Here is a 576,716-nt window from a genome sequence, read left to right as displayed (position 1 = left end):
TTTCTTTTCGTGCCTCTTCCAGCTAACAGGTAATTATTCCTCCAAACACTTACCACGCCCAATAGTGCTTAACTTCAGAGTTATGATGTGATCTCACGACGTTACTAGGCCAAGTTAATTTCTTAAAATGTCATTAATTATATTAGTGCCCTTTTCGTCCAAATTCTTGTAGTTTTTAGCTTTAATTACTTCTGGTTTCAAACACATTTTGTTTTGAACATCGGTGTAAAAGTACCATGAATATTATAACCATCCTGCTGACCTCAGTGATGCAATCAGCAAATCGTTCTTTCCTTCCGAAGACTAAGGACTGGATCTTTGCTGAGGTCGGTGGCAGTTGAGGTTGTTCAAGTATGATAGCTCTGTTTTGTTAGTTTCTGACACATTAAAGAATTCCTGAGGGACAAAATTCTATGTGTTTTTTAATCCATATCAACTGAAGTGATATTAAACAAATAACACCGAGCAAGTTGGTCGTGCGGTTACGGTTGCGCGGCTGTGAGCTTAGATTTGGGAGATAGTGGGTTTGAACCCCACTGTCGACAGCTCTGAAAATGGTTTTTCGTAGTTTCCCATTTTCACACCAGCCAAATGCTGGGGCTGTATCTTAATTAAGGCCACGACCACTCCCTTCTTACTCCTAGCCGTTTCCTGTCCCATCGTCGCCACAATACATATCTGTGACGGTGCAACGTAAAGAAAATTGTAAGAACATTTCAAGAACAAATAATTACTTTCCTTCTTCCTCTTCTACAGAAAGCACACATCTCCATTATTGACTGCTGTGCCTTTCTGTATTCAGCCACCGATCCTCTTTGAATAAACTATGCCCATCCGTAATCCTCTCTTTGTCTTCTCAGATTATACACTTCTTATCGTTGAATCATTAAACACTGTCCGACTCGTTGGCTGAAAGTTCAGCGTACTGGCCTTCGGTTCCGAGGGTCCCGGGTTCGATTCCCGGCCGGGTCGGGGATTTTAACCTTAATTGGTTAATTCCAATGGCACGGGGACTGGGTGTATGTGTTGTCTTCATCCTCATCACGACGCGCAGGTCGCCTACGTGAGTCAAATAGAAAGACCTGCACCTGGCGAGCCGAACCCGTCCTGGTATATCTCGGCACTAAAAGCCATACGACATTTCATTGAACACTGAGTCTAACAATCGTTTACTCCTGTAATCTTTTTGTCTTAACGAATAATAATGGTACTGGATTTACGTCCCACTAACTAGTCTACTTTTACGATTTTCGGAACCCGCGAGGTACCGCAGCACCTTCAAATACCACCGGACTGAGTCAGGATCGAACCTGCCAAGTTGGAGTCATAAGGCCAGCGCCTCAACCACCTAAGCCATTCAGCCCAGCTGTCTTAGTTAGACCCCTAGCGAAGTCTTTATCTCCTCATGGCGAATGCCCTCCTGCCATTGATTATACCTATTTATACCAGAAATCATCCTCGCTACTTTCATGTCTGTTACCTTCACCTAATGAATAAAATGTTTCAAGCCCACTCAGATTTCAAAATTGCACGTAGAGCACATTACACCCATAGATGATAGCACAGATGTTATCACCTGTTTTTATACTTGTGTATGTACTAAATTTGGGGTAAAATTCGGCAGACTAGCACAAGCAATGAAGGTCTTTCTTAAGAAAATGAATTTGCTCAGTTCGGACATTAAAATAGGAATTAGAAATGTGTTTTTGATGACTTTTATCTGGAGCGTGGCATTGTACTGAAGTGAAACATGGACGATAACTAGCTCAGAAAGAAAGAGAATAGAAGCTTTTGAAATCTGGTGTTACCAAAGGATGCTGAACGTGAGATGGATAGATCGAATTACGAATGAAGAAATACTGAATCAAATTGGTGAGAGGAGAACTATTTGGCGAAATTTGATGAGAAGAAGTGATAGAATGATAAGACACATCTTAAGGCACCAAGGATTTGTTCAGTTGGTTTTTGAGGGAAGTGTAGATGGTAAGAACAGTAGGTGTAGACCAAGGTATAAATATGACAAACAGATTAGAGTAGATGTAGTATTTACGTATAAATAAAAGGTTAGCACAGAATAGGGTGGCAAGGAAGGCTGTATCAAACGTATCTATGGACTAATGACCCAAACACCATCATTTCATATACCTTTGTATATGCGTCAAATTTCGCGAATTGGCATGTGTAGCAGTCGTAATATTCATCGTTACTTCATTTTTCGAAGTGACGGATCCCTTCTTTCTTATTTTTCTCTCTTTACCCCCTGTGGGTGGGGGACGCAGACAAATAATACACCCACGGTATCCCCTGTCTGTCGTGAGAGGCGGCTCAAAGGGGCGACCAAGGGACGATTGAATTAGAACCATGAAACTACTTTTGATTCGTACCATCACGCGGGGAACACCATGGGTTGCCTGAACTTGCGAGTAGTACCACCATATTACGTACGAAATAGGGATGTGATTAGTAGAAGCAGAGAGTGGTTCCCCTGTGGGTTTCCAGTACCCTTGCGTCGTACCCATGTGAGCAACACCGTGGGTCTGGGCGTTGCCTGTGAGTTGTACCACTACATGAGCGACACCGTGGGTCTGCGTTGCCTGTGATTAGTATCCACTATGTGAGGAACACTACGGGGCCCGTGGGACCGGCACCTGTGCCTAGTACACCTAGGTGAGGAAGCTCATCGGTTTGCGTTGGCTATGAGTGACGCCATTGTGTGGGAAACACCATAGGTCTGCGTTACCTGTACGAAGTACAATACTTGTGAGTAGTACCGTCTTGTGTGGAACACCGTGAGTCTTCGCTACTTTTGATTAGTACCCCCAACATGGCAAATACCATGGTTCTACTTTACTAGCGATAAGTACCATTTTGAGGGGCCTTAGACCTGGATTTTGAAACCCTGTAGACATCAAGCATACTCGATTCAAGATTGCGCCTTATAAATGGTCCCTTGGTCAGTAATACTGCTATATATGATCCTTTTTGCGTTGGATCCACTGTTTTTTTTTGTTTTTTTTGTTTCATGTTCATCCATTCAATCTTCATGATATTTTTCTTATTTTGGTCAGTGGTTGATTTTGAACTTTTTGATGTAATTTAATTTCGTACAATTAGGGGCCGATGACCTCGATGTTAGGCCCCTTTAAACAACAAGCATCATCATCATAATATTCATACTCAGTGAACTACTCATAATTAAAACAAGCTTCAGAGATATTGCAACGAATATTTAGTAAGACGAAGCCAAGCGCGCGTTTTTGTCGTGTTCCATTAACATCAGTCCAATATTTTTATAGTTTCTCACACGTGAAATTTAACTCAGAATGTCCCAACAATTATGCTACTACATACGGCCTGCATTAGGTACAGTACCTCTGAATGTTCCTATTATTAGAATTATAACATCATAGACGTCTTATACAGGCAACAAGTTTTCTAGTAATCCATTAAATAGGTTTACACATGAATTCATTTGTCAACGTTTTCTTTTAAATCATTTGTGTTTTTCTTTTGAAGTTATATGTGATATTCCCTTAGTCCTTGAAAGTGAAGTTTGAATATTATGAGGTACGTAGTTTTTTAAGTCCATATTAGGCCTATATTTTAAGTCAGGCGTCAGTAAACTGGAACCGAAGTTAAACAAGGCCTTGTTAAGTCCTGATCAATTTCCTGGTTCCAAATGGTAAGCTTGCTGTTGACCAATTACGAAGATACATGTTCGGCTTAGTGGGTTCATACGTCGTGAACCTAAACTTTTTTTGTGTTTTTATTTTTTTAAATTTCATTTCAATATAGGCACCTGAGCCAAGGCTCTTCTTGGTGCAATACAAATACTTCTCGCCTAGAGACATATCATACTACTTTCCAGTTGTCATAACTAATGAAGACCATCCACTAATTCTGTATGTGACCTGTGCCAGGAATCGAATATATGATCACAAGAAAACCATCCAGAGGTGAATACAGGGATCATCTAATGTCAATGTAGAGATATTCTCTTTCGCTTCTTTCCTTTGGGCCCATGGCCTAGTTGTTAGGGCCCTTTAAACAACAAGCAAGCAAGTAACAAGCATCTTTCGGTTCCATTACAATACAGTTTTATGTATGAATACTTACGTATTCTTGTTAGTAGTAGTAAGCTGGTGGTTTAACGTCACACTAACACATCGGAGGTTTCCGCCGACTCAGGGATGGAAAAGGACTAGGATTTGGAAGGTAGTGGCCGTGATTTCAATTAAGCTGTAACCTTAGCATTTGCCCGGTGTAAAATGGAAACCACGGAAAATCGTCTTCAGGAATGCCGACGGCGTTTTCGAACACACTCTCTCCTGTATGCAATCTCACAGATATGCGACACTGACCACGCAGCCAACTCACTCGGTTCATGTGTTATTAATTCTCTCTCAAACATAACAGTTGATAATTACTGGTTTCCAGCCTTCCTTCCCTGAAGCTGTGGAATATTATAAAATACGGAAGTTACGAAACGGGAAATTTCTACCTAGTTATATCCGCGAATTAGTATGCTAATATCGTCGGAGTTCTGTCCGGCTCCATAGCTAAATGGTTAGCGTGCTGGCCTTTGGTCACAGGGGTCCCGGGTTCGATTCCCCGACAGGGTCGGGAATTTTAACCATAATTGGTAAATTCCTCTGGCACGGGGACTGGGTTTATGTGGCGTTATGGGGTTATAAAGAAAGCGACTTAAAATAAGGCAGTTTTGAAAGTATGAAAATAACACCAGAGGATAGCATTGGAAGAAAAATGGATATAAAATAGTACAATGATGCAAAATAAACACTTCGTAAAACGGAAGATGGTCTACTAATTTAAATAGCTTGTTTATATGGACGTGACAGAACTCCGATGAAATGCTTTTCCGTGGTTTCCCATTTTCACATCAAAAGACCTGCATATGACGAGCTGAACTTGTCCTCGGACACTCCCGGCACTGAAAACCATACGCCATTTCATTTCATCGGAGTTCTGTCACGTCCATATAAACAAGCTATTTAAATTAGTAGACCATCTTCCGTTTTACGAAGTGTTTATTTTGCATCATTGTACTATTTTATATCCATTTTTCTTCCAATGCTATCCTCTGCTGTTATTTTCATACTTTCAAATCTGCCTTATTTTAACTCGCTTTCTTTATAACTCCAGCCCTGTTCTATCCCATCATCGCCGTAAGACCTGTCTGTGTCGGCGCTAAGTAAGAAAAAACATTTAAAAATAGTTACAGTCCTGTAACACGGTCAGTGATTACTGGAGGGCATTTTTCGTTCGTCTTGCAGATGCTATTTTCCCCAAGAGTTGCAAAGACCTTAAATGCTGCTGTTAACGCGCGCTAATCTTAGAATAAAAATATATCGGAAGAGTTCAGACAGCAAGAATCGTAATGTTGGAATAGATCCAACATACGAGCGCAAAGGGTTAAGCTTTTATATTAAATATTTTCCTCGCATCTCTGCATGAATCTCACTCACATCTTAGTGTTTATCTTCAGGTCGACCTTGTGCCTGCCACCTACCAGTACTGGTTCAAGAGAGGGAATGGGCACTCTAAGACACTCTAATCGTGGTAGGGATGCATTTTGCCTGCAGTAAGCTCACCCATTTCTTAGCATGCTTAACGCTTGTATCTCCGCGCTGAAAGTCAAGGGTCGGTGCGACGCAGAACAATTTGTAATAATAAAAAAGTCAAGGGACCGAGCTCTATAGCTGCCGTCGCTTAAGTGTGGCCAGTATCGAGTATTCGGGAGATAGTGGGTTCGAGCCCCGCCGTCGGCAGGCCTGAAGATGGTTTTCCGTGGTTTCCTATTTTCACACCAAAAATACTGAGGCTGTACCTTAAGGCCACGGCCGCTTCCTTCCCACCCCTAATAGTAATAATCATAATTCATTATTATTATTATTATTATTATTATTCATGCTGAACGTGGACTTAAACGGTATCAAGAGCGTTACAGTTCGTATAAGAAACACATAAACAATGGCTTTCGACATCAATATCGGTTATTTTCCATCATTTTTGCACGTCAGCCCCTCTCATTCCCCACCCCCAGCGGAGGCTGAGATTATTCATCTCCATAGTATATTTTCTAAGATGGTAAGTCATATGTGTACCAAGTTTCGTTGAGAGCAATTCTGGAACATACCCACATACAGTACATCCATAATATCCGTTATATTTACATTCATTTCTCCCCGCCCTCAACCACCATACTGACTGCGACTGAAGTATGACTTAACCATCCAGAGTGTCACAGGTCAACTTTGTGACCTCGTAAAGAACGTATTCGACATTAATATCAGTAAAAAATCGTTTATTTTTATATTTCACCATTTCCCGTAGGTGTGCTAGGGGTGCTCTACCCCAACAGTATTTTTTCAGATAGTAAATCATACGTGTACCAATTTTATATATCAGGGCTATGCTGGATGAAAAATACATCCGTATTTTTGGTGATTTTGAATATTTTCCTTTCCATCCCTTCTAATACCATGCCGATAGGGGCTGAACGACGACAACCGGAGTGTGATTATTCATCTCAGCGACCTCAAAAAGTATGGCTGTACCTTAATTAAGTCCATGGCCGCTTTCTTCCAATTCCTAGGCCTTTCCTATCCCATCGTCGCCGTAAGATATATTTGTGTCGGTACGACGTAAAGCAAATTGGCAAAAAAAAAAAGATAGAAATGTATGGATTCGACACAATTTTCGATTATTTTTATATATCACATCCCCATCGTTCCCCCACCCCGAAGGAGGCTAAAATTGGACATTAAAAATTTCCGGCGTGTCACTATTCATCTCAGCGACAGCGAAAAGTATGGATTCAACACTACTTTTGATGATTTTTATATTTCACCCCCTCGCTCCCTACCCCTAAGGGTAGGTGTGGTGTCTAACTCCCACGTGGTTTGTCTCATGATATTAAAAATTCGGAGTGTCGCTATTCATCTCAGCAACCCCGAAAAGGATGGATTCGACACTATTTCCTATTACTTTGATATATCACTCCCTCCTCGCCCCCCCCCAAAAGGGGGCTGAATTTGGACTTGGAAAAATTCCGGAGTATCACTATTCATCTCAGCGAATCCGAAAACGATGGATTTGACACTATTTTTATATATTTTTATATGTGACCCCCCTCGACCCACGCCCCTATGGGTGCATGGGGTGTCTTACCCCACGCGGTTTGTCAAAAGAAATCCGGAGTGTCACTATTCATCTCAGCGACCACGAAAAGGATGGATTCGACACTATTTCCTACTACTTTGATATATCACTCCCCCCTCGCCCCCCACCCAAAAGGCGGCTGAATTTGGACTTGGAAAAATTCCGAAGTATCACTATTCATCTCAGCAAATCCGAAAACGATGGATTCGACACTATTTTCGTATATTTTGATATGTGACACCCCTTGCCCCCCGCCCCTAAGGGTACATGGGGTGTCATCCACCACGCGTTTTGGACTTAAAAATATTCCGGAGTGTCAGTATTCATCTCAGCGACCATGGAAAGTATGGATTCGACACTATTGTCGGATATTTTATGTTACCCCCCTCGCCCCTCACGCCCCTATGGGTACGTGCGGTGAACTACCCCACGTGGTTTGTCATAAGAAATCCGGTGTGTTACTATTCATCTCAGCGACCCCGAAAAGGATGGATTCGATACTATTTTCGATTATTTTGATATTTCACTCCCCTTGGCCCCCCACCCCAAAGGGGGCTGAATTTTGTCTTTAAAAAATTCCGGAGTGTCAGTATCCATCTCAGCGACCCCGAAAAGTATGGACTGAACACTATTTTCGAATATTTTTAATTTTCACTCTCCTCGCCCCCCTTTCCTAACAGTACTTCGGGTGTCTTACCCCAACGCGGTTTGTCAAAAAATCCGGAATGTCGCTATTCATCTCAGCGATCCCGAAAAGGATCGATTCGACATTATTTTCTATTATTTTGATATATCACTCCCCCCTCCCCCCAAGCAAATGGGGGCTGAATTTGGACTTGGAAAAATTCCGGAGTATTACTATCCATCTCAGCGAATCCGAAAACGATGGATTCGACACTATTTTCGTACATTTTGATATGTGACCCCCCTCGCCCCCCGCCCCTGAGGGTACTTCGGGTGTCTTACCCCAACGCGGTTTGTCAAAAAAATCCGGTGTGTCACTGTTCATCTCAGCGACCCCGAAAAGGATGGATTCGACATTATTTTCTATTATTTTGATATATCACTCCCCCCTCGCCCCCCAAGCAAAAGGAGGCTGAAAATGGACTTTAAAAATTCCGGAGTGTCACGATTCATTTCAGCGACCACGAAAAGTATGGATTCGACACTATTGTCGAATATTTTATGTGTCAACCCCCCTTCGCCCCCCAGCCCCCCTATGGGTACGTGGGGTGTCTTACCCCACGCGGTTTGTCAAAAGAAATTCGGAGTGTCACTATTCATCTCAGCGACCCCGAAAAGTATGGATTCGACACCATTTTCGAATATTTTAAAATGTGGCTCCCCTAGCCTCCCGCCCCTAAGGGTATTTGGGGTGTCTTAACCCCACGCGGTTTGTCTCCTGATACTAAGTCGTAAGTGTACCAAGTTTGGTGTAAATCGCTCTAGTGGTTTAGGAGGAGATGTAATAAATAAATACATACATACATACATACATACATACATACATACATACATACATACATACATACATACATACATACTGTGCCCTTTTCAAGGCAACAACTGCGGTGTACTTCTTCCTTCTTCTGTGCGCCGGCTGCTCCTGTAATAAATGACATCTAAATGATACTCACCGCTGCATGTAGACTCTTCTTCCTCAGTCGCGGACCGTCCGATGATATCCCCGAAGATAGGCCACACGTCGATCAGGGAGTGAGGAAATGAAAAGATGGGGTAAACTAATTATAAATGACGGTACCCAAAGACTGAATTAAAATTTAAATAACAAACTGATTTATTGAACAAAGTGCAAAGTGCCAAAAATTGAAAAATAAACTGGGGAAAAATATAAACAAAGTGAAATGAAATGTAATTAAAAAAAGATTGAAGATCTGCCTTACAATAACTCAATTATCTGCCAAATAAAATTGACTAAAGGTCAATCAAATTAATAATATTCCAGGTTACGTTGACACTGTCTTCAAGACGATGACGTGAAGAATTCAAAACTCTGGTCAGTAAATACCACCTCATTCGAAGTACTGAATTGTATTACATAGAAAAGTGTCTATCAAAATAAATTAGTGTAGTTAATTAATTAATTAATTAATCATCAAATCAACACTGACTCGGAGGTGTTTATCAAATATTAACACATGTGACTCAGTTGGGAAACACCCAACCTTAAAAATAATCGTGGACTGCACTAACCATGTGTAATAAATAAAGAATAATTCAAAGAAAACAGCCATGAACATCGTACTTCATTTACCACATAACCACTGCCACATTCAAAACTACTCGTGGTTGAAAAGGAAATTATTGACACATGAACCTGAGTGTTACAATCACTCATTTAATTATTTAAACTTCACCTGCATGACTGTGATAGCCTGGACCTCTTTAAAATACAAATAATTAGGCCAAGTGCCCCATGTTTACATTTCAAATGAAAGCGATCCTTGTACATTAAAATTTTACTTAATTTGCCGCTGACTGCATTTCATTACGAACTCATTATTTGTGGTACCACCACTAGATGGAGGCAGATCCCATCTTATTTACCTCATTCATTGCGGCCATGTTGATACAACTGGTTCATTAAAGATCGCTTCATTTCCTAAATAAAATGGAGTGGATTTTAAAGGTTTGGTAATTACTGAATGTCTGGTATGAGCATACCACTACTATGGTTTTGACTATGACCTAATCGATGATCTCTTACCCTAACACATGAAATCTTATTTACATAATTAGACTTGTTAATGGAGAAACACTGCTCCAACAAAAGGAAATACAGAAATCAAAACTATCCTAACTACACCTATCTATTTACATCAAATCAAGTGCAAATAATTCACGTACGATCACATCCTATGAATAAACGGTAATAAAAGGTACACGAAGAAAAAATAAATAAATAAACAAATCTAGATCCCAACATCGCTGCCTGCTGAAAATTAATAAGGATAAATGCGCAAATATCGGAGTCTAAAGAACTCTTTCCCCGCTACAAGTAGCAAAATATTGTGAATTTGACGGCAATCTCTAACCTCAGACGACTAATGTCTGGCCATGACACTATTTAACCTTTATGGACAATAATTACTGCTATTCCATGTCATCCATGACGCTACATGACTATCAAAATACACATTGATTCGTCGCTCTGCTCACATACCTCGTACTTTAACTAGCACATTTGCCGAGCATCTACTTTCCCTGGAATTATTTGAAACAAAAATACAGGCTTCTGCCTCCAATCATAACCCATGTCGTTACGTATTTAACACTCTTGGTTAAATTATTCATCTCTCAATTCTATTTACTCATCATGATTCTCGACGTAGTACCTCATAATACGGCCTCGCTCGTATCCGGCGGGCGAAATATCTGTCGTGTACATCTCTATTTCTAACGACAGTTCATGACATGGTCCAAATATCATATTTCCATTATCAACGCAGATCATCAGGGATATTATTCACTTAGCTCGATCTCTAGATCATTCTCTGCTTCACATGTTACAAAATATCAGAGCTGACTCATCAATGGCCTCCTGTCACTAACTGTTTACTAAAATGACGAGATTGCCTCTCAAAACACAGCTATTGAAAAATGTGTAACCGCAACTACACACAGAAATAAAATACTCGCGTCCACCAAAAATCGTCGCAAAATACACGGTATAAGAACTACCGGAAACGGTCATCGGAATGATGATTCACAACATAAAACAAACTGAATGCGCAAGTAGCAAAATAAGCATTAAAAATCAACAAGGCGGCGTCTACAAAAATCACAACTTCAACAGAAATATCGCTCAAAACCAACGTTACAATGACATGATGATTATTATTATTAATTCCAAAATCGGCATTACACTCATTGAGATCTAATAATATAGCATCCTAAACTGTCAAAGTGACATACAACAAATGATCCATAATAATACGCAAACACATCTACGTAAAGGAAGTGCGCATATAACCCTAGCTCAGAGTGCAAAAATTATTATTATTATTATTATTATTATTATTATTATTATTATTATTATTACTATCATTATTATAATCATGTGAATTATTTACAGTCCTATCTAACAGTCTAAGCTACATTTGATCATCTATTAGTCACAGTCCTATATATTTATTTACACATTATTTTTGTTGTTGCTCATACCTGGGTGCTGGAGGCATGTTGGATCACCCTCCGGGCTCCGTCATGATGAATTAGAATTCCATCTTGAAGCTGATGTGGTATTCCAAATTTTCACACACGCATACTTGATACATTTTTATCATGGCGTTACACACGCTCGCATTAACATAACACACGCATTTTAGCACTTCAGTGAAGATGATACAACAGCACTGCATAACATCTGACGTGAAGTCGAACGTTTTCTCTCCGCTACCTGCCTGATGCCTCCTGCTGGTCTCCACACCCCTCTCAGCTTTGTTTACTTACAGCTTACCGGTTGTTCACCTCTTCGGAACACAACAGTTTACTCAAGGTCTTTAACATTGCGGCCTTCCATTAAGGAAAAGTCATTCTGCTCCCTGTCTGCTTTAACTAGTTTCTCCGCGAAACATCTCGCTTGCCATAACAGCTTATTGTAAGTGATGAAAAGCAAGCTAAAAGTACAGTTTCCAATGATGTGTGGAGAAATTTATACTGATCGTCCTCCCAAAAGTGAAAGAATAAAGTAGCTTTCCACAAAAGTCCAAACTACACGTGGATCAGAAAAACTTTATGCTGTCACGTGTTGCGACCTGTTGCATTGTCCCTCTCGATTAGTAATGTGAGTTCATTTAAGCCAAGTGTTGAAAAGTGTAGCTATTGCCTGTTATCTCTGCATAAGCTCAAGGTAAAGTAAAAGTTTGTTAAAGTGTTCATTTCTCCTGAAATATTACTCTCCCAAGTAAAATTCATGGCTCACTCGGATGCCAACAAGTGTCTCTGATCGCGTTCCTACCAGACTCGGAATTCATAAAAGAAAAGTTCAAACCAGACTGAATTTGAAAGCTGACTAACTGAATTAGCTGACACACTCTAAACACAGTGAACACACTGAACACAGTGAAGAATCATCACTCTGCTCGCTGGTTTTTGTAATCAGTTCTCCCCCCACCTCGAAAATAGTTCTGTGGAAGGGATGTGGCGTAGTAATCTAGCACTTGGGAGCGCTTTATCATACATCCGTAGGTTAAAGCTTCAAAAATTATGTACAAAATCTTCCTAATTTCGGTCTGACTTACTTGTTATATTGTGCCGTGGGAAACGATCACATGATAATCCACACGATGGCGCGCGTCACCGGCGTTATTTTCTTTCTGCGAATGGCTTCTTCCCGCCATGACAGTTCAATTCCTGGGCGATACTACTCTTCCGTGTGAAGTTAAAATTTTATTAATTAGCCAGTAATTGACCACAGCTTCGCACCGATAAATTTTCAAATATTATTAGGAAGTCAGGACACTGTTTTACACAACTCCTCCGGGCTCCAAATAGCGAAATACTGACTGTAGATTCCCGCTATGACAGGACATTCAAATTTGAAATTTTGTGATTGGCTGAGACTTTCGCGCTCTTCGCAGCGTGGATGCCTCCATTTCCTCCCAAGGGTTGGTGGGTGTTATCGTTGTCTCCCTTGTCCTGCTAAGTAGGTCAGGCGTCAACGCGTGATTTTCTCGTGAGAACCAAGTAGAAAGTTGCCACTTCTAGGCGGTACCATAAAATTTATTGGACGCAGTACTCAGGTCGGTCTACAAGTTGTTCGTGCTCTAAGACAAGTTTCGAGGATTTCCTTGCCGACTGACTGGCGCCAGAATGTTCCTTTGTGACTGCTGGCTTTCACAGCCTACTGTAGTATTCCCATATGCGAAATATTCAACTTATTAATTACGTAAATTCGCTTATGGGTGCAATACATACATACATACATACATACATACATACATACATACATACATAGATTATTATTATTATTATTATTATTATTATTATTATTATTATTATTATTATTATTATTATTGTACCGGGAGGTACACCTCCACTCCGCTAATTTAAAATGTGCGCCAGTTGAAACTCCTCTGCTGGAGGAAGTCTGAACTTTATCTACGCTATTAATTCTTTACCTTCTCAGAAGATGTCACCACGTGGAAAATTTTGAGTTTTTGAACTGTGTCATTTTGATGTGTTTTTGTTTCGCTTGAAGTAAGAAGTGTGAACTTTCTCTTCTAGAGGACACTACTGAAGATCAACAATAGTGCACCCTAGTGCGGAGTCAAAGAACTATTTTGTTGGAGAAATTTTTATTTCAAATGTTTGTTTCTTGCTAAATTTCTTTCTGTTATCGTCTAAGTTGGCTGTATACCCCTCTTTTCCCCCTTGTTTTAGATTTATCCAATCCCGAATTTCTTTTAGTAATTTCCGACCAATCCGATGTATCTTCCCCCATCTTGGATATGTTTCTGTACCCTAGCCAATAAAGTAATTGTGGGCGGGTGTTTTCATTCCCCTAACGCCTAGAAACTTCCGCGAGAGGATTTAAACTGCTGATTTTAGGGTCTCCGGGCCACTTCTGTTCCATCTTTCAGTGTATAAAGTACATAGCAGGAGGCGGGAAGCGCCTCTTTCCTCGGCAGCGGTCATCAATAAGGTAATGGCCGATTAATAAATTCTTTCTTTGCTAGCTCAGCAGTTTAACTCTCGGGGCGGGTGCGAAGCGTTCCACCATGTAACCTTTTCCTAAAATGTAACAATCTTTCTTCTATTCTCTTTTAAGCTACCTTCTGGGATAGAGAGTGCTAACCCTCTCGAGCTCCCACTCTTATTGTTTTGAGGTGAACTTATTTTCTCAACCTATTCTTCGTTAATGTAAAACAAATTGATCTTTTCTAAAGTCACCTCGGTAGTATGGGATTAGCCCTTGCATTAGTGGCCTAGAGCCAGATTAGGTTTTTTTAAAAACAAGTGTATTAGGAGTGCAGATTGCCTCCTCTCAAATTGTTATTTTAGAGGTCATGTAATTGCCCCTTTTCATTTAATAGACCTCAGTAGGTTGGGTATTGTACCCCTGTGTCTATGTCCAGTGAGGACAACTTGAAGGTGGAGTTTGGTGTGGCTTGGGAGAGGCTTAAATTTTGAGAGCGAGTGGCTCTTTTGAAAATTAAGTGTTGTATGCCTCGTGGAGGCTTTTCTGTGTAATTTGGAGCAAGGGCTCCTAGGTATGAATGGGGTTTTCTGCCCCTCTGTTAAAACTCGTGTTTGGGGTAAAACTGAGCTGATTGCCCAAGCTGTGTAAAATCAGGGCGCGAAGCCCAATTCCTGTAAATATTGTAACTACCCTTTTTGACTTGCTACTTTGTACCTGCCATGCTTGTTATTTCTTGTTTTTGAAAAGAAAATATAACCTTGTTAAATTTTAAATTAATTTTGCTTTCGTAGCTGGAGACCTATTCACACCCGCACCTTCTTTCACCTCTACCTACCACGGAAAAACTCCGTAACAATTATTATTATTTTCTTTCATGAATTCAGTCGACACTTAAAAACGCTCGTTCCAACCAATTGGAGTAAATTTCATGGTTGCTTCGTTGACAGAGATGTATCAGCATTTGTCAACAGATTGCTCTAGCTCAGAGGGATGCGTCTCGGCCAGTTATGGCTGCTAGCTATGCAGGCGGGTTTGAGTCCTCCGTCGGCTATCGTCGAAATGGTTTTCTGTGGTTTCCTATTTCAGCTCCCGTTAAATGCCGGGATGGTACCTTTCTCAAGGCCATGGCCGCTTCTTTCTCATTCGTAGCCAGTACAATTACACGTCCATCCACAGACGACACCCTCCCACATCAGTACGTGTAGCTCACCCTCATGGGGTGTACCGGGGAAAGCAGCTACGAAACTGTTGAGCCGAACATGTCTCCGGACATTCCCGACACTAATCTCCATGATAAAAGATTGCTAACTATGCGACGCCACTGTAGACGAAAAAGTGGTTCATATTGAAACGGTAACACCCTACGAGCATTCACGTTTCATTCTTTTATTAAGAGAAGCTCGCTAACACCCGGCCGTAAGCCTTTAAAACTTGCGCCGAGCGCACAGGCATAATGGGAACTGCGAGCAAGTTCGCGACGTTCCAGAACACCGGCCAAGGACAAGCGACGTCACGCAGAAGGTTCCTTCGTGTTCCATTGCTGCATGAACGAAATATAAGCGAGTCGCCAGCCTGGGGTAAGGCAGAAGGTAAGCAGAGAGCCTGCAGTAAAGCAGAGAGAGTGTGCGGTATGCGACGGCAGTGTGCTGAAGGCAGAGAGTGGAGTGAGTCGGCAGTAAGCCGTGAGTCAGCGAGTGTGTGCAAGTAAGCACGTCGCGACATCATTCGTCTCTCGGTCCGGCTGTATATTTGAATTCATTTAAAGACTGTGTTCTCACATAAACTGTGCCAGCTTTGAATTCGTTTAAAGACTGTGTTCTTGCATTAATTGTGTCAGCTTTGAATTCGTTTAAAGACTGTGTTCTCGCCAGCTTGAATTCATTTAAAGACTGTGTTCTCACATAAACTGTGCCAGCTTTGAATTCGTTTAAAGACTGTGTTCTTGCATTAATTATGTCAGCTTTGAATTCGTTTAAAGACTGTGTTCTCGCCAGCTTGAATTCATTTAAAGACTGTGTTCTCACATAAACGGTGTCAGCTTTGAATTCGTTTAAAAACTGTGTTCTCGCATTAATTGTGTCAGCTTTATTTCATTTAAAGACTGTGTTCTTGCATTAACTGTGCCAGCATTGATTTCGTTCAAAGACTGTGTGAAAGCAGCGGTAGTATTTCTAGCCAGCCTCAATTTCATTTAAAGACTATGTCTATCCGTTGAACTGTGTTGCATTATGATCTTAAGTGCCAGTGTTAATCTGAAAATCACGACGTACGGGAATTTGGATTATCATTTATTTCAACAAATGTATTATGCTGGTGGAGTACAGTGCAGAGACTGTACTCGATAAATTTAATTTTCTTTATGAAGTGCTTGATCACCGCACCTCGGAAGGTTCTAGATTGTTTCATTTGCGTATTATTCCAAATACGAACTGTGACTCTAACTTTATCCTTGCTGCTGTGGGAACTATTTCGGCGTGCTTCGCCATAGGGAAGTGTCACACCAGTACCCCATGACGTCAAATGTGGAAGCTCCACATTTCCCCGTTCCTGCCTCTGGTTCGAGTCTTCAACACTAATACAAACACCAACGACGGAAGACAACACCGACGCCGACCGCAAGACGACGCAGCCGCCGCGGGACAACGTCCTCTTCACGCCCTCAGGGACAAATCTACAATTCAGCTATAAAAGGTGACATAATTATTTGCCTATTTATTGAATAAACTGAAGGATCCACTTAATCATGAATTTTTCTTTCACTACCCTTCTCTCTTACTCTCTTAGCATGGGCCGTACACGCCTTGTCGTTCCTCATGCTCTCCGATAAACTGAAGTACGGGCGTTCCTGTTACAGAGAGAAGGGAGTGAATAGTGGCACCCGTGACGTTGGGGCCAGATTAAAGAGAGTAAAGTGATAAAAATTAACTTTGAAATCAGTGATATCTTAACTTACCAATTCAAATAAAAGTGCATAGTACGTACGTTAATTCCAGTTCAGTGAATGTGTTAAAATTTTACGAAGTTCAATTCAATGACTTTGACGAAATTTTAAACTTTTGGCACAGAACTCTGATCAAGTTTATGGCACAAGTGATTATTTTTCTCTTTCTCTTGCTATGTAAAACATTTCAGGCATAATATTCATGCACAGGCTTATATAAATTTTGATATTTATGTTGGTGAAATTTTGAACTTTACCATTGGACAATAATGGTGATATTTAATTTTATGCACAAGTGTTTGATATTTTGTGTTGGCGAAATTTTGAACTTTACCATTGGACAATAATGGTGATATTTAATTTTATGCACAAGTGTTTGATATTTTGTGTTGGGGAAATTTTGAACTTTACCATTGGATAATAATGGTGATTTTACGTATGAGGTGAATGATTGTATTTTCTGCATTTTGTGAAAATAACGACATTAATATGGAAAATATACTAGCTGCCATTGAGGCTTTAAAAATCAGTCTAAATGACAGGATTACGGAAAGTAACACTAATCTCGGGCGTAGGATTGCAGAATCTAACAATACTTTAGGAGCTCAACTTAAAGAATCTAACGCGACCCTGGAAGCCACTAAGGCTAGTATCACTCAACTAAGGGAAGCTAATGATGCCAACATTGTAAAATTGACAGAATCTGTTGATCAAAAATTTGCAGAAGTTAATAATAATTTGGAACGTAGGCTTAATAGTGCAGGTGCCGAAATTGAAAAAAGATTTAAAGAATCTAACAAAAGAATGGATTCTAAGTTTACGGAAATAAATGAAAGATTAACACGTGACTTAGAAACCATTAAGCAAGACATAAAATCACAAGTGGCGGAGGACTTAAAACTTGCTTTCCCGTCTTCTTCTCAGGAAGTCCTTAAAGAAGTAGAAAGCTTAAAGGAAGAATTTCAAGAGTCCCATGCTCAATTATCTCTTGCGCAAACTAAAATCGCGTCTATTCAAGACAAACTTCATGAATCTGTTAAAAATAATTTCATGAAGTTGGGAAACGAAATTACTCTTCTGAAAAGTCAGCAAGAGGAGGCCGATAAACGTGTCAAGACTCAGTTAGATAATGCTCACACGCAGATTACTCGTATCTGTCGCGATGTAGCAGAAGTCAAGACCGACATAGAGAAGGAGGTCAAGAAAATTGAGAATTCCGTACAGGGGAAAATTAAAACCCTAAAACTTGAACTCCAAGGAGATATAGAAGCTCTCAACAGCAAAGTATCGCAAATCGAACAGGATGTTTCATCATCTAGCCTTCACAACACTAGTGGAGAATCCATGAATGTTTCCACAGTTTTTAAAATAACTGAGGAAAAACCAGCCAAATTTTCGGGGAAGGAGGAGTATACTGCTAAGGAGTTTCTCCTCAACCTCGAAGAATTCTTTCAAGAAAATCACGTTAAGACCGACCGTCGTTTACGAATAGCATCTCGATTGTTAGAAGGCAAGGCGTTAATGTGGTTTACCGCTTTTAAATTCAGTATTAACACTTACGAAGAATTTAAGGAAGCCTTACTTAGACGATTTTGGAGTGCTGAGGCTCAGCACCTGATAAAACTTCAATTATACTCTAGAAAGTATAACACGTCCGTCAATTCCTCGCGATATTCAGATTATCTAATATCTCAGCTTAAAAAGATGCAGTTTTTCGACCCTCCTTTACCGGAGCAAGAACTTATTCAGGTCATAACGCTGCAATTTCCACCAAATGTTCAGGAAATATTGGTGGCAGCAAACGTCCAGGACTTGGAGCAGCTCGATGATGTCCTGAGGAAACTCGATACTGCGCACACTCAGAGCGCAGCAAAAGCAGGTCGAACCAAAGAAACTACAACCAACTTTACGGAAATGAAAACTCCGGTTCAAGTAAATCCAGAACCGCGAGAAGAAAGAGAAACTCGCCGAGATATTCCGTTTCGGTATAGAAGATCTAGGAATCGCCCCTACGAAGGGAGGGCTAAGTTTCAACCTGGACCTTCATGGAGGCAGGCAGCTAATCAACCCAATGATAATAGGAACTCCCAGCGGGAAGAATTAGAGAAACGTTGGAGAGAGACTACGGAATATGTAAGGAATAAGAACAGGGAAGAGGGCTTACCTGGAGCAGCTTCTTTGGAATACCAGGCAGAGATACAGAGAAGAAATGAGAGAACGGAAATGGATCCAAGAGCTACGGGTACAAAAAAAAAACTTTGTCGAAGCAATAAAGAGACTGCCTGAAAACCCGGAGGGAGGAGAAGTAGTATGTAGCGCACTCATTAACCATTGGTATTTAGAGGATGCAGATTTACTATATGAGGATTCAACACCACGACAGCCTCAGATACAACGCGGCTTACCGATCATTATCATTAAGTTAGGCAATATGATTGTCCACTCTCTAGTAGACTCGGGATCGCAAGCCTCACTAATTTCGCAGAAATTAATAGATGTGGCGCAGGAGACGACCTACATCTCCATCTTGCCGGTTGCTCAAGTTAAGGTTAAAGGCATAGTTCCTGACAAAGCTATTAAATGCAAATTCCAGGCGTTTCTTGAGTTAGAAATTGGTGGTGTTAAGTTCCAACATCTATTTTTGATCTTGACGCAAATGAAATTTGACTTAATTCTTGGATCAGACTTTCTCATTCAACATGGGGGAATCATTGATTATCCCGCTAATGTGATTAAATTTTTCCACGTCGAATCTGTAGGGCTACAGTTGGTTACTTATAATGACGTGAAGAATCCGGAATGTGAGACCCCGGTGGGCATAGTAGAAGGCAAGATGAGCGAGGCTCCGCCTGTCGAAGAAAGCGTCCACGAAGAGGGGCGACCCGAGGAAGTGGGACCCGTAGAGGACCAGATGGCGTCCATTATCGATGATGAGTTTAACGAGGACCACTACAACTTCACGCTTTACGCCAATGTAGCTGAAAGCCCAGATTACGATGATGATAAAGTAATAAAGGCAATCCAAGAGCTTTTTAAGAAGTTTCCAGATGTATTTTCTGAGAAACCTGGAGTCATTAAGGGTTTCAAGCACCACTTAGATGTTACTGACACATCACCTTATAAGAAACGGCCTTATCCGACACCCGGAAGCCAACCCAGCCGAACGGGTTATGCGCGAAATTGCCAGATTCTGTAGATGGTATTGTGGACAACAGCATTGGAAGTGGGTTGAAGTTCTGCCCATTATGCAAAGGATCATCAATACCACCATGCATGAGTCTATTCAGGACATCCCTTTGAGTGTACATAAAGGCCTCACCCCTGACAGACCTTGGGATCGAGTTTTGCCTGATCAACCTGACGCAGCAGTGAGCCAACAAGCTCGCATTACTAAGGCACTTCGGCAATTACGACATGCTGCTCAAATCCGAGAAAAGAAGTTACGACATCACAAGTTTCGACAACCCTTACAAGTGGATGACCTAGTATTAATACGCAAGCCTGCAGTTTCACACCCTGACCAGGGAATTTACGCCAAATTTTGTCCCTTGTTCATAGGACCCTTCAGGATACTTACCGCACTAGATAATGGTGCCTACGAAGTAGGAAGGGCAGATAGCGACGTTGAGGGAATCTTCAACTCGGCCAATCTCAAGAAATACTTTACAAGGAGATGAGCGAAAAGAAAATCGCCCAGCAATTTTCTTTTTCCCGAGCAGGGGGGGAGATGAAACGGTAACACCCTACGAGCATTCACGTTTCATTCTTTTATTAAGAGAAGCTCGCTAACACCCGGCCGTAAGCCTTTAAAACTTGCGCCGAGCGCACAGGCATAATGGGAACTGCGAGCAAGTTCGCGACGTTCCAGAACACCGGCCAAGGACAAGCGACGTCACGCAGAAGGTTCCTTCGTGTTCCATTGCTGCATGAACGAAATATAAGCGAGTCGCCAGCCTGGGGTAAGGCAGAAGGTAAGCAGAGAGCCTGCAGTAAAGCAGAGAGAGTGTGCGGTATGCGACGGCAGTGTGCTGAAGGCAGAGAGTGGAGTGAGTCGGCAGTAAGCCGTGAGTCAGCGAGTGTGTGCAAGTAAGCACGTCGCGACATCATTCGTCTCTCGGTCCGGCTGTATATTTGAATTCATTTAAAGACTGTGTTCTCACATAAACTGTGCCAGCTTTGAATTCGTTTAAAGACTGTGTTCTTGCATTAATTGTGTCAGCTTTGAATTCGTTTAAAGACTGTGTTCTCGCCAGCTTGAATTCATTTAAAGACTGTGTTCTCACATAAACTGTGCCAGCTTTGAATTCGTTTAAAGACTGTGTTCTTGCATTAATTATGTCAGCTTTGAATTCGTTTAAAGACTGTGTTCTCGCCAGCTTGAATTCATTTAAAGACTGTGTTCTCACATAAACGGTGTCAGCTTTGAATTCGTTTAAAAACTGTGTTCTCGCATTAATTGTGTCAGCTTTATTTCATTTAAAGACTGTGTTCTTGCATTAACTGTGCCAGCATTGATTTCGTTCAAAGACTGTGTGAAAGCAGCGGTAGTATTTCTAGCCAGCCTCAATTTCATTTAAAGACTATGTCTATCCGTTGAACTGTGTTGCATTATGATCTTAAGTGCCAGTGTTAATCTGAAAATCACGACGTACGGGAATTTGGATTATCATTTATTTCAACAAATGTATTATGCTGGTGGAGTACAGTGCAGAGACTGTACTCGATAAATTTAATTTTCTTTATGAAGTGCTTGATCACCGCACCTCGGAAGGTTCTAGATTGTTTCATTTGCGTATTATTCCAAATACGAACTGTGACTCTAACTTTATCCTTGCTGCTGTGGGAACTATTTCGGCGTGCTTCGCCATAGGGAAGTGTCACACCAGTACCCCATGACGTCAAATGTGGAAGCTCCACATTTCCCCGTTCCTGCCTCTGGTTCGAGTCTTCAACACTAATACAAACACCAACGACGGAAGACAACACCGACGCCGACCGCAAGACGACGCAGCCGCCGCGGGACAACGTCCTCTTCACGCCCTCAGGGACAAATCTACAATTCAGCTATAAAAGGTGACATAATTATTTGCCTATTTATTGAATAAACTGAAGGATCCACTTAATCATGAATTTTTCTTTCACTACCCTTCTCTCTTACTCTCTTAGCATGGGCCGTACACGCCTTGTCGTTCCTCATGCTCTCCGATAAACTGAAGTACGGGCGTTCCTGTTACAATATTGCCATACGTTCACTTTAAAAACTGCATGTGGCGGAAATAAATAGAATAAAACAAGGTTTATCGAACTAATAAAGAGCTACGTGGCTCAGGCTGCTGCGCGCTGGCCTCTCACCACTGAATTCCGTGGTTCAAATCCCGGTCACTCCATGTGAGATTTGTGCTGGACAAAGCGGAGGCGAGACAGGCTGTTCTCCGGGTACTCCAGTTTTAACTGTCATATTTCATTCCAGCAACACTCTCCAAGATAATTTCATCTGTCATTCATTAATAATTGCCCCAGAGGAGTGCGACAGGCTTCGGCAGCCGGTACAGTTCCAATCCTCGCCGCTAGATGGGGGATTCATTCATTCCATTCTTGACCCGGTCGAATGACTGGAAACAGACTGTGCATTTTCATTCCCATGGAACTAATAAAAACGAAAAGTTTCATGGAGAAATAAGATTATAGTTTCATTAATCAAATCATATTTCGTACAGGCCGTAAATGCCCCTTAGAGAGCAGAAGGCAAAGGTATCCACTTTCGACTGTTCGTAATCTAGACTTTAACTTGAACAGAATGGCAGCCGCATTTGACACAAAGATTCAGCTCGATACTCGAACTCTTTATATCGTATACTGAATGACTCTGAGAGCCATGTACCTCTCCAGAAGTGAAAACCTTGTTTCTAAATGTTTCAAATTTCGGCGAGGAATGGAACCCAACCTTCCAGGTGAACCGAATAAGCCTTGAACTCCTCGACTTGACAGCTCCTGAATCTGAGAGGCAGACAGAGAAAAACCTAGAAGAATTAAATTTTACGTGAGAATGAAGAGAAAGCAATGCATATGTGGAGACACCATGAAGGTATACAGTTGATCAAAACTGGAAATGAGTAAGTACATTCACTAATCGAATAGCCTCGCATTTACTGTATTTTCACTTCTCAAGTACCACATTGCTAGTGAATTAGGTTTGGGAATTCTTCTTTCAATTTGTTACTTAAAGGGTGGAATGGGGCCGAGTCTCGCCATATGCTCAGTCCTGTAACGACAATGGGGGAACTCCTCACCCCTCGCCACAGACCACCTGCATCTCACCCCAGTTCGTGTTTACCTGTCTACAGGGGTGGAGTGTAGTTTCGCAGCTTTCAGATAGCGTAGTGTTGCGATCACATGTCTCTTCATGTTCTTTACCGTAATTACGTGTGATATCACTTAGTTACATAAAATTCAAAGTACCGGTTAGTCTTAGTGAGGTATTGTAAATATGGAGGATAAATCACCGCAAGGAACGCCACAAAAGCAGGTAAATACAAACTCTTTTGTAATGGTTGAATGTATTTTCTGAACTCTTTATTGAATGAAAGGCTCTTGAATATACAGTACATTACTTTTTCCTGAAAATTGCACGCGTCTTCTGTGTTCTGTCGATATTTAGTACGTTCACATCTATCGAGTTAAAATTTAACCTAAAGTTTTTTTACTATAAAAATAACGTTTTTGGCTTTATGTCCCTCGAACTACTTTTCCGGTTTCCGGAGACGCCGAGGTGCCGGAATTTAGTCCCGTAGTAGTTCTGTTACGTGCGAGTAAATCTACCGACACGAAGCTGATATTATTTGAGCATCTTAAAATACCACCGGACAGAGCTAGGATCGAACCTACCATTGTTTGGTCAGAAGGCCAACCCCTCAACCCTCTCAGCCCGACAGGGTTTATTAGTATCCTCTGTGATGAATACGGAAATAGTGTGATAAACAAGGAAGTTATCTTTAAACTAAGATCCATTTTGTATAATATGAGTAGTATGACCTTGGTATATAAAATCCTTTCTGTATCCCTTCCCAGTTTATTGTAACTATCCGGAAATATTAAATGTCAAATAAGAAAAGTAGGAAAATCGACTGCTTTGGTATGTTTATATGTATTGTAATTTTGCTAAAACCTTAAATATGACAAAGTAATCAAGTCTTACGAGAACGTCAACTTTGTGATCATTAGCTAAGTGACCCCTAATTGTGAATTCATCATCATCATCATCATCTGTTTACCCTCCAGGTTCGGCTTTTCCCTCGGACTCGGCGAGGGATCCCACCTCTACCGCCTCAAGGGCAGTGTCCTGGAGCTTCAGACTTTTGGTCGGGGGATACAACTGGGGAGAATGACCAGTAGCTCGCCCAGGCGGCCTCACCTGCTAAGCTGAGCAGGGGCCTTGTGGAGGGATGGGAAGATTGGAAGGGATAGGCAAGGAGGAGGGAAGGAAGCGGCCGTGGCCTTAAGTTAGGTACCATCCCGGCATTCGCCTGGAGGAGAAGTGGGAAACCACGGAAAACCACTTCCAGGATGGCTGAGGTGGGAATCGAACCCACCTCTACTCAGTTGGCCTCACGAGGCTGAGTGGACCCCGTTCCAGCCCTCGTACCACTTTTCAAATTTCGTGGCAGAGCCGGGAATCGAACCCGGACCTCCGGGGGTGGCAGCTAATCACGCTAACCACTACACCACAGAGGCGGACAATTGTGAATTCAATTTTTAAAATATTAATGGGGTTCAATCTGCAGCTTTCTTGATAAAAGGACAGTGCAAGTGGTAGGCCTTCGTAGCCCCAAATATGACAGAGTACTGAAAACAATTTTATACATTTTATTTCAAAAGAAATTGTTACTTACAAGGGGGCATTTCCTACTCATCACCACCGATTTCGCTCAAATTTATAGAACACGCAGGGCTTGGCTAGAAATGAAAGTACCCGAAGTGGGAACTCCAGATGGCCAAGCGTATAGAAAATAAAAATGAAAATAAAAATGTTGACGCGGCTCTCGCACCGTATAAGCGACTTACGTTAGAACGGACGCCGAGCAGTAGTTGGCGTAGAGGTAAGAGCTTGGGCTAATATTTCGATGGGCGTGGGTTCGACTCCCCGAGTGGAGAATATTTTTCTCAATTTTTATATTATTCATTTTATTTATATGTATTTATAGGCATATAGGACGTCATTTTTTTAAAGAGCGCACAATTGTAGACAATTTAGAGTTGCGAACATTCCCGACGTGTTCAAACAGAAATTCTTCTTTTTTCTCCTTTATTGGCTATCTCCCCTCCTTGCGGAATGTGCCATAAACGTGAATAGAAGTTTCGCTGTGAGATTCGTTTTCACCCGACAAGTGAAGGTTGCTCCTGGCGGCTGTACACAAACAATAGATTCTTGGTGCAGGTAGAAAAAAGTCTGACAATGAAATCCCAATGTTTTACCTTTACTATGCCTTTTGCATATATATAAATAAAATGAGTTATTCACCTTTTTGCGTAATTGGAAAATGAATAATATAAAAGTTGACAGAAAAAAAACAGTCTCCACACGGGGAGTCGAATCCACGACCATCGAATTATTAGCCCAAGCTCTTACCGCTACGCCAACAACTGCTCGGCGTGCGCGCTAACGTAACTGGCTAATACGGTGTGAGAGCCGCGTCAACATTTTTATTTCTATTTCTATTTTCTATACGCTTGGCCATCTGGAGTTCCCACTTCGGGTACTTTCATTTCTAGCCAAGCCCTGCATGTTCTATAAATTTGAGCGAAATCGGTGGTGACGACTAGGGAATGCCCCTTGTTAGAGCTAAATCAGTAAGCCTAGCTGAGACCAACGAAAACAGTTCTTCTGTAGGCTGTGTGAATATTTAAACACATGCTCTATCAAAATTTCGAAGTCATTAGCAGCGTGCTCATATTATTATTATTATTATTATTATCATCTGTTTACCCTCCAGGTTCGGTTTTTCCCTCGGACGTAGCGAGGGATCCCGCCTCTACCGCCTCAAGGGCAGTGTCCTGGAGCTTCAGACTCTTGGTCGGGGATACAACTGGGGAGTATGACCAGTACTTCGCCCAGGCGGCCTCACCTGCTATACTGAACAGGGGCCTTGTGGAGGGATGGGAAGATTGGAAGGGATAGGCAAGGAAGAGGGAAGGAAGCGGCCGTGGCCTAAAGTTAGGTACCATCCCGGCATTCGCCTGGAGGAGAAGTGGGAAACCACGGAAAACCACTTCCAGGATGGCTGAGGTGGGAATCGAACCCACCTCTACTCACTTGACCTCCGGAGGCTGAGTGGACCCCGTTCCAGCCCTCGTACCACTTTTCAAATTTCATGGCAGAGCTGGGAATCGAACCCGGACCTCCGGGGGTGGCAGCTAATCACGCTAACTACTGCACCACAGAGGCGGACATTATTATTATTATTATTTATTATTATTATTATTAGGGGTAGCATGCTTGCCTCTTACCGGGAGGCCCCGAGTTCGATTCTCGGCCATGTCAGTTATTTTTTCCTGGATCTGAGGGCCGGTTCGAGGTCCACTCATCTACATGATTACAATTGAAGAGCTAAACAGCCCGGTCAAAGCCAAAAAATAACGGCCGAGGGGGTCGTCGTGCCGACCACACGACATCGCGTAATCTGCAGGCCTTCGGGCTGAGCAGCGGTCACTTCGTAGGCCAAGGTCCGTCGGGAGTGTTACGCCATGGGGTTTGGTGTGGTTTGATTAATATTCTTTCTTTCTCTTTCCTTCAAACCTCTACCGTCTAGAGGGCAGTGACCTGGAGCGTGAGACTTTGGGTGGAAGATACAACTGGGAAGGAGGACCAGTACCTCTCCCAGGCGGCCTCGTCTGCTATGCTGAAAAGTGGGGGGGATGAGAAGATCGGAAGGGATAGAGAAGGAAGAGAGCGAGGGATCCCACCTCTACCGCCTCAAGGGCAGTGTCCTGGAGCTTCAGACTCTTGGTCGGGGGATACAACTGGGGAGTATGACCAGTACCTCGCCCAGGCGGCCTCACCTGCTATGCTGAACAGGGGCCTTGTGGAGGGATGCGAAGATTGGAAGGGATAGGCAAGGAAGAGGGAAGGAAGCGGCCGTGGCCTTAAGTTAGGTACCATCCCGGCATTCGCCTGGAGGAGAAGTGGGAAACCACGGAAAACCACTTCCAGGATGGCTGAGGTGGGAATCGAACCCACCTCTACTCAGTTGACCTCCCGAGGCTGAGTGGACCCCGTTCCAGCCCTCGTACCACTTTTCAAATTTCGTGGCAGAGCCGGGAATCGAACCCGGGCCTCCGGGGGTGGTAGCTAATCACGCTAACCACTACACCACAGAGGCGGACTCAAATCACGTACTAGCCCTCTTGTTAACCTTAAATCTCCGGCAGTACCGGAAATCGAACCCGGGGACCTCGAGGACGGCAGCTAATATTGCTAACAGTTACGCTACTGAGGCAGACGTGCCCGATTATCCGGGAACAAAATTCCGACGGTGGGCCTTACTTCAGCCACGTCTGAAAACGAGCTTGTGAGAAAAGGATAAACAGGTCGATAAAAGTAATCGAAAATCTAATCGATAGTTTATATAAAAACATAAAATATGTAACAAAAACCACTATTCACTAACTGAAGTTAAGCAATATGCCATTGGAATATTAGTGGCTTGATAATAATGTCTACAGAATATTATTTTCCAGTCAATGAACTAAGAAAGTAGGGAAGCTCTGGTTGAATTCTCGAAGATAGAGCAGTGGACTGACAGCATAGTCTTGTCCGTCTTCCGCATCAAGATGTCGTTGTCTTGAAGATTACGAAGGTAAATGACGTTCGACACACGTAACTATTGTCTGCCTCAGTAGCGTAACGGTTAGCAATATTAGCTGCCGTCCTCGAGGTCCCCGGGTTCGATTTCCGGTACTGCCGGAGATTTAAGGTTTACAAGAGGGCTAGTACGTGATTTAAACTATGTGGGGTGTGCCTTAACCCGGCATTACTCGCTAGGTCTTTATGTGCGCCGTTACTCGCTGGTGAGCGCAGCGCTCACCTTTATGTTTAAAGGCCATAATATGTCCATATAATATGGAGATATTTTTAATATGTCCATTTGAGATAGTTATTTATTTAGGAACACGGCCGAGTGGAGTGGCTATGGAGGCAAGCTCAACATTCGGGAGACGCGTGAGTTCGATCCCCACCGTTAGCTGTCCTGAGAATGGTTTTCTGTTCACGCTTCCAGGCAAATACCGGGGCAGTTTCTATTCACAGACTACAGCCGATTCCTTACACCTATTTAGCCAACTTCGTTCACCATTATTTATTTCATCTTTATTAGCCCTTCAACTGAGGTTGGCGTCAGGAAGGGCATCCGGTTGTAAAACGAGCTATGTACATTGATATCACAGTTTGCTATAAAAGAAAGTTCCTCTCCTCCCCAGAACTTGCAGACACTCTGAAACAGAGTTATGATCACTTCCGTAAACCTCATCTGTTTCATACCATCAGTCTCGATGTTCAAGACCTTCTCTCCTTCGTTTCACACAACCACGAAAGTATCTGATCACTGGATGCCACAATAATTGTAAATATTGTCTAACAACACCCACAGTATAAACATTTCGCATTAAACACATCATCATTATCTGTTTACCCTCCAGGGTCGGCTTTTCCCTCGGACACAGCGAGGGATCCCACCTCTACCGCCTCAAGGGCAGTGTCCGGGAGCTTCAGACTCTTGGTTGGGGATACAACTGGGGAGAATGACCAGTACCTCGCCCAGGCGGCCTCACCTGCTGTGCTGAACAGGGGCCTTGTGGAGGGATGGGAAGATTGGAAGGGATAGGCACGGAAGAGGGAAGGAAGCGGCCGTGGCCTTAAGTTAGGTACCATTCCGGCATTCGCCTGGAGGAGAAGTGGGAAACCACAGAAAACCACTTCCAGGATGGCTGAGGTGGGAATCGAACCCCACCTCTACTCAGTTAAAATCAATCAATACTGATCTGCATTTAGGGCAGTCGCCCAGGTGGCACATTCCCTATCTGTTGCTTTCCTAGCCTTTTCCGAAATGATTTCAAAGAAATTGGAAATTTATTGAACATCTCCCTTGGTAAGTTATTCCAATCCCTAACTCCCCTTCCTATAAATGAATATTTGCCCCAGTTTGTCCTCTTGAATTCCAACTTTATCTTCATATTGTGATCTTTCCTACTTTTATAGACGCCATTCAAACCTATTCGTCTACTAATGTCATTCCACGCCATCTCTCCGCTGACAGCTCGGAACATACCACTTAGCCGAGCAACTCTTCTTCTTTCTCTCAATTCTTCCCAACCCAAACATTGCAACATTTTTGTAACGCTACTCTTTTGTCGGAAATCACCCAGAACAAATCGAGCTGCTTTTCTTTGGATTTTTTCCAGTTCTTGAATCAGGTAATCCTGGTGAGGGTCCCATACACTGGAACCATACTCTAGTTGGGGTCTTACCAGAGACTTATATGCACTCTCCTTTACATCCTTACTACAACCCCTAAACACCCTCATAACCATGTGCAGAGATCGGTACCCTTTATTTACAATCCCATTTATGTGATTACCCCAGTGAAGATCTTTCCTTATATTAACACCTAGATACTTACAATGATCCCCAAAAGGAACTTTCACCCCATCGACGTAGTAATTAAAACTGAGAGGACTTTTCCTATTTGTAAAACTCACAACCTGACTTTTAGCCCCGTTTATCAACATACCATTGCCTGCTGTCCATCTCACAATATTTTCGAGGTCACGTTGCAGTTGCTCACAATCTTGTAACTTATTTATCACTCTATAGAGAATAACATCATCCGCAAAAAGCCTTACCTCCGATTCCACTCCTTTACTCATATCATTTATATATATAAGAAAACATAAAGGTCCGATAACACTGCCCTGAGGAACTCCCCTCTCAACTATTACAGGGTCAGACAAAGCTTCACCTACTCTAACTCTCTGAGATCTATTTTCTAGAAATATAGCAACCCATTCAGTCACTCTTTTGTCTAGTCCAATTGCACTCATTTTTGCCAGTAGTCTCCCATGATCCACCCTATCAAATGCTTTAGACATGTCAATCGCGATACAGTCCATTTGACCTCCAGAATCCAAGATATCTGCTATATCTTGCTGGAATCCTACAAGTTGAGCTTCAGTGGAATAACCTTTCCTAAAACCGAATTGCCTTCTATCGAACCAGTTATTAATTTCACAAACATGTCTAATATAATCAGAAAGAATGCCTTCCCAAAGCTTACATACAATGCATGTCAAACTTACTGGCCTGTAATTTTCAGCTTTATGTCTATCACCCTTTCCTTTATACACAGGGGCTACTATAGCAACTCTCCATTCATCTGGTATAGCTCCTTCGGCCAAACAATAATCAAATAAGTACTTCAGATATGGTACTATATCCCAACCCATTGTCTTTAGTATATCCCCAGAAATCTGATCAATTCCAGCCGCTTTTCTAGTTTTCAACTTTTGTATCTTATTGTAAATGTCATTGTTATCATACGTAAATTTTATTACTTCTTTGGCCTTAGTCTCTTCCTCTATCTCGACATTATCCTTGTAACCAACAATCTTTACATACTGCTGACTGAATACTTCTGCCTTTTGAAGATCCTCACATACACACTCCCCTTGTTCATTAATTATTCCTGGAATGTCCTTCTTGGAACCTGTTTCTGCCTTAAAATACCTGTACATACCCTTCCATTTTTCACTAAAATTTGTATGACTGCCAATTATGCTTGCCATCATGTTATCCTTAGCTGCCTTCTTTGCTAGATTCAATTTTCTAGTAAGTTCCTTCAATTTCTCCTTACTTCCACAGCCATTTCTAACTCTATTTCTTTCCAGTCTGCACCTCCTTCTTAGTCTCTTTATTTCTCTATTATAATAAGGTGGGTCTTTACCATTCCTTACCACCCTTAAAGGTACAAACCTGTTTTCGCATTCCTCAACAATTTCTTTAAACCCATCCCAGAGTCTGTTTACATTTTTATTTACCGTTTTCCACCGATCATAGTTACTTTTTAGAAACTGCCTCATACCTGCTTTATCAGCCATATGGTACTGCCTAACAGTCCTACTTTTAAGACCTTCCTTTCTATCACATTTATTTTTCACTACCACAAAAACAGCTTCATGATCACTAATACCATCTATTACTTCAGTTTCCCTATAGAGCTCATCTGGTTTTATCAGCACCACATCCAAAATATTTTTTCCCTCTGGTTGGTTCCATCACTTTCTGAATCAGCTGTCCTTCCCATATTAACTTATTTGCCATTTGTTGGTCATGCTTCCTGTCGTTCGCATTTCCTTCCCAATTGACATCTGGCAAATTCAGATCTCCCGCTACAATCACATTTCTTTCCATGTCGTTTCCCACATAGCTGACTATCCTATCAAATAATTCCGAATCTGCATCAGTGCTACCCTTTCCCGATCTGTACACTCCAAATATATCAAGTTGCCTATTATCTTTAGAAATGAGCCTTACACCTAGAATTTCATGTGTCTCATCTTTAACTTTTTCGTAGCTTACAAATTCTTCTTTCACCAGAATGAAAACTCCCCCTCCCACCTTTCCTATCCTATCTCTACGATACACACTCCAGTGCCGTGAGAAAATTTCTGCATCCATTATATCATTTCTCAGCCATGATTCAACTCCTATTACAATATCTGGTAAATATATATCTATTAAATTACTTAATTCTATTCTTTTCTTTACAATACTTCTACAGTTCAACACTAACAATTTTATGTCATCCCTACTTGATTTCCAGTTCCCTGTTCCCTTATCACCGCTCCCTAGGCCATCCCGTTTCCCTGAATGTACCTCCCTATTACCCTTCCAAACAAATTTCCTAACTTATACGTACCACTGCGGTTTAAATGAAGGCCATCCGAGCGCAGATCCCTTTCTCCTACCCACCCATTAGGATCTAGAAATTTCACTCCCAGTTTCCCACATACCCACTCCATAGTCTCATTTAAATCCCCAATCACCCTCCAGTCAGTATCCCTCCTACACAGTATTCCACTAATAACAATCTCCGCTTTCTTAAACTTCACCCGTGCTGCATTTACCAGATCCCACACATCTCCAACTATGTTGGTACTTATATCAGCTTGCCTTACGTTGTTGGTACCAACGTGAAACACTACCACCTTCTCCTTTCCCTCCTCCCTCTCTTCTACTTTCCTCAACATCTGCCTCAACCTAATTCCTGGATAACATTCTACCCTGGTTCCCTTTCCTCCACACACTTTCCCCACGTGTCTAACGATGGAATCCCCCATGACCAGAGCCTCAACCCTACCCACCTCATTTGATCCCCTCCCCTCCTGGTCAGCCCTGTCTTTCCTGATAGCTGCAGAAGCTACTTCCTCCTCCCTTTTCTCCTTCCCATGACCCCGTTCCACCTGTCTTTTCCTATCCTCTACTCTACATTTCCCTTTCCTACTTTTTCCCTTCCTCCTACTTCCACGCATCTCAGCAACAGTTCCCTGTCCCTCATCTTCCCTCTGTTGTTCTACCTGGAGTGACTCGTACCGATTTCGCACAGACACCTATCCTGAATTCTGATCCTGAATAGAGCCCTTGGCCTGCAATCTCCTTCCCCTTAGAACATTAGACCACCTGTCTTCTACAACTCCTCCCTTTCCTTCCCCTCCCTCTTGTACACCTACTGTAACCTGTACATTGTTTGAGGGAGTCCTATCTTCCTTCCCGTCTTCTGTGAGAATCCTAATTATCTCCCTCAAACTTTCCAACTCCTCCCTCATACCCCTCAATGCCTCACCACACCCACAATAAGTACACTCACGCTCCTTAGCCATTCTTTACGGGGGGGAAAATTTTAAATTAAAAAATGAAATAACTTATTTGCAGAAAAATAAATGAACGGAGGGATATATTGTCTGGGATAGTTGACCTCCCGAGGCTGAGTGGACCCCGTTCCAACCCTCGTACCACTTTTCAAATTTCGTGGCAGAGCCGGGAATCGAACCCGGGCCTCCGGGGGTGACAGCTAATCACGCTAACCACTACACCACAGAGTGAAGGCGTTGTAATAAACATAATTGTTGCGGATACGTGGCTAAACGTAAATATACAAGTTGCGTACGGTACGCTGAATCGTTTACCTGACAGTTGTTTTCCAAGGGCTGGTTTACATTGACTTTTAAGTTGGTAATCATTCAGCTGTTCTCGCCATTTGGCCAAATATATCTGATAGGGTGTCTGATCCACCTTGGTCAGGTCTGGTTTCGCAAAATACAATCTTCAGGTCTTGTCACAGCGTATACTAGCTGGGGCGGTATTTTTGAATTCTAGAAATTCTTTGGGCTTGCTTTCTTCCTACAGACGGTGAAATTACACAATAGTTTTCAGATCGAGTATGACTGTAAATTTCTAACTTCTACCTTCTTCTAGGCAGCATTCTCATCTTCTCTAACATGAACGACGAATGCCTGGGAAACGTTCATTCCACGCTGAACGCTATATTCTACCAATCACACCTTTGCATGTTTCAGTTAATAGAAGTCATTAGTGATGTACAAATCTCGCCTTAACCCAATGGTCTCTCATTTACTATCTGCGCACTTTTTAGCGATAGATTTGTGTACGGTTTTGAGGAGTAAGGAGGGAGCACTTCCGGTTCCGTTAGTACTGCCAACTGAATGGAAATGAAATCTGAATTGAATCGATAATATGATCGATCGATATGAATTTTTTTAAACCTTTGTTATTTTAAGCCAACAACTGTGTCACACACACATTATATAACATTTCTCGATGCGAATCTTATTCGTAGAGTGAATTCTATAGTTTGGCTTTGCTGTGTAAATAACAACAGTACTAGTACGTAAAGTGTACGCCAGACGTCGCACAGCGATGCATAAGCGATTCATAGTTTGTGTTTCAAAGATTGCCAGTACGAATCTCGAAGATTGCCGAGGTCGACCGCTTTAACACTAGGGTGTAAATGTATCGCTAAAAAGTACGCAGATAGTAAATACCCCTGCGTGTCACACTGACTCAGACTTAAATCCCAGTGGAGAAGCTGTTTGTGCAGCACAACGAAAAATATATTTTTAAAAGAAAACTATACAAGATATTAACCTGAAATTTTGTAATAAGGTGAATGAATACATGTACTATCCTAAAATGATGTTCTTGCGTGATAGATTTAAAATCACGTTTTAGTTGTGGAGGCCTGGCGCGAAGGTTTTGCTCATCATCACTCTATGAGTCACTAATGATATATACATTTCCTGACTCATTAACACTATTTACACTCAACACTTCTTGAAGAGCTTCACCTACACTGACGTTGGAATCACTATCTAAAACACTGTTAATGAAATGCCGTATGGCTTTCAGTGCCGGGATATCCCAGGACGGGTTCGGCTCGCCAGCTGCAGGTCTTTCTATTTGACTCCCGTAGGCGACCTGCGCGTCGTGATGAGGGTGAAATGATGATGAAGACAACACATACACCCAGCCCCCGTGCCGTAGGAATTATCCAATTAAGGTTAAAATCCCCGACCCAGCCGGGAATCGAACCCGGGACCCCCTGAACCGAAGGCCAGTACGCTGACCGTTCAGCCAACGAGTCGGACAACACTGTTAATTAACTTCACTAATTCTTCGTGTTCCGAAACGCGCGCGCTGCTAGTTGCCATATTGACTACTGGCTTGAAAGGAATATGAAATATTTCCCAATCACCCTATATCCTCTTCCGACCCAATGTCCACATATGTGGACAAATATGTTTTATTCCCTGACTAACAATGAAATACGAATGTCCCTCCAATTTTACTTTGAGTGTGTTCTCAAAGGATCTCTCTCTTTAAACTTCACTGTTTTTCAACATTCTATAACCTCCTTGGTAGCACTCAGCAAGTTGGCGGGAAGTGAAGACATGAATACATCACAGGACACCTGACTTACAGGTAAATACTTGTTAATACTTCATTTACGGGCTTGTCTGATAAACTCTTTCAGTTAGTTTCTGGTAATCAAAGACCCGAACTGACGAATAATGCAGAAATGTATTATTGTTCTTATTTGGTGTCGACTGTATGTGCATGCAAATTATTTTGTCCACAGATGTGGACATTAGGTCTCTATAACAATAGCTGGGTAAGACTATTTGTCCACGCATGTGGACATTTGGTCTTACCAACAATAAGTTGCTCAAGGTAATGTACAGTCCATGTTGCCATGGTACCTAATTTAACTAAATTTACATTAATCTAGAACACATATGGAAAACTCTCATAAATAATCATACTTATTTAGTTACACAATCAATTTGTTTCTAGGTTTGCCGGTCATCTCCCTCTAGCCATGGATGTTAAAGACGTGCAAAGATCCGAAATCCTGGCTACAATGAAAAAAAAAGCCTCATTCTCTGCTTAACATGCAAAGTCTACTTCTGCCGTCTTAAGGACAGGACTTGTTTTGTGCATTTCCATACGTAAAAGGGAAGAAATAACATGTAAATATGTATTTCTTTTCTGTGTTCATGTCAGCTGATTCAAAAGAATACAATACATTTACAATTTATTTAAGCTGACTCCACCCTTTATTGAAGTTAACACATTATCATACTTGAAATATTAGCGGATTTCACAATTTATTCACAAAAGTGAACATGAGGCATAGACATAATGCAGACCTAATGTCCACATTTGTGGACAAATTATATTAGAAACGTCTGACGGTATAAAATATAAATATTGGTACATATTGTTCATTTAGGAATATAAGAGCTGAAAAATGTGGATTTCATCATAGTTGTCCACTTGCGTGGGCGTTGGGTCTGAAGAGGATATACGTGGTGTGAAGGTCAAAAAAGGGGAAACTTCGACATACCCTCGCGTCAACCTTCTAGTATATGAAGAGGCATCTCTTGAAAACTGAATGGAGTATAGAAAAATATCTGAGCACTGGCAATGAGCGGGCGCAACTAGTCATCCGTGTTGTAGGCCATGTGCTCGCAAGCGGGCGTGCCTCGTCATCCGAGTTCATTGGATTATAGTCCGACTCGTTGGCTGAACGGTCAGCGTACTGGCCTTAGGTTCAGAGGGTCCCGGGTTCGATTCCCGGCCGGGTCGGGAATTTTAACCTTAATTGGTCAATTCCAATGGCACGGGGGCTGGGTGTATGTGTTGTCTTCATCATCATTTCATCCTCATCACGACGCGCAGGTCGCCTACGGGTGTCAAAAAGAAAGACCTGCACCTGGCGAGCCGAACCCGTCCTGGGATATCCCGGCACTAAAAAGCCATATGACATTTCATTTCATTGGGTTATAAAACATGATTAGTGCGAATATGGGAAATATCAGGCGAAGCAAGGGAACAGTCGACAAGGGAAATTTACACTGTACGAAATGGCCCGAATTGGACAAGGCGAAACCTGCAAGTTTTCAAAGTATCAAAGCCACTGCATGCGAATTTCTGCCAACTGAAAACCGCTCGTTTTTAGCCATTCCTTCTAAATCTTAGGCATGCTATGCTTGGTGTGTGCAACTGGAATATATTTTCTGGTATGGTCCACAACTGGTATACACGGGCTGGTCTTTCCCGTTTGGGGAAATTTGTGTGACCTACTTACTGAGGTTTTCCTGGATATTCCGTAGATACAAATACAAAAGAGTATTCCAGTCCAGTGATCATGGTGAAATTCTAAATCCATAGAGCGTTACGACAGTGCTCACCACGTCACCTGAATTCATATACACCTTCCTACAATTTGCGGACGCGTGCGTACGTACATGTATGATGGCCTGTAGTATTGTAATATGTGTATTCGATATAACAGATACACTGACATAGGAAAAACAAATTTAATCCTTTCACGAGGTAGTCTTTCAAACGTTCTGTCCTCGGTGCGGGTGTCTTGCGAGTTGGCGTTGGGCTGTTTGGAGATGAGTCCAGGGAGATACGCAGTGCGGTGTGCCTACCTCGCAGTGTGGTGTTGCTTTGTAAATTAGATGCGGGCGTGGTGGGACTCGGGGAACGAATTCTTATCAAGACTTTCCCCGGCTCTCTCTCCTCTCTATCTGAAAGTGGCTCCATTACTACATAGCTTTTAATAGTTTATTATTTAACTTTGTTCGACTGCACTTTCTCTTAGTTTTCAAATGTATGTATTTGTTTTGCACACACTGTAGCCTATAGAATATTTACTATGTATTTCTTCTTTCTTTCGAGCCTTATCCTACTCAGGTAGGGTCGGATTTATGGATTGCTCTCCTTTAGTATTTTCTACCCTAGACCCTACCAGGATCAGCTTTCGACTTTTCCGTCTTACTTGTGGCTTTCTCGATAATAGCACATATTCCACACTCAACTTCTCGATGGGCTATATTCTCTTAAGGACTTCCCTTCATGCTGCTCAAACTATTTTCGATCGATTTTCCTGAAGCCTCTCTCAGATTAGTTTTACTGTCAGGGATAGCTGGATGACATCATTCCAGATATTGTCCAGTCTACTCTCTCGTCGCGTTCATCTCACTCCCCTTGTCTCAGCCCTTTGAAGTCTCTGTTCATCCTTCTCCTTAGTAGTTCAGCATTCAGAGCCGTACAGCATAGCTGAACGAACAAGCATTTCGTAAATTTTGACACTCAGGTAGGGTGGAACCTTCTTATCACACAAAACACACAGACACGCTCTAAGCCATTTGTGACATCTCCAGCTACGGTCATTTTCTGTGTGCGATTGGCCTTTAATTAGGGCCTTTAATTATAGATCTGTGTGTGGATAGTCTGACAATATAAAAATAATAGCTTCTAATTACAGTACACCCGGTGGCCCCGGGTTCGATTCCCGGCCGGGTCAGGGGTTTTCAATTGTAAATAATCAATATTCCTGGCCTCGGGACTGGGTGTTTGTATCGTCCTTAACGTTCCTTTCCTCACATTCAACACTCTACACTTCCGCATTTCCACTTACACGCAGGTTTCTATCATATGGTGCAGATAGTGGCAAAAGATCTACAGAGGTCGACGCCACGAACCAATAGCATTAAAAAAAAAATACAGTAAACTGATTTAAGTATGGATGAGAAAAAATTCAATTATATATAAAAATTAACATTTACATTTGAATATTTTTTCTTTCTCCAATTACTACTCGTTGACGTTTTCTCGTTCCTGAGGTCACTTCTTGAAGCTGACCAATATGAAAAGTTCATACTTGGCTAAATATACAGCGCAGAATCATTCAAGGGAACACTGGGGCAAATTCTTAGGGTTGTTTCTTACACATAACAAAAACATTGTCACAACAATCACTTCAGATTCGATCGAATGCGTAGCGTAGTAGAAGCGACGCTCAGCATTTTTTTTTTATTTTACAATTTTTCTTTACATCACACCAACACAGATAGATGACGATGGGACAGGAAAGGGCTAGGAGTGGGAAAAGAGGCCGTGGGCTTTAATTAAATTACAGCCCCAGCATTTACCTGGTGTGAAAATGGGAAACCACGGAAAATCATCTTCAGGGCTGCCGACAGTGGGGTTCGAACCCACTATCTCCCGAATACCGGATACTGGCCGGACTTAAGTGACTGCACCTATCAAGCTCGGTATGCTCAGCGTATATGCTGTAAGTTTTGGCTTCAAATTCCGTCCTTACACGGCACTCTGGCATTTCTTCCCACCGACATATCTAGTAGTTTGAGGGTCATGTTGTTATTGTTGTATCCGTGCATGGGAAACACCATATTGATGTGGTGGAGGATAGTATTAGTATTAGATATATGAGATTTTAAGGAATGTTGAGGACGGTGCCACACTCAGTCTCTAAGCCAATTAACTGTTTAATATTAAAGTTTTTCAACCCACAGAAGTTACTGGGTTCAATCCCGGCTCAGTCCTGTGGTATTTAGAGGTGCTGAAATACACAAGCCTCGTGTCGGCAGAAATACGGCACGAAACCGAACTCCTGCGCGACAGAACTTTGGTATCTATGGTCTCCCAAAAACCTTAAAAGTAGTTAATGGGACGTAGAACCTTTTCATTATTATTATATATATAATTCGCTGGGGCCATCAAGGACCACGTTAAGTCTTGCATTTGACACTGAACTTGGCCTTCTTTAGAGCCCAAATTTCCCTCATTCTTTGTGAGTGGGCCTGCTTACGCTCCTCTGTCCAAGGGGCACCGTGTCTTCTCTTCGGTTGCTCGTCTCGGTCTAGCCCGTTCGTCAATATTTTCTTCTTCTTCTTCTTCTTCTTCTTCTTCTTCTCATTATTATTATTATTATTATTATTATTATTATTATTATTATTATTATTATTATTATTATTATTATTATTATTATTATTATTGAGAGCCTCCGTGGCTCAGGCGGCAGCGCGCCGGCCTCTCACCGTTGGGTTCCGTGGTTCAAATCCCGGTCACTCCATGTGAGATTTGTGCTGGACAAAGCGGAGGCAGGACAGGTTTTTCTCCGGGTACTCCGGTTTTCCCTGTCATATTTTCATTCCAGCAACACTCTCCAATATCATTTCATTTCATCTGTCATTCATTAATCATTGCCCCAGAGGAGTGCGACAGGCTTCGGCAGCTGGAACAATTCCCATCCTCGCCGCTAGATGGGGCTTCATTCATTCCATTCCTGACCCGGTCGAATGTCTGGAAACAGGTTGTGGATTTTCATTATTATTATTATTATTATTATTATTTTTATTATTATTATTATTATTATTATTATTATTATTATTATTATTATTACAAGAGTTATTTCTGTTAATTGGAGAATGAATGACCTTCATTAACTCTAAGAGAGAATTCATCACTGTTGATTTCTTTCTTTTAAGGAGGGATATGACATTCTATACAACTTATATCGAGTGTGTCATTGATACTGAAGGGCCTTTGGTTTGTAACACTTGAGGGTTATGGCTAGCCACCATATACTGGAGCCAACACGTGCCCCGAATGCTTGAAGAGATACAGAGCTATGCTTTGCCGACAAATGGTATTACTGTTTAGGTAATAGTTATTTCCCGAGAGTCACTACTTCGATGCAGACGAGGGAAAAGAGAGCGAAGACAGTATCGAACTTAAAGTGCTCAAGTTTGTGATGGCCGAGGATCACAAGGTTCGTGAACGATCCCCGGGGGACAGGACTGCTCAGAACTAATTAAACTGGTAGGAGTTTCCTCCTTAATTGTTGAGCTACGGTAACTTCTTGGGAACATCACTACGTGAGGTCGTACACTTCATCACACGTACCTACCACCAGCTAGACTGTATGTTAGATTACTTAGAAATTACTTTAGAAGATAGCTTCTCTTATAGTGGTCATCATTCGGAAAATGTGACCGTCCTCGGGATTTGAATTTGAATACTCCCGATCTCTGAGCTGGTACGTTAACTGGTTCCGCTAGGAGGTTAATGTATGATAAACACACAGTAACCTGTTTGATGTTGAATTGGGTGTATTTGAACTAAGTTGTGCGTCTCCGACAATACCACACACACTACCCACCTTTACAGCCAATATTCGACGCCCGCTAAAATAGACGCCTGAGATACTGTATCGCCTCAGATGTGCTAGTGCAGACTATAAAGGGTCTTCCACAACCATACCTAAATGTCCATAATAGCTTACATAGTCATAATGAAACCAACATTTAGTGCTGAATGTGAGGCTTGGATTACTTACACAGGAAACTTACACGGTGGGTCTGCAGCGGTTCGGTGAATGGTATCAGAAAAAGGAACAAAACTTTTACAAACAAATTTTCTTGATGACGCTTCAAAATAACCGCTGTCCGCTACAACGCGCGTGTGGCAACGTTCATACAGCTTCTGGAAACTGTCAGCAATGGCCTCTGAGTGGCGAGAACACAGTGTTCTGGTACATATTAGGGAAAACGGCGAAGGGGACTAATGAAATGTTGGTGCAAGTTTAGTGCGCACAGTGCGATCCATTTGTGCCAATTCCTGGCTCCTAGCTCTTTCCTGTCCCATCGTCGCCATAAGACCTATCTCTGTCGGTGCGCCGTAAATCAGATTGTAAACAAAGAGGAAATAGGTAAAAAGAAATGGGAAAGAGTCGCGAAGGCGTGAAAATGGAAGAAACCCTAAACCTCATACACCTAGTACTGTAGGTAAGGCTCCAATTAGAGTATGGTTCCATTGTATGGGACCCTCACCAGGATTAATTGACACGGAAACTGGAAAAATCCAAAGAAAAGCAGCTCGGTTTGTTTTGGGTGATTTCCAACAAAAGAGTAACGGTACTAAAATGTTGCAATTTTTGGGCTGGGAAGACTTGGGATAAAGGAGATGAGCTGCTCGACCAAGTGGGATGTTCCCAGCTATCAGTGGAGAGATGGCGTGGAATGACATTAGTAGACGAATAAGTTTGATTGTTGTTTTTAAAAATAGGAAAGATCACAATATGACAAAGTTGAAATTCAAGAGGAAAAATTGGAGCAAATATTCGTTTATAGGAAGAGGAGTTAGGGATTGGAATAATTTACCAAGGGAGATGTTCAATAAATTTCCAACTTCTTTGCAGTTATTTAAGAAAAGGCTACACAGGTAAAAAAACAGATAGGAAATCTGCCACTTGAGGAACTGCCCGAAATACAGATCAGTGGTGATTGATTGATTGATTGATTGATTGATTGATTGATTGATTGATTGATTGATTGATTGATTGATTGATTGATTGATTGATTGATTGATTGATTGATTGATTGATTGATTGATTGATTGATTGATTGATTGATTGATTGATTGATTGATTGATTGATTGATTGATTGATTGATTGATTGATTGATTGATTGATTGATTGATTGATTGATTGATTGATTGATTGATTGATTGATTGATTGATTGATTGATTGATTGATTGATTGATTGATTGATTGATTGATTGATTGATTGATTGATTGATTGATTGATTGATTGATTGATTGATTGATTGATTGATTGATTGATTGATTGATTGATTGATTGTAGGGGTCGGAAGAGAACAAGAGTTGACAAAGGGAGATCGTGTAGGGAATGTGAAAGTGAAGAAGCAGACACAAGTAAATGAAAGAAAGGACAGACTCAGCTAGGAGAACAAAGATCAGCAAACCTCGCTTTCATGTTGAGAGTCCCTGGGGGACATCCCCCTTCAGTCGCCTTTTACGACAGACAAGTTATTCCGTGAATGTACAAATTGGAGAGTATGGTGTATATAGCAACATTTCTTCTCTCAGGTTTTCTTCTTACTTTTTGAACGGTGTAGAGGAACAATGGCCTAAAGGAAATCATTTATTCCTCTCAGTTGTGTACTGTAAACATGTTAAGTTGGAGATGCATAGGTCACGGAAACATGATTACGCTTATAGCGAGAGAATGTCTGCTTACACCCTCATCTCCAGAAAAAGACAGGTTGGTTCAGCGCCAAGTTTCTTTATCCGGCCTCTCTTCCACTGTCTCCTTGTTATGTAGAACTAAAGATAGAATCTACCGCCAGGGGCAGCTTGTGGAGGGCTGACGTCACGCGGAGAATTGTATGAGCCTCAGGTTTAATGCCGGCGTTCAATGAAAATACCATTAAGCAGCGATAGGGAGTTCCCAGCGTTATTTCCGCTGTCCTCCTTTGAAAGGTCTTCTAATATTTACCCCACCCCACTCCATCCTAACCCGACCGCCCCTAGGTAATACCACCAGGGCAATACTCTGACGCGACTGTTTCTTTGTATGGTCTCTCTGTTCACAACTATGCTTGTGTACGTCCTCGAATGATAATGAACCACGAGTATGTTGCTAATTATCAGAAAGATTCATTAACTGGTCTCTCTTCAACAGAACGAACTGTGGAAATGTGTGTTCGATGTAGTGGTACTACTAGTAGTGGTGGTGGTAGAAGTTAAAATAGTAGGAATTGCCATTTGCAAAGATGATGATGATTCGTGTAACATCGTGGTCAATGGTTCTATCAATTTTGAGTGCTCCAACATCGATCTATGAGTCTGGCCTCATGAACACTCATTATGTTAGGCCTGTGGTTTGAAAGAGGAAGAAGAAGAAGAAGAACTGAGCAAGTTGGATTCATACTATGACAGTGTAGTTAAAGGCTTGCATTGGAGAGATGATGGGTTCGAACTCCACCATTGGAAGTCCTGAAGAAATTGTTCCGCGATTACCATTTTCATACAGGCGAATGCTGGGGCTGTACGTTAATTAAGTCTTCAGCTGCTTCCTTCCTTGTCCAAGTCCTCTCCTATCTTATCGTTGTCGAAAACCGTGCGGCTAGCCTCATTTTTATATACTGATGATTGTGTACTAGAATCTTCGGGGCTCAGCCGGAATGGGAACATTCTCGTTTCGTGTTCCAGAAGAAGCACTGGGAAACCAGACGAAGAGAACAATAGAGAGAAGGTGCTGTCACTACGCCCTCAGGCTGGGAGCACCAGCTGACCCACTCGTTCTTTCCAGAAAATACTGAAGTGGGCTAAAAACAGGCTGCTGGCACGATACAACATTGATTAATATGCTTGTATGTTTGTGGCAGATTATACAAGCTTTCTATGCCCTTCACCAAGGTGACTACGGGTCGAGTACCAACCAATGCAGGTGAGATTTTTTAAAGCACGTGCCTATGGTTCGAATGCGATGTAAAAGTGGAGGTCCCATCGCTTTGATTGCGATATCAGCAGTCGCATAAAATTTCAAGTTTCTTTGTTTAACTTTTGTACAGAGAACAGTGCCATCAACTTGAAAACATGTTCGATGATGTATAGAAGGTATTCTCAAACTGATATTGATTTCAGTACAGCTAAAGCATGCCCCACAGTTTCAGCTACTTCACCTTTTAATCAGTGTATCACGAATAGCAGTGTCAAACTAAATATTAATAGCAGTGTCAAACTAAATATTAAATTAGTTCATGAAAATTATATATTTCCTGTCTAAAATAAACTGGAAAATTATCTTAAATTGGAACTGGTTATATTGAAAATATTACAGAACGACAAAATGCTGAGAAAGTAAACAAGTATTAAGTTTTCAAGAACTGACCAGAGAAGGAAATTGTCTTGGATATATCTTGTCATCATCTTGCATTAATTAACAGACATCTGTTTTAATTGTGTCAGATAGCGGACTTAAATCTCCATAGGACATGCTGGAGTAAATAGATTTGAATTGCAAATGGAATAATCTGAACAATAAGTCACTCAGTGGTCTGACATGTGTAATATGAAAGAGCATAAGTGAGACAAGTTAATTATAAAATATAGCAATAACAAGCGATTAATATTTATGACAATAAAATGTCTGACTTTTACTTTCCGATTTTGTGAAGAGTACTCATTCTTCTCTTCCTAAATCTTCTCAATCTTTCGTTTGTTAAAATTATACGACTGTTAACAATAGATATAAAGATGCATTATTATTATTATTATTATTATTATTATTATTATTATTATTATTATTATTATTATTATTATTGGAGACGTGATTAGCTAAGTGGACTAGCTGCTGGCTTTCCTCCCAGACGGCTGAATTTCGAATCGCAATCGATCCTGTGTTGAGATTTTCGCCTCAAAATTCACGTGGCGATAAAAAGGACATCCAGCCTTAAATCCGCGTCCAAAACCAAAGAGTCTGGGAGACTCTAGTGACCCTAAAAATAAATGGGATAAGCCGAAGGAAGATTATTATTATTATTATTATTATTATTAAAGTCATACCATGAGAAACTTTTTCAACGCAAGTAAAATAACTAAGATATTTACCGCACGATTATATTGCGTCATGTGGGCGAGTTAATACATCTGTCGGTTAATTTTTATTGTTATCGAATATTTTATAGATGGCACTGAGTGTTTAAATTTCAAGACCTGAACTAAGCATAATGTGTTCATCTCGATATTGTTTCAATAAAAATAAGGAAATTCAACATTGTAAGAAATGATATATTGCACTTGCATCAGAGCGAAAGTGTAAACCATCTTCACTTTCGGTCCTTTTACGTAAATTATTATTATCGGGTAAGTACCAAATGTGTAACCAGATCTCACACACGAAGACATCGTGCAACATGTACTATCCGCGAAACTTTTAGTCACACTTCGGCTTCCTGGTGCTTAATCGGTAGCCCTCAGTTACCTTCGAGATACGGGTTGGCAAAATATGATGCCAAAAACAGAGTAAAGTAAAGAAATATGCGTATAGGCGAAAACTGAACTTTTGGAACTTATTGCAATATCTGAGGAAATTCCAAGTACGTCAGAGGAGCACCTCTCATACTCTCATACTCGGAAAGCAACATCACGGGAGGTGAAGACAAAGAAGCAATAGCACAAATAGCAGACTGGTATGGTATAGAAAAGGAACCAATTACTCTTCCGCCTCAGAAAGTCGACTGAACGAGCTGCGCATATATGGGAAAATCTGTTTCCACAATTAAGAGGATCACACCATTTTCTGCCTCTCACCATTGCAAGTGTCAGGAACTCCTGGTATAATTAAAAAAACAGAACCAGGTCTCCTACATCGTGGTTATCCGGTTGGAATAATAATACGATTTGCTTTACGTCCCACTACTTTTACGGTTTTCGGAGACGCCGAGGTGCCGGAATTTAGTCCCGCAGGTATTCTTTAACGTGTCAATAAATCTACCGACACGAAACTGACGTATTTGAACACCTTCAAATACCACAGGACTGAATCAGGATCGAACCTGCCAAGTTGGAATCATAAGGCTAGTGCCTCAACCATCTGAGACACTCGGCCCGGCTATCCGGTTCGAGTCCCGTTGGCTGAAAAAATGTTCACCATCAGAATGTTGGCCGGCAAGGTAGGGAAGATAGTGGAGTACAATTTCTAATCACTAGATTGCATGCGAAAAGCCTGAATTAAATTCCAAACCTCTCCGCAGTCCTCGTATGGAGTATAATAATAATAATTTCGTGTGGCTATTTCTAGCCGAGTTCAGCCCTTGTACGGCAGACCCTCCGATGAGGGTGGGTGGCATCTGCCATGTGTAGGTAACTGCGTGTTATTGTGGTGGAGGATAGTGTTATGTGTGGTGTGTGAGTTGCAGAGATGTTGGGGACAGCACAAACACCCAGCCCCGAGCCGTTGGAATTAACCAATGAAGGTTAAAATTCCCTACTCAGCCGGGAATCGAACCCTGGACCCTCTGAACCGAAGGCCAGTACGCTGACCATTCAGCCAACGAGTCGGACCTCATATGGAGTGAAGGCATATGACGCTGTTGATGGTGATTCGTCTGTCGGATGGGACGTAAAGTTTTGAGTAAGCACTTTGGTGTTATTCGGCAGGAGTATCCTAGTGCTGACTCCGGATTTCACCCTCTCCCGACCTCAACATCATCATCATCATCATCATCATCATCATCATCATCATCATCATCCCACATCCAGACGTGCAGGTCGCCTATGAGCATCATACGAGCCGAACCTGTCCTCGGACATACCTGACAACTAAAAACCATACGATAAATAAATACATTCTTATTCCTGAAATAAATGACGAAATAGTTCACCATATATTTCCAATTTCCGATACGGTACCCATGTTGAAGTATGCCTCATTCAGTCTGGCACTCGGAAAGCAAATTAGCTCGAAGTTATTGTTTATACTATGGCATTAAGTAGGCAAACGCCATGACTTAATTTAACACTGCTCAATAAAACGTAAATTGTGCAATCCCTTGCTCCACAGTCTCAGAGCAACTAGGAGGCACACATGCTAATTAAATGAACAAGTTGTTGCATCGTTAAAAGTTGTTGAAGATAAGAAGGGAACTGGCGCGTTCCGTCGCTGTAACATACAGTACAGTAGGTAATTAAGCTAAAAACGTTACTGCCTCCAGGGTTGGAAAATTCACACCCTTTATCGGTCTAAAGTGTTTTATGTTCGATGTAAGCTACAACAGTAGCGCATTAGGTAAGCTATTTGCTCTCTAAATATAACTGCAATAATTGCTTCAGGGGAAATTATACTCCATTAGCAGTCATGAAAAATTGTTAGCATATAGGAAAATTTTATACCTTATACAGTATATTTGTCTTTATATGTCAAATTTTCGGATAATTATTCACTATCTCGAACGACGTTTAGGTCTAGAGCAGTTATATTTGTTTATTGTAATTGTTTTAAGTTAGCACCAACATAGATAGTCTTTTGATGACAATGATATAGGAAGGGGACTAGGAAGAAAGGTTTTCTTGTCGTTATTAAGATACAACATTTGCCACCTGTGGAAATGGAAAACTACAGAAAAACACACTCAGGTTTTCTAATAGTGGAGTTCGAATCCACCATCTCCTGAATTCAAGCTAGCTGCTGCTCGAAACATTTCCTCAATAGGATTTTTTTATGTGCAAAAAATGTGAGTAGGCTTATAACAAAAGTTTTTTGGAAAAATTGGACGGTTTAGTACAACTTTATTTTTGATTGGATCAACCATTATTGATACACAAACGCTGGTAATTTTACGATTAAAAAGGCCTGAAGAGATTACGTTTATTATATTTAAAATCGATGAAATTAAATTCTGGTTTTCCACTGGAAAAAATTTGTTTATTGATATTTTGTTTTGCTAGTGGTTTTGTAGCTTTCCTAAGTCGTTGACTTATTTTACAAATATTATAAAACTGCATTTAACTTGAAAAATATGAAATATCTGCATTTAAAATGGAAAATCTGAAAATTAATATTCATTAAATAAAATACACACTCGTCGGACCTTGTACTCACACTTACTTGTTACCTGCTTACTTACACATACGTTATTTGAAGGGCGCCAGCTACCACTCAGTGCAGCAATAATAGAATGAGACTCTTGACTATCTCTAGGGTGTGGGGTAATAAGCTTACTTTTGACAACATACATATAAGTTCTGGGAAAAGGAGATTGGCGTTCGGTTTCCCCATTAATTTTGAGGTTAAGATATTTTACTGTCAATGAAATAAAACTATGAATTCGTTTGATAGAACAATATATATTCTTTAAATAATATATCAAAAAATAGTGAGTCTTGTTGCGATAAAACAGATGAGAATATGAAATTATGACATGGCAACTGAAAGAAACTAGCATGAATTTTAATTCTTCTTGACCGGACATTTAACAATTTATACGAAATATTTCCCTCACTGATTCACTTGACTGTACCTTCAACACTTTGAGTGTAATTACGACGTATTCCTTTGATCTGGTGTTTACTGTAGATGTGTCACGCCTAACTTGGTGATACATCCTTGTGACTGCTTCTTCTCCATATCATCTGACTTCTTTGTAAGTCAATATGGTATTACCTCTTGGCAGGTCCAGGGTTGCCCTCTCTGACTCCATGGTAAGCCCTTGCGTCCGTGTCTTCCACGAAGTAACAGACCAACTTTGGCCTCACTCTCTCAATGACCAATGATTAATGGCTCACTGAGTCTTCTCCATCTCTCGTTCACACTCGTTGACTGACCGACTGAGGCCTCTTCATCTAGTAGACTTCTTCACTGTACTGTTTCCGTTTAACTAATGACTGACGCTACAATATGCATCCACCTTTTATAGACGTTGGTTGACACAGCGACGTAATCTCCAGAAATAACATACTCCCACAACGCCTCAAACCGTTGCATGTAATGGTGAAATCCCCTGGGGCGGCTGAGTCTCTGAGCGAATTTCTAAAAGCTCACGATGACGTAGCCATGACGTGGCGATGACTTGGCAGAATCGCCAGCAATATTGCACAATGTAACGATGCCATATCCACCATTTGATATATAACAGTTCTCACTGTACATGTATTGAATGTTATTCTACACATACGTATATATGCATACATCTCAATTACAAATACGCAAGCGACAAGCATTGCGTAAGGGAATTGAATAATAATTATAACAAAATAATAGTAATCTCACAGATAAAATAATAATAATACGGACATAATAATAATAATAATAATAATAGTAATATTAATACAGATAAAATAATAAAAATACAGATATCATCTTGTAACGGGATTTGAACCGTTACAGTTTAACGTCGCACTAACAGATCGAAGGTTTTCGGCAACGCAAGATTGGGAAAGTGCTACGATGGGAAAGGTTGCAGCCGTGGCGTTAATTGAGGTACGGTCTCAACATTTTTCTGGTGAGAAAATTGGAAGCTACGGGAAACCATCTTCAGAGCTGCCGATGGCGGGATTCGAACTCATTATCTCCCGAATACTAGCTCCGGCACGTATGTCATTATCGACAAATAAGAGAAACAAAATATAATTTTAAGAAAATATACTACAGTAATTTCATCCCATGGCACAACAATGAACTGAGCGGCAAGTTCAGTGATGTGTTCGTTTCACAAATCCAGCGAGTGCTTTATGAGATATTAAAGATTTTTCATAAGTATAGGAAGTAGACGGAGGGTGCTGCATCACCCACTGGAAGGTTGAGCGCATGGAACCTCAGCGTGAGTCACGTATTTTGAGCTAAGGTGTGCCTGAGGTACTGTACATCGATTTTATGTTGGTTTCAATAACGATCAAATAGCCCAATAATTAACATTTCCATTACTTCTTACATTCATTCTTTCCAGTGCCCATGCCATTCATTCGGTCTTGTAGTTGCTGGCATCTGTTCATAACACAGAAAATAAACTTTTTTGTTAAATATTTAATGTTCATATCACGCCTAGAAAATTATTATTTCACTGTGTTATCTGTTCTATATCCGCCAATGAAACAAAACCTTTATAACTCTGAAATACTGTTCAGTAAAATGAAAAAGACCATGGCGCTACAAGTAAACATCCCTGGCCTGGCCGAGAGTCGAACCCAGGATCTCCGGGTCAAAGACAAGTTCGCTACACCTTAATAGCGCGATCGGCGAAATACTGCTCAACATACAATACTTATGCTACGTATGCACTGTGTTTCTAATTTTTTCTGTCCGCTCAAGATATCAGCGAGGAATTTGTCGGTTTCGTAAACGAAAGGAGTGTTAGTGGGTACAGATGCGAGTATTGTGAGCATAGGAATCGTAGGTGATTGGTTTCGGCACTACACTCTGTTAAGGATATAAGGTCACCTGCCAACCTCCCATGCGCTCAAGCGTGAATTTGACACACTGTTTTCATTTTTGTTTCTCTTTTAGCTGCAGACAATGAATTCACATCGACGCAACATTGGTTGATGTATTCTTTAGGAAATTTCCGGTGCTTCTCGGACACAATATGCAGCCTCAGCGATCCACTCGACTACAGAAGACAAGGAAGACAGAAGTAAAATCGTGCAGATAGCACCTCAGCAAAAAATATTGTGGCTTGCTTACGTTCGAACGTGGGAGAAATAGGCAACCGAAACTAACCACCGCAGGCCTACGGTTCCTACGTTCACAATACTTCTAGTAATACCCCACTAGCAGTCGTTTCATATACGAAACAAACTTTATTTGTAGTCTGTGTATATACAGGGATCAATATGCGTGTGTCACTCGTATGTACCTTGTATCAGCATTCCAGCGGATGATCCAACGCCTTTCGGTCCGATACCTCCATCTATGAAAATCCTTTACTATCTCAAAAAGTTATTTACCAGATCCTCCCTTGAAGTGGCAGGCAGGCCTCCTAAATGGTGACGCCGTCTCTGAAACGAGGAGATTTGTTCGGAGCAGGAGATGTGCGCAGAAGGTCAGATGGTTGGTGGCTGTGGCCTATAATAGGACTGCCGGCATTCGCCTTAGTGCAAGAGAATGGAAAACCACGAAAACCATTGTCAGGACAGCCGACGTGGGGACGAACCCTCTCCGTCTCCCGAGTACAGAGGCGAAGCGCCACGGTAGAGCTGTGGTCACCCTTCCTCAGCTCCGTCGACCGGTTGGAGTGCAGAGCTGTCGGATCACGGACCAGCCGTAGCCATCTGTGGGCCGAGACCCTCTCTGCATCCGCCGACTAATATTTAGCGAGTTGGACGAGAACTTTTTGAGATATTAAAGTTTATTTTATAGATGGAGGTATCGGATTGAAAGGCGCTGCATTGTCCGCTTGGATGCTCAGATACGACTCATATGCGTGATACACGCATAATATATAGACTACATATTTCCCGTTGACACATTGAGTGGGCCAGGACAGATGCGAAAAATGTTCCATACGTAGCATAAATACTGTATTTTGAATATTTACCCTGCCACTCTGTCTTGGTGTAGCGAGGAGCTGGTCCCTACCATCGGCTGTCCTGAGAATGGTTTTCCGTTGTTGGTTTTCCAATCTCCTGCACTAAAGCGAGACAGTTCTTATCAGGCCACGGCCGCCAACCCCGTTACATTCACCACACATCTCCTTCACCATATCAAATCTCCCTGGACGGAGAGAGGGCTTTACCCTCTTGGTGGCCCACCTTCCCGTTCAGGGAAGGAATGAAAACTTGCATTGGGTTAGGTTAGGTTAGGTTAGGTTAGCTTACCAAATAAGCACATCACTGAACATGCCACTCAATTCCTTGTTTGGTATTCGAGTTACAGAGATTATTTTGCTTCCAGGGAGGAAATGTTTGCGTCGAGAAATCGAGAAATTCGTATGGCCGAAATTCGACTAATAGAGAAAAAAATACACGTGAAGAATAGGGCAAACGGCCGGGAAATTTAAATTACTTCGAGATACTGAAAATTCGAGTAATGGACGTTCGAGATGTCGAGGTATTTGAAAACAAAACGTCGATATCTTTAACAAATCATAGGATATTTGAGGTTGAAATCTTAGCTGAATAACCCCATATATCATCAATGATCACAATTAAAAGACAAAGCAATATCTTGAATTCGAATTAATTACTATTTATTACAATTTCCTGTACGTCGCGCCGACACAGATAGATCTTATGGCGACGATGGGATAGGAAAGGCCTAGGAGCGGGAAGAAAGCGGCCGTGGCGTTAATAAAAGTATAGCCCCAGCATTTATCTGGTGTGAAAATGGGAAACCACGGAAAACCATCTTTAGAGCTGCCGACAGTGTGATTCGAACCCACTATCTCCTGGATGCAAGCTCACAGCTGCGCGGCCCTAATCGCCCGGTGAAAGGATTCTAGTGAAGGTAATACGCTTTCTATAATTGTACGTATAATAATCCGTCTATGATGGATACGCAGGCAGTATGTACAGTGTATAGAAATAAAGTGTCATAACGCGAAGGTAGGTAGATGGAGTCACGTGAAATTGCAGCGGGATCTCTATCTGGCTCCCATTACGAATGTTCCAGGATCGGTTCTTGATTCGTGGCTAAATCCCAAACTTGTCAGGATACTACGCCAACCCCACATCGATATTGGGAAATGACGCTCAAAAAAGTGGAAAAATAAATGCTGTGAGCAACGGCAGATAGAGAAACAGAACTGACACTTTTAGAAAATGGAGAACATTATTTATTGGGGAGATACGGTAATCGCTTGAATTTTCCTGATAGTTTCGAGAGATTTCTTATCTGAAAATTAAGGAGTTACTTGCGTTTAAATTATTCGTCCTCTTTGTAATAGCTTAATAACTGATATTTTAAATCCATGTAAATATGGACCTTGTAATGCTCCAGGTGCTGTGTAGCGGCCGCAGTATGTGTAAATAGATTGGTGCAATGTCCAGTGAATACGGCAGGTGTAGTAAAACATTTCACCCAATCTCGAGAAAAGTTCTTCGGGTAGCCAATGACAAGTAAAGCCTAGCGTTATTCTGGCGGAAAGCAACATACAGTACTTCTGCTAAGGAATTTTGACTTCTTCTGCTCTGTATGTTACGGTGTAATTTCTTCACCTAGTTGTGATATTTATCACAAATTTAACATCATGTTATGCATGTGAATACTTAGTAAAGATTCCTTGACTTGCTACTAAATGGACCTACTTGACCAGAGAATTATTTCACAAACGCTGTTACTTTTCGAGATCAGATAATCCTCTTAAAGTTTCCTTACAAAACTTATTAAATCCTATTATAGGGCCTAGAATCGGTCATAGAACGTGCCAGAAAGAAATTTAAGGGATGTAAATTGTGTACCAAGGAAGATAAACAAATCTAATGCTAAGACAGGATTACCATCGAATGAAGTCAGTCAAATGTCCTGAGATTTTGGTAGGGTTTAAGGTTAGGGAATACACAGGAATTCTACACGATGAGCACGAAGCTTATATAACTGGCCCAGTTTCGAATGTTCCGCGTAACTTCATGAATTTTACTGTGACTATAGTCGAGCGCTCATTGATTCAAGAGGAGGCTATTAATCTATAATACAAGAGGATTCCCCACGACACGCTGAGGGTGCTCAAGATTGAATTCCCAACTAGTTTTAATCACACTAATATTCTTCTTCTTCTTGATCTTTTCTCAAATTACTTGAAGTTGGTACCACGTGGATTTAAGCGCATTATTACGACTGTGTGCCTTCCCCGATGGCAACCCAAGCGATGACTACTCACTACTGAGTGCTTTTGTGATTGTTGACAGTATTATGGTTTCTGTGTAAATGAAGGTTTATTGCGGTTTACCCTCTTAGAAACAGCTCCCTTACTGCTGTGTTTGCTAACATTTGCTAGAGAGAAAATGCCTGTTATGCTTACTAAGACAGCAGCAACGCGGAGCGCGATTACGCTCCTGGTACTTTTCGCTAACCTACAGAGGAGTGGTACCGCACTCCCCGACACTTAAAAGTGAATACAAACATCTAACTCCCGAGGTAGAGAAATCAACCAGTCGTGGCTGCAAACCCAGGACTAACCGGGAATCGACCCTGAATCCCCTAAACCTATGGCTAATACGCTGACCATTCAGCCAAAAAGCTGGTGTTCGGAAGACATATCTACTGGATTAATATATATGGCAAGCTCAAAGAACGAGAACGCTCACTAAACTGAAAAAAGTCCACAGCGCATTGTGTTCTCTTTGAATCATCCACAGCGCGATATTCGTGTTCTGGCACTTTTTTAAATATATTATATTACATCTCTTTATTGCCCAACCTAGTATATAGCATCGGCTTACAGGCAATAAAGACAACAAAACACACAGAAACAAAAACAAAAATTTAAACAAACAATATCTAATCTATGTCTCTAAAACTACTAACTACATACCCTAACTAATTTGGTGGCGTCCCCCAGGCGGATCACCAGACCGTGGGCTGCGCCACCCTACACTAAACAAACAATATCTACTATATATCACTTAAAACTACTGAACTCTATAAAACTATTTACTCCATACTCTAACTAATTTGGTGGCGCTGCAGAGGCGGATTTCCAGACCATAAGCTGCACCACCCTTCTCTAAAACTAATATTCTACTACTACAACTAACTAACAAAAGGAAAAAAAGAGACAACTGGCTGTAGGTGGTATCCCCTGGTAATGAGGGAACCCCTTCCACCCATGATACCGCTATCAGCCACACCCGTTTGCCAGATGTCATCCCCACCTAAACCTCGATGGCAGTGTGCTTCCCTCCCATTCTTTGCGTGGCAAATCGCAGAGGTGGATACCAGACCGTCATGCGATTCGTCACGCTCTTATCTATTGTCCCGCCTACTAATCTGAGTCGTCTTGATACATATTGCCTGCTCCCATCTATGTTCTGCCACTTGTAGAAACAGCCACAACGCGTGACTAACTCGAAAAGGCCACGAAGTGAAATGAACATGGTACTTGTAGGTGCTTAATGTACTCGACCCGAAGACATAAATTCAGCTGGTAAAGTTAAAAACCACAGTGCGATGGTATTTATTATGGTTAAAAACCACCACAAGTTCTGGATGTTAAGAAAATAAAACTTTCTTTTGCATTACTGTTAGATATTTAATTATTCATTGCAGGTTATAGTTTATGTATTATCACTATGGACTGGTTCAGTACCACGGACCACAGTGGTTACAGGTGACTGTTCTCTTAAATGTTACAAGATGGCTACATTGTTTATGTATCTGAGCTCTCACAGTGAATAATCATATCGCTTTCAACATCTGTCTACGAGTACAAGTAAAACTGTATGTACTAATGAATATAAATAATGTATTCAATAATATTATACACCTATAGTTTTTTCGTATGAAAGCTGCCATAAGTGTCTATCATAGCACCATTTCGTAAACGCATGGTCCTCCGGCCCTCGATATCATCAGCCATGTTTGAGATTAGAAGCTAAGCGAAATTTACCACGGCCAGGTGAATTCAACATCCACCACATAAACTTTAGTTCCCCACGTGGCCAACAGGGACGCTGGTGTCTATCTAACCGCAGACAGTTCACGCGAACTCACTAAATAACACTACTCGCTACATTCTATAATACTTACGAATAGACCAAACAAAGATGTAATGAATGAAATGAAAAAACAGAAATTAATCAAGAAAAGAGGCAAACTGAAGGTAGGCTTAACCCGCATTGACATCTTCGTAAATAATGCACTCCAAACTGCAACCAGACAACTAATAGAAGTGAAATTTACAAGGTTGAGATCACTCCAGGAAGAGACCATCCAGACGGGTTTATTTTAGTTTGTTAAAAGTAGATACACCTACAGCGCTCAGGCTGAACTCAGTTAAAGCCTGAATTCAAACAACGGGCCACCTGACCTCTGGACCGTATTTTAGTGGATACCACGCCATTTAAACGTTTATAAGTACATATTTTCTCCGTTATTCACCAGTCAGTACTGTATTTCAACTGTAGCGTTTCTAAGTATACTCCTGCGTTGTGAGCAGTTGTAGTTCGATTATATCTTGCCTGCGATACTGATCTCTTGCGTGATGCATATCGTCAAGCGTTCTCTTCATTCAGTGGTGGCCTTTCCTTTATTATCCTTCAATTACTTTCGTGCAAAAGAAAGGGTAAATCCTTTACTATGAAACGAGTTCAAAATTATGGAAGGAGGTTTTGATAAGAAATATTTTCCCACAAATGTAATTATATGCGTCACAAGACCAGCAAGCTTTCCAAGAAATTTCACTCTAATTAGTGGTACAATGCCTCCTTCCATATACGTTGGACGAAAAAAATTCAAGGCACGGATATTACAAATTGTATTTTCTTAAGTAACTGCCCGAGGTATGCCTCCCGCTGGATGTGGCACAGACGGGTATTGGCGACGATTGGATAAAAAAAGGGCTAGGATTGGGAAGTAAACAGCCGTGTCCTTAATTAAGGTACAGCCTCAACACTCGGCAGATGTGGAAATGGGCAACCAAGGAATACAGTCTTCAGGGATGCTAACAGACGGGATCGAACCAACCATCTCCCGAATGCAAGCTCAAAGCTGTGCGCCCCTAACCGTATTGCCAACTAGCTCAGCAATCTGTTTTAAAATGGTATTATTTTGAAATTAAAGTCACATTTGTAAAAGGTTGATATTGAATAATAGGGTTTATGATAATGCCAATACAGGCATTTATATACACATATGTATAGTGTCTGTGAAAATGGAGGAGAACTCTGCACAGACTTATGACAAATAAATAAATAAATAAATAAATAAATAAATAAATAAATAAATAAATAAATAAATAAATAAATAAATAAATAAATAAATAAATAAATAAATAAATAATGTCAATAAAAATGTATACATTAAATTGTGCATTTATTTTAAATTAATATAGGTTAAAGTAACACAGATGCAAATTAGCAACATGTTGCTCTGTCATTCATGTTCTTCTATCAGTTATTTTAAATTATATTTGCTGAAATATCTTTCAGCATCTACACTCGAGGTAGGAACCCAATACATTGCAGAGCTGGGTATTGGAACTTCAGTGTTAAGAGCATTTGCAGGTAGTCTACATCTTTATTTTTCTGTATAATTTGTACCAGTTGAGAATGAAAACATTCATATCCTTCAACAAAACTATCCATATTAACATCTCTCCCCCCCCCCGACCCAAAAAAGGATCTTTCTTTTACTTTCACTAAAATCTTTCAAATCTATTGGCTAATACTCGGCCAGCAGTGACAGGATTAAAAAGCTTACCAACCTCTTGGAAAAACAATTTGTCGCATTTTCTGCCCAACTTTTTTCTTGCACTTAAGCATAAACATGTTTTTCATTTTGATTTTTGCCATTTGAAAAAGAGTCCATGATTTGCAGCTTGTCTGTGGATAATCATCATCTTCTTCTTCTTCTTCTCCTTCCTCATGTGTTTACCCTCCAGGGTCGGTTTTTCTCTCGGACTCAGCGAGGGATCCCAACTCTACCGCCTCAAGGGCAGTGTCCTGGAGCTTCAGACTCTGGGTCGGGGGATACAAGTGGGGAGGATGACCAGTACCTCGACCAGGCGGCCTCACCTGCTATGCTGAACAGGGGCCTTGTGGGGGGGGGATGGGAAGTTTGGAAGGGATAGGCAAGGAAGAGGGAAGGAAGCGGCCATGGCCTTAAGTTAGGTACAATCCCGGCATTTGCCTGGAGGAGAAGTGGGAAACGACGGAAAACCACTTTCAGGATGGCTGAGGAGGGAATCGAACCCCCATCTACTCAGTTGAACTCCCGACGCTGAGTGGACCCCGTTCCAGCCGTCGTACCACTGTTCAAATTTCGTGGGAGAGCCGGGAATTGAACCTGGGCCTCCGGGGGTGGCAGCTAATCACACTAACCACTACACCACAAAGGCGGGCGATAATCATCCTCAAGCATATTTTTTTTAGCCCAATGCATAATGTTAACAACTATTCCGACAACTTTTGTGCGAAAGAGCATGAAGAGCCCTTCAGCTGGGTAGTTAATTTTCTGCTTGTGGCTGAGAACTGAGTTGCAAATTAAGCCCGACAGTGTACTTGAAAATAATGACATTCAGTTTTAAAAGTATTCAGGGGGGTGAGTAAGAGCTGCTTAACGAATTCTCATCTACAGATTGAAAAAAAAAAAACTTCTAAATATTTGCCAGCAGACTGAAATAGTGAACTCCAACATGTGAACACGAGTAAAGGAAATAATATTCGAGAAAATTCATATAAAAACTTTTCAATCTTCCTAAATGTAAGAAAGCCGTTTTCGATTTTAAAAGCATCTCCAGTTAAGTTTACCTTGTACAAAAAGTTTTGAAAGTGCTTAAGATGGTCACCAGTTAGATTCTGCACTGCTTTAAAGCATTTCCCCATATATGAAGCTGTTATACCTAATCAATACATTTTCATATGACATATTTTATTATTTCAAAGCGCCAGTGATTACCTTGCTACAAGTAGTACCGTTTACCGGGCGAGTTGGCCGTGCAGTTAGGGGCGCGCAGCTGTGAGCTTGCATCCGGGAGATAGTGGGTTCGAACCCCGATGTCGGCAGCCCTGAAGATGGTTTTTCGTAGTTTCCCATTTTCATACTAGGCAAATGCTGGGGCTGTACCTTAATTAAGGCCACGGCCACTTCCTTCCCACTCCTAGGCCTTTACTATCCCATCGTCCCATAAGACCTATCTGTGTCGGTGCGACGTAGAGTAACTTGTAAAAAAAAAGTAGTACCGTTTGCTTTATGAAGAAATCTACAACTACCTATAAATACGCCCTGGTTTGCTGTGTTGCACATTGTACATAATACGAAAACACATATTCTGTGTCTGTGTGAAGTCTCGTCTGCAACTATAACAATTGTCTCTCCTTGTAGACACTCCTTAATCTCAGGTTTCATTGCTTATCCACAGCGAGGTACATATTCTTGTCGCAAAGTAGTTGCCTTTGACATATCTCCCGATCCTGGCATGCACCTGCATGCATAATTGAAATAAATGAGCTAAAACCACGTAATCAAAAGATCTCTTATATTCTCCAATTGGGCACTTAATATGGATTTGTATTATTCTACGCCCCTAATATTAATGAAATATTTTAGTTTTCAGACATTTCATTTTGATGCTAATTTTTGAATGTCTTTACTAAAATGTAAATATTGAAATGCTGTCGTTTAATTCATGACTCTCTCTTAGTTTTTGAGAACGGGATAAAATTAAATACGCAGTATAGGGTACATCCTTACAATAAGGTACTTGATTTGAAGGATACTCCCAAAAAGCTGGATAGTCCACTTTGTGAAGAGGCATGTTTGTCTCCAAGACTATCTTCACTCTGTCTTCAACAAAAGCACTTTTTTTCCTTCAGGTTTTACACTTTTCACTTTGTAGGCCTATGTATGTTCAGTCCGTCAGCGATTCCGCTGGTGGGATCCTCAACAACTCTGCCATCAGCTGTCATAGATGGTCTAGGCATCATTGAAGAGGCGTACTAGGGAAGTGCGGAGTGAGGTAGTTTCCCGTTGCTTTCCTCACCGAGTCAGAGTTGCTATTACATATCAGTCTGCCAAACCCACTGAAATGCATACACCAACCGACCCTATGAGCAACATTTTCACACCATTCATAGCAGGGACTGGCTGCATAAGGATTGGCATTACTAGCATCGCTCATACCTCAGTCACTTTCATATTGTCAAAGCCAAGGATAAGACAGAGACAGATCTATGAAAGTAACAAAATTGCTCTAGCCTATACCAGAAGACATAATGCACTGTAAACACTAGGTCCTGCCAGCAAAGACATACTTTTCACTTTATCTTGCATCATTTAGATGGTGGGTTGCCGCTTTACTCCACGTTGCTTCTCTTCTGATTTATATAAAATATGCTTTTGCACTGACATTCTGACATGCCCCCGTCTTTCGACATGCTTGTCTAAAACATCCTTTTCCCATTCCAGGCAATGATTACATAATTTACACATTAATAATTCACTAGCACTGATATAAAATTTCCCTGTTTATAATTTTCTGCCCGATGTGATATGGATATTTTCGTTCTGGCCATCTTAGTACTTGTTGATTTGACCTACACGAAGGGAATGAAAACCACGGTTGAGCAATGAGTTGCAAGACGAATAACTTTCTGTATTCCAGAACGGTGGTCAAGACATCTTTCACATTGCAGTGGTGTGTGAACTCCTCACTTGAAATTTCGAGAAGAAAAGAAAAAAATAATTTTTTTTGAAAAAATCGTATATTTTGCAGTTATATAGTATAATTTTCGCAGTTTTCGCTTTTTCTAAAGACATTAAGAAGTGGTCATAAAAAAATTAAAATACAATAAAAGCCTTGATGAGGATTTCGCGCTTTATCGCATTTGCGAAAAATCACCACCCCTAACTATAATCGGTCTCATTGTATCGGTCCTCATGAACCGTGGTCCCACCACGTGGTCCTGAACCTAGTCACAGTGTGCCTATTTCTTCCTCTGGTCATTAAAGAAAACGTCGGTGCACTGTTTTTACATATCATGAAGACTTCACATTCTGACAGGAGAACAAATCCGTGTATGGCACGCCCGCCATGTGACCTCTCTCTAAGTCACCAAATATACAAATTTAACTAGGGAAAGAAGCCAAAACATGTGAACACCGCCTTTACAAACAGTTATGATTTTCTGATTTCTTGCCCACAATCAAGCAACAGGCCAACAGGGAATGGTCTGATTACTGAAAAACGTCACAGCTTGCAGGAGGAAAGCTAAAATTCATCCCACCATCCCAACGCAAGTCTGGTTCAAGAATTTTAAACTAATACGAAGACACCTGTCATCTTTAATAAAAATGCACTTGAGTCATGGATGCTATCTGAGTCATCTCTACAAGTTCACCCCTCATTGTCCAGAAGACCCTGGAGAATTAGCCGACTTGAACCACATCCTACTGTCATGTGAGAAGTACTCCTAACAGCAGAACCATCTGTACTTTTCTCTAGTGAAGTTTAATACCCTACTCCCAACATCAATTGTCATCCTATTATCAAGCCTAACTCCACAGCCTGTTTCCAGTCATCTAACCGGGTCAGGAATGGAATGAATGCATAACCTATCTTCCTGTATCCAGCATTTCCCTTATTGTCGTGTTTTTTCTCGAACAATCTTCTTCTTCTTCTTCTGCTTCTTCTTCTTCGTCGTCTTCTTCTTGTACCATATCCTCATTGGATGTCATCAGGGCGATCTGGTTCTTGTTCTCAGCAACTCGGAAAAGAGCGGAGGCACTGAGTCCATACCATTCTCGTAGATTCCATAGCCAAGATATTATTCTTCTTCTTCTTCTTCCCTTTTTTCTTTCTAAAATGCTATTTATTCGGAGCGTCGACCTAAGAAGATCTTTTACCCCTACTTTGCACCATATGTTATGAACCTGCATGTATTTGGAAATTGTGGAAGTGTAAAGTATTGTTGAATGTGAGAAAAGGAACATTAAGGACGACGCAAACACCCAGACCCCAGGCCAGGGATATTAATCATGTACAATTGAAAACCCCTGACCCGGCCGGGAATCGAACCCGGGGCCGTCGGGTGACAGGCGGACGCGTTGCCCGCTACACCGCGGGGCCGGACTCTTCTTCCTCTACTTCTCTCTCCTTCAGTTTTACCTTGTAAGATAAGCTGAAGGAGTCTATATTTATCATTTCGAATAATCTGGCGTCCGCCTCTGTGGTGTAGTGGTTAGTGTTATTAGCTGCCACCCCCGGAGGCGCGGGTTAGATTCCAGGCTCTGCCACGAAATTTGAAAAGTGGTACGAGGGCTGGAACGGGGTCCATCAGCCTCGGGAGATCAACTGAGTAGAGGTGGGCTCGATTCCCATCCCAGCAATCCTGGAAGTGGTTTTCCGTGGTTTCCCACTTCTCCTCCAGGCAAATGCCGGGATGGTACCTAGATTAAGGCCACAGCCGCTTCCTTCCCATCCCCTCGCAAGGCCCCACTTCAGCATAGCAGGTGAGGCCGCCTGGGCGAGGTGCTGGTCATCCTCCCTTGTTGTATCCCCCGACCCAGAGTCTGAAGCTCCAGGACACTGCACTTGAGGCGGTAGAGGTGGGATCCCTCACTGAGTCCGAGGAAAAAACCGATCCTGGAGGGCAAACAAATAAAGAAGAAGAAGAATCTGGCCAAAGTACTCATGTTCTTTTTGATGTGCATGGCCCCCATCTCTTTGTTCAGGCATTGGAGTATTTCAGTGTTATGTATTCTGTCAATCCATGATATTCTTATCAGGCCTCGGTAGCACCACATTTCAAAGGATCGAAGCTTTTTGGTGATGTTCTCTGTTAGAGTTGAAGTCTCGGCACCGTAAAGTAAGACAGAACTTACATAACACCGAAGTAAACGGAGACGAAGATTGATCTTAAAATTCTTCATATATCACAATCCCTCTCTCGTGTCTTCTTCTCAAAACAATAACAACTACCACCACTCTCGTGTCTTATGCATAATGTAGAATGCGAGAAATTTACGCTCCCATGTTATATCGGCCTTAGATGCATCCAAATAACATCCAATGAGTGAAAATGAAAGACACTCTAAGCTAAGCAAATGTAATGCCGTAGGGTCAAACTAAGGTAGGCTGGATAGAAAAGATGGAGGTAAAGTTTTTAAAAAAAGTGAAGGCAATGCTAGACTAACTTAGAGAACCTGTTGCTCTCTAGCTTCTAGACTCGACTACAGGTTCAGAGCCACTTGGGAACAGTTAGTTTTAACAGATGGTTAGCTCACTTTTCTGGTACATTTGTAATCAGAGCATTACAGTAGCCTACTAGAGAGCAAAAAAAAAAAAAAAAAAATTCCATATAATTTTAGGTTCTCTCACTGGCCTTTAGACCAAGCTTTTCACGCCATTCTAGGGAAAACTTTCCATTAGCAGCTAATATTAGTGCACGAACTGGACTTTTTGTGGCGCTTTCAACGAAATCGAGTATTTTCACACCCCCAAAAACGGGATGGATTCCTGGACTGCTTTTCATCGTTCATGTTAGTAAAACCCGTTTCGTGTTTTATTTTGCAAAGTACAGTAGATTCTGAAGATAAAAAACCATTATACAGAGACCAGATATCCGTTTATATTCGTGTTGTTCAAACCAAAATACCGGGCGAGTTGGCCGTGCGCGTAGAGGCGCGTGGCTGTGAGCTTGCATCCGGGAGATAGTAGGTTCGAATCCCACTATCGGCAGCCCTGAAGATGGTTTTCCGTGGTTTCCCATTTTCACACCAGGCAAATGCTGGGGCTGTACCTTAATTAAGGCCACGGCCGCTTCCTTCCAACTCCTAGGCCTTTCCTGTCCCATCGTCGCCATAAGACCTATCTGTGTCGGTGCGACGTAAAGCCCCTAGCAAAAAAAAAAAGCAAACCAGAATACGCCACTGCTGGGACACTAAAATATGTTAATTCCAATTCCAACTCAAGGAATGTCTTAGTAGGCCCGTAGCTCTTATTCTATGAAATATTGCAAACTAATTTCGGTTTGCACTGATGGGGAGGTACATGCAAACATGGACGTGATTCAAATTGACATGGTTGTAAGCTGATATTAGTCGTCGGCCATGCCAACCCATGCAGCAATTAAGGGGAGATAGCAGCATCGAAATATCAATAATCGTGTTTGCTGAATGACCTAGAGAGGGCTGGAGGGGCTGTGTCGTACCAGTCTGTGGCCGTGCGTGATGGCAGCCGTGCGTGTTATGTCACTGACAACAGGTGTACGAGTTAATTTGCCTTCAGTTCAGGTTTATATCATCCATTCAAAAGATGTGAGTCCTAGGTTATGCATGTCATAAGAGCTTGGATAACACCGCAACTACCTAACATCGTTAAATGCCAAATATGATCTCACTTCTTCACGGTAAGACATATCGAGATATGTGGAGATCGTCCTTCCACGCTGCGCGGAGTAGCGTGGCGAAATCTTCAGACACTTTTTTTTTTTTTGGCAGTCACTCACTACGAAGATTCATCTCACTTCATACACGATATCGTGGAGGAACGCGACAAGGGTCCCGTTAATCCGAACTTGTTTTTTATATATTTTTTTACTGATATTTTCTTATTTTTCCTTTTTTTGTTTCATTTTCTGCTTAAGGACGACACACACACCCAGTCCCCGAGCGAGCGGAAATAACCAATTAAGGTTAAAATCCCCGACCCGGCCGGGAATCGAACCCGGGGCTCCTTGAACCAAAGGCCAGCACGCTAACCATTCAGCCATGGAGCCGGACATAAACTAATTGGAACCGGAGTCTGTTCAGATTACGAAATTTTCTGATTAACCGGAGAGTAATTTCTACAATACACTACAGTACATAATTTGAAATGTAGCAATGGTAGAGAAATAATCAGGAGTGGATGAGGAAGAGAATTACTACGAAGAAGACAATGAACAACTACTGTCACATTCAGAGCTGCGGCCGTCTTAAAACTGACCGTACACTACGTCGAGCAACACACTGCTGCTACGCCCACTGATGTGATGTTTACGAGACGCTGGTTTAACGCTGCATTTTCGAGTAGGTTCCAATCACCGCGGCAAAAGAAACTAACAGACATCGTAAAGATAAACGACCAGTGATTGATGGTTTATGATGTGTAATTATGTTTACTTTAAGTTCTTCTAGTAAAGGATGAGTCATCAAATGCAAGTAAATCTTAGTTCTATAATATATTCTTTCATTTCAATAAGGAGAAAACTTTGAAAAAATGGAATAATACAGTTCGGATTAACCGGATTTTCGGGTTACCGGGGTTGGAATTAACGGGACTCCACATACTGTACATACATACGAAAGTGAGGTGGTGGTTATTGTTTCAAAGGAAAGCATTACCTCCTCTTAACTCTAATCGAAGGGAAAATAATAGGAGTGGATCCACCCTTCAAAGAATTAAGATATCGGTAGAAGGAAGTAAAGAATATTAAGCGTGAAGATGACAGACTCCCTACGCCTCGTAAACCTACTACCTGACACAAATAAGTGGAAGCAGTGCCAAGTAAAATCCTGTGGTCGCCAATCCACGCTCCCAGGTTGAGATTCCCTGGGGACACCCCTTATAATCACCTCTAATGATACGTAGGCGATACTGTACATGTATTTTATGCGTTCAACCACAGGGGGATTGATATTCACGATCTCTTGCACAAAGAGCCCGTGTAGGCTGAGTGAATTCCGTTGCAACCGACTGACGATGATTAGATAATAACAATTATGACGGATGTTTTAAGAGACCAGAGACCAGTCTCAGGAGTAGAATTATTAGATGGGTTTAAAATCGAACTAATAGTTTGAGAATAGGGGGCAAGGACGCTAGCCTAACATCGCGGGACCACTGGTTTTCAATACCCCGTGATGCTCAACTAAGTCGGTGATTTTAAATTGTAATTGTTGTTGTCCGGCTCCCTGGCTGACTGGCTGCTTCATCTACATACAACACATCACACTATCAACAAGTACAGAAACACCCAAGAGTGATTGAATCCCTCCTCATTGGCGTCAGAAAGAGCATCGAGCCGTAATATTGAACCAAATCGACTGAGTGCCGCCCCAAGAAAATTGGGAAAAGACCATAAAGAAGAGATTGTTGTTGTTGCTGTTGTTGTTATTGCTCTCGTGGCGTCATTTTGAGAACACTGAGGAAATGTATGAATGTCGTTACGCCAGTAATCGGTTCGGTTGACGGCGAGATTGCGAAGACGAGACTTAATTGGCTCCCCACTGCGAGAGGGTAATTAGCTATTTTATGATGCTACGTTCTGGTGGGAAATTGTACTATCAACATGAGCTCCAAAGATTGGAACACACAGAGCTGATGTAGGGCACCTCTCGACACACTACAATGTGAGACATGTGAAGGCTTACATCTTAACTTCAGTTATAGTCAATTTTAAAGTAAGAATGACATAGATCTGAAGTTTTATAGGTCAAGGTGATAAATATAAACTTATCTGTGAGCTGAAACGCGTTTCCTAGGTTGTAAAAATATTGAGCCAACGTACGTCAGTATCAACCGCGATGTGGATTGGTTAAAACACATGAAGCTGGTATGGAGAGCTGCATCAATCAGTTTATGGACTAATGACTTTTTATTGATCTCCCAGATTGTGTAAGACATTCCAACTGCTTGCTTTATGCAGATGATATGAAATTATACAGGCGTATTTCAACTACAGACGACTGACATCTTCTACAGTGCGATAAAAATAACATCTGCAAAAGAATCATTCAGAACAAATTAAAATTCAATATTTCTAATTTTTTTTCTAGTTGCTTTACGTCGCACCGACACAGATAGGTTTTATGGCGACGAGGGGACAGGAAAGTCCTAGGAATGGGAAGGAAGCGGCCGTGGCCTTAATTAAGGTACAGCCCCAGCATTTTCCTGGTGTGAAAATGGGAAACCACGGAAAACCATCTTCAGGGCTGCCGACAGTGGGGTTCGAACCCACTATCTCCCGGATGCGAGCTCACAGCCGCGCGCCCCTAACCACTCGACCAACTCGCCCGGTGTATTTCTAATTTCTCAGGAGTCCCAGTAACTTTCTCTTACTCGTTGTTGGGAGAGAACTATGAAGAAATTAGAATTCAATGACCTTGGTATATTTTTTGATGCCAAGTTAACAGTCCGAAGTCATATCGAAAGAACAACTAACAGCGTTTATAAAATGCTAGGATTCCTCACGCGTGATTTTTTTTTCTAGTTGCTTTACGTCGCACCGACACAGAAAGGTCTTATGGCGACGATGGGAGAGGGAAAGGCTAGGAGTGGGAAGGAAGCGGCGTTGGCCTTAATTAAGGTACAGCCACATCATTTGCCTGGTGTGAAAATGGGAAACCACGGAAAACCATCTTCCCGACTGCTGCCATCGACATTGAGGTTAATGTACGAGTATTTTCGAAAGGGCTATTGACATAACGATGCGGTGGTCTCCTCCTCATATTTATCACAATCGACCCGCAAACGTTGCGTAGATTCCATTGAGGACCAGAAAAAATTGATTACGAACGACAAATAAATTCCGCTCTCAAAAGGAGTTGAATCACTACTTGTTGACTATGACTAAGTATCCAATCTACGCAATGTGAAGCAGTAATCTTGTTAGTGGAGCTCGGAAGAAAAGTCTGGGAGCTCCATTACTCCATTATGTATTTTAGTTCTTCACTTCACGGCACTTTCCTAATTACGTCTCCACGTCTTCTCACACCCACAACCACAACTTCAGCTCTCATAATGCCAGATGGAATGTCTCCCTTCCTTGCACTGATATCTTTGATCTTGTCGCTGTTACTGTTCAACACTCTCTTCTTCACATGTAGAACCCAGCATCTTAAAAATTAATAATGTTATTTGCTTAACGTCCCACTAACTACTCTTTTACGGTTTTCGGAGACGCCGAGATGCCGGAATTTAGTCCCGCAGGAGTTCTTTTACGTGCCAGTAAATCTACCGACACGAGGCTGGCGTATTTGAGCACCTTCCAATACCACCGGACTGAGCCAGGATCGAACCTGCCAAGTTGAGGTCAGAAGGCCAGCGCCTCAACCGTCTGAGCCACTCAGCCCGGCATCTTAAAAAAATTAGCTCTCCATTTAAACATTACAGTGGTTTAGTATGTTGGTTTATTGAGACCGTAATTTTCGGTATTGTTTAAGGAACTTATTTCGCTCTTTTAGATATGCAATATATGTTAAATTTCCACATTTCCAAGCTGGGTCAAATGAAACCCGCACGGCCTCATTACTCACTCCACTGCATGGGTATCAAAGAGCTGTCGGCTGGGGAAGGAAGACATAAAGGTGCCATTATAATCTGAACATTATAACTTCTTAATTGACATTTTGAAACAGTCTGGTAGTTATAGGTGGAAACATAGACATGCGACTAATTCCAAGCTGCCATTCATATCGATCTGAATCGATAGGGTGCGATCTCCAAACGTGGTTGCCTATTCTCTTGTTTATATTCACCACGTGGTTAAGTTACCTCGCTGAACGTGTACGACTTGGTGAAACGTGGCTTAATATTAACCGTGCCGTAGGAAAAGAAAGGGTGGACTATTGCATTTCACTACCCATTAAAAAACAAGGGCAGCCCTGAAGATGGTTTTCCGTGGTTTCCCATTTTCATACCAGGCAAATGCTGGGGCTGTACCTTAATTAAGGCCACGGCCGCTTCCTTCTAACTCCTAGGCCTTTCCTATCCCATCGTCGCCATAAGACCTATCTGTGTCGGTGCGACGTAAAGCCCCTAGCAAAAAAGGGGGGGGTGGATTAAGTATTGCAATGCTACGAGCAAGTACAGAAAATGGATTGTTTATGTGTTTAGGTCCAAAAGAACTGGAGATGAACAGTACTGCATTGCAAAACTAGTTTGATTTCGCATTAATTAATAACCTGGCTGATAATCGTATAATAATAATAATAATAATAATAATAATAATAATAATAATAATAATACCGGGCGAGTTGGCCGTGCGGTTAGGGCCGCGCAGCTGCGAGCTTGAATCCGGGAGATAGTGGGTTCGAACCCCATTGTCGGCAGCCCTGAAGATGTTTTTTTCGTGGTGTCCCATTTTCACACGAGCCAAATGCTGGGGCTGTAACATAATTAATGCCACGGCCACTTCCTTCCCGCTCCTAGTCCTTTCCTACCCCATCGTTGCCATAAGACCTAGCTGTGCTGCTTCGACTTAAATCAATAAATAATAATAATAATAATAATAATAATAATAATAATAATAATAAACAACGCTCCCTATCAGCCCATCATTCACAACTAAGCTGCAGGTTCCCTATCCACCACCTGGGTACGCGCTCTCTAGGGATTACAAGGTTATGTCTGCACTCATATAGCTCCAGTTCTTAGGTATTCTCACACGATAATAATATCACCAAACGAGACGGTTACGCGTACTGATCTTGTGATTATAAACTTACATTGGGGAGGTTGTGGGTTCGAGCCCTACCATCTGCAGCCCGGAAGATGATTTCTCCATGGTTTGCCATTTTCATACCAGGAAAATACTGGGATTGTACATTTATTAAGGCTAAGGCCATTACTTTCCCATCCTGGCCTTCCTTTTCTAACGTCGCATAAATCTTCAAGAAGTAAGTGTGGAGGTAAACAAAGAATAATAATAATAAGTCAAGAGCGGAGTGATTGCGTGTATTAACGTGCTACGGCTATGTAGCCAAGCTCTGCCTTGGGGAGACGAGTGGATTCGAACGCCACCATCGCCTGTCCTGAGTGTGGTTTTCTGTGGTTTCCCATTTTCACTTCGTGGCAGACGCCACGGCCACAACCGATACATTATACTCCCTTACCTAATTTAATTCACATTCACCATCATTCATTAGGTCCTCAACTGAGTTTGGCGCCAGGAAAATCATCCGGCGTAAAAACATGGTATTTAATTTCACCTCAGCTCATCCCCGATCTTGTACCAGAAAAGGGACAAAGGGATAGATACACAGTCTGAACAAGGCATCGGAATACCGCACTTTTGTGCTGAGAAGGGACAATTCAAGGTGTCCGTGAATTTATCGGAACCGTCTCAGTATTAAGAACTTACAAAACAGCGCTTGGTGCCGTGGTTCGATTCCCAACTCAGATAAAAACTGTGCACGCAGCCAGCACTAACTGCCCAAGGGACAAGAATAAAACCTACCCCTCAGCTATTGATGAACATTAGGAGTGGTGTCTGTGAACCCCTGTGCGCAGACGGTAGTGACACGTCGCCGATAAATGTGTTCCCAGCTCATACGCTGGAATGGGCTGCACTGTGCTGAGTCATACATCACAGTGCTAAGGTCAGAGTTGAGCTTCTCTTGCGTTTAACAAAAGAATGTGTCGCCCAAATGTAGAGGAGCTGTGTGGGCACGTCATTTTTTGTCTCAGCTTTGTTTACCGGCATACCTCTTCCAGTATTACATGGGTCATCGGTGACCTGGTTAGGAATGTGTGTTAAGAGATGCAATAAGGGAAAACATAATTTAAAAGAGGAAAAAAATGTAAAAGCAAACACGTACCCTAATAGGTCATGAAAATCACTGGAGTGGAAAGTTATTATTATTATTATTATTATTATTATTATTATTATTATTATTATTATTATTATTATTATTATTATTATTATTATTATTATTTAGGTAGATTTACTGGCACGCTAAAGAACTCCTTCGGAACAAAATTCCGGTATCTCGGCGTCTCCGAAAGCCGTGAAAGTAGTTGGACGTAAAATCAGTAAAATTATTATGAACTGCGAGGTCACTGCATTTGCGTTAGATTGGATTGATATCGAACTAAAATTGCTCACCATAAATAAATTATTATTAATTAAATAATGTTACTGGTTATACGTCCCACTAACTACTTTAACAATATTCTGAGAAGCCGAGGTGCCAGAATTTTGTCATGCAAGAGTTCATTTACGTGCTAGTAAATCTACCGATACGAGATTGCCGTATTTGAATATGCTTCCCATTACGACCGGACTAAGTCGCAATCCGTGATTATGTTATGATTGACGACGGCAAATGGATCAGTTTGAGACAAGGAACCATATTCTGGAAGCGATCGAATCAAAAGTCGTTAAAGAACTACTGAGGGACGAAATTCCGACATCCCGGCATCTGTTAAGAACGGACGGACGTTGAAAAATCTTGGATTATTCATAACGTTTGACTCGAGCGTTTCCGGACTACGAGTCTTTATCTCAAATTGATCCATTTGCCATCCCCCACTATTCCTGAAAGTTTGTAACATCATCATGGATACATCATGTATAATTCTATCGTACAACAACAGTTAATTTGGCTGTAGGTGTGGGCTAGTATATCTCAAGGTAAATTTACGTACCATCATACCAGAGCATTTCCTCCGATTGATGGTCAAACCTTCCAGGGAATGTTAGAAAAGCGACAATATGTATTTAGAGCAATTTCTAGTGAATTTTCTTCTTCTGCCGCTTTTCCCACATTTTTGAGGTCGCGGGTGCAAACTGTGCCGCACATGTGGATTTGGCTCTGTTTTACGGACGGATGCCTTTCCTGACGCCAACTCTTTATGGAGGGATGTAATCACTATTGCGTGTATCTGTGGTGGCTGATAGCTTGGTGCGTTGTCTGAATATGAAGAGGCAATTGTTGGGACGAGCACAAAAACCCAGTCCTCGAGTCAGAAGAATAAATCAGACGTGATTAAAATCTCCCACCCGGTCGGAAATCGAACGCGGGACCCTCGGAACCTATGGCTACTCCAACCATTACTCTTATACCTTCATATCTTCCACACAATATAAATAACATTTGTTTGAGCGCCAGTTGCTTTTTAAGGAAAACAACAAAATTCGGTAGAGCAAACCTCTTATATCAATTATCTCAAGGCGTGAGGTGATAAACTCACATATATGGCAATATACAGGATTTAACAAAAAAAAATATATAGTGAGATTTGCGGTAATAATTGTTACCGAGTTTTTGTGGTAGTTAAGCATGAAAGAAGGTGCTGGGTGGTGAATAGGTCTCAAGCTACTAAAGAGAAATTAAATTTTAAAATTTAACAAGGTTATATTTTCTTTTCAAAATTAGGTAACAACAAATAGAACAGGTACTTAGTAGCCGAAATACAACTTGAAATGTACAATTACAGGGATTAAAGAATTTGGGCTTCGAGCCCTGAAAACACAATTCTTGAGCAACTAGCTCAACTTTACGATATACCAATTTCAACAAAAGGGGCAGAAGACCCCACTCAAACCCTGGAGCCCTTGCTCCAAATTACACAGCAAAGCCTCCTCGAGGCATACAACTCTCAGTTTTAGAAAAGAGCCACTCGCTCTTAAAGTTAAGCCTCTCCCAGGCCACACCAAACTCAACTTTCAAGTTGTCCTCAAAGGACATATACACAGGGGTCAAATACCCAACCTACTGAGGTCTATTAGGTGAGAAACGATTAATACATGACCTCTAAAATACAACTTGAGAGGAGGCGAACTTGCACTCCTAATACACTTTGCTTTTAAAACCTAATCTGGCTCTGGGCCACCAACGCAAGGGCTAATCCCATACTACAGAGGTGACTTAGAGAAGAACACTTTACATTACATAAACGAAGAAAAGTTTGAGAAAATAAGTTCACCTCAAAACAAATGTGAGTGGGAGCTCGAGAGGGTTAGCACTCTCTATCCCAATATGTAGCTTTACAAGAAAAAGAAGAAAAGAGTAGTTACATTTTAGGAAAAGGTTACATGATGGAAAACGCTTCGAACCCGCCGCGAGAGTTAAACTGCCGACCTAGCAAGAAAAGAAGATATTAATAGGCCATTACCTGGTAGTAGATCGCTGCCGAGGAAAGAGGCGCTTCCCGCCTCCTGCTATGTACTTAATACACTGAAAGATGGAACAGAAGTGGCCCGGAGACCCCAAAATCAGCAGTTTATATCCTCTCGCGGAAGATTCTAGGCGTTAGGGGAAATAAAACACCCTCCCTCAAAGTTTTTATTGGTTCGGGAAAAGAAACCCCTACATAGAGGAAAAAGAAACACATTATTGGTGGAAAATTAATTAAAGAAATTCGGGATTGGCTAGATCCAAACTAAGGGGAAAAAGAGGGGTATACAGCCAACTTAAACGATAACAGAAAGAAATTTAACAAGAAACAAACTTTTGAAATAAAAATTTCTCCAACAAAATAGTTCTTTGATTTCGCACTAGGTTGCACTATTGTAATTCTTCAGTAGGGTCCTCTAGAAGAGAAAGTTCCCACTTCTTACTTCAAGCGAAACAAAAACACATCAAAAGTGACACAGTTCAAAAACTCAAAATTTTCCATGTGGTGACATCTTCTGAGAAAGTAGAGAATTAATAGAATAGATAAAGTTCAATCTTCCTCCAGAAGAGGAGTTTCAACTGGCGCAACTTTTAAATAAACAGAGTAGAGGTGTACCGCCCGGTACAGACCTCCCCCCCCAAAAGTTCCTCCAAGGGGTAACACAGAAGAACATAAGCTTTGTTTCCAAAATAAGGTCCAAGTTTTGATGTTGATATTAAGATTAATTGCGGAAGCATTTATAAGATTTTAGTAATTTGGTTGGTTGCAATTTCAAAATTTTGTTGTTGCCGGTGCAGTAAAGTTTTTATGTTTGTAGAATTTGAATTTCTGAAGATAAACCTTTAATGCTTAAAAGTGAAGAAAAGTTTTGCAATGTCCACCAAATATTGTTGTTAAATTCCCAAATGTAATTATTGCTTATGGTGACTGTCCATGTAGTTGATGTAGATTGAGTCGGATGGCCAGACCGGCCGTTGCAGCTTGCGTCCAACGGAGGCCGCTCGGACCCCTCAAGTACCCTGAGATACCGCTCGCCCGCACTATGAGGGGAGCAGAGGTGTTGAAGTACGCCGCGCCCGCGGTGAACAGATACAGGCTGCGGGCATGTAGCAGGTCGTGCGCCGCACATCAGCCTTGGCCGGGAGGAGAGTTCCAGCTCGCCGTGCACATGTCGTCCTCGCTGGAGAGGAGGGGGCCCATCCCCCTCCCCAGTCGCTGCACGGCGCTGCGCGGCTGCGGGGGCGCTGAAACATTAAAGCTAGGCGGCAGAATTGTGTTGGACAATCATTTCCTTTGAGGGTACAGGCTTGTAGAGAGAGTGAGGGGCCAGCGGCGTGCAGATATTCATGGTATTCATTAAGCCACTGTGTAGAGTGGAGCAGGAGACGGGAGCGTGGTAATGGCCGTGGCAAGAACAGGATGGCAGTTTAATGGGTCGGGGCAGGTTTCACAAACATGCTTACATCTAAAACCAAAATATTACAGAAGGGGCAGAATGCCTTAAAAGTGAAACTCAAAAAAAAGAAAAAATATAACCTTCCTATCCTTTCAAAATAATATGAAGCAAGTTAACACAGAAATTACACCGGTTTCACCTGGGACAGGTGAACTCTAAATATCCTCTCGGTGGCTGGATTACTTAGCAATAAGGTAACCGGCGTAAGAAAATCGAGAATGATACAAGGCCCATGAAATCTGGGGGCAAGCTTGCCCGCGGGAACAAAATTTTTGACCATAACCTGGTCACCTACCTTCAAAGTGGTGGGTCTCCGTCCACGATCATACCTTTCCCTAACCTTTTCATGAGACACTTTAAGATTGGCTTTAGCCTTCTTCCAAAGATCTTTAATGTTGTCCGGATCTATTGTCTCGGGCAGAATGTCATTCAGAGACCAGAGGTTAGAGAGCGGCGTGTTGGGAACAAACTTAAACATCAAAGAAGCTGGAGTAAATTTGTGAGATTCATGAACCGCCGAATTCAAAGCAAAAGCTAACCAATGCAGGGACGTGTCCCACCTAGAATGGTCTTCATGATGATAGGCAATAAGTGCGGACCTGAGATTGCGGTTAACCCGTTCAGCCAGAGATGGTTGAGGGTAATAAGCAGATGTAGTTACATGAGAGATGGACAAGTCAAAACAGAATTTACGAAACAGATTTGATGTAAAAGCTTTAGCATTATCAGATACAATGTATTGGCACGGACCAAAAGAAGCAAAAATAGAATTTAGGCAAGTAATGGTGGACTGAGCGGTAGCCAGCTTAGTCGGAAATAACCAGGAAAATCTTGTAAAACCATCTACACATACAAAGATGAATTTGTTGGCATTACCCTTTGACTGGGGGAAGGGTCCCACATAATCGATATACAGGCGTTCCATGGGGCGCGACGCTTGATGAGAAGACAAAAGGCCTACTTTAGTGGACATGGTGGGTTTACTGATCAAACAAGATTTACAAGCTTTTACAAGTTCTCGAATTTCACCGTCCATACCTTTCCATATGAACATTTCACGAATCTTTTCACGAGTTTTAAAGATTCCAAGATGCCCCCCCAATGGGGTCTCATGATAGTATTTGAAGATCATAGGTACAAGAACCGCTGGAACAACAACTTTCATCAACTTATCATGCCTCGAAGGGCAACATAGAACACCATTCCTCAGAACATAAGGGACAACATGTTCCCCAGAAGAAAGGGTTTCCATTATAGGAGCCAGCGTCGGATCTTCACGTTGGTATTTCTCAATATCCCTAAAAAGCATGGGAGCATCTGTTAAGATGGCATTAACACCAGATAGTATGGACTCGGAAGGTGATGAACTATCGACCGGTTCGTGGGTCTCGACGTCGTTATGAAACATACGGCTGAGTCCATCAGCAACAACATTTTCGGTACCTCTGATATGTCGTACATCAAATTGGAAGGCAGAAATACGGATGGCCCAACGGGCTATACGACCAGTACGACGCGGCCTACCTAAGACCCAGCTTAAGGCTTGATTATCTGTCTCCAGGTCGAATTTGACATGTTCCAGATAGAGACGGAACCTTTCTAAGGCGAATAAGACTGCCAACCCTTCGAGCTCATAGATGGAATACTTGGCTTCTTGAACCGATAGAGTCCTAGATGCATAGGCGATGGGACGCCTCCCTAGTTCAGTCTCTTGAAGAAGGACTGCAGCTACAGCTGACGACGACGCGTCCGTTTGGACGATGAATTTCTTCGAGAAATCAGGCATAGCAAGTACAGGGGCATTACAGAGAGCTAATTTAAGATCTTCGAAAGCGGCTTGTTGAGAAGGTCCCCACTCGAATTTGATGCCTTTCCTACGAAGAAGGTTTAAGGGCGCCGCTCTATTAGCAAAATTAGGAATGAACTTCCTGAAGAAATTCACCATGCCAATGAACCTGGCAATACCTTTAATGTCCTTGGGAGGTTTAAAATCACGGATGGCCTGTGTTCTAGAATGATCGACTGCTACACCATCAGGTGACACAATATGCCCTAGGAATGACATAGAGGGCTTAGCAAAGGCAACCTTGGACAACTTAACAGTTAACCCAGCCTTACGAAGGCGATTGAGAACTTCTCGCAAATGATCTAGATGTTCTTCAAAGGTTTCGGAAAATACGACGACATCATCCAAGTAGTGATATAAGTACTCAAATTTGATGTCGGAAAAGACCCTATCTAGTAGCCTAGTGAGCACAGCTGCCCCCGTGGGGAGCCCGAAAGGCACGCGGTTGTATTCGTATAAGTTCCAGTCCGTGGCAAACGCTGTAAGATGTTTAGACTCTTCGGCAAGGGGAATTTGATTATAGGCCTGATTCAAGTCCAAGATGGTGAAGAACTTGGCCTTACGAAACCATGAAAAGCAAGAATGAAGGTCGGGAAGGGGCACAGATTGCAACACCACCTTCCGATTGAGAGCCCTGTAATCAATGACAGGCCTGAAGCCTCCTTGGGGTTTCGGGACTAGAAAAATAGGCGAAGAATACGCTGACTTAGAGGGCCTAATAATACCATCCTTCAACATCTGATCGATGATTTCTTTCAGAGCCTTCATTTTAGGTGGAGATAGCCTATACGGTGGAAAACGGACAGGAATCGAGTCCGTGACCTCAATTTTGTATTCAATAAGGTCAGTAACACCAAGAGTATCAGAGAACACCTCGGGAAACGACTGACACAGTTTGCGAATACTATCAGCCTGCTCCTCAGGTAGATGTCTAAGGTCTAACAACATCTCATCCTGGGTAGGCGAAATAGATGAACATGATACAGAATTACACTTTAAGAGTGGGATTTTATAACTAGAAGCAAATTTGAATGTGCACGACCTAGACCGGAGATCGAGCACAAGACCAGTGTGAGAAATGAAGTCCGCTCCCAATATGATGGGGCAAGACAAGTGTTTAGCCACGAACAGTTTGATCTTCCATGTAAACTTAAAAACCCGAATTTTGACATGTATGGAACCTAGAATTTCTAATGGAGATGAATTAGCCGAAACATATTGAACAGGAGAAGAGACATGGTCAGGGAGTTTACAAACAGATTTCAATTTAGAATACCAATCAGCCGAAATAATGGAACAAACACTGCCTGAATCTAAGAGAGCTGTTATAGGCTCGTTATTTAACTCAATCTTAAGAAAAGGAACAGGTGCGGGGGTATCCGCCGCAATCCTAAGACACTCTTTAGGGCATTCAAAAGACGAATTTGAAGGCTGGTCGTTCTCTGCATTTACAACCTGTTTACTAGGGGCTAAGTCTCGGGAAGATGGATTAGTCGGCTCAGCCGACGCCACTAGTCACTTTTTATTATTGGAATAGCTGGAATTTGCACCAGAAGTTGAGCAGGAGGGGGTGCTATTTGAGTTTGGGCAATTCTTGGCGATATGTGAGAAGGCCCCACACTTAAAACAGCCTCGTGATGACCCTACTCCATTCCTTGTCCCACTTGACTTGATCAGAGGACACTTATTCCGCAGATGGTCAGGCGACCCACAAGCATAACATTTACGGGGATTGACTGGTCGGCGAGGTGGAGGCCGAGTGTTACTGAAGGAAGGCGGGGGTTCTTTCGCCACACGCAAGGAATCGGCATACCTAACTCCTTCCGCAGAGACGGCTAATGCTTCCAGTTCAGAGAAGGTTTGCGGGCACGCCGCGAAACACAAATATGACCTGTAGGGTGGTGAAATCCCTTCAACAATAGCTTGCACGATCTGATCCTCAGGGAAGTGGAGAGCAAACACCCTAGTATAAAACTTAATATCTTGGATGAAGTCTGCCAGGTTTTCATCCAAGCGCTGTACCCGATAATAGTATTTCTGAATAAGGGAGGACCTGGCCCTAGCCGGGATGAAGTTAGCTAGCAAATGGGCATGGAAATCCTCAATAGATGATTGCTCGGCAATGGCTCTTACGATTTTATCAGAGAGAATACCAATAGCATACGGATAGATAATTTGCAAAATTTGACATGGCGAAAGAGAAAAAACCAGAGCATGATCCTGAAATTCCACTAGAAATCTTAAAAATGAAATTACATCACTGGTGGTGTTGACGGAAAACTTAGAGATACCTCTAAGCAACATTGCCAATGGATGAGGCAAGCTACTGAACCCAGGTGACATAGTCGTTAAAGGTTTCAATGGCAAAGAAGTTAATTCAGAGCGGATGTTACCCAATGACGCACGGCGTTCAGAATCGTTGTTCGATGGGGCAGAGATAGTTTGAGCAGCAACGGTTATCCTATTGACTTCTCCCTGAGGAGGCTCTTCATCACTACCTACGTTCACTGTGGCGGGTTGATCAGTTTTGGGAGGAGCTTCGCCGGTTAGCAATTGAGTGACCTTATTAGACAATTCAGAAATAGTTTCAAGGAGCGTATTAGCTTGCTTCCTCTGAACGTCATTCACCTTTAGAGACAATAGATCATTAACTCTATTTGCAAAGTGATACAGCCTGCCTTGCACACGCTTAATTTGATTAGGAGATGGATCGTTTTCATCAAAAAAGCTGACTACCGATGCTAGCCCAGTAATATTCTCGACAATCGTGGAAAGAGAGTCATCAATTTCTTTCTCTCCCAAATTGGGGATGGAAATGGGCAAATCAAGGGACTCTCTAAGCTTGTTAGTGTCTATTGCAACCGTGCCTCCAGATTGAACGTTTCTGATAGTTAACTCATATATCAACTCCTCTTTGCGCAAGTAGTTAAGGAGGAGAACATCGCGAGGGCCGGGCATGATGACAGAACAATTTTGAAAAACTCAAACAATTCCAGCAACTGAGACAATTGTTAGAGTTCGAATTAAAGCAATGTTTAGCCGTCAAAAGGGGCTAAATTGAGACCCATTCAACCACGCTCTGCTACCACTTGTTACCGAGTTTTTGTGGTAGTTAAGCATGAAAGAAGGTGCTGGGTGGTGAATAGGTCTCAAGCTACTAAAGAGAAATTAAATTTTAAAATTTAACAAGGTTATATTTTCTTTTCAAAATTAGGTAACAACAAATAGAACAGGTACTTAGTAGCCGAAATACAACTTGAAATGTACAATTACAGGGATTAAAGAATTTGGGCTTCGAGCCCTGAAAACACAATTCTTGAGCAACTAGCTCAACTTTACGATATACCAATTTCAACAAAAGGGGCAGAAGACCCCACTCAAACCCTGGAGCCCTTGCTCCAAATTACACAGCAAAGCCTCCTCGAGGCATACAACTCTCAGTTTTAGAAAAGAGCCACTCGCTCTTAAAGTTAAGCCTCTCCCAGGCCACACCAAACTCAACTTTCAAGTTGTCCTCAAAGGACATATACACAGGGGTCAAATACCCAACCTACTGAGGTCTATTAGGTGAGAAACGATTAATACATGACCTCTAAAATACAACTTGAGAGGAGGCGAACTTGCACTCCTAATACACTTTGCTTTTAAAACCTAATCTGGCTCTGGGCCACCAACGCAAGGGCTAATCCCATACTACAGAGGTGACTTAGAGAAGAACACTTTACATTACATAAACGAAGAAAAGTTTGAGAAAATAAGTTCACCTCAAAACAAATGTGAGTGGGAGCTCGAGAGGGTTAGCACTCTCTATCCCAATATGTAGCTTTACAAGAAAAAGAAGAAAAGAGTAGTTACATTTTAGGAAAAGGTTACATGATGGAAAACGCTTCGAACCCGCCGCGAGAGTTAAACTGCCGACCTAGCAAGAAAAGAAGATATTAATAGGCCATTACCTGGTAGTAGATCGCTGCCGAGGAAAGAGGCGCTTCCCGCCTCCTGCTATGTACTTAATACACTGAAAGATGGAACAGAAGTGGCCCGGAGACCCCAAAATCAGCAGTTTATATCCTCTCGCGGAAGATTCTAGGCGTTAGGGGAAATAAAACACCCTCCCTCAAAGTTTTTATTGGTTCGGGAAAAGAAACCCCTACATAGAGGAAAAAGAAACACATTATTGGTGGAAAATTAATTAAAGAAATTCGGGATTGGCTAGATCCAAACTAAGGGGAAAAAGAGGGGTATACAGCCAACTTAAACGATAACAGAAAGAAATTTAACAAGAAACAAACTTTTGAAATAAAAATTTCTCCAACAAAATAGTTCTTTGATTTCGCACTAGGTTGCACTATTGTAATTCTTCAGTAGTGTCCTCTAGAAGAGAAAGTTCCCACTTCTTACTTCAAGCGAAACAAAAACACATCAAAAGTGACACAGTTCAAAAACTCAAAATTTTCCATGTGGTGACATCTTCTGAGAAAGTAGAGAATTAATAGAATAGATAAAGTTCAATCTTCCTCCAGAAGAGGAGTTTCAACTGGCGCAACTTTTAAATAAACAGAGTAGAGGTGTACCGCCCGGTACAATAATAAAAGGAAAATTTAATCTAAACAAAAAAAGCTATTGGCATGAACATGAAGTGAGATGTGATATCGCCACTGATTACATTCTTCTTCATGTTATGAATGCATAACATGTCTGATGCTTTAATTACCTGATGTCTGCCTACACCGCTGTTGAACTTTAAATTCTTGGGAAAACCTATGAGCTGAAGTCGGGAGCCGTCTGCTGTTATCTATATATATAAAGTAGCTTGTCCTGACTGACTGACATACTGACTGACTGATTCATCATCGCCGAGCCAAAACTACTGGACATAAAGAAATTAAATTTTGGGGATATATTCATATTAAGATGTAGGTGCTCGCTAAGAGAGGATTTTTGGATATTCCTTCGCTAAGGGGGTGAAAAGGGGGGTGAAATTTTAAAATGAGTGTATCTATATCTCAAAACTTTAAACGTTTACAGATGTAAAAATTGGTATTTAGAATCTTCTTTAAAAATAAGGAAACACGTATTTTTTTGTTTTCAGAAAATGCCAATAGGAGGGGTGAAAAAGGGTGAAAATGGGGAAAAAAGGGTTGAATGCCTTTAATCAGGATACCGGTACTTATATCTCAGAAACTGAAGATATTACAGACCTGAAAATTGGTACTTTTGATCTCTTTTAAAAATAAAGAAACACGTATTTTTTTGTTTTTGGAAAATCCAATTAATGGGAGGGTGAAAAGGGGGTGAATTTTTAAAATTAGCGAATCTATATCTCCAAACTTTTAAAGTTTGCAGATGTAAAAATTGGTATTTAGAATCTTCATTAACAATAAAGAAACAAGCATTTTTTTGTTTTCGGAAAATCGCAGTAGGAATCGTGAAAAGGGGTGAAAAAGGGGTTGAATGCCTTTAATGAAGCTACTTATATCTCAGAACCTGAAGATATTACAGACCTGAAAATTGGTGTTTGGGATCTCTTTTAAAAATAAAGAAACACGTGTTTTTTTGTTTTTGGAAAATCCAATTAATGGGGGGTGAAAAGGGGGTGATTTTTGAAAATGAGTGTATCTATATCTCAAAACATTTAAAGTGTATGGATGTAAAAATTGGTATTTAGAATCTCCTTTAAAAATAAAGAAACACGTACTCTTTCGTTTTCGGAAAATCCCAATAGGAAGGGTGTAAAAGGGTGAATAATGGGTTGAATGGCTTTAATGAGGCTACTTATATTTCAGAACCTGAAGATATTACAGACCTGAAAATTGGTATTTTGTATCTACTTTAAAAGTAAAGAAACACGTATTTTTTAGTTTTTGTAAAATCCAAATATTGGGGGGTGAAAAGGGGTGTGAATTTTTTAAAATGAGTGTGTCTACATCTTAAAACTTTAAAATTTACAGATGTAAAACTTGGTAGTTAGAATCTCCTCTAAAAATAAAGGAACACGTATTTTTTGTTTCCTGTAAATCCTAATAGGAGGGGTGTAAAAGGGTGAAAAATGGGTTGAATGCCTTTAATGAGGATACTTATATTTCAGAACCTGAAGATATTACAGAACTGAAAATTTGTATATGGGACCTCCTTTAAAAATAAAGAAACACGTATTTTTTAGATTTTGGAAAATCCAATTAATGGCTGTTAAACAGGAGTGACAAATTGGGGTTAATTTTTTGAAAGACTACATCTACAGAATATCCTGGAAACGTAAAATGTTACAGACGTAAAAAGTGGGTGTTTGGAATCTCCTGTAAATGTAAGGAAACATAGGCGATTTGTTTTTGGAAACCCCACTTAAGGGGAACTCAAAAGGGGTGAAATTTTAAAATGAGAATTTTTACAGTATATCTAAAAAAACTTAACATGTTACAGAAGTGAAAAATGGTATTTTTTATCTCTATTAAAAATAACGAATCGTGTATTTTTAGTTTTCGGAAATACCACTTGGGTGGTGGGGGGTGGGTAAAAGTGACTGAAAATGGTGTTAAATTCTTTTAATTAGGCTACTGATATCTCAAAAATGAAGATATTACAGACGTGAAATTTGATATTTGCAATCTGCTTTAAAAGTAAAGAAAGACGTATTCTCGGATAATCCAATGAGAGGGGGGGGGTGAAAGAATTGAAAATTTAATTGACTTAATTGTATGAGAATGCATACATCTAATAAAAACTAAAGTTGTTACAGACGTGAAAATTCGTATTTCGATCTCCTTTAAAAACAAAGAAAAACGCGTTTTGGTGGGGAAACCATCTTGGAGGGTGGGAGTGTAAAGGAATTGAATTCCTTTCATGAGGACACATACATCAAAAACTGAAGAAGTTAGAGTCGTGATAATTGGTATTTAGAAGATCTTTTACTATTAAAGAAACAAGTATTTTTTGCGGGAAAATTCACTTGGGGGGGGGGGAGTAGTGTGAAATGAAGTGAAAAAAGTAAATTATTTTTATGGGGGTACTTATATCTCAAAACTGAAGGCAATAGACGTGAACATTGGTGTTTGGAATCACCTTTAAACATAAAGAAACAAGCCTTCTTTTAATTTATTTTTTTTGGGGGGGGGAGGTGGCGTTAAATAAACTTAACGGCGGTGGGGTGTAGAAGGAGGTGAGACGTATTGATTTTACTGTTCTTAATGTACTTATAAGTATCCTCCGTTGCTCAGGCGGCAGCGCGCCGGCCTATCACAGCTGGGTTCCGTTTTTAAAATCCCGGTCACTCCATGTGACTTTCGTGCTGGAAAAAACGGAGGCGGGACAGGTTTTTCTCCGGATACTCCGGTTTTCCCTGTCATCAGGCATTCCAGCAACACATAATAATAATAATAATAATAATAATAATAATAATAATAATAATAATAATAATGTTCCGGGCCGTCGTCAAATGTGCGGACCGCGCTGGAAACGGCTCCTGGACGGGTAATGACTAAGAATGCAGTCCGGCCGCGGGTTCAGTGCCGCCAAAGCACCCAATATGACACCACGCCGGATCTTCTGAAGGATTTTATACATATTAAAATGATTATAGGAAAAGATGGCAAAGATTTACGGACCCAACTGACCGGGAGGAATACCTGAGCCTAGCCCGGGAAGTACAAAATCGATTCCTGGACAGGAAGATTGAAAAATGGGAGGAAACGTGCCGTAATCTAATAGAAAACGAGCCAGATCGGGAATTTTGGTGGATTCTCGCAGAAAACGAGTCAGATCGCGAATTTCGGCGGATTATATATCTAAAACAATAAGCATTCAATTATAAATTTCAGTATAATACCGTAGCGAAGCACGGGTATCTTGCTAGTGTACTTATAAGTATCCTCCGTTGCTCAGGCGGCAGCGCGCCGGCCTATCACAGCTGGGTTCCGTGGTTAAAATCCCGGTCACTCCATGTGACTTTCGTGCTGGAAAAAACGGAGGCGGGACAGGTTTTTCTCCGGATACTCCGGTTTTCCCTGTCATCAGGCATTCCAGCAACACATAATAATAATAATAATAATAATAATAATAATAATAATAATAATGTTCCGGGCCGTCGTCAAATTTGCGGACCGCGCTGGAAACGGCTCCTGGACGGGTAATGACTAAGAATGCAGTCCGGCCGCGGGTTCAGTGCCGCCAAAGCACCCAATATGACACCACGCCGGATCTTCTGAAGGATTTTATACATATTAAAATGATTATAGGAAAAGATGGCAAAGATTTACGGACCCAACTGACCGGGAGGAATACCTGAGCCTAGCCCGGGAAGTACAAAATCGATTCCTGGACAGGAAGATTGAAAAATGGGAGGAAACGTGCCGTAATCTAATAGAAAACGAGCCAGATCGGGAATTTTGGTGGATTCTCGCAGAAAACGAGTCAGATCGCGAATTTCGGCGGATTATATATCTAAAACAATAAGCATTCAATTATAAATTTCAGTATAATACCGTAGCGAAGCACGGGTATCTTGCTAGTCTTCTTATATAACAAGGAGTTGGCCTACATACCATGTACGCGTGTAGGGAGCTCCAATGTAATTACGTCCACTCAATATATTATAAGTGATTGGACAATATTATTGAAACATCTTGTGAAGTCCATCCTCACAAGAAGATGATGTTTCTTTATCAGCATAGTACCCGTCTCTGCTCGGATACAACCACCACTTGTAGACCTCCTCGATTATTACAAGACCTCTTGAAAACACAACTCTTAGCTCTGACCATCACTCTAAGACCACTTCTTCCATTTGATACATCTGACTGTTACATATGATCTGTACGATATGATCTGAACGATATGATGTGAATACCTCTCACCACCGTTGCATCGACTTTTATAACCTCGCGATGACGACTCATCTCCCTACTCTCTGTTCATCCCTTCCACTTCAACATACAGTAGCTGGCGAATATTGACACTTGGTCGCAATCACGTGCCCACGCACTGATGTCATCAGTCATGTGTCGTATAAGCGTACCCAAGCGGATTGCAGATGACTATGCGGTATGAGTCACCGGAAAACCTACTTGCACATAACATTCTCAGTTAAACATAGCCTCGATTGCAAAATACTATGCCAGCTCATCTAGCCAGAGTTACAAGCCACAGCATAACTATATGAAACCAACAAATCTCACTTACTAATATACAGCATAATTACAAACATATTCACTTAACCTATGATTAAATACAATAATATACGTGATACCTAATTATTACAGTCTAAATGATGAGAAAAAGAATATAAAATCTAATGTGTCGGGTTGATAATAATAATAATAATAATAATAATGATATTAATAATAATAATAATAATAATAATAATAATAATAATAATAATAATAATAATAATAATAATAATAATAATAATAATAATAATAATAATAAATACTGAATGGAATCTGTAACCCTGTTGTACGGTTACAGAACGCCTCCCTCATGAAATAATCGATTAAATGAATCGATTGATTCATGAAATATATACATAATCACCTGAAATCGAGTACACCATATATACATGTATAAAAATGCCCTTTACAAATTGGGTACATAGTATCATCCATCTGGATGTTCGTTGTTACACATATAAAACATTGATCAATTATCATTTTCACTTTGATTATACAGTATTATTTACATACAGAGATTACATTACTTTCTGACTTCTGTCGTTTCAAACGTTCATTTAGTGTCCAAAAGTAATTCTCGAAGACATTTCATTATATACACTTTCTCCAAGCACTGGAGTTTATTGCACTGCCGTGCTTCACTTAATATCACAACACACGCTAATTTCACTGAAGTCCTGTTCGCAATGCCAGCTTCATAAAATATGGTGAATTAACATAATAATGAGTATTAATCCACAAACTCACATGATATATTTCTTAAGATTTCTTATATTGTATGTGCCTACGATATTTCCTTTCTTGTCTTCTAATGAATAAGCACATTTCCCAATCCGTTTCACTACGGTGAAGTATCCCTGATATAACAAGAAAAACTTAGAAAATTGAACAGCTTCTGCTGATGACGGGAGTGGCACTCTGAGTAAAACCTTGTCACCAAGCTCAAATTCATCCAAAATAGTCCTACAAAAGTTAACATGAACATAAATTTGTGTTCGTAAAGATGTGTTCTACCAGGCCGGTCACTAAAAACATCACAATGTGATATCAACAATTCACACAATTCATCCTTCTGACTTTCCGCTAAATTACATTTCTCCGCTGTCTCATACAATTCATCTCTAGAATCTCTCTGTATAGACACATGGCAGACATCAATATTTTTCCTAATATTAGGAATTTCACAAGACCCTTCCGTACTAGAACACACTTTATTCACACTAATTTCTGACAAAACATCATATGGTAAACTGACTTCCCTGCTACTCTTTCCCCAAATAAGATTGACATTACACAGATCAAAATTTAATTTAGCCTTGTGACACGTTAACCAGTCGGTACCTAAAATAACGGCATAAACTAAATTAAGCACAACTAAGCATGGTTGGAAAATACATTCTCCACTTATGATAACGGGGACAGCTATTTGTTTATTCACCCTTTGAGACTTGTTTCCAACAGCTGTTACGATGGACGTATTCCTCACTGGAATTTCCGCTACATCATACTTCTCTCTCAAAACTTCCTCATACAGCTTGGAATTTACACATGACTTCTCACTACCAGAGTCCAACAAAATCTTAACTTTTCTGCCCGATATCAGCAGTTCAATCGTCGGTGTAACAGTAACACTACTTAAATTATCCTCATTACATAATATAAGACCACTTAACAAATCTTGCCTTATATCTAAATTTAAATTACACTTATAAAATTTATTGTCTACGATTAAGTCATCACTTAAAACATTTGAATTATTGCTACTTAGGTCACAATCATGTTCACTTACAACTATAGGCTGGTCGACATTAACATACTTATCTACCTTATACGTAAACTCACCATTTACGGACTGTCTCAGTGACCTGTTTATACAGACCGTTGCGCGTTTAAATTACTTGGTTCGGTTACGACTTGTTGGTTACACACCTCAGTCGGCCTCCCCTGTTGCCTATTTCCTCTAGCTTCATCATTATTATTATTATTATGGCCTGTATTCTCCCGCCTCCCAGCTTCTGGTGGATTACCATAATCACGCCTCCCAGTCCTGAAATTTTCCGAACTATTTTTATAATTTCTCTCCCTGTGTAAATTATTATTAGGTCTCTCCTGATATTCTCTTCTGTAGTTACGATTATTCATAGGCCTGTCCTGATTATTAGATTGGTTACCCCTTCCTTCTACATTCCTATTTAATGTCCTACTATTATTCAAGCTACTACCTAAAGCATCAAAACTTTCCAACAAAATCTCCATTTCCTTAATAGTCTCCACTCTTTGCATACAAACAGCTTCTGTTATTCTATCGGGATAGTGCTTAGCCATAAGTCTAATTATATCAGCCTCAGGTCCAATACATTCTAAATTTCTCCACACCAAATCATGAGCCAAAAAAATATTCTGTCATTCTAACACCCTCGTTAGAATTATACTTGCCAAACATTACTCTCTCTCTCTCTCTCTCTCTACTCTGAACACCTTCACTCCAAAATTTAGCCATGAATTTCTCCTTAAATTCAGTTAGACTAGACATCGAGCTTTTATATACTTGAAACCAAGACTTAGTCTCTCCTACGAAAGCATTAGATAAGATCCCCAATACAGTTTCCCAGCTAATAATATTGTCTCTTAATTGAACAGCAAATGTCTTCTCTACTACTCTCATAAATTCCATCGGGTTAAATTCCTTCCCAGAAAACTTAGGTATATCATGATCTCTATTGATTAAACCATTATTTACAATTATCTCACGCACATTCTTACTATCACGCACTTGTTGCTGGAGTACTCTCTGGCAACTCAGAAATTTTTCTTCCACTGTTTCCTCAGTCTTTTCTTAAATTTTTCTTAATTCCTCCAACTTTTTTTTCGATTCTCTCACCTTCTGTGATAATGATTTCTGCTCACTCCCTAGATCACCTACTTCTCCAAGTTTCCTTTCCATATGTTCTACCCTACTAATACATTTCCTAGTTTCTTGCCCCACTGTACTGGTTATCTTTTCAAACCTTTCTTCCACTAACTCATTGATTTTCCCTTTATTAGACTCGATCTTGGCGCCTAATTCATCAATCGTATGCTCTTGTTTAATGCATGTCTCACTAACTTGGTCGATTTCAGTATGGAGATTGCTCCGACCCAATTCCATCTCAGCTCTGATGTCACTACACTCCCCATTTACCTTACTTTCTAAATTATTAATTTGTTTACTTATTTGCACCTTGGATTTCCTTGGACACAATAACCTCAGCCTCATCACCTGACTGCATATTGCTATCCTTGTCCATCTTCGGTTTCCTACTAATTTTTCGCGATCTCAAAGCTATTTCCCCTTGCACTTCCTCTGACATTACCCCTTAAATACAAACTTCAACAAAATGACCTTCCTAACATTAATCGGTGAATTTAACATGTGCGTACTCATTAAAAGAACTGATTCATGTATATTGCCATTCAGAAACACTTTTTCTGAACCTTTCGAGTCCCACGTTGCTGGCGACACGTTGTTGCTACTCCAACCATTACTCTTATACCTTCATATCTTCCACACAATATAAATAACATTTGTTTGAGCGCCAGTTGCTTTTTAAGAAAAACAACAAAATTCGGTAGACTAAACCTCTTATATCAATTATCTCAAGGCGTGAGGTGATAAACTCACATATCCGGCAATATACAGGGATATGGATCAGGACAATATTAAATTACTGTTGCATTTCCACAATTGAGGATTGTACATGGAACTGGAATCACTTATTATAATTAAAATAAAACTGAGTTTATGACTATAATTTACGTCACAATGAACAAGCATTGACGTCTTTTGATTTAACAAAAAAAATATATAGTGCGATTTGCGGTAATAATAAAAGGAAAATTTAATCTAAACAAAAAAAAGCTATTGGCATGAACATGAAGTGAGATGTGATATCGCCACTGATTACATTCTTCTTCATGTTATGAATGCATAACATGTCTGATGCTTTAATTACCTGATGTCTGCCTACACCGCTGTTGAACTTTAAATTCTTGGGAAAACCTATGAGCTGAAGTCGGGAGCCGTCTGCTGTTATCTTCTTATATAACAAGGAGTTGGCCTACATACCATGTACGCGTGTAGGGAGCTCCAATGTAATTACGTCCACTCAATATATTATAAGTAATTGGACAATATTATTGAAACATCTTGTGAAGTCCATCCTCACAAGAAGATGACGTTTCTTTATCAGCATAGTACCCGTCTCTGCTCGGATACAACCACCACTTGTAGACCTCCTCGATTATTACAAGACCTCTTGAAAACACAACTCTTAGCTCTGACCATCACTCTAAGACCACTTCTTCCATTTGATACATCTGACTGTTACATATGATCTGTACGATATGATCTGAACGATATGATGTGAATACCTCTCACCACCGTTGCATCGACTTTTATAACCTCGCGATGACGACTCATCTCCCTACTCTCTGTTCATCCCTTCCACTTCAACATACAGTAGCTGGCGAATATTGACACTTGGTCGCAATCACGTGCCCACGCACTGATGTCATCAGTCATGTGTCGTATAAGCGTACCCAAGCGGATTGCAGATGACTATGCGGCATGAGTCACCGGAAAACCTACTTGCACATAACATTCTCAGTTAAACATAGCCTCGATTGCAAAATACTATGCCAGCTCATCTAGCCAGAGTTACAAGCCACAGCATAACTATATGAATCCAACAAATCTCACTTACTAATATACAGCATAATTACAAACATATTCACTTAACCTATGATTAAATACAATAATATACGTGATACCTAATTATTACAGTCTAAATGATGAGAAAAAGAATATAAAATCTAATGAATCGGGTTAATAATAATAATAAGAATAAGAATAAGAATAAGAAGAAGAAATACCGAATGGAATCTGTAACCTTGTTATACGGTTACAAACCGAAGGCCTCAACACTGATCATTCGGCCAAGGAGTTGAACAACAATTTCTAGTGAATATTATCATTTAAGCGCGTAAAAGCACAGAAGTGAGTAAATTGATTGACAAAATTTAGATGAACCTCCGTGTAATTAACTAGCAAAGAAGTCTGAAGAATAATATGCTCTTTCTTTTTATCATGCTACCGGGCGAGTTGGCCGTGCGGTTAGGGGCACGCAGCTGTGAGCTCGCATCCGGGAGATAGTGGGTTCGGATCCCACTATCGGCAGCACTGAAGATGGTTTTCCTTGGTTTCCCATTTTCACACCATGCAAATGCTAGGGCTGTATCATTATTAAGGCCACGGCCGCTTTCTTCCCATTCCTAGGCCGTTCCTGTCCCATTGTCGCCATAAGACCTATCTGTGTCGGTGCGACGTAAAGCAAATAGCATTTTTATCATACCTGGACTCTGGGGTTTCATATTTTCAACTCGTCACTTTGCGGGTCGTAAAACGTGCCTACATTATTTTAGAAAATGTTAGAACTAAAATTAATCCACTAATTTCCAGTTTACCTCCTGTTTTAGTAACGAAACTGGTCCCCATTTCTCCCTCTAAAGCCGCCAAAGAAATGTTCCAGGAGTTCAGTTTGCTATCCATTACACACAGCTCCACTAAATCTGTGGTGTGATGTCGATGCTATCCAATCCGAAGGTTATCTCGTAAAGCGAGTTGTACGGATGATAAACCCTGACTCAATCTCGTTGTGTGGTGCCTGACAAAAGCTGTAAACTGCATACGGACGGGAGGTCTCTATCGCTGGAACACTTCGAGTGGAGTGAATGACGCCGTAACACCGATTGGCTCAGCTGAGCGGAGGAATCAAATACCGGCGAAGAATGAAGTGTTGGTGCATAGAGCATTTTGTAATGAGGTTACCGGAAAGAAGACGGAAGGCTGTATACGTGGAGTGAACACTGAATTGATACAGAATCTATTGGTATGGTGGATGCATTCCAGTATAATAATAATAATAATAATAATAATAATAATAATAATAATAATAATAATAATAATAATGGTTTTACGTCCCACTAACTACGCTTACTATTTGTCCCACAGGAGTTGTTTACGTACCGACAATCCTACCGACGTGAAAATGACATATTTAAGCACCTTTTTTCTTTTCTTTTCTTCTTCTTCTTTTTTTGCTATTTGCTTTACGTCGCACCGACACAGAAATGTCTCCTTTGGCGACGATGAGATAGGAAAGGCCTAGGAATTGGAGGGAAACAGCCGTGGCCTTAATTAAGGTACAGCCCCGGCATTTGCCTGATGTGAAAATGGGAAACGACGGAAAACCATCTTCAGGGCTGCCTACAGTGGGGCTCGAACCCACTATCTCCCGATTACTGGATACTGGCCGCATTTAAAAGACTGCAGCTATCGAGATCGGTTTAAGAACCTTCAAACATCACCGGAAAACCATGATCGAACCTGCCTACTTGGACTCGAAAGGTCATCGCTCTACCGACTGAGCTACTTAACTGTCCAGCTCCATGACTAAATGTAAATTATTAGCGTGCTGGCCTTTGATTCAAAGGGTCCCGGGTTCGATTCCTGGCCGGGTCGGGCATTTTAACCTTCACTGGTTAATTCCGATGGTTAGCGAGCAGGGTGTGTTAGTGAGTCACAATAAAAAATGGGTTTGGCTGATATAAGAAACGACATAAAATTATAATAATTTCGTGTGGCTATTTCTAGCCGAGCGCAGCTCTTGTAAGGCAGACCCTCCGATCAGGGTGGGAGGCATTTGCCATGTGTAGGTAACTGCGTGTTATTGTGGTGGAGGCTAGTGTTGTGTGTGGTGTGTGAGTTGCATGGTTGTTGGGGACAGCAAAAATATCCAGTCCCCGAGTCAAGGGAATTAACCATTTAAGGTTAAAATCTCCGACCCTGCCGGAAATCGAACCCGCGACCCTCTGGACCAAAGGTCAGCACGCTAACCATTTAGCCATGGAACCGGACGACATACAATTTATCACATTATTTACCACCAATTGTCGACTTATTTAGAGAAAAGTATTATCTTGAATAATGACTAAATAAAGATAGGGACGAGAGAAACAATTCCAAAAGTATTAGCTGACTTTAATAACTTTATAAACTTGGCCTCGGCCATGAAGAGGAAGAGAATTTGATGGAGACCAGGGTGTTAATTGTTAGACTTAGTTTTTAATAATAAGAGGTGTGGAACTAAATGAGCCCATAGAGGTAAAGTAGACTCCCTCTAGTTCGGCCACCCTGGGACCAGACACTAGGCCGGAATAACGAAAGACCGGACTAACGGACAATATGCTATAAATACAATATTTAGCCAAAGTTATATAAAGACTTTTGAAATTGTATTGAATAGATGGAAACAGTAGTGTGAGGAGTTGTATAAAGAAGAGACAGTGCAGCCGATGATTGAATGGCGAGATTTTGAACAAGAACCAGACATCTTACTTCAGGAAACAAAAAGAGCAATCACATCGTTGCGACCGCACAAAGCACCGCGTTCTGACAACATAACAGCTGTACTACTGAAAGAGACGAGCGATATTGGTGCTAAAATTATCACAGACATTTGCAATAAAATATGGAGAAATGGCAAATGACCAGGAGACTGGGTTACATCCATCTTCATCCCCTTGCATAAAAAAGGGCTCAACAATAAAATGTGATAACTATAGGAATTTTTTGTTAATCTCACATGCTAGCAAGATCATGTTTTATATCTTGAAAGACACGCGATAAAATTATATTAGTTCACAGATTCTCCCTGAACAAGTAGATTTCGTCAAAGGAAAAGGCACAAGAGAACAGCTGTTGAACATCCGACAACTAATCGAAATGAGGAGAGAATTCTAGCTTCCTATGATCATTTGCTTTCTAGACTATAGGAAAGTCTTTGACTGTGTTCAATGGAAGAAACTTTGGCAAGTGTTATTGGAAATGGGAGTTCCAAAACATCTTATCTGGTTGATAAAGAATCTACAAAATGAGTCTAACACAGCAGTTATCAGTATAAATGGCAAGATGTCTGAAATCTTCAAGACACAAAGGGGCGTTCGCCAAGCCTGTATATTGTCACCCCAGCTTTTTAATATTGATGGCGAGTACATCACGAGAACTGCATTGGCTGGATGGACTGGTGGATTTCCTATTGATGGCACAAAGATATCGAATCTCCGATATGCAGATAACACTGTATTGATTGCCATGGATAAAGCAGAAATGACAGAGCTTTTAGACCGTGTCAGAACTGAGAGCATCAGTTTGGGTTTGCAGATCAACATGCAAAAGACAAAAATTATGGTAGTTGATAGGCCTGACAAGCTGAAGGAACTCACCGCCTTCAGCGAAATGGAAATGGTTTCAAAAATGTTGTACATGTGTGCATAACTAGCAACAACAGCTGTAAACTAGAGATCAGGAGAAGGATTGCCATGTCCAAGAACATCATGTCTCAGGTATCTCATATTTGGAAGGATCGCTCCATTTGTGTAAAGCTAAAGATGAGACTAGTACATTCACTGGTATTCTCTATCTTCCTCTATGGTGCTGAAACGTGGACTTTAAGAGCTTCAGATATGAGTAACATCAACTCATTCGAGATGTGGTGCTGGAGAAGAATGCTTCGCATTGCTTGGACAGCATTTCGAACCAACGAATCCATCCTTAAGGAGCTGAACATCAGTATCAGGTTATCGGCAAAATGTCAACAGAGTATTCTCCAATTCTTTGGTCATATTATGCGTCGTGGAGAAGGAAGCCTTGAAAAGTACATAATCTTGGAAAACGTGCCTGGAAAGAGGCCGCGTGGGCAAGCACCTATACGCTGGACATATATCATAAATCATAAAACATGCAACAAAGATATCGTTCATACAATCTACCCGTATAGCAGAAGACCGTGGAAGATGGAAACGGGTACAAAGAAATATCTTCAGAGATCACGATCCTCAGGATTGAGGGACCGATAAAGATATATAAAGAACCAATTATGAGGCAAGTAGTACTAATGTGTCTTTACCAAGTGTACTCACCCAAAATGAGTTGATGTCTGTGAAGTCTCCATACACTATTGAAGTTTCAATCCCGATGAGAGCACTCATGGTGGATAATTAAATGCAGAAGAACATATTGCAAAATCTCAGGAATTAATTTGTAAAGATACATTAAGACTTCGTTTAAACATCACAGACTGTCGTAAAGAAAAGAAATTCACATAACAGTATAGTGCTGTGTCATAAACTCAGCAAAATACAAAAATTAAAAGAAATCTTTTTTTATGTTGTTTCTTTTCTGTCAACTGCTTTTTTAAAGCAAAATCACCACACTTTTTTTATAAACATTACATCAATTGCTGTTGCTTCTGTCTGCAGCTCGATATACAGTAAGTCGCTGCACTTCCATCAGCGTGACTCATTTTTCCCTCTTCATTTTCTTCTTCTTCATCATCATATACTTCTTCTACTTCTTTGTCCTCCCGAATAAAAGCTTGCACAATTTCTTCGTGAGGGAACCGTGACTCAAGGGCAGGTGCCGGCCGGATTTTCCGGCGGCCGAACTAACCGAAGCCGAACCAGAGGGAGTCTACTGTAGTTGCAAATAGAGGATTGTAAAGGCACTTAGTTCATTCACCGAGGATTACACACTGAACGCTCAAAGAGGCGTGACTCTCTAAAATGAAGTTTTTTTTATTTTCTTTACGTCGCACCTATACAGGTACCGGTAGCTGATATGGTGACGATTGGACAGGAAAGGGCTAGGAGCGGTAAGGAAGCGACCGTGGCCGTAATTAACGCACAGCCCCATCATTTGCCTGGTGTAGAAATGATAAACCACGGAAAACCATCTTCAGAGCTGCGGACAGTAGGGACCGAACCCATTATCTTCCGAATGCAAGCTGATAGCTACATGACCCAAACTGCGTAGCCACTTGCTTGGTAAAATAAAGATGTATGTATGCAGGATGAATCGAAATTCGCGCACTCGGGCGTCGCAGCGCGACTCCTCACATGCCAGCAATAAAAACATGTCTCTCGCGAAAGTTCGTCCTGCGAGTATATCCGGCAGAAAAAGGACGTTGAAGAGTCGCAATCTGGCAACACTCTGACTACATGTAGGGTAACTACCTCTGTCAGCACATATTAGTCGTGCTGTACTGTTGGTACAGTGGGTAGAGTTTTGGGTTATCATGCAGGAGGTCGAGGGGTCGATCGTGGGTTGAGGCGTATGATTTTTATTTCGTAAATGTAGTCCAGGTGGTATGGTAACTGGCATCTTAATCGTCAACAGCGATTGCAGCGGGTCCTCTAGAATCCATTTGCACTTACATACTACGATCCTAGAAATGGACGAACAATCGTTTTTAATTGGTCAGCTTTGAAAGACGTCTTTTTCACGTTCACCTTGTTTTGAGATTTTGTTGCGACATCATAATAATAAAACCAAGTTTCGTCACCTGTAACGATGCTATTGACGTTACGCGAAGTCCCATTTTCAAACTGTTTTATCATTTGTCGGCACCATCGCACTCGATGTGATCTTAGTTCCTCTGAAAGTGAATTGGGCACCCAAAGGGAACAAACCTTTCTAACATGGAGATGGTCGTGTAGAACTGAATGAATAGCTGGTGAAGGGATGTGAAGGGTCTCGTCTATCTGCAGATATGTCAACCGCCTCTCTTGCTGCAACATTTTCCTCACAGCTTCAATGTTTTCCTCAGTCACTGATTCAGACGGTCGCCCAGGACGAGGATCGTCTTCAACCCCAAAATTTCCTCTGGAACTCTTTGTACCAGCGGAAAATTGTTGTCCGATGTGGGCAGTCTTTCCCCAGCATGGGAGTCATTTCCTCCAGGCACTGGTCAATAGTTAATCCACGAGCAAAATTGTAGCGGATAATTGAGCGATATGCACCCTTAGATCACACTGACATCTTAACTTGCTTTTAATCCCACTGCTTGGTAACAACTGGTGTGAAGGTCGTGCCTTGCTGTCTTCTAGACCGGTTTCCACCTCTCTTTTCATCCCTCACCATAACAGGGGTACCCAGCCAACCGTTTTTGCGTATTGCAAAACTTTCCTAGTGCCATTTGTCCTAATGAGTGATTTCAGTGCAAGAGTTGGAAATAGAACTGAAGGATAATAAAGGTGATGGGTAAGTGTGGCAAAGATATGAAATGTAACAGGAATGGGAAGCGTATATTGGACTTATATGCTAGTATGGGATTAACAGTTACGAATACATTCTTCAAGAATAAGGCTATTCACCGCGACACGTGGGAGGGTAGGGACACCAGATCCATAATATACTGTACCATACGTGACTTCTAATTCAGGAAAGACAGGCATGAAATAGCCTCATACAGTAATATGATGAGCATCGGATGTTAGGAACGTACCTTCTGGTTTTAAGAAAGCAGTAAATGCACCCATCTATTAGCAAGTGAACAGGAAGGATTGTAACAACTATCGAAATATTTCATTGATTATTATACGAGGCAAGGTGTTCATTGGCATTTTGGCCGCACTGAGTGGCTCAGACGGTTGAGGCGCTGGCCTTCAGACCCCAACTTAGCAGGTTCGATCCTGGCTGGGCCCGGTGGTATTTGAAGGTGCTCAAATACGTCAGCCTCGTGTCGTCAGATTTACTGGCACGTAAAAAAGCTCCTGTGGGACTAAATTCCGGCACCTCGGCGTCTCCGGAAACCGTAAAAGTAGTTAGTTGGATGTACAGAAAATAACATTATTATTATTTATTATTATTGGCATTTTGGAAGGGAGAGTGCGATCAGTGGTTGAGAGTAATATGGGTGAAAACAAGTGGGCTTTCAGACCTCAGAGGGGCTGTCAGGATCAGATTTTCAGTATGCGCCAGGTAATTCAAAAATTCTACTTGATTAATAGTCATGTTTCATAGATCTAGACAAGGCATAGGACAAAATACGGATGGAATAGTTGTTCGCCGCACTGGGGAACTATGGGAGTGAGTTGGCCGTGGGGTTAGGATCGTGCAACTCTGAGCTTGCATTAGGGAGATAGTGGGTTCTATCCCTTCTGTCGGCAGCCCAGAACAGGGTTTTCCGTGGTTTCCATTTTTCACAGCCGGGAACTTAATTAAGGCCACGGCTGCTTCCTTGCCTCATCTAGCCATTTCCTATCCCATCGTCACCAAGAGATCTAAATGTTTCGGTGCGACCTAAAGCAAATTGTAAAAATAAAAGGCAGTCAAAGGTAATGTTGACAACTGGGATACAGTAAGCATTTATGGTAAAATGAGTTTTTGGTTTAAGGTACTTACACCATCAAATTTGTCTTCCAATTGAGTACTTCACAATAAAAGTTGTTGAATCTTGTCAAGGATTCTTCAACGTTGCTGAAGGTTTGACAAGATTTGAAAAGGTTTGGCAAGGTTTGATAGTATTTTGTTTTAACATGGAAGAAAGGCAGACAGCAGTTTTAGTTCTTGAACTAGCTGTGGAATACATTCATAAAATGAAGAGAGACGCGCAATAAACCATAATTTACATGGGGAAAATATTAATGAGGTTATCTTCAATATATCTTTTGCAATGTATTTATTGCCATAATATCATTTGCAGAGGTCATGTTATACTGCATATCATCATCATCATCATCATCATCTATTTACCCTCCAGGTTCGGTTTTTCCCCCGGACTTAGCGAGGGATCCCACCTCTACCGCCGCAAGGGCAGTGTCCTGGAGCTTCAGACTCTTGGTCGGGGGATACAACTGGGGAGTATGACCAGTACCTCGCCCAGGCGGCCTCACCTGCTATGCTGAACAGGGGCCTTGTGGAGGGATGGGAAGATTGGAAGGGATAGGCAAGGAAGAGGGAAGGAAGCGGCCGTGGCCTTAAGTTAGGTACCATCCCGGCATTCGTCTGGAGGAGAAGTGGGAAACCACGGAAAACCACTTCCAGGATGGCTGAGGTGCGAATCGAACCCACCTCTACTCAGTTGACCTCCCGAGGGTGAGTGGACCCCGTTCCAGCCCTCGTACCACTTTTCAAATTTCGTGGCAGAGCCGGGAATCGAACCCAGGCCTCCGGGGGTGGCAGCTAATCACGCTAACCACTACACCACAGAGGCGGCCTATACTGCATATACTCACATAATTGAATAAAAATAATAGCAATGCAACGGAAATTCACATCTTACTACATGGAAATATATTAAGAATTCCGTAGTAATAATATAGGTTATCGTACAGTAATAAACATAAAGGCTGTCCACTTTCTTGAGATATTTCTCTGGAAATCTCCTCTTACGCTGCCGTTTTATTCAATTTATTGTGGTACTCTACAGAGTCCACTGAATGTAGGCAGGAATGTGCCTCATACTTCGCAATTAAACACAACATCCCTCGTTCATGAAGACGAAGCCATTTTTGTTGTTTTGATCCCGGCAATCCCATCATGCCTAGCGGCATAGTGCGCACCGTTAGTACACGAATTCCATTAGTCAGTTCTGTCAAAGACTTGGCAATTATTTGGTATATTAGAACACGTTCGAATGCACATTCAAGACGTTTGAATACTTCTCAAGACTTGTCAAGCATTGCAAGCGATTTGACAAGTAAACTTGTGAAGTATTGACAATTCTTGTGAAGTGTTGTGAAGTCTTGTGAAGTCTTGAATTTGACAAAAATGTGATCGTGTACAACAGCTGTAAACTTCTGCCGTTTCTTTTTTTTTTTTTTTTTTTTTTTTTTTTTTTGCTAGTGATTTTACGTCGCACCGACACAGATAGGTCTTATGGTGAAAAACTTCTACCTTTTTTGTTCATTATTTACATGGATCATCTACAGCAAGGTATAAGGTGGGAGGGATTGATTCAATTAAGTGTATATGTAGTAAGCAGTTTGGCCTATGCCGATTGTGCTGAAAGCCCGCAGTTTAATATCTGGGAAGTTGCAAATGGATGCAATGAGTATGATGTGAAAATTAGCCTTTCAGTAGGTAGGTAAGAAACCTAGGAGAATTGAATGTCAGGTTGGAAATACAAAGCTGGAAGAGGTAGATAAGTTCAATTATTTTGAATAAGTGTTCTCGCAGGATTGTTGTTTAGTAAGTGAGATTCAATCAAAGTACAGCGAAGCTAATGCAGTGATTTCGTAGTAGCGATCAAGAGTATTCTGTAAGAAAGAAAGAAAGAAAGAAAGAAAGAAAGAAAGAAAGAAAGAAAGAAAGAAAGAGAAAAGGAAAGAAGCTCGCAGTCGAAACTGCCTTTACACCGGTCTGTTTTCAGACCAACTTACGGGGTGAAAGCTGGGTGGACAAAATATATCTCATGCCTAAGTGAGAATTAATAGGCATGAAAGTAGCGAGAATGATCTCTGGTATAACCGGCGGAAGCAACGGCAGGAGGGTACTCGGAATGAGTTTAAAGGCTAAGTTAGTAATGAACTCGACTGATGGAGTTTTTTTTACGTACCAATAAAAACACCAACACGAGGCTGCCTTATTTGAGCAACATTAGCACTATTGGACTGAGTCGGGGTTGAACCTGTTATCTTCGGCTCAGAAAGTCAGTGCTCTGCCTTCTGAGCCTCTCATTCTGTCTTTCGAGAAATACTTTCAGATTCACTGTTAATGAAATACATCAAACACGTTTCCCCCATTTCCACTGCAGTCTCATACTAATCCAGTGATTGATGAAGTACTAAATGCACTCATCCGAATCTAACATTCTATAGCGGATCAGTTGCTTTGCCGAGAATGAGATATCTTAGACATCTTTAGTAATGATAAATGAATACATTTCTGTGTCAGCTTGAAGCAACAAGTTCTAACATTCAGAGTAGAAGTTCGTCATTCTTGAGGTCAGAACGGAGATACAGATGCGAAATTAACCGGAACACTAATCCCGCTCTTAATGACTGACTAGGACGTGTCAAAGACGGATTAGCACTTCTGTTCTTCTCTGATACCTTTACACGAGTTTTATCTCTACGTTCGTAATGCCTTCTCATCTCAGAGCGTGTAATAAATCATAAGACGCGGTATGTTAATAGCCTATAACTCTTCTTCTCTGAGGATGGCGTCTAACAAACAAACAACGATTGCACACACACGCCAAAATAGATATTCATTCCACTTAGAGTGTGTAATCACATAGCCACCACTTACTCAACACTCGGAGTTCCTGGCTACGGTGTTTCTATTTTCCTATCACGAAGCAGTAACAACAGTAATCTCAGGAGGCTACAGTGCTATTAAGAAATCTCATACTAATATCAGGATTCCTATTGTTTGGATTGTAGCTTACTTTGAAATTCGATTTGTGGGTTTGGGAATGAGTTGTGAAGGTAACAAAGTATGGGTTTGACTGAAAATTCCTAGAAATATTTTAATTCTACATACAAGCAAACAAGGAAGCTTATAGTTCTATGTGATTTCATATCGTAATCATAGCCACGACAAATGTTTTACATGGAATTCAAACCACCGGGGCGTGAGATTTCGTTTCAAAAGTTCTTAGGGGCCGATGAGCTTCGATGTTAGGCGCCTTTAAACAACAAGCATCATCATCATCATCATCATCAAAAGTTCCACTTGTATTGGCCAGTAGCTAAACCATGGCCACCTTGGTGAGAGCCTTTCTGCTCTAACGCCCTATAATATACTTTTAATAAATCAAATACCTTTAACAAAAATACCGTTCTTATTATCTTTTACCCGCCGATATTGTACGAGTACAACAATTGGAGCATTCAATGGAGTATGTCTCGCCCTTCAAAAGTCCGACTACCTCTGCCGGGCTAAAACCCACGATCTTGGGATCCGGAGGCCGCCACTGTACCAATGACTGACGGAAGGAGCTATTCTGGAGATGCTGGATTCGAACTCAATTGTGTACAGCACTAAATATGTTCTTCCATAGTTCGTCATTTTACACGCAGCCAAATAATGAGATTGTACCGTAATATGAAGGCAAGTGTCGGTACTTCCTAGTTCTAGCCCTTTCTCCCATCGTCACGGAAAAGTGTAGGTTTTGTGTATATTATTGGAACCTCAAGTAAATAGCAATCTATGTTTCGCTGTAGCAGGATTGCAACCTTCTTTTCTGATTCTCGCTCATATAATACACTAGCAGTAGAACCCATCATTGACGAGGCAATCATATAATGAAAATCCACAGCCTGTTTCCAGTCATTCAACCGGGTCAGGAATGGAATGAAGCCCCCATCTAGCGGTATAATAATTCCGTGTGGCTATTTCTAGCCGAGTGCAGCCCTTGTAAGGCAGACCCTCCGATGAGGGTGGGCGGCATCTGCCATTTGTAGGTAACTGCGTGTTATTGTGGTGGAGGATAGTGTTATGTGTGGTGTGTGAGTTGCAGGGATGTTGGGGACATCACAAACACCCAGCCCCCGGGCCATTGGAATTAACCAATGAAGGTTAAAATCCCCGACCCGGCCGGAAATCGAACCCGGGACCCTCTGAACCGAAGGCCAGTACGCTGACCATTCAGCCAACGAGTCGGACCCATCTAGCGGTGAGGATAGGGAATGTGCCGGCTGCCGAAGCCTGTCACACTCCTCTGGGGCAATGATTAATGAATGACAGATGAAATGAAATAATATTGGAGAGTGTTGCTGGAATGAAATATGATAGGGAAAATCGGAGTACCCGGAGAAAATCCTGTCCTGCCTCCACTTTATCCAGCACAAAACTCACATGTAGTGACCGGGATTTGAACCACGGTATCCAGCGGTGAGAGGCTGGTGCTCTGCCGCCTGAGCCACGGAGGCTTCAGCAATCATATAGCATGTATAATTATCTAACTCCCTAGCTACTTTGCGTCAATATTTTACTCGGGACGCAGCAGTAATCCCATCTATCGAAGATGAGTGGCAGCTCAAGAGACAAATCACATCACAACGATGATCGATGTAATGTTATTGTTGATCAGTTTTACGAGCTTTTGATAATGCAGGCCTTCACACTTTGTTTCCTTCCGACTCTATGATATTAGAGCATCTAATGTAAGGGCAATCCTTCCGTATTTCATAACGACTCCTTGTCTTATTCTTTTAGTGATCGTTCCTTTACAATTTTTTCATTTCTTATAATCATCTTCACAGTTTTCCTTGTCTATACGGACCGATGGTCACGCAGTTTTACGCCTTACGATAACACTGACAAAAAACCGTCGCCAGTTAACCCGACTGAACAATATTTCCATGTTAGCAATGCTCGGAGTTGTTGTGGATAAAGCAACAGATGTCTACATTCATGAATTATATTATCATCGTTGGTATTGTAAAACTGTATAAGACATAAATTATTGGAACTTTTGTTATGTAATACTTTCGATAGGACCAATAACATAGGTACCGGTATTTAGAAAAATACATTTTAGACACCTTCCCCTAAACTATCATTTCATCCAGCGTGAATAAAAAATATTTATAGTCTAGACTGTAATAACTTATTCCCAGACGTTACACTCCGATTTTCATTAAATTCTGTTTACCCATTTTCTCCTGGTTCGGTGTTGATATTGACTTAGCAACTTCTTCCTCTTTCTTCTTTTCCTACCGCTTTTCCCACACTTGTGGGGTCGCGGGTGCGAACTGCGTCGCACCTGTGAATTTGACCCTGTTTTACGGCCGGATGACCTTCCTGACGCCAATCCTATATGGAGGAATGTAAATATTGCGTGTTTCTGTGGTGGTTGGTAGTGTAGTGTGTTGTGTGAATATGAAGAGGAGAGAGTTTGGACGGACACAAATACCCAGTCCCCGAGCCAGACGAATTAATCAGAAGCGATTAAAATCCCCGACCCGGCCGGGAATCGAACCCGCGACCCTCTGAACCGAAAGGCCAGTACGCTGACCAGTCAGCCAACGACTTGGACGATATGGACTTAGCAACAAGAATCGAAATTTATAAATATCTCTGTTATCATAGCCGGTACGGTAAAAATGTACAAGACATAAATGATCGGAAATGTAATTCTATATAACTTTAGTTATATAGTATTTATCGATAGGACCACATAAATATTTGAGAATTTAATTTCAGGCCTTCCCCTAAACTACCATTTCACTCAGTGTGAAATAAAAATTTTTATAACCTAGATTGTAGTGCCTCATTCCCTGATTTTACATACCGATTTTTATTACATTCTCTTCTGACATTTTTTCGAGATGCCCATATATACATACAAACACAGACAGACAGACAGACAGACAGACAGACAGACAGACAGACAGACAGACAGACAGACAGACAGACAGACAGACAGACAGACAGACAGACAGACAGACAGACAGACAGACAGACAGACAGACAGACAGACAGACATGATGGAAAATTAACAAGAACGATACAGAAATGCCATAATTTTAAAACTATGAGTAAGAAAAGCAACGGGAAACTACCTCACTCCTCATTTCCCTAGTATGCCTCTTCAGTGACACCTAGGCTACCTATGACAGCTGTTGGTGGAGCTGTAGAGGATCAAACCAGCCTTTGGGCTGAATACTCAACATACATACATACATACATACATACATGAGCAATGTACAAACAAAACTGTTTTATATACATATAGATGAACTATCGTTACGAGAGAGGTCTTCACCGTAATACATTAAATATACGTTATACAGCAATTGTGCAGTAGTTCATATTCGCATTGTGTGATCTCACAGACGACTTCAGCAGGGATGCTGTCGTTTTATTACTTTCGGCTTGAGCAGGCGCCTCATTAGACCAACTACTGAGCGCCTCTGATAACAACCTCCACACATCCCAAGTTCTTAACGAACCTCACATCATAATGAGCGTACGCGGTTTCTCTAAACAGAAATGAGTGAAAATGTTTGAATCCTCTAAGGGTCGAACAAGAAACCTCTCTGTTCTTAACTAGGAAACTGTTTTGGTTCGACCAGACTGATTACATTGAAACTACTATTGGTTGGATGACCAATTAAGACACCATAAACTTTATAGTAATAGCCATTCTGCCGTGAAATAATATTTACGTAATTCAAAGACAGTAATCTGTTACTGCAATTTTAAAGAAAATGTGGTGTATTGAAGCCATCGATTGTGATGAAAATCTGTATGGTGATCAGTTAGCACATCAGAATATAGCTGGATGCCTGGCATTGTCTCGTATGCTGCCCACAGGGTGAGAAAATATGTTATTCTGAACAGGAAATAGGCAGTTTCTTCGTATTTGCTAATAAATATTATACAAATAATGTGCACGTTTATTTATATGTCAGTTCAAACCAAATCGGTCAGGTTTTGCGAATTCAAGCGATTGTGTTCCTTAAGTTACGTAAAAGCATCACGAAGTGGAACAGAGAAGTGTGCCAATTTTAGCTATTGCAGTGAAATTGATTTGAATAAACCTTGGTTAAATCTTGACGGTCAGAGTTTAAATGAAACCTTTAGGAAGATAATAATTCCAATCCTGACTAATGTTAAATATAGGCCTACGCAGCTGTTTTTTATTTGTATTTGTCACTCAGTAATGCATTATTATACTGTATTTGCAAAAATGTAGAAGTTGGAAATGAAATGGCGTATGGCGTTTAGTGCCGGGAGTGTCCGAGGGTATGTTCGGCTCGCCAGGTGCAGGTCTTTTGATTTGACGCATGTAGGCGACCTGCACGTCGTGATGAGGATGAAATTATGATGAAGGCGACACATACACCCAGCCCCAGTACCAGCGAAATTAACCAATGATGGGTAAAATTCCCGACCCAGACGGGAATCGAACCGGGACCCCTGTGATCAAAGGTCAGCACGCTAACCATTTAGCCATGGAGACGGTATAGAAGTTGGAATGAGAAATTTGCTCCTCGTCTTCAGAAGAAAATCTCGTCTGTTCGCCAGCAAAACTCCTCAGAACTAAATAATTTCACCTTTTTTATCTGACACGGCAAAACTACAAAACATTCATGTCTACAATTACGGGCCTTGGTAGCAGTAGTCTAAATATCGGAATGGTAGTATTTTCTTTCTTTCTTTCTTTCTTTCTTTCTTTCTTTCTTTTTCTTCCTTAATCCGTTTACCGTCCAGGGTTGAGTTTTCCCTCAGACTCAAAGAGTGATTCCACCTCCACCCTCAAGGACAGTGAGCGTGAAATGGTGGGTCGGGGTATACAACAGGAGCCTTGTGAGGGGTGTCGGGGGTGGGATGGGAAGATTGGAAGGGATAGACCAGGAAGAAGGAAGGAAGCGACTGTGGCGCTACGTTAGGCATCATCCCGGTATTTGCCTGGAGGAGATGTGGGAAACCACTTCGAGGATGGCTGAGGTGGGAATCAACCCCCACCCCCTCTACACACTTTTGACAGCGACTGTAAAACTGCTGGAAGCTGGCAGCAAACGCTTCTTTTGGAATCTTCCGGAGAACCCTTGTCATGCGTTGTTGGATACTTGCTACACTGTCGAAACGGTGGCCTTTCAGGGCTAATTTAAGACGGGGGAACAAACAATTTTGCCGTCACCAAATCCGGAGAATACGGAAGGTGCGGAAGAATAGTCACCTGGCGGTCAGCGATAAACTGGGTCACGCGGATCGCGGTGTGCGGACGGGCATTGTGGAGGAGCTTCCACTGTCTACTCCGGTACAGTTCAGGCCGAACCCGCCTGATGCGTTGCAGTAGCCATTTCAAAACTCCCTCGTAGAATTTCGGGTTGACAGGTGTACCCTGGGGTAAAAATGCATGATGAATGACACCATTGCTGTCGAAAAATCTTGGACTTTGTGCGCCGATTTTTCTTGGGAGGCGGAAAAGACGCTGAACACCACGCCATTGACTGTCTCTTGGTCTCCGGATCATAATGGTAGCACCAAGACTCGTCTCCTGTAATGATGGTTTTCAACACCTCCGGATTTTGGTCACAAACGTCAATGAAATCTCCCGAGTTTGCTTCTACTCGTCTGTCAGGTTGTGCGGTAAAAACCGGACACAAATCTTCCTCTTTTTTCAAATGTTCGTGAACAATGGTCCTTACACTGTCCTTGCTTACACAGACTTTATTTATTTATTTATTTATTTATTGCTATTTGCTTTACGTCGCACCGACACAGATATCTATGTCTTATGGTGACGATGGGATAGGGAAGGCTTAGGCATTGGAAAGAAGCGGCCGTGGCTTTAATTAAGGTACAGCCCAGGCATTTTCCTGGTGTGAAAATGGGAAACCACGGAAAACCATTTTCAGAGCTGCCGACAGTGGGGCTCGAACCCAGTATCTTCCGATTACTGGATACTGGCCGCACTTAAGCGACTGCAGCTATCGAGCTCGGTCCTATACCCACTTCATCTGTTATCATTCGTAAGGACAGTCGCCGATCATTCGCAAGCATCTGTCGCACTCGTTCGATGTTGTCTGGAGATGTGCTTGTGGTTGGTCGACCCGAACACGTCTCATCCTCAACACCTTCCTTTCCATCTCGAAAGCGTTTAAACCAGTCAAAAACGCGCTTGCTGTGAGCTTGCATCCCATCGTCGCCATAAGACCTATCTGTGTCGGTGCGACGAAAGCCACTAGCAAAAAAAAAACCGCACTTTTTACTCACTGCTTGAGCGTGGTAAACTTGCACTAACATTGCGTGTGTTTCCGTTGCTGTTTTGTCTAGATGGAAGCAAAACTTCATCTTAACGCGTTACTCAGTTTTGCACTCCATTGTGCAATGACACGATTCCTCACACTGACTCAGTGCGATGTGTTGCAGCGTTCAACTCCGTCTAAGTATGTTGAGTTAACCGATAGGGGGCACTTGGTTTCATGGCTCGCAATGCGTCTGCGCGAGCGCATCATCCGAACTAGCACGGTGTACAACCTAGGCAACCATTCGCTGAACTTTTCAGACACAGGTTGTACCTTGAACAGTTAAGGAAGCCTAAGCCGAGAAAGTTTCTCGCGTGCCGTCACTTTCTTCGAGTTGCTTTGCAGACACTATTTCAACTCAGTTTTACTTCATCACACTTCAATATTAAATGCATGTAGAACTACCCCGTGACATCCTTTAGGCAAGATCGAAAACTGGACAAAATCTGTCCAGTGGTACCCGAGATATAGAATGCCCAGCACAGGATTTCTGCCGTTAACAAACATAAAAGCTGTAAATTGTGGTCGAATATTTAAATATAGGTAGGTAGTACCACGAACTCCTTTGTAGCACGTCTTAGGTTTTACAATCCTTATCCGTGTACTGTAGTTTATGGATATCTTTATTGGCAGCGTAAGCTTTTCACCTGGCATCATTTTCTTTCAGTTCCTTCTCAGAAATCGTAACTGATCAGCTTTTGTTTGATCACAGTCCTATATTTTATACACGAATACCCTCCTCGGGAGATGTTATACGCAACTGCGAAAACCAGACAATAAAATGTCCTCAGCGGTCTATGGAATGCTATTCCTAGAGATGGGAATTAACTATCGCAACATGATAATGTCCGCCTCTGTGGTGTAGTGGTTAGCGTGATTAACTGCCACCTCCAGAGGCCCGGGCTCGATCCCCAGCTCTGTCACGAAATGTGAAAAGTGGTGCGAGGGCTGGAACGGGGTCCACTCAGCCTCGGGAGGTCAACTGAGTAGAGGTAGGTTTGATTCCCACCTCAGCCCTCCTCGAAGTGGCTTTCCGTGGTTTCCCACTTCTCCTCCTGGCAAATGCCGGGACGGTAGCTAACTTAACGCCACGGCCGCTTCCTTCCCTCTTCCTTGCCTGTCCCTTCCAACCTTCTCATCCCACCACAAGGTCCCTGTTCAGAATAGCAGGTGAGGCCACCTGGGCGAGATACTGGTTATCCTCCTCTGTTGTATCACCCGACCCAAAGTCTCGTGCTCCAGGACACTGCCCTTGAGGCGGTAGAGGTGTGATCCCTCGATGAAACCGAGAGAAAAACCGACCCTGGAGGGTAAAAAGATTAAGAAGAAGAAGATGATAATACTGTGTATTTCCTGTTCTAATACAGTACGGTACCAGTACCAGTGGTATTCAAAGTGTGGTCTTAAGGGGTGCGTAAATTTATCGTAGGTTCTAGCTGTTTTCAGTGATCAGTTCAGAAATGAGTTGAGCCTTCACATTTTCAATAAAATCCTATTTCGATTTCGTGTTTTTTTGTCTACCACTACACAGAGTCCTCTTTTCCGAACTATTCATTCTAAAATACTGTAAACCGGGCGAGTTAGCCGTGCGCATAGAGGCGCGCGACTGTGAGATTGCATCCGGGAGATAGTAGGTTCGAATCCCACTATCGGCAGCCCTGAAAATGGTTTTCCGTGGTTTCCCATTTTCACACCAGGCAAATGCTGGGGCTGTACCTTAATTAAGGCCACGGCCGCTTCCTTCCAACTCCTAGGCCTTTCCTATCCCATCGTCGCCATAAGACCTATCTGTGTCGGTGCGACGTAAAGCCCCTAGCAAAAAATAAAAAATACTGTAACAGTATATCGGGTGAGTTCGCAGCGCCTGACTTTCTCGATTGTTAGGCATTCCAACGAACGTCATTGGTGTGATGGTCGATTCTCCTTTGCCGTATACCAAGCTACATTCACCTTTAAAGCACGTACTGCGTCATCACAGCAAGACTTTTGCAAAAGCATGTATGCGACAAGCATTTACACAATGCATCAAACTGTCATACGGTTATGTAAAAAGTACACGCCAATTATAAGCTTTCGATTGATTATGAAATTAAATTTAAAAGCGATGACAAAGAAGACGTTTGTGAAGCGGGATTTAGTTTTGCATCAAGTATGTATGCTTTCTGGTAATGTGGAAGCAACAGTAACCGTGGTGTAATGGACTTAGCACAGACGTGCTGGCGTTTGTGGCGTTGGTAAGTAGGTTCAAATCCCACGAGCACTAAGTACTTTTATTCATATTTTAAGCTTTCAGAATCAAATAAAAAGCCATTAGTGCCAAATTCGACCAATAGTATGCAGCATGCATGTTCAATGTGTACTAGCTTGATACTTGGTGTAGCCTAAGAGTGCTGGCCATTTCTTCGCTATGTTAATGAATAAATAACCCACGAAGTGTGGGTATTTATATACATAGGCTTTGTGAATGATTCTCAAAATACAAAATACGAAAAAAATTAGCAGGTTCAAGTACGATTCGAACCCAACTACCAACCGCAGTTGTATTACCTGCACCCCATTTACCCTGTGACATCACGGCGACTCCAGCGAGCAGTTACCGGAAAGCTTACTAGATGGACAACTACTTCCGCTTCACAGCTGCTCTCACTTTTTCTATCAGTAGGCTGTCGCTTTTAGTGTTCATTTCGAATCCTACTGAGAGCTTATAATTGGCACGCACTTTTTCTATAACCGTATTTCAGTTTGATGCATTGTTTAAATACCCGCCACGTAAGTTACGTGTTTTTCTAAGGTGATGAGTGCAGTAAGTGGTGAAAGTTGATTTTTGCTTGGTGTATGGCAAAGGAGAAACGACTATTACACCATCAGTGACGTTCGTGTCCGGCTCCATGACTAAATGGTTATCGTCCTGGCCTTTGGCCACAGGAGTCTCGGGTTCGATTTCGGGCAGGGTCGGGAATTCTAACCTTAATTGATTAATTTCGCTGGCACCGGGGCTGTGTGTATGTGTCGTCTTCATCATCATTTCATCCCCATCATGACGCGCAGGTCGTCTACGGGAGTCAAATCAAAAGACCTGCATTTGGCGAGCCGAACTTGTTCTCGGACACTCCCGGCACTAAAAGCCATACGCTATTTCATTTCAGTGACGTTCTTTGGGATCCCTCAGCGGACTCACCCAGCATGTCAGTTTGTATCTCCCATTCACTAAGTAATGAAATGCTTTTTTTTTTTTAATTCTTGGTTGCTCTTTTATAATTTTTGTATCGAAATGCAATCATTCACTTCAATGTTTTCAGTAGCAGTGTACACAAGACAACAGTAATTGTTGCATTTTGAACATTTCTATCTCGTGTATGTATTGTTGCTAGGCAATGGTAATATCGTAATTCGACTCATGGGAAAATCACGTTTCACCGTCTGATATATGAAGGCTTGCCACGTTGCCAGAGAAGGAAGCAGAAGTTTCCAATAATCGAATAATTGGACAATCGTTAAACAATGAAAACACACGGATTAGTTCTCTGATCATTGCTGACCGCTCAGTTTTTGGCTTCTTCTGTAAACTTTACTCCGAAGTGGTTCGAGGTCACCCAGTAACGATATATAGATGTTATTTATTTATTTATTTATTTATTTATTTATTTATTTATTTATTTATTTATTTATTTATTTATTTATTTATTTATTTATTTTGGAAACCAAACAGCGAGAAGCCGAATTACAGAGTTTGGAATGGAATGGAATAATGCAAACAAACAAAAAATAAGTGAAGAACAATGAGGAAAAAACTCTTCCTAGGCAGATTCAACTCTTACTAAAAGTATCAGTAACAGTTGATTGAAAACAAACAGATCAATTTCTCCTAGGAAGAGTGAACTATGCCTGCTGTGGTGTGGTAAAAATTGATTCGCAGATGCTGCTCTGAAAATGTAACCGCGCGCTCCAAGCCTTTGTTATGGTTATTAAAACATTCCAATTGTTTAGACTCGTACTTCTATTATTGGCACTCTTCTTTGTTTTGATTATCCCAGCACACAACAGGCAGTCGCTAGTCGTCATTACTCGGCTCTTTATTGTTGTGCACCAGGCGAGTTGGCCGTGCGGTTAGGGGCGCACAACTGTGAGCTTGCATCCGGGAGATAGTGAGTTCGAACCCCACTGTCGGCAGCCCTGAAGATGGTTTTTCGTGGTTTCCCATTTTCACAGCAGGCAAATGCTGGGGCTGTACCTTAATGAAGGCCACGGCCGCTTCCTTTCCATTCCTGGGCCTTTCCTATTCCATCGTTGCCATAAGACCTATCTATGTCGGTGCGACGTAAAACAACTAGCAAAAGAATATAAAAAAAAGTTTCCCAATTTGTCCAACATTTAAATCCTGGATTGATATTAAAGTGAGAATGCTAGATCAGTGGTATAGATGTTAGCTTTTCACCAACGTGGCCGCAGATCGATTTTTCAAATGAAAAGTCTCATTTTTATGGTTCGAACTCCATATTAAAAACTGTTAGTCACTTGGCTTAGATATGATGGCTGAACATCAATGACATTATTTGGCTTTGTTGTTAATCTTTGTCGGTATCCTGGAAAGGAATATTTGTAACAAAACATTAACGGTGCTGGAGAATGGGAAGTACGTTATACGAATACTGAATTCAGTTGGAGTGCCTTCTATGCATACATCAAATGATCCATATCATACGGTGACCAGAGAGATTCCATTTACCTTTCATAACGTGGATACGACCGAGCTCGATAGCTGTAGTCGCTTAAGTGCGGCCAGCATCCAGTAATCGGGTGATAGTGGTTCGAGCCCCACTGTCGCCAGCCCTGAAGGTGGTTTTCCGTGGTTTCCCATTTTCACACCAGGCAAATGCCGGGGTTGTACCTTAATTAAGGCCACGGCCGCTTCATTCCCAGTCCTAGCTATTTCATACCCCATCGTCGCCATAAGACATATCTGTGTCGGTGCGATGTACAGCAAATAGCAAAAAATAAAAAAATAAAAAAATCGCATAAATAGAAAAATGGAACTCAGACAAGTAGGACCACTGAGACTCTTATGATGCATTATGGTTGTAAAATGGCATTGTTACTTCCTCCCAGTTGATGATAATAATAATAATAATAATAATAATAATAATAATAATAATAATAATAATAATAATGTTATTGGCTTTACGTCCCACTAAATACTTTTTTACGGTTTTCGGAGACGCCGAGGTGACGGAATTTAGTCCCGCGGAATTTCCTTTACGTGCCAGTAAATCTACCGACACGAGGCTGATGTATTTGAGCAACTTCAAATACCACCGAACTGAGCCAGGATCAAACCTGCCAAGTTGGCGGTCAGAAGGCCAGTGCCTCAAATGTATGAGCCACTCAGCCCGGCTCTCCCAATTGACTCTACATAATACATTGCGTGTTAGATGGTTGGCTCCTATCGTCATATTATTTTTCTTATCTCTTTTATCACCCCCTTTGACTATTGGATGGTATTTCAGTACACCTTGCAGACCGGGTATACGATAAATAAAATAATAAAATAAATAAATGACCGAGCGAGTAGCAGCGTAGTTAGTGTCACGTATCTATCAGCTTCCATTCAGGAGATAGTGGGCTGGAACCCTACTGTCAGCAGTCCTGAATATGGTTTTCCGTTGTTTCCCATTTTCACACCAGGCAAATGCCGAGGCTGTACTTTGATTACGCTTCCTTCCTACTCCAGCCCATTCCCACCCCATCGTCGCATAAGACCTGTATGTGTCGGTGCGACGTAAAACAAATATTTAAAAAATATACTTCGATGTAAAAGCGAGATTTGAAAATGTGATTCTCCCCGGGATTCAAATTTGAATTCCCCTCTCCACCCACTCTCTGGTCAGGTACATTAACCATTTACCATAGAACCAGAGAGACTCTTGTAGCTTTAATCATCGATGATCATGTACCTAAACATTCACGGTTGATCTCAGTTGATGATATCAATTAGGCAGCCATGTCGTAATATTTTGGACATATTTGATGTTTCAGAATATTACATGTGGTACCTAATGACTTATCTGACCACACCACTTATGAATAAATGATCTAATCAGAAGTGAAAATCGGAAGACATTCGACCAGTCGAGGAATGAGGGTACCGGCAAATGTAATGAAATGGCAACGAAGGGCGTGAAAATGAAAGGCTTCCTAGGGTTCACGAACACAACGTCATCGAGGTCGGAAGAGAATGATAGTTGACCCAAGAGTTCGAATAGGGAAGATAAAACTGAGGGGTATGACACTAGATTCAGCTAAGGGCCGCGAGGTTGCCAGTACACTTTCACAATTTAAGAGCCCCCTTTAGTCTCCTCTTAAGGCATTAAAAATTCCACTAGAAGTTCCCAAGTTCAATCACGACTGAAAGGAAGAATATCAGATAATTTGCTAGGCTAATTAATACACGGAAGTTTATCCTCATTGTCAATAAAAATGTGCATATTTACACCTTCAGAAGCCGCTCCCGTGGTCCAGGGTTAGTCAGCCTGCTTCTTAAGCGGGTTAGGAATACTTATCTCCACTTAACCACGTGAGAGCAATTTAGAAGCTATCTAACAGTGAAAAAGTGCTTCCGGTCTAGATTCGCGTCATCTCATAACATGCAGGTCTTCGGACTGAGCAGCAGCCGTACCATTAAGGCTGTAGTGCCATTGGGTAGTATGGTTCTTTGTTGGGTTGGGTTGGGTTGGGTGGGGTGGGTGGGTCGGTTGGTTGGTTGGTTGGTTGGTTGGTTGGTTGGTTGGTTGTCTTCACAGCGCGTTTAATGACTGCATTCGCTGCAAAATTGCCATAAACGCTGCTTGTCATAATATAACTACCCAAATTTATTAGCAACTCATTAGACAAACGTACATTAAAGTGTTCAAGAAGTATTATATTATGAAAGACCGTACCACAGGGCTAGGTATACAAAACTCTAGAACCGGGTGAGTTGTCCGTGCGGTTAGAGGCGTGAAACTGTGAGCTTAAATCCGGGAGATAGTGGGTTAGAGCCCCACTTGCGGCAGTCCTGCAGATGGTTTTCCGTGGTTACCCATTTTCACACCAGGCAAATGCTGTGGTTGTACCTTAATTAAGGCCACGGCCGCTTCCTTCCCACTCCTAGGCCATTCCTATTCCATCGTCGCCATATGACCTGTCTGTGGGTGCGACGTAAAGCAAATTCTAAAAGAAAAAATACTCTCAACACTGATTTTTCCATACAGTACTCCGCTCAGGTTGTGTCGGAAGTGTAAAGTATATTTATGAGTTCGTTCGGTATTTTCCTCAATACGTTTGTGTTATACCTGTTACCGTGTTTTTGTGGATCGCAGAGGAGAAACAAGGTGCGGGCATAAATGGGTCAGGATAGGACAATCCGAAGATTGATTTAAAATTTAAAATTTATGGTTATGTTTCTTTCTCCTTCTTTTTTTTTTCAGAATAAAACTTTACAAAATTCAGGTACCAAATTTAACTTACAGGCTAATTGAACAACATTTAGAGAATTGAATAACAAAGCTTTGAGCTTGAAGCCCCCTAATTATTCATGAGTCCTGCGGCTCCTTTCAAAAGACGGTAGAGGAGACGAACCTCCCAATTTCTGTTATTACCGTACACAATGAGATAAGTGTATTCAAAATACACAATGTTTCAAGAGCACCATCTGCCCTACAAAATTACTTAGGAGAACACTCTCCAAATATTACGACGTAATGGCTTTCCAGAGGCCTCATTCAAGATTTGCACTACTATATGAATAGAAAGAGCGACTAAACGGGGCCTCAGTGGCTCTGAACTTTGGAGCGTGGGTTGGCGACCACGGAGCCCTCAGCTGAGTCCTGGCATTGCTTCCACTTACTTGTGCCGGGCTCCTCTCTTTCATCTATCCTGTCCGACCTCCCTTGGTCAACTCTTGTACTTTTCCGACCCCGACGCTATTAGGTTTGCGAGGGCTAGGGAGTCTTGCATTTTCACGCCCTCCGTGGCCCTTGTCTTCCTTTGGCCGATACTTTCATTTTTCGAAATGTCGGACCCCTTCTCTCTGATTAGTGTTATATAGAGGATGGATGCCCAGTTGTACTTCCTCTTAAAACAATAATCACCACCACCATTACCGCCTTCTCAAGGCAACCTTCAACTTTTACATTTACCACCAGAGCATCTTTGCTCACTAAAATTTACACGTTCCAGGCCTCTCGAGGCACAACTTACATTTTACAGTCCAAACAGTCTTAACTGTCTTAAACACTCAACAGTCTAACCTCTTAACATAAATGATTGTATTTTACAGGAGTATCAAAAACTCATTCTACCGGGCCTGGGTGGGAAGGTTAAAGTTACTGGCCCAAAAATAAAAATGATGCGGAGGCGGACACTTGCACTCCTTGAAATTTGCACAAAAGATAAAAACACTCTTTGGGCTTCAAGCCGAAATTACAGAAGCTATACTACTGAGGTGACTAGATGGAAAAAAAAAATTAAGTTACAGACAGAGAACGGTTACAAAGTCATAGTCACCACGAAGTCAAGTTAGTAGGGAACTCGAGAGGGTGTCACACTCTCTATTCCCGAATTTTAGCTAAGTGCTTTTCGGCTAGTTTGAAATTTATATTAGAAGTAGAAATTCACATTTTAGAAGAAATTTAAGGTTACATTATTATAGATAGGTAACCTTCCCCTCGAGCTAGCTTTCAGAGGCTATCACATAGTTATTAAATGGCTGCAATGACCTTAATCTGCTGGAATACTCGATGAAGGACGAGACGCCCCCGCCTCCTCTATCAACTCACACTCAGTATACTGGACGATCAATAAGACACCTTGGTCGAAAAAATGTGCCAGCTTTTATACCCCAGAGGAAGGTTCTAGAGAGCACTGCGCTAAAGCCCAACAAACCTCCAAATTTTATTGGATAATTAAATAGGTAAAAGGTGAATATTATTGGTGGAAAAATACATATACAAAATTTCTTATTGGTCAATTTTGAAGTTGGCGGAAAGAGATCGAAGTATTGACAGCTTTAACACACACAAAAACAAAGAACAATCAACTCAGTGTAGTAAACCTTAAAATAAAATATTACTTTAGGATTTTAGTAGTTCCTCTTCACACTAGAGGGCATAACATTCTTTTTTGGTGGACACATCTGTGAGGTAAAGTCCAAACTTCTTACAAACGTTGCAAACTTCGTATATCAGATAGCATTCTTAAGGGCGCTTCATTTGAAAGAAGGGGACGGGTGTACCTCGCGGTACAATACCCAGAAGCAATTATTAAATCATATTTAGTAAATGTTGGTGGAAAGGACAGCTGCTTTGTTTTGGAGTCGAGCAAGGGAATGTGTCTACAGAGACATCTTTATATAGGACGCGGGTGTTGAGAACTCCCTTTGTGAGGCGGCGAGCTTCTAAATGTCAGTCTACCCACACAGCCTTGACTCTTCCCTCCATTAACAGGACAGTAGGGAGCAATTGACTGTGATTCTAGAACCAGCTACTAATAGTACAGCTGTCTGTGAATGTGTTCTCTTAGAAACACTACTTAGAACTTGTGAGAGAATCTCTGTCACCTCTAGCGGCCATGTATACATCACACTCTCTCACAACGTTGACCTACAATATACATGGTATTCCCAAACATATGAAACGTAATTATTTGAGACGTATGGCTTCAGCAAGAACGGAAGTGTTCGAAAAACCAAAATACCTAGGGGGAGTATTCATTCTGGTGAAAGAAGAATTTGTAAGCTACGAAAAGTTTAAGGACGAAAAACATGAAGTTATGGGTATAAGGCTCATCTCTAAAGATAATAGGCAATTTGATGTATTTGGAATATACAGACCAGGAAAGGGTAGCGCTGACGCTGATTCAGAATTATTTGACAAGATAATCAGCTATGTGGGAAACGGTAAGGAAAGGAACGTGATTGTAGCGGGTGATCTCAATTTACCTGTACCGGATGGTACACCCCTACGCCGCACTTTTAAATCTTGCGCCAAAAAATCTCCTCTACAGGAGAAACACCGAACTTGGAACTTGACTTAAACTTTTCCTCAGAAGATGTCACTACCGTAAGATTTTTTTATGGTGAAGTTTCCTGAACTGTGTGCATTTCAACTTGTTTTGTTTTCCGTTCTTCAAGAAGTGTGGACATTCTCTCATAGATGTCTCTGCTAAAAACGATGATCATGCATCCTGGTGCGAAGTTAAGGAACTCTTTTGAAGAAATTTTGTATGCCTAAGTTTGTTCTTTACTAAATTTCGTTCATTCATTGGTGGGTTGGCAATATTTATCTTTTCCTTACGGCAGTTTTGAATTTAGCCAATCCAGAATTTCTGTAATTAATTTCCTACCAATCACAGGCTTCTTCTTCGATTTGGTGTGTAACTGTAAGCTATCCAATAAAAATTGAGAGGGTGTGGCTAAGTTATTCATGAAAGGTATCGAACCTTCCCACTAGGGTTTATAAACTGCGGATTTTCACGTCTCTTGGCCATTTGATCAACATCTATCTAAGTGTGTGGATGTGAAGCAGGAGGCGGGTGGTGCCTCTTTCATCAGGCAGCTGGTCTTCAGCAAGGTAATGGCCATTTAACATCTTTATTTCTTGCTAGCTCAGCAGTTTAACCCGCGGGAAAGGTCCGAAACCTTTACCATGTAACCTATCTTTCTAAACATGTAATTTTCTGCCGGCTTATGTAAAAACTTAATTAAATCTGTAACTGTAATTCGGGAACAGAGAGTGATTTACCCTCTCGAGCTCCCCTTCATTTTGGTTTGAGGTGAATACGATTTGGTAACTGATTTTCTTATCTTCCTTAATGTCTTAAATAATTCTTATACGAGTCACCCCCATAGTTTGGGAATAGCCCCTGTTTCATCGGACTAGTGCCTTTTAGGTTTTAAGAAGCTACATAGAGGAGTGCAAGAGTTCGCCTCCTTTCATTTTGTATTCGGGCCATTTATTTAACTGTTATTTCTTTTACACGAAGGCCCTGTAGGCTGGGTACGAGATACCCCTGTTTCATTTTTGTAAGTTATGCCTTGACGGCCAGTAATTGTTTCTGATATTGCTTTGAATAGGCTTGAAAACTGAGAGCGGCTCAGCTCTTTTCTAGTGTGGTAACTGTGCCTCTGGGAGGCTTGATATTTGAAGTCAGGAGAAAGTGCTCCAGGTATTAGGGGATTTCTGCCCTTAAGTAAAGTTATGTGGTTGAGCGTGTAGCTCAGGAAGTGTAAAGTGAGGGCTTGAAGCCCAAGTTCTGTTTATACCTCCAATCTTGTCTTTACTAGAACTGTTGATTGCTACGGGTACCTGTTATATTGTTATTGGTTTATTGTCAATTTTTTTTAGAGAAAGAAAAATATAACCTTTGTTACAGTTTTAAATTAACTTTGATTTGGTAGTTAGGCCCATTCACCCCGGCACCTTCTTTCACCTCTGCTGATCCACCAACCACGGTAACATTACCAAATGTCAATTGGGAAGGAAATGCGAACGACAGGAAGCATGAACAACAAATGGCAAATAAGTTAATATGAGAAGGGCACCTGATTCAGAAAGTGATGGAACCAACTAGAGGGAAGAATATTTTGGATGTGGTGCTGATAAAACCAGATGAGCTCTATAGAGAAACCGAAGTAATAGATGGTATTAGTGATCACGAAGCTGTTTTTTTCGTAGTTAAAAATAAATGTGAAAGAAAGGAAGGTATTAAAATTAGGACTATTAGGCAGTACCATATGGCTGATAAAACAGGCATGGGGGAGTTTTAAAAAAGTAACTATGATCGCTGGAAAATGGTAAATAAAAATATAAGCAGTCTCGGGGATGGGTTTAAAGCGATTGTTGAGGAATGTGAAAATAGGTTTGTACCTTTAAAGGTGGTAAGGAATGGTAAAGATCCACTATATTATAACAGAGAAGTAAAGAGACTAAGAAGGAGGTGCAGGTTGGAACGAAATAGAGTTAGAAATGGTTATGGAAGTAAGGAGAAATTGAAGGAACTTACTAGGAAATTGAAACTACCAAAGAAGTCAGTTAAGGATAATATGATGGCAAGCATAATTGGTGGTCATGTAAATTTTAGTGAAAAAAGGAAGGGTATGTATGGATACTTTAAGGGAGAAACAGGTTCAAGGAAGGACATTCCAGGAATGCGAGGATCTTCAAAAGGCAGAAGTGTTCATTCAGCAGTATGTAAAGATTGTTGGTTACAAGGATAATGTCCAGATAGGGGATGTGAGTAATACTAAAGAAGTATTAAAATTTACCTATGATAACAATGACATTTACAGTAAGATACAAAAGATTAAAACTGGAAAAGCAGCTGGAATTGATAAGATTTCTGTGGATATACTAAACGCAATGGGTTGAGATATAGTACCATATTTGAAATACTTATTTGATTATTGTTTGGTTGAAGGAACTATACCAAATGAATGGAGAGTTGCTTTAATAGCCCCTGTGTATAAAGGAAAGGGTGATAGACATAAAGCTGAAAATTACAGGCCAGTCAGTTTGACATGCATTGCATGTAAGCTTTGGGAAAGCATTCTTTCTGATTATATTAGACATGTTTGCGAAATTAATAACTGGTTTGACAGAAGGCAGTTTGGGTTTAGGAAAGGTTATTCCACTGAAGCTCAGCTTGTAGGATTCCAGCAAGGTATAGCAGATATCCTAGATTCAGGAGGCCAAATGGACTGTATTGCGATTGACCTATCTAAGGCATTTGATAGGGTAGATCATGGAAGACTACTGGAAAAAATGAGTGCAATTGGAGTAGTAAAAAGAGTGACTGAATGGGTCGCTATACTTCTAGAAAATAGAACTCAGAGAATTAGAGTAGGCGAAGCTTTATCTGACCCTGTAATAATTAATAGGGGAATTCCTCAAGGCAGTATTATTGGACCTTTATGTTTTCTTATATATATATCAATGAATTAGAGATAAGGCTATTTGCAGATGATGTTATTTTGTACAGATTAATAAATAAGTTACAGGATTGTGAGCAGCTGCAGGGTGACCTCGATAGTGTTGTGAGATGGACGGTGGGCAAAGGTATGATGATAAACGGGGTTAAAAGTCAGGTTGTGAGTTTCACAAATAGAAAAAGTCCTCTCAGTTTTAATTACTGTGTTGATGGGGTGAAAGTTCCTTTTGGGGATCATTGTAAGTATCTAGGTGTTAATATAAGAAAAGACCTTCATTGGGGTAATCACATAAATATGATTGTTAATAAAGGGTACAGATCTCTGCACATGGTTATGGGGGTATTTAGGAGTTGTAGTAAGGATGTAAGGGGGAGGGCATATAAGTCTCTGGTAAGACCCCAACTAGAGTATGGTTCCAGTGTATGGGACTCACACCAGGATTACTTGAATCAGGAACTGGAAAAAAATCCATAGAAAAGCAGCTCGATTTGTTCTGGGTGATTTCCGACAAACGAGTAGCGTTACAAAAATGTTGCAAAGTTTGGGCTGGGAAGTCTTGGGAGAAAGGAGACGAGCTGCTCGACTAAGTGGTATGTTCCGAGCTGTCAGTGGAGAAATGGCGTGGGAGGACATAAGTAGACGAATAAATTTGAGTGGTGTCTGTAAAAGTAGGAAAGATCACTATATGAAGATAAAGTTGGGATTCAAGAGGGCAAATTGGGGCAAATATTCGTTTATAGGAAGGGGAGTTAGGGATTGGAATAACTTACCAAGGGAAATGTTCAATAATTTTCCAATTTCTTTGCGATCATTTAAGAAAAGGCTAGGAAAACAACAGATTTGGAATCTGCCAGCTGGGCGACTGCCCTAAATGGAGATCAGTAGTTATTGATTGATTGACATACACTAAGCCAAAAATTCTGCGTGTATGAAGTTGCTGCTTCGAGTCAAGACATGTTCAGGCTGGTGTTCAGGGTCAGTTATCCGTGACAAACGGAGAAATCCGCAGCTACTTACGAAGAATTTCAAGCAATTACGAAGAAGAGCAAGAGTAAGAATCTTCAACTACTACCTATAACAAGCAAGCAGGCACTTTGCTGATGTTTGAAAGATATCACAAAGCCGCAGAATGTATCATTACTTTTCCTTCCATTATGGTGGAAATGAAAACAGACTTGGGCTTGTTACTCGTGTGTTTGCTCACATGAAAATCAGGGACTGCATTCCCATCTTTAAGCGTAGTTATGACTGAAATTTTGAACTTCTACCAATTACAATTTATCAAAACCAAATTTAAAGAAACAAGCACATATTAATAAGATATATCCCCGCAAAAAATTTGGAGTTGATTTGTTAATTGGTTGACAAATAATGTTTATTTTTATATGTTGCATGGGATATGCACAATTTTCTTGCTACAATCTGGCAGACTTGTCAAAAATACTCATATATTTAAGAACAACTATGAGTTTTGCAGTGAAGCATAAACTATTGAAGACATGATGTTTTCAATTTTTAATTGTTCATTCAAAAGGCAAAAATCTAGTTTCGTGCTTTTTTAGGAGAAAAAATATGAAGGTAACATTCACTTGATAATAAAATGCAGTACTTACAATACAATACAATACAATGGATTTATTTTGTTTGGCAAGATTAAGGTCCACCTCTGTGGTGTAGTGGTTAGCGTGATTAGCTGCCACCCCCGGAGGCCCGGGTTCGATTCCCGGCTCTGCCACGAAATTTGAAAAGTGGTACGAGGGCTGGAACGGGGTCCACTCAGCCTCTGGAGGTCAGCTGAGTAGAGGTGGGTTCGGTTCCCACCTCAGCCATCCTGGAAGTGGCTTTCCGTGGTTTCCCACTTCTCCTCCAGGCGAATGCCGGGATGGTACCTAACTTAAGGCCACGGTCGCTTCCTTCCCTCTTCCTTGCCTATCCCTTTCAATCTTCCCATCCCTCCACAAGGCCCCTGTTCAGCATAGCAGGTGAGGCCGCCTGGGCGAGGTACTGGTCATACTCCCCAGTTGTATCCCCTGACCAAGAGTCTGAAGCTCCAGGACACCGCCCTTGAGGCGGTAGAGGTGGGATCCCTCGCTAAGTCCGAGGGAAAAACCGAACCTGGAGGGTAAACAGATGATGATGATGAAGATTAAGGCCATTAGGCCCTCTCTTCCATCTAACCAGAAAATACACTTTCTACATGTGCAAAATTGAAATAAATATACTTAAAATTGAAACATCTTGCAACTACTAACAATACAATATTAAGATAAAAAATAAAAAATAAAAATAGGAAAAAATAGGAGAATGATGATGATGATGATGGTGATGATGATGAAGATGATTATTTACACAATTATGACATGATTAGCTAATTTCTATTATCCTTGGTAATAACAGTGGGATTATATAAACTCTATAGTTTGAGGAAGGCTAAATCTACAATATTTCCATCTTCTTCTAGTTTCTGTACATCTTGAAACATTCTCTGAAAATTGCAGGTGAATCCGATAAGAACTGTGTCGCAAGGAGCGTTTTATGCATGACAAAGAGCTGAAATAGTTTTGAGGTAGATAAAATCAATTGAAAGTTTTAAGGAATATACTTGCTTTAATACTGCCCTGGGCTGTAAATTACTCCCTGACATGTGTTTTCCCTCTTACATACAGCGTAGGCCTACTACAGCGTAAATATCTTCTAGCGACATTATTGAAATGGTAGTCCGAAAGAACTGAAAGAAAGAGGCTACTGCTACCCTTTTACCGGGCATTTAAAACTTTAAAAATTGAGTTAAGGATAATCAATAACGGGATTTGAAAGAGGAAGAATTGAGAGATTTTTTAAAAGTTAAAATTGAAAATTCGAAATTTTTTGTAAGAAAATCGAAAAATTTCACTCACGACTCCCCTTAAGGCCGATTCACACATCTCCGGGACGTACCGGTGCCGGGCTGAGTGGCTCAGATGGTTGAGGCGCTGGCCTTCCGACCCCAACTTGGCAGGTTCGATCCTGGCTCAGTCCGGTGGTATTTGAAGGTGCTCAAATATGTCAGCCTCGTGTCGGTAGATTTACTGGCACGTAAAAGAACTCCCGCGGGACAAAATTCCGGCACCTTGGTGTCTCTGAAAACCATACAAATGTAGTTAGTGGGACGTAAAGCAAATCACATCATCATCATCATCAACGTACCGGTGGTTTCCGTTCCCGTATCCGTCGTTTCCGACATGAATTTTTCATGTCAGTTGTCACCCTTCAGTTCCGTGCAGAAAACTTTGTATTTAAGTGTTAACATGACAAACTGTCAAGGACAGCTATAATCTTGGAGGAAGAAACTAACACGGGGTTCAACCTTTATGAAAACGTATGATTAAAAGCAGAATTTTAAGGACTTGATAGATGACGAAATGAAATGAGCGAAAATACATTCAGTGTGAAGATATGTCCGGCTCCATGGCTGAATGGTTAGCGTGCTGGCCCTTGGTTCAAGGAGCCCCGGGTTCGATTCCCGGCCGGGTCGGGGATTTTAACCTTAATTTGTTATTTCCGGTGGCTCGGGGACTGGGTGTGTGTGTCGTCCTTAAGCATAAAGTGAAACGAAAACAAGGAAAAAAGGAAATATCCGTAAAAATAAAAAAGTCTAAAAAAGAAAAAAGAAAATGGAACGTTTAGTTGTAAAAGGGTATATTTTCTGGAGACCTGGAGTTGTACCGAAGAAAAGACCTCTGCTAGGTCTATTTAAATTATATTAAAATAAAGTAGGTAATATTCATGTTCATGATAATTTTTTATTAACATGAATGTACACAAGTTCAATATTTAGTAAAAAAAAAGTGCAAACGTAAAATTTACGAGTAAAATTGTAAAAGATATATATTTGAAACAATGAAACTGAAATCATGAATGTTATCGGATATTTTCGTATTAATGTACTGAATTCTACTCATATTCTGTTAATCACATACAGATAACCATAACACTGGAAGAAAAGAGAGAAGCGGGAGGGGAGGACAGGAGAAATCATATCCGAGAAAACGAAAAAATATCGTTGGCGAGCGAATACGTTTTGCCGGTGCAGATCACGGAGAAGCACTGAACGGCATGGCGAATGCCGTCATCGGAAGTGTTTGGACTCATCACTTCGATTAAAAGGCGACTATATTTTATTTTATCGGAAAATGCTGTCACGTTACGGATGGTGCCGCCACGTTCTGGAGACGTGTGAATCGACCTTTAATCCTCCGATTTGTCTCTCTATGAAAAGGATCAAGCCTATGCCTTAAATGCAGTTTCAAGGTTCGGAACCATAGTTGACTTAAAACAGCGTTCCACGAAGATTAGCGTGTTAAATTCGAATTACTTCTCACCCATTGCCTGTTGTTGCTCTTGTAATAACACTACAGTGCGTGTAGTGAAGTAAGTTCATTGTAGGGTAGGTACTTTTTGTTCATAACTCTCATAGTTAGGGCACAGTTATTCCAACTAATTATCTACGTTCTTATCGACCGAGTTCCTAATGTAATCGCATCTTGTGTATTTACATATGAAACCTATTGAACGAACTGAATTTGTATACGAATATTTAAATTATTAACGTCTTATATTAGAATTGTCCGACTCGTTGGCTGAACGGTCAGCGTACTGGCCTTCGGTTCAGAAGGTCCCGGGTTCGATTCCCGGCCGGGTCGGGGATTTTAACCTTCATTGGTTAATTCCAATGGCCCGGGGGCTGGGTGTTTGTGCTGTCCCCAACATCCCTGCAACTCACACACCACACACAACACTATCCTCCACCACAATAACACGCAGTTCCCTACACATGGCAGATGCCGCCCACCCTCATCGGAGGGTCTGCCTTACAAGGGCTGCACTCGGCTAGAAATAGCCACACGAAATTATTATTATTATTAGAATTTTCCTTCAGTATGTGTAAAAACGTTCGGGGAAATCTTTACTCCAGATAGCTACTGTGAATCGCTGTCTACCAGAATTGAGTCACAACTTTGTTATCAAAGGATAATAAGTTAAAAATGTTCCCTGGGTCCGGATTCGAACCCGAATTTCCCATGAAAAAATTACTGTAAATTGACTTGACGATGAACCATAGCGGCCATACGGTCGTTATAAAACCCGAACAAATTTCTCAGACACTAAATTTGGCTTCTAGCCAGTATTATGAGTCATGTAAACATATACTAGGTTATGAAAGTATTGAGTCAAAGATAATTAAGGAATGAATGAATTCCCATTAGAGAGATGAATAATATTATACAAGGATCATATTTCTTCTTTAGTTCATAAATACTTTGCTAGAGTAAAGAGAAGTGTTACTGGAAGAAAGTAATTTATTTATTGCATGCTGATGGAATTCCACGTCTCGAAGGTAGTTTAAGTTGGGCTAGTATCTGTGGTAGTCACTAAACGTACAAGCTAGCCTGTTCACTACACCAGCTACATTTCCTATTAATCTGCTGTTCGTAAAGGAGCGTGATGTATTCTTTCCCGAAACTGTTGCATGCCACCACAGATGGTCTACACGAGTAGGACTACACCCAGGATACGACAATCTCACGAAGAATACCATGATATTTAATTGTTTTAAAATAACAGGCTTGTAAATAGGGAGGCTAAAATAATAGTTGTGAGCAGAGCATCGTAAAATACGTTGATTTATATAGAGTAAGTTATGTTGATATGTTGTAAATTTATTGAAAAACCAGATATAACGCATTCGAGTCGCAATGCCTGTATCACGAGCGATTTCTGACAGAAGACTACCAACTACAAGTATGTTCCGAAACCTTGAATGACGTTTGTGGTCAAATGGGACACTTGGAAGGGTATCTCCTGTTAGAGATGCTCCTGTAACGTCTGGACCAAATGAAGATTCTGTTTTGCTATTTGCTTTACGTCGCACCGACACAGATATGTCTTATGGCGACGATGGGACAGGAGAGGCCTAGGAAGTGGAAGGAAGCGGCCGTGGCCTTAATTAAGGTACAGCCCCGGCATTTGCCTGGTGTGAAAATGGGAAACCACGGAAAATCATCTTCAGGGCTGCCGACAGTGGGGCTCGAACCCACTATCTCCCGATTACTGGATACTGGCCGCACTTTAAGCGGCTGCAGCTATCGAGCTCGGTGATTCTGTTTTGGACGCTTTCCGGAATAATCTTCATATTACTATCCGGACACTTGCACGACAGACCAACATCAGCGGTCGTCTGTTATGTAACCAATATCAATCAATACTGATCTGCATTTAGGGCAGTCGCCAAGGTGATAGATTCCCTATTGTTTTCCTAGGCTTTTCCTAAATGATTTCAAAGAAATTGGAAATTTGGTAAGTTATTCCAATCCCTAACTCCCCTTCCTATAAATGAATATTTGCCCCAGTTTGTCCTCTTGAATTCCAACTTTATCTTCATATTATGCGAATATTGCCTGTCAATACATTTCACCCGTAGTATCTACGGTTACATCAGCAGCTCCACGGACATGATTTCTACGCTCAACCAACATTTTTTAAACTTTAATCATAATTGAACTTTTAGTTCACTATCACTTTTCATTATTGAAATCACTATAACTCACGATCAGATTAAGTATCGGTGATTGAATTTGGGACACAGCATACGACAAAGCACTTATGTTTGGTCCGCACTGGACTTAAACCAACAGTCGAGTACAAATTTGGTTACAAAGCCTGTGTCTTAGTTTTTGAGTGTGCCGGGCTGAGTGGCTCAGACGGTTAAGGCGCTGGCCTTCTGACCCCAACTTGGCAGGTTCGATCCTGGCTCAGTCCGGTGGTATTTGAAGGTGCTCAAATACGTCAGCCTCGTGTCGGTAGATTTACTGGCACGTAAAAGAACTCCTGCGGGACTAAATTCCGGCACCTCGGCGTCTCCGAAAACCGTACAAGAGTAGTTATTGGGACGTAAAACAAATAACATTATTATTATTAGTTTTTGAGTGACGTTGACTGGGTCTAAAACAAACACTGTGTTCATATTAGGAATGCAAATTTTTATTCAGGAGTAAGTGCTACATTAATTAATACTTTAAACACGATACTAATAAGACCAGTGCAGGTACTTTATTTTTCCTCACGCACAGTAAGAGCGTTATTCTTAGCAATCAGCACAACTGTAGTACATAACAATACCCCATAAATATTTACTGTTAGCATTATCATGCCGGGCTGAGTGGCTCAGACGGTTAAGGCGCTGGCCTTCTGATCCCAACTTGGCAGGTTCGATCCTGGCTCAGTCCGGTGGTATTTGAAGGTGCTCAAATACGTCAGCCTCGTGTCGGTAAATTTACTGGCACGTAAAAGAACTCCTGTGGGACTAAATTCCGGCACCTCGGCGTCTCCGAAAACCGTAAGAGAGTAGTTAGTGGGACGTAAAACAAATAACATTATTATTAGCATTATCATGCATGTCTCGAGACAGGAAGCGTTCACTGTATTTTAAATAAAAAAACCCAGAAGCTAGAGTAATAGCTAGGAAATTTAAATGACCACGTTCTCCGCTCCTTTAAATAGTTACATTGCCTATTAATTTGCTCTTCGCAAATGAGCGTCGAAGTTTTCCTTGAAACCGTTGCATGCAGTTAGAACACGAGCTGCGTTTACATTTCTTTATGCACAGAAATAATCAATTCAGAATGTCAAGGTTGTCGGTCCCTTTCTTATTTGTTCAGATGGTTCCGTGATATTAACTTCTCTGCTCACATCGCAGTTATCCTTTCTGACACAGGGACGCGCAACTGAGGTTTCGTCTGGAAGTTTAACTCTCACTGCTCAAGAAAATATCTCTTCCGTGGGATTGCTGCTAAGGAGGATGCTAGGGCCAGCGGTGAAAATGTGCTAATCTTCTGTGTAAAATATACCTTCAAATATATAATAGAAAGTAGTTCAACAAAGGAAAATATCGATATCATGTCATTCGAGATTGACGAAAATGAACATAAATGCGCTATATTTTAAAATATGGGTGACTGGATAGCCTAAAATTGAAATAAATTTGTTTTACTAACCGTACACTATCTAAAATTTCATTAATAAACAGGTTTGATGCAGCAAATGTTAAAATATGTTTTAAAATCCGAATTCATCGATTCTCGAGCCCGTGGTTTCGTCATTGTTAAGCTTGTCAGTGAATGTCTTACACAATTCGGTAATGAATTTGTTGGTGACATATTTAACCAATTTTATCAAAATGTTCTATGTATGGTGTTTCCCCCCGTTTGACAGGCATAAAGCTTCTATTGGACCAATAAGAAAGCAATGCTGATCACTGCATCAGTTACTATATCAGTATAGTAAACTTGTCGTGTGGAACTTATAAACTTAGCACGCATCTTTGATGATGTTTGGATATCTACGAACTGTTGGTCTATACTTGGAACTTCTAATTCACTTAAGTGTAAAACTTATTTGAATTATGTCCTAAAACGGAACGTCGAAATTGACGAGCAAACTGCCTAGATGGCGTCAATCAAGATGCCTGCACAAAGCAGCGGAGGCCATACCAGTAATTCTTATTTCGAATGGGCCTACTTAGGACCACGCTTTTCAATCGTTGGGTTTCGGTCTTTGCCGAATATTGTCGATCTTCTACAGGTGCAACTCTTTTCTTTTCTTTGACCAAGGGATTCCTTTCTTCTTCAAAGGGATTTCCTGAAGATCACGGACTTCCTTCTGAATCTGTCTCACAGCTTATCTGTTGTGTAAGTCCGTCAGCCCCAGTCTTTTTATATCCTTCTCAGTATCCCTCAACCAGGTGGTACGGACTTCCTTGCTTCACCAGTGTGTGAGCAGGCGATTGTTCAGTTTGTTCGAGACAGTCTTGCCACGTGATCACAGAAAGCTAGCTTCGTTCCTCTGGCACAGTCAGAGAGATTTCTGGGAATAGAGCTCTGAATTGTGGCGACTCCGGTATTCCCCTCTTCCAATGTCGGTATTATTATTATTATTATTATTATTATTATTATTATTATTATTATTATTATTATTATTATTATTACTACTACTATTGATAAGGGGCAAGGTATTTTACTTACAAACGAGGCGACGAAGATCGCAACGAAACGTTCCGCATAGAACGATAATGGATGGAAAGCAACATGTGTTTCACAACTGATTGCAGACAAAACGCCTGGAGACTCAGGCCTTTAGATAACACGGCGCATAACGCAGCTACTCTCTAGAAATACTCAGCTGTATGGTCACTGACTAAATTGAAAATTAATTGTTTATTTGAAGAATCGTTTTATCTATCTATATATATAATAACTAGGGCCCGGATTTTTAGGTTTTAACCTATTTCAGTCCTCACTATTTAATTCAGAAATGTTGATATATTTGTTCGTTTCACACTTCCTGGAGCAGAATATGTGAATTTAATTGCACCTAAAAAACCTAAATGAGGGGTTGACACCTAAATAACCTAAATAGCTGTTTTACCTTCTTCAAATAAAGAATGTTATTCTCCCTGCATCGTAAAATTATTTCCACCGCAATTATAAGCAGTAGGACGGAGGTAGTTCATGTTACTACCGTTAAATAAAGCACATGCCATGCTTCCCACTACATATGTGACATCTGGTGGTTGGGCAGCCGGCAGAGTGTGTGGTGACTGGTTCCTGCAGTATTTTCTAACCGTAATTGCTGTATAGCGAAACAATGCCTAAACCGCACTTATTGAGAAAATGGATTGCTACAGATGGACACTTCACTACAGACGGTCGAGTAGTCTTCTGCCAAGCATGCTCCAAAGAAGTAAGTTTCCCGTAACTGATCTAAAACCTGCATTGCAATACCCTAGCGACATAAACACCTATCCCGAGATAGGTGAAACATGCAGAAACCTAGGGAAAAAAAAGAGTACTTAGGATTTGGATTCTTCATTTCAGGTTAAATGTGAGCAGAAATCCCATATTGAGCAGCATAAACCTGCAGCTGCTCACATGGCTAGCGTAGCGAGGAGAAATAAGTCCAGCAACAACAGTAAGCAAAGGTTTATTTCTTCCACAGTTGGCAAGCCTGAAGATAACTTTAACTTTCGCATATATTAGGCGTTGGTGTCTGCAATCGTCCCATGGAACGTGCTAAGTAACCTGACCATGAAAACATTCTTAGGAGACATCAGTGGCCGCAGTATACCTAATGAATCCACTTTCAGGAAGAATTATTTGCATCCTGTTTACCAGAAGACATTAGATGAAATAAGAGAAGATATAGGCGATCACTGTATTTGGTGTTCTGTCGATGAAACATCTGACAGTTTCGGTCGCTTCATTGTGAATGTGGTAGTAGGTAAGCTGGATCAAAATGAACCAGGTAACGCTCATCTAATTCTTTGTAAAGAAATAGAACAAACTAACAACAGCACAATAGCCTGCGCTGTGAGGGATGCTTTACGCATATTGTGGCCAGCAGAGAATCAAGATAGTAAGTTCCTTTTGTTAGTGACAGACAGTGCTGCCTACATGTTGAAGGCAGGGCAGGTTCTACAGTCCTTCTACCCGAGCATGCTACACGTTACGTGCTTGGCCCACGGCCCGCACCGCCTTGCGGAGGAGATTAGAAGCAACTTCAGTGACGTCAACAGCGTGGTTTCTTCAGTCAAGAAAGTTTTCCTCAAAGCCCCAACACGTATACAGTTGTTCAAAGAGAAACTACCAACAACACCTCTTCCACTTGAGCCGATACTTACACGCTGGGGAACTTGGCTGTCTGCTGCTATTTACTATGCTGAGCACCTAGAAGAAATTAAAAATGTCGTAAATGACTTGGGTTAAACAGAAGCTTCCTGCATCGCAAAGGCCAAGAAATCACTCGAGTGTACGACCCTCGTCGCTTCCCTAGCATACATTAAGACACATTTTTCTTTTATACCAAAAGCTATTCTCCAGTTGGAAGGTGCAACCTTGCCACTCGAAGATTCCTTGGATATCATTGGCAATGTTTCCAGAAGAGAAATACCTGGGCCATTTGGAGTGGCATGTTCTTCGAAGCTGCAGAAGATTCTTCAACGCAATCATGGTTTTGAAGATATGAAAGTCATCAATTCAGTATTACAGGGTGAAAAGTATTCAGGAAAATTACCCCTACAATCTAATGCATTAGCATCTATGTACTACGCTCCAATGACGTCATGTTCCAATGAAAGAACTTTTTCGTCATACTAGAATGTGTTACGTGCCAACAGGAAATCATGTACGCCAGACAATTTGGGTATGTACGTTATTTACTGCAATGCCAAAAAATAACTTACAAAGGAAACAGTACAGTGTATTCTCTGTGTATTTTTATGAATATGACAATGTAAACTTTTGTGAAATAAGTACATAAATAATTTATACAGAATTACAGAAACCAAAAAATATTGATGCCTGGAGGAAAAAACCTAAAATAACCTATTTTAAGAATTCAAAAAACCTAAAGTGAAGGTTTATGCCTCCTAAAAATCCGGGCCCTAATAATAGCATGTACTGACTGACTGACTGACTGACTGACTGACTGATTCATCATCACCGAGCCAAAACTACTGGACATAAAGAAATACAACTTTGAGGATACATTTATATTACAATGTACGTGCTCACTAAGAGAGGATTTTTGGATATTCCATCGCTAATCGGGTGTAAAGGTGTTGAAAGACGTGAAAGAATTTTCTTTAAAAATAAGGAATCATATATATTTTTGTTTTCGGAAAATCCTCTTAAGGGGGATGAAAAAAGGTGAAAAAGGGGTAGAATACCTTAAATCTCAAAAACTGAAGATGTTACAATCATGAAAATTTGTATTTGGAGAAACTTCTTTAAAAATAAAAAACACATATTTTTTGTTTTTGGAAAATCCACTTTAGGGGGTGGGGTGAAAAGAAGTGAAGAAGTTGTTCAATTCCTTTTATGAGGATACTTATATATCAAATACTAGGATACTGGTGTCTCAAAAATTGAGGATGTTATAGACATGAAAATTTGTATTTGGAGTCTCCTTTAAAAATAAAGAAACACTTATTTGTTTTCGGAAAACACATTTAAGGGGAGGACGGTAAATTAATTGAAAAATGACTTGAATTATTTGTATGCGGATACTTATATCTCAGAAATGAAGGATGCTACGAACGTGAAAATTGGTATTTAGAATCTCCTTTAAAAATAAAAGAACAAATATTTTGGGACGGGGGGATCAACTTATGGGTGGTGTAAAAGGAGTAGAATGTTTTTATTAGGATACAAATAAGGAGTGGACTTAATAAATACGCCCGTAGGAGTTTTTGACTGGGGGGTGAGGAATGATGACAGAAATATGCATTTATATGAAACCGTTTGAATTACGAAGTAAAAAATTCAAATAATATCCTAAGTGTTCAATAACAGAACGTTTGAAACAAATTTAACCCCTCAGAGAGTTAAAAGGGGAGTTAAGATCCGCAATCAAATATATTCCTTCCTTCCTCCGAAACGGTTTAATGTGCAAAGACAAAGTTCCAAATAGCGGTATATATTTTAAATCCTAGGTATGAAATAGCAAATATTTTTAAGTGCTCCACCCCTAAAGTGTTAAATGAGGTTAGCTCCGTAAAAATATATTCATCCCTCCAAAGCCGTTTGACAAAGTTGTAATTTTATAAGAAGGGATTATTTTATGTCCTAGTTGTAAAATATCCTATACTTCAAAATATATCTCCCCTAAGGGGTTTAGATAGTAGTTGACTCTCAAAAACGCAATATCAATTCTTCCGAAACCGTTTCAGGCACGAGATTAATCTTTTATTATGAAGGGTGGTCTTCTGTGTCGTACATGTTAATAAATATTTAAAAACATCCACCCCTTAAAAAAAGGAGTCATTCCTCCATTACTGTTCGACGTTCAAAATCAAACTTTCACAGCTTGGTCGCTTTTACATCCTAGATGTTAAATAAGATAGGGTTTAACACATTCAAATTAATCCGTATGGAATTCAAATGAGTGTTAGATCAGAAAATAATCATTTCCGCAAATCTGTTTGACGTACGAACTGAGAGCGTATTTTACAGACTCAGCTGACAATGGACTCTCCAAAATGTAAAACTTTTAATAATAGCTTTCAGTTTAAAACCGTAGCGAAGCACGGGTATATTGTTAGTTATTTATCTCTAACTGTTATACCCGGCTTCGCTCGGTCTAACAATTACAAAGGCTCCGAATTTTCAGAAGTCCCTCGCCTTTTCAAATAGCACATATCTTGTTAAATTATATTGTATTGTCTTCAAAATGATATGTCATATGATTTTATGGAAATAAATAAAGTAGGAATGATCTAACAGGAAAAAGGAGGTGAAGACAGGGTGAGGAAATGAAGTGCGACATTAAGGTGTATGACGAATGAAAATTAATTAAATGAGCAGTATGAAACTGTGGCGGGACACAGAAACACGTCTGATCGTATTGCTGTAAATGAGACATCTGCATATAGAAGCACATCGGATCGTATTGCTGTAAATGAGACATCTATACGTAGAAGCACGTCTGATCGTATTGCTGGAAATGAGACAACTGGCGGCTTCTTCGATAAAGACAATGAACTGCGATAACACACAATAAAGCTCCTATATATATGCTTTAATGTGTATGACATCTACAGGAGGAATTTATAAATTTTACAGAAGTTTGAAATAGCATGGTATTTTATATTACTGTACATGAAAAAGTAGAGGATATTCCTTCTACTTCTTAGCCTTGTAAATAGCGAAAGCGACACTTCGGTGCTATTCACAATCATCATGGTGATAAAGGTATCAAAATGTGGATCCAGTAACTCGGCAGACTAACGCTGTCTTTGAGTTTAAAATATTTAAACAGGATCTCTTTTAAACAGCGAAAACAATATTTTGGTGCTATTCAGAATTACCATCGTGATAAGGTTATCCAAATGTAATTACAGTAACCATAAGTATCTCGGCAGATTAACGCTAGCTAGAAATCGGCCTTGAAAATAGCGAAAGCTCTTTGGTGCTATTCATAATCATTATGGTGATTTGGATCCAGAAACAATAAGTATCTCAACAGATTAATGCTAGTAATGAGTTTAAAATGCTTGAACAGAATCTCTCCTTGCCTTTGTCTACACTCACGTACATGCCTACTTCAAACAACTGGCCTGTATTCTAAAGCCCTTCAGCGGACCTTGCCATGGTTACGGCCGGTTGTTTCTTCATCAGATTCCTACAGCGTGGGTAGTGTGGTGCCAATATCTCGAAAACTGTTAGTTTTAGGGCCTTAAAACTTGGTTTTCGGTGTTCCGTAGGGACCTACCGAGTTTCGTTCTTCGCGCCGTGAGGTTTACATTAATGAGCTTTGTCTCTTTCGTGTACGATAAATTCGATATTTTGCCTATATTAGCCTATGCTAACGTGCCAAAGGGCCAATAGAAAGGGCTTTTCCAAATTATTGCAGACACAGTTACCCGCAGGGTCCTAAAAGATAAGTATACAATATTTGATTCAGATTGGTGGAACGGTATAGATTTGTACAGTGGAAGGATAGAAAGATATTCTGTTTTATATGTAGAAAATTTTTCTGCGTTGGAAAATTAGAACGTTTCTGAATGTATTTCTAGTATAATCTCTCTTTTTTTCTGCCTTGAGAATCAGTTGTGCTTTAAACTATGTTTTCTCACAAAAATAACATCGGGACTTTGAGTAAGATATTTATGTCACATTCTAGAATATCACGTAATGTATCTTCCTAGTAATGTGTATGAGCGCTTTACAATGAAACTGATTCTTGTTGTTTTGTCATCATCATCATCATCATAATCATAATCATCATGTTTTTCATTACCGGGCGAGTTGGCCGTGCGCGTAGAGGCGCGCGGCTGTGAGCTTGCATCCGGGAGATAGTAGGTTCGAATCCCACTATCGGCAGCCCTGAAGATGGTTTTCCGTGGTTTCCCATTTTCAAACCAGGCAAATGCTGGGGCTGTACCTTAATTAAGGCCACGGCCGCTTCCTTCCAACTCCTAGGCCTTTCCTATCCCATCGTCGCCATAAGACCTATCTGTGTCGGTGCGACGTAAAGCCCCTAGCATGTTTTCATTTCCCACCCTGAACGGGTGAGACGGGCCACCTAGAGGGTTGCGTCCTCGCTCTCGCCAAACTCCTATCTTCAAACCAGTGAACTGTCCGCCTCCACAGCGAAACGGTTAGTGTTATTAGCTGCGGCTCTCAGGGGCCCGGGTTCGATTCCCGATACTGTCACAAATTTAAGAATGGCAGGAGGGCTGGTATATGCAGCTCATCTCCATTGGGGGGCGGGGGGCTGAAAAGAGCTGCACTACCTCAGGATGAGGACACAAGTTTACTTTCTTTACCAGTAAATTTAATGAGAGAGCAGAAAGCTTTTTGAAGTGTTGGATATGACATTCACCCTGATTTAGTGTGTTTTAAATCACCGAAACAGGTAATTCAAATTATCGTATAGAAACATTGCACTTAGGAGATTTTGACATTAAAATACTTTAATTTCATTTAACTTGGTGAATTTTATAATGTCCTTAAGAAGGCGGTTAGGGAGCTGTTTGTTTTCCCCCTTTGTCAACAGGTGGCAGTGGGTTCAAACTTCATCGCCCAAGACGACCACGATTTCAAAATAAAATCTAGACAGGAGGTTCGTGATATTTATTTTTTGAGTCGTTTCATTTCTTCCGATGTTTGGGTGCGTTCATTTCCTGATTACTGTATTCTCTGTGCCGGCCCCGTGGTGTAGGAGTAGTCCACCTGCCTCTTACCCAGAGGCCCCGGGTTCGGTTCCCGGCCAGGTCAGGGAGTTTTACCTGCATCTGAGGGCTGGTTCGAGGTCCACTCAGCCTATGTGATTACAATTGAGGAGCTATCTGACGGTTAGATGGCGGACCCTGTCTAGGAAGCCAAGAATAATGGCCGAGAGGATCCGTCGTGCTCACCACACGACACCTCGTAATCTGTAGGCCTTCGGGCTGGGCAGCGGTCGCTTTGGTAGGCCATGGTCCTTCGGGGCTGTTGCGCCAAGGGGGGATTATTCTCTGCATTTGTCTAGTGTTGCACCTTAACTTAAGTGTGCCTAAACATAACAATTATTTTAAAATTGTTTTATTGTACTGATAACATGCTACTTATATCGTTTTCGTCTTTCCAGAAACAAGCCATGCTGGTGCGACAGTTGGAGGAAGAACTTCGGATGCGCATGCGCAACCCTAGTGTGGAGATGCAGCAGCAGATGGAGATGCTCTACGCCGAGAACGAACATCTCACGCGCGAAATAGCAATCCTCAGGGAAACCATAAAGGTAAGACCGTCAACAATCCCAATTCGTTACTTTCTGGGAATGATCCATAGTAGAAACATCCGATCATAAATTAACTACATATTTTCTATTTAAAAAATCATGTTAACTATTAAATGCTCTCTGCAGGTTGGAGAAAAAAATCTTGTGTCCTGTAAAGAATATGATCTTCTGAATTCTAAACTTCGATGAATTCCATCTATTATTTAATTTAAATAACGCCATCAGCAAAGCAACGAATTTTCATTTTAAAAGAGAACAAAATAATATCACCATACAGGTTACGAAGAACCCCAGAACAGCAGATCAAGTTTCCATTATCCTCAACCACGATTCTAAGTGGGATAGAGTGTTTATGCCTGGCCGATTTTCTCTTCAAGAATTAAATCTATACGCATTTCTCTTGTAGGCTGAGTGAAACGCAGGTACATATACAGCACTTCTTCAGGGGCGAGATGGTCTCACTTTTGAACATTACAACCTTCTGATAGAGAAATGAATGCACGCCCTTCTTGGTTGTACCAGACTCGCTTTCACCGCATCGGCTTAGCTCAACAACATCAGCTTGTGACCTCAGGAGTGAGAGGACAACTTCCGACACTTAGATGCATGAGAACTTCAGAGCAAGGGAAGGGATAAAAGACGGGAAACACAAGGACATTGCAAGTCTCACAAACTTAGCACCAACCATTTGGTTACAGGAATCTTAATCCACACGAACTTTACAGTATCTGCTTGGAGGATTCCGTAACCCACAGTCTTAACACCATCCGATTGGAGGATTCTGTAAGTCTCACAAATCTTCTGTATCAGGAAGGTACTATAGTTAAATAAGAGGAAGACCTTTCAGATGAAAAAGAAAGTGAGGAGGTCGGAACATCTGACTAAGCTGGAGCTTTATGCTTGCAATCACATGGCTCACATGCTTTAAAACGCGAGTAGAAAATTCAAACATTTCAATCAGTTCATTTCCAACGTACTCTGATTAGTTAAGCCTATGATTTGTTTTTTCCATGGAACTTCATCAATCAACTGATCGTAAAAAATACGGATTAGTAAATGTCGGTAAACTATTCCCATTCTAAAATGCTTGTTATTGCTTAAAATCGGCGTTCAGATTATCTTTAGACACACCTTATATAAATCAGAAAAATTCCTACTCTTCCAGAGATTTAAGGATAGGTTTGGGATCTGCAACAGTGTACACTCAGCCTCTGGTGCACAAGTAGAAATAGACGTGGGATAAAATTCAATTATTTGTCATCCCAAGGGTAGTTTTTAGGTGGTTACATGACAAACTCTAGGAGAAGGTTGCAATCATATCTAACATATTGACTACCGCTGTTCCATTCATAAATAATGAATATACATTTATTGTATTATTATTATTATTATTATTATTGTTGTTGTTGTTGTTGTTGTTGTTGTTGTTGTTGTTGTTTTGTTTCCAGAGTAGGCTCTCGTTGGGTAGTTACGACTGAAGTGGTTAGTTCCAGAGTTTCGTCAGCAACCGCACCAACTACAGGTTGCCTGCCACTCGCTCCGAATTCAGATCCAGATAAATTTTCTGCATTAGGTTCTTCCGAGCCCTCCGACGTTGAAAACTGGAAAGTACTCTTCCGCCTTGGAGACCGTTGACCGGGTTACACCTGTAAAATCCTAGGCAGGGTCTCTTACTGGGTGCTATCATCCAAAGCAAGATGGATCCAGGTTTCTAACGATGGGGTTACTCCTTCTCCGTAATTGCACGATGAGGCCCCGAGCTTGGCACCAGAAATGGTGGACCATATGACAGTGTCTGGTTGATCAGACTCAATCACAACTACAAAATAATTTAGGAGAATACCAAGCAGACTTCAGACCGCGAAGATCCTGTGCTGACCTGATACTCAATCTGAAGACAGTCCTGAGATACCAAGCAGTGAGAAGAAAAGAGACCTTATGCACCTCTGTAGACTTCAAGGAGAAAAATGGCTCTATAGACAGTCACTGATCCTAAAACTAGAACAGAGAGTCCCCGACGGGAAGAAGACAAACATCATTAAACAGATGCTAACAGACACCAAATCTGAAATCAAATTCATGGGAGAATTATCAGAACCCTTTGAAATCAGAACGGGAGTGAGGCACCACTACTGTTCAACCTAATGCTGGAGAAACTAATCAGGGAATTAGGAAAAAGAACTGAAGACACAGAGACTGCAACAACCAATCAGGTTAGGATGGAAGACCAAAGGAATGGACACCAGTAGTGATAAAAGACCGCTTCTGACCCAGGGGCTAATGGGCAAGATGGCCGCCGCGCGCAATCTACCTCTAGGGCTACCGCGCAAGATGGCCGCCACGCGCAATCTACCTCTAGCTATTTTCTGAAGGTGTCCGAGGACGTAGCGCGTAGCTAGAGGTAGATTGCGCGTGGCGGCCATCTTGCGCGGTAGCCCTAGAGGTAGATTGCGCGCGGCGGCCATCTTGCCCATTAGCCCCTGGGCCAGAAGCGGTCTTTTATCACTACTGACACCAGTTGTCTGGCATTCGTCTTTGACCTAGCATTACACCCAGACATCCCAGAAACGGTAGTGAAACAGATCCTGATCCGGAAAGTGACGGACATAAAGGTCGAACTACGGATCTGTTTTCAAGAAAACAGAGGGCATGTCAAGTATACAAGGTCTGAAGAAAGCGCGCTCTGAAAGGATGAAAGAAGTGTGGTGCCTGAGAAAGAAGCACCAGAGAAAATTACAACAAAGTCTGGCGATATGAAGAGAGTACACAAATTCAAATACCTCGGAGGGATGATACAGGCCAACGGGAGAGAGAAAGTCACGCATCGCAAAAATTGGTTATGAATTGGAAAAGTGAACTATAAGACATCAAGAGAAAACAATCATCAGAAAAATTATAGAATCCAATAACACAGAATAAGGTTAGAGTCTGCGTAGTAGACAAGAGACCGAATAAATATCGAAGATAATACACGGCTCGATGAAAAGTCAACTGAATTTCTTCAGGTGCTTCAAGAGAATGCCAGACACTCGACTGACTAAAAGATGTTGTAGTACATAGAAAGTATCGAGAACATGAAGTGGATCGGTGAAGTCAGAGAAAACTTGAAGGACGCTTGCATAACAATGACATACAATAAAGATAAATATTTAAACACGAAGTATACAAGTGGAAAGTGAGCCGAGATATCAAGAAATTGAGATTGGAACATCTAGGTCTGAAGAAAGCGCGCTCTGAAAAGATGAAAGAAGTGTGGTGCCTGAGAAAACCGTATATTAAGTAGGCGCTCCACATGGGCCAGATAGCAAACTATACGTGTAATAATAATAATAAAACCCAGCAAGTTGGGAGAGATAGGGAATAGTGGGTGTGTTTGTGTGGATTTTTACCTCCAGGATCAATAAAACGAGGTAATCAAGAGGACTAGTTGGGGTAAGTATTCGTTCATAGAAATAGAAGTTAGAGATTTGGAATAATTTACCATTGGAGATGTTCGATAAATTTCCAAGGTTTTTGAAGTAATCTAAGGGAAGATACGTAGAAATCTGATAGGAAATCTGCCACCTGGCGACAGCCCTAAATGCAGATCAGTTGTAAATACATTCAATTCTGCGTACTCCAATGATAGTAAAAAGTAGAAAGCGGTCCAATCCTTCTGCTAATGAAGGCGCGGTCAAAATATGTCTCCCAGTGGTTTAACGTCGCACTAACTCAGATAGGTTTTCGGGAACGACGGACTAGGAAAGGGTTAGGACAGGAAAGGAAGTGTCCGTGGTCTTAAATGAGGTAGGGCCTACAGCTCAGAGTTTGCCTTGTGTGAACTTGGGAAACCACGGAACAGCGTATTCAGGGCTGCCAATTGTTGTAAGGTTCGAGCCAACCAACTCCTGTATGCAATTTCACAGATACGCAATCCTACCACGCAGCCAACTCACTTGGTCGTCAAAAGAAAGGGATGGACTATGAGGTGTATGAAAATGTAAATTTCGCTAAGCCTCGCTCACCTAATACTGTCAAGGGATGGAGAATAAATCGGACAAGGAAGGTGAAAGCCTGACATAAGTTTAACCTATGGAAGATCACTCGGGTCCTATAGAAATAAGAGATAAAGACAGAGCTCTCCATCAAGATATTTGTTTTATAAATTGATGTATGTGTGTCGAGTGCCGTATCCTTGCGTAATTCGATCGTCAAAATCATATGTACTCAACTTCGTGGTGGGAGATCGTTGTTATAAGGTGAAATAAATCGGTATAAATAACCCTCCTTTCTATTCTAATCAGGAGAAAGGAGGAGGAGGTCCAATCCTTTGAAAACTGAAGGTATTGGCAAAGGAAAGGAGTAATGATATGAAAGGCGCGGAAGCTTAAAAAGTAAACCTAAACCGCGAGTTAAAATAATGTCGGCGTCAGAAGGCAAGAATTGACGACAGAATGGATGGAGAGGAAAGCTGAGTGAAAGAAGCCCAGTACAAGCAAGAACAAGTAAAATCTAGAGCCAGCTTAATCGCCACACCACAGTTTAGAAGTATCGTGCCGATTAAGCATGAGGCTAGTGTTGATTGTGTACTTGGTATTGGTAGTGACGGTCGTGATAACAAGGGGCAAGATAATTCTTTCTAACTCCCGGAAAAGGAAAAAGAGAAAGCACCTTACAAGGTAGGGAATTACGAGGTTCAGTCAACATTGGTAAACTAATACTGTATGAGTCAGGGAAGACAAGAGCTGCTCAAAACAGAAGTTGTTCAGACGCATCCTTCACAAGAGTTCCTGATATGTAGCATTGTTTCCTCGCACATCTGCAAGAAAATTAGGACCGATAGGACAGAAAATTTTAAATCTCCAATATTCTAATCTTCATGTCAAATTTTCTGGAATATAAGCTGGATTTTCTCTGCCCTGTGAGTATTTCTTCCCTTGTGGCATGACGTACTTTGAGAAGGAACGAATCCAAATATAGTTCCTTAGTTTCCACACTGGTTCACGAGTTGAAAGTTGTAACGAACGAGTCTAGAAATAAATTAATGTTTATTTAACTATTAGGTCATTTAGCAAGTTTGTATCAAGTAGCTATTAAAATACTTAATGTTCCAATCCAGCACAGAGCGGAATCATTTAATATCTCGATTCAGGTAATCAAATCCTGTTCCCTTCTGACACGACGGTATTAGATTTGTGACACTTAGGAAATGTTTAATATAATTTTATGGCCCTTTTGCCGTCACCTTTCTTCGAAGCATTGGATTATATTTTTGCTCTTCTGCTAATATTTAGGAGAGGGGGCCGATGACCTAGATGTTAGTCCCCTTTAAGTAAGGAGCATCATCATCAGTTAGGAGAGGGTAGTTATCTTGTTGTACGTTCCCTTAAAGCAAAAGTCATCACCATCATCGCCATCGTACGACATTCAGTACTGAATGGACTTCTCTCTGATCATCAGATATCTAACTACCTGTCACAGACCACAGTCAACCATTAATCCAAAGAGGTAGCTAATGAAACATAAGAACATATCACAAGTATATAGAAGTAATGTTCTACTCAACTGGAATCTCACGGGGGCGACTCCATATTCGCAAGTTGTGAACGCCTGAAGGGTACCTACAGTTAAGTGAGAGACCTAGAATTTGGTAACGAAGTAAGAGAAGAGAAATGCAGAGTAAAATGGTGAGGAAGATCCTGCGAGAAGTCAATGGCATTAGTTGAAGCGTCTCCAGCTGAGCAATGTCGTGGGGTCATCACTTCCCTATAACGCTGGCCACGGGTCCATTCATTTAATGTATAATCCGTTTATCGTCACCAGGCGTGTACTCTGCCTCATCAGCCGCTCTTCGTAACAGGCAAGTGATACTCCCAGCCACAGACAGAAAGATAAATAGAGATATTTTGACCTGAACTGTCAGAAAAGACCCCGAAGGGTGACAAAGTTTAAGATACCGGTACTAGCTGACTACAAAGATGTAGGCCTATTATGCGACCCAGTTCGTGGCCCAGTGTTCACCAAGCTCGTTTCATTAGCCATAAACCGCCTGAGAGGACACACTTCCGTTTTATTACAATTGTTTTACTGCCGGTTGAGACTGGCCAATATGAGGGTCGTAACCCTCTTGACGTCACAGCCCTTTGGCTTTCCTAAGAGAGCGATAAAGAGCTGTTATAAAGAGGTTCACTATAGCCTTGAACCATCATCAGGAAAGCTAGGTTTAATCCGCTCGTCTCGTTCAACTACCGGTAATCCAGAAAGTAATTAAAAGGAGCGCCTAATACCTGGTTCGCGCCCATTCATGACGCGTAGCCATTTCAAATTCTGACTGACGAAGGAATAAGAAGCGGAACTGTCTCCCTTTGTTCCATTATAACAGCAAGGGCACTTTACTCGGTGATTCGGATTAGATATTGAGTGTGCGTTATGCCTGTTCTTCAACCAGTATACACAATGGATGGAAAACAATGTACCTGTATCCCTTCCTAACGGCAAAGAAACATGTCGCCGCATATGAACGTCACACGTATGGTGGTGAACAACCGTTTTGATCGGCCGCGAGGAGGCCTGTAAGATCGATAGTCAAATGCATGTCGAAAGTCATGGAGGTGAAAGATATCTCACCAACACTTATGTTTAGCCTGGACTTTTATGCAGTAACGGGTTAGAGTGCAAACTAATTTGGCTAGTAGGAAGTGTCGGCCACCCGCTCCTCAGTATTGTAGCAGGAGTAACATAAACTATAGGGGTCCTGATGGGGCCGTGCCCCTAATGTTTATGCAAACCTAATAGCATAACCGTTGTGAAGGTAGACTATTCTTGCTGCTCGCTTCACTAAGTTTGCATTCTAACCTATTACTACATACAAATCCGGGCTCTACGGGTTATGTGTTAATCACGAGCTTCAAGTCCTTTCGGTTCACGGTGTCTCTGGTATATCATTTAATTTTCATGGCGCTCTATGTAAAAGTAAGCCTTAACTACTTTGTTAGTGCGGTTAGGTCAGGCAAAAGTTAATGAGACATACTTAAAAAGAATTGACGCAAGTACAATACTTAAAGACTAGAGCTTCCGTGGCTCAGGTGGCAACACTACGTTCCGTGGTTCAAATCCCGGTCACTCCATGTGAGATTTGTGCTGGACAAAGCGGAGGCGGGACAGGATTTTTCTCCGGGTACTCTGGTTTTCCCTGTCATCCTTCATTCCAGTGGCACTCTCCAATATCATTATCCATCTGTCAGTCATTAATCATTGCTCCAGAGGAGTGTGACAGGCTTCGGCAGCCGGCACAATTCCTGTCCTCACCGCTAGATACGGACTTCATTTATTCCATTTCTGATCCGGTCGAATGACTGGGAACAGGCTGAGAATTTATATTTGTAGAAGACTTAAACACTCTAAGTCACTGATAAGACCCCTACTACAGTATGGTTCCAGTGTGTAGGACCCTCACCAGGATTTATTGATTCGTGAGCTAAAAAAGATGCAAAGGAAAGCAGCACTATTTGTTATGAGTAATCTTCGAAAACAGTAGTAGTGTTGCGAAAATGTTGCAAACATTGGTCTGGGAAGACTTGGAAGTAAGGATACGAGCTCCTCGACTATGTAGTATGTTCTGGGCTGCCAATGAAGAGATGATGTAGAATGGCATTAGAAGACGAATAAGTTTGAATGACGTTTTCAAAACGAAGATAAATTTTAAATTCAAGAGGGAGAATTATTATGGATTGGAATAATTTACAGAGGGATATGTTAATTTCTTCTTTTTCTTCACCTGTTTATTGCCCTCCATGGTCGGTTTTTCCCTCGGACTCGGCGAGGGATCCCACATCTACCGCCTCGAAGGGCAGTGTCCTGGAGCTTCAGATTCTGGTTTGGGGGATACAACTGAGGAGGATGACCAGTACCTCGCATAGGTAGCCTCACCTGCTATGCTGGACAGGGGCCTTGCGGAGGGATGGGAAGATTGGAAGGGATAGACAAGGAAGAGGGAAGGAAGCGGCCGTGGCCTTAAGTTAGGTACCATCTCGGCATTTGCCTGGAGGAGAAGTGGGAAACCAGGGAAAACCACTTCCAGGATGGCTGAGGTGGGAATCGAACCCACCTCTACTCAGTTGACCTCCAGAGGATGAGTGGACCCCGTTCCAGGCCTCGTACCACTTTTCAAATTTCGTGGCAGAGCCGGGAATCGAGCCCGTGCCTCCGGGGGTGGCAGCTAATCACACTAACCACTACACCACAGAGGCAGACAAACTTCTTTGAAATCATTTGAGAGAATACTAGGTAAACAAGTGATAAGGAATCTGCCACCTGAACGACAGCCATAAATGCAGATTAGTGGGGATTCATTGAAGTGGATGGATTGGATGAATATATGTTATTGGATTAGTTTTACATTCTACTATCCACATTTACGGTTTTCCGAGATTCCGATGTGTTGGAAATTTTGTCTCATAGGAGGTCGTTTACGTGCCTGTAAATCGACCGACGCGAGGCTGGTTTATTTGAGCATCTTCAAATACCACCGGACTGAATCGCCAGCTTCAACTGTATACGAACTCTGTATACGAAATCTGTGAAATATAGCCAAGCATAACGTCTATCGGAAGTCCTGACAGTCATACTTCCTTTACTCGACTCGTTGGATGAATGGTCAGCGTACTGGCCCTCGGTTCAGAGGGTCCCGGGTTCGATTCCCGGCTGGGTCAGGGATTTTAATCGTTTCTGATTAATTCTTCTGGTTCGGGGACTGGGTGTTTGCGTCCGTCCCAACACTCTCCGCATCCAGCCGTAAAACAGGGCCTAATCCACATGTGCGACGCAGTTCGCACCCGCGACCCCACAGGTGTGGGAAAAAGCGGCAAGAGAGGAAGAAGAAGAAGAAGAAGAAGAAGAAGAAGAAGAATTATCAAGAAGACAGCAAGCGAGTTAAGATTGCTCGCAGGGTTCCACATACTGTACCACATCTACATAATACATACCAAAACTGTGGTGTTGTGCATCTGACTTCTCTTAGAGTGCTGCTATTTTAAAATGTTAGTCTGTAGCTTTTTATTTTCAGTATGAAAAATATTTCAGATTTGCATTTTGACCTGTTCTGCTTTAAGGCCAACATCCGAATGAATAGTGCAGGAACATGTTAACGTTCCCTCCCCATTCCTTTCGCGCTGCCGACTCATTGGGTCAGCTATCTATGACGCTGTCTGCGCAAAATGACTATTTCCTCACTTTAACTTCACAGATTCCGTGCACTCTAGACTGGAGGCAATGACATCACCACTGACAAAGTTCAAGTCTAGAGAAAAAATAAAGACCGACTGGTAGAGGACAAGGGGATTACATAAATAATGAATTTTAAAATTGCATAGTTACGGAGAAATTCCAAACCGTCTTCTTCTTTGACTTTTGAGACTTCATAGTCAGTAGCTCCATGCGCTTATTATTTGTGACGTCTGAGCGGTAATCTGTGTTGCTATAGTGTCTGTATTGGTTCTTAAATCTATAATTATTTGGGTTTTGGACAGGGAAGAGAGCGTTAGGAACGTGTATGGGATACCATCCCGGCATCTTCTGAAATTGAAAAAGAGAATAAGCCATTGAAAACCATTTACAGGGTAGCTTTAAAATAAATTTCGTGTGGGTATTTCTAGCCGGGTGCTGCTCTGTAAGACAGACCCTCGGATGAGGGTGGGCGGCATCTGCCATATGTAGGTAACTGCGTACTGTTGTGGTGGAGGATAGTGTTATGTGTGGTGTGTGAGTTGCAGGGATATTAGGGACAGCACAAACACCCAGCCCCGAGCCACTGGAATTAAACAATGAAGGTTAAAATCCAACATCCGGCCGGTAATCGAACCCGGGACCCTCTGAACTGAAGGCCAGTATGCTAACCATTCAGCCAGCGAGTCGGACACAGGATAGCTGAAGAGTGATATTTGAACCCATTACGTTTTTCAGTTGCATTAACTAAAGTTAAGGGTACTGTAATCCAGTCATCAAACCCGTTTTAAATTCTTTACAGAGTAGAAAACCTACCACTGAGCGAACGACTTTAAAATAAAGTATCTTACCTGAGATTAATAACTTGTAATACTTTTCAATTTTTCTCGTAAGCATTTTATTATTGCAATAAAGATAATAATAATAATAATAATAATAATAATAATAATAATAATAATAACAATGTTATTTGCTTTACGTCCCACTAACTACTTTTATGGTTTTCGGAGACACCGATGTGCCGGAATTTTGTCCCGTAGGAGTTCTTTTAAGTGCCAGTTATTCTACCGACACGAGGCTGACGTATTTTAGCACCTTCAATTACGACCGGACTGAGCCAGGATCGAACCTTCCAAGTTGGTGTCAGAAGGCCAGCGCCTCAACCGTCTGAGCCACTCTGCTCGGCTGCAAATCAAGTGATCTCTGACATCCGTTGTACGCTATGTAATAACCTGGTGACTTCACTTCTGCCTCCTATGAAAGCTAACACACGTTTGGAAAGTAAACACATAAAGGAACTCTTCCACTGAACTTTGTACGTTTGTTAAACAGGAGATTAAAGGCTAAACAAACAGGTGAAAGATGCCATCTGTTTCACTTATCTTTCGCGGTTTTATGAGATAAATTCTTAGTGGGGAGATCAAAATACTTTCGTAGCCTACTAAGACGTAATATTTGCGTACAATGAAACATGCTACTAAGAAGAGGATAAACCGGTTCCTTACTAATGGGCACAATTTAAATACTTGTATTAATGAGTTTAGGAATGTCCACCTCTGTGGTGTAGTAGTTAGTGTGATTAGCTGCCACCCCCCGGAGGCCCGGGTTCGGTTCCCGGCTCTGCCACGAAATTTGAAAAGTGGTACGAGGGCTGGAACGGGGTCCACTCAGCCTCGGGAGGTCAACTGAGTAGAGGTGGGTTCGATTCCCTCCTCAACCATCCTCGAAGTGGTTTTCCGTAGTTTCCCACTTCTCCTCCAGGCAAATGCCGGGGGTACGTAACTTAAGGCCACGGCCGCTTCCTTTCCTCTTCCTTGTCTGTCCCTTCCAATATTCCCATACCCCCCACCGCAAGGCCCCTGTTCAAGCATAGCAGGTGAGGCCGCCTAGGCGAGGTACTGGTCATCCTCCCAATTGTATCCCCCGACCCAGAGTCTGAAACTCCAGGACACTGCCCTTGAGGCGATAGAGGTGGGATCCCTCGCTGAGTCCGAGAGAAAAACTAACCCTGGAGGGTAAGCAGATTAAGAGAGAAAGAAAGATTAGGGATACACTGATAAAATATAAAATTAATCACTAATCTTATAATATTTACAAAAATAAATTAAAACTATGTTCTAATATTCCTAAAAATTATCAGGGTTACCATCCTCAAAATTCAAAAGTACCGGGCGAGTTGGCCGTGCGGTTAGGGCCGCGCAGCTGTGAGCTTGCATCCGGGAGATAGTAGGTTCGAACTCCACAGTCGGCAGCCCTGAAGATGGTTTTCCGTGGTTTTCCACTTTTGCACCAGGTAAATGCTGGGCTGTACCTTAATTAAGGCCACGGCCGCTTCCTTCCCATTCCTAGGCCTTTCCTGTCCCATTGTCGCCGTAAGACATATCTGTGTCGGCGCGACGTAAAGCAAATAGCAAAAAAAAAAAAAAAAAAATCAAAAGTATCGTGCAGAGTCCTCAAAATGTTTTTGATTACTCGTAGATCTGATGTCATACACTCGGCCACCTTTCTGTTCAGGTGTAGACCGTGCTGCGCCAGCCGATCGCTCCATTCTTGGATTTGGCGCTGCACAACAACCCGGGTTTAAGAGGCTCACATTGTATATATTTATCAGATATCCACATTCTAGGATATTGAATTTATCGCAAAAGTCAACTAAGGGCATCATGATGCGTACGTATTTGGCAGTCATATGAGTTTCAGCGAGGAAGGCAAAACAAACCTCTTATTATCAACGATGAACGCATAGCCAACTTTCGATTCTGCCCGGGAACCATCCGTGTAAATAGTTACTAGTCCCTGAATACCGGCTAGCAACAGATGTGCAAAGTCTTCGATAAATGGTGGAGTCGTGCTCATTTTTGAATCGGTATGCAGATCCAGGATGATTTCAGGTCAGGAAGAATTCAAGAATGGCGCTCCAGGAGTTAACATACGAGTATCAGTCAATGGATGACCCCAAAAGAGGAACTCCCCCCTGGCCATGTTACAGATTGGGTGAATTGGAGAGCACTGTATAGACTGCGCTCTGGTGGTTACGGTGTGCAGGGTCAACCAGAAGAAATAGGGTTTCGAAGTAGACAGTACCTTGTGTTATTTAATTTATTTTCCGGGTTGAACCGTGTTGTACTTGTACGCATATCACGTACAGTTTGCCGACGTTTCGAATACATTGCAGTATTCTTTGTCAAGGCGACTGAAATACCCCTACTCGATCCGAGGTAATCAGTCTCCCAGGCAGAAATTACACTACTAGAGTGGCCTTGATCTTGGCCTTTTATATCCTAGCCTATCTGGCTGACGTAAGCCCTGGCTGTCTCGCGAGGCTTCTGGAAAGTTTATGTCACAGCCAGGTAGTGGGGGCTTGCCCGCGCTGTTATGTAATGGGGTTGCGGCCCGTGTGTTTATGTTGTGGTCTGTATGTCTTAAACTATGAATGATGGGCATCCAAGAATTACTGATTTTGTATCCTTCTTCTAAATTTATGTTATTCGGATGTTTCTTGATTTCGATAGCCTCGCGGATTTTCCTTTCCAGGTTCCAAGGGATAGCTGCTAGGATCTTGGTCTTGTCAAATGATATTCCGTGCCTAGTTTCTTAGGAATGCTTGGCTACTGCTGAAATATCTGTGTTTTGGTTCTTGGTGTGACGGATATGTTCTTTTAAGCGGGTGGAGATCAGACGTTTTGTCTCACCTACATAACACCTACATACACCTACATACACTCCTGGAGTGTATCACATTGAATGTAGCTGCGTAGCTTGTTATGTAGGTGAGACAAAACGTCTGATCTCCACCCGCTTAAAAGAACATATCCGTCACACCAAGAACCAAAACACAGATATTTCAGCAGTAGCCAAGCATTCCTACGAAACTAGGCACGGAATATCATTTGACAAGACCAAGATCCTAGCAGCTATCCCTTGGAACCTGGAAAGGAAAATCCGCGAGGCTATCGAAATCAAGAAACATCCGAATAACATAAATTTAGAAGAAGGATACAAAATCAGTAATTCTTGGATGCCCATCATTCATAGTTTAAGACATACAGACCACAACATAAACACACGGGCCGCAACCCCATTACATAACAGAGCGGGCAAGCCCCCACTACCTGGCTGTGACATAAACTTTCCAGAAGCCTCGCGAGACAGCCAGGGCTTACGTCAGCCAGATAGGCTAGGATATAAAAGGCCAAGATCAAGGCCACTCTAGTAGTGTAATTTCTGCCTGGGAGACTGATTACCTCGGATCGAGTAGGGGTATTTCAGTCGCCTTGACAAAGAATACTGCAATGTATTCGAAACGTCGGCAAACTGTACGTGATATGCGTACAAGTACAACACGGTTCAACCCGGAAAATAAATTAAATAATTCTTCACACCGTGGAAGCTTCACTTCTAAAAAGTACCTTGTGTGTATGTGGAGAAGAGCAGCCCATTTGCTGCAATGTAGTTCATGCCCATTGAGTTGCACAACAGAAGATCTGGTTAAAGCGAAGCCAAATGCACTTGATGTCGCAAGGTTTTGGGCTCACATAGTTCAATGTGGCTCTTCGTCACTGAAGAATTTATTTTTATATTTGTTATGTGTTCTTTCCTCATATTTAATTTAAATCTTATGTATGCTTCTGACACGATATAAATAAATAAATAAATAAACCGCCTCTGTGGTGTAGTGGTTAGCGTGATTAGCTGCCACCCCCGGAGGTCCGGGTTCGATTTCCGGCTCTGCCACGAAATTTGAAAAGTGGTACGAGGGCTGGAACGGGGTCCACTCAGCCTCGGGATGTCAACTGAGTAGAGGTGGGTTCGATTCCCACCTCAGCCATCCTGGAAGTGGTTTTCCGTGGTTTCCCACTTCTCCTCCAGGGAAATGCCGGGATGGTACCTAACTTAAGGCCACGGCCGCTTCCTTCCCCCTTCCTTGTCTATCCCTTCCAATCTTCCCCATCCCCCGCAAGGCCCCTGTTCAGCATAGCAGGTGAGGCCGCCTGGGCGAGGTACTGGTCGTTCTCCCCAGTTGTATCCCCCGACCAAGAGTCTGAAGCTCCAGGACACTGCTCTTGGGGCGGTTGAGGTGGGATCCCTCGCTGTGTCCGAGGGAAAAACCGAACCTGGAGGGTAAACGGATGATGATGATGAAATAAATAAATAAATAAATAAATAAATAAATAAATAAATAAATAAATAAATAAATAAATATTATTCTCAAGGGAGTGGATATAATCCCAGAAATAAATAAAGTTCTGAATTCAGTAGCAATTGAAGAGCAATAAATGTAACACTGGCAGCGTTGCTCGTGGATAAGCATCATACAGCCGACGTTTTCCATTGTGGAATACGCAGGGATAGATTAGATGAAGCGGCATCTGCCACAAATTCGTAGGCTACCATTGGGGACTTGTACAGAAAGCTACCGTTGCCGATCTAACTCCGCTGTGGTGGACGCTATTCAGTTTATCAAGAATATTTTTTCTTGCTGATTCACATGCTGCGCTTCTATAGTCTAATCTGGATAAAATATGTGACCCATAGAAGCTTAGGAGTCCTGTGCAATTAGTTCCGCACGTAGTGTCGCTAAGAAACCTCAAAATATCGTGATTCTAAAGGAGGACAACATCCCGCCACTGATGTGGCCTAGAGAAATCATCGATAGAACTCATTCTGGGACAAATGGTCGGATTATTATTATTATTATTATTATTATTATTATTATTATTATTATTATTATTATTATTATTATTATTATTATTATTATTATTATTATGATAAAGGGAATGAATATAATCCCAGAAATAAATAAGTTTCTGAATTCAATAGCAATTGAAGACCAATAAATTATTAAGATTATTATTCGAATTTCCATACGATGCAACTTTCCAGTCCTTACCATGAAGCTCGACTTATTGTGCGTGACGACGAATAAGGATCGGGTCTCGAAAATCTCTTAATCCTAGATAGTAAAAGGTCAGCCAGCTGCATGGCATAGTTAAATGCTCGTAAATTTTAATTTTCTCAATATTTACATCATAATTATATATACTCTGATTTTACACACATTTCTATGCATTTTCAACATAACAGAAACTGTAATCAGAGTCTCTCGTTTCATGTCTAATTATAATTCACACAAACAACTGCTCTGTGTTCCTTGCAAAAACTTTGTTGCACACAGCTTGCAGTATGAATTGATAATTCGTCTCTTCTTTGTAGGACAAATACAGCAAACAGTAGGCCTACGTCTTCCAGATTGACTGGTCGTGCTTGTAGAGTGCCAGTAGTTATATTTTCCTCGTCCACTCTGTGAAGATTCTCGGTTTCAAGAGAAGCACTTCCTCCGGCACTTTGAAGATCTTCACCGGAGATGTCAACTTATTTTTATTGTTTTTTCCTTCTTCCTCCAAATTATCGCCTGTTTCGGAGGAAGTGCTTTCATCATCAGTAAGAACATAATTCAGATCTTCTTTTCCAACTTCGTCCAAAATACTTCCAATTTTAACAGCAAGCAAAGGATCGTCCGCGCGCAAAGACATCTGAAAGTGATCAAAATAACGATCAGATTACTAAAAGCTAATTCCAGATTCACCCCTAATATATTTAAGACATACACTAATCTACAAAATACTTCAATAAAGTGTATATGAACAGGTAAAATAAGAGACCTACCGTCTACTTTCTTCAGCTCAAAATATTCACATCCACTATACTGTAGGTACACGATCGTAATATTTACGACGAACCTCCGATACAACAAGACGCGGGAACACTAGACATAGAAAAAAGCACACTGAATTACTGCTTGAGACCACTGTTGAAGGTACTGAGGGAATCAGATTCAAGATTGCTCACGAACGCCGTTTGTAATGAGAAATATATACCAGTGTTGTAAATTTTACGAGTCTTACCTATCCAGGATTACGGATTGGCAGCATCGTGACTGATCTTCAACATGATGAGGGCAGTATTAACTAAGAAGAAGAATGTTTGTGCAAACACCATTGGTAAGGCAGAGTGGGTCAGATAGAGGCTACACGTGCTCCGACTCGTAATATTAAGACGAGCAAGTCGCTTGATAAAGAAAAAGGTCACTTTAGAGTATATTACAGCCCATTTGAACTACGTGCTGGAGGTGTAAATGAACCTCTTATCTTGGTGTGGACGATTAATAAAATTGCACTATTCGTCTTCATATGTGATGGAACTAGTTTCTTAAATTCTTGTTCGTCTATATAAGACAAGACGTTCAGTAACAAGGGATCATTTCAATAATAATAATAATCTATATAAATAAAATTGTTTCTGTTTGTCTGTTTGTCTGTCTGTTTGTCTGTTCCACCATCACGTCGAAACGGCTGGATAGATCTCAACCAAACTTCATATTTAGAGTATACTGACCCCGGGGAATGTTTCGATATGCATATCATTTTAAAATCTTTGAAAAGACGGGGGTTTTATAGGAAAAACGGTTTTCCTCCATTTTCTCTTATACTATTATAGGCAAAATATCGAATTTGTCGTATAAGAACGAGACAAAGCTCAATTTAATCCTCTTGACGCAAAGAACAAAACTCGGTAAGCCCTACGGGCCCGAAAACCATGTTTTAAGGCCCTAAAACCAACCGTTACGGAGATATTGGCACCACACTACCCCTGCTCTAGGAATCGGATAAAGAAATGAACTGCCGTAACCATGGCAACGTCAGCTCCAGGATTCTAGAGCAGTGAGATTATGCATGTACGTTTGGGCATAGCTGTCAACCAAAATAGGTACAAATAAGACTTAATATCTGGGAAAAAAATATACTGTTGTGTAAGGCACTCGTAGGACTCCTTTGGGCGGGGATGGAAAGGGGGTGAAGAACGAGTGTAAAAATCTATATAAATAAAATTGTTTCTGTTTGTCTGTTCCACCATCACGTCGAAACGGCTGGATAGATCTCAACCAAACTTCATATTTAGGGTATACTCATCCCGGAGAAGGTTTTGATATGCATATCATTTTAAAATCCTTGAATAGACAGGGGGTTTATAGGAAAACCAGAATGGTTTTTCCACCATCACGTCGAAACGGCTGGATAGATCTCAACCAAACTTCATATTTAGAGGATACTCATCGCGGGGAAGTTTTCCATATGCATATCATTTTAAAATATTTGAATATATGGGGGGTTTATAGGAAAATCAGAATGGTTTTTCCACCATCACGTCGAAACGGCTGGATGGATCTCAACCAAACATTGTATTTAGAGTATACTAATCCCGGGGAAGGTTTAGATATGCATATCATTTTAAAATCCTTGAATAGACGGGGGGTTTATAGGAAAACCAGAGTGGTTTTCCCACCATCACGTCGAAACGGCTGGATAGATCTCAGCCAAACTTCATATTCAGAGTATACTCATCCCGGGGAAGGTTTCCATATGCATATAATTTTAAAATCTTTGAATAGACGGGGTGTTTATAGGAAAACCACAGTGGTTTTCCTCTATTTTCTCTTATACTATTGATTTTCTGTAAACTTCGTTTACCGTACGTGAAACGTCTCTTCATTATAAACAACTTTCGTTATGTTCATAATTTACCTTACTCTTCACATGACGGAGAAATTTACAATTTTCTGCTGGTATCATGCTCTGCATTTAGTGACCGACAGACCGACAACGAACCTACAGGTTACCATGGCAACGTCTCTGACTGCATGCCAGTAGGGAAGTAACGTATTGCCATTTTCCTCATCATGCTTTTAAATTCGTGGTTGTTCCTTGGGTAGATGGCAAGAGAGGCATCAATCGGCTCATCTGCGGGATATTGGCGGAATATCGTTGGAGGTTATAACCGCCCTCGAATAGATTAAGTAATAACACCATTAGTCATCTTCATATTTGTTTACCTAAGAATCACTGAACCTAAATTTCTCCTCTGTTAGCGCTTTATTATATCCATAACTCAAGGCATTTATTATTTGTCGTTATCCGGCTGTCCTCAGTTATAATCCATTTTCTATTAGTTTCAACATTCTTAACTGTATTATTTTCTTCCTTAATTACGCCGTATGTACGTGAATGCTAGAAACTACTGGATGCATTTCCACCAAGATTCGTATTTAGAATACACCTGTCCTTGATAGGTTTCAGGGCAAATATTGTTTCTAAATCCCTGAACTAACTGGGGGTTTATACGAAACCGAAACAGTGATTTTGCACTTCCAAAAAATATACACAACAAAAGTTTATGGAAGTCTACCTACCTTGGTAGAAATTAATGTCTAAACCTTTTTTTCTCATGTGCATCATTTCGATACGAGGATCAATAAGGGAGATGTCATTAAAGGACCGTTTTTCTGTACAAGTCCCATCGGACTTAACTCACGAGCGGGTGCGTGTAAAGCGTATTCCTTACAACTTGAAAACTACTGAAGACATTCGAAACAAAATTTATATTTAGCATCCACCTGTCCAAAGGTAGGTTTTAAACGTAAATAACATTTCATGTTCCGGAATGGACTGGCGGTTTATAAGGAACCGAAATGGTGATTTTACTCTTCCACAATATATACAGAACAAGACCAACCTGACTGGAAATCGACCAAACCTGATGGAATTCCACCTCTAAACCTTTTTTTTCATGTGCATTTTTTCGTCAGGAGGATTAATAAGGGAGATATCATGAATGGTCACTTTTGCAGGTTAAGTCCAGCGGACATAGCCCAAAAGGTGTTTTACATGGAGCAGATTCCTTATCTATATAAATCAAATCGTAACGACTGTGTACCTCTACACTGACTATTTTGGCGAAATTTTCCTACAGCTTTCCGTTTAAGGGGTAATAATAACAATCTCCATAATTTTTGATTTCCTGAAAGTCCTAATTTTTACCCGCCTCGCCCAAAATCCACATTGTGGCATAATCTGCCAGAAGAATAAGAAGATAATTGAAATTTGACAAAATTATACGTTTTAGCCTGTAACGAATGAAAAATCCTATATCATTAAATTTTTCATTTTTTATCCCCGAAGAATATCGAAATATGCAGGCAATTTTAATGATGGTGCAGACCTTCGGAAATTCCTATCACGTAACGCATTGCACAATCTCCGTTCAATTTGGAATCATCTACAACCTTGGTCTTATGACTTTATGCCGTATGTGTATCCCTTTTACGTTTGATTTTTCTCTATTAATCGATGTTAAGTCAATTTGGAATTTTCACATGCATTATTCATACTTTCAGTTACTTATATGAAATACAGAATCATCAAACTCTTCACAAAAATTGGCCCACTCAGTAGCCATATGTGAGCCAAATGCTACGTATGTAGCTGTCACATTATTATCCGAAAAGTAATGTAATGTGAGATGATCTTACAAAACCTTTACCCTGTTCCACGTTTCTAAATCTGACCCAAGAATAGATGACATATCTTTGGACCAGCCATTTAGGCCACTAAATCCGGCGTGTCTTATGGTATAATCCTTTGTCGATATGACGTACGTTTAGTAGCAGTTAATCTGTAAATGAAGGTCTTCAATATTGTAAACACGCATATACTTTCGTATGTCGATCTATATATATTCACTGATGTCGATTTAGCGATCGAGAAAGGGTCGGTCTGCTATTGTAATCAGTACTCCCCACACCGACTTTGACTGGCAGTAGGAAAGGGTTCCTTCTCCAACTCCTGTGTAACTGTCATTAGTAAGGAAAGCCTACAATTGTAATGAATAGTTCCCTTCTCGATTTGACTTGCAGAAGGTAAGTGAGCATGCATTTTTGTTTAAAACTCCCCTACCCGATTGTGTTTGGCAGTAGGCAAGGGTGCCCGCCATTATAAAGAAATGTCCTCATCTAAAATGTGACTGGCATTAGGCATAGTGGCCTGCTATTTTGATGGAAACTCACCAACTTGGTGTGACTGGCAGTACGCTGGCTGGCAGTAGGAAAAGGGGCCTGACATTATAATGATAACTGCACAACTCAATTTCGAGTGATAGTAGGGTAATTGCCTGCCATTATAATAAAAACTGTAATCTGTCTGGAGGAAGGAAAGGGGGGCTGCCATTTTAACGAAAACTCCCCAAATCGATTCTGTCCGCATAGTAGGCAATGGGGCCTGCAATTATAATGTAAACTTCCCAACCTGATTGTGAATGCCAGTAGGCAAGTGAGCCTGCCGTTATATCACAAATCCGTAACAAACACTTTACATTGGAAACGTACGGGGACCTCCCCATGCTCTTTCTCGGATAACGCTAAGAGACATGCAATTTTAAAACTATCTTATTTACTGCATGTACACTATTTACTTCGATATTCGAATACAATGTAGAATACCGTAGCGAAGCACGGGTACATTCGCTAGTAATCTATATAAATAAAACTAGCGAATGTACCCGTGCTTCGCTACGGTATTCTACATTGTATTCGAATATCGAAGTAAATAGTGTGCATGCAGTAAATAAGATTGTTTTAAAATTGCATGTCTCTTAGCGTTATCCGAGAAAGAGCATGGGGAGGTCCCCGTACGTTGTTTCCAATGTAAAGTGTTTGTTATGGATTTGTGATATAACGGCAGGCTCACTGCCTACTGCCATTCACAATCGAGTTGGGACGTTTACGTTATAATTGCAGGCCCCATTGCCTACTATGCGGACAGAATCGATTTGGGGAGTTTTCGTTAAAATGGCAGCCCCCCTTTCCTACTTCCAGACAGATTAGAGTTTTTATTATAATGGCATGCAATTACCCTACTACCACTCGAAATTAAGTTGTGCAGTTATCATTGTAATGTCAGGCCCATTTTCCTACTTTCAGCCAGCTTACTGCCAGTCACACCAAGTTGGTGAGTTTCCATCAAAATAGCAGGCCACTATGCCTAATGCCAGTCACATTTTAGATGAGGACATTTCTTTATAATGGCGGGCACCCTTGCCTACTGCCAAACACAATCGGGTAGGGGAGTTTTAAACAAAACTGCATGCTCACTTGCCTTCTGCAAGTCAAATCGAGAAGTGAACTATTCATTACAATTGTAGACCTTCCTTACTAATGACAGTTACACAGGAGTTGGAGAAGGAACCCTTTCATACTGCCAGTCAAAGTCGGTGTGGGGAGTACTGATTACAATAGCAGACCCACCCTTTCTCGATCGCTACAAATCGACATCAGTGAATATATATAGATCGACATACGAAACTATATGCGTGTTTACAATACTGAAGACCTTCATTTACAGATTAACTGCTACTAAACGTACGTCATATCGACAAAGGATTATACCATAAGACACGCCGGATTTAGTGGCCTAAATGGCTGGTCCTATGATATGTAATCTATTCTTGGGTCAGATTGAGTTAGAAACGTGGAACAGGGTAACGTTCTTGTAAGATTATCTCACATTACATTACTTTTCGGATAATTATGTGACAGCTATATACATAGCATTTGGCTCATATATGGCTACTGGGTGGGCCAATTTTCGTGAAGAGTTTGATGATTCTGTATTTCATATAAGTAATCGAAGGTGTAAATTATGCATGTGAAAATTCCAAATTGACTTAACATCCATTAATAGAGAAAAATCAAACGTAAAATTGATACAGATACGGCAAAGAGTAATAAGACCAAGGTTGTAGATCATTCCAAATTGAACGGAGATTGTGCAATCTGTTATGCGATAGGAATTTCAGAAGGTCTGCACCATTATTAAAATTGCCTGCATATTTCGATATTCTTCGGGGATAAAAAGTGAAGAATTTAATGATCTTGGATGTTTTCCGTTCGTTACAGGCTAAAACGTATAATTTTGTCAAATTTCAATTATCTTCTTTTTCTTCTGGCAGATTATGCCGCAATCTGGATTTTCGGCGAGGCGGGTAAAAATTAGGACTTTCAGAAACTAAACCAAAAATGATGCAGATGGTCATTATTACCCCTTAAACGGAAAGCTGTACGAAAATTTCGCCAAAATAGTCAGTGTAGAGGCACACAGTCGTTACGATTTGATTTATATAGATAAGGAATCTGCTCCATGTAAAACACCTTTTTGGTTATGGCCGCTGGACTTAACCTGCAAAACTGACCATTCATGATATCTCCCTTATTAATCCTCCTGACGAAAAAATGCACATGAAAAAAAGGTTTAGAGGTGGAATTCCATCACGTTTGGTCGATTTCCAGTCAGGTTGGTCTTGTTCTCTATATATTGTGCAAGAGTAAAATCACCATTTCGGTTCCCTATAAACCGCCAGTCCATTCCGGAATATGAAATGTTATTTACGTTTAAAACCTACCTTTGGACAGGTGGATGCTAAATATGAATTTTGGTTCGAATGTCTTCAGTAGTTTTCAAGTTGTAAGGAATACGCTTTACACGCACCCGCTCGTGAGTTAAGTCCGATGGGACTTGTACAAAAAAACGGTCCGTTAATGATATCTCCCTTATTAATCCTCGTATCGAAATGATGCACATGAGAAAAAAGGTTTAGAAATTAATTTCTACCAAGGCAGGTAGATTTAAATTAACGTTGGTTGTGTATATTTTTTGGAAGTGCAAAATCACTGTTTCGGTTTCGTATAAACCCCCAGTCAGTTCAGGGATTTAGAAACAATATTTGCCCTAAAATCTATCAAGGACAGGTGTATTCTAAATATGAGTATTGGTGGAAATACATCCAGTAGTTTGTAGCACTCGCGTACATACGGCGTAATTAAGGAAGAAAATAATACAGTTAAGATAGTTGAAAGTAATAGAAAATGGATTATAACTGAGGACAGCCGGAAAACGACAAATATGTAAATGCCAAGTTAATGTATTGGAAAAACAAATGCCCCTCCATAAATTATGCTAGTGTGAGTTATGGATATAAAAAAACGGTAACAGAGGAGCAATTTAGGTCCATTGATTCCTAGGTAAACAAATAATAAGAAGATGACTAATGGTGTTATTATTTAATCTATTCGAAGGCGGTTATAACATCCAACGATATTCCGCCAATATCCCGCAGATAGGCCGATTGACGCCTTTCTTGCATTCTACCCAAGGAACAACCAAGAATTTAAAAGCATAATGAGGAAAATGGCAATACGTTACTTCCCTGCTGGCATGCAGTCAGAGACGTTGCCATGGAAACCTGTAGGTTCGTTGTCGGTCTGTCGGTCACTCAATGCAGAGCATGGTACCAGCAGAAAATTGTAAATTTCTCCGTCATGTAAAGAGTAAGGTAAATTATAAACATAACGAAAGTTGTTTATAATGAAGAGACGTTTCACGTACGGTAAACGAAGTTTACAGAAAATCAATAGTATAAGAGAAAATGGAGGAAAACCATTCTGGTTTTCCAATAAACACCCCGTCTATTCAAAGATTTTAAAATGATATGCATATCGAAACCTTCCCCGGGAGGAGTATGCTCTAAATGTGAAGTTTGGTTGAGATCTATCCAGCCGTTTCGACGTGATAGTGGAAAAACCGTTCTGGTTTTCCTATAAACCCCCCGTGTATTAAAGATTTTAAAATGATATGCATATCGAAACCTTCCCCGGGATGAGTATACTCTAAATATGAAATTTGGTTGAGATCCATCCAGCCGTTTCGACGTGATGGTGGAAAAACCATTCTGGTTTTCCTATAAACACCCCGTGTATTCAAGGATTTTAAAATGATATGCATATCGAAACCTTCCCCGGGATGAGTATACTCTAAATATGAAGTTTGGTTGAGATATATCCAGCCGTTTCGACGTGATGGTGGAAAAACCATTCTGGTTTTCCTATAAACGCCCCGTGTATTCAAAGATTTTAAAATAATATGCATATCGAAACCTTCCCCGGGAGGAGTATACTCTAAATATGAAATTTGGTTGAGATCTATCCAGCCGTTTCGACGTGATGGTGGATAAACTATTCTGGTTTTCCTATAAACCCCCGTGTATTCAAAGATTATAAAATGATATGCATATCGAAACCTTCCCCGGGATGAGTATACTCTAAATATGAAATTTGGTTGAGATCTATCCAGCCGTTTCGACGTGATGGTGGAAAAACCATTCTGGTTTTCTTATAAACCCCCCGTGTACTCAAAGGTTTTAAAATGATATGCATATCGAAACCTTCCCCGGGATGAGTATACTCTAAATATGAAATTTGGTTGAGATCTATCCAGCCGTTTCGACGTGATGGTGGAAAAACCATTCTGGTTTTCCTATAAACCCCCCGTGTATTCAAAGATTTTAAAATGATATGCATATCGAAACCTTCCCCGGGAGGAGTATACTCTAAATATGAAGATTGGTTGAGATATATCCAGCCGTTTCGACGTGATGGTGGAAAAACCATTCTGGTTTTCCTATAAACACCCCGTGTATTCAATTTTTTTAAATAATATGCATATCGAAACCTTCCCCGGGATGAGTATACTCTAAATATGAAATTTGGTTGAGATCCATCCAGCCGTTTCGACGTGATGGTGGAAAAACCATTCTGGTTTCCCTATAAACCCCCGTGTATTCAAGGATTTTAAAATGATATGCATATCGAAATCTTCCCCGGGAGGAGTATGCTCTAAATATTAAGTTTGGTTGAGATCTATCCAGCTGTTTCGACGTGATGGTAGAAAAACCATACTGGTTTTCTTATAAACCTCCGTGTAATCAAAGATTTTAAAATGATATGCATATCGAAACCTTCCCCGGGATGAGTATACTCTAAATAAAATTTTGTTGAGATCCATCCAGCCGTTTCGACGTGATGGTGGAAAAACCATTCTGGTTTTCCTATAAACCCCCCGTGTATTCAAAGATTTTAAAATGATATGCATATCAAAACCTTCCCCGGGAGGAGTATACTCTACATATGAAGTTTGGTTGAGATCTATCCAGCCGTTTCGACGTGATGGTGGATAAACTATTCTGGTTTTCCTATAAACCCCCGTGTATTCAAAGATTTTAAAAATATGCATATCGAAACCTTCCCCGGGAGGAGTATACTCTAAATATAAAGTTTGGTTGAGATCTATCCAGCTGTTTCGACGTGATGGTGGAAAAACCATTCTGGTTTTCTTATCAACCCCCGTGTAATCAAAGATTTTAAAATGATATGCATATCGAAACCTTCCCCGGGATGAGTATACTCTAAATATGAAATTTTGTTGAGATCTATCCAGCCGTTTCGACGTGATGGTGGAAAAACCATTCTGGTTTTCCTATAAACCCCCCGTGTATTCAATGATTTTAAAATGATATGCGTATCGAAACCTTCCCCGGGAGGAGTATACTCTAAATATGAAGTTTGGTTGAGATCTACCCAGCCGCTTCGACGTGATGGTGGAAAAACCATTCTGGTTTTCCTATAAACCCCCCGTGTATTCAAAGATTTTAAATTAATATGCATATCGAAACCTTCCCCGGGATGAGTATACTCTAAATATGGAGTTTGGTTGAGTTCTATCCAGTCGTTTCGACGTGATGGTGGAAAAACCGTTCTGATTTTCCTATAAACCCCCGTGTATTCAATGATTTTAAAATGATATGCATATCGAAACCTTCCCCGGGATGAGTATACTCTAAATATGAAATTTGGTTGAGATCTATCCAGCCGTTTCGACGTGATGGTGGAAAAACCATTCTGGATTTCCTATACCCCCCCCCCCCGTGTATTCAAAGATTTTAAAATGATATGCATATCTAATCCTTCCCCGGGAGGAGTATACTCTAAGTATGAAGTTTGGTTGAGATCTATCCAGCCGTTTCGACGTGATGGTGGAAAAACCATTCTGGTTTTCCTATAAACCCCCCGTGTATTCAAATATTTTAAAATGATATGCATATCGAAACCTTCCCCGGGAGGAGTATACTCTAAATATGAAGTTTGCTTGAGATCTATCCAGCCGTTTCGACGTGATAGTAGAAAAACCATTCTGGTTTTCTTATAAACCCCCCGTGTATTCAAAGATTTTAAAATGATATGCGTATCTAAACCTTCCCCGGGATGAGTATACTCTAAATATGAAGTTTGGTTGAGATCTATCCAGCCGTTTCGACGTGATGGTGGAACAGACAAACAGACAGACAAACAGACAAACAGAAACCATCTATATAAATAAAATTGTTCTGTTTGTCTGTTTGTCTGTCTGTTTGTCTGTTCCACCATCACGTCGAAACGGCTGGATAGATCTCAACCAAACTTCATATTTAGAGTATACTGACCCCGGGGAAGGTTTCGATATGCATATCATTTTAAAATCTTTGAAAAGACGGGGGTTTTATAGGAAAAACGGTTTTCCTCCATTTTCTCTTATACTATTATAGGCAAAATATCGAATTTGTCGTATAAGGACGAGACAAAGCTCAATTTAATCCTCTTGACGCAAAGAACAAAACTCGGTAAGCCCTACGGGCCCGGAAACCATGTTTTAAGGCCCTAAAACCAACCGTTACGGAGATATTGGCACCACACTACCCCTGCTCTAGGAATCGGATAAAGAAATGAACTGCCGTAACCATGGCAACGTCAGCTCCAGGATTCTAGAGCAGTGAGATTATGCATGTACGTTTGGGCATAGCTGTCAACCAAAATAGGTACAAATAAGACTTAATATCTGGGAAAAAAATATACTGTTGTGTAAGGCACTCATAGGACTCCTTTGGGCGGGGATGGAAAGGGGGTGAAGAACGAGTGTAAAAATCTTACTATATATAGAAATGGAAGTGTGTGTGTAAATGACACATCTCCAACTAAACCACTGGAGCAATTTCAACCAAACTTGGTACACGAATCACTTACTATCGGGAGACGATCACTGTGGGGGGTAAGCCATCCCTAGCGCCCTTAAGGGAGGGGGTCAGGGGGGTGGTAGTTACAATAATAATCGAGAATAGTGTCGAATTCATAGTTTTCGGGGTCGCTGAGTTGAAAAGTGATACTCTAGAATTTTTTTAAAATCCAGCCCCCTTTTAGGTTGGGAGCAAAGGGTGGGGGGGTGGGGTGAGATATAGAAATAATTAAAAACAGTTTCGAATCCATAGATTTCAGGGTCTCTGAGATGAATAGTATTACTCCGGATTTTTTGCAAATCCAAGTGGGGAGCGAAGGGGGTGAGATATAAAATTAATCGAAAAACTACATATAAAAATATTATCTTCTTCTTCTTACTATATATAAAAATTGATGTATGTGTGTGCGTGGGTGTGTGGGTGTGGGTGTGTATATGACACATCTCCTCCTAAACCACTGGAGCAATTTCACCAAACGTGGTACACTTATCAATTAGTATCAGGAGACAAACCGCGTGAGGGTAAGACACCCCTAGCACCCTTTTGGCAGGGGGCGAGGGGAGTGCTATAAAAATAATCTTATTATTAAAGTTATCGTGTCTGTGTGTCTGTTTGTCTGTTTGTCTGTTCCACCATCACGTCGAAACGGCTGGATAGATCTCAACCAAACTTCATATTTAGAGTATAGTCATCCCGGGGAAGGTTTAGATACGCATATCATTTTAAAATCTTTGAATACACGGGGGGTTTATAAGAAAACCAGAATGGTTTTTCCACCATCACGTCGAAACGGCTGGATATATCTCAACCAAACTTCATATTTAGAGTATACTCCTCCCGGGGAAGGTTTCGATATGCATATCATTTTAAAATATTTGAATACACGGGGGGTTTATAGGAAAACCAGAATGGTTTTTCCACCATCACGTCGAAACGGCTGGATAGATCTCAACCAAACTTCATACTTAGAGTATACTCCTCCCGGGGAAGGATTAGATATGCATATCATTTAAAATCTTTGAATACACGGGGGGGGGGTTATAGGAAAACCAGAATGGTTTTTCCACCATCACGTCGAAACGGCTGGATAGATCTCAACCAAATTTCATATTTAGAGTATACTCATCCCGGGGAAGGTTTCGATATGCATATCATTTTCAAATCATTGAATACACGGGGTTTATAGGAAAATCAGAACGGTTTTTCCACCATCACGTCGAAACGACTGGATAGATCTCAACCAAACTCCATATTTAGAGTATACTCATCCCGGGGAAGGTTTCGATATGCATATTATTTTAAAATCTTTGAATACACGGGGGGTTTATAGGAAAACCAGAATGGTTTTTCCACATTCACGTCGAAGCGGCTGGGTAGATCTCAACCAAACTTCATATTTAGAGTATACTCCTCCCGGGGAAGGTTTCGATACGCATATCATTTTAAAATCATTGAATACACGGGGGGTTTATAGGAAAACCAGAATGGTTTTTCCACCATCACGTCGAAACGGCTGGATAGATCTCAACCAAATTTCATATTTAGAGTATACTGATCCCGGGGAAGGTTTCGATATGCATATCATTTTAAAATCTTTGATTACACGGGGGTTGATAAGAAAACCAGAATGGTTTTTCCACCATCACGTCGAAACAGCTGGATAGATCTCAACCAAACTTCATATTTAGAGTATACTCCTCCCGGGGAAGGTTTCGATATGCATATCATTTTAAAATCTTTGAATACACGGGGGTTTATAGGAAAACCAGAATAGTTTATCCACCATCACGTCGAAACGGCTGGATAGATCTCAACCAAACTTCATATGTAGAGTATACTCCTCCCGGGGAAGGTTTTGATATGCATGTCATTTTAAAATCTTTGAATACGCGGGGGGTTTATAGGAAAACCAGAATGGTTTTTCCACCATCACGTCGAAACGGCTGGATGGATCTCAACAAAATTTTATTTAGAGTATACTCATCCCGGGGAAGGTTTCGATATGCATATCATTTTAAAATCTTTGATTACACGGAGGTTTATAAGAAAACCAGTATGGTTTTTCTACCATCACGTCGAAACAGCTGGATAGATCTCAACCAAACTTAATATTTAGAGCATACTCCTCCCGGGGAATATTTCAATATGCATATCATTTTAAAATCCTTGAATACACGGGGGTTTATAGGAAAACCAGAATGGTTTTTCCACCATCACGTCGAAACGGCTGGATGGATCTCAACCAAATTTCATATTTAGAGTATACTCATCCCGGGGAAGGTTTCGATATGCATATTATTTAAAAAAGTTTGAATACACGGGGTGTTTATAGGAAAACCAGAATGGTTTTTCCACCATCACGTCGAAACGGCTGGATATATCTCAACCAATCTTCATATTTAGAGTATACTCCTCCCGGGGAAGGTTTCGATATGCATATCATTTTAAAATCTTTGAATACACGGGGGGTTTATAGGAAAACCAGAATGGTTTTTCCACCATCACGTCGAAACGGCTGGATAGATCTCAACCAAATTTCATATTTAGAGTATACTGATCCCGGGGAAGGTTTCGATATGCATATCATTTTAAAACCTTTGAGTACACGGGGGGTTTATAAGAAAACCAGAATGGTTTTTCCACCATCACGTCGAAACGGCTGGATAGATCTCAACCAAATTTCATATTTAGAGTATACTCATCCCGGGGAAGGTTTCGATATGCATATCACTTTATAATCTTTGAATACACGGGGGTTTATAGGAAAACCAGAATAGTTTATCCACCATCACGTCGAAACGGCTGGATAGATCTCAACCAAATTTCATATTTAGAGTATACTCCTCCCGGGGAAGGTTTCGATATGCATATTATTTTAAAATCTTTGAATACACGGGGCGTTTATAGGAAAACCAGAATGGTTTTTCCACCATCACGTCGAAACGGCTGGATATATCTCAACCAAACTTCATATTTAGAGTATACTCATCCCGGGGAAGGTTTCGATATGCATATCATTTTAAAATCCTTGAATACACGGGGGGTTTATAGGAAAACCAGAATGGTTTTTCCACCATCACGTCGGAACGGCTGGATGGATCTCAACCAAATTTCATATTTAGAGTATACTCATCCCGGGGAAGGTTTCGATATGCATATCATTTTAAAATCTTTAATACACGGGGGGGTTTATAGGAAAACCAGAATGGTTTTTCCACTATCACGTCGAAACGGCTGGATAGATCTCAACCAAACTTCACATTTAGAGCATACTCCTCCCGGGGAAGGTTTCGATATGCATATCATTTTAAAATCTTTGAATAGACGGGGTGTTTATTGGAAAACCAGAATTGTTTTCCTCCATTTTCTCTTATACTATTGATTTTCTGTAAACTTCGTTTACCGTACGTGAAACGTCTCTTCATTATAAACAACTTTCGTTATGTTTATAATTTACCTTACTCTTTACATGACGGAGAAATTTACAATTTTCTGCTGGTACCATGCTCTGCATTGAGTGACCGACAGACCGACAACGAACCTACAGGTTACCATGGCAACGTCTCTGACTGCATGCCAGCAGGGAAGTAACGTATTGCCATTTTCCTCATTATGCTTTTAAATTCTTGGTTGTTCCTTGGGTAGAATGCAAGAAAGGCGTCAATCGGCCTATCTGCGGGATATTGGCGGAATATCGTTGGATGTTATAACCGCCTTCGAATAGATTAAATAATAACACCATTAGTCATCTTCTTATTATTTGTTTACTTAGGAATCAATGGACCTAAATTGCTCTTCTGTTACCGTTTTATTATATCCATAACTCACACTAGCATAATTTATGGAGGGGCATTTGTTTTTCCAATACATTAACTTGGCATTTACATATTTGTCGTTTTCCGGCTGTCCTCAGTTATAATCCATTTTCTATTACTTTCAACTATCTTAACTGTATTATTTTCTTCCTTAATTACGCCGTATGTACGCGAGTGCTACAAACTACTGGATGTATTTCCACCAATACTCATATTTAGAATACACCTGTCCTTGATAGATTTTAGGGCAAATATTGTTTCTAAATCCCTGAACTGACTGGGGGTTTATACGAAACCGAAACAGTGATTTTGCACTTCCAAAAAATATACACAACCAACGTTAATTTAAATCTACCTGCCTTGGTAGAAATTAATTTCTAAACCTTTTTTCTCATGTGCATCATTTCGATACGAGGATTAATAAGGGAGATATCATTAACGGACCGTTTTTTTGTACAAGTCCCATCGGACTTAACTCACGAGCGGGTGCGTGTAAAGCGTATTCCTTACAACTTGAAAACTACTGAAGACATTCGAACCAAAATTCATATTTAGCATCCACCTGTCCAAAGGTAGGTTTTAAACGTAAATAACATTTCATATTCCGGAATGGACTGGCGGTTTATAGGGAACCGAAATGGTGATTTTACTCTTGCACAATATATAGAGAACAAGACCAACCTGACTGGAAATCGACCAAACGTGATGGAATTCCACCTCTAAACCTTTTTTTCATGTGCATTTTTTCGTCAGGAGGATTAATAAGGGAGATATCATGAATGGTCAGTTTTGCAGGTTAAGTCCAGCGGCCATAACCAAAAAGGTGTTTTACATGGAGCAGATTCCTTATCTATATAAATCAAATCGTAACGACTGTGTGCCTCTACACTGACTATTTTGGCGAAATTTTCGTACAGCTTTCCGTTTAAGGGGTAATAATGACCATCTGCATCATTTTTGGTTTAGTTTCTGAAAGTCCTAATTTTTACCCGCCTCGCCGAAAATCCAGATTGCGGCATAATCTGCCAGAAGAAAAAGAAGATAATTGAAATTTGACAAAATTATACGTTTTAGCCTGTAACGAACGGAAAACATCCAAGATCATTAAATTCTTCACTTTTTATCCCCGAAGAATATCGAAATATGCAGGCAATTTTAATAATGGTGCAGACCTTCTGAAATTCCTATCGCATAACAGATTGCACAATCTCCGTTCAATTTGGAATGATCTACAACCTTGGTCTTATTACTCTTTGCCGTATCTGTATCAATTTTACGTTTGATTTTTCTCTATTAATGGATGTTAAGTCAATTTGGAATTTTCACATGCATAATTTACACCTTCGATTACTTATATGAAATACAGAATCATCAAACTCTTCACGAAAATTGGCCCACCCAGTAGCCATATATGAGCCAAATGCTATGTATATAGCTGTCACATAATTATCCGAAAAGTAATGTAATGTGAGATAATCTTACAAGAACGTTACCCTGTTCCACGTTTCTAACTCAATCTGACCCAAGAATAGATTACATATCATAGGACCAGCCATTTAGGCCACTAAATCCGGCGTGTCTTATGGTATAATCCTTTGTCGATATGACGTACGTTTAGTAGCAGTTAATCTGTAAATGAAGGTCTTCAGTATTGTAAACACGCATATAGTTTCGTATGTCGATCTATATATATTCACTGATGTCGATTTGTAGCGATCGAGAAAGGGTGGGTCTGCTATTGTAATCAGTACTCCCCACACCGACTTTGACTGGCAGTATGAAAGGGTTCCTTCTCCAACTCCTGTGTAACTGTCATTAGTAAGGAAGGTCTACAATTGTAATGAATAGTTCACTTCTCGATTTGACTTGCAGAAGGCAAGTGAGCATGCAGTTTTGTTTAAAACTCCCCTACCCGATTGTGTTTGGCAGTAGGCAAGGGTGCCCGCCATTATAAAGAAATGTCCTCATCTAAAATGTGACTGGCATTAGGCATAGTGGCCTGCTATTTTGATGGAAACTCACCAACTTGGTGTGACTGGCAGTAAGCTGGCTGAAAGTAGGAAAATGGGCCTGACATTATAATGATAACTGCACAACTTAATTTCGAGTGGTAGTAGGGTAATTGCATGCCATTATAATAAAAACTCTAATCTGTCTGGAAGTAGGAAAGGGGGGCTGCCATTTTAACGAAAACTCCCCAAATCGATTCTGTCCGCATAGTAGGCAATGGGGCCTGCAATTATAACGTAAACTTCCCAACTCGATTGTGAATGGCAGTAGGCAGTGAGCCTGCCGTTATATCACAAATCCATAACAAACACTTTACATTGGAAACAACGTACGGGGACCTCCCCATGCTCTTTCTCGGATAACGCTAAGAGACATGCAATTTTAAAACAATCTTATTTACTGCATGCACACTATTTACTTCGATATTCGAATACAATGTAGAATACAGTAGCGAAGCACGGGTACATTCGCTAGTAATAATAATAATAATAATAATAATAATAGCAGCCACCTTCAATGTTACGGTTATATTTTGACACTCTAGTCCTGAACGTCCCAGATTCGATTCCCATTTCTTTCATATATGTAATATCTGACGTGAGTTTGAAAAGTGACTCTTTAAGTCTTTTCAGTATAGATGAATAGGGTGGGTTTAAAGGTCCCCGCCGTCTGTCTGAATGGTTTAAATTGCTCGTGGATCAGACGTCATATATTCAGTCGTCTTTCTGTTCAGGTGTAGGCCGTGCTGCGCCAGCTAATTGCTGCATTCTTGGGTTTGGCGTTGCAAATCAACCTGGGTCTCAGAGGCTCACGTTACGTATATTTGTCAGATAGTGTAATAGTAGTTGAATTATGGCTAAGAAGTAATATTATGGAACGGGAGTGTTGATTGTACAGATGGGATAAAACCCGATAGAACGGGGAGTATTCATACTAATGAAGGAAGAATTTTTGATCTAACGTGGATGATTAAACATGAAATTCTAGATGTCTGGCTCATCTCTATCTATAATAGGCAGCTTGATGGTTATGGGGTGTACAAACCTGAAGTTGGTGACGCTGATGTGGAATTATTTGATAAAGTGATCAGCCATGTGGGGAATGACACAGAAAGGCACGTGATTGTAGCGGATGATCTCAGTTTACCAAATGTTGATTGGGAAGGTAATGAGAATGACACTGAAAAGGATGGAAAAATTGTAAATAAGTCAACCTGAGAAGCACAGCTGAATAAGGAATTGATGCTTGCTTGTTGTTTTAAGGGGCCTAACATCGAAGGTCATCGGCCCGAATAAGGAACTGATGGAACCAACTGCAATTAAGAATATTCTAGATGTGGTGCTGATAAAATCATATGAGCTCCATAGAGAAATTGAAGGTTGTGAAAACGGGACTGTTGAGTAGTATCATATGACTGGTGCGAGAGGCGCGGGGGAGTTTAAAAATGTAATTGTGATCGCTGGGAAATGGTAAATAGAAATGTAAACAGGCTATGGGTTGGGTTTAAATCATTTGTTGAGGAGTGTGAAAACAAACACGTGCTCTGAAACTTGGTTAGAAGTGGTAAAGACCCATTTATAAAATAGATTAGAAAGTAGGAGCATATTAGAAAGAAATAGAGTAAGGAATGGTTGTAGAAGAAAGTAGAGCTTGAGTAAACGAGCTAGGAAATTGAATTTAGTGGAAAAGCCAGCTAAGGGTATCCATGATGGCAAGCATAAACTGGCAGTCATATGAGTTTCAGTATGACGTAAAAGAATGTATTGATATTTTAGCACAGAATTCCAGGAAGGGTATTTCTGGATCATTAATTGGCAAGAGGGTTTTCAGAAGGTAGCAGTATTTGCTAGTAGCTTTACGTCGCACCGACACAGATAGGTCTTACGGCGACGATGGGATAGGAAAGGCCTCCTAACCGCACGGCCAACTCACCCGGTGTAGCAGTATTTAGTCATCAGTATGTAAAGACAGCAGGACATGCAGATAATGTCGAGGTGATTAATTGGATGCCGTTATGCATCACTAGACCAAGCGCCAAAAGTTGGTTGCGAGATAATCGCGTTTAAATTTGGTTCTATGTGTAAATTCGGGCGAACATAATTTTACTAAATATGGTATTACTGGTGTTGTAGGATAATAGATTGTACCTCCTCACCAAATTTAAACATTTTTATAATCGCACTACATAGATTTTCTTCAAGAAATGGCGCTTAGTCTACTGATGCAATTTAAGGTTTTTCTCAAGTGCGAATAATGTATCACGATGCTACACCAATAACACCTAAATGTTGAATATCTACTGAGTAAAACTTCAAAAAAATACAACGTGGCGGCAGCCATGATTAAAAACTGAATCTCCTACTGTCTGAAAAGGCCCCCTAAGTGCTTGATCCACCACGAGCCGCGCCACAACTCCGGTACATTATTCAAATTTTAGATGGAGAAATTGTAGAAGGGAAGCTATTCTCTAAAGTCGTTGCTATAACGACTTACTGATTTTAGGAATTTCAACTTATTTGAGTCAAATACAAATGGTAAGACATGAGCCATTCTAGTCTATACAATTTTTAATGGATTTTCCTTCACGATAGGCCTATTATATTCTGAGAGTACAGTATTGACGTGATATTTTTAAGCCTATGGGTAAGTTTTGTTCTGCTTGAGACAGAAAATGTGATTAAAGATATTTTCTCCCATAAATACACACAAATCACTGGACAGGTAATAAGATTGTTGCTCTCAGTTCATTCAATCTCGAAATCAGGATCTCCATTAAATTCATCTACGTCATCCACGATTTGAGCATCTGCTAGAAGATTCTGGTAAAATTGTTAGGCATCTGTAGGTATTAGGTGCATCAGCGAACCAAAGTCTCTTAGTTTGGCTTCAGAGATAGGGTTTCCTTTTGGCCACAGAGGTATTAATGCCTGGTGAAATGGAACTCTACTTTCCCGTGGTCGTCCCTGTCTTGACTTAGATTTACTTCCTGAGATTCACCATCAAATTCTAGAGAATGATTCTCAGACGCAACCTTCTTAGCAAGCTGCATTAGTAACATTGTCCTTCTCCTTACTTTTGGAAGTACTTGATACATCGCTGAATTTCGTCACTTGATAAACCACTCAATGTATCAGCACGTAAAAATGTCAGCACTATCGAAAATGCGGGCTCCCACGCTGTCATCCGCGCGCAATGTGAGGAATGTGGCGCTTGATCCAATGATGCAGACTGGTACGTCGCATAGTCTACTGATGCAATTTACGTTTTTACTGATTTCCGCTTTGTCGCTTAGGTTTTCTGTTTACTAACAACTAACGGCCTCTTGTAATGCAGTGGGGAATTTTTTATAAATAGTTCAAGCCTTCCTCTACAAGATGGCGCTAAAATCTCAATTTTCATCAAATGGCGCTTAGTCTACTGATGCATAACGGCATCCAATTCTGGGGAAATACTGAAATTTACCTATGATCGTAAAGATATTTACAAAAACGATACAAAAGTGAAAAGCTAGAGAAGCAGATGGAATTGATAAGATTTCTGGGGATAATCTAAAATCACAGGTAGCGATATAGCATCATAGCTGAAGTACTTATTTGATCACTACACGAAGAAGTTATACCAAATGAATGAAGAGTCCCTATAGTAGCCCCATGTGCAAAGAAGGGTGATAAACATAGAGCGGATAATTACAGGCCAGTCATCATGACATGAGTTGTATGTAAGCTCGGAAAGCGCTCTTTTTGATTGTGTTAGACGCGTTTGAATAATTACTACCTGGTTTCATAGAAGGCAATTCGGGTTTAGGAAAGGTTAATCCAGTGAGGCTCAACGTGCAGGATTCCAGCAAGATATAGTAGATATTTTAGATCCAGGAAGTCAAATGAACTGATCGCTACTGACATATCCAAGGCTTTTGACAGGGTAGATCACAGAAGATTACTGAAGAAATGAGGGATATTAGACTAGGCAAGTGTGATTAAATGCGTGACTAAATTTCTAGAAAACAGAACTTAGAGAATTAAAGTAGATGAAGCATTATCTGATTCTGCAATAATTAAGAGCGTGGTTGCGCAAGATAGTATTAGCCATTTATATTTTATATAGGTAAATTATATGAATAAAGAACATTCAGAAAACCTGACAAACGCAGCAACATAAGTCAATCTCTTGGAATATATAACCAGCAACAGATTTAAGAATGTGTGCAGAAAAGACCAAATTTATGTCAAATATTGAAAAAATCCAGAATTACTAATAACAGAAATTAGTCGAATAAGGTAAGTAAAGAAATCTAAATAATTGAAATATGCTGGATCGGTCATGGACAGGACCCAAACAAGACCTTCGTCATTTGACAACCGGATTAGCGGTGAGTGGTTACCGCCACAAAATATGTAAAAACAAAACATTACATGTACCTCGACAGGATTGCGTATGTGATCTCTGCAACTTGCGGTGTATCAGATATCATATTACTAACTGTAAAAAATGAGCAAACTCAATCAGCTCCAATTGTAAGATGTGATATTCTTTCATTATGCACACTTATGCGCAATTCTTACATTAATTAATTAATATTTGGAAGAAACCATTCAAGAAAAAGGATTGGAAACATCTGCTGTACACGAAAGGATACTCAAGACGGAAAAAGTATACGGTATAACTAGGAATATCTTCAACATGTAAAACCAAACCAAAAACCAAACACCATGGCACTACAGCCCTTGAAGGGCCTTGGCCTACCAAGCGACCGCTGCTCAGCCCGAAAGCCTGCAGATTACGAGGTGTCGTGTGGTCAACACGACGAATCCTCTCGGCCGTTATTCTTGGCTTTCTAGACCGGGGCCGCTATCTCACCGTCAGATAGCTCCTCAATTCTAATCACGTAGGCTGAGTAGACCTCGAACCAGCCCTCAGGTCCAGGTAAAAATCCCTGACCTGGCCGGGAATCGAACCCGGGGCCTCCGGGTAAGAGGCAGGCACGCTACCCCTACACCACGGGATCTTCAACATGTGTTTATGTAAAAACCTCAGAATACAACACTACAGCACAGTAGTCAAACCGGAATGCCTATACCCGAGTGAATGTCTAGTACTGAATTACAAGCTGAATACTTTAGAAGTACTGTAAAGAGGAATTATACGGAAAATACACAGTCCGCCAGGAACTACAGAACTCTGGAAATCTAGAAGTAACTATGAAATATATCAGAACATAGAAAACAAAATAGAAATACGTAGGTGGAGTCATAAGTCATGGCAACTATTTCTTTTCTCGCGAACAGGAGACAACACGGAAAATCTAAGGTATGCATTTGGAAACGTACGGTATGTACTTGCGTATGATGCCACTAGATGGTGTATGTAAACGACAGTGTGGGTCTAAGCATGCCCCCAAGTTCAGTGTGTGAGTGAGAGCGTCACAAAATGGAATTCAACAAGCGGGAGCAACGATCGCATATTAAAATAGCAGTTCTCCGCAGCAGAAATGCACGCCAATGCCATGCAGAGCTGCGGGAAGCATTAGGTGTGCATGCCATGCCCTATAGAACAGTGGCGAGGTGGGTGGAGACGTTCAAACGGGGTAGAGTATCAACTGCCGATTTGCCTCGCCCAGGCCGTCCAGTGTCCATGGACAAAGATGTACGGATAATGGTGACCGATCAGTGTTTATATGAGGACAGGCGCTGGACTCTAGCGGAATCGGAAGAGCATACAGTAATACCAGCGGCAACAATACAGCGCTAACAAAGTGGACATCGTAACAGCATTTCGGAGAGAGGTATCACACGTTAGCGATACACATGCAGCGAATGGTATTCAGCGTGTCCCACCGCTGGCAACGCACAGTGGAAACCTTGGGTGATTATTTCGAAGGTCTGTAACCAGTGGAGACCTGTCCTCTGTACGTAGTCTTGTGTATTTGCTGTCTATACCCTAATAAAACATTGTTTACCAATGGCCTGTGTTCTGTCACTTTCCTACGAGGAAAGTCAGAATTTGTCTTCAGACACTATGCATAAGTACATACCCTTTATTTCCAAATGCATATCTTAGAATTTCCGTGTTATCTTCTGTTCGCGAGAAAAAAAAGAGTTGCCATGACTTATGACTCGACCCTCATAGTAACAATACGGACGAGGCGATTGATGTTATTTGGACATTTATACAGAATGGATGACAACAGGTTAACCAAACAGATCTTCAAATATCTTTGGAACAAGGAGTCAATCACAACCTGGATTCATGAAGTCAAGTGATATTTGGAAAGAAAAAGAGAAGAAGCAATAGAAAGAGAGCTTTTTAGAAAAAAAAAAGTATTAAAAATGGAAGGATTTCAAGGTCGGAAGGGAGGGAAAACAATCTCTAACTGGTCCGAGGAGAGAAAAATGAGACATAGTGAGAAGATTAACTGGAATCAGGTATACATCTTTTTGCGGACGATGTAATACTGTACAGAGTAATAAGAAAGTTACAGGGTTGTGAGCGACTGCAAAAGAAACCTCGATAAAGTTTTGAGACAAAAAAAACAGGCAATGGTATGATGGAAAACGGACTGAAAAATCAGTTTGTTATGTTTCACCCGGAGGAAGAATCCTCGCTGTTGTGTACTGTGTTGATGACGCAGAGGAAGTATCTCACGGGGTAAGCACCTAGTTATTAATGTAAGGAAAGATCGTTGGCGTAATCTCATTATCAAATTGTAAATAAAGTTTCTAGATCCCTTCACATGATAATGAGGATATTTAGAGATTTAGTCAGGATATAAAAGAGAATGCGAATATTACCTCAATTAGAGTATGGTTCCATTCTATGGGAGCATCACCAGCATTATTTGATTCGAAAATTGGAAAAGATCCAAAGGAAAGCAGTACAATTTTTTTCAGGCTGATTTCAGGCGAAAGGAGTAGTGTTGCTAAAACGGCACGAACTTTGGACTGTGAAAACTTGTGAGCTTTCTTGAATGAGGTTATAAAATTGGGAAAGATCAAAACATGAAGATAGTGTTGGAATTCAAGATGACAAATGAGGATAAATATTCGTTGATAGGAAAAGGAATCAGGGATTGAATTAATTTACCAGGACAAATGGTCGATAAATTGTCATCTTTGAAACAATTAAGAAAAAGCTAGGCAAATAATTGATAGGAAGTCTGCCCATTGGGCGACAGTGGTGATTGATTGATTGATTGATTGATTGATTGATTGATTGATTGATTGATTGATTGATTGATTGATTGATTGATTGATTGATTGATTGATTGATTGATTGATTGATTGATTGATTGATTGATTGATTGATTGATTGATTGATTGATTGATTGATTGCAGTAACCTCCTATAATAGAATACACTGTGACCCTGCATCGTCTTTCGTCGGAACTGAGCACCCAGTGGACAGATAAACGCCATGACCATGTAGTACGAAGAGTTCAACTACCGTAGTAGAGGGGGTGTATAGTACGCACCCAAATAGCATCCTCGCTTCACCTGTACCTTGTATTGAGCGAGCAGCTGTAGTACGCAAGTGCACTGCCTACGATCGATGATTGGTGCCCTCACAACTCGTGACCCAGATATCTCTCTTCCCGCTCGCACTCTCCATTGATGAACTGCAGTCACCCTGACTGGCACGTCCATACAGAGAGCAGCACCGGCCAGCCACATTTACATCAGTTACTAGAAACACGCAATGACTCAAGAGAGAAGTAAATATGTACTGTATTCTGTTTTGATGTACAGGATGAATTTGAAATGATTTCCCGACTTTTTAAAAGGCGATTCTGTTTGGGGATGCTGGCTGCATGGCTAAATGGTTAGAGTGCTGGGCTTTGGTCACAGGGTTACCGGGTTCGTTTCTCGGCAGGGTCGGGAATTTTAACCATCATCGGTTAATTTCTCTGGCATGGGGGGGTCTGGGTATATGTGTGGTCTTCATCATCGTTTCATCCTCATCATGACACGCAGGTCGCCTAAGGGCATCAAACCGAAAGACTTGCACCTGGCGAGCCGAACATGTCCTCTGATACCCCCGGCACTAAAATCCATACGCCATTTCATTTTTTTATTGGGGATGCTAATTTATTTAGACAGTACACGGATATTTCATGATTTGAGCAAGTGATTTCAGGATAAGAAATAAAATCTCTCTTTCATTTGAAACTCCGATTATTTCTTTTATAATTGACTGTACGTCGCATCGACACAGATAGGTTCTATGGCGAATATGAGACAGGAAAGGGCTAGGAGTGGGAAGGAAGCGGCCGTGGCCTTGATTAAGGTACAGCCCCAAGTCTACCAACAGTAGGGTTCGAACCACTACCTCCCTAATGCAAGCTCACAGCTGCGCACCCCTAACCGCATCATCAACTCGCTCGGTAAATTCGAATTTAAAAAGGTTTGAATCAAGCATAGTTTTCTTTATACCAATACGAATAATTTAAATAGTTTGTAACATAATCTCCTGTAGAGATCGTGAAACTTTTTTTCTTCTTCAAGAGATTAAATTAACAGTGTTAATATTGTAGAATGTAGCTGCGGCGTTCACACTGCAACGTCTTTGCTTCATTTCTTAAAGGTGTCTTAAAAAATCACCTGGGAGACAAAATTCTAACTCCCTGGCGTTTCATAAAACTTATAGAAATTGAAGATATGTTAACAATAACATTGTTAAAAAATAATCGAATACTGTCGAATGAGTTGAATGACGAGCTGACGTTATGTTCCGTAAATTCACTGATGCATTCCATATCGGTCGTGCACCTTCATTTCGTCCTCATCACGACGCGCAGGTCGCCTAAGGGCGTCAAATAGAAAGACCTGCACCTGGCGAGCCGAACCCGTCCTGGGATATCCCGGCACTAAAAATAAGCCATACGACGTTTCATATCTTCTATGAAGGTGTGAGAGCACCATTTGCAGTTTAAAATACGATGATGAAGATACTCCTGATGTAAGGGCGGCTAAGGGGACACAAGAATTCTTTTATCTCTCAGGGAGACTGTAAACAAAAGAAGCTTACAGACCGAAAGTAAAGTGACTTTCCCTACCGCTTTCTTATTACATAGGACGTATGGGAAGATAACTACGTTAATATCCCACTTACAGCCATCCTGAAAGTGTTTTTCTACAGTCTTACATTCAAGCCACGAGTACCTTCCTGATGATGTCATCCGTTCAGTCGAATCTGGCCATCAACATTTCTATTAATTAACGTTCTCCAAGTTTTCCTGTTCCACACTGCCTCCTATATTTGTTCCAGAGTGAGGGTGGTGTCTGTTTTAATGGTGTCTAACAAACGAGTCCTCTGGAGACCTGGTCTTCTTGTACTGCTGATCATTCCTAGCTTAATTGCTTTTTCCAATGCATCTGATCGCATAACGTGCTCAAAGTATGCTAGTCTCAGCTTCATAATCATATCAACCCTTGACTTACGGGCTTTGACGCGCTCTAAAACTGTGTTATTGGTAATTTTTCAGTCCATGGTATTCGTAAGTCTTCGCCAACACCAGAGCTCAAAAGCGTCGTTCTTTTTCTTGCCTGACTGTTTCAGCGTCCAGCTCTCACATCCATACATGAACAGTTGCAACATAATCGCATTGACAAATCCGTACTTGATGGCCAAACTGATATCTCTGCTCTTCCAGGTCGGGGACATAGTCATCATAGCGATTCGTCTAAGCGAAATCCGTCTGTTAATTTCAGGACCGCAATCTCTACTTTGACTGATTTGGGCTCCTAAGAAGATGAAATCCTGCGCACTCTCTATCTCATCCCCGTTTAACTTTAGACAAACTGTACCACACTCATCCGTAGTCATACCTTTGGTGTCCACCTCCATAACTAAATGGTTAGCATGCTGGCCTTTGGTCACAGGAGTCCCAGGTTCGATTCCCGGCGGGGTCGGGAATTTTAAGCATAATTGGTTAATTTCGCTGACACGGGGGCTGGGTGTATGTGTCGTCTTCATCACCATTTCATCCTCATCACGACGCGCAGGTTGCTTACGGGAGTCAAATCAAAAGACCTGCATCTTGGCTAGCCGAATTTGTCCTCGGACACTCCTGGCACTAAAAGACATACGCCATTTCATTCCATTTTATGACTTTGGTCTTTTTAATTTTGAGATAGAGACCTTTTTTCACTTTCATCTTTGAGGCGGGAAATTAAAAGCTTTAGACCTTTTTCTCTTTCTGCTAGCACGGTTGTAACATCAGCATAGTTCTTCCTCCAGTCTTCCTAGTTTCAATGAACAACAGATACACATAGCCACACAGATTATTATATAAACGTTATAGACACACGTGATTAAATTTCAAACTTCCCAAAATACGTAATAGCTGCAGGATAGTTTGAATGGATGCGTTTTGAGTACACTTGTAGTGAAATTACTTTAAAAGAACCAAATACTATGTTATAACAGTGGTGATTTAATTTAGTTGAAGTACACTTATGTTTTAAATTATTTAGAGATGAGTTGAAAATGCGGGTGTCTTCAAATCCTAAGACCAAAGCCTTCAGGTTTTCCAGAGGGAAACTCCGTCATAGCCAAAACACTTAGGCGTACGTTCGGGAACACCACACTTTAAACACTGCCCTTGAAGAACCCTCAAAATTACGCGACTACAATGCATTCTACTATCCTAAGTTACAGCACTGACTGCATAATACTTACTGTATACACCCTCTCCAAAGATTTTAGACAAATTCTCCTAATGTGGGCGATTATAAACGGAACTCTTTTGAGCAGGTAAACACCGTTGGGACTGAAATTTGAATATTCCCAGCTTTCTAGTCAGGCACTAGGCCTACGTCTTTTTACCTGAAATGCCATTGCTAAAAAGCTTAACTTTGCTAGTTCATCGTGAAGACCGTCCTGGTTTGTATATTTTGTCTTTAAAATATCACTGGAAATAGCATACTTCGTTATATTAGAAAATTAAGCAACTTTTCAACCTTGTATTGAATTTTCCGCTCGGGACAATCATCCCAGTTCTCTTTATGGATTATATAGAAAGATTTCTACTTTCCGAAAAACCAGCAGACATACTAACTCCTATCCTTATCAACATATTTTGGTATCTTCTGGAGATAATGCTTCACCCTCACTGTACAGGTAATATACGTTCGTCACATAGCTAAGATTAATGTGCAACTGGATGAGCCAACGACGATCATCACTGGCACCATCAGATCAATCCTCATTCCGTTGCTTAGCTATCTTATTAAATATCCCTTCTCCATATATCGGAAGAAAGGTATCCAATGCATTTCATTTCAGGACGACTGAGTCCCACAAACACTTGTACGGAGTTTTATGGGATCCGCCAACGATGGGATTAAAATCACATAAACTGTCATCAACTTATCCATAAACATTGAAAATGCAAACATACATAAAAGGTTATAATATTGGAAAGAACATCCATTTCGTAATGCCGCTTGATCAAGGATTCTGTCAGAAAATTTGAGGGCTTCAATCTTCTTCGCCACGAGCGCAGTACATTAAACTGAATGTAAATAACAATAATAATCGTTATGGGAGCTGTCCAAACAGAGAGCGGATGGAAACTTCGGAGCAACAAAGAAGTTTGCCAAAAGGTGGAAAGAATCTCAGAGATCATGAAGAAAAGGAGACCGGCATTTGTTAAGACATCTGTACAGAATGAACGCAAACAGACTTAGCAAGCAGATATTTGATTACTTCCGAAAAAAAGAGACCACTACAGCATGTATTTAGGAAACGAAGAACAGGGAAGGAAGGAAGGAGTATTGGACATAGAGAAAACTCTGCACGAAGAGGAAGAAATGAAGTTATAACGCGATCCTAAGCGGTTCATTCACTTGTAATAATAATAATAATAATAATAATAATAATAATAATAATAATAATAATAATAATAATAATAATAATACCCCCTGTGGGTGGGGGACGCAGATGAAGAATACACCCACAGTATCCCCTGCCTGTCGTAAGAGGCGACTAAGCGGGGCGACCAAAGGATGATTGAATTAATACCATGAAACTACTTGTGATTAGTATCATCACGCGGGGAAAGCCACTATGTTACGTACACAATAGGTTTGTGATCAGTAGCAGCAGAGAGCGGTTCACTGTGGGTTTCCAGTACCTGTGATTAGTAGCACTATATGAGCGACACTGTTGGTCTGCGTTGCCTGTGATTTATACCCACTATGTGAGGAACACCACAGGATAGTACGAGTCGCTGTGATTAGTACACTTATGTGAGGTGCACCATGGGTTTGCGTTGCGTACGAGTGGCGCCATTAAGTGAGAACCACCATAGGTCTGCGTTACCTGTACGATGTACAATACTTGTGTTACCATAAGGTTTGGAACACCATGAGTTTACGCTACCTTTAATTAGTACCGCATCTTGAGAAATACCATGGTTCTACTTTACTAGCGATAAGTGACTTTATGAGGGACCGTGGACCTGGATATTGAACCCCTTTAGACAACAAGCATCATCGATTCAGGATTGTGCTTTGAAAACAGTCCCTTGGTCAGTCCTATAGTTCTGGGAAGGTGAGGCATTGCGGGTCGGATCCACTGATTGTTTTAAATTCATCCATTCATTCTTCATCATCACGTTTTGAATTCTGGTCAGTGGATGTATTTTGTACTTTTAAATTGTCATTGCATTTCGTCTCATTTCGTACCATTAGAAGCCGATGACCTAGATGTTAGGCCCCTGTAAACAACAAGCATCATCAATAATAATAATAATAATAATAATAATAATAATAATAATAATAATAATAACAAGTTGCATAAACCGTATTATAAGCATTCTTCAATTCGTGTACGAGTACTTCTTTCACGTTTGACTAAGCATTGACATCCACATTTTCCACACCGTTCAGTTTGATGAAAAGAGCTTATAGCATATTTAAACAAAGTGCCTTCCACTGTAGAATTTTGTGGAATAGAGAAAAGCATTTCATGCATGATGTTGGAGTATCCTAATATGCTCACACTATCACCTCCAGTATGTGCATCTATATATTGCGCTATATAACATTTGTCTGCGTTACTCGGAGTATTAGGCAGCACGAAAGATCATTACCACTAATTAAACTCCCGTAAGCCTCTTTATAGTGTAAATCCCGGAATTATCAACGCTTAGTTTTACAACGACGCGTTTCCTCATAGTAACTCCACCCAAACTTCACAGTATTCCCCCATTCTTCATGAATAGCATACATGTACACTCACCTCATTTCAATTCCTGACAAATTATGCGATAAAGCATTTACATTTGGCTCGACAACTTTATTCCATTTAATTGCAAATGCATGTACCTTTACTAAAATGATCGGAACATTGTCTGACATGTACATCACATATACTGAAAATATGTGGCGCTGATGATGACAAAATTCCAAGCTTCTAAGGGAAATAGTGTCATGCCTTACATAAAATATTTCAGTATATGATTATGTTATCTTTAACTACTTCCTATTTCACTTACTTATTTTAAAGAGTTATTCGTAAACCTACATCTGTAACTATCCCACCGAGTGAGTTGACCGTGTGGTTAGGATCGCGCATTCCCGAGATAGTGGGTTCGAGACCCCACTATCGGGAACCATAAAGATGGTTTTCCATGGTTTTACATTTTCACACCAGGCAAATGCTGGGACTGTACCTTAATTAAGGCCACGGCCGCTTCCTTCCCACTGCCAGCCCTTTCCTATCTCATCGTCGCCATAAGAAATATTTGTGTCGGGGCGACGTAAAGCAAATTATAAACTAAAAAAAGGAAACTACCCAGAAAGGATTGAGGCAGACTTGTAGGCTTGTACTTTGTCCTGCCTCCAAATTTGTGTTTATGTAGAACAGGTGGTAAAGGAAATGAAAGATAGGTTCGGAAAGAGAAATAGCAGTTCAAGGAGAACAAATCAAAACTCTTTACGGATGATACAGTTATTACATGTTGGTCTGCAGAGGATCTGGAGAAATTATTGAACTGTATGGGCAAAGTATTGGAGGAAAGTAAAAATAAATATAAATAGGATCTTCGCACGGTTTTCGTTTCATGAAATTCGAGAGGAAACACATCGCCACAGTTTAAAAGTTGTACCGAGCATTTTATTCTGAGCTAAGTACTCAGCTTTGCTTTCATATATGTTATAGAATACGGCTTGATCTACACCAGTTATGAGATAAGTGGTTTACTTCACTCACTCATACCTTTTGGCTACGCTTACCTGTGCCGTATATTAAATAGGAAAGCGAGGAGACAAGACAACCACCGTTTTCCCAAATGGCCACCGCATAGTGGGGAAGCACTACCTCGTCAACAAATACACATTCCACAGGCATATTGGATAGTGTATTTTCACATTTTTGTGACACAAAACACGCTGTCAACCAACAGAACAAGATCAAGAAGTATAGTTGCGAACTACTCGATCTATAAATATGGTCTGCCCTCCAAACCACAGATAAAGCCACAACAAATTATATGAATGCTATAAAATCTACCTATCATAGCAGTCTGTGACCTATCAATGCTACCAAGTGGCACAAACTTTAAATAGTATGGTAGTCCGCGCGAACTATCACTCCTAATCTTTTCGCCTTATTTTTCCCCCTGAGAATTTTTTCAGAAAAGTTCCTTACCTGTTACTTATGGCTTACGAGAAGCATCTAATGCAAATGTCATTCTTATCGATGTGGTGATTTTTGAGATAAGTGAATGGGGGTGGTGGTGATAATTGTTTTAAGAGGAAGTACAATTGGGCAACCATCGTCTATATACATTAATGTGAGGGAAATGAGCGGGGAGGGATTCAAACATTTCGAAGAATGAAGTTGTCAGTAAAACAAGGGGAAAGACCATGAAGGGTGGGAAAATGACTCCATACGCCTTGCAAACCTAATGCCGTCTGGTATTAAAAGGGAACGAGTGTAAATCAAGCGATATAACGTAGAATCAGTATCAGACTCAACTAGGGGAGCCGTGATCGCAAACCCACGCTCTGAAGTCGAGAACCTGTTGTCTGCCTTTTAGTCACCTTCCTACTGCAGGCGGGGAATACCGTGGATGGATTCTACTCCCACCCACCAGGTCTAATGAGTCAATGATACTTCTGATTTGTATGTGTGGGTGTCCTTGACTGAATGATCAGCGTATTGGCCTTCGATTAATAGGGCCCTGGGTTCGATTCCCTGCTGACGCGGCGATTTTAACCACGTAGGGTTAATTCTTCTAGCTCGGAGTCTGGATGTTGGTGTTTATCTTAGTACGCCTCTCATCACTACCAACCGCGACAGAAACACGTAATAGTGAATACATCCCTCATATGAAAGGAAGGGTATGCGCCTTGTAAACTGGGACATATCAACATCATGGAAACAATGCCAGATCAGTTGAGGATCCGAGCTTACCACGTTTGTTTCACAATGTGTGAAAAACTCGGGTTACGAAAATAAAAAATATCGGTTGTGCTACTTCAGTTCATTTTTGTTGCTGTTACCTTTAGGTATTCCAGACAATGGTTTACATCATTGCAGATTCTGTATGAGATCTTGTATACACCACAGGTCATTTTACGAGAACGTTCCATGAGTGGAACATTCCACTGCGGTGATCATTTATAAAGCCGTTAGTCTACTATGCGCTACTGTACTATTGTTAATTCGTGGATCTCTTACCCATCTATTCCGAATGGGAACATACCAGCTCGATGATCACTCGTGCATAAATTGCACACCAACATCATGGTTATCCCCCTGCCCTCCCCTACACTTCCTGTTGGCTTATGTCATTGCAAATTCTGTACGTGATCTTGCATACACTACATGTCCTATTTGCTGTCCAGTTGCTCTTACCTCGGTCTCATACTATGGATCTTCATTGTCCGTTGTACTCTGTTCTCACGACTGTGTACTGCGGGCTAGTATTCTCAGTGCCTTTATAATTGTGATATACTGGAAGGATTACCCATTCTTTGCACGTTTCTGGTTAATAAAATACGTTTGTTTTGTACGTAAGAAAAAATGGAAGATATGTCCTACTTGGTCCTTGGGGATGTCCAAAGTTACTTCTTCTTCTTAACACGTCGTCTCCAAACGGAGGTAGACGATCCACACGACCAGCTCCGATCTTGACGTTGCAGCCATGCCATGTGGATTTATTGGACTATCTCTCAGGATCTTTAATGCAGTGGTTTCCCGTTGCCTTCTGCATCCTAATGCCGTTGACCAAACTGGTTCCTCCGCCTTTGGGAACAATTTCTTGTCCCCAGGACAATAGAGTGCCCTTACCCATACCCGCTCATCCACTCTCAAAGAGACTGTTGGCACTTGGTATAGGGGATCTCCTTATACCGGGAGATAATCGGTCACATCATTCGTTAGCCGCCTGCATACATAATATTATTTTTATATGCAGTCGTTGCCCCCTCTCTACCGCGGGGAGATGAATGTCAGGATTTCACCGTCATTGAAACAAGGACCAAATGGCATTTTCTTGTTTCTCTGGTTCTTTAGAGAGGCCAAAGTTACTAGGAGGTGCCAATTATTTTATTCTCTTTTTCTTTTCTTATTTTTCTATTCACAGTCTCCGCTTGCTATCTCATTCAAGTACTCGGGCTTGCTCTTGTAAGAATCACCCGTCTGTGTTGTAGAATACGGTGTGAACATACATCAGTTGGAGCATATGTAGCTTACTACGCGCACTCCAACCTCTCTGTTACCGAGCTTGATAGCTGCAGTCGCTTAAGTGCGGCCAGTATCCAGTAATCGGGAGATAGTGGGTTCGAGCCCCACTGTCGGCAGCACTGAAGATGGTTTTCCGTTGTTTCCCATTTTCACTCCAGGCAAATGCCGGGGCTGTACCTTAATTAAGGCCACGGCCGCTTCCTTCCAATTCTTAGGCCATTTCCATCCCATCGTCGCCATAAGACTTATCTGTGTCGGTGCGACGTAAAGCAAGTAGCAACCTCTCTGCTACGCTTGCCAGTGCGGTAAATAAAATTAGAAAGTGAGAAGGGAAGACCACTTTCGTCCCTAAGATAGCCGCCACATTGTGAGGAACAACTATCCCGTAAATTGATATATGTAGATTCCACATGCATACATTATTTAAGTAATGGACTATCGTATATTCTGCGACAAGGAATACATATAATCCTTCACTTTCAATCAACGGAACAAAGCAAGAATCAGTTGTCAACTGCAACATCTTAAATTATATCCTACCGTTCACAAAAGACAGAAAGCCACAGTGAGAGCTATGAACGCTACCAAGTGGTATAAAAATGAACTATAACAGCAGCCCACGAATTATATCGCTGCAAAATATTGTCCATGTTTCTATCTCCTTAATTCTACTCCAAAGCGATTGAATGTTTCAAAAACGTTTTCTTAACTGATACTTAGGAGCTAAAAGGAACCTCTGTGCCAAATTACAGTCTTATTGATTTGGTGGTTCCTTTTCAGCTCCTTATCTGAATGGTCAGCATCACGGCCATTGGTTCAGGGAGTCTCTTCTCATTATGTAGAGTCAGTTAGAATTAGCAGAACCTACCAAGAAAGTGATGCAGCTTCTTCGGGCACACCCCCAATGACGTGAGCTGCATGAACCACTTTAACCGTATACCAGCACTTCTGACCTGATATTTGCGAAATTATTGAAGAAAATCGCATACATTTTTAAAATGAAAAGGTGTTTTTCTCATTTCTCGCTCAATCACACCCAAACTGTTCGACTAGTTAAGCTGAAATTTGTTATGTATGTAACGAACATAAGTTCAGATATAAGCGCATTCTAATTGTTCAACTTCGAACAACGACACGAGCTTACTTTTTTAAGACAGTACCTTGAAAAAGACATAGCAGAATACGCGTAGTTCAATTCTACATCACCGGGCGAGTTGGCCGTGCGGTTCGGGGCGCGCGGCTGTGAGCTTGGATCCGGGAGATAGTGTGTTCGAATCCCACTGTCGGACGCACTGAAGATATTTTTCCGTGGTTTCCTATTTTCACACGAGGAAAATGCTGGTGCTTTACATTAATTAAGGCCACAGCCGCTTCCTTCAAACTCCTAGGCCTTTCCTATCCCATCGTCGCCATAAGACCTATCTATGTCAGTGCGACGTAAATCCACTAGCAAAAAAAGTATTCTACATCTCTCATAATAATTAACACATTAAAAACCGAGTCTAACCACAGTTGCCTTGGTCTCCCTTTACTCATCCTACCCTTTATGACTGAGTCCATTATTCTCCTTGATAATCTATTCTCCTCCAGTTGTCTGACGTGACCCCACAACTGAAGCTGGTACAGCGTCATCCATCGAGTTCATTACTAAGCCTGTATCTCCTCATTTCAAATCAAATCAGTTAAAATCAAAATACTTTATTTGCAGATGAGGTGCCTGCCTCGGTGGCAAATGATACACAAAAATGCATTCTCAAGCACTAAATTTTAAATTAAAAGGAAAAGAAGACATTTTCCTAAAATACAGTATTTTACTATTTCCATCAACAGTTTGTCTCTTAAACACACAGGTCATCCTTAATAAATTTATATTATTTACAAAATTCTACTCATTCTATACTTACACACATTATCAACTCTAGTAAGGTATGTGGAATCACCTATAAAATACTATACAACTGTTATAAGATTTAAATTTACATTGATTTTTTAAACCCATTTTGATACTTCACGTGCATAACGACCTGCTGACTCTTAACCAGAGCCCCTTTAGCCACTGCTTTTCAGAGTTCATGAAGGGCCTTCATGGCTACAGTAGCGGTCCCACGGCCCTGGAGGTCACAATGTGCTTTACCCTTACTTATAGGCAGTCCCCTACTTCGGCTGTCCAATCTCCACGGACAAGGGGATGGATTTAATTTATTCACAAAAAATCTTTATTCACAATAACCTGCACAGGTCAAATGCCCTCAAACATTTCTTTTCTCCGTTGCTGTTTATCTTTTCTTGAATATATGTACAGATTTTGGAAAAGGATCAAACACTTCCCCAGTTAAATTATTTCCACTCCTTCACGCCCTTCCCAATGAATGAAAATTTACCCCAATCATTTCTGCTAAAATGACGTCTAATTTTATACTTGTGATCGGTCGTAATCTGCAGGCCTTCGGTCTGAGCAGCGGTCGCTGGGCAGGCCAAAGCCCTTTCAAGGGCGTAAGTGCCGGGGGGGGGGGAAAATCGGCCCTGCCGATATAATTATTTTCCAACTGATGCCTCTCACAGATTCCCCCACCCCCACCCCCACCCACGCTTCCTCTCCTGTATAGGCTCCGCATAATCGTATTCTAGTTTTCCTCTTTCTCTTACCCAAGTTTCTCTAACATTTCTGATACACTCCTTTTTCTTCTGAAATTCCCTGTTACAAACCTTGCTGCTTTCCTCTGTACGTCATCTATTTCTTTTATTAGGTATTCCTGGTGAGGATCCAAACACTGTTTGCATATTCCAATAATGGACGAACCATACTTAAGTAACTTTTTCTTTTAATTCTTTGTTGCATCTTTCAAGTAGCCTTATTATGACATGTAATGATCTGTATGCTTTCCCAACAATGCCATCAATATGACCCTTCCGGTGCAAATTACTTTCAAATCTTACACCTAAGTATTTGCACTTGCTATCTTTTGGGACAAATATCTCGTCCAAGGTATGTTTATATTCAGTTTTTAAGCTCCTGTTTGTAAATGTTGTAACAGTTGATTTGCCTCCATTAATCTTCATATTCTCTTCAATCCATTGTTGGATACTGTCAAAGTCCCTTTGTAATTCTGTACAATGCTATATGTTATTTGTTTCCCTATACAGAATTATGTCATATGCATACAACATTATTTTTGGTGTTATATTGTTCCCTAAAGCATTTGCATATATTAAGAAAAGTAATGGGCCGATTATACTACCCTGTAGAATTCCCTTCCAAACGTTCTCTTCTTGTGATACATGATTTTGTATTTTGACTTTTTGAACCCTTGAATTTAGAAATGTTCTTATCCAACGTATAACATATAACCGTTAGTCCAATCCTATTCCCTCCAGTTTGTTTCATAATATTACATGTTCCACTCGGTTAAATGCTTTGTAAATATCTATGGCTATGCAATCCAACTGGCCTCCCGAATCCAACTGATCTGATATATCCTGCTGAAATCCCACCAGTTGCACCTCACAAGAAAATTTCTTTCTAAATCCATACATGAACCAATTTTTATCTTCACATTTCGAGTAACCCCTGTCATTCTTCCCACATGTTTGTATGTGTAATCATGCTTGCAACTTTCATGTCCGTTATTTCCAACTTATGAATAAGATAGCCTGAGTCCATCCAGCTTACACTCTCATACAGTAAAACACGTTTGAAAAATAACCGTTGTAAAGATAGTTTCATCCGAGGACCTCATTGCTTTCCTGCAGAATACAGTTGATCGAAATGCGATCTCACAGCATTAGCTGCACCTTGATTTTGTTTCACTTATACGGAAATCTTTCCATGTGGAAGTCTCCGATCTGATTGAGATTTCATAGAACCACTTCAGTAGGAATGCTTTATTCAGCCATATCAAAATTATATGCCCAGTCGTATATTTAGCACCAGTTTTGGGGTGTCAAATTTGATCATTTAAGCACCGCATACACAGGAGTGAGCATCGAGAAGTAGGTAGAGGCGGGGAGGCGGGCCAATTCATCTGTCACGCTCTCACACTTTCTCTCTCGCATACACATTACTTCCCCGCCGCTACCTGCTTCCCGCTGCACACTCCTGCAGCACACCGCAAAACAGGTACTGAGTAGCTGATGTTGATATGGCTGAATAAAGCATTCCTACTGAAGTTCTTGTACCAAATCTCAGATAGGAGACTTACAGTTGTAATATTTTCCTTGTTAGAATATTACCTTCTTCGGATAATAATAATAATAATAATAATAATAATAATAATAATAATAATAATAATAATAATAATAATAATATATGTGTTTAAACATCAGTTCAATGGCTATATATTTTAATGACGCCGGTCACAACTTTCTATCATGTAAAGTTGTGCTTTATCATGCAAAGCATCTACTGACATGGGTCTACATAGCACTTGAACACATTTGAATGTTAACATTGACCCAGGAATTGATCCCACAACCTTCAGCAGTAATGTAGTTTGTATAAACGGACATCATTAGCAAACAACAGTTATTAATATAATCAATTTATTTTCACCAGAGAAATATTCTTCCCTGAGGTTTTCAACCGCCTGCAAAGTAACGTGTTGGTGCCAAGCTTTGAAATTACTCAATTTTTGACTGGTCATGGCAAATTTTGTTATTATTTTCATCGATGCAGAATCAACCGTCCTGATGGCTACGTGTGTGTTTGCGGATCCTCACAAACAGTGGACTACCTACCATTTGAATGTGCTGCATTTGAAAGAAGAAGGCTTGACTTGAACTCTCATTTGAATTATTGCAACATTGCATTATCAAAACCCCTGTATCATTTGTTTAAGAAGCCGTGCTGTTACAAATATTTTATTAACTTCATCCACTTCATTTTCCCTCGATTAGATACATGAATTCATTTTCATTGTAAAAGTGAATATGTATTTTAACTACAACCCTAGTATACTATGTAAAATAGGGTTCCCAACTGCTTTGGATATTCAATAATAATAATAATAATAATAATAATAATAATAATAATAATAATAATAATAATAATAATAAATTTATTTAATTTTAGACTCTTTGATATTTCTTAAAACAACTCTTTTAATTACAGAAATATTATTTGCAATTATTGAACTTCAAAAGTAAATTTAATAACGTTTTTAATTATACAGCCTAGTGAGTAAAGCATGTTTTAGTGATAGATTTTTGTACTCGGTTGAGGAGTAAGATGGGAGCACTGCCGGTTCCGGTAGTACTGCCAACTGAATGAAAATGAAATCTGAATTGAATCGATAATATGTTCGATCGATATGAATTTTCTTTATTATTTTACGCCAAAAACTGTGTCACACACACACAATATATAATACTATATAACAGGGCCTCTCAGGGTGCATGCGCGTGGTGCATGCACTGTGCACGGTGCAAAAGACGACTTGGCTTGGTTGACCAGAGTGCAGACCCCCACTCCTCGATTTGGAGCAATAGCGCTGTCTCTCTCTTTCCCCACGCCTGTCTCGCTCGCTCCGCCTGTCTCCCTCTCCCCCACTTGCGCCGTAGCGCTCCAAATCCGGGCTGAGTTGAGCCGAGTATAGCCGAGTAGAGCCGAGCATAGCCGAGTAGCCCAGAGACGAAGCGTTGATCCGAGCCATACCGAGCGGCACCGAGCGGCACCGATGCACAGTGCACGGAGCTCATGCACCTCGCTCTGCACGCGTGAGATTTTGGGTGTTTGAGAGGCCCTGCTATATAACATTTCCCGATGCGAAACGTGTTCCTAGCATGAATTCTATAGTTTGGCTTTGCTGTGTAAACAACAACAGTACGAGTACTTAAAGTGTACGCCAGATGTCGCACAGCGAAGATAAGCGATTCTTAGTTTGTGTTTCAAAGGTTGCCAATACGAATCTCGAAGATAACCGAAGTCGACCGATTCAGCACTAGGGTGTAAATCTATCGCTAAAAAGTGCGCAGATAGTAATTTGAGTTGCTATCAGTTTGAGTTATATAATCCTATTTTAAGTCCATAATTTAATTAAGTATACACTTAGACCTCTATATTATTTAAGTGCTGTATAAAAGGGTTTCTCAGTCTTCGTAGTATGTACGTTGTCAATAAATGCAGTTCAATTCCCTATTCATCTCTGGGATAATTTAATGTGTTAAATTTGAGCCTTTCAAACTGTTCTTTTTTATTTTGCAATAAGAATTAACGATGTTATTTGAATAGCATATATTATTAGTTTATGACATTGTAATAACCGCGCAGTTTCAACAACATAAAAGAAATAAATGAAAGTTATCAGCTGAAAACAATAAACTATGGTTTCCACATGGGAGATGGTTTACTCACTGCCATCAAAGGAAAGCAGAAATTTGCGTTTATTGGACTGAATATTGTCTTTATTTCTCTGCATTGTCTGTGGAGTCCCCATTGTACGGAACGTTATTATCTACTAGTATTGCTTTGACCTTCCGCACATAATCTCCCAAAGGCTAAATTAAACACCGAACTAATAAGGGTAGAGACGTTTAATAACTTCCGTTATTAGGCTACCGACAACTTCCATTTCTACAAGTATGCAATTGTGTACCGAACTAAACACCCTTATTTTATATGTTATTCAGAGTTGTGGGATCGTAGCAATTGCAAGTGTCCGCCTCTGTGGTGTAGTGGTTAGTGTGATTATCTGCCACCCCCAGAGGCCCGGGTTCGATTTCCGGCTCTGCCACGAAATTTGAAAAGTGGTACGAGGGCTGGAACGGGGTCCACTCTGCCTCGGGATGTCAACCGAGTAGAGGTGGGTTCGATTTCCACCTCAGGTATCCTGGAAGTGGTTTTCCGTGGTTTCCCACTTCTCCTCCAGGCAAATGCTGGGATGGAACCTAACTTAAGGCCACGGCCGCTTCCTTCCCTCTTTCTTATCTATCCCTTTCAATATCCCATCCCCCCCGCAAGGCCCCTGTTCAGCATAGCAGGTGGGGCCGCCTGGACGTGGTACGGGTCATCGTCCCCAATTATATCCCCAGACCCAGAGTCTGAAGCTCCAGGACACTGCCCTTGAGGCGATAGAGGTAGGATCCCTCGCTGAGTCCGAGGGAAAAGCTGACTCTGGAGGTTAAACAGATAAAGAAGCAAGAAAAGAAGAAGAAGATGCAATAACAAGTACTATGTTGCTAGGTATATTCCTACACGATGCAATATAAGAAAGTCACCACATGTGAACGTGCATGTTTAATGAATGAAACCTCTCTTGCTTCTCAATGTCGTGTTCGGTGGTGGTGGTCGGGTATGAGGTGAGAAGAACTTTGTGTTTTTTTCGGCCGGATGCCCTTCCTGAAGCCATCCTCACTTGAGGATTTAATGAAGATTAAATGAATGGCGGTGATTGAAATTGGGGAAGGAAGTGAAATGAACCGGCTGTGATTTATAAAGAAGAACTGTCCCAGCATTTGCCTAGAAGTGAGAATAAGAAACCACAGAAAACCATTCTCGGGATAGTCCACGATGGGGTCCTTTCTGTTTCATTAACATTCGATATATTAAGGACCTGATTCGGTACAAAATTCCTACACTCCCGTATGTGCTAAGCTCTTTAGAAGCGGGAAGATTTTAAACTAGCATGATTAATATACTGCCTTTATACACCACTAACTACGTTTACTCTTTCTGAATATGCCTGAATTGCCGGAAATGTTATTTCTTACGAGTTGTTTTACATGGCGATAAATTTAGCGACAAGTGGAGCTTCAAATACCATCGGACTAAGTCGGTATTTAAATGATCAAGATTGGCTCTCAAAGCCAACCATCGTGCATTATTATTATTATTATTTTTATTATTACTATTCATCACTAGGGACACTAAGGACCGCGAGTTCTGAACCATTTGTCTTCTTGCGGGTCCACTATGTTTAAATCCTTTCGGAGTGTGCTTTCTTTCATGCATCAGAAGGGACATCCTTCAGTCAAGTTGGGACTACTTCTTGGTGAACCTGCCTGAGTTTGTGCTTGAGTGGTGCTCGGAGTTGAATGTCTGTTTCTGAGATTGCATACTTTAAAATATTTTTACCGGTCTCCACCAACCAAGGAGGAATCGTTTCGAGACTTCTTTCAGCTGGCAATCTGAAGATGTGAGCGTAAAATGTTATTCTTCTTTTCCAGATTACGCTTTCCGTGTGGGTGTATATTTCAAATTGCTCAAGTCTTTAAACACCTTCTTTGAGACGGGAACCAACAATTTTTCGGATAATCCTTCTTTCCTTAATTGCCAGTTTTTCAAGCAGTCTGTGTGTTCGACGTGTTAAACATTCCGATGAATATGGTGCTTCAGGTCTATATTACAGTTTGATAATGTCGAATTTTTGCAATTCGAGGGATGGACTTTTTGTTATATATGTTTTGAGTGAGTCGGAAGATGGTTTCAAACTTGTTGACACGTGTTAAGACGGCGAACTTCTCAAAATCATTCGATTCAATCCATTCGCCAAGGTATTTGAATCTTTCCACTTTCAAGATTCTACCGTGGGTAGTCAGAGGATGTGGTGGAGCATGTATCATGTTAGAAATAAATTGGGTTTTGGTAAATGAGATTTTGAGACAAATCTTATCTTCGCATTCATGCAGGTAATTGATTTTTTGAGTGGCTAGTTCAGGAGAGGAAGTAAGGAGAGCGAGGTCATCTGCAAAAGCAAGGCAGTCAATATTGATCATTACGAGTTCGGCCTATTTGAACTCCATTAGGAATTCCTTTAGATCGAAGTACATGTCTCCATTCCCGGATGATCCTCTCGAGAGCACAGTTGAAAAGTAGTGGTGATAGTCCATCTCCCTGCCGAACTCCTGTTTGGATTTCAAAGGCTTCAGAAATCTCGTATCTTAATTTCACTTTGGAGGACGTACCAGTGAGGGTATTTTGAACGATCTGTCGGGTCTTGTTTTCTAGACCAAATTCTTGGAAAACTTGGATAAGGGTTGTGGGGTCTATTATTATTATTATTATTATTATTATTATTATTATTATTAATCCCAACGTTATGGATAGCTATGAAGCGCGGATGAACTCAATTTGCTTTCTTCTTTTCCTGGAATCCCTTCTCTACTTGTTTTATTTTTCTTCCGTTCTTCCTCCCACGTAGTGTTGATTGTCGTCTTGGATTTTCCAGAAAAATGATATTTGTTCATCAAAATTCTAAAGCTAGGCATATCCCATATAATTTCGGCTATTATGCTGATTTCATGAAGAGTTTTTTCAATTTCGATTATCCAATAACTCTTGAATTTTATTGAGGAGACATTATTAAATATCCTTTCAGTGTCCATTCTTTGAATATGGCCATAATCCCAGTGCGGTCAATCAACTTTAAGAGTGATTGCATGTGGAAGAAGGTAGACAAGCAAAAGAAAGCTTGTACACTTACGTGACTGTTGATATCGTGATCGTAGGTATGGGACCTGCAGTGTTGCGTGGAATCAGAAACGTGACTTTTCACTTCAAAAATCTCGCACGCATTGCCTGGGAATCCAACCGCGGCTAGCTAGGTAGGAAGCCAGTGACGATGTCACTAGACTAACCCACCCCTGATACGATAGATAATATAGGATTTTTCACTCAAAGTGGGGCCGGCTGGCAGCGGGTAGATGTGGGAGCTGAAGATCAGACGAGCACATGAGAACTCGCTGAGCTAGGGGCTGGGAGAGCGCCCGTATGAATCGCATGTAAATAACAAGCACACGTAATTATGCATAATCAATCACCTTGTCACAGAAGATTTTGAAAATGTCCTGCACCTGCATCTACACATTTCTGGCTTCATCTATGGAAATTTTCATTCATACGCATTAGTTAGCCTCAGTTTCTCTCCGCCTCCGCCTCCATGCGAACAGATGACGTCTCTCGCAGTAACAAACTCACATTGACGAACAGCAAGCTACTGATTCTGGTGGGATAGAATCACTCATTTCCAATTGTACTATTGTGGGCTACATTATAGCGGTAAAGCGAGAGAAAGAGGTTTTGTCGAACACACAATTATTTTCCATTGTTGCAGGTGTGCTTTTGACGCCCGCGCGGTGTTTACTAAAATAGGTAGGCTTACTATTTGCACGTATACAGCAAGCTGAGGAGACTTTGATTAAAAGTTAAATATTTTATATTGATTAGAAATATTATATAATAAACTGGAATTAAACTTAAAAAAGGGGTAAAAGGGGATTATGGGCATGGTTGGGGAAAAAGGGAAAAAAGTCCCCAAAAAAGGGGGAAAAGGTGTGTGAAAATGCATCTTTTCGCAATTAGAAACAAAATTTAACTCTGTGATATCTTTCCGAACAGCTTTAATTTACCCTAACAAAAAGGTGTGCACCTAAAAATCCTAACCCTGCTCATATCTAAGATTCTCAACTTCCTTGGGGAGAGGGGGAAATCGAACTCACATCCTTGCGGGTAAAATGAGCACACCTTTACCGCGTCGGCTTGGTAGCTCCCTTCAACAACGTTCAAGAATATCAATTTATTGTAAGTATAACATAATTCGTCACTTTCCGTAAACAATCAAAAACAGTATCGAGGAGGAACGTTAATATTGTTGCTTTTAGGTGTTTAAGATAACTTGATCATCAGCCTCGTGTACAGTATTTGGATTTGGAATTTGATTCACTTCTCTACTTAACCATTTTAACTTAAGCTTGAATATAACCCATTCCACCACGAACCTACTACGCTGGCGGAGCAGGGGGAAAGGTGATACTCCCACGTGGCGCGTCCCAGGTGGTGGATAGGGGGGTCCTAACCGGCTTGCCGGCGGACTTGAGGGAAATAAAATACCTCTCGCGGACCAAACACACACCCCCTGCGGGTGGGGGACGCACATGTAGAATACACCCACCGTAACCCCTGCCTGCCGTAAGAGACAACTAAAAGGGGCCCAGGGACTCTCTACTTGGGAGTGTAGGTTGGCGACTACGGGATCCTTAGCTGAGTCCTGCATTTCTTCCACTTACTTGCGCCAGGCTCCTCACTTTCATCTATTCTGTCCGACCTCCTTTGGCCAACTCTTGTTATTTTCCGACCCCGATGGTATTAGAGCATTCGAGACCTAGGGAGTCTTTCATTTTAACGTCTTTCGTGGCTTTTGCCTTTCTTCGTCCGTTACTTCATTTTTCGAAGTGACGGTTCCCTTCTTTCTCCTTTTTTCTCTTTGTATACCCCCTGTGGGTGGGGGACACCGACGAAAAATACATCCACGGTATCCCCTGTTTGTCGTAAGAGGAGACTAAAAGGGGCGACCAAGGGTTGATTGAATCAGAACCATGAAATTACTTGTGATTAGTACCATCACGCGGGGAACACCATAGGTCGCCTTTACTTGCGAGTAGTACCACGCTGTTAGGTACTCAATAGTTTAGTGATTCGTAGCAGTCCAGTGGGGTTCACCATGGGTTTCCAGTACCTGTGATTCGTACCACTAAATGCGGAACACCACGGGTTTGGGTGCTGCCTGTGATTAGTACCATTATGTGAGACACACCTTGGGTCTGGGCGTTGCTTCTGTTTAGTAACACAATATGAGCGGCGCCGTGGATCTTCGTTGCCTATGTTTAGTACCCACTATGTGAGGAACACCACGGGAATACCGGTGCCCGTGACTAGTACACCTAGATAGGGAACACTATGGGTTGGCGTTGCCTATGTGTGGCGACAATATGTGAGAAACACCAGAGGTCTGCGTTACCTGTACGACGTACAATACTTGTGAGTAGTACCATAATGTTTGGAACACCGTGAGTTTACGCTACCTTTGATTAGTACCGCAACTTGATAGACACTATGGTTCTACTTTACTAGCGATAAGTGCCATTATGAGGGACCGTTGACATGGATATTGAACCCCTTTAGACAAGCATCATCGTTTCAAGATTGTGCTTTGGAAGCAGTCCCTTGGTCAGTAATATTGTTTCTGGGATTGTGAGGCATTGCGGGTCAGATCCACCGATTGTTTTAAATTTATATTCATCAACTCATTCTTCATCACGTTTTGAATTCTGGTCAGTGGGTGAATTTTGTACTTTTAAATTGCATTTCTTCTCATTTCATACCATAGGGGCCGATGACCTCGATGCTAGGCCCCTTTAAACAACAAGCATCATCATCATCATCATCATCATCATCATCATCATCATCATCATCATCATCATCATCATCATAACCCATTCCAGTCCCTCAAACTAGTTTTAAACTAGTAGCAGGGCTGTCAATCGGATATGGATTAACCAGTCCTGCTACTATGTTAGATCTGGCCGGTGGTATGAGAAAGGAAATTAATTCACACTTACTATGAAAATAAATAAAATTGAAGAACTTCAAGATGCGAAATGACCATTGAATGACAGCAAGTGCTACTACTGTAGGTTTTAGGGCAGTACAAAACTTCTCCATATATATCGAGTATTGGGTGGTGTGGAAGGGAGCGTCGGGAGTGTTAGCCGAGTGACATGCTCAATGGCTTCTCGGTGAGGTGACGTAGCTCGAAACTCGACCAATTCATTTGGGATTTTTGAACTGGGCCGCCTCTGTGGTGTAGTGGTTAGCGTGATTAGCTGCCACCCCCGGAGGTTCGGGTTCGATTCCCGGCTCTGCCACGAAAATTTGAAACGTGGTACGAGGGCTGGAACGGGGTCCTCTCAGCCTCGGGAGGCCAACTGAGTAGAGGTGGGTTCGATTCCCACCTCAGCCATCCTGGAAGTGGTTTTCCGTGGTTTCCCACTTCTCCTCCAGGCGAATGCCGGGATGGTACCTAACTTAAGGATCCCGACCAAGAGTCTGAAGCTCCAGGACACTGCCCTTGAGGCGGTAGAGGTGGGATCCCTTGACACAAGTGGAAGTAATGCCAGGCTCAGCCAGGGGAAGCGTCGCGGTCGCTAACCCTCGATCCCGAGTTAAAAGCCTTTGATCCCCTTTTAGTCGCCTCTTACAACCGGCAGGGAATACTGTGGGTGCATTCTACAGCTCCCACCCACAGGAGGTTCACACCACTAACAGCCACAGAAACACGCAATAGCGAACACATCCCTTCACAGGGGCTTGGCAACAGGAAGGGTATACGGCCATAAAACTGGCCCGAATCAACATATGTGACAAGAAATTGAGAGAAAGGCCAGGAAGAAAATAGTTCACATGTGGTTATTCCATACGTACGGCTTGATCCGCGTGGGTATTGTCAGCTGTGCAGATGTCGCGAAGGCGCTGGCCTGCATCTTTTTGTTAGACAGTTTATTGCTTCTCTACAGACGATTAAAAAATAAAGGAAAGAGAGAACTTTTTTTACAATTTTCTTTACGTAGCACCGACACATATTTCATGGCGACGATAGGATAGGCAATGACTAGAAGTGGGATGGAAGTGACCTTGGTGTTAAGATACAGCCCCAGAATTTGCCTGGTGTGAAAATGGGAAACCACTGAAAACCATCTTCAGAAGACGTAACTATAGTTCAGATGAGCGTGGAGGCTTCAAATGGAAGATACAATATTTGGGTTAGTTGTCTGTAGGTTACATGCATTTATCCTGTTGAAAGAGCCAACATGTAATCTAGAGGGTGACTAAAAGACAGGGGTTTCATGCCCAAAGAATGGGATCGATCACAGCAGTCGTTTCACACACGCCATTCATGTTTCGAGCACTTCACCATCAATCCTTTCTCTCTCTTTCTGTGCTGCTGCGACGTAACGACAGCAGCTTGTCAGCACTGCGTGACTTCACGCTACTCTAATTCAAGATTACCATCACGTCGCCACTGATACGAGCAATTTCATATCAAAAGCTGGACATTTGCAAGCTATACAATACGAAATTCCCTGAAAGTAACAAGTCCAACGATAAAGATAATGAAGTCATTCAGTTGTAGGAGTTTTCAATCTGATAGATGGAAAATAGGTCATATGCTGACTTATTCTCAAATCAAACGGAACATTGAAATATTACTAACTACTAACTACTACTACTACTACTACTAATAATAATAATAATAATAATAATAATAATAATAATAATAATAATAATAATAATAATAATAATAGTTCCGGGATATCTGTGGAACAGCAGAGGTGGAAGAAGGTGCCGGGATGAATGGGTCTAACTACAGAGTCAAAGTTAATTTAAAATTTAAACCAAGGTTATATTTTCCAGAAAACAATAGAAATTTGATAGCTTTTCACTTTAGGGAAATTACAAAGGCATAGCAATCTAAAAAGAAAACTTAGAAGGATCCAAGAATTTTAACTCTCTTGGGCTACAAGCCCCTAGTTTTACAATTTCGAGCTCCTAGCTCAACGCACACATTTGTTCAAGGGCAGAAATCCCCTAATAACATGGAGCACTTGCTCCCACCTTAAATTATCAAGTCTCCCAGAGGCCTTCTTACAACACTAGAAAAGAGCAGACACGCTCTCAGTTTTTCAAGCCTATTCAAGGCAATATCAGACTTTACAATAACTTGCCATCAAGGCACAACTTACACAAATGAAACGGGGGTATCTCGTACCCAACCTACTGGGCATTAGCAGAAAAAGAACAGGTTAAGTAAATGGCCCGAAACACCAAGTTGAATGGAGGCGTGTATTTACACTCTTAAAAATGCATTCTTAAAACCTAAAAGGCACTAGGCCGATGAAACAGGGGCTGTTCCCAAACTATGGAGGTGACTCGTATAAGAATAATTTAAGACATTACAGAAAGGAAAAAAACCAGTTACAAAACGTAGTCACCTCAAACCAATATGAAGGGGAGCTCGAGAGGGTAAATCACTCTCTATCCCCGAATTACAGTTGCAGATTTTATGAAGTTTTTACATAAGCCGGCAGAAAATTACATTTTTAGAAAAGTAGGTTACATGGTAAAGTTTCGGACCTTTCCTGCGCGTTAAACTGCTGAGCTAGAAAGATATAAAAGATGTTAAACGGCCATTACCTTGCTGAAGAACTGCTGCCTGATGAAAGAGGCACCACCCGCCTCCTGCTTCACATACACACACTTAGTTAGATGTTGATCAAATGGTCAAGAGACATGAAAATCCGCAGCATATAACTCCTCGGAGAAAGTTCGAGACCTTTCATGAATAATCAAGCCACACCCTCTTACTTTATTGGCGGATACAAGGTTACACACAAAATCGAAGAAGAAACCCGTGATTGGTTAGAAATTAATTACAGAAATTAGGGATTGGGTGAATTCAAAACTGGTGGAAAGAAGAGATCAATATTGCCAACCCAAAAATGAATGAACATAATTTAGTAAAGAACAAACTTATGAATACAAAATTTCTTCAAATAAAGTTCCTTCACTTCGCACCAGGGTGCATGATCATAGTTTTTGTAGTGCCATCTGTTGTAGAAAGTCCAAACTTCTTGATAAATGGTAAACAAAACGCGTAGAATTTTGTACAGTACTGGACACTTCACAGTCACCAAATTAAGGTAGTGACATCTTGTGAATAAAAGTTCAAGTAGATCTAATTCCAAGTTCTGTGTTTCTCCTGTAGAGGAGTTCAAATTGGCGCAAGATTTAAATGTGCGGCGTAGAGGTGTACCGCCCGGTACAATAATAATAATACTAATAATAATAAGTTCCTCTTGTCCCCCGTCCTGACAAAATGATGCTAAGAAGCTGCAAATTTGGATGCAGGAAGGCCTTAACTCGTAAAGATACAGGAATACTTCGGTAAAAAACAAAATAAAAACCCGTGGTCTTTAATTTCCAAATCAGTTAAATGCTGAAGCTGTACATTAATTAAGGTCGCGATCGCTTTCCCATCTCCTGGTTATCGTGTATATGTTAATGAGACGTTAAACTGTTAGCGAATAATAAAATATAAAATAAATACTAGTTCTGAAACTTGATAGCCGATCCTTCGGTCTAGGGGTAGCGAGCCTGCCTCCTAACCGCGGTTCACATTTCTAGATATGCTGGTCCGTTCCAATCAAGACTGATCAAAAATCGCTCACATTAAATTCAATGAAATCGTTCTAACTGCATGTTCCTATCGGTGAAAGGGAAAATCAACTGACCATCTCATCGGTCTCCAACCGATCTGAGACTGGAACGGCTTGGCTGGGAGCATCAATGACCGTCTAGTAGGAACTAGGCTACAGTGACTCTATATGTACAGTGTGGCCAAGCCCAGTCCAGCCGCCATGTTTTAGCCAAGTTCTCAATCAGCTGATAGATGAAGAAGAGTGATATTATTATTAATTCAATAAAGAATAGACTAGGTTTTAAGATAATATTGATTTTGCTTATGCTGTATGTATATAGGCCTATCAGTATTTTGTTATATTCAGAATCTGATACCTGACGTCAGACTTCAAAATTTAGAGTTATACGTGGTATAGGCCTACAAGTCACAATTATTGAAGAGGTTAGAAATTCTGTGTTGGTAGCTAGGCCTATCATAACATTTATATTATAATACATGTGTCATAAAATAGTATAGTCATTGTCTTGAATAATGTATGTGATGACTGTAAAGTTAACCTACATTTTTTCTATTTGCTTTATGTCGCACCGAAGCAGATAGGTCTTATGGTGACGATGGGACAGGAAAGGCGTAGGAATGAGAAGGAAGCGGCCGTGGCCTTAATTAAGGTACAGCCCCAGCATTTGCCTGGTGAGAAAATGGGAAACCATGGAAACCATATTCAGGGCTGCCGACAGTGGGGTTCGAACCCACTATCTCCCGGATGCAAGCTTACATCTGCGCGTCCCTAACCGCACAGCCAACTCGCCCGGTCATTTAAATTTAAAAAATATAATACCATATATCAGGTTACATGGATTTACATATCAGAATGTACAATGCAGTATCATAAAACTGTAAATAGAAATGTACTTCTTATATATGACTTATCGGTATGTATATAATCTGAACACACACAGCTAATCGATGGGTAGACAAAATTGTATTACCTAGCTCCATATTTATGTTAACGTAATGTAAGTTAACATAATATACTGTACCATTTTACTCGTGGTACTAATAGAAATAATAGCGAAAACCTGCTACTCTTTAGTGGCGAAAACAAGCAACTGCCATGGTCCCCGAGTTGTGTACAGTGCTCCTTTAATGATGGCTACGGTTTGATCCCCGCAACGAGGAATTAAATATTAGTATCACTACACAACAGGCCTATCGTTTGAGAAGTTTGAGAAAATACTACTTGTTGCTCGGTGAAAACAAGCAGTTTTCCTGGTCCCGGTGTACTTGTATTCAGGACTCAATTATCAACCACCCGCTGTTCGATTTCCGTGATGTGCGACTAATTCTGTGCCGCGGTTCGGTTAGTATTGGTAGATATCCGCTGTATTTTAAACATTCTATTTGCTACTATCGGTTTCCCTAATGAATTGTTATCACTGTTATCAATACCTTCTTCTTTTTCTATCGCTCTTTCCACAACTGTGGGGTTGTAGGTGGGAACTGCGTCACACATGTGGATTTGGTCCGGATGCTATTCCTGACGCAAATCGCGCATGGAGGGATGTAATCCCTATTGCGCTTTCCTGTGGTGATTTGTAGTGTGGTATGTTGTCTGAGTATGAAGAGGGGAGTGTTGGGACAAACGCAAACACCTAGTCCCCAAGCCCGAGCTATTAAAATACCCTACCCGGCCGGGAATCGAACCCGGGACACTCAGAACTGAAGGGCAGTACGCTGAGCATTCAGCCACGGAATCCGACTATTATTGTTATCATTATAATTTATGGTAAAACTCAACTTGATGCTAGGCGGCACTTATAACCACGTCCTTTAATAGATGAATAGCCATAAAATTCGAGAATATATCAATAATACCTCATACGATGAAAATGAATGAGACTTACAGTGAATGATCGGGAGTGACCTTTTCTGTAAGTTTCGTTAAGTACAGGTTTCAGATAAAACAGATATTTTCGGGGATACTTGAAAATTTGTGAAAAATAATATAATCGTGAAAATTTCTGTTATTTTCCTTACACGGTAAAATCGCACAAAACGTAAAATGTCGGAAATTATATTCTAAACAACTTTCCTTATGTACAGATTTTCGAACCATGGACGACGAAAGATGAACTGAGTGCGTGCGTATCAAGAACTGTATGATTTATCGCACAAAAATACAGCACGTTTTTCAGCCGGTGTGATGCATTCTCGGAACGAAGTTGAATATCTGCTTCGATGAACCCAACAACCGAATAGAATCATAATGCGACATACGGAGGTAGTGGTAGAATTTTGATTCATCGTCAGCTTACTCTGGTTAATAAGGTGAAAATGTCCCCTTCTCCTATCCGCTTTGTCAGCATTTGATGCACCCTGAACCTCCGCCTAGGACTATTCTCCTCTTCTTCGTCCAAAATCAAGACAATTTAATTAATGATTTAATTGAAAAAAAGGCATTTTAATTTTGATACTACTGCTTACTAGCGGATCTACTGGGATAGACTAAACAGGTTATCCGGCCGCTCCGGGTCACCTCATAATGTGCACCTCGGGCTAAACAACGGTCGCTTGGTAAGCCAACGCTGTCAGGGCTGTAGCGCCATGAGTTTAGTTTACTTCCGAAAATCGATAGCAGTTTCCTCGTAACGCGAAAATGAATCTTACTGTAGCGTAGCGTAGGAAGGTATGTTTAAATGACGTATTTACCCACTTCTCGACTATGATGATTTTCAGGTTCACTTTCCTTTACACACGCCCTAGGAAAAATGAAGTCATCGAAACTTGTCCTAATAGACTGCATTTCAATATGTGGGTGGGAGGCGTGACCAGTCTTAAGGGAAATAATGGATAGAAAGAGTAATGTCATATTCGTGGTTTTGGCACAGCAGTGCCGAAATCTCTCTTGTCCGATGAGTACTATGGTAGAGTAAAAATTACGTTTCACAATTTAGTTACTTTGCTTCCTACGACCTTTCATTCTATCTCGCATTCCTTCAGCGCGGCCGGAAGGAAGTTTATTCTCAACTTCGTTATAATTTGTTGTGCGTGTTCGTGGGCTTCTCGACCTCTTTCTCATTAGGATGTGGTCCTTGTGGTGGTGGTCGTAAGAGACGTGAAGAACTGTGCAAGTGTGGCCAGACAGTTCAAGCCGCACTCTGCTGCGGGTTTCGCATCTTCACTTCTACACACAATTACTTTTGAAATTTTTGAGGGTGGAAGGGAAAGTTCAGATTTAAAAACGTGAAGTTGTCAGTGACTTTGCAAGATACAGACAGTAAACTTTCCTCCTTTGGAATAAATGAGATTTATAGGCGATACCAAGGGAAATGATATTGATTATTGGTTTAAGAGTTCAACTAGGCAACTACCCTCTCAAAAATAATCAGAAGGAAAATGGAACAGGTCCGTCCCTCGAAGAAAGTGGGTATCGTCAAAGAAAGCAAAGGGCCACGAACGGCGTGAATTCGAAAGACTCTCTTGGCCTTAAACCTACTGTAATACTGTCGGGGTCGGTAAAGAACTAGAGTTGATCAAGGGAGGTCAGGTAGGAAAGAATAAAATGCGTGGACCGACACAAGTAACAGCCTGAGACTCAGCTAAGAGACACGTGACCGCCAAATTACGTTAAGAGCCTCTCACGCCACGCAGAGGATACAGCCTCCATTCATAGGAGATAAGAGAAATTGTTTACAGTACCTTCCCAAACTGGGAACATGGTAGCCGAGTGGGATTTCCACAGGATTTTCACGAAGGCAGCCGCATTAGAATCCCGGCTAATGCAAATGCAATTTTCAAATTAAAATGTCCTTCCAGTGATTCGTGTTCCACGTCAGGCATCGTCAATCGAGAGCGAAATGCCTTCGGAGCCAGTTTGCTCTCCGCTCTTGAGGAACGAGAGCAGCTTAGCGAGCAAGTAGGAGAAGTGCATGACGTAGTACGCACTGAAGGTCAGTGGCGCAAAGGTTTAGCACATATTTCTGAGCAGGTTAGATTGCGACTCGACAAGCTTGAACTCATGTGGGGTGACAGTAGTGTGTTCCCGCCTTTATCCTCACACCACACGACATTCCAGCCTAGTCGGTAAATGTTGCATTTACTATGGAAGAGAGTTCAGCACAGCACAAAATGTTTAATATGTAACATCAAAAATTTAATCTGCAGCGCCGTTGTTCCTTATGTCATTCCAACAAGTATGATAAATATGAAGGCCGGGAACGCACAGCGTTACTAGAAAAACTTTAAAATAACACATTTGAGGATTTACGTACATTTCATATTACCATACTCAACTCTATTTATTTTATAATGTTTGATAATTCCTCAGAGATGATTTATTTATGTACCGGTATGTATTTCATTGCAGTTGTTCAGATGGTAACATTTCCGAGAACCGAGCTCGATAGCTGCAGTCGCTTAAGTGCGGCCAGTATCCAGTAATCTGGAGATAGTGGGTTCGAGCCCCACTGTCGGCAGCCCTGAAGATCCATTTTCACACCAGGCAAATGCCGGGGCTGTACCTTAATTAAGGCCACGGCCGCTTCCTTCCACTTCCTAGACCTTTCCTAACCCATCGTCGCCATAAGACATATCTGTGTCGGTGCGACGTTAAGCAAAATAGTATTTCCGAGTGGCAAGTACAGTACCGCCATGGTATGCAACCCGCCTGTCCGCTGCTCTCTTGTGATGTAACTGACAGCCGTCCAGAGCGGAGCAAGTTCACCGGCTCCCTAGAGCAAGTACGTGATGCCGTCTGTTCCACGTGATAGTGAAGGTGTCGTAACTATGATCACGATATCAGCAGTCACATAAAACTCCTACCGTTGGAGAGGGGTGAAGTGACACTGCTGACTGTTTCAAAACATTCGATACGGCACAGCAAATAGCTCCGAAGCAGCGTGTCGACACATGGCGTACTTCCGTATCGAACTGCAAGAGGAGCAGTGTGTCACAATGGTATGGTTAAACATGAACCACGCTTCATAGCTAAATTCGGTTCGCTGAATAAACTGTTCATCTTTGTGATAAACTTTTTGTTTTATCTGAAGCCTTCTCTTTTCAGTTTCCACTCAATTAATGTATAACTACCGGGCGAGTTGGCCGTGCGGTTAGGAGCGCGCAGCTGTGAGCTTGCATCCGGGAGATAGTCGGTTCGAACCCCACTGTCGGCAGCCCTGAAGATGGTTTTCCGTGGTTTCCCATTTTTACACCAGACAAATGCTGGGGCTGTACCTTAATTAAGGCCACAGCCGCTTCCTTTCCATTCCTAGCCCTTTCCTACCCCATCGTCGCCATAAGACCTAGCTGTGAAGTTGTGACGTACAGCAAATAATAATAATAATAATAATAATAATAATAATAATAATAATAATTGTACCGGTTGGTACACCTATACGCCGCACATTTGAATTTTCCGCCTTAAAGTATTCCTCTACAGCTGAAACTCTGAACTTTAAAACTGAATTAATTCAACCGTTTATCTGAAGATGTCACTGTGTTAATTTCGAATTATTTTTGTTTACTAATTATCAAGAAGTGTGGACATTCTCTCACAGATGTCTCTACCAAAAACTACGATCATGCACCCTGGATCGAAGTGAAGGAAACTTTCTTGAAGACATTTTGTATTTATAAGTTGTCTTTACTAAATTTCGTTCTTTCGTTGGTGGAATGGCAATATTAATCCTTTCTTTCCGCCTGTTTTGAATTTACCCAATCAGTAATTTCTGTAATTAATTTCCCTCCAATCACAGGTTTCTTCTTCATTTTTGATTTGTAACTTTTGGCCGACCAATAAACGCATGTGGGTGTGTCTTAATTATTCATGAAAGGTCTCGAATCTTCCACGAGGGTATAAAAGCTGCTGATTTTCTGGTCTCTCGGCCACTCGTACAACATCTAGCTTAGTCTATGGAAGAATAGAAGGAGGCGGGAAGCGCCTCTTTCATCAGTCAGCAGCCCTTCAAAAAGGTAATGGCCATTTAACATCTTTAATTTCTTGCTAGCTCAACAGTTTAATCCTCGGGGAAGGTCCGAAACCGTTTTTGATGTAACCTATACCATTTCGATGTAAAATTTTCATGTTACTTTAACTGTAAATCGGGGATAGAGAGTGCTTTACCATCTCGAGCTCCCCTGCATTTTGATCTGAGGTGACTACGTTTTCATAACCGATTTTCTTCTCTTTTCTAATGTATTAAAATTTTCTTATACGAGTCACCTCCCTAGTGTGCGACTAGCCCCTGTTGAATTGGCCTAGCGCCACTTAGGTTTTAACTAGTTTCATGTAGGAGTGCAAGTTCTCGCCTCCATTCCTTTTGTATTTTGGACCGTGTAGATTAACTTTTTTTATTTAAGGTCCAGTAGAATGGGTACAAGGTACCCCTGTTCATTTGTAAGTGTGCCTTGAGAGGCAGGCAATGCGAAAGTTGTTGTGGCCTTTAATAGGCTTGAAAGATTGAGAGCGGTCAGCTCTTTATGATGTTTTGAAAGGTGCCTTTAGGAGGCTTGACATTACTAGATGGGAGCAAGTGCTCCATTTAATGAGGGGTTTTCTGCCCTTTGGTAATTTGTGATTGTGAGCTCAGTGATTGTAAAAGATGGGGCTTGAAGCCCAGGTCATTAATTTGTCTTTAAATCCTTGCTTTTCTGGTCTTGTACCTGATTATTGGATAGCTGTTGACTTGTTGTACTCGTTAAGTTTTCAAATTCTATGTAAAAATTTGTTTAATTTTGTTGTCTATTGAAAATATAACCTTTATTTAAATTTTTAATTCATCTTTCGGACTTGTAGTTAGACCCATTCCAGCCCACACCTTCTTTCACATCTGCTGTTGTTAGGGTTTTCAGTGTGCCGAAACTAACTTAGAGTAAGTTAAATAAATTTATAAACTACCCAAAAGGGAAGACATATGGTAACAGCATTTCACCTGGGTAAGGAACAACCTACCTTCAAAAGAAACAGCGTAAAATTGCGGCACGTTCCATGAAGTGGAAGCTCGCTGGGAGCCCTCCAACCAAGAAGTCACGGCTGGAACTGTTCGTCCGGAAGCAATTGGTGACTGTGTTCTGGGATCATGAGTGGAGCCCCCTTTTGGATTGGCTTCCTCCTAATACAGCCATGGACTGTGATTAGTACTTCAATTCATTGCGCCAATTCCGCCCACACATTCAGCAACACCGCCACAAACACTGAGGACGCGGCGTTCCTCTCCAGCATTAACAATGCACGGCCACGTGACAGTCGGCAGGCCGTTGTCACCCAGGCGCAACTAAAGAGGTTATGCGGGATGAGGTGATTATCTCCATCGACGAACATCAGGCGGTTGGCCAGCAGTAGTACTGACTTATCCCGAAAGAGTGGTTTGCTTGTTGTGCAAATACGGAAATTGCCGAAACGATAGCAGAGGTGCTTCGACAATGACTGGGGAATACCTCTAAGAACATCTATATTTACTTTCAATATACTTGTGAAGAAAAGAAAACATTTAGTGTCCATCACTTTTTGCAGATGCCAACGGCCGTAGCCGTGTTGAAACACCGGATCCGGTGAGATCTCCGAAGTTAAGCAACATTGGGCGTGGTCAAGATTTGGATTGGTTACCATCCGCTGTTGGTGGGGGTAAGGGAATGGAGGAGCGGAAAGGAACTGGCCACCCTACCGCACGTAAACTCCTGCTCAGGCAAACCTCTGCGTAGGTTCGGACCTGCCTTCGGACAGAATACACCCTTACCTTACCTTACTTTACTTTTTGAACTCCTGAAGTATTTACTCTTCAAAACTTTTTTTTTCTATTCCCATTTTGAACATCAGCGTACTTTGTAAAACACCCAAGGGATGGGTGATGCATGAACATTAAACAGGTTTGTTAAAACGATACTTTTCAGCGTCCATTAGTTAATAACTTGTATATGAAACTGAAATGAAGTCCGTCTGTCTACCTTATGAAACCACTTGACGTCTAAACTACTTGGCAGACTTTTATGAGATTTTGTACGAAGATTTTCAGAAAATATTATCATAACCTACAACTAATTACTTTTACTATAAGACATTTGTCACGTGAAAGTTATCTGGTGAATATTTGGTCGTAAACTTGATCCATTGATCGCCTAACAGGGAGTTTGTTTACTTTTTGCCATCTAGCAGAGTAGAACGCAACGTCAAATTTGACACGCCCTAGTAGTGTAATTTACTGTTAAGTGTTCTTGTTCTTTTTTTAATAGAGGGGGCGCAGGAAAGGTCTCTTGCCCGGGAGAAAATTTTACCCCGCGCCGGCCCTGGCTAAAAGACGAGTAAGGCTCTATGAATGGTGAATAAATTAGACACACATTAGTTACGTCTTAAATCCTTTATTATCGTCGAGACTATGGGTGAGATAAAGGAGATAAACGAAAAAGAAACTGACACAATTGAATTGTAGCAATATTCATTTCAAATTGTTAGCCAAGATATTTCACCTGTTACAGCGTTTGTGAGGATAGGGATGGAAAGGTAGTTGAGAAATTGGTTAGTAAATATGCATGACAGGATAACACAGTAGGCCTAATTATCCTTGATCTTCAAAGTTATGTTCCTGTAAACACTCCTGCAAGCGTTAGCAGCCAGTCTGAGAAATAGGACTGCTATTGTACGTGTGATTGCTAAGAAATTCTGCACTAAATATGATCGTTCTCCAACTTTACTGAGACAGTTTTATCTCTTTACATTATTCATCTCCACTGGGCGGAGTAGCTGAGGTGGTAGAACACTGGCTGTTTGAGCTCAAGATTGCGAGTTCCATTCCGACTCAGTTCGATGATATTTGAAGGTGCCCAAATACGTCTCCAAAAACAATAAACATATTTAATGGGACGTAAATATATTATTATTATTATTATTATTATTATTATTATTATTATTATTATTATTATTATTATTCAGTTATGTCAGATATGGAACAACTAGATATCCCACTGGTACAAAATCATGACCGACTACTGTTCCGTCAAGTCATCCGACACGGAATTTTCCCAACGTCCCTTACAAGTAAGAAGACTACATGAACTAAGTGGACAGAGGAGAGAAAGCTGGCTCATATCAGCAAATGAAGGAGTATTGGAAGAATAAAGCAACAACGTTACCGAAGAGTAGATACGAGCCCCGTGGTCCTCAGTAGGCCTAAACGACAAAGAATTATTACTATTATTATTATTATTATTATTATTATTATTATTATTATTATTATTATTATTATTATTATTATTATTATTATTATCTATATATTGCCCGGCTCCATAGCTAAATGGTTAGCATGCTGGCCTTTGATCACGGGGGACCCTGGTTCGATTCCCGGCAGGGTCGGGAATTTTAATTATCATGGGTTAATTTCGCTGGCACGGGGGCTGAGTGTATGTGTCGTCTTCATCAACATTTCATTCCCATCACGACGCGCAGGTCACCTACGGGAGTCAAATCAAAAGACCTGCACCTGGCGAGCCGAACTTGTCCTCGGACACTCCCGGCACAAAATGCCATACGCCATTTCATTTCATCTATATATTAAAAGAGTTTACAAAAACAGATTTGGCAAATCTGTCCGTCCGTTCTACTGCACCGATTTGCTTGATTTCTGTTTTATTCTCTCCGGAATTACCTTCCGTGAATCATTCTTTGAGTAATCATAAAATCAAATCATTAAATTATCACTCCAATAATTTCAGGCGAAGGCTTACCCTTACCCGCAGTACGTTCTGCAGTTAGCAGGTTGCTAAGCGACTAATAGTTTAATTAATATTCTGTGATTTTTATCTTTAGTAATGTCATTGCACGCAGCTATGTTTCATTACTACCTGTCAAGCCAGAGAATATGCACTTCCTCTGATCACGGAAGAATATTATTCCCTGCTACATACTCTTTGATTCTCTAACCTTTCCCAGCTTCCAAATATATCCAACAGATGGCAGAGCGTTCCTAATAATTTACATGCTGCTAAGAGAAAAAAGTCTACGTACAAACAGACCCCATCATGACATACACCTTAGACATTACTTGGGAACACCTATTGAAGGATAACCTAACTCAACCAGGAAGAGTGAAGGCCATGCAACTTAAAAAAGTTCTATATCTGGCACAAAAAAAAACGCTCCTTCGAGACTAACCTATGAGCTCACAAGATAAGCGTTCTATATCGAAGAACTGAGATTAATAATGCCATTGCCTTCTACGATACATTACCAAGCTTTACATCAAGAACTGCAGGATTAAGAAGCGAATATTTGGATAGATTTTTACCAAACAAACGGCATAATGACGTCAGAATGTATAAATTCTGAGTACTAACTGCGGCATACCATAAAGCGCTTATTATTAAATGTTCATAAAATCATTGGAAAGGGCAGACAATACAATATGACTACGACAGGCGAGTTATCTGACCTATTTATAACGAATGCTGCGGAGCAACACGGGTCCTATTGTTGTATGTCCGTCGCTCCCTTCTCGATCCGCCAGCCAGCTACACGCGTGCCAGTGTGTTATTCTTCGAGCCTCGACGCGCAGCCCTCAGTGCGCGTGCCTGGAACGTCGTGTGTGCTATATAAAGGAGCTCCTAGCCTTTCCAGACGCCCACTGACCCCGGTGTCCAGCTCCAGAATACACCCTACGTCGAGCACGGAGGCTACTCCTCTTGAAAATGTGTTTCGGCCAGGTGGACTGAATTTCTGGCAGTAAGAGGTCTCACCTCGGGTCACCGCTCCTCTTGCCTATTCCGCTGTCCATGCCCAGTCTTACCATTATATGCCACTATCATTCCCTAGCTAATGCAAGCTCCCATTATCGACTTAGTTTCGCTAAGTAGGAACTCTTCAGTCATTGAACTTACGTTAATGAACTCAGACACTTCAACAAGGAAGGACTCTCTGAGATATTTACGTCAGTGCTTCTGATAGTTTTCGACTATCAAGAACTTTTCATGTCACAAAGACTATCTTTCCGAAATAGTAGTGAACGTGAATACTCCAACGTGTATATAGTGTACAAAGACAGACTCTTTCTCCAAATTCATAGTTCAATTTGTTTCGAGATAACTTTCAGTTTTGTTAGTGTAAAAATTGTAATTTTACATGTGAAGCAAATAAAGAAGTTGTGCTTTTTGTAAACCCAACCTTGTTTACAACACCTATAGTTATTATTTGTATTTCTTCTTCTTCTTCTTCTTCTCCTTCTTCTTCTTCTTCTTATTTACAGATGATATTGTTATTTTATCTGGTTCTAAAGAATAGATGTAGAAATTGCTGAGTGGTGTGGGTGCAGTCTTCATGAAGGAATACAAAATGAAAATCAATAAATCCAAACTAGAAGTAATGGAATGCAGTCAAAATCAGGTGATGTAGGGAATTTTAGATTATTAAAATGAATTTTGATAGGAAGTAGGTGAATATTGTTAATCGAATAGTACAATAACCAACGATGGCGACGACATAAATAAGGAAGACCTTTCTTAAGAAAGGAAAGCTTGCATCCGGGAGATAGTGGGTTCCAACCCCACTGTCGGCAGGTCTGAAGATGGTATTCTGTGGTTTCCCATTTTCACACCAGGTAAATGCCGGGGCTGTACTTTAATTAAGGCCACGGCCACTTCCTTCCCTCTCCTAGCCCTTTCCTATCCCATCGTCTCCATAAGATCTATCTGTGTCCGTGCGACGTAAAACAAATTGTAAAAAAAAAAAATGACTAGATTAACAAACTCATAAAACTGCAAGTCCCGTGACTTATGGCGACTAAACTAACAGTCACAGGAAATTGTAGTTTACATTATTTAATACAACTAAACAATCACATAAAAACTGTAGGTTCCGTGATGTAGGAAGACTAGATTAACTGCCATGTAAGACTGCAGTTCCCATGATCCTCCTGTGTGTGGGGGGCGGGGTAGAATAACACCCACGGTATCACATGCCTGTCTTAAGAGGCGACTAAAAGGGGCCCAAAGGCTCTTAACTTGGGAGCGTGAGTTGGCGACCACAGGGTCCCTGGCATTGCTTCCGCTTACTTGTGCCAGGCTCCTCACTTTCATCTAGATTACCTGACCTCCCTTGGTCAATTCTTGTTCTTTTCCGACTCCACCGGTATAAAGTCTCGAAGCCTAGGGAATCATTCATTTTATGCCCTTCGTGACCCTTGGCTTTCTTTGACCGATACCTTCATTTTCGAAGTGCGTATCCCTTCCATTTCTTCCCTCTCGTTAGTGTTAATAGACGATGGATGCCTAGTTGTACTTCCTCTTCAAAAACATAACCACCACCACCAATTCCCATGACTTAATATGATTGGATTAAGAGTCACGTAAAACTACACTTCCCATGGCTTATGACGAGTAGATTAACAATGATGATGATGATGATGATGATGATGATGATGATGTTTGTTGTCTACGTCATCGGTCCCGACTAGATTAACAATCTCGTAAAACTACAGTTCTCGTGACATATAACGGTTAGGTTAACAATCACGTACAACTTTAATTCCCATGGCTTATGATGACTACACAAACAATCACGTTCAACTACAATTTCCGTGGCTTATAATGACTACACTGACAATCACGTACAACTACAATTCCCATGGCTTATGATGACTACACTAACAATCACGTACAACTACAGTCCCCATGGCTTATGATGACTACACTGACAATCACGTACAACTACAATTCCCATGGCTTATGATGACTACACTAACAATCACGTACAACTACAATTCCCATGGCTTATGATGACTAGACTAACAGGCATGTAAAATTGAAATCCCTTTTTTATAATTTACTAAATTAAACAGTTACGTAAATATGCAAGCTTGTTTTCATGATAGGCATGGTCTCCATTTTGATGTTGGATAAAAACAACCTGAAAAGTGCCTCTGAGTTTACCTCCATGGATAGATTATGATTGTGCCGATTGTTGGTTTTGCTGACCCTGCGGTGTTGGGGTAGCATATGGTATGAAGCATTGATGTTGAACTTTTTGTTTTTCGTGTTCTTCTGAACAGACTAACGTATTTCTTCTCTTTTCCAGGAGCTGGAACTCCGGATAGAAACGCAGAAACAAACGCTTCAGGCGCGAGACGAGAGCATCAAAAAACTGCTTGAGATGCTTCAGAACAAGGGTGTCGGTAAGTTAACGTGCTTCAGTACGCATGCGCTACTTAGAGCTCTCTCTCTCTCTCTCATTCTCTCTCTATCTACCTTTCTGACTATTATCTATCCCTCTTACTTTTTCCGCACTCCCAGGACTCCAGTGGTAGTTGTACTGAACGAGAATACTTTATTACACTTAACATTATTACAACTTGACGGATTGCACAAATTTATATCAACTTTTAGGTTTGTAGCCGAGAGATCATTCTGCATCATGAGTCGGGGAATTAACATTATTATTAGCTGTATAATTTGATGTTAGTCTAATTATAATATTCATTTGTTTTACTTTTGTTTTATATACTTGGTTTTGAAATATTGCTGGATCCTTCAAAGAGTTGGCGTATGTTATGATTCACAGAAAATCTTGGAGTAAATTCCCTTACTTTAATGTAGCCTTTGAACCTTTAGGAGTATAATCTATGACTCGAAAGCTGATATAAATTACTGTCCATTGTGTAATTGTCCAAATCTTTAAACTCATTCTATATTGTGTGAATAATCCTAGTATTAATAATGCTATTACGTGTGTTAACAATCTTGACCAAACTTAATTTCCACCCATTCCAAATATTTGCGATCTATTTGATTATTAGATTGTTCTTTTAATTTATAAAGTGACGGTCTCCGAAAAATATTTAAAAAGTTTCTAGCAATTTGCTCTGTAATTGAAAGGGAGAAATCTTGAATTTTTTGGTGATAGGCTTTATAAGATTTTCTTGTAGACGCCTTTAGTTGTTTTCCTTCTGATGTGTCTGCGTAGTTCAGTGCGGCGTTTCTCCAACGACCTTCAGGCCACTTGCATGTTAACTCGCTATTATACACCTCAAGGAAAGTTTGAAATAATATCGAAAACATATTCTGAGTCATCTCACAGTGCACCGAATTGCATCAATTTGTATGATATAACAAGATGAAATAATTTTTGTGCCATTTAATGTCCAACTCAGCTCATCTGTACTGGAGCAGAGATTGGTGGTTCAGTATACATTTTGATCTAAAGCTGGTACTTCAAACTTTTTGAAGTGTGTTCAAGTTTCCCCGCAGTATCGCAAAAGGCACTTCAATCTGCTCTCCACGTATATTAAATTGCCGAACGACCTCATGGTCGGTGTCCCTTAGGTCGAAACAAATTCATTTCGTTTTAAATATAAACTCCTCGCATTGTTTATTAAAAGAATTCTTAGCAGTTAATCAATGGCACAGGAAATATCTTAAAGTCTCTGTAGGTTTTCAGATTGACTCGACCGTTTATATATCTACTGTAAATAATTTGAACTTTAGAATTCAGAAGTTTCTCACGCAAGAGGACTGTCACGAAAAGCTTCGTACAAAATATTTCCGAGATCAAAACTCCTTTAGGTACCTACACTTTCCCTGAGCAGCTTCATCGTGCAGATAAAGTTATTAGGAAAAATATTTCATAATCATTGAGCCTTACCAAAAATATGCGCGGTGACAGGGGAGGGACAACGTCGTGCGTATCAAGTCTGGTTTTGGGTGATATGAAGGTGCACGTTAGATAATCAATTCGATGATAACTACAGTGAGAGACGAATGACATCGTAGTGAGCAATTGTCACGTCAATAAAATAAATAAATAAATAAATAAATAAATAAATAAATAAATAAATAAATAAATAAATAAATAAATAAATAAATATCTGATTTTTACTTTTACGGATGTTATGTTGTTGATAATTGTGAGCCAACTTATCTCTCTGGTCGCATAGTGATGGCGAGGGGATACAAAGTGTTTCCGTGATGATGATACAACATTTCAGGAACTCTGGAGAAGGGCAAATGTATCAATTTGAGATAGGGAACTCCGGCTCGAACACTTTCTGGCGTGTCCGGTCAAACATCTCTGGCGTCTTTCAACCAACTTCACTATCAGTGAGGATTCCTTGTCAGGAGCTCTTTTTCAGACCCTACAAGTGTTTTCGCAGACAAGACTCTTCGCATAACTCCAAAAGAGGTAATCAAGTGGGATCAGATTAGGCGGACGAAGTGGCCGATGCAACAGAATTTCCTCTTCCTATGCATATTTACAGCAACGTCTGATTAAATTATCCTCGAGCAGCATGTGAAATGTGGAATGGGGCCAGATCTCGTTGAGCTCGCATGCGTTGCCAAACCTGCAACCTACAAAAACCGGCGGTGGCGTATAAAACTGAGATGTTTCCGGACCAGTGTTCACTATCTCAAAATGATACATTTGCCCTTCTCTAGTCTATATCATCACCAGAAGACTCTGTATAGTGGCGTCTCCGAAAACCGTAAAAGTAGTTAGTTCTATATAGCCTGAACAATTTTCAAAATTTAGTGCGCCATATAACTTCCGCTCTAATCGTACCGAAGCTGTGCCGTTATTTCGGCCTAATATTCTCTATTCAATGATATACACATCCTGGGTCGGAATTTTCTTCAGTAGGGGAAGTGAAGCATATTAGGAAATTTTTCAAAATTTCGACCTCGCATTGCTTTGTCTCTAAGGGACGTAGAGCACAATTATCTTAGACTTATAGTGATCCTTCTAATGGTACCCCATATGAGGAATCCGAATATATATATATAGATGGTCAAATCACCGATTTTCTCAACATTTTGTTACATATTTTCAGTGTTCGGTCACTTATTCACAAACGGTATTCATATTCGCTACAATGCCACGAGACCGAAACATTTAAACTCGGTTGGCATGGTCACTCGCCACGGTACTCCGAAGTGTAATGAGTACGCGTAATCGGACGCTCAAAGTACGAGGCCCCCGCGGTGAGAGGTTGCATCATCGCGCTAAATTCACTGTTGTGGTATTTATTCCAGGCCTTGAATGATCTGTGTCCCAATATTGAATGTGTAATTTATAGTTTATCAGAAACAGCCTCTGACAAGGAGGCTGCTTTTCATAAAGGTGCCTGTTGGTCTGCGCAGAGAGACGCCGGCACGTCAATATGTATGTCGGGTGACACTAGAAATCAGTCCGCGTTTGTTATTGGAGCAGTGAGTTGTATTCGTAAATGGGTGAAAGCGTTACTAATATTTTTAGTTAAAGTTAAAATTTACATGGCGAAAATATTACCAAAACATGCGATCAAAACCTGGAAAATATGGAATATTAGATTACTCTTAGGAGTATATACCTGTATGTAAATGAATGGTAGAGTGAGAAAACCTTTATCTTTCATCGGCACTGACTGAATTTCACAACTGAAACCTGCGATATTTTCTTCCTACGGGTAAAGAACGTGATTTTTCTATCTACAGCTTTACTTAAACAAGAATTGTTTTCAAACAATGCTAATCTGTTACTTTACTGGTGAAACGGATCTAATATCGTGGTTAAATAATGAAAATATATTCTGAAAACCATTTCTCCCCAGAACCTGGGGACGTAAATAATATAGCCTAATACAAGTTAATCTGAGACCAGGCTGTGACTAATAAAAGGTGAGTAACGTTGGACGTTATTTTTAACTGTTACTTTTCACAGTGTCCGCCTCTGTGGTGTAGTGGTTAGTGTGATTAGCTGCCACCCCCAGAGGCCCGGGTTCGATTCCCGGCTCTGCCACGAAATTTGAAAAGTGGTCCGAGGGCTGGAACGGGGTCCACTCAGCCTCGGGAAGTCAACTGAGTAGAGGTGGGTTCGATTCCCACCTCAGCCATCCTGGAAGTGGTTTTCCGTGGTTTTCCACTTCTCCTCCAGGCAAATGGCGGGGGGTACGTAACTTAAGGCCACGGACGCTTCCTTCCCTCTTCCTTGTCTATCAGTCCCAATCTTCTCATCCCCCCGCAAGGCCCCTGTTCAGCATAGCAGGTGCGGCCGCCTGGGCGAGGTACTGATCATCCTCCCCAGTTGTATCCCCCGACCCAGAGTCTGAAGCTCCAGGACACTGCCCTTGAGGCGGTAGAGGTGGGATCCCTCGCTGAGTCCGAGGGAAAAACCGACCCTGGAAGATAATCAGATTAAGAAAGTAAGAAAGAATTTTCACAGTTTATTGTAGCTGTGACAGATACAGCAGTTAAACAAAAATAACCATTTGTCACACCTCTAATCCGACCTGACAGGATCGCGCCAAAGCAAGTGCGCTACAGTGAGACGGGCTGAAACCAATGGAGCGTTTGATGCTGATGGCTCTGAAGCCGTTCTTAAGTCACGTGCAGATTTACAAACACTGCCGCCAAAGCCCATATTAATTGGGCTGCGAAGCAATCTAATTGGCTTACTTCAGCAGCTGATAAAATGTCAACGGTGTGAGATTATTTCTTTCAAATTACGTATCACCCTTTAATGCTCATATACCCGGGTCACGTTGTTTCCGACCACCCTGTACATCAACAGAAGTTTCGAATACTATAGATTTGAGTTTAATGGTAACTTATATTCTAATCGCTTAGGTGTGTAAACTTAGCATTAAACATAATACGTATAATAGACTCGCAAACTTTTCAGCATTCATGATTAATGACTCACAAAACAAAGCAAATTCTCTATTGCACCTACAGACATGGACAAAAGTATTCATACCCCTAGCCATCCAATACAAAATACTTTATTGCTGGACCAATACGGAGTGCAGGTCAAAATTACAAACCCAAACGTATACCTTGTGCAGCAGTGTACATTACAAAGCACAAAATAAACTGGAAGTAAATAACTGCACATAACAAAGCACCAAATGCGTACCCCATGACACTGCTTGTCTGGACATAAGTATTCATACCTTATGTGTAAAAATGGGGTTTGAACGAGTAAAGAGGAACCTGTGTTGTTCCGTGGCATTAGTTGTGTAGTAGATGCAGACAGAGAAGGACTGGTCAGCTGGTCATAGACGGTACTAGTCCAATGGCGAGGAAAACCAAGGAAACGTCTGTTGAAGAGAGGCGACTTATTCTACGCCTTCACCACCAAGGAAAATCGTATTCCGAGATCGGAAACATCATTGGAAGAAGTAAACCAACTGTGCAAAGCATCATACAAAGTTTAAAAGGACAGGATGCTCTTATAAGCAAGGAAAGAAGTTGACGTCCGAAGATACTGACCGCACGAGAAGAAAGGTGCATAGTAACCACAATTAAAAAAACAGCCACACACTACATCTTCGGCAACAGCATCGCGGCTGGCAGAATATTTCCATCATGCAGTGTCAAACAAAACAGAAAGGAGGGTCCTTCATCGTATGGGTATCGATCTAGGGTCCCAAAAAAGAAACCACACATAACGAAAGTGAATCGACGGAAGAGACTGCAATTTGCAAAAGAATATGTGACGAAAGATAATGCGTTTTGGTCGACAGTGATGTTTACAGATGAGATTCAATTTAATATTTTCCGAAGTGATGGACGCATTTTAGTGCGGAGACGCCGTAACACAGAGCTCGATGAGCAGAACCTCGTTACCACTGTGAAGCACGGCGGGGGTGGAGTTATCGTGTGGGGCTCAATGGCCGCTTCAGGTGTCGGGAGTTAGTATTTATGGACAGATTTCAATATTTGAACATCCTGAAAGAAAACGTTCGCAAAAGCGCCGAAGAGCTTGGGATTGCTAATAAATTTTACTTCCAACACGACAATCACCCTAAACATACGGCGGAAATTGTTGGCTTGTGGGTACTCTACAACACGCCGCACACACTAAAGACACCTCCCCAATCGCCGAATACCAACCCCATCGAACATCTAAGGAGTGAATTGGAGTCCAGACTAAGAAAACACCACATAACAAGTAAAGTACACTTGAAACAGTTACTACAAGAAGATTGGCGAAACATTTCATCTGAACTAACACGGAAACTGGAGTTCTCAATGCCCATCAGGTTAAAATAAATAATATACAGGAAAGGCAAAGAAATGTGCTACTGATCGAGTTGGTAATATCTGTTTCTTCGTTGAGTTCTGAACTCTTCTGGAATACGGTATGAATACTTATGTCCAGATAAGTAGTGTCATGGAGTAAGAATTTGTTGCTTTGTTATGTACTGTTATTTACTTCCAGTTTATTTTCTGCTTTTTTAATGTACACTACTGTACAAGGTATTCGTTTGGGTTTGTAATTTTGATCTGTACTCCGTATTTGTCCAGCAATAAAGCATTTTGTTTTGGATGGGTTGGAGTATAAATACTTTTGTCCATGTCTGCACGTCTTCAAAATGCAAACTTGCCGAATGTTAATGGTAGCGGTCATTATAATGTATTAGTTTGAATTTTGTCCTCCTTTTTCGTTAATGCATTCTTAAACACCATCAGGCATGCTCTGTATCAGAGACATTCAATTGCTACTTCCAGTATGCCCCAAGCGTGCTCTATTGGATTGAAGTCTGAGGACTGTGTAGGGTAGTGTACTCGGCTGATGTCGTGTCCTTGAATATACTGATGCGCCTTAATTGCACGATAAGGTCTTGTATTGCCATGTACTACTAGAAATTAGTCTCCAACATAAAACTTGTAGGACCTAAAAACGGCCCCTGGAATTTCAATAAAATCGGGATACACTCAAAATATAGAATGAATAGAAAGGAAAGAAGTCCACTCGATGGTCACAGTTTCAGCCCAGAACGTCACATTTCCGTCACCAAATGGATGGACGGTCTGAATGTGGCCGTAATACTGGTTTTTATCTAGAGTCTCTTCATACATCTGCTGTTACATCTCAAACTAATCCTTCTTTCGTCACTGAACATCACAATTCACCATTATTGAAGATCTAATATTAATCAACAAGGCCCTCATTTCATCGATGAGCTTGTGACTTCCCCTCTCGGAGAACAATCATCGAACGAGAAATGCAACCATTCAAGCTAAGGGCGCCAATCTTTAAGTTGAGGACTTAAAGATAAAAATTTATAATCAAGCTTGGACGGACTCTTATCACAGGGGTGGGGTGATAGTGCACTAATCATTAAGCAGGAGAATTAGAAATCAAAAGGCTAATTAAGGCAGATTGATTAAAGTGAACTAGAAAAATACTATTTATTATATTTAATATCAATGACGACGGTTTAACGAGAACTGAATTTAAAATAGAAAATGAATTTAATAAAAAATTGAATGACGCTACTTCGCGAAAACTTGCAATATCTTTAACTCGCTTGCTCACCATGTAGTCTTGTTCTGCTGGTCCTTGGAAAGCTTCCATCCTTGTAGCTGGAACATCACCGGTCGTCTTTGAGATCTCTTCATCTGCAGCTAAGTACCATTCCTGCCTTGCAAATTGCACCCACCACTAATTGGAAGATGACTTCAAAACTAACACTCCCTATTATGCTTTATCCCATATATTGGAGATAAGCCCTAAGTCATAGTTAGAAGAACCACCTTGGGTTATATGGAGAGGATACTCAATTAAGAATCCTTCCAACTTTACTGAAAATGTGCTCTGAAGTTTCATTTCTATCTAGATTAATACTACCTATTGACTTAGACTGGTTCAAACCGGTCTTGTAGCCGAGCTGTACGTACTTCCTGATGAGAGTAGCTATACACCCCTCATTCAGAATTTCTAAGTATCAAGACGAAGAATCAAGTAGAGAATCAAGTAGAATAATGTAGAATAATATCGATCAGAATCACGTAGAAGTCTCGTAGAAGATCCGTAGAAGAATATCGATCAGAAGATGAAGCCAAGAGCTCCAACACGCCTTTTTATAACCTTCTCTGGCTCTAATTACAGGTCGCTACACGTGGTCCAATCAGATGACACGTCTCTCCCCACTCTAGATATTAGAGTTGACGGGTCTTAACCATGATATTAACTGTTCTTCTATTAGTCCTTTCACTCAGTATCCATGGCAACATGACGCTCCTTTGAAAATATAGGCGGTGAACAGTTTGGATAATTCTGGTCGAAATACGGTAGCATCGTTACAACGCTTGAACACGTGCTCGCTTTTCCCAGAACTTGGTGTCTAAATTTGTCCTTCCTTCTTCCTCGGTGATGTGGCAAGATAGAGGAAATCTACTGCAAGTTAATTTTAAACTAATGTCGCAAGAATCTAAGTGAATATTAGGATATTCAGCCCTCGTTTACAAGTCGTAGTTACAAAGTAATGAAATGATAGTGAGCAAATGATTAAACATGAATTATAATACAATTACATACCAAAATAAATATCATGACGTTAAATTTCTGAATTAATTACACATAATAAAATTAACATAATTACACTGTAACGTCTGGAACGTTACATACGCCCCCATGAGTTCTTAACAAATATCACATGAGTTGAGAACTCACACACTTACTCCCACATTGACTTGAAATACCTCTATTACCTGCCCATAACGAGCGACATTATTTTCATACAATTAATTATATCTCACTCTTTCCATATCTCTCTTAGACTGCTTACCATTGCGAATGTCTGTTATTTCAGTTCATCTTGAGGTTTAGATGCTAAATTATGCCCAACACAAGCAACTTTTCACTTTTGTAAAAAAACAAGATTATCCTAGAGAATATAACATAATATATATACAATTCAGATTACAGACTCTGCCGAGTGTCTATTTGTCCTTTTACTCCCCATCTCTCCGACATTCTTTGCTAGATAGCAGTAACACGTTCTCTTCCAATCTTTTACATTAAAACCATGGAAAACAAATGATACAAACAATTTACACTTTTATCACTCTTTCGAATGTTTCAACCTTATCTTGAAGCAGGATGCAATACACTTCCACAAATACACACGTGATTTAAGCTCACGGTAAAATTATTGCAAGTTAGAAATGCACATACGGGAAAATTAATTATTTGCCGTCGTCAGCTTTAATTAGCCTTCTGTAACATCTCAGAAAACAAATATATAAAATTTCATGGCCTCACATACGGAAAACAGATGATCTATCGTCAATGAACGAGCGTAAATCTACCGCCACACAAACACCTCCCTTGTTTACAAACACAACTAGGAAATACCACCACAATTGAGACGTAAACTCATTCCGCTTGTAGTCTGACATAACAAGTAGCAACTTCCCCGAGTTACTGACCTATATCTCACAATCCGGTTCAGCCACCTCACACGACAGGTATCTCCGTAAACTACTAATGTTATATGAACCATTCATTACGCTCTCGCCATCCGCTAACTTGTAAGCACAGGGTCCAAGTTTTCTATGTACTTTATAAGGGCCTTGATATAAAAGAAAAAATTTCTTTATTACCTTATCCTCACTATTTGACAACATAGGAACTCTCACCAAAACCATATCACCTATCTCAAAGTTATCCAGTACCTTACGTTTCTGCTGCCTTTTACGTTTATCTCCAGATTTAATCAGGTTCTCCCGTGCCAGTCGGACGTAAAATTCAGCGTTACGAGGTGGTTCCTCAGGCAAACCTAACACTCTCACTAGTTCATTCTGAGGCTTACAACCAAAATGAACTTGTGACGGCGTCAATCTCGTGCTCTCATGTTGAACAGCATTGATCCATGTCTCTATGCGGGATAAATGAGCCACCCAGGCTGTATGCTTATCGAACACTGAGCATCTAAACATGCGAGATAACTCTTTCATAACGCGTTCACACATATTGCCCTGAGGGTATCTAATAGATGAATGAACCTGTGTAATACCTAGCTCTCTAATTATGGACTTCCATTTTCTCGAAATAAATTGCGGTCCACTGTCTGATAATATTCTAAGAGGAGTACCTAATTCAGGGATATACTTCTCTTTGATTATACGACTACAAGATTTTCCAGTGGCTTTTCTCATACCGTATAATCTGACCAATTTCGAGAAGGCATCAATAATGACTAAAATATATTGGAAGCCGAACTGTCCCTTTACCACAGGTCCAAATAAATCAGTACACACCAAGTCCCCAGGTCTTTCTGAGATTACTGCCTGACGAGGTCCTTCTAAATAGCGGTTAGGAACTTTGCTACGCTGACACAGATTGCAAGTGGAAAGAATTTTTCTTATATCTCTTCCCATCTTGTCCCATATAAAATTCTGTCGGATCTCATACAGAACTTTATTAGCTCCAAAATGTCCTAATTCCTTGTGGATAAACCAAATCAATTCCACACGTAGCGCTTTGGGTACACAAATCCCCCAGAGATCCTCGCCACATTTCCTGGCTAGAAACCCGTTAACCAGTTTGTACGTGTGCCTACCATGCGACACAGTGCGCTGCTCTCCTCCCTGAAGTACAGACAAAGGTTCCCGACATTCTTCGTCTACCGACTGTTCAACCAATAGGTTACGTAGTCTATTTAGAGCAGTTTCATTTTCCTTTGACAGACATGTACATATAATAATGCCCTCACGTGGCTCTAGAAGGCTACCTTCTTCGCTCAACTTCGGATCACGTGACAATAAATCAGCAAGGACATTATTCTTTCCCTTAATGTGAGTTACCTTAAAATCATACTCTTGTAGGGCGAGTATCCATCTACTAACTCTGTTAGATGATAATTTACACTTGGATACAAAAGAAAGAGCATGATGATCCGTCCTAATTTCAAATTCGGTACCTAAAACATACATCCTAAATTTACTGAGGGAGTATACGATAGCTAGGAATTCAAGTTCCGTTATAGTATAACGCTTTTCAGCAGCACTTAAACCTCTGGAAGCCAAAGACACAATCCCTAAATTACCATCATTATCTACTTGACATAGTGCACCAGCGATACCACAGTGAGATGCGTCCGTCAGCAACACATACTTCCTATCGGGCATGGGGTATCTCAAAACAACCGCCTGCCTGAATCCTTCTTTTAATTTTAGGAAAGCTCTATCATGATCTTGTGTCCATTCCCACTTACTGCCAGCTTTCAATAGTTCTCTAAATGGCTCTAGTAAGTTACCAAATCTCACTACAAATCGTCTGAAAAAATTACATACACCAATATACGATCTGAGCTCCTTAATATTTCTAGGTGTCGTAGTATTCAATATTTTTTCAATTCTTGTGCTCTCAGGCGTCACTCCCATTGCCGATACACGGTGCCCCAAAAAAGTCACCTCACGTCTACTGAAAACACATTTGTCAAGTTTCAGAGTAAACCCCGCATACTCTAATTTAGAAAAAACCCTCTCCAAGTGGTCCAAGTGCTCTTCAAAGGTACTAGATCCTATAACCAAATCATCGATATAAATAGTAGCATAATCTCCAGTATCATCTCCCAAGGCAATACTTAGTGCGCGAATTAGAGCTGCCGAACTCGTACGGGTCCCAAAAGGAACACGCCTAAATTGGTACAAACTATGCTTATAGCTGAAAGCAGTAAGAGGCCTGTCTTCTGATCTTAAAGGTATCTGCCAAAAACTACTCCTAAGATCTAACGTAGAAAACCAACTCTTACCCTGAAAACTCTGTATCAACTCTTCAATGGTTTGTGATCTCAACTGATCAGCACCAATACGTCTGTTCATCTCCCTGCCATCAATACACAAACGTATTGATCCATCAGACTTAGGCACGACAATTAAGGGATTAACATATTGACTGTTTGATAATTCAATCACATCGTCTGCTAACATCGCTTGAATTTGATCCTCTACGGCTTTGGCATATTTGTGTGGTATCGGATACCGCGGTCCGCTGAATGGAGTCTTATCCAGCACAGAAAAAGAATGTTCATACAGATGGGTAACACCAGGTTTCTCGGAGAAAATCTCCACGTGTTCACATAACAGTTCAAATAACTTGTCCTTCTGGATTTCATTTAACTCATTTCTACTTACGGCTTCTTTCAAGCCACATATTTTATCCTCATTAATCCACAACTGACACAACTTCAGGCCCTCACTAGCCTCTTCATTAACTTTAGAAACCTCTCTCATTCTCCACACTGTACTAACTTCCGTTTTCCTCTGAATTTCCTCCTCAAACTTGACCTTGATATCCTCATTATTCCACCTCAAATTTAGCACTAGATCATTGTAATTTAACTGAGCCAATTTTAACGTTAACCAGTCAGATCCCAAGATAAGATCAAATATCAAATGCGGAATTACCAAACATATCTGAACGCTAATAGAATTATTAATGCAGATCGGGACAGCTACTTGTTTACAAATTTGCTTAGACTTCTTTCCAACAGCCGTAATGATGAAAGTAGACTTAACAGGCATTTCCTCCAACTGAATACCCTGTTTCACTAATGACTCATACCACTGAGAACTAATACATGATATTTGGCTACCAGAATCAATCAAAACTTTAACCCACGCCCCCCCAGACTTTCAATTTAACAACGGGATTGACTACTTTATTACTTGAATCTCCATTATTCTGCTCGGGTTCATACAACAAATCGTCTCTAACATCTAGGTCATATGGTAACACTTTCATGGCAAGACACTTCGCTACCTTCGTACTAGGCTGGAATTCTGACCTAACATTACAGCCTCTAGTTAGTTTAAAGGTTCCCTTTGTGTATTGACGTTGGACTCATTAGTACATTGCTCTGGCCTCCGTTGGGAATTTCCTGTCCTATATTCAGGTGCTCCGCTCCTGCTGTTCTGCTGAGGTCTGAACTGATTGCGAGCTTCGTGATTCTGTGTTCTACCGTTATGTCTCATTCCGTTGTGATGACTAAAGTTCTGAATATTCTCCGTTCTACTCCTAAGGTTACCTAACGCATCAAAACTGCCTAGTAGGTTCTCCATCTCCTGAATAGTTCCAACTTTTTGCATGCAGGCCGCTTCTCTCACCCTGTCCGGAAAATGTCTTAAAAGTAGTCTTACTACATCAGACCCCTCGGTTATACCATCTAAGTTCTGACAAATCATGACATGTGCCAGGAAGTACTCGGTCATAGTAACTCCTTCATGCTGTTTGTACCTCCCAAATACCACCCTTTCTCTCTCCCGAGCTTGTATCGCTTCATTCCAGAATTTCTCTCTAAACTTATTTCTGAATTCTTTCAGGTTCGTCATCGTCTGCCTATATACCATGAACCAAGACCGAGTTTCTCCTACAAAAGCATGGTCAATATTTTCCATAACGTCTTCCCAGTCCATGGACCCTTCCTCTAGACGCTTTTCAAATCGTTTTTCTATCATCTTAAGGAAATCTAGCGGGTTCGTTTGTTTCCCATTAAATTTAGGTAGTTCAATTTCCCTAATGTAGCTATTTCCTAGACATTGCCTTCCCGTGAAAACCTGTTTATCCTTTGCCACCTGTTTTAACTTATTTTCTGCTTTCTCCATCCGGCTTTCTACATCTCTGTCTCTCCTATCAATTTCTCTCTCCAAATTAACCTGCTTCTCTTTCAATGTCCTAATTTCAATCTTATTCTCTTCAGCTATCGCAAACCTTTCTTCACTTGCCCGGGTCTCATCTTCTATTCTAAGCTTTACCGTGTCAACCTCTTGTTGGACGTGGTCTTTAAATATCCGTATTTCCCCTCTTTGAGTCTCAACTCTCTTATCAATACTAGTGACCTGCCTCATTACTTCCTCCCTAGTAGAGTTGTTTTCCTTCCCCATTAATTCCAGGAATTCACTTCTCTGCTCCGCAAACTTTTCTTCTACCTCTTTCCCTTGCCGTACATATTCCCTTTCCTGGTCCTCTAATCGCTTATTAAAATGTTCATTTTTTACCACCAGATCGCGTAACTGCCTACTGTGTTCGTCCATTCTCCGATTCGCTTCTTCCTTATTTTCCCTCATCTCCCTGCTTAATTCAGCTTTAGTTTGCTCTAACTGTTCTTTAAGTTCATATTTAATATTCTCAATTTTAGTGTTAGTTTGTTCTACATCTGTTTTAATTTGTTCCAATTCATTTTTAAGCTCAGATTTAGTTTGTTCTACATCTGTTTTAATTTGTTCCAATTCACTTTTTATTTCAGTTTTACTGTCCTCTATCTTACTTAACATTAACTGCATCATTCCCATTAACTGATCATTATTATTACTTTCATTGTTAGTGTTTACTTCCGCTTCGCCCCCCATCCTACTATCATCTGACTCCATACTGACTTCTTTCTGCTTGCCTTCACTCTCCATACTACTTACACTTCTATCTTCAATTTCCTCTCCTAGACTACACAACTCTTCCTCTGAACTCAATACATTATTGCCTTTTATCGCCCGTCCACTGCGCAACATCCTCTCCTCTTTCGTCTGATCAGCCATGACCCTTCCCACAATCAAACACTCCTAATGCAACGTGGATATCCAAATTTTGCCCATAATACGAATTCTGATATCGTTACTGTCATTAACTGCTCCGTACTTAATGATTTTCTCGCCACACGTTGGAGCGGCATTTATGTGACTTCCCCTCTCGGAGAACAATCATCGAACGAGAAATGCAACCATTCAAGCTAAGGGCGCCAATCTTTAAGTTGAGGACTTAAAGATAAAAATTTATAATCAAGCTTGGACGGACTCTTATCACAGGGGTAGGGTGATAGTGCACTAATCATTAAGCAGGAGAATTAGAAATCAAAAGGCTAATTAAGGCAGATTGATTAAAGTGAACTAGAAAAATACTATTTATTATATTTAATATCAATGACGACGGTTTAACGAGAACTGAATTTAAAATAGAAAATGAATTTAATAAAAAATTGAATGACGCTACTTCGCGAAAACTTGCAATATCTTTAACTCGCTTGCTCACCATGTAGTCTTGTTCTGCTGGTCCTTGGAAAGCTTCCATCCTTGTAGCTGGAACATCACCGGTCGTCTTTGAGATCTCTTCATCTGCAGCTAAGTACCATTCCTGCCTTGCAAATTGCACCCACCACTAATTGGAAGATGACTTCAAAACTAACACTCCCTATTATGCTTTATCCCATATATTGGAGATAAGCCCTAAGTCATAGTTAGAAGAACCACCTTGGGTTATATGGAGAGGATACTCAATTAAGAATCCTTCCAACTTTACTGAAAATGTGCTCTGAAGTTTCATTTCTATCTAGATTAATACTACCTATTGACTTAGACTGGTTCAAACCGGTCTTGTAGCCGAGCTGTACGTACTTCCTGATGAGAGTAGCTATACACCCCTCATTCAGAATTTCTAAGTATCAAGACGAAGAATCAAGTAGAGAATCAAGTAGAATAATGTAGAATAATATCGATCAGAATCACGTAGAAGTCTCGTAGAAGATCCGTAGAAGAATATCGATCAGAAGATGAAGCCAAGAGCTCCAACACGCCTTTTTATAACCTTCTCTGGCTCTAATTACAGGTCGCTACACGTGGTCCAATCAGATGACACGTCTCTCCCCACTCTAGATATTAGAGTTGACGGGTCTTAACCATGATATTAACTGTTCTTCTATTAGTCCTTTCACTCAGTATCCATGGCAACATGACGCTCCTTTGAAAATATAGGCGGTGAACAGTTTGAATAATTCTGGTCGAAATACGGTAGCATCGTTACAACGCTTGAACACGTGCTCGCTTTTCCCAGAACTTGGTGTCTAAATTTGTCCTTCCTTCTTCCTCGGTGATGTGGCAAGATAGAGGAAATCTACTGCAAGTTAATTTTAAACTAATGTCGCAAGAATCTAAGTGAATATTAGGATATTCAGCCCTCGTTTACAAGTCGTAGTTACAAAGTAATGAAATGATAGTGAGCAAATGATTAAACATGAATTATAATACAATTACATACCAAAATAAATATCATGACGTTAAATTTCTGAATTAATTACACATAATAAAATTAACATAATTACACTGTAACGTCTGGAACGTTACAAGTTCAGTTCTTTTGGAATGATGCTAATCATCTAAGAGATCTTCTGAAGCGGCAACCAACTGCATGTAGTCTTGAACATTCAATTTGATCTGAGATATGAAGAATTGTTGCACGAAAAAGGACATATTTAACATGCTAATAAAAATGTTACTGATTTTACATCTCACTAAATGCTTTTATGGTTTGTCGAGAATAGCAAGACGCCACAGTTTTGTTCCTCAAGAGTTACTTTATGTATCGGTAAATCTTCAGACACGAGGCTGACGTATTTGTGCACCTTCAAATACCACCGAACTTAACCAGAATTGAAGCCGTCAATTTAGGCTCAGAAGGACGGTGCTCTGCCGTTTGAATTAATGAAAACCTACAACCTGTTTTCCAGTCAATGACCGGGTCACGAATGCAGGAATGGGATGAATGAAGCCCCGAACTTGCGGCGAGGATAGGAATTGTGCACCGGGCGAGTTGGCCGTGCGGTTAGAGACGCGTGGCTGTGAGCTTGCATCCGGGAGATAGTGGGTTCGAATGCCACTGTCGGCAGCCCTGTGGATGATTTTTTGTGGTTTCCCATTTTCAGACCAGGCAGATGCTGGGGCTGTGCCTTAATTAAGGTCATGGCCGCTTCCTTCCAATTCCTAGGCTTTTCCTATCCCATCGTCGACATAAGACCTACCGATATATGTATCGATGCGACGTAAAGCCACTAGCAAAAAAAAAAAAAAAAAGGAATTTTGCCGGCTGCCGGGGCCTGTCGCACTCCTCGGAGGCAATGATTAATGACTAACAGATGAAATGAAATGATAGTGGAGAGTGTTGCTGGAATGAAAGATGACAGGGAGAACTGGAGTTCCCTGAGAAAAACCTGTCCCGGTTCCGCTTTGTCCAGCACAAATCTCACATGGAGTGATCGGGATTTGAACCACGGTATCCAGCTTCTATTTGTGTACCGTTAAAGAAGAGGAGCTTAACGGTACTAAGATACTAACATAACGCACGTCAAATTGTACACATTATCTCATATGCGAGGTCCAGTAATTCTATGCATCGGCCATCTGTGTAAATGAAGAAGCCTGTTTAAACTCAGAACCTGTTTTTGTTGGGCATTATTCTGTATGTTTTTTGCTTAACTTCGCACCGACACAGTTAGGTCTCATGGCGACGATGGGAGAGGAAAGGCTTAGGAGTGGGAAGGAAGCGTCTGTGGCCTTAAATTAAGGTACAGCCCCAACACTTGCCTGGTGTGAAAATGGGAAAGCACAGAAAACCATATTCAGGGCTGCCGACAGTGGGGTTCGGACTTACTATCTCCCAGATGCAAACTCACAACTGCGCGCCCGAAACCCCACGGCCATCTCGCCCGGTATTCTGCAGTTTAGTTGAGGTGTAAAGTTCAAACAAGTTTTGGCTTGATTGATTGAAAATCGCAACAATATAGTCAGAATAAATATGTACAACATCGAAATAATGTCCGAATAAATACACAGGGGCAGCTGTAGACTGACATAGATCCTACCGGCGAGCGTCGGAAAGTGATATGAAAATTAGGCAAAGATGGGATTGAAACTGAAAATATTGCCGGATGATGTTAATATCGAGGTCGAAAGTTGTTATTCACTTGATCTAGTTGGTAGATTACAAATGACATGCAATATTCAGTCTTCTTGAGAAATGGTTGATCACACCGATAATTTATACCAGTCCGTCCGATCATAATGAATAAAATAATGAATAATGGTTTGTCCCGTCCCGCTTCTACATGTCGCTGGGCTGAGTAGCATCCTGAGCTCAAGTTGGCAGGTATGATCCCGGCTCAGTCAGCCTCGTGTCGGTAGCTTTATCGGCACGTAAAAGAACTCCTACAGGATTAAATTCCGGCACCTCAGCGTATCCGAAATATCGTAAAAGTAGCTGGTGGGACGTAAGACTAATAACATTGTTATTTCTTATACATGGTGCGCAGCTGTGAGCTTGCATCCGGGAGATAGTGGGTTCGAACCCCACTCTCGGCAGCCCTGAAGATGGTTTTCCGTGGTTTCCCATTTTCACACCAGGCAAATGCTGGGGGCTGTACCTTAATTAAGGCCACGGCCGCTTCCTTCCCACTCTTAGGCCTGTCCTTCCTCGTCGTCGCCGTAAGACCTATTTGTGTCGGTGCGATTTAAAACAAATTTTTAAAAGTCAGTTGATTTTGGGGTGACACGTGATCAGCGTAACGAATCATCTTGGCCGCTTGACTTACTAAATACATTTTAGGGACAGTAAATTTCTGTTAGATTGCTCCTCAGTTGTTCTCACGTAGGCTGAGTAGACTTCGAACCAACCTTCAGAACTTAAACAATGATTGCACTGTAACATTACTGACGTGATCGCCATACTGAACTTTTCTTTACCAAGATACTCTTATGGACTTATCTTCCTTTACACAGTCATTAATCAGATCTCAAATATGATCAAATTAATTCTCTTCGCAATTAGACTGTTTCCGGGACACTGAAAGTGTCTATGGCTGGATACAGCCTCTCTTGAAAAATACGATCAAGGGGTTAACAACACAAAGGATAGAAAGAAAGAAAGAAAGAAAGAAAGAAAGAAAGAAAGAAAGGAAGGAAGGAAGGAAGGAAGGAAGGAAGGAAGGAAGGAAGGAAGAAACAAATTGGGTAATTAGGCAGGGAAAACTAGTGGTGCTTGTAATGATACAAACAACGTTGGTAGTAAGAAGCAGATATGTATATCCCAATTCTGAGAATACAGGCGCCGACAGCAGATTTGTTTAGAAGTCATAATTTTCAGTGTTACATAGTTCATATTGTAACAATAACGTTTCTTTTCAGTTAGGTCAACACAAGATGAAGTTCCTAATTAATTGAGGTAGGTGATGAAATTAAATTAGGTTTTATATATATACTGTATATTAGAATTTGTTTCAAGTCGGGTCACATTGACGCAGAAAGGTCTTATGGCGAAGAAGGAAGGAACGAACGAACGAACGAACGAAGGAAGCGGCCGTGGTCTTAATTAAGGTATAGTCCCAGCATTTGCCTGGTGTGGAAATGGGAAACCACGGAAAACCATATTCAGGGCTGCCGACAGTGAGATTCGAACCCAATATATCTCGAATGCAAGCTGACACCTACGTGCCCCAAACCACGTGGCCACTCGCTCGGTACAAAGATATAAAGGTTATTACTTCAAAAACTGTCAAGGAAGTGTAATGAAAAAACACACAACAATGTGATAAATAAAACTTTTTCTTATTCTTATTCTCCTTCCGAAACTTTCCTTGCTCGCTGGTGAGGTCCCGGGTGCGAACTGTGCCACACATATGGACTTGGTCTTGTTCGGATGGCTTTCTGACGCCACCCATAAGTGGAAGGATGTATTAACTATTGGCATTTTTGTGGTGGTTAGTAATGTTGTGTTTTGTGTTTCGTGTGCTTATGGGGAGGAGTGTGTCGGGACAAACACCAGTCCCCGAATCAGAAGAATTAACCAGAGTGAGTAATAATAATAATTTCGTGTGGATATTTCTAGCCGAGTGCAGCCCTTGTAAGGCAGACCCTCCGATGACGGTGGGCGGTATCTGCCATGTGTAGGTAACTGCGTGTTAATGTGGTGGAGGATAGTGTTATGTGTGGTGTGTGAATTGCAGGGATGTTGAGGACAGCACAAACACCCAGTCCCCGAGCCATTGGTATTAACCAATGAAGGTTAAAATGCCCGACCCGGCCGCGAATCGAACCCGGTACCCTATGAACCGAAGGCCAGTACGCTGACCATTCAGCCAACGAGTCGGACACCAGAGTAAGTTACCCGTGCCGTTAGGATCGCGCAGCTGTGAGCTTGCATTCGGAAGATAGTAGGCAGCTGTAGGCAGCCCTGAAGATGGTTTTCCATGGTTTCCCATTTTCACTTCAGGCAAATTCTTGGGATGTGCCTTACTTAAGACCATGGACACTTCCTTCCCACTCCTAGCCCTTTCCTTTCCCATCGTCGCCATAACGTGTATCTGTATCGGATCGACGTAAAGCAAATTGTAGAAAAATTTCCAAAATAACCAAACACAGTTGAAGCACCAAGCTTAGCCAGGAATCAAATCCAGAAGTTCTCGATACTGATCGTTCAGCCAAGGAACCAGACATTTGACAGTAGGCTAAAGTAAAAGGCATGTTCGGCTCGCCAGGTGCAGGTCTTTCCAATTGACACCCGTAGGCGACCTGCGCATCGTGATGAGGATGAAATGATGATGAAGACGACGCATACACCCGGCCCCCGTGTCAGAGTAATTAACCAATGATGGTTAAAATTTCCGACCCTTCCGGGAATCGAACCCGGGACCCCTGTGACCAAAGACCAGCACGCTAACTATTTAGTCATGGAGCCGGACACTTGGCAGATAAAGACGTATGTTGGGGGATATACGGCCAGATACAGTATCTTTACGGAAGACTCTGGAAGGCTGGAAGACTCAGTACCTTTCTTTTTCAGACGCTATCATTTTAATAATAATAATAATAATAATAATAATAATAATAATAATAATAATAATAATAATAAAAACCAAACCTCCATGGTGCAACAGCCCCGAAGGGCCAAGGCCTACCAAGCGACCGCTGCTCAGCCCGAAGGCCTGAAGATTACGAGATGTCATGTGGTCAGCACGACGGATCCTCTCGGCTGTTATTCTTGGTTTTCTAGACCGGGGCCGCCATCTCACCGTCAGATAGCTCAATTGTAATCACGTAGACTGAGTGGACCTCGAACCAGCCGTCATATGCAGGTAAAAATCCCTGACCTGGCCAGGAATCGAACCCGGCACCTCCGGGTAAGAGGCAGGCACGCTACCACTACACCGCGGGGTCGTTAATAATAATAATAATAATAATAATAATAATAATAATAATAATAATAATAATAATAAATGTTACCGGGATTTCGTGGATTACAAAGGTAAAAGAGGGTGCGGGTATGACAATCAGACAAAAAGACAATCAAAAGATTAATTTAAAACTGTAAAACTATAGTTATATTTTGTTTCTCTGCTATTTTTGATTTCTTTTCAAAGACAAACTTTAAAATTCAAGTACAAAAGTTCATAAGATTGAGTAACAGTTTTAGAAAATCGAATTAAATAACAGCTTTGAGCTCGAAGCTCCCTAATTATACGTTCTCCATGAGCGATGCGGCTCCTTTCAAAAGACAGTCACCGAGCTCGATAGCTGCAGTCGCTTAAGTGCGGCCAGTATCCAGTATTCGGGAGATAGTAGGTTCGAACCCCACTGTCGGCAGCCCTGAAAATGGTTTTCCGTGGTTTCCCATTTTCACACCAGGCAAATGCTGGGGCTGTACCTTAATTAAGGCCACGGCCGCTTCCTTCCCACTCCCTGCCCTTCCCTGTCCCATCGTCGCCATAAGACCTATCTGTGTCTGCGCGACGTAAAGCAACTAGCAAAAAAAAAAAGGACAGTCAAGGAGTCGGATCTCCCAATTGCCTTTACACCATAGTCAGAACATCTTTGCTCTACAAATTTATCTAGGAGATGATTATTGTTTAAAGAGGCCTGACATTTAGGCCATCAGTCCCTGATGAAGCTCCTTAAACCATAAGCCAAAGCCATCTTCGCACGGGCCATGAAGGTCCTTTGAGAAGTGCAAGGTAAAGACTTCCCCTATTCGAGACCGCGGCTCTAAATGCGACGAAATATTTAGCTCTACGCCTGACCACCGTTGCCGAATAGCCATGACGTTAAGATGTCATGTCTATATGGTGTGACATGGTGTTTAGCCGGTTCGAAACCCATTGGTGGAAAAAATGTTCACCATCAGAATGTTGGCCGCCGAGCTTGGCGGCTCGGACGGTTCAGGCGCTGGCCTTCTGACCCCAAATGGTAGGTTCAATCTTGGCTCAGTTCGGTGGTATTTGAAGGTGCTTAGCCTCGTGTCGATAGATTTACTAGCACTTAAAGTAACTCCTGTGGTACCAAATTCCGGCACCTCGGCGTCTCCGAAAAACCATAAAAGTAGTTAGTGGGACGTAAATGAAAATAACATTAATTATTATGTTGACCGGCAGGGTAGAAGAGGTGATGCTATACAATTTTTCATCATTAGATTGCGTAACAAAAGGCTGGATTCAATTCCAAACCCTTACCCAGTGTTCACATGGAATGAGGGCATATGACGCTGTTGATGGCACTTCGTCCGTCGGATGGGCGACGTACAGTCCAGGAGTTATTCGACTAGAGTAGGCTATGTGGAGGTACCAGGTTTAACCCTCTCCGGACCTCATTATCATCATCCCTCACGCAAACGCGCGTGTCCCTTATGGTCGTCAGACCTCGCGGCGCTGAAAGCCATACGCTAAATAAATAAATAACACATAATAATAACCTCGGCACTTAAGCCGGTACTCAATTTTGGTGCAGGCTGAGTGAACCTCAGGGCTATATTTCTATCCAGAAGTGGAGATCTTGTTTCTAAATTTGAGAGCTTCCTGGTAGGAACTCTACCTACCGAACACACGTTTACGTTCTTAGAGAGGCAGATCCTTCCTTAATTCATGTCAAATGCTTACTGGAAATGAAAGCGCATTAATTAGTTGCAAACTGAACGTTGAAACTGTCAATACTGTTTAGAAGCATTTGGCTCTCCTTTTATGTCCTTACTTTTCTTTTTTTAATACTATAGTGTGTTCAGCCAACTGGAAATACTTTCAAAATTCTCATTGATAATCGACAATGAAAAGCACAACTTTTGTTCCAAGAGAAGAAATAACTGAAAAATAAAGGTTCCTTATTGAAGAATAGGCACCTCCTGAGAGGACTTTTCTGCACCTTAAATTATGCTAAACCTTTGTTAAAGGCTGAGTATGGCTAGAATCTGATAACCCATGTTATTTTAATTATTAGGTCTGACATTGGAAAACGAACACTATGTGGTAGACCTCCTATACCAGTGGTATTCAAAGTGTGGTACTCGTACCGCTAGGAGTACGCGGGGTCGTCTCAAGGGGTACGCAAATGTAGCGTAGCTTCTGTTTCCGGTGAGCAGTCTAGAAAATAGTTGATCCTACTGATTTTCAATAAAATCTTGTTTTGATTTAGTGGTTTTGTCTACAGCTACCAAGACTCCCCTTTCCGAAGTATTCGTTCTAAAATATGAGTCAGTTTGTTTCTCCCATTGACTAGGTATGTAAAAAATACGGTGCATTGCACTCTTTAAAACGTTTTTTTTTTTCAAAATCCATTCATTCACTTCAGTTTTTCCAGTAGCAGTGTTTTCAACAAAAGAGTGGCGTTACAAAAATGTTGCAAAGTTTGGGCTGGGAAGACTTGGGAGAAAGGAGACGAGCTGCTCGACTAAGTGGTATGTTCCGAGCTGTCAGTGGAGAGATGGCGTGGGAGGACATCAGTAGACGAATAAGTTTGAGTGGTGTCTTTAAAAGTACAAAGGACAAATTGGGGAAAATGTTCGTTTATATGAAGGGGACTTAAGGATTGGAATAGCTTACCAAGCGAGATGTTCAATAAATTTCCAATTTCTTTGCAATCATTTAAGAAAAAGCTAGGAAAACAACAGATAGTGAATCTGCCAACTGGGCGACTGCCCTAAATGCAGATCAGTAGTGACTGATAATACAAGAATAATGATTGCATTAATATTAATACTCGTATTTATATCGTTGCTAGACAATGAAAAACTTGGGAATAATTGGGCTATCGTTAAGCAATGGAATGTCAGGAACAGTTGTCCGGCCATTGATGACCGCTCATCAACTTTATTCCGAAGGAGTTAGGATGTTTCCTTTGCCCAACGATAATAATAATAATTTCGTGCCGGGCTGAGTGGCTCAGACGGTTAAGGCGCTGGCCTTCTAACCCCAACTTGGCAGGTTCGATCCTGGCTCAGTCCGGTGGTATTTGAAGGTGCTCAAATACGACAGCCCCGTGTCGGTAGATTTACTGGCACGTAAAAGAACACCTGCGGGACTAAATTCCGGCACCTCGGCGTCTCCGAAGACCTTAAAAGTAGTTAGTGGGACGTAAAATAAATAACATTATTATTATTAATAATTTCGTGTGGCTATTTCTATCCGAGTGCAGCCCTAGTAAGGCAGACCCTCCGATGAGGGTGAGCGACACCTGCCATTTGTAGGAAACTAACTGCGTGTTATTGTGGTGGAGGATAGTGTTATGTGCGGTGTGTGAGTTGCAGGGATGTTGGGGACAGCAAAAACACCCAGCCCCCGGGCCACTGGAATTAACCAATTAAGGTTAAAATCCCCGAATCGAACCCGGGACCCTCCGAACCGAAGGCCAGAACGCTGACAATGCAGCCAACGAGTCGGACTGCCCAACGATGATTGTATTTAACACATTATTCTTATTGTTGGGGAAAAGGATGGTGTAGCGGTTTAGCTACTTGCCTGTCATTCCGCCGACCGTGGATTGATTTCTGGTGTTGCTGGGCTCGTGGTAGCAGGGATGGCATGCAACCTTAAATCCCCAGCCACAACTCTTTCATGCCTTAATTCGTACAGGGACCCTGAGCAAGCGGGATAAGCTGCGGGTGATGATGATCATTATTAATATTATTTGGCATCCAGCAACAATCATTTATTATTTCTGGTATAATCGGGGGTACGAAGGTAAAATAATTGGATTTTGGGGGTACGCCCGCCAAAACGTTTGAATACCACTGTACTATACCACTCTATTCCTGTAAGGAGAAACACGGTAAAAATTGACTTTTTGGAATGATTTAAAGTCGCACAAACACTTCAAAAGTTTTCAGCAATGCAAGGATGGGAAAGGACTAGGATTGGGATGGTAGCGGCCGAGGTCGTAATTAAAGTGCATTTCCTGCGTTTGTATGGTGTGGGAATGGAGGAACCAGGAAAACCAACTTCAGGGCTGCCGACGGTGGGATTCGAACCCACAAGAAATTAACATAAGGATATATTTTTTTAGATCATGTTTAAAAACTCAGATTTCCGAATGGTACATCTTCCCATTCCTGTTCCGTGGTTCAAATCCCGGTCACTCCATGTGAGATTTGTGCTGGGCGAAGCGGAGGCGGGACAGGTTTTTTCCCCGGGTACTCCGCTTTTCCCTGTCATCTTTCATTCCAGCAACACACTCCTTTATCATCTCATTTCACCTGTCAGTTATTAATCATAGCCTCAGGGGGGTACGACAGGCTTCGGCAGCCGGCACAATTCCTATCCTCGCCGCAAGATGGGGACTTCATCTATTCCATCCCTGACTCGGGCAATGACTGGTAAACAGGTTGTAGGTTTTCATTTTCACATCCTCCCAATGCTATCAAGGTATGTTGCGAAGGGAGCATGATTTCGAATGTAAGTTAATCTGAAGTTAGAAATACAATTAAAATAACTTCTGTAATTGTATATAATAGAATCAGAACTTCTCTACTTTGGAAATCTAATCAGTACATTCAACGTTCAAATCAACAGGACCTATACTAGATGCTAAATTTGGAAATATTTTAACAAAGAACGAATCTTTTTAGTCGTGGGTAAGACAACTTTTTCAGATCCATTTACTGGCCATGTGCTGCAGTATCTCTTATTAATTATTCACGGAAAGGGCATGCAGTAGTAAATTAAGTCTTGATTGAGGGTGTTCCTTTACAACGACGGCGGAAATGCTCATTTATTACCCAATTAGTTCCAAGTTTAACTGTGTAGAACATTTAATTCCCGATACAATTAGCTGTGTTGGGGAATTGGTTCCTGCATTAAATAACTTAATCTACCCATTCATTGCCTTTTTAGTGCCTTTCTTTCTTCCTGACTATAGGCCTACAATCAAGACCCATTTATGTTCACTTCGAAATTGCCTGGCGTTCAGTGTTTCAAACTGCTTTAACTTTCAACAGAAACGAAGAAAGAGTTGCATAAATTCACATCCTAATCCATAATACCAACATAAGGCATTAATACCGGATGGCCTTTTTGCCATACTCTACCGGTCATAGTGAAATTCCCTTCGGAAAATCGAACCCAGGGACCCTCGGCTTGGATGTCAAGTGACTAGATCACTGCGCCAGCAGGCAGTCAATAATAATAATAATAAGAAGAAGAAGAATAGCTAAATTTACCGTCTATAAAATACTGGTATAAACACTATGGCACACACTGCCCATTAAGAACTTTCATCTGCCAGATGGCCTGTAAATAATAGTACCATGTGGTCAGCATGAAGATATTATCAGCAGTTTTGTATGGATTATATAACCAAGTACTAGGTTCGGGTCCGGCCCCGAGGTGTAGGGGGCAACGTGTCCGCCTGTCACCCGGCGGCCTCGGGTTCGATTCCCGACCGGGTCAGGAGTTGTTAATTGTAAATGATTAATATCCCTGGCCTGGGGACTGAGTGTTTTAGTTGTCCTTAACGTTCCTTTCCTCACATTAAACACTTTACACTTCCGTCATTTACATAATACACACGCAGGTTCCTCACATATGGTGCAAGTAGGGGCAAACGATCTTCATAGATCGACACCCCGAACAAATAGCATTTTAAAATCATGACCAAACACGGTACATCTCTTATCAGACAATTCCCATTTCGTCCTCAAGAACTCCCCGCGATCCAGCCTTCAGTCCAGAATGTAAATCATCGGACTGGTCAGAAATCGATCCCGGAACCGTTGGGGGAGAGTCAAGTATACTACCCCTACACCATGTAATGGCTAAAATACTGTATAGTATATATCACGAGAAAAGCTCCTGTACAAGTCACGTAAATTCAGTGTGTAATATTTAATATTAGATGTAGTGTTATTATTTTTTGTTACCGGTACATAGACTGTTTTGATGCAGCCATCCATACCACTCAATTTTATGTTAACATTTTTCATTCCTATATGACTACTGTCTTCCACACCTACTGTTTGTCATATCCATACTTCAGTCTACCCACCACCTACAGTTCTCCCCCCCCCCCCACACACACACACTTCCTTCAAATGCTAGATGCCTTAAAATTTGTCCTATATTATATCTCTTCTTCTGGTCAAATTTCTCAAAGTCGTCCTCTTCTCATCAAATCGATTCGGTATACAGGTGTCTGGCTCCATCTCTAAATGGTTAGCTTGCTGGCCTTTGGTCACAGGGGTCCCAGGTTCGATTCCCGACAGGGTCGGGAATTTTGACCATAATTAGTTAATTCCGCTGGCACGGGGACTGGTTGTATGTGTCGTCTTCTTCATCATTTCATCCTCATCACGACACGCAAGTCGCCTACGGGAGTTAAATAAAGACGTGCATCTGGCGCGCCGAACTTGTCCTCGGACACTCCCGGCACTAAAAGCCATACGCCATTTTATTTCAGTACACAGGTATCTTCATATGAGATCCGGTCTACCTATCTCACTTTCAGAATTCTTCTGTAATATCCCATTTCAAGAGAATCTATATTATTTCTTCACTCCTTATTAACCACGTTTCATTTCCATACAAAGACACGCTCACACAATAAACCAAGCCACATCCCAGTCTCCATGGCGAAACAGCCCGGAAGAACCTTGGTCAGCCAAGCGACTGCTGCTCAGCTCGAAGACTTGCAGATTACGAGTTGTCATGTAGTCGACACGACGAGTTCTCTCGGCCGTTATTCTTGCCTTTCTAGACCGCAGCCGGTATCTCGCCGTCATATAGCTCCTCAATTGTAATCACGTAGTCTGAGTGGACCTCAAAACAGACCTCAGGTAAAAATCCTTGAACTGGTCGGGAATCGAACCCGTTACTTCCGGGTAAGAGACAAGCATGCTACCCCTACACCACGGGACCGGCGTTCCACACAATAGTCGATTTAAATTTAAGGATATAATGTTTTCTTATCCTTTCTCCTTTTTCTCAAATCGTAATTGAAAGATTATGCTGTACAATTATTTATCCTGCCCAACTTATTAAAACTAAAGCGAGTAGCGCACGTTATAGAGTTCGTGTTAATATATGAAGACATTTGTCTGGGGTAGCCTGCATCCCTCTTTCCTTAATAAGGAAAGTTCCCAATGTAATAACCATACAGTAAATTTCCCTCTTACATGACTTCACTTCCTGCCAGCGATGCAATTACCATCACCCACGGCTGCAACATATGGACTACAATCACTGAAAACTTCTCCGCTCTGCGATTTCCACGACAAACAAGATACATGCATTTAAGAAATCGTGTGTCATTTTGCATGAAAACCCTTCCATTCGTGCAGCACTAACATCCACATTTAGCAGATCATCTGCTGCTGCTGCTGTGAAAATATAAACTCGGTTAGGGTAAGTCAGCAAGTCTTTAAGAAAAATGTCCTGTCTAAGCCAGTAGGCATTCGCGAGCCACAAATACATGTATTATGGAAGCTCAGAATTTGAAGGCTCTATCCCGTGTGCATCAGTAGGTTACTTGCGAGACACGTGGATTCGAAAATGAAAGTATGCCAACTCTGAAATGGTTTTTCGCGGTTTCCCTATTCAATTTCAGATTGTGGTAGCACAGGGTTTACTTATACCCATCACACTGCATAATTATATTAGTAGAGTGTGCGGTGTAATAATAATAATCCGGATTCTCGGCTGAATGATAAGGCGTAGTAGCCTTCGGTTCAGAGAGCCCCGAGTTCGATTCCCGGTTAGGCCTGGAATTTTAACCGCGTCTGATTAATGATTATGGCTCAGGGCCTGGGTGTTTGTGTTTGTCTTAAAACTAATCTTCATTTTCACAGAACACATCCTACTACCCACCACTACTACCACCACCACCACGGAAACACGTAAGAGTAAATATATCCTCTACTCAGGGCTGGCGTCAGAAAAGTCATCCGGGTATAAAACTAGGCTCAATCCACATCTAATGGTAGATAAAGGCGAGGAAGAAGAACAATTGAATGCCTGCAGCTACAGAGTTCCAGACCTTCTGAAGTGGTGCCATCTAAGCAACCTGATGGCCAATTTCGACATTCCAATGGTACTGATATCTATCAACAAAACAATAACATAATTTCTACTGGACAGTTTCTACATGTTGTGCTGAGCCCGAAGGCTGGCTGTATCCCCAACAGCTCTACCGTCAGCTGCCATATGCGTCACTGAACAGGTGCACTAGTGAAATGAGGAGTAACTTGGTTTGCCTTTGCCATCCTCACTGAGACGGAAGGTGCTGTTAGAAAACATTCTGCCAAGCCCACTGAAATACATACACCTACCGACCCTATGAGCGATGCTTTCACATCATTCATTACAGGGACTGACTGTATAAGGAATGCCATTACTAGCATTGCTCATACCTCAGTCATTTCCATTTTGTCAAAGCCGGCGATGAGACTGAGACACAGGAGAAAGAAAGAAACAAATTTGTTGTAGCCTATATCAGAAGACAGACTGCTCAGTAAACAGATGTGGATCTGGTCTTATGATGAGTTAATTTAATTTTGTCGTGTAACGTTGTGTCTATCACCAAAGATATTTAACATGGGAACAATGGTGACACGAAGTGCCAAGATTTTGACTGGTCCTCAAAAATCGATTACCACAGCCAGGAGTGAACCCGCGACCGAGAGATTATGAATCGAACACCCTACCACTGATCCATCGAGACACTTCACAGGGTAGTAATGACTCTTGACAAAAGCATGAGTGGAGGAAGGCTGTCCTGATTGTAGCATGTCATGTTCAAGAAAAGCGTTTCCACTAACTCCAGAATGAGAAACTTAAAAATTGAGATTAGAATTTTTAGATTTGTTGGGTAGTATTAGGCAATTAGATGTATTATTTCACAGAGTGGGACTGGCTGATTTGCATCGTAATTTCTGCAAGGTAGACTTTCCTACACTCCAAAGAGAACAAGCTGAAATATTGTTCATGCATGGACCATACACTGTAATCTATCTATCTATCTATTTATAGTTTTCATTCCCATCCCTGAAGGGGAGGGGCGGGCCACCCTGAAGGTAACGCCTTCACTTTGGCCAGGAGTTTCGGCAGGTTGGAGAAGGAGTGATGGTATGGGGAGGAGGGTAGTTTCATGTATGGAGTTATGAGGTGTGTGCGGATGGTATTTAATTATCGGGGATGTGAGCATGGATTAAATATAATGGGAAAGGAAGGTGGGTAAAGGAAGGTTGTTTTTGTGGGGGGAGGGCATAATTTTTTGTGGGGGAGGGCATATATATATTTTTTGTACATTGATATATAAATACGGTTTACAGTTTGAAAGTACTTAGGATGTTAACATAAATTAATGAGTTTTATCTTTACAGTCATGTATGAAGTTCCAAACCATACACTGTAATTATGTGAACGGCCAAAGAACAGGAAACCAACATTTAAGGTCGAGTCACACTGATGCAAAACTGAAATTAATGTAATGCTCTCTGTCCATCGGGCATCAGGTTAATACTATAAAAACAGGAATACATTTTAAAAAGCTTCCCCATGGTGTGTTACCTTGACGCAGTCGGGAGGCTTGTATGTCTCAGTGATCCCGAAAGCGATGCCAGTGGGACATTCAGCTCCTGGCGAGGTCACCAAAGCCAGTTAGGTCGAAGATAAGAGTCGAAACTAAATAGTAGACTAAAGCACGCTTTCAGACTTATGTGGCAGCCCCACCAATAAAGTTAAATTCTATAGGCAAGTCTTAAATTTTCATGGTTAAGTATATTGAAGTGAAACGAAACCAGACGTAACAAAATCCGTTCCGTCAGATAATGAGACGATGACTCTCGGCTCGAAATGGAAAACGAGAAATGGTTGCTGAAATTCTAGAAGACTGCTTTGGATTGGAACCCCCAAGGAACTCGAGGGAGAGTTCAACCAAGACAGACCTGTGGAGAGAGATGCCTTTGAAATGGGGAATAATTGGAAGCAGTTTACCGCATTAGAAAATCGAAGACCACAATGGGGATGCTTAACGGATGTCGTATGTCCCAGTGCGAACAAGAGGATTTAAGTCAACTAAGTCAAATTTTAAAATTACAGTTTAGCTTACCTCGCATCACTACAAACAGAGCTCAGAGTCCAGTGTGTAACAGAACGATGGAAAGAGGCAGAGATGAAACGGCAATTTTTTTTTTGCTAGGGGCTTTACGTCGCACCGACACAGATAGGTCTTACGGCGACGATGGGATAGGAAAGGCCTAGGAGTTGGAAGGAAGCGGCCGTGGCCTTAATTAAGGTACAGCCCCAGCATTTTCCTGGTGTGAAAATGGAAAACCACGGAAAACCATTTTCAGGGTTGCCGATAGTGGGATTCGAACCTACTATCTCCCGGATGCTGAAACGGCAATAAGCGAGGCTGTAGGGAGATGCCATTTCAACACAAGCAGTCGCCCGCCGTGTTGCACGAGCCTGAAACAGCACATTATTAATAACAATAATATATTATTATTATTATTATTATTACACGTCCTACGACGACTTTTGTATGGTTTTCGGAGACTCCGAGGTGCCGGAATTTTATCCCAAAGGAGTATTCTTACGTGCCAGTGAATATGCCGACACTAGACCGTCGTATTTGACTACCTTCAAACACCACCGGACTGAACCGGGATGGAACCTACCAAGTTCGGCTCAGAAAACCAGCGCTTTTACTATCTGAGCCCGGCAATTAGTGCATTTTCAAGCCGAATTATTAAGTATATGTTGCTTGGGTACGTTGAAAAGGGACCATTTGGAGGACATTAAGTGCTTTTTTTATGAATACTTTCTTGCATCTATTCATACTGAACGAATATCATTCTAAAGAAAATAAAACCGGATGAGTTGACCGTGCGCTTAGGAGCGCGCAGCTGTGAGCTCGCATCCGGGAGATAGTGGGTTCGAACCCCACTGACGGCAGCCCTGAAGATAGTTTTCCGTGGTTTCCCATTTTCGCACCAGGCAAATGCTGGGGCTGTACCTTAATTAAGGCCACGGCCGCTTCCTTCCCATTCCTAGGCCTTTCCTGTCCCATCGTCGCCATAAGACCTATCTGTGTCGGTGCGACGTAAAGCAACTAGCAAAATAAAATCGAATATCTAGAAGTACATTCTTAATGTGAAAAAGTCCGGCTCCATAGCTGGCCTTTGGTCACAGGGGCCCCGGGATCGATTCCCGGCAGGGTCGGGAATTTCAACCATCATTGGTTAATTTCTCTGGACCGGGGGCTGTGTGTGTGTGTGTGTGTGTGTGTGTGTGTGTGTGTGTGTGTGTGTGTGTGTCGTCTTCATCATCATTTCGTCCTCATCATTACGCGCAGGTTGCCTACGGAAGTCAAAAAAGTCCTGCACCTGGCGAGCCTATCATATCCTTGGACACTCCCGGTACTAAAAGCCATACGCCATTTCATTTCATTTCAATGTGAAAAAGTACATTTTGAAAGTACTCCGGCGTATGTGAAACCATGTAAACGTTAGACTACTGCGAAGTTACGCTGGTGGTAGACCTTTTATCTTTAACTAGTAAATGTGTCCGTGTTTCGCTACGGTATTCTAAATTGTATATGGATTTCTACGTAAATCGCTGTAATCGCGGTGATTGAGTTTTTATTAAATTGCATGTCTCTTAGCGTTATCGAAGAAACGTCACGGGGAGGTCCCCATACGTTCTTTCCCGTGTAAGATGCAAGTTGGGGAGTTGTGATGATAACGGCAGGCTCACTTGCCGACTGCCATTCACAATCGAGTTTGGAAGCTTCATTATAATGGCAGGCCCCCTTGCGTACTGCCGGTCACAATCGATTTGGGGAGTTTTCATTACAATAGCAGGCCTCTTTCCTACGTTCAGACACATTCCAGTTGAGGAGCTTTCGTTATAATGGCAGACACCTTCCCTACTGCCAGTCAAAATTGAGTTATGCTGTTATCATTATAATGACAGGCCGCTTCTAATGCCAGTCAGCTTACCGCCGGTCACATTCGAGTTGGTAAGTTTCGATTATAGTAGCAGGCCACTTTGCCTAATGCCAGACACAATCGGGTAGGGAAGATTTGAACAAAATTGCTTGCTCCCTTGCCTTCTGCAATTCAAACCGAGAAGAGAATTGTTCATTAAAATGGTAGGCCCTCCTTATTATGGCCAGTTACACAGGATTTGGAGAAGGACCCCATTCGTACTGCCAGTCAAAGTACATGTGAGGAGAATTGATTACAACAGGAGACGCCCTCCTGCTGACAGTCATTATTAATTTGTAAAGTATTAACAATATTTACAGACCACCCTTTCTAGATTGCTACAAATCGACTTCAATGAGTATAGATCGATATTCGAATGTATATACACGTTTAAATATTGCAGATATTCATGTACAGATTAACTGCTGCTTAACGGTACGTCATATCTACAAACGGACTGCAAAATCAGAAGTCGCTATGACATTTTCTCCTATCGCCTCTGTTTATCGGTTCGATTGAGTTATATAGGTTGAATAGGTTGAAATTTGGTTACATTTTTAAGAGTTTAAATTATTTTTCGCATACTTATATGGAAGATAGAATCATGAAATTTGGCTCGCATATGTCTATCGGTCGTGTCAATGTGCGTGCAAAATTCGACGACTCTATTTTTCTATTAGTGTTTCAAACTATGAAATATACGTGTAAAAAGCACAACATTTACGTACAATCGAGAAATACAGCCAAATATAACATATAAGGGAGAGATTTACGACAAAATATCATAGGACCGGAGTTGTAGATCACTCCAAATTGAACCAAGGTTGTGTCATGCTTTTTGTGATAGGACTTACCGTTTAGCCACGAAATACCTCGAAACCAAGGTCTGCAGCATCATTAAAATTGCCTCCATATTTAGATATTTTTCGGGGGTAAAAAGTGAAAAATTTAAACATCTTGGATTTTTCCGTCGTTTAAAGGCTAAAATCTATAATTTCGCCAAATTTGAATTTCCTAGCTCGCCTGGCAGATTGTGCCGCCATTTTGATCTGAGGGAGGGGGGTAAAAGTTAGGAATTTCCTGACAGTCTTTAACCCCACTGAACTTATAGTTTATCACTTTGGACATACACGATTGCGTTCTTACGCTGAGCCCAAAATTTGAAGCCCCACAGCATGCCACCTCATGGAATTTTGAGAATTTTCTATTTTTGTAGGGATTCTGAGGTCATCAGCTTTCCTGGTACCAAGTTGCAAGTTTCGGAGATGTTTGAAAGGGCCTCATTAATTCACGTCTATTTTAATTTTTATACCTTTATATATAGATCGCTCCAAACCGACTTGATTTTATATACGTAGTTAATGGCATTTGTTTGATTTCCTTGGTAACCGCTGACACGGTGTTTACAGAGGTAAGGGTATGGAATTCTGTTACTCAATAAGTAATCAACTGAGATACTGAAATCGACTGATTGGTCTTCACAAATAACTAAGCATTAAAGTAAGTGCATTGGTCTCCTTTGTTTTCGCAGTATGAACTAGTCGTTTAACGTGATCCAGTTGACATGACAACTACATATTTATTAGTTTAGACGTATCTACTCGCAACAACACCACCTCCTTTCTCTGAGGAAATAGCCTCATTTTAACTTAATTATCCTCTTCTTCCTTCACGGACCATTTACATTTTAACGATTTTACCACTTAATCGGAAAGCGGATCAAATGAAAGATGCGTTATTGCAGTTCATTGTATACAGGATACAAAGATGTAGAATTTCTCATTTTATTTGTGTTGTTTAAATGATGTGTTCTCCTATTATATGAAATCAATTTATACAACATAGAGAATATGTGTAATTCTGGGAATTAGTCATCTTCCCAGGAGATTTTCGACACCTCATCAGCACTTGCAAATGTGGATCCAGACGACCTTCACACCCGGAAGCCAACATACTCCAGCAAACCTCTGCGAAACATAGAGTGGATACGTCAAGGAGAAGACTGTCTGCGTCAGGGGTCTCTGATAGTTTGACAGATCGTAGAAGTCTTCAGGTTTGTGTTCATATTCCTTTGCTTCGAACGTCAGTAAGTCCACATTGGTTTGGTTTGCCGTGGTGAGTGTGTTTGTGTCTCTGTGTGTATCTTTGTCACTGCACACGTTATTCACAACTCTCTCACTATTCTCAGCATATAAGCTCTTATGTCCGAGTATTGGTCGTCAGTCTACACAGTTATATGAATATTCTAAAACTAATTGTGATCGTATATTGAGGACCCGTCCAGAGTCGTGAGATAATATTGTAGAATCTCGTAATCTTACCATTTGGAAGTTTGATATTTTTCCAGTTGAATGATCATTTTTACGGTCACTCGGGCATCAAAATAACGTCCGAATTGTCTGCACTTTCGGATTTTTGTCCAGCTTTTTAAAAGGTACTTCCAAGTACGTGATGAATGATCATGTTTATATTATCTTGGACATCAACGCATTTCGCATTTCTGACGTGTCAGATTACAAAGATGAAAAATCGATTATCCGAATAACTGTGTGACTCTGTCGTAGGAACGTAACACGTAATCTTCAGCAGCGATACGTAAATGAATCGTATCCATTAAATTTCATTACAATTTTTGGCCTAAATGGAAGATAATAATTTCTTTTAAGAGTAAAATTAGCGGTAAATTAATGAATACCATTACTACTAGAGAAATATATACATACATACTTTGGTACATTACGACTATAAATTCTACTACGCCGCAGCGCATCAGTATGTCTTTTGTTCAAGTAACACGTGTGTGTGTGTGTGTGTGTGTAGTGCTTTGCTCACTTAACTGTTCTGAACTTCTTTGCTTTGCTTTGATCGATGTTACTTGGTGGGGAGAGTGGTTGACCTGTGCCCATAACTCATTAATTAATATAATTATTGGCCCTGGGATCATTTTTCTTTCAACAAAAATAATTTCTATGTTATTTACGAAATACTTTTCGCCTCCATTTTCCCGTTCGAACTGCCCGCGCTAGTCATTATGGACAAATATATTGAGAATTCACAGACACAACACTCCCATTCGTCGGTGCTAGTACTGGACCTCAGGAAGGAAACAAAAGACGGCACAGTGAAGCGAAATACCACAGAGGAGAGTCGTGTCTACAGCGAAATAGTCGCCGTAGGCAAGTATGTATCTATATTTCTCTAGTAATAATGGTATTTATTATTTATTTATTTATTTATTTATTTATTTATTTATTTTATTTACCGCTAAGTTTATTATTGATTTGCGTTAAACCAGTTACTATTCTCCATTTAAGATAAAAATTACAATTAAATTTCATGGATACGATTCGTTCACATAACCCAACAAAAACTCCCCCAAGAATGTCCGCTTCCAGTTTGATATTTTGCCAGATGAATGTGTATTCAGCTAAAAAAATTAATGCAAATCCACCACTTCTATATTCAACATTAAATCCCGAAACCAACTCCGACTCCCCTTCTGCAAAATCAAAAGGAGTTCGATTAGTTTCCGCTAAACATGATGAAAATCATGCTAACATAAGAGGAATCGGGCATCAAAATAACGTCCGAATTGTCTGCACTTTTGGATTTTTGTCCAGCTTTCTAAAAGGTACTTATACTTTAAACTGTGCTGAAGATTACGCGTTACGTTCCTACGACAGGATCGCGTAGTTATTCGAATAATCGATTATTTCATCTTTGTAATCTTACAGGTCAATACGAAATTTATTCATACGAAATTCTTTCGAATGGATTTAGATCTTATTTATATTTCTTGACTGCACCACGATGTAGTGAATGCGTGTCTGCCTCTTACCCTATGACCCAGGTTCGATTCCTGCACAGACTAAGGGACATCTAATTCTTCATTCAACCTCGTGAGAACAACTGATGAGATGCCTGATACGAGAGACGGTGGATCCGGTCATGAGAGCCAAAAAATACGACTGAGATTATCTCGTAATGCTGACCACGTGGTACTACAATTCCTGTGAGCCATCTAGCTGGGCTGCAGTCGTTTTGGCACGGCCAAGGTCCCAATGGGCTGTTGCACCGTGGGTTTGGATGTTTAGATTTCAATTTTTCAAGACGAGTAAAATAAAAATATTGAAACGGGATTCAATTCTCGTATCCTAATCAGATTAGTTCAATTTTCATAACAGGAAAACGTTCTCCTTTTGAATGTGGATTTGACCCTAAAAGTTCCGCACGGCTCCCTTTTTCTCTGCGATTCTTCATAAATATTTGTGATGGGATTGGAAGTCCCTTCACCTACGTCATTCTACTTTCAGGTGTGTTCCACCTTGGTACTGATAAACAGCCTCGTAGCGTGTCCGCCTCTTGGACAAAGGTCGTGGGTTCAATCTCCAGCTCACACAAGGATTTCAATTTCGGGTTAAGGGCTGGAATGCCGTTTAGACGGCTTCATGAGCTATACAGAGAAGCTATTGATATGTGAGGCAGTGTAACTGGTCAGAAAACTAAGGCTAAGAAAGTCGTCATGCTGACCCTGTTGATACATGGCCATCTGATTGGGCAGACGTTCTTCTTGCAGGCCAAGAACATTAAAGGGTTGTAGGAGAGTTCTTTCTTTTACCAACTATTAAAGTCATTAATGATTTTAGAATGATATTCTGAAGAACTGGTGGCCTCGCAGTAGCGTGCCTGCCTCTTACCTGGAGGCCCCTAGTTCAATTACCGGCCAGGCCAGGGCTTTTCATCTGGATCTGAGGGCTGGTTCGAAGTCCACTCAACCTATTATAGTTGAGGAGCTATCTGACGGTGAGATAGCGGCCCCGGTCTAGAAAGCCAAGAATAACTGCCGAGAGTTTTCGTCGTGCCGACCACACGACTCCTCGTAATTTTCAGGCCTTGGGGCTGAGCAGCGGTCGCTGGTAGGCCATGGTCCTTCGCAGCTGTTGTGCATGGGGTTTGGTTCGGTTTGGTTTTTATTCGATTATACCCACGATCGGGCGAAATAAATGCCATTTAATGGTAAAAGTAAGAAATACGTGTGTTGTATCTGATTATGTGTATGTTCATTTGCGAGAAGAAATAAGGTCCATGATATCAAATGAAGAAATTGCTGTTTACAACGTCAGTTAAATTTCAACGATCCGTTCACCAAAGTTGACGGCTTATTCGTACATATTTTGTTATTTCCGTGGCCTGTAACCTTTACATCTCGAACTGAAAATGCCCTGCCTTTGGGCATTCTACACAGTGATGTACATAGTTACGACACCCGCCTCGAAACAGTGTTAGTCTTGTATTCGAGTTTGCGGGCTGAGTGGTTCGGCTGGTAGATAATTCTTAACATCAACATAAACTTTGTTACCAGAAATGCAATATATTTAATCGATCATCCACGTTACGTCATGCAACATTGGGCTGTTTTGATAGGCTTGGAGTCACAATACGTAAAGGTAATCGTTTCTTCCATTATTGCAAAGTAAACTTTTGTATGCAACTGTGGTGCTTTTCATGGCTCCTTCATGGTGTTCGGATATGTGTGAACAATCATGCACGATAAACCCACTGATCCTAGGTAAACAGATCTCTAACATACAATAATATAGGCAATTCGTCCTGCTGTTCTTGTAAATATGGATCCAAAATTTGAAACCGATGCACATACTATGCAATTCCTATTAGTGACAATATCCATATTTCATTATTCTTGAAGCTTGTGGAAGCACTGTTGATGCGAAATAACTTTTTTTTTCAAGTGTTTATTCATCCTTAGAAAGATGAAATGGCGTATTGCTTTTAGTGCCGAAAGTGTCCGAGGACAAGTTCGGCTCGCCAGATGCAGGTCTTTTGATTTGACTCCCGTAAGCGACCTGCGCGTCGAGATGAGGATGAAATGATGATGAAGACGACACATATACCCAGCCCCCGTGTCAGAGAAATTAACCATTTATGGTTAAATTCCGGACCCTGCCGTGTATCGAACCCGGGACCCATCTGAGCAAAGGCCAGCACGCTAACCATTTAGCCATGGAGGCAGACCTTAGAAAGATGTAAAAGTCGGAAAAAAGTAAGGCTCAGTAGACAACATGTTGAACCACGGAACTTCCACAGGCTGTATATGTGAGAAACTCTGCGACTAGTAAGAAACGATATGTAGGCGTGTTATCATTAAAAGCGGATTAAATCGCTAACATCTCTAGACGCTTATGACTAGTAGACCCCGAATGGCGTAAAATATCCAGGTAAAGCTTCTTTTTTACCGTTTTTCCTTTAGTAATGAATTCCGAATGGAAAAGAATCATTCGACTATCTTTAAAATGCGAAAGCGCACCAAACAACTTTTGCTCACCATCGTAGAGTCACTACACACTAGTGAAAGTCTCCGAAGATCTTTCATCTCAAGCGCTGACAAGGTTTAATGTTTACACACTGTCGTGCGTCTTACTTCACGGCACAAACACTACTAGTAGAAGAACACATCTGGGCGCGCCACTTTTTCTGTGGTGTAGTAACTAACGCGCAAAACCAATCTGATATGGGGGAGAGGATGGTAATGTGCATTTCAGTCACCGCTATTTTAACTAAATTCACGTTTATTACCGAGTGTGCGGAGTCCACGAGCTTGTGAATCTTGAAAATAATGAAACGTCATTACACTTTTGAGAAACTAATTATACATCCTGAAATATATAACTCTTTCTGTATTAAAAAAATGTCCGGCTCCATGTCTAAATGGTTAGCATGCTGGCCTTTGGTCCAGAGGGTCCCGGGTTCGATTCCAGGCTGGGTCTAACCTTCATTGGTTAATTTCAATGACTCGGGGGCTGGGTGTTTGTGCTGTCCCCAACACCCCTGCAACTCACACACCACACATAACACTATCCTCCACCACATTAACACGCATTTACCTACCCATGAGAGATGCCGCCCACCCTCATCGGAGGGTCTACCTTACAAGGGCTGCACACGGCTAGAAATAGCCACACGAAATTAGCATTATTATTATTATTGTGTAAGACAATAATCAACTCCCCCTCTCAAATGTTCTGAAATTTGTTTACAATTTATAATTGAAATGAAATGGCGTATGGCTTTTAGTGCCGGGAGTGTCCGAGGACATGTTCGGCTCGCCAGATGCAGGTCTTTTGATTTGACACCCGTAGGTGACCTGCGCGTCGTAATGAGGATGAAATGATGATGAAGACGACACATACACCCAGCCCCCGTGCCAGCGAAATGAACCAATTAAGGTTAAAATTCCCGACCCTGCCGGGAATCGAACCCGGGACCCCTGTGACCAAAGGCCAGCACGCTAACCATTTAGCCATGGAGCCGGACACAATTTATAATTAATTTAGCTACTTTGTTTTGTTGAGGTTTCTGACATTCTGAACTTGTATGTTGAGAACAACTGACCAGTCTAAACTACACACCTTGCAGAGCACGCAAAAACACTGTGACACACTGGCTTCAGCTGATTGTCAGCCACTAAATCTTTGTTGTAGTTTTTATGCCCACCGATACTCTCTCATTCTGTTTCATATGTATAACGCATGCAGGTGGTCGGAAATAATGTGAAGCGGATGTAATATGAGCGTTGGTTATGCTGATAAATAATTTCAAAAAAATATTTCGATATCTAGCGCCGTTGTTACTTTATCAGCTGCTGACGTTAGCCAATCAGATCACTCCGCGGGTGAATTCAAATTGACTTTGCTAGGCGGTGTTGCTAGATCTGAACGTGGCTTAAGGCCGGCTTGAAAGCACCAATCGAAGAAAATAAATTTGCCAGGGGAGGGATTTGAACACGGACCTCCAAGCTGACAGGATTGCGCCATATTTAGTACGCTACGGTGACATCCGGCTGAAACCCAGGGTGTGCTTGATGCTGATTTGTCGGCATGGCCCTCAAGCCGGTAATGACCCACGTGCAGATTTAGCAAAGCCCATTTGAATTTACCCGCGAAGCGATCTGATTGGCTAACTTCAGTAGCTGATAACATGACAACGGTGCGAGATATCGAATTATTTTCTTTCAAATTATTCACCAGTATGACCAACCCTCTAACGCTGATATATCTGGTTTACGTTGTTTTCGAACACCCTGTATATTGAAATATTCCCCACAGGAAGGGAGCCATCAAATATATGGAACTCCCCACCTTAACAAATGATTGTTTCTCATATTTCGTCAGCTGTTGCGGTCTAGTTATTTCACACATAATTGGCCCGATTTCGATTATTGGCTCTTCCACGATTTTATGATGGGAGGGGATGAAAAGTAGTGTACTCAGTATAAAATAATACAATTGAGAAGGTAAATTTGTTTTCAATGTCACTTTCAGCCATCCTAGAACAAATCTTCATTGGTTTGCCTTTGGGTTCGTTCAGCTTGCAACGTACGCGAGTATCGTTAATTGTTGGGAGCAATCGTGGCCAGACACAGAGTTCACCGCTGTAATCCTCATAGTGCTGCGAATAACCTCCAGCTTCCACTCTTCCAGCAACCTCGACGTACTGTAACTTTGCCGTTTCATTGCTGAAAACATGCGTGAAAAATACTTAAAAGCAACCTCAATATGAAAAATGAATCAATTATGAATGAAATTCAACATAAAATCTTCTTCTTCCCACACCTGTGGGGTTGCTGTGCGAACTACGTCGTGGCCCTGTTTAACGACCGGATGCCCTTCCTGACGCCAACCTTATATGGAAGGATGTAATCACTATTGCTTGTTTCTATGGTGGTTGGTAGTGTAGTGTGTTGTCTGAATATGAAGAGGAAATTGTTGGAACAAACAAAAACACCCAGTCCCCAAGCCAGAAAAATTAATCAAACACGATTAAAATCCTCGACCCGGCCGGGAATCGAACCCACGACCCCCTGAACCGAAGGCCTCAACGCTGACCATTCAGCCAATGAATCGGACAAATTGAACATATAATGTCCTGGTATTAAAACGTTCATTTCTGAATTAGGCCTATTTTTACCATACTATGCAAGTACTACATTTGGTCGGTTAAGGACATTATTGAATATCTGGGGGTAGAGTGTCAGTTAAAATTTAGTGTAAACTATCTATACAAGTTAGCCGTTTTCCCTATGTGCTGAAGAATTCAAGAATGTATTTGATTACGAAATAGTCCACGCGTATTTGTGAACCAAGTTGAGCAATATTATAGATGAATGCATATTCACCTCTACCTCTAGAACTTACCCAACTTTGTAGCCTAATCACAATATTTACTGTGCCTTTACTACGACGGTAAACCAAAAAGTAATAATAAACTTATTGACTTTACGTCTCAGTACATATCCAGGTACCGAGCTCGATAGCTGCAGTCGCTTAAGTGCGGTCAGTATGCAGTATTCGGGAGATAGTAGGTTCGAACCCCACTGTCGGCAGCCCTGAAAATGGTTTCACGTGGTTTCCCATTTTCACACCAGACAAATGCTGGGGGCTGTACCTTAATTAAGGCCACGGCCGAATCCTTCCCACTCGTAGCCCTTTCCTGTCCCATCGTCGCCGTAAGACCTATCTGTGTCGGTGCGACGTAAAACAACTAGCAAAAAAGTATATCCAGGTACATTTTAATGTTTTAAGAGACGCTGCGGTGCCGTAATTGTATCCTGCTGGAGTTCTTTAACGTGCCGGCAGATCTACCGGCATGAGGCTGGCACACGTAAGCACCTCCAAATAAACCGGACTGAGTATGGTTCGAAACCAGCAACTTGGGATCAGAAAGCCAGCGATGTCGGAGTACTCAAGTTCTAGGTGAACGGATAAATACAGGATAAGATAAAGAATGCCATTTGTCGCTTGGATCATCAGTCTACCGGGGCGTGATTTTAGGGGCACTGCTGTGAGCTCGCATCCGGGAGATAGTGGGTTCGAATCCCACTGTCGGCAGCCCTGAAGATGGTTTTCCGTGATTTCCCATTTTCACACCAGGCAAATGCTGGGGCTGTACCTTAATTAAGGCCACGTCCGCTTCCTTCCCATTCCTAGGCCTTTCCTGTCCCATCGTCGCCATAAGACCTATCCTTGTCGGTGCGACGTAAAGCAAATAGCAAGAAAAAAGTCCATAGACTGGTTTGATGCAGAACTCCATGCCACCCTATCCTGTGTTAACCTTTTCATTTCTACGTATCTACTACATCCTACGTGTACTTTAATATGTTTGTCATATTCATACCTTGGTCTACCCCTGCCGTTTTATCTTTTATAATTCCCTCAAGAATTTGCAAAGTAAAGAACACCGATATAATTCGGCATCACCCTTTTATTTTCCGACATAATCACCGAACGTTTTTAAAGCATTTTGTGTTGAAGGAGTGTCTTCTTTCCCTGACTGTAGAAACTTATGTGTTGTTCATTGAACACCTTTAACTGATGCAGAGTAACATGCCTCCTTAATTTCATTAATCATATCTACGATTGCGTCTGATGGTTATCAGTACCCCCTTAATTCTTCGTCTTAATCGTTCGAGCCTCTGCACATTAAAGTCACTACTTCCACACTTGTACAAATGTACAAATAATTTGGACACATTTGTGTCCAAAATATCCAAAGAAAAATCCAAAATATCATGTAAATAAGCACTCGAACTACACGAACATAGAAAAAGATTACAAATAATTCTTGGCTGCTATAATTCACAAATCACAACTATATAAGACAAAACGTATTACTCAGAGTCTCCCAGTTACAGAAAAGGTACAGAAAACGCCTATCTGGTCACCGAGAAGAAGACATAATTCATATTTGCAAAGATGTCCTGGTATTCTCATCAGCCTGAGGAGGAAACTCCAATACAGTATAAGGCGAAGCAGGCAGACTATTAACACGTTCGCAATCTGTAAATAATGTACATAGAAAAAGGACGTGGTTCAATTTGAACGAAGGAAAGGAGAAGAAGAAAATAATAACTGTTCCGGGGTTACCCGTGGAGCAGAAAGAGGTTAAAGAAGGTGCCGGGGTGAGTGGGTCTATCTACAATATCAAAATGGAATTAAAACTTTAAAAGGTTATATTTCTTTTCCAAAAACAAACTTAACTACATATCAGGTACAAAAGTAATCTTGTAACAGGAGTAGGAAAGTCCAAGATTAGTGATTTTTACAAGTTCTAGGCTTCAAGGCCCTAGTTTTACAATTTTACAAAAGGAAGAGGTATTATTTAGTAAGGAGCAGAAATCCCCGAATTCAAGAGCACTTGCTCCCTAAATCACAATATCCAGCCTCCCAGAGGCACACTTTACAGTTACAAAACTTGAAAAGAGCTCTGTTGTCCTAGCGGCTTTACGTCGCACCGACACAGATAGGTCTTATGGCGATGATGGGATAGGAAAGGCCTAGGAGTTGGAAGGAAGCGGCCGTGGCCTTAATTAAGGTACAGCCCCAGCATTTGCCTGGTGTGAAAATGGGAAACCACGGAAAACCATCTTCAGGGCTGCTGATAGTGGGATTCGAACCTACTATCTCCCGGATGCAAGCTCACAGCCGCGCGCCTCTACGCGCACGGCCAACTCGCCCGGTTCGAAAAGAGCTAACATGCTCTCAGTTTTCCAAGCCTACTCAAGGCAACATCAACTTACAATCACTGGCCTCTCAAGGCACAACTGACAATTTGAAAATGATTTATTTAGGGGTATTTAATACCCAACCTACTGGCCCAAACAAAAAATGAATGGAGGCGTACACTGCGCTCCAAGATAATGAAAACTTAAAAACTTACAGGGCTCTAGGCCGATGAAACAGGGTCTATTCCCAAACTACTGAGGTGACTGGCATAGAAATTACTTTTAACACATTACAGAAGGAAAAACAGTTACAAAACATAGTCACCTCAAACCAAGATGAAGGGGCGCTCGAGAGGGTACATCACTCTCTATCCCCGATATACAGTTAAAGATTTTATGAAATTTTTACATTAGCCGGAAGAAAGTTACATTTTAGAAACGTAAGTTATATGGTTAAAGATTCGGACCTTCCACTTGGAATAATTTGCGAAGGTAGCAAGAAAGAATAAAGTTATGTGGCCATTACCTTGTAGAAGTTCTAGTTGCCGACGAAAGAGGCCGCCCGCCTCCTGCTTAAGCATACACACTCAGATAGACGACGATGGATTTGCCAAGAAACGCGAAAAAATCCGCAGTTTATAAACCTTGAGGGAAGGTTCGAGATCATTCACGTCTAAACCAGCCACACCCTCTCAATTTAATTGGTTAATCTCAAAGTTACACTCAGAATTGAACAAGAAGCCTGTGATAGGTTGAAAATTAATTACAGAAATTTTTGATTGGCCAGATTCAAAACTGGCGGAAAGAAAAAAAGGAGGGTTGCCAATGCAAAAATAAATGAACATAGATCAGTTATGGAAAACCTAGGAATACAAAACTTCTTTAAGTTATAAGTTCTTACACCTTGCACCAGGGTGCATGATCATAGTTTTTTGGTAGTGTCATCTGTGGAAAAATGACCTAACTTCTTGATGTATATCAAAACAAAACAAGGAGAAATTCAGTCAGTTTAGGAAACTGCACAATAACAAAATTACTTAATATTTCAGTGGAGACATCTTTTGATTAAAGTTCCAAGTTCCTGTTGTAGTAGTTTCCACTTTAGTTCGATGGAGGAGTTCATTTAGGCGCTAAGTTTGAATGCGCGGCGTTGAGATGTACCTCCTGATACAATAATAATAATAATAATAATAATAATAATAATAATAATAATAATAATAATAATAATAATAATAATAATAATTAGAAGAAAAAGAAAATTTATTTATAATTATAAACAATAAATTATTATTAAAATAAGTCATAATTAATTAATATTTATTATTATTATTATTATTATTATTATTATTATTATTATTATTATTATTATTATTATTATTATTATTATTATTATTATTATTATTATTATTATTATTATTATTATTATTATTATTATTCCATTTCCCGAATTTGGAAATAAAACGCTGTAAATTATACATCAACATTTCTTGCTTCAAGAAAATTAAAACACACTGGAGGCAGAATTTTCCTGTTCCTGATTAACTCTTGTAGCCTATATCACGCTACGCATTACTTGCCACCTTCGCGTTCATTTCGATTTTTGGTTTCTTTTTCCGTCGAAAAATCATCATCTGATAATTTACAAAGCTATGGGTGTGTGATAACTTTCATTATTACGATCACTAACACAGCTGACGCGCATCTTACGGGTCGATCATGCAGGCCTTTTTGTAATGCATTAGAATGGTCCCAGAATGCTTAGTCCAGCAAGCATAGAAAGAGAGAACCATAACAGACGTAAACTAGCCCAGTATTCTTGTCAACCGCCCAGAGCAGATGGACACTTGCCCAGTGTTCTTGCCATCCAACAAGGAAAAAGGGAAACTAGTCCGGTATACAGTCGAACCTCCACTATTTAAATTTTCAGTATCTCGAAGTGAATTAAATTTCCCGGCCGTTTGTCCTACTCTTCGCGTGTATTGATTTCTCTATTACCCGAAATTCGGTTAGACGAATTTCTCGATTTCTCGAAGCAAACATTTCCTCCCTTGAAGCAAAACACATTCTGTAACTCGAATTTTGTGCAACAGTGTGCAATACGGCATTTGTGGTTTGTGAGGAAGAGTTAACATGTAAAAAAAAAAGGGTTGCAGTGGTGCTGGTAGCTAATATGACGGGAACCGAAAAACTAAAACTTCTATTGACTGGAAAAGTCGGCAAAGCTTCGCTGTTTCTCAGGTGTGAATTAATAACCGGTCACGTACGAAAGCAACCCCCGAAGTCGCGGATGACAAGCTCCATTTACGAACTTCGGCTGCGTGGTATTGACGAGAAGTGTCAATGTGAAGGGAGGAAAGTTTAACCGTAAAAACAGAGCAGATTAACGGATTTTTTCCTAAGGTGTTAACGGAGGTATGTTTCTTTGTTTCACCACTGTATGTACTGTATCCTGTCTTCTAAAAAGTTACAATAATAAGGATTATAGTTGAAATGAATTGTCGTATGGCTTTTAGTGCCGGGATATCCCAGGACGGGTTTGGCTCACCAGGTGCAGGTCTTTCTATTTGACTCCCGTAGGCGACCTGCGCGTCGTGATGAGGATGAAATGATGATGAAGACAACACATACACCCAGCCCCCCGCGCCATTGGAATTAACCAATTAAGGTTAAAATCCCCGACCTGGCCGGGAATCGAACCCGGGACCCTCTGAACCGAAGGCCAGTACGCTGACTGTTCAGCCGACAAGTCGGACAGGATTATAGTTAAAGTGATGCCGTAAAATTGAGTTTGTTTGCATATTTTTAAATACTGTTAAACATAATGTATTCAGTATAAGCCCGTAGATATATATGATTCAATAATGTGTTGCACATGCTCGAAAACGGCATTCTCTATATCTCGAAATTTCGATAAATCGAAATAAAATTTAGTTTCCATGGTGATTCGAGATATCTAGATTCCAATGTACTTGCCATCCAACCAGAGCAAATGGAAACCAGCCCGGTACATTTGCCAACCGACCAGATTAGACAGAAACTAGCCTACTTGCCACCCAACTATAGCAGATAACTTACTTGACGAACGACCGAGCGAGTTGGCCGTGCGGTTAGGGGCGCGCAGCTGTGAGCTTACATCCGGGAGATCGTGAGTTCGAACCCCACTGTTGGCATCCCTAAAGATGGATAGATGTATTTCTGTGCTTTCCCATTTTCACACCAGGCAAATGCTGGGGCTGTACCTTAATTAAGGCCGCGGCCGCTTCCTTCCCATTCCTAGGCCTTTCCTATCCCATCGTCGCCGTAAGACCCATCTGTGTCGGTGCGACGTAAAAAAATTGCTAAAATACTTGCCAAACGAAAGCTTGCTTGCCGCTACAGACACCGCACTTAAGACTGTCGAGCGTCAACCAGATAGCAGCTCAATGCTATAGGCCTACTACTTCTTGTTCCAGAGTGGTCACTAATCATTCCGACTGCCAAGCTCGAAGTAGCTTAACTGCGCTGACTACCACTATCAGCCAGTCATCCATTCAGCATATAAAGCTCAATGCAGCTAATTGTTGCCAAACCCAGAACAGGTTTTGGCTTTCATTGTATCAAGAGAACTTCCTAATATATATCATTTTAAAGCTTTGGAACGAAGAAAAGTAGCCGAAACGCGGACGGTGCTGTAAGAGTAAAGCTACTAAAAAATGTTCAAATTAAAATTATTCCCCTTATTTGAGGATTTTTAATAATTCATGACCGGAAGCAGTAAATAAACTTCAACTCTCCTATACTTAAATAAATTCTACAGTCATAGTCTCCCATACCACTACAAGTGGTAGCTTACTATACGCATACACACGTAATCATCATACATCTGAAACATCACTGATATAACTTTCCGCACTAAATATTTAAATAACCGCACACTACTGGCAATAGATGCAATATTCTTTTAATCGAACATGTCACGTTGAAATATAACCAATACACTTACAGAATGGGCAAAGTTACTCACTGTGAACCAGTACCCAGCTTCTGGTCATATTTCTTTTACCGACTTTTTGTTTCGAGAGACTGAATATAAACTTTTAAATAGAGTTATTTAACGTGCGAGTAAGAATTCTGACGCCGGTCTTTCGCATTTAGCACTCTTAAAGCCAGCCAACGCACAGACATGCAATCCGGTCTCGCAACTTCGAGTGTAGAAACAGTTTAGTCTTCAGCCTGGAGGTTGGTTGGATCTTCAAATGTGTCTTATTCCCGGTGACCAGATGAGCGTTATGTTGTAGAAAAACCTGATAGTGGTGCGATAATTAGGTGTACAAGGCATGATGAGGAGTGAGGTAGTTTGCCATTGCCTTTCTCACTGGGATAGAAAGTGAAATTGCAGCACCTCTGGGCCTATACGTAGCACCTTTCAGAACACTCAGATGCAATCGTCGATCTCTGGACGTCATTTCTCATCACCACCTACACCTCAGCAGCTTCCATACTGTCACAGCCATAAATACTGAGACTTCCGTGAAAGCTAATTTTTTCCCGGGCTGTGCGAAGAGACAGCAGAACTTCTGCATCCGTCCAGAGACAGTTCTAGGCTGCAAAAATTTCGACTTCCTCTTTTGAAAATCATTGTAATATCTTCAGTACGTTTGTTATCTACAGCGAATGATTTAAGTACAGTATATCATGACCAATTATACATTATGTAAGAAAATAGTAACATCACTAAATTTATCAGGTATTTCTTTAACATTAGGCATATATACATCACCTACCACACGTCCATAATCACCAACTTTGAAAATAGACAAATACAAGACACTCCCAACCCATAAAGTGCACGACTCTGACGTTCTCATTTTTTAATGTGACATCGTTTTAATCCATCCATTTCCAGATGAAATACTGCTAAATACTATAATTCCTTTGGGAGTGACCCTGGCTCAGTCCGGTGGTATTTGAAGATGCTCATATACGTCAGCCTCGTGTGGGTAGATTTACTAGCACTCCTGCGGGACAAAATTCCGGCCCCTCACTGTCTCCGAAAACCGTTAAAATTAGTTAGTGGGACTTAAAACAATATTATTATTATTATTATTATTATTATTATTATTATTATTATTATTATTATTATTATTCTCTTTGTGAGTATATAATCCATATTTACTACAATATTTCCACAATATCTAAGCACTTCTCAGACGTGTCGCTTGAACTGCCTGAATTATTTTCATTCAAGAATGTCTGGACTTCATTACATGAGAAATGCGTTTTATACTGTTAATTCCTATGCAGTTAAACCGATAAACTACCTGGGGAAACTACTTAAAATCAACTATTTTACACCGCAAATATGTCTCCCTCTGTTTTAACTTACATTCAATGTATAATTGTGTTAAGTTATATTTTATAAAATAGTATCAGGCTGAGTGGAACGTATCCTAAAAGAAATCATTGCTGTCCTACTTCCTCCTCAATTTATTTACGAATCCATCCTTCCAGGAGGATGCAAATAATTGAATTTCTTCCGAGAATATGCTACGACCTTTTCTGTTTCTAGAGCTGAGATTGATTTTACCTTACGAAGCTATATAGACACTTCCCTCGAACGTCAGGGCTGAAATGTCACGACCTTTCCTTCTCTCCTATTTTTGAGTATTCAGATAAGCACTTGTATATTCTATTACGTCTGTAGCTTACATAGCTAAATGGGTAGCAATATTCTCTCTTTGACCAGCACGAAGAAGCATTTAATATATATGATGGCTTACTGTAAACAAAATGATAATAAATCATTTCTGAAAGGATTCGTTGAACTCTATACAGAGTATACTTTAAATAGTCTATAAGCAGAATAGTCAGGGAATAGCTTCTGATTAAGTTACAGTTCGTTCCTTGTCTACCAATCCACTGCCTTGTATCTGATGTGACATATGTCATAGAGGCATCCATTTAATGTTGTGTTCGGCCATTAGCGATGGTAGAGCGGAAAGATCATTCAAGAAATACTCTCACCGAGCTCAAACGTTACGACCATCTTCCTAATACAGTCTTGATCCTCACTGAGCTTCCTTATTCATGGCTAGTGTCTACAGCACAATATGTCCACACTCGTACCTAACATCCAGGTTTATCAAGTTCTCATCCGCTCTTACAGCTCGAACACGCTGATCAGCCCTGGACACATCACTGAAAAGTACATCCACTTCTGCGGCACGCGTATCGAGCTCGATGTCAGACGACTTACGAAGCCCAACGCCGTCGGGCTCGTTATTAAAAGACCAGTAGGCCTATAAGAAATATGTATTTTCTCTTTACTTGTGACTATTATTACCGTTCAAATTAAAATTGTAATGAGGATTATGATTAACATTGTGAGTTCCGTGATATTTGAGTCTGTTTGAATGCAAAAACTCCGTACTCCGTGGCTTCCAGCGCGTCAAAAGAATTCATGTGGGACAAAATTCCGGCACTTTGCATTCCAACGCTGTAAATTTACAGCTCGAGTTCCCGTCAAATGATCGAAATATGTCCAAAATATGACGCACTTAAGATAAATCGGTGTATGACTTAACGTCGAAATAATACCAAAAGATGCATTTATAAAACAAATAAATACCACTTAGTCAGCTATCAATCAATCAATCAATCGCCACTGATCTGCATTCAGGGCAGTCGCCCAGTCGTGATGGGAACCACCGGATTTGCACTAGAGCCTAGGAATAAGATATGATCAGTCGAAATATCCGAGCGGTTATGATACAGTCCAACCTTGATATCTTGAATCACCTCGGAAGATAAACTTTATTTCCAGTTATCAAAACTTCGAGATACAGAGAATTCCCGTTTTAGAGCATGTACAGCCCATAATCGAATCATATGTGCCTACAGGCTGATACTGTATGCAGTTTTAAACACATAAAAACTAACTGAAGTATTTTATCACTTTAATTACAACACTTATTACAGCAACTCGTTGAAGACAGAATACACACAGCAGAGGAACTTGAAACATACCTCCGTTCATACCTAGGGAAAAATCCGTTAGTTCCTTCTGATTTTTACCCTTAAACTCCTTTTCTTCCACATAGTTTTCAGCAATAGTTATGCTGTGAAAACACTAGGGTTTAGATTGGATTGGTTCTTCATGTAGGTTCGAAGAGTGGCCATACCATGGTCTGCTAATGGTACAGCAGGGGGCTCATGGAGGGTGGACGGATAAACATACGAGGTCGGCCGGGTAGTTGTACTGTAGTACGTTAATGAACAATAGCACACAAATCTTAAATGCTGTATTGCACAGTTAATGTTGTATAAAATTCGAGTTACAGAATATTTTCAGCGTCTAAGGAGAAAACTTTTGACGAAGCGGAGTGGCCTCGTGTGTTAACTCGCTTCAGCTATAGGGCCAAGCTCTGTTTAGGGAGACGAATGGGTTCAAACCCCATCGTCGGCTATCCTCAAGATGGTTTTCTGTGGCTTCCCATTTTCACTTCCAGACAAATTCCGGACAGTTCCTATCCATAAGCTACAGTCGATTCTTTCCATCATTATTCGTTTCGTCTTCAGTAACTCTCTAACTGAGGTTGGCATCAGAAAGGACATCCCACCGTAAAACATGCCATATAATTTCATACACCTCATCCCCGACCGCGTATCCGGAAACGGGACTAAACGGGGAAGACAGATAGACACACAGAAAGGATAGTTTTGCTTCGAGAAATCGAGAAATTCGTGCTATCGAATTTCGGGTAACATAGAAATAGATACACGTAAAAAAATAGGACAGACGGTCAGGAAATTGAAGTTACTTCGAGATACTGAAAATTCGAGTAATGGAAATTCGATATATTGAGATTCGACCGAATGGTAATCAAAATATAGACAATATTCTGTTTCTTAACATTTTAGTCCATTCTTCTTAAATGAAATATCTGTCGAGACTACACCAAGTTATCAAAATTCTGAGCAAGTTCCTCACGATTAAGTGGTTAGGTATCCAACATCGTGGTAACAATCGCTATCAACACTTGTCTCCTATCTTTGCTGAGGGGATTAAGATAAGCTTACACAAACCAGAAAAATAGAGTTGATAAGAAGCTTCAACACAGCCATATGTCCTGTGGGTCACGCGATCAGAGCTCTCCGTTAAGGGTAAATGTAAGTTAGACAATTCTTTTAACTTCATAGTTGCTCTTATTTTTGCATCGATACATGCCCTAAATTTGAATGATTTCTTGTGATCCTTTTAATTTCACAGCGCCTGTTATATTTACGTCGATACTTGCCCAAAACTCCAAGTATTCCTTGTGATCCTTAATTTCACAGTTCCTCTTATATTTACGTTAAAACTAGTCCTTAATTACAACTATTTCCTGTACAGAATTCTCTCAATTTTTCAAGTAGGAACTTTATGCATTTATGACAATACACTGTCGCGTTTTCTTCCCTATCTTCCGTTTTTACATTGGATCGCCGAACTGTGTAGGATCAATTTGAAACCAGGCCGAAAGTTTAAGGCTAGTAATATTATATTATATTATATTATATTATATTATATTATATTATATTATATTATATTATATTATATTATATTATATTATATTATATTATATTATATTATATTATATTATATTATATTAGCTTCGCACCGCAGCAGTTATGAATTTAAGGCGATAGGCAAGTTTTAACCGAAATGAAAGGTCGTATGGCTTTTAGTGCCGGGATATCCCAGGACGGGTTCGACTTGCTACCTGCGCGTCATAATGAGAATGAAATGATGATGAAGACAACACATGCACCCAGCCCCCGTGCCTCGGAAATTAACCAATGATGGTTAAAATTCCCGACTCTGCCGGGAATCGAGCCCGGGACCCCTGTGACTAAAGGCCAGCACGCTAACCATTTAGCCATGGAGCCGGACTTTTAACCGAAGTCTTATACGAAAAAGTAGGGTCCGAATTTTTACGTAATATCAAAGTGCGGTAGATGTGCATAAACATTAGTAAATATCAATGAAATACGCAATTAAATATGTAATATTTATAGAACATTTAGTGGTATTAACAAATAAAGTATAGACTACACAGGACACTTTTGTATTCACCCGAACTAAACTGAGAGACATGTTGACAGTGGCGCACCTGGCGGCCCGACCTTAAATATCAGGCGCCAAGACTGAAACTACAAAAGTTTCATGTTAAAGTTGATAGAAATACTGAAAGTAAATATTGTTTTTTTGTTCTGCTACAAAAGTTGAATGTTTGTACTGATAGAAATAATAATTTCGTTTTTTCGAATCTTTTGCTGGATGGTCAGCGTTGAGGCCTTCGGTTCAGAAGGTCCCGGATTCGATTCCTGGCTGGATCGGGGATTTTAGTCTCATCTAGTTGATTCTTCTGGCTCGGATACTGGGGTTTTGTGTTTGTTCTAACACGTTTCTCTTCATATTCAGACAACACACTACACCTCCAACCAACACAGGAACATGCAATAGTGATTACTAGATCTCGGATCTATAGGTGCTTAAATATTATTTTAGCTGTCCAAAATATACTCTCAAGAAGGTTCTAAAATATCTTTAGGCAGCTTCAGTTTTATGTATTTTAATAGGCATCAATTGAAAACAATGTTTATTTTGTTAGATTGACAATAACTCGTTAGGGGGAAATATAAAACAAGTTTCACTTACCTCTTTGCTGCAATCGTCACAAAATATAATTTTACCATCCGATTTGAAGTGGGGAAATTCCTGCGCTGGCAATCAATGTCTTGCGATATCTCGCAAAGTGCCACGCATTCTCTATCGTGTATGTGTTACTAATGTTTTAAATTTAAAAAATTCGTTTATTCCTTTTAATACGACTTATGATTATGTGGTTAAGTGTAAGAGGGCACCAGGAGTCCTAACTTCGCCACCGACAATAAAGGCTTTTATCTTTATATGATATGAGACACAATTGTCTTAAATACCTCCACGTTTTACGAGAAAGTTATCGCTCTTGCTTTAGATAATTGACATAATCTACGGTTTTCTAATTTTGACAGTAAGTACACTTACTTATTAAAGAAACAAATTAACGGCATAACCAAAATATTTCAAATATTTAGATCGCGGAGTATATTACACAATTCATTGTTGTAGCTAATTTTGTGTCGCCCACATGCCCTGAAAATGAACACATTAACGTTACTAAATGAAGTAATATTGTTTATATGCAAAAAATTGTTATATTATTCACATAATATGTAATATTAGTAAGAGTATGTAAAATGAAACCCTAAAATAATTATATCAGAATCTCATTTTCATTTGTCCACAACTAAAAGAACTGAATATCCTACAATTACGTACGAATCCGGATTTTACTTGTAAGATTTCCTTGTGTACGGCACTCGTCATTTTTCCTCCAGAATGAACATGAAAATACTTTGTTTTGATGAAACACACAAAAGGGACAAGTAAAGCTGTCCGTAAGAAAAATATTCTCCACTTAGATCAACTCCAGCCTCGCTAAGTGTCTGACTCTGTGCTTTGTTTATTGCCATGCCAAAGCAGACTCTTGCCGGGAATTGGACTCGTTTCAAATCAAAAGACAAATATGAAGGAATCATAGGGATTGTCGGTATTAAGACCGCTTCTTCTGTGCCCCAGCCAGTTACATTAGTAGCTTCAAACAGTTTGTAAAAAATGTTCACTACCACTCGCGTCCCATTGCATAACTTTGGCGGGCGTATGTTACGTAACAATATAATAGGCAACTCCGTTTTCAAAATCAGGTTGTGTGGTGGCAAGCCGGAATGATGTAAAGAATTTAGAAATTTCGTAGACTAATGAACAGTTTCTTCACTGTCGACTGCTGTCTATACCGAGTAATATACTTGAACGTGGGAAGTGAATTTGAGAAAGACGACTCCCTTTGTCTTTGTGAAGTCATTCTTTCTCTGTCCCTTTGTTGGTGGGATATAGCTTATACTTAAATTTAGTAAAATTCTATTTTCTATAGCTGAACTACAAATATTACTTAAACAACATGCTGTATGATCAACATACAGTACACCAGTTACCTTTCATCCAATAATATTCTGGTTTTTATAAGGACTGTAAAGTCTTCGTCACCGGGTGAGTTGGCCGTGCGGTTAGGGGTGCTCAGCTGTGATCTTGCATCCCGGAGATAGTGGGATTGAACCCCACTGCTGGCAGCCCTGAACATGGTTTTCCATTGTTTCCCAATTTCACACCAGGCAAATGCTGGAGCTGTACCTTAATTAAGGCCACGGCCGCTTCCATCCCATTCCAAGCCCTTTCCTATCTCATCGTCGCCATAAGACCTATCTGTGTCGGTGCGACGTTAAGCAAGTTGAAAAAAAAATTAAAAACCTTTCGTCAAATTTGCACACTAATATTTTGCAGCTGAATAGGATTTGCTTGCTCATATGATTTTAAGAAATCAACAACTTGCTCTAGAAACTGTAAAATATTCGTTCAGATTTTTGACTTCGAAGATGTATATAGTTTCGGAACCGTAGTGAGATCGGTGAGCATTACAAAGACATGAAGGTTTTAAGTTCGAAATAATGTCCAGACAACACGTGCAAGGGCAGTGTTCGGTATCTCATTTTAAAGAATGTATCAAGCAACAAGAGTCTGACCTTGGTATAACTTCACTAGGTACTGCAATAATGCTGCCATCTTGAGGTACTTAAATCACCATGCCGCACGGCTGTCAGCTCTGGACACCTGCATGGTAGTACGTCGTTTTTTGTTACTTGTGTAACGTCGCGCGAACAACACATCGAAGGTTTTCGGTGACGGAGAGATGGGAACGGGCTAGGACTGGGAAGATGGCGGCCATGGCCTTAATTAACATACAGCCCCAGCATTTGTCTGGTGTGAAAATGGGAAACCACGGGAAACCATCATCAGGGCTTCCGACGGTGGGATTCGAACCCATTATCTTCCGAATGCAAGCTCACATCTGCGTGACCCTAACCGCACGGCAAACTCACTCGGTGGTAGCATATCGTGTGAAGTATCGTTTGATTCTTCTCAGGACCATCCATACGAAAAAAATAATGAAATTGTGAAATTTTGAGAAAATTGCGGTGCAAAGAAGTTCCAAAAATGCTTCTCTAAAATGTCGTGATAAATGAACATAACAGTCCTATAAATTATCGAAAACTCATTTAAGAGGATAGAGCGGCTTTTCAGAATTCTACAAAAGTTCAAATTAACCATTGTCTAGTTTCAAAAGTTTTATCGGGGACGTCTGAGAGTTATGGCGGCCGAGGGCCGCGTCGTGAGGCGAGTTCCCTGCTACTGATGCCTCAGCCGAGAACGTCTACTGCCCTAGTGGTGGAAAATGATTTTGAACTCACAGTCTTAAAAACGTGTAAATTTGTTTAAAATTGAAAAATACAAACTATAAAATTTTATATAGACTAGATATTTTATTTCGACAATACCTATCACATGCCGGGCTCAGTGACTCAGACGGTTGAGGCGCTGGCCTTCTGACACCAACTTGGCAGGCTCAATCCTGGATCAGTCCGGTGGTATTTGAAGGGGCTCAAATACGTCAGCGTTGTGTCGATAGATTTACTGGCACGTAAAAGAACTCCTGTAGGACTAAATTCCGGCACCTTGGCGGCTCCGAAAACCGTACAAGTAGTTAGTAGGGCGTAAAGCTAATAACATTATTAATACCTATCAGGCGGTACGTATTTTACGTCAAGACTTGTGGCCATGACGCCGACACGGTCCCGTTCGGATCTTTTTTCCTAAATGTTGTCCGGCTCCATGGCTAAATGGTTAGCGTGGTCACATGGGTCCGGGGTTCGATTCCCGGTAGGGTCGGGAATTTAAACCATCATTGGTTAATTTCACTGGCACGGGGGCTGTGTGTATGTGTCGTCTTCATCATCATTTTATCCTCATCATGACGCGCAGGCCGCCTACGGGAGTCGAATAAAAAGACCTCCACCTAGCGAGCCGAACATGTCCTCGGACACTCTGGGCATTAAAAGCCATACGCCATTTCATTTCCATTTCCTAAATGTTGCCTTTTTGGTCACTGCTATTTATTATTTAAAAGTTAAATTATGGGTGTCAGAGAAGAGCACTCTTAGCACTTGTTTACGTAAATAAAATACCCCACGAAGCAAATTGGCTGTGCAGTTTGGGTCACGTGGCTTTGTGCTTGCATTCGGGAGAAGATGGATTCGAACCTCGTCGTCGGCAACTCTTATGTTTTTCGCCGCTTCCTATTTTTTCACCGGCAAATTTTGGGGATACTAAGGTTAGGAAGGCCACGGCCACTTCCTTCCCATCCTCACGTCACCAAAAACCTTTCCTGTGTTAACGCGACATTAATAATAATAATAATAATAATAATAATAATAATAATAATAATAATAATAATAATAATAATAATAATAATAATAAAATACACTACTATGCCAAATGTCATGTTTATAAATATCTTCACTGTTTTTTGAACTAAAACCATGTGAAAAAATTAAATTTGCAGGAAATGGACCATACATATGGAAAGGTGGAATATAGCAAATGGTACACATGAATTTCTGCAAATATTCCTTGAAGTAGTAGTAATTTAAAAAATGAGTCACTAGATTAATGAGGAAAGTGTATTATATAGAGAAAAAATAAACTTGAAAATCGCTATTTTTTACTCATAAACTTGTATCTGTCCCAGAGCGAACAAACGAGTTCACAGTAACGTAGACTTGTATTTGACAGTAGAGAGAACGAAAGACTCTGAAAACGGTATAAATCATAAATTATAACACAGTTGTTATGCCCCACTTGATATTCTGAAAACTGTGAGATACACGTATGGTTCCTATTTGCGTTACACTGTATCTATGGCCTTCACTATAATGTCCTAACCATTTGCAATTTTTTTCACCCTTTTATATTTCACAAAAGTGTGAGAAGTTACGAATAATTAGGGAAAAAAAGGCTGGGCTGAGTAGTTCGGACGGTGGAGCGCTGGCCTTCAGAGCAGGTTCGATCCTGGTTCAGTCCGGTGGTATTTGAAGTTGCTCAAGTTCATCAGCCTCGTGTCGGTAAATTTACGGACGTGTAAAAGAACTCCCGCTGGACAGCATTTCGGCACCTCGGCGTCGCTGAAAACCATAAAAGTAGTTAGTGGGACATCAAACCAATAACACTATGATTGAGAAAAATGCCCATACTTCTATCTTCCATCCTCCTACCTAATATATCCGTGCGCCACTGCTTACCTAAACCTAGGTACCTCGAATACTTCGTTCAGTTGATCACGAGTTCAGTAGAAAATCTCTTGTGGTAATAACAAAAGCGAATAAGACGTCGTGTAATTAAGTGCATTGTTGTGTACACAGCTGCGAGAGAAAATTTCATTAACTAACCAGGTAATGGTCGACACCACAATTTCGTCTCGGAGCATTTACCCACTGGTGCATATGTTTACCTGGAACATTAAATTCACAAAATACCACAGCGTCCGACAATGAGCATACTGTAGTAGAAGAGAGAGAAAACTCCTAAGGGAGAGCTGTATTTGCCAAGGGGCCGGCCCCATGGTGTAGGGGTAGCGTGCCTTCCTCTCGCCCGGAGGCTCTGGGTTCGATTCCCGGCCAGGTCAGTGATTTTTCTCTCGACCTGAGGGCTGGCTCGAGGTCCTCTCAGCCTACGTGATTAGAATTGAGGAGCTATCTGACGGTGAGATGGCGGCCCCGGTCTCTAAAGCCCAGAATAACGACCGAGAGGATGCGTCGTGCTAACCACACGACCCCTCGTAATCTGCAGGCCTTCGGGCTGAGCAGCGGTCGCTGGGCAGGCCAAGGCCCTTTCAAGGGCGTAAAGTGCCGTGGGGTTTGGTTTGGTTTCTTGTATTTGCCAAGGGTTACCAACAATTTACAGATAAATAATGAATTCTAAACAAAAGTTATGATGCAGTCCTTTAGATAAACTGTAATTTTGTCAGTACACTTCAAATTATTGCCTCATAATTCGCTTTTTATCCAGGATTAGGTATACAAAATTCAGTTTCATATTTGTCTGTATATCTGTTTATGTGTTACGACATTGCGCAAAAACGGCTCAATAGAATTTCTCAACCTCGGTATTTAAGCGCAAGGACAGCCGGGCTGCACACTAGGTTATATATTATTATTATTATTATTATTATTATTATTATTATTATTATTATTATTTGATTCATGTACAGAGACGTGGTAATATTAAGGGGACCAAAATTGGAAATACCACATTTCTCCGTTGATAACGACTGCATGGAAAAACTTTTCAAAACAAAATTTCTTCAAAATACAATTTTCGATCTTTTATGTTCCAAACGTTTTTACCACATAAGGGATATTAACGGAGATATTCATGATTATTGAATTTTTCACAAACTTAAATATATCTATAGAAATAAAAGTTATATCTAAGAAGTGTAAATAACAAAATATTTTTTTTTTAATCCAGTTTCCAAAATTTTAAATATTTACGGTATGAGCTATAGGAATCGAAGCATTCGCGAATTTACACTTTTATTTACAGGTTCAACTCTGAACATCGGAGATATAGAAATACCGTTCAATGGTCATGGTAACGATTTAACTAGTAAAACTGAATGTATTTAAAGTGAATTAAAGGTAGGACAAGAGGTCGCTTCGGCCGTAACTAAGTGCCACTGTAACTTAAATGTAGCAATAAATATACAAAATCTAATAACAAGAATACATAAAAGAGTGTAACATACATTTTCATACTGAAAATAAATAAAGATTAAAAACTAAACATCTAGGAGATTATAATATTATTTTTAACATTTCAGAAACTTAGACTGTACTAATAAGGAAGAGAACACCTAAGAGAAACCATATTTAATACCGAGGATGAATTAAGATTAAAGCGAAACATCTAAAATATTTCTAGCAGATAATGTTTTCTAATATTTAATTAAATTGGAGACAATTCACTTTCATGGTTAATAAGTGGAAAGGTAGTGATATATAAGATTCATTTTCTGAGGTTTGATACTACACGCATGTTCATAAAAAACAGAAAACCTTGAAAGACTAGAGATAGGAAGTTTCTATTCACAGGACTTGTTCATTACTATGTTCTGCAGAAACGATTAGCATTTCAGTCACCTAGGCTCAGCTTGTGTCCTGTTGCCTAGCAGGCACTGGGTCCTCCATAGGCATTGATAACTTGTTCCATGCGTGATGGCATCGACACGTATAAGGCACGAATGGCGTCCTAAGGTATAGCCATTCATGATGCATTCACCTGGTTCCACAGTTCATGTTTTGCGGTTGGCACTGAGTCACAGCACCGCACCCGTCGTTTCATCATATCCCAGACATTTTCGATTGGCGACAAGTCTGGCGATAGGGCGGGCCAAGGCAACAGTCTGACATCCTGTGACAAAAAGAAGCCACGTGTTTGTGCAGCAACATGTGGTCGCGCATTGTCCTGCTGAAATATGATGTCTGGGGTGTCGTGCAGAAGGGTATGGCTACGGGTCGCAGGATGCCATTCACGTAGGTCAAACTGGTCACAGTGCCCTGGACACGCTCCAAATGTGATTTGTGGTTGTACCCAATAGCACCTCACACCATAAGGCTTTGAGTTGGCGCTGTATGTCTTGTGCAATTGCAGTCAGTGTGATGCCTCTCCCCCTGTCTGCGGCGAACCAAAATGCGGCCATCATTTTCAAACAAACAGAATCTGAATTCGTCCGAAAACACTTACCTGCTGCCATTCCTGTACCCAGTGACGTCGTTCTATACACCATTGCAGTCTAGCATGTTTATGCACATTAGTCAAAGGTCGGCGGAGAAGTGGACGACACACTGGTAACCCAGACTGTAATAAACGGCGACGGACTGCCACTCCTGATAGTGTACGATGTGTTACACTGTTCCACTATTGCGCCAGAGCCGAGCAGGACGCAGATCTGTCCTGCAATACTATTCGTATCCGGTGTTGATCTTCTCGGTGGGTGGTCTGGGTGGTGCGTCCAGACCCATCTCGTCGTGCTCACGGCCTTCTGTGAACCATTCTGTATACACCCGTTGTACTGCCGACACACTTCGTCCCACACGAGCAGTATTTTCCCGGATGGATGCATCACGTTCTCGTATGCCAATAATGCGCCCTCTTTCAAATCACTCATTTGACGGTACGGTTCTCGCATATGTCTGCGAGACATCTGCACGTGCGCTTCAGTCACACTGATCCATTATCTTCGGTTTATAGCGACAACGAGAGTTGCAGGCACATTTTACCAGTCGGTGGTGGTGCGCCGAGATATCGATGTGGACCTTGAACCTGAGGGCCAACATGGTTCATATGCTAATCATTTCTTCCGAACATGCACTTGCACATGTCCTGTGAATATGAAATTCCTATCTCTAGTCTTTCAAAGTGTTCTATTTTTTATGAACATGAGCGAACTTCGCTATACTTAACTGGCAGTATTTTCGTCATGTTATAATTGAGAGGTAGTGAAAATAGCTGTAAGTATATTATGCCGATCATGCACTTGACTCATATGAACAAAGGACTTGGCCAAGTATGAGAAAGCGTTAGATTTTAAAAATTCTTAACAGCACGCAAGCAGCTGAGTGTGATCTTCTATCCCTGAGTTTCAGCCATTCTGAAGCCTTTGGGTAAGATGTTACATGACACTCTTTTCGAATACTGAAGACGAAACGCAGGCAGGCATTCTGAACTCACTGAAGTTTGATATTAAATTTCTGTGAGATGTCGCTCTAAATTACAGCGCTGTAATCTACAATAGGAAATACTATAGTCTGGATCAGCATCTTTCTCACCGAAAAAGGAAGATACGGAAAGTTTCGACGAAACTGATGCAATATACGAAATATTTTCTTGACCAAATATTTGGGATGGAATGGCCAGGAGATAGTATTATCTGCAAGAATACCTAAATTCTTAACACATTCCTGATACTTGACTACAGAACCGTTTACAATGACAGGATCAATGTCCCTATTAAAAAGATTTAATAAATAGCTTCGATATCCAAGAAACTTAACTAAGGTTTTGTTTTTATTTAATAGCAAATTATGTCTTAGGATATTTTTATGTATTTCTATATCTAGATTTTCTTTTTACTAATACATTCGTTAACACGATTCTCAGGAAAATGGTAATAGATCTGTAAATCATCGATGTACATATGTTGTCTCGTGTGACGTAAAACTCCAGGCAGATCGTTTACATTCAGTTAAAACAAAAGGGGGACCAACACGGAATCATGAGGGATGCAAGAATGTACACTAGACTAGAGACATTTTGTTTATCAAATACTGCACACTGAAACCTCCCTTTCAAGAACGCTTCAAAAAAGAAAGAGCTGACAGAGGTATGTCCATTGTGTGTAATTTAGTCAGAAAAATGTCGTGGTGAACTCTATCAAATGCCTTGTTTTAATCGAATAGTACCAGGAGTGGTAGTTTCTTTCTATCCATTGCAATCTTGATGTCATCAGTGACTTTGAGAAGTGCCGTCATAGTGCCATAGCCTGTTCGAAAACCAGACTTAGACGAGTTAAGAACAGAATATTTAAATACGAAGTGAGTTGTTATTAAACAATCTTTTCTAATCCTTTACCTAAGGTACACAAAAAAATATTGGTCTGAAATCGTCAAATTTTTTAAGAGAAGGAACTTGAAGAACAGGTCGGATATTGCGCCATTTTCCAGACAGCTGGGAAGATATCAACTGTAAAGAGAAATTGTACAGGTGAGCTATGACCGGAGTGATTATTTCCAAACAGCTCATTGGGAGCGAATGTGAGATACCACCTGGTCCAACAGCCTTGGCATTCATGCCCTTAAAGCTTACATACTTCGATTATATCCTCAGATTAAATACATGAAAAGTGAAAGAAATTATTTTGAGGTTCATTTGTGTTCATGTAACTATGAATATTTTTCGAATGTTGTGTGAGAATTATTTACTGGTGAGATTTTTAAGAAATATTCATTTTGTAATTATACAGACATGAATGAGGTTGTAAGCTATGACCCTTTTGGAAATACCTATGGACGGAGTTAATCCCTTACTGAACAAAGAGTGCATGTGTTAACTTTGGCATCTCTTGTCGCAAGTTGGGTTTTACTACGCAAGATGCGATAGGTTTCAAAGTCTTAGGTTTCCTGGTTCGGATATGCCTTCGTTTTACTTTGCTCCGTGCATAGATTAATTTCTTAATTGCAAACAATATCCGCTGGTTAGGTGGGTGTTTGCCTCGAATTACTTTTAATGGAGCATAGTATAACACAAAGGAATACATTATTACATTTGATTACTTTATAACTGACTAGCAAGATACCCGTGCTTCGCTACGGTATTACACTGAAATTTATAATTTATTGCGTATTGTTTTAGATATATAATCCGCCGGCATTCGCGATATGACTCGTTTTCTGCGAGAATCCGCCAAAATTCGCGATCTGACTTGTTTGCTAATAGATTACGGCAAGTTTCCTCCCATTTTTCAATCTTTCTATCCAGCAATCGATTTCGTACTTCCAGGGCTAGGTCCAGGTATTCCACCCGGCCACTTGGGTCCCTATATCTTTGCCATCTTTTCCTATAAACATTTTTAATATGGATCAAATCCTTCAGGAGATCCGGCGTGGTGTCGTCTTGGTTGCCTTGGCGGTACTGAACCCGCGGCCGGACTGCATTCTTAGTCATTACCAGTCCAGGACCGGTTTCCAACGCGGTCCGCACATTTGACGACGGTATTATTATTATTATTATTATTATTATTATTATTATTATTATTATTATTATTATTATTATTATTATTATTATTATTATTATTAGATGTTCTGTACCCGACCGCAAGATGCAAGACCGCTACTTGGCGGTAAATTACATCTGCTGTCATTGACATTGTTGACAATGTGACCAGCACCATTGTCGCGGGTAGGCAAGTGTGCGGGATTTCTGACGATACGAATGACTGACTTCCGTCCATTATTGACCTTATTATAGAGGTGAACAATTGCACGGTCAATCTCATTCCTATCGTTTATTTCAAATTTGTTTAAATTTTTATTTATATGCCAGGATAATCTACTGTAATCTAAGAACGTTCTCCGAAGGAAAAGATGGCTGTTGAAAACGAACCCAGGAAAGATTAAAAATGATCGATTTATGATCAGAATAAGAACATCGAAAATCTACAGCCTGTTTCCAGTCATTCGACAGAGTCAGGAATGGAATGAATAAAGCCCCATCTAGGGGCGACAATAGGAATTTTGCCGGCTGCCGAAGCACTCCTCTGGGGCAATGATCGATGAATGACAAATGAATTGAAATATTGGACAGTGTTGCTGGAATGAATGATGACAGGAAAAATAGGAGTAAACGGAGAAAAACCTGTCCCGCCTCCGTTTTGTCCAGCACGAATATCACATGGAGTGACCGGGATTTGAACCACGGAACCCAGCCGTGAGAGGCCGGCGCGCTCCCGCCTGAGCAACGGAGGCTCCTTATAAGTACATTATGAACAGTAAAATCAATTGGTCTCTTCTCCTTTTACACCCCACCGCCGTTAAGTTTATTAACACCCCCCCCCCACCAAAAAAATATTAAAGGAAGGCGTGTTTCTTTATGTTTAAAGGAGATTCCAAACACCAATGTTCACGTCTATTACCTTCAGTTTTGGGATATAAGTATCCCCAGAAAAATAATTCACTTTCTTTCACTTCCTTTCACACTCCTCTCCCCCCCCCCCGCCCAAGTGAATTATCTGGCAAAAAATACTTGTCCCTTTAATAGTAAAGGATATTCTAAATACCAATTATCACTCCTCTAACTTCTTCAGTTTTTGATTTATGTGTCCTCGTGAAAGGAATTCAACTCCTTTTCACTCCCGCCCCCCAAGATGGGTTCTCCCAATACGCGTTTTTCTTTGTTTTTAAAGGAGATCCAAATACCAATGGTCACGTCTGTAACAACTTTAGTTTTTATTAGATGTATGTATTCTCATACAATTCAATTAATTTTTCAATTCTTTCACCCCTCCCCCCCCCCCCCCCCTTCATTGGATTTTCCAGGAATACGTGTTTCTTTACATTTGAGGCAGATTCCAAATATCAAATTTCACGTCTGTAACATCTTCATTTTTGAGATATCAATAGCCTAATTAAAAGAATTCAACACCATTTTCAGTCACTTTTACACCCGCCCCCCCACTCTACCCCAAGTGTTATTTCCGAAAACTAAAAATACACGTTCCTTTATTTTTAATAGAGATAAAGAAATACCATTTTTCACTTCTGTAACATGTTCAGGTTTTTTTTTTTTTTTTTTTTTGGAGATATATTGTATAAATTCTCATTTTAAAATTTCACCCCCTTTTTAGTTCCCCTTAAGAGGAGTTTCCAAAAACAAATCACCTATGTTTCTTTACATTTACAGGAGATTCCAAATACCACTTTTTACGTCTGTATCATTCTATGTTTGTCAGATATTCTGTAGATATAGTCTTTCAAAAAATTCACCCCAATTTGTCACTCCTGTTTAACCGCCATTAATTGGATTTTCCAAAAAAAACGTGTTTCTTTATTTTAAAAGGAGATCCCATATACAAATTTACAGTTCTGTAATATCTTCATTTTCTGAGATATATGTATCCTCATTAAAGGCATTCAACCCATTCACACTTTTACACCCCTCCTATTGGGATTTACGGAAAACAAAAAAAATACGTGTTCCTTTATTTTTAAAGGAGATTCTAAATACCAATTTTTTACATTTGTAAACTTTTAAAGTTTTAAGATGTAGACACACTCATTTTAAAAATTCACCCCCCTTTTCACCTCCCAATCCAAATGATTTTCCAAAAACGAAAAATACCTGTTTCTTTATTTTTAAAGTAGATCCCAAATACCAATTTTCTGGTCTGTAATATCTTCAGGTTCTGAATATAAGTATCCTCATTAAAAGCATTCAACCCATTTTTCACCCTTTTCCACCCTTCCTATTGGGATTTTCTGAAAACAAAAAAAAACATGTAGCTTTATTTTTGAAGGAGATTCTAAATACCAATTTTTACATCTATAAACTTTAAAAGTTTTGAGATATAGATACACTCATTTTAAAAATAAACCCCCTTTTAACCCCCCATTAATTGGATTTTCCACTAACAAAAAGAATGCGTGTTTCTTTATTTTTAAAGGAGATCCCAAACACCAATTTTCAGGTCTCTAATATCTTCAATTTCTGATATATAAGTATCCTCATTAAAGTCATTCAACCTCTTTTTCACCCCTTTTCACCCCTCCTATTGGGATTTTCCGAAAACAAAAAATACGTGTTTCCTTATTTTTAAAGATGATTCTAAATACCGATTTTTACATCTGTAAACTTTTAAAGTTTTGAGATATAGATACACTCGTTTTAAAATTTCACCCCCTTTTTCACCCCCTTAGCGACGGAATATCCAAAAAACCCTCTCTTAGCGAGCACCTACATCTTAATATGAATATATCCTCAAAATTTAATTTCTTTATGTCCAGTAGTTTTGGCTCGGCGATGATGAATCAGTCAGTCAGTCAGTCAGTCAGTCAGTCAGTCAGTCAGTCAGTCAGTCAGTCAGTCAGTCAGTCAGTCAGGACAAGCTATTTTATATATATATAGATATTACACACCAGGGAGCTGAAATTACGTCTCTCCTAAAAGATTAAGAACTAAAACTGCGGAAATCTCTAAATGAGGTCCATGATCTATTTCTTTTCATATCTGGGTGTTGATATCGAGAAGACAGCATATAGGCCATCATGTCCATGCTGGGATGTGTCTGAATTTCTGTAGGGTATCATTACAATTTGCCGGCCTCGTGGTGTAGGGGTAGCGTGCCTGCCTTTCACCCGGAGGCCCCGAGTTTGATTCCTGGCCAGGTCAGGGATTTTTACCTGGACCTGACGGTTGTGAGGTCCACTCAGCCTACGTGATTAGAAATGATGAGGTATCGGACGGTAAGATAGCGGCCCCGATCTAGAAAGCCCACAATAATGGCCGGGACGATTTGTCGTGCTGACCACACGATACCGCGTAATCTGCAGGACTTCGGGCTGAGCAGCAATCGCTTGGTAGGCCAAGGCCCTTCAAGGGCTGTAGTGCCATGGGGGGAAATCATTACAACTTGAAGGTATGGGGATTAGAGTGACAATATGCAGTGTGGTGTGTGTCATCAAATGGTATTCTTGTCATATTGCATGAGTCAAGTGCGTCATCAATGACTACAGTTTCCGAGGACCATGATCCATAATGTCTATTCATATCACCCGCAAGTATAACATATTTATAATGATAAACGTAATTATACATCGCCTCTACAAACGATTTCATGAAACCAGTTTTGGGAGGACGCTGGATGTATGTAAACAATACTTTAATTCAAGTTCAAGGAAAATATACTCTGGCTTAAGACAGTACTCTGCAGGGGAGGTATGAACTATTTTACATTCAATGTGCATTTCACGTACGCAGCTACTCCTCCTCCTTTCACGCCCAGTCTATCGTTTCTCTATAACTTGAAGCCAATAATGTTAACCTCTAGGTCCGATACGGACTCCTTGAATGTCTTATAACAATAACATTAAGATTTGAATTAATAAAATGGTCAAAAAGTCATCGAATTGTACCTTATCAGTTAATTACAGTGCATGTAAATGATTTATTTTCAAATGAGATGGATAGATTTCTGAAAGATCTTCAATGATTTTGTGAAATTTAGGAGACTTAAATCTAGAAGACATGGTTGAATTTGCTGATTACAAAAATTCCAGAAAAATGGATATTCTGCTACAGGTCCTAATAAGATTTCGTAGAGTTGCATGCTACGTGAAGTGGAAGTAGAGAAGATAATAGTGAATAGAACATTATAATTTAACTTTCACAAGGAGCTTTTTTTTAAAAAAATTCGACAGTATTCTTCACTCGATGTTTGACACCTCCTTGTAGAACGATAACTGTCCAATCAGAAGTCCACAACTGCTTTCTGCGGAAGATGGAAATTGCCGGTTTCAACAGGTGATGTCTGGTGGAGGTAAGATCCTCACAAATCGTCACCTTGGTTCCGCCTAACAACCTCTTCGCACGGAAAATTACTGATCTCTTGGTGTAGGAGACAATTGTACATATAATAGCCCTTGTCTTTCCAGAACCAGCGGTTCAAACCCTATGCGAGCGGTCAACATCTTCCACGTTTAATTGGACCTTCAATATTAATGCCACATGAGCACTATGTGATTCGTATCTTCACCAAATTGTTCGGGCACCCCAGAAATTCGGATACTATTTCTCCTTTCGTATTGTTCAATTTCGGCCATTTTATAATTTAATAAAAAATTCAGGTCCAGAATTACATTTTTACGAGCTTTTAACTCATTTCGTAAGCCACTGAGAACTTTAGAGTTGAAATCGATTGTATATTTTAGTTCTTTGAAAACTTTCTATGCAAGAACCATTACCAAGGGTTGGGGGAAATTTTTATTTCGTAGTAAGTTCCCCACTTTGCCTTGCACCAAGGTCACAATCTTATCCCCTGTAATTAGTATTACCTGTGGTGTTAGAGGGCGCTGTGTTTCCGCTAGTTGGTTGTAAGAGGGGGAGTTCAGGGAGTAAGGAGAGCTGCTTACTAATAGGTGACGAGTGTGAGCACTGGTTGAGTTGAGCCTGTTGGAAGAGTGGGCGCTGCGTCCTGCGAGATGGTGGTGGTGCCGTTAATCTCCGAGGGAGAGCGCTTGCGATCAGCAGAAGGGTGGAGGGTTGACCGTGTTTGTGAACGCTGTCTAGAAACAGTCGACGAGCGTGATGTGGGAGTCATACCTGCACACTGTCCCTGGACAACTGATGATCGTGCGACACGTCTTCTTTTTTTCTTATTTCCGGCCATACCGAACCTAAATTCGAAATTTCTTACGAATTACAAATAAATAAATGCTGTATTTGTGCAACGAGGTACACCGCTTTAACACATTCACAGGCCACCTCTATTTCACTAATCCTAAATTACACGCAAGACCGTAAAGAGTACTATACACCTTCAAAGTGAAAACTTCCTTGAATTTATGAATCGCGAGCTACCTCACCATAAGCATGTGATGGTTGTCATGATTGTTCTTATAAGATGGAAAACCACGTGGTCATTAATACCTGTTTATGAGGAGGGTAATGAAAATGGCTGTCGAAATGGGAAGAAGAAACGATCACTTAAAGAATGAGGGGTGAAATCAATCATAAACAATGAGAGTTGGGTTGAAAGATCTAATATCGACGAATTGGAAGGCCTACAATGTCCTCAGCCTCTCACACGTATCAACAATGACATTGCGCTGACTGACTTGTCGTTAGTTGCCTGTCACTCCCACTACTACTTCAGTTACAATATATTACCCACTCCGAAGTAGATAGAGTGGAAATATTTATTTTTCACTCCTAAATTGAATGCCTTATTTCACGTTTACACTCAGATGATACGATAATGAAGAGATAAGCTTTGTACTTATATCTGTATTCGTGAATACACAGGTGTAGCCTTCCTCGTTCGTAATGATCTATCATTGGTATCTGTTCCGTACATTAGTTACGTGTTAAAGTCATCAGCTTGTAGGTTACAAAGATTCTCAAATGTAAGACACGTTTAAATTTGTTTCTAGAATATATATATTTCTCCCACCGGGAAATATCTCTATACTTTCTAAATTACAGTAGCCTAATATATCTAATCCCATTATAAGAATTCCAAACTATTTAAAATGTGTCCTGCATACGTACCAGTACCAGTATATCAGTCCATATTTAAATACATCAATGCCATGGCGGTCACTTGTGGTCAGCTACAAAAAAAAAAAAACATGGTGCAACACCCTGAACACGACCTACCAAGCGACCACTGCTCAACCCGAAGATCTGCAGATCACGAAGTGTCGTGTGGTCGGCACGACGAATTTCTAGACCAGAGCCGCTATCTCACCGTCAGATAGTTCCTCCATTTTAATCACGTACGATGAGTGGACTTCGAACCAGCCCTCAGATCCAGGTAAAAATTCCTGACCTGGCCGGGAATCGAACCCAGGGCCTTATCCTTACACCGCCGAGTCAGCGGTGAGCCATCGGCTCCAGCAGTTAACTGTTAGGAATATTTTATCCCATATAATCACTTGTATTCGTTAATAGTTACCGAAAGACAGCTTGTCAGCACGGTAATCAATTACTGTTATTTCCTTTTACGTAACAAATGATCAGTTTCAAGATGATATTTTCATTGTAAGCTATCGGAGACTTGTTTTAGTTTGTATTCATCATCATCATCATCATCTGTTTACCCTCCAGGTTCGGCTTTTCCCTCGGACTCAGCGAGGGATCCCACCTCTACCGCCACAAGGGCAGTGTCCTGGAGCTTCAGACTCTTGGTCGGGGGATACAACTGTGGAGTATGACCAGTACCTCGCCCAGGCGGCCTCACCTGCTATGGTGAACAGGGGCCTTGTAGGGGGATGGGAAGATTGGAAGGGATAGGCAAGGATGAGGGAAGGAAGCGGCCGTGGCCTTAAGTGAGGTATCATCCCGGCATTCGCCTGGAGGTGAAGTGGGAAACCACGGAAAACCACTTCGAGGATGGCTGAGGTGGGAATCGAACCCACCTCTACTCAGTTGACCTCCCGAGGCTGAGTGGACCCCGTTCCAGCCCTCGTACCACTTTTCAAATTTCGTGGCAGAGCCGGGAATCGAACCCGGACCTCCGGGGGTGGCAGCTAATCACGCTAACCACTACACCACAGAGGCGGTCTTAGTTTGTATTAATAGCTTAAATTAAACAGAAAACAGTAAATAGTTTCTGTAAACTGACGTATATTATTATTATTATTATTATTATTATTATTATTATTATTATTATTATTATTATTATTATTATTATATATGCGAATAAGCCCATTAAGACTACGCAAAGTACTAAGAGGCGTGCATTTGCCTTCCTTTATGCCCATATTTATTTCATTCTTTTACTGTGGGCTTCTTTTCTGTCTTTAGACGAGGTTGTTCCAGTCTTCTTTTTTCGGTCTTTCCTCTTAGTCAACTTGCCATTTGTGAGTTTTGGATCTGAAGATTCAACATCTGCTGGTGTAATACCTGCCTCTTTCAAATCGGTTTTGATTTCTTCAATCCATTTCATTGTGTATATTTTAGCTTTACTCCTGTTTTCTTAGAATTGGACTATTTGTTTGCTAAGTTTGTCTGAATGCATTCTCTTTAATATGTCCATAGAATCTTAGCCTACGTTTTCTAATATCACTTAATATATTTTGTATTGTTTAATTCCTGTCTGCCTGTATGTTGGTATTGTCCGTCGTGAGTTTTGGGCCTAGAATTTTTCTTATGACGTTGCGGTCCTTTTTCTTCTTCTTCTTCTTCTTCTTCTTCTTCTTATTATTATTATTATTATTATTATTATTATTATTATTATTATTATTATTATTGTTATTATTATTATCATTATTAAGAATATGTGCTGTTCATCATACTTCCAGTCTGAAATACATACGGGGCAATGCATTTCGTGGCTACCATGTAGCACTTAAGGAGATTTTACCACGAGTCGCCACTGCATATATATAGAGAGATTCCTTAAATTTACGAGAAAAGATATCTTGTTACCTAATGTGTTGAACTGCCAACGTTCATCGTCGTATTTCTGTGCTACTGCAGAATCGGTTCCCTTTCGACGAAATCTACTCCTCAATAATTATTTATATTCGAGGGTGATTTATGAAGAGCTGATTTACACATATTAAAAGGTAGTCTTGATTATGTGTTTTTGTATCCCTTACAATCCATTTTTGAAAGAACTGAATTGCAAGAGGAACCTGCGTAAATATATCTTGAAGTGTTCCCTAAGGAGCAAACATAATTAATTGTTAACGAATGAATGCCAGGAATCATTGAAGGTGTTTAAGTCGAGCACCAACGAGGTGCGCTTTTAGACATCCTCTCAGGTTGAACATAGCTTACAGAACGAGTTGACTCGTCGTGTAGCTGTAAACACATTGAAATGGCAAGCACTGAGACTGTACCGCAATTAAGGCCATGCCAATACCTTTTTCAATCTTCCTAATCGCAGCATCATCGAAAGCCTACATGAGTTCGTGCAACGTTAAATCGCTATCGAAATAATATTAATTCACAACCTGTTTGAATTACATTAAAATTGCATCCCACCTTGATAACTTCATATCAGCTAAATTAATTTTTATAAGATAAACTGCAATCTCATCATCCCAGTGTGATCGTGTTAGAAACACAAAGATTTTTTGGAGTTTATTGTGTAAGAAATTTCCTACCTCTTACCCTTGGTTGTGCTGTATAGATTTTAACTATGTTATAATATTTTCTTATTGAATTTTCTTTCACATTTCTAGGAATCTTACATGTAAATCTTACCTAAGCTATTCATATCAGATAATTAATGGTTTATATTTTGTGTGCAGTCGCTTTATATAATGAATTGGAAGTTCTGCTCAATCACTCTTTGAACTTCAGCCATCCAGTAACTACCGCTATAGCTGTTTCCAAATGTATTAGGATTTATTCCATTCATTGGCGGAACTTCCAATATCATAATATGAGGAGGCTGAAAATATTATGATAATAACATTGTGCTCCTTCTTCCTTAACAATATTTAGTAATAAGCAAAATACTATTCCGTAAATAACCTCAGTAACTTTTGTTAATGATTTTGATCAAGATATGAATTATATTGCTGTTACTATCAGCAATAAAGAAATATTGCCAGATTTCTGTATCCTAACGCTGAAAAGCAAGGAAAAGGTATCATGTATGTACTAAGAGAAACTCACTTTTTACTGTAATTCCAACTATATGTTATTTACTTCTTGTGATTATTAAGTTGGTTTTCTGTGAAAGGTGTGATCTTGATGTTGCCTGCGTGTGGTGTCAACACAGAGCTATTGTTTTCTTAATGTGTTGGAATGAATACCAACATTAGCATGTTGTGTAGCTTGTGAACACACCGCAGCACAACACAGTACATAACAACCTTCATGATCGGTATAGCCCTTGTCCCTTCTACTTTCCATGGAAATCGAAAGAAAGTTGAGATATATTTATTAAGAAATTATGGTCCCTGGAGGATAAATATATGAATAACCTATTACCATTCCTGTTAGATATATTTTCCCTTTTCACTTTTTAATAACATAGATGATAAAGAGTAGCTCAAAATTGGTAGTTGTGAAACTGTCTGATAGATCCAAAACCATTTTGTGTCCTTAATTCTTGTGTTTGTTTGCAGTTGAAAATCATAAACCAGGCAGAAAGCATTAATTATTTTAGTAATTCCGCATGTATCTTGCATGGTAGTATTCCATTTCTCATGACGGTGATGTATCTGCTTTATATTTCAATAAAATAATGCAAGATTTCTCTATATATTCAAAATCAGAAAATTGACAAAATATACTATTTTTGGAATTGTCTGTTGATTCATGGTTTATAAGGAACAAAATTTCTCTAACTGATCTCTCTTCCTTTCATTGTGTGCAGTTGGCTCTGTGTACGATAAATTCTGTGTGTGTTAATTTCTCAACGAAAGGAATTCTGTTTTAGGGAAAGAGGAAGAGAGGCAAATGTTTCAGCAAATGCAAGCATTGGCACAAAAACAGGTGGATAACATTTTGTGGCGTAATATATTTAGCATCTTTTTATTAAAACATTAGCATATATTTATTTATAATTTCCCTTGTTGTTTTATGTTGATGTTTTCCTGTTTATTTTCTTTATTGTTTATGTTATTTCAGATGATATCAAGCACTCGCACTGTAACAGCATTTGTTTTCTGTTTGTTTGACTCTTTGTTTACTTATTCACTGATTGATTATTTTATTAACTATTTTGTTCCCCCTATCCCTGCATTGATTTTAATTAGAAGAGTATTATAATTTCGAATTTACTTTTGTGATGAAAAACGTATTTTAATTTTTGGTGCATTTTTGGTGTCATATAGCAGAGACATCCAAGAATATATGAACATATAAGGCATGCTATAAATTTTTAACTGTTTTAGGGGAACTATTTTGAATGTGTTCCAGCTTCTGTATTTAAAAAAGCAAGGCGTGAAGGAAAATTTAGAAATGCACAGTTACCAAAAATGTATGCTTGTCTTTTTGGATTTGCATGCAGAAAATGTATGGCTAGATTTATCAAATATATTCGTAGTTATAATACTACGACAACCATAAAATATTTTAAATTTAATATGAGCAAACCCAAAACGTTTTTAATCGGAGAAAACGATGATACGACGATGTGTTGTGAAATAGACTGACCTCTGATTCGCCACCTCCGGAGACACTTCAATAGTTTGTTATGTATAGCTAAACGGCTGCTAAGAGAACATCAGGCCGGCAACACTGCATGTATAAATTTTTTTGTCTGTAGTTACAGAGTTCAGGTAATTTTAGCATATCTTAGATGCTCTGAAAGCTGTCTAATGGTCAGTCTGTTTCATAAATAAGCGTTGTATGTTATTTCTGGAGTTGCCGTAAATCTTTAATGGCTTGCTGATTTTTTTAAATACTTTCGAGAAGGAACCCTTATCAAATTCAAATTGCACTTATATATATATGATGTTTTTATTTTTTTAGTACAATTCAAAAACAGTTGTTCGTAAATCACATTATTGCCAGTAGTACCTTTTAAACTGAAACGTGAATTCAACAATTGTAACAAAAGTAAATGCACATTCGTCAATCTTAAACAGAAGAATTATTCTAAATAGATGAAGATTAAGAAGAAATAAACAGTATCGTATGTCCTTCGGAAGAACACCTACACTTAAATTTGGTAGGTACACATATACTTTTGTTACAAATAAAGCCTACCATGAGTTAGTGGTGGTGGTTGTTCGTTTAGGGGAAAATCAAAGATATTATCAGACTTTACCAAGTTTAGTACTAAAGCTATGTTTTTTTAGACTTGCATGATTAAACTTCTAAAATTCCTGTCTACTCGTTTATCGTAGTGGGCGGCTGTCTTAAGAGGAAAATTTGCATTTATGTTATTACAGATACTGACAAAAGATTACATGGAAGACATCCCCATGTAAACATAACACAGTGTTCAAAATAGTTTTACATATTACAATTTCATACGGTGTATGTCATGATGCCTCAAACATATTTACAGTGTACACTGTAGTCCAATGACTGAGACACATAACTAAACTGTTCGGCTCCATGGCTAAATGGTTAGGATGCTGGCCTTTGGTTACAGGGGTCCCGGGTTCGATTCCCGGCAGGGTCGGGAATTTTAACCATCATTGGTTAATTTCGCTGGCACGGGGGCTGGGTGTATGTGTCGTCTTCATCATCATTTCATCCTCACCACGACGCGCAAGTCCCCTACGGGAGTCAAATCAAACGACCTGCACCTGGCGAGCCCAACTTGTCCTCGGACACTCCCGGCACTAAAAGCCATACGCCATTTCCATTTCATAGCTAAACTAAACCCAGATCAGTCCCCTACGGGAGTCAAATCAAACGACCTGCACCTGGCGAGCCCAACTTGTCCTCGGACACTCCCGGCACTAAAAGCCATACGCCATTTCCATTTCATAGCTAAACTAAACCCAGATCAGTCCCCTACGGGAGTCAAATCAAACGACCTGCACCTGGCGAGCCCAACTTGTCCTCGGACACTCCCGGCACTAAAAGCCATACGCCATTTCCATTTCATAGCTAAACTAAACCCAGATCAGTCCCCTACGGGAGTCAAATCAAACGACCTGCACCTGGCGAGCCCAACTTGTCCTCGGACACTCCCGGCACTAAAAGCCATACGCCATTTCCATTTCATAGCTAAACTAAACCCAGATCAGTTCGATATTTGTCGCGTCGGTCAGTGTAACATCATCACTTGTAAGGTCGGTGATTGTCCGGCCCCGCGGTGTAGGGGGCAACGCGTCTGCCCGTCACTCGACGTCCCCGGGTTCGATTCCCGGCCGGGTCAGGAGTATTTAATTGTAAATTATTAATATCCCTGGCGTGTGGGCTGGGTGTTTGTGTCTTCCTTAAAGTTCCTTTTCTCACATTCGACCCTTTACACTTCCGCCATTTCCAAATACACGCAGGTTCACAACATATGGTGCAAAATAGGGCCAAAATATCTTCTTAGTCGACGCCCCGATTAAATAGCATATTTTTTTAAAAAGTCGGTGATTTACAGACAGCACGTGTAGGGCTGAGATAAACATAGCAAGAGTACCCATTTCTGATACTGGCTGCATTCGAATTGAAATATTGCTGAAAGATGGGTGGCGAAAAGTAGATGTCCCTGTTCGTCGGTGAGGATCGGTATTTGTTGTTTTCAGCTCACTGCTGTTCCTCCCAGCTCGTTCCGCCACGATCTTCGTAGGGCCACCAGAGTGAATGTGTCAGATCAGACAGTGAGAAATCGGTTGCAAGATGATGTACTGATATTATAATAATAATAATAATAATAATAATAATAATAATGGCGTGTAGCCTCCGAAGAGGCCGAGTGCTGGTCTTTCGAGTTGACACGCATAGGCGACCTGCGCGTCTATGAGAATGGAGCGCTACCTGTGATGAATTCTAATGCAGAAGAAGGCACACACATCCAGCCCCCGAGCCACTGGAATTAACCAATGAACTTTTAAATCCCCGACCCGACCGGAAACCGAACCCGGGACCCTCTGAACCAAAGGCCAGCACGCTAACCATTTAACCATGGAGCCGGACTGCACCGATATGAAGTAGGTCTGTGACAAAAGCTCCTCTTAAACTGTACCATAAGCCTCCTGTGAAGTGGGCAACAACCCATAGCACAGGGCAACAGATTAGCGTAGGGTCTACACTCTTGTATGATGAGATCACCATAAGCTTTTCACCCATACAACAGGAGCATTAGACCCTGGAGGCGATCCTATCCGATGAGAGGTGGAGCAAGCCCTTCATCCTGGAACACCATCAGTAGCAAGGGGAAGGGGAGTTTATAGGAAGTGGAGTTAGGGATTGGAACAATTTACCAAGGGAAATGTTCAATTAATATCCAGTTTCTTTGAAATCATTTAAGAAAAGGCTAGGAAAACAACATATAGGGAATCTGCCACCTGGGCGACTCTCCTAAATGCAGATCAGGATTGATTGATTGATTGATTGATTGATTGATTGATTGATTGATTGATTGATTGATTGATTGATTGATTGATTGATTGATTGATTGATTGATTGATTGATTGATTGATTGATTGATTGATTGATTGATTGATTGATTGATTGATTGATTGATTGATTTTCCCTTTCTGTCATATTTGAGGTTGGGATCATATTTGTTTGATGTACGTTTTGTGTGAATGCATTTATCACCATCAATTTTGTATCACCAGTGTAAGCATATTGGACGTCATAATTTGCGTGTGAAGATCAGCTTGAAATATCAACTTTAGAACTTCACCTTATATTGTTTGTCATTGCAGCCTATAAGTGAAAAAACAATGCAGCCAAATTTGGTTCTATTGAACATAATTCATATGCTGTATAATATGCAGTATTTTCAAGAAAAGTGTTTGCTCTTCTGAAAGCTATACAGTAGGAGCTGCGCTACACAAGTATTCTCTACTGATTCAATTCCTTAGGTATCTTCAAACATATAATACAATCCTTCGTTTTCATTAACATTTAAGTGTTTTATGTCTTTAATTATCAACTGCTTCACGCTCTTTGCATTAGTTTCATAAGTCACTGTTCTCATTATGATTATGCGACTTTCAACTTGACAATTGCCAGTTATAGGGACTGATAATGACGTAGCACTTCAAGTTAAACCAACCATCACCTCCACCCATTACTAAGTGATTGTGATATTTGTATGAATTGGAATGTTTACATTGATGCTATGAATTCAAAGAGAGATCATTTTAAGACTTAAAACTATTTTTTTGTTCTCATACATATTAAGGCGAAGAAATAATCTGAACTACGATACAGGTTTGATTTTCAGCAGCCATTGATTCGAAAGTTTCGATCAGTCATTAGAATATTCTTATAAGCTTATAAACTGTAACTGTATATATTTGCAACACATCTGATGAAGGTAGTAAGATACATCTCCAAAGCTATTATTATATATTCATGGAAATTGCTGCATCTGCGAATGAAGACGAATGTAACGCCCAAAAATACAAGACAAAATACAAGTCAACGATATTTTTTACAAAGCATCAACATCAATATGCATCATTATAACATGCAAGATGACGACAGCAACACGTATCTAACTGCGTCGTGTGCTTAAAATGTGCACCCTCAGTTTATAATTGCCCAGTAGATTGTCGAACATGTTGGTTATCACAGATTGTCGCAAGGACACAAAAAAAAAATAACTGTAACTTCTCTCGTAATAAGTGAACATTCTTAGGTGGGTCATCTGACAGGAAAACGAATTATTTGAGCATGCCCCGAATAGCTGACTTTCCTCAGTTATTTCTGGGGTCGCTGGAGCCACCCTGGCTCATTTTGATCATTTTGTTCTTGGCCGGGGGTTTAAGACTAGATGCTCATCCTGACGCCATGTGAATCTCGACCCACGATTGACCGGGATTCGAACTTCATCCTTCCGGGTGGGAAGCCATCAGTTAAGCCACTGAGCTAATCATGCCCTCTTCAGCACGCCCCGAATGCATGTTATAAAGACGTACCTTGATGTTCGGAGCATGTTTGTAATTTCAGTACTATTTGTTTTTCCGCATATTTTATTGTCCGTTACTACCAGAATACTTTACATAATAATTTACTTTGCTCCTTCATGGTTCTTGGTTAGGTCTTACACAGCCGAGGCGCTAAAGGCGTGCTCAATTTGCACGCAAGGACATGGGTTTGTTTCGCTGTCAGGATGTCGAAAAATGTAGAAATGAGATTTCGACTTCTGGATAGGTACAAGGCTCTAAGTTTCACAGAGCCCACATCAAAAATAAAAATTCTCGGGAGCAAGGGCGGCTGAGTTTGGGACTCATCACTCTATACCACTTAGTGCCGAGGTTATGGATAGTGAAAGCTTCTACCTTCCACTCCTCCAAGGGCTTTCATTGCCTGTATGGAGATGGCCAGGTTTTCATGACTCTTAGTTACACAAAATGCAATACTTTGTATTTTAAAATGAATATTACTCAATACTAACCGTTCGTTGTTATTTTGAGACCCATTAATGTTTAAAAACTGTTCGAAAGTCGTTTTAGCAAATAGTACCATATCATTTAAATCATTTGTATAGCTCACTGTTGTAAGCGATCATTATGAAACTTTCATCCTGTTTTAATGAGGTCACTGTTTAAATTGAAGTACAGTGATACCGAGATTTTAAACCTAGCCCATATGTCAAATTAAATCGTTTCTCTCTTTCTTTCTTTCTTTCTTTCTTTCTTTCTTTCTTTCTTTCTTAATCCGTTTACCCTCCAACGTTGGCTTTCCTCTCGGATTCAGCGAGGTATCTCACATTTACCGCCTTCAGGGGCAGTGTCCTGGAGCGTGAGACTTTGGTTCGGGGATACAACTGGAGAGGAGGACCAGTACCTCGCACAAGCGTCATCACCTGCTATGCTGAACAGCGATCTTGTGAGGGGATGGGAAGATTGGAAGGGATAGACAAGGGAAGGAAGCGGAGCCGTGACCTTAAGTTAGCCTGGAGGAGGAGGAGTGGGAAACCGCGGAAATCCACTTCGAGGTTGGCTGAGTTGGGAATCGAACTCCTCTCTACTCAGTTGACCTACCGATGTTTAGTCGACCCCGTCCCAGCCCCCGTACCACTTTTCAAATTTCGTGGCAGAGTCGCGAATCGTACTTGGGCCGTCGGTGGTGGCAGCTAATCACACTAACCACTACACCACAGAGGCGAACAAGTTAAATCGTGCTGAGTTTTAATCGTTTCGCAGCTGGTTTTAACATCTAAAACCTTTCATTGGTGATCGGATGGTGCGATGCAGCATTTTAAGGTTGAATACACTAGCGTCTAGAAACTATAATAATCTAATTTGCTACCTGGTTATGTAAGAATACTGTAGACAATGGCCAATACTCATGTAAATCTACGGGCACGGGTTTCACGCATTTAAGCACCATTAAATACCAACCGACTCCGCTGAGACTACACAGTCTTGAGCACAGAAATTGAGCACTTACCCATCTTCGCTACGCAACCGATGATGATGGTAATAATAATAATAATAATAATAATAATAATAATAATAATAATAATAATAATAATAATAATAATAATAGTCCGGCTGCTTGGCTGAATAGTCAGCGTAGTGGCCTTCGGTTCAGAGGGTACCGGTTTTGATTCCTAGTCGGGCAGGGAATTTCAGGTCTACCTGCTTAATTTCTCTAGCTCAGGGACTGGGTGTTTGTGTTTGAATTACTATACATCCTTATTTACATATAACACATCACACTATAAACCATCACAGAAAGCCGGAACAGCAAACGGATCCCTCTACATAAGATTGGTGTCAGGAAAGGCATTTGGGCGTAAAAACTAGGCTAAATTCATACAAGTCCCGACTCCAGGTAATAAGGATAAGACAAGGGAAAGAAGAATAAGAATGGTGGATTGGAGATAGTTTATATTGTTCAGTCGACCACAGTCCCTACGCATCATTTTAAGCACTTGCAAATTTGATACCTGCGAGTAATATTGGTCATTTATCCTCTCTCGTTCACGTGTAGATAATAGCAAACCCTTTAATTAATGAAAACCTGTTTAGTAAGATCTCCGGGTAGTCGTGGGTTCGTTTCCTGGGAAAACGCTGAGGATTTTTTAAATTGGACTTCCAAAACGCATTGCCTTGGAATTTATCCAAAAACAAACAAAAATACGATGCACACAGCCCAATAAGGGCCGTGGCCTACCAAGATGTCTGCTGACCTACACCACCTGGTCGCCTGACGGTATCATCAGCATATATGCTAGTTTCCGTAATCAGTACTGTGATTCATTGAACCCACTTAAAATACAATGCTAGGCTAATTGTTGTGGAATATTATGCAAGGCATAGAACTGATCCATCGATCCGTTGTTGTGTTCATTATGTACAGTTCTCATTTACGTGACAATGCGACCCCGGCGTCTCAGTCTTATACTTGGCTTTGACAATATGAAAGTGGCTGAGGTATGAGTGACACTAGTAATGTCATTCCTTATGCAGCCAGTCCCTGCTATGAATGGTGTGAAAATATCGCTCATAGGGTCGGTTGGTGCACGCATTTCAGTGGACTTGGCAGACTGATGTGCAATAGCAAGCAGTGGGAAACTACCTCACTCCTTATTTCCCTAGTACGCCTCTTCAGTGACACCTAGGCCATCTATGACAGCTAATGGTGAACCTGTTGAGGATCCAACCAGCCTTCGTGCTGAATACCCAACAAACATACATACATACACGACCCCGGCGTACTAAGAAACAGGAAGGAAACGAATGACTGAACCTCTTATGATCTTCGACTGCTGCAAATCGAACCCATATTCCCACTGAAGTGTTTACCCTGACTCATGCCTGTCGGAAAGCTTTGATTTTCAAAATAACAGTTTTGCAGTTCTATAGAAAAGATGTATTCGGCTATCTTCCGTTTTTTGCTGACAGATGAGATGTGACACTTTTTTCCGGAAACAAAGTCTTTAACCCACTTTTCGTACCTCTACTTGGTTTCATTTTTTTACAATTATAAGTTTCATGCACTTTTATGAACGTTAACTAATGACCTTACCAAACTATAAATCACATTATCATTATTCTAAGGTTTATAAGTCGAAATGAAGGTCATAATTAATTTCTTTCTTCAGTATTTTTTCGCTGATGACAAATATAATTCTTAAAAGTTCTTTCACTGATATGATCTTGTTTCTTCGTAATGCTATTGATGATCTCGCGTGGTGTATTTGTTTATCGTATTCTGTTATAAGATATAAAGTAAAAATTGATCAATTTCCTTATAAAAAACGGATAATTGATAAGTTAATCTAAAAAATTAAGTGTAGTTTTATTAAAAATTCCACCGGGCGAGTTGTCCGTGGGGTTAGGGGCGTGAAGGCTGTGAGCTAGCACCCTGGAGATAGTGGATTTGAGCCCCACAGTCAGCATCCCTGAAGATGGTTTTCCATGGTTTCCCATTTTCACACCAGACAAATGCTGGAGCTGTACCTTAATTAAGGCCACGGCCGCTTCCTTCCCATTACTAGGCCCTTCCTATCCCTTCATAGCCATAAGACCTATCTGTGTTGGTGCGACATAAAGCCAATTCTAAAAAGAAATCCTAACCTTTTTTCTACATATAACAGTTATCGGCTTCTTATCTGGCATTAAATATGAGAATCCCTGATTTAATTAACGTTTCATTCAGCTTGAGGTTGCGTTAATTCTGTATTCTCCTTTCTTAAGTCACGTGCCACTACAAGTTAGGTAGTTATAGAGAAACCTCAAAAAGCTCTGGACTGTATTGTAATAACGCGTACACACTAGGCGAAGTTAAAAGTGACCCAGAAAATGCGAATGCAGCGCCACTGAATCTCTGATAAACACATTTCACAGTATACAGAAGCACTGGTTGTGTCTCAATGGCATTCCTCAGCACCCTTTCCTCACCAGTTTTCATACTACTGCAAGTCATGAATGAAATATCAATAAAAAATATTGTTGTATATATTATGTATATTATGTATATATCAAAATATAGCAATGAACGTCCTTATACCTATGTTGAAAGAAAGGGAAGATATAACTCTGTCATGGTTACTTAAATATCGCATTTCAAACTTAAGCTTTCCTTAGACATCATGTCGTGAATGTATGACTATGTTTTTACGGCCGGCCCGTCACAACACATGGCCTGTCGCACAGCATTTTAGAACTACTGTCGCAACAGAAATTTAGGCCGCTCCTAACATAGAGAACAGACGCTTTTTTTAGCCGCTCCACTTAAGTACAGGAATTTTAGCAGCATTTCCTCTACTGAGGGTCCATTACCCTCCTGCAAGTGTTCATCCGGCCAAAGTCGTTGACCCTTGTGGTGAGACAGGTTATCTCCCGCCACCTGACATTCAGCGCTGGGTCACTGGCTGTACGTTCTATTTCATATCGTAGCAGGATAAATGTGGCCAGACATCGTCGTTGGCCCATATCGTACCAGGATGAACCTGGCCAGACATCATAGTCGGCGCGTATCGTAGCAAGATGAACCTGGCCAGACATCATACCGTAGTAGGATGAACCTGGCCAGACATCATAGCCGGCCCATACCTTAGCAGGATAAACGTGGCCAAATATCATAGACGACGTACACCAAGGTTCCGCCCTATCATCGCCCCTGCACAATGTAGTGATGGACACCGTAACAGTTGAGTTGCACAGCCCATTACCGTAGACCTTTGTCATTGATGACGACGTCACAAGCTGGATCTACAACGCCAAACTCAATACTGGAGAGACAGTTTGGCGAAATACGGTCTGCGCCTCAACATGGAAACAAAGACCATAATGTCAGACGTACAACAAATGGGAAACGTTAAAGTATATGGCGACAACCTGCTGCGAGTGAAAAAGTTTAAATGCCTTGTTTCCACAATAGCTGACGACTGCCGACTCGTGGAAGACTTCAAGAACATAATTAATACGGCCTGGATGAAGTGGCGAACAACCGGAGTCACTTAATACCGCATGACGAAAAATTATCTAAAACCAAAAATCCACCTTACAGTCAGCCGTCATGTCTCCCTCTATGGCTATGAAAGGCCTACTACGACGGAGAGTGCATAATAGAAACGAAGATGCAGAGGTGGTTACCGGGCATCACTAAATTAGATCATGTTTCCAACGACAGCATCAGGAAACGGTTTGGGGATGCACCAATCCACGGGAAAATGTGCGATGGTCTGCGATGGTATGGGCACGTTTTACGAGCAGGAACCGACACAAATGTCAAGACGGGCTTCAACCTAGACTTCGTCGGCAGAAGATCAAAGGGACAACCTAAGCAACGTTTTGCCACTACATAAAGACCTCAAGAGCGTGAACATGTAAGCTTATTGAGATATGGCCTGCTATAGAAGAAAATAGACACAGCAGATTAATGTAGCAGACTCCGCAACCAGGCGGGATAAACGCTAAAAAGGAAGAAGTAGCTTTCCTGGAGGTTGTAATTGTTGTCTTGAGGTGGTGGTGGTGGTGATTACTGTTTCAATATGAAGTCAAACAATGGACTTATCAGCCCCTCTTAATATTAATCATAGGCGAAAATTTAGGGGTTTAGATCCCACGAAAAATGAGGGGATATGTTATGGAAAGTAATATTCCATGAAAGGCATGAAATATAAACACTTCCTAGACTTCGCGAACTAATGATCCTGAAGGCGGTAAACAACAAGAGTTGAGAGACTTACAGAATTAGGTGGAAGGAGTATCAGACTCAGCTTTGGCCCCATGGTTGCCAAGCCAACGCCTGACAAGCTGTTAGTGTTATAAAATGCGTTTCGTAATGATGAAGTCTAAAGAACCTATACGAATTATTGATATCTAAATGGTTAAAATCTGTAACAACCTGTACAGAATGAGTTGCTCTTCTCTATCCTGGAAGTGAAGGTAAATATTACCGAAGCCTATCACTACTGACTGTTCGTCAACATGTAGAACGAGGGCGATGGTACTCGGAAGTTTTAGACTACGGCGCAGATCGGACAGGTCCGTGAACTGGTGTTTGCTGTGGTCAGATGGCCACCGCAACTACACACTAGGGGGTTGGGCTTCTCCCTTCAAGAAGTAGAAGTGCATTGCTATGCCATGACCGATTCGAACACGACAAAATACCAGTGCCTCTCTTCAGCAGACCCTAAGGGAAGTCTTCTATACCTTCATTTTTAACTTGATTGTTCTCCAATTATTGAAAAGAAGGGTGACCTGCCACTACTGCTTCCAGTGGTAAATTGACAAATGGCTCAGGTGAGAACGCATATTCCTTGCTGGAACGTGTAAGGCTACGGGGGCAATGTGACTGTCTCCATGGTATCCTCATAATCCCGCTCGTTCATGCTATACCCGTGTGGCTTTGAAGCCACAGAAATGCTGCTGCTTACTATCCAAAATCCGGCTAGCAGATCGTCCACACTTTGCATCAGGGTGTATTGTGGGAACTACGTGTCGATAGACTGCAATGAACTAATAGAGCCAGTGCTCACAAGGTAATGCTGACGTCCATTTGAATGCGCGTACCACAAAGTTCTGCTATGTACACACTTCAGGTGTGGGTAAAAGAGAAATATCGTCGTTGCCGGGACAAAACTTCCTATGTGATAATATTTTTGGAGGTATACTGACCCGCAGCACACTTATTATGAAGAGTGAGAATACCTTGACAATAATCACACAATAATGCACCTTAGATGACAGAGCCTTACCGGACAAAGTTCTAAGCTAAAATATTTCACATAGGAGGTTTTATCCCGGCAGCGACGATATATTAACGTTGGCAATAAACGAACAGCCCCCCTCCCTGCTATCCTTGAGCCATTCGCTTATAGCACAGTTGACCATGGATACCGGCTTAGAATGGTCCCGAAAACTAACCGATGATTGGAGGCGTCCGTGTTATAATTTGGGCTGTTGTACAAATCAAGAATAATGTCAGGTGAACGTACACTCGAGGATAATATCAGGTTGACGTACTATACACGGAGACACCTTAATGGACGGTCTTGCAAGACAAGGAACCGGAGGTACATCAAACATTGTGAAAATTGCTCTCCAGGCGTGTTCCAACCGGCTGTGTTTCTTGTGGGGAAGCAGCATACAACCGGCGATTCTGGTTATGGAATGAGCAAGGATAGCATGGGTGAAGCGGCATCTTTACGCATATTAGCAGCATCTGACAACACCACTTGCTTTGCGTCTCAGGTGTAAAAGAGGTACACCGGACTCAGCAAACAGGTTGGCTATGGGACATACACGAAAAGCTCCCGTCGCCAGGCAACTCCACTGTGGTGGACGCTACTCAGTTTATCAAGAACAGTTTCACGTATTGATCTGTGTGCTGAATTGCCGTAGCCTAATACGGATAAAATATGTGCCCTCTAAAAGTATAGGAGCACCGCGTTTTCAGGATCCCAGTACAAACATCGTGCCACTTAAGAAAACTCAAAATATTTAACTTCTTAGCACATTTGACTTTTAATTGACACATTCCATGATAACTTGCTATCGAAAAGCAGCCCCTGGGAAAGGTACGTGTCTACTACAAGAAGACTGACTTCCCCAAAATAAAGCTCAGAATGGGGACAGAGGTCTTGGTACGATGAGAACCGGAACCCGTATTGTAATCTCCACAGTTCCGTTCACCCAATAGCTTTCTGTAATTGTCGCTCTGCGACTGCCGTGTTATGTGAACTATAATGTAGGGCAAAATTGTCCACATATATCAACGGTATTACTGCTAAACCTGCAGCAGCAATAATACCGTTTATGGCAATCACGAACATAGTTATACTGGAAACCGATCCCTGAGGGACTCCATTTTCCTGAACGTGGTGTTGTGAGAATGTTCTCGCTACTCAGATATGGAGGAGACAGAGGTACAAAATATTCGCCATTCCTGTCTCCAGTGACTGCATTTTGGTTCGCTGCAGACAGGGGAAGAGTCATCACATTGACTGCATTCGCACAAGACATACACCGCCAACTCAAGGTCTTATGGTGTGGGGTGCTGTTGGGTACAACCGCAAATCACAGTTAGTGCGTGTCCAGGGCACTGCGGCCAGTTTGACGTACGTGAATGACATCCTGCGACCCGTAGCCATACCCTTCTGCACTACACCCCAGACACCATATTTCAGCAGGACAATGCGCGACCACGTGTTGTTGCACGAACACGTGCCTTCTTGTTGTCACAGAATGTCAGACTGTTTCCTTGGCCCGCCCGATCACCGGACTTGACGCCAATCGAAAATGTCTGGGATATGGTGAAACGACGGGTGCGGTGCTGTGACCCAATGCCAACCACCAAACGTGAACTGTGGAACCAGGTGAATGCAGCATGAATGGCTATCCCCAGGGCGCTATTCATGCTTTATACGCGTCGATGCCATCACGCAAGGAACAAGTTATTAGTGCCCATGAAGGACCCAGTGCCTACTAAGCAACAGGACACATGTTGAACCTAGGTGACTGAATTGCTAATCGTTTCTGCAGAATATACTAATGAACATGTCCTGAGAATATTAAATTCCTATCTCTAGTCTTTCAAGTTGTTCTTTTTTTTTATGAACATGAGTGTAGTTTTACTGAACTTTGTATTTTTTTGCGCTTAATTGCCTCAGTCTTTTCTTACTCATGTCTCTTGTATCCTCATGCATCCTCTTCTCACTTTCTGTCTCTATTTTGTTCATTTTTATGGATGTGAATGTCATCCTTCTTAAAATAAAATGAAAAGACTATTTTCCGCCATTTAATCTGATAGCAGGGGTCTTGAGACTTTCAAATTTTAATGTAAGTTTAAGCAACAAAAAACTTATAACAGTTCACTCGTGGAAGCACTGCACTGCAGGAAAAACCGGATATTATTTGGTCTATGCATTCGTTGTCATTAATATCAGCTAATATTATTCGATTTCCCCCCTATAGCATCCTATCCTATTATGAATATATTGATAAATGTGATGGAATCAATCTGAAATAACTGAAAATATTTTTTAAAATATGGGATATTTTCTCGTAAATGCCTTATCTGATAGATACAAAATCACCGACAAACCGTTAGTCATACAAAAGGAGTGTACGTAACATAGATGTTTTATATAAAAATATTTTTGTTAGTAAATCATACGTCTTGTCAGACAATTGAACTTTTATGTGTTAAGGGAACATTTCGATTTTGAGATCCAAGGCCGATTCTGAAAAGCTACAGGTCAAATTTTATGGTTCGATATTGCAAAAGCTCCACGATCTTCAGAATGTAAATTACGCTCTAAGTAATAAAGTATATTAACGATCAATAATGTATGTATTTTAATCATTTGTATAGTTTGGCGGAGTATTTATGAAAGCGAAACACTCACGCTGCTTCTACGTCAGATTCAGCTCGCTTGCATTCGATCGAGGAGGTGAGGAGAGAAGGAAGTTTACTTTCATGTACAAATTTGAATTCTAAGTTCACATGCTGAACTCCATTATTTAATTTACAAACTTTTCAGACAGTATATTCACATGGTCCGTAGTTGTTCTTCATTTCGTAATCGCACAATCAATTTCAAAATTCGGGCGCACAGTTTCTGCGACTTGCTCTGCTTTCTTAAAAAGTATCCTTAGCTTTTACAATATGAAAGTGGCTAAAGTATGAGCGATGCTAGTAGTGCCATTCCTTATTCATCCATGCGCTGCTATTAATGGTATGAAAATGTTGCTCATGGGGTCGGTTGAAGCACGCATTTCAGTGGCCTTAGCATACAGATGTGTAATAGCAACTCCTGGCTCAGTGAGGAAAGCAACGGAAATCTACCGGATGAGTTGGCCGTGCGGTTAGGATCGTGCAACTGTGAGCTCGCATCCCGGATATAGTGGGTTCGAACCCCAATGTCGGCAGCCTTGAAGATGGTTTTCCGTGGTTTCCCATTTTCACACTAGGCAAATGCTGGGGCTGTACCTTAATTAAGGCCACGGCCACTTCCTTCCCATTTCTAGGCCTATCTTGTCACATCGTCGCCATAAGACCTATCTATGTCGGTGCGACGTAAAGCAAATAGCAAAAAAAACGGAAAAACTACCACACTCCTCATTTTCCTAACACGCCTCTTCATTGATGCCTAGGCCATTTATGACAGCTAATGGTGCATCTTTTGAGGATCGAGCCAGTCTTCGGACTGCTCTCCAGATAAGATAGCATAATTATATATAGCCTATCATATTTTTTTCGCAGACGACATTTGCCTTATGACGCAGCGGTACCGGGACATATAAGATAAACTGAGTAGATTGCAGAAGGAAGCGGAATGTGCAGGACTCATGATCAACTCAAACAAGACTAAAGAGATGAGGATTAATTCGGATGTCATGACCAGCTTGACAGTCAATGGAAAGAAAATTGAGCGAGTTGAGTCCCCTCTCTACCTTGGAAGTATAGTTACAATGGATGGGGGAGCAGAGGAAGATGTTCGAAGCCGTATCCGGAAGGCAAATGGTGCGTTTGTCCAGCTCTATCCCGTGTGGAAGAATAGAAACATCTCCAGGAAGACTAAGCTTCGCCTCTTCAACAGCAATGTAAAGTCGATTCTTCTATACGGCTGTGAAACATGGAAAGTTACAAAACAGATCAACAACCAGCTACAGGTGTTCATTAATAGATGTCTGCGTCGCATAACAAATGTGAGGTGGCCGGACATAATCTCTAATGAAGATCTTTGGACCATGACCAATCAGCAGCCAATTGACATCCAGATCAAGGAGAGGAAATGGCGCTGGATCGGCCACACATTAAGGAAGCCGGATGGAGCTGTTGAGAGGGCGGCGCTGGGCTGGAACCCTCAAGGCACCAGAGAGTGAGGTCGGCCAAAGAAGACCTGGAAGAGGACAATCTTCTATACGGCTGTGAAACATGGAAAGTTACAAAACAGATCAACAACCAGCTACAGGTGTTCATTAACAGATGTCTGCGTCGCATAACAAATGTGAGGTGGCCGGACATAATCTCTAATGAAGATCTTTGGACCATGACCAATCAGCAGCCGACTGACATCCAGATCAAGGAGAGGAAATGGCGCTGGATCGGGCACACACTAAGGAAGCCGGATGGAGCTGTTGAGAGGGCGGCGCTGGACTGGAACCCTCAAGGCTCCACAAAGCGAGGTCGGCCAAAGAAGACCTGGAAGGGGATAATCGAAAAGGAAATCGCGGAGGTTGTCAAGACCTGGAGCGAAGTGAAGAGAATGGCCAGGAACCGTACTGTGTGGAGAAATTTCGCCCCAAGGCCTTATGCTCCAGAGGGAGCAACAGGAAATAAGTCAAGTAAGTATAATAATTTTGAATAATTAATAATTCTAATCAGTGGCGGCTCGTGAGCTTTCGAATAGGAGGGTTCGAATACAGACATACATAACTCTAAAATACTCTCACCGGGCGAGTTGGCCGTGCGCGTTGAGGCGCGCGGCTGTGAGCTTGCATCCGGGAGATAGTAGGTTCGAATCCCACTATCGGCAGCCCTGAAAATGGTTTTCCGTGGTTTCCCATTTTCACACCAGGCAAATGCTGGGGCTGTACCTTAATTAAGGCCACGGCCGCTTCCTTCCAACTCCTAGGCCTTTCCTATCCCACCATCGCCATAAGACCTATCTGTGTCGGTGCGACGTAAAGCCCCTAGCAAAAAAAAAATACTCTCAAATATGTACACATGCAAGTATAAATAATAAAAGACAATTTGTCAAAACACCCAGATTTACCTTATTATTATTATTTCTTATCTCAGATTTGCTCTTGTTTCTTTAGCTGTAGCAAATCTCTCGATCATAACTTGTGCATGTTTAACTTTCTGTTGTTGCTCTTCTTTTCAGGAATATCTTTATTCTCTCTAATATAGAGAAACACGTTTCTCTTACCACAGTAGTCATTCGTATGGTTTTAGTATTATTTTAAACAATAGCACATTTGGAAATACAAGTCAGTGAACTGTGTAGCTTTCTTTTTTCCAGAGAACTACCTGCCGCCCTTCTCGGTCACAGTTTGCTTGTGACCGAGGCTCGCTCTTTACAGCAGGCCTGTTCCCCAAGAAAGCCAGCAGCAACCTTTTGATACCATGTACTTTTAACGTTTGCTTTCGGTCATATGGGAGTTCTGACCGGGAGCTTATATACGATTGTACGCTCTGTCCTGAAACCATATTTTGCAGTTTAGAAGTATTAGTCAGCTTTCTTATGAGCTTAAAACCTGCATCGTCCTGTGTAGGCCTATAATGTATTCACAAGTAAAAATTAAAATATAAGTGTTTTTTCGGAGGGCACGTGACCCTATGACTTTATGCGCCAGCCGCCACTGTTTCTAATGGTGAATTAGTTACTTTCTTTTTTGCTAGTGGCGTTTACGTCGCACCGACACAGATATGTGTTATGGCGACGATGGGATAGGAAAGGCCTAGGAGTTGGAAGGAAGCGGCCGTGGCCTTAATTAAGGTACAGCCCCAGCATTTGCCTGGTGTGAAAATGGTAAACCACGGGAAACCATCTTAACAGTGTGATGCAAACCCACTACCTCCCGGATGCAAAACTCACAGCCGCGTGCCCCTAACCGCACGGCCAACTTGCCCAGTAATTAGTTACTTAAATCGATCGAGCGGTTCTCAAGAATGACCTCCACACATAAATTCCCAAACTTTACCTGATATTATTAGTCTATATACACTGACTGACAGAGCAAATGCAACACCAAGAAGGAGTGGTTCGAAAGGGATGAAAGTTGGGGAAAAAACAGAGACGGCACGGACGAATAATTGATGTTTATTTCAAACCGATATGCAGGTTACACAATGCGCACGACATCGACTCAGTAGGATGTAGGACCACCGCGAGCGGCGATGCACGCAGAAACACGTCGAGGTACAGAGTCAATAAGAGTGCGGATGGTGTCCTGAGGGATGGTTCTCCATTCTCTGTCAACCATTTGCCACAGTTGGTCGTCCGTACGAGTCTGGGGCAGAGTTTGCAAACGGCGTCCAATGAGATCCCACACGTGTTCGATTGGTGAGAGATCCGGAGAGTACGCTGGCCACGGAAGCATCTGTACACCTCGTAGAGCCTGTTGGGAGATGCGAGCAGTGTGTGGGCGGGCATTATCCTGCTGAAACAGAGCATTGGGCAGCCCCTGAAGGTACGGGAGTGCCACCGGCCGCAGCACATGCTGCACGTAGCGGTGGGCATTTAACGTGCCTTGAATACGCACTAGAGGTGACGTGGAATCATACGCAATAGCGCCCCAAACCATGATGCCGCGTTGTCTAGCGGTAGGGCGCTCCACATTTACTGCCGGATTTGACCTTTCTCCACGCCGACGCCACACTCGTCTGCGGTGACTATCACTGACAGAACAGAAGCGTGACTCATCGGAGAACATGACGTTCCGCCATTCCCTCATCCAAGTCGCTCTAGCCCGGCACCATGCCAGGCGTGCACGTCCATGCTGTGGAGTCAATGGTAGTCTTCTGAACGGACGCCGGGAGTGCAGGCCTCCTTCAACCAATCGACGGGAAATTGTTCTGGTTGATATTGGAACAGCCAGGGTGTCTTGCACATGCTGAAGAATGGCGGTTGACGTGGCGTGCGGGGCTGCCACCGCTTGGCGGCGGATGCGCCGATCCTCGCGTGCTGACGTCACTCGGGCTGCGCCTGGACCCCTCGCACGTGCCACATGTCCCTGCGCCAACCATCTTCGCCACAGGCGCTGCACCGTGGACACATCCCTATGGGTATCGGCTGCGATTTGACGAAGCGACCAAGCTGCCCTTCTCAGCCCGATCACCATACCTCTCGTAAAGTCGTCTGTCTGCTGGAAATGCCTCCGTTGACGGCGGCCTGGCATTCTTAGCTATACACGTGTCCTGTGGCACACGACAACACGTTCTACAATGACTGTCGGCTGAGAAATCACGGTACGAAGTGGGCCATTCGCCAACGCCGTGTCCCATTTATCGTTCGCTACGTGCGCAGCACAGCGGCGCATTTCACATCATGAGCATACCTCAGTGACGTCAGTCTACCCTGCAATTGGCATAAAGTTCTGACCACTCCTTCTTGGTGTTGCATTTGCTCTGTCAGTCAGTGTATTATAGAGAACATTTTCAGTTCTGTTATCAGCCCACCAAGGAATTCACACTGAGATCATAAATAGAAGCTTAGAAAACACACTGTATACAAAAGTGTTGGGAAAATTTTAGTTACATTGGTTGTGGGTGGACACTGAATCTGCAGAAGTTATACAGTAGCTATTTTCAGACTACATAAATACTGATATTTAGTGGAAGAGATTTACTCGTGTGACCTCTGAACAATCCGAACAGCAGGAAAAGGGAGGGAGGGGAACAATTGCCTCATTAACGTTACCAAAGTGCTGCCACTTAAGCTATGGGCAGGGGTGGGAGAGTGACGTCAGGAACTTGCGGGGAGGCATGAATTGAAGTTCGCTCACTGAAGTTAACAATGGAGCATATGGAAGGGATTACGGATCATTGATGGCATCTCGTGTCTGAATATCATTTGTTATTAGGGCCCAGACAGCATTGTCATCACTCCCTCCAGCACACCAGGCTGCAAGCAACCACCTAGACAGACAGCGTAGTGTGAGCATAGTGTGCAGAAGAGAAGGTATGCTCACTTATCTGCTTCAGTGGTTCTGACACAGAGCGGCGCTGTCTGTGCTACACGATCGCAGTATAGCACTCTGCAATGTAACGTGCTACGAAAAATAAGTTATGTTTGCGGGTTATTTTTATATAAGCACGCGGAGTTTTTTATGTAACACCCTAGCTAATTTCCTTACCATCGTAATTCTATATATATTAAAAGAGTTTACTAAAAAGATTTGGCAAACCCGTCCGTACGTTCTACTGGACCGATTTGCTTCATTTCTGTTTTATTCCCTCCGGAATTACCTATCGGTGAATCATGAGACATTGGTAGGTCTCTAAGTTCAGCCAAGTTTGAGTAATCATAAAATCAGATCATTAAATGATCACTCCAATAATTGCAGGCGAAGGTTTATCCTACCGCAATACATTCTGTACTTAGTATGTTGCTAAGCAACCAACACTTTCATCAATATTCTGATATATGTGACTTTCATCATTAGTAATGTCATTGCATTCCGCCATGTTTGGATACTACCTACCAACCCATAGAGTGTATACTTCCTCTGATCACGGAATAATACTATTCCCTGCTTCATACTCTTTGATTCTGTAACCTTTCCCAGCTTCCAAATATATTCAACAGATGGCAGAGCGTTCCTGATAACTTACATGCTGCTAAGAGAAAAATTTCTACGTACAAAGAGAGGCCATCATGACGGGACCTACCTCTTAGACATTATCTGGGAACACCTATCGAAGAATAACCTAGCTACACTAGAAAGAGTTAAGGCCATGTATCTTAATACATTTCTCCGCCTGGCAAAAGGCGCTCCTTCGAGACTAACCTATCAGCTCACAAGACAACCTTTCTACTGCAATTAGAAATACAACCCAATACCAAGCTCTACACCAGGGCCTCTCAGCGTGCATGCGCCTGGTGCATGCACTGTGCACGGTGCAAAAGACGACTTCTCTTGGTTGACCAGAGTGCAGATCCCCACTACTCGATTTGGAGCAATAGCGCTATCTCTCTCTTTCCCCACGCCTGTCTCGCTCGCTCTCCCTGTCTCCCTCTTCCTCACTTGCTCCGTAGCGCTCCATATCCGAGCCGAGTAGCCCAGAGACGAAACGTTGGTCCGAGCTGAGCCGAGCGGGACCGATGCACTGTGCACAGGAAGTCGGCGCCACTGTTTACACGCGTGAGATTTTGGGCGTTTGAGAGACCAGGCTCTACACTAAGAACTTCAGGATTTTAAAAAAACGAATGTATGATAGATTTTTACCAAAAGTACTGCAGGATGGCATCAGAATGGATGAATTCTGACCACGAACTGCAGCATACCATAACGCGCTTCTTATTAAATGTTCATAAAACCACTGCAAAGGGCAGATAACGAATGTTGCGGAGCAGAACGGGTCCTCTTTTGTGTATATATAGACATAAACACATTTACAAGATGTTAAATTCAGCTCTAGACACAGAGAAAGTACAAACACAGCGTGCATAGCATCTCAGTCTTCGCCGTTAATCACACATTTATCACTCTTGATTATATACTTGCCACGTATAGAACTTCGCGGTAAGTTTCCTGTCCTCCTGGGTAATAGTATTTGTCCACTTAAAATACAAGTCGCTCTTTTAGGGTGATACAAAGAAATGGCTTACCTCATTATCAGAGTTACGACGTATTTGATGAAAAGTAATCGGATTATTTGTAATGATTACATTTTTAGTATTTCTGACTTGTAATCGTAATTTTCTAGTAATTTGTATACATTTCACGGAAGCAGAAACGGGAATAATGTCTGGCTGAGATACGTTCCTACCTCTATCTGTCTTCCAAACACGTCATACTTATCCCAGCGTCTTAAATTTAAACACAGGTATTCCTTCGAGTGCTCCTGAAAGGCGTCTTTTCAGAAACTTCAAATATGTATTCCCCAAACCGGTCGAGGTTTAGCGATGAGAAATTTAGGAAAAAATAATTTTATTTCTGAAGTACAGTGGATGGAAAATTACTTGAAACGCCACAAGTCATTAACTAAAAAATGATGGAAAATATCATTTTGAAAATTCCAAGCTATTGTGTTTAGTGCCATCTAGTTATGATAGCCACACAGTGTCTTTGTGCTAAACAAAACACCCACACAAAATTTATAATGCCTTTTACTTGCAAACTATGGTATTGTTGTAGTATCGTGTGAAAGAAAATAAGTCAGTAATATCCTTAAGACTAGCGTTCAACAAAGTAATAATACACTGGTGGAAAAAATAACCAAACACCATAAAATAAGGAATGTAAAACACGGAAATTTTGGCAATATATTTGTCGAAGAAACATATTTAATTGATTAAGGATACAAGACAACAGGTTATTATCCGCGCGAGAAAAGTCATCGCGAGTATGCCATGCTGATCCATTAACAACCGATGTAATCGCCCGACTGTTGAACGCAGGCATGAAAACGTGCATGCATTGTGTCGCACAGGTGCCGGGTGTCAGCTTGTGGGATGGAGTTCCATGCCTGTTGCACTTGGTCGGTCAATACCGGGACGGCTAATGCCGGTTGTGGATGACGCTGGAGTTGTCATCCAATGATGTCCCATAGTGCTCGATTGGGGACAGATCGGGGGATCGAGCAGGCCAAGGCAGCATCTCGACACTTTGTAGAGCAGGTTGGGTTACATCAGCGGCATGGGGGCGTGCATTATCCTGTTGGAAAATACCCTCGGGAATGCTTTTCATGAATGGCAGCACAACAGGTCGAATTACCACAGTACGTAAATATCTGGAGTCAGGGTGCGTGGGATAACCACGAGAGTGCAGAGTGCTCCTGCCGTCATAGGAAATTGCTCCCCAGACCAGAACTCCCGCTGTAGGTCAAGTGTGTCAACACCGCAGACAGGTAGAATGCAGGCGCTCACCTGGCCTCCTCCTAACCAACACACGGCCATTACTGGCACCAAGGCAGAACCGGCTTTCATTGGAAAACACAACGGTCCTCTACTCCATCCTCCACCGAGCTCTCGTTTGACACCACTGAACTCGCAGACGGCGATGGTTTGGGGTAAGTGGAATGCATGCCGCACGGCGTCTGACTCGGAGCTGTCCTTCAACTAACCGATTTCGAACAGTTCGTTGCGTCACTGTGGTGCCAACTGCCGCTCGAATTGCTGCTGCAGACGCAGTCCGGTGCGCCACAGCCATACGCCGAATACGGTGGTCCTCCCTCTCGGTAATGCAACGGGGACGCCCGGAGCCCGGTCTTCTTGTTTGCATACCTTCTTGTGACCATTGCTGCCAGCACGCATGCACAGTGGAAACATTCCTGGCAAGTCGTTCTGCAATAGCGCGGAAGGAAAATCCACCTACACGTAGCGCTATTATATGGCATCGTTCAACCGCAGTAAATTTTTGATACTGGCCTCTTCGTCGTCGTAAAGGCATTCTTGACCCAGTCACAGTCACTCCGTCCAATCTCACAGGTAACTAACGCTCCCGCACAATACAGCCCGTATTTAAAGCAAATCTGATGTGCAACGTCATGGGGTCGCTACTAGCGCCACGCTAAAGCAATTTGCGAGAAATTTGAATCAACGTCACCCTTCAGATGTATAAACACGGCTACCAACGTTCATTAATCTAGCACAACCTATTTTTGATGTATGGATATATTTTCCGCCAGTGTATTTCACTGATTACTTTTTGAAAAAGTAATTTATAATTGTGACTGAGTAAAACATTTCTCAGATAACTGTAATTCAGACCAAATACCTTTTTTTGTACACTTGGGGTCGATGACCTTGATGTGATGATGATGATGATGATGATGCTTGTTGTTTTAAGGGGCCTAACATCGAAGGTCATCGGCCCCTAATGGTACGAAATGAAATAACAAAAATTTCAAAGGCATCCACTGACCAAAATAAAAATAAAATATGTCATGAACAATGAATGGATGGACAGGAACCCAACAAAGCACAAAACAACCAGTGGATCAGACTCAAAACAGATCGAAAATAACATTATTACCGACCAAGGAACCACTTATAAAGCACAATGATGCTTGGTGTCTAAAGGGTGTGCAAAATCCACGTCTAAGGCCCCACAGAATGGTACATGTCGCGAGTAAAATAGAACCATGGTATGTGTCATATTGGGGTATTAATCAGAAGTAACGAAGACTCACGGTGTTCCAAAAAAGATGGTACTACTCACAAGTATTGCAATACGTACAAGTAACGCAGACCTATGGTGTGTCTCACAAAATGGCCCAACTCAGAGACAACGCAAACCGAGAAGGTTCCCCACCTAGGTGTACTAAACACGGGCGCCGGTATTCCCGTGGTGTTCCTCACATAGTGGGTACTAATCACAGGCAACGCAGACCCACGGTGCTGCCCATATAGTGGTACAACTCACAGGCTACGCCCAGACCCGCGGTGTTGCTCTCATGGGTACGACGCACGGGTACTGGAATCCACCAGGCCAGGCTTTTACTGCTACTAATCACAAACCTATTTCGTACCAAATTTAGGGGTGCTACTCGCAAGTACAGGCAACCTATGGTGGTCCCCGCGTGATGGTACGTTTCAAAATTAGTTTCATGGTTCTAATTTAGTCAGTCCTTGGTCGCTCTTTTAATCGCCTCTTACGACAGGCAGGGGATACCGCGTGTGTATTCTACATGTGCGTCCCCCACCCGCAGGGGGTAGTGTGTTTGGTCCGCGAGAGGTATTTTATTTCCCTCAAGTCCGCCGGCAAGCCGGTTAGGACCCCCCTATCCGCCACCTGGGACGCGCCACGTGGGAGTATCACCTCTCCCCCTGCTACGCCATCGTAGTAGGTTCGTGGTGACCTTGATGTTAGGCCACTTTAAACAATAAGCATGATCATCATCATCTTTTCTCTTCTCATCACAACGCGACACACAACACTTTTAAAAATAACAAGATATTTATCTGATACAGCAGTAAGAATGTTCTCACAGAATATAGAAACTTGCCATGCTAACAACGGAAGAGCAAACTATAAGAAATCACCATGCTGCCAAGGTGCTGTATATGGTATTGTGAAAGTGAGTGCTCTCTAAATCCAACTTTTTTGAAGAGGGTCGTATAGGTGAAATTTATTCGTCGCCATTCTTATTTAAAAATTTGTAGGCTTTTGAGCGATGAGCTAGCGTTTGTAATAAATTAAGCCGATCAAAGTGCACAAAATATTGCCTTCGTTTTATTGTGTATGGAGGTCTGAAACATTATTTTCAGTCACGGGAATATCACAGATTTACGAACGTTAAAAATAAACTGAATTTCGACGCTGTCAGCTAGCGACGGCCACGCCACAGTTTCGGCCTGACGCCGTGGTGCCTGCCGCAGGCAATGAAGTGCACGGGCGCGCGAAGAAGTGATCACACTTCCACTTCTATACGCTATGATTTGAGTAAGAAAATGTACTTAAACATAAGCAGTTGCTTCTTTAATCTCTGTCTCTGAGATCTTGAGACTCAAAAAGTAATCATTAAATAAACACAGCTTAAACACGTGTGTATAGTGCTCCAAGTGACTCTGGTATTAGCTGCATAATCCGGAACAGATGTCTGAGATTATTGGACATATGTTACGAAATGGTGGTCTACACCAAGCCTTCATTAGGCATCCTGGAGTGAAAAGACCTTTGGATAAACAGAGACTGCTCTGGAGAGATCAAGCCATAGAGGGATGTTAGGACGTGAGGAACAGGAACACATATGGGACAAAAGAAAACGGCAGAAACTTGTGGGTGAAGGAAAAATATTTTGTTTCAAATGGCGATGGTTGTAATTGTAACCCCAGATACACTACAGCAGATACAACCGAAGTCCACTGCATGCTTAGTTACTTAGCAGAGGGAGCAACCGTCATTTAAATATATTTCAAAAGATAGGTCGTTTATGGCCTGCGAACTGTACAGTAAGTCCTCCATATGTATTGCATTGCCATCGGAATATACCAGTTTTCGTACTCTGACGTTAGATTCTGAAACAAATGTTCACATTATGGATTTATCCCCGTCATTAACGCCAGGATGAAAATGTCAGAGGTGTCGTATCCACTGCTGTTAATATAGTGGCGGAAATGTGTGATATATACTGGGATAGTATCTCAACAAAGGAAGGTTAATTAACGCTTTACTGCGATAAATACCTAGTAATTGTATACTATGGTTGGCATCACTCTCTTCATTTACCACAATATTACTCTTCGCTCTGGGATTCGATATCAGTACGCCATTAACACCACCGGCAAGAAAATTAGAAAAATCTTAGTACTATGTTCTTCGTATAAATCAATATTTAATATGAAGCACTGAAATCGTAAGTGAACCAAGTCCACTCTCCTCTACTTTAGGGTCGATGACCTTAGATATTATTCCCCTTTAAACAACAAGCATCATCATCATCATCATCATCACCACCATGCACCTCTGTTTTAAAGCAATTCCACAGACAAGTGCTTTACTTTCCCTAATACAAATAAACCATGTCCATTTGAAGTGATTTCTATGGCTCAGCGATATATGATGAGAACAGACCTGGTCCATCTACTGAAATGGTCAGAGTACAAGTAGACTATCTCCAATGTGTCATGTTGACTCTAATGAAACCTTCCGCAAAATTATAATCCCGTATATATTAGACATGTTAAGAGTGTTGAGAACAACACTACTGACTCATCACAGATGATTTCAAAAACATAGGGGAACTTGCTTATTGTTTCCTAAAGAGGAAACAGAATATTACAGGGTGACCTGTAAAATTGCTGGAAATGAAGACAATCATCTTCTGAAAAAATGCAAACCTTTGCTATGGAGTAGGCATATCTACAAACTTACAATGAAGAAGGACCGTTTGAACTTGATCTGCAGCAAAGACAGGATCGTGGTCTTCAGAATGTAGTTTCGAAAGATTATCTGAGGATTAAAGGTAAGGTTGCATGACTGAAGAGTCAGCATACTGGTCTTCGGTTCAGAGGTCTCGAGGTTCGATTCGCGGCCGGACTAGCGATTTTAACTGCATATGATTAATTCCTCTGGCTTGGGACCTGGGTGTTTGTGTTCGTCTTAAAACACGTCTTCTCTTCTGCATACAATACACTAACAATCACCACAGAAACACTCAACAGTGAATGCATCCCTCCACATAGGGTAGGCGCCAGGAAGGTCATCTAATCGTAAAACTATGCTAAATCAACATCAACTGCTCACCTCAATAAATAAGGCCAAGAAAAGAAGAAGAATAACGGTCTGAGATTAAAATTTTTCATATGTATACTATCAGCGTTTTAAATACTGTGCAAAAACATTAAGTCCACTTTTTAAAGAAAGAATGTGAATTGTTCTCGTTGAATTTTCAGAACTACATATATGTTCATTAGTATTCGATGATAACTAGATTTAATGATGACTAGGTAAACTGTGGAATGGTGCGGAGTCCTATCAGTAGTTGCATATACTGTTTAATTTAATGACATTTGAATTAAATCTCGTTTGAGAATGTTTTAGTACTAGATTTTAAGTCCATAAATCGTACATTACGTATCTGAAAACTATCATAAGAAATAATTAGATAAATAGATAGATAGACAGATAGATAGATTAAAAAAATGTATCGACCCAGAGAACACATCAAACCGGTGAATATTTCAGATAGGCGGTGACTGATTTGAGTGATTATTGTTTTAATAGGAAGTACTGCTAGGTACTCCCATGTTTAAAATAAAATGCAATAAAAGAATAGAAGCACAGTCTATATCAGCACAAATCAAAGTACTTTTTTTAAAATCGGTTTTCGGAAATTATATCATAAGTAATATACATACTATTTACATTTAACATTTCTAAAACACTTCTAAAAATATCCACATAAACGTGTCATTGATTAAGATAAGTATAGGGACCAGAGCAACAGCTCTCTCACTTGACATCTCCGACCAGGTCGGTTTTGTGTGAGAATGGTAGAACTGGTCGGACATGTCAGCAAGAGTCAGTTGTTTCTCTTACACTGTGGCTTTGTCTTTTTATGATAACTGTGAATAAATCCCTCTTAACAATAATCCGAGAAAAATGGGAGAGTTCCGACCCTTCAAAAATGAGGTTATCGGATAAGAAAATGTTGGTCAACAAAGGGCATGGAAAGAAAAGATTCTCTAGGTTCTGCAAGCCTTCTTTTTCGTAACAAAATGTATAGCTTTAAAGCTTCCCCACCATATATGTTTAGCTATAAACCCGAAGTCTAATTGGATCTCCAAATAGCACCAAAGGATGTTATGCGACTGCAGGAAAACTGATGGTGTCACCGTAATGAAGCATACTAGGCAAGGTGAGAAGTGGGATAGCTTGCCAATGCTTTACTTTCTGAGGTAGGAAGTGATGTTATAACACTGCTGAACCCATAAGTAAAATTTTCGAATCACCCAGTCTCACTCTGCACTATTCGCACAGCTTCCGTAACGTCACAGCAATATATTAGACTGATATTTCAGTATACGTTATACTTTACTCTAGCTTCTGCAAAGAGATATTAAAAAATGTTGCATAGATCACTTAGCAGATATAACGCACTATGCAAGGGAATAAAATTCGATAATGTATTCATGTAATTTAATTTATCATACCGGGCGTGTTCAGCGTGATATCCAATCCACCTGCACTCTTATTGACGGGATTCCACTGTGAAAGGCCTCCAATAGCATGAATGGATGGCCAGATTTGATAAAAAGACTTCTATGTTCGAGCTTTTTTTTAAGCATACGAAGTATGCACGCGAATAAAATATAGATTTAATGAAATAACGAAACATGCTCTCTTCATCTTCATTGCGGTCGCAGAATTTTCTGACTGTTGATATACTGTAAAATAAAAATAGCATAAAGCCCATAATATTAAAGCAGCCATAACTAATGTTCAACACTTAAATTAGATCTCACGAGATATTATTCTTTCAGCAATGCTATAGGCCTATTTCACATTCATCCTCTTCTTAAAAGCTTGCGCGTAATAACGCCATATTTCACTTTCACACTCTTTGTAATGCTTCCACGTGATGAACGAAATGCGAAATCTTTCCAGATATATTCACATGATCTGCCCAAGGTCAGATAAATACTACTACTCATCCTTATTGGGCGAATTATTAAACTTTAGATAAAAAAGAAAGGAAGTTATAACTTCAAAATATGTACATAATTTACGAAGAATACGCCTCATAACTCCAAATACCGAATGATTTGGCCGTGTGGTTAGGGGCGCGCAGCTGTGAGCTTGCATTCGAGAATGTAGTGGGTTCGAACTCCACTGTCGGCAGCCTTGAATATGGTTTTCCGTGGTTCTACCATTTTCACACCGGGTAAATTCCGGGGCTGTACCTTAATGAAGGCCACGGCCCCTTCCTTCCCACTCCTGGCCCTCTCCTCTCTCATCGCCGCCATGAGACCGATCTGTGTTGGTGCTCGGAAAAAAAGTCTTTTCTCCGAACACCACACATATCGTTGATTTAGCATCCTTTCAGTTTACACAGGAAGTTAGTGAGACAAAGAGCTCTGTAGCTTCCTGCATATTTAGGGTCTTTCTCAGGCTTAAGAAGAGGAATTACTATTCCCTATCACCATTGTGACGGAAATTCACCCTCTATCCAGATTTAATTAAACACCCGAAGAAGATAAAATGGCTATCCTCGCTGAGGTGTTTTAACTTCTGTTTATGGGCGTTATCTCGTCCATGGTCCTTGCAGAGCACCAAGGCGCTCCGGAGTTATAATGTTATAATCCTCTGAAACATGAGTTTAAAATGTACATATCATGGCGTTCTGCCTCCCGCTTCAACGCAGGGAAGTAAGTATGATAATTCCCGGAAACACAGACATCCGCGAAACGACTTGATAGATGTTTCACATCCGTGGGTGAATCAGTGACAATACTGCCTGTAATGAAAATTCCCCACACAAAGTGTTGTCCTTGTATTCTCGACATGCTTCGAAGTTCCCTGTCGAAATAAAAACTCACGCCTCAGCGTGGATTTTCTTAAATGTTGCCAAGTTAACCAACTCTATCCACAATTGGAAATTTATATTTAAAAATATGAAAACTCTTAAGTATTCTCTGTGTTTGCGCAGGAAGATAAAATTGGGGCAAATATTCGTTTATAGGAAGGGGAGTTAGGGATTGGAATAACTTACCAAGGGAGATGTTCGATAAATTTCCAATTTCTTTGCAATCATTTAAGAAAAGGCTAGGAAAACAACAGATAGGGAATCTGCCACCTGGGCGACTGCCCTAAATGCAGATCAGTAGTGACTGATTGAACACTAGGCTGCCTTCGATAGCATGTATAAACGTGATGTTGCTCTTTTATGTATGTTGCAAATTCTTCGTTCCACCAAAGAACGCGTTTTTGTCGGGGAATCCCAGGAAAAGATGGAATGGACTTCTCAGTGGCAGCAAGAATAACTTGTGTGACATAAGCCATATCTTCGTCTACGCTCCAGCTATTGGAGTCGTTAAAGGCAGCTAATGCTGTGAACTTTGGCCAGTCAGAAATGTTTAAACTCCAACAGGGTGGAGCCTTCTTTGGTTGTTGTTTCAACAAAGAAAGAACCCAGACGAGGTTTCGGAGGGATAAATGGTCCCGGAAAGTTTCGTAAACGCTTTTCGGTGATGGGGTGTCCGGCCTAGTTGCCTTTGCTGGCACAGGCTTCTTTGTGACCCTCGGGCTTTTTCTCTTGCAGTGTTGCTCATTGGAAATAACTGCCGCCTTAAGACGTAGTGATCTTCATAGTTGTTGCTGGAAGAAGTGACAAAATTCGTAGACTCTGTGCTATATCGCTAAAGTCTAGTGTCTTGGCAGGTGCATTCAAGGAAAAACGTACGGCTCGATTCTGAGTATGATAGACCATCCATCGTCTTAATCTCCTTAATATTCTTACCGAAATAGACAGGACAGTTACTGTCGTGAGGAGAATGAATAACATGACAGTTAGTGCACCTCTTCTGGGATGTACTCTGCTCCGGGCCATGAGTTTCTTCTCCTCATGTACCAGACATCAAACAACCAGATACCATGTGTACGAAGCTTTGACAATCATAGCAACACACGAGGGGTGGGATGTATGGCTTCACATCTCAACGATAGGTTGTTACCTTCGCTTTCTCTGGAAACACTGACAACTTGAACGAGAAATTCAAAGCACCGGTGGTAACGTCTTCGCCGTTGACTTTGTGTGAAATGCGTGTGTCACGCCAACGTTCTTTATGTCTTTCATGAACGTATCCTCAGTGTTCAAGATCAGGTCGCGGTGGATGATTACTCCTCGATCTATATTCAGAGATTAGTACACTTCGTCTTCGACGGAGATTTCGTCAAAGTGATCACACTTGAGCAATTGGTCAGCCTTAACTGCTGTGCGTGTCTTCAATAATAGGCTTCTTTTGGGCATTTGTCCTACGCCCTCAAGTTCGTCACAGACATCTTCGATGTGTCTGCTGAGAAAATATATCTATACAACTTCAAGTCACTCTCATCTGTTCTGGTAACGACCAGGAACCTGGGGAAGTTGAACCCCATCTGTTCACGCCGCGCTCCGCCTCACCGGGTTGCACCCCATATGAAATCAAACGTTAAAAACTGGAACTGCAGACCACCCTGGAGAGGTTTCGTTCTTTTCGAAGCCATGTTTGAAAGTATCCTTCCCGAATGCCACCAGCTCTCATCATGGGCAGATTCTGTAGCCGTCACGCAGCTAAAGCAATACCCGCATGGCCTGAAAGGTACTGCCCGAGGTCCGATGTTAAACGATGGCACTTAGTCATGTACCCCAAACCGATTGCAAAACGGTTCCTGATAAGGCGTTCGCTTGTATGAGGACTTGCGTTTCGCGGCGGTTACTACTGCAGGGTATTTGGCGTTCCCACCCGACGGGTTGCGGAAACCATCTAGGCTAAGAGGCCTGTCCCCAAGTAGCACTCATATCAAAATTTTAATCAGTCTAGAATAAACCCTCGAGAGGATACCGATGGCCACATGATCCTACGAAGACAGGGAGGGGTCACTTTTTGATATTCTCAATCTTCCAATCAAGGAGGGCCCAATTCAGAATTCCAATGCCGAAATCCATTTCCGCGCCAAGATTGCCCGTTTTAAGCGCGTCGTACGACAGGTAGGGGACAGCGTGGTTGTATTCTATGCCTTCACCTACTGGGGAAAGAAGCGAATGAAGATGTTACTCAGCAATCACAAAATTTGATTTAATTGTAGAAGCTGTTAAGAGACGTTAAATTGTATTAGATGTAGAAAATGTTCTCTTTAGAAAAGCAAAATGAGACATTTTAATTCCAAGTCTGTACACTTTAAAAGAGATTGGTTATTAGCTATAAAAATTAAATTTCTCTACCGCCACGCTAAATCACGGTGATATTATTTGAACATTGACAAATATGTCAATGAATCTGTTCAATAAAGCCTCTAGAGATGTATTCTCTTGAATTAACTGCTTTTCTTTTTGATTTGAAATGTAGAATGGCAGGAGCATTATTAACCTGAATATTTACAGGATGAAATTGATCACTTCGCCTGCATCTGACAACTTGTCAGCCAGAGAACAACATTTTTTCTTTTTAAAATAACAATATTGTGCTATTAAATTCACTCTGAGGAACCGTATTGTATTGAATCTCTTTCACTTCACCCCAGTATCACGTGTCAGAGCAGCACAGTTAGTTGTATAAATTGTGTCATAAATCACTCCATGAACATTGTTATCGTTGCTAAGAGATAATAAAGTACTTTAGACTCGACACATTCAAATCACTAGTCACAGTGGTTATTTCCTGGATACATCATTCTTCTTTTTGTTCCCCATTTAAGAATTTGCTTGGTCAGTACTGTAATAAATACTGATATCTTAACTCCGTCGTAACCTTATTTCTTCATTTTCTAAATTTGAATCGGTGTAGAACAAATTGCTTTCTTCTTTATTAGCGAGGCTATTATAAAATGAAAGGCATATACCTACTTTAAAATGTTCATTGAGATGGGGATGGGAAATAAACTTAACAATGGATAACATATTCTAACTATAGAAAACTACACAGTTAAAAAAATAGGGGAACATGTTTTTGAACGTATGCCATGCTCCACAAAATAATACCTCACACCCAGGTATATTACCAATTAAAAATGTATTCTTCACCGTTGAAGTATACAAAGGAACATCGATAGATTCGCGTTCATTTTCAGAACACAAACGGAAAAGTCCAAATAGGGGCGAAAACAAAGTGGCAACAGTCCTCCAAGGTGGATTTTTATCACAGTTGGACAGCTTTATGGTAGTCGCGAATAGAATGACACTGAGAACCGATTTCTGAGGGATTCCGGTTATCTCAGCATGGTACTTCGAATATGCCCTCTCTCTTCGTACACGGAATAGGCACGGAGACAACAAATTCGCAATGAACACCGGCAAGTTTCCTCGGAATTTCTACTGATGCAGGGTTGAAAGGATGTCATATCGCCATGTAGTGCAATAGGCTTTCTTCCAGATCGAAGAAAACTTCCACCAAATGCTGTTTCGTTAGAGAAAGTAGAAAACCATTCTGGTACTTTTTTCTCCAGACACCACACGAGTCGTCGATTCATCATCTTCTCAAACAGCTGACACCGACTATTTGTCAAATATATCGATCTGTAGCTCCCTGTTTATTTGGGGTCTTTGTCAGGCTTGAGGAGAGGTATTACAATAACCTTGTGCCAATGCGACGGAAACTCACCCGCTAGCCAGATTCATTTGAACACCTGGGAGCCATGTCCTTGCAAAGCGCTATGGCTCTCCGCAGTTTCACTCTGTAAAGGGCTCGTTATGATCCTGTGAAGCGCAAGTAGCGAAAAAATGAGATGAGGGAGTTCTGGCTCACACTTCATATCAAGGAATTCAGGATCGTATTTCCCGCAAAAAGAGGCATCTGCGAAGTGAATTGTAAGACGATTAGCATCCGAGAGTGGATCAGTGATGATAGTCCGCAATGGAAATTCCCGGCACAGTAGGTGAACCTTGTATACTTTAACGCGTGGGAGTTTTGTCCGCGTCCCTTTCCCATGAAGCTTTCTTAATTTGTTGAATAAGAATTCGTTCCTTAGAGCGGATTTTTTTAAATATTACTAAATTGGTCTTACGATTTAAGTAATAGTGGACCAACATACTCAGTGCCTTATGTCCACTGACTCTTTAAACACATATACATTCTATTTCCTTAATCTAGTGCTGAAAGTTACGTTGGCTCTTGATACCTGTCCTTTAACTTCCCTCAGCTTTCCTTTCATGCAGACTCCTTTGCCACCACTGTATATCACTAAAATGTGATCTTCTTTCCTGAGTATGTATAATAAAATGATCTATTTATTATACATAAATTCACTGAAATCACAGCATGTAAATTACTTCTGAAGTCGAGCCCAGCGCTAAGGAATCACAACATGGTGTATTCAAAATTACTTTTTTGTGAAAGGATGGCCGTAAGATTAAGTCCCCTCTGTATGTATGACTACAAATGCACGATTTTTATAATTGGTTACTTGTAAAGGATATATATCATTATAATTATAATTTCTCCTTTCACTATTTACATTGTGAAAATCTAGCTTTATGCCTGGGATTCAATTTCCTAATAATAACAAATAATAATAATAATAATAATAATAATAATAATAATAATAATAATAATAATAATAATAATAATAACAAAGAAAATTAATGTTTTAAACTTACGTTTGGACTTACTACCCAAGCATTATTTGGTGCATTCTGGTAATTTCGGAGTACTTGGAAACTCACTCAAAAGCTGATGTTCTTATTACCTACCCAGGCATTTGATTGATACTATTTTCCATCTATAATCTGAAGATAACGAGGAAGATGAATTAAGACCAGTCATTTCGAAATGTTCAGACCGAGCTCGATGCTGCAGTCGCTTAAGTGCGACCAGTATCCAGTATTCGGGAGATAGTAGATTCGAACCCCACTGTCGGTAGCTCTGAAGATGGTTTTCCGTGGTTTCCCATTTTCACACCAGGAAAATGCTGGGGCTGTACCTTAATTAAGGCCACGACCGCTTCCTTCCCAGTCCTAGCACTTTCCTGTCCCATCGTCGCCATAAGACCTACCTGTGTCGGTGTGACGTAAAGCCAATAACAAAAAAAAAAAAAATAATAATTCGTACTAAGTCAGAGTAAATTTTGTTCTGGAAAACCGAGCGAGTTGGCTAAGCAGTTCATGTCTCATAGGTTTTAACTTGAATTCGGAAAATGGTCGGTTCGAACCCCTCTGTCAGCAGTCATGAAAATGGTTCGCCGTGGTGTCCCATTTTCACACCAGGGAAATGCTGGAGCTGCACGATAAAGGCCAAACTCTCTTTCTTCCCAGTCCTAGCACTTCCTATCCACTAGTCGCCAAAAGACCTGTCTCTGTTGGTGCGACGTAAAGCCCACAGAAAAAAAAAGTCCTAAAAAGTCCCATTTGTTCCAATAACTGGAATGTGAATACCGATGCAATTGCTTTTTTTAATATATATTATACTCCCGTATATCTACCGTTTTGAAAAGGGTGGATTTCCTTACGGGGAATAGGAATGTACAACTCCTCCCCAGATGAATGAATTGGAATAAGGACTCCTATGATTTGCTTGGTGCAGTGCAGCAGTGGCGCAGTGTAGAGGTGCGTCCTGAAATTGCTGTTCAGCTGCTTTGAGAAGTAACTAGAAACACTCGGCGTGGCGTAAAACCCTTAGAAAAAAGTAGTTGGGCAAGGGCTGTTTGTTTTCGTGATCAATTATTTTATTCAACAATATTAAGCCTACACTTAAACCTGACGGCCAGACATGAGATATTTTTATTTTTAAAAATAAAGCACAACGGGAAAATGTCAACATTATATTTATTTATTTATTTATTTATTTATTTATTTATTTATTTATTTATTTATTTATTTATTTATTTATTTATTTATTTATTTATTTATTTATTTATTTATCGTATATCAAATTCATGGACAGTAAAAATTATGAAATTTATTCCAACTAATTATTGAGTCTGTCAAAATGTCCAGTACTTCTAAACGGACTGTGAACTAAACAAATGTTTTTCTACAAAAATGTATATATTGTTCAGTTAACAGAAAAGTGACCCTCAATTTAGGCCTTTGGAAATGCTTGGTTTTTGTGTGAATGTGTACGGTAAGTAAATTAACGTTTATTTTGGACTTAGAGCCCTACTTTTAATGAGAGAGCAGAGAAGCAGTCTCAAAGAGAAAAAGGGAATTAAACACTCCTAGGCAGAAGTGCATCCAAGCAACGTATCATCAAGTACGGCTGACACTATGTGTAATAGTACCCGTATCCAACATAACGGGTATCCGTGCATTTTCGTTTCGGGTAATCGCCGTAACAGGTACCCAGGTTCCTGGGTATTCAATAACCTGGATCTTGTCATCAGCTCAAGCAGGAATTTACCGTTTTGTAAGGTATCATATTTCCGGAACGAAACCAAATATATGATTATTGAGTATTACTGGGTTGAAAATGATAGACGAAACTGCCGGATCTCCTCGTGGGAACCCGAGTCACTAGTATTGAATTCGTTCAGCAGAACTGTTCTGAAACGCCACTAACATGTCTGATGACAGCCTACAACCGGGAATAATAAGACACAAAATGAAGAATAAGAAAAATCCAAATATATCATGAAATTAGCAATATTTTCATTGTGAATGTAAACATGAGAACTCTTTCCTGAAGAACTTCTTACTTCCGTTTTGTGTGAATGTGATCCTAATTATAAGGCAACACCCTGTATCTCGTACGAGAATTAGTACCGGGATAGAATTTACGATTTACGATCGGGATTCGCATTATTCCATGAGCGTTTATACCAGAAATTTGAAATAATGTTCATGCTCCCTTTCTGTAGTATCTAGAATTTACAATCACATTTTAATGGAGTAACATCTGTAACAGTAAATCTTTGCATCTATATATTAAATGAAGTTAGAGCACATAGCAGTGAAACAGAAAGAAACGTCAGGCTTTTCGTAATCTCTGGCCAGAACTCGAACGCATCATTAGTTTGGTGGATGTCAGGCGTCGCTCGGTCTTGATTATATACGATGAAAAACATGAGCTCAAGACCTTTTGCTTGTGCTTCCTTTTTCACTCCTGACATTGTGGCTGAAAGCCCTTTTGATGGACGGGTTTATAAACACAGCCTGTACATAAGCTCTTCCCTCGGCGCTCAATAGCTGCTGAAGAATAGGCTTGTCATAAATGTTAAGTCCCGTTCTAAACCACCCGTTCCAGAACTCTATTAACAACCTCTCAACGTAAATGGCTCTACATGTCACAGTATCTCTAAGGTCACTTCGGTAAAAATCTTATTTAATACCCGAGCCCTTCTGTTCTAACAAGATGGCGGAGGAAAGTATCGAAATAGTACTTTTTATAAACTTACAAGGACAGCAGGTCGATCGTTTAGGAGCTAAGCCTGTTTTAGTTATTAGATAGAATGGGGGAAGAGTTCGTATTTAAGATCAATTTTGGAGTCAGGCATTCCGGTACGGACATTGCAGTATATCGCCAGCGTGTGGAACAAGATTGCCATGAAATATGTGCGATGCTTCGAGTTTTCAAACGTGTCCGACAATCAGTACTTTCAGGCGCATGTTGGACATTTTGAGTACTTCTTGTATTAGAATGCAGTATCCCTGCAGGTACACCATCATGGCAACAGCTACTTGACGTGAGGTGTGCTGGGTAATGCCACACATACGAAGTTCGAAACTTTGTACCACATAAACGGTCGCCCATAGGTGATATGTTCACAGGGACTTTTTGTGTTGTTCTGGTGTGCACTGTCCATCGCAATCCCCTCCCACCAGCCCGATTTATTTTTCACATGCTTGGGAACATCTTGTATATCAGAAAGTCGCACACGACACTGATAGTGAGATTTCAAACAACGGAAACTCTGTGGCAAAGAACTGATGCTATCCAAAACAGACACCGTTAGATCCAATGTATCACTCCACCTCCACCAACGAGGTACAGCTTGTCATGCCTATTACATAGCAGTTCAATCGTCTGGACGTAATATAATCTTGCAAGACATTAATTTTGATAACCGCTTCATTGATGAGCATTGTTGAACCACTTCCCCATCAAAAACTATTAAAACACTTAAAATACTGGTAGATGATTGGTGAGAGGTCTGCTAGTATAACGGGCGATGAAGAGTCTCGTAGTCAAGTTTTCAGATTGTTATTCTTGACATATAATATGAACGGGTGTTGTAATGAAGCGGTATAACTCCATCCCTGTTGACCAATCTAGACATCTTAGCTTGTAATTTATGATGCTTTTATCCAGCTGTCTTGAAGACTTTTCAGCATCAATGAATTCACCTCGTTTCAAGAAATAATAGTGAATAATACCCGCTGAAATCATCAAATAGTTGCTCTTGCCTTCCTCGGTAAAGATTTACATTTGACACTCGTTTTGAGACCTTAGGAGGAGGCAACGATTCTCGTTTAATAACCATTTTAAAGTGTCCCCATTCTCTTCAGAAATGGAACATCTCTATTCCGATAGTGTATACAAATGCTAATTTCTCGATTGCTACGTGAAGTAGAACTGAAATGATTCCATGTTCACAAACGGAGATATTTAAATACAGACACCATCTGTCACTGTTGTTTAATATGATTTCATTTAATCGCGGTGTAACATCCTGGTGCATTTAGAAATGTTGAAAGCTTTGCAGAATATTAGAAGAGCTGCACACCACTGAATAGGTAAATACTAAAATATAGCCTATCACTGAAAACGTGAAGGAACAGCCGAATAGTATTTTCCAGGTACATTCATGGGTCCTCAGCAAAGTTTTCCTTAACATGTCTGAGGGCGAATAGGCTGTCCAAACGTCATATATTAACTCTGGGTTCTTAAAAATTTAAAATTAAACATTGTAAAAAATATATTTGTTCATTCTTGACATATTACTGACTATAAAAGTAAATCTTGCACACTGAGAAAACGATTGACCAATTTGGTGGGTTCTATCACGGCTCATTCCAGGTGATATTTGAAGGGTGCTCCTGTCGATAGATTTACCAGCACCTGCGGGCCGAAATTCCGGCACCTCAGCGTCTCCGAAAACCGTAAAAGTAGTTAGTAGGATTTAAAATCAATAACATTATTAAATAGCGATAAAAATGCATGTGTAGTAATACATATGTTATTAATCACTGTATATAAACTGAAATTCCGGATCAATAGGATCAAGAGAAACAAAGATATGTGGGATGATATCGAATAACAACAATACCTAACGCATGGATGAACTTCCAGTCAACGGAGGTTGATACCTACAAATTTCACTTGTAATCGAGCTATCGAAGCGAGAGGTCGTATGGAGTGTGGGTGCTGAGCGAGGAATATGGGTGTTGCTGTTCAACAGTATCGGGCGACCATAGCTCGATGCCATGGACGTGTGAAATCTGAGCGTGCGGCATGTGCGAAGAGTAACTGGCAACAATACGGCTTGCAGGTATCTCTGATGGCAGCAGAAGTGTTGGCAATACTACTTGTAATAGGAGGTGTCGACTTGACGCCTGGTCTCGGACCAGTGGGATCAATTGGCTGGGAAGAGATGGAGAAGATCAAAGTCAGAGAGGCTTGTCAGGCGGAACAAACTGGTGACCTTATTCGGAGACAGCATAACGGAATGAAGGAGATAAAACAGCGTGTAAAGGATGAACTGAGAATAATAACAGAGGATTGTACATAATACAGCTGAGTTAGAAATACTGAACGCCAAAGTAAAGGGTATAGAGAAGGTGTTAAGGCATGTAAAGCGGAAATAAAATACGGTTAACCAGGAAGCCAGTAGAAAAATTATTTTTATCTACGGTGTACCTGAGAGTGAAGATTGAAATGTAAACAATACAGTGAATAAGGAGTTGAACGGTATACAAAACCGTATGAAGGTAAACTTCAGTGAAGACGTGCACAGAGTGGGTAGAGTGAAGGGAAAGAGGCCAATTACATTCAAGTTAATATCGGCATTGATGGCAAATAAAGTTTTAAGGAACACTAGGAATTTAAAAGGGTAGAAAATATGGGTAAAAAGGGATGTGGACAAAGATACCATCACAGAGCAGGGAATGCTGCGTTTATATTTAGGAAGAGCAAGGAATTCAGGACTGAGGACGTACATACGAGGACAGCGCTTAGTAGTTGGTGATGGTAATTCGTGGCGAGCTTGGTCATCAGTGCAGCTAAAAGTATTTAAATGTTCTAGCGATGTGAAAGACGGGTGAGTACTGGGAGAGATATTTTCGAAATTGGGTCTCAGACAAGGTTGCAAATTATAACCAATATTACTTTTATTATTAATGACATTTTCCAGTTGGACACTTTGAGAAAAGAGCCTCTCCGTATTTCAAGAACCAAGAGATTCAAGGTCTGACCTACCAAGCCACCACTGCTCAGCCAGAATACCCGCAGATTACGAGGTGTCGTGTGGTCAGCACGTCAAACCATCTCGGCCGTTAATTCTTGGCTTTCTAAACTGGGGCTGCCATCTCACCGCCAGATGGCTCCTCAATTATAACAACGTAGGCAGAATGGACCTCGAACCACCCCTCAGGATCAGGTAAAAAAATCCCTGATGTGGCCGGTTATCAAATCCTGGGTCTACCCCTACGTCAAGAGGCCGGCTAAAATAGTATTATTGGGATAGTAAATTACTGTAAATAGTGGATTCTAAACTTTAATTACCCCGGGCAAGTTGGCCGTGTGCTTAGGAGCGCGCAGCTGTGAGCTTGCATCCGGGAGATAGTGGGTTCGAATCCCACTGTCGGCAGCCCTGAAGATGGATTTCCGTGGTTTCCCATTTTTACACTAGGCAAATGCTGGGTATGTACCTTAATTAAGGCCACGGCCGCTTCGTTCCCATGCCTAGGGTTATCCCATCGTCGCCATAAGACCTATCTTGTGTCGGTGCGACGTAAAGCAAAAAAATAGCAAACTTTAATCCACAGAAAACCAGACCTATGGTGTGCAAAACGGGTGACAAACTCTCAAAAAGTGAACAGTGGTGGATGGGTAAGACAAAATCAGAAGTTGTTAAAAATAATTGACCACCTAGGAATGATCATAAGCAGCAATGGAAGATGGAGAGAACAGATGAAAAGAGAAAAAATGAAAGTATGTGCAATGGCTAGTTTACAAATATTGGACAGAATGATGCTGAAGATCGAATACGAAATTCAGAAAAAAATATATATTTAATTCGGTAGTTAAAATGAAGTTACTGTTTGGAGAAGAAATTTGAGGAGTATATGATATAATTGTAATATTAGATTAGATGCAGTTGTAAGTAAATTTGCCAAAATAATAATGGAACTGCCAAGTTGTACTACAAGCAGTAGAATGAGAACGATGTGTGAAGTGATGAGTAGACGGGCGGAGTTACACTCTAGGAAGAACCTCTAATGCTAATTTTATATCATGAAATATTGAGGATACGTCATATGGGAAAAACTGTATATTTATTTAATTTTCTTAATTGGGTTTCTTTAATATTGTATATTGTAAAAACCTAACTGCATGTATTGCAATATTAATGAATACTCTCTCCCCACCTGGTGACCATCCGTGACTGGGAGAGAATAGTATTCTGTTCATTCATACTTACACATTTCTATTGGAATGTTACATCAAAGTAGAAAAGAAAGAAACAGCGGGAAATGCAATAGGTTTGATGTAGAGATAAGGGGGAGATTATTGCTATGTCTCTAAACGCAGTGTACAACAGTGGGTTAGTCACGAACCAATTTGCGGAACAACAGGCCAGGTATGCATTATTAAGCAGTATAATGACGAATACCACCACAAACCCAGCTCATGCCGAAACAGTAATCGGAAGCACAGAGCACTACAAAATTAATGTGGTCTACATAGGACATCGAGAATAGGCTCCTCTTCATTAAAATATAGACTTCCTGGGGTTATGTGACTCTGCATTTCGTTACATAATATTTTTTTCTTCAGGAAACTGGCCTTATCGAAGTATGCGCCATACATTTTTATAATTCTATTAATAAAATATAATGAAATATAAAATGTAACTATAGAGAGATGCCTGGAACCCTACCTGAATACAGGTTCTCCGCGATCTGAATTTTAGGTGCGGTCTTGAATTTTCCGTGTAGAAAGTATGTCGAATTATACATGTTCAGTTTTGTGAAAATATTCCGTCGAATATCTTGGAGTTTATAATTGACATTTCTCCTAAATATAGGTAATACCTAAATTGACGTAAAACCCTCGGAATGCTAAATGGTAAATACGCTAATAACACACATACATTTTACGACTCAAATTATAAATGAAAATCAAGTTAATGGTCGTGTAATGTAAGAGCGTGGTTAATAAACTCGCAATAACATTTAATAACTTTCTGATCTTATTCAAAATCAGAAAAACTGGTAACTGGAAGTTATATTTTAATAATTTCGCATTTCTTTGTTAGTGAAATTTCATATTCAGGCAATCGTGTTGACATTTCCTATTTCATGCAGAAGTTATTATTATTATTATTATTATTATTATTATTATTATTATTATTATTATTATTATTATTATTATTATTATTATTATTATTTACTTATTTGGTTTCAAGGCAGTCTTGCATAAAAAAAGCTTAACAGCTTAACGCAAAAGGCGTGTTCGTAAGTACAGGCACTGAAGGTTACGAGAAGAGTGAAAAGTAACCTTAGTACTAACTCGTGATTATATAACGATGATAAAGATGATAGTTGTGGACTTAAGGAGACTAACGTACAGGTTATTGGCCCCTAATGGCATTAAATGAAATGGTAGATTGAATGTACCCACTGGGAATGATGAATAAAATGAATACAGATGAATTTAAAATAGACATTCGAACTGATTCACAATGCTTATTTATATCTAATGATTCAAAATTTTGTACTAAAATGTCACAAAGCTCAATAAGGTATTGACTTAACAGTAAGACTCGCGCGTGTTATAAGAGAAAAATAATGGCAAAATAAAAAAAATAAAAAAGTACATAAAAGACACACAACACACAAGACAAAAGACTAAAAGCGGAATTTGGATTTACAGAATTTAAAAAATATTTATATAAATACATGGGGATCAAATATAAACAGGAATTTATTTAAAATTTATTGCATCAACCAAAAAATACACATATAGAGATCACTTTTCTACATTGTGTCCTGTCTTCGATTACCTTTTCTCCTGCTAGAAAGAAGAGGGACGTGTGCGGAGCCAGTTGCGCACGAACTCTTCTACACTTGTATCATCATCGACCCGCTGTCCTCTCAGGTCTTTCTTTGAGTGGTCCAAACAAATGATAGTCGCAGGGCGATATATCTGGACTGTAAGGAGGTGTTCCAGAGGTGCCCAGTGAATTTCCTCCAGTTTTCCCGCATTAAAGCGGCAGTATGCGGCCTTGCATTGTCATGGAGAAGAATGACGTTTCGGATCGGTTGCCGGCGTCGCTTGTTGCGACGCGCAGCTTTTGCTTCATCTAAAAGGTGACAGTAATAAGCTGCATTAATTGTCCTTTGTTCATGGTGAAAATACACCAGCAAAATGCGCGCGGAGTCCCAGAAAATGGTTGCGAGCACCTTTCCAGCAGATGGGCGTGTTTTGGCCACGACCGGACCTGCTTCGTTTCTTCGCCGCCTCTCCATGCTTCCTAGCTTTGACTCCGGGGTGTAATGATGCACCCAAGTTTCATCACAAGTCATAATGCGATACAAGAAATCCTCTCCTTCCCCCTCGTAGCGACGCAGGAGTCTCTGACAAACTTTCTGACGTAACGTTTTTTGTTCATGGTTGAGGAGAAGATGAATCCACCTGGCAAACAATTCTCTGAAATGGAGTTTATCTCGGAAGATGATTTCAACACTTCCGTAACTTATTCCTACGGCTAAAACAATTTGCTAAATTTATATTCGCCAATCTTCACCAATAATATCACGAATAGCAACAATGTTGCTCACAGTGATGCTTGTCCGCGGTCTCCTTTCATGAGGTTCGTTTCTCACAGCTTCTCTTCGTGCCGCAATCGTTTTATCCCACTCATACATTCGAGTCTGCGAAAGTATTTCTTCCCAAAATTGTGCGCGGAGCCGTCTCAAAATTTCGGAAGGTTTGGTGCCCTCTTTTGCGAGAAATTTGATAATGATGCGTTGCGCAATAGACGTGTGCACCTCTTGTTCACTCGTGGCATACTGAAACAGCCCAGCTCTCCACCGTTCGCGCGCGCAAAACCCATCTCCAGACACCCCCACCAACATCCTGGCAAAGCCCCGCCTGAGAATTATTATTAACAGCAGCGATACATTCAAATTCCATTTTATATTTGGTCCGTATACACGCGCAAAAAAAAGTTGTAAATAACTAGAATAATATTTTTCCGTTAAAAGCGATGAAACATACCATTATCTTTCATAAAATGGATGACGAGTTCTGCTGACCGCTCGTCATCTTGTAGAATGAGTTGCATGATAGTTGACAATTTTAGACTACGGTTCAGATCAGCTAGGTCCCCGAACTCTGTAAGGATGTAAACTACGGTCAAATGACCACGAACCGGGAAATGAGGGAGAGAAGATTCTCCCTTCAGTACAGTAAGTAGGAGTGCGACTCTGCGACTCTATGTCATGGCCTATCTAAAGACGACACAGTATCAATTCTTCTTTCCGGAAGACCCGAATGGAAGTTTTCCACACCTTCGTTGTTGCTATAGTCACTGAAGTTGTTGTAAGGAGGGAATGGCCTTCCACTACTCCTTCCACTGAGCTGAGAACGAATGTCACTAACGTAAACTTTGTAAGGAAACGGGTTGACTGTAACGAGCTCGATACACACAAGTTAATGCTGCCGCTCATTGGACAGCGCGTACCGCTGAGCTTCAAAGATGGCATAATCTCTGCTGTGTACACGCTACATGTTTCAGATAGAGAAAAGAGTAATCTATCAACATTCACAACGAACGAACAGTCCATCTTCCCCACTGTCCTCAAGCCATCGGTGTAGAGTGTATCTGATCCTGGATATCGGCTTACAACCGACCTAAAAAGGCTCCGATGAATAGGGGCGTCCCAGGGTCAGTGTTACAGTCCCAGAAAGATGTCAGGTCTATTCACCCCCCACGGAGGCACTTTACTTGCTACTTTAACTAGGCAAGGAACTGAAGGTACATCAACATATTTGTAAATATTATCCAGGAGTATTCCAACAGGCTGTATTGCTTGTGGATGTGCAGCGACGAGCCGGTGATTCTGGTTATGTAATACGCAAGGATAGCTCAGATGAAGTGACATCTGCTGAAGGTTTGCAGTATGTGAGATGAGAACCTCCATGCGCCTTAGATATAAGGGTGGAACACCAGACTCAGCGAACAGTTTAGCTACAGGAATTAAGCGGAAAACTCCCGCCGCAAGACGAACTCCGCTGTGACGGGCGCTACTCAGTTTGTCAAGAATAGATTTTCGAGCTGAAATGTTAGTCGATAAAATATGTGCCCGATAAAAACGCAGGAGCATAGTGCGATCGGCCCCCTACTTTGTGCTGCTCAGAAACCTCAATATTGTTACTTGCTCATGCGACCGTCAGCCCACTGGTAGCCCATCACTATTTGCGGGAAGGGATTATTGAATCAGGCCGGGGACCTGCCAGTCGACCTGGCGCGGAGTCAGCATGACCTGCCTCTCCTTGTATAGTGCTTTCTCCTTGCTTCTCCGTCGGCCTTCTGGAATGCGAAACGGGAATATTTCTTCTCTTAGAGCATAACGAAGATTCTAGAACTTTATTAGCGGGGTATGGAAAGGAGGCTAGCTACGAACATTATTGGAGTTGGACAACAGTAGTTCTGGCTGTCGTCGGAACTGTTCTTGTGTGAGTGGTGAGTGTTTCATCAGAGTCAGTGTCGTCGTGGTGGATTGCTAGATTCTTAAATTGTGATCCCCATTGTTTAGAGGTGCTGTGATTTTATCCTGCAGAGTAATATGTGCTGAGTAGTACACTGTGTGAGGCGGCCACACACAATGATTGTGTGAGTGACGGATTTCTCTGGAATGGAGCCAAGGGACAGTCGTCGTGCGGCGCGATTGCTATTTGAGTGTGTAATCGAACCTGCGTGCGTCCAGCTGCTGAATGGAGTGACCGAGTTTGCGAAGCGAAGTGAAAAGTGAGCTGTCAATCAAGCTTACGGGAGGGGTCATCTTTACAGGTATATGCCTGGGCTAATTAGAGAACTGTTGTCAACGATTCTCAAACCGCTACGGAGTTTCCACTCAGTGAAGGACACGGTATAGTCCTCTGAAGCGCGAGTAGGAAAACTAAGATGGTTATGTTCCACCTTCTTAGCAATAAATTTTGGATGGTAATTCTCGCAACCAGACACATCCGCAAAATATTTCGTCAGATGTTTAGCTACGGATGGTGGATCAATGATGATACTGCTCACAGTGGAAATTCCCTGTACTGACGGTGATCATTGAATACCTATAATGCGCCTCAATTTATTCCACACTTCTTTTTGCTAGTTGCTTTACGTCGCACCGACACAGATAGGTCTTATGGCAACGATGGGATAGGAAAGGCCTATGAGTTGGAAGGAAGCGACCGTGGCCTTAACGAAGGTACAACCCCAGCATTTGCCTTGTGTGAAAATGAGAAACCACGGAAAACCATCTTCAGGGCTGCCGACAGTGGAATTCGAACCCACTATCTCCCGGATGCAAGCTCACAGCCGCGTGCCCCTGACCTCACGGCCAACTCGCCCGGTAGTCCACACTTTTGAGATGGTAGTGTAGACTATAATATGTCGTCATTGAATAATATTTTTCCTGCGATGTTTTCTTGCTCTGTACAATAAGAAGTCGTGCCTTACCGCGAAGTTTCTTAAAATATGCTAAAATGGGTGTAGTTACCTGCCTCCGAAAGCGTTCGTGATTGCTACGCCGATCCTTTATAACTCCTGCTAATTCTTCCTTCAACCAAGGAACGAGTTTACATCGACGAGTCGCAGGAAAATATGGAATGGACTCCTTAGTTCCAGCCAGAATTCCTTGCGTGATATATATCACATCGTCGTCTACGCTTCGACTATTCGAATCGTTAAAGACAGTGATGTGAACATTGTATATCAGCGTGTTCCAAAATACACCGAGGAGTCGTCTCGAAGGAACAAAGTAATGACAATAGAAAAATTGTCACTGTCATCATGTTCATCCCACCAACACAGGGGAACGAGCGTACGGCTCCACAGACTAAGATTAATACGGAAAACGTTCCGTGCGCTATATTAAAATCTATTGATGACACTGTATTTAAAATCCATAAATCCAGGTCACCTATCAGCTTCTCCAACTCTCTTCCTCTAGGACACGGCACGTCAAAGCCCCGTAATGAGTGATCAGCGTTAAAATCACCCAATAGGGTGAAAGGCTGTGAGAGCTGATCACTGATGTCCACTACATCGTTGAAGAAGGCAAAAACGCAGAAAAATCATGTAGTTAATTTGTAGTAAGGATATACTTGACGAGGTAGTTAACATACACTTAGTTAAAGTCCAATATATCTCAGCTGACCAAATTTCAAAGATACGTCCAAGTAATATTTATGCGGTATATCTGAGTAAATTATATTTTAATATTTTTATGATTACAATCTGCGAATACTCTGGTGCAAGTTGGCCGTCATCCAAGTGACAGACAAATGTATTCCATTTGTTCATTCATTAATTCATATTATTATTATTATTATTATTATTATTATTATTATTATTATTATTATTATTCAATTACTGAAGTAAATGATACTATAAATACAACAATATTATTTAAAATATCTTCGATTTTCTTCTGAACTCTATGAAGATGCACTAACACTAAAAATCTAACCGAGTGAGTTAGCCATGCGGTTTGGGGCGCATAGCCGTGAGCTTGCATTCGGGAGATAGTAAGTTCAAACCCCACTATCGGCAGCCCTGAAGATGGTTTTCCGTGTTTTACCACTTAAGGCCACGGCCACTTCCTTTCCGCTCCTAGCCCTTTCCTATCCCATCCTCGCCATAATACATATTTATGTCGGTGCGACGTAAAGCAATTTACAAAGGAACCAATCCCTAACTATAAATTTTTAACAGTAAAAATTGTTTAAATCGCTAAAAGCTATCTTGTTGGTTTTAAAATTATATATCAAAGTACACAACATTTAAGAACAAATTTTACAGTGAGTTAATCGTAATTTTCCATTTTATACTGAATTTATTATTTTGATTACTGGATACAGAAGATGAGGTTGTGTTTAAACTGTTTATTCCCTTCCAATATCCAAATTTTAATATCGGATACGTTAAGGGCATTTATGATGTTACTCTTTAATACTTAGCTGTAAATGCCATGAAAACGACGAAGATTTGCGAACTTGATAGTATAATTCCGTTAGTATCTATCTTCAATCCATTGACATCTATAAAACTCAGTAGTTATGCTGAGCATCTTCATGTTGTTCGTGTCTCGCTGTGTTTGTAAACAGGCTGACAGCCTTCGTTCTTACCTCGTTGTTTAGCTGCAACTGTCAGCACTTGAGATTCAGAGCTAGGAAATATTTTCCTATGCTAGATTTTTGACGTTTGTAAAATAGTATCCAAGTGAAAAATATTATCAAAATAGGTGCCGAGAGTTCATCATCGGATCTTTCAACTTTTGTCTCCCAGACCTTTCATGAATTAGTGCCGCAGGGTGGATAGCTATAAATCTGGAATATTTTTACGAGTTTCCTGGTCGGATAGAGGTGACGAGAACACACAATCGATCTATCTTAAACAACTATAGTTCTTAAGGTAATTGAAATATGTAAAACATGTGTTATGATGTGTTATTAGCAGTGTACCTGTGTAGTTATCAACAATTTAAGAACTAATGTTAAGCATAATTAAAAATAGCTTTCTGAGTTAACCAAAGGGACTGTAAAATGTTCTTCTTCATTTGATAACAAATTTAAGATTTAGTTTGAATATGGGCTTATTGAAAACGAATATACATTTAATGTAATTTTGGTGTTTCGTACTTAAATTGTTCTTATGTCCTGCAACTGCATAATACGCACTTACACATTACTAAACCGATGTGCATTAACAATCTTTCACTGCTTATTTACATTTAATTCTGAAAAATTCCCCGTACAAATTGCCCATAATAAACAAATAGAGTTGCAACATTTACGTTGAAGGTGATACCAGACGGTTTCAGATCGTTACCACTCAAGAAACAACATCATCTGAGTGAGAGAATCGGTAAATGATTCCATCGATCTGGTAATTAAAAATGCAATTTTAGTTTTTCACTCTATGTAATACTTACTGTTGAAGTAATTCTTTAGAATTTCACCCAGTAAGGTAGAAATATATTCTTGGATGTCTGCGCAAAATAACCACAAAGCACTTTAATTTGTTCACCAATTTATGTCTTTCCTAAGATAGTCCCCACGCTTCTTGTAGAATGCCACAAGTACATAAACCTCCTTCCCCTGTGCACCGGTCAGTTGCAGAAAAGCTACAAGAATTTTTACTTCTTTATTCGTCCTTATGATTTGTTTGTTTGGTCTTTCCCCAAGAAAATGTGGTCCCAGTTTGTGTTGTTTATGTTGCTTTGGATGTTTGTAGGTGGTAAAATGCTAGATGAAGAGAGAGTGGCGTTTGAATCTCTGCAGGCCAGACTGATAGAGAGTGAGGATAAAATCCGTCACTATGAAACTCTAGTGAGGAATCGAGACCAGGAACTCAGTAAGACTAAGCGAGTGAGTACGACGACCAGTCAAGTTTGCGCTAACCATACTAAAATGATAACTTTCTCTTTGGCCTAACCGTTGGTTGGTGTGGCTGTAATCCCTCTCTTTGGCACAGATCTTCGGATCTTGTTGTCTGTGAATGTCTGCAACCCTGTCAACTGACTGTATGTAGGGTTAGTCCTTTCATGCAGTTTTGCTCTTGTATGTAATCGCTGCCACATCCTGAATGGATATCCATGCTGATCAGCTTGTTGGTAAATGGAAAGTAATATTTAGGATGTTTAAAATGATAGAAGGATTCTTACTCTTTACTAGCTTTTATGTTCTTTATTTTGCGTGTCTTAGTGAGACGATTATTTTCATGTTCGTTAATATTTCTTATGCTTGTGTGTTTTGGGAGTATAATTTTGAAAAGTAATATAATATCTTCCTGTTTTATATACTGTAGTTTCTTCTATCACCAAAGACATTCTTTCCATATTAAGCCACCTACCATCAAGTGGGCGTTTGGATTTCCTTGAAGGATTTCATTACTAATACACATTTAACAGTATCTTAATGTCTCCGGGCCGCGGAATATAAGTTTATAATGAAAAGCCAGCCATTAATTGGTTAGTGCCCTGCATATCTTAAACTCCTATAAACGAAATTACATTTTCAAAATTCTTTGCGCGTGAGTTTTCCAAAACAAGACTTCAGTGTCATGAAGTTTGCGTTTGGCTGCCGCAAACGACAATAGTGACGTCAGTCTCTCGTTTCCTGCTCTTGATACCTTGGTACAAAGCATTGGATTCTATAATTTTTCTGATTCAGTAAAAAGATAATTGAAATATGTAAAACATGTGTTATGATGTGTTACCCCCGTGAGTGTTGTTTTTCTTTTTCATATGTTTCATGATGTGTATTTGAAGACGTGCTCGGGATTCATCTAGAAGCTGTTTGGTGTAGTCCCCACAAAAGTGGAACAATTCAAAACCTCTTGAACAGCGACAGTCCTAGAGTAGTTGTCTCTAGAAAGTAGCAGTTGTTGTGGATCTCCCTGTAACCTCCCAGCCTCATCTCTGTGTAATCTCTACGGTACTTTATTAACTATTGCTGTGTAGAAGAAGTGTTCAGTACTGGTCCATCCTCGATATTCTTAGCCAACTTCATGATTCAAGTTAATGTGTACTTTCATTATTATTATTATTATTATTATTATTATTATTATTATTATTATTATTATTATTATTATTATTATTAACCAGATTTCATGTAGCAGATTGTCTTCAGACACTAGATTGTCTTTAATTAGAACTACCACATGCACATGCACATATTAAGAATAAATCGATTGTAAGATTCCTCTATATCGTTAAGCAATTATATTCGTAATAATTCGTTAACTCAAATAAATGGATCGAATCTTCAATACATATTTTTGTGTTGGTCATTATTAAACATTAGAACATGATATAATTTTTGGTGCTAGTTTCATCGTAAAATGTCCCTCTGTCAGTTACAACTCAAAATATAATTTATTAGTTGGATAATATATAGAGGAATCTGAGTGTGGCGCAAGAAAATACAAGTATATTCTCCGCTTTATTCGAACTTCAGGATGTGGCGGTCACACACCGTCTAATGTTTAGTACTGTATTGTGGTGCTGCCGATATTTAAATAACTGGCCAGTTATACATAATATCATATAGGTTTTAATTTATATGAGTATAAGATCGATTTTAATTCCGGACAAGACAAATGATACTTTATTTAAACGTCTAGAAGTAGGGGTATCTCTCGACTGTACCTTTATTATTTTAATAATAATGTTCGCAATTGCGTGAAATGTTTCGAGTTGTCACAATTGTGGCTCAAATTGAAATCGACATATTGATATAATAGAGATTATCTCCATACCAATGAAAATTACAACTTAAATAAGATTTGCTGCTGAGAACTGGTTCATTAGTAGGATTAAAATATATAATCTCTCAACTTTGTGTTCCTATGTCATATAAGCGATACTGAAAATTGTATAGTCCCTTATCTGGCACTTAGAAGTTCAAAATTTTCATGGATGCACGATAATTAAAGACGCGTAGGTGAGAAATGTATATTTGATTCTCTTATGAGAATACAGTTCAAGTGATTTTACAGTTTGGCCACTATTCGAAAGTTTTCTGCAGATTCACTCAGATTCATAGATTTACACATATTGAAGTTATTGGTTTCTTTTGAGTTGTTTCTCTTTAGAAGTACTGTAGGGATAGTTATAATGACCCAAGTGTGACCGACTTCAAATATAAACCTTTGTGATGGTTTAGGATGGCTGAATCACGGCTAATTTAATTCCGTGGTGGGATTCGACGTTTCATAACACCAAGTAGCATAACTTAGTTTATTATATAACGTTTTTTATTATGGGAAAGTTAGGGATTTTTCCTTTCCTACACTTAACCAGTCTTAATCTAATTTAATGTATGTATAACGGAAATCCCGGTCTAGAAAGCCAAGAATAACGGCCGAGAGGATTTGTCGTGCTGACCACACGACACCTCGTAATCTGCAGGCCTTCGGGCTGAGCAGCGGTCGCTTGGTAGGCCAAGGCCCTCCAAGAGATGTAGTGCCATGGGGTTTGGTTTTGGTTTTTTATAATGGAAATAGCAAATATTACCTCATATCCGTTACATACTTCAATCAATTTTGTCTTCTTTAAAATTAATTATAATTTGTGAGCTGGAAATATTTAACCAAAGCTGGTGTTAGAAGTGACATCACTATTTTTCTTATGTCTGATAAAACCTATACAGTAAAGTCTTAGTCCAGAAGGTGAGCAATCACTTGATTGTTCAACTCACTTTGATATTTTCGTAGAACAAATTCAATTTCCTTCTAAATTTTCCCTTAAATCCCTGTACTATCCGTACTTTGACAACCCCTTTTTGTAAACACTGAACCGTGATGTAATAATTTGTCACATCAGAAAATTTGCATAATATCAGTGCCTCCCCACCCCCCTTTTTCTTTGACAAACTAACCGGGAGAAGAACTTGGTGTTGATTTCACATTAATCAGTTTTTAAAACGATAATTTTGCTGTTATCAAATTGAACTCAATATCGGCATCACCGCTAACGAATGTTCGGTAATCTTATTCATTTTTATTCTTTTTATTTTTTCATGGGATTACCCTAACTGCTATCTGAAATCTGATTCAAATTAATTTTAAAAGTAACATTATCCCGTACATTTACGAGAAAATACATTTCGACATCTTTATCGTAACAAATACTAATCCCATAATTCTTAAAGATGTAATATTTATGACATAAACCATTCAAATTATAATTTTTAAAATCGAATATGTACTGGAATTTTTTTGTGTCCCTGCGACTAAATTTGAAGTACCTCTTGAAAAACATGCATAATATAGAATAGTCCCAGTTTGTTTTCCATGTTAATGGCATTGCATGGGTGTTACATTCTGTAGCCTTGTATATAGTGGAGTGAGCAGACATTTTATTTTATGCCTAGATCATAGTATAGACTGTTTTTGTTACGTTTTGCGTTCTTCCAATCGCAATTCTTAAAGAAGACAATGTGTATGATTAAAATAGATGTATATGAAATCTTGACTCCGATGTTATTCAAGAGGTATTCTAGCAAATCCTGTGCTCTGTACCTTTGATCTACACATAGCAATTTTACCAATGAACTTGTTCCAAAAAGTAATTTACATCTAACTTAACTCATAAAACTAACCAACGCTCTAAATTATATTATGGTCATTTTGCTTCATATTTGGAAAATTTTGAAAACTCTTCAAAAAAAGTAATTCAAAAAGGTGCGCTAAAATTCTATACCGGAATATTACAGAAATATTATCACAGGATTGTGCTTAAAATTCAAGTACCCTGCATTTTATGCGGCAAAAACACTTCTCTGATAACAAAAGATGCTTAGAATCAAAATTATATTCAACTTATAATATATTAATTCGCTGGCAAAATGAATAAAGATACAATCATAGAAGTTTGAAGCGAATGTATTCTACTCAATAATATGTCTGTGGTCAATCGAGGATCGACTCAGTACGTCAAAAGAGAGTAGTGTGTCCCTTTGTTAATCCATTTGTATATTTTGCTTGCTAATTCAGGAGTTAAAGGCCACCAATGAGACCCTTAGAGCCCTTCAGACGCAGTTAGAAAAAGCCCTCCGCACTCAAAATTCCAGTGGCCCCTCTAACAGTACCCTGACGGCTATTCTGGAAACAAAGGACGCTCGTATTGCGACTCTGGAGAAGGAGGTGGCCCTCCTGGAGATGGAGCTGGATAGGATCCGCGAGTACGGAGACCAACCCGCCAGGGACTCTCTCCCGATCCCCGATCATCGCGCAGACCTCATGCCAGCTTCTAGCATGACTAAACATGAATTTAGCTATAAAAGACAAGTAAGTTGTTTTCTTGCATTGCGCGACCGTGGAATGAATTGGGGATCAAAACATAAAAATTATACCTTCAAAACCTTCTACACGTATACGATATAAAAGCATCTCTGTATTTGAGTTTACGTTGCATTTTATCCTATGTTTTCTGATTGGTAATACGGGATTTAGTTTTGATTTCTTTTCTTCTTTTAGATGTGTGTCAGAGAGTAAAAAGGGCTGGCGGAATGATAATGGCTACAGCATTGTGTAGTCTTGTCTGATGTTTTGTGTTTAATCTTTGGATTTAGTGGTGGATGACGAAATGGGACCGAGCAAAACAACTTTGGCATATGATTTATCTTAACCCTGGATACATATTAAGTATTTTAACTAGTAAATTTCTACTGTTTTGTGAAATATTATCTCCATTAATGAATCCAAAACCGTTTTCTCGTTTTTTCCTATTTCAATACAAAACTCTGAATTTAAAAATACGAATTGTATTTTTTAAACATCTGCATTTTTCTTCTGTTTTTCCATTTGTGGTTATTTTACAGTCAGTTAATTTCACAGAGGTCAGTTACTTCTTTTAAAAAAAGGTAGCCTTTCTTTTTAAAGTAATTTATTTAGCATCTACTTGAGAAACCTCTTAAAAATATACGGTGATGAATCTGCGTTTAATAACTTCAAATATCATATGAATGCTTAGACCTGTAATTAATTTGTTGAAAATACAATAGACCTTCATCCGAGCTTTGCGACGTTACTATAAAAGCTAGAGTTGTGAACTGCATCTTTAAAATAAATATTCCAATCTTTCAAAAGTAACGTGAAATCGAACCAAGCAGATTCTAAGAAACATTTCTGAAGACTACATTTGAACTTAAATATCTTAGTCTCATTACGTGACTTTTTCATCTTACGATTTGAAGACTTTTGTGCATTTTACATTGTTTCCTGGATTATGGAAACATGTTAGTCCATAAGATGAAAAAACTCAAGATCAAGATAGACATACATAAACTAAAATCATAATACTTTCTCTATAAACTTCGGACATTATACGTCATTAGAATTGAAACAGGCGTGATCATTATAATCACTGTAATGCCAAGAAATTGAAAAATTCGGTTAGTGAAGACATACTTCACTGAAATATGCATCATACCGGAGATCTGAATGGGAAAAAAGGAATGTAATCATAAATCCTGCAATCAGAACCATATTAAAAGCGAAGAAAATATCTGCGTAAGCATAATCTTTTCATAAATAGTGCCAAAGAAAAACATACTGACGTAACCATTTTGTAAAAAGGAACTCATTTTTTATTTTCTACTTCAAAGTATCTCCACATATTTATTCCATAGTAAATTTTCCAGTGTGCCCGGAATCTTTGCTGAAAAATGGTACGGTGTAGCAATAGTCAAGTACTTTGGTTTCATATATAAATAAATCCAGAACTTGGTGACTAATGTAAAAAAAAAAAGTCAAATGTTTTTCGACCACGGTGCATGCCTATATCAGGGAAAGAAATGGCATTACCTACTCGTAGAGGATTTATATCAGAAGATTTCTTCAAGTTTAAATAGTCTATTAACCGTGATAAATGGAAGTATGTTCAGTAATATGAACTAGGCCCAAGTAATTTTTAAAATGGCATAATGCGTAACGCTCCCGGGGTTAGCCGTTGGGGTAACAGTGAATATTGGTCCAAGAAACAGACAGTCTGAGTAAAAACCGAGGTGTCGTCAGTCCCAAGATTCATTCCATATGATTATAGCTAGAAAAGAGGTTATTCTAGCGCAAAGGGAATACATATAATGATCTTAATGAGAGCAATTTGTCCGCACAAAAATGTACCAATCCCGCTGTAGCAGCTATACCAGCAAAAGCGAAAGGAAAAAATATTCCCTGGTATGTAACTCACCTTTTCGAGTGGCCGATACGGTGTGTGTACCCTGTACCTGAGGGAAGATACCGTCAATGTCTGTTATGAAAATCAGTTATGCTCAAGAAAATTGAAAGGCGTTTTTCAGCAACAACAACTACAACAACAAAATACCTAAACATCTCTGCGAATGAGGTAGATATCTTATAAACTACGGTTTTCTCCGTTGCAAGTGGTCTTCTTCACATGGACAGTCCACCTGGAATATTTTCAAGGAACATAAATAGGTTTACAAGATTGCTTATTCAAATTGGGTATTGGTGTCATTTGATGGAACAACTATATCGCGTGGCTCCAACTGGTAAAAGGACAAAGGATATACAAGTAATGTCCTACTTTCTGATATTAGTGGTCAACACCCTATTCAGATACCATTGGCCACTTCTAAATCTTTAGGAGTGGGCATGCCCCGGCGAATCATAGTTACTTCTGTGGCATATTTAGCGATTTCATGATTTTTCGGCCTTTTTAATAAACTATTTTCTTCCTAGAAGAAATTGCTTTTGACTATTTTAACTGTTAGATGATGTAGGATCGCTGACAACCTCTTTCATACATGATATATTTGTACAGTAATTAGTACTAACATTAACAACTAGTAGCCTGCCCATTTGTTTCATTATAAAAACATATCCTTGTCATCCAGTATCGTATTAGTAAAATGATGAAAAATTTAGTCAGCATAACAAACGTCAAAATTACATGGAAAACTGAAGATGCAATTCAGTCTTGCGAAATGTTTAATTACTTGCTAGTAACGCATCTACTATTTTATCTCTTGGGTTGATACGATTACGTATGATTAAGGTCATATTTTGGTCCTGCGTATGCAAACGTCTACTGGTGTAAACAAAGATTACAGATTACTGAATGATTTTAAGAGGATCGCAGCTCCATAAAACTGTGGTGTATTAAACTTGCAGCGGAAATGAGCACATCATCTTTCTCTGTCTCTCTCTCTCTAGAAGACAAGTGGTGCAACGCGGAGCGAGTAGAGGGTAGGTTTGGTGTTTTAACATGTGTTTTTGGCTATTTATATCACATGGTATATGTTTCTTTGATTTAGTGTTATATTCAGTAAAGAGGTCAAGGCTATCATGTAAGGCCTTCATAACTCCAGACTATGAAGCGTTTTGTCACCACAATTCGGTAAATCAAGAGATTGATTTATTAATGTGTCACTTTCAAATATTGCCCACTGATACGGGGCCAGCTGCTGAGTTATCTTCGCTAAATAAATTTGATGTGCCCTTTGGTATCAGAACATAGTGTATTTCTATGTTGCCAGTAATTATTGTCATTGTGAACGTTAACACTGAACAAACAGAAGACGGTATTGGATTCATTTGTTACGAAAATTGCGAATTTGTTTTGTGGTTCCTATTTGGCCACCACTGAGATCAAGCAACCTCCCTCCCCCCTCTCGTCTTTTCTCACTTCCTGCCTCCACCAAACAACACTTGGTGACAACACACAGCTTCTAGTCTGGAGAACTCTACTTACTAACATTTTACCACCTTCACTACGCTGTCTCTCTCACTATGGTACCCCTCTTAGAGCCTCTAGTGCAAAGCATGTTCGTATAACGCCACCGGTGATGGTCATGATAATGGTGATGGTGATGGTAATGACTGACTGATTGGGCTGATAATGGATGATTCTGTTGCATGTTAGATTAGTATCTGTCTGTAATGTGTGTGTGTGTGTGTGCTGTTGAATCAGCACTTAACCAATAACAGCTTCACGGAATGTTGGAATGACACTTCTTCTAGCGCCACTCACGAATGACCACTCTATCAAATCTGTGTAATTTAATTTGAAACCACTAGCATGATTTGAAATGTTATGATGACTGTGTTTTGTTGATTGATCTCTTCCCTCTGGAAACTGCACTTGTTTTCCGCAAGAAAAACTATGGCAAGTAGACGAACCTATCTTACCTACTCTATATGCCTGACTATACAAACATAAACACAAATTATACGAAAGCATGTCAAATTAGTTCTGCTGCCATCTTTAAGTATTAATTTAAACCAGTTATTTACGATGTAAATAAATTTTGTGCACTGAAATAGCTTTGAATTCATTTTAGTAATATACAATAAATTAGTTCTCATAATATCTGTAGCATGAAATAGGGTTCTTGATATTAAAATTGTATTGTATTTTGAAGTTATGAGAACATTTCTATATATCTTATTTCAGTATTGAATCATATTATAATAAAAATTTCAGTCCTCACTTTATCAGTCATCTTGGTAAAACTAAGTCGTAAGGATGGTATCACTTATTCACTGAATTTTGCACTTAATCTTCTTCTTGTTGTGGCTACCTGTTCCTCACATAGTTGGAGGAGTTTCGGGCGGAGATCCAAAGGAGGGACCAGGAAATCTTGGCGATGAGCGCCAAGATGAAGACGCTGGAGGAACAACACCAAGACTACCAAAGGCACATCGCAGTGCTGAAGGAGTCACTTTGCGCCAAGGAAGAGCACTACAACATGCTGCAGGCTGATGTAAGTACGCTATTCTAATTTCACCTCATATTAGTGGGTGCAAACATCTATCACGGACTCGTTACCTATTAGTTCTTTTAAGAGTGAAATGTATTGGGCTTCAAAATACCATAATATAAACTCCTTTAGATGTTAGAATTGTACTTGTGTCAACATCAGTGGGGGATGGGTGTAACCGACCAGGAATCAAAAATTCAACATTTTGAAAATTATGCTTCCTATATTAATGATGTTTCCTTTACATTGATTGAAAATGTTAACCTTGTAGCTCAGCGTGCAACATATTTAAAAATTGCCTTATATTTATTGCTACGTTAATAGGACCATGCCATTAATAACTTTAAGCGGTGTTGGAACCGGTCAGAGCTAAAACTTCGGAATTTTAAAAATATTTTCTGAATTATTGATGTTTTCTTTACACTGTATGAAACTTTAAACCTTGTATCTCAACAGGAAGTTCTTTTAAAATTTACCTTATATTTCTTGCTGCATTAATACGACCACGCCATTAAGAAATGTAAGTGGTGTTTCCTAAGTTTTCAATTTTTCACCACATTGCTACACTTTGTTCTAAAACTACAAGTGATAAAACTTTGAAATTTTCAGTGATTGTAAATAATTTGATAGATATTTTTGTGAAGAATTGTGTATTTTTTCAGATATTAATAGATTTTATACGGCATTTATTATATTGCACTAGGTCTTCCTGTTTCAAAATGTAAATGACCATATAAATTTTATTCTTGCCTATGTTACTATAATTCTTCATAAGGCTTAAGATAAATATGTGTCAACTAAGACTGGAATATATCTGTAAAATATCAGGTCTGATATTATCAGTAGTAACGCTGTGAAATATACGTACAGTATTTCAGGTCATACAATGACATTTTATTCATGACTGTACTACAACCATTTTTTTAAAACTGAGATGACTGTACTCCATCGTAAAATATGCTAAGCTTCTGTTGATAACTGCGCAAAATTTCAGCTTTCTGTGACTCAAATTTAGGGATGTATTCTCAGTTACATCTCCCCTCAAGCGTGTAGTCTGTTCATTTCATGCATATAGGGTGTACAAAAAACACTGCCCAGACGTTTCATGCCTGGAAAATCATTCACATTCCAGTTACACGCCTATCATTTTCATCCATTCCCCGTTTTTCACTATCATTTTTCGACCACACATTTTTTTGTCCAAATTAAATATTTCAGTCCGTATTTTTTGACTTGTTAACTGTGTAATCTGTCAGTAATTGCACAACAGATTTCAAATTACATTATTACTAGAAAACGAAATGGATAGTTTTTATCAATTGTTGGATAGCTGCTGTATTAAAAATAAATATACACTGAGAATTGTACAGAATTTTAATTCGCAGTATGTAATACTATATGAGTACTATACCGAACTTCATGGTGCAACAGCCCCGAAGGGCCATGGCGTACCAAGCGACCGCTGCTCAGCCCAAAGATCTGCAGGTTACGAGGCGTGGTGAACTCGGCACGACGAATCCTCCCGATCGTTATTCTCGGCTTTCTAGACCGGGGCCGCTACCTCACCGTCAGATAGTTCTTCTATTGTAATCACGTAGGCTGAGTGAATCTCGAACCAGCCCTCAGATTCAGGTAAAAATACCTTACCTGCCCGGAAATCGACCCCGGGTCCTGTGAGTAAGAAGCAGGCACGCTACCCTTACACCGTGGGGCAGGCTCTTGTATACTATAATAATGTATAGTGTTATTTATAGTATTATATTATTATTTATTTATATTTTATTCAATCTAAGGCAACAAGGCCGGGATGGTTCCAGGAAAGCGAAAAAGATCTGAGGCAGATTGGTATTTCAGACCAAGAAATTCATGACAGGAACGCATTCAGAAGATTGGTGAACAACTATCAAGGTTTCCAAATGGCATCAACTTCCAGAAGACGGAAAGGACCTTTGATGAGCATAAACAGGCACTCGTCGCTGGGCTCAGAAGATACTGACAGGAAGTCAAAGCCGGAACAAGAACAAGACCTAGACACTGAAATGAAGTTGGTTGTTACCACGCAGTCCATAGAGGATCAACTCGAAGTATTAAAAAAGAATTATTATTCTGAGATATAGAGATGAAAGGACGAGTTGGAAAAGGAGAAAACGTCTGAATTTGGAGTGGACGATATGAATTTATCTATTGTCGGTGGATGGGCCAAGAAAAGACGAAATGCCCTCTTTTGAATGAACTGTCATGGACGAAATATTAATGTGGATGTATATGATGTGATTTTTTAAAAGTGGGCATAATATCGGGGGATGAAAGAAGTGAACGAAATGTCAGCGATCGATAAAGTAGTGGCCGAAATAGTTATGATGATTATGATGATTACGTTTTTTGTTTAAAGAGGCCCAATGTTTAGGTCATCGGCCCAATAATCACACGCTGCGATATAAAGAATCAGGACATTTAAAGAGAGAATAGGAACCCAACACCCTAACTCGCAATGTTCATCGTAAGTCAACTGGAGGAAAGTACCGTTATGTATTTTTGCAATAATTCTTTTAATTGGAATTTCTGTGATCATTCTGTTTGGTCTCGGTTCCACTTTTACTTTAAAATGATGCAAGGAATGATTTCATGTTAAGATTCGACCTCCGCAAAATTAGACTTTTCCTGACATCAAAAGTGGGTTTTGCAATATAACTGTTCTCTTTAGACCCTGATGGTGTTAGATTTACGAGGTCTTTAATTCTCACGCCCTACATGATCCTTTCTTTCATCGATGTCTTCATTCTTCCAAGTGTCAGACCTCCTCCTTTTTCACTTCTGATTACAGTTAAGAGGGTATGGTCACCTAGCAGTCACCCCTTAAAACAATAATCACCACCACCGCCATTATCAGTGCTGGTTGCTACTTTTAAGGGATAAAAATTAATAACGCGATTAACAGTCCTTCAAAAATAGGGTTCAGTAGAAAAGAAGAGTTTCGGAAGTATCGCGTAAATAAAAAGGAATGGCAAGAAAAATGAGAATATTAAAGACTGCATCGTTCTTCCGCACCAAAGCCTATCGAGGTCGGAAGACAGCAAAAACTGACGAAGGGAGGTCGATCAGATAAGATGAAAATAAGAGCCAGGTAGACGTTAAAAAAATATTGTCAGACTCAAGTAGATCAACTTTCGTTGCTTGGCGCGTTCCTAAAATTGCGATCCATGCGTAATAATAATAATAATAATAATAATAATAATAATAATAATACCAAAACTAACCTCCGGCGCATACAGATTATTAAGGCACTTGGCGTGTCAAGGCGACTGCTGTCCAGCGAAATAATGGAGCGTCACGCCGTCAGCGTGACAATGTTCTCAGTCGTATTGCTTGGCTTCCTCTATTATTATTATTATTATTATTATTATTATTATTATTATTATTATTATTATTATTATTAGTGCTATTTACCTCACGTCGCACCGACACAGATAGGTCTTATGGCGACGATGGGACAGGATAGGCCTATGAATGGGAAGGAAGCGGCCGTGGCCTTAATTAAGGCCCAGCCTCAGCATTTGCCTGGTGTGAAAATGGGAAACCACAGAAAACCATCTTCAGGGCTGCCGACAGTGGGGTTCGAACCCACTGTCTCCCGGATGCGAGCTCACAGCTGCACGCTCCTAACCGCACGGGCTTGGCTTCCTCGACCAGCTCCATTGCCTCTCTCGTAATACACAGTTCCGCATGGAACAATTGAGAATTTGTCGCCTGATTATATTTTAAGCCTTGTTATATAATCTAACGGGGGGCATTGCCACACGGAACAGTGGTAACAAATGATATGTAACCTCTAGCAAACAGTGTTACAAAATCACATATATCGTGAAGTTCGTCGTCTTTTAGCTGGTGTGTTGTAAATTTACGCTTGAGAGAAAGTTTTTCCTTGAAGGATTTTAGTTCATGATTTGCGGATAGTAAAGTTTTGAGATGTCTTACTGCCGCAGAAAATGTCTCTGTGTGGCTGTGTTGTCGTATGAGGCAGTCACAAGACGTTACCAACCGTAGTTTGATAACAGTCTAATAAAATATTCCACGGGAGTAGAAATACTGAAGTACGAGAAAAACAAGAACATAAATATTTCTTTTAAAAACTTTCCTTCCTGAAGGATTTGTTTGTTGAATGGGCCTGATGGGTACTAGTAACTTTTTAAGCCGACCTCACAGAATGTTTCGGTTTGTGCCGAAATATAACTATTGCCTTTCTTGATATTCAAGTGTTCGTTCTATTTGCGATGGCGTTGTTTCAAGGAGGGGTTGTTTGACGTTGATATTATTTGGGTAAGGGGGATAATGGCGAAAGCCCTGCGTGAATAGTGAATCGAAGCTTGTCTTATACTATGTGTTGTTATGGAGCCTATACTGGAGCAGGTAATGGTAACTACTTTAGATAGATTTGGCGGTTTTCATCTAGGTGAATAATAATAATAATAATAATAATAATAATAATAATAATAATAATAATAATAATTCCGGGCGAGTTGGCCGTGCGGTTAGAAGCGCTCAGTTGTGAGCTTGCATCCGGGAGATAGTGGGTTCGAATCCCACTGTCGGCAGTCCTGAAGATGGTTTTCCATTGTTTCCCATTTTCACACCAGGAAAATGCTGGGGATATACCTTAATTAAGGCCACGGCCGCTTCCTTCCTATACCTAGACCTATCCCTACGTCGCCATAAGACCTATCTGTGTCGGTGCGACGTGAAGCGAAATAGCAAAAAATAATAATATTAATAATATGCCTCTCAATTAATAAGGAAGTTCTGGAAGAACAACTAGAAGCCAAAGAAAGGAAGATCTTGGGCTCAGTAAATGAAAATGTAGAATATAGAAGGCACAACCATGAACTATATCTACATAATGCAGAAAATAACAGACGCTATTAGGAAAAGAAGGATTTCTTTCTATGGTAGCCTACCATGAATGAGACTAGAAAGATTGTGTCTACTAGAATCTTTATTTACTTTTTGAATAAGAAAAATAAAGAGGCTTGGTTCACCGAGGTGGACAGGGATTTACAAGAATTGGAGATCTTGCAACGCGACCCTTTAAAGAAGGATGCGGGAGTAGTGGGCGATTGTTAAAGCTCAAGACAGGAAAAGGTTGAAACAGCCTGGTCTATAGCTGGCCGAAACGAAAGAATAATAATGATAATGATAATAATAATAATAATAATAATAATAATAATAATAATAATAATAATAAAGTGTGGCTATTGCTAACCTGGTGCAGCCCTTGTAAGCCAGACATTCTGACGAGGGTGGGTATTATCTGCCAGGTATAGGAAAATGCGTGTTATTGCAGTGAAGGATAGTGTTGTGTTAGTGGTGTATGAGTTGCAGGAGTTTTGGGAACAGCATAAACACTAAGTCACCAAGCCAGGCAAATTTAAATTTAAGATTAAAATCCTCAACCCGGCCGGGAATGGAATTCAGGGTCTTCTGAACCGATGGCACAACGCTGACCAGTCAGTCAAGGAACCGGCTGAAAATCGTTGTAGACACACCCTCAATGGAGGTGAACTGCATGTACCACTTTTAACGATATACCAAGTCATCCTGTCATTTTTTAATCTCTGGCAGTACCGGGAATCGAGCCCGGGTCACTGAGAACTAACAGTGCCAATCGTTACACTACGGAGGCGAACAATGACAATAAGAGGCCCCGTGTTTTAATATAAATACTGAGGCAGCGTCACCTATTACTTTTTTTTTTCAATAGAAATATACCCACCCTGTTGTATGCATATTTGAACGTGAGCAGCCACATTTAGGGGTGCAAATATTTCCACAGTCCGACATGTGGCACTGGCTAAAAGGGGTGTTGAAGTGTGTAATTCTTCAAATGTGGTGCCAATAATCTAAACATTGAAGATATGTGGGTTGTTTGTTTGATCACTCTCCGTGGTGACATCAACACGAGGTATGAGTCATACGTAGCCTCTTTTTAAAAAAAAAAAAATTTATCTGGCTTTTGATCAGTATTAGACCAAACAGCCCCCTGGATATGACAATATGCTGGTTGGAACTTTACAATTCATTACAAGTCATTGTCACAGTTTGGAATTACACAAAGACATATATGTTGCACATTATCACATTGAAAATGAAAATCCACAGCTTGTTTCCAGTCATTCGACCAGGTGAGGAATGGAATGAATGAAGCCCCCATCTAGTGGCGAGGATAGGAAATGTGCCGGCTGCCGAAGCCTGTCGCACTCCCCTGGGGCAATGATAAACGACTGACAGATGAAATGTTAATGGAGAGTGTTGCTGGAATGAAAGCATCCGCTTTGCCTAGCGCAAATCTCACATGGAGTGACCGGGATTTGAACCACGGTATTCCAGCGGTGAGAGGCCGGCGCGCTGCCGCCTGAGCGATGGAGGTTTTATTATCAATTTATTATCACATAAATATCTATATAAAATCAGTCAGATTTGTAGACAAGTTTTGTTACATAGTTCCTAATAATAGTAATACAATTTCTTGTCTTTAGTCGCCAGTAGTGTACTTACACAGGTTGGTAAATGTTGCTTAACGTAAAGCAGAGATGTAATCAACACATTTTGCTGTTGGTGGTAATGAGCACATGCAAAGAAGAGATGGTTTAGGTCCTGAATCGACTGGCCATCACATGAACAGTATGGTGTGTACACCACGTTAATGCGATAAAGGTGATTTATAAAACTTCCGTGATTGAATCGCATTAGAGTGTTTGTCGAGATGAATCGTTGTTGAGTGTTCCATTGTGCTAACCAAGGGCGTCACGGGGGATTCTGTTCGATCATTGAGTAAAATTTACCTGTGTGGCTCTTTGTTTCCTCCCACTTCTTTGTTCACCGACTATAGGCTCTTTTGTATTATAATCACTGTATAATCCATGAAGTTGCTGGGAGTGTTCATGACCCGTCCACTGACACATGCTTCCTTGTGTCTTGATCATGTATCGAAGAAATTCGGGTAGGATTATGTCGGTAAGTACTCTGTAGCATCGGACCTCCCTACGTGGCCTCTTGACCTGACGGTGCCACATTTGTAAACGTGCACACTTCAGTACTTCTTTTCACCAGTACTACATGTAGACGTCATTGCATCACTGAATGTGGCTGCCTACGATCAACTATATATGCGACAGAAATGAGTACTATTGAAGAAAAAACTAGGTATTGCTGCCTCGGCGCTTATTAAAGCTCGGACACGATCTTTCGTAGGCCCTCTATTGTTATTCACTTATGTGAAAACCACCTATTATAATGTTCAAATAGTCAGAAGGTGCTTAATGTGAAAAACTTACGTGGGCCACCCTGTGCGTTAGTTACCATCCCTGCATTCGCTTCGTTTTTGAAGTAGTGAATTCATAGTAATGATAATAATAATAATGGCGTGTGGCCTCCGAAGAGGCTCGGTGCAGGTCTGTTATCGTGCTGACGTCATATAGGCGACCTGCGCGTCAGTAAGGATGGGGCCTTATCTATAATGATTTCTAATGCAGAGGCCATCATTGAAGATTAAAATCCCCGGCCCAGCTGGGAATCGAACCCGGGGTCCCTTGGACCAAACACCAGCACGCTAAAATTTTAGCCATGAAGCCGGAAAATTCACAGTAAAACCACACGTGACTGAAAAACAGATACTCTTTGTAATATATTTTTGCCACCACATTGGTTGCCAATATTGTAAAATACAGTATTAACTCGCCACACTGTTTGGACGTAAAGTGTGATATGGTACATCATCGTTTACGCTCCGGCTATTCGAGTCGTTAAAGACAGGTAGTGATGTGAAGTTTAGCCAATCAACACATTTTAGAATCCAACGGGGAGGAGCCTTGATGGGTTTCTGTTTCGACAAAGTAAGAACAACGGGAAAATGGTCACAGTTACAGTGGTCGTCGTCTACATCCCACCAAAGCAGGGGAACAGCCCACGGCTATACAGCTTAACGTCAATGCGAGAGAAGGTTCTTTGCGCTATGCTAAAGTTTGTTGGTCCCCAACTATACAAAATGAATAGATCCAGCTCTCTTATCTACTTCACCAAATCCGTCATTTTAGAGCCCCATAATGAAATCGTTACAATTCCCCTGTAACAGTGCCATCTTGAGAACGTTTCGTTGTTGTTTTAGGTTATAAGTGGCCAGACACTTTCTAACCGAAACACTAACGTCTCCATCTAAGGAACCATTAATATCCATCACCTCTTCATCGGATGGAGGGGTAGAGGGTCCCAGATGTTTCTTCGACGCTTTCCGGCGGCGGGAGTCTTCCTATGAAGGGTTGCGCAGATTTTGCTGGCGCTGACATATACCCTCCGGATTGACAAGTTATCACTTTCATAAGAGGAGTAAGGGAGCGCTTAGGATACCCTCCCTTCTTCCCTTCCTTTTGTTCAGGTCGACTGGGAATGGGATTCACAATCCTGGTCGACGATGCCGCCTCCGCCGGCTTAGAAACGGCTTTCGCCGACCGCTTGGGGGAGGAAAACTTGGCGTTCCTGCCCTACTGGCAGGCTTAGTTGCCTTCACCGACAGACGTTTCTTTGTGGCCGAAGGTTGGATGATCCCCGCCTTCGCGCTATTACTTTTTGCGACGTTGCTCACAGGAGCAACTCCTTCCTTGGGCGCAACGATCTTCACAGGAGTTGCAGGAAGAAACAAATAACTTTTTTAGATTTTGTGTTAAAACGCTGAAGTCTAGTGGCCTAACAGATGTATTCAATTAATTAAACTTATGGTGCGTTTTCTGGTATGAAAGTCCATCCAGTGTCTTTTTTTTTTTTTTTTTTTTTTTTTTTGCTAGGGGCTTTACGTCGCACCGACACAGATAGGTCTTATGGCGACGATGGGACAGGAAAGGCCTAGGAGTTGGAAGGAAGCGGCCGTGGCCTTAATTAAGGTACAGCCCCAGCATTTGCCTGGTATGAAAATGGGAAACCACGGAAAACCATTTTCAGGGCTGCCGATAGTGGGATTCGAACCTACTATCTCCCGGATGCAAGCTCACAGCCGCGCGCCTCTACGCGCACGGCCAACTCGCCCGGTCATCCAGTGTCTTGACCTCCCGGATCTTCTTCTTAATGATAGAGGCAGAACAGTTGCTATCTTGAGGAGAATGATGGCCAGGGAAGTTAATGCACTTGTTCGGAGGTGTGCATTGCTCCGCGCCATGAGCTTCTTCTCCGCATGTACCAAACATAGACTGATTTGAACAACGAGATATCATGTGTCCGAACCTTTGGCAGCTATAGCACTGCATGGGAGGCGGGATGTATGGCTTTACATCGAACGATAGACTGGTATATTTACTTTCTCCGGTAACACTGACAAATGGAAGGACACAATGAAAGCACGGTCACCACTGACTTTACACGTAATGCGCCGGACGTGTGTCACTCCATGGTTCTTCATGTCTTCCATCAGCTCGTCGTCAGTGTTCTAGTTCAGGTTGTGGTGGAAGATGACTTTGCGAATCATATTCAAGGATTTGTGTGTGCTCTTCCAGTTTGATAGGAATTTCGCCACAGTGGTCTCACTTGAGCAACCGATCAGCCTGGGCAGCAGTTTGACTCTTGAGCAGCAAGTTACCATTGCTCATTTTCTTCAGATTTTCTAGTTCACCGTATACATCTTTGATGTGTCTACCAAAAACGATCAGTTTAACCAGCTTAAGTCATGCCCGTCTGTTCTGGTAGAAACCAGGAACGTAGGGAAGTCGGATAACAACATTTCACGCTGCGCATATTCCCACGAGGTTGCACCCCTTAGGGAATCAGAAGTTAAAGACTTGGGAAGGGGAGCATGGTAGACAGATTTTTGACGTTTGTTAGCCGTGCCCGAAAAATCCTTTCCGCATGCCACTTACTCCGATCAGAACCTCTATAGCCGACCACGCAGCCAAGGCAATATCCGCCTGGCATAGCAGGTATTGCCCTGGGTATGATGTTAAATGATGCCTAGGACGGGGCTGAAATTCAGTGCTATCCCACTACTGCTCACCACAGAGACATTTGGTTGCAAGGTTTCACCCCTTGCCGAGTTCTCTCTCCGTAGCCAACCTAATCACTTCAGGCTCCCCTAAGATACCCATACTGATGACAGGTTTCGCGGGACAGCAAGTCAACATGAAACACTGAGCATCAGAGCTTCCGTCTTCATATCATCCATTTAGGCATGTACTCCGTAGCGAATAGAGTAAAGAAATATTAAACAATTTATGCTCGGGCATTCGGGGGGGACCTGTGTCGTCAGGTGGATACAAATGCAGGGTGAATGGCGATCCCATACGACGGGTTATGGATACCGTCTGGGCTTTTGAGTGTAGTCGCACACGAATGAGGCCCTTCCCCAAGCAGCATGCGCGCAATAATTTGATCGGTCTACATCTAACCCTCGAGAGAGGCCTGTGGTCACATAAACCTTTTAGTCGCCTTCTACGACAGGCAGGGATGACCTATGAATGCATTCAAACCAACCCACTTACAATTCCAAAGTAATAATCCATTTCTGCGCCATGATCGATTCTTTTAGTCGCCTCTAACAACAGGTAGAGGATACTATGGATGTATTCTGCTGCCCCACCCATGGGGGGATCCAACTGACTTGCATCAACGGAATGGTGTCCTCATCTGTGATTTTTTTGTTATCACCTTATTCTTCTCCTTCTTCAACATAGTTAGACATATGTTTACAACACTCTCCTTGATCCATCGCTGTTCTGTTTCGTTTCAACCCTATCCTAGTCAGATCTCTGCTACATCATCTAACCCCAGCATTCTGATTTATTCTTTTTATTAGCTCAAGTTTACAATGTGCAGTCACCATCAGCGTAAATATTTTACAGGCTCAATTTTGGCAAGCCAACCGAGCATGTTAGGTGACATTTATGCAGTTGGATACACTGTAGCCCTGCTAAAGCGATGTGTGTCCAGTTTCAATGTGGAAGAATGCATATTGCCAAGTGTTTAGTACTTTGCTCTTATAGAATATACTGGCAGTGCTGTCCCTTGGCTGATATGCGTCGCTGATATCTGTGGATAAGATTTCCGTAGGCTGTTCTTCCGACCACACGTCAGACTGCTCGCCAGGCCACGCCCTTCATATAAACCCGGGGGCACGAGTACCATGAAGAGCACTGGCGGCACGGTGGGAAAGGTTCAGCGAGCAGCCCCCCCCCCCCCGCCCCCGAGGGAGGAGCCGAACGGCCAGACACGGAGGGAAGCCACTATGCCGCGTCCCACCGATGGGCCCCACCAAGTCGGGAGAGCCTCTCATTGCTGTATTCTTATAAATATACATACATTGCAGCATTTCACCGTCAAACACAAACAGAAACCATAAGGACTCTTATATACAAAACATAAGAACAGAATAACACATTACAGGAACCCCCCAGAGGAATGATGAAACAATATCTTGGCCAGAAAGACGATACGTCAAGAAAGTCTCAGAACGAACAATAGGATACAATTAAACAAAGGCCAATCCGATGACGGCGGTGAGTAGTATGCGGCGGCTGGTCCACGGGCAGGATCGTGGATGCCGACATCACTACGTAGCTGCGGTTGCTTGGGCCGCCCGGGCTTCGCGAATGCGCGGGCCCCTGCCACGTCTTGACGTGCCGCGGCTGACCGCTGGCGCCCAGGTGGGCTGTTGAAACTGAAACCCGGGCGGCAGGGGAAGGACATCGTCCACTACCGCCGAGTCCAGATGAAGGGCGTACTGCCACCCTCGGGTGAGAGCGCAGTACAGTAAGGATGCCCGTGTGACGAAATAGGATCGTTGCCCATGATCCATATGAGGCCAGAACGATAGGGCCCATAACATCGCCTGCGCCTCGTGCTGATCACGGCCAATGGATGTTGCCGAAACCAACGCTTTCGAAGCCTCCGCAAGTCGGTTGACTCGGGCCTGCTCCGGGAGTGGAAGTGCTTTGCCGTATGTTGCAGGAGCCAACGCACGCCAATCATAGGGCGGCAGCCGTTGGAGTTTCAGTACCTCAGGATGATCTTCGACTGCCTGTGAAGGTTGAGACTGCATGTCGTTTCCGTCTCGCTGCCTGAAGGCTTCCTGCTTTCTGCTCCTGGATCTGCAGGATTGCCTGCATCGTGTTGTTGTCGTTAGCCATCTCGTTGCCGAAATACTTCGTACTTCGATTCTATGCCGTACTGTAAATCGAATCGGTTTCGGTCGCTGGCTTTATAACCTCCTGCAATTCGATGTTTCTGCTAACTTAGTGAGCTATACAACCTATTACCTCTCAGTTGTATTTATAATATTTTTGCATATTTAAGATGAAAGAACAGTGGTAAGCAAAAATCATCAATACTTGATTTTAAATTAGACAAATTGCTTGTGTTCTTCGTTGCTCTATATCTTCCTTCTCATCACTTCATTAATCAGTTGGTGACTTTATAAATACGGTTATCGGATGAATGTTTAACTAATTATTACTATCAGTGGGGATAGTATATTATGCATTTATCTATATTTTATCGTACCACTGTATAACATATTTTCCTGTCTAGTAAGAAATTATAATAATTGTACGTCCTCAGCCCCTGTAACCAGGCATTTTAATTTAATGCCATTTAGGTTATCTATGTCAATTTATACTTTCCGTTTTATTCTGCCACATGGCAATGACGAGTTTTTCGAGTTTAGATCGATCTATGGACCTTGCCCAGGACTCATATGATATAGACCGTGTGAACGACTATTATGTTGTGTTAATAATAATAATAATAATAATAATAATAATAATAATAATAATAATAATAATAATAATAATAATAATAATAAACTTTCAAGGTATTAGGTCGTGTTCAGAACATATAGTACGTACCGAAAAGATTTTAAGCCTATAACAAAGAAGGCTAACCGGACACAGCTGGAATCCGAAACCACAACCTTACGATTTCACGTCAGATGGTCTTATCAGTTGAGCTATGGTGGCTGAGATCATATTTGCGTGCCAAAAGTCGGGATTCAATTCTAAATCTCTCTACATGTTTCTTAAGAAGTGATGACATATGGCGCTGGTGATGGTGATTCGTCCGTCGGATGGCGACGTTAAACCCTGAGCAGACACCTTGATGCTATTCGACAGTTCTGACACCAGCTTCCTACTATCATATATCGCATCATTCATTTCATCTCATTAACTCCTCTGGTGCGGTTGACGTCAGGAAGGCCATCTGGTTGTAAACACTCGCTACGAAGATTCATCTCGTTACTTATCCGGCCCCGTGGAGAAATGAGACAAGGGCTGGACACACAGACATTTCACCTAACTCCTTTAGTAACTTTCCTCCAGACAAACAACTAAAGAGTATGGAACTTATGATGGCAATAAACAAACTGAAAATGGAACGTAAGGCTCATAATAGTGGACCTCTCTTCACGACTGCTGCCCAAGCGAGATTGCCTCCATGTATTGAATTGTCACTTCTTCAGTTGTATTTTTGGCTTTCTTTACTGGTTCGCCGTCTTTTATATCAGAGAGATTCTCAGTTGACTTTACGAAGTCGAGCGAACAGTGTTTCAACAGATGAGGATTAGAAAAGTATGACGAGCCATGAGTCGAAAGAAGGGCAATGTACACTCCCGACAAAAATCCAGGCTGCCATTGGAAGGACAAAGGTACAGTATATGAAAGAATAGAAACTATCCAAAAAAGAGTAAGCCATATTGCCTTTATTCTCTTTGAATGTCTGTTAGAGAACAGGTCGTAATGAAAATCGCAGAGAAATTTGGAAAAGGAATCACAGTTAAAGGAGATAATGATACTGTCATTCATTTCATTTGAGTATCCAGAGGACCTAGGAATTCGATGGGAAGCTATCAATATTAATGGGGATTATGGGAGAAGTAAAGTAGAACTGGCTGAGTCAGCAAAGAGTATGCATCTGAATGTGCTAGGAGTATGTGATATTCAGGTAAGGGGAGATAACGAGGAAGAGATAGGAGATTATAAAGTGTACTTGACGGGTGTTAAAAAGGGAAGGACAGAGTGTGGGGTAGGACTTTTCATCAGCAACACTATCGCACGCAATATAGCTACTGTTAGGCACGTAAATGAGCGAATGTTGTGGGTAGTTTTGGCAACTGGAGGAATTAGGACGAGAATTGCCCCAGTGTATTCACCATGTGAGGGTGCAGATGAGGATGAAGTTGACAAGTTTTATGAAGCATTGAGTGACATCGTAATCAGGGTCCAATGCGGAGAGGTTTGAAACTGAATCCAGGTTTTAGACACGCAATCTAGTAATCAGAAACGTAAACCATCACCTCTCTTACCCTTCCGGCCTATAATTTGATGGTGAACATTATTTCTACCAATGGAACTCGAACCGTCTGATCGCTGTGTCAAACGGTATAGAATTGATACCTTAATGATCATGGGCCATTATCACATTATCACATTATCTGTGATGAAATTTTATATTTATTTATTTATTTATTTATTTATTTATTTATTTATTTATTTATTTATTTATTTATGTCTTTCTGTACATAGCGGGGCTCAGGCTATGAAGCCTGCTATTATGCCAAACCATGTAATTATGCACCTGCATAAACATAATATATTGAACATTACAACTACTTAAAATTAAAAATAAGTTTATTGGATCACAAATTAAGGGATAGCAAATAAAGTATTAACATACTTTGGTGACAGAGAACGATTCGATTAAATTTGACGAGGAACATAAGCAGGACTAGATTGGCAGGACACATCCTGAGACCACCAGGATTCTTCACTTAGTTTTGAAGGGACGTGTAGTGGGTCAGGACGGTATAATGGGGTTCAAGACATGAATATCAAATTAGAATAGATTAAGGATTCACTGGTTACATAGAAATGAAGTGGATAGCGCAGGATAAGGTGACCCGGAGATCGAACTACTCTATTCACTGATGGTAATAATAATAATAATAATAATAATAATAATAATAATAATAATAATAATAATAATAATAATAATAATAATAATAATAATAAATATAATAATAAATGTCATAGATCAGAAAGAGCCTCCGTGGCTCAGGCGGCAGCGCGCCGGCCTCTCACCGCTGGGTTCCGTGGTTCAAATCTCTGTCACTCCATGTGAGATTTGTGCGGGACAAAGTGGAGGCGGGACAAGGTTTTTCTCCGGGTATTCCGGTTTTCCCTGTCATATTTCATTCCAGCAACACTCTCCAATATCATTTAATTTCATCTGTCATTAATTAATCATTGCCCCAGAGGAGTGCAACAGTCTTCGGCAGCCGGCACGATTCCTATCCTCGCCGCTAGATGGTGCTTCATTCATTCCATTTCTGACCGGGTCGAATGACTGGAAACAGGCTGTGGATTTTCATTTCATCATATATCAGAAATAATATAATAGGGAGAGAAGTTTTTGGGAGGAATTTATCCTTAAAGACTGGCATCAACGATACATTTCGAGTTCTGTTGGCATTAATTATGGATTATTTTCTCTTTCTCATATTATAACGAAAATATACTTTTATATTAATGGCGCATTTAATTGTAACCATTACGGTCAATGATTTACGTATTGATAAAATAAATCTCATAGACAGCCCTCCAGCGAGCTGAAGATATCTACACAGGGTATAAAATAAAGTGTTAACGATAGCATTTACGTACGTATTTTCCAGAAGAAATCTCCGCTTCATAGGGTTCTCGGCGTTGTTCCAACTCCCCTGTGGAACGAGATTTCTGCCGACCCCAAGCGGCTCCGGCGAGTCCGAGCGGGACATCGTTCCGGCGTCTCTCCGGTGGCCAGCCCCAGATGAGAGAGCTCTTCAACGAGGTCGCAATTATACACATTAGATGTGGCTTTATATTTTTCTTAACCCTTTCCAGTTTTATAAAAGAAATAAATTGTTAGGGAATATTCAGTTAGCTGTAAATCCTACACAGTGATCGAATACGCTATTTTTAGCTACAACGATAGGGCGTAATAATTGCCTGCACATATCCATATATTCACTGAATGAGAAACATAAGAAATAAAATTATATTCTATTAGTGCAATAAGTAATGCCTGTATAAGGGAGGCCTTCACAGATACACTTCCTGACAAAGAAGACTGAGTGTATTCAATCAGCTTCAAACTTTATAAACCTTGCTCCGTGTTATGGTCTTCCGTAATAATAAAACACTTCTCGTCTTACTCTTTAATATCAATTTGCCCTAGACACACTTTGTCGATACACTTGTGAAGTTATATTATGTTAGGAAAGAGACAAGCAGCCTTTAGTTTAATTTTTAAATAACATAGTCCACACATGCATCATCATTATAGACCGTTATGCCTTTCAGCGCTCAGTCTGCAAGCCTATGTGAATTTACTAAACGTCGCCGCAATCCTCGATATGCAACTAGTGCTGTGTCCTCATTTAGTTCTATACCTTTTATCTTTAAATCATTAGAAACAGAGGCCAACCCTCGTCGCCTTGGTCTCCGAGAGTCCTTTATCCTCCTAGGTAACCTATCCTCCTCAATTCACCTCATATGACCCCACCACCGAAGCCGGTTTATGCGTACAGCTTCATCCATCAGGTTCATTCCTAACTTTGCCTTTACCTCCTCATTCCGAGTACCATCCTGTCATTGTTCCCATCTGTTTGTGTCAGCAAGCTTCTCGCTACTTTCATGTCTGTTACTTCTAACTTATGAATAATATGTCACGAGTCCACCCAGCTTTCACTCCCGTAAAGCAAAGTTGGTCTGAAAACAGACCGATGTAAAGATAGCTTCGTCTGGGAGTTGACTTCCTTCTGACAGAATACTGTTGATCACAACTGCGAGCTCACTGCATTAGCTTTACTACACCTTGATTCAATTTCACTTACTATATTACCATCCTGGGAGAACACACATCCTAAATACTTGAAATTATCTACATGTTCCAGCTTTGTATCACCAATCTGACATTCAGTTCTGTTGAATTTCTTACCTACTGGCATCAATTTAGTCTTCGAAAGGCTAATGTTCGTACCATACTCATTGCACCTATATTCCAAAATATTAGACTGCAGACTTTGAGCACAATCTGCCATTAAGACCAAGTCGTCAGCAAAGGCCAGACTGCTCACTACATTTCCATCTAACTGAATCCCTCCCTTCCACTTTATACCTTTCAGCAGATTATCCATGTTAACTATGAACAACAAAGGTGAAAGGATTACAGCCTTGTCTAACCCCTGTAAGTACCCCGAACCAAAAAGTCATTCTACCATCAATTCTCACTGCAGCCCAATTCTCAACATAAATGCCTTTGATTGATTTTAATAATCTACCCTTAATCCCATAGTCCCCTAGTATGGCGAACATCTTGACCCTCGGTACCCTGTCATATGCTTTCTCTAGATCTACGAAACATAAACACAACTGTCTATTACTCTCGTAGCATTTTTCAGTTACTGTAAATATGATCCTGCCAGCCTCTCTTTGGTCTGAAACCACTCTGGTTTTCATCCAACTTCTTCTCAACCACTGATCTCATTCTCCCTTCCAAGATGCCAGTGAATACTTTGCTTGGTATACTAATCAATGAAATGAAATGAAATGAAATGAAATGGCGTATGGCTTTTAGTGCCGGGAGTGTCCGAGGACATGTTTGGCTCGCCAGGTGCATGTCTTTTGATTTGACTCCCGTAGGCGACCTGCGCGTCGTGATGAGGATGAAATTATGATGAAGACAACACATACACCCAGCCCCCGTGCCGGCGAAATTAACCAATGATGGTTAATATTCCCGACCCTGCCGGGAATCGAACCCGGAACCTCTGTGACCAAAGGCCAGCACACTAATCATTTTGCCATGGATCCGGACATACTAATCAATGAGATACCTCGATAGTTGTTGCAATCCTTCCTCTTCCCTTACTTATAGATAGGTGCAATTACTGCTTTTGTTCAATCTGAAGGTACCTTACCAACACTCCATGCTAATTTTATTACTCTATGAAGCCATTTCATCCCTACGTTCCTACTATACTTCACCATTTCAGGTCAAATTTCATTTATTCCTGCTTCTTTATGACAATGGAGTTTATTTACCAACTTTTCCCCTTCCTCAAGCGTAATTACTCCAACATCATTTCCCTCCTCCCCATGAGCTCGGTTGTTCGCGACACCGCCAGGAGGATTTTCTTTTACGTTGTGAAGAATTTAAAAATATTCCCTCCACTTGACCAGTGATTCCCTGGGATCTATTACGAGTTCACCTGAATTACCCAAAACACTTTTCATTTCCTTTTTCCCTCCCTTCCTAAGATTCGATTCTTTATTACTGTCCATAAAGGTTTCCCTATTGCTTGACCTAGCCTTTCCAGGTTTTTACCAAAATCTTCGCACGACTTCTTTTTGGATTCAACAACTATTTGTTTCGCTCTGTTTCTTTCATCTACGTACAATTCTCGGTCTGTACCAGCCCTTGTTTGGAGACACTTGTGATAAGCCTCCTTTTTACGTTTACTAGCTGCTCTCACTTCATCATTCCACCAAGAAGTTCACTTTATCCCATCTTTACAAACAGTTGTTCCTAGACATTCCCTTGCTGCTTCTACTACAGCATCCGTGTATGCCACCCATTCTCTTTCCATATCCTGAACCTGCTTACTGTCTACTGTTCGGAACTTCTCTCTTTAATCATATCCATGTACTTCTGTCTAATTTCCTTGTCCTGGAGATTTTCTACCCTTATTCGTTCGCAGACAGATTTCACTTTCTCTATCCTAGGCCTAGAGATACTTAGTTCACTACAGATCAGATAGTGTTCTGTATCATAGAAAAATCCCCGAGAAACCCGTACATTCCTCAACATATATTTGAATTCGAACTCGTTTAAGATATAGTCGATTATAGATCCGGTACCCTACCCTCCCAGGTAGCGGTGAGTAGCCTTATGCTTGGAGAATGTATTCCTAACTGCAAAACCCATACTAGCACAGAAGTCCAGCAAACACTTCCTATTCTTATTAGCTTCCATATCTTCCCCATATTTATCAATCACCCTTCCGTATCCTTCAGTTCTATTTCCAACTCTCGCATTGAAATCGTCCATTATCACTGTCCTACCCTTGCTGTTGACCCTGATTACGATGTCACTCAATGCTTCATAAAACTTGTCAACTTCATCCTCATCTGCACCCTCACATGGTGAATACACTGGGGCAATTCTCGTCCTAATTCCTCCAGTTGCCAAAACTACCCACAACATTCGCTCATTTACGTGCCTAACAGTAGCTATATTGCGTGCGATAGTATTCCTGATGAAAAGTCCTACCCCACACTCTGCCCTTCCCTTTTTAACACCCGTCAAGTACACTTTATAATCTCCTATCTCTTCCTCGTTATCTCCCCTTACCTGAATATCAGTTACTCCTAGCACATCCAGATGCATCCTCTTTGCTGACTCAGCCAGTTCTACTTTACTTCTCCCATAATCCCCATTAATATTGATAGCTTCCCATCGAATTCCATTTCGTTCACCAGGTTGTTTCCAAGGAGTCTCTCATCTGTCGAATGAGAGTGGGACTCCGTTACTCCCATAGGTCCGAGGCTTGCTTAAAATGTTCTGAGTTCGGTAAGTTCGTGAAGCAGGATGTAAATAATCTTTTATTACTTTTATTACTTTTTTGCTAGTGGTTTAACGTTGCACTAACACTTCGAAGGTGTTCGGCGAGGCAAGGATAGGCAAAGGCTAGGATTGGGAAGGTAGTGTCCGTGGTCTTACTTAATGTACAGGCCCAGTATTTGCCTGGTGTGAAACTGGGAAACCACAGAAAAGCATCCTTGGGGCTGTTGACAGTGGGATTCAAACCCCCATATGCCGAATGCAAGCTCACAACTACGTGACCCTAACCACACAGCCAACTCGCTCGGTGTGTTATTATTTAAACTCGAATCTATACACTCTTATTGTTTTAAGGGGAAGTATAACTGAGCAACCCTTCTCTCTTAACATTTATCATGGAAAAAGGAATGAAGAGTTCCGCCCTAGGGTATCGGCAAACGAAAATGAAGGGCCACGAAGGGCGTCAAAATGATACTCCCTAGGTCTCTGCAAACCTAATACCGTCGGGGATGGATGAAAAGAAGAGTTGACCAAGGCAGGTCGGATACGAAAGACGAAAGTGAGGAACCTGGCGCAAGTAAGTGGAAACAGTAGACCACAATAAGTAATTCATCATCTGTCCGACGCTTTGGCTGAATGGTCAGCGTTGAGGCCTTCAGTTCATAGATTCCCGCGTTAGATTCTGGCCGGGTCGGTGATTTTAATCGCGCGCATTAATTCTTCTGGCTCGGACCCCGGGTGTTTTTATTTATTCAGAAAAATCAGCACCCTACCAACCACCACTCGCAATAGTAATGCATCCTTCCGCACAAGGTTGGCGTCAAGGAGGGCGTCCAGCCATAAAATAGGACCAAATCCACATGTACGACACAGCTCGCACCCGCGACCTCCCAGGTATGGGAAAAGCGGAAGAAGAAGAAGAAGAATAAGAAGAAGTAATTTTTCATCTCTTGTACTATTCATTAACAAATCTGAATTATATCCTTAAATATCTAGATGTTTCGTGCCTCCTCTCGTGTTTAAATATAGTTAAGAAACTTAGATATTATGTAAATAAGTGTATTTATGTCCGACTCGTTGGCTGAACCGTCAGCGTACTGGCCTTCGGTTCAGAGGGTCCCGGGTTCGATTCCCGGCGGGGTCGGGGATTTTAACCTTAATTGGTTAACTCCTACGGCACGGGGGCTGGGTGTATGTGTTGTCTTCATCATCATTTCATCCTCATCACGACGCGCAGATCGCCTACGGGCGTCAAATAGAAAGACCTGCACTTTAGCGAGCCGAACTCGTCCTGGGATATCCCGGCACTAAAAGCCATACGACATTTCATTTCATTTCATTTCATTGTATTTATGTAAGGAAATTTATATTACGTTCAACATGCACTTCATATACTATGTCATAATTAAAACACGAGGCCACTTTCAATCGAATCAAAAATGTGTTTCATTTCACTTTGTGTTAACCAGAACTAATCTTTTTCTATTTCCCTTATCGCTCTTAATGCTTGAACGGCACTCTCATTGGAAAAATGAATTGTCACTATTAACGGTTGAAAAAATCGTTACCTTGCATATGCCGGTTTCAATGTTTTAATGATTAGTACATTTTCAGTACGGTATCAGGGGGAACCACTGCCTACGTTTGTGAGAATAAGCAAACATTTCAGGTTGTTTTACTACGTACGTCTTATATTGGTATGCCATTTCTTCCTATAGTCTTTTCACAAATCATATATGTCGATTATCCCTCTTCAAATTCAGTGTTACTAAGTACACTGAATTCCATTTGTGTTCTCCGATTTATAAACCCCGTCTATTACTCTCTGCAACGCTTCTCACATGGGGAATAGATAGCTGAGTGACTGACTCTTCATTAAGGCGGCTGTGGTTCGAATCCTGGCCAGCGCAAGAGGGATTGTTGAAGTGAAAAATCACGTCTTTGTGGATCGGATCTACGTAAAACAGAAAGTCGTGATTTTAACATTCGTGAAGAAGTAAAAGGTACCCAATATTTACTGCATAAATGGAATTGATTCTACACATGGAGTCGGGCTGAGTGGCTCAGACGGTTAAGGCACTGGCCTTCTGACCCCAACTTGGCAGGTTCGATCCTGGCTCAGTCTGGTGGTATTTGAAGGTGCTCATCTACGTCAGCCTCGTGTCGGTAGATTTACTGGCACGTAAAAGAACTCCTGCGGTACTAAATTCCGGCACCTCGGCGTCTCCGAAAACCCTAAAAGCGTAGTTAGTGGGACGTAAAACAAATAACATTATTATTATTATTATTATTATTATTATTATTATTATTATTATTATTATTATTATTATTATTATTATTATTATTATTATTCTATACATGGAGTATATTCCGAATGAAATGGATTTGAAACGAGGTTTCTCTAACCTCTGAGAAACTTCCAGCCAGTTTCAATTTTTATTGTGCGTTGTGCATCATCTATTCATTAATCACAGCCGTATAGCGATGGATGCTAAATATCTTGCCAACAAGTGTTTCGTACACATTATCCATTGAAAATGAAAAAAAAATGAAAACCTACAACCTGTTTTCCAGACATTGACCGGGTCAGGGATGTAATGAATGAAACATATATAGGCTGTTATTACAATGGGGTCGCCACTCCCAAGGTGATTTATTAATGAGTGATAAATGCTATGAATGATAATGGAGAGTGTTGCTGGAATGAAAGATGACAGGGAAAACCGGAGTATCCGGAGAAAAACCTCTCCCGCCTCCGCTTTGTCCAGCACAAATCTCACATGGAGTCACCGGTATTTGAACCACGGTATCCAGCGGTGAGAGGCCGACGCGCTGCCGTCTGAGCCACGGAGGCTCCATACATTATCCATTACTCAACTGAAATACTTTAAGAACTGTAGAACTAATTTTATTAGATAAGTATTTTGTCTATATCCCAGAGTGCCATCCGTATCCTTTTAATATATTTCATACAGTTCATTCGTCTCCTTATAACCTAGAGAGAAGAACGTTGTTGTTGTTGTTGTTGTTGTTGTTGTTGTTGTTGTTGTTGTTGTTGTTGTTGTTGTTGTTGTTGTTGTTGTAGAGTTGGTGGGGATGGTAGTATATTTACGTACTCATTTATGTATTCAGTGGTTGTAGACAACCTGATTATCATCATCATCATCATCATCATCATTAAGTTCAATTTGAGCAATGGCACCAAATCGTCACCATCACCGCAATCTTGGAGATGTATGCGAGTTTTGAAATGGAAAGTGCCTAAGGTTCGCATTCGTTATGAAACTGAGACCTGTGAGGCTAATGATTAAGATCATCAGTCACACAAAACGGAAATGTTATTTAATTTCTTACCTTTCATTTTGAACAGCCGACTAGGTTTACTTCCAAGATTATTGACGTTGCCCAGTGTGACTCCCATAAATTTAGGAGACCAGGGCCCTGTTTCATAAAACATATTTCACTAATATTATTAGTAAAAAAAACAATAATATTAAGTAATAATATTAGTATGTTCGCCTCTGTGGTGTAGTGGTTAGCTTGATTAGCTGCCACCCCCGGAGGCCCGGGTTCGATTCCCGGCTCTGCCACGAAATTTGAAAAGTGGTACGAGGGCTGGAACGGGGTCCACTCAGCCTCGGGAGGTCAACTGAGTAGAGGTGGGTTCGATTCCCACCTCAGCCATCCTCGAAGTGGTTTTCCGTGGTTTCCCACTTCTCCTCCAGGCGAATGCCGGGATGGTACCTAACTTAAGGCCACGGCCGCTTCCTTCCCTCTTCCTTGCCTATCCCTTCCAATCTTCCCATCCCTCCACAAGGCCCCTGTTCAGCATAGCAGGTGAGGCCGCCTGAGCGAGGTACTGGTCATACTTCCCAGTTGTATCCCCCGACCAAGAGTCTGAAGCTCCAGGACACTGACCTTGATGCGGTAGAGGTGGGATCCCTCGCTCAGTCCGAGGGAAAAATCGAACCTGGAGGGTAAACAGATGATGATGATGATGATGATGATGATGATGATGAATAATATTAGTATTATGTTTCATAAAGTTATTAGCTAATAATATTAGTAATTAGTTTATGAGCCAAAAGTATTAGTAGATGTTCCCAATAATATTAGTAAAGTGTTTCATAGGCAACATGACTAATACAAGTTACTCATATAATTGGGATTATTTCCATTAGTGTATTTTGACTCATAATCCATACTATTAGTGAAAGTACATGGTATTTTGCTATTTTGGCATAAAATTGTGAAGGTCAGTGAAATGGTTTACTCTGATTCAAATAGTGATGAGGATAGAGTGTATATTCGCCGTCCAAGAACTTTTAGGCCAAGAACAGCCTGTACTAGTATAGAGCTAGCTAGTTGCTTTACGTCGCACGGACACAGATAGGTCTTATGGCGACGATGGGACAGGAAAGGGCTAGGAGTGGGAAGGAAGCGGCCGTGGCCTTAATGAAGGTACAGCCCCGGCATTTGCCTGGTGTGAAAATGGGAAACCACGGAAAACCATCTTCAGGGCTGCCGACAGTGGGGCTCGAACCCACTATCTCCCGATTACTGGATACTGGCCGCACTTAAGCGACTGCAGCTATCGAGATCGGTCTGGTATAGAGCAAACATATCAGTACAATACAATACCATGAGCGAAGCCATTTTATTAGTCATGTATAAATCTTTATGAAACAGAATTTTTTGTTAACTAATAATTATTTTTTATGAGTTCGAATATTATTAGGTAATATTATCAGTCAGTTTTATGAAACGGGCCCCAGTAAGCTCATCTTTTAAATGATTACTCTTGCCATAAGACCTATATGTGTCGGCGCGATGTAAAGCATATTGACAAAGAGCGTTTTTTTCCGTATATTTTCTCTCAATTCAAAGCCGCTGCCTTTAAACTCCTAACCCCAATATTAATTACAAAATCATACCTGACAACACACCATTTATTATCGAAGGGTACTTTCACAATCTCGACTTCCTTTTCTGTCATTGTTGTGTTTCAACTCCTAAAACAAATAACATTTTGAGCTCGGATTAGAAAAGGAGCTTTGAAGGCTACAAATTTATCATTGTAGTATTTTGACCCACTATCTTTATCTTGAGCCCAGTTAAAACAACAGTCAATGTATCATTTGCCTGAGTGATACGAAACTGCATCATGCACTTCACAAGCCTGTCTGTCACTCGTGAGCCACTCAAGAGGCAACGGCGAGTAACATTACGATAGACTACCCGGTGAACACCTCCAGCGTGGTAGAATGTGCTGTAAGCCTAAAAGCAGACTTCGTGCACAACTATATAGGGAATAGTACGTTATCATCTGCCTCCATGGCTAAATGGTTAGCGTGCTGGCCTTTGGTCACAGGGGTCCCTGGTTCGATTCCAGGCAGGGTCGGGAATTTTAACCATAATTGGTTAATTTCGCTGGCACGGGGGCCGGGTGTATGTGTCGTCTTCATCATCCTTTCATCCTCATCATGACGCGCAGGTCGCCTACGGGTGTCAAATCGAAAGTCCTGCACCTGGCGAGCCGAACATGTCCTCGGACACTCCCGGCACTAAAAGCCATACTCCATTTCATTTTTTCCTACCCTGAATACTTGTGCATTTAGATGTTTGAGTTAGCATGGTAGCCTCACATCCGGATGGCCTGGATTCAGTTCAATTCACTGTCACGAATTTAAGACTGGGTTGAAAGGGTGAAACAGGATTCAGTTAGACTCTGAAGAAATTCAGTAGAATATTTAGTAAAAACCTAACTCTAGGCTACCCTAGAAATGGCTTCTCTGCCTAGAAATTCACTGTGCGGTACGGGTCGAGTAAGGTTGAATTCGGGAGGTGATGGGTTTGAATGTCAAAAGCATCTGCTACTAACGCCCGCCAGTAGCCGGGGAAAATTTTGCAACGGGCGGGAGTCGCACTCCCGAATGCTAGTCGTAAGTAAGTCACCCGCCCGAATACGATCTCGCTTCATGTAGTGAAATTTGGAACACAAATAATATAGACAATTTCGTTTTTGGAAACTCCAAAAGCACAATTCCATCGCTCTTCTTCAGAAAGAATGGCATATAACACCATAAACGATACATAGCGTATTATTATTCATAACTGTATAAACAAAAATCTAAAACGAACAAGTGAATGTGTAAACTGAAGAAGAAATTTAAAAACATTTAGGCTCTTTACGATTTTTCAATCGTGAAATTACCAGCGTTTCGCCCCAGTGTAACAGTGGGCTCATCAGTTGGATTGCTATAAATTGCAAGAGACTATCCACATTTTTCCGTACATTGATAATCATACTGTTTAAGCAAAAACATACCTAGCAACCGTCTTCTGTTTCCTCCAAAAGTTTCAATAACTTCTATTGGAAAAGGAGAACCAAATGAAGAGTAGAGACATTTTCTTCTTCCAGTCTCTCTCTCTCTCTCTCTCTCTCTCTCTCTCTCTCTCTCTCTCCTTTAAAGATGTCAGAAAACAAATCAACCTTTGGACAATGCCTTGTTCCAAATTTTCCATTATGGATACCGTCTTATGCTTGAATTCGGCACAGGTGTGTCTTCTGAGAGACAAAGTGGAACTATGGAACTACTTTTGTACGCTAGTTTGGCAAAACATTTCAGACACTGATCTTAACTAACGCACTTAATTGTCAGAAGATTTACAATTTTGGAAAATTCTACATCAACTGAACTTGAACTACTGTATTTGAGACATTTAGTAAAATGTAAATATTCTCATTTAGTTTTGCTTTCATCTGTCCTTTGCTCTCCAATGCAATTTGCTAACCTTGTAAGAGTTATCTTCATAAAGCTCACTCTTGGAACGGGATTACTTATGCTCCGCATCCACTGACGACGACAAACACTGGCCGGTCGGGAGAACCATTTCCGACTTCTAGGTAGCCGAGCTCGGAAGAACCGGCATAGCAGTGTTTCATAACGATTCCGGCGTTTTCTACAGTGAAGCGTCAAGCTCTCGTATATGCAGGATGAGCTCTTACTTCGGGTTAAGACTCCCGGCCCGTTGCCATTCTCTAACTGGAACTTCACCGTCTACAATCCTGATAAGGCTTTCTGTGGTTTTCTATTTTCGCGCCAGTCAAATGTTCGAGACCGTACTATAAATATGTAAACGTCCGCTGCTTACTAATCCTAGCCCTTTACTACCTTAGCGCCGTTATCATCCGCGTTAGTGCAATGTTTATAGATAGAAAATGTATGTAGATTTCCACGTTTTCAATATGTTAACAAAAAAAACGCTAAGTCATCTCAGTTCAGGCCATGAAGGCCCTTAGAGAGTTGGAAGGTAAAGGCTTCCACTATGCGTAACTTCAGCACTTGGTGGGTTAGAGTGGTTAGCTCTACGCCCTGCCACCTTTGCCCCCAGGAATTAACCTGGTACTCATTTTTGGTTTCAGTGTTTTAACTCCTGATGATATTCAGATTGTACATAACATACAGAGCACGACCATTCCTTCTCAGATAGAATGGGACGCAGTTTGAGACAAGTTTTGTTTTGTTTTGTTTTGTTTTGTTTTGTTTTGTTTTGTTTTGTTTTGTTTTGTTTTGTTTTGTTTTGTTTTGTTTTGTTTTGTTTTGTTTTGTTTTGTTTTGTTTTGTTTTGTTTTGTTTTGTTTTGTTTTGTTTTGTTTTGTTTTGTTTTGTTTTGTTTTGTTTTGTTTTGTTTTGTTTTGTTTTGTTTTGTTTTGTTTTGTTTTGTTTTGTTTTGTTTTGTTTTGTTTTGTTTTGTTTTGTTTTGTTTTGTTTTGTTTTGTTTTGTTTTGTTTTGTTTTGTTTTGTTTTGTTTTGTTTTGTTTTGTTTTGTTTTGTTTTGTTTTGTTTTGTTTTGTTTTGTTTTGTTTTGTTTTGTTTTGTTTTGTTTTGTTTTGTTTTGTTTTGTTTTGTTTTGTTTTGTTTTGTTTTGTTTTGTTTTGTTTTTGTTTTTGTTTTTGTTTTTGTTTTGTTTTGAATATTAGAAATCCGTATCAGGAATTGTGTACATTTTTAGAAGTGTATCATTGAGTTTAAGAAAAAAGATCAGTCGTATTCTAAGGTGGAAGGTTTAAAAGTATGGCCACTCTTCGACACAAATCCATGTGCCTCTTCATAAACTGGATTTTCATTTTTTTAAACTCTTGGCGGAGAATGGAACCCACGCCCTTCCAAGTGAACCCAAGTGATTCACGTGCGTCTTGATACAAGTTGCCAGATAGACTTAACGCACGCTAAATATACGAGGATATTGATCAAGATTTCCAAAACCCCTTACACGGATCAGAAATAATAATGATGACAACAACAACATACTTTACACGTGCTCAGAATAGCATGCACCGTACGGTACAGCATGAGATGCGGGTTGCATTTCAGATGCCCTCAGCAATGTAATAAGTCTGCAAGCCCGCATAACAAGAAGTCGGTAACGATATTGGCCTTGTACACTTCTTGACACAAAAAGCTATCAGCTTAACATGTTTACGTTCACGAGTACAGGCATGATCGTAAGGCATGGCTCAGACGGGTGAGGCGCTGGCCTTTTGACCCTAGCTTGGCAGGTTCAATCTTGGAAATCTGGTGATGTTTGAAGGTGCTCAAATACATCAGCCTCGTGTCGGTAGGTTTAATGACACGTAAAAGAACTCCTGCGGGACTAAATTCCGGCACCGTGGCGTCTCCGAAAATCGTAAAAGTGGTTAGTAGGACGTAAAGCCAATAAAATTACTTAATTAATTAAATGGTTAATGAATGTACATGTTAATGTTAGAAGGGAGTACTTCTTAATTTTCTAACGAGTTTAAATAATAACATTCGCTACAAACGTTGTTTGTCACATTCCTAACCTATTAGAACATCAAGGGTACGGAATATCATAGTACGAGGCGAAATATTCAAAGTTTGAAACTAATTATTTCTTACAGGAGTCCGCTTAGTTTTTAATTCAGAAAATGTACAGATTAAAATAGCTGAATATGTGACTGTCGTAGAACAAACTTTCCTATTACCGAGCTCGATAGCTGAAGTCGCTTAAGTGCGGCCAGTATTCAGTATTCGGGAGATAGTAGGTTCGAACCCCACTGTCGGCAGCCCTGAAAATGGTTTTCCGTGGTTTCCCATTTTCACTCCAAGCAAATGCTGGGACTGTACCTTAATTAAGGCCACGGCCGCTTCCTTCCCACTCCTAGCCCTTTCCCGTCCCATCGTCGCCATAAGACCTATCTGTGTCGGTGTGACGTAAAGCAACTAGTAAAAAAAAAAAAAAATCTTATTCTCTGAAAAAGTAGGTTTAACCATTCAGGTATAATGGGACGTAGCATGAGACAATTGTGTTTAGCGTTTAGTGTTGAATATCAGGAATCCATATCAGGTATTGTGTACATTTTTAGAAGCATATCATTGAATTTAAGAAAAGAGTAGTCGTATTCTAAGGTAAGTAGGTTTGAAAGTATGGCCGCTCTACGGCACGAATCCATTTATTTCCAAACGTGTGAATCAAACTATTTTATTAAGAGGATTGGCTCGCGAGTGATTTACACCATCGCTACGTTTTACCCTTAACTGAAAAGTAAATCTTCAATATTCTGTTTCACTCAGATTTTATTTTACTGCTAATGAGCTGAAAATGAGATCGCCTTTGCAATTCGAGTCCGAATCTCTCCATCTCCAGGCGGTTACGTTTACCCCTTTCACTAGTAGAGTAGACACACGAGAGAATTAAATTTAGCTCTTTTATGTTCAATTGGCTGTTTCAGGTGTGATCTACAGGGAACGAACTAAATTACTTGGATGTATCAACGCACTATTTCAATCTTGTCAGTAAATTACTTTTATTACATTTTAGAAGTTTCTATAAAGGATAGGGACTGGAAGTGTTTTAAGTTGGGTTCTGGAGAAGAATGGAAAGGACCATCAGCTTAGAAAGTTTAAAGAATGGGTTGCTGTAAAGTGTAGGAGAAAAGACTAATATTTCAAATGCTTTCAGAATGAAAAAGAGGAACTACTTGAGGACTGGCTACGAACAGAATTTTTGTTGGTGGATGCCTTAAGAGGAATCGGAATATAACACCGGTTGACAAAGGAAAGCCGGATAGAAAAAACAAAAGTGAGGAGCCTGGCGCAAGTAAGTGGAAGAAGTGCCGGACTCACGTACGGGTCCAGAATTCGTCAACTCACACTCTAACGATGAGAGCACCCGGGAGTACCCCTTTTAGTCGCCTATTACATCATAGAAGAGATATTTTTAATTTATTCTACCACCTCAACCCAGAGGGGATTCCAGAGAGCTAGGTATTCAGATTAGAGTCCCGAAGTTAGTCACATTTTAAAGGGTTTTGCCTTAAGCTTTTCCTCAGTTTATTTTATTTCAATGACTTTGAGACAGAGAACAACTAGGAAATAGAAAGAAGCGATGACCGTTACTTTAAATGGGTTCCGAATCCATATATTTTGACATTCAAGTTTACAGCTAAACAGCGTGTACCACTTGGCTAATTTGCGCGGTCTTTTCATTCAGAGTTGCGCCTGTTGGTGGAAGAGTACGGCGTGCGGTCTGAAGAACAGGAGGAGTCCTTAGTGCCGGTATGAAACTTCAATTAATACACTCAACACAAGAATTAGTGGGACAAATATTTGACATGCAAAATTATTTCATGGATTGAGAAGCACTGTATTTGTCGATAGTTACTCCGTTCCACTCTTGTAAAGCAATCAAGTTTTTTTATGGTCCGGATCCATGGATAAATGGTTAGCGTGCTGGCCTTTGGTCACAGGGGTCCCGGGTTCGATTCCCGGCAGGGTCGGGAATGTTAACCATCATTGGTTAATTTCGCTGCCACAGGGACTGGGTGTATGTGTCGTCTTCATTATCATTTCATCCTCATCAGGACACGCAGGTCGCCTACGGGAGTCAAATCGAATGACCTGAATGTGGCGAGCTGAACTTGTTCTCGGACACTCCCGGCACTAAGAGCCATACGCCATTTATTTTCCTTTCTATGACTTAGTGTGTACCTTACTGTACATTAACGTCGTTGAAACCCTACCAGGCCTCAATAGCAAGTACTTCTCTGTAATCCAATCAAAGTTTCACACTACTGGTAACGTATATACGCATTATTCGAGTATGAAACCGTTAACTTTAGTCATCTGTACGAAGCTGAAGTATCCCGAGCTGTTTGTCTACTTCAAGACGGCAGAACAATACGGTATGGGGCTAATGACCTCACTCTGTTTCCGTCTGTCATTTAAGGCTCTGTTATCGTTAAAGAGATACTGGAACTTATTTTAGACGCCATATACACTCGAAATCTTTAGTATCTCGTGGCCAGAAATATTCATTTCAGGCAAGAAATCAGTACAGCCCTCAGAACCACCCAGTAACTGCTTACGCACTCACTCTCGCATTGGTCACATCCATCAGACACGTTAGCACATGCATACGTCTGAAGAGTGAGGGGAGGTGGAGAAAATGGAAGTACAAGTGTATCTACCATGAACAAAACATTCGTGGAGGGGAAGGTACTTGCTTCCCCGCCTGCCCACACGTCCCACTTCCTCGATAATGAAGGGAGAGGGGAATGAAGGGAGGAACCACACGCCTCCTTCAAGGCAACAGACGTAATGTGTATGCAAACTCGTTGAGGGCCAAATTCTCCAGTTTCTTTGTAATTCTTCTGTGTGAGGTCTGGCTGAAATGTTAGCGGTCTCGACTATGACTTCATTATCAAATGGCACCGCGCTCAATCACTGTAAGAAAGAATGATGCTTATTTTCGTCAATATAGGCTCTGTTAAATACTACTGCTGATACTACTACTACTACTACTACTACTACTACTACTACTACTACTAATAATAATAATAATAATAATAATAATAATAATAATAATAATAATAATAATTGTTATCCTCAAAAATCAAATTAATAACCTGGCATTAAATAATTATGATTATCAGTGGCTCAAGGGCGTTTGGAAAACCGTTCCTATGAAGTTATTGTCAGCGCTTATCAAACAATTAAATACCGTATATTGGGGTAGGATTACATCGTGCACACTTCATCGCAATTAAATAACAGTTAAAGAATTGTTTTCTTTGGTTAGGGAAAGCTAGTGTAGCCAGAATGTTTAACCATAGAAACATCTTAATCAGTTCCCGAAAAAATGGAGTTGAGAGTGGTCTCTGAGTGCGCAACGTCGCAAGCCACACTTCCTGGAAGACGAACACATGTGACGTTGTCTTGGTTATTTGTCCTTCATCCTCAAGGTTGGCCAAAATCTTCGCCCAAACGTTACCTGTTTCCTTTTCCACCCGGAATTCTTGTGATCGCGATTGTACAAGGCCGCAAACGGAAAACAACTGCTCAACAGGACAGAATGGTACAGATGTCAACAGTACGCCAGCCCTTTATTATTGCCGTGGATATGGAAAATGACTTTGAGCCAGTTGGCCGTACGCTCAAGGGTGTGTACTACTGTCAACTGGGCGTCGTAAGTACAACACCGGGGGTGGGGTCTTCTCGCTTCAGTAAGTACAAGTGGGAATGCGCCGCTATACTATAACCGACCCGAACACCTCGTAATACCACTGCTTCCCTCCGAAACTCGGGAAGGAAAGTCTACCATATCTCCATTGTTCTCTTAACAGTTGTCAGTGTATTGGAAGGAGTAGTAGCCCCTCCTGCCAGTGAGATATTTGGCAATGTCTCAAGGTACCGACGGCGGTGTGGATGCCTCCTCGACAGCCTGACTAAGTTAACTCATTCCCAGTTACACCCATGTGGCTTGGTAGCCATACAAATGTAACTCTTGTGATAACTTTCCATAACCCGGCCAGTAGATCGTGGACACGTTGCAACAGGGGAGTGTTTCCCAATAGTAAAAGCTATACGCTAAATAAAACCAGGGGGTATTGCGGAAACCACGTATAGGAAGACTGCAACGACCCCAAACAATCAGGGTGCATAATGTAATGTTGGTGTCCATTGCACGGTATGATGCACCACCGAGTTTCCAATATGACGTAAAGAAACCCATCATTGTTCGTAATGAATGAACAGCCCATCGTCTCCGCCGTCCTCAAGCCAACCGTGTAAACCACATCTGATCCTGGATATCGGCTTACAACGGACCTGAAAAGCTTCCGATGAACGGAAGCGTCCGTGTTCACTGTTCACAGAGGCACCTTACTCAGGCTTTAACAAGGCAAGGAACCGAAGTTAATCATCCTCTAAGTGCCGCCCAGGCCTATTCCACCCGCTGTGTTGCTCGTGGAGACGGAGCATACAGCCGGCGATTCTGGTTATGGAACATGCAAGGATAGATCGGATGAAGTGACATTTCCCGTAAGTTTGCAGCCTTTAAGTTAATAACAGCATGATAAGCTCCCTATGTCAGCCTTACACCACTGTTGTGGACGCTGTTAATTTTATTTAAAACATGTTTGCGTGCTGGTCCATAAAACCTATTCTAGGTTTTTAAAATGCCCTATAAAAACGTAGCAGCCCCGTGTGATTAGCCTTCCACTTTATGCTGCTAAGAAGCCTCAAAATACTGAGTATCTTAGCTCATTTAGCTTTGAGATGACACATGTGTAGCTTGCACAATAATTTACTATCGAGAAGCAGCTCAAGGAATCGAAATGTTTCCACTATTGGAAGAGCGACGCTCTATAGATAAGGCTGATGACACACGGAGCGGTTTTTGCCGAGTCGGCCGCCGACTGTGATTGATACACAGAGCGGTTTTTGCCGACTGTGACGAAACCACTGCCTGCTCGAACTGCATCTAAAATGACTGCTTATAAGTAGTCATCCGGTGCGTATCGAGCAGGCAGTGGACAAAACACATTAGTGAGCGTGACGTTAGGTGAGGAAGCTAGCTAAAATTACCGAAAAATAAAGAATTGTTCTTATTCTTATTCCGAAAGTCTACTTACTCTATATGTCCTTTTACGTGTATATTATTGAATTTCAAAGATACTTCATGATATCTAATACAAGAATACCTACCAATGATGCAATCGCCGCGTATATTCATTCACGCCCGACTAGAGCGAAGCATCAAGTCGGCCGTGATTCAGCTGAATGTATTAAATTTATGGCGCTAGAGCGCGCACAAAGTCTTCAAAACGCTCGCTGCACCGCCAGCTACACGACAGGCCGAGTCGGCAAATCTGCCGCCTGTCGGCGAGCACCGCTCTGTCTGTTTCATCCCATCTAATGCAATAGAAACATGCGCCGACTCGGCTGCCGACTCGGCGAAAACCGCTCCGTGTGTCATCAGCCTAAAGCTCAGGATGGGGATGGATAGTGCGCTTCTGGCAAAAATGGACAGCAAATGTCTTGTTCGTTGAGAACAGGATGCCTTGTCTAATGTTTTCTCTTGTTTGTTCTAACCGTCCCTATTCGACTGCCATATTTTCTGAGTTATAATGCAACGAAAACTCGTCTACATAATTATGGCGGCGGTGTTATAGCTGAGTCGCAGCAACAACAATACCATTTACGGAATCTCGGACAGAGCAACACTTAGAACCGATCCCTGAGAGAATTCCTAAATAACGTGGTATACTGTACATAATATGGCCTCCCTACTTGGACATAGAATAGACGGAGGTACAAATAATTTGCAGTAAACACTGACGAATCAACTTGGAATTTCCACCGAGGCAGAATTAAAAGGATAGCATATCGCCATGTGCTGGCATAGGGTTTTTCCAAATCGAAGAAACCAGCCACCAAATGCTCTCTTCGGAGGAAAGCGTCTTCAATTGAATTAGTCAGTGGTGGATCAAGAAGTTCGAAAACCAAGCATATTTGGACTACAGTACTCGTTTTTCCAGACACTACGCAAGTCGTCGGTTTACCATCCTCTTAAACATCTTACAAAGGCAACTAGTAACACAAATATGTCCGTACCTTCCTGCATAACTAGGTCTTTATCAGGTTTGAGGAGAGGAATTACCCTGTTCATTCCCGCAACTGAGAAGAAAACTCATCCTCCAACCACATTCGGCACAGCCTGCAACATATTCCTATTTACGCAGGATAACCTCGCTGAGAAGTCGAGGAATCGATCACATCCTCAAGGGAGGACCCATGACCCTTATACTCACCTTTTACGAAAGGCAAGGATTACGTTTGGACTTATTCACACCCTTCCAGCCTCGACGGGCCCGAGTCACGAGCCCAGCGCCGTAATCAAGTGTTGCGCCAAGGTTGCCCGTTTTAGTCGCCTCGTACAACAGGCTGTGGATAATATGGGTGTACTCTACCACCCCCACACGCACAGAGGGATCGAGTTATTTCCGATAATTACACTTTTAATTTTACTTAGAGTAACTGTCAGTTCGGACGCTTCATGGTTTCAATATCCTATCGCATTCGATAAATAACATCGTGACTATTCAGAATCAGGATACTTTTACTACGGAAAACAGCATTGTCTAATCATATTGCTTCACGAAACCGCTACAGATATTTTGTTTACACAAGCATTGCTTCGCTCGTTTTCAATTACCCTCATTGACATTTACTGATAAAAATGCGCGTTGGTTTCTTATACAACTACCGTGATTACCATCCAGTACTTTCCATTTGTCATCTGTTATTTTTTCACTAGTTCTGTCTTTTAGGAGTTGGATAGTTTCCTAATTACCTAGTTGTTCCTTTGTACCTCCTCAATCGTAACTTATTGTTCTTTAGTTTTCTGTCTCTCATAAAGCAAAAGGAACGTACAAGTACTCTCCCTGAAGAGACCTCTGCATTGTGTTAATGTGCTGAAAGTCAGTTACTGCATGTGCTCTTCTACGCTGTAAAATCAATACAAGTCAAGAGACACTATGTCGGCTGTTTACTGTCCACAGAGCTTAACTGCGGTCCCTTAAAGGGAATATAATCTTGATCGTAAGTAATATTGGAAATAGAGATAGCTTTCATAAGTATAGATTTCTAGACTTTACAGGTAATTTTAGATCGGATAACAACTCCCTCTAACAACATACCTCGTAGTTCAAACAACAAACTTCATATGATCTTTCTCTATTGTTTACGGTCGCTTTACTGTCTCAACCTGCAGCGATCGATAGATTACAGTACTGTAGGGAACTTTATAGGTAGTGAAGTAGAAGTTTTCTACCTCGTACAGTCTCAGCTTGGTTAAGGAACAGGGAACCTCGGAGAGTAGCCATCTTCGCCGGAATTCTCTGTATCCCTGCGCAAGGTATTACATTGGTCCTTCCTCCTCGTGTAAATACATATTTGAAAATAATAATAATAATAATTTCGTGTGGCTATTTCTAGCCGAGTGCAGCCCTTGTAAGGCATACCCTCCGATAAGGGTGGGCGGCATCCGCCATGTGTAGGTAACTGCGTGTTAATATGGTGTAGGGTAGTGTTATGTGTTATTCACTGCATCTGACTGTATAAATCTCTGGAGTCGAGCCAAGGAACAGTCATCATGTGTTACATGGCGAGTAGCATTCTGTTCAGATCTAGCTGTCTGCACGCAGTTGTTGTGTGGGGTGAGCACAAGTGAAAGACCTGTCAGTCAGAATTACAACTTCCTTCAGGTAAAGACTGTCCATCCGGAGTCCTGCTGTGAGAGGCTTGTAAATAGGCAGCAATTGTGTGCGGTCATTCATGGTTGAATAGAATTTTGTGTGTGTGTGTGTGTGTGTGTGTGTGTGTGCACTTATTGGGTCATCCTGAAATAAATTAGGGTAATAAGACAGACGGTGTGTTATTCGTAACAATACTATTCCTTTCAGAAATTATAGGGATTTTACCGACTTTCCGAATAGACTATAAGAAAAAACTTGTTTTTCATTTTAACCTTCCTCTTATGAAAACGTTCTGATATAGAGTATTTATATAGTTAATTAAATATCTCGCATGAAGTTTTGCTTTTAAGAAACTTAGCAATAAATACTGCCATATAAACGTTTTTAGATGTACTTCATACAGTCTCATCATACAGTTATTTTTGCCTCATTTCTGAATTAACGTATGTATCTGACCCACGATATTTGGGTTTGCCGGCTAACTCTGGAGAGCATACAATCAATTTTCTAAAAAGAAAACGTACACGGGCAGTTATAAAAACAACTTTAATGAATCAATCTACAAACAAATGCAGGCTGCAGAAGAAACAGGCTACACATTACGATTCCATCTTGGATTTTTTGTCCAGTCTATATTCCTGCTGCCAGTTACAAAATGAAATGATGTCGGAATGGTGCCCCTCACGCCAAAGAAGAGACACGTCACAACATTCTGCCTTAGATTATGTGATCGAAGGAAAAAGTAGATGTAAGGTTCTGAGAGACAGTTGATTGAACCGTATGGCTGTAATGATAATCTTCACCCTGTTGATTGCAATGATATTGATCATGCGACTATCAAGAATTCAATATGAGAATTTATCCTTTATTTAAATTCTCTTAGCAAGCACAAAAAAAACATTGTGGTAAATCCAAGTGCTTTCATAATATATTCTGTAAAGAGGCAAAGACGCTCTACTTACACCATGGGACTGTTATAATAATAATAATTATTATTATTATTAATCCCATTTGTTCTCTCGGACGAAGAGACCTATGAAGCATTACAGAAATGACTGGCATGAAAGAGGAAGGAGCATTCGCCATTGTGCTCCCAGCGAACCTAATTGTTAGTTGACGTAATTTTTGTATTAAGGATGGCTATAAGAAGTATGCTTCAGGTTAAAAAATGTCAATGAAGAAATGTTAAAATGATTGTATCTGACAAGAGCTATATTTTATTCAGTATTTAAGAACAAAGTTGTCTTGTATACATTTTAATATTAACTTTTGTAATGCATTTTGAGCTTTTAATTTGAAAAACCGGTATGGCGATTTGTACGCGCAGCGAAGCATGTGGATACCTCTAATTTAGCGGATGTATGTAATATTAACTAATGTAATACTGTAAAAATATTTGATTTATTTCAATTTACATGTCTCTTTCCTGAAATCATGCTCCTATTGTTTATTATTATGGGAATCACGAGATAAAAAGTAAGAAAATGAGAGATAAAGAAGGAAACTAAAAGGTGCAGTAAACTAATTCTGAAAGTTGGCCAATTGATGAAGAGGGGAAGTTCCACTTAAGTGATCCCGTTAGTAGCCAGTATATTGGAGTGGAGGTTGCTAGAAATATAGTACACAGGAAAAATAAATATCTGTATTAATCTTCGCTGTCTGGATTTTTATTACCCAATAGGATTTTTTCAAAGCAGCGAGCTATACTTTTCGAGGACTTAAAGTTTCCTGAAGTCCAAATTATGTTTTAACATCGAATCCTGAGAAAGTTTCGAGTTAAGGATGCTTAATTGATCAAGAGAGGAAGCTCCATTGAAGTGATCCCGTTGGCAGTCTGTAGACGACGGGACCTGTCTGGAATTATTTTCTTGCTTCTTATCTCGCAATTCCTATCATACAAAAAAGTAGCATTATTTCAGGAAAGATAATTTTAAATTATTTGTTTTAACTTAGTGTATTACAGTATGTAATATTCAGGGCCCGGACTTTTTTAAAATGCATATGCGCATATGCAAAAGCATATTTTTAACGTTGGTGCATATGTAGACATATTTTTCTCTTATGTGTGATCGATTATCTAAGATTTCTGAACGAAATGAAAAATTTAATGAAATCTGTATGTTGCACATCACTTGGCAACATGGGAAACCTTCCCTGATCAAAGAAAGTGCTTTCAGTGTCGCAATACAAGTAGGTAGATGGATAATGACGTTTTTCACAACAGCAATTTCCTTCTTTCTGACATTCTTTCCTCCTACTTACAGTAGCCTCCCAAGGTTTGCTTAAACAAGTGCGTTCATCTGTTAACTTGCTCTTTGTCTATTGCAGTGTTTTACCAGATCAAACTGCAAAAATGCCTAAAGTCTTTGCTAGAAGAATGTTCCGAGCAGTCAGGGACGGTGTAAAAGTATTGCCCATTTACGTCCGTCGACGTAGAACGATCATTTTCAGCGTATGAATTACTTCTGTCCGTCAACAGAATTTCATTGACTCCTGAAAACATTGAAAAACTGTTGAAACCTACTATCATGCATTATTTTCTAAGGAATGAAACTTGTTTATCAATTTAACACTGACTTAAATAGTTTGTTTGGTAATTGCAATATGTCTTATTTTTATTGCACATTTTCGTGCAAAATTTCAACATTTTTAGTGCATATGTGCATGCATACTTTCGGAGTTTTTAGTGCATATGAATCCGGGCCCTAGTAATATTAAATCCGCTAAATTAGAGGTATCCATATGACTCGCTGCACGTAAGAATCACAGTAAGTTCACTGTCCGTATTTAAAGACGTCAGGTTAAATTAAAATAACCTAAGTTCACGGTTTTGAAACCGTGTGTTTAGGGGCAAAACACGTGAATTTGCACACAATATAATACTAATATTAAGCAAATCTGTAGGGGAAAAATAATATATACATATCTTACGGAATGTATTTTGGGTCTTTAATTTGAATAAGGCAATGGCCCTGGTTCACCTGTTCTCAGTATTGTATTTTCTTAAAAGTTATAAATTATTATTATTATTGTTGTTATTATTATTATTACTATTATTATTATTATTATTATTATTATTATTATTATTATTATTATTATTATTATTATTATTATTATTGCAATAAATTGAGAAAAACATTTTAAACACCTCTCTCTTGAAATTATGCTGCTATTGTTTTTCTATGATGGAAAGTATACAGGAAGGTCTCTGTATATTCAGTCTGTCTGCATCCTCAAATAGCACCTTCGAATGTTGTGCAGTTTAAGAAAAGCACAAAAATTGGCGGTGGCGTGTACGATATTCAGTATACTGTATTATCATAATCGTCATCACTGGCCGTACTTGACCGAAGAAACATGCTTGTGGAATTGAATATGTTTGATAAATGGATGGCATGACATTAAAGTGATGAGTAGTCTCTAAAGTTATTGAAATGTACAAAACAATATGATAATCATCAACCAGCTATCTTCTAACTGCAGCCTTTGCCAAAAAAAATCTCATACAGATGGAATTACGAGATGAGAAGCAAGAAAATGAGGGTTAAGGAAGGGCATTAAAAGGTGCAGTAAACTAATTCTGGAAGTTGGCCAAGAACCATTGTTCGCGGGTGTAGTTATTGACCCTCATTGTCCATGCTGCACAAAGCTTAAAGTTCGTATGAAGGAAACGGCCGTAAGAAGACGACGTGTGTGACGCCAGTGCTGGCCCTGCGCCCTGCTGCCAGACTTGGAGGCGACCCGACCCCTCTGCGAGAGAGTGGGTGTTCAGGAGCCCCGGTGTATCACATCAATCGCATACCGTTGCGGAATGCGGATGCTGTGTTAAGTGATAACTTGTTCTGCCAGTGACGGTCGATTGTGTAGTGACTGAAACCACCACGGTCATGTCTAGTGACTCGTAAATTGTAGAAAGGTGTTCTAGTAAGGACTAATTTCGCTAACCAAAGCAAATTTTTACCCAAGTAGAAACTTAAGTGAGATGAACCAATGTGTTACTCCCAGGACGAAGTTCTCGTAAGTCAGTCTTCTACCTAAAGTGTATAAAAATCAAGCTTTATTTGTCGATACGAAAGAGTGTATACTTTTACTTACATTCATTTATATAAATCATAGAGATAACCTACATTTAGACGTTCACATGATGGTATGCTATTTTGTATTATTGATGTCATTCATTACGATGTCCGGCTCCATGGCTAAATGGTTAGCGTGCTGGCCTTTGGTCATAGGGGTCCCGGGTTCGATTCCCGGCAGGGTCGGGAATTTTAACCATAATTGGTTAATTTCGCTGGCACGGCGGCTGGGTGTATGTGTCGTCTTCATCATCATTTCATCCTCATCACGACGCGCAGGTCGTCTGCGGGTGTCAAATCAAAAGGACCTGCATCTGGCGAGCCGAACTTGTCCTCGGACACTCCCGGCAGTAAAAGTCGTACGCCATTTCATTTTTTCATTACGATGATTGTTCAGAAATGTATGCGATACCTATCGATTGATGATGATGATGATACTTGTTGTTTAAAGGAGCCTAACATCTAAGTACATCGGCCCCGTGATACCTATCAATGGCATTTCCTGGATTGTTAGGAGAATGATACATCATTTGGTACTCTTGCTTCATTCAGGAATTTTTTTTTTTCCTAGTGGCTTTACGTCGCGCCGACACAGATAGGTCTTATGGCGACTGTGGGAGAGGAAAGACCTAGGAGTAGGAAGGAAGCGGCCGTGGCCTTAATTAAGGTACAGCCGCAGTATTTGCCTGGTGTGAAAATGGGAAACCACGGAAAATCATCCTCAGGGCTGCCGAAAGTGGGATTCAAACCCACTATCCCCCGTATGCAAGCTCACAGCCGCGCGCTTCTGACCGCATTGCCAACTCGCCCGGTGATTCAGGAATCAGAGATCGTTTAGATAGCTACAGCATGCAGTGCACTTGGGTAAAAATTGTGTCGTTGTGAAGTTGTTTTCTTTAAGTGGTTTAATATCGCGCTAACACAGACAGGTTTTTAGGCATTGGTGGTGGTGATTATTGTTTTAAGAGGAAGTATAAATGGGTAATCATCATCTATTAGCTCTTATCAGAGGAAAAAAATGGAAGAGGTCACACTGAGACAAATGAAGGTATCATCAAAAGAAAAGGAAAAACGATAAAATGAACACTCCCCAGGCCTAGCAAAACTAATACCGCTGGAGTCGGAAAAGAACAAAAGTTGACCAAGGGAGGTCACAAGTACAAGTAGAAGCAATGGCAGGCTCAGCTAGAGGAACCGTTGTCACCAACCCATGCTTCAACGTTCAGAGCCAGGGTAAGGATCAGGACTGGGAAGGAAGTGGCCGTGGTCTTAATTTTCATCACCAGTATTCTGTTGTTTTTGTTATTTTTTGTTTTTTTACAATTTGCTTTACGTCGCACCGACGCAGATAGGTCTAATGGCGACGATGGCATAGGAAAGGGCTGGTAGTGGGAAGGAATCGACCATGACCAAGGGAAAGCCCCAGAATGTGCCTGGTGTGAGAATGGGAAACCACGTGAAACCATCTTCAGGGCTACCAACGGTGGGGTTTGAACCCTCAATCTCCCGAATGCAAGTTTTCACGACCCATATCGCGTACCCAATTCCCGCGGTTGTGAAGTCTTTTTGGTAGTGTGGGGAAATGTAATTATTTTAGCCTAATCAGGAAATATATGCTCGCTGCTTCCTGTTAGGGTAATAATATCATGTTTTGCGCGAGATACTCGGAGTAAACTAGGGAAAACCGCACCTTGAATAGTGTAGTAGCCCGGAATCCCTCAACTAAAAAATTCTCGCTCCTCTCGCAGGATCAGTTCATATATATATATTTTTTGCTAGTTGCTTTACGTCGCACCGACACAGATAGGTCTTATGGCGACGATGGGACAGGAAAGGGCTAGGAGTGGGAAGGAAGTGGCCGCGGCCTTAAGGTACAACCCCAGCATTTGCCTGGTGTGAAAATGGGGAAACCACGGAAAACCATTTTCAGGGCATTCATATATTTGCTAAGATGTTCCTTAGCAAATCGTTGTTGCTTAATCCTATTTATTTTGTTGTCATAGGGCTTCGTTCTTGCAGTTTGCCCGTGATAATCACCTCTATATAACACCCTCTGGATTGTACTTGCACTGATCTTTCCAAACTCGCTCTCAGCTGCAGCAGCAGCAGCAGTGGTGTAGTAAGACGTGGATTTCTTTTCTCTTTTCTTACTACTCTGCCCTCTCTTCTCTCCTAGTAAGGACCCTCGGGCGACCTGTCTGTGGCAGATTTGCAATTCTGTCTTGAAATTTGAGTCTGCAGATAATATCGTTAACAGTGCTTTTCTTCATGTTCAGCAAACCTGCGATTTGTCGACATGTTTTCCCTTTTTCATGGTGGAATATTACTAATTGCCTTTGATCAAATGTACTGTTCTTTCCTCTGCGTACCATGTCACTCATGAATCGTTGCGTCTGCTTTGTGCATGAGGAAGGCACTGACTGGGACCTGCCTGCACAGCGAATAACAAGTGCAAAGCATGCCTCGAGTAGCTAAACATCTCCTGTCCAAAAAAGATTGACCAGCAAATTTTTGTATCTCAAATAAATAAAAGGTATTATTACTTTGTAAACTCGTCTACAAATCGCAATTGGATAATTACAGTACCTACGAAGTGCATTCAATTTAGAGTTTAGTAATTTTGAATTTTTCACCTGTTCTTTCTTTAATAACAGGGGTATTACATGTATAGATTATTCTGTCCGAAAAATTCTGACTGTCACAGTAGTTGACCTAAGAAGGCATTCTGTGTTGATACTAAACTACTGATATGATGCAGATGAAGTGAGTTGTATATTCCTGCTTGTTGTCTGATGTAAAAGTAGCCTCTTATTACAACCCGGGGAAGGATTTTGGAAAATCAATTCAGCTGTATTTTATTGCTAAATGATCTTTATTTATTTATTGTTAATTCGGTAGGCTAACTCTGATATACATATTACAACTTATTTGAGCATAAAGAGCTGAAAGTTGAATTGTAATAGGCTTACCGTGCACTCAAGATTTACAGAAGCATTAACGTGTTTAATTCTCTACACATGCACATACACATCAATCACTTCTTAGTAATTATATTAAACACATCACATAACACGCGCATTCGACTACGTATTACTAACGTAGTGAATATACCAATAGAAAAAGACACGTTTACAAACTTACCGTATTAATGTAATATAAACGTTGAAGAAAAGAAATAGATTAGGTTTGGATTTCCGATAAAAGAGTAGCGTTACAAAAATGTTGCATTATTTGGGTTCGGAAGACGGGAGAAAGGAGACGAGCCGCTCGATACATGGTATGTTCGGAGCTGTCAGTGGAGAGATGGTGTGGGAGGACATCAGTAGACGAATAAGTTTGAGTGGTGTCTTTAAAAGTAGGATAGATCAAAATATGAAGATAAAGCTGGAATTCAAGAGGACAAATTGGGGCAAATATTCGTTTATAGGAAGGGGTGATAGGTATTGGAATAACTTACGAAGGGATATGTTCAATAAATTTCCAATTTCTTTGCGATCATTTAAGAAAAGACTAGGAAAACAACAGATAGGGAATCTGCCACCTCGGCGACTGACCTAAATGCAGATCAGTAGTGACTGATTGATGCTCCTTAACTTTGACGGTTATAATGTATGGCGATTGCTTCCTTCGTGAAAGGCATAACGGTTTTTAGAGTGCTAGTACCTATGCAAATATAAATGTAGAAAGTTTGGAAGGTACAACTCTGTATAACCAATAACTTAACTGCCGGATAATATTTCACACCGCCGGATGTAAAAGAATTCCTGCACGATCTCAGATTCTCCGAAAACCGTAAATAGTTATTGGAACGTAAAACAACTATTATTATTATTATTATTATTATTATTATTATTATTATTATTATTATTATTATCATCTTTTTACATCGTTATGCCCTACTCAGGAGCACGGTTGAACTTGCTTAGCTGATGTGTTGGCCTTCTTTTCCTCCCAAAATCTCTTCATCCTCTCGCTGAGCTTCTTTCTTCGTTCTTCTGTCCAAGTTATAGTAGCTCTGGTGTTAGGTTTGTCTTCAAAGTGGTGATTGTCGATTTTGGTTCTGAATTTACATCTGTCTTGTACATTGTCTTCTGAGATGTTGATTTCCTGGAGATCTGTTTCAATTTCACGAAGCCAGCTGTTCTTGGTTTTAGACGAAAGAGCCAGGTTGAGAATTCTTTTAGTTAGCCTGTTAGTGTTCATTCTGATAATGTGTCCATAAAATTTCAATCGTCTTTTCCGAAAAGTGCGAGAATTTTTTCAGAATGACAATATATCTCCTGGGATGATTTTATTCTCCATATTCCATCTATACAAACTGGGCCAAAAAATTTTCGTAAAATTTTCCTTTCTTGTTTCTCAATGTCTTTGGTTAACGATCCGCCACCAACGATTAAGGTTTCTGAGGCATATAACGCGTCAGGTTTGATCACTGTATTATAGTGTCTAAGTTTTGCATTCCGAGATATTGATTTTTTTATTATACCTGTTCCAAGTGATCCTGGATGCTTTCTGTAATTTGGAAATTGTTTCTTTATTTGCTTCGCTGTTTAAACCAGAGGGCTGAATAATTTCTCCCAAATATTTAAATTGGTTCATTATTATTATTATTATTATTATTATTATTATTATTATTATTACACATTCTCTTGAGCATTCACCTTTAACAACATTGAAAACTTTTTATTATTCTGATGGATGTGGGAATATTGTTATTAGCTCGAGTGGTGTGATGAGATATGGTATCGGATCTGTCTAATAGTAAACTCGTATCCTCGTCCCGAAGTAACTCAGCTCTTTTGAGGCACACTCGCAATGGAGGTGAGTTAAATGTACCGTACTTTTTTCAACTTGTTATCGGGCTTCCTGCCAATGTTAAATTTCTGGGAGTACCGGGAATTGAACCCGAACCTCCGAAAAGAGAGCTAATAGCGCTAGCCATTATACTACGGACATGGACATCTGTCCAGCAATCTCCATCGATGCGATGTTTGTGATAGTGTGTGTTTTGTGATTAATTGGGATTGGAATATCGAAGAAAGCTAGTATAAGTCTCTGTTCTATTCCCGACTGATAATGACCCTGACTCTTGGTGGTAGTGATGGTGGTGATTATTTTAAGAGGAAGTACAGCTGAGCAAAAGAAAGCGACGGACGACGAAAGGCGTGAAAATGAAAGAGTCCCTAGGTCGCACAATCCTAATACCATCGGGGTGGGAAAAGAACAAGAGTTGGCCAAGAATGGTCGGGTAGAAAAGATAAAAGTGAGCAGCTTGACACAAGTGAGTGGAAGTAATGCCAGATTCGGATGGGGGAATCGTGGTCGTCAGCCTACGCTGCAAACTTGAGAGCCTGTGGTCCCAATTTCTGTCGCCTCTTACAACAGGCAGGGGATCCCTGAGTATATTCTACGCCCCTCATCCACAGGAGGTCCCTGACTTTTAGCCTTCTGATGCTGAAGGATGTAAGTCAGCATTCTCCAGTGATAACGCGCAAACGTTTACTCCATGTGTTTGGAACTGTGGTGATCATTACTCGACCAAGAATCTTTTTAATAAAAAAAGGAAAAGAGGTCAACCCCGTGTCATTCTGTTCTTCGAGATTTGTAGCTTCTTTCATACACACGCACTGTGGAGGTGAGCTGTATGCAGGGTTGCCAGGTGTCTCTTATTATATGGGATTTCCCGAATTTGAATGCCTGAAGTACTGCCCCGTATTAAGAGCATACCCGGTGCCCATTTTTCTCATTCAAACAACTCACTTATTCCGTGGTTAAAATTATCTATTTACAGTACCATTTACCGATCCTGTGTTCCAGTTCATTATTCTTCGTCTAGCCATTCTGCACAAGGATCGAAACGTGCAGTAAGCGAGCGAAACACAGAAGCATCTGGTTTATGTAAATGCATTCTTTCATTTTCAAATTCTTTTAGCAGGAATTGTTAATGCTGGCAGTTTGTATTGTCCTTTTTTGGGTTGAGAGTAAGAGTGTCCATCTAGTGTTTTTATAATTTGCGATTAAGGGAGGTTCAGCATTATTGAAAAAGGCTAAAAGTGAAGAAAAGAGTTTTAAACTTTTTGTGTAGAAAATAAAAACAGTAAAATACTGTAATAAAATTTATGTAAATTATATCTCAGTGGTTTCTTGTGCAAATGCCGTTATGTTGTGTCGACATCAGTGTTGCCAATTTAGCGGATTTTCTGCTAAATTTGGCGCAATTAGAAGACTGTCGGCGGAGAAATATATCATTTAGCGGACAGCGGATTTTTTGCGCATTTATAGATGTATTATAGCGGAATTTAGTATTTTTTCCATTTTACGATTTTTTTAAATTCGTACTCCAGTCTGTCTCTGAGCTATTCCGTATTTTTGTCAGGAGCAAACAGTCACATGAGGAAAAGATGTTATTTGGATTTAATGGTATGAGATCATGGTATCATAAATTTGTAATACGTGGGGAAAGGGTACTTATCTCTTAGTTGACAAATGACGACAGATAATGAAACTGTGAGGGAGTAGCATTTATATTTATGTTATGAAGGAAGACCGTTTAATGAACTGGCCTGTTCTGCGTGTGGCCTTTGAGGTAGGGGATTCACCTAGTTTGCACCCGGCAGTAAAACGCCTACAAATTTTTAGCTCGCCGGCTCGCAGGCAGGGGGTTAATCCCATTGAAACTCACAGATCAGGTGAATGCAGACATTTACTTTTATTATTATTATTATTATTATTATTATTATTATTATTATTATTATTATTATTATTATTATTTGAGATCGGATTTCTTGGCGGAATTTTAGCGGATTTTTAGTAGCATTTAGCGGATCTTGAAAATATAAGTTGGCAACACTAGTCGACATGACCTGTCCCTTATTGGAATTTTAAAACCTGGCAACCCTAGCTGTATGTACCGTCTACCCGTCCTCTTGTCAAACTGAAATCTCTGGCTATACCGGAAATCGCAGGATGTAAGTGGGCATTCTCCGACGATAACGCTAAAAGTGCTAACAAATTAGCTCTTTTCATTTCGGGACAGATAAATCCTAATTTAAATTTTAATAAACCCTCGCGGGGTGGTCATCAAAAATGATGGAAAGCAATGTTGAGCGAGATGAAACTGTACAACGTTTCAAATAGAACTGTACCATCTTTAGCAAGTTCAGCTCAAATACCTCCGCTTATTACAAGCGGAAATATCTGCATTAGTGTGTTTAAAGTCAATCCGAGTTTATTTATTTTTTCGTAGATTTTTGTATTATAATTAATTTAATACGAATATTCTTTCCATTTATTTATTTATCCTTACTCCGTATTTTAACCCGCGTTCCTAACAGCCGCTGAATATGCAGCACCAGTTTGGTCTTCCTTTTCTCATGCCAAAGAAGTAGACACGAATAGACTTCTAAGATTGTGTCCTGATATCTTCAACTAATAATTCCGAAGATCTTCATTCTGATTGACATTATCTGATAATGGAAGAAAAATATCCGAAACACGAGAGAAAAAACGGCCAGAAGCTGATACACGGTATCAACTGTTTTGGCCAATCATAATGTCCGATAGAAGCTTAAGCCTTGAAGGAAACTGTTCATGTCAAAACATGGAATATAGAAGTTAAGGAGCTAGTCCGACTCATTAGCTGAATGGTCAAAGTTGAGGCTTTCGGTTCAGAGGGTCCCGGGTTCGATTCTTTGCCGGGTAGGGGATTTTAATCGCCATTGATTAATTCTTCTGGGTCGGGGGCTGGGTGTTTGTGTTTGTCCCAATACTTTGCTCTTCATATTCAGACAACATACTACACTACCAACCACCACTGAAATACGCAATAGTGATTAAATCCCTCCATATAGGGTTGCGTCAGGAAGGGCATCCAGCCGTAAAACAGGGCCAAATCCACATGTGCTACGCAGTTCGCACTAGCGACCCTACGTGTATGGGAAGAGCTGTAGAAAAGAAGAAGAATTTAAGGAGCTAATCATTCCACTTTCAGAAAAGGCGGCACTGAATCATAGCTTATTGTACGGACATGGCAAATTCTGAATAGACTGACATCGGAAATCTCCCGTTGTAAATTATCCTGAAGGGGTAGAACAGTGGTAGGTTGTCAAACTTTTTGGTTGGCGTAACTCCAAAATCCAATTATTTTACTTTTTTTCTAGTGGCTTTACGTCGCACCGACACAGATAGGTCTTATGGCGACGCTGGGATAGGAAAGGCCTAGGAGTTTGAAGGAAGCGGCCGTGGCCTTAATTAAGGTACAGCCCCAGTATTTGCCTGGTGTGAAAATGGGAAACCACGGAAAACCATCTTCAAGGCTGCCGACAGTGGGATTCGAACCCACCATCTCCCGGATGCAAGCTCACAGCTGCGCGCTCCTAACCGGACGGCGTTTTACTTTCGTACCCCCAAGTACGAGTATTAAGCGATTATACCAGAAATAACAAATGATCTTTGCTAGATGCCAAATATAATAATAATAATAATAATAATAATAATAATAATAATGATAATAATAATAATCGTGATCATCATCATCATCTGCAGCTTATCGCGCTTGCTCAGGATCCCTGCGCGCACTCAGGCTGGTCGGGGATTTAAGGTCGCATTCCATTCCTGACACCACGGGATTTTAAACTGAAAATCACACCTCACCAACGCCAGGAATCGATCCACGGTCGCCAGGATGACAGGAAAGCGGCTAAACCGTTACACCACCCTGTTCCCCGATAATGATGTGTTGTATGTAATCGTCGCGGGGCAAAGGAAACCTTGTAACTCTTTCAGAGTAAAGTTTACAGAAGAAATCTAAAGCTGAGCTGTCAGGAATGGCCGGAGAACCGTTCCTAGCATTTTCATTGTTTAATGCTAGCCTAATTATTCGACCAGTGGAGTCTTCCGTTCCCTCCGCAGGCAACGCACCAAACCTTGACAAGGCAGATGGAGAAATGTGGTTTCCTCGTGAGTGGAATTACGAGGTTTTCATTGTCTAACAAAGATACATCAATTACTATTATAATATATATACAGCTACTGAAAAAATTGAAGTGAATGAGTGGTGGTGGGCGATTTTGAAACAAGGAATTTTAAAAGGAGCAATTCTGCAGTAGTAAGCAGTTTTGCATACCTAGTCAAGGGGAGGTACAAACTGATACCGTACATATTTTATTAGAAGCAATAATTCGGAAAGAGGACAATAAATCAAAACAAGATTTTATTGAAAATGAGCAGGCTCAACTCTTTTCTGGACTGCTCACCGGAAACAGAAGCTACGATAAATTTGCGTACCCCTTGAGACGACCACACTTTGAATACCACTGGAGTAGAGCATATTCGATAGCAATGCTAAGCTCTACGACATGTAACCTGCTGGTCTGCGCCTCGATGAAGAACTTAAATAAAAGAGAACATCAAATGACTGCTAGCATCAGTCATACCTGATGCTGAAAACTGGCTATCAATCAATTAATCAACCAATCAGTAAATGAATACATAAATCACTCATTCAGCACTGATCTGCATTTGTTCTTTACCTAGTCTTTTCTTAAATAATTGCAAAGAATTTGGAAATTTATTGAGCATCTCCCTTTGTAAATTATTCCAATCCCTAACTCCTCTTCCTATAAACAAATATTTGCGCCAATTTGTCCTCTTGAATTCCAACTTTATCTTCATATTGTGATCTTTCCTACTTTTAAAGATACCACTCAAACTTATTCGTCTACTAATGACATTTCACGCCGTCTCTCCAATGACAGCTCGAAACATGCCACCTAGTCGAGCAGCTTGTCTCCTTTCGGCCAAGTCTTCCCAGCCCAAACTTTGCAACATTTTCGTAACGGTATTCTTTTGTCGGAAATCACCCAGAACAAATCGAGCTGCTTTTCTTTGGATTTTCTTCCCAGCCCAAACTTTGCAACATTTTCGTAACGCTACTCTTTTGTCGGAAATCACCCAGAATAAAACGAGCTGCTTTTCTTTGGACTTTTTCCAGTTCTCGAATCAAGTATGTCATTCTGGTGAGGGTCCCATACACTGGAACCATACTCTAGTTGGAGTCTTACCAGAGACTTATATGCCCTCTCCTTTACATCCTTACTACAATCCCTAAATACCCTCATAACCATTTGCATAGATCGGTACCCTTTATTTAAAATCCCGTTTATGTGATTACCCCAATGAAGATCTTTCCTTACTTACCTTACTTACAGTGATCTTCATAAGTAATCTTCACCCCGTCAACGCAGTAATTAAAAGTGAGAGGACTTCTCCTATTAGTGAAACTTAATCAGACTTGGACACGGTAATAACTGAATAAAACATGATACCTTAATATGACATACTATCTGCCATCTCCCAACTGCCTAACAGGCAAGCACTCTGCCTCTCCTTTCAACCCCATGCTTTCGATCCCTCTGATGCACTAGAATCTCCTTCCCACCCCGTTAAAAATGACTCCTCTCACAAGTACCATTTCAGGTAGAGTGAAGTATTATCGTGGTTCATCTGATGTTCAAATGGGTAAAACATAGAAAACTACAAAAAGTAGAGTGTGATTTTAACCTACTTCTCTTCTGAAACCCGATACGGTATTTAAGGTTGAGTGCACCATTCTTCAAACAGGACACAAATTCGTGACAGGGCCGGAAAAATACTAGATGAACGGATTATCCGTGAAACGTGGAATTTCAATAGGAACGTCGCTTGGCCCTCATGCTGCGAACAACTAGTACTTAATTAAATCAGTGATTGGTAGGTTTGGCTCTAGTGAGCCGGTTCTCACGCAACCTTCCCCATGAAGTTTTCTTAAGTTTCTTCTTTAACTATAGGGCTCCTGTGACGTGCAATGGCAGTGTTACCGATGAAATGAAATGTCGTATGGCTTTTAATGCCGGGATATCCCAGGACGGGTTCGGCTCGCCAGGTGCAGGTCTTTCTATTTGACCCCCTTAGACCCCTGCGCGTCGTGATGAGGATGAAATGATGATGAAGACAACACATACACCCAGCCCCCGTACCATTGGAATTAACCAATTAAGGTTAAAATCCCCGACCCGGCCGGGAATCGAACCCGGGACCGTCTGAACCGAAGTTCAGGACGCTGACCGTTGAGCCAACGAGTCGGACAATGTTACCGATGAAGGAACGTAATTCATCAATCAAACAAACCGGCATACGATGTCAGCAATGTTAAACGAAAGTACAGACTTGTCATTGCAAACATTACTGATAGTCAAACAATTTTTCGCGCAATATGAGGACTGCATATCCTTTAAGAAACAATTCTTATTTGACGTTCTTCAGTAGTTAAAAATATTGTTATTTATTTTAACGTCCCTTCCTTTGCTGTACATATTAAGAGATGTTGGGGGCGTGGTTTTGAAGTGTATCCCCGAAGGAGTTCTTTAACGTGCCGAAATTCAACGACACGGAGTTGTCAGATTTAAATGCATCATATGGAATCGATGTTGGCCGGGATCATAACGGTTACCACTGGAACGACGAATAACCGAAAGTACCACTGTGTTCGAAGTTCAATAATTGTCTAATCATGTAATGTTACAAATTGTTATGAGAAAAGCAACGGGAAACTACCTCACTCCTCATTTCCCTAGTACGCCTTTTCAGTGACGTCTGGGCCACCTATGACGGCTGATGGCGGATCTGTTGAGGTCCAAACCAGTTTCCGGGCTGAGCACTCAACATACAAATTATTAAACTTTTTGAGTATCATTTCACTTTTCATAATTTTCTTCTAAATTACATACATACATACATACATACATACATACATACATACATACATACATACATACATACATACATACATACATACATACATACATACATACATATACTGTACATTTTCATTTTAGATTGTTATACCTTTCAGCGTTCAGTCAGCTGTCACTTAAATTAATATTTAATTATTAAGTTCGGCTCCATGGCTAAATGGTTAGCATGCTTACCTTTGGTCACAGGGGTCCCGGGTTCGATTCTCGGCAGGGTCTGGAATTTTAATCATAATTGGTCAATTCCGCTGGCACGAGGGCTGGGTGTATGTGTCGTCTTCATCATCATTTCATCCTCATCACGACGCGCAGGTCGCCTAGGGGAGTCATATCAAAAGACCTGCACTATGGCGAGCCGAGCTTGTCCTTGGGCACTCCCGGCACTAAAAGCCATACGCCATTCCATTTCATATTTAATCATTTTGTACTTAACATGCGTTCAATATTCTGTACATAGTTTAGCCTCAGAAAAACTTCCAGGCAGTTTTCGATTAATAAACGCACTCTGAGTTGTTCTGCAATTCACTACCCGTGGACAGAATAAGAGGCCAGTGCATGACCAATATCTCACCATTCTCGAAACACAACGTACACCTACAGTATGTATCATGGACATCAGGCTGCTCTGCTATGAATCTCAGTCGCTCTTGGCTACAGTGACTCTATTGGCCAGTTTATAGCAAACCTGCTGGTCATTATATCAGATAGTCACGCTTACGGCTCTATAAGATGTGTATGCTTAGCCGCCATTTTGGTTCATACAAGCGCAATGGGCCATGTGATCAAACTCTAGTTTCTCCTACGAGCGCTCGCTTCGTCACATTGAACGCATCGGTTGAATCGCCGCGTGCAGGGACAGAAAAGTTCTATATTTGTGTGGATATTTATTACATAATGGTGGGTGGTTCTCCACCTAATTGTAGTAATGTCTCTACGCGGGATAAAGGTGGTTTAGATTCCTTTCTGGTCTGCATTATGCCTCCACTGCATCTGCTTCACCTTCTACTTCAACTGCTGACTTAAACCTGCATCCAGCTCGCACAGACATTACTACATCCCTTAATTCAGTCTCATTGATAATTCAATATTCAGTTCTGCCCCCAAAGTCCGGCAACAGGAGTTCAACATCCGAACACCACAGTTACAATATTTGTCAAAACTAACTTCATATGACAGAAATAATTTCTTTAACGTTGGTAGTAGTACAACAAATGCATTATTGAAAACCAAGATCTGTGGAAGGCCTGTATGCAGACAGGTTTCAAATTATGAGCTTTCTGACTCAAGCTCTGAAACACTCGTACTTTTTTTTAATTTGGGTGGTCAAAAGAAACCAAAATGTGAAGTTATGAAATTAATTTGTAATTGTAAGCTCCTCTATGAGGACTATAAACATTATTTAATTCAAAATTGTGCAAATCTTGTAACGGAGAAAATGTTGAATGATAAATTGTACCAGTACATGTTCTCAAACGTGCTGTAATTTAAAAGAAAAAAATGTTAGACACTTCTTCGAAATTCGATACTATGCTGTTTTGGACTTTAACAAGAATGTACGGAAACAAGGTGAAATGTATGGGACTGCTTCGGAAAAGAAGAGAGAAATGTAAACAAGGAATGGAATGTTATTTTGTAAATACTGTAATAAAAGGAGACAGTAAATTTGTAAAATATTACTTATACATATTTTTATATGTGCTGCCTGAGCAAGTTAACCAATGTTGCAACACTTTGAATTTTAATAACGTGAGTCGTGTTGAGAAATAATACTACTTCTCCTCAAACCAGATGAATCTATGTTTAAAAAAAAAGGAAAAAGTTAAATTTACCTAAGTCAAAAATTTTCAATATTCTCTCCTTCCCGAATGTAATTTATAATAACATAACTTTTGTTTCATGAATGTTCGGTTGAATAAACCAAAATCATTTCATTACAACTGCGTAAGCAGATGAGATTCATAACACTCACCAAAAATTAAGTTTATTTTGCACATAGAATTTTTTAAGTACTGGTAAATAAGAAAAGGGACAAAATTTTAGAAGAAAGAAAGAAACTTAAAGAATCCCAGTTACTTGGGTGTGTTCGTCTTCATACATCACATGTCAGCGTTATTTTTGTTCGAAGAATATTTCCTTATTATTTCGACAACATGAAAATAGCGCTGAATCAATTTCACGCAAGTATGAAATACCGACCGAGATCATATGGTATCAAAATCTTCTATCACAATTCATATATCTTCAACACTGACCAATTACCACGTCGAATGCCCCGATTTAAGAATGACAGTAGCCTATATCAATAGCACGGTGTCCCTCATTTCATTTGACGGTACCGCGGCGCATAATTTACGAACAACCAGTTCTACTTATCAATAATAATAATTATCCGATTTATTAGTAAGCTTTTTTCCTAATATTTCTCCAATGAGAGTACATGCCCAATTTGTTTGTTTATTATTATAAGGCAAATTATCAACGACCTTGTTTTTACAATCACCGACTCGAATAAAAATTACACAATAATGTACGAAATATACTAATATTTATGTTGAGTAACCGTTTGAGTAATACTGAGAATGAGTATTTTTACAGTATGTTAGTTTAGCATTATTTTCTAGCGTGGAGAGCAGGCTGGGGCGGTCAACTGTCTTACCAACGTAGTGTAGGAATGAACCATAATGGCGGACGAGCATACCTAGTCTTTAGAGAGTCATAGTCACGCTATAGTCGTCCGCAAACTTCTGCTGTCAGCCGACCACGAGCAAGCGTCTATGAACCCGCTGCCGCGAACATGTCTCCCGGATGCAAGCTCACAGCAGCGCACTCCTAACCGCACGGCCAACTCGTCCGGTAAACAGCGTTTTAGCTCTGTGTATGCAGAAGAAACCGAAACCTCTACTTGTGCTAATTTTGTGAGTGTTTTATTCGGTATCCGTTCAAGACTCGCATCAATTTCATCTTGCTTTTCCTCTGTTGAAACTGTTCGTGTGCGCGCATGTTTTTTTTATTATTTTTTTTTTATTGAGCAATGAACCACTAGTTTCAAATTTATTTACAATTACGTGAATCTGTGCTCGTGAAGGTGGCACTTCACCAGGAAATTGCTGAACAAATGCATCGCGTACCCGTCGAGACACAGATAGGTCTTATGGCGACCATGGGATAGGGAAGGGCTAGGAGTTGGAAGGAAGTGGCCACGGCCTTAATTAAGGTGCAGCCCCAGCATTTGCCTGGTGTGAAAATGTGAAACCAAGGAAAACCATCTTCAGGGTTGCCGACAGTGGGATTCGAACCCACTATCTCCCGGATGCAAGCTCGCAACTCCGCGCTCCTAATGGCACGGCCAACTCGCCCGGTAAAATAACTTTTACGAAAATACGGTGTTGCAATTATACCTGGCTCACCATGTTAATTGTTAACAGCTGAGATACAGGTGGCTCTTGATGCTACGTCGAACACGTGCATGCTCCTTACAAGGTCAAGAGGTCAAGAACTATGGCGCACCTCCCGTACAGCTGCTTAGGTCTCGGGGAGTAGAAACGCCGCTGGACGGTCTGGATTTATTATAAAAAAGACCCCGAAAATATCAGAATCCTCTATGGGGAGGATACCTTTAGGAAAGATTCTAAACTTAGCAAATTAAGGAGAAAAAAAGCCATTCTTCTTTATGCATTCTTCTGAGATGCCGAGGGGACCATAATATCATTCCAAACTGTTGTTAAATACTCAGCGCACTAGCAAGGCTCTTGTGATCGAGAAAATGCATCACACTCGTAAGGAACTGGACTCGGTCTCCAGGCAGTTATTTTACTTGCACCTGTTTTAAGCAACACTCTTTCGCAAGAATTTGGTTGTCTTTCGATCGCATTACTGCTACACACGCTGAACGAATATTTAACCAGGTGGCATTCAGACAGAAAACTATGTTCCTTCGATTGGCTCGGAAAGAGTCCCTCGCACGAACCCTGACGCTAGTAAAATCGTCGTCAGTTTCTCGGAGAAATCCTTGGACAGGAACCAATCAGCAATTCTAGCTACAGGACTTAATTTCGTTGTCACTCTCTCTAAAATTCCGACTGAGGAGTTAATTACTTCCGTTGAGGTAGCCATCCACAAACAACCCACAGATGAGGCTGAGGAGGAATGTGCGAGATTGATAAGGCCTGCTGCTATTCCCGCGCCCAATTTAACAAAAGGAGAGAGGGGAAACTTTGAAGGAACTCAAAGATGATTCTGAAATGACCATTCTCTCAGCTGATAAAGGTAATGCGTCGGTGGTAATGGACATTGACGAGTATAAGAACAAGATCTCGGCTATGTTGCCAGAGCCTGTTTACAGACTGAACTCAAGTGACCCTACCACTCCTGCAACTGTGAAGCTCTTAAGGCATTCCTCAGTTTCGAAAGAGGAGGTCGGTAGATGCAGAGTGGGTTGTTGTCCCATAAGCTCTGTAGTCTGACCGGCCAACCGACCAGAGGAGAGGTGGTCACGGCTCTAACGTGGCTCTACGCCTCTGCATTCGGGAGACGGGCCTGGGGCACAGTGCTGCATTTCTCGCCTGGCCTCGCCCGTCGGCTGTCCTGAGAATGGTTTTCCGTGGTTTTCCATTCTCCTGCACTAAGGCGAATGCCGGGACAGTTCGTAGTATATTCCACGGCCGCACTACCCCCTTACCTTCTCCGCACATCTCCTTCACCGTAACAAATCTCCCGGCCTGAGCGACGGCGTCACCGTCTAAGAGCCCCCCCCCCCCCTTCAGGGGAGGAATGAAAACGAGAATAGTAGTAGTAGTAGTCGAAAGAGGAGGTTAAGCATCTGACTCCGGGAGACGCAGTGCCGTCAAGATTATACGGACTACCGAAAATCCATGTAAAGAGGACGTTCCCCTCAGACCAATAGTTAGTGCGATACGGTAGCCTATCGGTAGGTTGACCAAGGAAGTTCTGACGGGAAAGATGAACGTGGTGAGCCTGACACAACTAAGTGGAAATGATGCCAGACTGAGCTAGGGGAACTGTGGTCACCTCTACATGTCCCTAAGTTCAGAGCCACTTGTTCCCCTTTTAATCGCTTCTTATAACAGACAGGGAATCCGTGGATATATTCTACCAAACCCACCCACAGAGGGGATTCCTCTTAAGGCAGGCAGGGGAAGAAGAGGAAATCACGTCTGCATAATTCCAGTAAGACTGCAACTTCACATTTTCATGGCTAAGTGGTTAGCGTGCTGGCCTTTGGTCACAGGGGTCCCGGATTCGATTCCCGGCAGGGTCGGGAATTTTAACCATACCGGCAATTGGTTAATTCCCGTGACACCCTCATCACGACGCGCAGGTCGCCTACGGGCATCATATCAAAAGACCTGCACCAGGTCTCTCCGGAGACCACACGGCATTTCATTTTCTTTCCAGATTCCAAGATACTAAGAGTTATAGGAGAAACTATCATCTGTAATATCTGAGTTATCTTTACACCTAACACCAGTAGATAAAAAATCTATGAAGAGCAGCAAACTGTGATGTGTACCAAGATCACTCACATGACTCTTCAACATCATTATACGGAACAGTGTGGGTTTCAATTTCTGCTTAATTCTGAATATTATATTGAGATACAGATACAATGTCTCAAAACATATTTGCATAGGCCTATCTGTTAATCCAGTATACAATAATTATTCAATGTACCGATGATTTACCAAGAAATAAACTAATTGGAAGTTTGTGATAAAATGCTTAACAATTTATCAGCAAATTCTAATATTATTTACTGTCTTAAAGAATAGGTATTAAAAATATTTGTGGCTGTGTCTTTACCTCCGGATTCAAAGATTGTGGGTCATATTTTAAGGCAATATTTATCCCAACACCCTTGTTTATTGCATGTAGCTACTGACAAGTTCAAGTACTCTATAGACATTCTGTATTTTACTGAGTGTTTGTTCCACTCTATCTGAATAATAACCATTGGTATATTTTAACTACCGGTACTTGTAATTCCAGCTCATGGTTGAAATATTTTTAAGTACCCATTCCTGCAGTTCTTGGAAATTTACATTACCTTAGTGTTCTGACACTTAAATTAAACAATAAAAAATGTCCACATGATATTCGAAACCTCAGTGATCCTCTATTCTATAGGAACTGTATTTTCAACCTCTGTTATACAATTTTTGGAGTGTGTGGCATTCAAGGGACTCCAGCAAGCCAAAGCCCTTCATTGCACCATATGTATATATGTATTTTTTGACATAATGTTGGCAACAGCACAGATTTTTGAATGGAACTCCAACGAGTCTAAGCCCCATATTGTACCATATGTATATATCTTAATAGTAATATTATATTAGAATAAGGCATTCTTGTTAAATTAGTTTTAGTAATGTTTTAGTTACAATCGCTATTAAGCAGGTTCACCAACAGCTGATGATGACCTTTTTACAGGTCGAAACCGGTACTGTTTCAGTGTAGATAACTTTAAACATTTTGTAATAAAGTATTGATTAGGTGGAAATCTCATTCTTCATACTTGCATTCTTAATGCTATGTTAACAATAACCTTTAAGTTTTTCAGTCTATTGAAGTACGAAGTATAACATTTAGAACATTATAATATACCTATAGAAAAACACATTAATAAAAAAAGATGACATGTTTCGCTCTACAAGAACTTCATATTCTATGAAATCGCTATTAAAACACCCGCATAGGTGAAATTGCCTACAGAGTAAACAATATTGTACATAGACTATCCATGCGTATGAGTGAAATCATCCATTCACAGTCATTGACAAGTTTACACATCGTAAACTACATTGTACGCAGGCTATGTATGTTTAAAAGTGATTTGATGGAATCTGGGGATGTTCTTGTAGAACAAAATATGTCATGCTGTTATTAATATGTTCCTTTACAGGGATATTATAGTTTCATTTCATGCTTGAACAGACTGAAAAAACAAAGTTTATAGGCCTATTAACTGAGTCGACACTGAAAAAAGAATGCCTTCCTTCTTAAGAAATTAATGCTATGGGAAACAACAAAAGTTGCACCATATATTCCTTGCTACCAGCAACAATCTTTGTTAGTAGCACTTAATTCATCCCCCTCAAACCAAACATACCACAAAGCTATGTCACTAACAATGGACATTAGTGGGAGAAGGGTTTTTGTTATGGTAGAGAGGCATTTCAAATTGATGGGGGTCCTACCTAGGATGAAATCTAATGTTGAAGACAGCACAAACACCCACTTGCCAAGCTAGATTAAATAACTAATGAAGATTAAAATACCTCATCCAAATGGAAATCGAACCGAAGACCCCTTGGACCAGAAGCCCATGTGCCAACCAGTTTACCACCTAGACATATTTTGCTATAGATTAAACATATATATGTTATGCACAACTCATCAAATGCTGTTTCAGTTGTTCTAAATTACTGTAGCACAATAGTTAAGTGCATTACAATATGTATAACAGGTTCACAGTTTTTTAATTACATTAAATAAGTCACCCTGTTCCAAGTTTAGATTATTTTGATGTTATATAGTAGAGGCAAGTAGTTCCTACTTTCACTAACAAAAAATGCCACAACCACTAGGATAGGCATTGCTCAACTGATGGAGTGGAAACCTGTATCTATGGCATGATATCTAAAATGGTGCAGAAGTTCATTATTAAGTTCCTTTAAAATGGGGATAGGTTTCTAGATTGTGTGAAAAACCTCAGAAGCTTTCATTTGGAAATTACTGGGTGTATAAAACGCTGTAAAAACAATTAAGTACATGTTTGATCTATCAGTTGAGGATGAGAATAGTGACTGAACTTTTCTTACATCTAAAGTAATCAATGTACAAGGAAACGCAAGACATAACATCCAGTAAATAAAACATAGCCATAATTACACATTTCCCAAAATATTTTCCATCTTCACAATTCTTTCCTGGTGTTCCTTATTTTAAATTGATTGTTTCTCTACTCTCTATGAAATGGATGATTTATAAGTTCATAAATGCAAAGGTAGATAAATCACCTGGAAGGATTAATCTGGTGGCCAAGTATGAAAATTGTGTTCTTACTGTCTTAGGTGGAGGAGCTACGACAACGGTTGGAGGAGAAAAATCGGGTGATAGAAAAGAAAACTCAGGCTACTGCACAGGCCACTCAGGAACGTAACCGGCTCAACAATGAGCTGAACGAGCTAAGAGACCATATGGATATCAAGGACCGAAAAATCAACGTACTCCAGAGAAAGGTAAGTCCTCTGTCATCAAAACTTGAGTTTAAAATTATGCATTTTATCTCTATTTTTATACATCGCTGTAGTCCAAATTCTGGTTCCAATCTAGAGCTGTGGCATATACTTCTGTTCTGTTATTTAAAATAAAACGTTACTTTCAAAGTTTAATATTCTAATAAAATTAAACATAAAACAATACCCTTGTCATTTTTATCGTACTATTTTTATGTTGATTAAACATCTCAAACGCTCAGTAAAAACTGTGAAGTTCAACATAACATCTTAGTGGGTTTATTTCTGTTCTTTCACAAGCATGCTTGTAATGTTATATTGTAGTCTAATTTTATACCAAGCTTTGAGATGTGTTTGTCCATTATCTGCGTAATTAGGAATGTTCGATATGATATGAACTGCTGTATACCTTTTAGTTCCAACACTTTCCATGTGTAATGAATATAATTATAGTGAAAAATCAGTTTCTGAAAGCTATTTATATCATATATTCATATTAACAAGGCCATACAACTGGAGAGACCAGAAACAAGTACTAACTCCTGAAACTGTTTTCTCCTTTAGCAATATTGTTTAGCTGAACACAGACCTTCAACTCACCAATCCAAAAGGCCTCTGGATTTATTTCAGATAAATCTACCAGACAAACAGTTTTACGATGCTCTTCATTCACTTATTTCTCAGCTTAGTTAACACGCAAGATGAACATCAGATTAATGTTGTCACAAATTAGTTGACTTAGTCTGATCTTTTGAAGTTCACTTGGCCTCCAGAGTCGAGTCATTAAGTTTTGCATATTTATACTAGTATGATTTGGGATGAATACTGCACTCCATTTATGAGAACAACTGACCGAGATACTTCTCGTATTTTGTCTTTCCAGCTATAGCAATTGTTTTCCATGCTCCTGAGAATGTGGAACCTCCAAGTTTTCTTTCTACATATATTTGATGTATCTTGTGTGAAGTATAAATAAATATCATACACACACCCAGACCCAGACACACAGGTCACCCAAGGGAATCAACTAGAAAGATCTACATCAGGCTTCTTTGAGACCATACAACATCATTATCACTGACTGAAAGAAATGACCAGAATTAGTACGTGTTCCTTTTGATAGCAAAATTTGATATTCTAGTGGATGAGCTATAGGACCCAAAGCGTCCGTGATCATTATCAATGGTCTCTGATCTGTGTTATGAAGCTAGTCATCTTCCCTATTACTGATGTGAATTCGGCATTTCATTTGATGGCATATATCATCGTTCTTCTAATGCCTGCAAATATTCTTCAGCAGTATGGTTTTTGCATCTAAGAGAAAGATTTTTCTACCAGTTTTCATTGGAGCCATCCAACAATGGTTCCCTTGAATATTACTATCTAATATCCAGTCCTCTGTGAGCAGAACTTTGCCTCATGGTCAGCATCACACTTTGAATCTCGAGCAGTGCTCTTCTATTGCCAGAGAGCATGTCCTCATGCTATGAAGCAGTCTTGCTATGCTGAATGCATTGGATAGTAGAATACTGGCTAGCAGTAACAAAGGTGGTGGGTTTGATCCCACCTCAGTTCTGTGGTATTTGAAAAGGCTTTTGTGCATCAACCTTGTGTTGGTAGATCTGCCTGTACATAAATGAACTCTTGCAGCTCAGACTTTCCAGCTATTAGGCATCTTCGGAAACCTTAAAATATTTAGCGGGATATAAAATAAAAAATGTCCTAGATCTAGAGTAGCATTCTTTCTGTGAGCTCAACTTGGCCTAGCTATCAGCACCACTCCCTGAATTTCTCCGTAAGTCTGTCTGAAAGAAATGACCAGAATTGACATGTGTTCCTTTTGATAGCAAAATTTTATATTCTAGTGGATAAGCTATAGGATCCAAAGCATCTGTGATCATTATCAATGGTCTCTGATCTGTGTTACAAAGCTAGTCATCTTCCCTATTACTGTTGAGCAATTTGCTGTTGATCTGTGAATGTATCTGTCACTCAGAGCAGAACATAAACCCCACTGAACACAGTAATTTTCTTCATCATTTGAAGAGTAATGAAAAATACGTAAAATAAATAAACAAAGTCATCTTCATGGCCCCTGGTGGGGTGGAAGGTAAAGGCTTCCACTATCTGTAACTTCAGCACTTGGTGGGGTAGAGTGGTTAGCTCTATATCCAGCAGCCTTTGCCCCCAGGAATGAACCTGGTACTCATTTTTGGTGTAGGCTGAGTGAATCTCAAGGCCATCAATCAATCAATCAATCAATCAATCAATCAATCAATCAATCAATCAATCAATCAATCAATCAATCAATCAATCAATCAATCAATCAATCAATCAATCAATCAATCACTACTGATCTGCATTTAGGGCAGTCGCCCAGGTGGCAGATTCCCTATCTGTTGTTTTTCTAGCCATGTGCACCTCTGGAAGTGGAAGTCCTCTTTCTTAAACTTTTTGACTTCTTGACAGGGAATCAAACCAATGTCCATCTGGATGAACCAAGATGACTTTACTGTCTCAGTCAGGCAGCCCCTAACAAAAATACGTACTGAACAAAAATTATTTAAAATAAAGGGGACGTTTCTTATATAGTCTACAGATTCTACAGGAAGTCAATAATAAATGAGAAAATGTTTTCCTATAAACTCCCAGTCTAAGTGATTTTTTAATCATAAACATATCAAAACCTACTCCTGGATGAGTAGACTGCAAATATGAAGTTTGGTAGAAATGCATTCAATTGTTTCCTTATGATGGTGGAACAGACAAACAAATGGACAAACAGACACCAAGGCTAAAAACCACTCATACAATCTTGAACTAAACTGGATAAATATCTTAAGAAATTGAAAAATTAACTAATGTAATTTTATTTATATAAATAATAAGATATTTCTACTTCTGATAATAACCTACTGATATTCACAGCATTTTTATTTTAATGTCTGCCTCCTAAGGAACCATCATAGTTTTCATGTGTTGATTTCTTAATAGCAATATTTCACAAATAAATTTTATTTTTATAGCTGATAGGTACATATTTCTGAATTTATCTTAACACAGAATAAAAAAGCTCATTCATTGTAAATTCTTTAAAATCAATGCTCTCAATCAGTGGATGTGTACCTCTTTGAAACTGAGACTATGCTATTTTTTCAGTAAAAATTATTTCTTGTACACTGAAGCCAATTTTTGTCATTTTTGTGTTCTTGATTGTGTCACTCGTAAGTACCATAGTCTGAATTGTGTTATGTTGTTGTTCTAGTATTTAACATTGCAAACTGATCATTGCTCCCAACATTTAATTTTATGCCAGGTATTCCCTTTTAACTGTATTCAATATGCAATTATTTGTTTTTTCATTATCTTTTGTTTCTTGTTTACTTGTTTAACAGTCTATAATGATATGTATGTTACTTGTATAGTGCTCATCATAACTTCAGTACTTTTTATTGCTACATGACTCTTCTTATGCTAAAATGATATTATTTTATATAATGTATTGTACTGGCTTATTAAAGTTTGTTTATTTTATTTTATGTTCATTTTATTTCCCTGTCCCTTATTCATTGTAGTTTATGACTTATGTTTATTTCTTAGAATGTTATGCAGCCCAGACGTGCAAAGAACATTACAGATTATAATTTGTTACCTACAATTGTATGGTAGATTAGCTTCTAGTTATTTTCACCTGTAATAAGTAGTAAATATTATATTAATTTATGTTTTGTTGTTTTCTGTAGTTTAATTCTATCAATGTATTGTGTTCTGTATTTATTAAATGCATCAATAAATTTTATTTTCACATTGTGGCTTAGTAGTGTTTATTTTATTCACTGATAACTCTTTCATAATTCTGAATTCAAACGAATGATCTTAAGATTATTTCAAAATATTCAGCAGCGACTTATACTGATTTGAACTGCCAGGGATCTCCATTCTTCATGATGCTTTTGTAAAATTGGTACCATTGCTGACTCCCAAGAGAGTAAGAAATCAGAAAATATATGTAGGTTGATGAACTATTGTCAATTACCGGTGTTACAAATTTGTTCCTCATTTTCCTCCAAGTTTTTCAATAACACATTTTAATTCTATACTAACATATATTCAGACCTGTTGAAAAATTTGAGATATTGTACATGCTAAGTGCATGCCTATAATTTCTCATGAAGTATAAGAATAATGTCCACTGCTAAAATATTTAAGCAATACTATCATTATACTGAAGAAAGCTTAAAATACTGGTTCAGTTTAATGTAAGTCAAGTTGCCTCAGCTAACTCAGGCTTATTATAAAGAACTTTGAGACAGAGATGGTCAGTCTAGCTTATACAGCATACAAGTAGTTGAAGCAATCACATTACAAAACAGTTATATGTGAATGAAAATCATGTGAATGTTATAAAGTACATGCATTATGGAATCTACAGCATTAGGATTGTAATTACTCAATTGTGCTATATTTTTCAAGAAGAGATGCAACGGTATAAGTGACTTTGTCATTTTTACATGTGAATTTTTGAAAGTATGGTACATAGAAAAATAAATGGTTTGTAAACCGAAAATAATTTACGTAATAAAACAAATTAATTGATGCACCTGGAATTTCAAAGTGCAAATTTCAAGTTCCTATCAGCTGAGGGGGAATGTGAAGGTGGTAATGATGATATTATGATGTGTAACAGCATCATTACCTGCCATGCAAAGCCAGAAACCATATTCATGAAAAATTAGAAATGGATTGCAAGAATAATATACAAGAAAATAAAGAAACCGTAATTATGAGGCCAATAATTTCATTGTTTTACTCCTTGCAAAATAAATTACTATCAGAAGATCATAATAATGATAACTGAAAGGTTAACTTGGTCACAAGGCTTTTCTCTCCAATACATGAATTTGAAGGACTTAATACATGAACAGTATTTTGGACCATACATTATGTAATGATGAAAAATATTATGTGTAAAACAAAATATGGCTTTTAGGACTGATAAAGTCATATTAAAAGTGTAAGGTCGAAGAGTCTTTAAAACCCCACTTCTGTAAAAGAATTATGCTTAGAAAGCAAAATAGATCCAGGATTATGATAGTCTGTACAAATAATACAACAGAACAACTATACCATCACAGATATTTATGCAAGTTAATGTTTCACATGAATGAAACATGTGCAGTTGAATTCTAGAATACATTTATAAAGTTGTAGTTATCAGTGAAATGCATCCTATTTTCCTTGAATCATTTTATTTACATTTTGTTTTTACTATTTATTTCTTAGCATAATTTTACTTTCATTTAACCCATTCAGTTCTTCCGATGCCCGAAACATAGTTAGAATACTGTGGAGAATATTATATGAAGACATAGTGTACTATGTGACCTTGAATATGGTGGATATCACTTGCATGATTTCCAGATTGAGAACTTGGAGGACCTATTGAAGGAGAAGGATAACCAGGTGGATATGGCTCGAGCACGACTGACAGCAATGCAGGCTCACCACTGCTCATCTGAAGGTGCCTTGTCTACCCTGGAAGAGGCTATAGGAGATAAGGAGAAACAAATGCAGCAACTCCGTGAACAACGTGACCGTGCTGAACAAGAGAAGCAAGAAGAACGAGAGCTTCATGAAAGAGAGATAGCGGAGTACAAGATGAAGCTTCATGCTCATGAAAGTGAGATTGAGAAACTTAATGCCCGTTTAGAACGTGCTCAGGCAGAAAAAGATCGTCTTGAGGCAAAATTAGAAAGTTCACAGTCTGAACTAGGCAAATCTAAAGCAGAACTCGATAAAGCTGCTAGTGAGGTTGGGCGAAGTGGAGCTGACTGGGAAGCAGCAAAACAACGCCTTGCTCGTTTAGAATTAGAAAATGAACGGTTACGGCATGACCTTGAACGATCACAAACCACGTTTGGACGTAGCACTTTGACGACATCGCAGGAACTTGATCGAATTCAAGAACGTGCAGAAAAGTCAGCTGCAGAACTCCGTCGCACACAAGCCGAACTACGTGTTACGCAAGCAGACAATGAACGTGCTAGGGCAGAAGCAGCAGCTCTTCAGGAAAAAGTGGAAAAGTCTCAGGGTGAAGTGTATCGCTTAAAAGCACGTCTTGAAAATGCTCAAAGTGAGCGTGAAAGTTTGCGTGATGAATACGATAGAGCCCAGACTGCTGTAACTAGACTTCATGCAGAGCGAGATAAGGTAGCAGCAGAATTAGAAAAATGTCGTGAAGAGCTAGAGAGGTCTCAGGCAACATTAGGTAAAGCCCAGTTAGCTCAAGACAAACTTCAAAATGCTCTCGATAAAGCTCAAAGTGATGTTGACAAACTGCAAGAGAAATTTGACAAGTCTCAAGCTGAAGTCAGAAGGGTAAGTAGCTATCATATATTTACCTTATTTTATCCAAATCTGTTAACTATAACTATTAAATAAAGAAATGTTAGTATTCTTTTTGTGTATTACTGATGGGAAGATTAGGAAATCTATCATTATTTTTTGCTTGAGAATTTCCTTTTCCATTGATATTATTAAAGCTAATGCTCAGGATAAAATTATTAAAATAAAAGAGTGTTTGGTTCTTCACAAATAAATGACAAAAGTCAATAATTGTATAATATTAAGATACTTTTGCACAAACTCAATAGAGGGTAACTTCTGGGAAAAATTGTGAATGTTTAGAGACAGTTTAGTAGGAGGAGGTCTGCATCCCTTGATCTCTTGAACATTGAGATGTTAACTTCTGCCAATGCATTCCAGATTCAAATCTCAGTGACTGCATGTAAAATTAGTGCTTGAGAAAATTAGGACCAATTCAGATTTTTTTAGGATTCTACAGTTCCCTATAGCTCTTTCTGCCCAGTAATGCTGCATAATATTGTCAGCACTTTGTAAGTGCACAGCAGGCATTGCCACTTTGCATATTTGTACATCTTACAGTTTCATATCTTCATATATATGATATTTGACTGGAATCAGATTAAGTAGATTTTATTGCAGTCAAGAGACACATTGGGTGGCATCCACTGGTATAAATTCCTTATTGAAGTATGTAGCTTATATTCTTTAACTGAGCCTTCAATATAAGTCTTCTGGGTTCATCAGTAGCAAAACGGATGATAGTTGAGAAAAATTTTTGTTGCTTTATTTTAAAGATCTGGAACACTATGATAAGTGTTCTGTATTCTTAAAGCATATGCTTTGTGGCTATATGACTTGTTAGTTCATAGGGATTAATTGTAAAGAAAGCAGCAATGGCCTCTATGTTAGGTATAACACCAACATTCATTTGTAGTTAAAGTGGAAAATGATGGGAAAAATTACTGGCCAAGAATGCAATTTAAATTCACTTCTCTTCTCAGTTTTCCTCATGAGGATGAATACACCTCATTCCAGCACTCATACCATGGTTTGAAATCTCATCACAGAACTGTGAATCAAACATCAGTCAGCAGGGCTGGAAATGTTGGACCAGAATGATAACTATTAAAACAAGGACAGTGTCCTATACATAATGTAATGAAAAGGGTTTATTTTGAGTCCTGACTGGGTCTAGGTGGTCATGTCTGATAAAGAAGTAGGATTCAAAACTTACAAACTACACTTTAAACTATACAGGCCTTATGGGATTTTACTTCAGCTCAGATATTTGTGAATTTTCTTGAGTATCCTAAAGATTTATTGGGCTTTGGCCAGATGGGATGCCCTTTTTCAAACCATGTAATTCTTTAGGTGGAAAGTCTTCTCTGCTTTCACTGGGATTCAATATTCAGCTGCCATAGTTGAACAAAAGCAGAAAAATCACTCTAAGTATCATATTCACCGTAAATAATAAGGCAAATTTTTATTACACAGATGTGAATAAATTAACTTGTGACAAAGTTTTAAATGATCACAGAAAAAAATATTTATGAGCATTTTATTAAAAATAATCTCATAGGAACTTCATTACAATGACTCGTTATTACTTTAAATTTGCTAACAAAACTTTCCTAAGTGATATAAAGTAATGTACATTTTCAGCTCCAAATGGAGAAGGAGAAACAGAATTATGACTTTGAGAATGTCCAGTCTCAGTTGGACAAAGCTCTGGGTCAAGCAACTCGTCTCCAGAAAGAGAGAGAAGCTGTGCAGCTTGAAGCAGATAGGCTCAGGGATAAATATGAGAAGGCACAGGTAAGTTTTTATATATTCATATGTATAGGAAACATTCCAAGGTAACTCAAGGAAATTTGCTATGCAAGATACAATAGGCTAATTATAATGAACATCTGGTTTGCATTTCTGTTTTGCTGCAACGGAATTTCTTTTCATTATCATGCAATCCTGCAGAGATAATTACATTACCAGGGCTGTAACCTTACTCATTTAAGTCTGTATTCGACAAGATATTTATAGAAAGCATAAAATTAGGTCAGCAGAAAATGAACCAGTGGAATTAGGTACAATAAGATAATCTTATTCAGATTATAAAACTTGGTAACCAAGGAGGTCATAATTTTAAGTCCTGGTTTTACATAATTTGACAAGTTATGATATTTCTTCAATTGCATGGAAGTATGTATATATGTGGTAGATCAAAGTATCCTTCAGAGTAAATAATCTTTTCTTTTTTTACAACTTGTTTTACGTCGCACTGACACAGATAGGTTTTATGGCAACGATAGGATAGGAAAGGCTTAGGAGTGGGAAGGAAGTGGTCATGACCTTAATCAAGGTACAGCCTCAGCATTTGCCTGGTGTGAAAATGAGAAACCACGGAAACAGTGGGCGCTCAAACCCACGATCTCCCGGATGCAAGCTCATAGCTGCGTGTCCCTAACCACATGGCAGTAAATGATCTCCATAGGTCATGTAGGGCAGTTCATCAGGCAAAAAAAAGAGGAAATGGAACAAGATCAATCATCCCCTCCATCTGGGTTTTTATACTTTCCTTAACTAGGTTCAGTTGATGAAGGAACACATTATCAAAACACAATTGAACTATGCAAGTTTATTGGGAAAGTACAGTAGAGTCTCAATTATCCAACTTAAACGGGACCTGGAGTACGTCGGATCACCGAAAATGTCAGATAATACAGAATAACTTTGAAAATGAACTAAAACAAACAGGAAGGCTATAGTGTATTATGTACTATGTTTTACGGGACTCTATTTATTGACTTATTAATTCAATTGTACAGTAGATGCAGTACTCTTTTCTTACTACGCCTGTAGCCAGGTGCAGACGTCTTGCCTTGGGCTGCAAGAGTTTTGATGTCATCATCTTGAAATTCAGCCCAGTCTCATCACAATTAAAAATCTGATCACCGGTTAATCCTTCAGCAAGAATTATTTCTTGAAATTGTCTTTTAAATTTCACAACCTCATCGGATTTAACTGACAGTTTTTCTCCACAGATATTAAGCTGCCCAATGCCGTACCGGTTTTTCCACTGATCAAGCTACGCAGCACTGGCAGTAAAATTAGGGACACTTTATTAAACTCCTCCTGAATATACACCGCCATTTCTTGCTGAATGGGGCCAGATATTGACAAGCCGTTTTCCTGGTTTTTAGTGAACCAAAGAAATAGTGCTTCACTTACTTTTTCGTACTCACATTTTCCATTGTTTTTTTTTTAAATCTAATTTTCAGTGCATCACTTGTTACTCTGGTAGAGCACCACTTTTCAATTTATTCCCTCATATGTTTTCAGTCTCCCACTGTAACACTTCCAACACCATAATCTGAAGCCATTTTTTGGAGAGTTTCCTCTTTGTCCACTCTACTTGTCTTCCACGTAAACAATCACTTTCTTACATTTACTCGCCATACTCACAGAGGATATGAAAACTATAACATCCGCACCCAACCAATACTACATTGAACAATCCTACCGCATGACTGCCAGTGCTTGTCCCACAGTCGCACCCTCCACACCCCGTGTCCTGAATTGCATCCACATAAAGTTCAAATTAAGCCTACCAGTGTCGGATAACACGGAGTGTCGGATAAGTGAAGGTCAGTTGAGCGAGACTCTACTGTACGTATTGGACAAATGTAGCCTATAATAAAGAGAAAGATAACAAATATTTTATTATAGAAGACCATCACACGAGTCAAGGATGCTGAATCTTCTGCACAAGAATTTGCTCAGTTTTTGTGTCAGAAATTATACAAGTAACCTCAAAGTATGAGGCCGTAGAAATAATTTGCTTTCACTCTACAATTCTGTACTTGTCATATCATTTTCTTCTTCTGCCATTTATCCCACATTCTGGTATGGTATCCGGCTCCATGGCTAAATGGTTAGCATGCTGGCTTTTGGTCACAAGGGTCATGGGTTCGATTTCTAGTGGGGTTTGGAATTTTAACCATAACTGGTTAATTCTGCTGGCACGGGGCTTGGGTGTATGTATCGTCTTCATAATTATTTCATCTTCGTCATGAAGTGCAGGTCTCCTACGGGAGTCAATTCAAAAGACCTGCACCTGGCAAGCTAAACTTGTCCTCGGACACTCCTGGCACTAAAAGCAATACGCCATTTCATTTTTCTGGTATGGTTACTGGTACGAACTTATTCAGTCACCACTGATCTGCATTTAGGGCTGCTGCCCAAGTGGCAGATTCCCTATTGGTTTTGTTTACCTAGTCTTTTCTTAAATGATTTCAAAGAAGTTAGAAATTTATCACATATCACCCTTGGTAAATTATTCCAATTCCAAATTTCTCTTCCTATAACCAAACATTTGCCCCAATTTGCCCTCCTATTATTCCAACATTATCTTCATATTATGATATCTTTCCTACTTTTAAAAACTCCACTCAAGCTTATTCGTCTACTAATATCACTATCTCTCTGCTGACAGATTGGAAAATACTGCTTAATCAAGTAGCTCATCTCCTTACTCTCAGGTCTTCCCAGACTAAACTTTGCAACATTTTCATAATACTACTGTGTTATCGGAGATCACTCCTATAGGTGTCAAATAGAAAGACCAGCAACAGGTGAGCTGAACATGTCCTTGGACACTCCGGGCACTAAAGCCATAAACCAACCAACCGACCGACCGACCCAGTGACTTATATGCCCTCCCCTAAATACAACCTTACTACAATCCCTAAATACTCTCATAACCAAATGAAGAGATCTGTAACCTTTATTTACAGTGCTGTTGATATGAGTACCCCAATGAATATCTTTATTTTACTAACACCAAGGTACTAGGAACTATACTGCACCTGTGGATTTTGCTTGTTTTATGGCTGGATGTCCTCCCTGATGTAGAGGGACATATTATTTATTTCATGTTTCTGTGGTGGTTGGTAGTGTGCTGTGTTGAGTGTATATGAAAAGAAGTATAGTAGGACAAACACTAACACATAGTTCCCGAGTCAGAGGAATGAACCACACAAAGTTAAAATCCCAGACTCCATTGGATATTGAACCCTGGACCTGCTGAAGCGAAGGCCTTGACACTGACCATTCAGCCAAGGAGCCAGACTCTTTACTTGCCCTGCATTACATATTAGGCTAGAACAAAAGTAAAGAAAAGTGACAACTGGAATCTGTTATTCTAATATAGTATTAATTCCAAAGTTAGAAGTTTGTTGATATTTTCAAAAATAAAGATAACTCTGACTTACCATCAGATGGAGGGAGGTAGTGAAATGTTCTTTGATTCTTTTAGGATACATCTCTTTGGTTTCTGCACCAGAAACACCTTTGATTTGTCAAGTCTTTTTAAAGAAGGTACTCTTCTGTATAATACATTTTCCTTGGAGAAATCTTTCTTCTACTGCTACTGGTATATAGTGAAGGTCATTGAATTTCTTTAAATGAAATTATAAACATTTGGATGGTTGTAAAATGATTTTCTCTCTTATTCAGATGCTAATGGCACGTCAGCAGAAGGAAAAAGAAAGCTTCCAGGAGGAATGTGAGAAGCTACAAGAAAGGTTAGATTTTCATCAAGGCCAGCTCTCTAAAACACAGAGAGAAAAAGAAAATGTTCAGACTGAATTGGACATGATTAAAGAAAGATGGGATAAGACACAGCAAGTTCACCAAAAACTGCAGGTAGGTACCTGAAAATTTATAAATATTTATAATACGAGGTTATAATTTTAAACTAAGGGTTTCTCTGTGCTTTGTAAGAATATAAAGTCCATTTAAAATCTTTCATGAACTTAACAAATAAAAGGTGCAGAAATGAGCATAACCAGAACGAAACAAAAAAATATCTAGAATAACAGAGGTAGTAACCAATAAACTATGTGCTCTGATACATAATATAATTTTTGGAACTAATTTCATACAAGGTATGCTTCAAAAAGATAGTGAACCATATAGATAAAGATAGTCTCCTGAATAGCTAACTTGGTCAAACAGTTGATTAGATGCTCATTTCTGTGTTTAGCATTGTGGTTGTGAATCCCGATGCAGAATACTTGAAGACTGTAGACTTATTGGCACAATAACATTATATTGACAATTTAGCTCATGAACCAGTGACCAATCTAATATAAGAATATTGGAAATTTCATCCTATCACAACTGCCTTTCCCCACAATTTTATAGGTTTCATTTTATCGCTTTCATTCATCTTGCCTACATCCACGTGTTTTCAAGTAAATCAATGTAAAACCTTACATTTGATGACAGGGCACAATCAATAGGACGTAACTCTGTTATTCTGAGTAAGCTGACAGCTGACGTAGTCTATAGGGCAGCTCTTCGGTGGGAAAAGAAAGGTAATGGAATAAGATCCATGATCATTGTTTTCTGAAAAGGTTACGGACAGAGCAGTGGCAGCGATTGGGAATTAGAAGTGGCAGGGTACAAACATTTATAGACGGCTCAAAGGGAAATCGCAGAGGGGGTGGGTGGGGGTTTAATACATCAAAATTAAAAGAAATTGATATATAATGGTAAGTTCTAATGATCTCTGAGCAAATTTTGATAGAGGGTTGACAGTATACCAACTTAAGTGCACTAATAATAGTACTATACAATAAAACTTTCACCAAAGAAACAATAATTACACTCATATATTACAATAAAATAGAAGTACAGCAATTAAAAAGTCATTTAGTATTTGACAACACAGTAGCAAAGTAACAGACACTAGATAGAACTGAACAGACACATTTACTGAGACTACCAGATTGACAAATGCACGCGGCAAACGGGTGGCGTTGGCAAAAACATAACCCTGCTATCCTTCGTCACATTTTGCTCTGTGGGTTTCCACTACTTGCTGTGGCACTGTACAATTTGGTTAGCCGGGTCAAACTACATTTTGTGCGTATTTGCGCTAAGTATTTTTCTTTTGCTAGGGGCTTTACGTCGCACCGACACAGATAGGTCTTATGGCGACGATGGGATAGGAAAGGCTTAGGAGTTGGAAGGAAGCGGCCGTGGCCTTAATTAAGGTACAGCCCCAGCATTTGCCTGGTGTGAAAATGGGAAACCACGGAAAACCATTTTCAGGGCTGCCGATAGTGGGATTCGAACCTACTATCTCCCGGATGCAAGCTCACAGCCGCGCGCCTCTATACGCACAAGTATTTTTCTTATTATTTAAGGAAATTAAATTTAAGAATTAGCTGAAAAGACATTTGTACAACTTGCTCTTTTTTTTTTTTTTTTTTTTTTTTAAATAATAATTCCCAGTTTCATGTGACTAAAATGGAATAAAAATTTAATTTTTCTCGACAAAGTCAAGGGGCGACTGCCCCCCCTACAATTGCCGCTACTGATACAGAGTACGGCACAACAATATATTTGCTCACTTTCATTATCATCAGTTATTTAATTTTGTAGTGACGGTATTTGCTAATACATAACTGTCAGGCTCTTCACTCCGCCAAAACTAACCATGGGTAAATAAATTTATAAACTGCCAGGCTGAGTGGCTCAGATGGTTGAGGCACTGGCTTTCTGACCCCAGCTTGGCAGGTTCAATCTTGGCTCAGTCCGGTGGTATTTGAAGGTGCTCATATACATCAGCCTCATGTCAATAGATTTACTGGCACATAAAAGAACTCCTGAGGGACTAAATTCCGACACCTCAATATCTCTGAAAACCGTAAAAGTAGTTAATGGGATGTAAAGCAAATAACATTATTATTATAATTTATGAGGTACCTGAAAGAGGAAACATACGTTACACCTGAAAAAGAATCAGCTTGATAAGAACAGATTGACAGGTTTCATTCTTAAAAGAACATCATCATATTCTACCAAATCATGTTCAAATATTTAGAAATAAATTTTCATGTTTATTTCTGTTTAAATAATGCAGTGTATGCTAGAGTAGAGACAAAGGAGGACATCTTTAAGATAATTTCCAGATTTCAAGTTCCTAAGTATTTTAACCAGAAATAAACATGAATATTTGAATGTGATTTGATAGAATCTGATGATGTTCTTTCAAGAATGAAACCTATCATTCTATTTTAATTTTGTTAATTATTTTTCATGTGTTACTGTATGTTTTCTCTTTCAGGTGGTTTATAAATTTATTTGCCAGGCTGAGCGCCTCAAACGGTTGAGGCGCCGGCCTTCTGACCCCAACTTGACAGGTTCGATCCTGGCTCACTCTAGTAGTATTTCAAGGTGCTCAGATACGTCAGCCTCGTGTCGGTAAATTTACTGGCACGTAAAAGAACTCCTGCAGGACAAAATTCCAGCACCTCGGTGACTCCAAAAACTGTAAAAGTAGTTAGTGTGAAGTAAAGCAAATAATATTATTATTATTATTATTATTATTATTATTATTATTATTATTATTATTATTATTATTATTATTATTATTATTATATTATATTATATTATATTATATTATATTACATTACATTATATTAATATTAATTAATAATTAATAATATTAATAATAATAATAATAATAATAATAATAATAATAATAATAATAATAATAATAATAATAATAATAATAATAATAATAATAATAATTTATTTACTCAAAGTTAGTTTTGGCAGACTGAATAACCCAACAGTTATAAATTAGCTGAGTCAAAACTTAAAAGAAATGGCCTCAGATATTATATGCACACACACTTACACACAAAAATGTATTTGCTAGTAGTCAAAATAAATTATTATTCCAGATTCTCTCTAGATAAATTCTGGAGCTGTCATTATTTCACTACAGATAACATTGAATATTTTTCTGAATTTGCTTATTCCTAAGGTGGTAAATAAAAATGTAAACAGACTCTGGGATTGGTTTAAAGCAATAGTTGAGGAATGTGAAAATAGGTTTGTACTTTTCAAGGTGGTAAGGAATGGTAAAGATCCATTACATTATAACAGAGAAATAAAGAGACTAAGAAGGAGGTGCAGGTTGGAAAGAAATAGAGTTAGAAATGGATGTGGAACTAAGGAGAATTTGAAGGAACTTACTAGGAAATTGAATCTAGCAAAGAAGTCAGCTAAGGATAACAAAATGGCAAGCGTAATTGGTGGTCATACAAATTTTAGTGAAAAATCGAGTATGTATAGGTACTTTAAGGCAGAAATACGTTCCAAGAAGGACATTCCAGGAATCATTAGTGAACAAGGGGAGTGTATATGTGAGGATCTTTAAAAGGCAGAAGTATTCAGTCAGTAGTACGTAAAGATTGTTGGTTACGAGGATAATGTCCAAATAGAGGAGGTGACTAATACTAAAGAAGTATTAAAATTTACATATGACAACAATGACATTTACAGTAAGATACAAAAGTTGAAAACTAGAAAAGCAGCTGGAATTGATAAGGTTTTGGGGGATATACTAAAGACAATGGGTTAAGATATAGTAGGCCCTACCATATCTGAAGTACTTATTTGATTATTGTTTGCATGAAGGAGCTATAACAAATGAATGGAGAGTTGGTAGCCCCTGTGTATAAAGGAAAAGGTGATAGACATAAAGCTGACAATTACAGGCCTGTCAGTTTGACATGCATTGCATGTAAGCTTTGGGAAAGCATTCTTTCTGATTATATTAGACATGTTCGCAAAATTAATAGCTGGGTTGATAGAAGGCAGTTTGGGTTTAGGAAAGGTTATTCCACTGAAGCTCACCTTGTAGCATTCCAGTAAGATATAGCAGATACAGTATCATGGATTCAGGAGGTCAAATGGACAGTTTCGCCATTGACCTATCTAAGGCATTTGATAGGGTAAATCATGGGAGACTAATGGCAAAAATGAGTTCAATTGGACTTGACAAAAGAGTGACTGAATGGGTGGCTGTGTTTCTAGAAAATAGAACTCAGAGAATTAGAGTAGGCAAAGCTTTATCTCTCCCTGTAATAATTGAGAGGGGAATTCCTACAGGCAGTATTATTGGACCTTTATGTTTTCTTATACATATCAATGATATGCGTAAAGAAGTGGAATCAGAGATAAGGCTTTCTGCAGGTGATGTTATTCTCTACAGCATAATAAGTAAGTTACAAGATTGTGAGCACTGCAAAATGAGCTCAAAAATATTGTGAGATGGACAGTAGGCAATGGTAATGAAGATAAACTGGGTTGAAAGTCAGGTTGTGAGTTTCACAAATAGGAAAAGTCCTCTCAGTTTTAATTACTGCATTGATGGGATAAAAGTTCCTTTTGGGGATCATTGTAAGTACCTAGGTGTTAATATAAGGAAAGATCTTCATGGGGGTAATGGGGCTGTTGATGCCCCATAGGAAAGGACGAAACATGTACCAATTCTTATTTTAATGAGGATTTAAATCTAACTTAACATATTGAGTTGTATTGAATAGGTGGAAAAGAAATAAAATTCTTACATCTATCATAAGATTACTTTCAATAAGGATTCGCAATGATTTTCATTACTTGTAAGTGGTATGTTCTGAGCTGTCAGTGAAGAGATGGCGTGGAATGACATCAGTAGACAAATAAGTTTGAATGGTGTCTTTAATTAAAAGTAGGAAAGTTCACAATATAAAGATAAAGCTGGAATTAAAGAGGACAAACTGGGGCAAATATTTGTTTATAGGAAGGGGAGTTAGGGATTGGAATTACTTACCAAGGGAAATGTTCAATAAATTTCCTATTTCTATGCAGTCATTTAGGAAATGGCTAGGAAACAACATATAGGGAATCTGACACCTGGGTGACTGCCATAAATGCAAATCATGGTTGGTAGGTTGGTTGGTTGGTTCGTTGGTTTGTCAGTCGGTTGGTCGGTGTCAGCTTACACCAGTATTTATCAACATTCACAGTTCTTAATGTGTACGTCCAAAATGATATTCATGTGTTGTATAGGCGTTTATTGATTGTAAACCTTCTCAGTCCTTTGTGAACGTATGTCAGATATGATGATGATTATTGTTTTAAGAGGAAGTACAAATGGGCAACCATTTTTTTCAATTTGCTTTACGTTGCTTTTTTTTTTTTTTTTTTTACTTACGTTGCACCGACACAGATAGGTCTTGTGGCAACGATGGGAAAGGAGAGGCCTAGGAATTGGAAGGAAGCGGCCGTGGCCTTAATTAAGGTACAGCCCCAGCATTTTCTGGTGTGAAAATGGGAAACCACGGAAAACCATCTTCAGGGCTGCTGGCTGACAGTGCGGCTCGAACCCACTATCTCCCGATTACTGGATACTGGCTGCACTTAAGCGACTGCAGCTATCGAGTTCGGTTGCTTTACATTGCACCAACACAGATAGTTCTTATGGCAACGGTAGGATAGAAAAGGCCTGGAGTAGGAAGGAAGCGAATTAAGGTACAGCCCCAGCATTTGCCTGGTGTGAAAATGGGAAACCACAGAAAACCATATTCAGGGTTGCCGACAGTAGGGTTCAAACCCACTAACTCTGGTATGCAAGCTCACAGCTGCAAGTCCCTAACTGCACGGCCAACGTGCGTGGTTCAACCATCCTATATTAACACTAAACAGAGGGAAAATTGAAGAAGACCTTCAAAGAATTAAGTTATTGTTAAAAGGGAAGTGCCATGAAGAGCGTGAAAATGAAAGATGCTCTAGGCATTGCAAACCTATTACTGTCTGGGTCAGAAAGCACAAGAGTTGGCAAGGGAGGTCAGACAGGAAAACTGAAGATGAGGAACTTTACACAAGTAACTGGAAGTGATGGCAGACTCGGCTAGAGGACCAGTGGTCACCAACCCACACTCCCACAATGAAAGCCCCTGGGTCCCCTTAAGTCGGCAGGAGATACCGTGGATATTGTTCTACCACCCCACCCTCAGAGGCATGTGAGATATGGTCTGACATCATGATCTCCTGCCATATTCTTATGTTGACCTGCTTTTGACATACATATATTCTAAGAATAGGATGGATTAAGAGCAGCAATTTAGCCTTTAGCAGCTCTTGGGCAATATCATGGCTATAAAATAGCTATTCATGATCTTTTGAATAGATTTTTTCCTGCCAAGGCAAAGAAAGATAAAGAGAAACCCACTTCTCTGAAACTTTCCCATTGAAACAAGGCTTTCACCGAGGTGGTTTGTTTGAGCCATGTTATACAGAGATTAAAAGTAAATAAGTCAAATACCCACAATTTCTGCATTTCCATGAATTTTTATCTTTTTGAGATTACCATATTACAACATAGTCGGCACTGTGGTGCAAGAGTAGTGTGCCTGCCTCTTACCCAGAGGCCCTGGGTTCAATTCCCAGCCGTTTGGCCAAAGTAAGTGCATGGCTTCATCAAACAACCTAGCTACAGTGACATGGTTTGCACACTAGCAAATGAGGATGTTCAGAATCAATTTTGTCATTCTTCAACACACCAACTACAACATTTCTACTTTTCTGCCACTTGAATAATTGATTTCAAGAATACTCACCTTCAGTTTTTCTCTATCACATACTGCCCAAATTCTTTATAAAGTTTCTTTGCAACATTTTGGGAGATAGTTTTTTCTTGATGTGGGTTCATCTGGAGGCTCACAATTAATGTACATTTTTGGAAATTTCTCAGTCTCAGATTATTTATTTTGCCAAGAGGAATGTCAGCACAAAGAATTGCTCTACATATATCTAAATAACACTGGGGGTATTTGGATGAGCCTACATTTGAAGAAGCTGGTACATCTATTAGTTGTAGCGAATGCACATGTGAAGCAGCAGCAATGTGCTTATTTCCTGGCAAATGCTGGGTTACTTGTGACCGTTGATATGCAGTTACTGTTTTACGACACGATTGACAAAATAAATTTTTCCATCGGTAGTGTAAATATTTTTAAATTCCTCTACATATTACTGAAGACATGATCTTGTACTCGACTTCACTTTTGGCATCCTTTTGTAGGTTAAGACATACATTTATGGTGAATCACTATCTCAATAAAAATGAATGGCAATATTTCTTCTATTTTAGAAATTCAGATAAAATCACATGACGATGGGAATAATATATGGACCCAAACAACTAACACTATGAGTGACACAATCTCACTATCTTCTGTAGGGGAAATATCCCAGTGCATAGTTCAATCTGTGGTATTTCCCATCACCTTATCCCTCGGTGAAGGCCTTTGGCTGACATTCTATAAACAAAATCTGAGTGGGCTGACTAATGTGACCAAGTTAGAATGTTAGCTACCTCAATCATGGAGGGAAACAACTTGTGCAGCAAATCAAATCACTGTCTAAATTTCACTACATAGCCAGTGACCAGGAAGTCTTCAAACTTCCAGAAAGAAGTCCATAAATAGCCGCAACATTCAGAAATATGACAATGGATACATTGTTAAAAACAGTATTGTAATCGTAAAATGTGAATAAGAGCATCCGTACTAGTAGAAAATATTCCTGATTCATGTGCTTATTATGTATTTTCTTTAAATATTTATGTATAAGTTATGAATTTCATTATGGTCCATATTGAATTGGTGGACCTTTCTCTACCCTTTGAGAGTATATTTATTTATGTAAACATTTTGCGAAAACAAGTGTTTTTATGTGAAATAAGATTAGATTTTTATGCTTGGGGATGCACAATAGGAATAATAAACTTTGTAAATTATGTTAAAATATATGCCAAAAAAGTTGTAATTACATAAAAATTCAGTCCCTGTTTATCATATCTAAATAAAGATTGAACCAAACCTCATGGCACTTCAGCCCTGATAGGCCTAGATCTACCAAGCAACCACTACTCAGCATGAAGCCCAGCAGATTACTAGGTGACACATGGTTAGTGTGACAAATAATTTTGGCCCTTATTCTTGGCTTTCTAGACTGAGGCTGCTGTTTCACCCACAGATGGCACCTTAATTGTTTTCAAGTAGGCTGAGTGGAACTCAAACCAGCTATCAGATTTAGCTAAAAATTCCAGGGTCTCCTGATAAGAGACAGACTCACTGCCCCTTGATCATGAGACTGAAATATAAGGACACAAGTTTTTATTGGTTTTCAACATTTAAGAAATCTACAGCACTTATAACATTTTAAGAAATCTACAGCACTTATAACATTTGAGCAAACTGAACAGACACATTAATTTACATTTTATCTCCTAAAATTGAATAAACTGCCTCTGTGGTGTAGTGCTTAGCATGATTAGCAGTCAGGCCCGGGTTTGATTCCTGGCTCTGCCACGAAATTTGAAAAGTGGTAGGAGGGCTGGAACGGGGTCCACTCAGCCTCGGGAGGTCAGTTGATTACAGGGTGGTTCGATTCCTTCCTCAGCCATCCTCGAAGTGGTTTCCCGTGGTTTCCCACTTCTCCTCTAGGCAAATGCCAGGATGGTACTGTACCTAACTTAAGACCACGGCTGCTCTCTTCCCTCTTCCTTGTCTATCTCTTCCAATCTTCCTATCCCCTAGCAAAGCCCCTGTTCATCATAGCAGGTGAGGCTGCCTAGGCGAGGTCCTCCTTCCTATTTGTATCCCCTGACCCAAAGTCTTATATTTCAGGACACTGCCACTGAGGCAGTGGAGGCAGGATCCATCACTGAGTCCAAGGAAAAAACCAACTCTGGAGGGTAAACGGATTAAGAAACAAAGAAAGAAAGAAAGAAAGAAAGAAAGAAAATTGAATAAAAATTTTTGTATGGTGAACTTTTCTGTAAATATGGACATTGAAAATATGTTAAAATCTTATTGGAACATTTCAAACAATCCCCTACTTTCATCATTGTAAAAATGTAATGTTAACTGAAGTTTTCATGGTTACTTGTAAATTAGGCCTTTATCTCACCTTGCAAAGTCTCAAAAATTTACATTCCCATGACATAATAGATAGTACTTATCTAGTGCATAAAGCATATAAATAACGACAACTTCCACAATCCATTTTCTTATAGAATATAAGGTAAAATCAAAATTTTATTCAGACTTGAAAATATTGGAAAATTTGCATCCTGTGAAAAGTTTACAAAGAATTCAGACTTTTGCCTTGAATATACTGTAGGGTTGTCCCTTAAAATGTCTGGCAACCCTGGTTGAAATTATGATATTGTATTTAATTGTGGTCATTGTTATAGCCTTACATTTTACAGTCTTTCAGTCTTTGGAAATTGTTCAGAAGGTGTTATTTGATAACTTCATACCTAACAATTGTATCTGAGTTTGTATATGTGGTAAATTGTGAGAATAAAACTCATTCTGTTTGATTAAGAAAAGATATTTATAAATCAGGAGTGAAGTAAGTACATCCCAGGAAAAGAGTATGTATGAACTGCACGTATTTTGATACACTGTGATATTTTTCAAGTTAATGATGAGAAATTAAGTAAGACAAACATTCAGTTCTTTGTCAAGAATGAGTAGTTTTAAGATAATCGTCATGAACTTTGTATCAGACTGGACCTGATAGGAGAACTCATGTGCATAAGAAATATCAGCTGAAATACAAACGTAACATATGTGTTCTATACAATAACAAATCATTTACTTTAACACAATCACAATTTTATTAATACAATTCAACACCATCTTCAAAACTACAACCAAGGAAACTACATAACAACATAGAACAAAACACTGTCTTTCTTCTGCTGGAAATCAATTACTCGCAAAAGGTATAACTTGCGTTCTCCACATTCTCCCACCTTACAAAAAGCAGTTTTGCAACACATCGACAAACTGAAAATTATACCCTTACACTGCACTCATAGATGTGAGCCACTATAAATCTAGTTTGTTGAGTGGTCGAACGGCTCTACCACAGTGAGTTTTGAATTCACTCCTGTTTTCACTCCCGGAGTCACTACTGGTAACATCTTTGTTGATTACTACCTCTCCTCTTTGGTGTTGTGAAGCATTGATAAAATCCTTCTTCTTAGGACAATTTAATATGAATGTGGATAATACTAAATCAGAATTTGGAAACATTGTAAAACAAAGCAAGAACCATATTCCAAGAAAGTATGTTGTTTTAGAATTGACACATACATCAGATTTCAGTTCCAGATATCAGACTGACCTTGTAAATATATAGTATAATCCAAAAGTTACCTTAAAGACTTAAATCACTCCAGGATCCTCTTCCAAATATGTCCTGATTAGATACAGAAGTTCAAGAAGACAGAAGAAGTAGCAATCAGTTTTTAGACATCTTTACTATTTTGTAAACTATTAGTATATTTCATTCTGAGAATGGAGGAGAATGTTGTCATAAAAACTATATCAGAAATATGTTTTATGTATATGCATATGGAATAATGTAAAATTTATTAATGGCAATCACTACCGTAGTGAGTCAAAAGACTCCAATGATGGAGCTAGTAGGTTATTCAGGATATGCTGGTAGCTTGGATGTTAGAGATTGAAACAAATAAATTATCATAAGGATTAAAAATTATCCAGTTTGCTAAAAACACAATGTACTGTATGGAATCAATGAAACTCATATGGCTATATACAAAACAGAGATCAATCACATCTATTCTTCCTGGATATAGAATTAAGCATGTTAAATCAGAGAAGCATGTTGAAGCTACCAACTCCTCTGGTATGATGAAAATAGTGTAAATATCAACATTCACCAGTGAATTTTGACATCCACAGATTTTCACAGTGTCATGGTAACAGATCCATAAATTTTAATTTTGGTGGCTAGTAGTTATTATGGGAGAATAAGCATATTCATTACCTGAATTTAATTTCTTGAATATAAATAGATGTCAAAATTTAAAGGAACACTATGCAATTACATGAAACCTTCTTTTACTTCATGTTTGTACTTTCAGGAAATTTTGAGGGAATTGTGTATGGTATTATAGATTCCAAAATTTCAATGATACCAAGATACCAAGCAAGAAAATGGATGTTTATTTTTCTGAGACTTGAATCTATTTTTATCAAAAAGCATTTATAATCTCCTATACAATTTGGGAAGTTGATTGGAAATTGAAATTTATGCATCAAATTTCTGTATGTTACTTAGATAGATAAAGTGTTTTACTGAATGATAATTCATTTATATAAATATGCATCTGCTTAATACAGAAAAAATCTGACACTGAAGATAAATGTTTATATTTGCTTGATTTAGCATGTATCCTCAATACTATACTGAAAAGAAAAAGGAAAGAGATCTTTCAATATCCCAAAATGAAGATATTTTAAAAGGCAAATCAACTGAACAATATTCAAGAAAGTTTGATAGAATACCCAACTTGATTAAACATGAAATATATATGTGGACCTAATTTTTCCTCCTTTCATTAACTATATATTTTTGTTACTGTACTTCTAATCTACCATGTTCTGTACAGTTTTCAAATATTCCCATTAATAATGCAATCTTTTGTATAATTATGTATTAACTGTAATAAATTACTTCCTAATTTTCTTCATTTTATTTTATTTTTAGATGGAAAGAGACGATGCAATGACGGAAATAGAAATCCTGAAAGATAAGTTAGAAAAATCTCAGGTTGTGTCACAAAAAGCAGTTGAAGACAGAGAAACAGCAAATAAAGAGTTTGAACGAATGCTTGAAAAGTATGACAGGTAAGTCATGGACAAAATACTTAAGTATATACTTGAACATAATTTTGATAAGAAATTTGATAATACTTTACTATAAATGAATAATATAATTGTATATTTTTCATTCCAAGGTCACAAGGAGAGGTTTATCGCATGCAGAACAAACTGGAAGCAGCAGAAGCAGAGAAAGATAGGTTAGAGATGGAGGCAGAAAAAGCACAGCTCCTAGCCACCAAAATCCGGGAAGAACAGCGTAAATTACAGGATGAACTGCAGCGTGTCCAAGAAATGTATGATAGAGCAGCTTTGCAGCTAGGCCGCACAAAAGAAAATGAAGAGAAGTTCAAAGAAGAGATGGATCGCATGGCTGTGGATCTTGACATGATGCGAGAACGCTATGAGAAAACACAGATAGAGATGAGACGAATTCAGAGCGATCGTGAAAAGTTCCAGGCTGATAGTGAACGTCTAGCATTTGAACTTGAGCGCTCACATGCTCAGTGTGGTAAGGCTCAAGCCAGCAATGAGAAAAGTCAGGAAGAAATGGCTCGACTTCAGGTAGAATTGGAAAAGATGTATGACAAATATGACAAAGCACAAGTAGAAATAAGGAAAGCTCAAACTGAACTAGAAAGGTATCGAACAGAATCAGAACAGCTTCGGGAAGAAGCTGAACGTTATGCTGCTCGTATGGGGAAATATCAGGATGTACAAGAAAGAACCAAAGAGGAACAAGATCGCTTGAAAATGGAGGTTGAGCGCTTGAGAGAGAAACTGGAGAAGACAACAGCAGAACTGGAACGAGCACGCAAGTCAGAGCAAGAGGCAGTGAAGCTACGCATGGAACTGGAACGTGCAGAGGGTGTACGAGGTAAATACCAATATGAGCAGGAGAAGTGGGCAGCAGAGGGACAGAGGCTGCAAACAGAATGTGAGAAACTACGAGAACGTTATGATTCAAGTCAACTGGAGCTTCAGAGAGCTCTTGTAGTTAATGAAAAACAAGAAGAGAAGTTACATGAGCTGCAGCTGGAGCTAGAACTGAGCAGAGCAGAGGTGGGGAAGTTGTCAGGAGGCCAGGAAAAGCAGCAAGGAGAACTAGAACGATTGCATATAGAGTGTGAGAAACTCCGAGACCGACATGAGAAACTTCTACTTCGCACTGATTCACTGGAGAAGGAAAATGAAAGACTCAAGATGGAACTAGCACAAAAGGAGAGAGTAGCAAGTGTAGGAGAAAAGAGTAGATCAGAAATGGAAAGAGTAAACATAGAAGTTGAAAAACTGAGAGACAGACTGGATAAGACTCAGACAGATCTAAATAAGATGCAGCAAGCTAGAGATCAGGCAGAAGCTGAAGTAAGTAGATTATCAAGAGAATTAGAGAAGTCACAGCTTCATCTCGGTAAATACCAAGAAAATAATGAAGCTGCCAGGATAGAATTTGAACGAATGGCTACCGAGCTTAGCAGGCTCCACGAAAAGCTGGAGCGTGCTCAAGCTGAAGGCCGTAAAATGTCTGAAGAAAGAGAACAATGGGAAACTGAGAGAGAAACTTTGAGAACTGAACTGCAACAGGCTAAACGTGCCATAGAGCAGTTGCAAGATTCTCAGCAACGAACGCGGTATGATATGGACCAGAAAATGCATGAAGAAAATTCAAAGATGCAACAAGAGCTTGCTCATGCAAATAAAGAAAAGGATAAACTTGCTTCCATTCTTGAAAAGAGAGAGAAACAAGGAGAGAAGCTTGAAAAACAGATGGGAAAGTTAGAATCAGAAGTGAAGCAGCTGACGTTAGAACGCGATCAGCTTGTTATTCAGTTAGAAAAGTCACAAGATATGTTGATGAATTTCCAGACAGAGTTACAACAGTCAGAATCAGAACTTCATCGAGAACGGGAAGAAGTTCGCCGTCTCAAAGGAGATCAGCGACGATTAGCCCAGGATGCAGAAAGAGGCACCAAAGAAATATTGGAGAATAAAGAGAAAGAAATTACTAAACTGCAGCAGCAATTACAAACTGTACAAAAAGACAAAGACAGAGAAAAACAGCGTGCTGAGAAAGCTGAGAAACAACTTCAGGAAGTGGGACTACAGGGAGATATGGAAATGGAGCAATGGAGGAAGATAGTAGATTCAGAAAAGAACAGAGCTGATGCTGCTGAAAGGACAGTAGCTGAGTTGCAGAAAAGAATGCAGGCAACAGAAAAGCAACTTCAGGCACAACAACAACAGATTGCACAACTGCAGCAGCAAGCTGCACCCCCTGGAACTAAAGATGAAATGGCAAAATTACAGAGGGCACTGGAAAAGTCGCAGGAAGAGCTGAAGAATGCCTCCGTTGAACGAGAAAGATTCCAGGCGCAGTTGGAGATGCTTGTCCAAGAGCTGGAGAAGAACCAGGTTAGTTGGAGGATTGCCCAAAACTCAACAGGTCTTAATATCACATTTTCTTGTACATATGTGTTTGTCTACTTTTGTGTGTGCCTGATTTTTATCTTGGAAGAAAACTGTGTGCAAGCTTGCTTCTTTCAGTTAATGTTAATGATTGAAATGTTTATGTTTCCAATCATGAGACCTTGTTATAAAGAATATTTCACACCCATCACATAGCACAAATACACATTCACTTACCATGGTTTCTAATGCAATACGTAATAGCTTGTCAGCAAAGCAATGCGTTGTAGTATCACTTGCATCCATTCATTATGACTGTGACATGGCAAATTCCTTATGACAAGGCTTGTAATTTTTGTTGTTGTTATTTTGGATGAGCTCCTTACGAGGCTCATAATCATTGTAATTGGCACACTGTTACAATCTGAGCATTATATTTAGCATGCTCCAACACAATATTATACCTGTACTCTTTGGGCATATCCTCCAACCCACACTAGTTCATTTTGTTCTATAAGCATTTTCCTAGACTAAATGTTTTATGTTTTTGCACAAGATGCAACATGAATCTGTGGCATAATATGTGTGACACAATGAGCTATTGTCAAAATATTGGTTGGTACACTTTTATGCACAAAAATTCATGCTACATTCTATGAAACATTTTTATTTCTGTATACCCATAATGCCTTTCTCTGGAGCATGTTCTACAATACTGAATTGATGTACAGAAAACTGAAGAGTACAGTACCTTTATAGAAAATGAGAATACTCTGCTCAGTTAAATGGAATTTTAATTGTAGAATGAAAAGAATGTTATGTTTGTATTAATGTTGTTCTATGTATGCATAAACTACATGGCTCTAATGTATATTTAAGTTATGTTTATATGGCTGAATAGTGTGGCTTTTAGGGCTGTGTGCTATGTGTTAAGTGTGTAATTGAGCTTTGTTTAAAACCAGCTCCAAAATTTCATCTTAGTGACAAAAATTGATTATTCTTGTAAATTATCAGGAGAATGTATCATATTTCATACATTTATTATGTGTATTATCCATTATTTTCTAATGCTAATGATGTATTATTAGATTTAAGACTTGTTCTTGTTATTATTGCATCTCTTCAGTCATTGTAAGAAATAGATATTTTTAAGTACTGTACTGTTAACATGATACCTATTTTAATACATTAATCAGCATCGTGATAAGAATTCATAATGGAAAATATCTTAGACAAATACCTAGTCTAGTTTGGTAAATTTCTCCACTCATCATCTTATTTCAGTTTGGTTTGTATGTCTCATTGGCATGCATTCCTTCATAACATAGCATATTTTTAACTGTTGATAAATGGTAGTCAGTTTTGTGAATGTTACGCATAACTTTATAAATGACATTTGGTCCTTGATTTTGAGAAATGAGATTTAATTTATATATCTGTTGTAGACAGTTGCTTTGCTTAGGGTCCATAGAATGCTCTCTCTTGCTTCATGGAATGTAAATACTCAAAAACCAGATGTTGGGTTTCTAATGATAAACATGACAGAAATGTTTTATGTTTATCAATATTTCTGGAATGTGTGTCCCATTCAGTGCTTGGAAAGACCCTTTGACACACAACTTGTTCATCTTTACTCACTTTTTATTATGAGAACTAAAGTGAATGTCATCAGATTGTTCTGAAGATTTCTTTCTGCATGAATTGTGACTGTTTATTGTTTCCACATTTTTAGCTTTCAACTGATTTTTTATGAGACACAGTTGTAATTTCTAATGGGTTATGTAAATGCATGTTATTTACGATAAGAGCATACTGGATTTACTTGTATATAGTGAGTGGATTTTATCTCTCTAACTACGTGAGCTATTTTACAGTATACCAAAGATATGTTGGAAAAATTGGAGAGAAGTCTACCAAATCTCATGTAAATTGTAGTCAAGAGAGGGGATGTGATAAGTAGCACACTTCAACCATTTACTTCTTCAGTACACAAAAACCAAGTTTGCATGAGCTGAATTAAATTAAAAACAGATTTAAATCCCTACCACTTGGAGTTTGCACCATTGAACATTAACTTATTTATCAAAGTCTTCCCATCCAAATCACACCATTCACCATTTCATCAATCATGATTCTTAAAATAATTTTTTGCATAATATATCAGAAGAAATGTCCAGTACTTATGAAATCACAGAAAAGACATGCCAGTATAGAATGTTTGTACCTATGAAAATATTGAAAAAATGTCTTAGAAGTAATATTTGTGTATGGATCTGCTGAATCTTATCAATGACACTACCATATATACATAGTGATGGATTTGATGTTTGGTAGGGACTGTCTGTAGTGCAGTTTGAGGGAATGGAAGACTTCTTCATTACTTCTCATCTCTGATAATGTATTGTCAAAATTATAAAACTTTCATGACTTTTCTTCTTTGTGCTGGAATTCAGATTACAATATTGTGTATGTATTACGAAATTGCATAATACCGGAGGGGGAGAGAGTGAGCGAATGAGAGACTATACATGCGCATGTGCTTGCAGACTTGTCATTTTTTTAGGCCTTCACCGTGGCCTCAAACATACATCACTTGCCTCTTGACACTCCAGTCCTTTTGGCCACACATACTTTAGTACTTCATTTTCTTCAGTACTGTGGTAATGCACATTGTCAATTACTGTAACACTTCTAGAGGGGAGATCAGGAAATAGTTTCTTATTTACCTACTTATAACAATTTACCTCATTCATTTGGCCATGGTAATCTCCTGCAGCCTTTTCTGCTCTTAACATCAGCTTTGACTGGGTGAATAGGCCATGCGGTTAGAACTTGCATTCGGGAGATAGTGGGTTCGAACCCCACTGTCAGCAGCCCTGAAGATGGTTTTCAATTGTTTCCCATTTTCACATCAGGTAAATACTGCGGCTGTACATTAATTAAGGCTACGGCTGCTTCCTTTCAGCTCCTATGCCTCCCTATCCCATCATTGCCATAAGACCTATCTGTGTCGGTGTGATATTAAACAAATTGTTAAAAATAAAAATAAAGGAAAACCACATCAGCTTTGCACCATTGATAAAACTACTCTTAGAACCAGCATGGACGAACACCAGCCTGTTTAAAGAGCTCCTGTGGGTTGTAACTCCTTGAATACTCTCATTCTGTCAACATTTTAAAAGTATTTTTTACATCACACCAACACAGACAGGTCTTATGGTGATGATAGGAAAGGACAAGGACTGGGAAGGAAGCAAACATGGCCTTAATTAAGGTGCAGCTTTAAAATTTACCCATTGTGAAAATGGGAAACCATAGAAAACGATCTTCAGGGCTGCTGATAGTGGGGTTTGAACCCACTCTCTCTCAAATGCAAGCTAACAGTACGTGACCCAAACTGCATAGCCAACTCATCCGATCTACATTTATTGAATGTAAGGTTATTGTCTACCCTAGATTCATCTATACAAATGATGTTCCTTTTATGAACCTGGTATTTTTTCATATGTCTTAAATAGTTACCTCACCAGTAAACAATAGTTGGAGGCCAATCAATATGTTCCTATTACTGGCACATCTCTTCCACCTGAACCTCACATTATGCAAAAAATTTCTGAAAGTGCACACCTTCCATGGACAGTTTATTTTCTCTTTAACTGCCATGTGGCTGTGGGAACAACCCTCTGCATTAGATAGAAGTTATTTACTATGCCTCATATGACTCATCTATCAAGCCATCACAATGAACTTGTATTCTTCAGATCAAGGCCTCCTTTTACCTGGAGTAGGCTACTCAATGAAGACCCATCAGTATGAAGTCCTTCTTTCAGGATGGTTGAGATAATTAAAATGGATACATTGCCATAATTCACAGCCTGCAAATAAATCTATTTTACCAAGTTTGTGAATTTTCCCTGTTTAACTTCCTCATCACAGCAATTTTCAATGTTCCGTATCACTTCTCTAGCCTTGCTATGAGTTACCTTTCACTTCTTGCTAACGGCAGACATTACAGTCTTTACAAAACAGTTACTCACACAGATATACAAAGGGAAATAGAGGGCAACAGCAGTAACAACAGACAAATGGCAAAAACTGAGAAAGAAATACGAACAAATGAGGAATAATGCAATGGCAATGAATGCAGAGAAGGCTTGATTACAACTGATAGTGTCAAGGGCTGCTACCTGAGGGTAAAAATAAATCTCCTGGGCAGTAGTGGAATAGCTATGACAATGATTACGTCACAGACTTGGCTGAAGAAAACCCTTTGTCCTGTGCTTCACCAGACACACGCATTCTTCTGATCTCCCAACATAACCTATGCTGCTCACAAAAAAGGATAAAAGGTGTCGACTTACATGTGGAGGGGGGACATTAAACCCAAACATGCATCATGCAAAGAACTTGCTGAAACAGCAACAACTGAAGCTGGTAGTGATGATCTGTGCTCGTGTTATGTCAGGTGATGTATCGGTGAGCAATGAAGGCAAGGTGAGACTGACAGGCATGGGAAGACCTATCACACAAACAAGTCACACAAGCTGTGACTCTCCTATAGGAGAGATTTATGCAGCTCAAATTATTGCAACCAATCTGTAGGCTGTGAAACAGATACTAGCAGCTTAACACTGTCGAACGCCAACAGAAATCTAGAAAGGAAAGGAAAACAACATCCACTGAGGACCAATTCCTTCAAATCCAGGCTCTCTGTAATCATTGCAGTACAAGATATATTGCTTAATGCCTCTGGAACCTATGTAAGTACCTAAACAGGCTGCAAGAGAATGAGAGAGGGTCAGCTCAGGTCCAAGAGTTGTCTTAAAGTGCGACAGTTGATCTCACAACATCACAGAAAGTATTTTTGGTTTGCAGAAGAGTGTGTCCATTGGCATTTCTGATACAGAACTCTGATATTGTTCACTAATGAATCAGGATTCATGCTGTCTGGAGCAGATGGTTATGTCAGGGAAATGATACATTAATGTGCAATGAAGCTCCCGCTCACCAGTAGCGGTGATTGGGAATCAGAAGTGGAGGGGCACAAAAATTTATGGACAGCAAAAAGTACCTGGGTCTCAGGTATATAGCAGATGGGGGAGAGGGTGGTTAGACATCAAATTTTTAAAAAATAGCTCTAAAATGGTAAGCTTTTTATGCTCACTGAATGAATTTCGATAGAGACATAAAGGTTGACATTCTACCAACTTAAGTGCGGTAATAATAGAAATATACAATAATATTTTCACTGAAGGAACAATAATTACACATGTATTACAATTAAATAGAAGTACGACATGATCATACAATTAAAGTCATTTAGTATTTGACTACACACTAACAAACAGACATTAGATAGAAGTGAACAGACATACTGACTGAGTGAGACGGCAAGTGGGTGACCTTGGCAAAAATATACCCCAGCTACCCTTTGTCACAGAACATGTACAATTCGCGATGAACGACATTTTTGTGCATGTTTCTGCTAAGTATTTTCTTAATAATTAAGGAAGTTAAAGGAAATAATTAGCTGAAAAGACAACAGATTTATAGATTCAGGTGGCTAAAATGGAATAAAAATTTAATTGTTTCTTCACAAGGTGCATAGGTGGGGGGAGGGTGACTGGCGAGACCATCTGGAACTTTACCTACTTTTAGGACAAGAAAACTAAGTGTGCCTAGTTCAATGAAGTGGAAAAATATCTTAAAGAAATGGTGGTCACACAGAAAGACATGCAGGAGCATGATCCACTTAATAAGAAACTTCAAGCACACTACAGATTTCAAGAAAAGCTGAAGCTAACAAGAGAAAAGGCATGGAAAAGAACTAACACTGGGAACGAATGAGGGAAAAGGTAAAAGCCCAAGGAAGGAGAAAGTTGAAATGACATGGTCCATAGCTTACCAAAATGTAATTCAGGAATCTATCATCAAAATCATCATTGTCTCCACTAATCTAGATGCAATCAGATCAAGCAAATATGGTTTCTCTCCAATTTACTCATCTTTCCACCACTCCCCATGTCCACCCACTATAATTTGGGTCTTCAACGTCCAATTCATTGAAATATAATATTTGACATAGTGTACGTATATTTTTTCATCATTATTTGCAATTGGATTTACGATATATTTTTAGTATTATTTACCAGATTTTGAAAATATAAGTTAGTAATACTGCATACAAACCAGCTGATGCAGGAATACAGTGTGCACATCTCCTAGAAGTTCATCAGGCTGACCAAAAGTATGGCTTTAGATTTTCAGTTTAGGAAAATAAATCTATAATTGAAGTTAAATTGCACTCACCATTAGTCGTGATCATGTGCAAGTAAGCTGGTCAAAACATGCTGTCTTTTGAGCATGCTCCCTGAGTAATATTTTAAGTTTTGACTATAATCTTGTCATGTTGTGCAGTTATTATTCTTTAAAAGGCACATGATATCTTGTTTGAAGTACAGTAATTGGACTGAACACATAAAGGCTGGATATTATAAAACTGCAAATAATATTTCCACAGCACTTGATGTAAAAAGCGACAGCATCAGCATCTACTCCCAGTCTGATGTCATCATACTAAATAACACATCAATAAATTTCATCACAGCCTTCTGTGAAGTTGTATTGAAATCACTGCTCGATTTAGCTACGTTTTCATGCAATATTTACCATTCTTAATTTGATGGTGGATGTTCCGATCTTGGCCCTGTTGTACTCGTCAAATGCTGTACTGGCGATAGTCCAACAACTCTTTGGTATTATTAGGGCCCGGATTCATATGCACTAAAAACTCTGAAAGTATGCATGCTCATATGCACTAAAAAAATTGTAAATATGCACGAAAATATGCACTAAAATTAAAACAAAATACACTTACCAGATGCATTATTTAATTTTAACTCAGAGTTATATTGACAAATATGCTTAATTCCTTGCAAAATGATGCATGTCAGTAGGTTTCAACAGTTTTTCACGTTTCCAGGAGTTAATAACTTTCTGTTGTTGGCCAGAATTAATTTTACGCTAAAAATGATCTTTCTACGTTGACGGATGTAAGTGGGTAATACTTGAACACTGGCACTGACTGCTCAGAACATTCTTCTGGCAAAATCTTTGGGCATTTTTCAGTTTAATCCAGTGAAACACTGAAGTAGACAAAGAGCAAGTTAACAGATGAACGCACTTGTTTAAGCAAACCTCGGGAGGCTACTGTAAGGAGAAGGAAATAACTATTGTGAAAAGCATCATTATCCATCTACCTGCTTGTATTGCAACACTGAAAGCTTTCTCCTTGATCAGGGAAGGCTTCTTATGTTGCCAAGGGATGTATAACATACAGAGTTCATTAGATTTTTCATTTCGTTCAGATAATCTATCACACATAAGAGAAAAATATGTCTGTATATGCACTAACGCTAAAAATATCCAATAACATTCAAAATGTGCATTTGCATATGCACATATGCATTTTTTTTTAAATCTGGGCCCTAGTTATTATATATAAATAGCTCTATAATAATAGTATAAATGGCTGCAATTCTCTTCTATCTTTAAAAAATTGTGTCTGAAAATTTTCCACATAATAGCCCTATTTTGGCAACTTAATATTTTCATTAAAAATGTGGCCGATGTGCAAGTAAATATGGTATCACAGCATCAACAAAGTGGCATCTGAAGCTGTCCAGCACAAGTAAGGCCTGCTTTTGCAGCAGCATGCCAGGTCATCACTGCCTCACAGAACGTACCCAGTCTCGCATCATTTTCTGATCCAACCAGCCTTTTACTGGAGCACATACGTGGAAACTCTATGATATGATATATGATACATTATATATGAGATACGATACGATACGATACGATACGATACGATACGATACGATACGATACGATACGATACGATACGATACGATACGATACGATACGATACGATACGACATGACATGACATGACATTCTTTGATAATATCCTGTGTTCAAAGAGAATGTACAGAGTTAGTTTACAGCCATCTGCAGTAATGGCCAACATCACCGTACATGTAACTTTTCGTTGCCGGATTTTTAATTAGAACACTTCCCACTCATCAGAAATAGTAGTGTTCCTTGTCATGTCAAATACACAGGGGTTTGGTCAGCATTGCCAGTCTGTGAAAGGAGGTACAAGTTCTGCTACCTTAACCCAATCACATGCTTGTGAAACTCTGAAACTGTGTTGGTAGTCCTTAGGCAATTTTTGGCACAAATATGTTTTCCGATGCAATGACGGGTTATTACGCCACATAAGCAGAGCCACTCAACCACGACTTGCCTTGGGGAAACACTGCAATCATTGTTCCACATCTCTCTCACCCTTTCCAGTAATGCTTCCTCAACACCTGTGGGGATCTTGTCCTGTTTTGGGCCATGAAAAGCACGCCTCGATGAACCAGCGTTTTTTTAATTACACTTACTGCTTTCTCCAATTCCTCAATTATTTATCATAACCAGAAAATGCACAGCCCACTGCTCTGTTACCATCTTCTTCTGTGAATTTTACCGCTTTTAGCTTTTCCCAAGCCAAATATTTACAAAAACAAATTAGACAGTGGCCAAGTTCAGACTGTGCATGGCAGTGGCCCTTTCCTTTTGTTACTGCAGACGCACATTCATGCGACAAGTCTGCAAATTGGACATACGGCTCTTAATTGGGGCAAAACTTTATGTGAGTATTTCAGTCAAAAATTAAGGATGCGGCTAATATTCAATGAAAGCTAATATTCGAGTAAATGTAATATATCATAGATCACTATAAGAGAAGAAAGTTAAGAGTGTAAGTCAATAAACAGTAATAAGATTGATAGAATCAGTAGCATACTTTCAGATGGAAAGTGTTCAAGGAATATAACATGAAATTACAAAACTTCCTACTTTCATAATAAAAGTATGAAAAATTGAATAATTTACTCCAGAATACTACAGTATTACAGTATTACTACAGTACTAGAGGCCTGATTGAGGTAGCTATTGAGGAATATATTATATATTGTAGGATAAATTGTTGCATCAGTCAAATCTTACCCAAGTGGGGAAATTTATTCCTGAAGTCTAGTATGGATTCATATCAAAGAAAGGTATAGTAAACTTGATTTTCAAATGATGACAACTTTGAGATTTGCAGGGATAAGACTATCTCTTCATGACTTTCATACATCTTACTAAATTCCTTGACTAAAGCAATCTGAATTGTGGAAATTATTCTTGCTCTCTCCCTGTTGCTTGAAATTAATTCAGATATAAAACCCCTCCCTGTTACCATAATAGACTCTGCTGACGTAAATAGACAAAGTAGAGATTTTTTTGAGATCAGCACTGCATGAAAATAAGGTATGTTATAGAATAAAGTAGCTTTTTCTTGTATTGTATTCCTATCCTCGTTCACTTCTTTGCAAGAAGTTTGGTCTTTGAAGAGTAATCAGTCACATAAGAAAGGGCATTTCTTTTTTCATTTAAAGAGACTGAAGCATCTTACCATTTACATCCAGCCTCAAGATGAAGTCTCTTTCAAGCTTTGTAAGTTGCTAGTATTCCCATCAAATGCATTGACCAGGCATTACGTATAGTCAGTGGTCTTTTCTCATTGTGTTCATGCACACTACTGGTATTACATTACACATGATGTGTTAGAACCTTGTCTCTATAAAACTAATGAGCTCTGATTGTTATGTTGTATCATTGAAACTAAAATCATCTCATACTGATGCACTTCAATAGCAAATGACATTATAGTCAGTCATTTATTTACAAGAGGTTAACTCACTATGTTTGTCAGTATATTTAAAGCTCATAATCTTCTCTGGCGAAAGATATATTCTTCTTTTTCTTCTCTTCTTCTTCTTCTTCTTCGTTTAGGCCTAAGATGGACCATGTGGTTCTTAACTCTGGTGAGCTCTTTTCTTCCTCTTAGCCCAGTATTCCTTCATTCTAGCGCTATGGATGTCTTTTCTTTCTTGAGTCCATTTCACTCCTACTCCTGGACGCAGTGATTTAGTTGTTAGTGACTGGAGAGAGTCAGATGTCTTGACTAACTTTCTGAATTTATCTCGGTTGTAAATGTCAATGTGATCAATGTTTAGGTATTGTAGGTCTTTCCGCACTAAATTCGTCCATTTGGCATTTGTTGCTTTCCCTCTAGATACAGTGTTGAAGATTCTTGAAGTGAGTCTCTGGCTGTCCATCCTGACTACGTGACCATAGAAGATTAGTCTTCTCTTCCTCATAGCTGTTGTAATGCTGTCTATTTTATTGTACAGTTCCTTGTTGTGCCTGATTCTGTAGCCATCTCCTTCTTTAACGGGACCCATAATCCTTCTGAGGATCTTTCGCTCTTTCAGTTTTAGTTTTCTGAGTTGTCCTTTCCGGGTCATGTTTAGGCATTCTGAGGCGTACAGTACAGATGGTCTTATTATGGTGTTGTAGTGTCTAAGTTTAAGATTCAAGGAGAGGGATTTAGACTTGTATATGTTCTTACAAAGATGGCGAAAGATATATTTTATAGTGAATTCTTTTTTTTACTTTCCTTGATCTTTCTGTCTCAGTTTCGGCTTTAGAATATAAAAATGATGGTGGTATGAATGACACATAAAATATATTAATTGGTGTAATCACATAAACTGGATTGTAAATAAAGGTTACAGATATTGTCATATGGTTATGAGGGTATTTCTGTTGCACTAAGGAAGAACCTAGTACCGGTATTAAAAAAATAGAATTCTCTATTTTAATGCCAATATGGTAAATTTTGCAACAAACAGTATGATGGCAAAACCTGTATGATTCTGGTGCTAGCATTCCACACGTCTGTGATTCACCATCCTTTCAAATAGTTTATGCAGACAGCTAGTGAGACAAATAGGTCTGTAACTTCCTGCCTACTTAGGATGTTTGTCAGGCTTGAGGAGATTCAGTTGAACACCCCAAGGGGATATAAGAGACTATCCTCACTGAGGTGTTTCAACAACTGGTTATGGACATTATCTGGTCCAGGAGCCGTGTCCTTACAAAGCACGAAGGCTTGAGTGGCAAAACTGAGATGATGACCTTCTGCCTCCCACCTTAGAGCCAGGAAATCAGGATGGTTATTCCCGGAACCAGATACATCTGCAAAATGACTTGCTAGATAGTTGGCACCATGGGTGGATCAGTGCCACTACTGCCTGCAATGGAAATTCCTGGTACTGAGTATGGTCCTTATACTCCAGAAATACATCAAAGTTTACTCCACACTTGAGATGAAATGTGACATCACAGATAACACCTATCTTTCCCATGAAGCTTTCTCTGTTGAATAAGAACTCGCACCATAATGCAAAGTTTTTAAAATGTTACCAAGTTGGCCACAGTAGGCTACTACAATAGCGTTTATGAGTGCAACATTGTTATTTTATAGCTGGTGCAATATCTTCATTCCACCAAGAAATGAGTTTTTGTCTAAGAGTTCCAGAAAAAGGTGGAATGGACTCCTCAGGAGCAGCAAGAATCACTTCTTTCATATGGCTTCTACGCTATGGCTATTCGCATCATTAAAGATAGCTAGTGATGTGAACTTTGGCCAATCAGCATATTTAAGAATCCATCGGGGAGGAACTTCAATGGATTCCTGTTTCAACAAAGTAAGAATTATAGGGAAATGGTCACTCTCACAGAGGTCATCGTGTGCATCCGAACCAGCTCAGCTTCACAGACTGATGTCAATACGAGAGAAGGTGCCGTGTGCTATGCTGAAATGTGTTGGTTTCCTTTCATCAAAATGCATAAATCCAACTCTCTTATTAATTGTTTCAACTCCCTTCCTCTGGGAAAAGGCATTTCAGAGCCCCATTATGGGTGATGGGCATTAAAATCATCCTATAAGAGGAAAGGAGGTGGGAGCTGATCTATAAAATCCATTACATCATTGGTATTAAGAGGCTGGCCTGGTGGGAAATAAACATTTCAAACCATTGTTATGACAGGCAATGAAATACATACCACTATTGTGGCTCTTAGTGGAACCTCTTCACTGTAGGTATCAAAATGAGTAAAGAAGCCCAGTTAGCATAATCCCATTCTGTTGAGTGTAGTCTAATTTTTCTCAAAACCACATGATGTCCTGATCTGAGATTGGTTTCTTGAATACAGACGATATTCACCGAGTATACTACTGCTGGTTACGTGGCACTCTCATCTGGCTGAATTTTGGGATACCGGTGGGCTTTTGGGCATAATCACACAAGTAAGAGGCCTCTCCCCAAGTAGCACACAAATCAAAATTTTGATTTGGTCTAAAACTAACCGTCAAGAAAATTTTAAAAATAAAAAGAGGTCGGATGGTCACATTATCCTTTTAATCACCTTCTATGACAGGCAGGGATTACCTTTGGATGTATTCAGCTTCTCCCATCCATAGGGTGCACAACACATTGTACTAAAGCCATAATCTATTTCCATGCCTAGGTTGCCCCGTTTAGTCACCTCTTACGACAGGCAGCAGATACCTTGAGTGTATTCTTCATGCCGGGCTGAGTGGCTCAGACGGTTGAGGCACTGACCCCAACTTGGCAGTTTTGATCCTGGCTCAATTCAGTAGTATTTGAAGATGCACAGATACTTCAGCCTCATGTCCGTAGATTTACTGGCACATAAAAGAACTCCTGCAGGACAAAATTCTGGCATCTTGGCATTTCCAAAAAGTGTCAAAAAAGAAGTTAGTGCAACATAAAAACAATAATATTATCATTGTATTCTTCATCTGCGTCCCCCACCCACAGGGGTTAAGATCCTGATTAGAGTATGGTTCCAGTGTATGTGACCCTCACCAGGATTACATGATACAAGAACTGGAAAAGATGCAGAGGAAAGCAGCATGATTTGTTTTGGGTGATTTCTAACAAAAGAGTAGTGTTACAAAAATTTTGCTAACTTTGAGCTGGGAAAACTTGAGAGTTGAGAGATAAACAGTTTGACTAAGCAGTGTGCTCTGAGCTTTCAGCAGAGAAACAGTGTGGAATGACATTAGTGGGCATATAAGCTTGACCAAAGTTTTTAAAAGTAGGAAAGATATTAGAATTCAAGAGAATAAATTGGGGCAAATATTCATTTATAGGAAGAGGAATTAAGGATTGGAATAATCAGCCAAGGGAAATGTTCAATAAATTTCCATTGAAATCATTTAATAAAAGACTAGGTAAACAAATGATAGGGAATCTTCCACCTGGGTAACAGCCCTAAATACAGATCAGTGGTAATTGATTGATTGATTGACCACCTCATTCCTTTACAACTGGTTGCTGTGAAGAATGATGTGAAGATGCTGCTTGGCAAGTAGGTTGGTGTACTTATTTCACTGGCTCTAGCAGACTGATACATAATAGTACCATCTGACTTGGTGAGCTGAACAGCCGGAAATACCTTCCTGCTTATTTTTCTAACATGCCTCTTCACTGGTATGGCTTTTCACTGGCTTTTCATAACTACTGATGGTGGACATTTAGACATTAATGAGGTACTTTATTATATCACTTTTCATTTCCAGAGAACTGATACCTTCTCATTTCAGGATTTTCTTGCTTCAAACAAGTATTTCTAACATTAAGGGAAAGCTTGACATAAGTGAAATGAAAATTTTGCTGATGACACACCCTCCATGGCACATACAGCCTATTGAAGGCCTTCACTTATCAAGACAACTATTGACAAGTCAGAAAGCCTACAGATATTGGAGTATCACATGTTCCTTACGACAATGTGCTCAGCTTCACTGCATTGCTGTCTTGACTGGGCCATTGGCTCTCATGACAGGCAGTTAAACTTGTGAGGTTGAGTGAACCCCATTCTAGCCCACAGTCTAGGATTAAATTCCTTATCCTGGCCAGGAATCAAACCAGAGGCCTCCATGTAAGAGGTTGATGTGCTACTGTTGCCATCACTAGACTGGCTGACTGATGATAGAAATAAAATTCTTACCAATTGTGGAGAAATCTTGTTCTGTCTTCTAAGCCTTTAAAAGTTAATTTTGCAGTGAGATATAAAATATTCCTTTACATGGCTGTGAGCTCGCATCCGGGAGATAGTGGGTTCAAATCCCACGTCGGCAGCCCTGAATATATTTTTCCGTGGTTTCCCATTTTCACACCAGGCAAATGCTGGGACTGTACCTTAATTAAGGCCATGGCCACTTCCTTCCAATACCTAGGCCATTCCTGTCCCATCGTCGCTATAAGACCTATCTGTGTCGGTGCGACGTAAAGCAAATAGCAAAAGCAAAGGAAGCCTTCATCATTAGAAGTACACTATATTTCATCAAAGTTTGTAGAAGTAAAATGTAACATTAGAAAATAAAAACAACATGGCACTACAGTTCTGATGGGCTTGGTTTATCAGCATGAAGACGTACAGATTACAAAGTGGAAGAATGTCAATGCAACAAGTCCTCATGGCTCTTATTATTGGCTTTTAGACCAGGGTTGCTATCTCAATGTCAGATAGCTCCTCAATATTATTCTTATATAGGCTGAGTGGATCTCAAACCAGCCCTCAGATCCAGGTAAACATCTCTGACCTGACAGGGAATCAAACTTGGGGCCCCCAAGTAACAGGCAGGCTTGCTATCCCTAGATCACGGAGCCATCTAATACCCTGAACTACCCTAAAACACCAAGGGAATGAAACTAAATGTTGGTAATAATAATAATAATAATATCTATACAGCCTTGGCTACTATATGTAGCCATGTTGATATTTTTAGGCTGACTGTATGTCAGTTTCAGTGTTCTGTTTTACTCCACCTGATGGCAGAGAAACTGGAATTTTGTTGAGCAAACTATTATTAAGTTTTGATTATTTTTGTTGGGTCAACACTAAATGTATTACCAGAGACCATTTATATGCCAAAACCGTACAACTTGGAGTATTGATAAACGTTTTCCTCCCTTTTAAAAAATCCACCTACCTCTCCTGGGTTTCAACTCATGATCATTGGATTAGGAGACGAATACTCTATAACTGATCCACAGAGGGAACTTGAATGTTGGTTATATACAGTAAATAAATAGTCATTAATTTTATGAGGCATGCTCTCTTTCTTTGTATCTTGTTGGCATGATGTTGACTGTTCAACAACAATGTTTTTGTAACTTTATTTCTTCTCTTTCTACTGCTTCTTCTTCTTATTATTAAGTATACATAATAGGGTGGGATAAATGAGATTTTTCTTGTAAGAAAGGAAAAGACTATACAAGTTGCACACCATTTACTTCTCCACATTCAGCCATAAAAACTTGCTATGAAGATTTACCTAACTTCATACCTGACCTCATACAGAAACAGGACAAGAGATGGACACATATTTACTTCTCTTATTATCCTTCATTATCAGTCTTCTAATAAGCTTCAAGATTGGAATCCAGTATAGCTATATCAGTGAAAATCCATAGTTTGCATGATAGTTCCCAATCAACACAAATGGCTAAGTAATTACAAAAGTATTTTCTCGTGGCTTTTACTGAGGGTTCATTTCTGATCATGACCAGAAGATTTTTTGTGAATATAGCATTGAAATTCTTGACTTCTAATTCTGGCTAGATTGACCAACTCTTCTCACATAGTTAGGCTCCATATACATACATATATATATACTGTATATATATCTTGTCATTAGTTTCTTTTTGTGTATTTATCAGAATTGGTATCCCTGACAGCAACAAATTAGAGACGAAGGGAGAAACAATATTGACAGATTTCAGTACTGTCTCAGAAACTATGTAAGTGAAAATGTAACATATATGCAGATGCAACCAGAGATGTACCTAGTTTTCCAGTAGGCCTACCTAAATTTTACCTCTTAAATGTTGGTAGATCAATTGCCTTCCCAATGAGGGTCAGATGCTATTCACAAAGGTAAATTATACAAAAGTAAATGTAGTATGTTCTTTTCGAACTGCAAATAAAACTTCTTGTGTTTATCTTAGCCTATTATGCTACTTATTTTTCATATCCTCAAGGTTTTATCATGCTCTCTTCTGTATAATGCAACTGGTAAAGCAAATATACAATTATTGCTCAAATTAATCTACAACATGACTACTAAATTTGAGATTTTTCAACTAATTTATACTTTTCTCTTTAACGAAACCATGCATATATTGATTATTTCAAGGTAAGGTACTGTAAACATTTTGTTATATATTAGTTCCCATACTATGAGTGAAGTTGACCATGGACAAGTTCATTGACTGTTTTGGGAACTTCCAAGAACTGAGTTAGTTTTGAGTAGGTATCGTTTTATTTTGTATCCTTGAGGATTTTCTGTAGGTCCTTTTAATGATAAAATTTTATAACTTTCACTAATGGTAAGTTAAACTATAGACTGTCTAATATCTTTTATTGATTCACATTTTAGCTGGATCTTCACGAAGCGAACAGGAAACTAGCGAATGGCGCAGCGAGAGCTGGAGAAGAAGCTACCGCCCTTAGAATGCAACTAGAAGAACAAAAGAAACAGTTAGAGGACCAGAGGAGGAAGTTAGAAGAACATAAAAAGGGAGTAGATAGTAAAAGTAGACAATTAGAAGAAAAAGAAAAATCTATAGCTGATCTAGATCAGAAACTAAAGAAGAGAAAAGAAAAGCTGGATCAGATGGAAGCACAGTTACAAAGAGTGAGTATCACAAAATAGTTAAAATAGCATATGCAAGGGCTATATAATTTATTTTACGTCATTAACATATATTTATGTATATCATTAACTAAAGCTAATACTAATTGTGTTTTTGCCTTCCCACGAAACCCCCTTCTAAATATTTTTGAGGGAAATATTTCAATATTATTTCTGCCTCTCAATGTTATATAATAGCACATCCATATTGTAGCAGACCACAATTATGGGTGGAGAAAGAGAATTCTTATCATACTATACAATTATTTTTATATTCCGACTAGAATAAAGTCACCCTGAGCATGAAAAGTAAAGAATAGGTGTCTAATTCTTGTCTCATTTCTTTATGGGCACGTGTATGAAGTGAGATGAATCTCTGTAGCAAGTAATTAAATTAAATGTATATTCATACTTTGTATTACATATTGTGATATCTATAATATGAAATTTGTATTCCTATCTTGATACATTACAGCAGAAACTGCAAAACTTATAATTCAAAATATCCGTATATATTATGTCTGGTGGCTTGAAGATAATTGAGAATGTCATCTTCTTTCATGCACTCAGGGTATCGTTCAATTATCCTAATAATTATCTGACAGCAGTTACCACTGTTTAACTTTGTTGGTAATCTTTGAGTACCTATCGGTAGTTCTTGCGAATATCTAAATTGGAATTTTCATTCCTTTTTGTGCTTAGTAAGAAGCTAGGATACGTCTGAACATAGTTTTAACATTATTGTAGTGTAGTATAGTAACTTATTAGAAATTAGAGTGCCTATTCTATAATTTTGAGTAGTTTTGCAAATTTTGAAATTTAATGGTAATTTTCTTTTCTGTTTTTGCTTGGAAATAACCTGTTGTAATTAGAATACATCTGAACGTAGTTTAAAATTATTGTAGTGTATTGTAGTATCTGTACTTAGTCTGAACGTAGTTTAAAATTATTGTAGTGTATTATAGCATCTTATTAGGAAGTAGTGTGTTTATTCTATTACTGTGAAATATTTGTATAGTACCGTATATTACCGTTTCTGTGGTATCTGTAGTAACTCTCTTACTAAAATTCTGTTGTTGTAATTAGGGTAGACAGTTAAGAATTGTGTAATTCTTGTGTATTATTCTCTGTTTCCAGTAATTAACAGCAATTTTCATCGTGTTAGCCTGTTATGGGAATAAAAACAGTACAATTAAGTAGTATTGTAGTGTAGTAGTAGCCTATATTAAATAACTTACTGTCATGTGTTCTTTGTAAACTAACCTAGACAATATTTCTTTCCTTTCATTTTTATTTTGCACAGAATAAGTTATCTTATTTCTCCTTTTCTTTTCGTTATTTAGTAAAAAATGGCTAAGCAATGCGAGTGTAAGAACTGTGGGTGTGGCCAGGCATTAAGGAGTATGAGAAAGGAGTTGGAGAGCTTGAGGGAGATAATTAGGATTCTCTCAGAGGATAGGAAGGAAAGTAGGCCTCCAAAAAATGTATAGGATACAGTAGGTGTAATAGAGGGCCTGGAAGGAAATGGGGGAATTGTGGAAGACAGGTGGTCTAATGTTTTAAGGGGAAGGAGATTGCAGGCTAAGGGCTCCATTCAGGATCAAAATTCAGGACAGGTGTCGATGTGAAATCGGTACAAGTTACTGCAGGTAGAACAACCGAGGAAAGATGAGGAACAGGGAACTGTTGCCGAGAAGTTTGGAAGTAGGAGAAAGGGAAGAGGTAGGAAAGGGAAATGTGGAGTAGTGGATAGAAAAAGACAGGTGGAACAGGATAATGGGTTGGAGAAAAGGGAGGAAGAAGTAGCTTCTGCAGCTGTCAGGAAAGATAGGACTGACCAGGAGGGGAGGGGATCAAATGAGGTGGGTAGGGTTGAGGCTCTGGTCATGGGGGATTCTATCGTTAGACATGTCGGGAAAGTATGTGGAGGAAAGGGTACCAGGGTAGAGTGTTATCCAGGAATTAGGTTAAGGCAGATGTTGAGGAAAGTAGAAGAGAAGGAGGAGAGAAAGGAGAAGGTGGTAGTGTTTCACGTTGGTACTAACAACGTAAGACAAGAAGGTATAAGTACCAACATAGTTGGGGATGTGTGGGATCTGGTAAATGCAGCACGGATGAAGTTTAAGGAAGCGGAGATTGATATCATTGGAATACTGTGTAGGAGGGATACTGACTGGAAGGTGATTGGGAATTTAAATGAGACTATGGAGTGGGTATGTGGGAAACTGGGAGTGAAATTTCTAGATCCTAATGGGTGGGTAGGAGATAGGGATCTGCGCTCAGATGGCCTTCACTTAAACCGCAGTGGTACATATATGTTAGGAAATTTGTTTGGAAGGGTTATAGGGAGGTACATTCAGGGAAACAGGGTGCGCTAGGGAGCGGTGTTAAGGGAACAGGGAACTGGAAATCAAGTAGGGATGACATAAAACTGTTAGTGCTCAACTGTAGAAGTATTGTAAAGAAAGGAATAGAATTAATTTAATAGATATATACTTACCAGATATTGTAATAGGAGTTGAACCATGGCTGAAAAATGATATAATGGATGCAGAAATTTTCTCATGGAGCTGGAGGGTATATCGTAGGGATAGGATAGGAATGGTAGGAGCGGGAGTATTCATTCTTGTGAAAGAAGAATTTGTAAGCTACAAAAAAGTTAAAGATGACAAGCACAAAATTCAAGGGGTAAGGCTCATTTCTAAAGATAATAGACAACTTGATGTCTTTGGAGTGTACAGACCAGGAAAGGGTAGTGTAGATGCTGATTCAGAATTATTTGATAAGATAATCAGCTATGTGGGAAACAATAAGGAAAGAAACGTGATCGTAGCGGGTGATTTCAATTTACCAAATGTCAATTGGGAATGTAATGCAAACGACAGGAAGCATGACCAACAAATGGCAAATAAGTTAATATGGGAAGGGCACCTGATTCAGAAAGTGATGGAACCAACTAGAGGGAAGAATATTCTGGATGTGGGGCTGGTAAAGCCAGATGAGCTCTATAGAGAAACCGAAGTAATGGATGGTATTAGTGATCAGGAAGCTGTTTTTGTGGTAATTAAAAGTAAATGTGAAAGAAAGGAAGGTCTTAAAAGTAGGACTGTTAGGCAGTACCATATGGCTGATAAAACAGACGTGAGGGAGTTTTTAATAAGTAACTATGATCGGTGGAAAACGGTAAATAAAAATGTAAACATACTCTGGGATGGGTTTAAAGCAATTGTTGAGGAATGTAAAAATAGGTTTGTACCTTTAAAGGTGGTAAGGAATGGTAAAGATCCACTATATTATAACAGGGAAGTAAAGAGACTAAGAAGGAGGTGCAGGTTGGAAAGAAATAGAGTTAGAAATGGCTGTGGAAGTAAGGAGAAATTGAAGGAACTTACTAGAAAATTGAATCTAGCAAAGAAGTCAGCTATGGATAACATGATGGCAAGCCCAATTTTAGTGAAAAATGCATAGGTACTTTAAGGTAGAAACAGGTTCCAAGAAGGACATTCCAGGAATAATTAATGAAAAAGGGGAGTGTGTATGTGAGGATCTTCAAAAGGCAGAAGTATTCAGTCAGCAGTATGTAAAGATTGTTGGTTACAAGGATAATGTCCAGATAGAGGAGGTGACTAATACTAAAGAAGTATTAAAATTTACCTATGACAGCAATGACATTCACAGTAAGATACAAAAGTTGAAAACTAGAAAAGCAGCTGGAATTGATAAGGTTTTGGGGGATATACTAAAGACAATGGGTTGGGATATAATACCATATCTGAAGTACTTGTTTGATTATTGTTTGCATGAAGGAACTTTGCCAAATGAATGGAGAGTTGCTATAGTAGCCCCTGTATATAAAGGAAAGGGTGATAAACATAAAGCTGAAAATTTCAGGCCAGTCAGTTTGACATGCATTGTATGTAAGCTTTGGGAAAGCATTCTTTCTGATTATATTAGACATGTTTGCAAAATTAATAACTGGTTTGATAGAAGGCAGTTTGGGTTTAGGAAAGGTTATTCCGCTGAAGCCCAACTTGTAGGATTCCAGCAAGATATAGCAGATATCCTGGATTCAGGAGGTCAATTAGACTGTATTGCGATTGACTTATCTAAGGCATTTGATAGGGTAGATCATGGGAGACTACTGACAAAAATGAGTGCAATTGGACTAGAAAAAATAGTGACTGAATGGGTGGCTCTGTTTCTAGAAAATAGAACTCAGAGAATTAGAGTAGGTGAAACTTTATCTGTCCCTCTAAAAATTAAGAGGGGAATTCCTCAAGGCGGTGTTATTGGACCTTTATGTTTTCTTATATATATCAATGATATGTGTAAAGAAGTGGAATCAGAGATAAGGCTTTTCGCAGATGATGTTATTCTGTATAGAGTAATAAATAAGTTACAAGATTGTGAGCAACTGCAAAATGACCTCGATAATGTTGTGAGATGGACAGTAGGCAATGGTATGATGATAAACGAGCATAAAAGTCAGGTTGTGAGTTTCACAGATAGGAAAAATCCTCTCAGTTTTAATTACTGCATTGATGGGGAGAAAGTTCCCTTTCGGGATCATTGTAAATACCTAGGTATTAATATAAGGAAAGATCTTCATTGGGGTAATCACATAAATATGATTGTAAATAAAGGGTACAGATCTCTCCACATGTTTATGAGAGTATTTAGAGGTTGTAGTAAGGATGTAAAGGAGAGAGCATATTTGTCTCTGGTGAGACCCCAACTATAGTATGGTTCCATTGTATGGGACCCTCACCAGGATTACTAAATTCAGGAACTGGAAAAAATTCAAAGAAAAGCAGCTCGATTTTTTCTGGGCGATTTCCAACAAAAGAGTAGCGTTACAAAAATGTTGCAAAGTTTGTGCTGGGAAGTCTTGGGAGAAAGGAGACGAGCTGCTCAACTAAGTGGTATGTGATACAAATTCTTATAAATTTGTTAATTACCACCTATTCAATACAATAAAAACGTAGTATAAACTTACATATTTAGTAAGGAGTGCAAACAGAACAACAAGTAGTTCTCAAGAGGCTAGGAGTAACACTAAACAATTATGCAGCAGAAAGAAAAATATACCAACAAGCCATTTTGGAACATACGAGAACATTTTAAATCCTATATCACATTAGAAAGTGTTTCATCAACAAGTTTGTTCACGAACAATATTCTCCTATTGACAATATAAAATTAATGCCAATACATTTGTATAAGTGTTACTCCAGGAACAATGAGAACAAGTCAAATGTCCATAACATAGACAATTATCAACTGCAGAAAATTGTCAATATAGTTAACGAAGTTTTAACGACAGTCATACAAGTTAAGCAACATTGAATCAATACAATTAGCCAGATCTCAAAAGTTATTTTATTTTTTAAAAATGATGTTCACAAGATGAGTTTCATCAATAAAATGTTAGACTTAGATAGATTTTAGACAAAAAGTTTTAACTTAAAGAGATAATTTTATTGTTATATGACTTGTAAAATATTATAAGATTTGTCAATCAGTTTTATAGGCATAATCTTAATCCAAAAGAATTGTTTCATGATCTTATATATCCTTAAATAAATAATAATTGGCTGATGATGCTCATGAAAAAGGAGCGAAACATGTACCATATCAACATCTTAAATATGTAAGTTTATACTACGTTTTTATTGTATTGAATGGGTGGTAATTAACAAAATTATAAGAATTTGTATCACAAGTAGATCTTCAATACGGACAAAGAAAATGAAATTTATAACCTGCAATAAGTGGTATGTTCCGAACTGTCAGTGGAGAGATGGCGTGTGAGGACATCAGTAGACGAATAAGTTTGGATGGTGTCTTTAAAAGTAGGAAAGATCACAATATGAAGATAAAGTTGGAATTCAAGAGGACAAATTGGGGCAAATATTCATTTATAGGAAGGGGAGTTAGGGATTGGAATAACTTACCAAGAGAGATGTTCAATAAATTTCCAATTTCTTTGCAATCATTTAAGAAAAGGCTACGAAAACAACAGATAGGGAATCTGCCACCTGGGCGACTGCCCTAAATGCAGATCTGTATTGGTCGGTCGGTCGGTTGGTTGGAATACTTGTCACCGGCGCTCTTGCTATCATACCATTTTGGCACTGAGTATATGTTCGTCTCCGCTCTTTTGGTCACCAATTACACTTTCGTCACTCTATCAAAACACACCATTCACTATTCTCATATCCTCTGCAGTCCACAAATGATATATCACTGACTTATGCTCTAGTCTATAGTGTCCTAATTTGGAAGTCACTTTATTAACATATGCTTTGAAAGGAATAATTCTTCAGAAAATTCAGGCATGTTGTGCAAACTTACAAAATAAAATAATTCCATTTCTGGATTTTTTGAAATTCCTTTCCTTATTTTTCAGGCTGGAGGAAGAGGGGGTGACACCAACGAACTGCAGAAGAGGCTTGAACAGGAGTTGGAAAGTAGATCGAAAGAACTGGAAAAGGCAAGGGAAGATGCTCAGAGGTCGCAAGTTGAAATGGAGCGACTACTTCAACTGGTTCAAATGAGTCAGGAGGAACAGAACACCAAAGAAAAAACTATTCGTGACCTTCAAGAGTAAGTTGATTCCATTATATTTCATTCCTGAAGTTTTTTTTTGGTACAGGGAGAGATATAAATTATCTGTAAAAGGGAGGAAGAAAGGAGGTCAATAACCATGATATATTCATGAGCTTAAATTAGATTGTAATGAAGCAGTGGATCAATTGAAAGCTAGAGAATAATAAATACAAAGAAATAAGACCATAAAATAGCATGGGTTAATTCAATTAGACCATAAATGATGTAGGTAGTGATAAGACAGTGTCCGACTAATTGGCTGAATGGTCAGCGTACTGGCCTTCGGTTCAGAGGGTCCCGGGTTCGATTCCCGGCCGGGTCGGGGATTTTAATCGCTTCTGATTAATTCTTCTGGCTCGGGGACTGGGTGTATATGTCCGTCCCAACACTCTCCTCATCATCTTCAGACAACATACTACACTACCAACCACCACAGAAACACGCAATAGTGCTTACATCCCTCCATAGAGGGTTGGCGTCAGGAAGGGCATCCGGCCGTAAAACAGGGCCAAATCCACATGTGCGACACAGTTCGCACCCGCAACCCCACAGGTGTGGGAAAAGCGGCAGGAAAAGAAGAAGAAGAAGAAGAAAGTGATAAGACAGTGATGAAATTGACATAGGATAAATAATTAACATAATATATGGGTAAGATAGCCTCTGTTTCAATGGAAGCATTGTTTTCAAGGTATTTGGTTGGTTAGTATTCCAGGTAAAATTATCAGGAACATTGTTTGTACTTCACTATAATATGCCCTTTCAGGATTAATAAAATGGACTTATAAACTAATATCTCTCTTAGCATTTTAATTAGGTAGAAATGTTGATTATCCTGAAGGATTATGATGGGAAGTTATAGAGTATAAAACATGGATCATTGTATTCACTACTAGAATGTTTTTGTAGTCTTGTTTGAATTTAATTTAAATTTAGATAAAAAATATTTTCTAACACACTCCATTGTCCAAAGGATGTAGTGATTTACCATTAGTGTAGGTCAATATCATAATATGACTCTGCACTATATTTATGCAAAAAATATAATACGGTATACTTACATATTAAATTCTTGTCTCAGTTTAAGTATAAATCATTGTACAGTATTGTCAAAAATTAACCTCTGATAGGTTAATAAATATGTTGCATTGGATTCTATGGATAGAAACCTTGCCCCATTCTAATAAAGGAGCATTTAAGACATAAAAAGAATACATCCTAGTCCGTCTTGAAAAATGAATATAATGTTAACTCTATTTAATACAAGAGATGGCTAAAGTATGCTTTGAATAGAAACAATAGCACGACAGTTGCAATGAAAATAATTGCAGTAATAACGATTTTAATTCGAGATTAGCCGAGTATCAAAGAGCTAACAATTGATACCTCAGCATCCCCACACTTTTGCAACGAAGCCTGCAAATGTACAAAAACATACAATTTTAGCACTTCCAGTTGGTTTTCTTTTTTTTTTTTTTTTTTTTTTTTTACAGTTGGCTTTACGTCACACAGAACACAGACACAGATAGATCTTATGGTGATGATTCGATATGAAAGGGCTAGGAGTAGGAAGGAAGTGGCCGTGGCCTCAATTAAAGTGCACCCCAGCATTTGCCTGGTGTGAAAATGGGAAACTATGGAAAACCATCTTGAGGGCTGCCGACAGTGGCGTTCAATCCCACTATCTCCCGGATGCAAGCTCATAGCTGCGTGCCCGGTTTCCACTATTTATAAGTTCTGTTACTCCTGTATATTTTCAATAAATATACATTTCTCTATTTAACTTGGTGAATCTAATTTTTGGTAAACCTTTGGTCATTATACCAGCTTGTTGACCTTAGCTATGTTACATCTTCAATCTTTAATTCTCCTTTCAAATAAATTTATCTTATGTACTTATACCAAATATCTGTGCATTTCATTCCTTTATGAAACTCTGGATTTTTAATAATTCTAATTGCACTTTGATTATCAGCTTAAAAAAAACAGTAGGTTTTTCATCTAAATATTCAATATCACTAAGCAATCTACATAACCAGACAGTATCTTTGACCACTTTGCATGCAGCTACATTTTCTAATTCTGTAGTGTTGACCATGTCACAGGTGCATTTCAGAGTAAATGTAAATAGATTCTGGTTGGTCTGCATGTATCAAGATCACTGGTATAATTTGCATCAGCATCTTATGTTTTTTACAGTAAAATTATCATTGTTACCTTCATATACCATAGCTGGTGATTTAGTTCCTCTAAGATACTTGAACAGTCTTTTCACAACTTGGCAGTGAGAAATGTCATGGTTCTGTCATGGTTACTGACCCCTTTAATGCAGATGTTGCAATTGCATGGAGAAGGTCAGTACTTATTCCAAATCTTTTCAAGAAGTCTGCGAGTAGCTGGGGAATACTTTCTTCTTTTTTTTTGGTTCGGCCTAATGGTTTAACTTCGCACTAATACATCAAAGGTTTTTGGTGATGCAAGGATGGGAAAGGGCTTAGCTTGGAAAGGTAGTGGCCATAGCCTTAACTGAAGTACTGCCCCAGCGTATGTCTGGTGTGAAAATTGGAAACCATGGAAAACCATCTTCTGGGCTGCCGATGTGGGATTCAAACCCCACCATATCCTGATTGCAAGTTCACTGCTCCACAACCTTAACAACACAGCCAACTCACTTGGTAGCTGGGGAATGGTTCCTTGAGCACCGATCATGAGATTGGTGATGTTTGTAGACTCAGGCTTGTATTTGTGTTTGCAGTAGGGTACTGTGGTTTCATGAATTCGCCTGGTTTTTTTTGTTTTGTTTTTTTCAAGGTCAGCTTCCTCAGGTTGGTCTTCATTTGTCTCAAACAGAATAGTCAGGTTGGTTATGTAGCCTACCGATGTGTAAGGCTTGGGGATGGCGACAATGTCTATTCATCTGTTGCTCCCATCAGTGGAGAGACATGCACCTCCTCGTAAGTTGCATAACCCTTTAGTCTTAGTCAGCAGTCAGGGACTTGATGGTGTGATGGCAAGTATTACCCAACAGTTGACCATGTTGATAGGATCCCGGGACATGTGCAAGTGTTTTTATCTCTCTATAACAGCATTGACAGAGGCTACTGTCCTGAGATCTGCCCGGTACAGAGCATACAGCTGACACATTTGCAGTCATCTCCATTCACTGCATGTCAAGCCCTTGTGGACCCTAATACATTTGTTAACTGGTGTATGTTTCTTGAACAGGATTACTCCCGTTATTTTATGAGACTTATTACTCCCATTCTGGAATGCCTTGAGCCATATCTCCTGTCTTACTTTCCTTGTGTCAACCCAGCAATGCTGCTTCGCCTGAATGTTTTCACAATCGGAAATATCCAGTGATGTAAGACTGTCAACAGCTTACTGAAATCTCTAGTTGTATTGAAGATGTGATTATCTGTGAGCTGAAGCATATAGGATTTTTCATGGTGTGCAAAATTTGACCCAAGCCTTTGAATATTTTGTCTGCATATATTATATCACAGGGGATGTTGAGAGATAGTTGTAGCAGTTCTTTCTTATCATGATGTCCAAGTCTTTAATGGTTCTTTGTTCAATTTTGTTAGGAAAAACTGTCTGGAAAGAATATATTGCATGCAGGCATATTGAAGTGTTCAAGATGGTGAACTTCTTATAAAAGTAGTGAAGATAAGAGGAGCTGTGCAGTTGACTGCAGATGTTTCAGTACTTCCTCTGTTCAACATTGTTCATCAGGGTTGTTGCAGGAGGTTCTTCTCAATGTACACTCCTGCTTGTAGTTTCAATATGATGGTGAACCTCCCCATTATTCCCGCTATGTTCATCAATGGTTGAACAAAATCTATCCTGGAAGATGGTTTGTTGTGGTGGATCAGTAGCCTAACTCCCCAGAAGTCGTCATTTGACTCCTTGGATATTTTTCTGTAGGGTTGTATGAAGGAAATGATCCATGTCACAGACATTCCTTTCCATGAAGACCTCCTCAGTCGCATACAGAATGCTGCGGGTAACATAAGATATCAGCCTTTGTAGTTATCCACTCCATCAGGCAGTGCTGTGAAGCTGAAGCTTATGTGCGTGCTGACAGAAGTCACCTAGAGCAACTGCTGTGACTTTGTTTCTTGTCCAGCCTGGCGTAAACTCGGCTACACAAGTTGCACTCATCAGCAGTCTGTCCGCAGATTGCAATATGAAAATATCTTGTACACACCCACTATTCACACTTACTCTGAAATTGCATTTGTTATGAGTGTTACTGAGGATTGACAGTTGCTCCAGCATTATCAGATGCAAGCATGGATGTACATTTGCTGTCTTTGCAGCATACAGTTGCAGTACAAAAATGGTACATCTTGGCTTTGTTATACTCTTATCAACCCCTTGTTCTTTTGCCATAGAAGAGAGATTCAGCTGTATAGTATTCCTTGTAGTATATTATGAAATTTGTTTGCTTTGGGATTTCTAAAATGTTATGACTTTATTTTCAATACAACCTTGTGGCATTAACATAAATATTAGAACTATATTTTCTCTCACTTGTCATAATACTCTAAAAAAGTTGAAATCCGTAATTTATCCTGGGAAATATACTCCTTTGAATGATGAAGCTTCTCTTGGGGTAAAACAAGGAAATTTTTTCTCATTATGGAAATTAAATGATTTAGTTTCCTTCCCTTTCATTAGCTGCATAGGCCTAAATACTGAGCCTCCTTGCAAACTGTTATGTTATAAGCATTATACATGCTACCATTATTCATCATGTGATTATTTTTTACTTACTTTTCTTACTTAAAAAATACTATGAGGAAAGTGTTCCTGTGGAATGTTTATGGGAAAATTCTGTTACCTATTTTACAGAGCTCTGAAGAATGCCCAAGCCAAAATGAGAACTCAACAGGCTGCATCTGCACAAATGGAGGAAGCACGTAAACGAGATGAGGTCAGAATTAATTGTTATATTAGAATACAGTATATCTTTTCTCAGCAAACATATATATTTATACAGAAATTCTTCTACAATAAAGTATGTGAATTAAACTCCTTAATGCTCTCAGACAATGTATCACAGAGATAGTATGTACACCAAGCTCCTATACAAGCTATTGTTAAAATCTTTTTATGCTTGGCACATTGCATCTAATGGAATAGATAAAATGCTGTATTGAGAAGCATAATTGCACTTCAGTACGGAACAAAAGTGAAATTTATAGCTTATAAGTTGATTGTAGCTCTTGCTTGGGGAAATCTGTGATACATTGTAAATTAAAATAAGTAAAACCAAGAATTACACAGTGAATAGATATAAAGTCTATTTTAACTGAGTCTTAAGAAGAAATACCAAAAAATCATGTATTAGTTGTGGAATTTGGTTAGCATATATGAATCAGTGTTTTTTTTTAAGTGCATAAGTCAAGAAGGGGTAATTTGTGGGGACACTGAAAAAAATATTTTAAAGTAAAAGGTTAAGTTTGATACCTTCTAAAGAAACTGTACACTTTATATGAATACTTAAGATTGAGACTTGAAATAGGAGAAAACCCACCCTTTTAAAGAAATCACTTTAGTATCATTATAAATATATAAATAATATGGATATTAAGTGGCATTGGTGAATGAAATGTTAACAGAAATATTTGTAGGCCAGCTGAAAAGTTCTTCATGAAATGTATTCAGTAAACTTGATATGTATGACATCATCTTCACTAACTCTTGCATCTTTTCCTGTTTTATTGGCATGTCCTGCTGGGTAGGTGAGACTATTTGGTTGAGGGACTGGTCCTCACTGAAATGCCATGAAGAATGTATGTAATATAATGTTACTTTAATGCAGCCAACTCTGTCATGGGAGTACACGAAATACGAGGGGCATTTACATTTTATTTTTTGTACGTCCGGGTATGGTTCACATTTCACTTTTGAAGATGGTGCCGTGTAACTAGTGTCTTGTTCCACTGGGCTGAGTAGCTCAGACGGTTGAGGCACTGGCCTTCTGACCCCAACTTGGCAGGTTCGATCCTGGCTCAGTCTGGTGGTATCTGAAGGTGCTCAAATACAACAGCCTCGTGTCAGTAGATTTACTGGCACATAAAAGAACTCCTGCAGGACTAAATTCCGGCACCTTGGCATCTCCAAAAACCATAAAAGTAGTTAGTGGGACATAAAGCAAACATTATTATTATTATTATTATTATTATTATTATTATTATTATTATTATTATTATTATTATTATTATATCTTGTTCCACTGTTTGGTAGCAGCACGCGCACAGGGGTCAACGAATGCACTCATCATAGCCATTTCATAACAGCACTGTCAGCGCAGGAGCAGACAAAATGGAAAGTAACCATCAGGGACAGCACTGTACGACTTTGGTTCCTATGGAAAGAAGGCGTGACCACTGCAGAAATTCATCGCCGTTTGGTGGCAGTCTGTAGAGAACATGCGCCATCACGGAAAACCATTTACAACTGGGTGAAAGGTTGGAAATCAGGGCTCATGGTAATGGAACCATGTCTCATCACCTATCACAAGCCTAGCCATGAAGATGGCTGAATCTTCATCATGGCATTGCGAAAGTTCTCTGCACACGTCCACACGCCTGTGCTTTTCGTCTGCAGACAAGAGTCTAGGCACCCACGAGGATGACACCTTCCCCTACTGTAAGTGGCCGTGCACGATCCACTGCAGGGTGTTTCGGCTAATTCCTGTGGCTGCCTCCATTTCCATAAATGTGATGCATTTGTTTCCTTGGATGACCTGTTCGACCTGGGCAGTGTTGGCTGGTGTTGACCCTGTCACATTCCTTCCAGAACTGGTTCCCTTGTCTACTGATGTGTCCCCTGTTTTCCAACCTGCCACCCAGTTGTAAACTGTTTCCGTGACGTCGCATGTTCTCCACAGACTGCCACCAAGAGCCGATGAATTTCTTCAGTATAGCGCTGTACCTCATGGTTACATTCCATGTTGTCCGCTTCTACACTAGTTATGACGAGTGCATTCGTTGGCCCCTGTGCATGTGTTGCTACCAAACGGAGGAACAAGACACTAGTTACACGTCACCACCTTCAACAGTGAAATATGAACCATACTCGAACCTGCAAAAAATAAAGTGTAAAACAATTTAGTACGCTCTTCGTAGAAAAGGATACTGATTACAAAATTGATTAATTCATTTCTTGATTTTTTCCTTGTTTCTTCTGAAACTGCCATCTTCTTGTAATATTGATTCCACCAGTTTTACAAGAATTTGACTTTGCCATATCGCAAAACCAAACCAAAAGAAATTAAGTTTACTATGATACAACACACAACGGTATGGTATTATGTCCTCAGCTCTACAGCTACTTCCACTCCAACAACACTCCGATTCTTTTTTTAACAATGTAGGTGACTACCAGCCATTTAAAACAAGTTGTGATTTTTCCTGTCTTGTTACTAGCCAACTTATAAGATTAATTACACTCTTTTATAAACAAATAATGTATGTAGGTATTAAAATGTGTGAAATATAAAAATGGTGACTTAAACCCTTTAAAAAAATACTGATTCATATATGGAACACTCTACTGGAATAAGTTTTGTATTACGTGATCATTTGGTTTAAGGAGATTAACATCACAGTCCCATGTTCTCTTTTAGGAGTTAGAAAGGAGATTACATTAAATAATGTGAATAGTGGTTTAGCATCATTTAGAGAAAAGATAAATTGCAAAAAAATTCCGGTACTCTATAGTAATTCAGAAAATTTTCCACCTTTTAATTCATGCAATATAATGTATTGAAGGTGGAAAATTCTTTCAATCATAATTGAGTTAATGTCCATACGGATCCATGTAATGGAGTTATCTATCTATCTATCTATTTATCGTATGGTGTTTAATGCTGGGAGTGTCCAAGGACATGTTTGGCTCGCCTGGTGCAGGTCTTTCTGTTTGACCCCATTGGTGACCTGTGCGTACGAATGTGGGATAATGATAATGAGGTAGGGAGAGGGTGAATAGCACAAAGGGGTCTGCTCAAAGCTTTACGTCTCCATCTGACGGACAAATCACCATCAACAGCGTCATATTCCCTCACTCCATATGAACAATGCAGAGAGGTTTGGAATTCAATCCAGGCTTTTGGCACACAATCTAGTGATTAGAAATTGTATACCACCACCTCTCCTACCCTGCTGGCCAACATTCTGATGGTGAAATTTTTTTCGACCAATGGGACTCGAACTAGCTAACCATGGTGTCAGACCATGTAGACTTCAATGCCTTGGCTACCGGGTGGGCTATAATGAAGTTCATAAATACCAGTACTCTGTCGGTGGAGTGAGTCTAGCTAGCTAGATGGTCCCTTAACCCTTCACCATGGCATGCCCCTCCCTGGCTAGGTCAATGATACGCTGAACCGTATTTTCAGGTGGGTTTCTTTTTCTCTTAGTGCCCCCCTTATTATTATTATTATTATCATCATTGTATTGTCTGTCTCTGTGGCTAAATGGTTAGTGTTCTGTCCTTTGATCCAGAGGGTCCCAGGTTCTTACAAAAAATTATTTTATTAATAAAATGATCCCAGGTTCGATTCCCATTCGAGTTGGGGATTTTAACCTTCATTGGTTAATTCCAATGGCTCAGGGTCTGGGTGTATGTGTGCCAAGTTCAGCATCAGAATTCATTATAGGTAGGGCCCCATCCTCACAGATGCGTGGGCCACCAATATGGCATCAGCTCGAAAGACCTGCACCAGGCCTCTTCAGAAGGCCATAAGCCATTATTATTATCATTGTATTAAAATTGTTTTTAAATTACATAGGGGTTCTTAGTGAGCATTTAAGCAGCTGCACATTATACTGGTAATTTTCTGCTAATGTCAACTCTTGTGAAACATTTGCAGATTCTTATTCTTATTCTTATTATCATCATCATATATGTGCCTTCCAAGGGCAGTTTCATTTCAGCCTTCAGAAGGCATGTAATAAAAAACAAACCAAACCAAACCCCATGGCACTACAGCCCTTGAAGGGCCTTGGCCTACCAAGCGACCGCTGCTTAGCCCGAAGGCCTGCAGATTACGAGGTGCCGTGTGGTCAGCACGACGAATCCTCTCGGCCGTTATTCTTGGCTTTCGAGACCAGGGCCGGGGCCGCTATGTCACCATCAGATAGCTTCTCAAATCTAATCACGTAAGCTGAGTGGACCTCGAACCAGCCCTCAGGTCCAGATAAAAATCCCTGACCTGGCATCCAGGTAAGAGGCAGGCATGCTACCCCTACACCAGGGGGGCGGCTATGTAAAATAATAATAATAATAATAATAATAATAATAATAATAATAATAATAATAATAATAATAATAATAATAATAAAAAGGGAGCACTAAAAGTACAGTTCAGCACATCACTGACCTAGCCAGGGCAGGGTGCGTGGTGTGGCGGAGTATTAATGGACCAACTAGCCAGCAGGACACACGCCATCAACAGAGTACCAGTATTTATGAACTTCATTATATGGATCCATATCTACCGCATTAACACAATTGTAAATGAGAGAATCTTCCACCTTCAGTAAATTGTATCGTATTGTACTTTTGCATTCTGCACTTTTGTAAGGGTGTTTTCTTTTTTAAACGAAGTCCAGATTATTGGGGTCTAGAATCATGACAATTTACTGTATGCTATCCTTACCCTTTTCAATGCAAAAGTATATCCAGTAGTTCTACTTATAAACAAAAATATCTGTAGTAGATGTTTGGTATAGTGACTTTTCCTCTTAACCATGCTCTGACTTTGAGCTATTGCCTTTCTAAAATATTACATAAGGGGCCGATGACCTTCGATGTTAGGCCCCTTTAAACAACAAGCATCATCATCATCAAAATATTACATTCTATAATAGAACGTACTGTAACTTTTATGGTATTACTTAAAGTAACTGCATTAAGTGGTACTAAATGGATGGTATAGTGCTTAACAATTCCATGAATATTGAATTTCCATGACCGCATTGCAATTGAAATAAACATCCAACCTATTAGATCATGGGTTCGGATCCCACTGGTATCCGGTTGGCCAATTTTGTTCTGTACTTAACATCTCCTCAACATGTACTATATGTACAGAACACGACTTAATAGGTTGAAAGTTTATTTTGATTTTGTTTAACAATTCCCTTTCCCTGTAAGTCATTTCTAAAAATGTCTTACAATTCTTAATATTTAAACACTAATTTTATAACTGCCATTACTAACACATTATCCCTTGCAAAATTACAGTAGTTACTCATGTTCTAATGCAGTGGTTCCCATATAACTTACTTATCACATTCCATTTACTTGCCTTCCTGTATTCTTATATTATCTGCGTGGCTACTTTTCATGATTAGCAAAAATTCCAAATTTCTTTTTATTCATTATATATGAAAATTAAAATAAATATATGATTATAATTCATTTGTATCATATATGTTCATAAAAATAGCTTTCTTTCTGCAGAAAACTCTTATAATCTAGGTGTTAACTAAATTTTAAGAATAACTTTTCATTTACAGCCTTAGGTTTGAATAGAGTTGAGGAGCTGATGGAGGTCCAATTGGACCAAAACACGTACTAATTAATAGATTTGTTGAAAGGTATTGCAAAGGTGGATCTTATTAAAAGTATTTCTTTATACATATTATATTACAATTTACTATCTGTCATCCCACAGTGAATTTATAAAATATGGCTATACGCCAAAACTTAAATAATTTCATTTCATAGACCTGGCAGTATATTACGGAGATGGCTGGAGAGAGAGAGAGAGAGAGAGAGAGTGTGCGTGCGTGCGTGTGCGTGTGTGTGTGTCAAAAATCAAAATCACTTTATTGGCAAATGGTACACTAAAATTATTATCAAGCACTAAATTTTAAATTAACGAGAGAAGAAGACATTTTACTAGAATTCAGTATTATACAATTTACACTAACATTTTTTCTATTAAACACACAGCTTGTCATTAATAAATTTATATTGTTTACAAAATTCTACTTATAATTCTCCTGTACTTACAAACATAGTCAACTCATATACTCGTACAGTATGTGAAATTACTTCAAATAATACTATACAACTGCTAGAAAATTAAAATTTATATTGCATTTATTTATTTTTACCCATTTTGGAACCTAAATAGCATAACAACCTACTGCGTCTTAACCAGAGCCCCTTTTGCCACTGCTTTTCAGAGTCCCTGGTGTGTGTGCATGTGTGCACGTGTGTGTGTGTGTGTGTGTGTGCGTGCATGCGTGCGTGCGTGCGTGCGCACGTGTGTGTGTGTGTGGGGGCGGTTATAACTCAAGGACCACTGGATGGATTTTTATGCAGTTTTCATTCTTAACTAGAGGACTTCCAGAAAAAGAGATTCATTGATAGCCTAGATGTTGCAACATTTCAGAAATTTTGGCAGGGTACATGTGGAGTATCTACTGCTGTCTTATTCATAAAGGTGTAACTCCCGATTCGGCAAGTAGGCTGGGAATGGGCTAGTACAGAAAGCTCTGGTAGCCAGCCTAACTTCACTATGGTGAATATTATCTAAAAAGTTAAACATAGAATTTCATGCTGAACCATAAGCTGCACTACCATAGTCAATATGGGAAAGGACCATAGCCATGTAAAAACATTGCAGCACTGCATGGTCAGCCCCCATGAAGTGCCACTGAGAAAAGCATTGTTAAGTCTCTTCATGCAGCCTACTTTCAGCTGATGGATATGGGGCTGCCACATTAGCTGCTTATCAAAATGTAGACCCAGGAACCTGCAGGTGTCTACCACTGTTAAGACACTGTTTTGCAAGTGTAGCTCTGATTCAGGATGCACAATCCAACATTCACAGAAGTGTACAACTGATGCTTTTGCCACTGGGAATCAAAAATGATGTTGTAGAGTCCATCTGTCAATTTGGTTAATAGCTTGCTGTAACTGTCTCTCAGCAAAACCCATCCTTCTGGAGCTGTAAAGTAGAGATAGATCATCTACATACAGCAATGGAAGGACTGTTGGCCCAGCAGCAGTTATGCCATTGATGGTGATTACGAACAGTGTGACACTCAGGACAGATCCCTGTGATACTCCGTTTTCTTGAACATAATACTGAGAAAAGGCATTCCCTACTTTGACTTGAAAGAGTCGGAGGGACATGAAGTTCTCAATAAATATAGGTAAATAGCCCTGAAATCTCCACTTATGTAGTGTGGAGATTATCATATACTGTCAGGTAGTGTCATAAACTTTTTCTAGGTCAGAAACATGGCGACTAGTTGTTCCTTCCCAAGAAAGGCCTCATGAATAGTGCTCCACTGTCTGACCAGATGATCAGTGGCAAAACGATGAGAGTGAAAACCACACTGGTAGTTAGTCAAGAGACCCTTCTCTTCCATGGCCCACACATGTCGCTGTTTCACCATCTTTTCAAATGGCTTACAGAGGCCATTCGTAAGGCATATTGGCCATAACTATCCACAAGCTTTGGATCTTTACCTGGCTGGGAACTGGTATTACAACTCCCTCACACCACTAAGATGGAAATACTCTCTCACTCCATATTGTGTTGAATAAGTTGATATTGGTCACTCAAATGTTTGATCATTTGAGTGTGGATTTTGTCTGGTCCAGGAGCCGTCTCTCTGCATAGTGTGAGCGAACTCCCCAATTCCCACTCCGTAAAATGTACGTTATAGGGATGCGAAGCGCTAGAGCAAATGACAGGCAATGAGCCTCTGCTCATGCTTGATAGGCAGAAATGCAGGATCACATCTCCCAGAGATGGTGAAATGTGATGAAATGTGATCTGCAATGACTGAAGGAATGGTAACTATATCCCAATTAATGGAGATTCTGGGGACTGAAGGAGTGTTCTGTACTCTGACAATATGGCGGAGTTTTGTCCACACTTGAGATTACGGAGCATGTGCTGTCATGTATGACACGTACTTTTTTCAAGTAGCTTTCTTACTTTCTTGAATCATGAAATGGACTTTATTGTAATAAATAATAATAATAATGTTATTTGTTTTACGTCCCACTAACTACTTTTTAAGGTCTTCGGAGACGCCGAGGTGCCGGAATTTAGTCCCACAGGAGTTCTTTTACGTGCCAGTAAATCTACCGACACGGGGCTGTCGTATTTGAGCACCTTCAAATACCACCGGACTGAGCCAGGATCGAACCTGCCAAGTTGGGGTTAGAAGGCCAGCGCCTTAACCGTCTGAGCCACTCAGCCCGGCGGACTTTATTGTGGAGGCGCTTGAATGCAATATGGTTGGTCATAATAAGATTCTGACAATAATGCTTAAAAGCCTACCGGTGTCACTTAGGCTGCTGCAATTTTGTCAGTCCACCAATGGACTTGTTTCTGGTGAGGGATTTCAGACAAGGAAGGTGTTGCCTCCTCAGTAGCTGTCATAATACCATTTGTAATGGCATAATCGTGTTCGTCCACAGACCCCAGCACTTCCTCGGCTGTCAATGCACATTCTGTAAATTGTGGCCAATTTGCCCGCCGAAGTAACCAGCGCTTCGGTATTTCAGACTGTCTTTGATTCAAGAGCATGAGAAGTATCGGGAAATGGTCACTATCACAGAGATCATCGTGTAGGCCTACTTGCCACTGTAACAGGGGAACTAGTGCGCGGCTGCACACGGTGACATCCAGGTGGGAGAATGTGGTGTATGTGCTACTGAAGTGAGTCGGTTCCCCTGTGGTTTAGCACACAAAGCTCGAACTGGTTGATCAGTCGCTCAACAAGACTCCCCTCGTACAGGATAATAGAGAACCCCTGAGGGTGTTACGGGTGTTCACATCTCCAAGCAAGAGGAAGGGAGGAGGTAACAGAGTGATCAAGTCTTGGAGTTTATGCAAGTTAAGATTGTAGTCTGATGGAAAGTACCCTTTGCACACAGGCAACGGAGCACGAACTGTGACAGCATCAAGCTGAGTTAGTAGCGGCACTTCTTCACTGACGATGTCAGAACAGACTAGGGTACTAACTGCCCCATTTGCCATGCCATCAAGACCTACTCGGTCTTTAGAGTAGAGGTGAAACCCTCTCATAGTTGTGTCAAGTCCAGGTCTCAAGCAAGATTTTTGTAGACAGACTATGTTGGCCGCACTGATGGATATCAATTGATTAACTTAGCTAAGTGACATGTATAACTATTACAGTTCCATTGGAATAGTGCCATTTTGTGGATGAACAATGAAATTAGAACAATTTCTTGTCCTTCTTTCATTCATCTGTCTGCCAATTACTGCCGTAATTATCATCATCACCTTCCATGATAATGAGTGGTTCAGCCTCCATCATCTCCTCAGTAGAGGGTGACCTGGTAACTGAGCACTCCGCAGATTATGAGCCGTCTGATCGGCTCCTCAGGCCTTCTTCCTCAGACAACTACATTCCCCCAGAAACGGATCGATTAAGAGGGCATCACGGCCTCTCGCTCTTGCCCACCATTTCTGTATTGTTTGGAGGAGAGCTGGCAGATGGTTTGCCAGTCATTTGCAGGGATGTGATAATCCCCAGTTGGGTTGGAGATGGCTCTTTCTCCAATTTTTTAGGGGATTGCTGGGGCTTCTCCTTCTCCTCCTTTTTTTCTGGGCATTGGTAGGAAGTCTTTCCCACTGCCCTGGTGGGAGAAGACTTCCCAGCCGAACATAGCTGGTGCACACAAGTGCAGTCAACACCAGCATGCTCATCTTTCCCCACACATCTTACAGCTCTGTGGGCGTTGATATTGCAATGAGGTGTGGCCAAGTTTCTAGCAGTTGTAACACCTCATTGGAGCTGGAACGTATGGGCATACCGTCAGATGGTACATTGAAACCTTGATATGTTCGGGCAGGGTCTGGGCTTCAAATATCAGGATGTAAGCACCCATATTGAGCAGCTTATCACCAACATGCCACTTTAACCTCTGCACGTCGGAGACACCCTGACAAGCTAGGTTTCTGATCATGTCACCATCAGAAGCTTTAATCACATCTCTGTGCAAGATTACTCCTTTGCAGGAATTCAGAGTTTTGTGCTTCTCAGTATTAACTGCCACATTCCTTAGACTTCAGTAGCCATCTAGACTGCTCAGTTATCGATATCTTGATCAGTTTGGATCCATCACACAGCTTATGCATGTCATTAACCTCTCCTCCAACAATTCCCTCGACTGCATTACTAATCAAGAAAGGACTCTTGTCTAAGAAACTCTTAACAATGACCCTGGAGGCAACTAGGAATCAAGGAAGATGTTCATTACTTTCATGGTCAATAAGTTCTGCAGTATACATCTTTCATTTCTTAGCTTTGTTTGACGCTGTTTTGAGGGTGCTACCCTTGGTAAAGAAAGAGAGGGTTCCATTTTTGGTCTCACGAGTAGTTAGTGGAATAAATATTCAACCTTTGGCAGAGCCCTGTGCACCAAGATGAGGCTACATACTCCAGAGGGCACCTGGTATCTGGAGGTAGGCTGCTAACGACTATTCTCCCAGTAGCCATGCATCACCTTGCCATGACCTGAAACTTGTGACTGGTGGAGGAAGAAACCTCCACACACATACACTCATTCAGAAAACAAAATAATCTGCCCAAGGCAGAAAGGTTGGCTGGACAGTCAGAGATAAGAAAATAGAGCACAGGTACCTCTCAGGTAACTCAAGGGACACCTTGTTAGTTTGGCCCTTTTCCAAAGCCAATCCAGCATGCATAACCCTGAGCTGGCACAGCCCTCAGGATCAATGAGAACACAAGCCCCCACACAGATGTTGAAGTCCTGGTGTCCCTAAGAGAGGGATTAAACTCATGCCACATTCAAGATTTGGGAATGAGTGATCACAAAACCTGTGGGTGTTCATTCAGGTGAAGATACATGCTAACTAGTATGGATTTGTATCGAGAAAGTCCATCCTATTGCAATTCAGGCCATGGAGATTCTGATGGAGAAATACAAAGATGCCAAAAAATAAACCTGCAGACAGTTTTCATTGTTCTTGAGAAGGCATTCAATAGAGTATAGAGAGATCTGATTTAGGCAGCATTAGAGCTCATGGTGTTCCAGAATGTTATCTTAAATTGATCCAGGATATATACAAGGATGCAAACACCCATGTGAGATGAACTGCAGGTATATCAAAACCTTTTCCTGGCATTGTTGGTGTTCACTAGGACAGTATTTTCAGCCTTTTCCTTTTGATCATTGTCCTGAATTTCCTAACATCAGAAACCAAAGATACACTTCTTGAGACATTACTGTTTGCTGATGATGTGGCATTGATCAGCGACAACATGATATTGCTTCAAAGGTATTTGAAAAATGACTAAAAGTGATAGAAGACAATGGACTAAATATGAGCTGTTCAAAGAATGAACATCCTCACTGCACTTTCAAATATCCTGCAGATATTTTGCATGACTCCCAACCTCTGCTGATATGCAGCAGTTAGTTTAGCTCCATGAGGGAAAGAGAGATAAACTTGATCAAATCCAATGTAAAAAGAAGGAACCTGAAATGGAATAGAATTATAAAAGGAGAATGGTGGAAAGAAAGGGCAAGGTGGAGAAGCACCATAAATGTCCCAACCTGGCTGGAGATGGATAAACAGAAATTATGATGATGATCATCATGATGATGGTTAAATTATAATACATTCAGGTAAACTAATCATTTACATACTGTTAAGATTGATCAAAAATTATTTTGTTAACAAAAAAAGTTTGCATGAATAATATTTATTCATCAGGCATTTGTGAGATTCTTCATCTTTGAACAAATGTAATCAAAATTATTTGTAATTATTAATAAAACATTACATGATGTTTTAAACAGTTATATTTTTCCTTATGCAGTATTTAGTCTAAGTCCTAAGTAAGTAAAAAAAGATATGAAAGGTTCAATCACAAATATATAATTTAACAACAATTTATTATTTATAATCATGGATACAGTCATTACATAAACATATTAAAGAGCAATCATAGTTATAAACAAAACTTATAATTACAATTTTGAATATATACAGTTATAATTTCTAGCCCCGAGTGAGTTGGCCATGCGATAGTGTCGTGCAGCTGTGAGTTTGCATTCAGGAGATATTGGGTTTGAATCCCACCATTGGCAGCCCTGAAGATGGTTTTCTGTGGTTTTCCATTTCCACACCAGGCAAATGCTGGGGCTGTTCTTTAATTAAGGTCACAGCCACTATCTCCCCAATCCCAGCTCTCTTTCACATGCCTCCGTTGCTAAAAACCTTCAATGTGTTAGTGCAACATTAAACAAGTGAAAATAATTTCTAGTAAACAACAACCATAGTTAACATATGAAAGAACAAACAAACTGCTTGGATGCTGTAGGTTCTATAAGGTATAACATGACCACTGAAGGGTGAATTATGGATGATTTGTTTGTCAAACATAGAAGAGTGTTGCTGGTACACATATATACTTTGTTTTCACTTAATCATTAATTGTCAAAATTAAAAAAAAAACTCCACCTGAATAGAAAAGCTTTAGAAAGTCAATATACACAAATAATTGTTGAAAATGAAATAATTCAAATTTGTTCTTAACCACCTTCTCAATCCTCTAACTACTGTATTTGATGTGAACCACTACTGTACTAAATTAATCTCAACATTTTCTAACTGCATGTATTCTTCTCTTTTCTCTCTCTAACCTTTTCACTCACCCTTTTCACAATAACCACATTAACCTTCTACTCCAATTTTTAATTTTATTTTTCTTTACTTTTTCCATATTTTTAATAATTGCATGCTTTGTTATTTTATGTTATGGCTATGCTTATAGGCTGGCCCTGCTGGTTTCTTAAAAAGTTTTTTCTAGTGCTTTCTTGATGAACTTAGCTTATTAATACACTTTACAAATTTTATTACAACTTTAGAATATTCTTTGAAGAAACTTGTTATCTAAGTTTAAAGAAGCATTCCTGCGTATTAAGTCAGATGAACATATCTTTTGAGCACATATTTAATTTAATTACATGAAGTAAACAGACAACACCTGATTTTGTTCTCATGAATCTATTTTCATTCCTAAAACTTTTGTTTATATTTTAGATAATTATTTAATTTCCTATTATTTTTATTTGATCATTTTAAATATGCAAATCCCCCTACCTGAACAACCTACTAGGTGGAAATGCAGGACAAAGCTGTGGAAGCTAAAGAAGACACAACGGAAGAAGTTGTACGTGAATTACGTGAGGAGGTTGAGAAGAAAGACTCTAGGGTTGCAGAGCTGGAACAAGATGTTCGTGAGCTTGAAGATGTACTAATAGATCATGGTAGAGTTGGGGAAGTGCAGGGACTGAAGGAGGAAGTAGAAAAACGTGGTCACAGGATAGCAGAACTGGAACACGAAGTGAATGCTCTTGAGGAGGCACTGAAGGAACACAGCAATCTGATGGAGTTGGAAGAACTGGTAGGAGTTGTTCGCCAGAAAGATGACCGAATCGAGGAGTTGGAGGAAGCATTACGGGAGAGCGTGAGAATAACGGCAGACAGGGAGATGGCCTTGCACCAAGAGGAAGCTCGCAGAAAACAAATCATGGAAAAGGTGAGTCACTTCATATTATTTCCTTGTGTAATAAACATATCATAGAAGAGATTAAATTAGAACACCTTGATATCACTGCTTATTGCTTTCTACTGATATCCATGAACATTCTAATTCAATAGCTTAGTCCTTAGTCCCTAGTAATTAATTATCAGTCACTCTGCCACTTCAACAGACATGGCTTAGATCATTGGTTTATTATTTGATGTCTGATCGTGTTTTTGAAACAATCTGGATCTTGCGATTTCCATGCACATCATCACTTTGGACCAGTTCATAGAAGTTTACAAACATATTTCATTGTGCTGCACAAAATAAATGATCAATCCTCATATAAATATATAAAGTGGAATCAGAGATAAGGCTTTTTGCAGATAATGTTATTCTGTATAGAGTAATAAATAAGTTACAAGATTGTGAGAAACTGCAAAATGTCCTTGATAATGTTGTGAGATGGACAGTAGACAATGAATGGTGTGATGATAAATGGGGTTAAAAGTCAAGTTGTGAGTTTCAGAAATAGATGTTGTTGTTTTTTTTTTTTTTTAATGTCACACCAACACAGTTCACAAATAGGAAAAGTCCTCTCAGTTTTAATCACTGCATTGATGGGGTGGAAGTTCCTTATGGGGATCATTGTAAGTACCTAGGTGTTAATATAAGGAAAGATCTTCATTGGGATAATCACATAAATGGGATTGTAAATAAAGGGTAAAGATCTCTACACATGATTATGAGGATATTTAGGGGTTGTAGTAAGGATGTAAATGAAATGGCGTATGGCTTTTAGTGCCGGGAGTGTCCGAGGACTTGCTTGGCTCGCCAGGTGCAGGTCTTTTGATTTGATGCCCGTAGGTGACATGCGCGTCGTGATGAGGACGAAATGATGATGATGAAGATAACACATACATCCAGCCCCCATGCCAGAGGAATTAACCAATGTTGGTTAAAATTCCCAACCTTCCCGGGAATCAAGCTCGGGTCCCCTATCACCAAAGGCCAGCACGCTTACCATTTAGCCATGGAGCTGGACGTAAGGATGTAAAGGAGAGGGCGTATAAGTCTCTGGTAAGACCTCAACTAGAGTATGGTTCCAGTGTATGGGACCCTCACCAGGATTACTTGGTTCAAGAACTGGAAAAAATCCAAAGAAAAGAGCAGCTTGATTTGTTCTGGGTGATTTCTGACAAAAGAGTAGCGTAACAAAAATGTAGTAAAGCTTGGGCTGAGAAGACATGGGGGGAAGGAGGCAAGCTGCTCAACTAAGTGGTATGTTCTGAGCTGTCAGTGGAGAGATGGCATGGAATGATATTAGTAGATGAATATGTTTGAGTGGTATCTTTAAAAGTATGAAGTAAAGTTGGAATTCAGCATGACAAATTTGGGCAAATATTCATTTATAGGAAGGGTAGTTAGGGATTGGAATAACTTACCAAGGAAGATGTTCAATAAATTTCCAATTTCTTAGCAATCATTTAAGAAAGGGCGAGGAAAACAACAGATAAGGAATCTGCCCACCTGGGCGACTGCCCTAAATGCAGATCAGTAGTAAATGATATTGATGATATTGATTGACTGTCAGTTCCCATGGCTTCACCCTCGTTGACGTCTGAATTAGATATGTTTGTTGTTGGTAACAGTAGTTACCAGTTCAATAACAACTTACCCTGATCACCCTGTGTGTCAAATTTCATCTCTCCTGTCAGCCTGTATGTTAATTAGCAATTCCAAGGCTATAGCCAGGAAAAAAATACTATTTTTTTTCTTTCAGAACTTGTACTTGTTACACATTAGACAGTGTATTCTCTTCTAAGGTGCTCAGATGTGCATTTCCTTTGGCTAGGTTCACATTTTTTCATTCCCCTATCTCCCACCTCAAACATTCTCGTACAAAATTTAAAATTATATGATATGACTAGAACATTTGGATGTCGTAGATAGAAGAGCTCTGCTACATAGCCTGGCTTCTACATTACTGATGTGAAACTTCATAATAATATGGCTACAGAGTGACCTAGAAACAATTAGCAAGTAAGGCAGACACTGGTATGAATAAATCTGCTTGTCATTATCTACTCAAAAACCTTAACAGTGTTCCTTTGAGTTCTTATGGTAGGCCTACTCCTTCACAAGTCATAGTTTGCTTTACAATCCACTACTTCATAAATCTACAGGTCAGTTCACAACAATCCTATTTTGATATTAACTACAATCAAAATTAATTAATCTTTCTAGTAGACCTGGACCTGCAACATTTAAATATCTGATGTTCCAGCCCCAACTCACAGAGCAGCAATCTTCAGCATAATTTTCTTGGATCCCTCTTCAGTACACTCACTCCAAGAAACTGCTAGGAAAGAACATTACTTTAAGTCTTAGATTACCTATACAAATCCTTGGCTATACATACTGCTATAGAATTCATGATAGCACTCATTATTAGACATTTCACAACCATGTACATTGTTGGACAATTTATACACACGGAGCTGAAGACTAAAGATGTCGTCATTCCTAGTGATAGTTTTTCACTCTCAGTTGTTCATCTCTCATCAGTTTGATAACAGAAAGCAAGAATTTTACTGAGTAAGATAATATGTTTAGTTTTGTACAGATTTGTACTACAGGAAGCTTAATGGTAGCTATGTCTCATATATTCCTTCAGCCTGATACAGATTGGATATTGCATATTAGGTAGGTAATATGCTTTATATGCTATTTTTTAGCATTCATTTGTACATCTTTGTTTCATAGTAGATTCTGTACTCCCAAGCTGCATCCATCTTATCCAGTCTGGACCTCTTTATAAAGACATTTCACTTCCTTAGAACTTGAAGTTCTCTGCAACTTGAACACCTTTGTTTCTATTTTTTAAAGACTATTTCCTTTTCTCTCCCTTATCTCGCCATCACCATTGTCTTGATTTCCTCCTCTCTAATTAACATTTCCCATTCTTCAAACTTTCCATTTGCTGCATCAAGTTATTTTAGTTTTTCAGTCTATCGAACACGAGATATAAATTTATGAAAATATTAGTACAAACCTGAAAAGAAAACGGATAAATTTATTAAAACACAGTTTCAGATTTGTACTTACTTGTCCATAAATTTATATCTTGTGTCAAACAGAATGAAGAAGTTGAAGGTTGTATTAACCTCTCTGCTTTCTCAATCACATTTGTTCAAGTTGTCAATCAATCAATCAATCAATCAATCAATCAATCAATCAATCAATCAATCAATCAATCAATCAATCAATCAATCAATCAATCAATCAATGATCCGCATTTAGGGCTACCATCCAGGTGTCAGATTCCCTATCACTTGTTTACCTAGCTTTTTCTTTAACATTTTCAAAAGACCTGGAAATTAATCAAGTATTTCCCTTGATAATTTATTCCAGTTGCATACTTCTTGTCCTATAAATGAATATTTGCCCCAATTTGTGCTCTTGAATTCCAACTTCATATTATGATCTTTCCTAATTTTAAAAATTCTACTCAATCTTATTCACCTACTAATGTCATTCCACACCATCTTTCCACTGACTGCCATTCAGTCGAGCAGCTCGTCGCCTTACTTCCAAGTCTTCCCAGCCCAAAATTTACAACATTTTTGTAATACTACTCTGTTGTTGCAAATCACCCAGAACAAATCATGCTGCTTTCCTTTGGATCTTCCCTAGTTCTCATATCAAGTAGCCCTGGTGTGGGTCCCATACACTGGAATCATACTCTAATTGGGTTCATACCAGAGACTTATATGCCCTTGGTTTTACATCCTTACTACAACTCCTAAATACTGTCATAACCCTTTGAAGAGATCTGTAACCTTTCACAAAACCTCATTAATATGATTACCCAAATGAAGATCATTCCTTATAATAACACCTGGATACTTCAGTTAATTATGTCTAGGTCTGCCTTGTCAATACAATTCAAAAATGTATTATATATATAAACCATCAAATACATATACACACACAAGTACAAGGCCTTGCAAGTGTGTGGGCAACTATGAGCTCGATCGGCAGACTGCATCTAAAACAAATGAAAAAGTCCAATTTAACCTGGCAGGCTTGACTACAAATAATATAATTATTTTCTGTTAAGATATTGTATTGGATAAGCAGATAGTGTCAACACTATGCATAACAACTTGAGACCCAAGAAGGGCAGTGGGACTATGAAAGACCATAAATAATGTCACACCAAATACAGTACATTACATCAAAGTCAACCAGCTCAATTTTAACATACCACATGCAAATGCTTTATAGAATTTGGACATAACATTTTAATAATTTTTATTTAGTGTGGCTATTTCTAGCCGAGTGCAGCCCTTGTAAGGCAGACCCTCCGATGTGGGTGGGCGGCATCTGCCATGTGTAAGTAACTGCGTGTTATTGTGGTGGAGGATAGTGTTAAGTGTGGTGTGTGAGCTGCAGGGATGTTGGGGACAGCACAAACACCCAGAACCGGGCCATTGGAATTAACCGGGAATCAAACCCGGGACCCTCTGAACAGAAGGCCAGTATGCTGAACATTCAGCCAACGAATCGGACTGAACATAACATGAAAGATTTTCATGTTTGAACTTTTTGAACTTTGTATTGTCATTTTATCTGTAATCTGTTATGACATTAGAATAATGTTAAATAAGGTCCTAAAATGATATGATTCTACCCATAAGCTGAAGAAGAGAATTTTAAATTTCTCGAAACATGTACTTGTGTGTGTGTATGTACCATATTTGATGGTTTAGATCAGGGCCTCTCAAACTCCCAAAATCTCACATGTGCAAACTGCGGCGCAGGGTTCCTGTGCACAGTGTATCGGTCCCACTTGGCTCAGCTCAGACCAATGCTTCGTCTCTGAGCTACTTGGCTAAGTTCGGCTCAACTTGGCTCAACTTGCCTCGAATTTGGAGCGCTACGGAGCAAGTGAGGAAGAGGGAGACAGGCGGAGTGAGCGAGACAGGCGTGAGAAGAGAGAGAGAGACGGCACTATTGCTCCAAATTGAGGAGTGGGGTTCTGCACTCTGGTCAACCAATCAAAGTCGTCTTTTGCACCATGCACAGTGCATTCACCAGGTGCACGCACCCTGAGAGGCCCTGGTTTAGATATATAATACATTTTTGAATTGTATTGACAAGGCGGACCTAGACATAATTAACTGAAGTAATTAAGTCAATACAGACCATTGGTGGCCATTATGGTCAAGGTAATAGATACCTAGATACTTAGTGTTCCCCATGAGGTAGTATCACCTCCTCAACACAGTAATTACGTAAAACTGAGAGGACTTTTCCTCTTGGTGAAACTTACAGCCTGACTTTTCATCCTGTTTTCCATTGTCCACTGTCCATCTCACATTGTCTAGGTCTCCCTGTAGTTGCTCATAATTATGCAACTTGTTTACTATTCTATACAGTAGGTTGACTATATTTTGTTAAATACAGTATATGTAGTTCAGTCAAATATCTTTGCATATATTTCAGTCATTTTCATTCATGCAAAACTTTGCATCCTTCTTTTAAACTATGGATTTGGACACAGCATTGGCAGAGTTAAATATTTCCCATCCTCATTTCCTTCAAAGTCACTATCCGATACGAGGATAGGAGCTTCTTATTTAATAAACCGTTTCTCATGCATTATGAAATACAGAAAGTTTTCATTCTTGTACATCCACATTTTGCTTTCATGATATCCTCCATCATATCATTCACTTAAATATTTCAGTATCAAAGCATTCTTTAAAATATTTCAGTAATTTTAATGCAATTGGCTTCTCCTCAGGTGGGTAAACTGGAACAACGCCTGCTCTCTCTGCAGACAGCCCATGCTCTGCGGTGTAGTACTTGCCGACCACTGCTCACACGCTTGCGAGAACTAGAACAGAAGCTGACTCACCTTCTGACTGAACGCAGGGATCATCTCCAGGATCTGGTTCACATGAAGTGAGTAAGATAATCTTTTACAGTATACCTAAAGATGAATTTAAATAGAGAAAAGTATTGTATTTCTCCAGATCCAAGATGACCCTGAATACAAGATGACCCCCACTTTTTCCTTTAAAAAATAAAATAAAAACAAATCAGACTTAAAAAGTGTTTTGTGAAATCATGTAAATGCCTTTCTTGTACAGTAAGCATTTTTAGACACACTCAGTCTTCACGCCAGCACCAAACATTGGATTCAGTTATGCCATATTTTCTTGTGGCTGCACAATTATTCTTTATTTTTGTGAGTTTAATAACAATTAAATTAAAATTGGCATTATAATATAGAAGAGAACCTGTTGAAAATTTGTCGGCAATACTTGTTCCATGTCTCTACAATATGACGATCCATCAGGAAAATATTCCTGTTGTCTATTGAATTGTTAATTTTACTAAGCATCAGGTACAACTGGCTACACTAGACACAGGAGGAGGAGGTGGTGGAGGTGGTGAAAGTTAATGGTGGCTCATAGTCTACTCTTGTCAAATAAGGTCAAGTGGTCTGCTCAAAGTTTAATTTCCCCATCCAATGGATGAATCACCATCAACAATGGCATTGCCTTCAATTAATATGAACACAGCAGAGAGGTGTGGACTTGAATACAGCAATCCAAGCATTCTCTATTTCTCTACAGAAAGTATAGAACACATTATCATAGAGATTTTGTGGCTAGTTTATACACAAAGGCTTATTAATGTTTTGCCAATGAAAGGGTCAATGTCTATGCTTTTAGAATTTTAGAATGTTGCTTGTAACTTTCCTAGCATAATAGAATTGTGCATAGAGCTGTGCTAGTTTATTGGCAAAGTGTACTGTATATTAAAACGTAAGGTGAGAAGAACAGTAAGCCCTCACTATTTTGGACTAATGGGGGTGAGACCTGGTCCGAAGTAGTGAAAGTCTGAATTAATGAAATGTCTTCTAAAATAGATCTCAGAAACTATCATAAGAGATATAATGTTGTATTCCAGTATGTATACATTGTACAGAATGGTTACATGAGGACTACATAATATTATCAGAAATACTGCACAGTACAGTATATTTAATATAAATGCAACTCATATTACCACAGTAGTGTCTCATAGGATATCAATTTCATGTTGTCTGTATTGATGATTCTCATAGGATATCAATTTCATGTTGTCTGTATTGATGATTCCTTCATTCTATTTAAAATTCAAGGAAGGGCTATTCCACCTAATCAATACAATATTCTTTTAAAATACAACTATATTTTATATTGAGACACAGCACTAGTTTTGGCTCTATGAATGGGCCATCCTCAGCTGAATACATACATAGTCTTAAATACTTGCTTGTTGTTTAAAGGGGCCTAACATCTAGGTTATCGGCTCCAATTAATAAAAAGATTCTATGACTGTTGTCTTTAAAATGTTCACTTAATGGTAAAATCAGGATTTTAAAACTTGCTGTGCACCAAATAAATCTTCACAAATTGTGATCTTTCTTATCTTAAATAAGTAGGCCAATGTCGAATTGAAAACCTGAAAACTGAAATAGAGAAATCTGCCATTACATGTATTGATCCTGAAATTCCCTTCTCTGTAGAAACAGATGCGTCAAAGAGCACTGTTGCCACTTCTCTGTCATAGTTTGATCGTCCTGTTGCTTTCTTCTCTAGAGTTCTGTCAGGCTCAGAATTGAAACATTTATCAGTTGAAAAAGAAGCTCAAGCCATTGCAGAAACACTTTAAAAATGGTGACACTATCTGATTGGTAGACACTTCAGATTGATAACAGATCATAGATCAGTCTCATTTATGTTTAATAACCATCATCATGGAAAATTAAAGAAAGAAAAGAAAAAAAAAAAAAAAAAAACAAGAATATTATGTGGTGGCAAATGGAGGTATCCTGCTTTCAGTATGATATATACAGACCTGGAAAAGACAACATCACTGCCCATGGCTTTTAAAGAATTTGTGATACTGTCTATAATCCAATTGAAAAGCTTACTGAAGTATATGTCTGACCTTGTCATCCTGCAGTAACAAGCTTTATCACTGAGTTTGCAGCAAAAATCTCCCATACACTATGGAAAAAATACATCATATGACTGCCTCATGCAGCCTGTGGGCCACAGTCAAATGCAAATTTCACTGTCATCAAGGAGTGCTGATTAAGGTAACCTCTCTATTCGAAAAACTCTACATAGACTTTAAAGGTCTTCTACCTTATACCACACGGAACCAATACCTGCTAGTTATCATCACTGAAAATTGAAGATTTCCTTTAGCTTTTTCTTGCCAGGATATGCCTTTGTCTACTGTTATATTAAAGTTTAAACAACTCTTTGCACTATTTAGGACTTCAGCATATATACACTCTGACAGAAGAGTAAAGTAAATATGTTACAGTAATTGAAGGCATTTCTTAATTCTCTGGATGTGGCCTTCAGTAGAACCACTGACTACAGTCCTGTCAAAATGGGTAGGTGGAATGGTATAATAAATCCACGGCCTGTTACCAGTCATTTGACCAGGTGAGGAATGGAATGAATGAATCCACCATCTAGCGGTGAGGATGGGAACTGTGCAAGCTGCCGGGGCCTGTTGCACTCCTCTGGGACAATGATTAATGAAATGAAATGATAATGGAGTGTGTTGCTGGAATGAAAGGTGACAGGGAAAACAGAAGTACCCGGAGAAAAACCTGTCCTGCCTTCACTTTGTCCAGCACAAATCTCACATGGAGTGACCAGAATTTGAACCACAGAACCCAGCGGTGAGAGGCCGGCATGCTGCAACCTGAGCCACGGAGGCTCCCCAGTGGTATAATAGCACATTACAAAAGACAGTTGAGTGAGCCTTGAAGTCCCTCAATCTGAATATCACTCATTGGAAATCTATCTTACCCGTATCTTTATGTTTGTTGTGGTCTCTGCTATGTACGGCAACAAACACAACTCCTTACAAACCCATGTTTTGTCATCCTCGCAGGTCAAGAAATGGACTTTCAGCTCCTTCCTGGCTTTTCACCCCTGGACCTGTTTTCATGAAAAGGCATGATAGAGCTTCTCAGAACAGGTGACTCTTCTTCATAGGAATGCTGAATACGTGCATGTTCATCTTCCTGATGTAGGGGAGGCAACTGTTTCCACACGTCGCTTAGCTCCTTTGAATGACTTTGGACATAGTGCCCCTCCTGAGAGTAGCGATGTACTTGGATTTGATGCCAACCTTCAAAGAGTTCCAGAAGAAATATCTGCAACTGAGGGAGATGGTAAAACACCTCCTTTTCCTTCTGAAATTGACCAAAAGGAGGAAAGACTAGAAATTCCATCACCTCCAAGACCTGTAAGTAACAGATGGCCTCCTATGCATCTTGAGGATTACATTCTCAAATAAATGAGGGAGAGAAGAATGTGGTGATATTTATCAAAGAGACTACCAATTTACATTTAATGTCATTTTTCATTTTCGTATATCAGGTTTTTTTTTACATTCTCATATTGCTTTCTCTGTGAACAATAGAATACTTCTTTAGAAGAATAATACCTTATCACCAAGCGAGTTAGCCATGTGGTTTGGGGCGCGCAGCTGTGAGCTTGCATTTGGGAGATAGTGGGTTCGTACCCCAGTGTCGGCAGCCCTGAAGACGGTTTTCTGTGGTTACCTATTTTCATACCAAGCAAATGCTGGAGCTGTACATTAATTAAGGCTAAAACCACTTCTTTCCCAGTCCTAGATCTTTCCTATACTATTGTCGACATAAGACTTAGCTGTGTCGGTGTGACGTAAAGCCAATTGTAAAAAAAAAAAAGAAAAAAAAAATCCCTTATCAGTAGGTATTCCCAGTTTTATTTATCATAACAATATGATTAAACAAATTAAAGTTATAATCTTCAAAAGCACATTAAATAGGTTTGATAATACACTACTCTAAGTAAATGCCATAAAAATGAAAAATCTGTATTAAAATTTCTTAGGGTACACTTACAGTGGAATGTAACCAGTTATTTACTGCTGAATCTACTCTACATTGTTATGATCCACAGCAGCCACTGTAGTGCCACTGCCTATGTTGAAGACATGATAATGTTTTAATCCCCATTTGTTGATAATGGCTTACAGAAGAAAATTATTTTTGGCTGAGAATGTTTTCTGCACTGTTTGATTATCTCTTACACTTGACAGTTTAAACTTTGTTCTTTTACTTTCACAGAAAAAAAAAGATTTGTCTACCAAATACACACATGGTCACTATTAATTTATTGATCTAACACTATTTCTAATACAATTCTGAAGGTATCCATCAGTATATTTTAAAACCTGAAGCTGTGTGCTAAATAAGTTTAAGTAAAGAATGTCATAAATGATTACATAGGTATTATTTATGGTATGTTTATCAACAAAAGTGTAATTATTTACAAAACTGTCACTGGTATAATTTTATATATATTGTTAAATCAAAGGCTCAAAACAACAAAAAGGATTAAAATATTATGAAGAACACTGTGAGTATACCTTACCATTCCTGTAAATACCATAATCTATTGTAAAAATAGTTCACTGTTGACATGTTCATAATAACAACAACAATTTTCTCTGGAAGAAACAAGGGAGAAAATTATACAAAGCATGGACATGTCTTCCATATAAATCACTGCTTCTCTCTATTCTTAAATTTGGTATACAGTAGAAGCACCAATCTTTTGTCTGACTTATCCCTGAACTACTGGCGTGAGGTCTCTGGGACCATTTAGCCCCAAATTTTCCGACCTTCACTTGCATCACTGGTCTCAAAAATCTCTTTCTATGTCTAGCTTCCTAACTTCCAGTCTTCTCTGTGTTCCCATCACGATCAAAACTATCAGTGTTTTCTGGAAGTGACTCTTGTAATAGCTCGGTCTCTGGGACCTCACATCCATAGTTGTGTAACTAAGTGCAATTCTTTAAATTCTTCATTTGTGAAATGCCCTCTTCCATAGCGTAATAGTTAGCGCTAGTAACCGCCATCCTCAGAGGTGCAGGTTCAGCTCCCAGTTTTGCCATAGATTTAGAAATGGCAGGAGGGCTGACATATGGTCAAAATGGTACATGCAGCTCATCTCTATTGGGAGTGTGCCAGAAAGGAACTACACCATCTCGGGGCGAGGACATGAGTTTACTTCTCCTTTTATGTTTAAAGTGCAGATATTTGCACTGATTTGGTATATGGATTATAATCCTGTATCATCAAAAATGAGACTGATGGAACCATGTTTTGTAAACAAAGAGACTCTTTTGTTACAAAAATCTCAGAAGAGGTCCTTGATTTTAAAAAATGAAAGAACGTGTTACTCAGTTTTTTCTGTTGTGTGTGATAATTATTCTAAGCATGTTTTAATATGCTCTGCTGTGTGAACACTACGTTTAGAATATAGTTGTGTAAATGTGTATTACAGACTGCAAATACTCAGACATTTCAGGAGCCTCTTGCTTTTTGCCACAGAAACTGCAACCTTACAAGTAATTTTTCTTTGTTTTTTGTTGAGAGCGAGTACATGAGAGTCCCGGGACAAAAACTATGCCCCTCTACTCATCTGTTTCCGCGACATAGCTGATGAGTCGGAAAAATCTCCATCAGTGCACTGGCAGGGGAAAAACGATCTGTCGTGAAGAAGAAAAATGTTTCTCCATGTCAGAAAAGAAACCCCCTCTTCACTACTCTGTTAAAAAAAATTAAATAAGCAGTTCGGAGTAAATTTAGACGAAGAAGAAGTTGAAAGAGGCAGAGAGCTTCCTTCTTAAGAAACGGGCTTTTTCAGGGAGGATTAATTTTGAATTTTGACAGGTTTAGTTAGAAAGAATCAAATAAGGCCAAAAATGGGGGTGTGACCAGTTAAAATAGGTCGTAAGTTAGCCAAAGGCCGTGATATTTGAAACAGGTATTTGGCTTCTTGGTCCTTATGACTGTTTTAAGAGTAGGATGCCAGGGTTGGTGGAATGACTGAGGAGGATTCTAGTTTTAGCCATCTTAACTATTTTATTTATCTGAGTTCTAATAAGCGGAATACGAAGTTTGGTTTGTATCTTTTTATTAGACCTCAGAATTGGAGCATTAGTCATATGACGGAGGGTTTTATTTTGGAAATGTTGAAGGGTTTGCATATGTGATTTCAGAATATAGCACCAGGCCTCACAACCATATAGGAGGATAGGCCTGACACATTCTAGATATAGGTTTCTCTTTGTAGACTTAGAGATGTGCCTATTAAATTGCAGAGGTCTCAGGGCTACCACCCTTGCCGCAGCACACTGTAAGGCCTGTTCTATATTCAGTTTCCACATTAACCCAGGTCCAATGTAAGACCTAAGTAAATATTGTTAGACCAAGACAAGGGGACATTGTTAATAGTAAGACGGCTAAATCTTAGTGAAAACAATTGCCTGCGGTTTGGCAGGATTAATTTTCACCTTGTTCCTTACGCACCACTTTCAGAATAGTGATATCCATTTCTGCAGCACTCTGACGGCATAGTCGTTTCTCCGTTGTGTGGTATAAATGGCTATGTCAACCTTTGGGGCTTTCATAATGCTATTAACTGTTTAATTTTTATGTATTTCAATTCAGTAATGTGTGTTCTATTAGAATACTCATTAATATATCCAAATTAATACTTTGGCATTTTCTAAGCCATATTTCTGGTAGTGGTCCGTGGGACCTCACGTCAATAACTACGTATAAAATTTTAACTTCTGAAGGGTTATACAACTTCAATCTTCCACATTTGGTCAATTCCCTTCATAGATCACCTAGTTCAATTTATACTGAACTGTAATTCATTTTATTTGCATATTTTATGGTCTGATACACTTAATATTTCATTTTCAATAGGCAAGAAGCCTTGGAAGCAGCCATCAGTGAAAAAGATGCTCATTTAGCTTTGTTGGAGGTGTCTGGTATCCGGACTGCTCGACAGGCAGAAGAGGTTGATCAACTGAGGGCTGACAGAAGAAGGCTTATGGACAAGCTAAAAGAAGAGGTAAGTTTGGTTTCTGTTTACTCTGTTACAGAATTTTTTTAAGAATGGAATTAAATACACTTTAATTCTAATTACAAATTCCCAGAAATATAAGGACAATAACAACATCTGGAGGGCCAGAAACAGATGTTTCATGGGTTTCATTGAGTATCTCAACAGCATGAATAAGGAAGCAGGCTATTAGAGATCATTATTAATACCAGACTATTTTCTCAAATAGTCTCAAATAGCATCCCTATCCCGTACTGACTGTCTTTTTCTATTATGATTTAGACTTCCAAAAATGATTGTATTTCTTTCAGTTCTTTTTCAATAAATTGGTATAAATTTACACACACACACTCTTAAGACAACACTATCACATCAAATCAATATAAAAAATGTTTATCGGCAGTAATATAATCGGATGGTGATCTGACTGGCTCAGAGGTTAGAGGACTGGCTTTCTGAGACCAAGGTTGTAGGTTTAATCTTGTTTCAGTCCAGTGTTATTTGAAGGTGTTCAAATACTGTACATCAGCTTCATGTCAGTGGATCTATTGGCATGTAAAATAACTCCTATAGAACAAAATTTCTGATGGAACATAAAGCCATTATCATTATTTTCAATAAATAGATATTCATGCTGTAATCTTGGAATATTATTTCCTCTCTTAAACCTTCCTTGAGTGGATGTCACAGTCTGTCCACAATATTGAAGGAAAAGTTACAACCCTCTACTGACCACAAGTCTCAAGATCATACTTCGATATTGTTCACATAACCTGTCATTGCTACATATAGCTGAAAGATTATAATACTGTCTATACGTAGCTTTCCTTTTATGGACACACACACACACACACACACACACACACACACACACACACACACACACAATGGTACCATTGCTTTTTGACTGTCAGTGGCTGATCAGAGTGCAAACGGTTGCAAACTTTTTTCTTGCTGTTCAACAGTCCAAATTTTTAATGGAAGATCATAGTCTGTTCCTGTTCTTCACTGATTTTTAGATACAGCATTGTCAAATTAGCAAGAAATCTATTTCTCAATATGTCAGTGGCTACCTTTGTGGATCAGTGGTAGAGTATAGACCTCTAGTTCCCAAGGTCACAGGTTTAAACCCAGCAGGAGTAGTTGAATGTTTTGAATGGTTGAAAAAATTCCTTTTGACTCTCCATCTCATAATCTATACTGCCTTCTCCCTTCATTCCTTTGTTCCAGTTCATATTTTCCTCCTACATTACTTTCTCTTTCTTGGCCTCCCACCAGTGGTGTAGCGTGAAATAAAAATATTGGAACGTTATAGTTCACCCTATGGCTAGAAATAAAACATGGAAGTGGATACCTTCACACCTCATCAAATGGTGCTCCTGTAAAATAAGTTTAAAGATGGGCAATGAAATCAACAAATAATAATGTGCCTTCAGCCTAGCCTTTTGTGGGTCGCTGAAACTTACATTCTCATTCAGTATGACACATATTTTCACACACCACCAGTGGTGTAGCGTGAAATAAAAATATTGGAACGTTATAGTTCACCCTATGGCTAGAAATAAAACATGGAAGTGGATACCTTCACACCTCATCAAATGGTGCTCCTGTAAAATAAGTTTAAAGATGGGCAATGAAATCAACAAATAATAATGTGCCTTCAGCCTAGCCTTTTGTGGGTCGCTGAAACTTACATTCTCATTCAGTATGACACATATTTCCACACACTCATCATGAAAGCGTAAGGTCTTAGTTCTTAACAGTTTCAATTGTGCGTTTTTATTTCGTTATGCCAAGCATTTATATTATTACTGACTGCAGAAATTTAAACAAAGCATCAATATGAACAAAGCATGTCTCGTAAACACACAACAGATACACAACATTTGTGTCATCCATGGCCCTTGCACGATATATAGTGTCGTAGTCCCAGTGAGAATTTTCATTATCGATTATTGTGTTAAAAACTTGGTACAAAACATTGAAATATTTAATTGTAGTTGTTGATGGCCCTCGAGTCAAAGTTCCATCTTGTAGAGCAGGCCTTCGGCAACTTCATTTCCTTTTCAGTAAGCAATACAGTGCGCTTGGATGACTTGCTGAGAAAACTCTGAAATGCCATTAAATCAGAAATAAACAAATACTAGAGGACCCGTACTGCTCCACAGTATTCATTATAAATAGGTCAAATAACTCGTCTCGATATGTCTGTCATAGTCACATTGACTTGCTTGCCCTTTTCAATGCTTTTATGAACATGGAATAAGAAGTGTGTTATGGTATCCCACAGTTTGTAGTCAGAATTCATCCATTCTGAAGTCGTCATGCCACCAGTTTGATAAAAATCTATCCATATATTCATTTTTTTATCCTGCAGTTCTTGATGTAAAGCTTGGTATTCTGTTCATAGAAGGCAATCGCAGTTCTTCTGTATAGAACCGTTGTCTTTTGAGCACATAGGTTAGTCTCGAAAACACGTTTTTTTGTGGGGCACAGAACTTTTTTAAGATACATGGCCTCTTTCTAGTGAAGGTAGTTATTCTTCGTTAGGTGTTCCCATATAATGTCTAAGGCGTATGTCATGATGGGGTCTCTTTATTTGTAGACTTTACTCTTTTCTCTTAGCAGCATGTAAGTTATTAGGAATGATCTCTCATTTGTTAGATATATTTGGAAGCTGGAAAAGGTTAGAGAACCAAAGGGTATCTAGCAGGGAATAGTATTATTCTGTGATCAAAGGAAGTATAGACTCTCTGGCTTAACAGATAGTATGGAAAATTCTAAATTCCCATGGAGGGAATTAGATATTTTTCACCAATAGAGCATGTCAAAAACATATCAGATGTAAAGCTTTTCAGGCGTTTGCTCTATTAACCAGCGTTTCTAGACTCGTCAGAGTGGGATGTGTCAGTGTCAGAGTCTATTGTCAGACCTAAGACAAAACGCTGGTTAATAGAGCAAACGCCTGAAAAGCTTTACATCTGATATGTTTTTAACAGATAGTAATTGAACATGGCTGCATGCAGCGACATTACTAAGGATGAAAATCACATATATCAGAATATTATGAAAGTGTTAGTCGCTTAGCAACCTACTAAGTACAGAATGTATTGCGGGTTACGGTCAGTCTTCACCTTCAATTATTAAGGGGGATCATTTAATGATCTGATTTTATGATTACTCAAAATTGGCTGAACTTAGAGAGATCCATTAATGTCTTATCATTCACCAGCAGGTAATTGTCTCATTGGCTTGGATAGAAACAAAAGACCACTCTTGAATTTCTGACTTAACATTTTCCTTAACAACAGAAGTTATTACCTCAAGAATTTCATTTTGAATCTCTGCTGAAGTCTCTTTTTTGATGTAGGCTGTAAATGGCCTCATATAACTGATTCATTCTGAGCAAGTAAATTCAAAAGTTCTAAATAATTGCCCTTGTTATTTAATTCAACATCTTCTCAGTGGCCACATAAAGGTATTTCTTGTCTGAACAAATCTGATTTGTCTATTTGATGTTACCTGTTCATTATGTTTTATTCCCCGATGACGTGCAGCTTCTGCAATTCAGTGTGTTCCAAGAAGCCGAAATTTCTCTTTATTTAACCCTACAAGTGCCAATGCTATATTCTGTAGTGCCAGACGTTAATGCTGAGACTGTAGTGGTTTAGAAAATATTTTATAAAATTGCTAAATATTTCAGAAAACAACTATATGTGTCCCAGTTTGATCAGGAGTTGATTTACAATAAAAAGACATATGGAAATGAAAAATTACATCTAAATTTCCTTTATAGAAAGCAAACATTTTGTTGGTTTGAATTTTTGTTATCTTGAAAACTGAAAGTAAAATTCCACAAAAAAGTCATCTTCTTCTTGTTTCTGAATTTGGCCACCTATAGATTGCATTGAACCTAAGGCTTTTCATTCATTCTTCTTCTTATTCTTCTTCTTCTTCCAGAACCTCTTCATCCTTTCTTTCTCAGAAGTTATGATACTATTCCTTATGATAATCTGCCTTTGTAAGTATTATACCAACGAACCTACAGATATTTACAAATATTTTTAAAGTTAATATTATTACCTAAAGTATTTCTTAAACCTAAATTCGAAACAAGGTACACCTAGTTAGCCTACTTAACCTAGAAAACGTAATTTACTGAAGACCAACTAAATTACTTGTTATAAAATTGAAATAAATATCACTACTCCCAATTTCTACCAACAAGCACTAAACACTATTTAATTTATTTTCCGGGTTGAACCGTGTTGTACTTGTACGCATATCACGTACAGTTTGCCGACGTTTCGAATACATTGCAGTATTCTTTGTCAAGGCGACTGAAATACCCCTACTCGATCCGAGGTAATCAGTCTCCCAGGCAGAAATTACACTACTAGAGTGGCCTTGATCTTGGCCTTTTATATCCTAGCCTATCTGGCTGACGTAAGCCCTGGCTGTCTCGCGGGGCTTCTGGAAAGTTTATGTCCCAGCCAGGTAGTGGGGGCTTGCCCGCGCTGTTATGTAATGGGGTTGCGGCCCGTGTGTTTATGTTGTGGTCTGTATGTCTTAAACTATGAATGATGGGCATCCAAGAATTACTGATTTTGTATCCTTCTTCTAAATTTCAGTCGCCTTGACAAAGAATACTGCAATGTATTCGAAACGTCGGCAAACTGTACGTGATATGCGTACAAGTACAACACGGTTCAACCCGGAAAATAAATTAAATAATTCTTCACACCGTGGAAGCTTCACTTCTAAGATACGAAACCTTTACGGGGAGGATATTCTCAAAGCTACTAGGCAGTTCGACAACCTTCGGAAGAAAATGAGTAACTACCTGGCTCGACTCGCCTTTCTGAAACGCTGCAGGGACAACAGCATTATACCAGCATGTGTGAGACTGAAATATCAGACCAAGAACCGACGGACTGACCGTATTCTTCACGAAACCAGCATAAAACTCCTCAGAGAACGGATCAGTGACACAAGACAGACTCTGGACTACCTCAACAATAAATTATTTCATCTCCACCTGCAACTTGCCAGCACTCTGTCGCTCAATGATTGGACCATGTTAGACAGCATTAGCAACACACAATCCCAGCATACACTGGAACTAGCCACTGCCAAGCAAAACAAGAAATTCAACCGCCTCTTACAAAAACAGAAACCGAAACCACCTGCCCCACTGAAGAAGAATGTAATAGTAAACCTCACAGACAAGCCACTCAGTGAACCCACTACCACGGTCTTGAGAAAAGGACTCAGCTACGCAGTAGCTCCGAATAGTATACCGGTAGAAGAAATAATTAGCAAAGTAGAAATTGCAATCCGGCACCTTCCTACCGAATCTGCAGAGGAGATCAGACAGGATATATCATGTCTACTGAGATCTGCAAAGCCGCTGCCATCCAATTTGACTAAAGAAGAAATTCATGCCCTAAAAACACTACGTCAAGATACGGAAACAATTATCCTACCCGCAGATAAAGGCAACGCTACGATGATAATGACACGCACAGACTACACTCGGAAAATAGAACAATTACTCACCGATTCTACATACAGGAAAATTTGGAACCCTACCAACCGCATTAAGAACAAACTCCACACACTAGTAAAAAATTCCAGTATCCCAGCCGAAATACAGAAGAAACTGATATCCTCGGACCCGATACCTCCAAAATTGTATGGCCTGCCTAAAATCCACAAAGAAGGCATACCTCTGCGACCTATCGTGAGTGCTATAGGCTCTCCCACGCACGAGATCGCCCGTTACCTAGCTGGACTACTTCAGCCACATACAGGAAACACTGAAACCTACGTGAAGGACTCCCGACATTTCATCCAGCTCCTTAAGGACCAATCAATTGAAAGTACGGACCTATTAGTAAGCTTTGACGTCACGTCACTTTTCACCAAGGTGCCGCTAACAGAAGTATTTCCGCTATTAGATCAGAAACTTCCAGAAGACCTGTCAACACTAGCTAAAGAATGCCTTAGCACCACTTATTTCTATTTCAACGGGGAGTTCTACGAACAGACAGAAGGGGCCGCGATGGGGTCGCCACTCTCTCCAATAATAGCAAACATGTATATGGAACACTTCGAACAGAAAGCCTTAGCTACATCTGCCCTGAACCGAAATGTTTTCTCCGTTTTGTGGACGACACTTTTGTAATCTGGCCTCATGGGAGCAATAACCTACAGCTATTTCTCGACCATCTCAACTCCATACACGTAAATATTCAGTTCACCATGGAAACAGAAGTAGACGGAAAACTACCGTTCCTGGATGTGCTAGTAATACGTAACCCCAATGGGACGCTGAGTCGCGCAGTATACAGGAAACCCACTCACACGGACAGGTACCTACACGCCTCGTCTCATCATCACCCATCACAAAAGCAGGCTGTCCTAACATCACTAGTGAACAGGGCCATAGCGATATCTGACGCAGAGCACCTCGAGGAAGAAAAAGAACACCTCACGGAAACCCTTAGGAAAAATGGCTACTCGCTCAATAACATCCGACGAGTCCTTAAAAAATCAGAAGAGAAGAAAGAAAAGACCGCCGCAGGAGAAAACAACGGGAAAGAAGAACTGACCTGCCAGAAAACAGCGATACTGCCATACATTAAAAACACTACAGACAGGATCGGAAAGATACTGGACAAATACAACATAAAAACTATCTATAAACCTCACCGTAAGCTAGCCCGTTATCTACCACCAGTAAAAGACACAATAGAATTACAGGTCCCTGGAGTGTATCACATTGAATGTAGCTGCAGAGCTTGTTATGTAGGTGAGACAAAACGTCTGATCTCCACCCGCCTAAAAGAACATATCCGTCACACCAAGAACCAAAACACAGATATTTCAGCAGTAGCCAAGCATTCCTACGAAACTAGGCACGGAATATCATTTGACAAGACCAAGATCCTAGCAGCTATCCCTTGGAATCTGGAAAGGAAAATCTGCGAGGCTATCGAAATCAAGAAACATCCGAATAACATAAATTTAGAAGAAGGATACAAAATCAGTAATTCTTGGATGCCCATCATTCATAGTTTAAGACATACAGACCACAACATAAACACACGGGCCGCAACCCCATTACATAACAGCGCGGGCAAGCCCCCACTACCTGGCTGGGACATAAACTTTCCAGAAGCCTCGCGAGACAGCCAGGGCTTACGTCAGCCAGATAGGCTAGGATATAACAGGCCAAGATCAAGGCCACTCTAGTAGTGTAATTTCTGCCTGGGAGACTGATTACCTCGGATCGAGTAGGGGTATTTCAGTCGCCTTGACAAAGAATACTGCAATGTATTCGAAACGTCGGCAAACTGTACGTGATATGCGTACAAGTACAACACGGTTCAACCCGGAAAATACTGTAAATTAAATAATTCTTCACACCGTGGAAGCTTCACTTCTAAGAAGCACTAAACACCACTATATAAATAGCACTAAATGAATCACAAATATACAAAATTAAGTTATTTCAATAGGGTTCAACTACTTTATCACTACAATAATGCAAGAGCTCTCTCAACAGCCAACCGTTCTCAACTCAAAATCTTAGGCGCCTCACTCTAAACTACCATTTCAACCAGGGTGGATAACATTATTTATAGCATAGACTGTAGTTCCTTATTTCCCAAATTTACATACTGATTTTCATTACATTCTTTTTAACCATTTTTTCATGGCTCGGTATTGATATGGACTTAGCAACAAAAGTCCAAATTCATGAATATCTCTTATCATAGCCGGTATGTTAAAAATGTATATGACATAAATGATCAAAAATTTAATTCTATATAAATTAAGTTTTGTAGTATTTATCAATAGGACCACATAAATATTTGAGAATAAAATTTTAGGCCTTCCCCTAAACTACCATTTCACTCAGCATGAATACAATTATTTATGGCCTAGATTTTAGCGGCTTATTCCCCGGCTTTACACACTGATTTTCATTAAATTGTTTTCTCGTGATGCGTGTACATATAGACAGACAGACAGACAGACAGACAGACAGACAGACAGACAGACAGACAGACAGACAGACAGACAGACAGACAGACAGAAATTATGGAAAATTAAAAAGAGCATTTCCTGGTTTCTGTGGACACGACTGATACAGAAATACCATTCTTTTTTAATTCTGAGCAATGTACAGACAATACTCATATTTTATATATATAGATGTGTTGATTAAAGTATTTTAATAAGTAAGATATGTTTCTTAATTCACCTATATGTGGGCTACTCGGTATTTACGTGACATGAAAATGGGAAAAATTCCTATAAAATCAATTTGAAATTAAGGTATGGGTTAGGTGCCTGGCCTGTGTTACTGTATGGCATGGAGTCCTGGATGCTGAAAGCTTTAATAAATAAAGATTTAGAAACATATGAGAAGTAGACATATGGTTGCCTATTGAAAGTTCCCTGGACTGATCTAGTATGGAATTTATTGAAGAGAATTAATCCAGCCAGTTAAATACAGAAACTCATCATATTTAGACCACATGAAGAGAATTCCAAATAATTCTTCAAGGCAAGTTACTTGGCAAAAGAAATACAAGAAGAGAAATATCTTGCCTCAAAAATATACAAATATGAACAGCTGGTGAATTCCAACATTTCATTCAGCAACATCCGTTAGTGAAGAGGCTGTGGAAAAAGAAGGTGGTATATTTAGATCTTCATATCCTATTTAGGTCCTTTTAGGTTCAACAGAATTCATGTACAAGACTCTTGTGGGTACAATCCAGAATGTATTTAATGATTTTGGTTTTGACAGCAGGGAAATTTAAACCTGAGAATGATGAGTAACCATTTTGAAATATTTGGGTAGTATTATCTCTTTGTCTGTACCTTGCCCTGACAAAATTTTCATATCCTTTAGGATGATCAGATTTTAATTAATTGTTAAATGTTATTGCCCCTTGATTTGATAAACAGAATTACATTACATTTTGTTTCTTTTGCAGAATGAAAAGAGTGTTAGACTACTACAGGAGTGTTCTGTCCCAGATCCTGAACTTGGATCTCTTAGTATAAGTGTGCTTGACTTAGAGGATGGTGAAGAAGGTCAGAATCATGTTAGCAGCAGCAGACAAAATGGTCATAAACTTCAGTCAAGAGAGGTACAGTGACTGATAACCTTACTTTAATTTTGTTAAATAATGTGTTCATTACAAATTAATCCTACCCCTGTTCCTACCATTTATGTGTCTTGGCTTGAAAGAACCAAAATTAGTTTAAAGAATTACGGTATTTCCTTTTCATGGTTGTATAGAACCACATATATGACCATATTAACATTATCATTTCAGCTTTAGTCTGTAGTTTAAATGGACTAAATCCTTGTAGAATTTCAAAACCTGTTTCTTTGATAATGATATTGAAGTAAAATTAAATGTGCAATTTATGATTGCAGACAAAACTTTGGCTATGTTTTTCATTCAAATAATATACAAGAGTACATGAGACAAATAGGTTTAATTTACAGTGCAAGCTTCAGACCAGTTTCTGGTTATTCCCTTTCCTGTGTCTGAGGGAGTGGATGTTGCATTAGCTGCCTGGGCCATGTAACTTATCCGGTGAAGTCATGGTCTCAGCTAGTTTGCAATAAGCTTCTGTACAGTGTGATTTCTTCTTACACAGGAGTAATTGATTAGTATAGTGCATTTAATGGATTCTTAATTAAGTGTTGAACAGCATATTTTAGTGTACTATAGATTTTTAAATGCAATTTGCACCAATATGTTAAAGATTCATAAAGCTCAAATTGCTGAGAGTGAATCAGAATTGCACACTACAACGCTTGTCTACAGGCTGAGTATTTTTAATATTTATTATAATGGGGTAAATTTTATTGTTTTTCTATCTGTTTTACAATCTAATTATCCATTCATCAAAGTTGATGTGTTTTCTATGGACAAACGGGAATTGTGTGATGGCAACAGCGCTCTTGTTTACCAACATGTGACTTGCAGGAATGACATACAATCCTTGTAGGACTCACCCTGTATTACTCGCTAAAGGAAACATATTATCTCCCTGCAATGAGGTATGCCTATTAGCTTTGGTTCTCTTCACGTTTGTACTTTCGATGGTACATTCAGTCAAACAGGCATCAGTGGCAGATTCCTTATCATTTGTTACCCTAGCATTTTCTTAAATGTTTTCAAGGAACTTGAAAATTTATCAAACATTTCCCTTGATAAATTATTCCAATCTTTTACTCCTTGTCTTATAAATGAATATTTGTCCCAATTTGTCCTCTTGAATTACAACTATCATTCCACACCATCTCTCCACTGACAGCTCGGAACATACCACTTAGTCAAGCAGCTCGTATCCTTACTCCCAAGTATTCCCAGCCCAAAGTTTGCAACATATTCATAACACTACTCTTTTGTTGAAAATCACCAAGAACAAATCCTGCTGCTTTTCTTTGGATGTTTTCCAGTTCATGTATCAAGTAGTCCTAGTATGGGACCCATACAGTGGAACCAACTCTAATATTGGTGTCTTACCAGAGAGAGTGTGAAGGCAGCCCACCTAACTGTGAAGTCTGTATGTGAGACTCTACACCGAACACCCAACATCGTCCTATCCTATACCAGTTACAAGCTGCTATTTAGACAAAGGTACAATTTCAAGAAAACAAATTGGCAAGCATACGCCACAATATTAGATGAGAAGGTAACAGCATTCCACCATCACTAAACACATGCAGTATGATGAGTTTGTTGATCTCATAAGAGGATGCAGAACCAGATATATTCAAGGACTTACCCCTGAAACATCTGCTCTCATGAAAAAATATTTCTATCAATTTGTCACAGATCCTCATAGCAATGAAACTACAAGGGCAAATCAAAAAGTAAGTTACATAGCTTGCTGTGAGAGAACGCTGTGTGTCGTGACCGTGGCCAACATGGAGCAAGCTACAGTAACTGCTGACATGTCTGATAGGAAGGTTGGTGTGGTATCCCATCATGCCATGTGTGCAGAGCGGGCTAGGCTCAATGGCGCGTCAACTGTATGTTCACTCCAAATTGGAGGTGTGTGCAACGATCAGATTTCTGTGGGCTAAATGGCTCACTTGCATGTACATTCATCGTGAAATCACTGCTGTATATGGTGAGCATGCAATTTCTTGCCCATGTATTGTAAATTGGTGTAAGCAATTTGACTCTGGACAAATGGATCTCACGGACGAATATCGTGAAGGCAGGCCCGCAACGTCCTGTACCGTTGCAAATCTTGACCATGTGGATGAGACCAGTAGAGAGAATCAGCACATAACACTGCAGAAAATTGCCGGCACCTTGGATTTTGTAAATTGTGTCAAAGATGGGTCCCATCTCTGCTCACTGATTTTCACAAGGGACAATGTTTTCAATCATCACTGGCATTTTTGCAATGGTATTCTGTGGAGGGCAACGAGTTTCTGCGGTGAATCACCACAGGGGATGAAATATGGGTCCACCACTTAACCCCCGAATCAAAGAGAACATTGATGGAATGGGTGCACACCACATCACCACCATGAAAGACGGCCAAGGTCCAACCTTCAGCAGGAAAGGTAATGGCGACAGTGTTCTTTGACATGGAGGGCGTGGTGCACATGGAATTTATGCTGAAAGGCACAACGATCAATTCGGCTTTGTATTTATCAAACATTGAACCGGTTGCGTAAGGCAATTAATGAAAAGCGGCGGGGAAAATTGAGTGCCGGTGTAGTTTTGATGCACCATAATGCAACACCTCACACAGCCTGCCATATGTCCAAACTGCTGCAGCATTTCAACTGGGAGGTATGTCAACATTGTCTATACAGTCTAGACTTAGCGTCATGCGATTATCATGTGTTCGGTAAGCTGAAAAAGGATCTTGGTGGAAACAATTCCAAAACGATGAGGAGGTGAAAGCAGCTGTCTCCAGGTGATTACACAGCGCTGGAGGTGATTTCTACGCATCCGGAATCGAAAAGTTGGTCGACCGTTCCAAGAAATGTTTATGGTCTCTAGGGGACTATGTGGAAAAGTGAACTTACATTGTATGTTGTCATAGCCATGTTGCCTATGTGTAGGTAGTTTCATAAATGGCTGACTTGGAAGTGTAACTTACTTTTTGATTCACCCTCGTATTACATGTGGACTGCAGGATATCTCATCCATTTCAGCATCAAAGTGAGAAGAATGGTTAAAATGGATGGACGAACTGAATATGGGGAGAAGTGGCTATAATGCCTGGGGACTGCTACACCGCCTGGACAATGATCTCACTAAGACTACATTACACAAAATGAAATGGCATATGGCTTTTAGTGCTGGGAGTGTCCGAGGACATGTTCGGCTCGCCAGGTGCAGGTCTTTTAACTTAACGCCCGTAAGCGGCCTGTGCATTGTATTGACGATGAAATGATGATGAAGATGACGCATACACCCAGCCCCCATGCCAGCGGAATTAACCAATGATGGTTAAAATTCCCGACCCTGCCGGAAATCAAATATAGGATCTCTGTGACCAAAGGCCAGCATGCTAACCATTTAGCCATGGAACCGGACACCACATTACACAGTAATGTGATAACAGACCAAAACATATATCAGCTTATAAAAAACGGAAAGTCTGAAGAAAGTCAAGAATGTTTGTAGACCTCGAATAAATAATCCTGATGATCAAGGAACCAGCATCCTTTCAAACAACTTCACATTAGAGGAGTTGGATAAAGCAATTAATAAATGCAGGAATGGGAAAGCTGCTGGCCTGGATGAAACAGACAAGGGCACCCATGCCCAGGGGCAAGGAAGGGGCTGCAGCCCCCCTCCCCTAGCTCTCAGGGAAAGGCAAAAATATAATGTAGTCAGGTGTATTTCTTTCGAGAAAATTAATTAAAAGTCAGTATTACGTTGAAGTGGTAGAACCGCCCCCCACAAACAGGCGGGGGATATGGTGGGTGTTATTCTACTGCCATTCATCTTCCAAAATTTTAAAAATACTTCATACCCCCAGGTCTAGGCCCCCTGTACAAACTGTCATATGGGCATCAATGCAAACAGTTAAAGCACTTTGGACCTGCTACTAGGAAATGGTTGTTAGATCTTCTTAGTAACTTAAAAAAAAACCCTGCAGAATACCAAAATGGAGCAAATTTAGGTAGCAATCCTAAAACCAGGTAAGAAAGGAGATGATCCCATGAATTACAGGCTGATTTAATCATTGTACCACCTGTACAAAATCCTGGACAGAACGATTCTTGAAAGACTTTCTGAAATCATTTGATTTCCGGCAGGGTCGGGAATTTTAACCACCATTGGTTCAATCAATCAATCAATCAATCAATCAATCAATCAATCAATCAATCAATCAATCAATCAATCAATCAATCAATCAATCAATCAATCAATCAATCAATCAATCAATCAATCAATCAATCAATCAATCAATCAATCCATCCTGATCTACATTTAGGGCAGTCACCCAGGTGGCAGATTCCCTATCTGTTGCTTTCCTAGCCTTTTCTTAAATGATTGCAAAGAAATTGGAAATTTATTGAATATCTCCCTTGGTAAGTTATTCCAATCCCTAACTACCCTTCCTATAAACAAATATTTGCCCCAATCTGTCCTCTTGAATTCCAACTTTATCTTCATATTGTGATCTTCCCTACTTTTAAAGACACCACTCAAACTTATTCGTCTACTGATGTCCTCCCACGCCATCTCTCCATTGACAGCTGGCATGGGGGCTGGGTGTATGTGTCTTCATCATCATTTCATCGTCATTTTGACTTGATAATTACAGGATCAGATAACACTTTACCTAATCTTAATTCTCTGAGTTCTGTTCTAGAAATTTAGCCAATCATTCAAACACTCTTTTGTCTAGTTCAATAGCCCTCATTTTTGTTGGTAATCTCCATGATCTACCATATCAAAAGCCTTGGATAGTATAATAGTAACACAGTAAATTTGACCTCCTGAATCTAAAATATACTGGGCGAGTTGGCCGTGCGCGTAGAGGCGCACGGCTGTGAGCTTGGATCCGGGAGATAGTAGGTTCGAATCCCACTATCGGCAGCCCTGAAAATGGTTTTCCATGGTTTCTCATTTTCACACCAGGCAAATGCTGGGGCTGTTCCTTAATTAAGGCCACGGCCGCTTCCTTTCAACTCCTAGGCCTTTCCTATCCCATCATCGCCATAAGACCTATCTGTGTCGGTGCAACATAAAGCCCCTAGCAAAAAAAAAAAAAAAAAAAAAAAACAATCTAAAATTTCTGCTATATCTTGCTGGAATCCTACAAGTTTATCCAACTCCTCTAATGTGAAGTTGTTTGAAAGGATGCTGGTTCCTTGATCATCAGGATTATTTATTCGAGGTCTACAAACATTCTTGACTTTCTTATGTTCTTGCTAAGAACTTTTAACTATATTAAGTCAGTACAGAACTGAAGATGAAAGATGACCGCCTTTACCCAGGCTGCCTTCTACCAAATCAGTTAATACTTTTACAGATGTGTCTAATGTAATCAGAAAGAATGCTTTTCCAGAGCTTATGGACAGCACATGTCCCTCCTCCCTGGAACCTGTTCCTACCTTAAAGTACATATCCTTCCATTAAGATTTTTTTTTTTTTTTTTTGCTAGGGGCTTTACGTCGCACCAACACAGATAGGTCTTATGGCGACGATGAGATAGGAAAGGCCTAGGAGTTGGAAGGAAGCGGCCGTGGCCTTGATTAAGGTACAGCCCCAGCATTTGCCTGGTGTGAAAATGGGGAAACCACGGAAAACCATCTTCAGGGCTGCCGGTAGTGGGATTCAAACCTACTATCTCCCAGATGCAAGCTCACAGCCGCGTGCCCATTAAGATTTTAAAACTATGTCAAATATTTTAAACTTTCTTCATTGTAAAATTAGCTTTTACTCTGTATGTAAAATTCTTTCTTTCCCATTAGTTTTATTCATATGAATGTAATGTTTATTCTGTGTATCCTATAATTTGCATTAAAATCTGAAGATGACCACAACATACGTCGAAACATGTCCTCTAGACATAATGACTCTACAGGCCATTTAATGTAAGGGTATTGAATAGGTAAACAATATATGTAAATTCTTGGTAAGAACTTTTATCTATATTAAGTCAGTATGAACCAAAGATGAAATTGATTACACTTGAATAAAATGTTAAGAATGAGAGCAGTAGAGAAGGGAAAGTGCTAGGAAGATGACCTCAGTGATGAACACCAATCACATGAGTAGACCAATCAAGACACTAATAAGGAAGTCCCTCCATGATGAGGCTATGCAGTTGGCTCAGGACCAAAAAATATGGCAAAAACTTTCTAGTCCCCAAATCCTGTCAAGGGTACAAGGATAAGAGAGAAAATTCATAGTAAATATTAATTTTGTGCAACTATGGCTACTGCTAGTCTGATGCAGCCTTTGTAAGGCAGACCCACTGATGAGGGTAGATAGCATCTGCCATGTATGGAAAACTGTGTGTTATTGTGGTGGAGAATAGTGTTGACTGTGTATGAGTTGTAGGGATATTGGGAACAGCACAAATATCCAGTCCTCAAGCCAAGGTAATTAACCATAGATTAAAATCTCCGACCCAGTTGGGAACTGAACCCAAGGCCCTCTGAACTGAAGGCCACTGTGCTGACCATTCAGCCAAGGAGCTGGACTGTAATATATATTGAAATAATACATAAATTAACTTCTAAATATTGCAATTTTATTTTTATACTTCATGTGACAAAGTATGTATGTACTTCAGCTAAGGATAAGATATATAATATTAAATTCTTCTAACAAATTATTTATTTACTAATATTGGGAGCAAAAATGAACAAATTAATATATACAAATTGATGTACCCTTTAATGTATGCGAGCAGTATAATTGTATACAGGGAATAGTAAAGGTACTTATAAAACACACAGCCATCTGGGCAACAGCCCTAAATGCAGATCAATGGTCAGTCGATCGGTATTCTCTCAGATCACAATGGACTGGTATTTAACATGGTCTTGGCTGTTAGATATAGCCTTTACTAGGTCTTCCATGATGCACTGGAGAATAATGGCTTATCACTATTAACTGCCGCCTTTGGAGGGCCAGGTTCAATTTCTGGTATTGACATAAGTTCAAGAATATTATGAGGGCTGATATGTGGTTAAAATGGTACATGCAGCTCATCTCCATAGGGGTAAGTGTGAAAAGAGATGCACCATCTTAGGACAAGGACACAAGTTTACTTTCTAACAAACAGAAGTCATAGAAACTTGTAACAATGTTGGGATCTCATCATTGAGAGTTATAAATGATTTGTTGTTCATACATACTACAATGTATTACATGACAACTCATTGTATTTATCCTAATATGTGCTCCTATCTAAGTTCCCATTTTTCTACACATGACTTTATTCATTATTAGTTTTTCTCCCATTCCATTAGTTATAAATGTATAACTAAACTGATATTTTGTTAATATCTTTTGTGCAGATTGATCAAGATAGCCTGGAAAACGTGAGCTTGGATTCTGCTCCTCCAGTGTAAAAGCCTTAATTTCCTGCTAGCTTCAATAAATAGCTACTTTGCCAAAGCGTACCAGCATGATAATAAAGTTCATTCTGTGCCACTTATGTAAATATAAGCCCATGTTCTTTCATCCTTGGGACAGCCTCAACTCATCACCATCTAGAATAAGACTCCACAGTTTCGTGTGCTGCACTTACATCGCACAACTAGTTCCTTCCTGTCGCAAATGCACTGCCGAAGAAAAATGGACCATACACTTTGAAAGATGGAATTTAACGGAAAGAGATTTTGTGCATTTCTTCTTTAGTGAGAGTGTGATTTTTGCCTTTGTTGTCTCTGAATGGATCTTAGTGAAGTCCGCAATTACATAACTGAACACATACTAAAATTATGAAGTAAAATGTGTGTTAGGTGCTGTGAATGAAGTTAGTTATTGTGTTGCAAGATGTGTGATGTGGGTGAAGAAATGAACGTTTATTCTGAGAACCACCAAACAATAATTTGGAACCATCTCTGAAGAAAGACACTATTTGCTTCAGAGTATGGGTCCTTATCCCACTATGCTTTCGAAGCAATAACGTATGGCTGGAAATGAAATAGAAAGCCTGCAGACAATTTTTTTCAAAGTGCAGGATATATATGTAGTTGTTGTGAATCACAGGGAAAGAAAGGAAATATAGAAGGTACGGTATTGACAATAAATATTGCAACTCAAAGAAACACGTCTTCCTGTGGTGGAAGTGTGCTTTTTGAAAGCACAAGAGCTTGTAAGGTATTTGTAGGGAAGTCATGTTTGCATGAATTTCTTTCTTCAACTAGTAGAACTAGGATACATATGTTTGGCTGAAAATTGTAGTAATTTCATTTCAAAATTTCAAGACATCATCTATACCTTTATTTTGAGAGGGAAAGCAATCCACATAGGAATTTATTTTGCTTGGAAACAGATGAGTGGTAGACTTTTTGGCAAATATGTTAGTTATTTTAATTGTAGGAGAACCACAATGACTCAACTGCCTCCTGTTTCCTTGTCTGCATACCAGTTTCAGTGATACCTCCTAAACAGGGAAGGTGAATGTCACACAGCACAAGTTTTATCGTATCCATTAGTAGTCCCAGTTATAGGCTGTGGCAATTCTCTCTAATCTTCTGTGTTGTGTAGATAGTGTAATATATTACTAGTTCATAACAAAATCTGAAGTTTTGTTTGAACGAAAGGAATGATGTTTGATTGATGGTGATCAATGGTCCAGCCTGTAAAATAATGCCCTGTGTACTTGATGTAGAGTAGTTTATAGATGCTGATCATTAATGATTACACTGTCCCGCACAATTGAATACATGTTGTCAAATAGGTTAGGATTTTTCAGTCCTTGTAAGTTAAACCAAGGTTTATGTGGAGTGTATCTCAATTCAGCATTGTGACAGTCTGTAGCTGGAACATGAGGAGTGTTTATTCACAAAGATTACTGGGACACTGCAATCATTTATGAGCTCCTATAAAAAGAATATTAAAAACTTTGTAAATATCACCTTCAAATGTTGACTGACTTGAGGAAAACTGCTATTGTGAGTTTTTGAGTTCATATCAAACCCCATCATGAATGGTATGTTAGTGGTTATGATAGTGATAATTCTATGCTTAGGTGAAAAACTAAACAGACACTTCTATTTGCACAATGATAGCCAACACAAGTGCATTGTTTTCAATAATACTGCATTCCAGTAACTGTGCATCTGAGGCTCGAAATGCTGTCCATGTGGTTTTCCAGCACTGTATTTATGACATTGTTGGCACTTCATTGCTGATAGTTTAAGGTTTCCAAGGAGAGGCCACAGAGCTGAGAAACTATTAGCATGTATATGCCAAAATTGCATGCTCATTTCATGAGTGAATTAAATAATGTTTCCATGGTTACCAATATGGATATGCGGTGTTCAATAAAGCATTCTGTGTAAATTCATGTTGTATTTGTGTGGGTCTGTCTGGCATATAATATTATTCAAAATCATTTCTTTTTTAAACATAAATATAAATTTTGTAGGCCAAAGTATTTAGGGATGGGCACTTTCCTTATTTAAAGAAGTCATTATTGTTCACAACGGGACTTACATGCCTACTCTTGGCAATTTGAACTCCTTGCCTTGTATTGTGGAATTTATTTCTGTCATATTACTGTCCATGAAAAAAATTGATTGAATATTACTCACAAATTTAAGAGCTTTAAAAATACTTTATAGAGAATAGAGGAGCTAATCATTGTAGCAGCCCATCCCTCCCACATCGCAAATGTGTGTACGCTATTTGTATTCACTCTTGCAAGGATACAGTGTCATTGTTGGCTTGTTTGAAAGTTTGCTGGACTGGAGTGGCCAGACTGTCACAGCTATACTGCCATTACCTGTGCCATTATATTTAAATATAAATGTACTATGTTAACTTATTTCAATATCCTACCAGTATTAAGTCTTTAGCTGGATGGGAATTGTAAGGTTGTGCAACCTCTGTAATAAGAGTTACAAGAAGAAAAATCTATATAAATTGCTTTTGCCCTGGCATATCCTGTTATGAATGCTGAAGATCTCTAAATTGTTAGATCTGTTATTTGTAAAATATGATCATTATTATATAAATCTAGTAAAAAAAATCTTATAATACAGTAGATTTTTTAAGTACCACTCTCCCATATCCTGTTTCAGGTAAGCCTTATGTTTCCCATTTGGCATCGAGAGTTAAATGACTCATACCAGACAACTACATTTCTCAGTATCATTGGCTTGGCATTCAAAATTATATTTACCAAAATTGTGCAACTTGGAAAATATGATCTTCCAACTTCCTTCCTCTACACAAATGTTATGATCCTCAATTGAAAAACATTTACTGGTATATATAAATCTACATATGGGAATAATAATACAGTTAAATGCAAGTATAATATCAATTTTGATTGGATGAGCATACACATAAATTAGTCCTTTAGAAGGCAATTATATTAATGGATTATATATAAATATTTAAATCATTCAGATACTTCCATTTCTGTGGTTTGTGAACAGTGTAGGTATTAATCAATTACGGGTCAGCACCTAGAGGTGGGGGACTTAGATTTTCCTATAAGTTATCCTAAAATAATTCATCAATCCCTCTTGGCTGCAACTAATAAAGTAACAAATAAATTAATTCATAAATCAGATGGATATCCTAATTAATTTTAACCTCGGAGGTACCACAGTTTTGATGGCAGGAACAATTTTTGGTGAATATACAGTGTGTTTCTTCCATTAACAATGTTAAATCAAGGAAATGGCTGTGTATTATGTATAGAATGTGCATAATATTATTATTATTATTATTATTATTATTATTATTATTATTATTATTATTATTATTATTATTATTATTATTATTAAGTTTTCATTGTGAAATCTTTGCAATCAGTACCTGCCATAACTATGTATGATTTCATGAATCAATTTGGTCCCTAAGCTTTCCCAAGTTTACGAACTGTTGTAAAATGTCTATTGTAACAGGCCAATTCAGGAAATGTAAATCTCTCCTCTATCAAACTATTTTAATTTGATTCTATTTAGACATATAATGATTTTATCAAGCTTATAAATGATATATTAGGTCATATTTCCAGTTAAATAAGAAATTAATTTCTTTTCAGAAGCTACAATATGTTCAGGTAGTTTTTGGACATTCTGCAGTGGAAAATATCTTAGACCTAGAAGCTAAATTCTAAACATTTTGGGGGAATATTCATACTAAGACTAATAATCTTTGTGCTTAATAAGCATGTAACTACTTTATTCAAACAGGGTATATTTTTACACAAAGTGTAATAATTAATTACTAAATGGAACGTTCAGAAGCCCATACTACAGAAATGTGATAACATTTGTTGTACCGGTACAGCACTCATTTGTCAAAAAAATTGATTGATCTATTAAATTAACCAGCATGAAAAACAAGTTTCAGCTAGTACATAATTGTAGGAAAAGAAATTACAAAATTTGTAAGGTAGGTTTTAACTTGCAGGTATCAGATAGCCCAGTTGCTAACAGCTATGCATTAGATAATAATGAAGATTACAGAAATTCACATTTAGTTTTTTAAAAAAATTCATGAAGAATTCCAATCTGGATCTCATCGCAAATTAATGCTTACATTATTAAGGCAGTTTTTCACATAACAGGAATCTTTCTCTTATTTTTAAATTATTCTGTATTATATTAACATGTGTAAAGAATAAAAATCCTTGAACACCACTGTCCATCACACGAAGTTATGGGCACATAATTTAAAGTGTTCCTGCCCAGATTCAGTTGCCGATGATGACCACATACATGTCCGAAATAATTTCAACAAGGTTCTTTGAATATTAGTTGAAATAATCAAGAGTTTTTCATAGATAGAATTTCTAATTATTTTAATTTGAATTATAAAACTTATAATTTACTGTATGCAGAATAGAAGCATAACATAAGTTTTCACATTACTTATTTGTTATTTTCATCTACTAACAAAGTAAACTTGAAAAAAGAAACAAAACAAAAAAACCATCAGCACATACAAAAAATACATTTGAACATGTACATGCAAATGAGGGGTAATTTAATGCATGCACTTGTACAGCTGTGGTAATGTTCATTCCAATATCCAATACTGAAAGCATGGACTGTTTACTTTTCACAACAATATCTTTTAAGGCAAGAAATGCTACATTGCAGTCTGAATGTTCTGTATTTTTGAAGTCAGTCAGTCTCCAGTAAATTTTCATAATTTATGTGAGTTAAATTATTGGTGGAAAAAATGGGATATTGGATATTCTTAATAAAATATATTTCCAAACAGAAAGAACTTTGTAATTGATCCCAATTTTGTCACTGTTATTGCTGTTACAAAAAGATTGCTCTAGACATTAGACATGACAGTTGCTGACTTGCAGCACTAGAAACAGTGGCATAACTACAGACTAGTAGGCACCTGGTAAATTTTTAAGGTGAGAAACCCGGGGGGGGGGGGCCTTTTTAATTTTTTTGACTCACATCCATTATTATTAATTTTATAATGTGTAACAATTACTTTTATACCTAAAAAATTTGAAATATATGTCTCTATATACAGTGGAACTTCATTAACACAAAATCCAAACAACTGGTAAAGAGTTTTTTTTGTGTTAAACAAGCACCATAATTTAAGTGCCCAGCTGTATTCACAGCTTCAGTAACTTAGTGGTAACTTTAGATGTTGCAGCAAAACTTTTAAATTAATCAAGGTAGTTAAAATTTTCTGGCAACTAGGTGGAATTACATTGTTCTCCTGATCACTACCGCTACTGCAAACAATAACAACTGTTGGTCTTCAATAGTGTTCTTTTCTTATATTTAATGTGCACATTATTGAAATGAATTTATAGGGTGAAAATACAAGCTGATTGGTGACTTGATAATGAAAATGAAAACCTACAGCCTGTTTTCCAGTCTTTGACCAGTAATGAATGAAACAGATATAGGCTATTAGTACAATGGGGTCGCCACTCCCAAGGTGATAATTAATGACTGATAAATGCTATGAAATGATAATGGAGAGTGTTGCTGGAATGAAAGATGACAGGAGAAACTGGAGTACCCAGAGAAAAACCTATCCTGTATCTGCTTTGTCCAGCACAAATCTCACATGGAGTGACCGGTATTTGAACCATGGTATCCAGTGGTGAGAGGCCGACGCGCTGCCGTCTGAGCCACGGAGGCTCGGTGACTTGATAATGTTCATGACTATTGATCTAATTGCACCAAGAAAAGTCAATATTAACCAACAAGGAAGTGGTTTTTACTAAATTAAGGGAATCCATTTCACTGATTGTTCTCACTTGTGATATCTGACCATCAAGTACTGATCTCATACTTAAAACCCCTTGTGATACCCCTGATGAAATATCTTTGCTGTGAGCATTTGCAAACTCCTGCGCTTTGTACAGTAGATCACTGTTACTTAGATTTTGTAAATATCTTGATTCCTTCATATTGAAGTTTGATAGTGCTTCACTCAAACAACAGGGATTTATTATGTCATCCAGTAGGCACATTTATTCAAAAGAGGCTTTCAGGATCCCTAATTGCTCATCTTTCCTATACCAGGGAGTATGAAGAAATAAGGCTGAATGGTCCATTTTTCTGTTTCTATGTTTATCTCTTTCTTCAGGTATTCAGTTATTTAAATAAATCTTCAATTCTTCAATACACTTTTGTAAATTCCTATTGCTTTTGATAAAACCATTGAAGTGAGTTGGACACAACATTGATTGTCCGCAATATTTTACAAATAAATACTAGCAAGCAAACTTAGAATTTTCAGTTTGCTTTTACAGTGCTTCAGCTTCATTCCTTTTATCAAATTTGGGGTTTAATAGAAGTAACTTACAAAGTGCCTTTGAACATCTCGAAATACCTTCATGGCAAAATTGCAGTATATCTTCTGGCCGGTCTGGTTGGATTAACTTTCATTCAGCATTAAATTTTCGCCTGTGCTTGATGAAAGAATTCTAAGAATATTCCTTCTCTTGATATATTTTTTTCTTCTTCTGCTTTTCTCACACCTGTGATGTTGCAGTGGCAAACTTTGTTGCACATGTGGATTTCACCCTGCAGTATTTTATGGCCGGAGGCCCTTTGTAACGCCAACCCCTATATGGAGGGATGTAATCCCTATTGCTGTTTCTGTAGTGGTTGGTAGTATGATGTGTTGTCAGAGTACGAAGAGGAAAGTGTTTGGACAATCACAAAGACCCAGTCCCTGAACCAGGAGAATTAATTAGATGTAATTAAAATTCCTGAACCAGCTGGGAATCAAATGCAAGATCTTCTGAACTGAATGAAGGCATTGGATTGAATTTAACAATCTCTCATTTCTTCAATATCTATCACAGGGTCATTGACCACAAAGTTTAAGTTATAGGTGGCAAAATGTACATAATCAGTCAATCAGTCACTATTGATCTGCATTTAGGGCAGTCACCTAGGTGGCAGATTTTGTATCTGATGTTTTCCTAGCCTTTTCTTGAATGATTGCAAAGAAATTGGAATTTTATTGAATATCTCCCTTGGTGAGTTATTCCAATCCCTGTAAATGAATATTTGCCCCAATTTTTCCTCTTGAATTCCAACTTTGCTAAATATTTCTTACAGTAAAACCTTGATAAATCAGATCTCAAGGGAAAATAAAAATGCTTCAATTTATAGAGGTTTCAAATTATCAAGGTTTCAATTTAATGATTTTAACTAAAATAAGATTTGAGTTATTAAGGTTTTATATTGATATTGAAAAGGCATATGATAGTGTCCCAAGGAATTTGGTATGGAAAACCTTGACAGCAGCACAGATTGGAAATGGAACAATGCAGATGTTAATAGCATTGTATCAAAATTGTGAAAGCTGTGTTAGAACCAAAGTGGGTCAAACTGAATGGTTCAGAGTTGAGACAGGTTTAAGACAGGGAAGTGTACTGTCTCCCTTATTCTTCATTATCAACATGGATAGAATTGTATATAATATCAAGGAGAAGATGATGGGCGAGCAAGTAAAGTCTATGCTCTTTGCAGATGACATTGTGGTTTTGGGAGATAACGAATTGAAAGTACAGACACAAGTTGATTTATGGAATGAGGAGATAAGAAATTTTGGGATGAAGATTAGAACTGCGAAAAGCAAGACTTTGATCATGAAGAGAGGTAACAGAAAATCCAGGGGAGTGATAAAAATAGGAAATGAACCTCTTGAAGTAGTGACAATTTTTAAATATTTGGGCAGCATGATGTCACAAGATGGAAATTTGGATGGAGAAATTGATTTAAGAATACAGCAGACTGCAAGTTTCTACCAGTGTGTGAGAGACATTGTATGGAACAAAGATGTGCCAATGAAGTGCAAGAAGGTTTTATACTCATCCTATTATAAACCTACACTGACCTATGTTTCAGCAGCCTGGACATTGACTAAGCGGAACCAAAGTAAGATACAAGCAGCTGAAATGAGGTTTTTGGGGAGCATACAGCGAAAAACAAGATGAGATAGAATACGAAATGAGGAAATAAGGAGAAGCGTGGGAGTGTGTAAACTTCAAGAAGAGATTGATATAGCAAAGCTAAAATGGTTTGGACACATGATGAGAACACCAGGAGAGAGAATACCAAAGAGAACATTCATGGATACAGAGACTGCAAAGAGGCCTAGGGAGGGCCTAGAATGGGATGGAGTGAGCTCTGTTGTGGACTGTATTGCAAACAGAGGAGTCAATAGCAATAAAGTACTAGAAGAGGAGTGGTGGAAAGATCGAGTAAGGTGGAGGGCTTTGGTACATTACCCTACCCAGAGAGAATCTGGAAAAGGGAATGTATGAAGAAGAGTGATATTTTTCAGTCATTTTTAAATTTAAGAAAAATGGACTTGAAAAACCCATTATTGTCCACAAAATCAGCTTTTCAGATTCTAATAAGATACAGATATTTTTTAAATGGAACAGAAGTGTTAACATCTTATTTTAATAAAAGCATTAAAAATGCCTGACTCAGTGACTAATTGGAATGGAAAAAGTGTGTAATTGTAGGCTGCTTTATAACAAGAAGTGTCTGCATTGTACTTTTGTTTCTGATTGTCACAATAGCAGAAATACATTGTCCATAACACAACTAGACTTAGAGATAATTTTTTAATGTGGTAAAACCTGCTCTTACCTAGTTCTTTTGAAGGTTCCTCCTTTTCCTCACCATTTTCACAATTATCTTCTTCATTACCCTAACTTATTCTAAAATTTCCATATCTGTCATTGATCTTCTAACTGCAATGTTGTTATCGATATCCACAAAATCTTCAAAAGCAGCATTTTCTGTATTGAAATGGGTCATAACAGAATTTCATTCTGCTTCTATGTTCTTTGTGAAATGTTCTGGTTCTGCTTAATTATTTTCATTGCCAGATTGAAGCAAAAACAATTAACTATAATTTTCTGGGTCACATCTCTCCATGACCTGCCGACCATTCTTATCTGTAACACAATGACAGAACTGAGTTTCCCATCTTCTATGTCTAAAATAATATTTCTAACCACTTCCTTCCTGTAGAAGTTTTTAAATTTTTTAATAACTCCTTGATCCAAGAGTTGTAATTTTGATGTTGTATTTGGTGGCAGAAATTTTATTTTAAGGACTGAAGGGATGACAGAATCACATTATGCTTTGAGCAATTGTCTTTAAACAAGACAATGTTTTGCTTTTGTTTATTTATACATAAGTTTAATTGTCACTAACCAGGCTGTAAACAGCTTGGTATTTGTTCAAGCTTTTTTATTGGTGGTACAGTATAATATATGGGAAAATACTTGCACCCTGCAAAACACATTTGGTTCATAAATTGCCCTATCATGAGACGCTTGAATTTTTCAGTCCCTGTCATATTTGCTGCTTACAAAAGAGTGACATGTTCCTTGCTGTGTTTGTCTCTGTGACATTTTTCATCTTTAAAAGACACCTAAAGAATAACACAATTTCATCTGCATTAAAAATGCTGTGTGGTTGATAGTCTTTCAACAGTCTTGGCATTATCCTTTTCACTCACTGGAAACATCGTCACTTGTAGCACTTCATCATACACTTTTCAAAAAGTAAACTTGTTTTTAATTGTCTAACTAGCCATTACCAGCTCTGAAAGCATTATGACCCAATAATAGAGCAAAGTTTTCAGTTTTCTTCTTTAAAATCAGTCTACCAAAGTTTACATTGTTGTTTCTGCACTGTTGAAATCACTTCAATAAGTTTCTTCAATGTTAGGAAACTCAGCTTCCAGTGTTCTTTTTCTTATTTGCTGCAGCAGATGTTTTCATAATGTAATCTTCTGTCTTTAGAACAAAAGCATACTGGTTGGAATTTCCAATTTAGCTGTGATTTCTGTCATTAGTTTTGAACCTCTTTTCACTTCTTCAGGCAACCTCTATAATGTGTGTTTCTTATTCACTGCAAAAACAAGTATTTTAATTTTTTAAATTTAATTTTAATTTAATTTAATCTTGAGTTTGTGAAATGCCATGAAAAACACTAAAATAAAAAACATTGGTGTTTTCCATTAAGGATAAAACACGGGAACATACTAGCTTTTCCATTGTTAGGTCCAGATCACACCAGATACAAACTCGAATAACAACAATCGCATACAGATAATCACTGCACTTGATTAAGTACAGGAATTGAAAATGTGAAAATTTCTTGTTCTTTTTCTTGCCAAGTATGCATAGTTCCATGGAGGGGGCACAGATAATGCCTATCAATCATTCAAAAATAAAGTGTAGAAATGCATCATGAATATATACTGTAGAATCTATTATTGATTCAATTTACAGAGGTCTGGCATGAGAAAATTCCATTTTTGGAGGTTTTGTTGCCTTGACTTTGAGTTATTGAAGTTCTGAGTGTCAGAATTTGAATGATAAAGGTAGAATTTCTGCATAGCATCCTCAAAATATAATATTTGATTTATATATTCTCTTTTTCTTTGAATTATTGAGACTATTTTCCAGAAGAGAAAGGAACAGACTGAAACTTTGAATTACAGAGACTTTTGACTTATTAAGGATTGATTTATCAAGATTTTACTGTATTTTCTTTTGAAATCCTGTGTAAACATCATCCATGTTAATGGCTCCATCATATCTTTGCATACAACATTTCTTCAGAGAAATTCCTTTATTTTCTATTTGTTTTATGATCTCATTGGTTAGGTATGATGCAGACTGATTCTCCACTCAATAAAAACAAAGAAATAATTCTTTAATTTCCAGTGTTTTTGGAATTCTTTTATCATATTTCTGGATCACACAGTGACAATGAATTTTATCTGACCTCTCTTAGATATGGCTTGGGTGGTATCCATTATTATAGAGAAGAAGGGAGCCTTTCATATTTCATCCACCATTTTGCTTTCCACTTTGAAAGATAATAGTTGAATAAATTCCTTCTGTACCCTCACTTCTTTTTTTAGCGCTTCTTCTAAAAATGGATCATTTACAGCAAGTGTTCTACATCGCTAATGAAACTTCCACTACTACCTTCCTTTACATATGGTTTTCTCTGTGTCCTCAGAATAGTAGATTGCACATTGCAAGAGTGAGAGTAACGGTAAGACACCTGTATAATTCTTGACACCAAGCAAGGCATTGGCCTTTTGAGCGAGCTTAGTAGGTTCGATCCTGGTTCAATACAGGTGCATGAAGTGCACAAGTATATCTGCCTCGTCAAGCACATATAAAAGAACTCTTGTGAGGCAAAATTCTGGCACCTCGGCATCTAAGAAAATCACAAGGATGTAGTTAGTGGGACATAAAATCAAATAACATTATTATTTCTTCATGCCAAAATGACTTCTGTTTCTTTATCATTGTTTCAAGTTATTCATCCAGAGTACCATTTAAATGCCACTGCTCATACACAAGACAGGAATCCAAATGTGTTTCCAACTTTTCTTGTTGCTTCATTATATGCTTCCAGTCACAGTAACAATGCATCCAAATGTCCTGTAATGTATTTCCAAGCTCTGTCTCCAGAAAACCAGCAACATTCACAGTAAAACTTCCTTAGAATAGGGAGTAACAATCAATTTATTTCAATTTTTAGTCCTGATTTTGAAGTTGTTTAATAATACATTTTTGAAAAACTCCAGTACCAGTACTGTCTTTGTAAAAGGGATTTTTAAATGATAGTGCCCATTTTCTGAAACTCTTCTTCCAGCCTGATCATCCACTTCTTTGAAATTCACTCTCTCAGTCTCATATGGACTTGTGACACACTCAAAACTCACAAGAAACTTCTGATACTGTGTACGAGCTCTTGAATCTGTAGATTCTCACTATGAATGACTCTACTAGAACTACAGGCTTCTTGTGCTGCTAGTTTTCATGTCTCCACAGGTTTCATTTGCTTTTGTTTCCTTTCGAGTTGTAACTGAAGAAAAATATTCAGCTATTTTTGGGAGTTTAACGTGGTTTTGTTCCACTTTTTAAAAACATTTCTCACTGCTACTAGAGTATATTTCAATGGACATTGTATGTAAAATATAAGACCAATAAATTTAAAAAACTACTCTAAAAGTAAAAGAATATCTCTAATATTTTAAAAAACCGATGTAATTGATACAACTGCAATACATACATCCATTCGACTGGTGGGCCCCTGAACTTTTGTCGGTCTACCTAACCTATAGTTATACCAGTGACTGGAGAACTAGTACTATTAACTTTACACTACTTGGTGTTAGCATTAGAACATAACTGTTCCAAAGATAGAATATATTTCAAACTTTCTTTACGCTGTAATTTAAAAAGAAGAATTTCAAAACACTAAAAAAAAAACAATGCATATCCTTAGTGATTGTTCTGCTAGTTATCTTTTTATAAAATACTTGGGAATGAATACAAAGGGTATTATATTTTTATTTTTGAACAACAGTCTAGGCATGAAGTCTGCAACAGAGAACTTGCTCTCTCAATTTAAGAAAAATAAAAATTAAATGGAGATCACACTTCCAATAATTCTAGTAATCTCGCTTCCTCTTATGTGTCACTGACAGGTGGTGGTGGTGGTCATGTTTATTGTTTTAAGAGGAAGTACAGCTGAGCAACCATCCTCTCTGAGTCACTGATATCTTGCTTTGATGTTCAGCACCATGAATCAAAATGTTATTGTCTTTGTATGCCTTTGCTCTTTTTATCAAGAAAGATACAAATAGAATTTATGAAATAAGTTTTATTATGCATAAGTGAATTTGATATATAAATATATAATAGTTTGATAGAGATGAGTTTATTTAATGTCTGGATTTTCTAAATATATATAATTTGGTATTTGCAGTTAAATTAAACAATCCATTCCGTGTCTCTGCTTTACAGCACCAGTAGCAGTTAGTTGTTAGTATGAAATATGTCCTTCACTGAGAATTGAAATAATTTGTGTTAAAATTCTGTTCTATGTCACAGTATTTCTTAATTTGTATTCATAAATATGATTTCATGCAGAAGGAGTAAACACTTACTGAGAATCTATGCCTAAGGTTCAAGAATCTAGATCAAGGAATTTCTAAAGAGGTAGTGGGTGATTCAGTTGCTTGAGATTTGATACGAATGATTCTGTTGAAAATCTGTCAGAAACCTGCATTAACATCAAAATTCATTGTTCTGAGACTTGGGTAAAACTTGAGGAGAGTAAACATAGCCACAAGGTAGACCAGCTGTGAAATTCATATGTACACAAACACACTTGAAACAAACATTAAACCTTTATACTGAGTGACAGTAAGTAGACCAATAATCTGTTACTCACGAGAATCTAACTATAACGGGCCAGAGGTGATAAATTATATACAATATATATATATATATATATATATATATATATAAAAATAAAAGAAAAACACACCGGGAGAGTTGGCAAAGCATTTAGGAGCATGCAGCTGTGAGCTTGCATCCGGGAGATAGTGGGTTCGAACACCACTGTCGGCAACACTGAAGATGGTTTTCCATGGTTTCCCATTTTCACACCAGGCAAATGCTGGGGTTGTACCTTAATTAAGGCCACGGCCGCTTCCTTCCCCATTTCTAAGCTTTCCTATCCCATCATCGCCATACAACCTATCTGTGTCGGTGCGACGTAAAGCAAATAGCAAAAAAATAAAAACACATACAGTTGTGTCATTTAGGTGCTACTTCTCTCAGCATACTGTACATACTAAAATCAGATAAATGCAAATGGGCCATTAATCTAATATTCCACAGAAAATGACCACCACAGTTTTTTAGTTTTTTGCTAGTTGCTTTATGTCGCACCGACACAGATAGGTCTTATGACAATGATGGGACAAAGAAGGGTTAGGAGTGGGATGGAAGCGGCCTTAATTAAGGTGCAGCCCCAGCATTTGCCTGGTGTGAAAATGGGAAACCACGGAAAACCATTTTCAGGGCTGCCGATAGTGAAGTTCAAACCTACTATCTCCCGAATACTGGATACTGGCTACACTTAAGCGACTGCAGCTATCGAGCTCGGTAGACCACAGTTTTAATGACATGTTTTACCTAACAATCATCTCAGCATATCCTTAGTGATACAACACCTCAACTTAAACAGGATATTTCAAACTGGTATCCACTGTCCAAGAGTTATACCAGAACTTGGCTCCTCATATCACGAGTGTTAATTTAGCAATATAAATATGAAAGTATTCTTAATTCTTGGACTGAATAAATATTTCTGGTCCTGTGAAATATAATTTCATTGTCAGTAGGCTTAGTCTAAAAGAGATTTATTTCCAATATAACTTAAATACATCAGACACTTGTATGTAAAATATAAGACCAACTGTAATAGAATATCCCTAATATTTTAAAAACTGATACAACTGCAATACATACATCTAAACAATTTTACTGGTGGGCTCCTGAACTCTTGCCAATCTGGCTAATCTATCATAATACCACTGACTGGCGAACTAGTGAAGAAACTATTAACATTACACTATTTGGTGTTGGCATTAAAACATAACTGTTCCAAAGATGGAAGATATTTCAAACTTTCTGCACTTTGTAATTTAAAAAGAAGAATTTCAAAACACCAAAATAACAATGCATACCTTTGGTGGCTGGTGGCTTTCCCTGCAGTGTAGGGGTAGCATGCCTGCCTCTTACCCGGAGGCCCTGGGTTCTATTCCTGGGAGGTCAGGGATTTTTACCTGGATCTGAGGGCTGGTTTGAGGTCCTCTCAGCCTACGTCATTACAATTGAGGAGTTATCTGATGGTGAGACGGCATGGGGATTCGTCGTGCTGACCACACGACACCTTGTAATCTGCAGGCCTTTGGGCTGAGCAGCGGTCGCTTGGTAGGCCAAGGCCCTTCAGGGCTGTTGCCCCATGGGGTTTGGTAAATATTTGGTGATTGTTCTGCTAGTGAAATTCAAGAAAATAAACTTTCAAGTAACAATTTGTAGGATACGTATGATAGATTACATATTAGTGGCTAGGAGTCCCACTCCATGGCTAAGTGGTCAATGTTTCAGCCTTGGGCCTCAGGGTCCTGGATTCGATCCCCAGCTCAATCATGGCTGAGAATCTGGGTGTAAGTACTTTTCCCAACATTCCTGCAAACCACATACCGCACACATAACGCTGTCCTTCATAAGAATAACATACAAGGCTGATGCTGCCCAACCCCATCAGAGAGTCTGCCTTTCAGCTACTTTTGGCTGTAAAAGCCACACAAAATTATTAAAGTGGCTAGGAAATTTTCAAGATGTCAGAAGTCTCCAAGGGAGGAGAGAAAATAATATGCAGCAAACTCAGCCATAGTCTGCAAGACTTGGCAATGACAGGCAGTCTGATCTTCTGTTAGTGATAACTGATAGGAACAATGCAACAAAAAATGCCATCAGAGCTTGAAAGATGATATTTCCAAGGCATTACCTTTGAGGGTTCACGACTTCATTCAAAGTTATATAATTGACTGAAATAGGCTTCTGGGAGCCCTGCTCCCCTATGTGCCTTAGTGTTCCTGCTTTACACGGTTAGAAGGAGCTAAGAGTCTCTAAAAGTTCAAGAGAGAAAAAATTCAACTGCTTAAGTGGTTAAGTGTAAGAGAGGGCCAAGAGCCCTAACTTCGCCACCTACAAAGGCATAATAAATAAATAAATAAATAAATAAATAAATGAATGTGGATAACATTAAATGTTGGGAGAAAAGGGTTAAGAATGATCCAGAAATGATTACAGAAAACAACAATTATCTTTTGTGTAGTAGTTTATTGAGTATTTTTAAAACTTATCACAGTAACAAATATTTCAACAAAGGTACTTTTATAATTGCAAAAACCTAACTAGCAGTCTGGCTCCATGGCTAAATGGTTAGCATGCTGGCCTTTGGTCACAGGGGTCCCAGGTTCGATTCCCAGCAGGGTCAGGAATTTTAACCATAATTGGTTAATTTTGTTGACACGGGGGCTGGGTGTATGTGTCATCTTCATCATCATTTCATCATCATTTCATCCTCATCATGAAGTGGAGGTTGCCTACGGGCGTCAAATCAAAATACCTGCATCTGGTGAGCCGAACTTGTCCTCGGACACTCCCGGCACTAAAAGCCATACGCCATTTCATTTTTTCCTAACTAGCGGTAGATTGAACTTTTTTCATAAGTATCAATATTTGTTTATTTGTATCAGGATATATGAAGATAGCTGGATTTATTCAGATAGATACTTCCCATTCTGAGCAACAATCAGAACAGTTGAAAATAAAATGGTGAAGATAGGTAGTGGCAATACTGCAAAGGCTGCTTCACAGAAACTAAAGACAATATTTGCACTGTTGTTCTAAGTATTTGCTTCTCTCATGAAAAACTTCCAGGAACAAGTTTGTAGGCTTAGGACTGTCTGCACTGCCAGAGTGACATTGTGTTCTATAGAGAATATTTTTGTCAAACTCCTTACCCATTAACAATTGAGACTAGGCATGATTTCCTTTTGAACCTTCCTTACCCAAAATAAGGAGACAATTCTATAAGAAGGGAGGTTGAAGTTTTGAGAAACCATCACTGCATATGAGTGATTTCTCTTCTAGTTCATAGTGTGATTCACAACAAATTAAACATTGTGTGCTCTCTCTATATAATACACTTCTGCATGGCTTCTTTTAATATTTTGATACATGCATTGGGAAAATCTAGTTTTGTGTCCAGTCAGGAAGCTTAGTGACCACTCATAGCCTGGCATATTGTCTTTAAATTGAGGTACATTCTTTCCCTCTCCATCCAAGTAATACTTTATGAAGCAATGCAAGTCAAAGGCATTGGACAGGCTGTATCACCTTCTCCTCATCAAGAAGGTGATCCTCTTTTGATCGAGGGTCCCTAACATTTTTCCTAGGCATCATTCACAAATGACTGAAAAAAAATTAGTCCAAAATTAAGGTTACCGTACCAGTATGTTAGCTGAAAGTCATGGTTTCAAATGAAACTGTTACAACTATAGTTTGTTTCACTTATAGTTGATAATAGGTATCAATTTTTCAGATAAATGTGTTTATTATGTGCATTTTTTTACCTTGCCCCTATTCACCCCAATTTAATAGAAACAAATATGTGCCCAACAAAAAAAAGAATTAACAACTGATTTTAAAATAAAGGTATTTAAACTAACATCTATTATGGGAAAATACTCACCAAAACACACCAAAATGATAATAGTAGAGCAGTAACACGTCGGTCTAGCCACAAGCTAATGATGAAGTACCAGGCATTTTATACAGTATGAAAATTCTAAGCAAATTACTATTCATTTGCAGGTCTGCCAACACAAAAATATATTGTAAATAACAGTTTATCAATCTTATGTGCACTGGTACCATCACCATAGACCAAAACACAAGCAAACTGTTTAATTTTATTTTCCCAGTTTTTGTCCCTATTCACCCCAGTTTATGGTAGACTTAAACATTAAAATGAGTCCTAAAACCTAGCAAAAACCCTAAAACTGATGAATAACTGCCATTAAAGTACTGACTGACCACATTCTGCGAAAACGAACCAGTTCTAATGACATCTAAAACAGGAAGAGTGCAATTAAATATGAATAAGTAATGTTAAGCCGAATTATATGATATATGAAAGATATGACATCTTCATTAAATCCAGATCCACTTCTACCAGATGCTTAGCAAGAGCAGTCTCAACCATCTTTTGCCTTAAAAACAATATTCCCACCAGGGGTGTCTCTTGGTTGGTTCAAATAACATTGTTTTCTGTGCACTGTCTCTTCTAGAATGGGCTAGAAGAAATTTGTTACTTTCATTGATCTGCCTCAGTTTCATCATTGGCTTTGACAATGTGAAAGTAGTAGAGATATGAATGACACTAATATTATTTTTTCTTAGGCATCCAGGTAAGACTGGGATGGTAATTGCTTTAAGGGGCAAAACTTATGATTCCTGTCCTTTGTAATAAATGGTATGAATGTGCTCCATTGATGCAGGCATTTCACTGGGCTTAGCAGACAGGTAGGCCTACGTAACAGCACCTTTTGACCCAGAGAGGAAAACAACAGGAAAGACAAAGGAAACTTTCTTACTCCTCATTCTTAGAAAGAGAGAGAGAGAGAGAGAGAGAGAGAGAGAGAGAGCGAATTAGCATTTTGTTTTTTCATAATCCTCAGATAGGTAGAAATTCTGCTGATACTCCACAGCACTGTATATGAAAACTATCATTGTTTTGGATGCCTTAATAGCCTTTCTAAAGCATAGTTACAAATGAAATTGCAACACTGCATGCCAATATTTCTTTACTTGACAAAACACCAAAAGTCAGTACCGGTACCTAATATGTATTTCAATTCCACTAAAAGAATCAATGCTGTTAAGTGTCGGTTCTATGTTGTAAAATGGAAAACATAGAATCCGTTGTTGGTGCTCTCTTTATCACAATGTAGACTAAAGTGGTTCTCTTATGAAAATACAGAAAAATGGTGTCAGACAGTTGGTTCCAAATTTTTAATTATGTGGGTTAGTTTCTTTCAACAGAATGTAGTCTAACTACGTTCTGGGGTTAGAAATATGTACAGGAGAAATCATCCAGCTTTAGTTACATATAGGCCTATCTCTAATTTTGATTACAATTCTTAAGGTCATCTTATTATGTATTTGTATTGAAAAATGTTTCAAATTGGTTATGTGTTGATGTTAATAATTAATAATATAACAAGCAAAATTGTTGCCAAGATATATGATATCCTGTATTTTCAGAGATGAGTAGCTTAAACAAGACTAAAGCTTCTACAGTATTAACCAAATCTTGAGCAATTGACCACATATGAGATGTAACATTATTTCATCTCTGTCATCCTCTACCTCAATTTATATCATTCTTGTTTTATTGTTGCTTATGAACAAGTTGAGTTAAACATCCAGTACCGGGTACCCTAAGTTCATCGACCAACCTCTGAAAGTTAATCATAAATGTAAAAATATATATAACAAATGTAAGAGTGTATATTGTGCAATCGCAAATGGAATGGAGAAAAAATGTTTTTTAGTCATTCCTATAGTTACACAACCTGTCTTTAACTGTTTATCATAATTCTCTGTTTTAGATGAATGAAATTTAAAACTCTTCCTCTATAAAACTTCAGTATTTCTCATATATCCTAATGTTGTCTTGAAATGCAGTTATTCGTTGTTTGAAACATGTTCTAGAAAATTATCATAATTTTCATAATTGGATATTGGTATAAAATTTATACCACAAAGGGACAAACCAGCACAATGCCTCAACAGTGCAACAAGAAAGTTAGTTTGAACAATTCTGAGTATTATTTTACTCATGCAATTCACTGTACATAGTAGTCATTTGTTACTTTTTCAGCTCATAATGATGTTAATATTGATTTGGCATCTTTGGCATCATGTTGTTATAAATTATGATAGCATTTATTGAAAGTATCATACAATTTTTATAACTTCTGACTGCTTATAACTAGGTTTCATTTTAGATTTCATACTCTGCATTTTCATTGCTATTCAATGAAAATGTATCTGATGACACACTATTTTTTTTTTTGCAATCATTACATATCTCTCTCGCCCTTATTTCCTGTGATACAAAGGAAAGTGACTGGAGATTTAACTTAATTATAATCTATAGGTTATATACTATTGGTATGAAAATGTTAAACAGCATCCAAAAAGAAATAATAATTAATAATATTTTGTCAAAACAAAACACAACTATTGTATAATGGTTAGTTCTAATATATTGTTATATATGTTGAAGAAAGGACAGATTCTAGTTTTGCTTGAAAGTGTGATGTTGGTGTTCAGTTCTAGGAAGAGTTTACAGAGATAGAGACCAATAAATCGTAATCTTGATTGTATGAAATCGTATAAAATGTTACCTGATGTAAAATCATAAAACATGTTCTGAAGAAAGAGGATCGAGAATCATCATTCCTGTTTTTTATTCCTTCCATCCAATGTTTTTAACTATCCCCCCATGCGCTCTGTATTTCAGTTTTGTTGATTAAATACTCTGGACTCCTAAAGTAAAAGATTCATTAAAAATTTGTAGTACAGTATTGGTTGAGTCGGTGAAGTTATACAGTTTCCCCTTGGCATGAAGTACACAGTTTAGGAATGTGAATCTTAGAAATCTTACCTCATATAACACGCAGGAGAGAGGCAGATGTTTTTGTTGCCAATGCTAGGGACCCACCAACCCGTCACAGAAATATACGTATTTACACTCATAGCAAAATATCACTTTCCATACTTACCAAGTGAAGAGCCTCTGCAATTGGATGAAATTGATTAAATGTGATGTTACTCCCAAAATTCACCACAGATAATTTCATTACCGACAACCAAATAAAAGCTCCTTTGTAGTAGGCCTATAGTCTGACACGAAACAGTGTCCTCACTACACAGGATAGACTCCCTTCGAGAGGCTCCGTGATAAGCACCCCTGACGTGTTAGACGATGGGTTTTGTACTATTCAGGATGTGCAAAGACCAATAATTAATATACACACCTTGCAGTGTTTAGGCAACAGTTGGTAATGATGTGAGGAATTAAGGTAAGTGACTAGAAAGAAGGGACCATTGCCTCTTGACTGAGGGGGAATTGTATACCTTTGCCAGTTGAATCTGAAGATTAGCTAATTGTATGTTTTCACTTTCTCTTTTCACAGTATAATTAATTTAAAATCAACATCAAATGTGCACATTATATTCCATATTATTCACACTTGTGGATGGGTATGATAAAAGATGAAGTGTAGTAAAGTGTATATTATTCAGTTGTTGATAATAAAAAATGGCAGTCAAATTTAATTTGCAAATGGAGTATTTTCTCCAGTGGCAAAATCATAAGGAACAGCAGAACAAACAGAATGTATATACTGAACCAGAAATGCTGGTCCTGTAATCATTTTGCAAAGTAATTTAAAACATTGTAACACGTGCCATGCACGCTAGCAAGCTGCCGGTTGCAGCTAACATGTGGCGAGTGACGTAGTGACCGGCTCCACCTCACCCAGGCTACATCATATCATACATAGATTGTTCCATTCTCTCTACTCGGAATATCTCCCATAATAATTATTGTACAAGCATAGAAATAACACCACCATATTCCTTGCTTTGATATCATCAATATCTCCAAGTTTCAAAAAGATCCTGCACAGATTAGAGAAGATATTAAAAGAAATATGAAACAGCCACTGTCTGGATCTCCAGTATAAAAGAGGCATCAGAACGGGACACAAACATAGCCTTATTTCACAGTCAGACCCGTGTGGTTGACTGCTGGTGAACGTCAGTGTGCCGAGATGGCTAAAAGACTAAATCTTCAAAGTTGGTGAGAATAAATACTTCAAATTTCTACATGCAGATGGGCAGAGCCATTTGAGCAGTGATTAAGGTACTTTAAAATAGTACAGAAAATTAGCTGCTATACTTTAATATTTTTTAAGTGATCATAACCTAGTGTGTCAAACTTAGAGATTCGCCTGTGCAGTGAACACTTAGGTACAGAGGCATAGCCAAGGATAGGGGTGTTACTGTGGGTTATAAACTGCCCCATGGAACCTTTACAAAGGAAAATAAAGAGAAGATGACAATAAACAACTGAAAGGTGACTCAGTGTGTTGGCTCTTTTGAAAATTCACAGAGACATAATGGTAAAACTAAGATATCTCTTGAATCTATATAAATAAAATCGTAACGACCGTGTGTCTGTACATTGACTATTTTGGCAAAATTTCCATACAGTTATCTGTTTCAGATGTAATAATGACCATCTGCATAATTTTTAACTTTGGTGTCTGTTTGTCTGTTTGTCTGTTTGTCGGTGTGTCTGTTTGTCTGTTTGTCTGTTTGTCGTTTTGTCTGTCCTTCTACAACTTGAAAACTACTGGATATATTTCCACCAAACATCATATTTAGAATCCACGTGTCCTTGGGTAGGTTTTAGCGCAAATATTCTTTCTAAATCCCTGAACTGAGTGGGGAGTTTTACGAAACAGATACCGTGATTTTGCACTCCCTCGAAGTATACAACAACCGAACTTAAGGGAAATCTACCTGCCTTAATGAAAATTAATTTCTAAACCTTTTTTTCTCATGTGCATCATTTTGATAACAGGATTAATAAGGGAGATATCATTAACGGACTGTTTTTCGGTACATGTCCCAACAGACTTAACGCAAGAGCGGGTACATGTAAAGCGTATTTCTTACAACTTGAAAATTACTCAAGATATTTGAACCAAACTTTATATATAGCATCCATCTGTCCAAGGGTAGGTTTCTTTGGTGTCAGTTAGTTTGTTTGTTTGTTTGTCTATTTGTCTGCCTTTCTATAACTTGAAAAATACTGGATATATTTCCACCAAACTTTGTATTTAGAATCCACCTGTCCTTGGGTAGGTTTTAGAGCAAATATTGTTTCTAAATCCCTGAACTGTTTGGGGGTTTATACGAAACCAAAACCGTGATTTTGCACTTCCCTTAAAATATAAACAACCCAACTTAGTGGAAATCTACCTGCTTTAATGGAAATTAATTTCTAAACTTTTTTCTCATGTGCATCATTTTGATACCAGCATTAATAACGGAGTTATCATTAATGGACCATTTTTCGGTAGAAGTCTCACCAGACTTAACGCAAGAGCGGGTGCACGTAAAGCGTATTTCTTATAACTTGAAAACTACTGAAGATATTTGAACCAAACTTTATATATAGCATCCACCTGTCCAAGGGTAGGTTTTAAGGTCAATAGCATTTCAAATTCCCGGAATGGACTGGGGTTTTATAGGGGACCGAAATGGTGATTTTACTCTCCCACAATATATAAAGTACAAGACCAACCTGACTGGAAATCGATCAAACTTTTTGGGAATCCAATTCTAATTTCTTTTTCTCATGTGCATTTTTCAACAGGAGGATTAATAAGGGAGATAACATGAAAAGTCGGTTTCTCAGGCTAAGTCCAGCAGACATAGCCTAAAAGGTGTTATATGTGGAGCAGATTCGTTATCTATCTACTTAAATCATATCGTAATGACCGTGTGTCTGTGCATTGACTATTTTGGCGAAATTTTCGTACAGCTTTTCGTTTAAGGTAATAATGATCATCTGTATAATTTTTAGCTATAGTTTCCTGGAAGTCCTAAATTTTACCCCCCTCTCCCAAAATCAAGATTGACTCACAATCTGCCACACGAGCTGAAAAATTGCAATTAAGCAAAATTACACGTTTTAGCCAGTAACCTATGGAAAACTTCCAAGATCTTTAAATATTTCACTTTTTATGCCGAAGAATATCAAAATATAGGCAATTTAATGGCAGTGCAGACCTTCGTTTCAAGGTATTTCGTGGCTAAACGATATGTCCTATCACAAAACGGATGGCACAATCTCTGTTCAATTTCGAGTGATCTACAACTTTGGTCCTGTGATATTTTGTCGTCTCTCTCTCACTCTCTCTCTCTCTCTCTCTCTCTCTCCCTCTCTCCCCCCCTTATAGCGTAGATTTGGCTGTATATTTTGATTGTTCGTAAATTTTGTGCTTTTTACACGTTTGTTACTTAGAGTGACACACATATAAGAAAGATAGAGTCATCAAATTTGGCACGCACATTGACACTACCAATGGCGATATGCAAACCAAATTTCATGATACTAGCTTCCACATAAGTATGTGAAAAATAATGTAAAATGATAAAAATGTACCCAAATTTCACCTCATTCAAATAACGTAACTCAATCGAACCCATAAATATGTGAGATACGAGAAAGTGTTTTAACACCAAACACGTAGAGTGATAAAAGAAACATCTGATTGTGCAAACCGTTTGTTGGTATGAGGTACCGTTTAGGAGCAGTAAATCATGAAATGAAGGTTTGCACTTACATACGTGCCCATGCTTATCTGTCATCTATATAAATATAATCGTAATGACCGTCTGTCTGTACATGGACTATTTTGGTGGAATTTCCATACAATTATCTGTTTCAGTTGTAATAATGACCATCTGCATATTTCTTAGCTTTGGTGTCTGTCTGTCGGTTTGATTGTATAAGTTTTTATAACTTGAAAACTACTGAATATATTTCTACCACACTTGATATTTACAATCCACCTGTCCTTGTGTAGGTTGTAGGGCCAATATTATTTCTGAATACCTAAATTTACTGGGGGTTTATCCAAAACCAGAACCATGATTTTGGGCTTCCTCAAAATATGCACATCCGAAGTTAATCGAAATCTACAATCCTTAATGGAAATCCATTTCTAAAACTTTTTCCTCATGTGAATTTTTTGACAGGAGGATTAATAAATGAGGTATCATGAATGGTTGGTTTTGCAGGTAAAGTCCAGCAGACGTAGCCAAAAGGTGTTGTACGTGGAGCAGATTCCTTAATCTATCTATATAAATAAAATCGTAACAACTGTGTGTACCTGTACATTGACTATTTTGGTGAAATTTTCGTACAGCTACCCGTTTGAGGGGTAATAATGATCATCTGCATGTTCTTTGGTTTAATTTCCTGAAAGTCCTAATTTTTAACCCCCTCACCCAAAATCCAGATTGCAGCATAATCTGCCAGATGACCAAGAAATTTGAAATTTGGCAAAATTATACATTTCAGCCTGTAACGGACGAAAAACTTCCAAGATCTTTAAATTTAATTTTTAATACCTGAAGAATATCGAAATATGGAGAAAATTTTAATGATGGTACAGACCTTCGTTTCGAGGTATTTCGTGGGATAAACAGGAAGTCCTATCACATAATGTATGGCACAATCTTCATTGAATTAAGAGTGATCTTCAACCTTGGTCTTATGAGTTATTGTCGTATCTGTATCGATTATACATTAGATTCATCTCTATTTTCATATTTTTAGTAAATTTGGACTTTTTACCTGCGTAATTCATTCTTTCAGTCACTTACAGGAAAGATAGTATCATCAAACTCTACACGAACATTGGCCCACCAAATACCCATATGTGAGCCAAATGCTATGTCACATAATTATCCGAAAAGTTATGCAATGTAAGATAATCTTACACACATATCAACCTATTCAACATTTCTGACTCAATCTGACCCATGAATAGATGAGATGCGAGAAAATATCATAGGACCAGCCATTTAGATCGCTGAATACTGCGCCTTATGGCACAATCCTTTGTCGATATGACGTACCGTTTAGCAGCAGTTAATCTGTAAATGAAGGTCGGCAATATTGTAAACATGCATATACTTTCGTATGTCCATCTATATATATTCAATGATGTCGATTTGTAGCGATCGAGAAAGGGTGTGTCTGCTATTGTAATCAGTACTCCCTACAACTGACTTTGACTGGCAGTAGGAATGCGGTCCTTCTTCAACTCCTGTGTAACTGGCATTAGTAAGGAGGGTCTACCATTTTAATGAATAATTCACTCCACGATTTGTCTTGCAGAAGGCAAGGGATCATGCAGTTTTGTTCAAAAGTCCCCTATCCTATTGTGTTTGGCTCTAGGCCAGGGTGCCCACCATTATAAACAAATGTTTCAATCTAAAATGTGACTAGCATTCGGCATAGTGGCCTGTTATTTTCATAGAAACTCACTAATTCTGTGTGGCTGGCAGTAAGCTGGATGGCAGCAGGAAATAGGGCCTGTCATTATAATGATAACTGCTCAACTCAATTTTGACTGGTGGTAGGGAAGTTGCCTGCTATTATAATAAAAACTCCTCAACTGTAATCTGTCTGAAAGTACTAAAGGGGCCTGCCATTGTAACTAAAACTCCCCAAATCGATTGTGACCGTGCAGTAGGCAATGGGGCCTGCAATTATAATGTAAACTTGCCAACTCGATTGTGAATGGCAGTAGGCAAGTGAGCCTGCCATTATCATCACAACTCCGCAATTCACACTTTACATTGGAAACAACGTATGGGGACCTCCCCATGCTATTTCTCGGATAAGGCTAAGAGACATGCAATTTTAAAACAATCTCATTCACTGCACACACAGTATTTATTTCGATATCCGTATACAATATAGAGTACTGTAGCGAAGCACTGGTACATTTGCTAGTCTATTTTCTAAGAAGCCATGATGAATCAATCAATCAATCAATCAATCAATCAGTCAATCAATCAATCAATCAATCAATCAATAAATACTGATCTGCATTTAGGGCAGTCGCCAAGGTGGCAGATTCCCTATCTGTTGTTTTCCTAGCCTTTTCCTAAATGATTTCAAAGAAATTGGAAATTTATTGAACGTCTCCCTTGGTAAGTTATTCCAATCCCTAACTCCCCTTCCTATAAATGAATATTTGCCCCAATTTGTCCTCTTGAATTCCAACTTTATCTTCATATTGTGATCTTTCCTACTTTTATAAACGCCACTCAAACTTATTCGTCTACTAATGTCATTCCACGCCATCTCTCCGCTGACAGCTCAGAACATACCACTTATTGGAATAATAACAGTAAGTTATTTATTAAATAGACCACCTAATCAATACAAAGTCTAGTTTTGGATGATTTAGATACTTTTGTTAACTAATAGTGGTACATGTTTCGCCTTGTATGATGGTATCATCAGCCATTGTCTTAACCTTAGATTGAAAATAAGCATCTAATTAACATGTAATAATGAAATGAATTTTAAAAATCTTGAAGAGATTTGAAGTAGGCCTAAAATAACATTAAAAATAACAATGATGGTTTAAAAATATACAATGTGATGAGTTACAATGGTGGAAGTATTAACAAAATTAACATTAGGAGCCTGCTATAATAAGTGCAATGGATAAAACAACAGACTGTTATACAACAAGTAGTAAGATTGCTATGAAAATAAAGTTGACTGTCTGGCGGTTACAGTTAGACGATGGTGAAAAATCGTATGTATTCAAAATAAAGAAGAGAGAATAAAAGTCAAAGGTTGGTCGAGAGATCCGAAGTTAATCATAATCTTGAAGATAAAAGACGAAAGTCAGAGGCATATGTTGAAGTTGTAGAACACATTGAGGATATGAAGTTGTAGAATAGAAGTTGAAGAACAGTTTTAAATTGGATCTCTATGGACCATCTCAAATTTGAAGCATTGCTCAAATGTTTCAAAAATGTGAGTTTGTTGAAATTCTAGTTGAAAAGGCATATAATAGTGGAATCATTTGACGATGACGAAGATAACTTGTAATGATATGAGTTAGAAGTATTTGCCAAATTTGGACAATGGTGAAATTTGGCAAATACTGAATCAGCTGTCCTTACCATAGTAACTTATTTGCCATTTGTTGGTCATGCTTCCTGTCGTTCGCATTTCCTTCCCAATTGACATCTGGCAAATTCAGATCTCCTGCTACAATCACATTTCTTTCCATGTCGTTTCCCACATAGCCGACTATCCTATCAAATAATTCCAAATCCGCGTCAGTGCTACCCTTTCCCGGTCTGTACACTCCAAATATATCAGGTTGCCTATTATCTTTAGAAATGAGCCATACACCTAGAATTTCATGTGTCTCATCTTTAACTTTTTTGTAGCTTACAAATTCTTCTTTCACCAGAATGAATACTCCTCCTCCCACCATTCCTATCCTATTTCTACGATACACACTCCAGTGCCGTGAGAAAATGTCTGCATCCATTATATCATTTCTCAGCCATGATTCAACTCCTATTACAATATCTGGTAAATATATATCTATTAAATTACTTAATTCTATTCCTTTCTTTACAATACTTCTACAGTTCAACACTAACAATTTTATGTCATCCCTACTTGATTTCCAGTTACCTGTTCCCTTATCACCGCTCCCTAGGCCACCCCGTTTCCCTGAATGTACCTACCTATAACCTTTCCAAACAAATTTCCTAACTTATATGTACCACTGCGGTTTAAGTGAAGGCCATCTGAGCGCAGATCCCTATCTCCTACCCACCCATTAGGATCTAGAAAGTTCACTCCCAGTTTCCCACATACCCACTCCATAGTCTCATTTAAAAACTGAATCACCCTCCAGTCAATATCCCTCCTACACAGTATTCCACTAATAACAATCTCTGCTTTCTTAAACTTCATCCGTGCTGCATTTACCAGATCCCACACATCTCCAACTATGTTGGTACTTATATCATCTTGCCTTACGTTGTTGGTACCAACGTGAAACACTACCACCTTCTCCTTCCCCTCCTCCCTCTCTTCTACTTTCCTCAACATCTGCCTCAACCTAATTCCTGGATAACATTGGACCCTGGTTCCCTTTCCTCCACACACTTGGATTTTAGATTGCAAATTGAATCAATCAATCAATCAGTCAATGCTGATCTGCATTTAGGGCAGTCGCTCAGGTGGCAGATTCCCTATCTGTTGTTTTCCTAGCCTTTTCTTAAATGATTTCAATGACACTAGAAATTTATTGAACATCTCCCTTGGTAAGTTATTCCAATCCCTAACTCCCCTTCCTATAACTGAATATTTGCCCCAATTTGTCCTCTTGTATTCCAACTTTATCTTCACATTGTGATCTTTCCTACTTTTAAAGACGCCACTCAAACTTATTCGTCTACTAATGTCATTCCACGCCATTTCTCCGCTGACAAATCAGAACATACCACTCAGTCGAGCAGCTCGTCTCCTTTCTCTCAGTTCTTCCCAGCCCAAACTTTGCAACATTTTTGTAACACTACTCTTTTGTCGGAAATCACCCAGAACAAATCGACCTGCTTTTCTTTGGATTTTTTCCAGTTCTCGAATCAGGTAATCCTGGTGAGGGTCCCATACACTGGAACCATACTCTAGTTGGGGTTTTACCAGAGACTTATAAGCCCTCTCCTTTACATCCTTACTACAACCCCTAAACACCTTCATAACCATGTGCAGAGATCTGTATCCTTTATTTACAATCCCATTTATGTGTTTACCCCAATGAAGATCTTTCCTTACCATATATTAAAACCCAGATACTTACAATGATCCTCAAAAGGAACTTTCACCCCAACAATGCAGTAATTAAAACTCAGAGGACTTTTCTTTTTTGTGAAACTCATAACCTGACTTTTAACCTCGTTAATCATCCTACCATTGCCTACTGCCCATCTCACAACATTATTTATTTATTTATTTATTTATTTATTTATTTATTTTATGCCTTGTATGTGGCGAAGTTAGGGCTCACGGCCCTCTCTTACACTTATCAAGGTCATTTTGCAGTTGCTCACAATCTTGTAACATATTTATTACTCTATAGATAATAACATCATCCACAAAAAGCCTTACCTCTGATTCAACTCCTTTACTCATATCATTTATATATATAAGAAACCAAAAAAATCCAATAAAACGTCCTTGAGGAATTCCCCTCTTAATTATTACAGGGTCAGATAAAGCTTCGCCTACTCTAATTCTCTGAGATCTATTTTCTAGAAATATAGCAACCCATTCAGTCACTCTTTTGTCTAGTCAAATTGTATTCATTTTTGCCAGTAGTCTCCCATGATCCACCCTATCAAATGCTTTAGACAGGTCAATCATGATACAGTCCATTTGACCTCCAGAATCCAAAATATCTGCTATATCTTGCTGGAATCCTACAAGTTGAGCTTCAGTGGAATAATCTTTCCTAAAACCAAATTGCGAATAACTTTTGCTATAAAAATGTTGAATTGATCAGTTGATTTCATTCTGTATTTTAATGTAAGATTTTGTAGTGTACTGAAATTTGAATATCAACATAATCCACTTGTATCAGTGTCCTTATTAAGACACTCACGCAAGCACACACCACACACTCACAAGCACCTTTATTACGTTATATCGTTTTGTAACTTTAACTCCCCTCCCCCACCCCCTCGGTCAATCCTGGCTACACTACTGACTTCTGTAGTATCATGCTCGTATATCCATTGTCCAGTAACTAGGATAAAAATTAAGTAATTATATAAATATATATTTGAATATGACAATAATAATACAGATCAAATGGGATACAAATTTAACTTACTTCGCAAAGAATAACACAGAGTCCAAGTGTACAGTGGTGCACATGCGTGAGCATGTGATTGCTTACAACCAATCAGTAACCAGCAGTAGCATAGCCAGGATCAACCGATGAAGGGGGTTATAGTTACAAAATGATGATAGAACCATGGGCGCCCATAGGATAGTTTGTAGGGAAGGCCCAGACTTGGGGGTATGTAGTATTTTTAATATTTTGGAAGATGAATGGCGACTTGTATTCCACGGTAGAGTACCACACACGGTATCCCCTACCACTTCTACATAATACCGATTTTTAAATCATTTTCTTGAAAGAAAAACACTTGACTATATTATATTTTTTCTTTCCCTGAGAGCTGGGGGGCGGGCGTCCCCACCTTGCCCCCGGGTATGAGCGCCCATGGATAGAACATAATGAAGGAGCTTTAGAGTATGTGGTGTGCGCATGCATGAGTATCTTTATAACGATGCTGATACAAGTGAATAATGCTGATATTCAGATTACAGTACACTACAAAATCTTAGATTAAAATACAGAATGAGAACAATATGATCAATGTCAACAGTTTTACAGTGAATCACAGAATGCAGTCTGAAATCCAACTTTTGATGCTTCTTAGAAAACAGATTCACGAGATCTCTTGGATTTACAATTGTGTCTCTGTGAATGTTCAAAAGAGCCAACACACTGAGTTGACTTTCACTTGTTTATTATGAGTTTCTGTTCATTTTCTGTTATAAAATCTCCATGGGAGGGTGGGGGGTCTACCCCACAATAATCCCCCTTGGCTACGCTCCTGAGTCTTACAAATATTGAAAGTGCTTAATAATAATAATAATAATAATAATAATAATAATAATAATAATAATAATAATAATAATAATAATAATAATAATAATAACAACAACTATCTCGAAAGTAAAATTTATGGGTGAAGTATCTCGACCTTTCAAAATAAATACAGGTGTCAGGCAGGGTGATGGTCTATCTCCACTCCTTTTCAATTGTGACATGGAGAAAATTGTAAGAATCTGGAATGAAAAACTGAAAGAATCTAAAATATTGCCACTCATGCTGGGGAAGAAGAACAAAGGTGTTGCAATAAATTGCCTAGCATTTGCAGATGACTTTACCATACTTTCAGAAAGCCTTACAGATGCAGCAATGCAAGTCAATCTGCTTGAAAAGACAGCCAACATGACAGGCTTGAGAATCTCTGCCGAGAAAACAAAATTTTTGACGAGTGCCCCAAAGTTTTTAGTAACGGATATTGGTCAAATAGAAAAGGTAAAGAAATTAAAATATTTGGGTGAGACAATTCAAGAAAATGGTTTAGAAAAATCTGCTATAGAGGAGAGGATACAATAGATGGAAAGAGCATACGGTATAACTAAGAATACTTACAACAAAAAGTGCTTATCAAGAAAACTTAAAATAAAGCACTACAACACAGTAGTGAAACCAGAATGCCTTTACGCCAGCGAATGTCTAGCACTGAACTACAAGCTTGATAAATTAGAAATATTAGAAAGAAGAATTATAAGGAAAATATTAGGTCCTCTAAGAATTGCAGAGTTTTGGAAATTAAGAAGTAACAATGAAATTTACCAGAACATAGAAAACATGTCAGAAACAATAAGAAAAAGGAGATTGCTATTTCTTGGACACATTTACAGAATGGATGACAATAGACTAACTAAACGAATCTTCAAGTACCTTTGGGAAAAGAAATCAACTACCACCTGGATTCAAGAAGTCAAGAAAGAGCTGGAAAGGAACAACATACGAGAAGAAGAATTATTGGAAAGAAAGATTTTTAGGAAGAAAGTCTTACAAATGGAAGGATTCCAAGGGAGGAAGGAAAGGAAAACAGGCACAAAGTGGACTGAAAACAGGAAAAAGAAACACAGTGAAACAATGAAAGGATACTGGAAGAAAAGGAAAGAACAACTAAGGAGACACAATTGAAATTGTAACGTGGTCCTTAGAAGGCCAGAACGCAATAATAATAATAATAATAATAATAATAATAATAATAATAATAATAATAATAATAATAATAATAATAATTTGATTTCATTTGCATAAGCATGAAAAATCAGCAGTTGTTACACATCTACTTGACACAGGTCATTAAGCATCAAATTTACAAAATTCTCTCACTGTTTTACAGATACATCCAAAATGGATAAAACTGATTATTTTAGAAACTCTAGAAATTTATAGGCATTAATTAATAGATCTTTAACACTTACTCATTGATACAATTCAAAATGAATACTTAAAAACTAAGCTTGAGCAGCAACTGAATATTTCTGAGATGACACACACCTATACTTGACTCATCATAGATGTAACAATAAAATAGTGTACTGTAATATTTGTAGAAAACAACTGTGTATTAAATAGAGCAACAATTAAATGATCAATTTCACTACCTGATGATAGAGTAGCACTATAAGCTCTAAAACGCATTGTGGAATACAAATTATTAAAAACTATGATCGGTTATTATTTCATAATGAATAAATTACCTATATTTACTAAGATTGTCACACTTAACTACAACTTGAATAAGTAGAACTTTAGTGGGAATGGAACAGGATGAAGGAAAACTGAGTACAAAGTAACTTACACAGTTTGTGTTTTAGATTTTGTGGTTACTCATTCATTTAAAATGAAACTGAATTAAAATATTCAATCGTCAGTCTATGTACTCACACTTAGTGCTTACCTGATTACTTACACATACAATTGTTGATGGGCACCAGCTTCAAATAAATGTAACGATAATAGAATGAGAATCTTGAATATCTCTAGGGTGTGAGGTAATAAGCTTACTTTGACAACATAACATTTAGGTTCTGGGAAAAGGACATTGAAGTTTGGTTTCCCCATCAAAATTTGTATTTGATACTAAACAAAATATATTCTCTAAATGTTGACTTTAATGGGTGAGACCTGCTGTGATAATTCAAAAAATAAAAACTCTGACATTATAACCGAAGGAAACTCTAGGCATTAAATTTCAAAAATCCTTTTGACCGGACATTCAAAAGTTGTACAAGACATTTATCCCGCACTGGTTAACTTAACAGTACCTTCAACACCTTAAGTGTTATTACGATATATTCCTTTGAATTGGTATCAGCTGTAGGTATCTCAAACTTAATTTGGTGAAGTATCCTCTTAGTTTCACAAACGAGATATAGCATGGCTTGAAATTATATTCATACTTCACGATCAACTTTACAATTAATTCACTGATAACTGTTAGTATGTGCATTATGACGATTCAATATTTGGCTGTCACTGAACTGACACAAGCACACACCATCAGTATAAGGTAATAAAGGAAAACTAGTTCATAACAGGACTAACTACTTAGCTACCACTAAATCTACTATTTAGCATCTCACACATGGGCAGATAGCCAGCTCCACATGCAAGACGCTACCGCTACATCTGACTAAACTAACTATTTAACTGTATTAAATCTGTACTAATTTTAACCTAAATCTTTCTGGTCGCAACATCACTCCCTTGTGAGGAACTGCTGCCACCTTTCCCAGGGATACTACAACCAGGCATGTCTCATGAGGCAAGAAACAGAGACCTCATTGACCCATTAAGCTGTCAATGTTAGTTTCCTCACCACTCCTTTATGTAACAGGCCACATGTAAGCAGAATGCTAGCTCTACATGTAGCCTGCCACACCTCCAATCTCCTGCCGAGAGGGATGCAATAACTCGGCTCATTCTTCACTGTCTCATTGACAGCTTACTTCCTCTAACTTAATACTCTTCTCTACTTTACTCTACTCTACACATGCAGTCATTCTGAATCAACACTTAACACCTAGGTAGTTGCATTGTTCCCCATAAGGTACTATCATCCCATCAACATAATAATTAAAACTGAGAGGACTTTTCCTCGTGGTGAAACTTAAAACTTGACTTTTCATCACATTTACATTCATACCATTGTCTGCTGTCCATCTCACTATATTGTTTAAGTCTCCGTGCAGTCGCTCACAATCCTGCAACTGATTTACAACTCTATACAGTAGATAACCTCCTTGTGGTGTACCCTGGGCAACGGATTGCTTATGCAGGACGGCTTATAGTGTACACAAATAGGCAACCAAACTAGATCCTGGATCTCTGACGGTCAATCAAAGTTACATCAGAAGATGAAACCAAAGATGAAACCTACCAAAGGCACTTACCAGAGCCAACTGACAAAAAAGCTTGGAACCAGCACTCACATTCTACAGATAAATGCAGAAGGCCTATCAAAGGACAAATGTAAATACCTTAGTAATGTACCGGGAAAAAGAATGTCTGTCTTTGGGGCCGCTGACACTAGCTTGAAGAGCATGGAATATTTCTAAGGGTGTGGTACGTAAACATTGGAGTTGGTACAGAGAGGGGTATTAGTTCATTGCATTTATATTCCTTTGAAAATTTGGTTTTATTGTTCATTGGAAACAAATGCATATCACCTTTCATACAAGTTGAGTTGAAGCATTGTAGTAGGCTGGAATCTCCGGACTCCAGGATGGTTACTGGACACAGTCTGGACAGGAACCATGCCCATCCTGGATGTGAAGTTCTTGACGTTCTAGAATTTCTCGACCGGGCAAGTTGGCCGTGCGCGTAGAGGCGCGCGGCTGTGAGCTTGCATCCGGGAGATAGTAGGTTCGAATCCCACTATCGGCAGCCCTGAAGATGGTTTTCCGTGGTTTCCCATTTTCACACCAGGCAAATGCTGGGGCTGTACCTTAATTAAGGCCACGACCGCTTCCTTCCAACTCCTAGGCCTTTCCTATCCCATCGTCGCCATAAGACCTATCTGTGTCGGTGCGACGTAAAGCCCCTAGCAAAAAAAAAAAAAAAAAATAATTTCTCGAAGTTCTAGAGGATCTGGAAGCTCTCGAATTTCTAGGTGCACACGTTGCAGAGTTTGATCTCACACGATAAAGGATGATAGGAAAACTTAAAACGGTCCACCTTTTCAATACAAAAATGTTAAAGTTTATTTATAACATGTATTTGTACTTGGAACTAGTTTCAACGCTGATTTGCGTCATCATCAGCCAAAATGTGGGAATAGGCAAGCATGTAGGCATTTATATTACACAAGGCGTTACATTAAACAATACACATCTTACAAGGAGATAAAAACAGGGACGAGTATAGAAACAAATGAATCGTTGAGAAAACAAAAGTTATACATATTAAAAATAACCTTAACCACACATCTTGCAGTGCGAAAATGTTCTTCTTGAATGATTCCTGAATATAAAACACACATGCACACATTTCTGAAGAGCCAGCAGGCAGGACAAAGTAAAGTGAAACCTTAAGAGTTCTCATTTTTCTATGTTCTGACTAACTAATGAAGTCTCCCTTGAGTTCCTGATAAACATACAAAACAGGAAATTCTCCTTCACTCTCAACAATAGCTATAAAGACCAACGGTAAAATTTCATTTTAAATATTGTGCAGAGACGTGAAAGCATGATTTTGAACATGATATAACTCTTTCATATAACCCAGTTTTTTACACAAGGTGTTACATTAAATAATACACATCTTACGAGGAGATAAAAACAGGGACGAATGTAGAAACACATGCATCGTTGAGAAAGCAAAGTTATACATATTAAAAATAAGCTTAACCACACAACTTGCAGTGCGAAAACATTTGCCTTGAATGATTTCTGAATACAAAACGCACACACACACACTTCTAAAGAGCCAGCAGGCGGGGAAAAAGTAAGGTGAAACCTTAAGAGTTCTTCTGAGAAGAGTTCATCATTCTTTCTATGATCTGACTAACTAGTGAAGTCTCCCTTGAGTTCCTGATAAACATACACAACAGGAAATTCTGCTTAACTCTCAACAATAGCTATAAAAGACTAACGGTAAATTGTATTTTAAATACTGTGCAGAGATGTGAAAGCATGATCTTGAACATGATGTAACAAGTTGTGTGGTTAAGCTTATTTTTAATATGTATAATTTTTGCTTTCTCAACGATGCATTTGTTTCTACATTCGTCCCTGTTTTTATCTCCTCGTAAGATGTGTATTGTTTAATGTAACACCTTGTGTAAAAAATTGGGTTAAATGAAGGAGTTATGTTATATTATATTCAAGATCATGCTTTCACGTCTCTGCACAATATTTAAAATGAAATTTACCGTTGGTCTTTATAGCTATTGTTGAGAGTGAAGGAGAATTTCCTGTTGTGTATGTTTATCAGGAACTCAAGGGAGACTTCATTAGTTAGTCGGAACATAGAAAAAATGATGAACTCTTCTCAGAAGAACTCTTAAGGTTTCACTTTACTTTTTCCTGCCTGCTGGCTCTTCAGAAATGTGTGCGCGTGTGTTTTGTATTCAGGAATCATTCAAGACGAATATTTTCGCACTACAAGATGTGTGGTTAAGGTTATTTTTAATATGTATAACTTTCCCTGTTTTCATCTCCTTGTAAGATGTGTATTGTTTAATTTCCTGTTGTGTATGTTTATCAGGAACTCAAGGGAGACTTCATTAGTTAGTCAGATCATAGAAAGAATGATGAACTCTTCTCAGAAGAACTCTTAAGGTTTCACCTTACTTTTTCCCCGCCTGCTGGCTCTTTAGAAGTGTGTGCGCGTGCGTTTTGTATTCAGGAATCATTCAAGGCAAATATTTTTGCACTGCAAGTTGTGTGGTTAAGCTTATTTTTAATATGTATAACTTTGCTTTCTCAATGATGCATGTGTTTCTACATTCGTCCCTGTTTTTATCTCCTCGTAAGATGTGTATTATTTAATGTAACACCTTGTGTAAAAAATTGGGTTATATGAAGGAGTTATATCATGTTCAAAATCATGCTTTCACGTCTCTGCACAATATTTAAAATGAAATTTTACCGTTGGTCTTTATAGCTATTGTTGAGAGTGAAGGAGAATTTCCTGTTTTGTATGTTTATCAGGAACTCAAGGGAGACTTCATTAGTTAGTCAGAACATAGAAAAATGAGAACTCTTAAGGTTTCACTTTACTTTGTCCTGCCTGCTGGCTCTTCAGAAATGTGTGCACGTGTGTTTTATATTCAGGAATCATTCAAGAAGAACACTTTCACACTGCAAGATGTGTGGTTAAGGTTATTTTTAATATGTATAACTTTTGTTTTCTCAACGATTCATTTGTTTCTATACTCGTCCCTGTTTTTATCTCCTTGTAAGATGTTTATTGTTTAATGTAACGCCTTGTGTAATATAAATGCCTACATGCTTGCCTATTCCCACATTTTGGCTGATGATGATGCAAATCAGCGTTGAAACTAGTTCCATGTACAAATACATGTTATAAATAAACTTTAACATTTTTGTATTGAAAAGGTGGACCATTTTAAGTTTTCCTATCATCCTTTCTCAGTTCAATACGGACAAAAATGAAATTCCTAGGTTTAAACTCACATGATAATACTGAGAGGTGAGGTGTGATGCACACACAAGTCCTCCATATTGCATTCAACTCACTTGTAGCACTGTTAAATAAATTAATATTGACCTTTAAAAATTGCATTCATTCATTGCAAGTGGGATATGTCAAATGTTAATGAAATTGACACTCGAATCTTGATTCAAACACCTCGTTGAATGACAAAGATTCATAAAATATTACTTGAAAGTAAGACAATTAAACTGAATATCTGACCATATGTTGGATGTCAGCCAAATCAATACTGAGGAAAATTATGTACAATTTATAATGTCAAGTTCACGATGTGAGTCTGCTAATATGGGCATGACAAACTGGAATGTTCTGTTAGATCACTGATCTTTATCATTGCAGTTCCTAACTAACTGACTTCGTCACTTTATAATTAAAACACAATATTGAGTCCAATATTCACAGTTCATGCAAGTTCAGGACATATTAGCATGTTTGTAATAAATTGAGCAAATTTAATGGCACTCGGAAATGTCCTATTCCGTCTATAAACAAAAATTACATATACTTGAAGACTGTTCAGCAATGTCATTAAATGATCATTAAAGTTAAACTGCACTTGGAAAATGAAATGGCGTATAGCTTTTAGTGCCGGAGGTGTCCGACAACATGTTTGGCTCGCCAGGTGGAGGTCTTTCGATTTGACATCCGTAGGCGACCTGCGCGTCATGATGAGGATGAAATGATGATGAAGACAACACATACACCCAGCCCCCGTGCCAGAGAAATTAACCAATGATGGTTAAAATTCCCGACCCCACCAGGAATCGAACCTGGGATCCCTGTGACCAAAGGCCAGCACGCTAACCATTTAGCCATGGAGCCGGACTGCACTTGGAAAGAATCTGACACTGTCCATGAAAAATGATTATGAAGTAGAAATTATAAGTTCAAATATGGCACTGAAAAATCCTATGTTCTCTCGGAACTTCACGAGAGGAAAACACAAATTCAGATATGGCATGGGTACTCTATGTTTCCACAGTCTGTTACAATGACACAAGTTTAAACACAAGTTCAGATATGGCACTCAGAAATATTCTATGTTCCCAAAATTTGTTATAAAATACAAATTCAAACGTAATACGTAAGTTCAATGTGGTGCTTGGAAAATTACAGCATTCACAAGAAAAGTTTTATGTTCCTTCAGTTTATCACTGAAACACAAGTCCTAATATGACACTTGAAGAAAATTATTAAGTTCCACCTCCGCTGGAACCAAGCACTATAGATGCGAAGTACCGTCCGGACATAGGTTCGGTCTGCTGCACTTGTAGTGCTCCACCCATCACCCGTATAACAGAGACAGTGGAGTATTACTGGCCCTGTAGCCTGGATCGCCCTCCTTTTATACCCGGAGCCAACAAAGCATCTAGAAACGTGGATATAATCCACCTCTATAACGCCCAAAGTACATGGTGGTTTTTCTCCAGAATTTGATAGATTGCATCTGTTATGATAGTCTCCACGTTGGCAGTATCAAAATAACAACATCTTAACTCCAAGTAGACTTTTACACATGGGTCGGAACATTACCATATATAGTCACGATTGGCTGCGTGAAGCTGGTTTGAAGCGGCTGCATCATGGCTGTGCATGTCAACGAGTTCGGTGGGCTTGCCTATCCTCCACCTCGTGCGAAGTTTAACACACATACTTCGAACTTTTTTTTTCACGTAGCAGTGTTTCCAGTACATCAAACTAGCTGATGACCTGAAAATTGACATCCTAAGAATATGAGAAACTCATTTGACAGAGGAAAATTTGGAGAGCAGAGGTAAGATTACAGGATACAGAATTATAGCGAGTCTTTTCTCACCTGTTCATGGATCAATCATGTATGCCAGAAGTAATATTTGCAACATTTCAGAAGTGAACTCCCAAAGAGTTAAAGATATAGAAATAATCACTGCCAAACTATATCATTTGACTATCGCATCAGTGTACATACCACCTCACTCCAACTGGCCAACTCAACCACTTCCTCCCCTGCCCACTTTAACAGCCGTCACACATCCTGGGGCTACCCAAACAATGATGAAAAAGGAGAAAATCTGGCTATGTGGTGTGGTAGCCAAGACCTGTATCTCAGTTTTGATGCTAAAGCAGAGAAAACACCCCATTCTGCTAGATGGCAATCTGACACCAACCCTGATCTGGTTATTGTTTCCACAGATGAAAGAAAACTCCCCCTTGACCACACAAGAAAAGTCCTTCAACATTTTCCAAAAAGCCAACATAGACCCTCTCTTATCAGTACAGGTCTTCAGATACCAGTTATCAGATCCATACATAAACCAAGATGGAACTTCAAGACAGACAAAGTGGGACCAGTACAGATCAGAAGTAGATAGTAATCTGAGATGGATTCCCCCAAAGACAGAAAACTACAAGAGGTTTATAGGTTTTTGTCACCAGTGCAGCTAAGCAAAACATCCCCTGGGGATTCAGGAAGCAGTATATTCCATGCTGGGATAAAACTATCCAAAAAATGTATGAAAGTTATCAGAAAACTGGTGATCCTGAAATGGAAAAAGGATATTAGAATATCTGAGTAAAGGAAGAAAAAAGAAATAGAGAGATCTAACTTCTTAGCTGAGCTTTACTCACTCCAGCAGAAAAGCAGGGACCCTCCTTAGGAAACTTGGTGCTGCTTCAAACATATGCAAAGAGGATCCAGAAATAACACCAAATGAAATGGCACTACATACCAAATCAAGAGCTGACAAAATTCCAATAGACCCCACTACGAAAAAACACATTGAGAGAAAGATGATGAAATTGGACAACAGCCTCCAAAGTGACTCTACTCTTGATAATTTATTCAGCCAAGAAGAAATTGAGAAAGCTGCAGGTTCAGATGGTATTTTCCCTGAATTTTCATATCTTGGGAAGCATGGGAAATCATCGCTCAAGAACTTCTTCAGTGACGTATTAGAGACTGGAATCATTCCCCCGGAGTTCAAGATGGCTCACACCATGGCAATCCTGAAACCAGGAAAACCAACAGATGATCCCTCAAGCTACCGTCCTATTGCACTGCTGAGTGTTCGCTACAAATTGTTGGAATGCCTCATCCTTAACCGAATTCAGGAAATAATAAATAACATAACACCAACATACCAGGCGGGTTTCAGAATCAATCAAAGCTGCTGTGAACAAGTATTAGCATTAACATAATATATTGAGGCAGGATTCCAGAAGAAGCTAAAGATATCCATCGCTTTGGTTGATCTGACAGCGGCATATGATATAGTTTGGCTGGATGCACTACTATTCAAAATTGAAAAGCATACATGCTGCCGAAAACTTACAGCCCTTCTGAAGAACATGCTGACAAATCGGTACTTCAAGGTCACCATAGGGCAAAAGACAAGTAAGTCTTTTACAGTATAAAATGGACTACCTCAAGGATCTGTATTAGCCCCACTACTTTTCAACTTGTACATGCCTGACACCATCAGCAAAGAAATTGTGGTATGCTGATGACTTAGCCATCGCTATCCAAAATGTTGCATTAGAAGAGGGAGGAAGCATTCTCTCCAATGACTTGGAAACCTTGAATGCATACTACACAAAGTGGAGACTTTGCCCAAATCCAGCTAAGACAGAAGTATGCTCATTCCATCTGTGCAATGAAATAGCTCACCAAAAGCTAAATGTTGTGCTCTGCCAACAAAGAATTAAACATAATTTCAACCTCAAGTACCTTGGCGTCACCTTAGACCGTTCTTTAAGATACAAAAAATCACCTGGAAAATACAAGTCAGAAACTTAAGTCATGAAACAACAAGCTGGTAGGACATGGGGGGCTGAAGCATCCTCACGACGCACTACTGCCCTCACCATGGTTTATCCAGTAGCTGAATATTGTGCCCTGGTGTGTCATCGTAGTGCTCATACTAGGAAGATCAACATCCATTTGAGCTCATTTATGAGAACCATAACCGGCACACTAAAATCCACCCCAATCCCGTGGCTACATACTATCAGTACCATATCGCCTCAGGAACTGAGATGACAGGAAGCAACTATACGCGAGTGGAAAAAAATTACACCATCCTGATCAATACATTATATACATGTATACATCAATACATTTTAATGTATTGAATAGGTGGTTAAATAATAAATTAATTAGCATTCTACAAGTATAGTATCTTCAATACGGAACCATAATGATATTTATCACTTCCAACCATCCTGATTATCCACAGAATCTCGCAATCCACGAGTTCCTTACTGACCTACCCCCTTCTCGTCTTAAATCAAGGAACCCAATATGGCATGACGTAACTGGCTTCAATATCCAGGAAAAATGGCATCAAAGCTGGAGCTCTGCACCTGTGAAACACCAAGGCATCCATGACCCCTCAACTGGACTCCCAGGGTTTCACCTGAAGGGACACCAATGGTTTAAACTCATCCATTTAAGAACAGGCCACGCTAGATGTAATGTCATGCTACAGAAGTGGGGACTTCGAGAATTCCCTGCCTGTGACTGTGGAGCCCCTTTCCAGTCAGTGCAGCACATTATTGAGGAGTGCCCTCTGAGGAAGTATGATGGACCAGCCCAAGATGTCATCAGTGTTACACCTCCCTTCTTAGAATGGCTACAGCAATTGGACATTGATTTGTAAATGTGAACGCTACCAATATTCTTATCCTTGTATATATTGTAAGTTTTCTTTTTCTTTTGTATACTTGCCATACGATAAATAAATAAATAAATAAATAAATAAATAAATAAATAAATAAATAAATAAATAAATAAATAAATAAATAAATAAATAAATAAATAAATAAATAAATAAATAAATAAATAAATAAATAAATAAATAAAACAGTATAACATCACCCGCAAATATCCTTATCTGTGATTCCAGATTTTTACTATATCATTAATATATATAAGAAAACATAAAGCTCCAATAATATTGATGATTGTTGTTTTAAGGGGCCCAACATCTAGGGAGGAAAATGCTTCATTTTTATAAAGTGATGAAATAGATTGACGTGTAGTAAAATAAGGCACTGATTTCAAAGTGAAATCACCTGTATTATTCAACTTAAAAAACAAATAAACATAGTCAAAATAGTACAAGTGTAGTTCACGATAAAAGAAAAGTTAAAAATAAATACCAGTAACTAAAATAAAACTTCACTTCTTAAAAGCAATAAAACAGGTAACTATCCCTCATATGTAAATTCCAGTTCAGGCACACCACTGCAGAGATTCGGACCTGCCTTCGGGCAGAATACACCCTTACCTTACCCCTCATAAAATTGACTGCTCATAATCTCATAGAATGAGTGAAGTGGTATTCGGAAGTTTTAGACTACAGCACAGATTGGCCAGATCCGCACACTCAGTAAAGATGTGTACTGTTGTCAGATGGCCTCTGCAAGTATACACTGAGGGGTTTTTCCCTTCAGTAGTTAGTAGTGTGTAACTGTATCATGGCTGATTCTTTGGCAACACAATACCAGTTCTTCTCTCCAGCAGACACTGAGGGATGTCTTTTATACTTTAGTTCATCCTTTAATCATTCTGCACTTACTGGAAACAGTGGTAGCCTGCCACTCCTCCTCCCAGCAGGACATTAACAGATGTCTCACCTGGGAATGTATATCCATAGCAGGAATGTTGTAAGGCAACAGGGACAATGCAGCTGCCTCTTTAGCAGCCTGATCCATGGCTTTGAAGCCACACAAATGTGATTCTGGTGCTTACTTCCTACAATCTGGCCCGCATATCATGGATATGTTTCACCAGTGGGTATTGCATGAAGCACATGTCGATAGAATGCAATGAGTTCAAAGTATCAGTGTACACAAGATAATGCTGACGTCCATTGCACAGCACATTCTGTAGAGCTTCCAAGATTTTTAGACTGAGTACCAGTGGACAAAAAGCGCATTGATGCTTTTGAGATGTGGTGTTGGCGGAGAATGCTACGTGTACCCTGGACAGAAAGAAGAACTAATGTTTCCATTCTGGACAAACTCTCCATCAAGAAACGCCTATCTTCCCGTGTGAGTGAGCGTTACCTCCAGTTCCTTGGCCACATTTTAAGACGAGATGGAGAGAACTTGGAAAAAGTAATTTTACAAGGCAAAATTGAAGGCAATAGACCACGAGGAAGAACAGCAAGCAGATGGATAGATCAGGCGAAGAAGATCACTGGGCTACCATTTCAGATCATATTAACGAAATGTGAAAACCGCTCAGGATGGAGACATCTTCTCAAGGTTGCAATACGGAAATGATGGAGTTATGAGGTCACGACGCTCAGTAATGAGCACAATGACTAATGACAATGATGACCAGTAGATTGCTGCCTGGAGTTGCTGCTCTTGAGGTGAGGTAGCGGTGAGTAGGAAGGGACGTCACTTACCTTTTGCTGGAGCTTTCTTACTCTTGACAAATAAGAACTCGTGCCTTAGCATGGAGTTTCTTAAATATTACCAAGTTGGTCACAGTAGAAAAGCTTCAACAAAGTATTACTACTCACTTTTAACAATCTAATTTTGTAACTTGATGATTTTATTCCACATATATTTTACTTGAGTTACTATTATTACTATCTGTGCACTCTAGTATCAACTTGGTCAGCTACTACCTCATTCCAGTTCATGACTATTATCTGACTTGGTGCACAACATTGTTTACTTGTTTAGTACTAAGCTGATCTGATATCTTTACTTATTGTCTACAACTGTTATACTTGGATATAAGCTTTAAACCAAAGGGGATCCCTATTCCAATGCCATAATTATTTCCACACAAAGGTCACCCATTTAGTCATTTCATATGACAGGCAGGGGATACCATGAATGTATTCTGCTACCCCCAATCACAGTCTGAAAATTAATAAGGGGAAATTATGATTATGATGATGATGACTGTTAATATATCTTTTCTCTGCAGAGGGAGAAAAATAACTTTTTCTTAACATTAATGTGAGCACTTGCTCAGTTGTTTGTGACTTGGAGCGTGATTTGTAACATTTGTGGGCAAATTAGATATGGTATCAGACTCTACCCATGCCTAGTCATATCAACACATATATACAGGTTTTGAAATAAACCAAGAAGGTATGAAAGACAACCTTATTCTGCAGGTGAGTGGAACACTGTTTTGGTCCAGTTATTTGTAACCACATCTTTACCATCATACTAAAGGATTTTCTTTTTAAATTTGGAGGTTCTTTCTTGGTGTATGAACTTTTATGCCAACGAATGTAATCAAATGGGGGTCGAAGGGGTAGTATGTGGTCCTGTGGGTACACTTCTTGCTGACGGAAGTGCACTAGTAAAACACAGGAAATGCCATATATTCCTACCAAGTCCAATACATGCACATCCACACCGTGGCCTCTGGGCAACGGGTACATTTCTTAAGGTATGCGGCTAAGACATGTAAAGGCGGAAAGCGAGTTCCCAATGCTTAAATGGGGACCAGTCAGCTAAGGGAGACAACCCTAACAGAAAACATCGGTCCTCCAGGATTGCTTGGGGGTTGGAGCAAGGCTAACAAACTAGCTCCGGAAAACAAACTGTTGCAAAGCCCCAGAATATGCCTCGGAATGGTGGATTTAATAGACGATGACTTAAGCTAAAGGAATTGGACTATGCAATTGGTACATGGAATGTACGCACCCTTCTGCGAGCTGGAGCATTGAATGTATTGACGCAGAAACTAGAAGCCAACAAAGTGGTCATAGCAGCCATCCAAGAAACAAGATGGTCAGGAAGAGATAAGGTTTGGAATACCAAAACCCACACAATATTTAGAAGTGGGAAGTCAAGGAATGCACAAGAAGGAGGAGTAGCATTTATAGTATGAACACAAGCCAAAGGTGATGTACTACAGTTTTGGGCAGTAAATGAAAGATTGGCAACACTGTGTGTTAAAATGCGATTCTATAATTTAACTATCGTAAATGTATATGCACCAACGGAAGACAACGAACAGTTAGTCAAGGATCAGTTCTATGCTGAACTGGAACGAGTGCTAGGTTCAATCCCATCAAATGATGCTAAGAAGAGACTTAAGTGGGCAGGTCATCTAATTAGGGTGGAAGAACACTGAATCCCAAAGAAGGTATTCTTATGAGACTTTGGAGGAGGAAGGCCTGTGGGAAGGCCACATAACCAGGGCCGGGTTAACGGGGGGGCTAAAGGGGCTGCAGCCCCGGGCCTCGCGTGCCAAGGGGCCCCGGCCCTTGGCCGAACCTAAAATTGTGTAACAAGGCCTGCTGCTCCACCTTCGTGGATGTATATGAATATTTACGCTCGCAAAATATCGAACACGCACTCTTCCTTCCTTCTTATCAGCTGTCGGCGTTAATATTTCATCACTGCTAGAATCAGTTACCGTCCGGAGACACGAATCCTCGCTACTTACGCACTGTAATTATTGTAAAGGTTATTGTTGACGAAAATTTAAATCTGGCAGCTTGCGAATACGGGCAGAGGGGGAAGATGGGAAGAGGTCTAGGAAGTGAGCGGGAGGGGACAGGGGAAGCACGGTGGAATGCGCATGGTATACTATATCTTTGCATCAGGAAGAAAACTTCCAGTTCACCTCTGATTGTTGAAACATTCGTAAGTTACAACTGTAATGTTCTTGTAAAATGGATACAAAATGTCCTAGTGGTGCCAAAAAACATAAGTTCAGTTTTGTATGTCGATTTGATAGTGAATATGAGACAAATGTAAAATATATTTTGGCATTATGAAATATTAACATGAAAAATTGAGAAAAATTGTAGTCTATTTCAACACTTCCCTATTCATCAATTTAAGTGGAAGTAGTTCTGAAACGACTTTAGTATGCTAGTCTTACGTAATGTTACGAAGAAGGGGCCCCACATTTTTAAATAGCCCAGGGCCCCCAAACACCTTAATCCGGCACTGCACATAACAGATGGGAAGATGGTGTACATCAGGATGCAGCACACATCCTCAAGATCCGGAATTGGAGAGTTCCTGCGCGAGATCGACAAGTTTACAATTAACCAATCTCATTTTGTTCTGTATTGAAGATACAATAAGTAAACTCTTTCAAGATTAAAATGATTGTGTCCACCTTTTCAATACAAATATATACTTTTAGTGGTTAAATTCTACATGAATTAAACACACCATTTAGGGACATGTTTCGCCCTAGTTATGGGCATCTTCAGCCTATATTAATCTTAAGGTCAAGAATTAAAACTATAAACATTGGAACTTGTAGTGAACTAACTTAGTACTAAATACAATTGTCTTATGCTATTTACATAGTTTACAATATGTACAATATAGTTTACAATATGTACAGTATGTACAATATGTGCATTAACTTTGCCAGAATTTATGAACAATGAATTAACTTATTTTATAATGACCAGACTTCCAATTGTGGATTGGACTGATCACAGCGTGAATTGGGGTTTCTCAAATTGTATTGACTAGAATTTATCACTGCTGAGTTGGGATTTCTACAGCTGTTATGGTCGCCCAAGTCGTAAGAATTTTTACAAAACTGGAATCTTGGTTGAAGTCATTAATATTCAATTTATAGTCCATATGTAGCATTCATCAGAGACAACATTTGGGCCAAAAATAAATGAACCTTATATAATTGTAAATTTAAGAGGGCTTTCTTTTTGTACATCGCTTTAATTTCATTTCTTATCCAAATATTGTTGACCTTGCTCTGAATTCTATTTGTATTGGTTATACCCTTCCTCTGCGTGGGTTTTAAAAATGTTGGTACCAATTTTTGTTCTGCCAGAATTTAAGAATAATGAATTAACTTATTTTATAAGTCTGGGTTTCTCAAATTGTATTGACTAGAATTTATCACTGCGTGAGTTGGGGTTACTTCAGCTGATATGGTCGCCTGAGTCATAAGAATTTTAACAAAACTGGAATCTTGGTTAAAGTCGTTCATGTTACGGTTTGAAACAGTTTGAATATTCCTTTAGAAAGAAGCATGGTTATGTTTTAAGGTTGAAGCATGTAAGTAAGATACATATTGTTGATTTCATTCATTGCTTATCAGATAAAAATATTTGGAAAATTCCGTCATTCTTGTTGATTAATTTCCCATTGGTGCATATTCAATCTGGGAGGAATATGAGTTGTCTGTAACTGGATAAGAGAAAAAACGGGGAATTAGAATAATGAATGTGGAACCCAATACGGTAATAAATGTAGAGTGAGTGTTTATCATATGAACTTACTTGTCTTACCAATATAAATGGTCCATTATTGGACATTATAAATTTTCCAGCTAACTCATTCCTGGTTGCCAGTGTTTTGCCCTTGTGTGCTAGGTTGGGCTCATCAGTTGGTACCTAGCACACTTCCAAGACGCTGGCCAGTGCATACCGTGAACGCCTCTGCGTAGGCTACTTAGAGCCACCGGCAGTGCCACTGCACTATGAGAGACTTCTCTTTATCAAACATTGATGCCTGCTTGGCCATCAGATGATATAGATGTTAATTCCCATAGGGAGACATATTTTGGACAAACCGGGAGGAGCTTTTACACTAGGTATTTGGAACATTACAATGTTTCCAAGTATAAGTATGAGCCAGCATATGACTGAAACAGGCCATAAGTTCACCTCAATGGAAAATGTTTGGGCGGTCATTAAAAGCCTAAGCAAGGGGAAATTATTGAACGAAACGGAAAACTTGTACATTTATTTGGATCAAACTTATAACAAAAATAATAATCTTAACAATGTCATCGATAACAAAAATCCGTTATATAAAACAACTCCGAGGTTAATCCAGGCCGTAAATCAGAATGGGTTCCACATTCATCGTTCTAATTCCCCATTTTTTCTCTTATCCAGTTACAGACAACTCATATTCCTCCCAGACTGAATATGCACCAATGGGAAATTAATCAACAAGAATGACGGAATTTTCCAAATATTTTTATCCGATAAGTAATGAATGAAATCAACAATATATATCCTACTTACACGCTTCAACCTTAAAACACAACCATGCTTCTTTCGAAAGGAATATTCAAACTGTTTCAAACCCTAACATGAACGACTTTCACCAAGATTCCGGTTTTGTTAAAATTCTTATGACTCAGGCGACCATATCAGCTGAAGAAACCCCAACTCACGCAGTGATAAATTCTAGTCAATAAAATTTGAGAAACCCCAATTCACGCTGTAATCAATCCAACCCACAATTGGAAGTCTAGTCATTATAAAATAAGTTAATTCATTGTTCATAAATTCTGGCAGAACAAAAATTGGTACCAAAATTTCTAAAACCCACGCAGAGGAAGGGTATAACCAATACGAATAGAATTCAGAACAAGGTCAATGAGATTTGGATAAGAAATGAAATTAAAGCGACGTACAAAAAGAAAGCCCTCTTAAATTTACAATTATATAAGGTTCATTTATTTTTGGCCCAAATGTTGTCTCCGATGAATGCTACATGTGGACTATAAATTGAATATTAATGACTTTAATAAGATTCAGGTATTGTAAAAATTCTTACGACTCAGGCGACCATAACAGCTGATGAAACCCGAACTCAGCAGTGATAAATTCTAGTCAATACAATTTGAGAAACCCCAATTCACGCTGTAATCAATCCAATCCACAAAGTCTAGTCATTATAAAATAAGTTAATTCATTGTTCATAAATTCTAGCAAAGTTAATGCACATATTGTATATACTGTACATATTGTAAGCTATATTGTACATATTGTAAACTATGTAAATAGCATAAGACAATTGTATTTAGTATTAAGTTAGTTCACTACAAGTTCCAATGTTTATAGTTTCAATTCTTGACCTTAAGATTAATATAGGCTGAAGATGCCCATAACTAGGGCGAAACATGTCCTTAACTGGTGTGTTTAATTCATGTAGAATTTAACCACTAAAAATATATATTTGTATTGAAAAGGTGGACACAATAATTTTAATCTTGAAAGAGTTTACTTATCGACAAGTTTGGTGGAGAGCAACTGGGGAGGCCATGACCCGAAAACAGGCCGTTGCGCCATATGTAAAGTAAGATGTAATCAAATTAATGTATGCATGCAGTACGTGCACAAATATTGAAAATAAAAAAGAAGCAATTTATATAAATGATACTTATGAACTGCTGTGCTTTAGTCAACTTCAAACTTTATGACTGTTAGAATTTTTCACATCTCCATGTGTGTATGTATTAAATGCATTATTATAATAATTTTCATGAACATTTTTTACTTACAACCATCCTTTCTAGAATCTTGTATGACTCAACCATATTTTAAAATATTTTTTCTAATTTTCCACACATCATCAAATTTATCAGGCCCTGAGAATTACTGTAGGACAGCAGACAGGACATGACCTAAACAAAGTGACGTGTAAAGCCAGTGCTGAGAGGGAGTGGTGGAGTGAAAGGGTAAGGTTCAATGTGTAAGAAGACTTCTCTTCTTCATTGTCCCCTCTCTCTGACAGTCAGCACATGGACTTACGAGGGGTTACCGAAAAATGGAAAGACCGGAATTAATTTTTAAAAGCTATATATTTTCAAAGTTTTTACAAAACAACCTTATCCCCTTCAAAATACTCTCCGGTACAACTAATACATTTGTCCCACCGGTGCTTCCACTGTTTGAAACATGTTTTGTAGTAATCTTTAGAAATGGCTGACAGCTCCTCCCTCGTTTTTTTTTTTCTTGACCTCTTCAATATTGTCAAATCAGTGCTGCTTTCCATACATGGAAATAAGAAAAAGTCGCACGGAGTCAGGTCAGGCGTGGGGCAGTGGATCCATGCCATTTTTAGCCAGAAACTGTCTAACGGAGATGGCTGTGTATGCAGGTACATTGTTATGGTGAATGGACCAGCCTCCTGTCTGCGAAAAATCAGGTCTTTTTTGATGAACACTGTTGGGCAATCTTGTTAAAACTTCCCAATAAAAGGTTTGCATGTTGTTCACTTAAACTTGCCATCATAAAAAACGAATCAAGAACAAAACAGCGCTAGCAAAAACAATCACTGCAGATGAACAGAACAAGCCAAATCAACAGCACAGGCAGCACTTAACTGGCGATGAGTTGCACTATACACGCCTAGTGGCAGAAATGCTTACTATATAAGCTTTGTTCATAGCAATGTTATTCCGGTTATTTTTGGGTACCCCCTCATATATGGTGGTAGGGAAGAAGCTCCTGCCCCATTCTGGATGTGTTTGGGTCATCCCTCACCTGCTGACCTATATCTTAACCATTATACATCTAAAACTCTTCTCTACAGAGAGTGAGCAATAAATTACAACATAATTTCCAGTCTGCATATACAGTATATTTGTGTGTATTCTCTATTCAAAATACAAAGATCACTCTGTCAAAAAAGTTGTGTTTCCTTGATGCAATTCTTCAATCCAAGAAGTAATATTAATAGAAGTATGCTGGCTTTTCCACTTTTTCAGGAGGAATATCAGGAATGACCCTCAGCAAGTTGCCTCGTACTCGTACATCTTTGTTCACTTTATTAACTTCATAAACAGCTGATGAAAATTTTCTGAAATCATCATAATCAAATTTAGGCAGCCTATCATTGTAGGAAGTACAAATAAATAAAAGGGTATGGCACATGGAAACTTTTGTTAAGCTATGTAGGCCTAAAATTAGACTTTCAATAATGGTTAATGATGGAAGAATATTGGGTGGTTGATTCAAAACTTATTCGTGGTACCACTCATTTTTCAAATTATATATTATATAAGGAAATTACTTAATCTGTTGTTAATCTGAAAACTGTTCAGTTTTGATATTTAGATAACATACCAATTGTAAAATCAGTGATTATTATCATCTGTGAAATATGCAAGTATACCAGTTTCATGTTTCAAAGTATTGGTTGGAGTCAATATGAGTTAGATTAGCCACAATGTTACTTTAAAAACTGCCAGGTCGAGTGGCTCAGATGGTTGAGGCGCTTGGCCTTCTGACCCCAACTTGGCTGGTTCAATTCTGGCTCAATGTGTTGCTATTTAAAGGTGCTTAAATATGTCAGCCTCATGTCAGTAGAATTACTGGCATGTAAAAGAACTACTGCAGGACAAAATTCCAGCACCTTGGCGTCTCCAAAAGCTGAAAAAGTAGTTAGTGGGATGTAAATCCAATAACATTATTATTACTTTAAAAAGCTTCAGAGGGAAATTAGACTGTGACAATGTGATATATTTCTACTGATTCCTTCAGTCACATTATCTATCACCTTCATGAGTGTATCTGTATTTCTCTATTCCTTTTCAGCTTTTGATCTTTAATGTGTATTTACCATAAAAATTATTGCAGTAAAGATAGTGTGAACAAATTATCAGTGAATCATGTGCCAGGCGGTCCTCAAGTGCGAGAGTAACTTGGCCTTGGCTGATATATTAATTCGAGAAGAAACCTACCTAGCAAGATGATTTATGCATTTATGACACTAAAATTTCACATGTGTTTGTTGGTGATTTATATACAGTCTGATGGGAAAGATGAAATGGATAAAAGTAGACTTAATTATTCTCTTCCTGAACATGTATCTGTGTATGATTCATACGTTTGCACAGAATCTGCCTGTACCTGTAATGAAAGATTTTTTTCAACAGAAATTCCCAGGTGTTTGAATTCCAATTTTGTTATGTTTCATAGCTTATCACATTTGTTCAATGGGAAGTGTTAAAAATAAGAAGCAAAGAAGGAGTATGTAGAGTATTCACTGAAGAAACTTAGAATGACATTGCACAATAGTTGCAATAATCTACTGTATATGCTGTCTTTAAGATACAAGGCATTCTTTTCTGCAATTCATCAGAAACCCCCTACTGGTCCAGCTTTTATGAAATGTGATTTAGATGAAAGGCACTTACATACATATATGCCAAAACGTTTTCATAATTTCAACCATAATAATTAGCATTTTATTTTCTTAAATTAACATGTACATCATGCTATTCACCCATATATGACAAGTATGCATACTGTAATACTTTCTACTTAGAACATGTCAGCGACTTCTACTAGGCCCATTTTCATTTTGTTTGCTTCAAAATAAAGATACCTACATATTTCTACATTTTGCATTACTGCATTTTTTCATTTATAATAATCACTTTAAAGGAGGTTTTCATTATTTGAGTGAAGCTTCCTCTGGGCTTCACAAAGCAAGTTCAGTAGTAGTCAATCACTTCCAATAACTGACAACAGATGGCAATAGCGTAGTTCATTCTATGGCTTACAACAAATGACACTATCACAGTTACATACTAGCACGTGGTCAAAGATACAGGTCAACCCTCTGGAACCCATGTAAATTGTGGAGTTGCAGTAGAACATGCATGGCAGCAAATTGGCTGCATGAAAAAGAAATATTTTTCTTTCTGCTCATTTAGCAATAGTTTGTAACTATGCAGTTATATAAAACTACCAGCAAATGTACCCGTGCTTCACTACGGTATTCTACAATGTATTGGAATATCGAAGTAAATAAGATTGTTTTAAAATTGCATGTCTCTTAGTGTTATCCGAGAAACAGCATGGGGAGGTCCCAATACGTTGTTTCCAATGCAAAGTGTTTGTTACGGATTTGTGATGATAACAGAAGGCTCACTTGCCTACTGCCATTCACAATCGAGTTGGGAAGTTTATATTATAATTGCAGGCTCCATTGCCTACTGCGTGGTCACAATCAATTTGGGAAGTTTTTGTTACAATAGCAGGCATCCTTTCCTACTTCCAGACAGATTACAGTTGAGGAGTTTTTATTATAATGGCAGGCAACTTCCCTGCTACCAGTTAAAATTGAGTTGTGCAGGTATTATTATAAAGACAGGCCCTTTTTCCTCCTGCCAGCCAGCTTACTGCCAGCCACACAGAGTTGGTGAGTTTCCATTAAAATAGCAGGCCATTATGCCTAATGCTAGTTACATTTTAGATAGGTACATTTGTTTATAATGGCGGGCACCCTTACCTACAGCCAAACACAATCGGGTAGGGGATTTTTGAACAAAACTGCTTGCTCCCTTGCCTTCTGCAAGTCAAATTGAGAAGTGAATTATTCATTACAATGATAGACCTTCCTTACTAATGCCACTTACACAGGAGTTGGAGAAGGACCCCATTCCTACTGCCAGTCAAAGTCGATGTGGGGAGTACTAATTACAATAGCAGATACACCCTTTCTCGATCACTACAAATCAACATCATTGAATATATACAGATTGACATACAAAAATATATGCATGATACAACATTGCAGACCTTCATTTACAGATTAACTGCCGCTAAACGGTACGTCATATCGACAAAAGGATTGTACCATAAGACGCCGGATTTAGCGGCCTAAATGGATGGTCCTACGATATCTCATCTATTCATGGGTCAGAATAAGTTAGAAACATTGAATAGGGTAAAATATTTGTAAGATTATCTCACATTGCTTACTTTTCGGATAATTATGCGACAGCTACATACATAGCATTTGGCTCATATATGGCTACTGGGTGGGCCAATTTTCGTGTAGAGTTTGATGATTCTATTTTTCCTATAAGTGATTGAAAGTATGAATCATCCATGTGAAAAGTCCAAATTTACTTAACATCGAGAAATAGAGAAAAATCAAACGTAAAAGAGATACAGATATGACAAAAAATCATAAGACCAAGGTTGTAGATCACTCCAAATTGAACGGAGATTGTGCCGTCCGTTATGTGATAGGACTTCCCGAAGGTCTGCACCATCATTAAAATTGCCTCCATATTTCGATATTCTTCGTTGAAAAAAAGGTAAAAATTTAAAGTTCTTGGATGTATTCCATCTGTTACAGGCTAAAACGTATAATTTTGCCAAATTTTAATTTTCGTGTTCATCTGGCAGATTATGCCACAATCTTAATTTTGGGCGAGGAGGATAGAAATTAGGACTTCCAGGAAACTAAATGAAAAAATATGCAGATGGTCAGTATTATCCCTTAAACGGGTAGCTGCACAAAAATTTTGCCAAAATAGTCAATGTAGAGGCATACAGTTGTTATGATTTTATTTATATAGATAGATTAGGAATGTGCTCCGTGTACAACACCTTTTGGGCTATGTCTGCTGGACTTAAACCTGCAAAACGACCATTCATGATATCTCCCTTATTAATCCTCTTGTCGAAAAAATGCACATGAAAAAAAAAGTTTTAGAAATGGATTTCCATCAAGTTTGGTCGATTTCCAGTCAGGTTAGTCTTGTGCTGTATATATTTTTGAAGAGTAAAGTCACCATTTTGGTTCCCTATAAACTGCCAGTCTATTCCGGGAACATGAAATGTTACTGACCTTTAAAACCTACCTTTGGACAGGTAGCTGCTAAATATAAAGTTTGGTTCAAATATCTTCAGTACTGTAGTTTTCAAGTTGAAAGAAATACGCTTTACACGCACCTACTCTTGAGTTAAGTCCGGTGGGACTTGTACCGAAAACCGGTCCGTTAATGATATCTCACTTATTAATCCTCGTATTGAAGTGATGCACATGAGGAAAAAAGTTTAGAAATTAATTTCCAATAAGGCAGGTAGATTTCCATTAAGTCTGATTGTGTATATTTTGAGCGAGTGAAAAATCATGGCTTCGGTTTTGTATAAACCCCCAGTCAGTTCAGGGATTTAGAAACAATATTTACCCTAAAATCTACCCAAGGACAGGTGAATTCTAAATATGAAGTTTGGTGGAAATATATCCAGTAGTTTCCAAGTTATAGACAAACAGACAAACAGACAGACAAACAGACACCAAGGCTAAAAATATGCAGATGGTCATTATTACATCTGAAACTGATAACTGTACAGAAATTTCACCAAAATAGTCAATGTACAGACACACTCTAGAAGTGCAGACTTTTATTTCGAGAGTTACTGCTTTGAAACTGTACGACATATCTACAAACGGACTTCACCATCAGATGCCTCTTTCAGTGTTCTACTTGGTTGGTCCTATGACATCTTCTCGTATCTCTTATATTTATGGGTTAGATTGAGTTAGAGTCATTGAATGGGGTGAAATTTTGTACAGTTTTCACATACTACTTTATATTTTTGATACACATGTTACAGCTAGAATCATAAAATTTAGCTTTCACATGGTCACTGGTCATGTCAATGTGCGTGCCGAATGTCATGATTCTATCTTTCCTACAAGTGTGCCAAATGATAAAATATTCGTGTAAAAGTACAAAATTAACTTGAAATTGAGAAATACAGCTCAGTTTAATGTATGAGGGATAGAAATACAACAAAAAGTCATAGGACCAAAGTTGCAGATCTCTCCAAAATGAAATGCGATTGTGCTTTCTGATTTGTGATATGACTTACCTATTAGCCACCAATTGTCCCGAAATGAAGGTCTGCACCGTCGTTAAAATTGCATCCATATTTTGATATTTTTCTGTGCCAATAGTTATACATTTGCATAGCTTAGAATATTTCCTCAAAGAAAAGAGTGTCCAGCTTTTGGGATTAGAACTCGCATACATACGAGTAATTGAGGAAGAAAATAATACAGTTAAGGAAGATGAAATGAAGAGAAAATGGATTATAACCTAGGACAGCCAGATGACGACAAATATGCACATACCAAGTGAATGTATTGGAAAATCAAATGCCCCTCAATAAATTAAGCTGGTGTGAGTTATGGATGTAATAAAGCAGTAAAAGAGGATAAATTTAGGTGCAGGGATTCTTAGGTAAACAGATAAGAAGATGACTAATGGTGTTATTACTTAAGCTATTCAAGGACGGTTATAACCTCTAACGATATTCAGCCAATATCCCGCAGAGTGGCCGATTGACATATCTCTTGCTTTCTACGCAAGGAACAATCATGAATTTATAGGAATGGTGAGGAAAATGGCCATACGTTACTTCCCTGCTGCAAGCAGTCAAAGACATTGCCATGGTAACCTGTGTGTTCGTTGTCGTCCTGTCGGTCACTCAATGCGGAGCATGATACCCGCAAAAAATAGTAAATTTCTCCGTCATTTGAAGAGTGAGGTAAATTATGAACATAATGAAAGTTGTTTATAAGGAAGAGACATCTCACATATGGTCCACGGAGTTTACAGAAGACCAATACTATAAGAGAAAATGGAGGAAAACCATTCTGTATATTCAAATATTTAAAAATGATATGCATATCAAAACCTTTCTCGGGATGAGTATACTCTAAATATGAAGTTTGGTTGAGATCTATCTAGCCGTTTTGCCATGATGGTGGAACAAACAGACAAACAGACAGACAAAGAGACACGAAAAATAAAAATCACCGATTCGGTCTTGAGTTGACCTAAAACGGATGAACATCTAAATAATTGGCAAAACAAACAAAATTACAGACAGCGGATCCCCTACAACTTTATTTATATAGATATAAACTTTTAAAAACATGCTGATGCAAAATAAACATATATTTAACACAGGAAATAATACATCACATTGTGATCTGAACTAAGAAAAAATAAGTATTGCCTTTGGGACATTTAGCATTACAAAAATACCTTGATCCGTGTAAGAAAATGAAAAAAAGGCATAACGTGTATCCCATGAAATCTAAACAAAAAATAAAAAGTCACAAAATTAAAAATTACAAGAAAAAACAAGAAATGAGGAACTTTAATACTGGGGTAATCTGCTAAAAGTTTCTCATTAAGTTGAAAGTTGGAATATGTTTGCAAATCACAAATCTGAAACACACCAATTATGTCTTTTTTAAATCACAAAAAACAGACATATCATCACTAGAATTTATTCCAGTCTGCAATATCTCATCAGTCTTCAGTTTTTTCATCACCACCTTGGCATCTTTTATAAATTACTGTTAGTATGCTGGTTTTTTTTTTTTGCAAACTTTGTGTGAGCATTTCTCACAGAGACTTGTTCTGTTATTTTTATGTGATCCAAAAAAGTAACAAATTCCTCTTTAAACAGCTGAGGTAGTATTAGGGACAGCAGAGGGTTCCTTGTATTTGGAGAGGAAAAGTTGGATATCTTTTGAAAGCCTCCAGTTTGTAGCTCGGCTTTTGAGATTCTGTTCCATCAACAGCTGGGCAAGTTCATTTAGATAATGTCTTCTTCTCTGCAAACATTGGTTGCAAAAATTTTGTACGAGTTAATTTCCGCAATATCCAGCTGACTGAAGAAAACTGTTCTTGTTTTCCTAGCTGTGGTCAATGTAGAACATATCTGGTCCACCGAATCCACACCCCTTTATGCCATATTGTAATCAAGTATCATTATAGGTTTACCTGTTTCCGGGTCAATTTCAGCAGTATCATGCGAAGTCAACAAGAGAATGATGGTTCTTTTCCTCTTCGTTACAAAACTCACTAAGGACATATCATACTGAAAACCTAATAATGATGATCCAACCTTATGAGAAGGATCATTAATAAATTTTGGAGGTATCTCCTTTTTATTTCCCTTAAATGTTCCTGGGAATGCCATTCCACTTTCGAGCAAATATTCTGCTAAAGGAATGCTCGAGTAATTATTGTCCGTAGTCAGATTAGGGTGGACCTTTTTGGTGGTTCAACCAGTCGTTTAATAATGTGTAGGGGCTTGTTCGAATGTCCAAAATAGGGTCCCTAGGCTGCTTCCCACAATATATTTCAATTGTACGTGTATAAAATGTCTTACTGTCCACAATTGCATACATTTCAATGCCATATTTTGCTGTTTTTTGTGGCATAAATTGAGTAAAGAAATAGAGTTAGAAATGGTTGTGGAAGTAAGGAGAAATTGAAGGAACTTACTAGAAAATTGAATCTAGGAAAGAAGGTAGCTAAGGAAAACATGATGGCAAGCATCATTGGCAGTCATACAAATTTTAGTGAAAAATGGAAGGGTATGTATAGGTATTTTAAGGCAGAAACAGGTTCCAAGAAGGACATTCCAGGAATAATTAATGGACAAGGGGAGTGTGTATGTGAGGATCTTCAAAAGGCAGAAGTATTCAGTCAGCAGTATGTAAAGATTGTTGGTTACAAGGATAATGTCTAGATAGAGGAGGACACTTAGGCTAAAGAAGTTTTAAAATTTACATATGATAACAATGACATCTACAATAAGTTACAAAAGTTGAAAATTAGAAAAGTGGCTGGAATTGATAAGATTTCTGGGGATATACTAAAGACAATGGGTTGGGATATAGTACCATATCTGAAGTACTTATTTGATTATTGTTTGGTCGGAGGAGCTATACCAGATGAATGGAGAGTTGCTATAGTAGACCCTGTGTATAAAGGAAAGGGTGATAGACATAAAGCTGAAAATTACAGGCCAGGAAGTTTGACATGCATTGTATGTAAGTTCTGGGAAGGCATTCTTTCTGATTATATTAGACATGTTTGTGAAATTAATAACTGGTTCAATAGAAGGCAGTTCGGTTTTGGGAAAGGTTATTCCACTGAAGCTCAACTTGTAGGATTCCAGCAAGATATAGCAGATATCTTGGATTCAGGAGGTCAAATGGACTGTATTGCGATTGACCTGTTTAAAGCATTTGATAGAGTGGATCATGGAAGACTACTGGCAAAAATGAGTGCAATTGGACTAGACAAAAGAGTGACTGAATGGATGCTATATTTTTAGAAAATAGATCTCAGAGAATTAGAATAGATGAAGCTTTATCTGACCCTGTAATAATTAAGAGAGGAATTCCTCAAGGCAGTATTATTGGACCTTTATGTTTTCTTATATATATAAATGATATGAGTAAAGGAGTGGAATCAGAGGTAAGGCTTTTTGCGGATGATGTTATTCTCTGTAGAGTAATAAATAAGTTACAAGATTGTGAGCAACTGCAGCGTGACCTCGAAAATGTTGTGAAATGGACAGCAGGCAATGGTATGTTGATAAACGGGGTTAAAAGTCAGGTTGTGAGTTTCACAAATAGGAAAAGTCCTCTCAGTTTTAATTACTGCATTGATGGGGTGGAAGTTCCTTTTGGGGATGATTGTAAGTATCTAGGTGTTAATATAAGGAAAGATCTTCATTGGGGTAATCACATAAATGGGATTGTTAATAAAGGGTACAGATCTCTGCACATGGTTATGAGGGTGTTTAGGGGTTGTAGTAAGGATGTAAAGGAGAGGACATATAAGTCTCTGGTAAGACCCCAACTAGAGTATGGTTCCAGTGTATGGGACCCTCACCAGGATTACCTGATTCAAGAACTGGAAAAAATCCATAGAAAAGCAGCTCAATTTGTTCTGGGTGATTTCCGACAAAATAGTAGCGTTACAAAAATATTGCAAACTTTGGGCTGGGAAGAATTGAAAGAAGGAGAGCTGCTCGACTAAGTGGTATGTTCTGAGCTGTCAGCGGAGAGATGGCGTGGAATGACATTAGTAGATAAATAAATTTGAATGGCGTTTATAAAAGTAGGAAAGATCACAATATGAAGATAAAGTTGGAATTCAAGAGGACAAACTGGGTCAAATATTCAGTTATAGGAATGGGAGATAGGGATTGGAATGGGAGATGTTCAATAAATTTCCATTTTCTTTGAAATCATTTAGGAAAAGGCTAGGAAAACAACAGATAGGGAATCTGCCACATGGGTGACTGCCCTAAGTGCAGATCAGTATTTATTGATTGATTGATTGATTGATTGATTGATTGATTGATTGATTGATTGATTGATTGATTGATTGATTGATTGATTGATTGTAAAACCGCACCTGCCATGAAAGGCAACAAGCATCTCATCTATTGTCGTAAGTTCACCCAAGCTGTAGCTATTTTGTCAATTTTTGACAAATTTGGAGTTGAAGTCACAAATAAGGGCCAATTTGTCAGATTTTTGTATTGCAGCTCTGGTTGTTACGTCGTCAGAACGAAGGCATCCTAAGAGAAGCAAAAACCTATTGAAGCTGAAATTTGCTCTGAGCATTATCAGTCCCGTCCCATTGATTTTCCACAGTTCCCTCACGTTAGCTTGATTTGACTTTTTACAAGGTAATCATAAAGAGCGCTCTAGTAAGTGCCATGATTTCTTCACTATTTGTCAGTCTGAAGTCCCTGTCATGTCCATCGACTTTTCCCTGTTCTTGCCACTGCTGACATCTGTTTTGGTGAATCTTTGTTATAGAAATATTTGTGTATTTCACAAGTTCATCTATCATTTGGAGACTTTTGATATGTAGAAATGCATCTAGAGGGGTTTTGGCATTTTGTGCAACACCTTTCGGCCCGGGCAAAATTTGAATAATATTTTTAGCTCTTGTTTTTCCTGAAGTACTGGTTGTATATTTTGAATAATTTACCTATAATGTGTCCTGGTCCCTACCAATATAAAAACATAATCCAGAAAGATCATCATCCTCAAGTGGCATTTATTCATCCAGCCTGTCATCTTCTTCCCCTTCTTGTAACGACTGTTCAGAATCTGAACAAGTATCCTTTTGTTCTATATTCTCAGGTTCGTAATGTACATCACTTCCTTCACTCTTGATATATCCTTCTTCCTCAGCTTCACCCTCAGATAGTTCTTGTAAACATCAAAGAATATCTTCGTCGATACGAAATCTGCGGTCCCTAAGATAGAAGTGAAAATGCGATAAAACTGGGAATGGACGACGTTATTTGGGTGATAATTTTCAATCAATAGCCTTTCCCATTCCCCCACACCACCATCCCAGGTACCCTATGATAGGAAATGCGAAGTCACAGTAGAACACCAAGAAAACGTAATTAGGCAGTATTTACGTGACCGCATGCACACATCAATTTCTGCAAGTTCAGTGTCTGCGTAGCGGCAAGCTGACCACAGGTCTGATTCACTGTTATCTCCCACACTGAACTGATGCCACATCGGTCGTCAAGGCAGACGGCTGATCGTGGTGCCTCCATGCGCTGAATAGAGTAGCGTGAGCATACCTGACAGCTTTTCCCACCACGATTCACTATTGAATCTGAATTTTATTTTTTTTTCAGGAAAAACTAAATTTGTGGCCGTTTTTCTGCACACGCGGGTTCCAGAGGGTTATAGAGAGCAGTTGCGTGTTCTGTCCATGGCCTGATTCAGAGTTGTTGTGTAGAGCAATTTTTTCACTGTTGCTCTCTGACTTTTCCTAGCCATGAGTTTACAACTCTGCCACCATTTCATATTGCTTACACCCTGTAGAAGTAGTTAGCAAAGCATTTGTAAAGTGTCATTATTATAAATTTTTCACTCTGTCTTCATTGTAAATACTTTTACATATTACATTGATCTGAAAGGTGATAGGAAGATAAATACCATGTTTTATTTTCAATTGTTGTTGTGTCCATTACAATTTTATAATTATGGAACACTGGATTATTCCAATAGTCTCTGATGGCAACTGCTTAATTTGGTCTGTATCACACTGTTTGTACAGTACACATACGTCTACAGGTTGTTCAGACAATTACAACTGCATGGCAATATTATAAGGAATATTTTTTCTTATAGACAGGCCGTTAGTAATTGAATTGAGAAAAATGATGATGATGATGATGCTTGTTGTTTAAAGGGGCCTAACATCGAAGGTCATCGGCCCCTAATGGAATGTGATAAACGACATGAGAGATGATGTTAAAATTTTAAAAACATATCCACTGACTAGAGTTTAAAAAATGATGGAGAAAAATGAGGGTGAGATTAAAACAATCAGTGGATCTAATACGCAATGCCTTATTTTCGAATAAAATAAGAGAAATTACAGGAAAAAAAAGAATAAGGCATTGCCTGGTAGTACATAATTTACGAGAGACGTTAAAATAACACATTAAAATACGCAAAACAAACTAAAATTAAGTCAATAGGATAAAAGCGAAAGTGACACAAAACACACTAGGACAAAGGACAGCATTACACACGAGAAAACAGTCCACTATCCCTCATAAAGCGGATGACGAGGTCTGCTGACTGCTCGTCATCACGCAAGATAAGGGAGATAGTACTCGGAAGGTTAAGACTACGGCGCAGATCGACCAGGTCCACACACTCCGTAAGGATGTGCACCACGGTAAGGTGGTCGCCGCAGGTACACACCGGAGGGGGTTCTCCTTTCAAAAGATGCGAGTGAGTCAAGATACCGTGGCCGATCCGAAGACGACATAATACCATGGCTTCCCTCCGCGAAGCCCGAAGGGAAGTCCTCCATACCTTCGTTGTTCCTTTTATCGCTCTCAGCTTATTGGGAAGTGGAATGGCCTGCCACTCCATCTCCCAAAGGGACATAACAAGATGTCTCAGCTGGGAGCGAATATCACTTACTGGAACCTGGAAAGGCAACGTGGGCAGTGTAACTGCCTCCTTGGCAGCCTGATCTACTAACTCGTTTCCCTCTATGCCCATGTGGCTTGGGAGCCACAGAAATGTGATTCTGGTGCCAGCATCCCAACACCCGGCCAGCAGGTCCTGGATTAGCTGCACCAGAGGGTGCCGAGGGAAACAGGTATCTATAGACTGGAGCGAACTCAAGGAGTCGGTACACAGAAGAAAGTGTCGGCGCTCATTGTACAGTGCGTACCGCAGAGCCTCATAGATAGCATAGAGCTCTGCTGTGTACACACTACAGGTTGCCGGAAGAGCAAAAAGGAACCTATCATTGTTAACAACGAACGCACAGCCCACCTTCGTATCTGACCTTGAACCATCCGTGTAGACGACGACTGAACCTGGATAGCGGCCAACAACGGACAGGAAGAGCCTCCGATAAATCGAAGGGTCCGTGTTTTCCTTTGGACCAGTGTGCAGATCCAGGATTACTTCAGGTCGTCGTACGACCCACGGAGGTACCCCACTTGGTTGTCTGACAAGGCAAGGAACCGAAGGTACGTCAAACAATTCGGAAATGTTATCCAAGCGTATCCCAACCGGCCGCGTCGCTCGAGGACGAGCAGCGTACAGCAAACGGTTGCCATTGTTGAACACGCAAGGATAGCTGGGATGAAGTGGCATCTGTCGCAAATTTGCAGCATATGTAAGTAGAAGTTGCTGGCGCCTCAGGTGGAAAGGCGGCACACCAGACTCAGCGAGCAGGCTAGCGATGGGGCTTGTACGAAAAGCTCCCGTCGCCAACCTAACCCCGCTGTGGTGGATACTGTTCAGCTTCGCAAGAACGCTTGGTCTTGCGGAGCCATATGCTGCACTGCCGTAGTCTAACCGGGATAAAATGTGTGCCCGATAGAATCGCAGGAGCACCGCGTGGTCAGCCCCCCAAGAAGTGCTGCTAAGAAACTTAAGGATATTAAGCTTCCTAGTGCATTGCACTTTTAACTGCCGCACGTGTGGCTCCCACGATAATTTACTGTCAAAAAGGAGCCCAAGAAATCGGTAGGTGTCAACAACTGGAAGAACGACATTACCTAGATAAAGCTCAGGATGAGGGTGAAGTGTACGTTGACGACAAAAGTGGACAACGGAGGTCTTTGCGGCAGAAAACCGAAAGCCATGTTCTAAGGTCCACTTCTCCACCCTCCTAATAGCTTGCTGTAACTGTCGCTCTGCGACTGCCATACTGCACGAGCTATAGTGCAGAGCAAAATCATCCACGTATAGGGACGGTATTACGGCTGGACCAGCAGCAGCGACAATACCGTTTATGGCAATCGCGAACAGAGTGACACTAAGAACCGATCCCTGTGGTACTCCATTTTCTTGAACGTGGTATTGCGAATATGTCCTCCCTACTCGGACACGGAATAGACGGAGGGACAAAAAATTCGCAATAAATACCGGCAAGTTACCTCGGAATCTCCATTGATGCAGGACTGAAAGGATGCCATATCGCCAGGTGGTGTCGTAGGCCTTCTCCAAGTCAAAGAAGACAGCTACCAAATGCTGTTTGCGGAGAAACGCATCCTGGATAGAGCTCTCCAGGCGTACCAAGTGGTCTGTGGTGGATCGAGCGGCTCGAAATCCACATTGGTACTCGGACAAGAGTCCTTGTTTCTCCAGACACCACACGAGTCTGCGATTTACCATCCTCTCAAAGAGCTTACACAGGCAATTTGTAAGACAAATCGGTCTGTAACTTCCTGCATACTTAGGATCTTTGTCAGGCTTGAGGACAGGGATGACTATGCCCTCTCGCCACTGAGACGGAAAATCACCCTCTGTCCAGATTCGGTTGAACACACGAAGGAGATATAGTAAACTATCATCACTAAGGTGTTTCAACATCTGGGTATGGATGTTGTCCGGTCCAGGAGACGTGTCCTTGCAAAGCGCTAATGCGCTGCGGAGTTCCCACTCCGTAAAGGGCACGTTGTAGTCCTCTGAAGCTTGGGTGGCAAAACTAAGGTGATGACGTTCAGCCTCCCGCTTCAGAGGGAGGAAATCAGGATTGTAATTCCCGGAGCCAGACACATCCGCGAAATGACTAGCGAGATGATTAGCAATCGCAAGGGGATCAGTGGCGACACTGCCTGCAATGGAAATTCCCGGTACAGCAGATGATCCTTGAATACCCGAAAGTCGTCGAAGTTTCGTCCACACTTGAGATGATGGAGTATGCGACGTCATGGACGACACATATCTCTCCCATGAAGCCTTCTTACTTTGTCGAATAAGAACTCGCGCCTTAGCGCGGAGTTTCTTAAATGTTACCAAGTTGGCCACAGTAGGCTGTCGACGGTAACGTTTATGAGCGCGACGGCGTTCTTTGATGGCTGCTGCTATTTCATCGTTCCACCAAGGAACGAGTTTTCGGCGAGGAGCCCCCGAGAAAAACGGAATGGACTCCTCAGCAGCAGCAAGAATAACTTGGGTGACGTAAGTTATTTCCTCGCCGACGGTCCGCCTGACATCATCGTGAAAGACAGCTAGTGATGTGTACTTTGGCCAATCAGCATGTTTAAGAATCCATCGAGGGGGAGCCTCGACGGGTTTATGTTTCAACAAAGTAAGAATAATGGGAAAATGGTCACTGTCACAGAGATCATCGTGTGCATTCCACCGAAACAGTGGAACCAACGTTCGGCTGCATAGACTTACGTCTATGCGAGAGTATGTGCCGTAACGTACACTAAAGTGAGTTGGTTCCCCTGTGTTCAAAATACATAAATCCAGATCTGTTATAAGTGTTTCCAACTCTCTTCCTCGGGGGCAAGACGTCTCAGAGCCCCATATGGGGTGATGGGCGTTAAAATCGCCCAATAAGAGGAAGGGTGGTGGAAGCTGATCTATAAGATCAGCGACATCAGTGATGTTCAGATGCTGGCCTGGTGGAAGATAAACATTACACACTGTGGTTATGATAGGCAGCGAGACGCGAACAGCTACAGCCTCAAGAGGGGTTCTTAAAGGAACCTCTTCGCTGTAGCTATCAGAACGTACAAAAATGCCAACGCCTCCGGAAGCCCGGTGAGCATAGTATCGTTCTGTCGAGTATAGTTTGAAATTCCTCAAGACCGTGTGATGACCAGGTCGGAAATTGGTCTCCTGAATACAGACTATACTCGCTGCGTACTCACTAATAAGCTGACGTAACTCAGCAAGATGCCTGTCATAACCGTTACAATTCCACTGTAACAGTGCCATAGTGTGGACTATAAAAGGAGTGTTAGGTTATGAGCAACAAAATGCTCGTTAGCCTAAACACTATCTAGTTCTACATCCGTAGATGTAGAGGACAACGCGACATCCATCCCGTCATCAAAAGATGGCAGGGGTGCCGCCCAGAACTTCGACGCTTTTCGGGCGCGAGGGGGTCCCCTACGAGGAGAGCGCGCAGGTTTGGGAGCAGGAGTGCCTCCCGGCGCAGACTCATATCCCCCAGATGGAGGGCATGACTTCTCCTTCGCAGGGGAAGTCCGAGAGCGCTCAGGACGGGCGCTCTTCTTCCCCTTTTTCTTTTCAAGTTTAGACGGGCTGGGAGATGGTTTCCCAGCCCTGGTCAACGAAGCCGCCTCCGCCGGCTGGGGCACGACTTTCGTCGACCTCCTAGGGGGGGGAGACTTAGTCTTCCCCCCTTGCTGTGCCGGCTGGCAGTTCCCAGCCGGCACAGACTTCTGGTTGGTCGAAGGTGGGGTGGTCCCCACCTTCGAGCTTTGACTATTTGCGACGTTGCTGGGAGCAGCAACAGTCGCCTTGGGCGCAGCGGTCTGGACAGGTGTCTTGGTCGTAAATGACGAACCTGGAAGACTCTGAGCTATCAAGCTATAGTCGAGTGTACGGGCAGGTGTATTCATAGAATGAAACTTACGGCGCGCTTCCTGGTAGGAAAGACCATCCAGGGTCTTGATCTCCTGGATCTTCTTCTCACTCAGGTATGTCGGACAATTCCGATCCCAAGGAGAATGAAAACCGGAGCAGTTAGTGCACTTGTATGGAGTTGTGCACTCCTCCGCGCCGTGAGCTACTCGTCCACATGTACCACATACAGCCTGATTCGAACAGCGAGATACCATATGTCCGAATCGCTGGCATTGATAGCATCGCATAGGAGGCGGGATGTACGGCCTCACATCGCAACGATAAGTTGTTACCTTGACTTTCTCTGGTAACACTGACAACTTGAAAGAGACAATGAAGGCACCAGTGGCAACGTCTTCACCGTTGACCTTGCGCGTAATGCGCCGGACGTGTGTCACGCCACGGTTCTTCATGTCTTCCATCAACTCGTCGTCAGTGTTCAAAATAAGGTCGCGGTGAAAGATGACTCCGCGAACCAGGTTCAAGGACTTATGCTCCTCCACTTTGACGGGGATTTCGCCAAAGTGCTCGCACTTAAGCAACTGATCAGCTTGCAGTGCTGTACGAGTCTTTAGAAGCAAACTACCGTTGCGCATTTTCTTAAGTTCCTCCAGTTCGCCATAGACGCCTTCGATGTGTCTACTAAACAGGATCGACTTCACCAGCTTAAAATCCTGCCCATCGGTTCTGGTAGCGACCAGAAACCTAGGGAAACTGGATCCCATTCCTTCACGCTGCGCATGTTCCCAGGGAGTTGAACCTCTCAGGGAAGCAAAAGTTAAAGACTTAGGTGGGCGACCACCTTGTGAGAGCCGACTTCGTTTGGAAGCCATGCCCGATAGCATCCTCCCCGAATGCCACCCACTCCGATCAGGGTTCTCTGTAGCCGAACCAAGCAGCCAAGGCAATACCCACCTGGTCGTAGCAGGTATTGCCCGGGGTCCGATGTTGAACGATGCCTAATACGGGATGACTGAGGCAATGAGCACTAGGACTCCTTTCCTCCGGTCACCCGCAATAGCATGTACCCCATAGCGTGTACAGAGCACTAACAATAGAAAAAATAAATAAAAATAATTAATAATAATATGTCCTTCTGGCATTCGGCTGTGCGGGGACCTGCGTTGTCAGGCGGATACCACTGCCGGGGTACATGATACTCCCACCCGCCGCGTCCTGGGTGGTTGCTGGCACGGGCTTTCGAGCGTAGTCGCACACATAGGAGCTCCATCGCCGGGCAGCACGCACATCAAATTTTGAATGGTCTACATCTGACCCTCAGAAAAATAATAAAAAATAAAGCGGGGACCATGGCCACATGACCCTTTAAGTCGCCTTCTACGACAGGCAGGGATTACCTATGGATGTATTCAGCCTCTCCCATCCACAGGAGGTCCATCACATTATACCAACCGCAATCCATGTCCGCGCCAAGGTCGCCCCTTTTTGTCGCCTCTTACGACAGGCAGGGGATACCGCGGGTGTATTCTGCATGTGTGTCCCCCACCCGCAGGGGGTAGTGTGTTTGGTCCGCGAGAGGTATTTTATTTCCCTCAAGTCCGCCGGCAAGCCGGTTAGGACCCCCCTATCCGCCACCTGGGACGCGCCACGTGGGAGTATCACCTCTCCCCCTGCTACGCCAACGTAGTAGGTTCGTGGAATTGAGAAAAAAATTTGTTATCTCTGGATGGTGAATATGCTAGCCATGTTGAACTACATTGTATTGGTCAGTTATTCCCGGATAATTTATTCAGGGTGTACAGAGATGATAGCAACATAAGTTTTAACTGCGGTACTGGAAACAATATTTGCAACCTATTTTTTTTTCTGACGGTGTTGATGCAGGCCATTATAGTATTTTTGAATTCCATTCTAATGTTTTACAATGTTCACCTCCAATCATAATAAAGGATACTGTTAACAAAAAACACATTGGAAGGAAAAAACTGACTGTCTACAGGGAAAGTGCAACACGACGTCTAGCAGGCAACAAAATTCTAACGTTTCACATGCCACACACAACACTGTGCATAATGCTGTGCAAGACATAGTACCCATGTGAGAAGAGGGTGATGATAAAATTTTAGATGCCATATTGAGGTTGTTCAGACAATTACCCTTCCCATTGGTCGTTATATGTTTAAAATTTTTCCAAAGCTAACCAATTCCAACTTGGAAATACTCCAAATAGCTTTTTAAGAGAAGATGTTCTTGGAAGAATATACCAGATCTTAAGTCACTGTAGGCCTTACATTTGGTCATACAAAAGTATGCATAAAAAAAATACGTGAAGGACAAGAAATATCTACCAGAAAAAATCATGCGGAGGCCATGTGGAGGGACAGCATGGCATTCAAAGCCAGATGAAGGAGAACATGAACACTAAATTATCATCATCATCAATGTCCCACTCCAGTTGCCCGGGTGTGGTTTGAACACTAAAGTCCACCAGAATTTCACTATTTAATCACGTATTTACCTCCATAGCATATTTTCTCTGCTCTGTTTTTTTTGGGACTGAAAACTGAATTTTATTTTTTCCCCGTGGAATTTACCTACACTCTGTTTAGCTCAACTAGGCTGATCAACTGACCAGCCATCTCGAGTTGCTGTCGGACTTCCGAGGCATGGGACTGGAGGATGATGATGAGATTTCACATGCAACATCCAACACTATGCATAATGCTGTGCAAGACATAGCTATAACGTTAGTGCAGAATGATGCTGAAAAATGGAAAAACTGGAAAAAAAGAAAATCATGGACCGGGCGTAGGGGGAAAGAACGGCCAGCATATACATTACCAAAAACGACAGCCTTTTAAAACTGAATATAAATATGCTTTTTCAAATGTAACATCTGAGATAAATTCCTTCAATATGGGGTATTTAAGTAATAATAAATTCAGTTACTGCTATGTGCTGTACTTCTCAGCTGAAAATCTTCATCTGGCTATTTTGGTCTATGCTGTTCAAATAAAGAATTGAAATTGCCTGAGAGTCCTATGCCTGATGACTTAAAAAAAAAAAAAAAAGGTTTATTCATAGGAAATAATGAGCAGTCCAACAATTTCAGGGTAACATTCGTCGGTATAATAACGCAATATCTTTTGTCTCATTTAAAGCAAATATAAAATTACCTTCAGGTCATGGTCCTTATTGCTTTAAAATTCAAGGCATTGATTGGGGAATTCCTGTCTTGAAATGGGAAACAGAGATGAGGATGCACTGACAAAGCAGAGAAGCCCATTGGTAGAACTGGCAAGGATTGAAAATATGGTCAGGAGACATCTAAGAAGCAGAACATACTGCCAAATATAGGAAATATATACCGTACTTAGGAATAAATATGCCAGAATATGCATTTAATTACAATATATAAACCAAACCCCATGGCACAACAGCCCAGAAGGGCCATGGCCCACCATGCGACTGCTGCTCAGCCTGAACGCCTGGAGATTACGAGGTGTCATGTGGTCAGCATGACGAATCCAATTGGCCATTATTCTTGGCTTTGTAGACCGGGACCTCTATCTCACTGTCAGACATCTCCTCAATTATAATCACGTATGCTGAGTGGACCTCGAACCAGCCCTCAGATCCAAGTAAAAATCCCTGACCTGGCTGGGAATCGAACCCGACGTCTTCGGGTAAGAGACAGGCACACTACCCCTACACTGCAGGGCCAGCTTTAATTTTGAAAAAAGGCAAAAATATGTAAAAAAAAAAAAAAAAGAAATATACATATAAGCACATAATTATCTGAGCCTTAATTATCACATATCTTCTTGTCTCCCTTCTTAAATACAGGCATTATTGCTCTGTTACTTCAGTCATATGGTACAATTTTTCTTCCAAATACATCTAAATAGCCTATACAGCCATTATAGACCAATAGGTTCTGCTGATTTTATCATTTCTGCACACAATTCATCTAATTCTACTGCTTTTCCCATGATCATTCATTTGACAACCATTTCTGCATCGTCCATTGTGATTTCATTCTTGGATTTCATCTTCTCACACTCTAACTTGCTGCGCTGAGTGGCTCAGATGCTTGAGGCACTGGCCTTCTGATCCCAACTTGGCAGGTTCGATCCTGGTTCAGTCCGGTGGTATTTGAAGTTGTTCAAATATGTCAGCCTCGTGTTGGCAGATTTACTGGCACATAAAAGAACTCCTGCAGGACAAAATTCTGGCACCTCAGCATCTCCAAAAACCATCAAAAAGTAGTTACTGGAATGTAAGAAAAAACTATAACATTATATCATTATTATATTCTAACTCTATCGTGTCGTCTATAGCCCTTCACGCATTCAGGAGTTCATCAAAGTAAATCTTTCTGTCTTCTCCTCATCTCATCTGGTTATGTTATTTTTCCTCCTTTTTCTCCTTTCACTTGGTTTGAGTAGACAGTTTCTACATAGCAGCCATTTACCACTACATTGCTGTTTAATTCAGCAAAAATTAAACTATGCTAGGTTTAATATATCAGATAGTTACTCATACAAAGATCATTAATAAATTTAAAAATTAACCAATGATTCACTATAAATTTACTAGCCACAAGACTAACAAAGAAGCGTTATATCTCCTTCAAGTATAGGTATTGGAGAAAAGAATGACAAAAGCAATGAAAGGCAAGGAAATTAAGATTTTTGATAACCTGTTTTGTCAAGCAAATTAGAGAAAAATTCACTTAGGGATGTTGAATAGGAAAGATAAAAGGTAGGATTGTGTCACATGTAAAATACAGCACTACACTCAGATTATAATGTCGCCTTGTTGTCATCATTCATATCTCACAAATTGTGGACCTGTTAAGAGGTTTACATTACATTTAATCACTTCTGCCTAGAAAACAGCACTGTGTTTATAGGTTTTCCATGCATACCTACATAGAACTTGAAGTGTATTGGAAAAGCTAACTCATCTCCACCTTTACCTGTTCTACTCACAGATACCATAGAGATAATCTTACCTAGGTGTTGCCATCCTTTGTGTCACTAGGAATTTCTGACATGGTGCTGCATATTTGTCCCTGTATTCTGTGGAAGTATAACCATGCTGTTCTGTCATGAAGCGTTTATCCTCCTCTTTATACTCTTGCAAGCCATACTGAGTGATATTTCCCTACAAGTTAGAATAAAATGGCTAGGAATGACAGTACATTCATGATAATGAAGCTTGTTGTTTAAAGGGGCCTAACATCTAGGTCATTGGCCCCTGAGGGTATAACATGAAACAAAATGAAATGATATACTAAAATTAAAAATGACATACTGACTAGGATTTTAAAACAGATGATAATGTGACGAGAAAAATCATTATGAATTTAAAATAATCTGTGAATCTAATTCACAATGCCTTATTTTCCTATAAAATCATTTTAAAAACCAATTAAAATGTAAAAAGCTTGAGTAAGGCACTGACATAGAAATAAAATTGTATATTTTATTCACCTTGAAAGCTAAAAACAAACTAAAAAATACACAAAGTTAGATAAAAAAGATATTCAATATAACAAAAGGTTAGTTAACAAT

At 39.8% G+C, this 576,716-nt stretch overlaps 1 protein-coding gene across 1 annotated transcript; it reads left to right on the top strand.

Annotated features, from left to right (window-relative positions):
* The first annotated feature begins 135,148 nt into the window (after positions 1-135,148).
* On the top strand, positions 135,149-506,991 carry LOC136871872 (trichohyalin). The gene is made up of 20 exons (XM_068227389.1): positions 135,149-135,328; positions 213,838-213,934; positions 337,298-337,431; positions 341,561-341,854; positions 346,126-346,293; positions 406,433-406,600; positions 412,019-412,975; positions 414,626-414,778; positions 418,475-418,663; positions 430,397-430,536; positions 430,647-431,778; positions 431,827-432,921; positions 449,326-449,583; positions 455,990-456,186; positions 461,044-461,125; positions 474,351-474,773; positions 480,574-480,734; positions 487,621-487,768; positions 496,774-496,929; positions 504,315-506,991. Exons 1-20 carry the CDS (start codon positions 135,149-135,151, stop codon positions 504,366-504,368), a joined length of 6,186 nt encoding a protein of 2,061 aa, XP_068083490.1. The 3' UTR covers positions 504,369-506,991.
* The last annotated feature ends 69,725 nt before the right edge of the window (positions 506,992-576,716 follow it).

The sequence above is a fragment of the Anabrus simplex genome, chromosome 4, assembly GCF_040414725.1.
Source record: "Anabrus simplex isolate iqAnaSimp1 chromosome 4, ASM4041472v1, whole genome shotgun sequence".
Classification (NCBI taxonomy): domain Eukaryota; kingdom Metazoa; phylum Arthropoda; class Insecta; order Orthoptera; family Tettigoniidae; genus Anabrus; species Anabrus simplex.
This window is presented reverse-complemented; position numbering and strand designations above follow the sequence as displayed.

Coding starts and splice junctions, on each gene's coding strand:
- LOC136871872 (XM_068227389.1), top strand. CDS start 135,149: ATGCTACTTATATCGTTTTCGTCTTTCCAGAAACAAGCCATGCTGGTG. Junction 341,855..346,125: donor AATTTAGCTATAAAAGACAA/GTAAGTTGTTTT, acceptor TTCCTCACATAG/TTGGAGGAGTTTCGGGCGGA. Junction 487,769..496,773: donor TGGACAAGCTAAAAGAAGAG/GTAAGTTTGGTT, acceptor TTTCTTTTGCAG/AATGAAAAGAGTGTTAGACT.